Source organism: Tyto alba, unplaced genomic scaffold (genome assembly GCF_018691265.1).
Source record: "Tyto alba isolate M040663 unplaced genomic scaffold, T.alba_DEE_v4.0 Super-Scaffold_21, whole genome shotgun sequence".
Taxonomy (NCBI): domain Eukaryota; kingdom Metazoa; phylum Chordata; class Aves; order Strigiformes; family Tytonidae; genus Tyto; species Tyto alba.
The window spans coordinates 20,734,580-21,293,990 of NW_024881295.1; the positions used below are offsets into that span (position 1 = coordinate 20,734,580).

The window sequence follows — 559,411 nt, forward strand, 5'->3', positions numbered from 1 at the left end:
TGAGGGAGTGTCTAGAGAGAGCAAATGTGGAACAGAAAATCTGCCATGGCTTTTTCACTCCATTTCTTTCCCTTAAAAAAGCCCTTGAGACCCAGTCCTATGACTGGATATACGTGTGTGGATGTGCATGCCGCTGACTTCAGTGCGGTGCCCCTCCCCGACGGGCGCAATGGCAGAAGGAGGATTTTTCCTGGGAAACAGTACTTTTAAATTGGTTTTGATTTAAATCTGAGATACATGAGGATTGTGAAAAAGAAACAGTCTTTGCCTGAAATTCTATACATCAACCTCAGGTGATTTCAGGCAATCATGAAGCTATGGACATTTTTAATAAATTTACAAATATATATATACATATATATACATATATACATGTATATGTGTGTCAGCCTATGGGCTAGATTGCGTTATTCCAGCCACACACAAGTATAATGGTTGTTTTTTACAAAAAGAGATTGGAATAAAGTTGGAGTAACTTAGCAGTGACTGTTCCTGTGTCTAGGCAAAAGATCCTTAAATGGGCTGACGCACAAGAACAGCCCCCTTACCTAAGTCCCCTCATCACACATGCACATAAATAGAACCTAATCTTACAGCTGTTAACGAAGCAAATCTCCCATTGATTCCAATGACCTGTAATCAAAGGGAATTTTACTTGAGAAAGAACAGAAAGTTCAAGCCCATTTTAGGTAGAGTTTACAGCTTTGAAAGCTGTAACGTTTGTCATACGAGGCCTCAAAATGCTTTAAAATAGTTAAAGCTACCGCAGAAAACTATCTTCAAAAGTCCCCAAATATGCTTTGCTGTGTAAGTAGGGGAAATTTTGTCCTGCAAAAGATCAAACAACAAATACATGAATATAAACACTCTAAGTGATGGAAATTGCTGAGTAAAAATAGTAACAGTTTAAATTAGATGTCTGTGATTGTTGTTGGTGCCCAGGAGTTATAAATAATTCAGTGCATTCTAACTGAATAGTCTAAGGCTGCACTTTTATTTTATTTTTCTGAATACTCGAACCTTTTTCTGATCATCTCTATTGTTAATGAATAACCCTTCATAAAACAATACAGCCTTATGCTCTACAGTCAGATGAAAACTATTCTTGAGATAAAATGGCACAAGAGCTTACGCAAATTAGGAGCATATATGGTTCGTTTTTTAAAAAAATATGTAGGCACAAAAGACATTTAGTTTTTTATTCCTATTCACTGTCTAAGGAGGAATCGGACGCTGAGGCTCTTCCATGTTGCTGGCCCCAGGAGACCCAGCTCTATCTGATTCATCCTCCTTGGCATCTACATCACTTTGAAACTGGGGCAAAACCCGCAGGTCACGCAGCTTTTTCAAAACTTGACTCTCTTATCTCATTCACTGCAGAACCGCCGTTACTGTTTGGGTATTTCTGACCGGCTGGCAGAACACCAAGGCCACTGGAAGGAATTGCCTTTGCAGAGATATTCCTGTGCCCTGCTGCCACAGGGATGTGAAGCTCCGTGCTGTGCCGAGCAGCATTAACCGCGGCCTTTGTGCCACACAAGCCCCCAGCAGAGGACAGAAATAAGACTCCGGTGGGGTCTTGGCGCTGCCTCTTGGCACAGCGGGATTTTTACACTAGGAGATCGCAAACTTTTCTGATCTGGAGGTGCATGGTGCAGGTTTTTTTTTTTCTCCTGTGACCGAGGCCACCTGTGTTGGAGAAGCACCTTGAAACAAGCGGGTTGCAAGAGCCAATCTTGTGAATGCCAAGGATGTCCTTCTGACGGGACTTCGGTGTTTTTCCCTTAGCCTTCTGCACTCAGAAAGCGACACCTGTATGTACTGCACGCGAGTGGTTACTACCAGGGTCTGTGGTGCTAGAAAGTGGTAAGGATTGTGGACACAACTGCATTTTCAGAGGTAAGCCGGCTAGCTCAGGACCGACTGGGTCAGCAGTAGCTCTGCAGAAACTCCGTACTGAAGAGCACTGATGGTCAGCCCTGGGGACTCTTTCTGCAGTGTTTTGGGATGTTTCTGCCCTGAGCGCTTCACTGCCTCCCTTTCTGCTGGATATATCTGCCCAAAGGCAAAATAGGCAGAAAGAAACATGTATTTGTGTCTCAACGCCTTCCTTTCCCTGCATCTCTAGGATCAGAAGAACATTGGCAGCTCTTTCCTACGTATCCAAATAAATTTAGATGGTGAAAACCCAGTTAGTCCCAGTTGTATTGTGCCTCCCCATGTCTCTTCAGCAGACAGTCTCCGTGCGGTCTGCACACACGACCTAACCCGGACGCAGATGGCATCTGAATTGCATTGCAACTCCTGAGTTAAATACTGTCTTGGTTTGGGCTGAAAGAGAGTCACCATAAAACTCCACCACTCACTCAACCCAGGACAAGTATAAAAGAATAGAAACCAAATTATTATGCTCCATTTTGCCACGTATTTGCTCTCTCTATAGTACACATATTTACAGGTTACTAGCACCCACGTCATGTGGGATATGCACGTGGGTGTGTCTGAGGAAGGGGGGGAGTGAAGGTGTCCATGTGAATTCACCCTACGCAAGAGAACTTTTGCTTTCTGCCACTCTTCAGGAGTGTTAATCAGTGAAGGAAAAATATAAAAATGCAGTCCTGGAAGGGACGGACAATTCCCGCTGCTGATGGTGCAGGCAATATTGGATCATCCTCACATAATTCTACCAATGCCCGCCAATTTTGACCTATAGCAACTGCTGTTAGGTTTCCTTTTTTTCACTCTCCCACCTTCCCCTGGGGATAACCTATCTGAGCCTCCATCATTTTCACTGCAAGTCTTCCCTGAAGAAGGATGGACAATTGATCTGAGATTCTGCGGTGCTTCACTAGAGGTGACCAGCATTTCATTTCCCTCTTGTGGCCTATATTAAGGCAGTTGTCTAGGCTCTTTCTCCAAGTTAAATCCTAAACACGTGCAAGGCATACTGCAGTTAAATTGATAGCACTGTATCAGGCTCTAGTTCTCCCACTGATGTCAATAGGGAGCTTGTCAGAACCCCCTGGCACCAGCAGTAGGTCATTTGTTTTAAAAAAAGTTGCAAACTCTAACTATGGCTCTGGGGCTGTAGGATTGGGGGTATTAGTGGGGCAGACAGGATGGAAATCCTAAATCAGGGGTGGAAAAAAAAAAGAGTAACATCTGATGACTGTTTGTTTCTAAAGCCAAAGATTAAATATTGTGTGTAAGCACACATTTCAATTTCAGGCTTAACCAAGACAGCAATAAAATACTTTTTAAGGCACCTGATCCAAAATTCACTGGAGCCAAGGGGAAGCTTTCTATGGACTTCAGCAGACTACGGAACAGATGCATTATATTCCTTGCTATAACTGGAAACAGTGGGGCTCTAAGTTTTACTCTAAGCCCCCTTTTTATGAGTTTTCATCTTAGACTGGCAGAATCAAGATCTTATGGATCTGGCCTGGAGTTTGCAATCAAACTTTAGCCTTCTTTGAAACTCAGTTCTTGACCTTGAACATTCATCCATCACTAATCTTTACACACCGTTTGTGCTTCATGCACACTTTTTGCTCTCTGTCTCTCGGTGGTGCCTGGCAATCATTCAGAGCTGTCTCAGTTTTTCACCTTGAGTCTTCCCTTGCTGGCTGGATGAGCGCAGCAGTATGGGCCATGAAAGAGTGTGAAATCTGGGGGCAAGGAAATGCAGTGTTGTTTTTTGTGAATGTGACTGAGCACCCCTATAGCCCTTCTAGGCCTATGAAGAGGCACACAGAAGAAAGAGCCCAAATAATGTATATTTTTATTTAAGCTGTACTTGGTAACGTATTATTTCCTCTCTATTTCACTGCTGGCAGTTCGCTTGGCACTCAAGAATTAAGGACAGATTACGGTGATTTTCTTCTGAGCTCTGCTTATCAGTGGGGCTCCAGGGATGAGCCTGATTCAGAGGCGCTGCATGGTGCACAAATGGCCAGCCATGAAGACTCAGTCTTCCAGGAACGCTTGAGAATCTGAGATACCCCTGCATGTCAATCCTCTCCCTCACCAACGTTGTGTTATTCACCATCCAGTGAACTGCACAGCTAACGTGCCGTAGCTAACACTGGTCCCAAATGACTTGCCCCTACAGGAAAGCAGAATGCCTGCACTCTCACAGTTCTCTCCTGGGAGGACGAGGACCCTCTGTTTAGAGGACTCTGAGCGTTTTGGGTTTTTTCCTTTCATTTGTTACTGCAGCTGGAATAACATTCAAAAAAGTAATGGTAATTTTTCAAAAGAAATATTTCAGAGAAATTGCTCTGGTCACTAGTGGTTTGTGATCCACTTGTGACTGTCCCTGGGGTAGAATAAAAAAAAAAAAAAAAAAAAAAAAAAGCCCAGCTAGAAGCATAACCAGAGAGACTGTACTATTTAGATCAGAGAAGATCAGTTGTGTGTTTGCAGAGAGGGAGAAGGGAGAGATGCTATATACACGTGGCCAATGACTCAGGAATTTTATAACACGCAAACAGCTTGAACTTGAAGAAGAAAGTGTCCTATACAGCACATAAGATACAGAGCACACGGACTCCTGCCGTGTAGCCCCCTCACATACACAGTGCCCCCAGCAGGGATGGACAGCAGAACCCCCTGCAGCCAACTCGCTGCAGTCACAGGGCAGCTTCACTGAACAAGAACTGAGTCACTAGACACAAAACCTCAGCCTGCAGATCGCGGTGGGTTGAGCCAATTCCTCCCGCCTCCCTAGGGCTGGCATTTTACGACATCTGCGTTCCCTGCAGTCAGGTTCCTCTGGGGTCCCCGGAGCCCAGAGATGTGTTTGTCCCAGCAGTGCACCAGGAAAGGCCACGGGTGGGAAAGAGCCTGCCAGCTACGGACCCTGCGTGGAAGGGGGAGGCCAAACACCCACTGGTACATCAGGCTGGGACAAGAGTGTCATTTTATCTACAAGGTGGGAATAGGAAAAGAAGAGTGGGGCTCTGCAGGAAGATGAACATCATCCAGGAAAGCACGTTCTTAACTTTAAGCGTGAGAACAGTTACCAAATTTAAGGGCATTAATCACACACTCCGAGCACATGCTCAGGCACTTGGCCAGAGCAGATCTGAGGGAGGGGGTCAAGCCCCTTCCTTCTGGGATCACAGCTAACATATTTCTGATTAACTACTCCTCCTGCTAGAAAGCCACACACTAGTCAAAAATCTTGAACCTCTGTTCAGAAAGATATTTTAAAGCCTCCCAAACCCGCAGAAACTCAGACTAGGAGGGAGTGTGCTTTGGCTCGGGATAGATGGAGATACTAACCATCGCAAGCTTGGATTTGGATGCATTTTGAGTCAACCCTGCTCTAAAGATGAGTCTGAGCCAACAGAAAGTGTGGTGGGACTGTGAGCCCCCTTCAAGGGTACTGAAGTACACAGGGCTCCTCCCAGTTCTGTGAGTAGCAGGAAGGGAAATTCACACTGTCCCAAGGGGGTTTTGCCTTTATTTGAGGCAAAGATGAGAGAACATCTGTTTGGACAAATGGTCCCTTTGGGGACCCAGTTTGAGATTGAGGATGTATGATCGTCTGCTGCTTCAGACACTTATTCCCATAGTTTTTAAGATGCTTCATAGCCACACAGGCCTTAGAAAACCTATGCTATATTTGGTGGAAAATCACAAAACTGGCCTCAAGTTCCAGGGTTAACACTCTTCTGTTGTAAATAAAAATAATCATAACCCTCTGCCATCATGGCCACACACAGACAAACACACAGGCTCATATACAGCTTGTAAACCAACACTGTCAGAGAATACTTCATCAAGGCAGAACTATTTTCATGCCAGTCACCGAAAGAAAGGAAAGCTTTGAGAATCCATGAAAGAGCAAAATTATCTCCATTTCTTTAAGTCTTATGAGCTACCTCTTTCAAAACTGTATCTGTAAAGGATGCACCCTGTGACTAGTCACGGACCACACAAGGCTGTACATTGTCACAGGAGCTGTCATCCTGCTTTCCACGCCACAGGGCCTGAGGGTGGACTCCACCTAAATACCTCTGTGCCCTTTAGTTCCCCTGGGTCACTCCAGGCATCTGTATTCACATAAAACACCTATCACACATGGCACTGCAGAGGAGGAAGAAAGTTGGCAATCAAATCTGTTTTAACGAAACAATTACCATTTTTCTAAAGCATTAATCTCTTAATGAGAAGTTGGGGTTTTTTTTGTTTTTTTTTTTTTTTTTTCTCAAAACTGTTCATATTTTGAAATTTTTAAAAAATTTCTTTATAGGTCTCTTTTAGTTTTCAGTTATTGATTTTCTGTTTTCAGTTTTCATTTAGCTTTCCAAGAGCTGTTTTTATTTTTAATTTCCTTCTTCACTCCAACAGTAATTCATCAGCCTCCTTACCTAGTAGGCACTTGCACAGTCAAACAGTTTCAAAGCTTTTCAAAACCACTCTATTTGAAAACCTTCCCAGAAAAAAAAAAAAAAGAAAAAAAAAAAAAGAAATAAACCAAGCTACTTAAAAAGTCATTTTCAACATGAATAAATAAATACTTTCTCCAGTCAGATCTAATGAAGAATGAAATGACAAAACTTCAGTTGCCAGGGATGGCACTTCAGCAGCAACACACTGGCTTGGCTGTTGACATTGGCATGTTTGGGGAATTTGTAGACCAGAGAAAGCAAAAGCTGGGTAGTTGAGCAAGAGTGAAAGAAACCCAGATCTACCTTACTCCAAAATGCCCTCCAGAAACTTCATTCCTTTGGGCACTCTTAATAAAACAACGTCATCACACAAGGTGTAATGAGGAGGGGAAGCAGGGCTGGAAGGGGAGTGGCTGGCTATGCAATTGCATTGCATAAGATTTGTTGGTTGGATTTTTTTTAACCAAGCAACGTCCTGTTCCTTGCCAGCTGTGTAAATGGCATGACCTGGAAATTAATGCTTTAATTTCTGCGCAGTAGGCACAGTTTCAACAGGTTGCCTCCTTCTCCTGGTGAGTTTTTGTAGATGCAGAGGGTGATTTTTATTGACAAATGAGGACCGATGGCATGCAGCTATCAAGTAAGAAAGGATTGCTGGTACTATCCCTGAATTAGGAGCGTGTTGGGGTAGGTTGGTTTTGGAGAGGCCTTTTTTCTTTGCCCTTTCTCCCTTTGTCTCTATGTTTGTCAGTGGTACCCTCACCTCAGCATATGGCTGTTCAGTCATCGCCTCTGCAAACGCCATTTGGTTACACCCTTGGCCCTCCTGCCCCACCTTCCCCTCAGCCGCTGTTCCCCTGCAAGGACCCACTGCCCTCGCTGCCAAAATGCTTTGCTTCCCCTAATGGCATCCACCCGCCTCTCCAGACTTCGCTGTTCAGTTGGCTCTCCTGGGACTTACGACCTGAATGACGGGAATTGCAGAGCGAAGGAAAAAGGAGACAACAGGAAGAGGAGTAGCAGGAAAAAGAGAAGGACCAAAGAGGAGAAAGAGAGAGTCCCGTGTGCGGATTCACACTTATATCATACAACGCTTGAGCTGATGGGAAATGGATCTCCGTTCTCTGCATCTGACCCTTTTGCTTCCATCTGTACACAGTTCTCCCAGACGGAGAGTGGAGATGTCCAGTGAACTGGGGCACTTTCCAAAGACAAGATGTAGGAAGGTCTTACTTGGCATAGATGAACGCAACAAGAAGTGTCTCTTACTTCTCCCTTACAAAAATTAGCTCCCCTTTTCTCCTTGGCCATGGCTTTTGCCCAGTTGTCTTAAACATCCAAAACGGAAACTCGATGAAATCCCACTCCAGCAAATACCTGGGAAGAACAACTGCCAGGGATCCCCCCACCTCGCTTCTCCCTGGTCGATCTTCCCTTGGATCCAGCATCCTGAACTCTCAGGTGCTCCACGAAAACAAAAAAACATCCTGAAATCCACCAGAGAAGACATGCTGTCTCAGACCTGATGGCTTTCCTCACACTTCTGCAGTTGCAGTGCCTCAGTCTTGGGCCACAAACACAGCATGGATGGTTTAGTGGACAATCACATTGCAATGTTTTAAATTTTTCTTTTTCTTAAAAAAAAAAAAAAAAAGAAGAGGGAAGAAAAAGTTATACACACATGTATCACAGCATTTTCAGAAGGCCTTCTGCTGCGTTTATGTTAGCAGTTCAGCCTCAGTTGTAAGCCTGGCTGTAAGGCAGCTGGAAGATTAAAACCGCATTGTTGGAAAGTCCTCTGAGATGTCCTCATGGAGTTTTTTTGTTGTTTTCTGGTTTTATTCTGTTAGAGCTGTTTATTATTATTATTATTTATCATTATTAATATTATTTTCACTTGTTTACTTCTCTCTAAAGTTTGGCAGGCAGAAAGAAAATACTTTTCTGCTTTTCCCCACACGGTCTGTCCCTTTTGTTTTCTGTTTTAAGCAATAAAAACAAACAAACAAACAAACAAAAAAAACCCAAAACAAAACCAATGACAGGACAGGCTTCTGTCACTTTGTTTTAAGAAAGAAAAAGTAAGTGGGTGGGTTTCTGATAATGGCCTTGAGGAGGTACGTTGTAGAGGTGGCTCAAATGCTTGATTTGTTCCTTTGCTTGCTGTTTGCATTTTCCCTTCTGGCTGCAATGGACAGGCTTTTTGTCCCCCTCGCCCCACCCTCCACGTCCTGTACAGATTCTGGCTCCAGATCCCCCACACAGACCCCCTGTTCCCTTTCCCAAACGGCAGTAGGTAGGTGCAACTGTATGTTCATTCGACCTCTAAGGTATGATGCTGAAGTTAAGAGCTGGATGGAAGAGCCATGTGAGAGAAAAGCTTTCCCATCGCTGTGAGAAAGAACGAAGCAACACAGAGTCCGGTGGAGATGTGAGTGCCGTGTTGGACTCAGCTATACCTTGGCACTGGCATTAATTTCAGATTATATATATATGTATAATTATATATACATATATATGCATGTATAGATATACATAGACATATATATATATATGTAGGGGGGTGTGTGTATCTGTTTGCTATTTGTTTTAGCACACTGTCCCATTCTCAGGTCTAGATTTGGGGCAGTTGGTCCTGGGGACAGGTTGGACAGAAGGGGCCAGAGTGCAGAAGAAGCCAGAGATAAGAGTGAGGCCCAGGCCCCCCCACGCACAGAACATGGACCAGCCATAGCCATGGCTGATGTCGTCGGGAAGTCCGTACAGGTAGCGGGGGTAGCGGGAGAGCTCAAAGTTGATTCCAGCCACGCACGTGCACAGTGAAATGATGCAGAAGGTTCCTGGAGGAGAGCGGGAAGGGGAGGAGGAGAGAGGAAAAAAAAACAGAGAGAAGTTAGAAGAGCGACAGACATACCACTTTCCAAGTCGCCTGGGAAGAGCTGCTGCGAGCAGTAAGGAAACACCTAAGGGAAGATGTTCGTGTAGAAACTGGCTTCGTCTAGCAGCTCCATGGGGAGGGAGCTGAGTGCCACCAGAGCCTTGAATATTGATCTGATGCTGAACAGAGCTGTTTGGAGAAACTTCAGCAGGAACAGGTTTTTTTCCATCACCAGCACTCCTTTGGGAACCAGAATGCTTGACAAACCCATTGATTTTTCTGGTATTTTACTTTAGACAAATACAGAGTGAATCATCGTTTCAATATTTTTGAGGAGCGGGGAGGAAACCTTGAATTTTTTGTTTAATTTCAATTTTTCAGTGATGGATTTTATAGAAGAAAATGCTACAAAATACTGGACATACTCTGGCTCTGTTGAAATATACATTTGATGTGACTCAGGAGAGATTTTTAAAAATTTTATTGTATCAAAATCAAAAATCTTTCATTATAAACCCTCCTTTTAAATACCACTGTCAAAATCTTAAAATCCCTCACAAAGTTCAGATTCTACCCTCTGCATGAGTCCAGCCCCAATCTAGATGCCCCCTGCAGTGTTGGGGAAATCTTCAAAATACCCTGTTCTTGTTTTCCATCTCTGCAGCAATATTTCATTTCTCCCTGAGAACGCTGCAAGGACAGGCTTCATTACCCTGTCGGGTGGTAAGTGTTACAGAAAGACACATGTATCAGATGAAGCTGAACTTTTAGCCCACCCAGATGAGGCTAATTTTGATCTTTGGCCTCCAGCTTCATCAAAACTGAACTGAGCTCCTGAAATGTCACAGCTGCCACCCACACACCCAATCACGGATAGCAACAGATGCTACGCATCCGTCTCAAGAGATAACAACTGAAGTCAACGTGGAGCAGGTAGTTTATTTTTCCTCTCTAATTCCTCCCTGGGTGGGGCTCTGGATTGCCTGGAGAGCCCCGGGGCACAGAAGGCAACCTGCAGGACGTGTGCTGTAGGAACACGCGTGGTCAGTCCCGTGTGTCATCCTGCTGTTCATGCATGCTCTGTGTGCCACCCGAGCAGCACCTCCTGCCTCTGTTCACTAGCAGCTGGCGGTTAGGAATTTCCTACTCTTCCTGGCCCCATCCCTAGGATAGCTCAATCTTCCAAAGCAGTCACACCCGTCCTGATTTTAGCATCAAGCTCCTTTCTTCCAGTGTCCTTGCCTCCTTCTGCTCCTGCTTCTCTTCTGCAACACCTTTCTTGTCGTTTCTCTGCGGCTTTTCTCTTTTTAGTTGCAGATACGTTGAAGAAATGGATTTTACACTCCCCACTCGGAAGACACAGGTAAGATTATGTGGTGAATTTGCCTGGAATTAGGCTCAAACCGGGGCCATTTGTAGGAACAGGTATACACCACCAAAAATATGTGCCCTTTCCACCATACCCACCTCTTTACTTAGGAACATCACACAGGTCTAGAATCTGCAGGCAAACCTCTATCACAGACCTGCTGTGAGAGCACTGTCACGGCCCTCTCCCTGTTCCCTCTTCTGATCACTGCTTTGACTATTTGGACTGTCTTTTCTCCAGTGTGTTTTGGGGTGACACTTGTAGATAGTCTCTGTTGTAAAGGTCAGGGAATATGGGAACTCTGGGTGCCTCCTCTAATGCCCAGGTTATTCTTAAGTACTCATATTGTGATAGTGCCACAGGGTACCGGTGGGGACCAGTGAGCAGCTGCAGTAGGTACCATGCCTATTTAAATAAAACCAAAACAGCCCTCTTGCCTCTCACCAGCAGCCAGTTAGTCTACAACCAGTGCTCTAGACTTTTGCAAAAGCCTCGTGAGGTCCCAGGCCCTGGAGACGTCTTCAGAGACGTCCTACGCTACTTCAAAGCAGGGAGCAGGATAAGTGGGTCTCCCTCCCCGAATCCCTTACTCAAAAATCAGGTTGTTTGATTAGAAACCACACACTACTTTCTGTGTTTTACCATGTTGCTTGGGTTACCCAGTGACATGAAGGTGCCTGGCAAGAACACGATGGTTCCCCGTGTGACATGTCAACATGACTGGTCCATTGGGGGATTGGGGAAAAAAAGGATCCATCAAAGCCACTGTGCTCTGAACCAGGCTCCGTGGTTCATTTCAAACAGCTGTGGCTGGAAAATGACATGAAAGGCCTTTCTTTCCTAGCAAGAACGTGATAATTTCAGTTCTCTTGAAATATAAGATTGTTAAGAGAGGTGGGTGGGAAAACCTGTGCGGCCAGACTGAAGCTGCATTTGCTAAGTACAAAAGGGAAGGAAATAACTATGGATTTCAAATACTCCCTGTGCTTTCATGCTTTGTCTTGGCTGTTTTGATCCCAAGCTCTTCAACTCAACGAGTGTTAACTTACTCTTTGTATTTGAACAGTGCCCAATATATTGGCACTCCACCTTGCTGGGGGGTATTCGCCCCATAACAAAGGAACAATAAAGAAGAACGAGTAGCAACAATAGAGAATAAAGCAAATCACAAGCACGAGACTTCTTTACAAAAAGGCTGCCCCCCTCCTGCCCCTTCGCTGGAAGATGTGCTAATCCCGTGACGACAGATAATGACTGCCGTGCACAACGTTAGAGGATGCTTAGTACGGCCCCCCAGCCAGTGCCCCCCCTGTGCTTCTGCAGGATGTCTTGTGCAGCACGGGTTTATCAGCCTCCCTAGTGCTATTCATTACAGACACAAAAAGTGCCACTTTATACCACCTAGAGGTATCTTTATGGCCATTATACGAGTTCTATGTGTTTGTATTCAGCCAAGCAAGGAAGTTCCCACTTGTAGCTATTCTGGCCTCTCACCAGGAGGGTTACTGATGAAAACTGAGTACAGGTACTACCTCGTGACTGTTCGGTAGTTTTTCCTCATGAACTAGCAATCATAACACAAAGGATCGTCCTTGCAAATTGCACGACTGTTGGCCACCGTAGCGAAAGAGTCACGGGTGGAAGTGATGCAGAGACTGAGCCTCTGCCAGCCCGGGGTGAGGCACAGACCTGACCTGTCAGGAGGAGGAAGGCTGTCGCTCTTGCCCATGACACTGCCTGAGCTACGGGCACGGCGCTTCAGAGGCAGCAGGTTTGCAGCAAGTCATGAACATCCCCAACCTCGAGACTCTTGTTCTCCCCAGAAAACAAACTGAGCCCTTATTCCCATCCCTGGCAGGCGCTTGCTGTCAGTGAGGTGCCCCCCCCTTCACGTGCACTAATCCCCGGGCAGCTGTAGCAAAACAAATTTTAATTTCTTTGTGAAGAACACTCCCCATAACTCTGGCTCAAGCCGATGACCAGACCTGAAGGCTGGGGGTCCATCCATGGCACGGGCACACCGAGTGTGACTGACAGGCGGTAATAAGAGCTCACCAGGGATGTGCTGGTACGGGAGCTGGACAGAGGAGATAAAGACCATCTCCTTCAGTGCTCGGTAGAATGCACTCAGATCTTTGTGCTGGGATTTATACATTATCATGCCAAGGAAAAAACTAATGAATGAGACAAGGTAACAGCGGCGGTTTTGACAAAGGAAATTCACCTGTCACTGCAAAAGGCTTCAGACAGGTGAGAGATGAAATTTCATGTAAAGCCGTGTCTGTGCCACAGAAACTGCTGTTTGACATGTAGTCAAACTTTCATCCCGACTCCTTATCAGACAGCCTCCTTTCCTCTCAGGCTGGTTTTGACAGTGCCTGTTCTGCTGTCGTGGTTTGTCTGTGGTTAATGGACTGATGATCAACAGTGGTTTGAGCACCCGAGCTATGGCTATCTTGTGCTTTTCCTTCTTGTATATTACAGAAGAAGAATATTAAACATTACACTGAACGTCTCTTCCATTTAGACTGAAAGTTTCTTTAGGACAGAGGTGAACTTATTTGCTATCTATGTGTTTAAGATAGGGGTCCTGCCATCCTTGCTGCGGGGGCAGACGCGGTCAGGAGAGGGATGGCTGAGAAAGGTAATATTGTTGGTCAAAGCCTAATTCAGTGTGGATTATGAGTCAGAGCCCTTTGCTGTAGCTGGTTTTAAGCATGATTAGATCAAGCAGAGCTGTGGGCCTCTGCTGCTAGGAATTATTATTTTTTTTTTTTCAGTAAACGGCCCTTTTCTTTCTGATCGGCCTGGTTGCGAGAGGGGCTGCAATGCCGCTGTTTGCAGTTTTCTAGACCTCATCTCCAGGGGAGAGCAGAACTGCTTGTGAGTCAACAGATTTAAGCACAAACAGGCTCAAACCACCCATACCAAATACATTTGAATTTTGCCTCACACTAATGCCCCTCCCCCCCCCCCCCGAACCACGTCAGAAGCCGTGTCCTTCGCCCACAGACCTGGCTCAGCTTCCACAGCAATAGAGCTTGAGGGGTTTCACAGGATCTGTGGTGTTTTGTGAGAAAAGACCTGCTGCCTTTCTTAAATATACTGCAAACGAAGGTGAGCCTTTGTGCTGCTGGTACGCAAACAGACTCCAGGGGCAGGAGCTTCGTCTAAACATCCTTGTCCCCAGGACTAGGGGTGAGGTGTCTGACTGTAGCCTGAAGGAAACATCACCAATTTGAAGGCAAGGGAAACCCAAAAAGCCAGTAATTAAAATGATCTAGGCACCCAGCCCACCTCTGAGACCCTCCTCACTACAAGTCATTTTTCTCATTATTTGGAAAACATTTCTTCCATGTCTGATGGAACAACGCTCGTTCGCTCCCTTCCCCCCATAACAGGCAGAAATGACTCACCAACTAACTGTGCTGTCAGATGTACAAAGGTAAACAGACCAAAAAACCCTGATTCTTTTCCCCTTCTATGTTTTTTTTTTTTTCTTTTTTCAGAGATAGAAATGTCAAATATTACTAACAAACAGTAGTAGATAAAAAAGAGAAACACCAAGGTATGGATTTTAAGATGCCCTCTGAAACCACAGAGCTCTCAAATAAACGTGAGTGTCCGCCTTTTAAAGTACTTCTAGTAGCTGCAATTGATGGCAATTTGTGGCCACTAATGTCTTTGGAAGGAGTGCTGTTTATTTTATTATCATCACTTTTTTTTTTATAGGGTTATGGGGAAAAAAATCTCACAAGTGAAACAACATTATCTTTACTTTCCCTCTGCCCTACTAGCTTTTACTGTTTTCAAGGTACATCAAACAAACAAATAAAATGAGGTTTGATCCTAAAGTGGAGTGTGTACCATTAGCTATTTAAATTATATCACAATCAAATGAAATTATTAAAGAGTAAACCGAATTCCCTCCCAACACAGTGATGACAAAAGCCTTTTGAAGGGAGCAGCTTTGCAGTAAACTCCTTCTGTGAATGGATTAAACGCCTCAGCAGCACGCAGCTCTTGAGAACACTTTATTGCTCTGTGCATACACGCACAGAATATAAATTATTGCTTAATTATGTACTGTTCCAGCAGCAGCAGCTTGCAGCATCACCAATAGGTTGCAGAATAGCAAGGGGCTTACCGGAAAATTGCCCTCATGAAAAAAAAAAAGCCGTGACGGAAGGAGAAGTCTGAACTGGGTGATGGAGATTCAGTGCGGTGCCCTTGCGAGAACGTAACACCCACCCGGGCTGGAACTGAATGCGTTTTCATTTGATACCGTGAGCCAGAGTAAACTGCAGGGCCTGTGGTGGTGCTATGATATTGCCCTGCGGCCGCTGCCAGAGTGCGGTTTGCGCTTGGGCCTTTGGCCTCCTGCCTCAAACGGACCAGCGGCGTCCCCAGCACACGAGGGCCGGACGCCCGCTGCGTGTTGCTTCGGCAGCAGCGCCCGGCGATGGAATTGCCACTGCACAAGCCGTAACCTGTTATGGCACCAGAGGGCTTCACATCCTCTGTCACGACCGCGAATACTTCACAGGTAGCGTCCTTACGCTCACGAAAATCGATACAGCATAGAGAACAGTATCGCAGCAGCCGAGGGCTGACCTCCAGCTTGCTACGCTGCTACAGCTGGCAGCCAGGCTGTGTGTTGCACGTTATAGCGTGCTGCAGATGGGCCCACGGTGAACAGCTGTGCCCCCCGTACCCCAAGGGGCTGCACTGGGGGGTGGACACCCACGCGGTGAGGCCAGCGAGCACCCGTGATGAGCAGGGCACCCTCTGAAGTTATGAGTCGTCACGTAAGGCAAAAGCAACCCTACTTAGCTGAAGGTACGTTGCTTTGATAAAATGGACTAAGGAGAAATAGAGGAGTTGATCAAAGCCTGAGTTGAATAACTGCCTGATTACTTTAGCAATGCTGATTCCTATGGCCCACCCAAAATAACCTAGCAGTGATAAAGTGACTTGGCTACAGCCGTTAAGCAAACATAATAGCTCATGAGCTTGCAGCCACAACAGAGGAGGCAGCAAAAAATTGTGCCAGTTGCAGTAGTGGGATGCAATTCAGTATTTTACTGGGAACAGAAAGGAAAGAAAGGAAGAGGATCTCTTAATGTCAAAATGAAGAAACATCCTAACCAAATGTTAGTGAAATTATCCCATCCCTGTGCTGGCAAGCACCACGCTTGGCAACATGCAGAGGCTGTTTTTTTTTTTCATCCCAAACAGTATGGACCTCCCAGGGTGGCCCAGGCAGAGGCCAAAAGGATCACTTGCTGAAATCTTCTTTCCTTTTGCAGAGCAAATACCTCTGCAGCCTCTGTAGCCCATACAAGTCCACCAGCATGACTCGTCTCTGTAACCCCTGGAAGAGCCCGGCTGGGCAGAATTGAGGAAGGCCCCGCTCGTTTAATGTCTGCAAGGTCCAGCTGCTTTTTCTGTGGAATTTCCAGTGGCCAGTTAGACCCTGTCCAGGCAAATTAGACCAAGCAAGCGTAGTAGTGATTTGTCCAAGGGGAAAGCTGTTTTTCTAAGTTGACGACCCGAGGAGCCAAGAAGGTGAATCTAAATCTTGCTTCAACCTCTGTGTTTAACAAGATCTGCCACACACAGAGATTTGCAATCCTTCCTCTTTGTAAAGAATTCTTTCTGTCTAGCAAATCATGCCAGTACTGTTCTTCCTTCTGTTGCACGTGCAGTCTTCTTTACTCTTTGATGCCAGGCATGCAAGCAACTCAGCAAACTTTTTCTTTATAAAAGCCAACCCAAGAATAAATGCCAGTTTTGTTTTCATTGTCTTCCTTTAGCCTTGGTGCATCTTGCCATTGAAATTCAGAAGCCAGCAACAGATCAAAGGCCCGGTGACATTATTAAGGGATAAGGAACAACCACAGAATTCTAAAATACACATAACTTATTTTCCAGGGCTGTGGGTGGGAAAGGCTTTTGTATTTCTATTGGATCTGTCTCTCCTACTTTGCTTCTATTTTAATTCACGTTCTGTCAGCCCCCCTGAAAACCTACTGACATCCCTGAGAAGAAACCTAGACCGCATGACCTTCAGAGACTACACTAGGTTTTCTGTTCTAGTAACTCTAGAAGGCACTGATGCTTCTGTCAGTACCTCCTATTCGGGTGAGGGAGAAACTACAAGTCAGTATAGCTGACTTAAAATGAACATACACAGGAATATGAACAATTCTTTTTGCTGAAAAGCCAGATTGAGCTGACTCCTTAATTTACTGTATGCCAAGTTCAGGGAGACAGATTTGAGTTAAGAAAAAACAATGAGTTTATAGGTGCACATACAGTACTTGCCCTGTCTTTTGTTCCAGACTATAAGATCTCTGCACCTCATTATGAAGCCTTTCCTCTCCTTCTCCTAAATGTCAGTGCTCTTCTGTGATCAGGTACAAGGTTGCCAGAATTGCTTGTGTTGGTATTTCTCCCTGCAGCATGCAAGTGCACATCTAGGAGCATCAGAAACCACGGAAAAAAAAAAAAAAAAATCCAACACATTTGAAGGTTGACTTTGAAGTTAGCTGATAACGTTTCCATGGAGATCAAATGCTATGGAGTTGACAATGAATTCTCTCATTGTGCCTTTCCTTCCAGAAAAAAAAAAACCAAACCCCACCACCTCTAAATGACTACACTCTGCAGTACAGTGGTGTTACTGATTTGAAAAAATAATTTCTGTATCCCACCCCCATTCTCTTATGGAGGTGTTAACTCTTAGGTCCTGGATTTTCAGGGCTAGGTCTGCCAGTGTTGGCCTAAAGAATCAGTGAAATTCTTGAGGTATTGGAAAAAAATAGCATATAATGAAAATAGTATTCTGTGAGAAGAGGACATAACTCTGGTTTTGAACTTATGCTGTAGGAGATGCAAAGATGGGTGTTCTGATTTCCCTCGAGGAATATTATAACACAAATTTATAAAAGATCATTTCAGGGGCCAGTACACGGTGACACTCTGATGCCTGTCCAGTGAAAGTAGACGATCTTTCATATTTCCAGAGAGTCTCCTATTTCCTTTTCAACATGGGTGCCAGCATTAATAAATAAATGTGAAATGTGTCCTCAGTGCACCCGTAAGCATAGAGAAGTAACACAAGTAAAGACGTAACACGCTACCTTAGGTCTGCCTTTTAAGCATAACGCATTGTGAGCCTTGTCATGCCATCAGCTGAGCAACTGTTTCCTAGCTTGGAAACACTAAACAGGCCACCTCGGCATCATATTAAAACCCCAAAAGATGGCAAGGGGAGTGTATGCCTGCACGGATGATTTCCTAAATGTTTATTTTTAGAGCGAAAGCAGGAAATCAGAGAGCATTCGAAAGGAAAGCGATACCAATTTCTAAAGGCTGATTACTAACGGCTGGTCGGTCGGTATGAAGAAGCACCTCCAGTCCTATCCATGTATGCGGACTGGACATGTATATGTCCATTGGACCTATATCCATACATATGTATCCAGACACGTATCCATCGGTGTCCAGGTTTTGAAACACATGAGAAAAGAAGGGCCACGCTTTAAGCCCCAGAAACGTAGCCTAAAATGGGACAAAGGAACATGACGTGCAACCCCGTCTGTGAGGGATACCACAAGCTGCGCAGGAGAGAGCTGTTTGGAAAAATGGCCTGACAAATCCTGAAATCAGTGAAAAAGGACATTTTTAAAAGCAGGCTCACTCTTATTACCTTAATATGCATGCACTTGGCCTTGTTACATTGCTGCCTAATGGGTACCAAGGCAAAAAGCCTGCATGGCTGCTCTGAGCTCTGCGTCTCATCACAGGTCCATAAAGACCTTTATCATATCCTTTTCTGCCTTCCTCAACACCCTTGTAATTTGTTTGAGAGTTTTAAACAATCAAGAGCCTCAGAGAGTTTTAAACATTTAAAACCTATTAACGCTGCACATTAACTCAAGTTCACTCCAATTCGAGGCCTTAAATCACTTCAGAGCGTAATGCAAAATTTAACCAAAAGCACCAGTAGGAACAAGAGCGTACATGTGTGGTGTGGGAGTCATGGCAGAGGGGGGACAGACCTTGATGCGCTGGTTTCAAAGACTTTCATAACCAATTTGTGTCATCTCTTGATACAAAACAGCCTTTGTCTCCATCTGGAGGTTAATCCACATAAATAAATTCTTAGAGTGGTCTGCAAGGAGTTTTGCTGAATTCTTCAATTCTTCTGCAGTCATCGCTAATTTAGCGTCTCCCACAGGATTAAAACACGATCAGCATCTCGATTTTTCTAGTGATCCAGCATTTTTCCGATTATAAATACTTTTCAAACTGGCAAAAGCCATTATGCCTTTGTGAAAACTATATTTATGCCAAGCTTCACAGCTCAGATTACAGCCAGTTACTGTAGACCTCTGTTTTTGTAAAGGTCATGTGCTGTTGCTTAAGAACTGTACGTATACCCTTGTACACACACATGTGCATTTGAACTTGACTTTCCATATGGAAATAAAGGTTTTATGTAAACTTTCTACCGCTAATCCTTTTGGGAAAGAAGCACAAGAAACTGGATTTTTGAAGAGTAATGTTGTGGAAAAGAAAAAAAATAAATATGATTACAGAAAATGTCTTCCGTCTTTAGTGTGGTGCTTGATCACGTCACCACAACTAAACATCCTGAAGAATGGGTAGAGACTTTGATTATTAGTGAGAAACAGAAATCCTTGGTGCCCTGTGAGACCCACCGTGTTTCCAGATGAACTCTGAAAAATGTCTTTTACTTTCTCTTTTTGTTTATCTTTCTCTTTGCCTCCTCTCAGCAGCTGCTATGAAGGTACTTCGTAACAGCTTAGGAGACGTCAATCACAGAGCTTTGCCTTACACTTGCTGTATTAAATTGCTCCATTTTTCTTTCTTAAATTATTCAGCAGCAGAACGATTATTTTGAGATGGCGGGACCACAGTTGTATAGAATAAACACTCTTATTTTCTACCGCTATGTGCTATTTTCAAAGTACAGTGAGATAAATTTGGGACGCGAATGACTCAACAGCTGGTAACGATCCATGGCTGCAAATACACAGATGCCTCGGTTGTCATCTACTAACATATGCACAGCACAGGCAAAGGAAGCACAGCACACAGGCTTGGGGATTTGGAAGACAAGACTCTCCATGGAGGCGGGGAGCAAAAGGGGACTCAGACCTGTGCAGGGCATCTGTACCGACAACCGCGCTGCCTGGGCTCCCAAGCCCTGTTTTGAAGTCCCGCTTTCTGGTTTGGTTTGCACCCCTCGGTATCAGCCTGGTTGCCAGCTCCTGGACACGGCAAGCCCTGCAACAGAGCCCTGAGCACGTCCTTGTCCCCCCAGCACCTTGTGACAGGCCCACGTGAAGCGTGGCAAAGCTGGGGCAAGAGAAGGTGGCCCGGTGTGAACGGTCAGTTCTTCTTCTGGCTGTGCAGCTAACAAAGCAGTTTGGTGAGTTACTCCTGGACTGAGGGAAGGAATATTTTGGAAATATTTCTGAGAAGGGAGGAGGATGGAAATTATTTAGAAAAGGTTGTTTCTCCCTGGATTAGAGTATAAAAGCAGAATGCACTCATACATTCATAAGCCAGTTGTTCTTTAATAAACCAACTTTCTTGCATATCTGAAATAAAGTCTTAAATTGTGCCAGCACATCTGCATAACTTTATTTTTTCTTCCCTCTCACCCATTTTTCCTGCCTGCTTATCTCTGCTGCAGAAGCCAGTGCTGGAAAGAATAGATGTTCACCTCTGCTGTGGGAAAAGGTTTGAAGGTTTTGTAACCCTGGCCTAAGTCCTGCGAGTATGGATGGGATACAAAGAGCAAAGTCTCTGCAGCACTCTTAGGTGACTCAGAAGAAACCCAAATCAACGGCAGAAGTGGAGGTGGCAAATGGTGTTCAAATCCCCAGGTCTGGCAGAACATCACGGGAGACAAGGGAGGAGGAGTAGACGAAAGAGATTCCCGATGTTTCTGAAAGCAAATGCTAGGGCAGAAAATCAGAGGGGAAAAACTCCCTAGCACTGCTATACGTGTACAGCGAGGCTTTGAGGCCTTGCAGTGCTAGTAAAAAAGGGGATTTCCGACTCCCAGGCAAAGCCCCAAGCCCAGTATTTCATGCAAAAATGTCACTAGGCAAAGACAAGACATGAACTGCTATGTGAGACTACAGACCATTTTATTACAGATCTGCGTGGTGAAGCTAAATCACATGAATAAGGGCATTTAGCAGCTGGAATAATTTCCAAATAGACTAATTAGAGACTGAATTATTAATGGAAAAATTTATCATTGGCTCAAAGCAAGGTTACAGCAAGAAACACACTTGACTTTGCAAAGAATAATGAATATTTGCAAGGCTAGTAAAATTATATGCTTCTCTAAGGAAACTTAGCAAATGGGGAAAAAACCCTGAAGTGATCCTAAAGCACATGTCACGAGACAAAACTGGCAGAGACCAGATAAGAGTGAAGAGAACAGGTGAAACAGTAAACAAATGCAGAGGTGATTTATTGCATTTATATGCAGTAAATCTGGAACCAAATAAGACAATGCAGAAGTCTCTCCCTGAAGCGCTGCCTTGTTAGGCACACAGTAAAACCCCTAACTACTTCACCGAAGTGTGTTCTCAATACAAATTACAGACTCACAGGAGAAAAATACATGAATGTGCAGCTGAAAGACAGAGCTCTGATAAGGCTGATAAAATGTCATTCTCCGTGTGTCTTTTAATACATTTACAAAGGCAAGTGATGTAGCTTTGGCCAGGGTTAATTTTGTGTTGAAGCATGTACCAGAACAAGACATTAGAAGTTCCATTTATATTTCCAGCTGGGACAAGGGATAGCAGTTCAGTAGGAAGGTGGCACCAGGTAGGGAAGGGGAGGATGCAACCACTGCTGGAACACTGGAGCGTGCCATCGTAGGACAGCCCTGCCACCCCACTTTCCCCACGGCAGGCACTGAGGAGAAGGAAAAGGGCTTTGGAGCATTTAGGTACAAAGTTAGCCCTGCCCTCCAAACTAGAAGTAAAGCAAACTACGTGATGTTTCAAAACAGCTGACTGAAATTAAATCAGAGCTGAACCTGGAAAACAGCAGGCTATCAGAGATCGCCTTTAAAAGCTGATTTTATAAAGCAAGTACAATAACAGAAGGTGTGCTGAGGCTGGGTTTGCATGGTTGTGGAAGGACAATCAACCTAGCAGAATCTGAGATGCTGAAACAAAAAAATCCTATGAATGAATGAATGCACTGGAGAGGAGGTGGAAAACCCAATAGTTAGATGGATATATAGCTTCTCTGCTTATCATGATACAGGAAATATCCATAAACAACTTGATGAAGAAATGAAAGGAGGGATTCCTGAAGATACGGAAATTTGCTTTGGTAGAGTTGCCAGTGTGCCAATTCATGGCTTCCCACCTCTTTGGAGCTGGAAGTAAAACTGAAATTTGACCTTGACCTGGCAATAATATTAGATACTGTTGAGGAACTAAAGACAACAACCAAATGCATCGACAGGTTTGCCATCATAGTAAAACCAAACAAGTCAAAGGATCGAATACGTTCAAAAGAACTCCTCAAAGCCAGAAAATGTGAGCACTACTTCCTGGGAACTGATGAGGAGATCACGTCTAGACTTCAAAAAGCAAAAGCATGGTTTTGGTGCAAGAAAATATACTTTGGTCAAAACACAACATATCAAATGCCCCACATGCAATTCCTCAGGTAGATGTTTAACTGAACTCCTTTTAGACTACTACTAGGTACTTGATGAAAGCATCAGGTCTGTCACAGGACTCTGACTTCTGGGAGTAGTGTTACAGATGCTTCTTAGGTTCCAGAAATTATTATAAAATTGCAAAATTACTAGACGGCATGCTTAGCACGGAGCTTTTACTGGTGCACAGATTTTCAACAATTTGCATGTAGAGAAAGCACGAGAAACTGCAAGAGCATGTGCTTGGAGTCATGTATAATTTGAGTATGACCCACTTCTGTAATAGAATTAAACAGTCTCAAATAAGATGCATAAAATGAACTAGTGTTAGTGAAACTTAAGAGCACAATTTCAAATGGGGAAACTCTCAGAAAGAGAAATTCCCCCACCTTGCAGAATAAAACCATACCGACGATACTGAAATGAAACTACAGCAGATAGTGCAACTCTGGGTACAGGAGGCTATGAAATAGTACCATCATTCAAAATGAGGTCAAAAATGCTAAACATAATTTGCAGTATCTAGCTCTGTACAAGATGAGGGGCTGAAAAAAAACCTGCTGTGGTCAGGCAAATGCTGTCGTTCAAGATGAGGAATCAAACTACAAATTCTATAATAAATACAGAAAATTATGCACAAGAACTTTGGAAACCATAAGAGATCTGTGATTGCTGTTGATACAGATACACTTGGACTAAACAGAAAAGATGAATTCTTGATAATTTTTAACTTGTTACAAAACATGCTGAATAACAGTGTAAAACACACTAAATCACAGTTTACATGTCATGGATTCCAGATGAGCTAATAACAGCTAACGGCCTGCATTTCACAAATGACTTATTTCAGCAATTTGCTTGAGAAATTAGATCAAGCACACTAAAGCAAGTCCTTATTAGGCACTGCCACATGGACTAGCAAGAAGACTGTTCAGTAAATATAATAAAGAACCAGAGGTCCAAAGAAATCACGTCTGGTCTTGTTAGATTATCACAGCACACTTCTTAGTGCTCCACTGAGATTTCCTGTTCAAAGAATTATGGACAATAAGGGACAAAACCCATAGATATGGTAAGACAGGAATGTTTAAGCATTACAGAAGAGATATTTGTCTAGAAATTAAAGCAGAACAAATGCTACAAACATAGCCAAGACAAGTGGTGTTGCAAATGGAAGGGAAAGTTAAATTTCAGGCTGATTACATAGCTACCATTTTAACACAGTGTCCTCTCAACTGCCGTTAGGTCAGATGTCGTAAACCTCCCAAAGCATTTTTTCCATTATTGGATCAGAGAAAAAATTAGGCAAAACTAAGAGGCACTCTGGTTCCGTGCACTTTGAGGACCAACAGGATGATATGGTCACAACATTTATGTCATGACAGAAGTAACTGCTTTGTATTCAAACACCATCCAGCAATAAAAAGTTTCAAATTAAAAGATGCCTTGGCTGTAGAAGGAATGGCTATGTAACATATGACACAGTCTGGAAACACTTACAGCTACTGACTTTTAGATTAGATGGCTCTAGTTGTGTATTTTACTAACTGACTGCTTCAGTTTGTAGATATTACTTTATGTACCTTAGCTGTTAAAAGAAATCAGGAAAAGTATAGCAGTTGCCACTGACTGGTGCAAAACAAGAAAGAGAGTAACATTTTGTAACCCTGTTCCATGTGTCTACACTGAAGCAGAAAATAAGTTTGATCTCCTCCCAACACATCTTTATTAAAATATCACACATCTTGACAGAATTTGGCAGATAGAATCATTTGGTGCCTCTCATTTCAATTAGTTTCAGATTCCAACTGCTGGACCTTGATATTATTTTGTCTATGCAGTCAAAGAGCACGCTACTATTAGATAGCTCCTCCTTGCACAGGTACTTCCACACTGTGTTCGAGTCAGTTATGAACCTTCTGTTAAACAGTTTCAAACAACTGGCTTTCTGTGGCATAATGAGTTTCCCTCGTTTTTCAGACCTTGAGTCATTCCTGTAGTTCTTCTGCACACCTCTTCCAACCTTTCCACGTCCTTCTTTAGTACGAACACCAGATTAGGATGTCCAGAAATAGTTTTGTTTTGCCCAGGGATAACCCTACCTCATGCTCTTATTGCATATTCCCATCCAAACTGGCACATTTAGCAGCTACATTGCTCTGAGAGCTCCTCTGCAGCTGGATGATCCCAGCGACCATGATCCCAGAGACCTTTTCAGAGCTGCTGCTTTCTGTGAGGCAGACTCTCATTCTGCGAGGATGACTGACACTTTTTGTTTCCAGCTGCATGACCTTGGATCTGTCTCTACTGAAATGTGTGTATTGTTTGAGTGTACCAAAAGGTGGCTTTGTAAGCTATGAGTAACCCATCCCGTTATGCATGGTTACACTGAGTCTTGTTTCACCTGAAAACTTTTATCAGACATCTTTCAAATCACCGAGAAACAAGTAACATTAAGCCAATAAGTAATCTCTGCAGCTGCACTAGGAATTCTCCCATATATAGTGACGATTTCCAACTAGTAAACAAGACTTAGCTAGATTCTAATAAATTTAAGATTTCCGTATTTATTTGGTATAGTCCTAATGTTTTAATCTGAATGTCATGGCGTATTAGAACAAAATAGTCCCCCTGTGCAAACTAAGCTTTTAATCACACAAGAAATACCAAACCCATTTGGCAGACCCATTGCCCATAAAGTACTGACACCCACAACAAACCATTTGCAGACGTCCACACGTAGACCAGCGTGTGCTTGCACAAGGTACCGGCAAGACTTCAAATGTGTTTGTGGGCACTGAGAGCCCTAATGTCTCTGTCACCAACACCAATAGCACTGGAACATTAATACTTGCTACTCGAGCACTTAACTCCTCTTGTGGGACTACAGAAGCTTTGCTGTACTTCACACACTTAAGCTGTGTCACACCGCAGTACAGACGAACGGGCTACCAAATGCATTGAAGTGATGATCCACCTGGGAGGCAAAACCCCAGCAAACAAGAACCACCAGCAGAGAAAAGAAGAGAGAACAGAAGTGATGCTGTTCACTTTGAGACATTCACCCAAGTGCTGTGGTTGGGACTTGACTCTCACACCCTTCATTTCAAGTAGCTGTGTGCCATGAAACTTGCTGATGGCAGAATGTTGGATGGCCTCTGTAGTTAAAAAGGCTGGAACATTACACAGGAAATGTTGGATGACCTTGAGGGCTGGTATAGTAGAAATGGGAAGAAACTCAAAAGCACAGAGCGCCAGGGCATGTACCTGGGGAGTAATAAACAGAACGCCTGCTGAAAAGTGAGAGATCATCAGTAGGAAATTTCAAAAGAAGAAAAAGGCCTGGATGTATTAGCCAACAGAAGGATGACTGTGGATCTCCAGTGTGAGACATCATGAAAAAGGCAAATACAACCACAGAATACTTCAGGCATACGATTTCCAGCAGAGAAAGGGAACCATCATGTCACTTATACAAGGCATTGATCAGACCTTGTTTGGGAATGGTCCTTCTTATCCATATTTGAGAAAGGCAAGTACAAACAAGAAGAGGTGGCAGAAAGGGCTGCTGGACTTGTAACTGGTTTTACAGAGAAAAGTCTACAAGAAATAGCATATGTAGAGTGGGAAAAGGAAAACAGAAGATACCATTGCTCTTCATAGGTACATCAGAGAAAGAAAAGAGACACATAAACTAAAGGTTACTATTGACTCAAGAACAACTGATGAGGAATAAATATAGGCTAAAGCTTTGAGCACAGTATCTAGTTATCAAAGTAAAGTGTCCCACTATGGAATAGGGTAGTGGTGGGAATAATATCTGCATATTTTTCAGATTTTTATTACTAAATCTATTAAGCTTATTAAGTTTAAGGGTGACAGTGCTACTTGCAACAATACTGCACTGGACTAAACAACTCAGAAGGCCATTTTTAGTCCTGTGATTTATGGACACTGTTTTGTGATAGAAGTACTGTTGGGCCATCACTGGGGTACACCAGAAGGAGCTCAGAATGAAACCAAGTCCAGATCACCCAAAACAACTCTGAAGGCATGTTTTCAGTGATTTAGAAAAGGAGGGACATGTGGAAAGAGGGGAACATGAAAACAACAAGAAAAACACATTTCTTCAAACATCAACATCCTTACCTCCCATGAGGAAGAGAAGCCCCGCCACATACTGCATAAGGCCTCGATCCCAACAGCACCCCAGCACCCCAATAATCCATCCAAAGAGGATGATGGCCACAGCCATGCCCATGAAGCCAGCTGTCATCCTGCGCAGATCTGCAGTGGGGAAGACAGAAAAACAGCATGTGTGAACAGTGATAAATTAGCATCATCAGAGGTTCATAATATTCTTAATTCCAGATGCTACTGATCTGTGAGATCTTCAGCATGTGTTGACCCAGGATGATTTGAGTAAGGATGGTTCAGAGGGAGCGCAATCCAAAAATTAAGGTACTAGCTCGGGCTGGGGAGAAAGAGCTGGTGACCATTTCACCACACAATGAAGTTCAGCGCAGATGCACCCAAGTGACTTGTGACAATTTTCTCGGGAATTAGAAGTTGTAAAATGGCCTCAGCGCAACTCTGTGCCTAACAGCTCTAGTCTCTGGGTACCAGCACAACGTCTGTTTAAATCCTGCCTTCTCATTTCCATCCATTACCCCACTGCATCCAACGGATGTACCTGCTCGAACCGATATGCAAAGCAGTCTCTATGCTTTGCTCCAGCACAGACACGATGGGGGATTCACCTTGGTTGTGATCCCCTGCATGATCTTGGGCAAGTCACTGTGCCCCTCTGAGCTTCCCATGTGTAGTTTGGGCCATAGTGCCTTGTTGTCCAGAGGCGGTGTGTGTGAAAATCAGCACCTCCAGGATGCTGAGGCATGCAGACATCCTGGTATCAGAGAGAATAAATGCACTGCAGGTACATGGCTGGGGCATAGGACACTTCATTTTCCTCTCTGGTATCTGGATGGTGACCTTGTCAGATGATTTTTGACAAGGACGTTTCTGAGTGCTCCAGGGAGCACGGAGAGTGGGAGGAGGGTAGGAGGCTGGAGTGAAGCATTTTGTGCTCTGCAGGTGGGGACTGAGTACCACACCTGACATGGGTGCCTGGGGTTGACCTGTATTTATTTCATAAATAAACGAGTAAGGAACACTTCATTTAAGACCTGGCTATATCGCATATTTGCCTTCTGCAAAAATGCTGCAAAAAGGATGGGACTACTGGGATCCCTCCTCCTGCATGTGCTGGGGAAAAAAAATCTTCACAGTTGTTTTGATGTGAAATCTAGGCAGGGAGACCACCTGGCAACAAAAATAGCAAGGACTATGAGAGCTAAAGAGCATCTTTACACGCTCAAATAACGGAACAGATGGGGCATCTTTACTAACATTTGATTGTTCCCTGTCCCCCCCTCATGCACGCATAGAAAGTTTAAGCACTGATATGTCAAGAGTATATGTGAAGGGAAAATTCTAGCCAAGTCAGCTCTCCAAACATTTGTTTCCTTCTTGAAACTTTTTTTTTTTTTTTTTTTTTTGCATAGCAATGATCTCACTTTCTTTGAAGAAACAGAATGCTTATGACAGGGGGAAGATTTGAAAACCGTGAATCATCCACCAGTCTCTGCAGCAGCTTTTCTCCTTGGCTGGCCTTTGACTGTTTTTCAGTTTCTGTTAGTTTTTACTCTTTCCCCACAGTGGTTCAAAAGAACCACCAATACCAGCAGTGCAGATTCAGTGAAATTTGTGAACGGTAATAAATTAGAATCATCAGAGATTTATAAAAATCCTTATCCAAAATGCTAAGTGTCCACAAAGTCTGTACGTGTGTTGGGACCAAATGATTTGATTCAAGGGAAGGCAGTTTACTCAGGACTGAGTTCATTATAGCAATTCTTATGCAAGAATGAGTTGCAGAACACAACCTGTCTCCTGAAACTATAACAAGTTCCTGTGGATTATCACTGTTTTTTGCAAGGAGTCCCTCTGACAGCATAAAGATTACCAGGCCTTCAGCCCACCAGGACCCTTTTAACAAGATACACATCTTAAAAAAATATTTTTATTTTAGGTTTTGTGACTGTCCCACTCAAAAAAAAAAACAAACAAAAACTCCCCATAAAGAATTTGAATATGTTCAAGGCGGTCTGGTGAAGGAAAAAAAATGCATTTCCTGCAGAGACTCTTACTTCCCATAGGCAACACTAGTTTGCTCCTTGGGAATTTCTTAGAGTGCTTTCTAAAGCAAGCAGTAAATGTAAACATCTTTGATGGCACAGTGTCTTCCAACTTTTCACTCTGTGAAGGCCTGGGCTCAATTTGAGAGATAGATAAAAACATAAAATGTTTACTGTTTCTCATGTCATCTTCAATAACAGCACAACACGCCTCTCAGAAGCGCTGCACAGCTGTCTGTGTCAGCTCTACAAAACCCTTCCATTTTAGCTTGCGACTGCTGGCTCTGGGTAACAGCTCTTGCTTGTCCTAATGGAAACATACCCTAACAACCTGCTTTAAATGAGCTGAATTTAAATAGCTTTATTCAGCTGCAAGATGCCAGCAACTCCTCAGACCTACCCCAATGACTAGCTGATGGAACGAATTTTCATAGGTCCCACCGGGCAACACAAGCATCCCCACATCCTATATACCAAACTAAGGAATGTTTTTTACCCCACTAAAATCAGTGTGAATTTTGCCATTAAACGGAAGAGTTAAATTAGCAGGACCAAGATTTCCAGGCACAACTCTGAAGTTTGTCTCACTTGACCTCTCTTCCTGATGGAACCTGAAATTCCCTTTCTAACAACACAGTGAAGTCTATCAGCATCTTAATTCTGAGCTTACATTACCTCTTAAAAAAACCCCAAACAAAACAGAAAGCTAACCTCTGACAGACACTTAATAACACATATTAAAAACTTCAAAATTGAAATTCTTTATGAAATCTTAGTTCTTGCAAGCTCAGTAGGCTTGGCTTAAGATTGCCACAGTTTAGGCCAGTCGCACATCTGCTCCTCACAAGACCATCCATTAGGGCTTATCTGAAATAAATAAAATATAAACTTTCTTTTCTATTCAAAATCATCTTGTCTTTTGTCCTGCCATAACCTTCCTTGAGGGCAGCCTTTGCAAATGACAGTGCTGGGAAAGGGGGGTTACAAAATTGGTTTCATAAACAGCCTGTGCTTGTCCAACAGCATCTTCCTGGTGCTGCTCACCTGTCAGAGCCCACACGAAGCTGAGGTCAGTGCCGGGAACAAGTCTATTCGAAGTGATTCTTTTGTGGGAAAGTAGTTAGTATATGTAACTGAATCATTACCCTTGGGCTATTTAGTGAGGAGAAGGCCAGAGAACAGGAGCATATATTGTCTGGACACAAACCCCTATTAGTGGTACTTTTTATGATTACTGTTCTGTTGTTGTGGTGCTCAACATGGAAAGGACAGCAGAAAAGCAAAGATTAATGTTGTGTACTTGAGGCAATATATAAATTCCTTCTAATAATTTAGGAGCAAGGGATGACATATAAATAAACAAGAGCTCATCAGTATGAATTGATGGGGTTTTGTCTGAGTTTGATTGGCAATGATAAGACCTTTCCTGAATACATCCTTTAAAGGTTAAAAGGGTCATTCTTTGTCATGTAATACAAAGTTATGACATTTAAGCACATCGGGGGTGGTGGCGGTGGGGGTGTTTATTTTTTTCTGAAATTGATTTTATTTATTTTTAGACTATGAAACGAATGGTTCTCTACACTCTTTTTTTCTTCAGAAACCTCTCTGAGTAACTACAGCATCTCGGGATCGTGGCGTGACAATCCCAATCAACTGAAGAAGTGACTATGCCAGCAAAATGCGTTGTTCAGTCATATGCAGCCAAACAACAACTGCAACAGCGAGCATGCCTTATCTTAGCTCAATCATGTGCACTGCTTAGCTGGTTCTACAGCTGATCCTCTCCTGGATATCCATCCCAAGTCCTCACACTGCACCAAAGTGCACAGATTGCAGGAGTACTATGAAACCCCCGTCTCCACCAGCTAGTAACCTAAACCTTTAGAAATGTACAGGGCACACGTAAGGAAGGTATTACATTGTTTGTTCTCTATAATACAGAAGTTGATTTTCAATGCCTTGCCTGTATGACCATTAGTTTCAATGATTTACTACATGGATTTAGATATCACCATCACCTGTGGGTGAAAGTGCAATATGACCTTTCCACTCGTGTTTTAGAGACACCATCTTCATCCCCTTTGCTTTTTTTATATTAACAGACTAAAAGCTATGTGTGAATATCTTCCCACTGGGAGTACTTTCCATGCCTAGCACTGCTACCGGTGCTGCTGCACGTAATAGGCAGGGAACTCAATCCTGACTCAAAAACAACGTGGCTCATCAGGCAAGGAATACAGGCATCATGTTCATGTAGGCTGGAAACAAGAAATTTCTTGATTGATAACACCAGAGAAGGGACAGGGAATGAAATAATCCAATTCCCATGATTGAAACTGAAATGGTAAATTTGAAAGCCACAAGCTTCATGAATCATGATGAAAAGAGAAACATTAGCATTTTAGGCAACCTCCTTAAAATACAGACAGATTCTCATAAAACAACATGCATTTCCTAAAAGCATTGTAGTCTTCCGCTGGAATATATTAACTCTAAAGCTTTTCTGAAGATAAAGAAAGGCAGAAGAGCTGATTAAGATCCATTTATTTCCAAGCAGCATGTAGTGGAAGGTTCTCTCTGTCAATCTGCAAATGTCCCTGCCCTTCATTTCACCCTGATTTCTGTCCATCTGTATTTGTTATGAGCAATTAAGTAATTCATGCTGGTCGCCACATCGCGGAAGAAGTTTCACACCCCAGCAGCTGCAAACATAACATGTTCTGAATCAGCGTAGCTTCTTGAAAATTTCAATATGCCTTTTTGACTTCTGATGTTCTGTCCTCTTCCTTGAAATTGCAAGTCATCTTTCTAAAGCAAGGGCTCGGTCTTCCTGGCAATGCCTCTCTATCTTCCTTTCCACAGAGGACTTAATAATACTTCCAAAATATTAGAAATTTCTTTCCTCACAACACAAACAAGAAGGAAAATATGAGCCTCTTGTGAAAGATAGGGAAACCAAGATGAGAACAGTCAACCTGCCCATGGCTACGTGAAAAGTTTGTAGAGGAGTGTATAAATTAATCTATATTATTAGGCTTTCTGGTCAGCCCTTTAACCACACAGCACTGCTTTTGCTTTCAGAACTGCTTGTTCTCAAGCATTTGTTACCAGATCAGACTATAGTGCTTGTTATCAGACCATCAGAAAGTGCAAATAGTGTTTCAGATAGTCCTTCCTACATCTCCTCCTTTCTTTTCCCAATAGAGAAAGGTCCATGGGGACTAAGGACCCTGAAGTCTGTTTCCAGAATAGCTAGAACTGCCTAGAAGACATTCTGGGTATAGAGCCGTTCTTCCCTGAGATTTCCCAACAAAAAGGGAAACTGAAAAGGAAATCACAAATGTATTTCTATGCCCCTCTAGGACCAAATGTCAGCATACGGTATCACCACAAGCAGAAATAGACTGGGATAGCATAATTCTTTAGCGTAATCTTTCACTGCAGGTTACTTTGATCTGTACTCTCCTATACTAGATTCATCCTCATTTGTCTTTACCAGTGTGGGATTAAAAACATCTGTACTTGAAAAGAGTCTAAATCACCGCTTTATCATCTTTTTTTCCAAACAAATAAATGTATTGGAAATTGTTCAAGAACTGCACACAGCCCAAGAGCACAATTTACCAGAATTCGCTAAGCTTTGTTTAAATGACTTCTCTTACAGAGAGTCAGCAGCACAGGGGTACGTTCTCTGACATCATCCCTTCTCTTACCTCACCCCAAAACTACAGGGGGGACAAGATGTAAAATTGAACAGATGAGTATTTTACTGAATGTCAGCCCTAGCAGCTCCCAGCTACAACGAACAAGTATTACTGCAGGTGATTTTGAGTGGCATCTTCTGTCTCTTACGATTCTCTCTGCACAGCTTAAAACTGCATCTTGGATGAGGCTGGCAAGTAGAGAGTGAGGTTTTAATCTTTTCTTTCTGCTCCAGGTATGGAGAGATAAGAAAAAAATATGTATGAGTCTACCTGAGACTAAGTTAAAATCTCTGAGTGCCTTTTACTGAATCATGTGGCAACCCAGTCTTCAGTTTAAAGATTATTCTAACGCAGTCACAGTGAGTGCAACCCGCTTCAACAAAAAGTAACAGTGGATTATATTTATATGCAGGTATTCTGCACCAGGGAGCGACACAAAAAATACACATCACAAGCACATACACTAAAACAAAACCCTGAGAGAAAGAGCAGCAGAAGACCCTCACCAAAAGAGAAACTGGCACTCTAAAGGATTTAGGTGAGCCTTCCTATCACAAGAGCTGCAGTGGTGTTTGTAAGATACACGCGTAACTTCTACACCAGAAAAGCCCATCACCTTCTCTTAACTAGAGTTTGTTGTTTGTGTGATGAAGCGTTTGGTTGCCAGCATGTATGAACTCTCCTCTATGGAAATGCTGATAGGAAGCTTCACAAACTGGCTGTGACCACACGCTGGTCTGTGCTTGGCACCATGTCCCTCAGGACAGGGTGTAGAATGGACATCCTGAAGTATGGTTTATTCTTGTCAGAACAGACCATCCATCTGGGTTTCCTCCATCAGAGCTTTCCAGTGTTCTTACCGTTACTTAAACCAGAAACAATCGTAAAAGGAAGGTGCCAGCTGTGCACTGCTTGCCTTCCTTCATAAGGAATCCCACAACTTCAGAGTCACATGAGCAGTTAATCAGAGGAGGGAATTAAGTCCTGTCTTCTACAAAGGATGACACACCTTCAGAGGTTCATGCTGACAAATAGCAGATTCCACACGACACTGCAATTTCTTGTCTCAGGTGAACCTTCTCGTAAAGCACCTGAGAGGGAGGGGGTGTCTGGACCAGGTCACACGCTGGTTTGTTGCTGTCTGAAAGCAATTCCTCCAGTATTTGGGAAAATTACAGGGGCCCATGAAATTCTGCAGTGGCTGAAAGCACCACCTGCATCTTCAATACGAAGTCCTTACTCTTGCCATTTGCTCATGTAGAGCAGAGAGGAGACAAAAGAGAACCACTAGATAATAAGGGAGAGATTTAAAGAAGCAATAGAGAAGGAAGGAAACAGAGCTTCTTTAAGACCAGGGGGGAGAAGGCAAGAAAAAGTGTCTTGTGAGGCTGAAAAGATGGATTTGTCTTCAAGAGATTTTATGATATGGATATTAGAGACGTCAGTGCACAGAGGAGTCATTGTCATGGCAGAAATTTAACACATGAGATGCAGTTCTACCGTAGAAGGCAGAAAACCTATGTTAGGTCTTGGAAGAAAGACGGCTGCGAGTACCATCCCATAGCAGGGTTCAGCCTTCTGCCCCAATCCTACTTCCCCATCTGCTGAAAAATAAACTTTGGCCAGAGAAGAAAAAGGACTTTTTATTATCTGTTGTGTTGCTACTCAAATCTGAGTGACAGCAGGCTAGGAAGGAAACAAAAGCTTTGCCCTTACAACCCCTGATGTATTGGACCAGAGTAACTGATCCTATGTCAATGCATTCTTCCACTCTGCTCTACTATACCATACCCTATCCTGCCCTACTCTACTCCAAGCCATTCCCTCCCCTTCTCTGATTCTGGAGAGAAGATCTTTTTTCTCAGAAAGTACCTGAACTTGATAATTTCTACTTACTCAGTGACGTTCAAGAACTGATCTTGAAGAATCTTTCTCCCTTCAGATTTACTATACGGGCTTTTAGCACTGCAATATGTGATCATCTAGGGACATTTCCAAGCTTCGATCCCAGTAGAGTACACTTGTAATTTGCACAGTCAAACCTTTCATCCCTCCTCTCCCTCTCTCATTCCCTAGAAACAGGGAAGAAAGTCTAAGGCACCTGCATTTTTGGCCATCCTTCTTCATATTCATAACTTTAATCCTTTCTGCTCCTGCTAGGCGAGGCCACACAAAGCAAACATTCCCCAGTTGTAGCCATGCCAAGAGGCTTTTCGTTACACAGCTTTTACGGATTGTGCAGGTGTTAAAGAATTTGAGGCACAGGTAATAAAAAGGCTTCTACTCAATTTCAATCTGAACTTTGGGACTTTTATCAGATCATAGCTGTGCTTTCTCCATTTTTCTCCCTTCCCGTTCTGTTGAAGAACCCAGGGAGTACACACTTCATTATGCTGGTCACCTCTTACTTTAAGTGTCCTCTCCTTTGAGCCACCACACCACAAGTATGATCTTGCTGGGGAGGAAGAGCAACACAGTCCCTCAGCACCATGTCGGTCTCTCCAGAGGGATCGTCCCTGGAGGATGCGAGGCACCATCCAGCCCCTGCAGCAGTGGGAGAGGCCAGGCAGAAAGCCCAGCTTTCTAAATGGAAATTTTCCTGCATTCTCCAGTGGTCTAGAAGAAAGCTGTGATGGGCTCCAGGTTTCAGGGCACAGGAGACAGCCGTCATTGTAAAGTGCTTTCAGCGCTGGTGAGAAATGCTGCTCTGACGCCACTGAAGACTGAACCACTCTATTTATCCAACCCCCCCCCCCAACTAGGTACAGAGCACGGGAGAAAATGCAGAGCAGGGCATCAGCACTGGGGCAAGCTTCACCACACAGCCCTGCTAGGGTGTCACAGGCACCGAGAGATGCCTTGGGGGCAAGTGGTCTCTCCAGCACCCCAACCTGCAAGGGACTGAGCACCTAGAGTGAAGAGGCCAGTGAGCTCTGCTGTCCCTGAGATCAGCGGGAGGGTTGGGTGCTCCAAAGCTCTCCTTTGAAAATCAGACTTTCTCCTGTCTCCCAGGGGTGCCAGGGAAGTCACTTCACTACTTTTTCCTCAGAGGCCTTCAGATAATAATGACATACAGAGTACAGTAATAGTTGTTCAAAAATAACCTGGGTACAGAAAGCCCTATATCATATTATCATATTATATATAGTGATGGCTTTATTGTCTAGTTTACAAAAGTCTCCTTCCACATTGAGAAGACTCTGCCCTGTTACACTCTGCTTTTTATATGACAGCCACTGTTGCAGTATCTACATGTCCACAAACATGGAAGTTTATTAAAGTTTAATCTTCAGTTAGTATCTCTTGAACTACTTCTCGCAAAGTTGGCCAGGGCTTGTCAGGGCCAGAAGGAAGAAGAAGTAAAAACAGAAACACTTTTTTCATCCCTTTTTCTTTCAGTGAGGAGAGAAGAGAGGACAAAAACAGATGGGGAATGGAAGAGAGTGACGAGGAATATTAAAGAAAAGTTTGTATTAAAGATGACAGATAGAGCGTGACTGGAAGCAAGAAACGTAATTGTTTCAGGTGGTGTTAAGGGCCATTTGTAAAATGTTGATTTAGCCTAAGCTCCACCTGAAGATAAATTAAGTTGGAGGTATGCAGGAATGGACCACAAGAGGAGCAGAAGGGGTAATACAGGAAGAGAGAGACTTGGTAATGCCTCCTCTGTTTTACACTCTTCCATCTTCATCTGACTTCCCTCCTGTGCTGCCCAGCCCAGCACCAAAGCCTTGCTCACATTCAGGAAAAACTAAAACATTATCCTAAAGGCTTTTCCTCCCTTTCAGCCCCTGCCCCAACCACTGGTGCAATATTATGCAGCACAAGCCGGAGAATAATCCCGTCATAAAGCATTCAGAGCAGCAAGTTTGATAAATGGCCGGCATGAAAAAGGCTGGAGGTGGAGGGATGGTATCTCTGCTTTATCAGTGCCCCAGCACTCTGCTCAAACATACTTATTCCACAGACCCCAGCATTAAACATTTTCATTCAGGAACTCTGAAAGGCATATTCCTGTTTTTAAAAAAAGAAAAAATGCTTCATGCAAGTGAGGTTGGGGTGGGGGCTGGGAAGAGAGGAAGGAGGATGGGGGATAAGGAGCGAGGAAGTACAGAAAGACATTTAAAGCTGTGAGAAAACAGTCTCCCTTCTGGAGAAATTTTGATCTTGAAGTTTACTCTTCTATTAACATTTAAATTGAAAGGCGTTTCTTCCAAGCTCCACATAGGAAACCAGAAAATCTGCATTTAAATAGATACCATTTAAAAGTGGGGAAAAATACATATCAGCATTGAATGCTCCTCCATTTGTCTGAAAAGAACTTCTCTTATAGATGATTATTAATTTTTTTTTTTTTCTTTGTGCGTGCTAAAAAGAGAAATTGGAAGTGCATTAAAATTTTGCTTGGCGCGAGAAGGAGGTGGGGGGGGGAGGGGGTTGGCTGCTTAATTGCCCAAACCCCAGGTTTTGAGCTGAGATATTCTGAGGGAGGGCCCCTTGAGCCTGCAGGAGACAGCCCAGGTCTTCTCCTGCCTGGTCCTGGTGCCCGGGGTGGGGGGGGCTGCACATTCCTGCTGAAATTCTCACCTTGCTGGAGTCACCGCCAGGGCCCCCCCAAAGTTTTGTTAGACACCTCTGCACCTTCAGGGCACCGTTCAGAAACCAGGGCCGTGTGCTTCCCCCGAAAGGCACCGAAGCCCAGCTGGTTACGTGCGCTGTTAACCGGGGTGTCCCCGGAGGAGCGCTCACAGATGAGGAGTCAGGGGGGGCTTGGGGGGGTGGTGTTGGGGGGGCTGTGCTTGGAGGGTTTGGAGAGAAGCCCTGGGGCAAGAGGAGCTGTCCGCAGGTTGACCCCCCCCATTTGACATCACGCTCCCGTCTTGCGCGTTGGTGCCCGGGGCTCGGCACCAACCGCCGCAAACCTCGTGTAAGATTTGGACCTGGTGTTTTGCACAGTGCTGCCTTGCAGGAAAGGCAGCAAGAACAAGAACACGGGAGCCGTCTCCTGACCAGAGGAGAGCTGAAATCCCCAACGTGCAGGCGGCGAGGTGGAAAGCTGGAAAGAATAAAGGCAACATCCCCATGTTGCATGCAAGTTCTCCCTACCTCCTGCCCTCGCCTGGTTGTCCCTGCCTCCTCTCTGTCTCAGGTGCCCACCCTGGGGTGCCTTGCCACATGCAAGGGCCCCACAGCCCAGTTGTTGCCCATCGGCTCCCATACAGGAGGACGGGCAGGAGCGTGGAGCAGAGCAGGGAAGTTCCTGCCTTGTGAGAGAGGAGCCTCTCACTGGCTGTATCCGCCACAGAATCCCCATTTCTTGATTTTTTTTGTCGTGAGTGGTGAAATTAAAGTTCATCTATCATTCAGGGAGCAACAAGGAACCACCCGCACATGGTGCTCGCTCTAATTCCAGGACACAAAAGGCTTCATCGCCAGTGAAGAATCCCCAGGACAACCCAATTATTCATATTCATTCCTTTTTTTTTTTCCACCTAATTTTCAAGCTCATTGCTACAGAAAAGGTCAGACACATATCACCCTCCCCGCAGTATGCTATCAGCCACCTCGAGGGCTTTTTCTGCCGTGTCAAAAGGGGAATAATCAGGAATGAAGGAGGGTTGGTGCCCCAGAGGCTCAGCTAAGGACTCTGGTGGCTTTCACCTTTAGGTCACTGGGCTGAATCTAGATCAGGCTAGCACTAGCTGTGAGCTGCAGTCCAAAAGCCAGGCAGTGGTTCCTGTGGAATAGCAGCTCTGCGCAAACCCAAGGGACAAGCACCTACACCATGCTTTGGCTCTTCTTAGAGTAGCAACACAACACAGATTTAACTTTTTGGCAGGGTCTGGGCACTCCTCCTCCTCGTCCTCCTGCCTCTGTAATGGACGGCTCCAGTGCTTCCAGGTGGACATTAGGTTGACTTTAAGAAAACAAGGTGGAAAAGCCAAAGGGAAAAATGAAGCATGAGAAGGATGGTTCGGTGACCCAGGTACTAGCGGAGAGTCTATAAAGATGCAGATACTACTCTCTGCTGTCTCACAGACTTGCACGGCAAAAAGGTCAGGCTTTCTTTGCCTCAGTTCTCATAAACTGGGATAATCTCATCTCACCGGACTGTTTTGCAGATTAATTCATTCAAGATTGTGAGCTAGGTTCTCTGCAGTGATGGTACCAGAAGCCCTAAAAATGTCTTGGACAGATAAAAACTTTGTGATATATATGGGATTTTTTTTCAGTGGTGACTTTGAATACAATCTGATTAAATCCGAAAAAAAAAAAAAAAAGCACAGAGGAGAAAATAAGCAAAATGGTAGTTCCCGTCTGTATACAGGCACTTGTAAACTTGGGGAAATCAGCTGAACATCATGACTATTTCTTGGGCCAAGCTGAAATCATGGAACCAAGATCCACAGTCTCCCAGTTTGACACTGGGTTCCCATCAGACCCAATTTTTGCAGCATGATCCTGTCTCCAGTCGCTGGGTCGATGAAGATGAACATCTCTTGTCACTCAATACCCGAACAAATTTGGCCAACTTGCTCTTACTGCCTCTCCACCTCCCCCTCCCAGCTTGCCGGGATCTCACAAGGAGCAGCCTCATTCTTCCTGGGGTCTCTAGCTAATTTTTTCCTATGCAGATGGCAACCACTTTCTGAAAATATATATGTGACAAGGGGAAATGTTTAGTAGAAGGAGCAGGTGCCTGGAAAATGGATTCCCATTTGTCCTTCCCTCCCCCTCTCCAAAACCCAATCATTTCCCTGTTAATAAGCTTGCTGACTATAATGTGGCACTAACCTTTCACAATTGATGCCAGTGACATTTTGACAGTTCCACATATGGGCCTGCCGAAAGCAGAAGGAATATAAATTTACAATTTGGTAAAAAGCTGGGTGAGCAGCCAAAGCAGCTTGGGGGAAGGAGGAGAAAACTGCCAACCAGCCAAACAAAAGACCACTGCACAGATGTTATGCACAGCAAAAAAGGAAAAGCATATCCACAGCTGGATGTACCCCAGCAAATATGTGTTCAGAAAAAAAAGCCTTAGGCACCCATTAAGCCCAGTCTAGCTTGAGATGCCTCCCAACAGATTCTCCTCACATGGCAAATTTAGGGAAAGTCTTTCCTAGCAGAAGGGAAATGAGACACAGCATTCAATCTGTGCAGACTATCTGGTTAACATCAGATGTCACAGGACTCGGCAGTTACTCTAACAAGGAACCTTCAATATTTCCACCAATGTGATCAGCCGTAGGGAAACAACTATTTTCCGACACTGTTTTGTGGAGTGGCTTTGAATTTACTTTTCGAGGTATCTGCACAAAGCATCACTGACAGTTCACAGATTGGCTCAGCTGACTCGGTGCACGTATCACACACCACACATCTTCCCCAAATTGCCTCTATATTGAATCCCATAATATTCGGCTAAAAGCTAACTTCCAGAAAGTGGTCCAGCTGTCATGTGACGAGATGAAGGTAAGAAAAATGTTGCACTGAGCGGTTTGTTCAGGTGGTTAATTAAAGCCCACTGTTAGAAAGACAATCCCATTCTTTCATTTAGATATGTCTGGTTTCTGCTTCCAGGCACAGTTGTTGCTACATGGTGAGGTAAGTGGTGCTGCGATCACTCCCTTTCTTTCTCACCCCCCTTTCAGCAACACTGAAATAAGTTTGTTTTTTTTTTTTTTTTTTTCTGAAAACAGAGGACTGTGGCTTTTAGCATGGTTTACTGATGCCTCGGTTGAAAACGTGGAGATGGAGTCACTGTATACGCATATGTAAATAGTCATGTGCAGCAACGGTTTAACTGTTACACGTGGCTGTCATGGTTTGAGCCAGCCAACCACCCCGCAGCCACTCACCCACACCTGGGAACGGGGGAGGGAATTGGAGGGGTAAAGGGAGACCCACAGGTTGAGATAAAACCAGTTTAATAATGGTAATAAAATTAAAACAATGACAGCAATAGGAAATATAAACGGGCAATGCGCAATGCAATTGCTCCCCACCCACTGACCAACCCCCAGCCCGTTCCCGGCCAGTGACCCCGAAATACCAATATCCCGCAATCACAATTCCAGAAGAGAGAGAGAGAGCTCCTTCCCCACCATCCCTCCTCTATACAGTGAGCATGACATTCCATGATATGGAATATTTCACTGGCCAGTTTGGGTCTGGTGCTGTGGCCGTGCTCCCTCCCTGCTCCCTGTGCCCCTGCACACGGGCAGGACACGGTGAGCTGGAGAGTCCTTGAAATCTCAGTAACAGCTGAAAATATCAGTTTGCCATCAGCATTCTTCTCATACCAAACCCAATGCTGAATCCAAAATACAGCACTATTCTAGTTACCAAAAAGGAACATTAACTCTGTTCCAGCCCAAACCAGGATAGTGGCTAACCAGTGATGCAAAATTACTATTTAAATATAATTGTTTATTTGAATTTTCTCTATGATGATGTGGGTCCTCTGGGCAGATCAGGAAGGGAGGCAGCACAAGGATCCAGATAAGCATACCCGAGCTTGCAACTGAGAGGCAATGGGGCATGCCCTTCCCATCTCCAGAAGCACTGAGCCAAACGTGGAGCCCAAAAGAGCTCTAACAAATGCCGTAATGCTCCCTAAGCAAGGATAGTGAGAGCCACTGCTCAGCAGCAGTTGATGGAGGTGAACTGACACCAAAAGCACAACCTCAGAGAGCTGGGTCTTTGCACAGGCTGGGAACAGTGAGTCTGATGAAAAAGTCAGAGTTACTATTTTTTGAGACGTGTTTCCTCAAGTGTTTTTTGTGCTGAAGAAATAATAGTAAGGTAGCTGCTGGACCACTGTCTTAACTAAGCTCATGGGAAGTGTGAAGCCCAAGACCTTTCTGAAGTAATGTCACTTGATAGGCAGGGAACGGCAGCCAAGGCTGGACCATGCGTGGGTGTTTCATGTGGCTGTGGGATATAGATGACTGCTACCAGCACGACATTTGTAAGGGGTTGTGCTTGATGGGATGGAGAGGATGACGGGGGTCAGAAGGGCAGGATGTCCAGCAGCTGTGACAGAGAGCACACTGGATTTCACCATGGTGTGCTCGATCTGAAGTCATTCACCTGTCAGACTTCAGGAAACGGCGTGAAGTTGCTTCTAGAGCCAGTATGCCATATTTAGCTCTGCCCGCTTCTGGCAACACATTGCTTCATCTGAAATAACTGGTAGGATCCAACTTGGCATGTGAGACTACCTGGTCTCATCAGATAAAAAGAGTGGGACTTAGTCATTACTTGGCCATAGCTCTGCAAGCAACTGGGGTTTCCAAACATAGCACAGGACAGAGCGAGCCCCTGCCTTGTTCTAGCAATGCTGGTGACACAGAATAGCCCAGAGATGTTAATCTGAAGCTTTCTGCTCAAGTCAGCTTGTTCCCAGTTCCCAGAGGGCTTCCCTGGCCCAGCACCCAGTTCCCAGCCCTCAGAGAGCCTCATTTTCTGAGTTCCTGAGCCCCTAATGAGTTGTGCTGCTATTTGAGCTTTTTCAGGAAAGACCTATCCTTGCGCAAGCTCCCCTGATGGCAGCTGCAGTGGAAGCACCGGTTAGCAGCAGATTTTTCTACGGCAAGCACTAGCACTCCTGCTGCTGTTATCGTTCTAAAAGCCCACGCCAAACTGGTGCAACCGTGGGAGATTTTCTGAGAAATAACCGCACATTAGTGGAAGTTGGCCGGTTTAAGCAGCCTCTGCATGCTGAGTGACAGCGTAGAAGGATAAAAACATCTTGCAGCTGTATGTGGTCTTGTAGGACCTGTTACCTTTTCGAGGAAAGCTCCCCTTGACTTTTGGTAAGGAAAACAGTGAGTGCTGCTAATGCAGCAGAGTCCTGCAGGCAGCACTCTGCCCACAGCGCCAGAGTCCAACAGAGCAGCGTGAGGCCATGAGATGCGGCTTGAGGTCTCTGAAGGGACTGCTGCTTGCGTGGCAGACAGCACAGAAGGGCCCTGATTCCTGAGGACACCACTGTACATTCTACAAGATTATCTGAGATCACCCAAAACCAACAAGCGACTCCCTCAACACCACCAACAGACCCCAGCGGCATTCCTTCATACCAAAAAATTTTCAGCTGCCATTCCAAACTGGATTATTGTCACTACCATATACCCACCGACCCAGAAACTGAAGTCCCTGTGCACAGTCTCTGAAGTCTGCAGGCTGCACAGCAACATGAAAACGAAGGGTGCTACCTGACTTTACCCTACCTGCCTCATCAGTCAGCCAGAAGCAGGGCTGGTTATGTGCTTGGAGACATGCAAAAAGAGAGGCAGGGGAAGAGATGACAGTTATAAATGTTTTGCAACCTAAAAGTGAGATTAATATATGTATGCAGTGTATTCACAACATCAGGTATTTGTGCACAACCCTAATAAATACGATGTTCGACAGCAGTTTCACAAAACTACCCAATGATCCAGAAGAACTTGCCGTGAAACAGACTCTCTAGTTTCACTGAGAAAAAAAGAAATATCCCCGTACTTAGTCAGATCCTTGACTTCAGTTTATATGAGCTCCATATAAAGTTTAATTACTTACAAGCATACTGAAACGACCAGATAGCTAAGTGATCAAAACCCACCTCGCAAAACGTGTGCTTGATTTCTATGCCCCAGAGGAGAGTTTTAGTAAGCTTCCGAGGCTAGAAATACCGATATAGGATGCGTGGTGTTGTAACATCTCCACCCAAGGGACTTTTCTTTGCGGAAGGCACTGCTATCCTGTTTCCTTCACTGGGTGATGGCCCAGTGGCTGCACTCGGAAGTCAGCAAGTTCACCATACTACAAGCCTTTCTTCATGCCTTCACCTTAAAGGCCGAGGCTGTGACGCTGACGTAGATCAGAGATGTTTTTAATGCAAGCTGGAAGCTGCCTGCCAAGCTACCTTGACGTTTTCCCCACGCTGCCCAGGTGCTGCACGTGGAGACACGCGCATACCTGCTGTAGGTGTCCGATCCTCCTTGCCCGGTACCAGAGCAGCCTTGAGGCTGCTCTCCGTGACGCAGGGCTCCGCCACGGCACCGCGCGAGTCAGGACTGGCTGAGTGTGCAGCATCTCTCATGACAAAAAACTTAAGAACTAGAGGAAGACAACTTTCTATGTTAAATCTACGCGATCAGCTCAGAAACAGTGTGGCTGTTGGTGGAGGGGAGCGGGGAGATGCCCTCCAGGGCTGGCCCCCTGCCCACAGGAGCTGCTTCCAACCGGGGCGACAGTCCCTGCCCCACAAGTGCTATGGCCTCGCAACACCTAAGACTGGTCAGGGACACCCCAAATCTTGATCCAGACCCTGAGCCGACTTCCCGGTTGGCTGTCAGACCTGCCCGGCCACTGCAGGCCTGCCTGGATGCTGTCCTCCCCGAGGGGCAGCCGGCCCCTGCGGCTCCCCGGCAGCAGAGCACCCCAAAAGCAGTGCAACGAAGCGTCTGAGTAGTTATCTGCTCAGTTCCAGTTTCCTACTGGTTCTGAGATGTTACAAAAGAGGGAAATTTAAGTATCGCTTCAAAAATGTCAACATGTGCCATTAAATAAATCAAAAGGTCTCATATGGGCTTTTTCTTATAATAAAACTTCTGGATTTTCATTTCAAACAGCATTTTTAAAAATCATACCTACGTTAAAAAAGATAAAGGGTTTGAAAGGGTTAAGTAAGACAATCAAAGCGTCTCGATTCAGCCAAAATTCTCTTGGCTGTTCCAAAATAAATTGTTGTTCATTTTACTGAAAAACTTCTAAAAGCCACCTGCAGCCCTTCTACCATGCTGTTTTATTCACTTTGCCTTTCCAGCCAGAAAGCCCTTTATTTCAACAGCTCTGTCCGTCAGTGCAGCACCTGAGCAGTGGCAGAGGGCTGGTAATGTCACTGGCAAGAATGAGAAGGCTAAACTTGGAAGCCAAGCGATGACAGGCGTGTAAAAACAGAATTAATTCTCAAATATTTTGTTTCTGAGATGACATATGGTTTCATTTTTGTGCCTACCCATGAGCGATTCAATTGATTTGGGATCTGAAATCCTTGTAGCACATTTTCTCACTTTTAAGAAGCTTTTTGGTTCGCTTGTATTGGCTGGTTTCCTCATTTCCTAATGGGTCTCTCCAGATCTGATACAGCGTTTGAAGCTGTGATGGGTACATATGCGAAGGAGGGGGAACAAATGGAGGGAAAGGCCCACTGTGCATTGCTAACAGCCACACGTTTCCTAAATGCTCTGGTTAGGAGATTCCTAATTCAGTTAACCTCTTTGATCACATCATAGAGGATGAAATACGGAAAGGTAATGAGAAGATTGTAGTCAGGTCTGCTATGTTTGCATATCAAAACACGTTCCTCAGCCTGGTACAGAGCAGGAGGCAGATATAATAAATACACTTGTGATAGATGGAAAAAGCATCTTTTGATTGGGAAAGAACAGCTTTCTTCCCGGTTGTGTAGTGCTCATGTAAGTGCACTAAGAAAAACTATTGAGAAAACTCACGTTATATCAGGAAGTGAAACACACTGGGACCAGGATTCACTTCGGATGAATTCTGCTAAGCTACAGACATGGTTTATCTCCCTTTTCCCCTTTGGTATTAGCAGTAGAGCAGAAGGCATGCAGCTGTGCCTCAGATGACAATGATACGCCCCTGAAAAGAGCCTGTCTTGCCAAATGCTCAGTCACCAAAAGATGGGATGCATTTTATCAGGGCCCAGGATCCCATTGTCCATTTCTTTAACCGAGGCCTGTTCACCTAGAGAGCCAAGACGCACGTCCAATGCATGCAAACATCTGCATTTTAAGAAAATATACCACCCTTCTCCCTACAGCCACCAACTTGCCCCCTCCAGCTATGTCTCACTTTCCCCCCATCTGTCCCTTTATCCCCATCTCTGGTGCAAATACCTTCCTTTCCTCTACCTGCTCTTCCCTGCCTCGTTATGTTCTGGTTTTTCATCATCTTTCGCTCTTTTCTTAACACACACCTCCCTTCCCTTTCTAATCTTCCCCTATAATTTCTTCCCATCTCCTTTCTCTCTCTGTCTAGGTTGACACATCTTAACACCCTCCCAGTGACTTCTGAGACATCTGAAAAGCTGTAGTCAGGTATCAGATTCCTTATCAGGTCTAAAGAAAATATTAGGGAAGTCAGTGGCCAGATGCAATGATTACGGTTCAGTGTGGACAAGAATGACATCAGTCTTTATGGTCCCAGATGAGATTTAAATTGTTGGTAAAATGCAACATCATTCATTTTCCACTTTCTCCCTTTGTGGTACCTCTCCGGGGATGAGGTAAGAGAGCTTTGTGCCTTATCTCTGAATTTCCTACGTTAACGTGGTTGCTTTCTCTTATGCATAAACTCATCTATGAATATCCTGGATTTCTGCTGTTTGATATCATCTACTATTTTTACCTAAAATTTACTGATACTCTTAACTGGAACACCACTTGGTGTTTTGATTAGCGGGTTTTTTACTGTCCTTGTTTTAGTTTGGTTTTTTTTTTTTTTTTTTTTTTTTAAATGAGCCTACCACTACAGCAAGGGGTGCAGAGGGTGCTAAGCCGAGTCCCAGTGTCTCCATGTTCCAGACTCCATTCTCGCAGCACCCATGTCCCAACTATGGGGCTGCCATCCCCAAGTCATGGTGGGTTTCTGGGTTTTAGCATACCCCTGCCAACTGCGACCTCTTCCTTCAGGGGAGGGACACCCCTCGTGCCACCAAGGCCCTGCAGCCCACTGTGTTCAATAATCTGCAGAGGAAACACTGCAACTACTTGGGCTCCTTTGTCTGCATCTCCAAGTGACCTGAGTCTGGCACAGACCCCGATAACCACAGCATCTAGACACAGCAATCATTAACAGCTTAGCTTAATTAGATCCTAATTTCTTTATGTGGAGTCTATGAGCAACATTTCAATTAACTTTAACTATATATAAATTTAATGCACCTCTATCATTCCATTAAGATGATCTGGGACAAGACAAACATAGATGTTAACAGTCTATAAAGTATGAGATTTTTAATTAATTTTAACAAAAAAAAATAATTATAAAGTTATTTATAAAGGCTCATAAAATTCACTTTCTAGTCACAGAACGTAGTTTCTATATATTTGGTATGGGTTTGTACTGTCTCAAACAAAACAGAGCTCCTGAACCCCTTTTGATCTAATCTGGTTCTACCATAGAGTCAAAATCAGCAATTCTTATTAAAAAGAGCATTGGAATCCTTGAATCAAAGACCCATCTAAGTGCAAAGTCCTGTTAGGGTTTTCAAGTGAACATTTTTACTAGCATGTGAAGAGCTAAATAGAGTTTAGCTCAGGCTATAGCCCGTTTGACTGAACCAAAACTCTTCTTGCTGGGAGTGACAGGTGGAAATACTCCAGACCCTTAAAACGAAGCCCCTTTAAAGTCAAACTCTGCTATGGCCCATTACAAAGTCACCGCGTTCCCAAGACAGGGTTTGAAGCTCTGCTGGCACAAAATTAAGAAGACATTTTCAAGTGAAGAATTCCATATGATAAATCTGAAGATGAATCCATCTGTAGAAGAGGATGTGTCCTGAGTCGAGGCTTTGGATTCACTTATTAAGCAGGCAGCTCAGCTTCAGAGAACGCCAGGTCAGGGTTTGCTAGCCATTAAAGCTGCCCTGTTTGATGGCTATTTCTTAATTTTAAGCATGACTGCACAAGCAGCCAACAGCCTCCCATGTGCTGTAGCACTATCTGCCGTGGTTCAGGCAGCAGCCAGGTTTCCTGGCCACAGAGCTGTCACTTGGAGGGATGCTCAGAACCCCAGGGGGTGGCATTTCGTGGGCCCCGCACGCAGACCACGTGGAGGGCAGAATCTGACTGCACCCACCTGCAGTTACATTTACGAGGACGCTTCTCAAACCGTGGGTGTGTTTGTTAATCCCTGTCATCTCCCCACAGATGGTTTTGAAAATGCCTAAGGGATTTGCACCAGAGGGTGCTCCGGAGGAGGTAGACTTCTCTCTCTGGCACACGGCAAACTCACTCGTACCACTGTGGTTGGTGCACGAAGAAGCCCCATCCCTGAATCTCCTTCGCCCCCCCAGACAGGCATCGTGGTAGAAGGGAACGGCTGGGCTCTTGGGTCAGAGCTGGGCGCTGCCTCGGGGCAGCTGTCCCAGCTGCCATCCCTGGAATTAGTGCCCTTAGCGGGTTGCTACGGAAGTTTCCTCTCCCTGGAGAAGATGTCAGGGCACTGCTCAGAGGAGACGAGGACGTTAAGGAGGAGGAAGGGAAAATGCAGATGACTGAAGGAAAACCAACATCGCCCATGGAAACTTCCCCCGTAACATTACCTTGTTGGCCAGAGCAGACCACACACTGCAAAGTCAGGACTCACCGACTGTGTGTTTTGTCTCCGGAGAAATGTTTGCCTTGGCATGACTAATACAACAAGCAAACCCAGCACAGCAGAAATGTCACCAAAGTCCCTCCCACTCAGGACCTGAGATTACCATAAGTGAGCGCTCTTAACCTGCTTCATCTTTAATTGATAGCTAAAGAAAGCCGGGAAGGAGGAGAAAACTATGCTGAATTTTGATGTTTTCTTGACTCTCGGTAAAAACATGGCTCTGAAAAGAATAAAAAAAACAACGCACCAGGCAAATTCAATTCCCTTTGTACTACTGACTCCCAGCTTCCAAGCGCTGGAGAGAAACAGAGCAAATCCTTCACATGACCGTACCTCCCGATTCGAAGGAGAGTGCAAACAAGATTGAGGGAGAGATTTAGTTCCCAGCCCACACCAACTGCTGCACCGGTGGGGAGAAGCAGCCAGGGGGAGAAGCTGGGAACAAAAAGTCTTTAAATGGTTTTTGTTCCTCCAGAGTCTCAGGGGGTGAGAATCCATAGTCTAGGTAAATCTGGATGTAAAACGAGCAGGGACCCAGCTGGAATCGGTTTAGTGATATAAAGACACATAGTCTTAATTAAGGGAATTGTGATTTGCCAATGAAATCCCAGCAGGGCGTCTGTCTGCCTGATCAAAGACTCGACTTTCTGATGGAATCTTAAGTGCATGAGCCATGAAATTACTTTCTGAAAAGGGAACATGCGGCACAAAGAGGCAGAGCAAGAGGGGAGGAGGTAGAGGGGAGGATGGGGAGCAGAGCAGAGTTCCAAGTGATGCTACTGGGAGCCCCCATTCCCTCCCTCCAAACAAAGCTACAGCGGGGCAGGCTGGAGAAAAAAATATGCCAAACTGCCAGCAGAGTCAGCATCTAAAATCATTACCCAGCCCACTGAATAAAGACACATTCCTAATTTGCTCTTCAAAACTATTTTTTAAAGCGATTAGCAGAATTTTGAGGAAATTGGTTACTTTTCTTTTCAAGTAAATTCCTTTTTCCCATCCCCATGCCCCTCCTTATTTGCCACAAGACTAGACAATAGACAAAGGCACCTGCTATTTCTGCTCTGAGCCTGATTTTCTAACAACCCCAGAGATCAAAAAAACAAAGCTTTTTTCCAAACATTTCTTTTTGTTTTGGTTTGGTTTGGTTTTTGTTACAGCAACACAAGAGATTTCCCTCCATTTTGTTGTAAAGGAAGGAACCAATAAGAAATTATTTAAACTATCTTCTCCAAAAGATATCATGCTTTTCAGTGTACATGTGAAGAGTTTTGGATCAAATCCCAAAGTAGGCAAATCCTGCACAATCTGGAATTGCAATGCTGTGGGTCCCTTCAACACTGAAAGCTCTGTAAATCAAGACAGAAAGTTGACAGAAGAGACACAATCTACCAGCTTCATTCATCATGTTCTGTACCGCATGAGCATCCCCGCAGCACTCAGTAAACTTCCCAAATCCCAGCTCCTCACGTAGCAGACTCAGCATAAAGCTTTGCAGGATTAACCCAGGACAGCCTCAGCTTTGTTTCTCAAGGTCTGGTGAGGCATCCAGAGGACATCACATTTCCAAAATTCTTACACAAGTCTTCTCCGGTATGTAAATGTGTATTTTTTAAAAAGCTCTCTTGGTGCCAGACTAAAACCCAATGCAGTGATTACAGAAACAAATATATCAGGAAAAGCCAACTGTCACCTTGCCATGCCATCTTCCTCAAAAGCGACTAGAGCGAGTGCTTCAAAGGAAATAAAACACTCATATGCACCTGCTGTGCAGGGAAGGAATCCATTTAATGGAGGAGTAGTCCCAAGCAAATACACTGGTCTGTTTTACTGGTCAGGCAACAGCATGGACCTAATAAATCACAACTGGTGGACTGATGTCTTGCCAGGTTCTAAAGTAAAAGAGAAAATAAGCAGTCATGTCCTATGAATTTCTAGCTGCGTTCAAAATATCTAGAGGAAAGCAATGGATGTGGTAAAATAAAAGCAATAAAATGAAGATTAAACCAGTGTGGGCAAACACTCCATTTTCAAGCCTCTCCAACAGTTCGTATAGCAAAAAGCCTAAGGGTTTCTGACAAGTGGCTGCACAGCACAGAATGCAGCTCTAATCCTAGCTGCTTGCGTGAGGTACACGGTGCCTCCCCCACTCCCCAGTTTGCTTGGTTCTTACTGATGTTGCTAGATCTAAAAGAAAAACAACTCTCAGCATCACTCACAGAGTCGGCTTTAAAGCTCTGCTTCGGGACGGCGTGGCTCTTGAGAAAAGCTGCAGGTTGGACAAATAGGTGGGTCAGAGAGCTAAAATGTTTACCTTTATTACCCTGTTTCGACATGTGGGTGTCTGTCTCCATGCCCACTCAGTAAGTGTCCGTCTCCTGATTTATTTTGTAAGGTATGGTTAGTTATGCAGAGGCTGCACACTGCCCCGTTCTCGAGCTTAGTGGAGGCTTCCCCAAAGCCAAAGCGGACCTCCAGTGCATGGGGGCTTTCCTTGCAACGGTGGAAGAACTTTTGAAACTGGCATCGGGGAAAGAAATATTTTCCTCACTGCTTTTCCCCCCACAACATCTGCCGTCACCATGCCCCTCTCTGCACAGCTTCACCACCGTGGGATGAAAGAGCCTCCTTCACCACAGTTGCGGCCACCAGCTCCCTTTCACTCAACCACCTTCTCACTTCTTGATCTTTTCAGATCTCAGGGAAAGATTTTCTCTCCTGCCTCTCTTCTCTCTCCTCTGCCACTCTTACTGCATGCCAGCTGTTCCTGTACTCTAAAATTTCGAAGAGCAAGTTTTATATAAAAGATACAGCTCAAAGTATAAAGGAAGGTGTTTTCCAGGAGACTGTAACAAAAACCGTGGGGGTTTTAAGGAGGATTAACAGCCATTTCACATATGTGGCTTCAAAACACCTATTTTCTCACTATCAGAACAGGCTTGACAATGAAGTGGCAATTCAGAAGCTCAAGTTGTCCAAGTCGGTTCTGTGCTGTGCTTGAGGAGCTAATTAGAAACACCAAAATACGCTATTAATTTGTGCATCTTGAGTCACAAACTACTGGCTCTGCTGTTCAACTCCAAGTGTGCTTGAGATCTAGAGGAAAGTATCCCAACATAACAACTCTACCAAGTTCTCATCTCAGTGGCTGACACTTTATTTCCAAGCCAAAGAGCAGTGGGTGGCTGATCAGTGTCAGGAGGAAACCCGCGTTTCAGGCTGCTTTGACAGACAGAATTCCCTGTGCCTGGGACTTAATGTTTTCTCAAGGTTTGTGACTCGGGAGTGCCCAGCACCGGCTGTTGAGCCGTCACACAAGCCGGGATGCTGCACGTGGCTGGTTACTAACACCGTGAGTGGTTAGACCCTGAGTAAGGGCAGATCAGCCCTTAAAAAAAAAAACCAAACAGCCCAGGAATGAGGTGCTTCTGCCCTCCACAGACCATGCAGGTTTTCTTCTGCTCTCCTGGCTGCGTATTTGTGAGTGGTTCTGCTTTCGCAGATGAACTCTCTCCGTGCAGACAGCAATTTCTCCGCTGAAGAAAAGGGGCTGCTTGTAGAGAAAATGTGATCAGCAGTTGCTCCCTGCTCGTAGCTTCTAGCTCTGCTGGAGTTCATACGTGTTTTGCTCATCCACGGGGACCTCCTCTACAGCAGACTCCCCCTCCCCTTTCTTATATAATGAAAAAGTCCTAATCCATCCCTCCCCACAACCACTCTGCTTAAAATCAGTGCTCATTGTAGTTAGTCTCCTGTTCTCAAAGGGCATTAATTGCTTCGGGCTTCACCTCAGAGCTGTTGAATACTGATAATAACTGTTTTGCCTGGGCTTACTGCCTAAATAGCTGATAATTACAGCCCAGGAACAGCAAGGAGCATGCTGTCTTTCTGCCACAGCTGTCTGTCTATCTGGTTTGCTAGGAATCTGTCCACCTGTCTCTAGGCAATTGTTCCTATTTCTACTTGACTTTCTTCTCCTTCTCCGCGTCCCTCTCCCTCTCTTTAATGTATTTTGCTTTTCAATCTCTCCTTTTTGCCTTTTCCAGAGCTCTGACATCTTTGATCTCTTGTCGACAGGGAACACGGCGTACTGGCTACACGTTCAGAGATCCAAACATTTTATCGCCCCCCAGAAGCAGCTCAGGATGTGACAGGTGAAACGTCAGAAACAATTACAGAAAGAGAGAGGCTTTCCAGCCCCACGGGGGAACCATCCAGTCTGCATTCTGCGCTTCACCTCCCAACTCTGCGGGAATTGGCGAGCCAAGCTGCCACAGCACCCATCCAGAGAGGCAAGTGGAAAGAGATACAAACACGCAGGCAAGATGTTGAAGGCTGGGGGTTGGGGGGGGCTAAAGGTGGGGTGTCCTTCAGGGGAAACAAGTTGGATACTCACCTAGCTCCCTCTTTAGCTGTGACGAGATGCAGTCATCTCTGTGCCCCTGAGACAAATGTGCCCTTGTCAGAGGCAGTTTTCATATAATCTCACTGTGCTATTGTGACCACCTGCTCCCCCACCCTTGCCAGGCTCCCGTGGACCACGAGGATCACCGTGCGCTGACCAGGGAGCCAGGCACTGAAACAGAAGCACAACATTACAAGCCAGGAGGGCGATGCGGGAATTCAGTCTCTGCTAGAGCCCACTGCCCTGGAAACCCAGAAGGATAAAAAGAGCACAGAAGCCTATCAGGAAAGTGAGCTAAAACCCAGGGTTGACATATTGGTTTGCAGACCATGGTGCGAGGCGCAGAAAAGAGTAGAAGCATGCGTGGTGGCACATATCATCAGCACCTGACTCCCATAGCTCACAAGAATGCAGGTGAAGAAACCCATGAGAATGAAGTCACACACAGGAATCAGTGGAGCCTCTGGTATCTCCAGAGTCTGCTGGCTACTGCTGAGAGAAGAAAGAGTTGCCTTGGCACAGCTCTGTCACAGTATCTGAAGGGTCACAGGCCACCTGGGACTGTCAGGAGGCCTTATTCATACAACCCGGAGCTCCCCTACCAGGGCTGCCACATGCTGAGGACTTTTCTAGCAAAGGAGCTTACAGACCTTTCCATCCCCTCCTGGTTGCCCAAATAGTGCAGATGAGTAGCTGAAGGAGCCCTGGTCAGTGCTGCTGCCAGAGAAGGACCGCAATTTGTTTAGGTATTGTGACACGCTTCGGTATTTTGGATGAGGAGCTGGATGGATTTTGAGGAGCTCTGGCTGGAGATCTCTCTCCCTTCCATTATTAACTCCTTCTTTGCAGGCCAAGAGGTCAGCGCCTGTCCCTGAGAGATCTTGCTGTTCTGCACTGCCTCCTCCACTGTCCTCCTGGACACAGACACCTCGGGCACACGGCAGTACTGGGTTTTGCCGAGGCAGTAGAAGGAAGATCTATCACAAACCCTTCCTAATGGGTGGTGTTGACCAGCTGCCTCAGCTCTGGGAGGATGGGCACAGACTCGTCCAGGTCACTTTACATCAAGTAGAACCGAGTTACGCCCCAAAGGGTGGCATGGAGCAGGGTGCAAGACTAACACTGACCATACAGCTCAGGCGTAGTTGTACTGGTGTTTTGTAATGGGGTGCTGTGGGATACCACGTACCTCCTGAAGCGTGATGCCACTGCAGTGTCATCCTGTCAGTCTTCGCTAGTGCAAAGAGAAAGGCTTCGGGCTGGGAACCCACAGGCATGTCAGGAGAAGTGATATACCCACTGGGACTCAGCCACCCACAAGTGTTGCATATGTATTACCAAAGACCAGGAAACACAAGTGTTCATTAAACGGGCAAACGGTGATAGGGAAAACTAGCTCAAACCTTCCCCGAACTCGGAAAAAAATGTCATTTAAATTCTCTGTGAAAGTTCAGCTCCTACCTCCCCTCCTGCCTTCACCCCTCTCTCTCATCCACAGCTTCCAAGCAGACAGCTGCTGGGTCCTGGAAGGAACAGCTCACTCCTGCCCCTAAGAAATTATCTCACCCAGCTCCTGTTCCTTGCGATTGCACAAAATAGTTTTCCTGCACCCTCTTCTTCCCTCTCTTTTCCTCCACAAAACTGATCCAGCAAATAATCCTTTTGCTTTCTGACAAATAGCAGCATTTTCCTCTCATGTGCGTGCACCCTGCCAGATGGCAGGGTGAAACTACTACGTGCACAAGGAAACATTCTGGCCCCCTGTGCATGGGGAACAAGCCAAAACGAAAAAGAAAAACACTTGCAGATGATAAGCCTCTTGACATAGGCTGATGAAAATCCAGGAGACCAATAGCCCAGCCTCTTCACACTTGTCCCTCATTTAATTTTTTCCTGTGCTTTGATCTGTGGGAGTAGAGGAGTGCCAATCAACAGAGGCTGGAGGAGAAGCAAAGGTAAAGGTCCAAGCTCTTCTGGATGCTAGAACTCTGTGTCTTTGCTTCTGTTTTCCAGCCCACTACTGTTTTAAAAAATGTATGGGGGAGAAGAGAGCCCTTCCCACTCTGGCTTGAAAGACCTTCTCTGTAAGTCGTGAACCAATGTCCAGAGGTGGGTTGGAGGCTGCATTTGCCCAAATATTTGTTGCAGTGTCATGGACAGTATTTACTTGTTCCCTAACGTCACTCAGGGGATCTGGGACATGAGAAATGCTTAATCACATTTGCATCACAACACTGTGGTCCCTTGCTGCAGCTAACTGCGATGACGTGGATCATGTCTTCTAGGTCTTCTGGTGAAAACATCCCCAGAAGAGCCTGTATCTTCACCCAACCTGACCTTAAAGACTTTACCCCAGGTTCAGATCTGGATCCACAGCTTGTGGGAACAGGGATTCAAGCCAATGCTGCTCAGTGTGTGCACAGTAACATCACCGGTGTGGCCTAAGGGTAGGCACCTCAATGACACCCTCCAGCTCTCAGTCAGCCTGCAGAAAATATTCCGTATTTGTAGACTCGCTTTTAAAGATGAAGTTATGGTCTGCGTGTATGTTCAGACATGACTTTTCCCTGTTGTTACTGAAAGAAATTCATCTTGAAAGTCTCCTTCAGTTCACACTGTACCTAGGAGGACGAGGGTGGGTTGCCTGGGGAGTGCAGATCTCTGTATTCCTAGGCTGTCTGGAGAAGAAAACAACCTGGTGTCTTAAAATTTTGAACGATTCAACCTTTAACAGCAGTGAATGCATAACAAAATGAGCCTGACGCCATTTTCTCCAGTGATGTGCCATGGCTTATTAAGAAGGGGTTATAAGCTGCTTTCCAGTGAACTTGTTCTCAGAGAGATAAGCTGACTAGTGGGAAATCAATCACTATGAATTTTGATAGCAGCGCCTGCTGAAGTAATTACTTCAAACATCAATAATTCTGCTCACCTGCCTGTGCAGTTTTCAGTCATGCTGAAGGTTAGATTAACGCCACGGAGCTCCTGGGGACCTTTTTTTTTGTTTTGTTTCTGTTTTCCTTATCCTTTTCCATCTACTTCCTTAATTCTTTTTTTTTTTTTTTTTTTTTTTTTTAATGCTGATGTAATTGAAATGTCATGTTGTCCATTCCTCTCTTTCTCTGTCTTCTCACCCAAGTCATCAACATGAGTTTGCTCGTATCAGTGAAATTGTCTCCGCAATTCTGTGTGAGCAGGAACTGCTGCTGATCCTTCCTGTCAGAATTACCAAGCGTTGAACGCTCACATCACATCTCTCCTCAGCTGTTTATGCCCACGTTTAAGTTAACACATATTTAGAGATAAGGTCAAAACAACTTTTGTGCCAAACGCTCTTCAGTGGGAGACTCTCACAGTGGCCTCTGTACAATGTGATTTTAGTTCCCACACAGATAAGCGTGTCGGTTCAGGTTTTGCCACAGTACACAGACTGGGTGCACAGACAATTCATCATTTAAAACACACCTTCCAAAAATTTTAAGGCGATACAACATCATCTAAAGCATTCCTGACTCAAAATTAATTTCCCTTGAAAGGAAAAAAGGGAACGGTTGGTACATGCGTGTACATGTTTGCATGTTAAGCAGATGGTAAATTAAAGAGGCTATTACTCCACAGAGGCCAAATATTTCATCCAGTTACTAAACACCATGATAAAATTATAACATTATCCAAACCGTGTATCATTTTAATTTTAAATATAATGTATGATCTGAGTTTTGGACTACTGTGCTTCACAGACTGCAACCTCTTCCATTTGCCACGTCTCCTAAGCTCCTGAATATCTCCCGCTGCCTTATGCTAAATATCCTCCAGGTCTCCCACTGCTGCCCCTTTTATACCCAAATTTCATACAGCCCCAGTAGTTCTGCTTACTCTGCTGGAGCAGCAACATATTTATTACTACATTATTATTGTACTTCAGCTCCCAGCTATAGTGAATTCCATCTTGCTGTAACCCCTACCTCCATCTACCATTAGGCAGCCTGGGATTCCCACAGACTTAGCAAATTTGATAGATTTGTTTATCAGCTCATCAGAACTGATGCATGCATGGACTTACTGCCTGACTGCGATTGAAAGCTGGCAGAGATGTGCCAGGGGGTACTTTTCTCACTTTCCTTATCTTTCTCCGTCCTGTGTGGGGAGCAAGCAACGGTGATACTCCACAGACTATTTATTTGCATGCAGGCTTCGTTCCCATAACCAGTCCGCTCCTCTTATTAAACTTTTTAAAAATTCTTTTTAATATCTGTTATACTGAGCTGTGAGGCCTGGCTTAAATAGATGTCCTTTGTTTATAACAGTGGTTGACTGAATACACACCACAGCTTTCTGCAGAGAAAGCCCTCTGCAGACCCAACTTCAGATCCAAAAAGTGTCCTGCTGACAACTGCCCACATAAATCCAAGCAAGAGAAGAACGAAGACTAAAAGCAAGTGCTTTTCTGCCTGAATGACAATTCAAACCCCTGGCAAAGGATGACATCCATCACTCTAGCACCACTTAGCTGATCACTGCAGCCACGGTGGGAAGGGGAGGGCAGGGCAGGGAAGAGCACTCGACGCCATGGATCATCAGGATTTTTTCATGCAGGCTCCTTACTCGTCACTTAGCTGAAGGCAGCCACACGTGAAAACAAAAACTGCACCTTTAGCTAAATTCTACTCCCATTATCTTAACACAGCTTTGCTGAAGTCAGGTAACCAAGAGCTGAATTTGGTCCATATTGTCCATAATGACAAATCAATATTTGATGACCTCCTGTGAGAATGTCTCTTCAGTTTATTAACAGGAAAGTGCTATTGGTTGATATGTCATTGTTTATCTCATTGTTATCAGAACTCCTCTGAAATTAACTGTTAGGAGAAAGGAGAACATCTCTCCAACGAGGAAATGAAACGAAGAAAAGAGAATCTTTTAGTGGCTGAGGAGAAAAGAGGATTTCAGCCCTACCCAGTTGGTGAACAACAGGTCAGCGGAATGCTTCCTAACTCCAGATTTTAAAACAGAGTTTACGCCGCTCCAAAATACATTCTGGAATCTCAAAATTTTTATTTTCTGTCTTTGAAGTAGCAGGAACATTTTACAGCAAAAGATCTGAGATTTGTGATATTTGCTTAGTACTTTACATAAACATGTTTAGTAGGAATCTGTGAAAAGAAGTGGAGAGGGAGGTGATTAAACCTCCAAACAGTGCCATTTATTTTGTTTAATCAAGAGTGAAGAAGATGATAAAGACTTTCAGCTGAACCTAGTGAAGATACGTGCACGAGCACAAAGACGAGAAATGAAACTCTGCTGAAAAATGTGAGGTACCAGAAGGAATCATTTGAACTCATTGCACACATTACTGGCTTCTAAATGAACTGTCCATGGGGTTCATAGATAAATGTGCAACAAGGCAATATTCAGGACAAATTGAAGAAAAGAACAAAAAACCCACTTGAAGTGTTAAAATTTCATTATAGTAATCCATGATATCCATGCACAGGGAAGAATTTAGTAATAAAAAATTTTAAGGGTATGACTGGATGAAAAAAAATCAGGGAGGTGAGTTCCAGAAAGAGCAACTGTTAGAAGATTTGAAACACTGAGGGTTAAAAAAAAAGATTTTAAATTCTGAGAGAGTCTATATTCAGAAGAACAAGTCCTCATCCTGGAGGGTAGAATAACATGAAAACAAGAAATGGTGAAGAAAAGTTAAATTAAACGATTATATGTCTCTCTATTCTTCCTATGAGAAGAGGATAAATTAATCACTGGATTTAAAAATGACAGTTGCCTGGAAACCCATCATCATGACCAGATTACAATCAATAAGGGCAACAAAAGGTCAGCACCTACTAGTAATACGTATACATACCCACATGCATACAAAATACACAGATACTCTTAAAGGCTTCAGGAGAAGGTATTTAAAGAAAATTTGAGTGAAACTGAGAGGGACCAAAGATTAGACAGGTAACATGACTGAAAAGCAGAAGTACTTTAAACAAGAAGAGTTAATTAACTAGTCAAAATGCTAGTCTCACAGTCAAGAGGGCTTACAATCTTGGATAAAAAACCGGTGCTTGGTTTGATGGCAAATAAAGCAGTAATTAGAAATAAAAGCAACATATGGCTAAATGTAAGGCAGCAGTTACAGGTAGCAGTCAACAGAAATGAAAGTTATGGGGCATAAGTAACTGATAAGGGAAGCTGAAAACACTAGGGGAAAATGCCTGACTGAGTTAAGAATGACAAAATGCAGGTGTCTGAAAATACTCTGGGAACAAAAGGAATCTGAAGAAAAGTAGAAGTGTGATACTAGTTAAAAGTGGTAGAATTGTTGATGCCAAGGCAGCAAAATTTCTTGTACCCATTACTGAAGCTATTTAATATACCTGTTCTGAGTTGGTAGTAATTAATTCCATTAGTAAATAACGAACATATTGGGGACCAGAGACAAGTTCTGTAGGCCAGACAGCTGATACCCACAGTTCTTAAAAAGCTGGCTTACAGACATCCCTGGCCTCCTGATGTTAATTTTCAATACATTGTAGAATATCAAGGAACATGATATGACTGGGAGATTAACTAAAGTTGAGTCAAGAGTCAAAAAGGGCAAGGGAGGAAGGAAGGGTTCTCAACCTGACAATACTCCCAGGAAAGATTGCAGAAATGCTGAATCAGTATTAAATACTGATCAGTATTAAATGATTAAATACTAAAGAATGAATCGGTATCAGTAAAATTCATGCCAAGAAACATAGGATTATGGTGACAAAGTCTTTTAAAGCAATATGGTTTCATACTCTAATTAAATTACAAACTTGGTTGACAAAGGTAATTGGATACCTACAAAAAACTTTGGCTTTTGTAGAGCTTGTGTCTTATTACCTCATATCATTGTGATTTAAATTGTGTTATACATTAGCAACAAAAGTACCTATTCAATGGATTGAGGACTGTCTGAGGAATCTCAAAAAGGAACAATGAACGGGGAATCATCATTCAGTAGGAGGATTTGGTGTGAGGTTCTGCATAGATCATGAGTAAACAGAACATGATTTTACATCTTATCACTGATGTGGAAATAAATGCAAAATACTCGGGGTGATGTTTGCAGAGATTGGTAGAGAAGCAGACATATAAAATAAAGTGGATCACTTCTAAGTTATACCTCTTCACACTGAATATATTTTAATTCAGTCAAATAAAGAGTAATATGTCAAGGACAAAGGAACACAGACCACATCTACAGAGCAAGAGACTGCAAATGGGAAAGAGGGAACTTAAGGAAGATTAAGGTTCACTGTGGAAAAGCACAACTAAGGACCAATGCAAGTCTGGAAAGTGAAGCAAAACACCTTCAAATTAGAAATGAGGCACAAATCACACTGCAAATGTTTAACTACTGGCATAAACTACCAAGAGAAGCAGTAACCTCTCCATCTCTCAGTCTCCTCACATCAAGAGTTGATGCCTTGGAAGATATGCTTTCACCAAACACAAATTATCAGCCTCCATAGAAGTGGAAGTCAATGAAATGAAATAGTCTGTGTTCTACAGAAGGTCCCTCCATACAACGTCTTGACTCTTCTGGCCTTGAGCTCTTTGACTTTGCAAAAGGAGGCTTTTCAATGAATCAAAAGGGTAGAAAACTAAAAAAAAAAAAAAAAAATGCAAATAGGAGAAGTTTTCAAGCTCAGAATGTGGAAATTTTTTTCCACACACTGTTGGCTACCTGTGCTATAAGCTGCCGGGTTCTTTGTCTCAGCAAGGACGTTACCTGCAAAGTCAGTGCTCCCCACAGTTCTGGTCTCTTTCTGGGCTTCCAGAAAAACTGCTGGCTCTCTGCAAACCCTGACCCTCTATAACCTGCCACCACTCAGCTCTTAGGATGGAGGCAAACCAAGCCTTCTTGCCATAATGTCACAAACATGGGTTTGGTTGGTTTTTGTCTGGGGCAAGAAAGAAGAGTGGGAAGAGGCGGGAGAAGCCCTGCTGCTCTCACGAGTGAATCTGTACCCTTACAGCAGTGTGGCCTTTGGAAGGGTGCTGAGAACACGGGCCACCTGCGGCAGATGGGTGGAAATCAGGAGCCGTGGTGCAGCTGGGAGAGCACATCTGCCCCATGGCGGGGAGCTCAGCGGGGGGTCAGTGTGTAGCCCGATAACCAGAGGAACTAACAGACCCTGACTGGCAGTGGATGTACGTCTTGTGGTGACTTTCCCAAACAGATTTCCTGATGTTCAAGAAGGTGTGGTCCCTGCAGCACCCTTCTCCACAGGGGGGTTCTCTAACCAGTTTGGCCAAAGAAGTTAGAACTTAATTAAGAGGAAGAAGAGGCACTAACTCTCCTCTACCTCAGTGTTGGTATGTAAACCCTGTTTTCTTAGAAAATCAGAGTAGAAAAGATTCAGTGTTTATAGCCTTGTTTCATACCTATACTGATCCCCAACAAAGTGGCCAAGGACTAAGCACAGCGGTAATTTAATCTTACTGTAAATGCCTAGAAACAACCCGTGTCTACGTACAGTAAATAAAATCACCTCCAATATAAGCTATCTACATGCAGTTTGCACAAGTATGATTCAAGGTATAAAGCATCAAGACACACACGCCTTCAGCACATACTCTAAAAGGATCTTATGTGCAGTACAGATCAGCATGGGGCACCTGGGTTTCAGGGGTCCGATCTCAGGGTGTTAGTGCTGAAGTAAACCAAGCCATTCCCCTGACTCCATCCTGCCAAGTCACGGGCAGTTTCTGGGCATGAAAAGGGGTATTGTGAGAAGGCACTGGAGACCTGCAGTCGTGTCTTTTGAGTCTGAATCCTCACGTCAAAGCAGGCAGCTCGACAACTACGGTAAGAACAGCACCCAGGCTTCATCTTACAACCAAAGACAGATTAACTGGTTCTGTTGTGGAATTTTTTTTTTTTTTAATATATATAAATATATATATTACCATATTATGATATACATATTTATATACATTATACCTATCTGTGTATACATATAAATAAATACACTTATAACAGTGGGACCCTGGCTGTGGAGAACACCAGAACAAGTACCTCTAATAGCTGGACAATGAAGACAAGTCCAGGAAAAGAGTATAAACGGGTAAGAAAGAGATGTGTGAGAGAAAGAGAAAAAGGGAGTATGGGAGAAAGGGAGACACTGGTTATGGGCAGAGAGGCTGTGAGAAGGCAGGAAGGGGGAAGGGTTTGGGAACGGGATTTCGGCTGTAGCAGGACATGAGGAAACAGATGCAAAAGGAAAGTACAGAATGAGCTGAACACAAAGAAATGCCAGGGAAGCTAGAGAAGTAAAACAACAAACATCAGAAGGGAATTCATTGATTCAAAGATAGGAAGGGAAGAAGACATCTTTCCCTTTCTGCTCACTGGTTATACTTCTCCATTACGTCATGTCTTTTATTCTCCCTCATGCGCTTTCTTCTATTTTTACCAGTCCCTTATAGATATTTCTCTTTAGAAGCATCAATCCGCACAGATTCCCTCACGATGCCCCTGTCCCTCCACTTCCCTCCCACCCCAGCACACAAGCATGATAAGAGGAAAGACCTCTCACCTCTACCTGTCCCCAGTGTGAGCTTTTGTCAGCTTATGAATCACTGCCAGGTACCTGACACAAAGACAGAAAAATTTACCTTCAAAGAGAAAGCTTCATTCTGACAAACCCAAAGTTTGTTTCCACCAGAAGATGTCCCCCAGGGGATGGAATTTAGCAAATCATATGCAGTGTAATATTAATTTTTGTGTGTTATTTCAAGCTGACACACTGTCTGTTAGATGACTGTTTTTTCCTAACAGGACTATTCCACTGGGAAGAAAATTAACTCTTAATAAGCATTTCTCCTGTACTCTGTCAGGTTCCCATTTTCTCTCTTTTTCAGTTTCTTTCATATACTCTCTCCATCTGCCTCCCTCAACCTCTTCCTTGATCTCTGTGTCCCACTTTCAATTTTCTTATTCCTACCTTCATTCTTTATCTTATTCCTACCTTCATTCTTTTTTTTCACTTCCATGTTTTTTTCTCCCTCCACCCTGCCTCTTTCCCCTTAATTTCCTATTCTATATATTCCCTCTTTTACTTTTTCCTTATTCTTCTATTTTGCTATTTTTGCCTGATACTTCTCCTGCCCCACTCAATCCATTACCCACAACCTGCACCCAGAGAAGCGCATAACAATATGTTCAAGGTATTTCTATAGCCAAAGAGCCATCAGGGGAGCCAGCCAGGCCTGTAGAGCCTCCAGTGTGGCACGTTATTCTGCAGGCCAGTAATTTCAGCTCCCACAGCCATAAGGGAACTGGAATAAAAACCAGCACCCTCAGGCACCGGGTGTTCAGCACCTTTGGGGACCTAATTCAAGAATCTGGATGGGGTTACATAGTGCTCCAGACTTTGAAATGGATGTGCAGAGAAGAAATTGGGCTGGATTCAGTGCCCCTAACTTCAGGAGACTTTAGAGTAGGTTTCTTGTCTAACTCTGCTGCACGTTTGTCCTATAGTCAATGGGAGGAGAGGGGGGGCATTTCCAGAAAATTAATTATTCCATAATAAATACTTGTTTCAGATGTGGTGTCTGTCAAGATAGACTCAAAACCAGCTTAAATTAATAGCCTTTCAGACAGTAAAAGCTAGGTAACATGAAACACCAGAGGTAGAGGAGAAAACAGAAGGGCAAGTCTGCACGAGGGCAGAAAAATGGCAGAAGCTGGAGGAAAAGAAATCAAGATGGGAAAGCTGCCTTGTTTACTAGTGGATGGACCAAAAAAAATTCTTTGCTTAAATCAGCAGTACATGAAGGGCCAGAGTTGCAGATGAGCTGAAGCCCCACAGCTCCCATTGATTTCTCCTGTGTTTTGGACTGCTCAGCATTTCTAGAAGCCAGAACCCTAACACCTCTCCTGAGCTGGGGACTAATCTAAGAGACTTGCCTTTCACGGCTAATGCTCTGGACATGTCAGCCCCAAAATGCTGACTTCATTACATTTTGCACCTAACTGCTACTAAGGAAAACACGTGGAGTGGAAGAACAGAGAATTAACACCAACGGGTCTCACAGAAAACCAGTCAATATCTGAGATATCTGTCTCGGGCTATTTCCCTCACACCATTTTCCACTAGTATAATTTAATCTCATGACAGCACAGACTGTCGAGTCCCAGAAGGGAGTGCACGTATGCACGCACGTGCTTGTGCGTCTGGCTGCTGAAGCATCAGTGATTTAACTCTACAGAGATGCATACAGCAAATTGCCACTTGCCGAAAGTGGGAAGCTCAGCATCCTTTTCGGGGGGGGGGGGGGGGGGGGGGGATCAGTGCTGCCTTCTACAGCTGGAGAGATTTGGCGTCTCCATGTGTTTATCCACTGCTTATGAAGACATAGGATTTAAATCATCAAACATGGAGAGAAGCTGAGTATGGTGCTGCTTAGCCAGTGGTACAGCCTGCTCAGGTTCATATTCAAAGCTTCTCTATGAGGCAGGGTACATGAGAAGCACGTAGGAGACAGGGTGACAGGCAGGAGATGGAAATTTTAATGAAATTAAGGAAGGAAGAGGCAAATATAAACCTCCAGTATACGTTACCAACAGTTCTGTGAATAATCAAGGCTTTCTATGCGCAGCACATCCCAAACTACTGCAAAAATGGTGGGGTTTACAAATGGCTTAGACTGGAATTAGTAGATAGGAATGATTTTCACTTGTTTTGGAAGCGAGGGACCGAAGGCATTGAGAGGAACGTGGTGTTAAAAATGTTGACTCTGACGTAGAAACAGCACGCCTACGTGCAGACTGTATCAAGCCTTTTGGGTAGGCACAAAATATTTGGTGCCTACAGCCTCCGAAAGTCCAGATCTTGGCTTGAGGATGGCTGAGAGAAGAACTCAATGGAGATACCCTCTTCAGCTCTTCTGACCTACCGAGTATTTGCTGCACAGTACCTTGCCTGTTAAGAATCAAACTTCTTGTGAAGTACAAAATATATGTACAGAAAAAAGACAAGCAATTTCCATACTGAACATTTTCATGAAGAAAACAGGAGGTAAGATGCAAAAGAGAATCAGTATAGTTTGCTTCTTGTCTCTTTCTTTTTTTTTTTTTTTTTTCTTTTTTTAATGTCACTTCTGCAAAGCAGCTTCAAAATAGCCTGGGGGCCAGTAAATCAATGCAGCCCTTTTCCCAGGAATACTTTTTCTTTAGTTCCTGTGCCTAGAGTCTAGGCTACACTGCCTTTTCACTGGTCTCTGACAAGTGAGAACATCAAGACTTCAGAGCTTTTGAGCTGATTTCTTTAGGACCCAATTGGGGATGCTGGGAGAGGACATCCCAACAACAGACCCTCAGTCCTGGAGCTCATCTTCTTCCTGGCCCTGCCCAACCTGAATTTGATCAGCATTCATTTACATGATTTATAAGGAATTCTGGAAAACTGTTTTTAGCATAATGAGAAGGTTGTTTCCATTTTCTAACACTATCTGGTGTGTATAACTGTGTGCTATTCCTATCTTATTGATCAAAACCAAGTGACCGTTCTGTAATTGTATATTAATCCTTGCTTGTGACTTTATTATGATCTCATGTTTTTTTTCTGCCATAAAAGATTTTGCATTGGAGATACTTTAGAAAAACAAATAGTAAAATGAAACTATTTGAGAGACATGGATGCCTCTAACTACTCTGTGGTCACATGTAATCTATTAAGTTAACATGTAACTAATTTGGAACATTAATATGACATTTCTTTCTTTTAATTCAGTGTTAATAAGTTTCCATAGAAAATGTTAGTCTTGGTTAAGAAGAACCAGGGTTCAAATGCAGCGGCTGGAAAACATCTCAAAGGAAGGAATAAAAGCAAGGCAACAAACATTTGCCTCACAAGCATTGGGCACGCACAGAAGCACACACACACGCACAAACCCAGACACACACAGATATAGAATTGTTTAGGTCGGAAAAGATCTTTAAGAGCAAGTCCAACTGTTAACCTAGAGCTACCAAGTCGACCACAAAACCATGTCCCTAAGTGCCACATCTACACATCTTTTAAATACCTCCAGGGATGGTAACAGCCACTTTGCTGGGCAGCCTCTTCCAATGCTTGACAACCGTTTTGGTGAAGAAATTTTTCCTAATATCCAGTCTAATCCTCTCCTGGTGCAACTTGAGGCCATTTCCTCTCATCCTATCACTTGCTACTTGGGAAACGAGACCAACATCCACCTCGCTACAACCTCCTTTCAGGTAGTTGTAGAGAGCAATAAGGTCTCCCCTCAACCTCCTTTCTTCTAGACTAAACAATCCCAGCTCCCTCAGCCGCTCCCCCTAAAACCCGAAAGCCATCCATTCCAAGTTTGATTTGTACTTCAGAGGAAGTGGTGAATACAAACAGTAACAGTGATTTTGCTATTAAATGCGCCTTTCCGAAAAAAGTTGACACCAACCATGAGTAAGTGTGAGGGAAGAGGAAAAGAGACAGTGTTCAGGCTGGATCACCTTGAGTGAAAGGAGCCAAGCCGATGTACATGTGTAGATAATTTAGTGTTTCGTGGCAATTTTTTCTCTATTTTACCTTTCTTTCTGCATTTTAAGGCAAGGGGTGATGCATGCTCTAGCAACTATGATGACAGCAAAAAGGTGTTGTCAGCAGCCAGAGACAGGCAAACACCCACGCAGCCAGCGACTGCCTTTGCCTTGTGTCATTACCCCCGTGCTCAACAGCCAGTTCCAGTAGACAGGGACAGCTTACTTCTACCATGTCAAGGGGCACGTTAATTAATAACGCACAATCTGTACTGATCTGCTGATTAAAGCACACCTCCGCCACAGCCTTTAAGAACAATATGACTGAGCTCAGACCTTGCCAAGTCTTGCCCTCCAACTCATCCCAGTCACCTCCAAGGAAGAGTCAATAGAGATCTACCATTCCAAGTGATGTGATCTTTTTCCAGTTATATAGCATCAGAGAGGTGTTTCAGCAGCAGAAGAGACCGTTAACACCATTTTTCTTTTTCCTCACCCATGCTGCATATGTATGTCTGTGCTGGCTACTATAAACATAGGTAATAGAGTAAAATTCTGTCCCCTCAAATTTCCCTGCATTGTACCCAATTATATTCTTCCTGGATCAAATGAAAAATTAAATTGTTACAGAACAAAGAACCCAGAACAGTGGCAATAGAAAGAAAACACGGAAGACAACACTTGCAGGTGGCATTCAGGGAAAACACAGTGGAAGACAGGCATGGATTTACCTGGAGAGGCTGAGGGGACTGAAACTTCTGACTCTACTTCCCTCTGTACCTTTCCTTCCAATTAAAACTACTGGTTGTGAACCAAGCTCCCAAGTCTCTTGTCACGGATGTACTGACATGGCTGAACAAGACCTCTCCCCACCCCTCATTAAGATCAGGGGGAGAAATTTGAAGACACAGAAGGGGAAGAGGTGACAAAGAAAATGGAACAGAGATGGGAAAAAGGCAAAGCTGGAAAACAGGATGATAGAGTGACAAAGCTATTATACTCAGATATAGAGCACTTCACTCTCAGGAAGGTAGGTAATCTGGGGCTGTTCAATAGAATGATTAAGGAAAGACATGGACTATTACCTAATCTAATTTATCTAATAGAGAAAACTGAAAAAGCTAAATAGGATGGCTAAATAAGGAAAATCAAAAAGTATGGGCATAATGTATCCTTTGTACATCAGGATCGCAGAGGATGCTAGTCAGGAACCTGGAGCCCACTGTGCAATATCGTGAGACACAGACCTCAAAATGCTCTACACACAAGGTGACCACCTAAAAAGCACATGGGAATTGCAAATGGCAAGGAAAGGGTGGTAGAGGATAAGAGAAATTCCCCAGATGGGCACAAGTGGGTGCACATCTATCTGCGTGATTTATTTCTACCATGTGGACTTAAGCAAATATTTAGGAATAATGGGATGAAAATGAGCATAATAAAAACCAGAGTGATTTCCATGGAGGCTGTTCTGACTCTGAAGCCTGCCTCTGACCCAGGAAGAAACTCCCTTACTTCTATACAGATATTTAAACTAGAGTGAAGACTATATTTGAGGAAACAATCGTGAAACATGTATTACCTAGGGAAAGGATATGCGCTGATCACTGGCCCTTAGAGAGGAACCTCTTAGATCTTGCTAGTTCAGCTCTGATTGGCACCATCTCCCTCTCCTCCTCCTTTCACACACAGGCTCATGAATGATGTTGAGGCTATTAATCAGCATCAAGTCCCCAGAGCACCTCCTGCTCTGGAATGCCACTGATGAGCAGATGGGATTTTTGGCAAGAACTGACCTGGCATGAAAATGAACGGAGGAGAAGAGTACTAGAGGGGAAGGGGAACTGCCTGAAGCTCTCCATTTGAAAGAATGGAGGAAAAGAGATTTTTCTTCTCTGCTGCTACCATATTTCAGTCTACAGTCATATAAGGAATTATCAGAAGCCACCTGTGCACATCAACACGAGCCAACTTCCTTCCTTAAGAGCCTGGTATATCTACATTTGTGTAGACATTTCTAACTTAACGTGGGTAATGCCAGCACCTACCTACAGTAGTTCAATATGAGTTAATTAAAAAAGTTTACTCAGCCTCTTGGGTAAGCTTTTCAGCTCACAGTGATGTCCAGGCAGGTGTCATGCTAGGAAGACCCTATCTGGCTATTTTAAGCTAGTTTGGCCACATCTGTATGAACTGCCACGGTGGCAGCCTCGAAAAAAATGCCTGACCCAAAGTCTTTTGAAGCCTACGGCTCATTGCCCTTCCACCTATCCTTTTGAGCAGAAGATAACAGACTGGCTTCCCCCTGACAGTCTTAGAACTCACATACAGGAGGTGTGAGTTCACAAATCAATCCTTCAGTCATGAAACGGGCAAAAAACCTCAAGAAGGTTTTCCACATTAGAAATTACAGAAATTAGCGTCACTGTGAGTGCAAAGAAGGTTCAATTCTTACAGGTCAATGGATGGTCAGTGTTAACTCTGGAAGTCTCACTGGTGGTAGCAGAAGCTGGAGAGATACATCCCAGGTTGCAATCTGCACTTTTAGAGTGCTACAATGCTGAAAGTCACTGTTACACATCTTTGATTAAAATGTGAATATAATACTTGAAACAGCAACAAAGACTATTTATCTTAGTCATATCTCTTCTTTTTTTTTTTTTTTTTTTTTTTTTTGAGAAATCTTACATCTCGTTGCAGTTACTAAATTAAAAACACAACGGCAGAACACGGTGTCAGTCTGGCAACAAAGCAGGCTGTGTGCAGGCAGCCTGGGAGATGAGCACCTGCTCAGGGATCGTTACTGAATGGAGATGGAAACACTTCACTGTCCCACGCTCTCGCTTCACACGCACTTTGAAGAGACATGTGGTGCATCGTTTGGTGATGCACACGGCATGGTAATGTTTCTTTCTATAGCTCATGCCATACAAGGCTCACCAAACAGTTTACAAATACTAACAAATGAAGCCCTGTCTCTACAACACCAGTGTTATAATCCCTCTTGGTTTTCTCATAAGTCTCGCAGCTTTACTTGTTCCACTCTATTTTATGTGAAGCCGTAATTCTTGGAAGTCAACTGATATGCAAGATCTGTAGCTACATAATTGGGCAGGGGTTGGTGGAAACCAGGTGTTATGATTCAACAGTCTGAAGGTAAACTGAAAACTAATTTCTACTTAAGAAAAAAAAAAAAAAAAAAAAAAAAGTCTTGCTCTTGTTGCACGGCTTCTGATTTCTAATTCTTGGGGTGGTAAATTGGAACATTTCTCCATTATTGGGCAAGTGCTCTCATCTCTAGCTGGCAGATCAGAAGCTGACAAGGCACCACTAAATCTGACTACAGTTTAAGTGAGTTTTCAACACAGTTAAATTCCTGTTACATACTGCAGGGTTGAACTGTGCCTGTAAAAAAGGCAAACGATGCATTTAAGAACAAAGCACGGAAAAGTCTGAAGTAAAATACAACTGTTTTACTCTCAGTCCAGTGTCTCAACCAACAAACGTGCTCTTGTCTAAACAAGGAATTCAGAAAAAATCCTCCTATTTTTAAAGAAAAACCTGCAAGTCCATCTGCAGAGCTATTTGAGGAAAGAAAAATCTAGTAAAAAACATTGGAGCTTCTCATATCTAATTAGGGAGCCGAAGAAGAAAAGGAGTATGTTTTTAGAACACCTTGAAGATATTGCCTCATATTTAGATTGCAACAAACTAGAAACGGTTTCCTAGCCCGAGCAAGAACAGCAACAGTTAGAGACCTTTATGTGGTGAGCCAGTTCAAAAGACAGGAGCAGAAAACAGCAGGAGCAGGGAGCAGCCCAGGAGCTAAGGAGTTAAGCAGATTTCATTCCCGTTCATTGCACATCCTTAAAAAGTCATCACAGATACATCTCTGGCATAGCTGGGACCCGGAGGCCTTTTGTTTAGCTCGCAGCGTACGACACGAGATGGAGCCCACACCGTGTTGTTCAGTGCCAGCTGAGCAGGATGGTGGGAGCTGTTTCATGCAGTGGGAAGGCTGCACATCATCCCCAGTGAGTGAGGAGATGGCTACTGACTTTTCACGGACGATACCTTGCTGTACAAACAAGGCAAGAATAGCGCGCTCTCCTTTGCCTTGTCCTGCTGTCACCTCGGTCCCACTTCCCCCTGCATGGGACCGAAAGCTGAAAATCTGAAGGAACAAAGCAATTGGTTTGCACCATCTGAACACGAAGGAAAAGGGAGAGCAGAATAAAATCTAGCAAATGCAAAGAATAAACAGTCTCCCTAAAAAAGCTTCAAAAATAAAGAAGCCTTTGCAGGTAATTTAATTTCAACACCTATCTTAAGGGAGTAAGAGGACTGGATGGTGTTAAGGTCCATAAAGCAGATTATAAACAGTTACACAAGAGCAACACCATATATTGTAACATGCACTTTTATAGCGGCCTTGAAATGAAAATAAAATACTGGGTAGTTGGGGCTCTCTTACATGCCTGCAAAAAGTCAGGAAAGAGATTCTATCAGGAATTTATAAACTGCAGAGGAGAAAGAATGCACAAGAGAGAAAGAGAGAGTAAACATTCTTTTTTTAAATATCCTTTTATTTGTTTCAAAAATAATGTTGTGGGTTACTTCAATTTATTTCCCAGTTAAACAAGTGAGTAAGGCTTCTGTGAGCTCTCTTCAAGGCCTAGCTGTTAAGTAACAGAAACCGCCCCCCGAGCCATATGTAATCAAGGCAGGAAATAGGGAGGGATTTTGAAAACAAAATACCCTACACAAATTAGTTACTAGCCATCTCTCAGATGTCTTCATTTCTCTTTTTAACTCTGGGGAAGAGAAGGGGTGAAAAAGATAAAGAAAATAGGAACAAAATGAGACAACACTGTTTTGCCCTTCCTTGCATCTCTCAGGATAAGAGATTTTCTTGGAAGGTGAAGGTCAGGGGAAACAGCTGTGACACAGGGGTGAGCAAGTCCAGGAAACCAGAGGTCCTCAGACTTCCCATGATGGAGGAGCTTGACCTCACGTACACTGCGCTGATCTGCTGGCTTTTCCACCCATAAAAAATGATCAGGTTGAAACCAGGCAAGCTGGACCAGGGGATTCTGCCTCTAAGCCGCTTTTGTTTGCTCCTAGGCAGACAAGATAAACAAACTTGTCAGAGCAACAACGCCACGGCCAGGCTCACTGTGTGTGACTCTTGCACTTGCTGCTGTAGTGCCTTTTGTACTGGGGTGCCAGTGTTCTCACCAACACTGCACATACCGGCCACCCAAAACTGCGCAAAGTCACCACGGACGGAGCTCAGGCCCTTCCAGTTCCAGAAGCGTAGCCCTTGCAAACCCAGCCGAAGAAGCTTTCCCTGAGTGACCCCTACAAAACCACAGATAAGCAGTTTAGCATCTCCATAGCTGTTAGTGGCACCTCCTGGCACTTCATTACGCATGCATTACTGGCTGTAAAACGGTGAGAAGCTGAGACAAGCACACCGTTTTATTACCCTGGGTTGCGTGACCTCCCTATCACCAGGAGCGTCGGAGGGAATTGCAATGGGAGAGCCAAAGGCTGCTGGGGACCTGACAGGATGGAAAGGACTCCGACAATGAACAGCAGCGCTCCTCATTCCTTCTCCGACTACTCCCCCTCCTCAAGTTAGACCGGCGATGTGAGGCCAGGAGGGCCCCCATCCCCACGGCCCTCCAGGACCGTTTCACTTGGTGGCTTTGCCTCCTCCATGCAGTCCCCAGCGGGCTGCTGCCGTGGGGCTCAGGCTGCACCTCGCAGCGCGGGGGCCTTTCCCGGGAGCGCTGTGAAGGGCCACACAGGGCTATGGCACAGCACTGGCGTGACAGTGGCACTGACGCCGGACAGCTGAGGAAAGACCAGGACCACCCAGGTACTTTAACCCGAGTCCCGTTTCTCGTGGTGCTTCCTCTCCGATGCAGCTTCATTACCCAGTAAACCCCAGCACCGCTGAGCGCTCCGCTGGCATGGGAGCACTCTGCAAAACTCGTCTTTCAGAACCTTTTCACAGACAAGGAGCAGAGGTAGGAAAAGGGCCTTGCTTTCTAGAGGAAACGTTAACCCTCAGCTGCCTCTGGGTGTAGTGAAGGAAGCAAAATTCAGGGCACTGAACATGGCTATCTGGAACATGTGGACCAGGTTAATGAGAAGACAGAAACTATCCATGCATGTAAGGAAGGAAATCTGTCCTGCAACTGAACAGTTTCACAGATTAATTCCCTTTTTTAAGAGACAAAGTGTATCCTTCCCTCTTTCCACAGTGGGAAACAACAGTCTGTCTTCTTTTTTTCTGTTCCTCTCAGCTTCTCTTTTTCCCCCCATCAGTGGCTATTCTGTGCCTGTGTATACCATGTTTACGTCTAGTGTAAAATCCTCTGACTGAAAAACAGAAGTCTGCAGCAGAGATACAACTGGCACCAAGTGCCAATTCCCTTGTTTCCTCCTCTCTTCCTTTCTCTCCATGAGTCAAGCTCTTGCTCCCTGCTTCTACACACACACAGAGCATGGCATAGCTCACTTTTGCACAAAAGCAACATTTTTGTTAAAGCAACCCAAATTTGAAGTGAACTCCTACTTCAGCTTTTACACTGATGCTACTCTCTTGTCCTAAAATGTGTAGCTTTCATGTAGCTTTTCTCTAGGTAGTTCCAAAATAACAATGCTTCCTAGTTGTACCATATGGTTGACAAGGGACAGTCAGCCATAGGTCACACTCAGACAAATTCCAGCAAAGGCTTAATCTCTGCAAAGAAACGTTTGAGAACCTTTTATTAACACTGCTGTTTACATTAAGCTACAGAGTCACAACCTCAAATAACAGGAAACATTTGCCAAGGAGGCAAAAGACAAGACCAGCAGCCTAGCTGAGGTCTTAATCCCCACTGTTTTACTCTCGGTTATGGTTTCAAAGCCTTCATGCTCCTTTTTTAACTAACTAGCTTTACATACCTAGTAGTCCCACTATGAAGATTAATTTACTTTCTTTAATTCTACCCACCCAGCTCAGTGGTCCCAAATGCACTTACATAGGAAGAGGTAACTATGCAATGACAAATCGATCGTTTCCTTGTTCACGTCATTTCGTCTTTCACAGATGCCAGTCCTTAATATCATATGGAAGATAAATCATCTCCCAGGAGTCCACAAGAACAGAGCCAAGAAGCTTATTCACTTCACACCTTGTTTATCTCCCGTTCTGATGATTAACATGGTGAGCAGTGCATAGCAAGGAGAGACTGATGCAATCTGGGTTAAACCCAATGTTCATTAGGTGACAGTAATGACCCTCACTCTTTCAACAGAAGGGTACAGGTGCTGTGGGTCAGAGCGTTGCTTTACTCGTGTCTTTTATTTTAGATGAGATAATGTTGGTGAGAAACAAAATGCTGACAGCTTTAGAGGTAGAAGTCCACCATCTGCATATCACAGGTAACACAGGAAAGCAACACAGGTGATCAAACATCTGGAAAACATGACCAAGGGAGTCAGAGTTTGAAGGGAATTCAGGGTGTTTAGTCTCCAGGATGCTGAAAGGAAATACAGCAGTCTTCGGACATGTGAAAGGTGGCTGCAGGAAGGCAGTTCTTGTTCACAGGGAACAGGGCAAGAAACAAGTTTGAATTGATTGTGGTGAGCAAAATGCCGGTTAGACCTTAGGAAACTGTCTCCAGGGGGGGCTCACCGTGGGAAGAGACTGTCTAGGCTGACTGCAGGGCTTCCAGGGCAGAACAAACCCTGCAAACATCTGGCAGAATGGGTGTGAGTGTGGCTGGTGCTGCCTCCGTGCAGGGCAATGGCCTGCCTGGCCAGCGGAGATCTGCCTTTTCCCCGTGACTCTCAGATGCCATCACAACCTTTGCCTTGCCAATGTGCTTGTAGCCTCAACTGGAGACACCAACACCAAAGTTTATGGGCTATCTCCCTGTCCATACCACTCAGTCCATGCCCATACTGCTCAAAGTACCAGCAGAAATGCTAGCCAGTGCAATTTTCACTTTAGTGTTGTTGGCATCTGTCTATTTGCAAAAGAACTGAGATCAACTAATGCGCGCTCTGGCAAGCGATCGTTATAAAATGCCTGGAAAAAAAACAGGAGGGAAAGGAATCACTTTCCCAAAAAACAGCTTGTGGTGCAGCAAGGGAGTGTTAAAAGACACCTGGACTCCAGGGACATTCAATCCACAGTTTGGCCCAACAAAATTTCTGTGCACAGCTGAGAGAGAGACTTGCCAAGAACTTCTCTGAATCTGTTTATAGTCTTATCATAATCCTGGCAATTCCACATAGCTCTGAACTGCCCTTGATGGCTACGGACCGTAGTCCTTCCCTTTTGGTTATACCCCTTGTGACTAAAATATGAAGGGTAAGTACCTACAAGCCAGCAACTCGACTTTATCACAGTCGCTTGGTTACGAAGACTTGCTGGCCCCTTTCCTCTACAGAAACAGCTGGAGAGACTTTAGTGATAACTTGAATCTGGAGGAACAGTGACTGGCAGTGGAAAAACTGGGTACACCTATCCATGCATTGTGAAATGTGTAATGGAAAAAAAAAACAACCAACCAACCAACCAAACTGATGAGAAGACACAAAAAAGCAATTTGTTAGAGCTCCCATTTGATTCCAGAAACGTTACCATCAGCCTCAACAAAGTAAGAAATGCCTTTATTTTCACCAGTGCCACCATCTTCTCTGCTATTACTGCCACTGGGAATCAGTGCTCCTGGATGCAGAATGGTAGGAATAGTGTCTCTGATCTCTGGCCCAAATTCCTCTGACTCCAAGACACCATGTTCTGCCTTCTGACCACAATGTGTTGGGAGAAGCAGGAGGAAAACAGAAGATGTTGGTGTCAGTGACAATGGCGTCTTTGCTGAGAATGATGAAAAATAAAGAAGACGGCATTGACACATCATGACTACAGTGATGATTACATTGCCTGGAGTTAAACAGAGGAGGGAATAAATCAGTCTTCTGTCACTGACAGGCATGACAAGAGGAGTCTGTAAAGCACACAAGTAGCACTCAATTTTCCATTTTGACTATTTCTCCTCTTCCAAGTTCCCCCACCTCTGAAGTTGTCTGTGAGTGCAAAGAGAAGTGGTACTCTCCACTCAAGGATAAGCTGACAAAGTTAATTTGCTTTGCTTGCTCCCAAATCCCTGATTCATCCACTGCATCTTAAAAGGCAGTTACTAAGCCACTGGCCTAACTAAGACATTATTGTCATTAAAGCAGAGTCTTTGGCATTGTGGTGCAAATTAGCATAACGGCATCACACTCTGTGGGAGCATTAAAACAACTGCTTTTATCGTTCCAGTTTAGGTCTTCAGAGATGGAAGCTTCTGATTGTGAAACTGCTCTCAAAAGTCTCATTGAAGTTATCCTGCTGTGTCCTATTAGGATGAACCAAACTCCAAAGACCAAATTTGTGATTTTCTTTAGATAATACTGAAAAGATCCAGCATGTCCTAGTTCTCTTAAAATGTTTAGTCGTTTACAACTACCTTGGCTTTCCAGTTCTGTAAATACATTCTACCACAAAATGACAATCTGGTTAGTTATGGTGAATGGCAGCAGGCAAAAAGCCAGTATATAAGTGGATGGTCCTGCCCTTTGTAAACTGCCTAAAGTGCAAACTGAAGTTATTCTTGTACACAACTGCAAGAAAGTAAGTTCCAAATCAGCAATTTTTCAGTTGCTAAATAGCTCTACATTATGCACACACATGCCATCATTATTTTTTTTTGCAAAGAACAGGAGGAATTCCTTCATCTCAGTGCATGAATGTGAGGATCCCTGCTACACAGTGAGACTGATGAGAGTTCCCTGCTTATAGGAGGGACCGACTCTATGGAAATGCCCTAACTAGACCGTACAACTGGGGAAGGAGATCCAACTCCAGTTCTTTCTAATTACAAAGTCATTAGAAAGGTACGGTCCACTTTAATTACCTGCAAGTAGACTACTTGTTTTGAAAACATACTGGATGGTGGTGCAGAGACACGAGTTGGTCCTGCCTAGCTCTGTACAGAACAAACAAACTTGCCAGCAAGGGTAACCATCATGCAAACACACTGTCCTGCTCCCAGACCAGGGCTGAATCTGCGTGCGTGCTCAGCACCCATTTATTATGTACAGGTTTTCTCTGCCCTATCAGTCGCATATAGGATCCTTCCTTTCTGTGCAGAACATGTCTCTGCTGGTGGAGCAGCCAAGAAACCTTTAAGCACAGAAATTCACCCTGCGGGACAAAGCCACTCCTAGCTGCTTTCCCAAGACTCGCTATGCTCTTTTTAGGCAACTCTCCCAGCCCAGCTGCTCTGGGAAGTCCTGCCCAGGGGTGGGATATTCACCAACAAGCTTCCTTTTTCCCTGGGTCTGTGCATCAATAACCACTGACTTGTCCCTGGGTAGTAACTACTGAGCAGGACAGACCTATAAGCTTGGTCAAAGACACCCAAGTGGGTCTGGAGCTGGTTTTCTTTCGAGAATGGAAACTGTGATGTGATCTGTGGGTTTCCATACCTGGAATTCATGTTAAACAAAATATTGGGGAGTTTTCAGTATACAGTTAGTGAGGATACCTTGGTGCAATTAGTAGAGTAAGCTTTCGGTACCGTTCCCCTGACTATTGTAGCTGTATCCACTTGAAAACAGTTTGTTCTTTTCTTCAGGCCAGACCAATTCAAAAGTGAATCAGGCCCTTCGATTTGGGGATTTCTCTTGAAGCCTGGCCCTTGGATCTTGCTGAGTTTTAAGTGGTTAAGAATAGCAGCTGTAGCATTTCTAACTCTGGCCTGGGGACTCCCTTTCCACCACAGTGCTCCACTTCTCAGTGCTAGAGTGATTATCACTTCTATTTCCAGCTTTTGAGTGAGTCTCCCAAAAACACTGAATTCCAGCTGTGACGCTACTGTACAGGGTGGCAAATTCCAGCACACAGATTCCCCAGAGATGTGCCACAAACCCTGCATGCCTTGCTGAGCATCAGCTCTTTATTTGCAGAGTTGCCTGTTCACAGAGTGCACGTACCCCCCACCTAAAAATACATTGCATACATTCTTAAAATTACATTTTTCTTCAGTAGGAAGTTGCTGCTGCTGTCACAAGGAAATAATGCATTCTTCAGCAAATGGGGGAGCTTGAGCAGGATGGCAAATTAGGAGGAATCATCCACAAGCCACTCTCTTTACATTAGAATATGGTTTACAGTTGTGAAAGAGATGGAGAAGACCTGTAGTACAGTAGCTGAGAAGCGGTTGATGTTATGAATTACACCTAGCCCAAGATGAATAACAAGTTCTGCTGTATTCCAGTTCAAGCAGCCCACAACAGAACACGTATCACAAGAGGATAAATGCCATTTCCACTCTAACTTGAGTGTTTGGATGAGAACATCACACTGTGTGCTTCCTAAGCTGGTAGGTAGGTGATACAAAGTCATTTTTATGCTGCTTGCTCTTGCTCTCCTCCTGCCTTGCATTTATGTAGCTGAAATACAGTTTTCCTGCTAGAACTTTGTCAAAGAAACCATGAGCAGCTCCAATTTGCATGTACATCTTGCAGCCCTAAGAATTCACCTAACAAAGAGCTGAGGAGGCAAAGAGGCAGCACGTCCTGCCCCTTTCTTCAGCTGTCCTGAAGACAACCTGAGCACACCTGAGAAGCTTCCTTAAGAAACTACATCTCTCAGACTAGCAGCAGTGTCACCCAATACTGCTAACGTACCTCTGTAACCTAAAATCCATGATCAAAACAACAAATACTGGCCCATGGTGTCAGCTTCCCAGCTACTGTAATGACAGCTCAGAATGAGCTGGCACCATGTACAGCCTTGATATGAAAGTAGAATAAAATATGAGGCGGGAAGTAAGAATATCAAAAGGAAACATGAGAGGATGCTATGCAAGGCAAGGCTCTTTGAAAATTTGCTGAAGGACTGCGTGTGAAATAAGAAAGGTTTTCAGCTTCCCACTGTGAAACCTCTCTCTCTTGCCCGGCAATGGGGACTTGGTAGGGACTGACCCAAGCTGGGTAATTTCCATCCTATTGCCTTCACAGCTCTTTCCTAAAGCCTGACAAATGATCTTGATGATAGCCCTGCAAAAATAATGACACATGAAAACCAGCTGCAACCCAGATGAAACAACGACATGCGAAATTCCTCAGAAGTGTGCTAGACAGCACTAGCGGGGAAAAGGGCTTCGCAAAAGGAAGCCAAACAGAGCAGAGCATGGGCAGAGAGCTGAATGGCGCAGGTGAGTTGGGTGGAAAGAATGAAGAAAGGCATGTGGCGTCTGAAAATGAAGAAAAAAGAGCTGGGTAGGAGGCAAGAGAACAAGGGCAGGGCTGATGCAGGCACACAGCCCAGTTCTCTTAAATGGTAGCTACAGTGGCAGAAACCTGAGCAGTAATGGAGTGGTGAGTCAGTCCCTTATAATTAGCCCTAATTGGCAACATAGCTAAAGAAGGAGGGGGGTAGAAACAGAGCTAATTCTGTCCTTTTTGCACTGATGCAAATCCATAATGTGTAGTTTTAAAATTAATTTTATCAGTGTTTTGGTCAGAAAGACTAAATAAACCCTATACTGTATAGGCAAAGGGCTTTTCTAACCACATGGAGAATCCTACAAGCTTGCCATTTTCGTTTTGCAGTACAGCCATTTTCAGATCTTCAGAATTAATATCATGGGGCTTTCCATATTTCTAGTAGCATTGCAGGAAGCATCACAACTATAAAGAAAGTTATTTCTCGTGACACAACACAACCACTAAAAAACAGCATCAAACTATTTTCCATTCAATAGAGCCTATTTACTTGACAAGTTAAATGTTTCAGTGCAAGCTGAAAACTATATTTCTTTGAAGACAGATAGATTTTAGTGGGGAATTTTCATCAACAGCTATTTTACAGAAAAGAGATGGCCCTGTGAGTCGGGACACTGGCCTCTGGGAACCTGAATTCACACTTTAACTGAGCACAATGAGTTTGATAATTTAATTCTCAGCCCAAAAGAACATCAATACATGTCACAAACACACATCCTTATCTAATGTGAACGGCAACATCTCCTCAAGACCTAGGAGTGGAGTACAGAAACAGTTACTGAAAGTGAAATTGCCTGGCAGATTTATTACATTGCAGTGGGGTCTTTCATCTGTCTACCACATGGTGGCATACCAGCGATATCACCTCTGTTCCCTAGCTAATTTAATGAGAACTAAGTACAGTTATGATGTACTTGCCAAAGAAGAGACACCTTTCATTCCTAATTGGTGATGAGGCCATTCAACTTCTATGATCCCTCATGGAAAATGATCTACAGTCCATGTTCTGCTATCAGAAGTAATGGGGTAGACCTTGGGTTATCCCAGATAACACAAAATTACTCTTGTTAAATCAGCCAGGAATGTAATACAGAAACATCTTAGGGTCTCTGTATGGAGCCAGCTTAAGTCCAAATACATTTATTAACTCCAGGTGAACGTTATCCCTCCTGGACTAGATTACTTGCCACACAGCTTCTGGGGTGGGATGTGCCTCTGTCACAGTTCACGATGTTCCTGGTGCCAGGAATCCTTGTACCAGGCAGAGGACGGAGCCTCTCCATGCCTCCAGCCTCAACTGCGTGAGGAGCCAGAGCAGGTCTGGAGCATCTGGAGCTTCTAAAACCAACTGGATCCACAACTGCTCCAGACAGAATCGCTCTCGCCACCACTCCCTTCCCCACTACCCCCAAGTCCAAGAATACCCCAGAGACATCCAAGTGATCGGACTCTTGGTGGAGGTGATATGGCCCTGGATGGAGCGCAGCTCCATGCACACAGCACTGTGCCTCACTTAATAGCCTTTCTGGGTTCAGGCTGCCTCTACATCCAAACCACGGATAACCAGCAAGCTGGGAAACGATTCCCTACGTGTTCACCCTGCATCTTGCAACAGCAGAGGCGAGGCTGGGCTCTCCCGGCCACTGAAGACACAGGGGGAAATGGGAGAATTCCCAAACCACTCCATCCATGCTGACAGACCCCAAACAAGACCCGCCAATACACAAAGCTGAGCCCAAACTTCTCCCAAAAGTGGAAGAGAAAAGCAGAAGTAATGCTGAAGTAGAGGAGGAATTTATCTCTTGGAAAGTGGGAAAATCAGCACAGTGCGTTCCTTGCTGTCAAGCTCATCAGCGCTGGGAAGGTATCTGTTCCAGAGATGCTACCCGAAGGCATTTATCTCACAGTTATGAGTACAAGCCAGCAGCCTATCTCCGCGTGACAGTTTTGTACAAAAAATATGCCCCGTCCTAGCAAAAGGTCAGAGCAGAGATGTGAGGGGAAGGAAAGGAATGGGAGCAACAGAGCAAGGGAGGCAAGTGAAGGGGCAAGGGCAGGGAGCAGGGACTCGTTTTACTCCCACATTTCCCCTTTGGAAGGACAAAAAAGTGGGGAGGACCTTTTTCTTTTTCTTTTTTTTTTTTTTTTTAAGTCATCTATCAGTTATTCTTCATGACTTAAAGCCTTCAAAAATCAAGTGGGCTCAATGGTGCAGACCACCTGCTGAACCAGAGAACGTCACACCAAACTGACCTCCAAATGTACACGTTATTTACAGACTAATGGAGGCAGCAAGCAATCCCCTGCTGCAAGGGCTCTTTTCAGCAAGAGGGAGATCAGAAGACTTCACGGGCTGATTTAATAGATCATTGAAGGCCAGTGATGGAATTATCACACCAGACATCAATCTCACTCTTCTGTCAGTCTTTATTACAGAGGAACAGTTATAGAAGGACCTCTATGAAGAATCCAGAGAAAGACTTGAATTTCAAAGCAGTGGGTGAGTCAAGGTGGAGAAATTATACCTGTGATTCACTAGCAAACTGCTGGTTTCACTCCAGAGGAATTACTGACCAACCTAGGCAGAAGGGGAGGCAGGAGAGCAAGGTGGTGAAGGCAGCACTGCTTAACTGCTCTTTGGATTTTTATCGGTGTGTAAATGATTTCCTTCTCCTTTACTAAATACTCAGCAGTGCCTTTGGAAGGACTTGTAATGGGGTCTCCTGCTGGAGAAAAGGGAAACTTAATTCCAACGGAAACCCATTATCCTCCTTTCTAATTCTCCTCATTAAAACAAGAACAGATGTCAATAACAAATGCGTCTCTGTCTCTTAAAAATACTTATTTCCTGCTTGGGCCCCAAGCCTGGCAGACAACAAATGTTCTCAACCACTACCGGACAGCGAAGCTCAGAGGAAGGCTTTGGGGAGGATTAGACACCAAATGTCACCAGTCCTGATGACCTCCCCACCACCGACTGCCACAGAGAGCTTGCAGAGAGAAGGTTGGGACTGGGATTCCCAGAGTTGGGTAGGAAAAAGTAGATCGGGGAATGCAAAACCAAAGTTTCCTAGTAAATTAAGGAAATCTTTCCTCAACCCAAATATGGTATTTTGATAGAACTGGAGCTACACCTATCAGAAATGGCAAAAGAGGAAAATGAAAGCCACTTGAGGACCTGGGAAAACAGGTCATAACTTTGAAGATTTCTGTTTCTGACCATTTATATTTCACATTCTTGTGCAACAATTTTCTGGTCTCCTCAGCCTTTTGGATCCAGGGCCTGTAGGGTGATTAAAATAACGTGTATTAACGCAGCATTTACTCTGTATGCTACCAGTCAGCTACCTGAAATAACCACTCAGAGATGTGTAGGTGTGGGGACCGAAACAGGAGAAGCACGGTTTGGAGGGGCGTGTTCGGCTGAAGCTGTGGGCAGGAAGCCTGGGCCCGGCTCTTGGCAGAGCGCGGCTTCAGGAAGGCTGAAGGCTGAGACTAAAAACCTTTTTCTATGGGATGCTGCGTGCTGATGAAACGATGGCAGTGTGTGGTAATCAGTGGGAGCCTGGTCAGAAGTCAGGAACTGAGTCCCTCCATCCAGCCCTGGCACTCAAGCACCAAGGACCAGTGTGGGATATCCTGTGGCAAAAGAGTAAATATAGAAAGGTCTAAACTATAGAAGCCTAAATGAAAAAAGAAAGCATCATTTTTACATAACACTGAAAGGTCACTTTGCCCTTTCACTTGTTTTTGCAACTCCTACTTTCTCCTAGCCCTGACAGCACAAGACAGTAAGAGACATACATGTAAAATACATGTGGTTTTTTATTTTTTTTACAAAAAAAAACCAAACCAAAACAAACTGAACATCAAGAACTTCTCTAGAATAACTGGAAATCTAGGATAAAGTTGAGGAAGAGATAAAGGATTAACACACCCTGTTCTGCCTCCCTCCCACCTCTTCCCCCAAACACACCCGACAGGAAGAGGCAGGTAGCAGACTTTGTCAGCTTCTGATCCACACGCTCATTTTTGATGGCAAAGAGAGAAATTAGAAATTCAGCTCTCGCCCACCTCCACCCACCCACTGGAGCACTGAAAGCGATAGTTCAAATTAAAGTGGTGATATTTCCTTTTAGTCTCCAGGGGGGTGGATAGTTTTGGGGGTGGGAAGAGCAATTTCACAGTCTTTTTATCTTTTTTTTTTTTTTTTTTTTTTTTTGATCAAGTGTGAGACAAAAAAAGCTGTATTTGTTTTGTTGGGTTGTGAAAGGTGTGGAAATAACCATTCCATGAGATAAGTAAAGAGCTGCCTCCCCCTTTCCATCAAAGCTACTACACCCACAGCCCGTGAAGAGCAGAAACCAGCAGGAATTGGGTTATGGGAGTGCGAAGGGCAGGAATACCCTGTTTTTAATTCAGAAGTCGTGGTCTCTGGCAGTCTCTTGCCTCTCTTGTCTCTGCTGGTCTCCATGGCAACAGCAGCCCAGCAGAAGCATCCTTCTCTTGCTGGCTCCAATACAGACGAATTCAACCAGGGGTCAAAAGCAGCCCCTGCTTTCAGGAAAGCAAGAAAACGTGCTGGCTTCCTTCCTCTTCCTTTCCACTGCCATCCCCTTTTCTGATTTTTTTTTTTTTTTTCTTTTTGGAGCGTTGGGGTGGGGGCTAACCTATCACACTTGTTTTTCTTCAGAAAACGGCAGAGAGAAATGTGGCTTATTTTCAGGCATCTCTCCAGACAGCCTGATCGGCCATATTGTGTGCAAGTCGGGATGTTTATGCGAGAGTCACACCAAGAGAAACCCAGGCTGGGATAGCGGGCTCCAGCCAGGCTGCCAGGACACGTGTGTCATGCAACATGCTGTGGGAGGGCTGCCCAAGCAGCACCCACACTGGATTTATGAACTAAAGCAAGAGGGCACACAACTGAGCTATTAATAAGTGCTGCATTGTTATTTGTTGCCTTGTTATTTAAATATTTTGTTTGAAAATCCAGGAATCTCAACTGACACTGTCCAAATTGACAACAGAAATTTGTTGCTCTCTATTCTCCCTTTGAATTTTTTGCTACTGAAAATGTTCAGCCGTCTAGTCAAAGAGCAAAAGCACTACTGGAAAACCTATTCCAGGGACAAGTCAGTTGTGCAGCAGATAGCAGCAACCTTCATTGACCGAAAAGTCCCACACTACTTGGACAATACTCAGAAAGAATGCATTAGCCATAATCAGAATCAGTCTGTAAACAGAAATGAACCATAGTCACTGAATATTTTATCTGGAGCCAAAAATTCTCCCAGTTCTTTCTCTGATTTCTTTGGGTTTGACAATAAACATTGCTTAAGACTGCAAGAGACATAAATGACTAAACGGCTCAGTGTTTTCTGAACACCTCTGTCACCACAGGGCACTCATGAATATAAATATAAGGGAACAACATTAGTCCTACATTCAAAAGACATCAGCCTGTGCTGTGTGCTGTTCAACATCTTGCTTTATGTGAGAGAGTCCTGGGAGAGATGCGGGTGGTTAAGTTGCACCCTGGCTCCTCTACCCCTTCCCTCTCATTTCCACTTTGCCTTTTATAAGCTGACCAGCCCTCCTAATCCCTACCAAAACCTCTTGCCAATTTTGTGTTAGTGCTACGGAGATGGCTGGAGTCAGCAGGTATGTCTAGGTCCACCTTGGCTCCGAGGCCAAGCTGTTTTCTGTCCCACCCTTGATCCCTGCTCCCACTGCAGGGGTGGGCAGGGGGAGCTGGTGCTGCTGCTGGGAGTCGGGGGATCCTCGGGCCAAGTAACTGTCGCCCGGCCGCATGTTGGGGAACCACCCCCGGGCAGCGGGAGCCTAAAAACTGTGAAACAAACATTTTTAACGCTGTCACCACACACGACGCTGCGAGGCTCTGCTGCCAAGAAACGTGGTACCTGACGGCATCCTGGTGTCAGGTTCCTTGCTGGAGAGAAAAGTATTTAAAAGCGTCTGAAATATCTCCTGCCCTCTCCCTCTTCTGGGCTGGGCGATGCTGCCAGCTGCCTCTCCCCATCTTCTCCTCACTTCCAGATGTGCTCCAGAGAGGACACTGCTCTCCCACACCAAAAAGAGAGGAAAGCTGTCAGAAATACGAACGTGGTCTTTAAGCGGTTGTGGGCCCTACCCACTCTTGCTTCATTCCCACTCGTTCCACCCGCTCCAAAACTTGTTTTCACATGTCAAAACCACTCCTACTCCACTTCCACAGGTCCCACGTAGTCTTCCTTAGCTTCCACCTGCCTCCCCCCTTGCTTCCTCTCCGTCTCCACTCACCCGACCCACTCCTGTTCCACTTCCGTGCGTCATCCCACTTCTGGCGTGGGGAAGGGTTGACAACCTTAATGCTGAGCTATTGCAGACTCTCCCCGCTCCCCTCCCTTCTCTCTTTCCAACCTTGCACACATCTATTTATATTGATGATATACTTTCATCTCCCCTTAAGTACTGTCTTGATGGCCTGTTTCTCTAACAAGCATGCATAACTACTGATTTTGATTACCCGCCTGGTCTCTGCTTCGCAAGCAACCATCATGGCAGAGACTGTGAGAACATTTTGGAAAAGCTTTAAAAGAGCCAGTCTTTCCTTCTTTCCTTAGCCCAGAGGTCACGGCATGAGGACGTTGGGGTAGGTTCACAGCGTTAATGACAAGATGACCCCAGAGCTAACATGGGTTTTCAGGTTTTGGATAAGGGGAGTGATACCACTAGAGAAATTAAAACATAGCTATGCTTCCCTGCGATAACCAATATCAGACAAAACCAAGGTGTGATGAAAGGGGACATGAAGGATAAGGAGGACTGTGGCGAGCTGACAGGACCATATTGCCTCTCTATACAGCTACATTTATGCATGCTACACCAAGGGACACCATTTCACGTGTGTGGATTTTGACCGACACCTAGCATACCCGTTAATAACCTCTCAAGAAGAGGAAAGCTTTGGATGTTTTGGTCAGTAAAGCTTTCACTCACAGGCATCCTCAAGTTCCAATGGAAACAGATGTCAATTTATCTCGGAAGGTTTTATCGTAAGAGACACTTGAGATGTCCTGAGAGGGTGTACTGAAAGCCAAGAACACACACAAACTCACACAGTGTCACCTTTTGCTTTTAAAGAATCACAGTGGTATGGTGGAAGTTTTAAATCGTCCTGTTGTTGAAGGGAGAAGTGAGCTGACTGAAATGAGGTTGACCCAAGAGATGAATCTAGAATTAGAAGCCAAGATTAATATGTCTGTTCTCCTGATTTCCAAAGTAGAAAACAAGGTGGAGAATGAAGAAAGAGGGAGGCTGGAAGAGAAGTGGAGTATATAATTGCCTAATTAACAAGATTTTCTCCACTGATTATAATCACTTTCAAATTAAAGACGGTTTAACTGCATCATAACCAAAATTTTTCTTATGCTATTTTGCATTAGAGAAGTGCCAGCAGTGTCAATAAGACCTCTGCAAGGTTGGAGCTCCAGTGACAGAGCTCTCATTAGTGACCTGGGGCCAGATTTTCACAGCTGGCCTAACCTGGCACGACTCCAGTGAAGTCAGCAGATTAAATATGACCTCAAGATTCATTCGCCTCCCGTGCTGTGGAAGAGGGAGAGTGGAAATGCAGATCTTATCTGGGTTGTTTGGCAGCGTCCAAGAATGTTAAATCAGACTGCAGAAAGTATTTCAGCAATTATTTTGGAAAAAGACACTCAGTAAAGCATACATTATTATGCTATGAGATGGGAGAAAGGGACGTGCTCTTCAAGGCAACAGCTCAAACTTCATGACATAAAATTTTCATGTTGCGCTCTAAACTGCAGCATTTTCATGCATGTTCCTTTGCTACTGCAAACTGGTATTTGGACATCTAAACTTTGGATTAATTGCACATTCAGCCACCATTTATCTATGTAAGTGAAAACACGCTCCAAATTTGCATGCTTTGCCTTTCAAGCCTAGTCTGATATTGCTTATTTTTTCAACCACAAGCAGGTAGTACTGACAAATCTCTTCAAAAGTGTGTCTTTGTGAAACTTCACCTTAGTTTTGGAAAAAGTAAAAAAATGTTCTGAAAACAGTCAGACATTTCTTTGCATCAAATCTCTGAAAATTTCAAAATGGAAACGAGGCCCTTTGGATACACAAGATACCCATGAAAGGGGCAGTACAGAAGGCTCTCTGCTTGCCCTGGTTCATTTTTTTTCTTATGATAGCCATAGAATGATCCAATGATAGCTCTTTTCCAGCTGAGGAGAGGCACTGAGCACTTTAAATTAAAACCTTTATGGCTGAAATGGACTTTCATCATTTAGATGTGAAATGACCTTACACTGCAAAATGAAGAACCATCTTTAAATAACAAACTGACGGCTCCCTGGGGAGAACATAATGCCATACACTGTACTACACCAGATCTTTCTCTTCCTTTGAGAAACTAATCACAAACATTATTAACTTCACAACAGAAAAGAGAATGAAAACTACCTTAGGAAAATATACTCATATGTCTCTATATTTTACAATAAAAAATGCATCTACATGTGTAATAATATTTTTTACAACTCCACAATATATGGTGGGTTGCCCCACCTAAGCACCTACCTTTGAAAATACAAGAACACATGAAAACACACATGTATGAAACACCTGGTATAAACATGTATATCTTACTTGCAAAATTTCTACTTATAACTCAGACACCTACAAGCACAGGCTTGGGCATATCTACACATGCATGACTAACATACAGTCCCATTTCTGAAATATACACCTTACCCTAACAACCAGTAAATACGATGGTAGAGGTTCCACGTGCTTATATAAAAATACATTTACGCTCCTGCCTAGCCCCATACACGCATCTGTAGCGCAGCGCGTTGTGACCACGTAGCTGTAAGGTGAGTTGGCATCATTAGGCTGTGTGCACCACGGTCACATGCAGGCGTATGTAGCATTACATTCCTACAACGCCATGCAAGGATTCCGTGCCCTTTGCTAAAACATGCGTGTGCAAACAATCCCCCGGGAGTAAAAGCAAGGTATCACAAATAAGAAATCTCTTCAGGTTGCCTAACCCGTTATCTGCTAGCGTGGCGTGACTTCTTTTAGATTACTTCTTACTTACATTGTGGATGACCGACAGGCTCATCTGACCATACGCAGAGATGCAAAGCACCCCTAAGGAGCACTGGGAGCCCCCAGACATCGAAAAGCCAAGAGCGCCTATCAGCCCTGACAGAAGGCAATATACAGAAATACACCACCTCTCTCTGACATATAGCATTTCCCCCCGGAATAAAGAGATATGATGAACGTCTGCCCCCGGTCTCCCCGGGGAGCTGAAATGACGTCTCTAGCTGCCCGTTTATCACCTCCAGTCCTTGACAGCATTGGCAAGGCCATCCATATTGCTGACATTTTTCTCCACCCTCCCCTCGCTGCCACCCTTGCTTGCTATGGCCGGGTAGTCCCGCTAATGTTGCCATTTACAAGAACAGCTGAGACAGTAGCGCTGATCAAGCATTTCTACAGCACCGTTATCGATTCAACAGGCGTACAAAAAGCCGAGGGGCGCTCACAGTTTTTCTGTACGCTTGCAAAAAGGAGGAAGAGCCACAGAGCAGCCTCCCCCCGCGCTGATATACCCGCCTCGCCGCGCCTCCCGAGCACGCATCATACCCAGGCTCGGCCCTGGATGCTAAACACGTCTGCCAACCCCATCAGCAGCTTGGCCCTTTGCCATAAATCAATAAGTTCTCTTTAGAATTCCACCTTCCAAAAATATTTACTGTACATAATTTAATATAATACTCTCCTGGATAAAGAGCTGACACGTTTAATTACTTGGCTCAAGTGCTTTTCTTCTCCAGAATGCTATTCACCCAGCCAGAAGCGCGGACAAACACACAGCACATTTTTAATCTTTTGGGACCTTGGGGTGGGAGAAATTTCAGTCCAGAGACTCTCCTCTGGCAGTGTCCTCCCACTTGAGGTGAGGGTGAGTTTGGGTTTGACCCTGAGATGGAGCAGCCTCCGGCCCACACAGTTTGAATAGGTTCTGTCTTTGTTTTACCAACACCTGAAGGGGTTTTGGGGAAGGAAGAGGTGCTGAAAAGAAAGCCCACATCTTAATCAGCTCAGCAGATCCCTGTTGCCATTGATTTGATGGTAGGATCACTTATCCTGGATGGACTTCTTGACCAAACAACACTGTTAGACTTGCATCACCCACTATTGCTTTGTGGATATGAGTGTCCAAGGACCTCTGTTCATAGGGCAGCTTAATTACACAGAAGCAATCCACCATTTCTTCCTCACAACTTTTAGACTGTAGTTGTGTTTGAAAACAACTTCTGGTATCTAAACCCTCATTTACTCTTTGTATTTATCTTCCATCTCAGCACGTACATACTGCTCTTTGTCAAATGTGGCATCCTTGCCAAATGCCATGCATCCCCTCCTGTTCTTAGGATGCCATCCTAGAGCCCACCTCCACTAACCGGGACTTTGGTTTAGCCTTTCTGCAGTCTCCTTAGGAATACACAACCCAGCTGGGGAGTTTTCATTTCAAGGTCAAGTTCTTTGATCACTTAATTAAATGTTGCCTGCTCCAGCTTGTGTAATCTCAGTGAAAGAAATGCTAGGAACCATGTATGGACTGCTGAATACAGGTATGTGAAGTGAAGGTGACATGTGAATATGAGGACACTCCTAAGAGTCTCAGCAAGTGTAGTTCATACAGCTTTGTGCAGACTTTGACTTTTGAATATCCAAAAGCTCCAAAATTTAGGAAAACTCACCAGTGCACACAGATATAAATTAACTCACATTCAGATTTCCGGGGATGAAAATACTCCGTTTTGCATACACTGCTGAGGTGTTCTGAGTGACTTCTGACAACTGTTTCCCTTTGATGACCGGACAAAATGGCAGCTCTGCTGCCAAAAACAAAGTCAACTGAAGTTGAAAGAAGTTGTCCTTTCTTCCCTGCATGTTACATGTCAGCATAGTTTTCTTGAGGAATATGTATATCCCAGTTCTACTAGGTTTGTCTCACATTTTCATTAGGAGGTCCCAGTGATCAAGAAAGATTACTGCCCTGCTTTTCATTTACATGAGTTGAAATATTTGTGGCTTTTTTAATGACAAAATATTTCTCCGAGGCTTATTGCTATACAGAGTAAAATTTACTCTGCAGTTGCCAGGAACAAGCAATCCAGAGTTACAAGTGTTTGAAGTGAAAAGTTGAGTGTAGAGATTATCAAAGCTGTTCTTTTGTATGTTAATGATGCTTGTTCAGCGATTCAGAATGTCAAAATATCCTGGACTGGTTTGGGTTTTTTTGAAAATACAGTCAACATATTCCTTCAGCTAACCAGATGTACATCCTCTGTTTGAAATAGAACCCAAATTTCATCTAGTTGTCATGAGAACCCTTTTACTTAACCCTCAGTGACTTCTGATCTCACTCAGTTAAAGCTCGATGATCACTTCCAAAAGCAAATCAAAACCTACTTCTAAGGAGGCGGATATGTACTTTGAAAGGTATAAATTTAGACCCCAAATGTTTTCACAGTAGGGGTTTTGTCAGGTTTTCAGACCTGACACATTTACTCCCTCTCTCGGTAATTCAGGTAGGTTTCTCAGCAATGTTTGATTTTCTTGGTTTGGTTGCTTTAGGGTTTTTTGCAGCAAGGCAGGTGTTGGTTGACCAGATGGGTCTCTAGCTTGAACACAGTCTCAATCAAACCATTAGTAAAAGTCTCCTCACGTCTCTTGTCTCTGAAGAAAGCAAGGTATCTTGCACAGTGCCGCGGTGGATCTGACACCTCATGTGCAGTGCTGCTGTGATGCTGTGTCAGGTGTGATGTTGTCATGCGTGACATCCCATGGTGACAGCAACATGCATGCCCACAGCTCACAAAGCTGTGAACAGGAGTCGCTACCTAGCGCTTAAATTGTAAGAAATGTGGAAGAACTTGAAACCCCTTCTGCTAAATGCAGAAGTCTGAAACCTTCAGAATAGCATATCTCCAAAATGGATACAGAAGCTTATGTTACATGCTCTATCCAGTCATGCACCGTGCATTTTTTCTACATGTAATAATAGATCACTGTCAATGTACCTCAGTCTTCATCTGCAGCGTTTTCTGCTATTCTTGTCCCCAGACTGTCTTACGCAGAGGCTGCCTATCACACCAAATTTTCTGCTAGTGACAAACATCTCACATGTAAAAATAGCCCTGAACCAAATATCCTTTTTTTGGCCAGTTCCACAGGGCTGAGAGAATACAGATTGAGAACAAACATTTGGTATTTGCAGCTGAAGTTAAAAAATTCCCCTATCTGAACACTGTAAAAATCTAGTACTCTTGTAATCTAGATTCAGATATGTTGTCTCTGGATCATCTCTGATGACCAGGTCTACAGAGAAACCATAGATCTGTTTTGCTTGTGACCTAACAGCCACTGAAAGAAAAGCGTGGTTTGAATCAGGCACTAGATCAGACTATAAAATGAATCTAAGATGTAGCCGGTGTATTTACCACTCGGTATTCACATATCCTTGCCTCTGATCTCTCTTTAAGGGAAGGAGCCTTGCTCCTCTGTGACATGCTGTGTACCAGCTTCCTGCTTTTTGCACAGCCTAACTCCTACTCTCCCTAGGAATAGCTTATCAGAGTCTCCGGCATTGTTTAGCTGGTTATAAACCAGCAAGCAACTTCTGTCTCCATGGTGAATGATTCTTTGTCATCTTTTCCTCAAAGCTTTCTAATTAGACATCCTGTAATTTTCAGCTTTTCTATAACATATTTGCAGTGGTGTGTGTGTGGAGAATAAAAATTAAAATGTGGCAGTGAATCAGCAGTCTGTAAATAATTGCAATAAATAAACAAACTATTAATTTTTTTTTAATGGGACATGGACTAGATCTTCCTTTCAGGCAAGCAGCTGGTCATTTTTTTGCTTCAGCCTTGAATTCCCAAAGCCAATCTGCTGTATCAAAGACTGACATCAGTATCCACCTATTCTCAACATTATGGGATGACACATCTGATTTTGGTGTTCTGTCCCACAGTCTGTGGGTGAAGCAAATAATGGATGCAGAGAAAGTCAGAGCACAATAAAATAACACGCCATTTAAGAAAACATTCACCTCCAGTTTAGCATTTCTTCTCTAGTCGAGAGCCGATCAAAATCTGTTAGCGTTTACGAGACATCTAGCATCCTTTGTGAAAAGAGCTGCCGATTTCATCGGGTTCCTGCTGGACAGGTATTTACCTCACAAAAGCCATCTTTACAGCAGGTATTACTTATCAGGCCGCAGAGACGTGTCAAAATAAAAAAAAGGAGCTTAAAAAAAATACTGAAAGGTGGGAGGGGTAGTGGGACAAAGGAGAAGAGGGAAAAAACAGAACTAGTGATTCAAAAGACTGCTTTTCCCACTAAAGATCCAAATAGCTAAACTGCTTAGGGCTGTGTCCCTATCCTTGTCACGACTACTTGGCCACTCAAAACCTGGAGGCCTGAACACTGGTGCAGTCTCCTCTGGTGGAGCTCCTGGGCTGCACAGCACACGTGGGAAGAGTGCACTGCCTGGCATACCTCCTTGGGAGCCTCCGAGCATAAACTACTTCAAAATCTAGACCTTCCCCATGGCATACGCACTCCTGAGAGAGGAAAATTTTCTACTACCCGAAGGAATGATTGAGGGGTATTCATCCCTTATTGGAAGCAGTGAATAAGTTCTCTACAAGTACCTTCTGACCTCCTCAATAAAATATCCATATAAAAAATAATGGGGTTTTATACTTTACATAGCTTGTACGTACATCATATATGCTCTCTCAAACTTATGTGACATCGCTAGCAATACTGCAAAGAAAAACTGAAAGTTCATTCCCTGGCTGAAGTTGTAAACCCCTGCTTCTAATAACACAATCAACTCCACAGAAATATACTGCACTGTCACAAAGAGGGGCTTACAATCTCAATTTGGGAATAATTAGATGGAACAGATGTGAATGTCAAGAATACCTGTGTCTGCAAATTCCTCCAATAATGCACCTGATGACCACAAAATGTTTTATGAGGTTCAAGCCTCATCCACAGCTAATGGCTCCCAGTTAATAGAACCAGGCAAAGGGCAAAAAAAGGAGAGGGGGGTGTTCGTGAATATTTATGAAGCAAAACAAGCAGTAGAGATATTCCCTTTTAACAGGCTTCATTACTTCTTCCACTCTCCTGATGAAGTAACTGCATTATAATCCAGGCATTTGAGTGTTTCTCAGCTGCCAGTCATAATCAGACTCATAAAATCATTTGAACATATATATATTTATATCTACAAATGGAAACGGGAGGAATCAGACATGCTCTATTCTTTTTAAACAATTCTGTTGCTTGAGGACAGAACCAGATTGACAAGACAGCACTCTTTGCCTAATTCTGCAAGCTGCTGACAGCCTCCTGAAAAAACTTGAGCCTTTTCGGAGCCATGAATGGAAGATGAGAGTGCTTAGCCTCTCTGAAGAGATGTTCAGCAGTTTGCAAGACCAGTCCCTTCATTCTCAAAGCAGAGGTAGTCTGAAGAGGGAGGCTTTACCAACATGGCTTGTGTCCCTGAGAGAACTGATGGGAATCAACCTAAATATTTGTACGCATGTAAAAACTCAGAAAGATCAAGGCTTACCAACTCTTATTACATCTGCCTATCAATAGCAATGACTTACTATTCTCAGCAGGTTGGAGTTGCCTGTAACCGTATCAACCCACTTGGTTTAAGAAGTAGGCTAATGCCAGCAAGCAAGTCTATAGTTGGATTTTCTAAACTTGGAATGGTCCCTGAATGTTACAGGAGGACTCCCTTTACCTACGTAGTGTGCCAGTCAGCCATCAGCACGGTGGAAGGCAGAGAGCGATGGGTGTAGGAGAGGACATGCCCATTGTGTGATGGGGTTTCTGCACAGCACTGTCATAGTTCACAACAGACTGTTGGCAGAAACTGGAAATGCATCAAATCGGGCATGAAGCTCTGAGTTCCTTCACAGGTCTGCAAGACTCACTTTGCATCTTTTGCAGGCGTGCTACAGACTGCCCGACAAGGGTACGTGCATAAAACATACTCAGTTCACCTCTACAAGCCACAGAAATATACCTAAATTTGAACAGAGTACGCAGTTTTGCACGATTGTAACTGCAACATGTACCTTGTCCTGCCTACTAGTCTCGACTGTGTGCTCAACAGAGAAATGGCTCAGCAAAACCAAGTTTATGTAAAAACTCAAAGGGTAATATTCACAACCAGTAATCAAAACAATCTAAGCGGTACAGAGAACATTCCCTTGGCTGAAGTTCAACCCCAAGATCTTGGGAAATAAAGCCTGGCCTTTCAACCAGCCATTCTCTGCCTCCCAAGCAGTGTTTTTAAAGTCTTGAACCTGAAAACCTGTGGGAGGAAGAGGGTGACATGAGCTCCGTATCCCCAGCCACATCCTTGCAGACCCTAAGGACCAAACACAGGACATTCAACAGTACGAACAGCCTCTGTATCTTGAGAATTGAAACTAAGTCTTGGTTGGGTCTGATTCCAGGCTTTTAACCTTGTGGATGAGCTAAGACAGGAGGACCTCAAACTAAGACCCTTGATAGCAAAATAATTGTAGTGACCATATAAAATCCCCACATCCTGACTTGGCCCTGCTAGTGCTCCAACTCTGTTCTGTGAAGAAAAATAAGAAGGCAGACAGAAAAAGAGACAAAGACCATAGCATCTTGTCCCTTGGTTATTTCAGTGTCTTGGTACAGTGCTGAAATCCAGGTGGGAATCAACATATTTATGCTCATTTCCCCAGAGAGCACTGCCTAGACTGGAGTGTCAGCAATGCAGAAGGTTTGAAACGGCATCCTGAGAAGATGCTGACACCTTCATAGCTCAGCAGCTTCTGCACATACAGTCTATTGACACAGCCTGGCAGTTCCCCATACACCAAACCTTCAAAAGCTCCTGAAACCATGGTGGCCCACAGACACATTGCTTAAATCAAGGCTGAGCTCCTCACTGAGTTCTTTAGCCTCCAAGCTCTACAACATTGCATGAGGCTGGAACATGGTTTGCTTGGGTTTTTTTCTTATGGACGCTTAATAATAATAATAACAACAACAATAACAACAACCTTAATAATAACAATAATAATAATAATACCTTCTATTAATTAAAAACTTCTATTAGTAATGCAAACTTCCATGAGAAAATCCAATATTTTAGTTTGGGATTTAATGTTTATCTGCATGTTCTTGATTTTGGTTAATGATTTGTAAACATAGAAATACTCTTGTAAGAAAGTATATATTTTCTGGAGAAAGCCAAAACCAAAACCACATTTTAGGCCAAAATCAAATTTGCCATCAAAGAAATCCCTTGGTAGAGGTTTTTTTACCCAGACCTGCCCAGAATCCTGTGCAACATATGAGCATTTTTGGCACTTCTTCCACACGGGGATGAATTGATACATCTTTCTAGCACTTTCCCAGGGCAGCTTTTCTCCAGCAGATTTCATCGTCCACGGCCATGCACCTGACTGGTCACACCTCCTGTTTGTAAATCTTTCAGGCCGGATTGCTCCCAAATTATCAATGCTTATATATTTTCACAAATGTACCTGGTCTTTTTAACAGCTTCTTGACCTCAGGTCTTTATCTGCACGTGTAAAACACATTAATTCTGGAGATCTCTAGCAAAAAGTAGACAGTTAATGGATATTTTCAAATTGGGCCTGGATCAGCAAGTCTGTCATTTTAGCCCCCTGCCATTAAATCTGCAATGCCTCAGCAGGATGTATACCCTCAAAAATCCCACAGGATCATGTATGGTAGAACCAAAATTGTCCTTCTTGCAATAGGAAAAAGGTCCTTCTTTCTTTAAAACTCCATTTAGTACATCATATTTGTTAAATGTAAATTTTTTTGTTCGAAACAATGAATTTTATCTTCATCTTTCATTAACATAATAAGCGTGAGGCTCCCGTGATTTCCTTGCAGCTATTTTTAATTTATTCCAATAGAAAAGGCAACTACGTTTTCTTCCTGTATTTATTTCCATACACAAGAGATATTTTTTCCACATATTCATCACTCCTGAAAGCCAGTTCAATCCTGATCATCAGATTACAGCACTTATTTGTCTAACATGCAACTTTCTGCCAAGATGAGAGAAATAAGCAACAACCTGGGCTTCAGTATAAATTGGGATAGATTTGGCATTAGCAGTACACGTCTGTTACGCTACACTCAATACTGCAGTATTGCAAAATGTATGTAAGTCACTAATTAATTCTGAAATATATACATGTGGCCTAAACTAGAGTTCATCCATAAAGTTTTGCTCCCAATGGCTAGCAATGTTTGGGGTCAAGGAAAGGTGAAGGTTATTAGTCACTTCTAAGCTCTCAAACTGGACAGTTAATTCCAGTCTTCTCCCAGTGATGCCTGGCTGCAAACATCGGCGGCTTATCAAGTATTTGTGTAATTGTCTGTATTGATCTCAAAACTGCCCAGAACCTTTTGAATGCACTTAATAAAAGCAAAATGTTATGTTAAGTAAATTCAAATGGATGCTTTGTAAATCTTCAATGTACAAAGGAAACCTTAAGATTTCCTTTTGACTTGCAGTGGCACAACTGTTGGGTTTTATCTACTGACGGTAGTGGAGTTTATTAGGAAACAAATGATTTCCAAAATTAATAGAATCCTAGAAGTCACACTTCTACAGTTTCTTCTCTGAAGGACTTTTACAATGCTCAAGCCCAACAGAATTGTTTTCATGAGGTTATATGTTAATTTTAAAAAAGAAATATAGCAGTGGAGGCATTTTAAATATAAACTAACAATCTGCTCTGGCAATTGCATCTCTGTGATGCTGCATAAAATCTAAAATTGAAACTGAGCAGAAAATTACTATATAGGCAAAAATGAAAATCACTAACACCTCATTAACAGAGGAAACTGCATTGTGGTCTAACAATATGAATCCTGACAAATGGAAACTAGCATTTTAATCTTCACTTTTAATCTTCTAGGTTTATTTTAAGTAACAAAGCAAGTATATTTGTTTTATTGTTACTTTTAAGTACAAAGATAAATTATTTGCTGGAACAGCTCTGTGGTGTACTAGCAGCCCTCTATGATTTTTACTCAGACCTGACCCTTTTAACTTCCCTGTTTGTAGGAAAATTCTGCCCTCATTTTGACAGCATCCAGCCCCTCTTTAGCCTGAAAACATATAGTTTTTTTTTGTGGGATTCATTCTAGGACACAGTTCAAGAAATAAACTATTTGGAGAACCAGAAACTGACTGCGAGAAATCTAAGGTCAGAGGTTTATATCAGAGATTCCAGTTGATGTATCAAAGGCACTCCCCAAATGGGTGGCTGAATTTCCTTTGAGAACTTCTTTATCAGAGACTGCTCCTGTTAGCTCCTTTAGAAAGACTGTGACATCCAGACAAAAGTGCGGCAGAAGCATTTCCCTACTTAACTTTTTATTCATAAACTCTTTTAGAAGCCTGGGCTGCCACCTTTCAGATCCAGAAGCTGGGAAGTGCCACGGCAAGTAGCTGTCACACTTCACGAAGAGGGTCACAGCACCCAGAAGGGCTTCAGGGACTAGTCTGCAGGAGAGTAGCTAACCATGGTCACCGTCTGTGACTTCTCCTCCAAGCTGGACGGGAATGGAGAATGTATTAGAGGTCTCTTCCGACAGAGACGATGGATACCTGATTTAGTGACTGAAGAATCTCACATTAACCATCAGGCAACTGGGTACCACAGAAACCATACTCCACACTAGCGACCCCTCGAGCCACCAGCCTCCCTTTTCAAAGCAAGTCAGTTTAGAACCTGGCACAAACCCAGATTCGTGTCAGGGCGCTGGATGCTATTTGGCCACCGATGCAGTCCAAAGAGGGGACCTGCTGTACTGTGGGATGAAGGGCAGACAAAGTGCACCTCTGTTCTTCTGGGTTACGTTGTCCTGTGAGAGGCTGCAGGATTGTATAGGGCCATCCTTGAAGCAAGGTTTATAGAGAGAGGTAATCTTTTATTAGACCAACTGATAGAGCTGGAAGAAACAGAGAGAAAAGCCTTCAGCCTGAAAAACCTGTTTGTTTTTTTCTAGCTATACCGGTTGATCTAATAAAAGATACTCTCTCCCTATAAAACTCGCCTTACTTATATATTTTAGACAATTATGACTACAGAAATCCTACCACTGCTTATTCTAGCCACTCTGAAATGGCCCAGGGTCCTTCCTCTCAGATCAAAGACAGATGGTCACTATGGTTAATTTTTCCTTCCACCTCCACAGCCCCTTTGGGTCCATTCCTCCTACCCAGGCTCCTGGTATTAGTGATAAAACCATACAGCATGAAATGCAGATGACTCCAAGGAGAATTATCTTCCTTATAACTAAAATAAATAGTATTGTTCCCAGATTTTCAACATAGGCTTGCAGAAGGAAGGAAACACATCAAAGACCTTTCTTCTGCTAACACTGCAAGTCTACCAACATGTTAAACCCACATATTCTCACAGTTCACCTACACAACAGGCAGCCTTGCCTTCCTGTCCCCCAGGCATTCATCCCCTTCACTGTCCTCTCTTTGCTGGCAGGGGACAAGATCAAGAACTGATCTGGATTTTAAAATTTGCATATTGTATATCTTAGGGCCACTGAATACCAAAATAATTAAGTCAGGAAAAATGTAACCTATATTCTTCTGCCTCTATAAGGATTATATCCCATCTCATCAGATATATATGGCTATGATGGTTTATGATGTCAACATTTGACTGTCACAACTAGTTGTGCTTAGTTAGCCAGCCACATAACTAGAAAAAAACTCAGTGCATGTAAAATGAACGTGCTTACTTATTATTAGGTATATCAGCTCACTGTACACATTGAAGACTCCTCATTAAGTTTGAGGCCGTTTCAATTTTTCTGTCCTCTGCTCAAGTTTTTTTTTTTTTTCACGGTACTGACAGTAGCTACCCACGGACCTCATTGTAACCTCCAAGCTAACTGCACTGCACCTAAGCAATTACACCACTGACTAGCAGTGGGAGGCTCACGGGATACAACTTCTACACCCTATAGCCATCGCTCACATATTTGTTAAAAGTGCAGGTCTACCCACATTCAGAGCTGAACAAAAACCACATCTCTAACTGCTTTTCTCTCTACAGAATTGCAATTCGTGCCTTTACCTGCTGCGGCATACTCAGATGCATATGTATGTACATGTACAGTCTGTAGAATGGGAAAAAGATTATCAATATTATTTCACTTTTAATACTTAAGCAGAAGTTTGCACACTTTATTTATGAGGTCTTATAAGCATTCATGTGATAGCTTGATCAATCAATAGATAAATAGCTCAACTGATCATCTGTCACCCTTAATTCTTTCAGGATTATATCTCCTAAGACAAAAGAAAGACACATCTTCCCAATACCTTAGGACAAAAGCAGATATATCAGCCATTTCTCTGGACTAAATGAGTATTAACGACCACAGGATCCTTATAAGCCCCTACTTGTCTTCTGAATCTTTGTCATTTCTAGCAACACATTCAGTTACTCTATGGAAAGAGATGCATTCACATTTTTCACTACAAACACCAAGGATTTGAATGAAGCCACACTTAAGGTCTGTGAAAGATGCACAACTCATATCTCATTGCTTTTTATTGCGGCTCATGTGGTAAACTGAGTTCTTCAGCTGGATTACTTGACCAAAAAGCAATCATCAAACATTGATGCTCCCTAAACTACCTCACATGTCTCCAAACATGAGTCAGTTCAGCACTTACAGCAACACAGTCTGGATTCTCAAGTCCTCCTTCCTGCAATCGATTGCCATATATCTTTGGAAAAAAACATCCAGCCTTACTCTGTCCCAGGTATCCAGCCTGCAGAATGGATGTGTTAAAGCACACTATGCACAGAAGACATTGCTAACCAGCACCAATGAAATGCAGGCTGCAGCAACCTGCATGTGAAAACCTCATGTCTGGGACTGAACGAAGGTCTTGCAAGCACTGAAAGCATGAATCCCTCTGATTTCAGGAAGATGAGAGGTTTCCTATACGGCTATCTCACCCAAAGTAGGCACAGAGAGAGGATGCCCCCCATACATGCTGCCCATGGACCATCCTGACAAAGAGAAGCCAAAGCTCCTACAGTCTTCTGTAGCTATAAAGGGTCCCGGCCCTGAAGACCAGCAACATAGTGATGCAGAAGCAGAGGCGCAATTTGAAGAGACCTTTCCAAAGGCAAGCCACTCTCTGGAGAAGCTCACAGAGTCAGGAAGCAGGAGGATCTGCAAAGGGCAGGGGTACAAAACAGCAGGAGATGTTAGCACAACCAGTAGTATGAGATCCTTAATTCACAGTGAAAGAAGAGCACTTAGGGCGGAGGCTGGAACTTTTCCAGAAGAAAACTGAAACACAGAGAAGTGATGGCAGATTCATCCACCGTCTTTGGATTTCTAACCACCACATTCAGAGTGGAGGGCCCTTGGTGAAAGAGGCTTGCCGTACTTCAAGTGGAAACATTCAATGCCAACATTCCTTGCAAAAGAAACTGCTGCTTCTTTCAGTTGGGTTCACATCTTGACATGCAGATCAGTGAGGCGAGGCACCACAGGGAAGAGTTAAACTAGCGTGGTTCATTTCTAGGGAGGTTGTGTAATGAACAGAGAGCAGTAAGGATAGTGAGGGAATCCTCTCCAATAAAACCTTCTCACTCCTGCCAAAACAGCTATAGGTTGTGTTTTTCAGGAATTCATTTAGTCTGAATAAACCTAATGCAGAATTGGCTCAGGTCAGCGTAAATTGGTGCAGCTCCCCTGACTTCTGGGTAGCTAAAGCTCAGCACAGGGTGCACCCAAAGTGCCAGACATTCGTCGTTACTAACATAGCACATCACTTCTCACTGAAGTAAAGATTTTAGTGCTGCTTCAAGACCCACCCATCTGCAGTACATTTATCTTTCCTTCTGTTCAGTTCTTTGCCTCCTTGAAATGAATGTGCAGATTTGTTAAACTATTGTTGTGGTAATGTACCTTACTTTTACTTGCTTCTGGAAAAAGTTAAACTTTTAAAATTTATCTCACAACACGCACAGACATTCAGAGTCTATACGATCAGTTTGCAAAGTGTCGTGTGACCTAGCTGGCTGAAAGGTGCTCTATGCGTATCATAAATCATTCTTTATCTGCATTGGCTTTTTATAAATAGCACATCTTGGCTTTGTATGTCTTCAATGCTTTGGACCATTTCTTTTGTTTAGGGGGAAAAAAAAACAGTGATAAGGATTTGTTTATTAACAAGGAGAGAAAGACAGGTATTAGTATTTTTTGTACTGTTGCTGAAAGAACAGTCCCAATAGGGGCTGAATTTCCAATCTTTCGTATAAAAGCCATCAACAGCCTTTTTCACTAGGCTACCCAGGATGTTGTTTAAAGCTCAACACACACAAGAAATTTCATATAAATTAGCCACCTGAGGGTACCAACATGGACCCATGATTGTAATAGAAACATATTGACATTGGCATAAAAAAAGGCTAATTAACTGCTTCCTTTCTGCCAGTTGCACACTGGATGCACACTGCTGCTCAGCATCTCCCGGGCTGATGCAGAAATGCCAGCAAATACTCTCATTCCACAGAGCTCAGCACAACAGCCTCTTTAAAGGGCTGCACAGACGTGTAGGCAAACCAATATGAGGGGATGAGTGCTCTGCAAGCAAAGGGATAGAGAGTTCAAAGTGTATCCCCTTCCTTCATACGAAGCAAAGTTCTCTTCATGCATGCACCATTTCTGGAAAATCAGACTTGACTTCATATGTTTTTTTTCCTCAGTACAAAGAGCCACTGAAATGCTGTAGTCCTATGCAGCATGTTTTGGACTGATAAGAACAACAATGTGTGGGGAATTCATTTCACACAGTGGAAAACAGACTTTGTGGCATATTCTGACTGAAAGACAACCTCAAAGAAGGATGTGAACTCACAGCTTCTAGACGTTAAAGTCAGACAATCCATCCAGGGAGTTGCACACTGATTAGAGGATCTTAAGGTGTTAAGTAAAAACCCGTACACTTCCATGCATGCAACTGAAATAAACTGTGAATTACTGAAGTAATTCTCAAGCCCTACAGGGCTTGATTACCTTGTATAGTGATCTGCACCCACACATTGTGAGTATCAAAAGCAGGTGTAAAATGCCTGCAGTGGAGGAATAGGGAATGCTGATTTAAGAGCGTTTTATACACACATTGTCCTGAACTTAATAGGTGTGAAAGTGTCCTGCAAGTTAAAGTGGAAAAATTTCAGACCTCAGAACTCAAAATACACGTCCTTTGTAGCTATTAAGCCCCTTATATATTTACAGATGTACTGATATTAATGCTTATTCTTACAATGCACTAGAGAGTCTGTACCAAAGCCCTGTTTAAATCCCACAAGGATCTGCAATACCTGAAACCCATTCCCAGGCTTTCCTGTTCATCTCCATTTTTTTCAGTTTGTAATATTTTCATTCTTTTTGCTTGATTTTTCCCTCTGTTATACACAGCAGAAGATGAGCTCACCCTCAGCGTTTTCCCTGTAACCATTCTGCATCCACACCATCACCTCGCACAAAGAAAACCTTTATCTAGCCGTGAAGATGATGTAAGAATGAGTCTGAATGCACAGGTCAGTGGGAGAGTAAGCCTTTCATCTGAGGTCACCGGAAAGAATCCAAATCATTTCAACACAAAATGAAAGCAAAATGAAAGTTGTTCCGCTTTAATGACTTTTTGGTCAACTGTGAGAAAGGAGTTAGCAGTTTCACAACAGACTGAGCTCTATGTCACAGAATATAAATAAGTAAAATACATAAATAGAAAACAGTGCAGTCATCTGACGCCAATGCTACCACCCAGTAATGAAATCAGGTCTGAAAACCAAACTGAATTCTCACCTTTTATCTTCTAGTTAAGGATGGAGGTGCTCTGGTGGGAGGCAGAAATATGCATTTCTGTTGCCTGTGTTGTTCTTCTGAAGAAAAGCACAGGACTCAGTGTCTGGGGATGTAAAGTCCACATTAAAGCCACCACAAAACAGGGGAAGAGATGAAGGGAATGTAGGACACCAGAAAGAGAGATTATCTGTTCGCTCTTCACACAGTTGCAGAGCAGAGGACACTTTGCTGTAATATCAGCTCCTGCCTACTTAGTATTTTCTTGCTACGAGATGGATATGCACACTTCTAGGGTAAAGCTCTTTACGTGTCACAGAACACCAGAAGCAAAAGGAGTAATTTATAAGCATCCGGCACCCCTACAAAGCTAGCTCATTTCACATTTTTACATTCTCCAAACTCATCTTAGAGATAACACTTTCCCCTCTGGCTAGAAATTAAAACATCCTTTTTTCTCCCTTTTATTTTACTGGCTTCCAAAAAAAAAAAAAACAAAAACAAAAACAAAAAACATTATGAGGAAGATGGATGCTGTGGCAATGCACACCGAAAACGTTAAGAGTTAACAAAAACACTGACTAGGAATAGGAGATGAGGTTAAGGGGGGCAGTGAGCTTCTTTTTTGCTCCTGAAAATGTAGAACAAAGATTAGCTGTTCTACTAACCCTGCTCGCTGTTATTTTTTGACTCCTCACAGCCCAAAGAAGCCCTTGAAGCAGAAATATTGCCTCAACTCTCATGGCCCGTTTGAGGTGTGCATCCTTTGAGAACCTCTTCCTTTCATCAGATAGAAAGCAGCCGATGAATGAAGCCAGTTTTCCACGAGAGCACACCCGAACACGCTGGGCCTGGGGTGCTTGGAGCACTCTGGCAGCCATCAGCAACAATTAGGCAATTTATTTCTCCTGTTACATGCCCTCACATTAACCACTGTGTGCCCAGTTGGACCGCTCCAAAGAAAAGGGCCAGTGCTTAATTTCATTAGAAATCACTGTCTAAAATTCCAATAAAACAAGACAGAAGAATAATGCTGGAAGGCATACTGATATGTCACTATCCTAAAAGAAACCCTGTAGTTGTCTATAAAATAGAAAAGGAAGCAAATCTCTCGCATACTACCTCCCCTAGGCCTCCGGAGTCATCCAGACTGGTGTGGCCCCCCTGAATTGCATTCTTATTTTGTTAACAGCAGCAGTGATGATCTGATTCCTCTGTCTCAGAGCTCTACTTGATATTGGAGACTTGTTTTCAAACTACAAACAGCTTTTGTGCAAGAGGCTTTCTTGCCTCTTCTCTTCTTAGATCTCTTTCTCCAAATGAAATTGTAAGCCTGGCAGGACTGGACTGAACAAGAACCATTAAACCTTGATAATTTTCTGCTAAAATAAACACTTTAAGCTAAAAGGACAGTCAGATCAGGAAAAAAAAACATCCACTTTGATAAGCTGGTAATTAAACAGCAAGTAAGCTGGTGAGGCAACGTGATCAGTCAACCATGCTGGCCAAGATGTTACTGTCAAGTGGGAGGGTAAATTTTAAAGGCAAATTTTTCTCATCACCTTCTTAAACAAAAGACAGAAGATGCCACAGATACTCCAATGCAGAGGAGAGGTCATGTACACAAAAACAGGAAGGACCTTGGTCTTACAAGAGAACCAAATACAAAAGGAACATGCCAAAGGAATGTAGCAAAGGAATGAGAAAACTGAAGCAGAGAATTGGTTTTAGTAATTTATCGATTTTGTCACATGTCTTGTGATGTGTGAGCTGAAGGATAACTGACTTGGAATCCCTCAGACCGCATATTAAGTATTTCAAACATCCCAAGTCAATAAGTCATCAGCTGGAGCAATGATAAAGCTGAAGATCTGGGAAAAGGTGGGCTTGCATGGTATATTTTGTGAGGACCAGAACTGGCTCTGGAGGCCTAGGAGACTTGGATGTGATATGTGCCAGAGGAGTCGAAGAAAGGGACAGTACAGAAATCTATGCAGACGAAAGGGTTTAAAATCACATCAACTCAGTCGGTGGAAACTGAGAAAAAGCAGGGAGGAGAGTCTGTAAGAGTCGCCCCTATAAAACCAACCAACTCGCGCTAATTTAGCCGTTAAGCCTTGCAGAGCTCTCCCACCCCACTACGTCTGCTAATGTTGCTGAAGCTGTTGCTACCAGTCCCTCCACCTCCGCCCTCAGCGCCAGTCCCTGACGTGAACGAGGGGCACCTGTGGACCCTTTCGCTCAGGACTGAAGCCCCTGCGTGGGAAGGGGTGATCTGCTGGCCACCGCCCAGCCCCACGTGTCCGCCGGGGAGGAGCGCGGGGTCGGGAGATGTTTTGGCACACCACCCGTTCAGTCGTGACAGAGGCCACCACGAAGCCCTACTGCTACAACGGAGGGAGAATGATAAAATCGATCCTCTCCCAATTTTCCCCTCTCTCTCTGCATGTCCAGCTTTTCCCTGCTCAACAGAGACTTGGCATGCAAGTCACCCATCGGCATGCACACCAAAGATTCCCTATTCCGGGCAGGCTTGAGTGAAAACCAGGTGTGTGGCAATTGCAACCCCCGCAACATTTCAAATTCAGCATGTGGCTACCCAGATATCTCAGCTATCACCTATCAGACAGGTAGAGAGATCAGCACCTTTAGGAGAAAAAGGCAATTTTTAATGGCTAAAAATACAAAATTATATTTCTTGTACCATTATTAGGGCTTACTAAGTCTATGCAAGAAAAACCACCACAACTGGTCTACTCCCTATTTAATACAAGGCACAGAGAGTCCAGAACAGGTTTTTCAGGAAGCCCGAATGATGGAAAAATACAAAAAACCCCCACTGAAATCACTAACAGCATTAAGCAATGACCTCTGACATCACTGGATATTTGTATTACCTCCAATGGATACTGGATGAGACTCTTATAGAGTTATGTGAATTACTGAAAGTAAATAATTTATTTAGAGGTTGATACTCTGGGATTTTTTTATTTTATTGTGAAGAGACTAACTCCTAAAAATATGTTTCCTAATCAATACTGATGAGCAAAGGTTTAGTGCCAACAAATCTGACCTATGAAGTGCTTATTAAATGCCTTTCCTGGACAGTCGTTACACTTATATGATTGATCACTTTATTCCCATGGAGCTGCCTCGGTTGTCTGAACGAGATGAACGTAAATGCTAAGAAGAAACAAGAGTGTTTTAAAGACAGAGACTGAAGAGAGTGGGAAGTCTGTCATTCCAGAAGTCTGTCTACTGACAGATTGCATTGTCTTTCAACATAAAATAAACTTTGTCTACAGATATCAAAATCATACTTACAAGGAAAAAAACCTGCATAAAGCACGGAAGAGGAAGAAATATGAACAAAATTAAATTTGCCAAATATTTCTGAATAGATTTACTACCACTCAACTACTTCTGCTCATAAATTAGTAGTGGTACAACTCCAAAACCAATTCAAAGAAAGAATAAAATATTTTGAAGAGTATCCTTAAAAGGTACCATAGTCATATACAGTGTGTATTTAGGGAAAGAACATTTTAGAGTCTTTGAATATTAACAGAGCATGTTTTGATTCCTGTCGTTTTAGGTTATAACAAATTTCCACAACAGTCAGCCAGACCAGTCACTGGAATAGCAGGGCATGAAACAGCATCCTCCCAGGTGGCGTGGTCTTTCAACCAGGGTTCAAGACTGTAGAGAGAATGACAGACCAGAAATAGTGTCTGATAAGAAAATTACTGACAGAAGTAGGGACAATCAGGAAAATGAAGACCGGTGATAAATAAAACCAAGCTGTCACCGTTCTCAGTTATTAGCACAGGAATGAATGGCATTCAGTTCCTCCTCCTTTATGATTTGCTATCTCTGGTCAAGTAATTTTTTCTTTGAGTCTTGAACGGTACTGCTGACTGATGTTTCGGAAGAAGGTGCCAGTATACATGACCAACCAAACAGTAAGCTGTGGTATAGGATGGGGGTAAATGGACATCCGTACTGGCTTCTGCACCTGATCAGGGTTCACATGTTGAACAAATTTGTCTCAGAGCCTTCTAACATGCTTAGGTCAGATTCACATATTGAAAAATATCTCAGTGGAGACCGAGGATGGACCTACACACCTGTTTCCATCATCAGTGTCCGTGCTCCTTTACCTTTAATTTACAAACACACCCGATCATTAGTATATATTGCTACAATATTTAATCAGGGCTGTAATAATAGTAATTCTGGCTAAGCATTGGAGCTAGACAACACCAATCTCTATTGTCTTAACTTCTGTTTTCCCACTGTAGCTACACAGTGGGGAAACAGTCTCATGAGCTCCCTCTTAACATACCGTTAAAAAGTCAAGTGGTTTTCCAGAGCTCTTCCCAAAGCTATCACAGCCCAGGATGTTATTCTGACTTACACCTAATACAGTGCAAAGCATGTGGCAGGGCCTGCTGCAGAACCATAGGAAAGAAAAGGAATTACTGATGGATCAAAGGGGGGGGGGGGGGGAAGGGGGAGGAGAGGGTGGAAGAGGAGGGGGAAAAACAGGAAAATAACTTGGCAAATGTGTGAGGAAGCTTCAAAGCTACAAGGTTCAGTCCAAGTTTCAGACCCTTCCAAATGCACAGGGATATGAATTTGTAAAATATAGCTTCCAACTCATAATCTAAACTTCTCCAAAACCTCCAAGGACTTTGAGACTTGAAGTTTGTATTCAGGCGTATAGACTTTGAAACTAGTAGAAATTTCCTTGTCGCTCTGAACAGTCTGAAACATTAACAACCAATAACATTTTCATTATCACTACTGTAGTTTCTCCCAGGACAGGGAGTGGTTTCTCACTCCCCGCTCTCAGATAAGCCATAGAGCTTCTTAAGCGTTGGCTGCTAAACATTTGATTATTATCCTGTGGGTTTCTTCCCACCTTTTATTTTATGTATGCTCACTGTGTATCTGCACAGATGTATATTTTGCAGCGTGGTGTTTTAGCACATGGCTCAGCATGCGGAATGCACGCTCTCTGGTCTGACTGTTCCCAGCATCAGGACATAGCTAAATAGCGCTCAGGATAGGGGTTATTAGGCTCTGCCGAATAGCCACGAGGAGCAATATGTTTCATAAGTGAAAACATTCATCAGGTGGAAAATACTCATCACTGGATTTGAGCAAGGACACATATTGCTCTTAAAATATTTCCTAGTAGCTATTAAAAAAAAAAAAAAAAGTATAAAACCACATCTGAATTGGTTCTCTCCGGCTTCACCTTCATTGCAGGGAAGGTGCATCCTCCAGTGCACCCCAAAGTCCTGGGGTCCACTTAAGCGGGGAAACCACTGCAGCCCTGCCGTTCCCATCTGCCCAGATATAATCCCCAAGGAAAGAGGAATGAGCTGGGAAATGACATCTGCTCAGGCCCTGCCATGACAGTCTTAACACCAACAAAGCAACCCCTGCAAACAGCGATGAAGGGTTCCCGATCCCACACTGTTTAGATATAGGGGACCAAATATTATTCCTTTTATATCGAACTTTTCATCTGCACTTCGGGGGTCTGAAAGTGGCCATTCCAAACCACCAGCTGCACATCTTGACTCCTAAGATGCACAGCTAAATGCTCGAATCCACTTGAATCCTATGCTTTACGTTGGAAAGCATAGGTGGAAAACAAAGGTGATGACCAAGCATTAGGATACACCGCAGCTGTACAACTCAGAGCTGCTTGCTGATGTAAAGCCATTTCAGTGTCCTTATCGATAAAGAGGAGTTTTCTGGTACTTACACTAAATTTGAGAATCTTTCATACCCACTGAGTAAATTTGCACGACACAGAACTAACTTATTAAATGCAGAATGGTCCTACAGCATATATTTGGGGTTTTTGGTTGGTTGGTTTGTTTTGTTTTAAATTCTCAGGACTGCTTTAGCACAGAAACACATCATTTTCTAGACCATGAGGCTGTTGAGCTGAATTTCCATTTATTGCCAGCGTGAGCACTCGGACAAACATCAACAGACAGCAGGGTGAAAGCTGTAGGGATCTTTCCAAGGCATCTAGTGGATCTAGACTGAGTGGGATCTTCTGCAAAAAACAGTTCCCAGGACAGCCCATGTTTGCAGGGTGAGTGAGAGGCTAGGAAGTTCACGCGTGCACCAGCAGGACCTGCAGCTGCAACAGCAGGGACACGGGGGCTCAAGGAATTTGCCTTCAGCAAGAGCTCTACCCAAAAGGAGCCAGAGCAGAGAGCTGCCTCCTGACTGCGAGGGATAAATAACAGCTTGGAGACGGTCTGAAGGAACCACCGAGAGTGTCAGGTCAAGAAATGAAATCTGTGGGGAGACTGTGAAGTGACAAACAGTGCCGTGCCACTGGCCATGTCATCATCCCTTCTGCTGCACCCCTGCAGAGGCGGCACCGCCGGTGCCCTGGCAGAACTGGCACCCTGTAACCAGCCTTCTGACACCAGAGCTCAGCACAGCACTGCATTCCCAGAGGAGCCTTTGCCCTGCTGCTGCCAGTGAGGAGACAAGCCCATGACGCATTTAGAGACAGGGAACAACTTTTTTTTATACTGACACTGCCCCCACTTTGGACTCTTTACTGCTGGTGCCTGCCCTTGCAGAGACTAGGAGTCCCATGTTCTTACGACAGTGGTTTCACTTCAGGATTCATTAAGCACGTTGAAATATTAAATTGTAAATGCCAAATCAATACAAATATTAATTTAAAATGTAAAAAAGAGGTTTTGAGTCAGCAAAAGCCAATGACACATGAGCTCCCATTCAGTGGAGTACACTGGCCTGATAGCACCAGAACAGGTGTCCCATTCCAGAGACACTGTTTCAGCTTCTCTTAGCACTTTAAGAATTCATGATGGTCTTTTGTTTTGACTGCAGCCACAAGTTTATCCTTCTTTTATAAAAAAAATAACAACAGAATTGCACACATACATGCAAAATGCATTTCACCCACCCAGGTCTGGAGGGGATTTAGAAATAGCGTATCGGTCCATCCCAAGCCAAAATCTTTGAAAGACTAGTATTTCATGGATGCACAAGATGCATCAGGGCATCGCTGAAAAGGCCAGGTTTTGCCCTATCTCTACCAGCTCCAGAGTGACTGTAGCATGGCAAGAGAACTGAGGCTCTGCAGCTTGCCTGCAGGCTGTGCTCAGCCTCTGCCACTTTGCAACGGATGCAGTCGATACCTGGCATCACTGAAAACCCCACAGCTGGTGTGAAAAGGTTGCTGAGCGCAAGGTTCGCTGCTGAAAGAAAAATCAACAGTTTCCATATTGATTTGCCTGTAGTGTGCAATGTACCATGGTGCTCGTTCTTCACTGTTGCACTCTTATTGATATGGCAAAGCTACAAGATTCTTTAAATCGCCACCATGATTATTCATGCCATACCTAGCACTTGGCTGCAGTTTGGTTTCCTTGAGGATGTATGGGAGGCCTGAAAAGGAAAGATGCTGCATAGAAAAGCGCCGTGCCAGAGAAAAGCCCTTCTACAAAGGCTGTCTTCTCAGCAGAGGAATCTGGCTAGCACATAGCCTGAATAAATCACTGGAGATCCATGTTGAGACTCCAGTCACAGCTGCGGTTAGAACCCAACACCATGCTGAGGAGAGGGTAAAACACGTGCAGGGTCTGACTGAAACCTCAGAGGATTGACTTTAGAGGACTTTGGCTCAGGCTCTAGCTTTACAAATCCTCCCAGGCGTGATTTCCACACTAGCCAGGTCTGCACGATTTTACATTGTTAGGTAGCATAGTGTATGAGTCAGAATGCATGCAGAAGCTTCCTAAAAGTTTTCCCTTAGGTGTCTCTAAAGCACCATGTTTTTAAACTGCATTTCCTAAACCCTAAACAAACAAATGCATAAGACTTTCTGATTTATGTTCAAGACGGGGTTTCTTAATGTGAAGGTCACCTTGAAAGCTGCAGTGTAAAGAGCTAACTCATTCTATCTCTAGCATCACAGCCCTGCCTCTGCCTACAGTAGCAAAAGATCCTCACCGCATGAAAAACTAATTTTTAACTTTTTGTGCAAGATTGGCCTGTCACAGATTTTGAATATGCAGCCATGATCAAAGACCACGTGGCCACGTCAAAGAGCTGGCTGGGTAGAAAAGTGGAAGATCCCTTGGCGTACTTCTGAAATAACTTTGGAGAGGCAATATGGTTTTGGAGATATGGTGGTGGCCCCGGCCTTCAGGGGACCCGGATTCTATTTCTGACTCTGCCGCTGACCTGCCAAATGACTTCAACACATCTGCCAAGTCTCGCAGAGCAAGTGTGAGACTCCCCCTCTCCCATTCCCCCCACCCCAAGCTGTCCCTTCGCAGCGGGGACATGCATCCCACACATCTGCAACACAGTCGTGGCCTCTCTTCTGCCTCTTGATCCCTTATACAAGCTACCAGCTTCCCAGGCCCCTCCTGACGTGCCAGCCTGCTGGGTCTGGGCTACAAGGTTCCAAAGCAGGAGAGAAGGGTCACTGCTACAAGACTGATTTGCCAAAACCTCCTACCTCAGCTCTCTCTCCATGTCTCAAGGCCCAGTGTGTCCAGGAAGGCTTCCTGCATGGAACATAACTCATGGACTATCATCAGATGCGCACACTCGGTGTCCACCTGTGTAAACTTCACAGAGACGTGGGAAGTCCAAGTTCCTTTCCATTTGTGGGTCTCTCTTTTTCCTTCTACTGCTTCCACTGACGTGAAAAATCGCTTGGCACAAGGATAACATTCTCCATAATCTGCCCAGCACAAAGAGGCACCAGCTCTCCTAAGGACCCCAAGTCCTTCTGTGCCTTCACGACCAGAGATTCTTCTTCCCACACAGTAGACCCTTTCACCACAAAACCATCTCTGTAACCACTGAAGTACATCACTAGTGATCCTGTTTCACAGGACTGGCACTGATGATTTGCTGGACAACTTTTGAAAAGTATTTTAGTGTCCTGGGCTTATGTATCTTCAAAATGCAAATATATCAATAAGAAGGGAGCACTGTAATCTTTGACTGAAAAAGCTATGCTTGAACCAGCTATTATTATCATTATTGTTAAATATTATGATTATTTCATTAGTTACTCTGACAGATGAAAATATGTACTGTGAATAGGGGTCACTAGGGGATTCTCTGCCCGGCCTGATACCAGCCTTTTCTCTGTAAACATGGACTGCCTGCAGCATGTTGATTTTTGTTTACCTTTTTCTCCAGTTTCTTCATTTTTCCACAAAAAGGTGTTACAAGGAAACATAACTACCTGTACAATTTAAATTAAGCTTCTGTGCATAAATTCATTAATGTTGCTATGCGTTTGGGTTTGCTTGAAATCAGCAGAATTCTCAGTGGAAGAGAGTGGATGGAGGCTCCCTCTTGTTTTGAGAAAGAGCCCACAGTAAGCGGCAGGATGACCAGCTGCGCTGGGTTTCTGTGGCACAATTTTTGGTAGCAGGGGAGGGGGCTACAGCGGTGCCCCCCTGTGAGAAGCTTCTCAAAGCTCCCCGGGCTCCAAATCAGCTCCACCTCTGCACCAAGACCGAGCCAATTAACGACGGTGGCTGCGCCTCTGCGAGAACATATTTAAGAAGGGGAACCTGAAAGGGGGATTTGGGGGGAAGAGGAACACCGAGCTCAGCGGAAGGAAGGAGAAGGATGTAGGGGAGGTGTGCTGGAGAAAAGACCCCTGTATCCTGTGGTGAGACAGCAGGGCTGCCCGCCCTGCTACCCGAGGGAAGAAGCAGCCCCCGCTGCTGTGGTTTGGCATGGGGGAGGACGGCAACACGCGGGGGGGACCCACACCGGATCAGCGTGGGAACAGCTGCAGCCTGGGGGGAGGAATTATGCTGGAGAAGGTTCCTGGGGGACTGTCTCCAGAGAGAGGGGAACCCCGGACAGGAGGAGGGGAGGGATGCGCGGCGTTCACCCCCCGCTCCCGAGAAGGAAGGAGCAGCGAGCTGGCTGTGACCCCCATCCCCTGCCCCCTGCGCTGCTGGGGGAGGAGGGGGAGAGATGGGGAGCAGAGCTGAGCCCGGGGAGAAGGGAGGGGTGCAGGGAGGTGTTTTTGGATGCGCTGGTGCTTCCCACTGTCCATCCTTGCCTGTTAAGTGTTGTCTTTTTTACCGTTTGAATTGAAGTGATGTTTTCATTTCTTCTCCTAACAAGTCTGTCTTTTTCCCCTGACCATAATGGGTGAGCTACCCCTCCCTGTCCTTAGATGGATTCTTTGAGTAATTTCTGCCTCACATTCTCCTTCCCATCCCTGATGGTGGAAGAGGGGAGTGAACAGTTGCATGGTCCTCAGTTGCCCTCTGGGCTCAAACCACGACACCAGCCCTTTCCGAAAGCAATTTTAGCTGCTGCTTGCATGACACAATAACAAGTGTGATATGTCTGCTTATTAAAAATACACTTCAGTTTAAGCTACTTTATGCAAAGTGTCTCCCCACAGCCCCTGGGTAATAACAAAAGAGAATAAAAGGTTTTGTACCAGGTCATCAGCACTATAAATGTCAAATACACAGGGATAGAGAGGAGTAAGAGAACATGCCTTGTGCGGGTAGAAAATCCCAAAAGGAACCTCAACCATCACTGAAGAAACCCTCAAAGACTTTTCCCAGCAGTACTTTTGTTCTAAATGTAATAATTAAAATGCCAGGAAAGGATATCATTGAATGGACACCATAATTAAGAGAGCAAGGAGAGTATGCATGAAAAGTCTGAAAACTAGATGAAGAGACAGAAAGGGGAAATGTAAGGAAGGAGCCATCTGACAGAAAAAAAATTTGGGCCAACTGATAACAAGTTCAACATCATAAAGGAAGCCTGTTTCAGAAGTTGGAGTTTGAGACCCAAGACAGTGCCCTCACTTGGACAGAGCCCTGACAGAAGAAATGCAGGTTGACTCCCAGTGTCCTTCGGGAGGAAGGAAGAAGTGGGAATCTGGGACAGGCTGAGGAAAAATGTTCACTTGGCTCTGAATGTCTGCATCCAGGAAACAAGGAAAGTGAGAATTTTCTTTCCTTCTAATGAAGGACATAACTTAAAGCAAAAGCTTAATGGCAAATACCTTGACAGAAAAGAGCCAAAGCCCTATAATTGAGAGGTTGGATCAACCACTCACACAGGCTTCTCTTAAATCCTTGTTGTGTGATTATTATCCCTGAGAGGAGAGTAGCTTTTTACCACAGCTTTTACCAACATAAATAACCTCTGGTATTTGAAAACTGTGAACCATACAGATCCTCCACCCTGACTTTAAAATAGGGTTCACAATAGTATTGAACAGAAACCATTCCTCCCATTGATCTTCATTCACAGGTAAGCCAATAACAAAAAAACACTCCCGTGGGCGTCTTCTTCCTCAAGCTTGCATACACATTCCTTTGGGGGAACTGCCTTGAGGTCCTCCTCAAATTTACTCTGTGCAGGAGGAGTTTGTGCCTCTGTCTGCAAAGCGTGTGTCAGCAAGGATCCAGCAGCCCTCCTCAGCAAGATCCCACCACTTACCAACAGAGCGAATCAGCAGGAAAATCCCATTTGGTGCTTCACCCCAATCCAACAACTCATAGCTGAGTGCCAGCGCAGCGGTGCTCTCCCCTGCATTCATTTAGGCATACGTACTAAGTGTTTAACTACTTCCTATTTCATGGTCTTATATAGTTCTGCAATGCTGCCAATCCACACTCGCTGCAGGCTGTCCTCAGAGATTTATCTGGGGGAGCTTCTGGCTGCTCAGTGCACGAATCTTAAACTCTGTCCTTGGGAAGGCAAGGAAGTGCAATGTTAACTCTGTCAATATTTCAGGTCACTAACGAAACAGAGGTTGTGGTCTTTCTCTGGGGAGCACAGCCAAGGAGCGGTGAGCAAAGCCTTCTGTGGCTAGGTTATTTTGGAGGGTCAGGATGCAGTTACCTGTTTACAGATAAAGACCTGTAACAAGGTTGGCCATGCACACCTATGAGAAGAGGGAAGAGCAGGCTCCAAGGTCCTCTGAGGAGTGGGAGCGCTCTGGGTCTTCCCTGGACAAGGTTGTGTCCCCCACCAAGGAGCTCAAGGTTTCAGATTCCTTACTCAAAGGCAAGCAAGTAAAACACAAGTACTGAAGAGATGGGCATGACAGAAAGGAGAACGGAGGATTACCTGGCTCTAGCAAAGCCACAGGGAACCCATCCACTTGAAATGTGAAATGAACATTTGCAAAAAAAAAAATGTGTTGTGGATATAGGGTCTTCTTGTCAGCCCCTTCACTGCTAGCTATTGATTTTGCAGTATTTATAAGATTTATCCCCTTTTATTTTCACCAGGGGAAATTAGGCTGTCAGGATCTATTAACCCGAAACAAGCCATTATCCCTCTCATGATTACCGCCTTCCAGGGCTGGCTGCAAAGTGCCCCTAGGCTCCGGCTGCCTTTTGGGGGAAGGAGGCTGCCAGCTTTTGGGGGAAGGAGGCTGCCAGCTTTTCCGTGCCTCTCACAGATGCCCTGCCTGTCCCGCTCAGGGTGCGGGTGGATCCAGCTGACTAATCTGCAGAGGATGAAGCCAGCAGCGTGTGCCTGAAGCGACACATGTCCCCCCTTCCCCGCTACTGCCCAAGGCACAGCGATGGCATGCCAAACAGCTCATGCAACCGCATGGAAAAACATCCCCCTCTGCAGCCTTGTAACAAAGCGTGACGCCCCCGGGGCGGTGTGTGCCCACTGCCGAGGGGCAGCACTCGGACCAGGGGGCATTCAAACTCAAATGCAATATTCTCCATTGCAAATTCACCATTTACTTTCTTGCAGTGTTTATATCGGCTCACTTTATGAGAGGGAAGCAGAATATCAAAAGAGATAATCTTAAATCTGCAAGGTTATAAAGCTCGCAAAAAATACAGAAGCTAACTTGCTAAGCACCAAAATGGTGCTCTCCCTCTCTCACCAAATTTTGTTTGAAAACAGTGTCGAGTCTTGTTAGTGGCACTTCCAAGGAGATCAGGGGCTTCAGTCTGTACCTGACCTCAGTCGAGGCACTTTCGTGGAGCACAGCCATCCTCAGGGGCTGTGTTAATGTGCCTACTAAAACCTCTGCTCAACACATTCAGTGTGGGATTTTCAAAACCCCTTAAACTGGTCAAATAAAAATCAGTCGCCGTTGGATCAGAGCCATACGCTGGTCCCCAGCGGTGACTATTTCTGTGATGAACTGCAGCTCTCAAATCCCGGCCAGCTCGGCACCAGCCAGACACACTAAATAGGAGTTGTGAAGCACGGAAAATTATGAAGCACGGACCTGGAAATAAGATTCATGCCCTCTCGACTTCTAGAGCTGAGTGCATTTCCCCAGGCAACAGAGGTGTTTTGGCAGGCTCTATGGGACACGCTTTTCCTACCTTAAGTTTTTCAAGCCATGTCAAAAGCAGCCTGTGCTTTTAAAGCCCTTTTGAGGGCTAGTTGACTGCAGAGTGAAGTTATTCACTCACGTACAGTGCCTCATTCCTGAGATGCACACTTAAGCCCAGGAAAAACACCCTACAAGTGCAGACTCGGTATGTGATTTTCAGTGCTAATAGGGTGGTAAAATCAAACCCAATTTCCTCTGGAAAAAAGGCCACACATCACTCTTCAGTGAGGAGCATTTCCACCCTAAATCACAACTTTCAAACCTCTGCCATTACTGCTGAAAAACAATTTAAGAAAACCATCACCACCTAAAAGACACTTCCCATCCTCCCCTTTTATTTTTCTCAGAAATATGTAAATTAACTTTGCTCTTTTTTGAAAAGATGGGACAGGAAAGGAAAAAAAAAAAAAAAAAGAAAACAAAAACAATAGAAACCAAGCATGACAAACCTTTGCCAAATGCAGAATGCCTCCCAGGTTCAGTCTGAAAACAGGACTTTAAAATTTAAAGCGCTCTGATAATCTTAAGTGCAATTCTAACTGCACCAGCCTATGCTAAAAATGCGAATTCTCTAGCACTCCTATCACTTAAAACTCCTGGTGGCTATGGGAAGAGGGAGTGTGGGAAGTACATGGAGGCACGTGGGTGTCGACCACCACTCTGCGAAGTGAAGAACAGCAGCCAGGTTCCTCCTAACAGCTGGTGACCAGACCTGGTGCTGCAGGCGAGAGCGGATCCAAGTGGGGACTCAACCCCCCCAGCCTGGCCAGAAGTCCTTGGGAAAGGCTGAGCTGCACTGACTGGGGTCAGCTCACACCTTGCCATAGGGCCACTTGCGTTCCTCTGATGTTCAGCCCCGCGGAGACACACGCAAGAAGCAGAAATAGAGACTGCACGTCCTGGGGATGTGGTTTGGGTTTTCCCACCCGACAGCCAAGGGGGATCAGCCCTGCAAGTTCTGTCTGGGGGCAGGTGTGTTGCCAAGCAAGCTACCAAGATAGTGTGTTCCCATGCACGTGATAGCCAACAGCAGTGAGACTGGATTAACACTAAAACTGTTAGAGCAAGCTCTCATCATGCCTTTGAGGCTCTGTGAGCATTATAGCCGTGCTCATGATCGGAATCTGAGCTGTCTGCAAAGAAAACGGTGTCCTGGAGTCACTTGTAATGAGGTACCCCCAGTGGGGCCTTGATGGCGTGGGGAGTGTGTACAAGCCCAGATGGGAACCTCAAGGGTAGCCACCACCCCGGAGCCACTTTGTCTTGGGGATGTTTGGGCTAGGCCTAACGTGTTGTGGAGCTTGTACCGCTGAAGTGCTCTGGGGAGATTGGAAAGGAACGGTCTCTGACACACCATTCCTCATTTAATTCCCTCTGGAGCGGGATGGTGCCAGAGCTGGCCAGAGCAATTAAGCACACCATCTGGGGCTCAGTGTCTCATGTACGCGCAGACTAAGCCCGCATCTTGTTAACCCTTCTGCATCCCTAGCCATCCACTAAGTTATGTACTAGGAGGAACAAAAATTTGGAGTAGGCTGAAGGGGCACAGCTGCAGAGCCCTACGCAGACACACTCAGCACAGCTGGGCTGAATTAAACAGTCTCCAGTTCAACCGTGGGAGGAAAATGATCCAAGGGTCACCTGGGTGCAATCTGAAAACCATCAGTCACAATGCTAAAAACAACGGTTGTGATCGTTCAGACTTAGCAGCAGAGGCTGCCAAGGCTTTTCATAGAGTGAAGTGAAACCAAAAAAAACAACAGAAGGAACTGCATCAGCAAGAGCAGGAGACTGGCCAGATCACAGCTGTCTCTACTGAAGGGTTTCCCAGGTTCAAGCGTTTCAAGTCAGGGGATGAGCCAGTGTCCAGATGGTGTACTGGAGACAGAAAGCAGCAGAAACCCTCACAAGTGAAACCCTGAGTGGAGGCAGTTGATGGGCCTCCTCAGAAATCATCAGAAGAAAAAACTTTGGGGACTTCTGATGAAGAAGCTTTGAAAACACCCACTGTAATCTTTCACTCTAGTCAGAGAAAGAGAATTTGGTTTAATTATCTTACATCAAAATTATGTTATACCAAGACTGCTCTTAATTTATTCTACTGGCTTCCCATCCTGCTAGAGGTAGAGTCCTAAACAGCCAAACTTCAGGTAGCCACAGAAGGAACAGGATACAATCACCCAGATAATGCAGGTGGTCTTCAGGAAAACCTCACCTAGAGAGAAGATCAGAGGTGCTGAAAGATTTGTTTATTAAAACATATGCACTTGATCACACAGAAATGTTTCTGAGATTTTCAGAATGACTGACTGGTTTCAAGAAAGGGAGCCAGAGAAATGTGCTTACCGGATTATGCAGAGAGATTCAGGACAGAGGATGTCACATAGGTCACGTTAAGAGATTACAGAAAGACTAAACCATACATAGGTAACATGAAGATTAAGTTCTGGCAGAAAGCCCTACAGAGTCTGATTTGTGATGTGAACTGTCCTTAAATGTACATATACCTCAGTTCATTCCAAGTAACAGGCCAAGCCACGACAGTCTCGGGTAAGAAAAATGCCCCTTAAACCCTGTCTGAATCAGAACAGTGTTAAGGCTTAAGGAACAGCCCTTTGCTTCACCCTCAAAAATGCTTCACTGAAAAGTACGTAGAAGCATCTTGACATTGCCCAAAAAAAAACAAGTATCCCTGGGGCAAATGAGACAGCACGATAAGCACACAGAGCTTTTACCCAGCTGAGAAACCCCACTGTTTTTCCCACCTGTTTTCAGACATGCAGCAATGGGCAGGCAGAGAAAAGGCAGCCATCTAGTTTATGAGTGCACCCACGACCTCTCCAGGCCACATCATACAACTTCCTGGCTAATCAAATATTCCTCAGTGATTCTGGAAGAGGAATTATAATAAAATACTGGGTTTATGTTCTGTTACCACATACTGTGTCTGAGCAGCTTAGTAAATCAGGCAGTAGCTTCCTTCAAGCGTCGACAGGAATGCAGCCTACACAGGCAAAGGAGACCGAGCACTATCTTGTTCCCTTCTTCTACTGCCAGGGCACGTATTAAATGTATTCCTTTATTTTAAGAAGCCAAGAAGCTTCATCTTATTCCCTTACAGTCTTGTTCCTTAATATGTGCTCTGCAGTCTTTGACATGCTTGGGTGCTTCGACGAAAAGGAAGAGCAAAAGAGAGAAACATGGAGCTCTGAGCAAGGGAACCAATAAATGATGTGCCATGGCAGACACTACTGAGGTTGCAAGGAAAAAGTACAGCCTAGTGGATAAAGCACACAAGGTCAGAAGTGTGCATTCTTCCCAGCTTTGCTACTGGTTTAAGACGTGGTTGTGGAGCATCCCACCTTCACCTATTAAAGGAGAACAATAATGCTAACTTACCACAGGACAGCATAAAGATGAGAGATTAGTCTTTGGAGAGTGCTTTGAGATCTTGAAATGGAAGTGATTATGAAACACAACATCATTGTTTTCCGCAGAGGATCATACAGATGAATTTTAATGGGAACAGGTATGTATATTGCCTTCGTATGGTGCACCCAGAGCAAGTCAGGATCTGGTTAGATCTATATTTTATTCCAGTAACATGAGAAGGGAGATTTAACAGTGGTAGAACAATAGGAACAAATAAAATCCCAGGACCCTTCTTCATCACCAGATCTTCCTCTGAAATTCCTATTTATTGCATTTTCCCTGCAGCAACAAAACCACAGCAACAGTAGCTATTACTGTTCCCATATACAAAACATATTAGACAGCATTTACAATATTAGCTGTCAAATAATAACCTTCCCCCTAGGACCCACTCCTTAATATACACCCACTGATGTGAGGAAATGAAGATTTGGATATTGGGAAGGGGGACGTCTTTCCAGGCAGGTGTGACTGCAGACTACAGTATCATAGAGATACTATCTGCAGGGCATGTGGGGAAAAAAATCAGAATTGAAAAGGAAAGATAAAAGGGCAAATCTTGAAGCACTTTCTGTGGAGATGACTGTGCTTGAATTTTCTAAGGTATTTTTCTGTCATGCTGCTACCAACTGCCTCTTTCAAGTGATGGAAAAAGCTGTGATCTTTATCTGTCTTCCTGCAAGAGACTGATTGCTCAAACAACACACAATTAAAACCCTTTTTTTTTGTTGTTGTTTTGCAACGAAACATAATAATATATTTTGTATTTACATAATAGCTTTCAGCCTGAGATCTCAAAATCATTTGCAAATACTAAGAAGAATTTGGCCTCTAAGTATCGGCACAATACAGCAAAAAGCTCCACTCCCTTTTTATCAGCGGGACAACCGAGGCACAAAGATGTTATGCTACTGGGGGGATGATTGCAGAGCCTGGTGACGGGATTTGGGGTGGAATCCAAGTCCCCTGACTCCCCAGCGCTGTGAAAAAACCAGGACCATATCCCTTGTCTCCCACGTGTGATCTCCAGTCAGCCACTAGAGTCGAGAACCACCCACTCAGAGCAGAGACCCTTTTCCAAGCAGCTGGATCTTCACAGAAGAGTAGCCCAAACCTTTACAGATTAAGCCCTGAGCCTCCAAACCCTTCGGTCCCTCCGCCCTGTCTGCTGCCGCTCCGGTGCAAGCCCAGCTCACCCGGGACACTCGAGCACCTCAAAACACGCCTGCAGTTCCTCATATGCCCTCACATAGTGTGCAAGCACACCTCTGCCTCCCCCCATGCGCACAAGCACTCGCTCAGGACTTTCCTATGGCCAGTATAGTCACAAAACAGCGACAACTGCATCTACAGCAACGAGGGGGGAACGGGACCACCTCCGGCCTCTCAGCCCACACAGCGAAGTTCTGTAGCGCCGCAAGGACCACGTGGCAAAAGGGACACCAAGCTGAAGCGATGTCCCCAACCTGCAGTGGCTCTTACTGACTATCGAAGGGGGGGAAAACAGTGACCCGCAACATTCAGCCGCTCTGTAGGCTGCAGAGCAACGCTCACCACCGGAGCCACGCCCAAAACCTATTTTCCGTGTCTCGTTTCTTACGGAGTCTTGGGGAGCTCTTTCTCGTATGACAAAATGCGAAAGCAGTTTGTTGAAAAAGGAAACCAGGCTGCCTCCTGGCAGCATGCAGAGCCGCTTGCACAGGCCCGCGGTAACTGCAGCGTGCCAGATGGAAAGGGTGGCACTTTGAAGTCCCTTTTGCGGCGATGCAGAAGACCACGCACAGCACAAGGCAGCAAGGGATCAGAATCTATCCTCCAGCCGTTTTCCCTGAAGAAGCTGAATCTGCTGTCAGCCACTAAGAAACCTCTCACATCCAGAACTACCAGAAAAAGGGAGTCTAGCTAACGGCTTGCGGGCACTCCTGCAGTCCTGTATGTGCCCATCCTTTCGCATACACGGCGCCGTATGGGCATACATGGTCAGGAAAAAGCTGATACCTTCAAAAGACAAAGTTTCTGCGTGTGAACACGCCTGCTGAAAGACACCCCTATTTGTGCTGACAACTTTTACGCTCTCCCAAATTGCTTCTGCGAATGCAATTGTTCATCTTCTGTCAAATCACAAGGAAATAAGTTTGCTCTCCGGTGGCAGTTTCTTAATGGGGAAAAGGGATTAGCATCAGCCTTTAATACAAAATGAGGGGCCACTTCATCATCACAGTCAATTCTACCCAGGACCATGGGGCCTAAGCAGCCACCTGCTCTCAGTCCATTGATCCAGTTCCTACATCTTAATGAAAAAAAAAAAAAAAAAAAAAAAGTGTGCGTGTGGGGGGGAAGAGGTCAGAAACTATGTCAAGTAGACATTATTTCAGGGCACTCTCTCACTGTACTGAGATATCTTATTTTTTTTCCCCCTTAACTGTTTCACTGCTGGCATTTCTACAGCATGCTGTTCTATGGTGGGAATAAAACAGGATGGTGTGAACTAAGAAGGACAAGCTAATATTTCGGATCTTAACTACCCATCCAGATAACATCAGTGTCATCGTTATTTTCATCTCAGGGATATTAAACTGGAAGGAACTTCAAGCACTAGATTCAGCGCCATGAAGGGCAAACATGACACTCTTTGTGTTACAAAGTTGCAAATGCACACAGAAATTAGTATTCTTGTTAAAACTAAATGAAGCTAACATTTTAATTTTACTGGTAACAGTAACGTCAACATTCGAAATGATTCCAAAAAGAGACATAAAGAAAAAAGTTTAAAATGAGCTTTTCATTTAGAAATTGAGTTTTGGTCAAAATTTCTTGGGGGGGGGGGGGGGAAACAAAACCAAGCAACAAAACAAAAAACAACCAACCACCTTTCAATTTATAAAGCAATGCTTGCAGGAATTTCCACTGATATATGATGTTATTAAACTTGTTTATTTTGCTCACTAGGGCATCTTTTTCTGGAAACTTTTACGTTTGTCTGCTTGTTTTTTTTTTTCCCAGAAAAGCTGACAATCAAATGCCCAGGACAAGGCTGCGGGATGCTGTGACTGTGGCACAGGCAGGAGCAGCGGTTCGGGTGAGTGGAAAGCAAAAAAAAAGAGCGTTTTTGATTTAAAAAGTGGCTAAAAGCCACTGACAAGAAGAAGTTTTTAAAACACTTCATGAAGGTCTATTTAAAAACAGCAGAAGTTTTTATTATTCCTAGGTTAAAACGCAGCTCTGCACCACGTCCCAGCACTGGGACTTCATCTTGTAAGAGAAACAGGCAGAGGAGCATGGCACAGCCTGGGACAACCAGGCAGTTACTCCTCCAAGCAATAAAATAAACCCTTTTACTCCATGTCGTGCGTGATACCGGTACTTCCTTCGCTCGACGAAGTGGCACAAGCGGGGAAGAGGATCCAACATCGCCATGCTCACCTCTGCAAAACGGGTGAGGGCCACCTGAACTGGGGGTGGATGGAATTAAGGCACGAGGGTACAACTACAAGTCACAGCACAGATATTGCCCTGGCTCCCGTGTGGTTACAGGCCTCGGTTTTAAGTAACTGTTTTGCGTCTTCCTGCAAAGAATGTATTTGATTACCTGTGTCCACTCCCCACCCCAGTTACACAGCTCTTTACATTGTACCATGCCCAGCATAACAAGTCACACCAACTCCTCCAAGATTGCTTCCTTGCTGGTTTTTAATCCGTGTGCAGTCCCTGAATATCACAGTGGTAAGTGCTTTATAATGGGCAATAAATAGAATCTGTGGATTTTGACACCTGCTAGTGTAACAGGCACTTTTCAAGGATGAGGAACAGCAAAACGTTCAGCAAATTGCCAGTATCTGAAAACCTAGCATAATTCCCTAAAACAGAACCTGATCTAAGAAAGACGAGGCATATATTTTTGAGAGCCATTATCACCTGCAAATCCTTTCTTTTGACCAAGAGAAAGATACCAGGCTAATGGATCTTTCATAAAATACATTTTCACTAACAGATTTTTTTCACTTGTGACAATTTCAAAGCCATTACAGTTGCATCAAAGTTATTTCCAGAAATTACTAGTTTAGACTGAAAGACTCAATTCTTAAACTGAATTATTATTTAATAATTTTTAAAAGCACCACTGTCTCTTTATTTACATAACAACAAAAAAAGAAATTAAGTGCTTTATAAAATGTTTTAAATCTTGGAAAATCATACAACAAAGATATTTTGACTTAAGCAACAGTTAACGTTGCTGAGTGACAATGAAGTATTTATTCATCCATAAAACACAAATATCAAGGCTGAACTTGGGACAAACAAGCAGTGATATTTTCTGAAGCATCACTCATGAAGTACAATACTAATATAACTGGGAACCAAGTACTAATGTAATTCTGCAGCTGTTAAAATTGCTTTCATACATGTTCTGTCAGGCATCTCTTGGGAGAGTTTCAGAGACAGGACCAAAATTAAGGAATATTTAAAACTGGCCTGTGTGTAAGAAAATTCCTCTCTGGGGTACCAGGTGATCCTGATATGTCAGTTGAAATAAACAACTTCCACTACTCCTTGCAGAAGGAAAAAAAAAAAAAATACAATTACAAAAAAGCATCTATTTATAATACCTTCCTCCTTTTACTGTACCCCACACTGATCAGCGGTGCAGCAATTTGTGATGTTACCACTGAAATTCTAGTGACCAGGCACCAGACTTGCATGCTACAAAAACAGCTGCTGACAGGGCCACAAGCTATGTTTTCAGGCTGCCAGCAGACTCAGGTGGATGCTGCTGACTCATTTTCATTATTTTCTTCACAGATAGGAAGATCAGTGACTTCCTTTAAAAAAGAAGGGTGTGAAACTGGAGAACATATATGACACAGCTCAATTCAAGCCCTGGGAATAAATACCTACGGAGCTCAGAAATTATATACTGTCCATGCAATAAACACATTATTCTTATCACGTGGGAAGAGATGTCTTTCATTGCAGCTCAGCAACCCTCAAGGTGACCTGTGAAGGGACAACCAGCTTGACTGAGCTCTTTTTTTATTGCTCCATGAACAATGAGATTTTATTTTTTTTATGCATTTGCATTTTAAAAGATATTTTCCTGCTGGTATCTTAGATGCGAAGCCTGGATATTTTCTGGAAGATGATAGAATGACTTGAGAAGCTGTGAAATGTTGTTTATCACAAGTCTAATGCCAAGGAAATTGTAAGAGCGTTAAGTGGAAGGGATCGTAATTGGGCTATTTAAAAGTTTAGGGATTTGGGGGTTTATGGTTATCGTATTTGGGTTCAGATGTGCAGAGGAGGTTGCTTGTTTGTTTATTAACATACTTTCTAACATCAGAGTTATATAGAATTTGAAGGAAATGAAGCCATTTTTAAAGATTCTGCATCCTCCGTTCAGTTATATAAAGTAGCTAATATGCTGCTGGCCCACCAGATGATGTACTTGGTCCTGACACAAGCTGAACTCTGGACATTAGAGAAGATCGGAACGTACATTTCTCATATTTTCACAACTGTTCCAGACTCTCACAGGTAAACTTGAACAATCTTCTCATTTATGTGAATTGCCAGTGGTCCCAAAAAGGTTAGTAGGAGAGTCAAAAAGCAGCACTGGTGATGACATCCATTGAACATTTATCTCAACGTCACTGATATCAGGAGAGACCAGAGAGAGAGAAGCCAAAAGGCTATTATCACCCAAGACAACAGGTATTACATTTTCTGCTGCAAAACTTGACCAGATGGAAACAAGAAGCATCTATGCTAAAGCATGGGATTTAGACCATTACTACTTTTCAAATTCTTAATATTTGTTTCCTTCTGAATGCCTGTATTTTGTCTGCAATGCAGGAAACACACTTTCTCAGATCTTAACCGACTGAAGGAAGCTTTTTGGTTTTGATCTGTTTTGCGTACCCAGCATTACAGCTTTAGGCACTTGCAAGGCAGAGGTTTAAATAAACTTTATCTTTTCTAAACAGCAGTTTACTAATGACCTTGTTTTCCCCAGCAGAGACCTTACACATGGCTCAGAATTTAGAAGAAGAAGCAAGTCCACGAGTACAGATTTCTAAAAACTGCAGCTCTATGACGTGAGCCATAGACACAGAACACAGAATAGAAAGAACAATGTTTGGATACACATCAGGCCAAAGGTTGTTCAAAGGTTTTTGACTTTGTAGTTAAAGTTTATATTTTGAACAGCAACAGAGCAGGTTCTGTGTTGGGGAGTGAGCAGCGGTGGATACCAGAGGGGTGAAGAGGGCTGGGAGTGAGCTGAAAGCTCTCAAGAGGTGGTGAATCTAGACAGGGGCCAAGAGAAAAAAAAAGGAGCTTTAGGGAACCTCTTTGTTCATACACAGTCTGCTCTTCCTCTTTGGCCCTCTCCTCCTATCCCCATCCTCTGGGATACAGCACTTCCCTTAGCCTAACCTGAGACCCCTGAACTGTTAATTCCAACGCACTACGGCAATAAAGCCTCCTCCTCCAACCTTTTTCCCCCACACAAACCTCTTTTTACACTCTCCTGCTTCTCTGGCTGATAGAAAGGGCTTAAGAGGAGGAAAGGGCAGGGCCAGCCATCAGCTCCACTCTTGATAAAAGGCAGAGAAAGGGCAGGGTCACCACAGAGCAGGGATTTCTGCTCCCCTCGTGCCAGGAGTGGGGCAGGAGCAGAGGTGGGGCCTGTGGTTTTTTTTTTTTTTGCAATTAGGGGATATGACATCTCAAAGCAGTTGTCATCCCCTCCCAACTGCCCCTGTCCCTCCCCTGGCAGCCCAAACAGCCTGTGCTCTGCTTGGGGGGGGTGGCTGCTCAGAGCAAAAGGGCTCTGGGGCTGGTGGAACAGCCTGCTAGGAGAGGGACCAGTCTGGTGACAGAGAGGGCTAGGAGCCCTCACTGGAATACAGAATGGCAAGGCAGGGGCTGGAGGTGCAGAGCCAGGACGAGCTTCTAAAAGGCACTGCAAAAAAAGAGGCAGGGTGGAAGAGCTCCTTGCCATTTCTCCGGGAAACCAGGCCAGCTGCCATCTCAGCCAGCTGCCTACTTATCCTCTGTCCTGGGTCAGCTCTGGACAGGCTGACTCTGGGCAGCCTGGTTCAATACGGATTTTATAACATTCCAGCTTTGAGGGAAGTGCTGCTTCTGCAAAATACCCCACGGTGCCGAGCGGGATTGATGCCAAGCACGGATCATCATGTACATTCCATCCACCGGGCTCAAGAAGTAACAAATCGTGAGAGAATGCCAAACAGAAGGCATCTCCACAGTGGAGACTACACAACGCTGGAGATAAATGGGCAACGTATTAAAACAGAATAAATCCAACAAACTGCAGCTGGACTACGAGGAACCTATTAGGAAACAGCTATTAGCTGCTCTGATTGAGCCTGACCAAACAGTGCTGCGAAGCAATCCCTCCTTGAGAAACAGATATGCAGGCAGACAGAGCTTGGTGTGAGAAATTAAAAGACAAGAAAGGGTGGGAAGAAACTGTCCAACTTTTCCATAAGCTCCTCCAAGTTTTTTGTGTGGCGAGAGAGAAAATATCAAGTTATTCCAGAGCTGGGAGTTAGGGATCAACCGTCATCTTGTCATGATCACAGAGGAGCTGGCATCAGCCATGCAGTCACATTAGCTTTTAACTGCTTCTTCTGTCAATCTGTTTTATCAGACTGTGCAAAATGTCTAACCTATATGTGACTTAGTTTCCCCAGCTCCAAAATACAGTTTTTGCTTCTCTTCTTCACTGGGACTTTTAAATTATTGTTTGCAAACTGTCTTGGCAATGTAAGTGCTAACTACTGGTACTTTCTGCAAATGTACCCGAGAGAAAAACATTCCCACTGGTGGTGAAATCGCATCCAATGAATCAGGCAAAGAGAACCATGTAGTGTGTTCATCAAACTTTTCTTCACTGTTTGGCAGGCCATTTTCTCCCTAGCTAAAGCCGCTTACCTTGGGACAGTTGCACTTTCTTTTTCTTTGCCACATACTTTTTTGCTGAGGAATGCAGAGGCCAACTTGAAGGTGCAAAGACACAACAGTTGAAAAATCCAAGAGGAAGGCTACAAGGTCGGTTACACTGTATACTACTCTGAAAAATCCACAGTCTCTGGACGTTTGTTAAAAAAATGCCTGGAAACCAACTTAAAAATACCCAGTTTCATTTTAGGAGTTCATATAAATTGGGAGAGGTTCCTACCTTCCCCTGCCTTTATTTAAAACAGATAAAAAGTTGGAAGGAGAGTGCAATGGGTTTGGAAGGCTCTCAGCAGGTCTGCAAGGTGCATGCCCAGGAGGGCTCACAACACATTTCTAAGCAAGCAAAACCCTTTCCCCATCCCTTCCCACTTGGTTCATCTGTCTCTCAGTTTCCTGAAGTTGACTTCATTAAGAAGAAAAAGGCCTCCTCACGTCCTTAAACCTGAGGCCACAAGGCATGACAGAAACACTCTGTTGGTCCCCAAAGGGAAGCAGAATGCAGTGGCTTAAAAATCACAGGACAGGAAACAAAATCACAGGCTGGGGGTGCAGCCTGTGGACACAGTGACTATTAACAACGTACCAGCTCAGCTACCTGGATCCAGCCTGCCCAAAGTTGAGTGAGTACAGAGAGGATAAATTAAGAAGAGGAGATTTAACACTCTTCCTTCCTTCCCTCCTTTGGAGCAAAAGATCAGCGGTGAAAAATTACACCTGTACCTGCCCTTTCACTGCGGCTTGTTGCCCCTGGCTCTCCTCTAGTGTGTACATGTGGCAGCTTGAGGCCTGTCGGCTACCCCCTGCTGAAGGTTCAGACTTCTGTCCATGCTGTTATTCCCAAGATGGGAAAAGGGAGTGGAAAAATGAGAGAAAGCAGCTGCTTGCAAAGTGAGCCAGTCTGGGAGATGGTCCCACTGCTCATGGCCCAGGGGTGACCATCTCCAGGAAAGGAAAAAGAAGATGTGGAAGAGGAGTAGGAAACCAAAGAACAGGGAAGAAGACTTAAGATACTTGTAGAAAGACAAAAGAACCATAAGGAGCTGAAGAGATGGAACGTAGGAGAGGAAGAGGAGGAACAAGGGAAAAGAGACAGTAGATAAGACGTTATCTACGGAATTGAAAGTGTAAGTGTGGCAGTTCTCCCTGGGTCAGTGCATTTACCAATGAACATCTGTGGAGTGTGAGCAGGTCATCTTTTAATGTGGGCAGTATATTCGTTAAAGGGGTACATCTCTCAAAGAACTGAGCACAAGACCAAAAAGGATTCACAGTATCAGTAACTAGTTCTCTGGATACCCCTGAGCACATTGTATAACTTGTATTCCTTAACCTTTGGCATCCTTTGCAAGAATCTGAGAAAATCCCGTTAACCTCAGAAAGGGGAAGTGAGACCAAATTCAACTTTCTGTTCCCCAGGAACCTGGAGGTCAGTTCTTCACTTTAAACTTGCTTCAGAACAGCAAAAATTAGTTGACCTGTACTAAAAATCAAGGGACTCGCATTTCCCAGAACTAAGACCATTAGATGGCCTAAAACTTTAACAGATTAGCCCTGCATAATTCTAACAGATGGCATGGCAGGGCACACACATGGCAGAGAAGGCAGGCTCCATTTGGTCATCTCCCTGTTCTGCCATCACACTTGTGGTGCTCCAAAGTTGTATTCAGCTATGGGCATGGTCCCCAATTTGCTCTACTGGCAAAGACAGCTTTGGCTGGGAGTAGGACAAAGACTGAAGACCTGTGCTCTCAAGCAAAAGAACACAGCTCAAAAGCCACTCTGGGTCTCCTTGCTATGGCTCCTGCTAAGGAGACTGTAAAGTGAAATCGGTTAATACCAAAAGCAACAAAGAAACTAGAACAGACAGGGAGCAATTAAAGATGCCCATTGGAAAGGGGCAGGGAAGGAGAAAAGAACCCAAGTCATCGTTAAAGGGTCACAAGCACACCAAGGAAAGAGAACGAAGCCCCTTCAAAAGCGGACTGAAATCAATTTTTTGAGACAAAACATCTGCTACTGGGGCAGAAACCTGTATGTTGCTGGGGCAGCCTTGGAAGACGCAGAGTGCCAGGGCAAGGGAGCACCTTCTCTCCTGCCAGCGTGGTGAGGTGGCCTGGCAGTACAATGAACCAATATTCAAAATCAACCTTTGCCACCTCTCAGTTTCCCTCTGCAAACCCTCCCCTCCTCTCCACCTGTACCCCACCAGAACCACCAAGCACAACAAGCCCTGATGGGGGGACAGATTCATTACCAGCTTTCAGGGGAAGCAAGACAACAGTGTTTCACTTGGCTCTGAAGCAATAATGTTGTGGGCTTGGGGTGGGAAGATCTATCAACCCCACTACCTTGTGAGTGAAGTGCACTGATTTTCCCTTCAGATGTTTTTTGTCGTTGCCGGCAGCAGAGCTAATGCAGTGCCATCTCGTGGTACTTTTAAATGACTCATGCTAGGTATAAAGCCAGACTAAAGCTCAATAAAGGTATGTCCGAATGGAGCTCAGCATACTGCATTTGTGCTGCGGCCTAAGCAGTAACAACCAAGCAAAATTCCAGTGTGGGTGAACAGTAAGCCAACCCCTGTCATTGCCTTAAACAGGGGTACAACGCTGTGGAGACAGCTGGTTTCAAAAAGATCTCATCCCCTTGTTCAAGACAGTTCACCAGTCACACACGGAAGGAAATGTAGCCTTCCATTTCACACAGAGGTCCCACACAGACCAGGACCAACTACACGAATTCAGGCAGCAACATGAGGTGGAAGTATCTGGCAGTATCGGGCAGGCTGTATTGACCCCAGATAGTAAGCAATGCTGTACTCGCTGCCCACCTACCATAAAACTGACTTTGTACTGCAGTATGGCACTGCATTAAAGCTGTCTCTAATCATTTCTGATTAGAACCCAGGAGCATATGCAAAATCCAAAGCCCTAGAACTGTACCCATACTGTGGAGAAACTGGTTTGGGTTTTTTTGTTTTTTTTTTTTTTTTTTTGTTTCGTTTTTTTGTTGTTGTTGTTTTTGTTTTTTGTTTGGTTGGTTGGTTGTTTGGTTGGTTTTTTGTTTGGTTGGTTTTTTTTTGTTTGTTTGTTTGTTTTTTTTTTTTTTTTTAAGACCAGAACCTTCCTTATCTGAGATTCTGAAGATACAGAGATTTAATAGAAACCAGCAGCAAACAGGGAACAACAACCTTGCATATAAATATCTCATCAGTACATAGAAAGACAGTTGTGCAAAAGCATAAGAAAGAAGCCTTGTACATCTTATTATATTCCATTCAGCAGAAAGTATTTTTAAGATACAGTGGTGATCCCAAAGATTTTCTAGGACTGCTTTTCCTCCTCAAGATCAACGATGGATGAATGGGTGCACAGGAACCAGGCCTGCACATATGCTTTGGTTATGCTCTGTTGTTTTGAGCTACTGGAATAGTACTAAATCCCAAATTAACACAGACCTAGGGACTTCATTTCACTTTCATATAGAGAACTGAATTCTGAGTCTCACAGCTAACAAATGGAGCTCATTGCTGCACTTAAGGTGAGAGCCTCACAGACCTTTAGTGCCTGCACGATGGCCAGTTCTGCCTCCACGAAAATACACTTGCCCACTCAGCACTAACCCTTCTATAGCCCCATCCTTTCTGTGGGTCAGCAGACCTCCCTGCGAAGGAGTGAAGTCAACATTAACTGAAGTTCTGTGATCAGTGAAGGTAGATGGAAAAGCCGGAAAAGCAGAAAAAGTTTTCTTCAGTTATCTGGGACTAGGCTATTAATTCTCTGGAAAATGACAAAGAACAACATCAACTCTGTCCCCACATTTCCTCCTTGTCCCGCATAAGCCTACGTACTCTTTCCTAGGTAGACACTACTTTTTTATTTATTTTTTTTTTTTTTTGTGCAATGCTGAGCACAAACACGGCTCCAAGCAAGTTTTGAGGGATGGGAAGCGTGAGCCCACTTGACTCTACAAAAGGCTGTATAGATGCACTGCTTGTCTCTTCACACCCTCACACATATTTCTCGCTCCTAACTCTCTTCTTAATATATTTATATACCTATTGGTTCAATGTGTCATAAAAAAACACGTGCTAGTAAAACAGTGATCAATCAGGATCTAGGTACGTAACTCAGATTTGAAAAAGCTTGAAAAGACAATAAACATGAAATATGAAACAATGGTGTCACTAGCATATGGTTGAACAGGAAAATCCTAAACTAACATTTTAAAGGACCTTCTAAAGAAAATTTCAAACTGTTTACAAGCCATAAATCTTTTGTCCCTTTTGCGAAAGGGACAGAGATGAGAGACAGGGACAAGAATCTTGAAATTGGCGGAGGAGTTGGATTGACAGAATGACCACAGTGCATACAGGAACGCACCTACACACTCATATAAACTGCGTGAGGGGTCTCCACATGATCTTGAGCTCACCAGATAGGAAACCTTGCACCAGATCTGACATACAATAGAACTCAAGGGTAAGGATCCCCTGGATTTTGTGCTGAGAAGACATGCAAAACCTCATGTACCTCAAGGCTGCAAGCAATCAGCAACAGGTTAGGAAAAAAAAAAAAAAATCCATACAGCCTCTGAGCCTCATCAGGTTTGTAGCCAGAGGAGGGAGAAAAAACTGTAATGAGTTTCATTATCCTCTTACTTAGTGAAAGCTATAGAAAAAAAAAAAAATCACTAAAGGGAAGATAAGGATGGTGGCAAAGACTGCCAAAATTTACAGCAGTCTTAGAAGGTGCCTCAAGGCTCTTTCTGCTCTCAGCAGTAACTGAAAAAAATATAGAGTCCAACAGCCCATAAAACCCTCTTCTATATGTACAGCACAATCTGATCTTTTATTACACATCATCCCTCCGTTCACATTAACATACATGCATGTTATATTAACAAATACATTTATGTATACAAATGCCTATATACACACACATATACGTACTTATTAAATTATTTCACATCTTCACAGTGAGAAACACTGCAACTTCCTAGTGTTCTCACTGTTTAAGTGAGGTGATGCTTATTTCAGTGTCTCTCACCAAATAAAAACAGTTCAGATGAGTCCCTACAGTAAACAGGCAGTATGGAATATCTACTGGTGGTGTCAGAAGTTCATCCTAAGCATGGCTCGGGCTCGTAGACCAAGTCTGCTGGTGACCCACAGCACACAGATTAGCCAACGACCACCTGGACATGTGCGGGACCTGCAGGATGGTGTTACTCTTCTGCAACCCCAACCAGCCTTCTGCTCATGGCACGGAAGAAGGATGTGGTGCTGGAGTGAGGGCAGTACCTTGCCCTAGCAGGTTTTGTGACTTCGCCCCTTGTGAAGGTTGGAGAATATGGACTGGAAAACACCTGAAGTAACTATGTCACTTCATATTTAATATACACAAAGGAAAGTGTGGAACAGACATAGCTTCGAGGAGAAGATTAAATGAGTTTATTGTCTGCCTGGCAAAGGGTACACAGAAGGCTAAATAATTTTTTGTGTGTCCTATTGGCCCATAGGGATGAAAGCAAATGTGTTGGTTTACTGGGAGTAAGTGGCTGTTATCCTTTACTGAAAGTGCTTTCATCATGTGGGCTCGGAATGCCATTTAATTGAAGACTGTCACATTCTGCAATGGGTTTTTATACCTTCTGCCTTGTTCATGTGATTATATACCCCGGTGAAAAGCAGTATGCAGATATGGCAGAACAATACTGATTCAGATGCCAGCGTGCATGAGCAGCCCCACCCGGACGCCACAGATCCGCTTCCCCCCGCTCTCACACCGCTGTCCCATTGCACGGGCTGCAGGACTCTGTAATAATCTGGGCTGGGAAACCAATTCAGAAGAAAAACAAGCTTTTTCCCCCTCTCTGGGTTCTTGTGAAGGGGGAACAACTCCCTGATCCAGTTCACTGTACAGACACCCAATGTTTTGCACTGACACCAGTGAGGAGATGGTATAGAAGAACAAGTGGGCAAGAAACAGCACGCTACTGATAGAAATACGCCCATGACAGGACTTAAGTCAAAAAAACCCATGAACTGTACAGTATCTCTGCCCTGTATCAAGTATACTTCATAGCCTACTTCCAAACTTTACACTATCATATATTCTCTATATGCTACATGCTCCAAAAAGACCTTTTTAAACAATACAAAGAGCTTTTTAAAGTGCTGCTAGGACTATGTCACTCATTTTTTTAAGCTTAAGCAGTAGGTGCCTTAGTTACAACCACCCTACCCACAGAGGGCTCAGAGGGAGCCATTAAAACTGGAGAAGGGGGGGAAAAAAAAAAAAAAAAAAAAAAAAAAGACTTAGAAATAGGTTTCCTATATCTAAAAATATTAACTCTTATCTCAGACCTTCTGAAAGCTGTAGGAGATTTTGTTCCACTGGGAAAAGAGGGTGACTTCCCTTCCCAGTGGCACAAAACTCTTGTCTGCAACTCTGCACGGCTGCAAGTTATCTGACTTGCACCATGACATATCATTATGTCTAAAGGATCAAAAGACAAAACAATGACCATTTTAGGCCATATTAGTAACCCTGAATAAAAAAATATAAGCTAATGGTAAGAGAAAAAACACTACTCTGCCAGGCTGATTATTTTTTATTTAGTGTCGGATTTATTTTTGAAGATTCTGGAATACACTCTGAAAAATAAACTACTGAACAGAAGCCGTTTGACATACATGTTTGATTAGTATCACATGGCTTCCCAGTTTAATATCACCTCTACATCTGTGAGGGGATGTCCATGTGTATCTAATCCACAACTGTTGCCAAGAAACCTTGAAAGAGTAATTTTCTCTGTTTATGTAGGTCCTACTTTGTGTTATCTTTTCCAGCTTCAAAACAAGCAGAGGGAGCATCTGTTAACTGAGAAAAACAATTCCCAGGGCAGAGAAGACGTTATCCAGCATTGTGCAGGTGTTTCAATAATGCACTAAAGCCAGGTTAATTTTACACCTATTGGAAACAAAGGGCTGTGAAAAAGATTTTAAATGGCACTCGTATAATGCGTCTCTATCCCACATATACCTCGCAGCATAATGGCAAAGGATTGAAATATTATTTACAACCCTTGAGAAAGTTCACAAATATGATAAAATATTTAAAAAAAAAGGCAAACCAAAATCTTAATTTTCATGTCAAAAGTCTGACTCTACTTCACATTAGCTCTTTCACAGTTAGTTATACAAGTGTTTCAAAACTCCCTTTGCATCCAGGAGCCAGAATTTCACTAGTGCCCATAAAGCCGCTCTTTAGAGCTTCTCTCCCCGGCTGCCCAGCCATAACCCTAAATTCAATCCTAAATCAAGTGCAGCATTTTTACCATCACTGTGTACTATATTAATGTAGGTGTCGTGGTTTAACCCCAGCTGGCAACTAAGTACTACATAGCCGCCTGCTTATTCCTCCCCCTCACGGCCCACCCTGGTGGGATGGGCAGGAGAACTGGGAGAAAAGTAAAAACTCATAGGTTGGAATAAGAACAGTTTAATAATGAAAATAAAGTTAATGACATCAATAATAATGAAAAGGAAGATAACAAAAAGAGAGAGAAATAAAACCCGAGGAAGACAAGTGATGCACAGCGCAACTGCTCACCACCCACCGACCGATGCCCAGCCAGCCCCTGAGCAGCAATCGGCCTCCTCCGGCCGACTCCCCCCCGTTTATATACTGAGCACGACATCACATGGTATGGAATACCCCTCTGGCTAGTTCGGATCAACCCTCCCAGCCAGGGTCCCTCCCAGCTTCTTGTGCACCTCCTCGCTGGCAGAGCACGGGAAACTGAAAAGTCCTGGACTTAGGATAAGCCCTGCTTAGCAACAGCAAAAACATCCGTGTTTATCAACCTTATTCTCATCCTAAATCCAAAACACAGCACTGTACCAGCTACTAGGAAGAAAATTAACTCTATCCCAGCCGAAACCAGAACAGTAACGTAAGAAATCAGACTGAAGAATATGTTAGCAATTTACCACTGGGATTAAACTGACTCTCTCATTTTTGTTCTTTCAAGATTGAGTTGGTTGCATGGAAGAAAACCAAACCAAAACCAAACCACAAAAAAAAAAAAAAAAACAAAAAACCAAAAAAAAAAACAAAACCACAAACTAACAAAACAAAACAGCAGTGCTCCTGCCTCTATTGTCTTTTTCCCTTTGAACAGTTGGCAAACACATCTCTATTTCCCTGTTCTTCTAAAGCCTTAGATGCCAGCATAATTCCAGTTTGGCTTCTGCAATGTCCATACATAAGTATTATTGATCTAACTAGCTGCTCTTTGGACTTTCTGAAGTACCTGTGACAGTTACATAGCAATGAAAACTTTAATGGAAAAAAACCAGTTCTTTTTGTTAGAGCAACTGATAGAAATACCAAGCTGCGCTCAGGCACACAACCAAGGCGGAGACCCTACCTCTTCCTAAAGCCATTACCTCTTCCTGCAAAACTTGATACAATTATACCCTGAAACCATCATACCCGAAACAACATTACCAAGAGTATTTGGGTGCTGTTCATAGATGATACTCGGATTGCATTCACACAGGACTGCCTGTGGTTAAACACTTGCTTCTGCCTTTATGCTCTCAGCTACGTTTTCCCGGCTTCCCTTTAGGGAAGCCTTCAATGGGATGGCAGAGTCCTGCAGTGAAACATGAAAGCAGCAAAACTTGGATCTCTTCTTGGTGTACCACTGGCAGCTTTCACAGAGGATGCTTCCTACTGTCACGCTTCATGTACTGCATCTACAGGATAGACTCTGTTTATCTCTTGCAGGTTTATAAACGGGCCTTATCTGCTGCACTACACTGAACAACCGCAGCCTTTTTCTCCAAGCCCTGGAAGGTTTTGAGATCATACAGCTCCCCCTTCAACGCCGGGCAAGGCTCATCCCACCCCCCATCCCCTTCATAAGCACAGTTGTAGCTTCAACTTGAAGTTGGTGCAGTCCTGGAAACTACGGAGTATTTAAGTTCTTCAGTCTTTGAGTTCGGTCAGTAGAAATGAGTGCATTATCACCAAATACTGGTTTTATTGAATAAAAAAAGAACAGACTTTTTGAATTTTATTTTTTTTTAAAGGCCGCAAGTATGAAAAATGTACTAAGTAGCAAATTTAGCTCTACAGCTCCAGTTTTCACCAACATCCCAGAGAGCTGTGCTATTGTACCTGACAGCAGAATTTAGTCCCTAAAATTTAGAAGCAGGGGCCTAGATCAAAATATAGGGTTTGAGCCTAAAGCCTACTCTTAGAGACATATTTCTTAAATAACAACTCAAAAGTCATAAAATTAAACTGAAGCAACTAGATAAATATTTAAAATGATTTAGTGCTGGAGATTTATGTCTTACCAACTAGCTCTGCTCAGAAAATAAGTACAGTTTATGAGACTCCCCATATATATTCCCTCAGCAGACTAGAATTCTGCTTCAGGTTGAACGTCTTTTCATTCTGCTCATCTTCCCCCAGCTATGCTCATCTACAGTTCTGCATTATTTACAGGACCTTCATTTACATAGTGTTTAAGTACCTTATAATTTATAACATCAATCAGAGAAGCAATATTTATTCCAATTTTACAGATAACAGCTGATGTGCTGCAGTTACACAGCTTGCACACAGCCGCATCGGCAGGCATCAGTGATGAAATCTGGAACTCCAGACTAAAATATCAAGCTTGCACACTGCCTCTCCTTCCAGCTCGTTTCTATGAAGGCAATTCTTTTTTATGCTCCTGATTTCCTAGTTTCTATCCTGATTGTCAGCAAGGTACATTATCAGCATGGTTTAAAATGTAGTGGATCTGATAACAACGATATCTGTCCAGATTATCAATGGGTGCCAATCAGTACCACTTACCTTTGGTCTGGATATAAGCTAAAGACTTACAGATGAAAGTTTTTCATCCCTGAAAATTAAATAAAAAGATGGAATCGACAGCTGACCCTGTATTTCTACTACAGCATTATCTCTATTCATCAAAGGCCAAAATCTATCCCACTGAAAAATGAGGGTCAGGGACCCTCTTCCAGAATGCCCATGTTGTTGCACTGGTTTGCAGAAGCCAGGGAAGAGAAGCAAAAGATCCAGGGGATGATTCCGCAGCGCCAGACCAGTGGGTTGCCAGAGGAGCCAACCCTTTCTAGTCCTGTCATGAGGAATGTGCCAGGGACACAAGGAGCTGCAGTGGAAGTGGCTTCTGCGGTGCAAGAGATTCAGTAGCCCCAGAGCATCTTCTAGCAGTACCCTAAACTCTGTCAAGGCTACAAAGGCAGTTTGTCTGCTTTTCCTGGTTGAAGTTGGTGTGCTGCACCCTCCCAATCCACAGGTGGCTTTGGTAGGAGCGGAGTTGATCCCTGGCACTGCATTGCCTACTTACAGCAGCAGCAAACACAAGGACCACACATGGCTGCAATACCTACAGCAGGGACATGGAAGTGTGTGTTACCTCTTGCTGAGTGTTAATGAGCGTGACAGGGAGTGGGACTGCAGCAGAGCATCAGAGTAAAACAAGGTTTTTGTCCAGAGAAATCCTCGAAGCCTCCACAGGTGTCAGTGTTGAAGGAAGTAGCTTAGAGGCATGAACCAAACCCCTTATGCCTCCCAGATGTTGCGTAAACAGAGATGTGATGTGCAGCAGGTAGGTTTCTGGGGTTTGTTAATGAATAAAACCAATTCATCGAGCAACCCACTCCTAAGCGCTTCCGAAGAATGTTTCCAGTGCTTACTACGTTGCCCCTTTTAGCATGGATGGGACCCCCCCTCTAGGCATTGCATAATACTAGCATCTAGGTGATGGGCATGCTAGCAGCTCAGCTGGGAGACTGGAGAACCAGCAGAGAAGCAGGAGCTGCTCCAGCACACCAGTGATGGCAGAGCAGAGAGCTGTCTCTCTCTGAGCAGAAATCAGATTGATTTCCTTACCACATTTTAAGCAGAGCCTTGCATGGAGCAGGGTAATTGCTGGCTCTCCATCAGGCAAGTTTTACACCACTTTCAATACTGTCAGATAAAAGAGATAATAAACTCATTTTCTTCCTCTCCTCTTTATTCCCTGACTCACTCTCCCTTGCCTTCCCCTGCACTTTGACATTCCATCCTTCACAACCAATTTTCATTCCCTTCACTGATTATTTTTAGCTTGTGCTACTGATTCTGTCTTTCCTTCTCTCTTTTTTGCACTCTCTTTTTCCCTCTATCTCACTCCACATATTCGTTGACTTCTATGTCCTTGGCTGTCCTTCCCCCCTCTTATATCTGCTCACCCCTATACCAACACAGAGAGACAATTCCTTCTCTCACACTTCCACTGGCTCTTCTAGGAGAGACTGTTGGATGTAAGTAATTATCTGAGCAAAAACCTGGACATTCTAAATTAAGAAAACAACCTGGGAAGCTTTTGGCAGGTGCATCTCATGGACAGGAGTCATCTTCTCTCTTTCATTAATGTGCTGAACAGTGCAGAGTGACCTAGACGTGGGAGACACTTCAAGGCCTGCCACTCTCCCACTATTTCCTCTACTTCTGTAACATCATACAACATCAGATAATCCACCTGACTAGAAAGCAGGGTCTTCACAGTGTTCTGGTAAATCTCTGCTTTGAAGCAAAAAGCAAGATTTTTGTTTCTGCTTCAGAACATTTCTTGCTTTGCATTATTAATAACCTTTGGCACGCTGTAGCCCTTAGGTAGCTATTCCTTACAACCACTTCTCGCCTCCAGCCTGTCAGGTAGGAAAGTGCTATCATTTCAATTTTAACATTAGACATTCAGTCAAAGGTAGCAACTGAGATGGTAAGAGCCACTGGAAGAACAGTATCAGTGCTGGGTGAGAAGCCAGGAGTCCCTACTTCCCAAAACCATTATTCCAGCCGACTCCCTGGGGAAGAAGGTGGCACTAATAGCATCTTATTAGCATATGTGTAGGAAAGCTCAGTGGGAGGTATGACTTGCTATACTCCCCAGGGGAAAGGCAAGGAGGTGACCTAGAAGAGGGATCTAAGGACTCTGACAAGCTCAATATATGGCAACCTAGAAGCAGCCTAACAGGAGAAGACGTAAGGGTAAATCCATCTCACAGATGGAGAGACCCAAGCTGAATTTCCACATTAAGCCCAGAAATAGAAATGCTGTGGAGAACCATGCAAGAGAGAGAGAAGGCAGTGGGACCCAGGCTAGCTCAGGTCTGGGTGTCAGCAGGCTCTAATGCAGGCACTGTGCCCTGGGGAGGCAGTTCTGCTGCATCCAGGTGCAAGCTGGTGCATCCCCTGGGTCTTGCACCGTGCTGTTCCATAAGGAATAAATAGCATTGGTGTTGCTTGAGGGGTCCTGCACCAGACCCCAGCGCACAATGTACACATAACCCTGGATTCAGGCTGGTGCTGTATTATCTTGACCACCTTAAAACCAAATCCCAGGAAAAGGTAAAAAAATCATCCTAAACAAAATCTGTGCAGCCCCCGGTAGCTCTTCAGAGCATCTGGTTGTTTATACGTGCCACTACAGCTTGCTGTAAAGCACTGTCAAAAAAGGTATTATGTTTTAAAAGGGAAGCCTTTTAACTCAACGTTACTTACAGACTGTCAAAAATTTTCTATTGAAACATCTTTTTAAATAGATAATTATATTTTTGACAAAAAGCAATGTAGAAAGTATTCACTTTCCTTGAAAAAATAAAAAGAGAGATTTTGTTGGAGAAATAAATGCTAAAGACTCTTCAGCATTCGTCTGAAGTTTGGAGGTTTTAGCTGTTTGCAGTCATAAAAGATCAAGACCCAAAAAGTTTTTACAGGAACTCTATAAAAGAACTGTTGGGAAACACCGATATTCTCTCAAGGTAGGCATTTTTTTTTTTTTTTTTTTTTTTTTTTGTCAGGACTTCTAATGAGAGAAACATTCTCCAATCACTCTTAATAATCATACTTGGAGCAGTTATAACTTGATTTATTTAAACAAGTGGCTCCAGCTCATGTTTCCTCTTGTATGCGATGTTTCCTACCCACTTGTTTTATTCACACAAGGTTTGCTCTATGCTAGCACAAAAATTAATAAACTGAACTGTACATTCTGCCTTGCACATCAAACTAACTATTAGCTAACATCTTTCTGGTAACTCTCCTTCATGTATTTCTGCAAAAAGCAAAACACACCCAACTTTGTATTTCAGAACAAAAGTTTGTTTTAAATATTTTTGCAATTGTTTTATATCTTAAGTAAATTCAATGGGAAAACCAGAGCAGGTAGGGAACACTGATGCTCTTTCCACCGATAATTTTTGGTCTGCAGATTCCCCCTTTTACAACTCTCTCATCCTCTGTCTCATTAACAATGACCTGTGTGAAACTGAGGAATGAAAATCTGGTATTGTATTTTAATGAATAGTAAGGGCTTGTTTAAAAAAAGGTAATCTTAGAGGTGCATTTCACACAAAATCAGCTCAAATAGGGAATTTCAAAAGCTGTGGCAGGAGAATTTTTCTATCCAAGCGTATTTATTAATAATTATTTTCTTCTCCTTGTTAACATAGGGCTACTGAAAGTTGCCAGATTAAAAGCTCTAGAGGCATAAGTGTTATTTATTCACAAAATAGGTCAAAAATAGTCATTGAAGCAAACACTTTCCCACACACACATCTCAGCCAAGAAGGCACTGTAGTTTGTGCCGATTTAGTGATGCCAGTTTTCTGTGCTCAGCTGTTAGCAAAGGTATTTGCTCTGTTTAACTGTGCTATGGACATGTCACTCCTGTGAACTATATTCACATGTCAAACCTTTAAAGAGGAATCACATTGTAAAAGCTTTTCATTAACCTATGGCCTGATGAAGCACCTTGAGGCTCAAACTCCCCAGGAAGATGGGGAATGTACCAGTCTTCCACCCCTCACATTTAATTGCAAACCTGTCTGCAGTTTCTGAGTTGTTGAGATTTTTGGTACCAAACAAACGTACATATAAAACAGTGAGATACCCCACTGCTATTTCTGGTGTACACACCTAAAAGCAGAAGAAATAGTATGGTCATCCGGGGCCCATGTTCCTCCATAAGAATTCCCAAGCATCCTCAGCCTGCAGTTGACAACGGAGACAAGCCTTCATTAGAAGACATTCCCTTCCATTGGTCCTCAAAACACATCTGGTTCAACATGAAATACTACCCTGCTCATCTAGCATTTCCACGCTCACCTGTTCTTCCTCTGTGTATCTTTTATAAGTACGTACTGACATTCAACAAAATTAGGTTTGGCCATGAAGTCACAGCAGGAAGCATTAAAGTTGTAGTGGGAAAGAATTCAGCTCTGTGTCTAAAAAAGCCTATCTGACAAAAAAAAAAAAAAAAAAAAAAAAAACGAAAATAAAATTTACTGGCAATAAAGAAATTGTAAGGCAAGTGATAGCATACCAGAGACCGGTATCCTCCATCAGAGACTGTGTCTGGAGTCACCTTCTCTACAAAGATCACATCAGTAACAAACCTCCTCATCTGTACAACAACAAAAATGCCAGGCAGCTGTCTGCCTCCCGTGAGACAACCTGTGCCTCAGCAAGCCTGCAGGGAGCGAGGTGGGGATTACAGAGCAGCACAAAACTGCACTGTGCTGCTCTCCTCCTCCCCGCATTTGGTGAGCTGTGTCACTTTTTGGAGACTGGTGAAAAGCCACAAGGATCTCATGTTGTTATAAAGGCTGAGAGACAGTTTACAATGAATAGGCTTGAATGAGGCACGTAATTTTATTTTTTTTTTAATGTAATTTCTTGCGCATGTCTTTAACAGTATTAACTGGAACACCTGCCAAAAACTTTCAGACAGATGAGATGCTTTCTAGTTGCAGACAAGTGAAAAGATGGATGATGCCTTCATGCCATGACACTTATCTCTTAAATAGTTCCTTCAATACTGCTGACTCCTCATAACTTAAACGCCTCAAAAACTGCAGCCGTTCCAGATTCCTTCATGCAAGTGTTCATGAGCCAATCCCAATAGGCATGGCAAACACATGCCCACACCCATTTTCACCAGTCAAACTGTATTTTAAGAGGATTAAAAACAAAGTATGTGATAAAAAACAAAAACAAAACAAAACTATTTTTCACAAGACATCTTTCATACAGCCATATACGAGGGGCACCTCATATATGCCACTCGGGTGACACCGTTTTATTACCAGTTCTATTTCCCAACTTGCTCAAAAACATTGTGTAAATGAAAGTCACTCTTCCCTCGTGCAGTCTGCTGGAGGAGGAGGACAAAACCTCAAAATTAATTCCAAGTTCAGCTTAAGTCTGTTTTCTGCATTTCGGGAGGAGGCTCAGGAACCCTGTTCAGAACACAATTTCTGGGGTTTGTCTTAAGCAAAGTTATCCCAAGCCCAGTCCCTCCCTCTCCTTATATTAGAAGTCTCTTCCTTCCACAAGTCAGCAGAATGAAGATAACTTCTCCTAGCAGCCTAAGTACCTGCAAAAAAGTACAGGATGATGCCAAAGAACACTGTCGAGTCCCTGCTGTTTGCGAGGTTTAGTGGGGGTGAAAATCTGCTGTACTGAAGTCCCCAGTTTACTCACACAGCAGAAACAGCTCGCAGAGTGGCAGCTTACGAGCACAGTTAAAAAGAACAAGAACTCGACTCAGCTGTGACCAGGAGGGAGATAACCTGCCAGGCTGAGACCAGCAGAGCCTCTTGATTTATTCAGCTCTTGGCCTCTCTTCTGAGACTGCCACAAGGTACCAGCTGCATAGGTAGTTGTGTGAAATGGTTGGGGAGCTCATGGAAAGAAAAGGGAGAGTGTCTGTCCCTCCGCACTGAGGGCTTTGCTCTTTCTGTCTGAGCACAGGCTACCTCAGGGATGCTGTATTCCCACTGACAGCATTTGTACATCAATGTTAAGACCCTCATTTAAGGGCACTAAACCTTGAGAAGGCGTGGAGAAAATGTGCAAGGCTTTAACATATGTGACAAAAATTAGATACCGTCCAGCCCTCAGACTATCCCGTTGCACTGAATTCCACAGTCTTTTCAGCACAGACGTCAGTATCCACAGTTAGCATTAGTAACTGCATAACAACAGAACGCTTGTATTCACACCTTGCACACATGGGACATCCAGGCAACCTGAGTTTGCCATCAGTCCCACATATATGCATGTATACATGTGTGTGCTACAGATACAAGGGAGAGAGTAAGCAAGGATGACTGGAAAGAGACACATTCTATCAGGAATGAAAACTGAAAATTGTAGTCCTCAAGGTGGGAGGGGGCAGATTTATAAGCTACACTTTCAACTCAGATGATCACATCACATGGCAGGAAAAGTTAGAGCATTTTGAGTCCTTGCTTGAAGAAACAAAATACCAGCAACACAGTCCTGTGATGAGCAGAACACTGGGGCCCAACCACCGAGAATCCTCTTGGTGTAACTGTCATCCCTCAAACTAGAGGGTGTTTAGGACTCGAGAAGACCTGATACAGCAGAAGTGCAGGAGGAAAGACTGCCTCATTCTGCATGGACAAGTTTAATTAAGTTTAGTGGGAAAGACAAAATCCTCCTCTGGAGATGAAATGGCACGTGAACTGTGACAAGAAAAACCCAAGTGAATGTCCTTAGATGTCAGTATGGTTCTGCTCTCGCTGCCCTGTGAGAAATCATATTCAAATACTTTTAGGATAAAAAGGGAGTACTGAAGAACACAAAAAAAAAAAAAAAAAAAAAAAAAAAAAAAAGAGGGAATTCTTCCTGTAGAATATTTATGGCATAGGAAAAGCTAGACAGTTGCAACATAAGGAGATGACTGGAAACTGAAGAAGGGTTTATTCAGACACTGTAAGGCTCCTATCACTGGGAGAGGGGCAACATCAGCCTGCGGCCAGAACTACTGAGATTGTAGCTAAAATTTTCTGCCTGAATAGACTAGAAATGGCTCAGCCAGACTGTTTTTAAGAACACTCAACCCACACACACACTTCTGAACTTGAACTGATGTCTCTGGATAAGGAGATATATTTCTAAATTTATCGCTAGCCACTTAACTAATTCCAAATAAAACACCTTTGATATTTTGTGCAAGCAGCCTGCTTAAATCAACTGTCCTGAAGAAACCCCTGACTACAGATTAATCCCTTAGGTACTCCCCGGCTAAGGGTTGTCATTTCTTATGCTTATGAATCCTTCATAGATTTTTAATGTAAAACAAGATCAGTCATCATTTACTAAAGGGTTAACAAAAATTCCAATACTTAAATTAACAGCAATCAGCTAAGAAGCTCCCCAGTGCAAAGCCTAGGAATTATCAATTCCTTTTCTCCTCCAGGATAATGGACCAGCCAAGAAAACTTCCAACTGTCCCCTGTAAGGCCGCAGCTAACACGCACAAATATGTACATGTACTGCCCCAGCTCTCTCCTTCCATCTACAGCATGACTGCAGCTCCCTGTGGCAGATGTGACATTACATAAAACCGGCCAGCTCCTTTCTGTTTTTCCTGCTTTCTCCAAGGCTGAATCTGGTCTAATATGACAACTTCAGCAAGCGATTAGAAAGTGAGACTTAACATGTTTTACAAGATCCAAAATACATGCTGGTCCCAGAAAATTGGAACTTACACACGAGCTCAGAAGAGCACTGAGAACAGCTCTCAAAATCCTCCCAACTCCCTGACACGTGATTTCTTTTCTCCATCCCCTAAGAATGAAACCTCTGGGACAGACAGCCTCTCAAATGGTCCGTGTTCTTTCTAACCACGCAGGGACCATCCCTCCCCTCTCCAGAGGGGAGTTCAGACTTTAGAGTGGGCAATATCCACCACAAGGTTAGATCAGCCACAGAAACTTCTCTTACACCATTGGATGACGGATAGTGTGTCTTGCGCTGATTCCCCTTGACAGAGGGCTAGAAATTGGGAAACTGAGATTTCAAGAGGGTCACATTTGTGCTGGGGAAGCATCTGCGTGCCTCCTAGTGCAGGATTTATTGAACAATGCCACCAAGATGTTCTTGATCAACGATTAAGGGAACCATGCTGCATCCCGAGCAACCGCAATGCCAGTCAAACGTATCAGACTATTTAGGACAGAGTAGGATGCGGTCCCAGAGGAGGAGGGCAGCTGCTTCTTTCCCCAGAGAGGGAAACACATGGGGTTTTTCCCATCCAGAGATCCAACGGCTCGCTGCTGCTGAGGGCTTCCCAAAGACATACTGCATCAGCATATTCACCCATCAGCTCGGTTCTGCTGCTGCCTGAAATAGTCTTGTTTACTAGTGAGCAGCCACAGCTGGAACCGGGGCTATTTGTGAGGCTCGTGCCATTATGTCTTAATCCTGGCAGTGATTAAAATCCACAGCAATTATGAAAATAATTTTCTCTTGTGATGTAAATTTATAAAGTGCACTGCATGCTATTTGTTTTGCACTAGGGAGTGTATGTTTGTTACTGAAAATATGAGGGTGAAAAATTATTTGTCTATTTTAGCATTTACAAGTTGATTTAAATTTTACATCAAAAGCTGACTATGGCAATTTTGAAATTTGTAAGACTCAACAGCAATAATCGATACTAGCTGAGAACATCCACCTTGCCACATACTTAAAGGATATTAAGGAAGTGAAGCCTTAAATTTGTCCCTAAGGGAGTGTGAGGTGACACACAACACGGTAACAGCAAATTAACTTGATCTTTATCATCAATATTTTTAACGTGAACTGAAAAATACAAGCTTTGCTCATTATTAACTACATCAAAACAGAAGTGCAAGCACATAAAGAGTGAATTATCTGAGCATTACTGTTAAGAAATAAATTCTGTGCACCGTTAATAACTGATATGCTAATAACATTCAGTTCATAACGCTGATATTCCTCAGATACTGGAACTGTGTGACAGCTGTGTCTGAATTTTATTCTGCAAGTGATTCAACTAGAATAATAACTAACTAGTTATTTTATTCTCTTTTGTAAATATAAAGCAACAAAAGATATCCCTGTGATAAAACTAGCACAAGGTTAAGGAAACGACATCAAAAGATCACAAAGTAATTCCAACATGCAGTCTCCTCGTTGTTAGACTTTGCAGCAGGCACACGCCAAAATCCCTCTCCACGGTTAATGCACCCCTAAACCAGAGGTTCATGAACTCAGACAAATTTTCCTACCCAAGAAACAATCCGCAAGAGATTCAAATTTGTACCACGGCATGCACCACCGCCCGCCCTGGAGGATGTGGTGCTGGACCTTCTGCAGCTCTGAAGACAGAGCTGCGCAGGCAGAGCCCGGGAGCTGCCGGGGCGGCGCGTGAAGGACCTGAGCAGCCCCGAGCAGGATTGCCTGCAGAGTAACTGCTGCCTGCAGGATCCTGAGGCCGACAGCACGGGGATGGGGACAGGCTGCCGACATCACATTGCGTGCAACGTCAGAGCCTGCTCAAGACTTACCTTGTAATCCAACTGTCGAAGAACTGACTCGCCGTAGGTGTGCTCTGGAGCCTGGCTGGTCAGCAAGCAGGAGCTCGAGTCACCTCTCAGCTCAGGCACAGGCCACCACCACGAACACCCTGCTGCCTCCCAGGGACATCAGGGGCTCGTGCTGGGCAAAAGCACTGATAGAGCCTCCTGGAAAATGCCTCTAGCCTACGTACTGCAAGTCCTATTAGCAAGGTGCTAGCTTGCCCTTCTACAGAGGACACAGACATGAAGGAGGACATAAGGGAAACTGAGCAAAGATGAGGTGTCCTGGCATGTTTCATTCCTCTAATATAAGAAATTCACAAGAACAGACCTTCTAGTAGCAAATTGCTGTCTGTCTCCCTTACAGAAACATGTTTAGTAAAAACGTACCCACATCCGATGGATAAATATCCAATACCTGAATATCAGAGAGATGATGAAGTCAATGAAAGCACAGGAACAGGGCGCGCAGGAACAGAGCTGACAGGAAGCAGTATGAGAATTTAGTATTGACTATTATAGTAATGATTCACAATGACTTTTTAAAGGAAGGATTTTAAAGTCTGGCTGCTCTGACTTTTGCATGGTAACTTATAAATCCTATTAGGGAGTTAAAGGCATTCGTTTATTTCTTTAATTGCTGGGGGTTAGAAGCCAATAATGGAAAAAAAACCAAACTCCGAGTACTAGGTCATGCTACAGTTTGGGAAAACGATAACAGAGGAGTATGGTTTCTTTTTGACTGTACAGATTTGAAAACTCAACTCATTTCAAGTATATGATATTTTGCGTAATTACAGTCCTCAATCTTGTCCTGAAAGACAAGCTGTTTTTCCTATGTTTGGTCTACAGGGAGCTCTGAAAATAAGCAGTCATCTTTTTCTAAAAATTCTGGATTATCCCAGATTTCTCTAATGTGCTCTCGAAAATGAAACTCAAGAACTACATTTTTATACCATAACAGCGTTTCATGATGACACTGTCAAACCCCTTGCTAGAGCATGTAAAATATCCACGTGAACTCAAGACAGCAAAGCCTGTGCTGCCTGAATAAACAAGACTTTGCCTGCAGTATAATCACATTCTGTTTGGAGCTCAACTGGACTTTTACATTACTAACCCACATCCAAATCCAAAACAGGCCTGTGCTGGTGACTGTAACGGTCTGAAAAAGGCTGTTTCAGGATTGAAAACGACGAAGGTGGACAAAAGCACATTGCACAGCCCGTTAGGAATATTAAGGCATGTTAGTCCTTCTACACTTGCTAAGAGCTGATACTAGGCAGGCTGCTACCTGGAATAGCAGCCACACAGTCCAGCAGCAACTGCTGCCACCAAATGTTGCTTCCAAGCCCCCTGCCAGCCCCACCACCACGCTCCAGGTCGGTATATCTCACCGAGGGATACGGGGGTCCAGCAAGCAAATGAAGAAGGGACAATGTGCTTTTAGTTGAACATTGCCTGCCCAGCTCCAGCTGGTAGCTTAAATGGTTCACACCAACAATTATCTAGAGTTCTTCACCCATTCGTCCCGCTGAGAAGCCAGCTTGCCACCACTCACCTTTCTTAGATCAAAAGGCATTCAAACTCTTCTCTATCCTTTGACTGTCACCACAGGCAGAAGCAGGGAACTGAACCCAAGTATCTGAGATAGCATTGTTCAAATAACTAAGAATTCTCTGATCAAGAGGTACCTGGCACCAGCCTTAACGCTACAAAAAAACATCCGGCAAAGAGAAATCATCTGGGAAATCAGCCTGTAATAACATATGGAAAGAACAGGGATATGCATATGGATATTAGATGATTTAAAGTGAGAAAGGATATAAAACTGATGAATTTAGGAAGGAAGGAAAAAAGCAGGAAAGGTGACAAAACGTAATTCAAAATGTTTGTTGGAAGGTGGGAGGGAAAGTGAATTCTACCTAATTAATATCAAGCTCATGCTGTGAGATCATTACTTCAAATAGCATTTCTGAAGGAACTTCCAGTTTTGCAACGCGAGCTACAGATGTAGTTGCAATTACGACTACTTATCTCAAGACAGAAACTTAATATTCAGGAGGCCCCCTTTGACTTCAGCTGCCATTTGCCACATGTGTCCCAAAGCCAATTTACACCAGGATCACCAAGACCGTTTGCATCTGTCAGTTTTTGTGCTGGTTCATCTACTCTGGGAACAAAATACAGGATTTTCAAGATTTGCCTGTGACTTTCAGTGTCATTTGGGATCCCAACTAGTGCAAGTACTTTCAGAAATCAACACAGTATGGTAGTTTATCCCCGAATTATAGTTCTTCTGCTTTTAGAACACCAACATCCACTGTATGCATGGAGGAAACTTTCACACATAGCAAAAAATATCCAGTACTACGGTACAATTTTGCACACAGTCTTTTCTGTATGAGTTGGTTCCTAGCCAAAGTTCTCTCCTCCAGGGAGGAAGCAGCATCTTCACTAGAAGTCTCGGGTCTAACACACACAGACATAACAAATACAGCCAAATGCCAAAGGGACACCTTTGTTGGGCAGCTGCCTGTACTAGGAGGTATTGCTGCACATAAACAGCCAGATGCTGACAACCTTACTCAGGCTGCTGAGGAATGCTGAGCCCTTTCAAACGTACTTCATGGCAGACATCTCAAAATCAGGTACCCCAGTACTTTTCCCTCTGGAAAAGTGCATGCTTTTATAAGTAAATATCTCACTGATGTCAAAACCATGCTCCAGATACAGGACTGCTTTCTATCAACACTAACAGGGCAGATTTTTCCATATGCTTTCTGATGGCTGCCTAAAGGTCCCATTTTTCTCTACCACCACTAATTTTGCATGTGCAACAGAGCATGTAAAGTGTGCTTGAGGTTTTGTCTCTCCTTTGTAAATACAGCCCGGAATTCTAATGTACACACCTGCTCTTGGCACTGAAGAGCTCAAGGATGTGGAAAAAAAGACCGTCCTGCCTCCCCATTTCAAGGCCCAGGGCTCACCAAAATGCCATGACTTAGAAATGGATGGAAAGCAATGCCAGTGTCATAGACAAAAGGATTTACAAAAGAACTAATAAACGACTATCACTTCCCTTGCCTCGGGACTTTTCTGGGTAAATTATTACTCTTTAAAGCAACGCAGTGTGAGTAAGCCACCTGACTCCCATTAACATTAGTAGCAGTGGCATAGCATAAGTTTTATGTGCCAGTTCTGAGGATTAATCACAGAGCTGTATCTGTAGGGCACTTGCTTTGAACTCAGCAAATCTGCAACAGAACAACTCTTCTTTGTCAGACTTTTCTTTGAAGAAAAATCACAAGGAAGGAGGTGGGCTTCCGGCTAAGCCTCTTAACCCACCAGCAATATCCCCATAACTCTAACAGAACAGTAAAACAACAAGTGAAAACATTAAATAGCTCTCTCTTGCTGCATCTTCAGTAATATTAGTCAAGGTAGGAGAGCAAGAAAGGAGAATTTTTTTGGAGCAGGAAGAAGCTAAAAAAAAAAAAAATTCACACAAAAATAATGCAATAAATGTGCTATCGAGATGACATTGTTTTTTTTTTTTTTTTATATACAGGATGAAAGCTGGAACATTTGAGAATAATTTCCATGTATGGATTTAGAAATCTAAAAATAACACTTCATTTAATACAAAATTACAACTGACCCTAGAATAGATGGTGATGAATACATTCAACACCAAATTTTCTCTATTCTCTCTTCCCTTCTGTGCTTGCTGGCACCTTTCCCCCAGCCCACCCCTTGCCATTTCCCTAAAGAGGAAGGAGAGGTGATCGTTTCTGAGCAGGCTCAGAGCAGCTCTGGCAGAGCAGGACAGCCACGACAGCAAAGGCTTCGCAGGAGGGAGGCTTCCTCAACTCACGGCTTTGCCTGAGGTGCTGGGATTTTGTCTCACTTGCTGCCACACTGAAAAATTTCCACCTCCTGTGGTTCCCACATGATGCTGCTCCGTAAGCTTTTAGACCTCCCCTTTTTGCAGCTCTTTTGCTCTCCTCCGCTCAGCGGCAGCAGATCTCCCTGGCGCAGGCACAAGTTTGGTAGGAGCCCCAGAAGGACCCCCCGCAGAGGGGTACCACCAGGGAAATGGGGAGGGCAAGGATGCAGCTGGCTCTTGAGGGATGCAGCCTTCCCCCAGCCCCGCAGCAGCACCGCCAGCCCGCTCCCCGGGCAGCTTGCATGCCTTCCACTTGCAGGAAACCAAAAATCACCGACTCTAACTCTCCCACTTCACGGCTGAGTAAGAGCTAACCCTCCAGAGGGCTCACAGTCTCCAATGAATTCTACTGGTGTAACAAGTTCTTGGGCCACCTCTGACAGGCCCCACTGCCCCACACTTACAGAGGCCAAAGTGCTTCTAGATAGCCGGGTGAAGAGAAACATATAAACATATCACATAAACATTCTTTGCCCCAAAACTAGGGGCTGGATAAAGCCAAAGACTTAGAGATCAGGGCCATGAGTTGAACTCATACCCTACAAACAGACACTAGTCTACAGGATCTGACCTCCTCCGGGAAAGCACGACACTGAGTTCTGACGTGAGCGGCAGCCCCGGGAACAGAGCTGCATGGCTTCAGGAGTCCTACTTTTCAGGAAAAGCTGGAAAACACTATAGGAGAAGGCTCGAGACACAGCAGCAAAGCTGTCTGGAGACAAGAGTGCACCACACCAACAAGGGATCAAGTCTTGCTAGAACAAGAGTTTGTACGTGGCGATTAAGCACGCTGGTGCGACTGTAACTGGGAAAAGTGCCCAGTTACTTGCCTGCAGTATGCCTGGTTTTAGCCGGTGCTGTCAAGTCTCTTGCTTTCACAAGCAATACATTATTTCAGCCTTCCTACACACAGATATCCCCAAATAAAGAAAAAACTCATCTCATTGCAGGAGCCAATGTTCTGTTCCTACTGTCTGTTCATTCACACCAGAGGCCCACCAGAACGGTCACATCCAACTGCGTCTCATTTACTTTTATTGACGATGCCAGCATTGTAGCAAGAGAAACAAAACGACGTACCGAATTCAGGACAACTGAAAAAAAAAATCAGTTTTTCACGCCTTCATAAAAAAAAAAAAAAAAAAAAAGGTCAATCATCAGCTATTGCTATTTTCTAACAGTAATATTCCACTTCCACTGCTTACTCTCCTGTGCCACCTGTTGCATATCCATCCCAGGCATTCATGTACAGGTGGGTATAAGATGAGTATATACAGCAGTGCCTACAATAATGTTTTTATAACTTGGTGCCCTAAGTAGCCAGTGATCCTACCAACTATTTTCTTGACAGTGCTGTGTACTGACAGCCCTTCTAAAACTACCTCACCAAGACCAGTGTTTTGATACTCAGATGCAACAGTGAGGAAGCCTTTCAACATGCAGCATCCCGTCAGGAAACCAAGCGCACTGCATCTCACACGCTGTCTAGTCATGCTGCCTCTGAGCTATACCTATAAGATTGATTGGGGTTCAGTGCACTGGTGTGGTTGATTGAATGATCTAATGACACTTACATGAACTAATCGCCCCACTCCTAAATTTCTACGTAAATCAGTGCACCAGATGTGCTGTATTACTGGACAGCTGTGTGTGATCTGGTACCAATTTACATTACGGATGTTGACTAGCACTGAGGTATAGTCCCATCTTCATGTCACCCACAGCTCTACCCTGGGGTCTAGGACATACATATACCCAAAGATATATGGCACTGCAGCCGGTGTTATGTGCCACTGGTAAATAACAAAACAAACTAACCTATCCCTAGTCAAAAAGTCTGGCCAGCATCCTCCACACACATGCCCCAAGGCACATCTACCTGTTCTGTGATCCTCACGTCTGTGCTAACATCATCCCTCTGATGGGGTCAGTATGAATAACATGCAGGCAAAAGCTCTTCTATGTGTCCCTTGGTACTTTGGTTTCGGGAGATGCCTGTGAGCTATCAGCAAACACACTTTTAATTGCTGTTTTTGTTTTGTCATTCAGTCGAAATGAAGAGATTGATCTCTATTGATCCGTGGAAAGGCTCGCTTTGTTTGCTCAACCTTTCTGTTGCTTATCAGGGTTGTGCCAAGAGCTTGACACATACGGACTGAGAAGTAAATTTCAAAAAGTAATGAGTGAGTGATGGCAAACGAATGCCAGTCTCATTCACTATCAGACTTTGCTGCAAAAGAAAAGTGACAGAAACGACAGCTTCTGGTTATTGGCTCAGCAATGCCAGCAATGTCAGGAATTTGTCTGATTTTCACATGAATCTAAAGCATCCACACTGATGCATAATAAACAGGGGAGAAAGGTTCTCTCTATATACAGAAGAGCATCTAGGCACTGTATTTTTATTTCCCCCAGCAGCTTTTCCATCACTCTCTGTTTTCTCTTTTAGCTTCTCCCTAGGTGTTTAGACACATCACCTTGGCTTTCTTATTCATATTCTTAAAGGCACCACTAAAAGATCATTCAGTTGCATCCTCAGAAAAGGAAAAAAGAAAAAAAAAAAAAAAAAACAAACAAAACACTAAACAACAAAACCACAAACACCAAACAGGTTCCCAGTCATACAAAGAGTTCCTCTCTTCCCTCACCACTTTTCAGGGCTGTAAGAGTCCTGCTCCTACACCTGAGCATTTTCTCTGCTCATGCCTACAATACAGGAATACAAGACTTGGAAGGCAGCAATGTCCCTCCAGCTGCCAACCAGGCCGCTAAGCCGTCCACCCGATGTCTTTCCCTTTCTATATTTTCAACATCAAAATGAAGGCAACTGTCAAAGCAGGTGGCTTTCTGCCCCAAACTACTTTTCCCCCAACCCCACCAAGATGAGATTGCTGTGTGGGTCAGAGCCCTCTGCAGATAACTTGGGCCATGTTAGCACCCTACCTATATCCTCTTTGACTGAAGCTCCTTCTGTCAACTTCACAGTCAAGTTTGCAAATCTTGTAGGCCATCACTGCCTGGGGACTAGCTCTCCTTGGTCCTCCACTCAGGTGGAACCTTTTCAGCTAACGTGTCTCTTCTGGGGACCACACCAGAAGGTTTAGGGGCCTCCCAGACCATATTACAGGGACTTATAGCCCCTACAACACTATCTACTATGCCTCCGCTTAGTATTGCTTTTGTACAACAACATATCAACTCTTCTGCTTTGTAAGAAAAGGACAGAAAAACACTCATCATGAATCCAGTAAACTGATGGTAAATGAGCTCTCTTTCCTGCCTAGTAAAATACTGAGTCTCCCCCAGTAGTGATAAAAAAGAATATCCTTAAATCACACTTGGTGTCATCTGACTGACATAAAATGGGGATACATTTACCTCTGAAACTCTGCTCTCTCACTTGCGTAGGGGACGCCTTCCCATGGAAGGCCAAGGCCAGAACTGTTAATCAGAGAATACTACAAACTAGCAGCTAAAAAGATACATCAAATGATTTATTCCATCTATGCATCACACAGATTTTCGAAACGCTCCTGCCTGTGCTACCCTTGATCCATCCTTCACCTAACAGAGCTGTCAATTCAGCTCTTCAGAGAACCATTGATTCCTTCTGGAAAACTTTGGGAGGACTACTCTGAAAAGCTACTCCTATTATCATATCAAGTAGTTCTTGTATTTCTCTGCCCTGTTCCTTGTTCCAAAATACTCTTGTGTGAATTGTCTGTTGCTTAAAAAAAATTCTCAGTTCCTTCTACATGAAAAATCTGGTTTTCCCTGGAAGTGATATCACCATAGACTTTTCTACTTCATCAGCTGAAGTCAGTATAGAGGACTAGTGCTGCAGTGAAGGGTTAAGGGTCAGAGCCAAGGCTTATTTACTGAATAAAAGTCCTGCTTTCATACAAAGATATAAGCAGCAATAAAATACATCAGAAATAGTCAACACTTAGGTCCTGATATGCTGAGTTCCATAAGGGAGGAAGATACTCCTGAAGCGAGATGAAGACCACTTCAACCTAGGTTTATATTGGAATAAATCACAGCTAGCTCTAATATAGCCGGGTAGTGGATGGTTCAGTTAGTGATCATGGTGCAGGACTATACCTGTCCATTAGTCAGTTCCTCACTGGTGCTATTTGGGGATGATACACAGAGCTGGCTGTGGCCACCCTGCTGGCCAAGGAGGATTTGCCATACAGAACAGGTTCTCCCCTGGCCGCATCAGGAAGGCCATTTTAAAATTATTTGCCTACAGTTTTCCATTCAGTGTGTCTTTCTTCCAAATTATTTTATGGCTCTGCAATAGGACTGAGAATTAATATTTCTCAGAATGTACTAATTTGATTACTTTTCAAATAAAATGACAGTTAAGATTACTTGCAGGTCAAACTGAGTACCAGTATATTATTCTTTCTGTGCGAACCAGTTGTCATGACAATCAGTGAGGACACTGGTTTAGAGTCCAATTCCTACGTGGCAGAAAGTCCACAGCACCTACACATGTTTTATTGGAGGTAATTTTTTTAAATATTATTGATTCTAATTGCTCACTCCCAGGTATCTCTGAGGACCTGGTTTTCAGCAGGTGCTGAGGAATCCCCACTACTTATACCTTAATTCGCTACCAGCCTTTGAAAGGTCTTTTGCCACTATTTCTAAGAGAAGAAAATCCCCACTAATACACGTAATGAATTCTGGGTTTGGCCAGTGAGCTTTCACTTGAAAATTTTTATTTATTTTTTTTAATATCTTTAGAAGAACCGTTATCCTTGATATAGGGTTTTGCAATGGTCTTTTCTAGAAGATATGCTACATAATCTCTGACACTACAGGAGGCAGCATTGTCTAGCACTTACAGCGGTGGGAGTCCAAAGACCTGAGTTTTGTTTCTGGCTCTCCTACTCACTCTCCGCGTGACATTTAGCAGGTCAATTAACTTCTCTATAACTTTTTTCTGTAGGTGAAATGGGTGTACTTGCATTGCATTCCCTCCTTTGGCACCCTGTTTAAGCCAGAAAGATATGGAGTGAAACCATTACCCGAGTGTTTCGAGATGCTGGGATGGAAGGTCTGCTACACACTGCCAGCAGCAGCATTAACAGAAAAGTGTAACTGTGGAATCTGTTCATTTTCACTGGGATATCAAAAAGTAAAAAATCTCAAGGAACATTTTTTTTTTTTCTGAAATCTGTTGAGTATTTTGCACCCAGATGCTGATTTCACATTATTTTTATCTCAGAATATCTATTCTTGTTTCAGTACCATTATTATTATTATGGTATAAATATAAGTAGAACCAAACTTAATCCCCATCCTATTGCTCCCTTTTGATTAGGATCTTTGTGTCTATGGATTCATGCCATTACCGACTTCCTCCCAGTGCTGGAAAAAGAAGAAAACTGAGCCTTGCCTTGGCAGTTTAACACTTTTCTTCCCACAGCAATGCAATCAGGCACGAGAGAGTTATAAGGAATGGCATTACATCATGCTCATATATGTGATTATAACATGCTGCATAATGGATTCTACGAGGAAGACCGATTTAGTATGTGCCTATGGTGATGAGCAAAGAGCAGCTAGTACCAAGCTAATGCATTGGTAAAGACTGTATCAGACAAAACCAGTAATTCAGCCACCTCCACGTCCCCTCCCATAAAATTTTAATAAACCCAATCTTATGGGAGGAAAGAAGAGACAGGGACCCTACTGAATTATTTACAGCCTTGGTTGTGTATGGCAAAGAAGCCCCTCTTAGATCAGTAAGTGATATTCTTCCATTGATTTCTTTCTCAGAATATCTAGGTAAGAATCAAGTTTGGGGGAAAAAAACCCAAAAGAAACAGGAATGCAAAGGGCAAGCCAGAAAAGACAAAACTGATGGAGGGAGAGGTGAGAGAGAGTTTGTATTTATGAAAGAGATATTGATCAATTGCACACACTCGTGGCAGATAGACTCAAATTAGCTGTCATAATTTCAGTGATGCAGAGGGACACGCAGGCTCAAGCTCCATTAAATATAACCTACATCCAGAGCAGCCAGATGAGATTTGCGAGACTGAACTTTGAAGTCCCACAGGAGATACCTGCAGTTGATTTATATTCCTGATTTCCTATTCCCTCACCAACTGTGCAATCAGTTCCTGGAGGTGGGCAGGGAATAATTGAACAGCTAAACTGTGATTCACCCAGCCAATTAAGGAGTCTTGGGATGGGGCCCAAGACAAATCCTTCAGCTTCATCCAGTCTTCCTGGGCCAGAACTACATTCAGCTCTGACCGTGTGGCCAAAATCATCATGGCCCAGTTAACTATAAAAATCTGAGGATGTAAAGCTGCATTATCATTTCCACACATTAACATTCACACATTTTTAGACCTTTTCAAAGGAGAAAGTAGGAGGACATCATGGTTGTACATGAGGATCAGGTTTATTGTGTAATTCAGTGTACAAAGAGCATCACTGCAAAACAGTAATTAGAATGGCAACCACTGCCTAATAGCTATCAACCTATAAAAATCTCCTGCATGTTTCAGCTTGCAGCTTCTGTCGGGGTCAAAGCCAGGTTGTTTGAGTCAAAGTTTGTTGGCACCCATCTCATGCTGGCTGCTGTGATGATCCCTTGTGGATGGTGCATGGTTTTGTGAACAAACCACAATAATCTCATTTCCAAAATGTTCCGTTTAAGTCTTTCTTCTTGCAGTGAAGCAAGGAAGCACGCACTTCTCAGTACTAACTCTGTGTGTGGCATGTGGCATGTAATCACCTTGAAATATTTAACTGGCTGGCTTTCATCTCACTAACAGTGTGAGGTGGGGCATTAGACTAGGGTAGAAATAAAGTGGGATATAAATCATCATAAACCAGACATTACATTGGTATATAAATCAAAAATTATAGAAGTCAGGTGGAAGAGACCCATTAGATCATCTTGTTTGTTCTCTCCTGTGTTCTCACCCTAAGAATGCACAAGGCATCATTCTTGATTAGCTGAGAGACATAGAAAAACGCCCATATCTCCCCCTCTGTGTCTCTCAAGAGGGAGAAAAAGGAAACAGAGAGATCTGTGTGCATATTAATAAAGCTATATTTTGACTGGCTGAATGACTGGAAATGATTAGCGAAGGTATGTTTTACCTGTCAACATCTCCACACTGCAACAGGCAAAATGTCTCTAATACTCCTGTGCAAAAACACACCCGTAAGGCTGAAGAGGGTTTGCTCTCAGTTTTCCTGCACTCAGAACAGCTCCGTAAATACCCTAAGATTCTCTTCAGTGATGAAGATAAAAGCATGTCTTCTTTTTTTCCAATATAACAGTGGGAGACAACGTAAAACATCGCCTAAGCCAAGGTGAATCCAAGCGCCTGCACTTACGATAAAAATCAAAAGCAAACAAAAAAAAATATCAAAACATTATGAAGACTGACAAGTCAAGCATGCCAAAGTTAGGAAATACAAGAATGTGACCCTGTGAAAGGGTCAGTGTGAGAGGGGAGAACACATCCCTCTAGCAAAGAGCAGTCAGAGCCAAGGCGAGTCAGCTGAGATACAGTTCCTCCTCTCTCTTACACAAGCACCTTCCTCTACACCTACCCCAAAAGTCCTTGGTGATAAGTCAATTAACCTAAGAAATCTCTTCAGAGCCATGTTTTCCTCATTTACTCTGACCCAGTGTGAGCTGGGTGACCCTCTGAAGTCAGATTTACAGGGTGTGGAACGCTTATAGTTGCTCTGACAGTCAATGGAAGCTGTGCTCTGAACATACAAAAGGCTCTTTAATGCTAAATGCTGTAAAACCCAAGTCTTCATCACCTCCGACTGGTCACCCAAAACCACCCGAACCAGTTAATTTTGATTGCCAGACCTAAAATAGAAATTAGAGCCCATCTTAAAAGGTTATTAGACATTAATATATTCACCTTTACATGCCATGCTTCAGTACAATTATTAGAAACGTGACAAAGCTCATGAAGTGGTTAAGCCTGTCTTTGATTCAAGAGCTGTTTATTCTGCAGTAAAAAGGCCAGCAGTCATACATCAGTAATGAAAAAGAAGCCAAACATTGAAGACGTCACTGAATGGAAACAGAATATCCCAAATGTATAGTGTATGGAACAAGGCAGGGTCCTGCAGAAAACACAGTATGTGATTACGGTAATTAAAAGACTTGATAATGAGTGTGCTCAGAGGAGATAAATTAAGGCCAAGCATGCAGCCTGAACTGTGTCATCTCCTAACTTTGCATGCATGTGTTTGCAACCTTAAAAATGCTCATCTGATTTTACGTTCTTAACTTTAAAAACAACCAACCAACTGGAAAAGCAGGAATTCCAGTGTGGGGTTTCTTACCGATTCAGAAGAGTTTGTCATCAGAATAAGACTCTGCTGATTTAACTCTGAGCCCACTGTTACGCGAGCTTGGGGGAAGAACCTGATGGCTGAGGGAACAGGATGAGACCTCTCTTTTGTCACATGTGCGTTAGCTGTGGATGTACAGTAAGACTCCCAGCTTGTGCACTTTGAACCGGGATTTGGAGGGGTTCCTTCCCTGTTTGGTCCCTGCCCCACTCCCCCACACACAGAGCACTTGGCCATTTTCGCACCTTCCCTTCCAAATTGTTCCAGTTGCCCACTGCAGCCCTTATTACAGTCTCTGTGTTCAGTAATCACTTCTCTCACCTCTCCCAACTCATTAACAAAGTCTCACCCCTTTTCTTTTCCTCGTTCCCTCCCTTTCCAAATCTTGGCCGTGTTTTCTACTCAGACACCCCTGTCAGCTCAGGACTGGGAAGTCTACTGACCTCCTCTCTTCCTCCTTCCTTGCTCTAAAAAGCAAAAGTAATATGGGAAATAAAAAGTAGTACGTAGTTGGGAAAGCTATTCCCGAGTGTAGGTATTAGGATCTGCTAATATGACTGTGACCTTAAGATGAAGCCTAGCAGAAGGCAATAAAATCCCTTACAGATTTCAAAATAGGTCTTAGATTTTGATGCCAAAAAAACCCATTTTTATATCTTAGCTTGAAATAGCAGGATGTGAAGGAAACCCTAGAGCAGAGAGAGAGGGAAATGAGAAGGTCTGTCACTACCACCTGGTCATTAGCTATGGGAACAAGGAATATGATGGATAGATCCAACAACACTAGACCTCCAGGCATGTGAGCACCTGCTGCCTGACTAACCTCCGGGATGGCTGCCCCGTCTGCTTTAATAACCAATGCATTAAGGAATGACATCATATTGTCAGCCAAATGGCACTGACCAGCAGGACAGTGTCATACTTCAGGGTGTACCTCCCATCTGGGGGTCAAGGTAACTAATTAAAAATGAAACAGCATCTCCTTGTAGGAGAAGATCAGAACAGAAGAATACCCAAGGGAGCATGGGAGAGAGCGTGGAAGAAAGGAGCAAGAGAAGCGGGATGATGCCTATTTATTTCAAACACTGCTTTCAGTAGTACCCAGGAAAAAAAGCAAAAGCAAAAATTCTCTTGGGTCAGCACTTAATACAGATATAACAATGAAATATTTATTGTTGCTTATAAAAGCAGACTGGGTCGAGCCCATGAGCCTACTGGTGTTACTAATGCATTGTCAAGCTATCAACTGAGCTTCTGTGCCAATCTCAACGTCTTGTTCCATGGAATGAGAAGGCTCGGGAAGTCTGGAGAAATTAGAAGTGTAGATATTACAGTCTTTTCCAGAGTGCTAATTGTTGCCACTGGCATCAGTACCATAACTGACCTCCCCAAAAGGTGATTTTTCCAGCCCTCCCCCGCAAGTAGTTTTACTGGCTATAAGGAGGTATTTGAGTGCTTTGTAGGCCTAGATGAGAAAGCCTTAATCTCCTGCAAAGTTCAGACCATTAAGACTGATAAAATCCATTCAGCTTTCAGCGTAGATGCTATATGAATTAAAATATTACCACTCTCTACATCCTGTAGAATTCCTTCATTTCCTCCAATACTTGCTCCTCTCAGAATATGCCAGGCTATTACTTTTGACTTCACAATTCATTTTTTATGCAAATGGCTTTCAGATCACCACAAACACAGGATTATTGCCATTTTCAACAGCACAGACAACTGTTATCATTCTAATTAACACAAGGCATTATGGTTCTTCTTCTCCTGATAGTGCAGCTCCCCATGCCAATGCTCTAAATTCAGAGCCCATATTCTGTGGCACTGCAGAAGTGGGGGGTAGGAGACAGGCAAAGGAGATGCCACGGTGCCAGACGAGGAACATTTCCAAAAAACCCAGGAAAATCTAAACATTTCTCAGGAAGCATCAACTACCTATCTGTGAACTGGTTCTCTCTCTAAAGCAGCCTGGTGACACAATTTCTAAGCTGTGCAGGAAGAGATCAGTTTCCATAGCAATTCCAGCCAGTTTCTGCCCAGATGCAGCACTCTCCATCTTCCTGGACACAAAAGCACAACCTGCTGTAGAAGACAGGCCTAGGTGGCAATGGCAAGCTGGAGAAGAGCAGACAAACAAAAATTCCCTCTTCTGTGGACATGTTTAATCCAAAGTACAAATTAAGGTTTGTGATATATAGGGAGGAAGGAAAAACAACAGACTTAAAGACCCAGCTACCTACCTCTCACGAGAAGATCTGAGAGTCAGCAAACTAAAAGCTTTTGGAGAAAAGGAAGAATTTTTAATCTCTCTCCTGATGTGGAGACTTTCACGCAATATAGTGCAAGTCACTGGGAACTCTGCCATACAAAATCTCCGAGCACCATTTGTCCTGTTTCAGCTAGCACGGCAGGAGAAAGGGAAGAGACAGTGGCTTGACTTTTTCTCCGAGAGAAAAAGAAAACTCACTCAAGACCACACATCAGCAACTTACTTGTTTGCAGCACTTTAAAGGCACAACACTTACTTCACCTGTCTTGGAGAGAAGGTGGCCCTGGAAAAGGCAATTTAGCCTTCCCTTGCCAAGACCACCGAGAGGAAGACCGCAGCATGACCCACAAGCATCAGCCCTGTGAAGCTCCAGGCAGGTCTAAGCCCACAGCAGGCTAACCCACAACCCTGTAGTGCCTACACAATTGTTCTTGTTGAAGTCATTCAAGGAATAGATACACAAAGTTGTCCCGTGGCAAACACAAGTATGCTCAGAGGTAAAAAATGGGCGAGGAAGCATAAGGTCTAAACAAAAGAAGCTAGAGGCAAAAATAAAACATCACCATGCTAGTCTAGGTCTAAGAAAGGAGAGGGACTGTCTTCATACTATCATCTGCATCTTCCTCCCTTTTCTGCACTATTTGGCTTCTTCAAAATAAGTTTCTAATCCTAACTTGCCCAGCACAACAATGAAATGTAGATAGCTGGCTTTAGCAAACTTAGAAATTCCTCTCTGTGTCTATTTTCTATGCTTTGGTTACCTTTTTTCACAAAACAGTTGTTTCTTAAGGACTGCAGCAGAAACTCAATTTAGAGCCTGGGTTGTCTATAGCCTGTTAAAAAACAAAACAAAAACAAACCTAACAACAACAACAAAAACACAACAAAACAAACAAATAAACAAATGAAACAAAGGAGTAAGCCAGTAGACTAAATAATGCCTGGGCTTTGAATGCCTTAACCCCCTCACAGGGGCTTTAGGGAACAACACTGTTTGTTCCTGGAAGGTGCAAAACTTAATATAGCACAACCCCTTGTTGCCTTGGTGGTACTACCATTTTCAAAGCAAACACAGCCTTTCACCTTCTTTGCCATAATATACCAGACAATGGTTTCCTGAAGTCTTTGAGGCAAGAATAAAAAAAAAAAAAAAAAAAAAAAAAAAAGATTTACTATTACTAGCCCCCTTTTTATGGTCAACTCTCTTAAAGTACAAGCATCCAGTTAAAGTGCTTATTCCATCACCTGAAAATGCCTCTCACCCCTCCCAATGTCCGTACCATATTCTATAGCTCAATTCCCTACCATGATCACTTTCCCCATGTTTTGCAAACACAAACCTGTAGTACACAGAAAGTGAACCTGCAAGAACAGCATAAAACATATGGAACTGAATATGTGAATAAATATAGAACTGTTCAGACTTTCTTGGAGTTTTATTCGAACAATATATACCTCCATTTCTAAAAGCATCAGACACTGGTAGAGTTTTTCAGAAGCCAGGACTATGGATCAAGTTTCTGTGCACAAGGCTGGGGCTAAAATGTGACAGGATAAATGTCTAATAGCGACTCAATCATGTCATTACACTGGCATCTTCCATAACGAGACAGTTACTCATGATCAAAGCTGTTGGACACAGCTTTTCTTCCCTTCTCCCTTCCCCTCCCAGCTCATATAGACACTCGTTTTGTCTAATTAGATGAGCATTTATCTCCTGACAGGCAAGAGCTGGCAATACTACAATCATCCTTCCCTCCATCCCTGTTTAACCAGAGACAGTTGAGAGGAAGTGATTGCAGGGAAGTGAAGTCCTAATTCCCTAGCTCATGCTGCCATAGGCAATCAATTTGGAGCAAAGGTTCCATCTTGAAAATGTCAAACAGAATGAAAAAAGATAAAATCAAAAATGATAGTCAGCTCCAACCATTCCTCCAGGTCCAGCTGCTCCCTTGGGTCCTTCTAGCATTGTTGACAGCACAGCTAGAGGAGTATCTGCTTTCTGTGCTGACAGGTGCCATGGGGTCCTCAGCCTCAAATTAATTGCCCTTCACCCACTCCTTAAATTCAAAAGAAACTGTTGGAGCATCAGTCCTGCCCTCCAGTCTCAAAAAAAGCAGTCTGCTGGGCACGGCCATAACCCTCTCTCCTCTGATCCCCCAACCCACTAAACAGGCAAAGCAACAGATTTCCTTCGTAGGCGCTGGAGTTTGCTGCTCATGCACCAAGGAAGGAAAATAACTAATACTGAGATGCAAATATGGCAAAAGGCAGCAGCGGTTTCAGTCTGCAAGAGGCACCAGACACTCTGGTTTCTCTTTTCCAGTTCCTCTGAAATTCCCCAGGAGGCCATTTTGCCCCAGTGTTTCATCATGAAATACTTTTTTTTCCATTTCACGGTACAAACTTGAGAAGTTACCCATAGCAAGAGCAGGAAGAAGAGGCCTGAGCCCTGCTCCTTTTGCCGTTCGTCACAACACTCAGCAAAAGGGAAATTCTGAACAGGAAATAGTTAAGAGAAAAATAATGACCAGGTTGACTCGGAAACACTGTTCTACCTCAGGAAGAGCAGTGGTGGGCTGAAGTAGCTGTGCCCTGGATGAAGCTAGTCCACAGGTACAGAACTGGGTTGGCTGCTAAAGCAGGGACCAAAATTACAGGGTCTTTCTGAAAGGAGTTAGAGTCTTCCTCCATTTATGTCTACTCCACTGCAAAGGGAGAACATTCCCCTCAACCAAAACACAATTTGAAAAGTTTGGTATTGCCCTTGTCTTTTAAAGCAGACATTTTAGAGAAAAAGAGCAAGGTCGTTGTTCTTACACAGAAAATAGTTATATACACTCGGTTCATTCTTAAGTGCAGTGACCTCCAGGTCCTCCAGTGGCTAACCCCATACATCAAGCACTCACCTTACTGCCCTGGATAAGAGAGACCTTCAAAGTATTTCTCTCCTTCCCTGTCTTTAGATAGAACTGAAAGTTTGAATCTCCATATCTACATCTACCTACACTTATCTGACTCATGAACTAGCAAGGAAATCTGGGTCAGAAATATGCATGCACACCCACACAGTCAGTGTACCCTCCCCGGGGAGAGAACAAGCTGCCTCACCCTGAAAGTGCCTTGGACCAAATCAGATATGTAAATGTGTAGAAAAGAGTGTGTCTAGACTGCCACTTTGGAGACTGACAAATGCCCTAACTGAGGGCTCCCGTCTGCTGCCAACACACCAGGCTCAGGAACTTGCTGATCCCACCAAGGGGTGCACACGTCAAGTATCTTACACGGCCAGGTATATTAGTAATGATATTTAAGGGGGGGGGGGGGGGGGGGGGGGGGGTAAAGTACAAACACAGCTTCAGAAATATTTGAGCCATTGTTGAAATAAAGATGAACTTTAAGACAATAATTCCTACATTAAACAGTGAGATTCCCAGCGGATAGTTGCAGAAGTGTCATTCTTGATCACAGCAGTGGCAAAAATACACATACACAAACAGAAGCATAAACCAAAGATCCTTCCTACTGGCCTTATGAACCCTAACAGAAGATGGTCTTGGATGCAGAGTGCGTTTCTTTTTGCCCACAGATGAGCAACATTAACATAAAACTGACACCAGCAGAGATGACAGGTACTAGCAGAGAACCTCAAGGGAACCGAATGGCCTGATCTTCTGATTACAGGGACAGATGAGCAGAGTCACAGTATTTTGCAAGACCAGCCTCTTACAACCTTCTGAGAGGCATGAATTCCATATACCTTTTCTTTGTCATGTCAAAGTAAAAATATGTATTTAGTCACGCAGACACATCTTAAAAAAGAAAAAAGAAAAAAAAAAAAATTAGGAGTTTAGCAAGACCCTCTAAAACTTTCTTAATGCTTTACCAGATTTGACCAGGCATGCCTATAAGCACCAGTGAGTCTCAAAGCAGGCCTGACCTTACCAATGCAGGAAATTAACTGTATCATTACACCTTCTCCTCCGGAGAGCTCAGAGGGACCGTCCCAAAGCAACCGCCACATAATATGGGAGTGAAACAGAGACGAAAAGCCCTAGGAACACCAGGGGTCTTACACATTTCTCAAACTGATGCAGTCTACACAGTAGCTGCCCACTATCACCTTTCAAGGCTTTTAATCAGAATCAGCATCCCTCAACTCCTGCCACCTTCAAGGAGCTGTTAACTGCTTCCTTTGAGACAGAGGAGCTCAGGACTCTCATCAGTCCTCATCACTATGTAGTAACAAAAACAAGTTCCAGGGGCATCCTTCCCTGTGAAACCTTACCTATTCTATCTTATCAGTGAAAATCCTTTTCCATCTCTGAGATGAGAAGGACAAAAGCTTTAAGGCCAGCCAGTACATCCCGAGGCAATTCCAACCCTGTCAGATCTTGTCGCTTCAGCAAATGCTACAACTTGGTGACCAATGGCTACGATTATTATTGAGGGCTAAGCTCTTTCCCCGTGCCTTGAAGGGTGCAGCATTTCTCTTTCTAGATCTTCAAAGGAGAGTGATGCCACAGCTCAGACAGAAGCTGCTGGCAGCAGGACATATTCTACAATAAAAGCCAGCAATGAATTCTCCTGGAAGCAGGAAACTCACCAGCAGCATGAACTGCATGAGAATACGCTCACACACAGCGTGTTCTACTGAATTAAAAAATAGGGCATTGATTTTGTTATTCATTTTTGTATTTAACTCAATATTCATCTCTGCATACAAATGCCTCTTCCCCACCACCACTTTCTCATGCCTCAGCAGAATTTCTAGTCAGCTGCAGAAACAGAGATGTAGGTCCTACGAACAAATCGATCCGTCTGCTATGAAGACAAACCGTATGTGAGAAGAGGGCTCAGAGCTGGTTGTCAGTCAAAGCCTCTGTTCTCATTTATCAGTGAGTACCTCCCTTAGTCTGCACATGAGGAGAACGGAGAAGAAAAACAGCAAGACTTACGCAAGGCGTGCCACTCATCCTGGCGGATTGTCTTGGTGATGTTGTAGGTGAGGTTCTTGGGAATGGTGGCTGAGGAGTAGTGGTACTTGATGTATGTGCACCGCTCAATTGCTCCTGGGAAGGGCAAAATGCAGAAGAGAAAGTGCTGTTAATGAATGCAACATGTCCTCCCAGCTGCAGACCAGATGGGCTTAACAACCAAAAGCAAAGGCTAGGAGCAAAGCAATCGCTATCATCAGTCCACTGTGACAACCAGTGCTACCTTTGGCCTCTGACAAGCACAACCTACACGTAGGGTAAGCTCACATCCAAGCTTACAATACATTAAAGGCCCTGAAGTAGCTGCCAGGGTGTCTGCATTCACCATCAGAGATATATGTGGCGAATCACCTCTTCTTTAAATTTCTTTTCTGTGAACCATGAGAGCTAGTAGCAGGCATACCAGCATTTACTGTGTAGAAACTGTAAATTCACGTCTTAGCTTATCATGCAGTAATGTGTCTCAGTGCCCATACTGCAAGAGATACACAGAGCAAACATCTTTGATCTTTCCTTCAGTAATAAAAAACAGCACAGGAAAAATAGTCTATAGATATAGATAGTGAACAATTTTCCTGACCATCTTCCAACCCACGGCCAGGAAGAAAGACAAGCAGAAGGACACATGACAGGCTCTGGTATGTCTCTTGAAGGTACCCAGACACTTTCATAGCAGGCTCAGAAACAGAATTTACTGGCACCTCTGAATAATGAACCTCAGATGGCAACATGAATGGCTGAAATGGGCAATTTTTTTTTCCCCCTCTAGTCAGGATTTCATCTATGATCCATGAAAAAAAGCACAACGTGCTGCGTCTGTTTGTCTTCTGGTCACATTATTACATTCTCGTTTTACAGCCACTTTCTATCCTCTACAATAATCACACCTCCAGGCCCTGACCTCCTGGCATCTCTCTGCATAGTTAGTGTCCTTAGTGGAATAGGTCTGGCATAGCCTGATGCTTTCCATGAATTATAGCCTAGCCAAATTTCACACCTGATCAGAAACCTGTGATAATGCAACCATTCCTGCATTGATGAAAAAGTGTCCTGGTTTTGGCTGAAATAAAGTTAATTTTCTCTAGTAGCTGGTACAGTGCTGTGTTTTGGATTTAGGATGAGAGTAATGTTAGTAACGCACCGATGTTTTAGTTGTTGCTGAGCAGGGCTCACATGAAGTCAAGGACTTTTCAGCTTCTCATGCTGCCCTGTCAGCAGAGGCTGGGGGTGCACGAGGAGCCGGGAGGGGACACAGCCAGGACAGCTGACCCAAACAAGCCAAAGGGATATTCCATAGCGTATGATGTTATATCCAGTATATGGACTGGGTGGAGTTGACTGGGGGGCACCACAGCCCAGGGACCGGATAGGCGTCAGGGGTGAGCAACTGCATTATGCATCACTTGTTCTGTACATTCTATTATTATTTTCCCTTCCTTCTCTGTCCTATTAAACTCTCTTTATCCCAACCCATGAGTTTTACTTTTCTTTTTTCCCCTGCTATTCTCTTCCCCCATCCCACTGAGGGGGGTGTGGAGGGGTTGGCCAAGTGATTCTGTGGTGCTTAGTTGCCAGCTGGGGTTAAACCACAGCAAACAGTAATGTTTCCTATATCCCTTTCGCCAGCATCATCAACTAGCACTGGTTTTATTAGACCTTCTCTCTAAATAGTCAGATTCAGCGCTTATTAAATTCACTGTTCCAATAATATTACAGTGTTTTGGATCAGGCCTTTGATAACTAAATAGGTATCCTTAATGTGGTTGGCCACACTGTTTGCCACTAGCTACCACTGGTCAGAGAAGCAGCTATGCTGGAAATGCTTTTATGTATTAAAAATACATTAAGACAGGCACTCAGTATAATAAATTAAAGGAGGCAATGAATTATATAAATAAGAAAGAGTGCTATACAACAAGCAGCAGGTAGAGAACATTTACTGTCAGCCTGAACTGAAAAGGCAGAGCCACTAGACTTATATCAACAGCTCCAATGAGTTAAAAATGCTGTTATTCCACCAGAAATACAGGCTTCTGCCTCAGGTTGTAAAATATTACTCGGCATTAACTTCGATCATACACCATGAATTCACAGCATGAATAAGGAAACCCAAGAAACTATACTATTAGTTACATCAGTGTCTTCCAAAGTTAGTGCAACAGTAACATTTGAGGTCCTCATTGTTTGCTCCTCTTAAGCATTCTTCACATTCTGCCTCTGACAGCAATTAGATTAGACAAAGCCAAATATTATAGGGGAAAAAGGCAAAATATTTACATATGCATCCGCCTGCCCTGACAGCGTGATGGGCTTCTGTGTGAGTCTGCACCATCTGGGCACCAAATGTACGCCCAGAATTAAAGTTTCAAACCAAGAACAGTATTTTAAAAAAAGACAGCTAGTGTGCAGAGAGCTTTAAAAAAGGCCCCAAATCACAACCTTGCCTTCTTATCGGTTTTTCTATCCCCTTTTGTTCAGCTGCTTTCATGGATCAAAAGCATTGGCAAGAAAATGGAAAATGCTTATTTGTCAGAAAATAATCTCTAAGTTATCAGATACCTGCCCAGAGCAGAGATTTATGTAGAATACCAGACGAGGACACAGAGCCAAGATTCAAAATAAAAATGTACAGAAGGAGAGAAGGAAAAAATCCTGTTTTGTTTGCTATAATTTCTGCTATAATCAGCAGAAAGCACCTCCGTTAACAACAGAGAGGTTAATTTCTAGCAAGGTCCATCAAACTTTTTATTCCTGCTGTTAGTAGGAATGCAGAAAATGTTCACTGCCTTATCTCACCAAAGCCTAAAGCAGAGAGTTTATGGTCTGAATTCAGGTCATCACTTCACCATATATATAATTTTGGGCTTATGCTTACATCCTTATGGATTTAATGAGACTTAAGTACATGTTTAAAGACTGTCTAGAACAAAGAGTACAACTGCAGTGGCAACAGTTCAATGGTAGCCGAAATACAGGCAGGTTTGAATGGTAAAATCCATTATCATCTCCTCTCCAGCCACAATATATTTTGACACTGTTCCCATCTCTAAATAACACGCTCTTCGCCAATAAACATCATGACTCCAACCAAGAGTTTGTAGGGACCAGAAGGTAAAGTGCTCTTCGGTGTACGTGGTGAGATATGTTCTCCTTTTTCCCCTACTTGTCTCTGAAATATCAGAGCTGGCCACTGCATGCACTCAACAGGGCTCAGCAGAGTACAGAGAATTCACTTGCTCCTGGGAATTGTCCCCAGTACTTGTCTTACACAGGGAGACAGACCCGCAGGTCAGACAGACGAGGATGCTGCTCCTGGATTTTCACCATTCTCTGAAGCATTAGGCATAGGTTCACTGCTAAAATGGATAAGCCTAATTATTTTTTTGTTACTGGGCTCCAAATGCTTCAGTTTAATCCAAGCTACTGGGCACAATAAAGGGATAAACAGGTGAAATATAATGGTCTACGATATACCAGAGATCAGCCCACACGAGTTAATGCAAGCTTTTGGCTTTAGGCTATTAAACTCTCCTGTGAACACTGAGTTTAATACACTCGGAAGGGTGTAGTTCAAAGTGTTTTGGAGCTGTCTTCTATTAGCTTCCAGCAGTTCATTTACTTCAGACTCTAGAACAGCACCAACCGCTGGAGAGAGCATGCAGCCGTCTTCATCTACACGGCCACTGCCGACAGGAGAGGCAGGCAGGACCTGAGTGGGAAACTCAGGCTTTTCATGGTCCAAACTGACAAGGTCTGCAATTGCTTGGCATTTAAACACAAGCCATTTATCTACACCTGTGAGAGCAGGTTTAGAAGTGCAACCCTGCAGAGTTAATGCATCTGCATCTGTGTATTTGGCTAGAGGTGAGAATTAGCTTTTGAAACTTAGAAGAAGGCTTTCATTTTCTGGACCTGCCAATAAATTCGGAAAAAGATGAGTTTACAGCTCTGACAGTTTCATACTTGATGATGTTTCCCTACATGTCCCACACAGAAGAGAATTAGAATCAAGACCCCCAAGCATCCAGTTCTGGAGGCCCCTGAGAGAACAGAGGCGGTGACTGTAGCACGGATCAGAACTACTGCCCTCTTGGAAAGTCCTCTCAGAAAAGCCGTAAGAAATCCTTACCTTCAGATGAAGGAATAGCTATGTCAACTCCAGTCTTTAGAGTGGGAGGGGAAGCAAGAGTATAAAAAAAAAACAAAACAAAACAAAACAAAAACCACCAAACAAAAAAACCCACACCAACAAAAAAAAACAGAAGACTTTGCCTTCTATATCCTCTACAGGGTAACTGCAAGTTATGGATCAACTCCAGCCTTCAGCCTTAACTTAAAAGACCAAACGCAACTGCAGCTGAGCTCTGCACTTTGCTCCAAGAGCTGGGAGCAGTATTTATAGAGCAAACCAGTGAGCAGATTTTTTCACCTCTGCAGCTGCCATAGCAAGTTGTGTAGCTGGCCAGAAGAAACACGAAACAACCACAAAGCTGCTCCACTGACAGGTGCGGTACATTCCATGTTCCCCTGATCAAATGGAAATGTTTGCTGAAAATCCTAAAGGAAAGTGGCTGACATCTTCAAATAGGGTGCTAGGAAAGGGATCAGCAGGAAGATGCAACTAGAAGCATGCAGAGCAAAACTCTGCCATACCACTCTCACATAAGCACAGATGCTCAGAGGGGATTCGGCAGCTGTAGCTGTGGTTGGCAAGCCTCTGTTCCAGCAAAGTTCAGATGCCAAGTAAAATTGAGATAAAGAAACTAGAGATAGCTTCATCCAGAGCAGCTAAGTATTCATGGCATCACACATGCCACTCTTCTTACTGATCCACTTTCCTGCTCAGCTTCCCTCCCAGATCTGTTCAACATGGCTCCATACTATCACCTTATGACATAATATTTAATCTTCTTTCTATTACAAGGAAGCTCCTTAAAAACCGTGCTGTAGCAGGAATATCACCCGGAAACATTGTGCAATTATTTTCTATTCAATCTTCAAAACTATCCCCGTATCCTGACGTTATTTCAGCTGCTAGTGAAACTCGGCTCCCACTGCACTACTAGGTCTGTAAACACAACCCCAGTAAAGGCCCCAACCTGTCTGGTAATTCAGGGGGCGACTGAGCCAATCTCCCACTCTGAACCAAAAGGGGTTGAGATCAATTAATGGGAAGGTCATACTGCTGGTACCCGTACTGTGTTTGTCTGGCAAGTAAACAGACAACATCTTTCAGAACTTTTGGGTCAGTGTCTTTCTTCATCACCAAAGCTCCCCCACCCCAAATGAAATAATATTTCAACACTTTCAGACTGCTTCGAGAAACAGTCTTTACCCTCGGTTAATTTAAGAAATAGAATAAAAATTCAAAATGCCACCAGGGTATTGGTCACATCACTCCTAAAATTTGGATCTCAGAAGTGCCTGGAGGCATTTGCCCTGTGAGGTCAGCTTGACTTTTGCTTAGGTGGTTGTCAAGTTTCAGGAATTTACACTATCACTGTGATCGTATGGTTTAGTCTTCTGCATAATACAGACCAACTCATCTGAGAGCTAGAAACAGAAAGTAGTCCTTCAGATGGTCTTTCACGAAACTGGTAATCTGTGAGAGCAATTAGGTAAGTGTCAGTAATGTCACTTCGGATGCAGACCAAGAAGACACACAGAAGAGTTACTTGCACAGGTTGTCTGACTATACTCCCCTCCTGCCAATGAGGGCTACAGGATTTCGCTTCCCCCCCTTCTCCCTCAGCTTTTAGGGCTGCAGACTACAGAACCATCCTTAAGGTACAGATTAGCCCAATTCTTGTGAATAAGTTCCCTCTGGTAGCTGGAAGACTCACAGCTACACCTAAAAATTTCCCTCACTCTCAAACTCTTTGCAGCAATCCTCGGTAAGAGCGAACAGGAATCTCAGACCGATGCAGGGAGTCAGCAGCTCACTTGGATGAACTGTGCCGTGGCCATGCCAGACTTCACAACAAGGTAGCGCCGACATGAGTCACCTTGCTTTCTGTAACATGCAGAGGCCTGAAACCAGGTGGCACCTATTCTTCTCTTGTAGTATTTATGTTGATTTCTAAGAAGGATCCGGCAGTACAGCTAGTATTTATTGCGTTTCCTGCCAAGGCTTTTGATATGATGAGCTTCCCTGGAAAGACTGACATGGATGTTCTGAGCCTTTGCTACCTTCAGGCAGCTTTTGTTCATAGCAAGCAATTTATTCCACAGAATTCACCGGTTGTGCTAGCTCTAATTTTTACAAATCTGTTTGAGAATTACTACACAAACATTTCCTAGTAAAAGGAATCTTAGCCTCTGGCTTGCAAACTGCACTCACTACATATATTTACTATTCATTATGAGAAACTGCCTTCTGTATGAGACACTGCCTTAATCCCATGGTTTGGTTACTGTTCCCTCATTGGGTGTCTAAATCCATACCAAGCAGACAGAAAATGTAGACTGGTCACTTAGCCTGTAATTGTTTCACATTATCTTCAGAAAAATCTGTAAAGCAGAGAAAGTTTATAGTTTTTTCTTGGCATAACATTTCAATAAGGTTTCCAGGGGCTATAATTGTAGTTAGGGATATGATCAGGTTACACAAAACAGTTACATATGGCATATATATAATCTGTTAATGTCTTAAAAGTCTTGTCTCCCCTGGAAAAATTCACTGTTACATTGTGTTAGTATTTTATGCAGCCTCCAAGCCAGCCCTGGCCATTCAGGCTGTTGCAACTTAAGAATTATCACCTTCAGCTCTATGTGCTTCAGTGTCTTAAAGGATTTTATATGAATCATACAAACTCATCTGGAGATATCTTAATATAGGCAAGGTTGCTGCAGCAAACATTAACTGGTCAAACTAAACCCTGGAGAAAGGTAGGAGGAGAAATTAGATCTGCCTTGACCAGCTGCTATGACAGAATTGCTATCAGATATACTGACTAGTTAATGAATACATGATGACTAACTATCTTCTTAACAAATGCAGAAACTTCATTAGAAAGTATTGCACCACACTCAACAGGATTATTTCATTACCTCTGGAGTAATACTAACCATGAAAGTATTGGTCACATATTTGTATTAATACATAAATGTATTAATACCAAAAATGTAGGAATATGGTTCTTCTGCATATAATTGTAGAATTATTTATGTTAGAATGGTCTTCTAGATGTCAACTGGCCCAATCCCCTGCTCAAAGGAGGAACAGCTTCAAAGATAAAATCAAATTCAAATATAGTTGATGTTGCTCAGGGACTTGTCCAGTCAAGTTTTAAATACCTCCAAGAATGGAGATACACAACAGCTTTGAGCACCTCTTCAAACCTCTGACCACCATCATTATGAATTTTTTCCCCTAATACCTAATCAGAATTTCCCTTGGTGCCACATGAATATCTTGAATACAGGAATACCTAAGGGTAAAGATCTAAAAATCTAGGGAGGATATGCAAATAACATCACCTTAATCCATCACCTTAATCAACATGTCTGGTGAATATTCATTAACTTCTATGCATAAATAGAAACCAATGTTCTAATTAGTGGAGCTCAAGATAGACTTTCAGCCACAGCATGGGCCAGATTTTTAAGAACAGGAGAACATATTTGTTCCTGGCTGGCTCTGGCATCCTCCTGAATTGAAGTTCAGCTTGATCTGCCAGTAAGACTTGTTGCTACCTGTCCTAGGTTAAGTGAAACAACCACGGGTACTGGTCATTGCTTGCTATGGGCTCCAAGGAAATTGGGCTGATGCCTCCCTTCAGTTGACGGGTTGGGGCTTGTGTCTTTTGTGTTTAAGACAAAGTTGCTAGCCCCTAGCTGCTACGTCTGCAGGTGTGTAGAGGTGCACTGTCAGATTCTACTCACCATTTACAGGTCTGTGTAAGAGTCAGAGCAAGGGTTGGGATATGGTCCCCTTCCCCCATTCTCAGATCCACCTAAGGGTCACAGGTTGGGAGAGACAGCAAGCGTGTCTATGGTAACACGTAGCACGTATCAGGAGTGCAGTTTTGAAAATGACCTTATCATCTCTAGTTACCACGCTTCGGTTCACAACATGACATGCTGTGGGGCCACGCCACCTAGATTCTTCACAAATAAAGCTAAACTGGGAGATAAACTAGGGAGAATTCAACTAATGATACAAGAGCAGAGCCAGTCTTAAGTAACATCCCTTCCCTGATAACATACGTGAAGTGAACATTAGGCCCTAAGCACCATTTTCTTCTTACAAATCCATCTCCATTGTGCCACACAACCTGCAAACGTTGATCTAACCTACGCTGCACGCTGTGTCTCTGCAGTTAGAATCATCCTAGCAAGGACTGCCAAAGGAAATTCAGCACCGAGTGACCATAGCTCTAGGAAAGCTGCCTGGAAGGGTGCCTTATCTACCTCGATGGTTGATCTCCAAGACTGGAGAAGCATGTGGAGCAGCCACCACGGCATGAACAGTACCGCAGCAAGCAGCACAGGTCTGCAGCCAACTTCTGTAGAGCTGCAGTCATCACTGATATGCTCACAGCAGCCACGCTCACAAATACAGGTGGGCAAACAGACTGTGTTTTGGGTTCAAAGGCCAACTTGAAAAATTGGGGATGGGAAAGGGGATACAACCAAGAAAAAAAATAAATAAACCAGAATTTCAGATCAGCTGAAGAGTTGTGTACCGCCACAAAACTGTATTCATCACTAACTCATTTTGAGACCTCTAAAGAATAATTTGAAAAATTTAGTTCAATTGATATTCTGAAAAATGTATTTTGAGAATCCTAAAACACTGACATGTTTCTTAGTTTCATAGCATTTTTTCCAGCTAAAACCTTGAGACATATTAGATGAAGTTTCACAAGTGGTTCTGCTCCCTGGCAAGCTCTTTGCTTCAGAGACAATTTTCTGCATGAAAACAAGTAATAATTTGCTAATATACTTACTATAGCGGTACTTACAAGCACACTAGGTACCTGTATCTTCCCTGTTGGATGAAATGCAGAAAGCCTGCTAAGCTGCCAGTGGCAAAGGGATATTCTAATAGCCAGAAATCTACAAGATAACCAAAACTTGCTTTTTACATGTAGATGTCTCTACTGACCACCAGAAAATCTAATGAGCACAGAATTTCAGCAAAGCATATTCAGAATATAAGTTTTACCTGAAGGGAAAGCTTACTTGTATTCACCGAGTTGGCAGCCGCTGAAAGGATGAGACATTCCTAAGATAAATATTACTTTGTCCCTGAGATGGCACATACCCAGCAAATACATTAACAGAACGTACAGCTTAAAGATTTTCATTAGGAAAGTGAACAAAGGTTTTTTCAGTGACAAGCAGAACCATCCTCCTCTTTTTCCCTCCCATTTTTCTTCTACAGTTCATCTCATTTGATTTCCAAATAAAGATTCTCTTAGAGCCTCTAGCTTAGTAAAACTTGTTAGACAATGCTCAGCTGGTAAAGAAGTCTTGTAAAAACATAGCAGGGGGGATGGTTGAAAGGATCCAACATACTTTACGATCCTGTACTCCATACAGAAATGGGCTGGTATATGACAGTATGCCATTCCCATTCTTCCCAGGTCATCTGGGATGAAAACCTGCCAGCTCACTTTCAGTACCAGTCCATTAGATCTCTAGAGATACGGAAAAAATCAGATACAAAGTGCACGTGAAATGAAAGCAATCCATGAAGCTTATGGATCTCCAGATGCACACAACAGCTTTGTTATGTGTGGGCTGTATGGTGACCAGATTCCACGCAGGGACTTCAAATACTTCAGACTGGAACACCTACATTTCAATTTCCACTTCTGTTTCCACTCTGAAATATCTACATTTCCTTTTCAACCACTGTGTGAGTAAAGATAGAGGTGGAGATGCGTGTGCATGCACTGAGCAGACAGCAACATTTTCAGAGTAGACAAAAAAGAAATGCCTGAACAGCTTTTGCCAGGCCTGTTCCCCACATGCTCTCTGGATATCCCAGAAAATAGCAGCTTGCTTAAGGCAACCAGCTGGCAGAAGATAAATATTCCACCCATGATAAGAAATGAATCCAAGTATGAGACCAAAAGCTGAATTTGCATTGGAAATTGATGAGCTCACACTTTCTCTCCAGGGACCAAGGAAAGGGGGCTGGCAAGGAAGCTGGAGCAAGAGGATGGTTATGAAACACTTTTTTACTTCAGCTATTAATAACAGTCTCCAAGCCACAGGGCACTTGAGAGGAAGAAGACATCTCCTTGCTTCTATTAATCTTTTTGTCCACCAATTTGCATTGGACTGGCCACAGGGGAGAGGGAAGCAAAGCACAAATGAAAAGTTAAGGAGGTTAAAAGGGCTGAAAAGTATCTGCTCCTACTTGTTTGGAGGCAGAAATTAAATGATCAATAAAAAGTCACTGAGACAGCAATTACCAGTAAAAACTCACTGATGACCCAATAGTTCATGGAATAAAGCATTATCTCAGCACTGCTGTCAAGCCAAAGAAAAAGCACAGTAAAAGCTATGCCACAGACAGATTTCTTCTATGTGAATGTACATCAACTGATTCTCATAGTAAGATACTCGCATGAAGCTTGGTATCTACTGAATCATCTTTGAAACTTGATCCAAAGAAATGCCTGGGAAGCAGAGTCCCACGTTACCAAGAAGATAAGGATGGGTCCACCAACACCACTAATTCCGCTGAGGATCTGTGATCACATGCACTGAAGTCTAAGGATGCCTGTCTCCGTACCTTGGAAAGTTATGTTATATGCTGCTTTACAACATAAATGTCTCTTTCTATACACATTTACTCCTCTTCTTAAAGTGAGAGGAGCATAAGCTCTCCTCTGTGTCCCCATACTGTTTGTTTACAGCTAGCTCCACAAATTGCTGAGCTGGAGAAAGCGCTTTGCTTTCTTGTAGCACTTCAAGTTCTTTGTAGCACTTCAACCTGGTGTTTAAATAGCAGAAATCACAATGTGACAGAGAACCATTCAGATGTTTGGCATCCCACATTAGGGAACACAAGCTGAGACCTAACACAGACTAATCTCCCAGAAGGTCCCACTTACATCCAGCACCTACAGCAGTCTCTTAAAAACAACACTTAAATGTAAGGACTTACATGAGCTATGCAATGTATCTATATGACACTATTTTCACGTAGGTTTTGTTCCTCAAAGGTGGGGGGAGGTGGGGGAGTAGGGGGAGGGGTGAGTTCCGCAACTGGAACATAAATCTTGGTAAAGAAAAAGAAGAGAAGGATAAAGTTTTTGGCAGGGGTGATATGTTAGGGAGTCTCAGGAATCAAACTAAGGAGACCAATTATTAGAAGAGTAACTATATTTTCCCCTATCTTAAGAATTGGCATAAAGTCAAAAAGCATTTTGCTTATATGCGGAAGTTAAGATGTGGTTTCTGAACTCATGTGGTTACATGTAAGAGGTGAAATGGCTTGCCTTAAATCTGAGGAATTACAACACCATTAGCATGGGTCCTGTTTTGCACATTTTGAACAAATGACAACTCTAAGAAACCACAGATTTGAAAGGATTGAAGTTCCAAAAAGACAACAAGCAGGCAACTAGTCTATCAATGAAATAAGTGAGAAAAGAATCCAGCATCAGCTTTTCAGCAAGGCTGGGTTTTTTCCCCATGAGAAGACTACAGCACGGACTGTTCTCTCAATCTACCATTCACTGAACTTGTAACCTCCTTTGGTGACAAGACAGAGGATCTCCATCCATCAAGAATTCTATCGAGACTTTAAAACTATGCAAACAGATGACTTAAAACATATTCTCTCTTCGGTGGAAAGATTCCTTTCTTAGTAAGTACGTCTTTATCTTCCGGATTCCCTAAGTTTCATTAGCTTTTTTTTATGTTGTCCCCACTCCAGTTATTTCAAATAACAGTCAGGGTAGTGCGTTTGGAAGAAAGGTATTTTCAAGACGTCACTTCATACACAAAAAAGTATTTCCCAAAGGTCTCCTGCAGTTATTAAATGTAATGTGTAATGTAAAGCTAACAGACAAGATCATTCCTAAGCAAGCAGAGTTTCCCCTGCAAGCTCATGTCTCTTGCCCCATAAATTCTACCAGCTGAGTATCCACTCAGGTCTCACAACCTGATGGACAAAAGCTACTAAAACTAACTTGAAATAAACCTTGGCACTGTTCACTGGCAAGTAGAGACCACTAAATTCTAAAGACAGTATATATATAATGGCTCTCCGAAGTAAGGAGTCGTTTCAAGTCTGACCACGCTCTTTCCTAGTAAAGTCATTCCCAGGACAGTCCTTGTTCAAATTATTCATTAAGTGGAGAGTTGCCATCACTAAATTACAAGGATGCTCCATCTTCCTTTGTAAAGGAGTACACATTCACGGGGACGAAAGATTTCACAGTTGACTCGCCTTTCCTTGCAAGACCATTTGCTGCACTCTTGCAACAGGACTTACTATGCATGAGGGCTTGCATCAGATAAAGGCCTTAGGAAATTAAATGTTGTGTAGGTATTTAAGTAGTAGTCCTTGAGTCATTTTGACTAAAGATACAACTAGAGGGAAAGGGAGAAGAAGATAAAGATGGTGGTAAGAAGATCAAACAACTGTATTGTAAAATTCGAGATGAGCTAAAGCACCATTTGGACATTCTAAAACCTATGAACCAGATATTGTTAATCTCTCTGCATCTGTCTGAAGTGGTTTCTCCCTTACAGAAGGAAATGATTCTTGAAGAAGTATTTGAAATAGCAAAGATTGGTGGATGTGATCAAAAGATATTTTTCCAATTGATTGAACTGTGCCCTTACTTATCCAGTGATGAGTTTTGCAATACCATCATACACCCTTGCGTCCAGAAGGCTTAGACATTGAGTGACTCTTTACAAATGCTACAATAGATAATTTTTGGTGCTAGCGTCAAGTTCTGGCTGCGCTCAAATGTACTTAAATCAACAACTTAGGGCTTGAATCTCAACATCACTGCAGACACTGCACCAGATGAGCAACACATGTTTCAGAGTGGCTGAAAATACTGAAAGAGTAAACACCTTGTATGGGGGTAGAGGGGACCAGAAACTGAGAACGGACAAACTTATCTCCAGCCCAAACCTTCCCTTTGGTTACCCCCAATACAAAACTAGGAGGGCCAGGGCTTGCCAATAGCTGCCAGCTACAGGAACATTAGTAGTGAGAAGCCCTATTCCCAGCATGGTCTACAACTGGGGATTAAGTTGCTCTAGCCAAATCCCAAAGCACTTAGTCTCCAAGCACATTAGCTAAGATTAATGTCATTTCTTTTAAAATATGTGTAAGATGTGCCATTTAATGCAGAATTAAAAAAAAAAAAAAAAAAAAAAAAAAAAAAAAAAAAAAGCAAAGCCAGCCTTCTTTACGTAACAGGACAGCAAAACAGAGTAGAAAAAATCCAGGTAGCACTAACAGCATCTATCTTTTTTTCTTTTTAAAAACATGCCAAAGAAAGTTATGGGCTGTTGTAAAACCACGTGACCCTAGCTTACACCCAGAACTGATATATATTTATATGTAGAAAGACTACTGTGGGTTGAGAATTTCTCATCCAGTAGGCTACTACCTTCTAGTGCTGGATCAGTGGAGATTCAGGAGCAGACTGGGCTTTTGCTGTTGCTGCTGAGTTTGGGGTTTTTTGCAGGGAGAGGTAGATGCTGCTTTGCTTTGGGAGGGTGTTCTGTCATGATGTTTCCTTGCCTGTAACATCCTCTTGTCATTTGGTAAAAGTAATCCACCACTTTCTGCCTTTTGCTGTCTGAAATGTCAAATCAAATTAGAGGGTAGTGGTATGAAAATCTCTCACTTGCTACAATGTTAGAACTTCTGGCCAGGGCAAGCCCGACTGCGTATTTCTTCTGCCTGTCAAGAAAGATTCATAGCTTGAAAGACATGATTCAAAATGTACAGAGCACCATTAGTTAATATAACTATTGATGACAACAGCAAGCATTATCTAAAGGTAAGTATCATGCCTCTGAAAATATTTGTTAGTATCCACCTCGTCTCACCACCCCTGTTCCTGAAAGACCAGCAGGAACCCACTGGGGCTTACAGCTGAAAGTGTTATTTTACAGTTCAAGAACTTGCTTTATGATCCTCATTCTGACAGAGGAGGGGACAACCATATCTCCAAAGACCCATCACCATACCTGAGGCTAGGAAGCACTTATTAGTACCACTCGCAAGGTACAGAGTAGCCCTTCAACTCCACACTGGAATTTCACCAGTTTTGATCATTACATCATATTTGAAGAGAAGGGCTTATGGAAACAGGCATTTACTCAGACACTGTCAGCTCAGGATTTCTTTTCTTTTTGTCTTTACCCCCAGTCTGAGCTGTGATAAATGCCTGTGTCTCAGTAGCATCTGCTAACACACAATGGGACAGAGGTGCTCCTGCGGCAGAATGCCGTGCCCTGGAAGACTTTTGCTGTTCCTCTGTTTTGTACCTTCCTTCCCTGTTTAGTTGCTCATTTTGTTTAGTATGTAAAGCCAAGTCTTGAACTATAACATTTGATTTTAGAAATTATTAACCGATTCAACATCCTATGTGCGTCTGGACTTTTATTTTTATCTGTACAATTCATTCTAAATCCAAATGTTATTATAGACCATTGCATCCTATTAATGTTCTACTTCCTATTCCAGTTACTAGTCTAATAATACCTTGCACCATATATTTCTTAATAGTATCTCAAAACAATTAATGAAGACAGTATTGCTGCCCAGCATTGAGCTACATACTATCCCCTCCAAAAAGTCAGACCTTCTGTTTCCTACCTTGTGCACTAACTTGTGGACACTAATTTGTGGACAGTATAATCAATCCCCTTTGCAAGAGGTCTAAATGCAGACTTTAATCCATCATTCTATTAACCATAAATGAAATTATTTAAAAGACAGATCTCTATTCCCCGCCTCCAAACATCCCAATTAAAAATTAAGGCAATGAACATGGATAGCAAGTAATCACTTCTTGTCTGAAGTTAGGGACTATCATCTTATTACACTAAATTACAACATGACTTAGGAGAAAGACTAAGCAGATGCTAACCTACTCCCCTAATTTTCTTTCCTCTTATTTTGTCAGGGGCTGCGTTCAGCCTCTCAGACTCCAAAAGCATAAGGCTCCAGTTCACTGACTGCAAGATCAGGTGAAGAAGATCCAGGATGAATCTTAACACGTCTTCAGTGGACCATCAGCCACCCCGATGAAGGGTACAAAGAGAACACGTCAACTTAATGGAAAACACATTCTTTGGAAAACATCCAAACCTTTAAGAAAATATGCCCTTAGCTTTATTCTTATCCCCTAGGGTTCTGTAATATCAGGTTTAATTACAACAACTGTGACAAAAATCATAATAAAGAGATACAGCTGCAAGCTGATCTTACCCAGAGATTCCACCCACCAGGGTAAGAGCCAAACGCAGCACCAGGAAGAGACTGCAGTACAAGCTCAGTGAGCAAACTACATTCAAATCACTTCCAGCAAAAATATTTCTAAATACAATCTAAGTCAAAGGGAACAGAGATTAAGGTGGCAGGTACATGGCTGAGATTCAGGAAATCCCTCCCAGGGCAAGGAGACTGAGGAAGGAGAAGCAAAAAGCTAGTCTCATACTGCAGTAGAAATGCAGTGAGGGTAGACAAGCACCAGACTCACTGGCAGAACAGTCTATGCCCCAAACTGTCATACAATAGACTTGTTTCTCATTGCTGGAATCAGCTAAAGAAATAAACGTTAACATAGCCTCCTCCAGCAACTGATTAGCATGATCATGCCTAGAGAAAAGAGCACCCAAGCTTACGTGGTTAACAGGGTGGGTTACAGCACTTATGCTTGTAGCTACACAACTGTGCAACAGCAAGTTAAAGGACCTAGCAACACAGAGCTGTAAAAGAAAAGGGGAGGGGAATAAAAGACAAAATAGCCCAATTTCTGAAACTGAGAACATCATCCTACATCTTCATATAACTCATTTGCAGTTGTGGTATATTTTACACCTTAAGGATTAAACAGCTTCTCTAAAGACATCCACAGCAGCTGCAGGACACGGGGATAACCTTTCTCAGCACAGTGACACAGTTTTGGTAAAATACTCCAGTCCTGGAATAGCAGAAAGTGAACAGCTTGAACCCACATGAATGTGACTTCGTCCACACAAAAGAGAAGCCTTTGCCCAGAGCATGCCTGGGGGTGAGACTGGATGTCAGCACTACATAATGGATTACATTAAAGAAAAGATACCTTGGCAATATAGAATCCCAGAGATTTAATTAACAACTTTCCAAAAATGAGGAAGCAAGTATCCCAGAAGTGGAGAATCCCTCAGGAGGTAGAAAACGGAAATTTCTAGGTGGTATTTCCCACCTTCCAGAAAACATCTTTCCTACAGGAAAATATCCAGGTTACCTTAAAGAGTGAGAAATAACAGTATTCATATATTTTGCCACAGCCTTTCAGCTATGGAAGAAAAATTTGGCTATTACATTGCATGACAATAAGTTACTTGAAAGAAAAATATGCAGCACTCCATGCCATATAGACTACAATATTTAAGAACACTTAGGTTGCTATCAAAAGAAGGGAACAAGAGAAAATATCTTTGCTCTTTATTTAGATTTCCTACAGACTTGATGACATTTACTGTATTTCAGCAGCGCTGTGGCAATGCCTAGGAGCCTCAGTTTTGGACCAGTTCTCCATAAGGCCCGGCACTGGGCAACCTTGAAAATAAAATTGTCCCAGACCCAATTCCCTCACCATTTTATAATAATTTCAAGTACTTCTGAATGTCTCCAATATCATACCTAATAAGCTGATTTTGTACTAGGGTGGTGAGATGTGCTTAAAAAAAAAAAAAAGTCAGTGAAAGAATATAGCTGTATACATTACTAATATTCAAGGTCCAAGAAAAGACATAACCAAGTGGAATGGTTTCATTATGCTCAACCACACATCTCACCTACCCACACAGCCTCATTATGCTCAACTATACGTCTCACCTACCCACAAGAGTTCTTCCTTGAGGACAAGCCTGTAATTTTATTATTCATATTATACTAGGGCAGAAAAAAAGAGTTTGAAATAGTCCTGGTTGGTTAGAAGACTCAGCATCCCATACCCCAAAAGTAAGAATATTCAGACCCTTGAAGTCCCACAGGAAAGCAGTACGTGGTCATTTAAACTGCAGATTACCTTTGCAGCCTCCTTTGAGCCCCAGCATGCTCCTCTGATTTAATCGGATGCCTTTTGTCCAATTAGGAATAATTAAGTCTAAGGTTTTGATTATTCTGTAGCCCTGATTCCTTGCCATGAAGTACAAAATCAGTAAGGGAGTTTACTGCAAACGACTGCACATGACCCATGGCAATAGCATAACACGTGAAACATTTCAGCATTAGGCAGCTCTGCAACTTCTCACCACTGACACAGCGGAACCAGAGACCCAAATACGCTGCCCTGGGCATTGAGCTGAGCATGACTTCCTCTCAGCTATTACTCCTAATCCCAAAAAAAGAATTTGAGTAATACCATACGGCCTTTGTGCACAGTAGTTAAAGGATGCCAGTCTCACTTCTATTAGGAGACGAGCAGACTCCTGTCACCACAGATACTCTTAATACGAGATTTTTAGGAGGAGATTTTTTGGTTTTGGAAGCTATGTGAGATATAGTCTATTACTTATCTCTATCTGGAGAAGCCTGCTGGATCCTCAGAATATGTTAGAAAGGACAGGGATAACCATTAGAGTGCCTTTTCAAAAACGGGTACCCTCATACTTGCAGGAATGTGCACGCTTGCAGCTGTGCTGCATCAGGGATGCGGTCAGATAGTCCTAGGCAGGGAGATGAGATGTTCACACATGAGCTGTACTGCTCTGCCACAACACGTAAAAGCGTGATGGAAGGCTCTGAGTGTACTTTTCATTAGGGTTAGGGCTATGCTGCTCCCATCAGTCAGAAGCAACACAACAGGAAAAGTCCGAGTACTGTCCTGCCAGACACCACGGTGTCTCTTGGCAGGCAGACCCAGTCTCCTGGGTCATGAGTTACCTGATCAGAGGAAGTGCAACTTGTTGCAAGATTAAAGACAAATATCCCTTTTGTTGGTTTAACCTTTAGTTCCTTAGACCTGCAGTTCACCTCTCTGAACTACAAACAACAATCACAAGCAATGAGTATTTAGGAGGAGGCAATAGCTTCTCCCTATTCCAGAAAAGGAAGTTTAGAGTGAACTGCACTATTTAGCATGAACCCACACCAGATGATTATGAAATGGATTAGCAATAAAAATTTATTTCATGTACAAAAGCCTTTTAGAGGAGAAATAAGCCAGGCTCCAAATTACCATTAAAATTAACTTTCATCGATGCTCTGCCAGTGCTGCTGAGCTAATGTTCTTTGCAGAAGCCGAGTGGATTGTTTGATGATTGAGTGGTATCATTCAACACCAACTATTCTGCCAGTTGCTTCATCTGGAGATCCAAGGGGTTTATTTTAAGGACAGCAGAAAAATGCAGCACCGCTAAGGGTTCCCCCTTCTGCACCTTTCCCCATTTCCAATACACAGTCTCTGGCATGACTAGCATTCTTCCTCAAGCAGAACTCTCTGTATTTAAGCGATCACCAACCATAAAGGCAAAACAAAAATCCAATCCTCTGAGAATTAAAGCTCTGAATAGAACAGCTCACAGACCACGGGCAACTGAAGGGTTATATTACAAAGCCATCACACAACTAACTATGGCTGAGTGATGTTCAGGTGAGTGGACGCAGCTTGTGCTGGTTTCTTTCCCTGTGGCTCCCTGGCAAGACGACAAATTTCTGTTCAAGGCAGCTGCCTGTTTCTTTCATACATTTATAAGCAGCATTATTGGGTCTTTTTCGGCACTCTTCCTTGTCAAATATCAACTTGAGATTGGGTATTGCTTATATTTTCCTCAGCTTATAAACCACCCAATTTTTTGATCCATGCTAAGCGAGCTGCAGCTGGAGGCAGTTAAGCAGCAAGCTAGTTGCCACTACAGTGAAGGAGCATCAAAGAAGGGGAAAATTATATATGGGAGAATTCTGGCTGCCCCAGAAACTCTCACGCAGATTCTCTCAAGTCACTTGAAACACTCCCATCGGTAGTCTATACTGAAGCAAGTGTCTGGGTGAACACTTGAGGAGCTATTCTAGCCTTTGTGATTTGTGCTCAGACATCATCTGAGTGTTTTGCCTTTGGCTCACACAGATTAGGACCGGTACGCGGGCTCCATTTCAAGGCTTGGCATCACAGAAGTTTCTCTGGACTGACTGCAAGTCCCCCTGTAGTAACCAAATTGAAGTAAGTGGTCTACCTTGATTGCAAAGTAGTCAAAGAGACTACAATGCAACCCAAATGTGGGATGTTAGCTAACACCTCTACTACCACCACTGGAAACAGGTTCATGAGATTTGTTAATATTAGCATCTTATTTAGCACAAGAGTTACGCCTGAAAGGACTGGACCATTTAATAACTAAAGTGCATCCATTGCTTCACTTTGCTCTTCAAGAGCAAAGAAGCTTCTACCCCAGCAGCTGTGAAGTCTGGAACATGCTTCCCATGCTAAATCCCCAAATGCCCTGCAGAGGCAAATAAGTAGCAGCAGGTATGGAAAGAAGTTAAGGGACAAAGGGTACATTCTCTTCTGTGTTTTGAGATGCAGTGGAAAGTCAAGGAGGCAGAAAAAGATCATTCTGATGGCAAGAGCTGCAAGCGAGAAGACTCACACCGATGGGTCAAGACCATCAGCTATGAACAGACAGAAGGTTAAGAATGAGGCCAAACCTGAAATTCCATAGGTGCAGTCCTACATTTCTGTGGGAGCCAAGAAGAAGGGGCAAAAGCTCTGTTTTTTTACATGTAGCTTAAGACATTTATGTCTGTGATAATACAGAGCAGTTGCTTGCAGTAGCACAGGACTACACTGATTCAGCAACTCCCTCTAGTCCTACACAGATGTCAGGAGACAGTAGGAATGATCTGGATTTCTTGGAAGTGAAGAAGGAAAACACATGACTAACTAAACATTTTCATTTTCCACTACGTGGAGAATTAAAAATATATAAAACTAAAAATATATACAAATATACTAGTGGTATATTCTGCCATTATGACCACACTACGTTATTTGAAGAACTCCCTACTCAGCTAACATGTTTAAGAAGGACAGACTACCTCCAGACCCCATTCCACTATACTCACCCCTCCCCACCCGTAAGACTAGCTCAGTACAGCCATTCAAGGCCTTCTGTAGAGCACCAGAGCTGTACTCCCTTGTATAAAAGAGCAGCAATGAATACTTCAATTAATATTTTTCTCCTGAAGGGTAAAAAATTATTATGAAATTACTTTGCCTGGTACTCAACTGCATCTTCTTTCACTCTACTGTAGACAAACAGTGATTGTCGCTTCGTGTTTTTGCCTTAACTTAATTTTTTCATTGTTTTGTTCATTTTATTTTACAGATTTGTTTCTATCATGATGAAAGCTAGACAAAACACTACAAAAACAAGGGAGAAGGGAATGCCTATATTAAGGGAAATTGAGTTTTCTCTTACCTTGCTAAAATAAGTTAGTCAATATATCCAGGAACAATCTCAGTGGAAACAGAAAACCTGCAAACTATTTTATTTTGGGAGGAACTGACTTCATGGGGATGATTAGTAAGTACCAGAGTTAAAAAATAATAATAATAATAATCAGTATTTCACTAGTTGAATATTTCCCTACCCCCTTATATTTAACATACATACTTTTAGTAAGGTAACACTGGAATGAGGGATGACTTTTGGAGTGGAAACAGCTGTGTTTAAAATTACTTCCTTATGTCTGATAGGTGGATAGCTAGCACAGGTGAAATCTGGGCAACACTTAAGAGCTGGCTCAGAGTATGTCTTCTCCATGCCCAACTCGCCCCAGGTAACAGTAGAAATCAGACTTCTGTGCCGATCTGCTTTATTTTACCTGACAAACAAAAAAGTACATAGCAGGATGGGAGCTGCTTAGTTTTATATTCTCAATCTCTGAGTGACTCCATAACGTCTTTAGGAGGCAATGATTCATGCACCCTCATCATTAAAGCCAACCTATTCTCTTTCTTGGTTTTCCCATTCTCGTTTCTCCCACTTACACCTTTCCCAATACATCCATTGCCTCTTTTACCAGGAGGAAACTTGGTTCGTTGGCTCAGAGTGAAGCAGTTTGACTTTCAGAGCAGGTATGGCTCACACGCATGCCAACACCAGAAGTTTTTACATGGCTCGGGTTCTGAAGACATTTCCCTGACAAGCTGGGTAGCCATTCACCAGCTATCTTCGTTAAAAAACATGAAGAACAGTTAAAAACTTAGATGTTCCACGTGTGGTGCATGTGCAGCTCACATGCCTGAAAAGATGTCCAGCAACTACAGAAACAATGAAATACATCTTTTCCTGCTATGCAGTGAAATGCATTTCAATAACACTCTTGTGTACTTATTAAATGTTTTTCCCCTGGAAGACCTCCAGAATGATAAACATTCATTAATCACCACGAGGTACCTGTAAGGCACCGAGCTACTTGAAAACTACATCAAACAGAGAGAGCTAGAGGCCATTTCATACTAGGACAGCTTCACGCTGCTCTGCTGACACACAGCCAACTTGCTGCGAGCCATTCCAGCCCCAGAAGAGTTACTTTTCTTGTAAGAAAACATACTTTGGCCAACAGCACCCCTGCATTTGTCCATCATCCCTAAAGCTTCAGCCAAGAGGAGAAGGGAAGATCCAGGCATCCACTAACTGATAATCTTCCCCTACCCCAGCAGCTGAGCCAGACCGCAGGCTGTCAGCACAAGTGACCTTCAGCCACCTCTAATGAGTTCTCATGGGCCAGGATGGAGAAAAGCAGGTCGGAGGGGAAGGAAGGATGCAGCCAGACCCCACGCTATCCCACAGGATCACAGAATTACAGTTTAGCTAGCTGAGTCACCTAAATAGGTCAGCAAAAGGGGACAGAGACCCTTGCCATTATAGCAGGTGGCTCCCACTGCCCCCACCTTACACAAAAGCTTCTCAGTGAACGAGCCATAGCATAAGACTTCACTGGAATTGACAAAACCCCCTAGAACACAGACTCAAGTAGTCTGTATTTAAATAAGGTTTCTACATTATTATTGCAAGAAAGGCAGGATTTCTCCTGAAAAATCATACTAGCGGAAACTCCGGTACACCGTGTTAGAGGCAAACCACCCAGCACCAATAAAGCTTATTTTTGTTACAGAACTGGAACAAACTATTCTATTGGAAAAGTTGGAGGTTAACTAAGAAAACTCAGACACCAACATTTTTTTTGCTTATTTCTCAGCACAATTGCTAACACATCAGCAGGCTGTTCAAAATTTTGTACTAATGTTACAAAAAAAAAAAAAAAAAAAGAAAAATACTTTAAACCAAGTTTTTTGAGAATTTGCACTGCGGAGTACTACTGTCTCTGGTGCTCAATGAGGAGAACACAGAAGTTTTGGTACTTTCATTTGTATACACGAGTATGTGTGCATATCCATGTTTTAATTAAGCCTTCTTAATGTACTTTATTTTCTCACTATAATTATACACTTATACAGAAAAACATTCCAAAGTCTAGATGACTCAGGAGTTCAACGACAAAATACGAACTGCCAAATGTAGTCAATAGTACAAACCGAGCTACCCAGCTTAAATCAGTAATCTGGAGCAGACTGAATAATTCAAATACAACTTGACATGTTTTGTCCTCTTTTCTTTGTTAATTGTCTACTAACAGGCTGTAAAAAAATCTTACATTTATTCATTATTCAAAATGATTCATAAATGTCTTCACCGACTAGCTCTTGGCCTACAAATATCTTAAGCTATGACTGTCATAACTAAGTAAACAATTTGCAATTCATGGTCTAACTTATGTAATGAATTTCTTCACCTTACGTAACTGGCTTGAACAGTTTAAACAGCTGACAAACACAGCATACATTTTTAATTGCACGCTCGCAGTTAACAGTTGGGTAGTTACAGGAATCACCCTCCCAAGAAACAAATAATGCCATGTGATTTAGGTTGCAAATACCAAATCTTTCATTTGGGGACATGCTGTGAAACTCACTTTCTTTGCCCACACCCCATAAATTATGCAAACCTTCAAGCTATAAATGAGTTTTCCACATATCTTTATGCTGTCGTAGTAATATTAAAAACCTTCCAATTAAGGTTCTTTCAACGACCGACTCGCTATTTTCTCAAACTCAGAAAGTGACATTTCTCTCTATTCCATCTTCCCTATAGTACTCAAATATTTGGAAAATGCACATTTACCAAGAAGTTCTTGCCTTTTTCCTAGAACCACAAAGCATGCACAACACACTCTGCATCAAGCGCTGCCGTTACACCACCATGCTGTCTTCCTGATGCTGCATTCCACTTCAGGAGTTTAAGATAAATACACGAAACTGTTACAGTCAGCCTAATAAAACAGCTTGAATCCTAGAATATGATTTAGATTTTAATATGGAGTCATAGAAGCTATGAGAACATAAGGTATGTTAAGGCCCTTAGGAATAGGTAACCAGTATGGTGTGTGTCTTGATCGCTATAGGAATCGTTATGGACTTTGAATTAAAGCAATGGGTACTAGTTATGGACCTGGAGTCAAAACAATAGGTGCCAGAAGAGACTGGTTCTGGTTTGGGAGATCAGCCAAAATGAAATGAGCATGAGCAAGGATGGAGTTCAACCAGCAGACACAGTGAGGAAGACTATCGACGAGCACCAGAGCACCCCTGTCCAACATAGCCACGCATGCGTTAGGGACATTCGCATATGACAATGACTCCCAGAAACAATATGAATATGCTAATCGTCACCCTCCCCACATTCTATTCAAATCCATCAGTAAAGTTGACCAATGATTTCTGCAGAATAGGAATAGAGGTAAGGTGAGGTAACTGACAGCCAGTCATTGTAGAGGGCAAATTAAGAAGCGAGCATTCTATGCATTTTATTGGATCTTGCGTAACCATGACTCTGCTGAAAAAGGGTATAAATATGTTGTGCTCTGTACCTGCTGGTGAACACGTCTTTGGTGGAGCTCTCCCCCGTGTTCCCCAGCACTGGAATAAAGGAGTGCCTGCTTATCTGCTTTGGGTAGGTAAGTTCTATTCATGATTGCGACCGCTAACAAAACTACATTACAGAAGACAGCTTTAAGCAGTTTCTCAAACTAATTAAGAGCTTCAGGCAACCAGGGTTTACCATTTATCTCAGAATCCAATTCCACGGTCCATCCCGTCTTGTATTGAACTAAATTTTCATTTCAATTTATTATTAATTACTTCCTCTGTGTGTTTCCCTGACCATCCCTCTCACTAGAGCCATAGAGATCCTTACAACCTCATGTGGTTCCCTCCATTTTCTGTGTCAATGTACAAGTTGGATTTTGATACCATTAATCTGGCTCTCAGAAGTAGCCCTTCTAATTGTGCATAAAGCCAGGAGAAGGACAGTGACTTTGATGGGGCTACTGCTGAACATGAATAGAAGCTCTGACATCTGATCCCACAGATTTAGCTTTGAAAAGACTTTAACTCCTAGGCCAAACATCCCAGTGTCCCAGTTTTTACTCTGATTTCCCCCAGTATTATTCTGATAGAGTGAAATATTTCTGCGCAGCCAGACAATAACTATCAACAGCTCTGGGGTAATCTGAAACTTTGCCCTCTTCTACACTTATAACACATTTTAAAATCCTGTCAGTTTAATATCGGTTCTCACAGAGGTTACAACTGTTCATACTTTTTTCACTAAAAGGAACTATTCCCAGACAGGACCCTGCCCACCAGCAACGAGAGCTTTACAGAGCCCAGGTTTGGAACAGCAAGGGCCACCACGAGGCCTCCGGCATTACAGCTGTGAAGCTCCTCTTGTCAGGGGATCATTACCTTGAAGGAAGGTGTTTTTACTTGACTAAATTACCTAAGTCTCTCATGTTTTTTACTTCTGCTACTTTCCATGACTATATACTTGCTCGGAAACATTTTTGAAAATTTCAGTTTAGCAATTAAAAAAAAAATAGGATCTCATTATAACAACTTTAAAGATTATGCGAGGATGTCACCGAAATTTAATGGAGAAAAGACAAAAGAAAATGAGCCTTTCTTGAACTACCTATAAATACCCTGTCTAAAAAGACTGGGACTACCTTTCCACAACTGTCTTCTCATTTTTGCAGACAGCTCTCACCTCTGGGACTCCATCTGTCCTGAAGACTTTCCTCTGCCAGTGGTAACACGTTTCTAATGATTTGCCCTGAATGTACAAGCAGCCACGTGTACTCCCCCCTGCCAACACACACACTTCACTTTTGTTCCTTCCTGCCCATGTTCCACTATGCTATTTTAGTCTTTCTTCTTCTGTCTAGACAAACTTTAAAGCTCTTCATATTACTGCTTTTTCCTAATAAAAATACCCCTGTGCAATCTGCCATCACAGGGCCTATATGGCATTTAAGATAAATTTAAACACCCAAAATAACACTGGAAAGGTGCATGGGCCTTGTATCTTTTGGATATGCAGGATTCACGCAAATACAAAATTCTCCAAATCTTCGGAGTAAACTTTATTAGAGCATTTTCTGAAGAAAACTCCCACAGTATAGATGATGGTCCCACCAACCCCAACTTTAACATCCCAGGCAAAACGATCTGTTTTGATAAGACTGTAGTACTTACAGAGAGTAGCATCAAATTCTGTATTATGCTCCAACTGCAAAGCAGTGGCCAACCTTTTATATTTTACTATCACTTCTCACAATATTTTGACTTTTAAAGGCTTGGCTCCAGGAATCTAGCAGTTGTACTTATGGAGGACAGCTGCAAACGTAACCTGGATATCTGGTTATTGATCAATAACCAGAAGAAAACAAAAATAATCCAAAATTTGTCAGCCTTGTATTGGTTTTAAAATCTCAATTTTTTTTTTTGAGCTAGATTGATTTCTTTGCACATCCACAAGAAGGGGATGTTGTCAAGTAATGCACAGAATAAAATTCAGGTATGAACAAAAATTTAAGAACTAGATCTCAGACATAAATCCTGCATGAAAAAGACAGCCTTTCTAATACTTACCCCATTTATAATATTCTTCTCAGCAACATTCAACACAAAATAGCAGTTATCCCCCAAAACCTCACATAATGTGATACATATTATAATAGGGTTCATTTAATATTTTCACTTATAATACATAAAATTTCAATTCAATTAGGTTGCTATCATTATAGCTTCTTGGTGATAGTTTGCTCTACCGATGTGTGACCTAGCGCTCTTGCTATTTGTTACTCTGGGAAAAAAAGTATTGCTATTGCATTATGTAAGGACCATCAAAAGATAAGAAGCTGTTAGAGCTGTGGCTTTCAACTTATTTAAACTCATGGACCTAAAAAGTATCTCAGATAGAGATAGGGATCCCTGGGTAATGAATTTAAGCCTAACAACAACAGCCTTGCTTTTCTCATAACCTTTCACAAACCCTTAGAAATAGTCCTGGACCATTGGTTGAAGACCATTACTTTAGGGCAGCGAAGAATTACATGCTGACACACACAGTAGTGCTGACCAAGTCATAAACTGAATAATTACAGATATTGCAGCAAAGCAGAAACTCCCGGAACCGACAAGTCTTGGGCTCTGTGTCAGCAGACAGGTACTCGTGTGAGCAACTGCCCCAGTAAGCAGCGTCCGTGAAATAAAGGAAACTACACAAAGGTGTTAAATCGCACACAGAAGTATTTTCTGGGTAAAGACCTAAACAAGTGTGAGAACTTGTAACTCCCACCTCCCCTTGGCAAGTTAGCAACCCCACATTCAAAACCCCCAAACTAGAAGAACGACACATACCTAAAGAACATGATTAGTCTTATTAATGCAATTGAACCCATTCTTCCTAATCCGTTTGGCCCTTGGAACGAAGACCTTTCTTGAGGAAGTGTTAATAAGCTCCTTGCTTGTTTAAATCTATTTCCACTTACCCATAAGTAAATGCAAACCAGATGTACGGGAAGGGCTCTCCCTTCGCTGCTCATTCAGCAGCTCCGTCATGGTCTGCCAGTGCTGGGACAGCTTCAGTGGAAGCTCTCAGGCAGACAAAGACCCCACACTACAGCCTTCCCAGACTAAAAATAAAAAAAAAAAATTTAAGAGCCAGCCTTCTGGTGACCCTGCCCAGCCGCAGACACCCGCCGGGCAGGGGATGGGTGCGGTGCCTCCCTCACAGGATCGCACACAGCTGCGTTACAAGCCGAGCCTGCTCGAGCGCATCGCCCAACCCAACCACCAGCACTCCCCACGGGGGCATCACCCCATTAAGTGGCCCACGGGAGAAACCCCCCCACAGCTCCTCTCCAGAGGTGAGGAGGCTACAAATCAGCAGCAAAACCTTCCCAGGCCAAGGGAAGAGCCGGGAAAGAAAAAGATGCCACATCACCCCCCGCAGCTAACATGGTGTTTCTTTTTCTCAGGCTAAACAAGCCACGGAGACACGGGGGAGGTCCCTGCAGCACTAGCAAGCCCCATGCCACCTCCCGTACCAGGGGGAATCCCACACCCACAGAGCCACGCTCCGGGGCACACAAGCAGCCCAACCCCTCGAGCTCCTGCTTCGCTCACCCCTCGCCGCTGCGGGGCCCCCCACCAAGCTGCCTCTTGCCTCCCCACAGCCAGCCTGCAAGGAGACCTGCGTCCAGTCCAGGGCACCGCTGAAGCCCACGCTGCTGGTTTGTCCCGCAGGGGCCATGGCATTACCGGTCCTCAACCCCCACGGACGCACCGGCACCGGCTCCCGCCAGCCGCGGGAGACTCCAAGGTGCACAGAAACTGGCCCTCCACGCACCCCAGGGCCCAGCCAAGCACCTACCTTGTTCACACGGTGGGGCAACGCTGCAGGAGGGGCACAGCCCCGCAAAACTGAACGGGGTGGGGGTTAGGAACTGAGTCCGTCGTCGGCACAGCAAGGAGCGAGCCAGGACCACGGCGCACCCCAGAGATAAGGCTGGAGACCACGACCCTCCAGAAGAGCTCGGGAAATAGCTAAGAGCCCCAAGGCTGACCTGAAATGGCCACCTGGAATGAGTGTGGGAAGGCCCCAGGTGGGGCCAACTAGGGCCATTAAGGCTTGTGTCGTGGCAGCCAACCCCCCGCAGCTGGTCACCCTCCCTTCCCCCTCCCCACCTGGGAGAGGGAGTTAGAGGGGGTGAAGGGAGACTGGCAGGCTGAGATGGGAACAATTTCGTAATGGCAATAAAATGAGAACAATGACAATAATAGAAAAAAAAAAAATATAAATGGGCAATGTGCAATGCAATTGCTCCCCACCTGCTGACCAACCCCCAGCCCGTTCCCGGCCAGCGACCCCGAGATACCAATATCCCACAATCACAATCCCAGAAGAGGGAGAGAGAGCCCCTTCCCCACCACCCCTCCTCTATACAGTGAGCATGACGTTCCATGATATGGAATATTTCACTGGCCAGTTTGGGTCTGGTGCTGTGGCCGTGCTCCCTCCCTGCTCCCTGTGCCCCTGCACACGGGCAGGACACGGTGAGCTGGAGAGTCCTTGAAGTCTCAGCAGCAGCTGAAAACATCCGTGTGCCATCGGTGTTCTTCTCATACCAAACCCAAAGCTAAATCCAAAACACAGCACTCTTCCAGTTCCCCAAAAGGAATATTAACTCTATTTCAGCCCAAACCAGGACAGCCTGTTAGTGCCCCAGGCCAGCACTGCCTCTGCCGAGGGGAACCCACACCTGCGGTGCTGCCATCAGCCCCGTGTGGTGTGAGGGGCTTGTCTTCCCCCCAGAGATGTGGAGGGGCTGTACCTGGAGCCGTGCTCCCCCGCTGCTGCCTCAGTGGCTGCCCACGGCGGGGAATCCCTGGGCTGAAGGACCACAGCTACTGCAAACGGTACCCACTCAGGATCTGGCCCTGAGACGGCAGGGCTGGGCTGCAAGGTGGTGTTTCCTTTCTCCTCGAGAAAACTTCAACCTGATAACAGGCAAACGAATTTCCCCCCCCCCCCCCATAAATTTTCTTGGGATTATTTACAACGTTCACTTGGTGGAAGCAATCCACATCTAGAGGCCTTATGTATCTCCCCCTCCAGGAGCAAACAGCCACTGAAATAAATTAATTGTCAAGCAAAGAGCAAGAGAAAAACACCCAAAATTTTCACCGCTGCAGCAGCGCTCAGAAAACATACACTTCTGTTTCTCACTCGCCTCACTCCTCCAGAAACCACTGGACCCCACAGCCAGCCAAGGCATCCTCCTCCTCATCCCCTCCACTTCTTGCCCTCACCCCCAGCCCTGCAGCAGCACCCAGGCACATTTCACACCCTCTGAAAACGCCACTCAGAAATATTTAGCAAGCAAGGACCAAAGGCCTGATCCAGAGCTGCTGCCTTCAGATGTAAGCAGTCTGCTCTGCCGCAGATGAACAAAATGAAAGCAATCTGAAGTTTCCTTGGGGAAGAAAGCAAAATTAAAAGGAATGCAGATCTTGCCCCCAAGCACGCAGGGGCTCCTGCTAGAGGCTACGCAGCAGATAGAGAGGAGCTGGGCCTCGTGCAATGAAGAGATTTGTGAAGTGTCACAGTGGAAGAGTTTCACTGTTACAGAAGATGACAACATTTGTTCTTCTTAACTGTGTGGCAAGACACATGATGGGTTAACTCACCAGATTTCAATGTGTTTAAACTAGATATTTAGATAAAACACTTGCAAGATTGGGCTACTTTAACAAGATTCCCGAAATGTGTAAACTCACTGGGAACATAATCATAACCATGTAGCAATAAATTAATATGCAAAATAGATGTTTTGGGTTAGAAGAGGACAGGTTGAATGAATGTTGCATTTGGAAAGATTATATTTTTAGTATTTCTTGATCATCTTGTTCTATCAGCCCAGAAGTTCGGAAGTGTGAAAGGGATAACGAGCCCCTACAAGGTTTGTGGCATTAGAGGGCTCCTTTGGTGGTACTAATGAAGCAGATGACTGTTACCTCTGCGACTTTCCATAATGTTAATTCTCGTAAAAGTAACTAGTATTGATCAGTCTCTATGATCTCATATCTGACAGTCAACACTTTGGCCTATTTTTGTTTGACAGGATATATGGAAAAAAAACCTGATCGTGCAGAAGAGACAAAGTGTGTGGTAGATGGGAGCTGTCTCAGATAGGTGAACGGGTAATCTCCAGTTCACCTCTCTTCTGGTGCACGCTGACTCCATGAGGTACAGCCTCTGAAGTTTTGCCTCCGGGCCTGTTACCTACCTCTGTAGATACTTCACTGACAACGAAACCTGAAGAGAAAGTTAGTACTACATATTTTGACAGCAGAAGGCTCTTTGTAGTTTTCAGACTAATTTGCCACTTCCTTGTGTGTCATTTCTCATGCTATACCCCTTTGAATCACACAAAGTAATTATTCTCTTAGCATTAACACCCGCCAAATATTTGTAGTCTCTTAGTGCATCCTCGCCTTCATCATCTCTTACTCAAATTTAGCTCTTCTAATCTTTCCACCTAAATCAATCCTGAAGCCATCCTGATAATTTTTGTTGATTTTCTTTGAACTCCTTTGAGTTTGTCGAGATATTGCGAGTAAAATTTTGCGCAAGGCTGGATGTGATGTTTTCCGGTGTTAATGCATCAGAACTGTATAGAGTAAATCTATTACTACCCTAATCTGCAATATGGTGCTTCCATATATGCAGCTCAAAACCATAATGTCGCTTTTCTGCAAACATGCTGCTTTATAATTTAACGTGTAATGTCCTATCCCAAGTCTCAGAGCTGATCTTCAGGCTTTTGCTTCTTTATGAGTGGCATGAATTCCAGATTATTTTCATATCTTGCTTTTTCCATTAGTAGACAGATACAGAGCTCAAGGGCTCAGAAAATGTCAATAGGAGGAGCATCAGAATATATTATAATAATTAGAAAAGAAGGCTTCAAAATATTTTCCAAAGTCTTCGTGGCATCTTGCCCCTGAAGAAAAAACTGGTTTGACTAAATCCTTTTTTAGTTTCTGTGTGCACAGACACTGTTCCCGGGACAGCAAAGGACCACCAGATCCCACAGTCACACAGTCCTGAGACCACCGTGGAGCAGCATCCATTGCTACATACAACCTGTACAGCCTCGGATTTTGTATCGCTGCGTCCCCACGGCGAAGGCAGCTGCTGAATCTCCAGCCACAGGATCACAGGGAGGCACACGGTGCAGAATCTTGCTGATGGACGGGCGGGAGATTCAGAAGACAGTGAGGAAACAGCACTGGAGCGGGGGGCTCAAAGTCACCCAACTCACACACGGAACAAATCAAAGAGTACCCAGAGGAGGATCCCCCCAACCCTCTTTAAAAGCCTCCCAGCCTTGCCTTGTTGGTAAGGTGTAAGTCTCCTCTCTTACCCTGGACTGACTGCTGCCCACTCACTGTCTTTGAGGCTCCCTGAGAAAGCAGTTACCTGTGTGTTCCTGCGGTGGGAGGCCAGGACTGCCGCGTGCTGGCCATCTCTGGCTCTTCAGAGCTAGTGAACCTGATGAGTTACGCTGCACAATTTGCATGGGAAGGCACAGGGTCAATGCAAAATGGGCAGGGGATAAAGGCTGGGTTAAATCACAGGCTAACTTGAAAGGACAAGCTTAATAATAACAAAATGTGACTAGGAAAAGGGACAGGAAGGAAGGGAGCTGAGCGGAACGGGATGAAAGGAGCAGGAAGAAGAGTGGTACGGAGGCAGAGAAGAAAAGGGCGCTCAGCCCCGGGCTGTCACGCCGCAGGGCAGCAGACTGCATCAGGCCGTTGGGAGCACGATCTCACGTCACTCACGGATGTGATCCGGAGGAAGCCATGGCAGCTTCCAAAGGGACGCCCTCCACGTTTCAAACACCACTGACACGACACGGAGGAGCCCCAGACTGAGCCGTCAGTAGGTGTTTGAAGGCAACAGCCACCAGCCGTTTCTACTGAGGTAAAACCCGGGCACACATCTGTTTGAGAAGCCGACAAAATCTCATCGCTCTCCAGAGAGAAACTGAGTAACTCTAACAGCATTATGGCATTAGTGCTCCTTCCTTTAATAGCGCACTCTTTACTAACAGATTTCAAAGTGCCCTGCAAAGGAGGTATCTCCGTCACAAATAACAGGTGAGTAGGCTGAGACACTCAGGGGTCTGAAGCTGCATCCTAAGGCAGTCTAGCAGGAGATGAGGGAATAGAGACCAGCCACCATTCTCCTGCTCTAGTGCGCTAGTTGCAAAGCAACGCGTCCTATAAGCACGATCTTCTCCTCTCTCTACTTAACAGGGATCACTTCTGTTTCAAACCGAAGAGTATGCTTCCTTCGGTTTCTTACGGTTACCCTGGTGACAGGACAAATGCCAGGTGACATCCACTCTTCCCTTCAACACTCATCCTCAGAAGCGAGGAAGGTAGGTGTGGTTGAGGGGAAGGACCAGAGCCCTCCCAAGCAGTGAGATATCCCGCTTATCCTGCGACAGCCCAGCTCCCTCCTCCTCTCCTGGCTGCTCACCACGCCAAGTACATGACAAGTGGATTAAAATAACATTTAAGGCAAGACTTAACACTCATTAAAAAGAGGTGAGATCTCAAAGCAAGCTCAAACTGCATCCTTACCTCACCCTGAAGAGATGGAAGATGGCAGCTTGCCGCACAGATTGCTGGCGGTTTCTGTCACAGCCTGTGTCAGGCTGCCACACGTACCTTAAACACACAAATGCACACATCGAGGAGCTCGGGAGGGGGTTCAGAGTCATCTACTAAACTCTCGTGCTCAACAAGGAGAGCTCCAGGGCTGGAAACCCCAAAATCTAACCGCATCTTCCACTGGCCAGCTGATCACTCGGCAGAGTAGAGCCCCGCATATCCCTCTCTTGACCCTCCCTCCCCCCCCCCCCGCCACCACCACTTTTGATCCCACAAACCCATTTTGCTTTGGAAGCTAGCAGATGGGCACAAAGGTAGGGGGAAAGAAGACAAAAGGGATTTCTCCCAGGATTAGTATCACTGGAGCCCAGCAGTGGGTTTGTCTGGGAAATATTTTGCTAAAATGAAATATATTTCTGGTGAGGGAAAGCACTATATAAAAACAGCTCCATCTTAGAACATCTGCTCTTCATATCATCCTGTTCTGGCTTGCTTTACAGATAGCATGCATTTAACCAATTAATGATGAAGAGTCAGCCTAGCTATGGATGAATGGCTTGGATTAATCTTTTTTGTCTTGTGTATGATAAACACCAACTTGTCAGCTAAATCCTGTCTGTAGAAACTTTATTAAGGATGATTATGCATGAGTCAGAAAGGACACAGCTTGACTTTCAGATCCCAATTTGAGTTTAAGGGCTGGCTGGTTAGAAACATCACCTTGAAAACTAAGTAAATTTGATCTGGATGCTGAAGAGAAAAAATAAGGAGTCTGGTGATGTCATTTTTCTCCAAAGTCACTTTTCTCTCTGCAGCAGGGTTTTACCTTTATTTGAATGAAGACCTTCCTTTTGATTTTATTTCTCTTTGCACTTTATAAACTATGTAAAATGAAAAAGAAAGCAAAAGAAAAAGAAAAAAAAAAAAAAGAAAGTATAATTGTCAGTTTTGTGCAATGACATTCTTAGCTGTGACACTAGGTATAGCAGCAGAGGACAGAAACCAATAAAAGTTATTTATAGGGTTTTTAAGTTAAGTAGATAGAGGTCAAGATGTTTACCTGACCCACTGCTACAGTCAATGGGCTGGAGGATGTTTTAGAGGAACCAAAGTGGGATGAAATATTTACAGACCTATAATAAAGTTACACTTTATGAAAATTTAATGCATTTAATTTTAAAATTATTTTGGGTTTTTTTCACATTCAAAAATGTCAACTAGAAACTGTCAAACAAAAATATATTTAATGTCAAATTAAGTGTGCAAGATCAAACTAGCAAAAGTAAAGATGTTGTTTAAGTAAAAAATGATCCATCAGATGCAGTTGGCTAAAGACAATAATCAGGAAAAATTCAATTTGAATCAAGCTGAATAAAATTTTTAAAGCTTTTCAGTGAAATGTTAAGACAACAATTTTCATTTTAGGTCAACTCAGAATGTTTCGGTCAAACCATAATGAAATGCTTTGATTTTTAATATTTTTAATGGGATCAATTTTTCCATGAGTAATACTCCCTAAAAAATAAAAGTCTACTTTAAGAATACTAAAAATTGTCATAATTTCTACAATGATATTTTTCGTGTTGAAAAAGAAATTACCTTTTTACCCCTTTGTTTCCCTTAGCCCTTCCTTACCTTCTAACGCTAGAGTGACTATTTTGACACTGTACTTGACAAAAATTCACAAGAGCCTTTGATTTTCCCCCAAATTGATAAACTTACCTTTTATGTAAAAAATACGTGGCCAGCTCTGCAATGCCAGTAATTCAGCCACGTCATAGAGGCGTCATCCTTCTTTTTTCCATATGTCTGATTACACTGACCTGAGGCTTTATTCAGATTTATAATAGCGGAGACAAGAGTCTACATTTCTCTTCTTTCCCTGGGTAGACCATTACTTGAGCTATTTAGGAAGGAAGGATGCTTTTATAGCTAAGGCATAAGACTAAGAGTCAAGATATTTGGACACATTTCCAGCTCTAGATCAGATTTTTGTGTGATTGCAGACAAGGCATCCTGAGTTTCTTGGCAAAATAAGGAAAAGAGAATATCTCAATAATTCTTCCACTGGTTAGATTTTATGCTTTGAGGCAGTCTTTTTCCTTACCATATTAGTCAACCTCAAATTAGATACAGAGTCCTGAACTGGGGACTAAGCCTTCTGCTGGGACCCTTGGTAGAAATCTCATGCTGCAGCTCCATTTTAATGCCTTTCAGGCGGATTTCTTTTCTTTAAAGATCTGCTTTTTGGAAGACAGAAGCTGCGTGTTTTTTTCCCACCCGCAGATGCTTTCCATAATCTGTCAGCACCATGTCCCCAGCAACCTGTACTCCTCCAGTTTGGTGACTCCCTCCTCGTTTACCAAAACCACCGTTTGCTTCAGCTCTCCCAAGCCCCAGCTGCCCCGATGAGCTGCACCTCGAGGTGCCAGTGCCACGTGGGCCGTGTCAGCAGATGCTAACGGAGTGCTGCAGCTCCTGCAGCCTCCCCTGGAATATCCACGCCACGCTGCAGCTCCTGCAGCCTCCCCTGGAATATCCACGCCACGCTGCAGCTCCTGCAGCCTCCCCTGGAATATCCATGCCACGCTGCAGCTCCTGCAGCCTCCCCTGGAATATCCATGCCACGCTGCAGCTCCTGCAGCCTCCCCTGGAATATCCACGCCACGCTGCAGCTCCTGCAGCCTCCCCTGGAATATCCACGCCACGCTGCAGCTCCTGCAGCCTCCCCTGGAATATCCACGCCACGCTGCAGCTCCTGCAGCCTCCCCTGGAATATCCACGCCACGCTGCAGCTCCTGCAGCCTCCCCTGGAATTTCCATGCCACGCTGCAGCTCCTGCAGCCTCCCCTGGAATATCCACGCCACGCTGCAGCTCCTGCAGCCTCCCCTGGAATTTCCATGCCACGCTGCAGCTCCTGCAGCCTCCCCTGGAATATCCACGCCACGCTGCAGCTCCTGCAGCCTCCCCTGGAATTTCCATGCCACGCTGCAGCTCCTGCAGCCTCCCCTGGAATATCCACGCCACGCTGCAGCTCCTGCAGCCTCCCCTGGAATATCCACGCCACGCTGCAGCTCCTGCAGCCTCCCCTGGAATATCCACGCCACGCTGCAGCTCCTGCAGCCTCCCCTGGAATATCCACGCCACGCTGCAGCTCCTGCAGCCTCCCCTGGAATTTCCATGCCACGCTGCAGCTCCTGCAGCCTCCCCTGGAATATCTATGCCACGCTGCAGCTCCTGCAGCCTCCCCTGGAATTTCCATGCCATGCTTCAGCTCCTGCAGCCTCCCCTGGAATTTCCATGCCACGCTGCAGCTCCTGCAGCCTCCCCTGGAATTTCCATACCACGCTGCAGCTCCTGCAGCCTCCCCTGGAATATCCACGCCACGCTGCAGCTCCTGCAGCCTCCCCCGGAATTTCCATGCCACGCTGCAGCTCCTGCAGCCTCCCCTGGAATATCCATGCCACGCTGCAGCTCCTGCAGCCTCCCCTGGAATATCCATGCCACGCTGCAGCTCCTGCAGCCTCCCCTGGAATTTCCATGCCACGCTGCAGCTCCTGCAGCCTCCCCTGGAATATCCATGCCACGCTGCAGCTCCTGCAGCCTCCCCTGGAATATCCACGCCACGCTGCAGCTCCACTGAGGTCTGTCAAGATACTCCCGCCCACATTTTCTGCTCCTTTTGGAGAATCCCTTTCAGTAAGCCTCGTTGCCACCACACCACCTCCCTTGATGCCGCTGCCATAACGCTGGTGGTTGCGGGGGGCACACGCACCTCTGTGCAACCCGTGTTCAGCCTGTGAGAAAGACAGCCTCCTGCTGAAAACCCAGTCAGCAAGAGCAGCAGAGCCCCGCTGGCCTCTTGCTCAGCCTTGCGGCACGGCGGGGGCCACGCGAGGCGTTCTGCACCCCAGATCACCCCAACCAAGAGCTCGCAGGGCGCTGGGCAGGGGCGTTTTTACAAGGGTGACCAGACGGCAGGACCCGATTGGTACCCACAACAGGCAGGACCACACGCAGCTGCAGAAGGAACCAGAGAGCAGGCACGGAGCAAAGCTTCCCCCCCCACTGTAAGGAGAGCTATAAAGACATGATTAAGTAATGCCAATGGGTCGGCCTCCAGAAGGCGCTTGCCACTGCTGTTTTCCTGTAGCTGTGCACAGAGATATTTCAATCACGGTGCAACCGTCAGGGCTTGGGGAGAGGAGAGCGGTGGAAGAGGGGAGGCTCTGGGGATTTAGCAGCAAGCAGTAGAGAATACGTGCTTACCAAGATAAAGGAATAAATAAAGCAAAATCAAAATTAAATATCTGCTACTAAAACAGGAGCTCTCGGCTGATTCAAACTGAACGTCTACTTTGGTGTTTTGGCTCTGAGAAAAATGAGCTATTTTGACTTTCCAGATCAGTTCTTGCAAGCCTTCCCCAGCTTGGAAAACTGCTGCCTGTCGCTTCAAGAAAAATGGCCCAACTGCTCTCCCTCCTCCTGGGCCGTGGCTCTGGCTCTGCATCACACCCCCATCTGTACCCCAACGAAGCCAAGTACCTCTGGGGGGTCACGGCACGTCTGGCAGTGCTCTATGGCTTGGAAAGACCTGGCAGACAGCGTCCCGATTTGTCCACGGTGTGATACCCGGCGTAGAGCAAGGGCTGAGCATGTTGTTGCATCGGCACACGAGGTAAAAAACGATGTGCTGGGCACAGCCTGGGCTGCCTGTCTTTACCCTGCCGCAGCAGAGGTGGGGGCAGAGGCTGCCAGAAAGGCTTTATGCCACCTTTGTATCTTCTGAAGATGGGAGCTCTCTGGGGAGTGGGACTGTCCCATGCGTAAATCGGAGCAGCCCCAGAGACTTCTCTAATTTATGCAGGCCTGAAATAGCTTTTACAGTTATTTTACAGCTTGTGTTATTTTCATGCTCTTGAAAGAGAAGAAGCACAGAAGTTAAAGTCTGTTCTCCTTGCACTTTTGCTGAGGTTTTAGTCCAGCCGTACTGACCCTGGCTCTGCTTAAGACTTCCCAAAAAAGCACCATTTGTGATGGTGGTTTGGTAATGCAGACAACTGTCTGCTAATAATTGACTGAGACCAATACATTTCACATAAGCCACTTAAGGTAATAACTTTTGGTCACTAGTGATGCAAGCAAGGTCAAATTAAAACCCATGGGTGGGAGACTGCATAGTCCGTTCTGAGTCCCTTAGGACACCCGTTCTCCAGTGGTGATAACTGAAGCAGCAGGATGGATTGCTGAGAAAACTTCATTTGCAAGCAAGGAAATACCTTGGAGCTTGTGCAGGGCTGTCAGCAGTATGACTCTGCTGGGCTGGAAATATTCTGAGCAAATATGATAAGGTGAAATCGGCCAGCACCAAGGCCTCAGCGCCATGTCACTCCCAGAACTCTAATTTAAGGGTTTAAGAGAGATTTAAGTGGTGTAGAAAAGTGAATTTCTCCCCAGAGACAGAAACTGCAAAACAAACACCAAGTAATTTAAACTTCTTTTTCCCCTTTACTTGCCTCCCCTCCTTTTAACTCTTTACCTACCTTGCTTGCTCTTCCAATATAAAACAAGATCTGAACCGCATGTCCTGTAATGTCAGTATAGTAGGAAACAAAAAGTGACCATCCGTGACCTGAATTATAACTGAATGCCCCCAGCCATAAAGCAAAGAGTTCAGCTCATCTGTGTTTAAGGGATTCTTCCCTCCCTTTCACTTCTTGAAAGCACAACCATGGCACTACCTTCTCCAGAGGACACCAGCTCCTCATGCAACAGCCCAGAACCAGCTTCTGCACAGGAGGTGCCAAGGGCAGCAGATGTAGGAGCTCCTGAACTAAATATTGAGCCCAAAAGGTCTTGCTCTGTTATATGGGTTACTTGAGAGGGGCTGGGCAGTGAACACTTCCAAAGTTTTGCCTAGTAAGTGCTGATTCCCTGCAAATTGCAACCTGTGACTATCTACAGGCTGGGAAAAAAAACATAAATTAAGTTCTTGCTTTTTAATTGAAATGCAGCAAATCTCTGGGTTTTTTTAATAGTCTGCTTTCCCATATAATGTAACATCTATGTAGGAATTTTTAAGTGACATGATGCAGCATGTCTGTGTTTAAAATAATAATAATAACAATCTTATCTCAAGCCTGCAGGATGCTGAGGGGTTCAGCGTTGGGTGAAATGTCACCCTTGCAGAAGATAGGCTGAGGAATTTGTGTGCGGCAGGAGCTTGTGATCTGAGCACAGGGGTTTAGAAGAGGGCTGCATTTCATGACCTACAAAAGAGAAAAAAATGAGATTTACATTCCAAATGTGCTGAGCAGCCCTTTCCCTTTAGTTATTAGAGGCACTCGGCATAAAATTCATAATCGCCTAATGGCGGAGGGGGGCAGGGGGAGGTGCACCACTGCCATTCAACATCAAAATCCCTCCAGGAACAGAAGTAACGGGGTTCTGCTCTTATTTATATCGTGACACTAAATGGCTGGCAGGAAGACACCAGCAAATATCAGAATAAATAATTCAGTAAGCGTAACGGAAGGTCACGAAGACTAACAAACGTGTTTCAGTTTCCTCTCCTTTTCTCTCTCCCCATCCTTTATTTACATGCTTTTCTGGTCTCCCCCTCCCGAATCTCCCTTTTTTATGCAATATTTCTCCCACTTTTTTTCTTCTGTACACAAAAACATGGCTAAAAAAACAGCTTTCCCGTTTTTCTGCTTTCTAGCCCCTGTCATGCTCCTGATGGTTTTCCTCCGTCTATCCTAGCACGCTACCTTTCCCTTGTATTCTTTCCCTCTTTTATTGACTGCTCCTGTCATCACCCACCTCATCCCTTCTCGTGGGACAACTGGCAGTGCCGACTTGCTGAGGTAAACTCAGCTCTGAGTTTCACTACACTAAAATGCTGCTGAAGTTGAGAAAAATCCTCTTGGTTTGATCTCGGAGCAGCAGCAGCAGAAGACGGCCCTGCGTTAAGAGCGCTCCGAGGTTCCTGCACTGCTCTGCCACCAGATCCACACCGTTCCCCGCAGTGCGGCCAGGGTGTGTGGTTTGGAGTGGGTGCGTTTATGGCTTTGCATGCTTACACATACAAAATACTCCCAAGCTTTGATCTATATTCAGGAAACCCGGAAAAACCCTTGGCTGACACATAAAATCTGAACTCTTGGTGTCAGGCACCTGTTTTCCAGTGCCACAACTTCTGTGTAATGTTAAATCATAAATTATGAGCCCAGGAGGCAGCTCTGTGATTATTCACTCAGATACCCACGAGAGTACAGGCCACGGGACTGCCCAGAATTCATTTCTGTTCGGAAAGACACAATAATCTTATTTTTCAAAGTATTTTCAATGGAGAATTTGCCACCGCTGAGAGCAAGCTGTTCCTGGGGTTAATGCCTTCCCTGCTAACCAGAGAAAGGCATTAACCATCGTTGGCCTTATATCTCGTTTGAATTCAGCCGGTTTAACCCCAGCCTTCCACTCGTGACGAACCCACTATCTGCCGGCTAGATACACAGTCCTCTCCGAGCAGGTTGTCTTTCCCTATGCAGTTTTATAGCCTGTGATAAAGCCACCCCATAATCTTCTCTTTGTTAAGCTTGGCTTGGGTTTGCTCTTTAAGCCTTGCACTACAGAGCGTGCCCTCCTCAATGGCACCGTCGCTCCTGCCCTGAACCCTCTCCGCTGTCTCAACCCTTCCTGACTGTGTGAGTGCCAAAAATGGAAAAGCCACAAAACTTAAATCACTGAAAAACAAATATTATCAGCCTGAGGAAGATTTTGTAGCCCAGTGGAGTGCTATGGAGGGATGATGTCTGGGCCAACTGTACCCCGAGACATGTCATCTGAGGTACATAATTTGCTTCCAGAACAGACATGAGCAGAGGTCAATTTTATCCACGTGCCATCTCGCCGTCCCAAACACAAGCGCCTGAAGTACACATTGTTTCTGTCCACTTTACAGAGAGATCTAAACCATTTTCACAGAGTTACCCGGCTTTCATTATTATTTATCACTCCCCAAACTATTATTAGTATACTTTATGGATCACTTTGTCATGGGTTTTTTCTAGTTCTTTAATAAAAATTGTAACTAGTCTTATGCAAAAAGCTGTTACCCATAATGCCCTGTAAAGTCTGTTTTAAACCTATAGAAAATTTCATTTTAAACTCTATAATTTAGCCAGATTTTTAATCCATTTATTGTGCATCATGTTGGTTTCTGTAGCTTATTAATCACAATGTCATCTGGTACTGAGTCAAGTGCCTAAAAGAAGGGAAGGAATATTCAATCAGTGCTAGTGCCTTTATCAACAAAAAGTAGTTTAATGAGATCTATTGGTACAAATCCACGTTGATTTGCATTAGTTAGCATATCTGCATTTAATTCTTTATTAATTTATTGATAATTCATTAATTAATTACATTAGCCACTGCATTACTTTTCCTAGTATTGCTGTATTTACACTTCTCAAGAGTTTGAATAATATCAGCTTTCTCCTAGGTCTTTGATATTTCACCAGTCTCCTGACAAATTCTAAAAATCACCATTTATATGATTTAAGTCCGGAAATTTCCTTAGCCAGCTCTTTTCAAGTGCTTGGTATCAAATTATTCAGAACTGTTAAATTAAAATGACTGACTTTATGAACTGTGGTATGCCAGTCTAAATTACTGCTGGAGAAGAAAGTCTTTTGTTGTCATCATATGGCAAGAATAACTCCTCTAGGTTTTTTCCAAAAGAAGAGTAAAAATAATTATTAAACATATCCTTGACTTCCATGTTTTTTTTAAAATCATCTCCATTTGGCAAAAGACAAATACTATTGTTAACATTTCTATCGTTAATATGCTTTGCTATTACAGAGTATATAATAATAAATTACCTGAAGTGTCTGGTTTTTATTAGCTTTTGGAGCTTTGCTTCCTGTATTAACGCAGCTACACATAGCTTTCCCTTCTTGTACTTCCTTTCCTATCTAGCTTTTACCATTCCTAGTTTCTAATTTCCAGATATTTCAGTATGTTGCCCTTTCTTCTTCCTGTATGCAATAACAGGCACATTCACAATTTCTACCTCCTGTTACTTTTACTTCCCCTCATAATGAAGTTATTGCAGTTTATAACAATATGGCCTTCTTTGTCCTACACAGCACCATGGCTTTTCGCAGACACGCAGTAAAACGTTGCCGATAAATTCCCAATTCCCTGTTAAGATTGTCTAGATTTTATCTCCAAATTAATTTGGTCCTTCATTATTTTCAGCTTTGTGAAACATTACGCAGTTCTTCCCCCCTTTGCCTTCAATCTTCAGGGCTTTATTTTTGTTATCATGCTTGCAGGGTTCGGTGGGACCTGTTTCTCAATCGGCAAATACCTGTAACCACTCGGTATTTGCCTGTCTCTGTACACGCAGTTGCAGGCATGCAGGGCAAGGGGATGCTCAAGCGGAAGGGATGGGGAACACGACAGATCTACTCTCCCAATGCCAGACCAACAAGAAAAGACTTCCCAGGCCTGACTGTGCCATCCTGTTGCCATACGGTCTGACATCCCCCCGCGCCGACCCCGACAGTCAGCAGCCTGGCGTTAACTTAAATCCCCCCGGTCACAGCTACGGAGTCATCAAAGTGTACTGAGAGCTACGAATCTGTGCTGAAAGGAACCATTTCAGTGAGTTAAGCGGAATGATTTAAGCCACCCCTAGCTATGCAGTGCTCTGCCACCCATGGGTAAAGCAGGCAAGTTTTGTAAGCAAATCCTTTCCCAGCGCGCGGGCTTAGTCATCAGTGAAAGCTGCTGGCTCGCTCCCATCCCAACGGTGGTTCAGCTGCTGCTCGGAGGTCAGCTCTGCAGGCACTTGATAAAGCTTCAATTAAGTGCTCTTCTTGCAGCACTCGCTGATTTACACATCTTCTGCCCGCATCGGCCATTTTGCTGAATAAGCCTGCATAACGGCAAGGACCGCACGCACAGAAGTGTCCAACTTGCCCTGCCTACAGCAGGAATTAAGCTCCTCAAGCCTGGGCATCACCAGGCAGCTTAAAATAAACAATAATATTCAGATGAAGTTTTTAAAAGGGGGGGGCACAGTACAAATATTGCTATAGATACTTCAACTGGGTAATTAATAATACATGGCATATCTATTCCAGACAGTTTCTGAGCTGTATTTCCTTGCGGAGATGTGCACGTCTGCATTTAGATGCCAGTGTGACAGGACGGTATAAAAATTTCAGCGACATGAGCATCGTGGTAAGCTTCTTCAGTGTGCGTAACAGCCTGGCAGATCGGCCCCCCCCAAAGAGGTTACGGTCGAAAGGCCTGACCTTCCCTGCTCATTCCCGGGGGTCGCACTTAACTGCAGCGCGCAGCTCTTACCGAAGCCTCGCGCTCGTGTTCAATTGCTTAGGCTACAAGTCAAAGTGGAAAATGACTCGTAATGACCGTAAATCCCTCCGGGAAAAATGAAAAAGTAACAAGCACAAGATGATGGAAATTATTTGGCCGGCACGATGTGCATCAAGGAAGATCTGCCTTATTTATTTGTGAGTGACACTGAAAGGAAGTGTTTACGTTTGTGACTTTCACAGAAGAAATGAGTTCTGCAGAGATAGCAATGTTAGAGGCATACTGGACTATTTAAGGAAAGACCCAAAATTTTCGTTTCTAAATGTAGTTATATTCTAAAGTCTCAGATTATTTTTTCTTGGATTTTTGGGGGCAGTGGTTTGGAACAACAACCTTTAAAAACTCACTTGAAAATTTATCAGCCCAGGCACAAAATCTTCTTCCCTGCCAGGAGCGTAGTAAAGAAATAAATTAACATCATTTTACTCCCTCCTCAGGAAAAAAATACATATCCCAGCCAAACAAGAAAGTGGAACTTGGCAAGTCTGAATGTTGACACGCTTTTATTATACCAACAAATAGAATGTTAGCTGCAAGTGTTACATGGCACTTGCCTTGTATGTAGGTCATTTTCTCTAGGCAAACCTCCTGCTCAACTCGGGGAACTATTTCAGGGCACTCACATGGCAGTGAACCTGTGCAAGAAGGAGTGATTAGTAAGCCCCTGGGAGGTTTGGTCTAAAAGGCCTTTCTCCATTTTTTCTTCAAGTCTTTTCACAAGCGAAAACTAATGCTGGGCAAAATCTGTGTCTCACTGAAGTCAAAGGCGTGCTTGCTTCCGACTTCAGCAGGACTGACTTTGCTCCCTTGGACTTAAAAGCAGTTTTGCTTGAGCAAGAACAGAGTAAAAGCTACGTGTGATCTCCAGCACATTGCCCTGGGCTAACTCCAGGGAACACGATCCTCTCAAAACCCAGCTGCAGACATGAGAGCTTATTTAAGACTACTTCAAAATGCAAATTACACCAGCACGCTCATCATATGCCTATGGATCCACTAACGTGGAAATATGCACAGTCCAGAAATATCCATGATCTGAGGAGTTAAGACTGAAAATCACAAATACGGGTCCATCCTGAATTTGTGTAACGAAGAACAGATTATCAGCATAGATTTGCGCTGATTATTCATGCTTTTTTCAGTTTAAGTCAGCATCCCTAGCCTTGTTTTAATATGGATTTTCTCCAGGCTCACCAACAGAACAACCAACGAATTGCAAGGATAGAAATACATCCGAGGGCTGTAGTGGCCAGAGCTGATACAGCAAATGATTACTCTAACAGATTACTTCTCGGCTCTGCATTTTGTAGAAGCAATCTGATCGCTGATTATTCCAGGTAGCAAGGAAAAGGAAAGGAGGCACCGTGATTACTCTCATTTAACGATTTTGGCAACCTGAGCCTGTCCTGTCGTGTCGGTGCCACCCGCCGGTGCCAGCCCCACGGCGAGGTCCCCGCGCTTACGCGCTGGGCAGAGCTCCCCTGGCGCTGTGGAAACGGCCGTGGGCAGAGCAGGGGCAGTTCTCCCGTGGGCAGCGAGAGCCCTCAGAGGCGGAGCGGGGCCGGGGGTCGGTGTGGGGCTGCTTCCCTGCCACGGGGCACGGGCGAAGGGGAGCCGCCGAGCCGAGCCTTCCTCCACAAATCCCCTCCACGGAGGGGGCTGTGGAAGACCTGCGTTGCCAAACGTGAGCCTCCAAGGGCAAGGCCAACGAGGAGACTCCGGCAGGCGCCGGTGCTGCTGCCTGGAAGCCACGACGCCTCTGTTTTGCTCTGTAAGGGTGGTCCTGCCTCCTCTTCCCCTTCCCTTGCTTCCTGGTGCAAGGCGAAGCCGCGGAGACCACAGTCTCCTGGAGCTCTTGCCCCTGGCCTGAGCTCGTTTGAAGGGGTTAATTCCAACAAGCTCTTGCATCCTCTCACGCACTCCTCTGTACACACACCCCGTGCTAGTCACAACCTCCTAGCAAAGCTGTATGCTTCGAAACAGGCTGTACTCTGCCCATGACAGCAGAAGGGACATTTTCAGTTATCTGTCTTCGCCCCTGATGGAAACAAGCTGATCCCTGCTGTATTTTCACAAGAGCTGTGTCCCGTCTAATTTTAAATGTCACTTGTAATAGCTGTTTTTTCTTCCCCAAGTAACTTTTGCAGCCCTGCAGTCGAAGTCGTCTGAAACCACGAGATTGGAGTTTGAATGGCCCTTGATGTTATCAGTGAGCCGAGCCATTGCTCTACACCTCAGCCACTGTTTTCCCTTTCCATCGTTGGCTGAGATGTACGCGCAAATCCAAAGCAACCAGTCAGTCAAATACAGTGAAGCTATCAAACATACTGCTCCTCTTCCTCAGTGGAAGAAGCCCCACTGAAGCTGAGGGCATATCTAGGTAACTGCCACCAGTGGAGGGATTTAGAGCGTCCACAATGCATGACAAAGCTGTCAATAAAGCAATAAAGCGGTACTGGGATCTTGAAAAATGCAAAGATAGTAGCGTAAACAGCGAGGAGGTCTTGTTTTATTACAAATTATTCCCAGCGCACCACAGTATGCTCTTGAGCCTCCTGAATTCACTGTCATCTGCAATGCTCGTTTCCCCTTGGAGGAATCTCTGTGTTATCCAAAAGCTCAATTACGCAAAGCTATACAGGGTCCCTTGCGATGTTTGGGCTATAAGGCTCGTGTTGTATATTGATTTGCCTTCTCCTCCTTCCTGCCCGCCTCGGGGCCTCCTCTCCCATTTCATGTACCTTGGCTTCCTGGACTGCAGAGGGAATTATCTCACAGTCATATCAAGATGCTTCAGTATGGCTGAGCTATGAAAAATGTATGTAGCCCAAAATACTGTTTAAAAGCAATAGACTGAAAATGATGCCTGTGGCCTGAAGGATCCCTGATTTATTTAAGTTACAGGGGTATATGTGCACACTTTCAAAAACTGCCTGTATTTCACCAGTTAAAACAGTGAGAACAAATGAGGCTGCGATCTGTCAGGTGATCCTTCCTCACTCCCAGCACAGGCCCATAATCCTTTGGTTGTGATTATGCAAAGGAATATTACATTGATCCTGTAAAATATCTCTGATTGGATCAACGTTATTTTCTCTCGCATTGACAAGGTCTTACCAGAGAATGACTATAATTCCACTGCTAACACTGTCTTAGTGAAATCCCCCCAATAAATCCTCCAAGCAGCACTGTTAGTAATACCTTTATTAGACTAACTAAACAAGATATTTATATGCAGGGATTTCCAAAGGACTCTGGCTCCTTCTTTGGTTTCTGGAGGAAACCTTGCTCAAAAGCGTTCTGCTGGGAGACTTGCCCCCAGGGAGGCTCTGCACAGGCTTAAGTGGCAGGTGGAATTACCCTTTCAAGAATCACAAGGCTGGTCACAGATTTGCCCTTGTCCTGCCCGTATTACAGCGAGGACCCAAACGCATCTTTGGCAGAAAAATCTCATGGTGAGTCTGGTTCACAGGCAGGTTTGGAGTTCAGGGTCCCCCCACAGCTTTCAAAAACATGCTGTCATTACAACAGTTTGCTAACAGTCAAAGAGGAAATGTGGTCTTTATGTATCTGCTATCATTTCAATATTTGTTCGAGGCCAAATCCTGGCCTTCATACTCAGCAAAGAGACTGCTCTCTCTGCTCCCTGGCGCTTCCATTCTCTTCTCTTCACCTTCTCTCTGTGTAAGTCTCCTCTAATTTTGTCTCCATTTTCTTTCCTCCACAGCTCTGAGCTTTCAGTCTCAACAGTTTCAGTCCCATACCAACTTCCCCTTCATCACTGAAGTCGAATTGTCACCTTCTGACTTGAAACGTGATGCTCCAGTGAGATAAATGGCAGACTCCAGTGATCACCTTGCCAAGTCATTTTTTTCAGGCTGCCTGAGTGCTCAGGTTCTCACTGCATCTCTGCTTTCCCTTAGTTCATTTCAATACAGTTATCTCTAAAGCTGTGAGAGCTACAAATGTACCTCTGTCTTACCTTCCTAAACCTTTAAATAGAACCATAAGAATCATGAATAAACCAAGTACTGTGTCTAACATAAAACTCAAGCACAGCTGAAAGATCAGTATATACAGCCATACATCAGTTAGAAGGTGAAAAAGCTACGAAGACAATGTATCAGCAGAAAAATATCCAACAAACGGCATGGCAGACAATATGCCTTCTTAAATCCTTTGAAACCAGGTTGGTATCTGTAATGGGTAAACTCTGGCTCTTATATGTTTCATGTGAAAATTTTCTCCATATCCTTTACAGCAATATCCTGAAATGTCACAGGAGTCACTTCTCAGCTCCCAGGCCCTTAGAAACAAAGGAAAAATAATTGATATTAGCCTTTGAAAAGGAATAGCCTGACAGTAAAAGAAACTGTTAATGACTATAGCAAGGACTCCTGACCTATTTCCTCCATCCACATCCAGTTTTTTACATGCTGCCTCCGCCTTCTGGTTCAAATATCTGTGCACCAGATGCCTAAACTGTGATGTCACCTTTGAAGGTCATTGTCATAGCTGTGACAGACAGCAAAAATTTTTCAAACAAAAACTTAAACTCAGGAACACTGACCTGCCTTAAGGAGTAGACCCTGTGATAAATGCTACGGCTGTGAAATTGCACCGTACAGGCAGCCCAGGCTGCAGACCCCGATGGCCCTGGTTAATACACTGTCACATCGATGGAGTCCAAGATGCGTGAGACAAGCTCAAGGACTCCCACCCGTTCACCAACCAGGCTCCACCAAATCTACCAGAAAGTTTCTGTAGCCTACTCTGACACCAGGTAGAATGATCTGCTCCTGCTCTGGTGGAGGGGTGCAGGTCAAAGTGCATTTTAGCACAGACTGAAACCCTGGAAAGAAAGTGTTGAAATGAATGGAGAAGTGCTCCTATCTGATCTCTAAGTGTTAGGACCAAGTGCTACCCCGGTGCAAATTGCCACCAGGATGGATAGAAATGGGGCAATTTGTGCCCTCTGAGAGCTGGACAGTTCGATCTGATTTCAAAACACGGTCCCTAAAGACGTGCGCTGAAATGTTATCACAAGCAGCCTGAAAAGTTTTAGTCTTCAGAAGAGGCATTTCAGTGCCTAGCTCATGTGCCCAAGATGAACATTCAAACAACTTCATTTTCTAGGTGACAGGTACAATATACCATTCCACCACAGCAATCAAGTGCAGGTCACCTCAAATTGCAGGTCCAGGAACTCCGCAAACGCCATGAACTACATTCAAAGGGAGGAGAATCTTTAAAGAAGACACGTCCTTCCAGTTATCCTAATGCTGACAGCCAAAAACCACATCCTGGCTGAAGCATGGTAACACTGGCAGATGGATGCCATGACCCCTTGGTTCGAAGCAGAGCTTGGGCCTGAAGACTTGCCCGTGCCTCAGCACTGCGGGCAACTTTCTGCTAAGAGAAATCCTGCTTCTTTCCCCTTTCTCTCTCCTTGTACTTGTATTCTTAGAGACATGCACAGGAAAAGAAGACTTTGGTGCTGAACAGTTCATCTGCTCCCGCTGCTTCTTCTTCATTTGAAGGCATTGACAATGCAATTAGTTGCCATGACACAGGCAGGATGCTAACAGTAGCTGATGAACAAGAGGGGGAAAGATGTGCCCCAAGTCCCGGTGTGGCACAGAGTGCAGGGGACACCAGTAAGGACAGGACAGGGTTCCTAACTGCAGGGCTAAGAGGGAAAGGTTGGGGAGATGGCAGAAGCCACCGCTGTCGTGCCATCGCTGTCAGCGTGAGGCCAGACCTCTCCTCCCTCCAGCCATTCAAGTAGCTTCTCCCTCCTTCCCTTGAAGACACTTGAGTTGCCCCACTTTTCCCCATGAAACCTCCCATTTAAAAACGTCTCCCAGATTTGAAACGATTCCCCATGCTTTCACCAAGCAGAAGTTTCCAAGCCCTGAGGCCAAGATGCTGCACAAGCCCATTCTGCAGCCACTTCATCGCTGAAAAACACGGACCTTATGGAGTGGTCAGTGTGAGACGGTGTTGCCGTGCTCCCATCCCCACAAAGCTGGTGCCACCTCTGGGAGTCTGTGGCCACCTCCCCATTTCCCACCAGGATCAATGATTACAAGGAATAGCATTTGAAAACCGGAGGCTCCTCAGGACACCAGGTAGAAAGGATCCCTTTTCCCTCTTGGATACAAAAGATTATATTACAGAAAAAGGATGGCTCAAATCTACATAAATGAGCACAGAAGACCATTTATCTCTGCCCTCGTTCCAAACCCTCAGCAGCATGCAGTGGCTTAGCATAGTGTCCCTCTGCCACGGACACGCGTCTCCTAAAAAGCAGCTGACTCCCATCCACACAGCTCAGTGCACGGAGAGTTCCTCACATCCAGCTGCTCCCCAATACGTGACATGCCCATAGCGGTAACGCCAACAGCCTCCTTCCTCCTTCAGCCTCTGCCACCAGCCTTTCTGGTTCAGCCGGGGCAGAACAGGGGCTGCTCTTCACAAGGCTGTAGTCATTCCTCAGCAAAAGGAGAAAACAAAAATTCTCTCTCCAATCCACCTTAGACACAACTCTCCTTCTCCAGGTACTGAGGCAAAGAGCTGGGTAACAGTTCCTTCCAGTAACGACGAAGGCAGCTTTGCTACTTGGAGCCTCAGGCAGGGTTCCCCAAACATCCAGACAGGTAAAGCATCCCAACTCATCTTGCTCCATTCTGATTGAGGGAACCCTACTTCCACATTTTATGAGCGCTGAACTATAGTCAAAATGCTGTCCTGGGTGATGCTTCCCTACCTTTAGTGCTGTGGAGCCTTTCTGTTCCCTGTAAGACATTGACCCAAAACTTCTGTGAGAGCTGTGCTCTGCTGCTGCACACACGAGAGAACAAAGCCCAGGAGTGGGGGCCTTTAGCCCTCATAAGCTGGTGGCTCCTGCGGCAAAATCCCTCCCGCTATAAAGAAACTCACCCAGCATCACCAGCCAAATGGCTGAACGTTTTGTGAACTAAAACACGTATCGCATGGTAATTTAAGTATGTGCAAATAAGAGTTTAATTCCACTGCTGCCAGCCATCCCGAACGTTTAAATATAGTACGGAAATTCTCTTTTATGTTATACAAACTATTTTAATGAAGAAGTTGAAGGCTATGCATTCTCCTGGCTTATGAATACAAATGGCTGAGAATCTAAAAGGCCTTTGCTGTCGTTGAGCTAAGGCAAAACGCAATGAAAGCAGACGAAGGAGCCAGGACATAAAGACTCTATTAACTACTTTATCTAAAGGAAAGCTACGTAAAATATGCATTAAGTGCACACAGTCCTCATCCCCAATCTTTCATGGATGTGTGGGGTGTCGCAGGAAAGAAACCAAGTGCAGCTCAGGTCTAGGTTAAAGAGACAAAGAGCTGGGATGGTGCAGCTGGATTTGTCTCAGGTCCCTTCCCTCTCACCAGACACCCATGGCTGGTATCAGGCAGCCCAGTGACAAACATACAAACATTCCTTCCATCGGGTCCTGCTTGATACAGGACTGAATGTGCTCTTCTTTAGGGGAAAAAAAAAAAAAGAGGAATTAATAATAATAATAAATTAATCCTTCACAGTCCTGTGGCATGTTTCACAAGGACACAGCACTAGAAAGAACCACGTTCATATTTCTTACATAGTAGAAAAGTATATCATATAATCCCTTTCCTTAAATATATCCATCTTCATCCTTAAAACCTGTTAGAAGTGCTGTGGCCTCATCACTTCTTCCAGAGTCCCACTTCAGCACAGCTTCCAGCCTACATATATTCATGGCCCTCACACACACTGTCATCCTTGTTAATGTCGTCCTTAGCTTAAAGACATCTTCCCCCTGTCCTGTGTTTAACCCCATTTCTTCTGGATAACAATTATATTTGTAAAATAGATTTTTCCATTCTTCTCCCCACACTAATAACCCCACTCTGGACCTGCTCTGAATTCATCTTTCTCAGAGGCAATTGACAAGAATAACAAAGATTATAACAGAGAAGGCTTGATTAATACCTAGCCCACAACTTCAGCATTTCTCTGCTTGAAATATCTGGCCAGCTCTTTTCCTCAGCCACATCTGCCCTTCTCCTGCTCGCGGCTCCACCACTCTCCATCTGCACTTCAAGACAGGTGCACCTTAACGGACCCCTTGTCCCCACTGAGGTGTGTTCTGTGGTCCCATCCCAACTGCCCGTTGGGTGAGATTCAGGCACGCACCTTTCCCACCCTGCAAGGAAACCCACTGCAGCTCCTGGGCAGGGTGGAACCATCTGAGCCCCCGTCTCCCCGCAGCCTGGATGTCTGGGGGAACAGAATTTCACTGTGCAACACAGAGGGTGTTTGTCCAACAGCGTAAACACGTCCTTCAAGACCAAAAGTTCACACTGAAAGAAATCTCACAACTTTCCTATCACCCAGTCCTCAACACTACCCAGTTCTTGGTATATAATATTCCAGGCCTTCTTTCTCTTGGCAACATCTCATTCTTGTGGCAGCAGCAAATGTCTTAAGTTCACTCATTTGTGCCCAGCCCAAAGAGAGCTATCACCTCCCTTTACAAACCCTGCTCTAATATCATTAATGACATTATTAAATAAGGTTGGTCCCCTACCTCAGGAACTCTACCGTTGACCTCTGTCTTGATACTCCCTCCCTCAGCACTTGTTGCTTTCCTTTGGTCAGATCTTTAAACACACCCTAAATTGAGTTCTAATTCCTGTAACATTGTAAAAAACCATTTCCTATGGGGTAGAATACAAAACCCTTTACCAAAATCATGGTATCTTTAGGTCTAAGGCATTTCCTTGTCTCAAAACCCAGTTATCTTCACAACAAAATATATTAGGGTATTTTGGCACACTTCAAATAGAAAAACATACATTGCATGTTTATTTCATTAGCACACGTGTATTTAATTAATCTTTCCTTTAGAACTTAACTTTAAACTCTGCTTGATACTATTATGATCAATCTAAAAGGTCCACTGTGGCCCAGACAACTTCTTTGCCTTTCTTTAAATACAGATTTGCTACTTTTCATTCCTAATGTACCATCCTAATTAGACAGTTTTATTGCAAATCCCTTTTACTGGACTTGCAATGTTACATACCACATCTTTCAACAGTCTGAGATGGAAATTGTCCAACTTCCCAATTTGAGCCCATTAAGCTATTTGAGTTGTGCCATTTCCCCTGTTCCTGTTAGCTGGCTCCTTTATCTCTCTGATCAGTGTAACATCCCTTCCTATCTCTTTAACCATTATGGAATACCATATGAGCAGAACTGGGTAATCTGAAGAACTGGTGAATAGAAAAGGGGTGAAATTTAACACAAAACATCAGCACATACAGTTAGAGACCAACAATGAGAAATTTCTTTCCAAAATGAGATTTTGTCCTGCAGGATGTTTGCATCATTGGTCAACCATCTTCTGTGTAAAACAGGGATAATTCCACACTGCAGAAGTCCTTTATGATTAAAGATCAAGAAGTACAGTATTCAGATACTGTCCCAATGGGAACCACCTAAGTACCTAAGACAAAGGAATGGAATTGGATCATCAGCTACCATAAATCAGCATCACCTCTTCAAAGTCAGCCTAGTCATCTTAATTTACACCTTTAACATCTGATTGAAAAATGGTTTTTGTTTCTTTTTTTGTTTGTTTCTGTTGTAGTATTTATGTCATTAAATGGCCACTGGGCAGAAAGCAAAAGTATCTACGTTATAAAGGCTCTTTTGCATATTCAAAGATACATACTGATTAATGGAGACACAGAGACAAGTATCATACTTTCATATTTAAGAAGAAAGATCTTTTCAAATAGCTTCTGTTACCCAATCAAATGATCATAACTGTTTCATTCTATTAGAAATACATTAGGAAGCTTTTTTTTTTTTGAAACATCTGCTGTTAAAACTCCAAACCAACACAAGGTCTCATTATTAAGTAAGGGCTGTGACATGAGATTCTCAGTGACTTTCACCCAATCTGGTGGGATGTCTTGATGGGACCCACTTTGCCGTATTCATGGGATATCCTGGAACCTCTGTTCTTTTACAGCATTTCAGCTTGCGTGCTTATAGTAAGAAACAAAAGAATCACGGGGCACTTTTGAACAGGTGGGTCAGACACTTGCTTACACTGAACAGAGGTGGCACAGGGGGATGAAGGGGTTTCAGAGCCTGAGCGTGTTCCCTCTCATCTGACAAGAGATGCTGACAATCACCCAGCTCGGGACATAGTTTCCTTCTCAGTATCGAGTGCAGAGTCCCTCCGGGGACAACTGAGGTAGAGCTTCTGGAAAAAGCAGGTGGGGATACTAGGAAGATCCTCTCAGCTCTGTTTTAAGAGGGTGTGAGTGTTGATTTTCTGGCTTCTCTGGCACCCCCAAAGCACATTAGGCTACCGCAGCTCGTTCCAAGGTTACATCTTCACTGGAGTCAGAAACAGAAGTGGGCACAGACAATAGCAGGCTACTCAATAAGGAGAAATCTGACTGTGAGACCAGCAGAGCAGTATCTGGCATGTGCCAGATTGCCACGGTGTGTGAGCAGTTACTTCTGACCCAAGACTCTCTAGCTGGCCTGACGTTTATTTGAGAGACTGCCGTGCATTAGGTGCAGAAGCGCTGGGATGGGGATACAACAGGCTGAAAAGACCTTTTCCATAAATGCCCCTCAGCTCTGTAAATACCTTGCTCCACCCCCCACCCCCCCACACTTTGTGGAAAATACCCTGAATCTGGAGTTAATATTTGTTTATCTGCACTGCAGGCTCAATCTGAGGCTGGAGTGCAGTTGTTCCAAGCATTGCACAAACTCACTGACTTCTGCTGGATAGAACCATGCCGACACCCCTGTAAGGCTACACAGGATGAACTCACAGGATGAAGGCAGGGCAAATTATAGAAGAGAATCAGTGGTAGGGAATTCTCTGCCGCTTAAGCTTTATGTTTTAGTGTCTCCTCCATTCAGTCTACAACCCTGTTTGATCCTGCCAGTCACCAAAAAAGCAGGGCTTCATACTGGGCTCTCCAGTCTCCCCCCATCACCCTGCTCCACCACTTGGACCACCCCCTGGACTCTTTCTGCAACCACCATCAACCACCACCTTCACGCTAAGCTTGCCTGGCCTTTCTGTCGCCCCGATCATCAGTATTAAGGATTTCTTGCCTGCTCTCAGTCTTTTATCACCCTCTTTATCATTTCTCTCCTTTCTCCACATGTGGATGCTATCCACGCTGCACTCCTTCATTCATAGATGTTTTAGCCCTACATTCCCCTATCTGCTCGTACCCTGCTATCCCAAAACACAGTTGACCCATACTAGTTGGTCTCCGCTATGTCTCACACAGCAGAGCATCTCTAATTGGAACCCCACTGCCTGGCCAACTTTCTCCACTACAAACGCATTGTTCCCCCATTCAGTTCCGCTTGTTTCCTAGACTTACTACTCCAACTCAGCTCAGTCAAATCTCAGATTCACAGTCATAGTCACCTCTTTGTCACATTTGGCTCATTCCTCAGACCCTCCCACCTCCTCCAGCCCCCACTTCAGCTGTTACGCAGGATTTCACCCAGTTCTTCCATGAGAAAAAAACAAAACAAAACAAAACAAAACAAAACCTAACAAATTATGATCTTCCTCTTCCAGTAGCTTTGTCTTCTGTTTCCTCTTCCCCTCCTACAACTTCTTCCTCATTCTTCTCTCCCACAGATGAAAAACCTCCTATGCAGCTCTTTTCCTTCATTTCTTTTATTTAACACTGAGCCAGTATTATCCTATCTCCTGACTTTCCTTATGGCCATTCTTGTCCTCTCATTCTCCCTTCTCCTTGACCTCTCACACCCCTCTGTTTCTTTACTCTCATAAGTACTATTCAATCTCTTTCCTCTTAAATTATTCTCATCTTAAAACATTGTTTCATCTTAAAACATTTATTTTCCTCTCTAAATACCATGTCTTTTTCTCTCCTCCCTTCCATCACCAACCTCTTTGACTACATCAAGTACAAACGCTGCCTGGAGTCCCCCCCCACCAGTTCAGTGCAGCTTCTTCTCCCTTGCAACTGCTGCTGCCAAAGCCTCTACTTAATGTACTGGGCAAATTTCAGCATATTCTGAATACTCTGTTCTTATCCGATGCAGCATGTCGGCTACCTTCAGCAGTCTCCTGTGCTGTTTTAACCTGAAATGGTGTGTTTCTTCAGCTACCATAACATTACTCACTTCTTTTGCACCACCTTTGAATCTGTTCCTTTTGCACGTCCTCCAGAAAGACACTTTTCTTCTCCCAGCTGTGCCAGAAGTTCACGGGGGTTTTCTCTTTCTGTATTTTACTCCTTGTTAATTTCTATCACAAACACGGATTCCGCTACCATCTCCATGCAGCAATCTTCAGATTCACTCTTCTAACACAAACTTCTCTCCCTAGGTCCATACCCACAGCCTCTCTAATACTCCCTCAGAAACATACAGATATCAAACCGAGCTTAGCATAGCTAAAACAGAGTTTCTAATGTTCTTCTCCCTTCTTTACTACATGCTCTCTTCAGTAATTTCCCTCTTGATCATCACAGTCAACACTATTACTTTCCTTGTTGTTCTGGTCAATAACTGGTGCAATATCTTCATCTCACGTCTCTCACTACATCCATAGATCCAGGGGATGCCTAAGGTTTGCATATTCTTTCTCCATCCAGGCTCTCATTATTTTATGCCTCTATTACTACAATATTTCTTTTTCTGACCTTTACAAATGTGATCTTGCCCTCTGTGTATCCATTCAGGATGCTGCTAGAAATATCATTTTCCTAACACATCACTCTGACCACGTCATTTCTCTTAGCAGCTGTAGACTGCTGTCCCAATATCTATCTCATTAGTGTAATCGACTTGTCTTCATTAAGGAAATGTCAACTTCTTCCTACAGTCAACTGAAGAGGTCAATCCCCATCACCTACTTATTAATTTTTCAAGCAGACATGACCCATGGTTTTTCTGGTGCCATCTCTCTGTCTTTGGAAGACCGTGTTGTAAATGTCTGCACCTCTTATTCATTATCCTTCTTTAGAACTCTTCTAAGAATCCCGCATTTCATGGTGCTTACAGAAATGTGGTTAGCCTGCTGGTGTTTCAAAACCATTACCAGTCATGCTGAACATAATTACCTTGTTGTCTCCTTATACTCTCTCATAAGGCTGTATTACTCACCAATACTTAAAATGCAGCAACATGTCAAAAGGACAGGGACATTTTTCTGATCCATGATTTCAGATCCATGATTAAGGCTCATAAATCCTGTGGTAGAATTCTAACTGGTATTAATAATAATGAACGAAATCCCTCCTATACTGCTACTGAGCTGAGGCATAATAGATTAAGTCACTTGCCTCAGGCCATGAAGAAAGTATATGGCAGAGCTTGGACTGAATTCTGGCTTTGTAGAACCTGACCTAACTGCAGTGCTACCTTTCTTCTAATTTGGTAGTTATCTACAAAGGATTATGATTTCAGGAGGCTCAGCTGGGCAGTTCTGAATATTTATTTGTGGAAGAATTAGGCTTTATGAGAAAGAAAATGGGGAAATTTCCATTTTATAGTCTGATTTCTCTCCTGCAGAGAAAATATGTTAGTTTATATTCTTTTCTTTTAAGTGGATTCTATTCTGAATAGTCTGTTAAGGGCACTTGGATTCCAGAATCCACATTCTTTATTTATTTATTCCTTACAAACAAAGAAACACCATCTCATTTCTTTCTTCCACTCTTAAAGAGGTGAATATGTACTGAAGCGTTCCAGCAACACTTTGTTAGCAATGAGCCATTAAGTAACTTACGTTATAAACAGTTGTCATTATTTTTGCAGAACCTACAAAACAGTCTTCTTCATTTACTGGCTCTGCAACAGTTAATGAACTCATTCCACTTTTGAAGATATTCTGAGTGCACAGAAAGACTTTTTCAGTGAGAAGAAGCAATATTAATATGGATTTTTATTGCTGGAGATGACAAAATAGTTCAGATTGCTTCACCTCTATTTAAGTAAAATAATCTTTCACATTTTTATTTTTACAGTAAACAGAATACATCTGCACTCATATTAAATCTTTCCTCCGCACTTTTAAAAAAGTTTTTAAGCAATAGGCAGAGAGATAAAAATGCTGAGATTTCTCAAAAGGATTTGGATGCTCAATGAAACAAACAGGAATTAAGCATGCAATCCTGCAGGCAGCTCTGCAAATACCAGTTTCTCTTGAGAAGGGCATGATCCCATCATTTTTACTCAGGCAAAATTTCCATTTGTCTTCACCAGCAATTTTGCTTGAAAGCCAACAGCTTGATTGAAATTTGCCCTTTAAAACAGCATGATTAAAAACAGTTGCAGCTCTGTTAAATTACATGTATGTTCTTAGTATTTTTAGCAGATACATATTATCAAACTAATTATCTCAGATGTGTCAGAGGAATGTGTCAGGTTCTCATTACTTGTGGTAAAGATATTTTTTTTAATGAATTGCTATTTAAGTTTGATGCAATTAAAATATTAAAATTGCTTATTTAAAATATGATGGGCCAAATCCTCCTGGAACTCACATGCCTGAAACACCAGTGATTTCATCCATTAAATGACTTTAGCAAATCTCTGAACAAGAGGATGTCTTTGCCGTGTCTTAGAAACATGCAGTTGTTTGACTTCCAATCTACATCAATAGACTAATTATAGCGTTGAAAATGGTGAAGGCTAAATACCTGGGTAGCCTAAAATTCAACTCAAAGGCTGTCTACTTAAAATTAAATTTCACTGGATCCCTCCAGCAGAACTCTGCTGTGACAGAAGGGAGAACGGACCTTGTGTTGGCCTTTGTACCCAGGGACAATTTTAACCTCAAAGGAGACGCTAAAGGCCTGAATTTGCTGCATCACCACGTTCAATAAAACATTTACTATTGACTTCACTAGGATCAGAATCAAGACTTCAGTAAAGTCCCTTTTATAATGAGCCCATTTGGAAAATGTTTGGGATTTCAAGCACACATTTTAAACAAAGCATTTGGATTCTTAATGTATGAAAGGAACATGAAAGAATGGCTGTCCTAATTTACTTGTCAAAACCATTGCATTTTAAAAGTCAAATCTATAGCACTGCAAGGTATTGCAAGTAGTTTTATGAAAATTAATCTTTTTACTTCTAGAGATAGCTGCAAGTAGCCTCTCTTCAGGCTTTTCCAATTGTGTATAAATAATCCCTCATGACGGCCAGAGTAGTCCTGTTAAGCCTTTCTTCCTCAGCTGTGCCATGTATCTGACAAACCAAAACAGAGAATGCTTTCATCACAGAAATCTTGCATATTATTTAGGATGAAGGTAGGCTGCACAGGAATTTCTTGCCTTTTTTTTTTTTTTTTTTTTTTTTTTTTTTGGTGGTGGCATGGGCTAAGTATACTCACGATAAAATGTCTTAAAAATAGGATTTACTATGAATTCCACGGATCTTGGGGGAAGAAGGAAGCTAAAAGGGGGACTGAAACAATAAGGTCATTGTAATATTTCTTTTCTAAATAAAATTGGATTCCAATGGCAGGCAGCAGAGCCCCAGACAGACAGGTTTAACTGGCAGCCTTCCAAAAGCCGAGATGAAAGGTCCTCTGAGTAGTAATTGTCTAAATGGAACAGACTCTGGTTATTGTGCAACTTCTTCATATACTTTATTGTACCTTTATAATTAAATGATGTAATTCCTTTTTTTTTTTTTTTTTTCCTTTCTTGTTTTCCTCTTGACTAGTGCAGAAAAACATCTGGGCAACGTTGCCATAGGATGCAGACAGACCCTGTGACTTCCAGGTTTTTTTCCTGGGTCACAAGTGGTATACAAGGAGTTGTGAACTGCTGGTTGCCAAAGCAGGACATAAACTCTGCCTTCTCCCGGCCACGAATGGACACTTACCTGCATTTCAACTCTCTGCTTGCTTAGTTGTGGATGTGGTTGGTTCACTGGGGTTTTTTGGTAAGGTGAGGCAATGTTGCTTTTGATAGGAAGTCAGTGGTAAACGGGCAAACAGTGGCTCTAATAGGATATAGGGAACACTATATTCAAAGGGGCATTAAGCATCACGGCTATGTAATTCACGAAGGAGACTGGACACACACCTGCGAATTAGAAGAAGCTTAGAGTATTGTGCTGAACAAATGCAGAGCCAGCCTTTCCTGACTCTGCAAGGCTTTAGGGATCAGGACGCTAGTCCTGAGATGATAAAAGTCTTGATCAGATGCAAAAGCAGAATCGGAGGACCGGCTTTGTAAGGTCTTTCTTTTTGATGGGTCCTTCTGTACAAGAGTGCTTTCCCTCAGTCCAAGTAGCCCATTCACAGGAATAAAGATTCTTCAGGTGAGTAAAAGTTAGCAAGACTGGGCCCTGGGTTTGCATGTTCAACTCCAATAATTTCTTTATTGCCTGTAATTTCTATTGTCTCCAGTTCGATTTTTTTTTTTTCATTCATGATAACAAAGAGAACAAATTAACTGCCTAATTTTGATGCAGATTTAGAATATTCTTCAGACTTTTGGTCTCATGCCTGTGCCTTTCCCTGAGTATGCTTGCTTGTGACAATGTGGTTTAATTCGTTGTCTGTTTATCTAATCATATTCTTTTGAAATATGCACCTGTGTTCTATGGAAATATAACAAAAAGGGACAGGAGAAATATAAATAGGACCAACTACTGAATATATGTATTCATGCCTATGATATCTACCCATAAGAAATCTGAAGTAACAGATCTTCAGTTTTTCTAGCAAAATCCAAAATAAAGGTTTTTATTTATTTGCCAGAAAGTAAAAACTAATAAATATAGAATAGGATTACAGAGTGACCCAGCCTATTCAGAAACAGAACCGTTTTTTAAAATCACTGGCATCAGAATACTGCCAAGTACCACAGGGCCTGATCCTGCCACAAGCCATTGCCTACAGCTTGTATTAATTTCAGCAGAGTTCATAAGCAGAATAACTGCAGGGTATTTGCAAAGCTAGTTAGGCTCTTAATGACCATTTTGTGTTATCCTTCGGTAGACAAACCTACCATTCTCAATCCTGGAAGTTTTGCCTAGGGAAAAATGTAGGATCTGTCTCAAAATAAATGGATCACTTAGATCCTGTCCAGCTTTAAAAAAAAAAAAAAAAAAAGAAAAGAAAGAAAGAAAAAAAACCCCACCAACCTATCAACCCTTAATAGCATTTACATTCAATTACCTATAGCATTACACACAGTATTGGGGGCCAGAACCTGCATTAGTTTATCCAGTTCCGGAGGAGGTGTGCTAGATTAAATTAACAGCTGGCAGCGGAAGGAGAATAAAAGGCCTATGTACCAATAACATCCTCTTTGATATGGTATTTGCCCTGGAGCTCATTCAGAGAGAGATTTCATCTGTGCAGGAATATGCACCCCAGTCAGCGTATCTGATTACCACAGGTAGAGAACATCTGCAACTCTTCACACCTGCACAGGGCACGATGTGCCCAGGCACCCACCCCTGCAACCCCTAACTCCAGATGAGCATCTGTCATGGAATACAACTGGAAAAGCAAGGTGGTGCTGTCAGGATGAAACCGCAATTCCTGCCTCATTCTGAACTCATAGCTGTTCTGAACATCGGACAGCGACAGCAAATGTACTTATTCCACTTCCATCGTACAACTGAGGATCGTAAAGAAACAGTCTAGTAGCTGGCCTTACATGGGAACAGGGACACTAGTTGACTACCCATGTAAAACTGGCTCCAAAAAATTCAGCGATTCCAGCATACAAGGATTTTTAACAGACAAGTATTTTACATTACTTTTTGGTAAGGGGAGAGTAAAATGATTAGGTTTTTTGAACTAACAAAATATAAAGTGGACAAGCAGTCCCATAATATCTCCAGTTTTATTTCTGAGCAAGTCAAACACTTTATCAGATTGCCATTATACTTGCTTTTCTATGTTTTAATTTGGATCTGCCAAAGGAATACACCTCTACAGTATTAGTGCTAACATGTGTGACTCTTCATCATGGCCGAGAACTATAATCTAGGCAGATCCTCACTCCAGAAAGACCATCAAACAAACTATTATGCTGGTATTCAGTGTTACGACACTCCCTCCTTTGACATTTCTCTCAGTGTACATGAAAAAAAGGTTTAAAGAAGGCGAGGAGTGACACACATCGATATTTGCACACACCTCCCTTACATGCACGATTTGTACTTCTGACCTTGGGGCAGCGACTCTGCAGAGTGGCTATCTGGCCATCTGTAGACACATATGTCCAGGAATATGTGTGCAGAAACGCACGCGGTACCCGAGCCCAGGAATCCCTCACTACCAGTCAAATGCTGCATATTTCGAGTTAGTTCACTAAACACACACTCATTCACACACTCATACAAACACACGAATACAAGTTGCAGCAGGATCTTTCGAAGACTCTCTTCTCCTGTGTTTAACCACCTCAGCTTGAGTTGCCACATTCTCTCCACCGTTAACACTTAGCGGAGCTGCCGTTACTCATCACCCAGTGCCAGGCAATTTCAGCAGTTTCTGGCAGGAGAAACAGATGTTCCTGATCCCAGGACAAGGCAGGCGGTGAAAGAGGAAAGAGCCTCACTTTTTTCAGAATTAAAAACCTATCTAATAGTTGAAACTCCATTTGCCGAAGGTGAGCTCTAGTGACATGTTCGCCTGCCGTCAAGGTTGAATTTCTTTGTTTATGCCCCGAGCACAGTGAGCACACATGGCAGAGTGATCCAGCCCTCCACATCTGCACCCTCACCTAGACAGAGAAGAGGAATCCCTCCATCAGCACTGAAACCAGCAGCAGGGCACCAGGGTGCTGACAAACTTCGGACGTGTTCACCTGTCCATTATAAATAGGACTGAAGCCACCACTTCATTTCATGGGGATCATTAAATAGCAATTAAACACCGAGGGGTCACTGGTAACACAGAGAGGATCCCAACTAGTGATCTAGGTTCCCTGCTGCACCACCTGTTTGTACTGTTGCAGTGCAAGTCCATACCATGCTACTCACTTCTACTGCTCACATTTAAAACATACGGATCAAAATGTATACATTGGCAAACACATGTGAGAGAATATCCCTCGTGAATAATTAGCTTTCAGTAATAATTCCGCTTGCGGTGTCTGAAAGGGGAATTAATGCAGGCTATCAAGGGAGTTAGGGACCGAGAACACACTTCGAAAACAAGTATTTTTAAAGATTGCATGGTGTAAGAAGCAATGAGTTTACTGCGATGGAAATAAACCGTTGGAGAATCATCTGAATGCAACAGAAGAACCATGGGAGGGCAATGTTATTTTGTTGTATGGAGCAACCATGCTGTGGGTAGCAAAGATGCTGCCATCCTTTACCGAAACCCTCATCATCCTGTGAAAACATACATCTTTTGTAGACAGGATGTTTAGGCTGGATTTTATGCATATCTCCCCTTCCTATACTTTGGATCAAAGAAACATCTGAGGCAAACTGACCATCACCTTGAACTGGTACCTTGGGGAAAAAAAGAAAAAGAAGGACCAAAAGACAAGAAAAAACATAGCACAAAAATGCTACAGGCAAGCAGATGCATCTCCACACCAAAAGAAAATGATTCCTTTCTAAGGATCCTAATAAATTCATGTAATGTTATGTAGACATTGAAAATATTCCAAAACATAGCTCAGTGTAAACAGCAAGCTGGGTTTTCTCCTGCTCTTTAGCATTTCTCTTTGTTTACTCTCCATTTGAGGATAGAAGAAGCCTACATGTGAGCACTGCAAATGGTGTATTTCAGGACTGATGGGGCATTTGGAAAGGGAATGATGAAATACAGACATATGTAGCCTCTGATAAAATAATATGTACTTTGCCTGAGTCACCAGGGTCAAACAAAATTTTAAAAAGAAAAATCCTTTATTAATACTTCTTATTGGTGGGTAGAAAATAATCTGATACCATGGCAATGGGCAGACTATATTAAGCTTAGAGAGACAGAGACATGAGAGAGACATCCTGGGGTGTGTCTGCTCTCACCCCCACTGCCTTCTTGCTCCCAAACCCCACGCCTCGTCAGCAGAGACCCCATGGGAAACTGCCCTGGCAGTGCTTCGGGAAGCCATGCCCAGCCAGGCCAGTTCACCCATCGCAAGGAGAGGCACTTGGCTAGAGATGCCAGCTCCCATCTGTGAGCCCAAATGGCTCTGCTCAGCCTCTGCTCGGCTCAGGAGGGCCTGGCACGGTCATTTGGTAAAAAACAGCCCTTACCTTTGGCAATCAGCTCCTCCAGCTCTTGGTCGAATCCTTGTCGGTGGCATTTCCTCCAGAGCCCCATGTTGGTCGAGTTGTACTGTCTGTTGCACTCGTCGACTGCGCTCATAGCAAAGATCTGCCTCCTGTTTCTTGCCAAGAGGAGTTTCCCTTCCCAGCGGTCCAACCTAGACCTGCTGGCCCTGAGAGGCAGGTTGTTGTTGGAGTTGTAAATGAAGCCAGGATCATTTCTCTTAGTGGTGATGCTCTTGCACCTCTCTCTGTGCTTCCTGGCATCAGTTTCGTACCAATGGTCAGAGCAGATTGCCACAGCCAGCATGCCCAGGGCACACAGAGCTAAAGAGAGGCCAGCATAGAGCAGTAACCTTCCAGCAGCCATACCTCAGCTTCACAGAAACACCATGGACATCTTCACAACAGGCAAAGCCCTTGAGCGTGAGACCACGCAAAAACCTCCGGAGCAGCTGCTAGGTGTCACTTGCCAGAGACTGCCTCAAACATCCCCAACTCCCATGGCTCACATCCACGCTGCAGAGGGATGCTGAGAGCGCTACAAAGTTCTGCCCTGGAGGCAGTCCTGGAGTCTCATCTGTCTCTTCTCCTCTGCGGAGGAGACCTGGGGAGGAGAAACACAGCCTTCCACCTCGAACGGGAGCGAGCCAGCGACCCACCTATACAAAGATGTCCTGCTCCCCTCACCACGAGTACCAGGGACTGAAGGGGTATATGCCCCCTGAAGAGACCCGAAAGCTACGGCTGATCAGTCCATTAATCTCTTTCAATCTGGCCAGCTCAGAAATACCAGAAGAGATGGCTTTCAGATCAGCAGGCTCACCACAGCATCATCGCAGGACATCACAGAAAAGTTCAGCAGCTCAAGATCTCCCTCTTGCAAGCAGGAGGTTATCCCGGTTTCGGCAACGGGTGACTTGCCTTTGCTTTGTCAGTGGCTCAGCAAGAGCATCATCATCTGGACGGTCGGTCACTTGCTGGGGTTTAAAGCGGGGTCGAAGGGGAGGGAGCAAGAGCGGGGAGCAATCTGTTGTTGCTGCTGCTGCTGTTTTAAATCGCGGCTAAAATACAACCTCCCCGGCTGGAACTGGAAAGGCAGGCGTGCACAGGTCTCTTCCCTTAGCAGACTTCGCTGACAGTCACTGACATCTCGGCTTCGGCAACACCTCGGCTCCTCTCCGCCGGCCTCGCCATTCACTCGCTTGCTTTTGTCGTCTGCGCTGTCATCCAGGCAGCGGAACGCCCCGGTCCCTTCCCGCGGAGCCCGCGCACCTCCGGCTAGGCGGCACTGGAAGCGCTCCTCGGCCCCGGCATCGTTCTTTTTTTTTTTTTTTTTTTTTTTTTTTCCTTTTTCCCCCCACACACACAAACGCACACGCACCCCCCACCCTCCCGCACCCCCACCCCCACCCCCCCTCCTCTTTCCGCTGGTATCTGAAAAGCTTCCTCCGTCCCCGGCGCTGGGATGTGTTGTGCACAGTTTTCCTAACACGGCGGCACGTTAGCCATCTGCAAGATGAAGGCAGGCAGGCAGGGCTACGGCTGGCTGAAAGGATGCTGAGGAATGGGAAGGGGAGGGGGTTCGGGGGAAATCAAACCAAAACAAACCGGGGAGGAGGCGGGGGGGTGGGGTGGGGGGGGGGGGAAGCTACACACCTTACACGGGGAGAAGGCGGCAGCCCCTAACTGTTGTCAGCAGCTTTCGGTCTGCACCATTTCTCTGCCATATGGCCCGATCTCCACGTCGGAGCTGAGATTTTTAGCACAGCAGCTTCGTACGAATCGTATCCCCAGCATCAGCAGTTATATATTCAGACATTTTTTTTTTCTTTTTTTTTTTTTTTTTCCTCCTTAAATTTCCACTCCCTCTCTCTCTAATGGGAATAACTCACCCATCTTGTAGAGATCAAGTGCAACAGAAGGCGAGCTGGAGTCCCCAAGCTTTAGAAATCTCATTTCACCGTTTTTAACCCAAATAAGAGCGAATCCAATCTTCTGTACACCTGGGAATCTTTCCTTGTTCAAACACCGAGCCCTGCAGCCTTGGCTAAAGCCTACAGACAGAGAATACAGAGCGCTGAGCCAAAAGCCAGTGATGTCACCCATGCAACGTGAGACTCATTTCTTATTTCTCTAGCCTCCTTAAAGATAAACTGCACCACTTCCCAGGCAGGAAATGTCGAAGCCTTACTTTCTTAAGAAGGGAAAATGTAAAACCTGGATCTAACTGGATCCTGCTCATTCGTGGTCACAAGCCCTTACATTGTGTCAACCAAATCCAAGACAAGCGGAACTGTTTCTTACTGCACCAAAAAAATCCCAACCTGCTACGTAACACAGAGCGGTGAGCTCGAAAAAACCCTGGATTCAGGACCTCCTGTGCGATCCAGAAAACCGAGGCCTTCAGACTCGGAACTGTAGTGTTTAAAAAGGAAATAAGCACAGCCATTTTCCTTGCATCAAAAAGCTCTGGATCCTGGCGCAGCCTGACCTGTGAGTACCACAGCATCCCGGAGCTGGCAGAGAGACCCGGTCAGCCTCGTCCAATATCGGGCTTGCACACACCGGTGACTCCACAGCACGACTAGCAAAGCGAGGCGGCCGCTCCTACTGCACCAAAAAGTCCACAGCCCGACGCCTCTCCACAGACGAGTGTCGCAAAAATCGACATCCACTCTAGATCCTACCAGCTTTTGGCCCCTGAAGGCCAGGCTGTGTCATCTCAATGGAAAATAAGCACGGACTTTATTGGAGCCCCTGGGTTGGTGACAGCCCTCGGCCTCAAGGAGGGAGTACTGGGATTTCGCTAGCTTTTAACCCCACCCACGCAAATTGTACTTGCTCCAGTGGGGCGAACAGAGCGGGGACAGAGTAGCTTTGTGTATCAGAAGGGCATACCTGGATTTTCTTGTGGAATAGAGCTGCATCCGAAAAAAACCCACACGGCTGGATCCTACCAATTTTTGACCCCAAACTAAATTGTATCCTCAAAAAAGGCAAGACAACTCCTTCCATCTCACCTGGAAAAACCAGGTCCCAAGTCAATTTGGATTCTCAGCTATGGAAGGGCATGTCTCCCATTAAACCATTGTTAGTTCAAAATGTACTGTATTGTCTAATAATTGTGGCATGATTACGAAACTCGCAAAGGAAAGTCGATCATCTAAACCATTGACGCTGGGATCACCTGCATCCTCTGAAACAGCTCTATTGCAAAATTTCAATGTTATGTTATGAATACTAACTGTATCTGGAAATCTCTAGATAAAGTTAATCATTTTATTGAAACAAGGCACTGGTTTCAAATTTTTTTTAGCAGTAACTTCCCTTTGTTGCTCATAATAAAAGCAAATATTTAAGGATCTAAGGCTTTTTTAAGAATAGTTAAGCACAGGTGGATCCACTTCTATAACTGGATTTTTCAACCATCTACACGTCAGTACATAAAAAGAATTAAATTATATAGTGGGCTTGGAGCAGCCATACTTGTCATCTGTTCAGAGGTAGAATTTGGAGGCTTGTGGTCAAAAAGCTACTGGCTCCTCTGAGAAGATGGTGAACAGGTTTCTTGTATTGCACCCACACAGAGATGAGAGTGCACCTGGATTTCTTTGTCAATTTTTAGCATTGGGTCCCAAGCTGGAGGATGAGAACAGGGAACAAGCCTAATTTTACCAAATGTGGATTTTTGGCTGGTAAGATTGTTACATTTTTGATTTAAGGATGAGAGTCTGCTACATTTAGTCTCTATTTAGGCTGAACTGGAAGACACAACTGCTTTCTGTCTAAACTGGAAGACTGGGGCTAAGAGCACAATGGAGGATCCAGCTACTAGAGCTGTTTTTCTCATGATATTGGCCAAAGATACGTTAGGGGACAGGAAAACGATATAAAATAATCATATCTTCATTTCTTTTCTAGTTAAACATTAAGAATACAGTCCAAAGAGCCCAGATTTAGTTGGACCCAGGCAGGTCCACATGCGAGGTTTTTCTGTCACACCCCAAGGCAGTAAGAGAGTTTGGGGCAGGGGGACTTTTGTACCTGGAGAAGCCAGACTTCTTCCCTCTTCTCATTCTTAAACATGGGTTTGAAAGCAAAAAATTGGCATACAGTTCCAGGTTTTATCTTTTTCTCTGAAAAGGCATTTCAGTGGCAGTTTCTATGCATTTTTATTTTTTTGCTTGCATTTGTAGCTTTATCAGATGGCAATCTATATCCTCCTGCAAGTCACCTTAAATATATAAATGTAGGAGAAAGTGTTGGATTTCAGATTAGCTCTACTGTAACTCTTAGAATTAAGCATGTCTCTCCCTCATCATCATTATCCCCTTCTCTCAGGAGGGGCAGAATACTGGTTGCTGCAGGCATTAGGAACCTTTCCTCTGTCTCTTCCCAGAATTATTATAGACAGCCCCTTCTCAGCGCAAACAGATAATTATTAAATTCTCTTCCTCCAACCCCATCCCCACCTCACCACAGGGGGAAAAAAACCCCAATCCTTGTCGATCTTCAGATGAATGTAATCTGGGAGAAAGGCATTAAAAAAAACAAACCAAAACAAATAAACAAACAAAAAACTCCATGCACACTTAAGCACGCTACATGGAAACCGCTCCCTCCAGCGAATGAAGGGCATCTTGGCAAAGGGAGGTAATTCATGGTCTTAAATCAATCAGGGAGTGAAAATGTAGTTTCAGTAAAGGATTGAAAGCTGAGGCTTTCCTTTCTGTACGTTATGATTTCCATGATCCAGAGGGAAAGCTAAAGCACATGGGTGCACAGGAAAAATGTCTGAAGGCATGGGACAGAAAAGTGGAGCCCGGCGAGTCTGTTCTGAGCAAATTCCTTGTGACAAGCCGTGTGCTGCCCTGGACCTCACCAAGGATGTTATCTTACAGACAGGGCCAGTCTCCTCTCCATTCCCTCCCGGGATTGCTTCCACTTTCCTTAGCATCCTCCAGCTACCATCTCCCACTGCCTTCCAAGAAAGCTTCAGACACAAAAGCAAAGAGAGCGCCTGTTCCCAGGTAGGCACAGGCAGGGTGCTGGGTTAGAAGGGGGGAAGGGCAGAGTTAATGGCCAACCAATTGCAATTTGCTTTTCTTCGGGATTTTTTACATGAAAATGACCTCCACCATATTTTTATTCTTCCATCTTTTTTTTTTTTTTTTTTCCTTTTAAAAGCAAAAGAGTTCAGTGCCATCTAGTGGGGGAGGGGATTGAGCAAGTCAAGTGCCTCCCTTTTCTAGGGATCTGTACCGCTCACTCAGTTATTCAACAGGGAGAGATGATCCTCAGTGTTTCCCTTCTCTCCTTGTGATCTTCATTTCTCAAGAGGTGATATTTAATTCCATGGGCTCCAGCCTTCATTCTTTGTAATGAACCACCTACTGAAGCCAAAGGAACTCGTACTCATGTTATATTACTTGGAGTAGCACTGGCTCTGGAGGCAGTTTGCTGCTCTAATTACAGGATTTCAAATACAAGACAGTAATCAAACCAAACACAGATATAACAAATTATATCTACTAATACTTTTTATCGTTCCAATGCACCTTGGATACTGGTGTGGGTGAATCCTCAGCATGCCAGCCCTTCTACTAACACAGACGTAAAAGATGCTGCCTATTCCACAGAAGCATCTTATGATAGATCCCACAAACACTTGACCCATCAAACAGGTTTTGGGGTGTTCAGGTGACTCAGAACGACGCACAGGCTCTAGAAAGGAAGATCTGGACCACAAAACACCATATAAAAGTTTGTCATCTAAAACCCGCACATTTAAACCAGTTGTCGATGCTCATTCAATTTTTTTTTTTTTTTTTTCAATAGAGAAAGACATTTTCAGGGGGAAACATCAGCCAGCTGCATAAACACGATCTAGCCACACACACACAACACAGAGACACGCAGAGATTAGGCAGACAGCTATGTACACACTAGTGTTTAGCTGTGCACACACCAGTATCTAGCCGCACACAGCGGCACATACCTGGATCTCTTCTGCTCTCCCCCCTGCCAAGGCCCAAAAAGGATTTGTTTTGCCTGTCTCTAAAAAAAGCCATTTGGATTGCAAAGTTAAGCGAGTTAGTGAATACCAGATTTAAGATCACCCGTGCAACATTAACTCACCTCTTATGCAAACACATTATGATACAATCTTTAATTACATGATTTTTGTTTCTATGGGTCTCCTGCTTTTTTCAGTGCAAAGGATGGATGTTGCTCACTTAATGAACACTATTCAAATTTTCTCCCATCCTTATCATCCAATGTGTGGTGCATGTACTATTTACTGCAGAGCATCCAGATCCTGCATTGAATACAGAATGATTAATTTCCTCATGGGCTTTTCTATAGTGGTGTTCTCATTGTAGTTTTTGAGGGTTGTTTTTTTTTTTTTACAAACATCAATGAATTTATCTTCACAGCTCCCTGCTGAGGAACAGAGATAAAAGCCAATATTTTCAAACATGCCAGTGTATTTTGGGTGCTCAATTAAAGAAGCTTAGAACCAAAACTTACAAAGTCCTTAGCACCTTCCTTCTTCAGAGAACAGCTCCCAGTCACCTTGGCTTTACACCCAGCGGGCAGTATTTCTACAAATTAGTGCATGGGTGACTAAAACTGGATACACAGAAAATGGGCACCACATGGATAGTAATCAGGAATAATGTCATTTATATGAGTCACCTAGCTTCATAACAGCAACTTGCACAAAGAGTGAAATAAAATATATTTTTCAATTTCAATTCAATTGCCTTAACGGTGTGACCATGCTTTTTCCTACCTGTACTTGTTTGCTCGGCTCACTGCACAGCCTCCGAACTCTTCACCAAACAGCTGCTATCTCAGAACTGCAGAGTCCTAGTTCATCCGTCACCTACCATGAATGAAAGCAGAGTTTGTGTAGAAAGTAGGATCTGATCATGTATCTTTCTTCACAAACACAAGACACGAGTGAATGGCAATTCATGGGCAATTTTTATTCTTGTGTTTTCTTAGAGTCTTGATTTAGTGACCTGAAGTTGTGATGAACAGGAAAAGCATGCATGAGCTGAGACAGAATTAATCAGGGGGTCAGGAGCTGAATGGAGAGTAGCATCAAAAGAACAGATTTGTTTGGAAAGGAAGCAAAATTAATTGCTGAGCAGAAAGTGGGAAGACATATAAGTGAGCGGTCCTATATCATCTTTTTCAATAAAGCTGAGGCAATGGCCAACACTAAATTGCCTCACAATAGAGACAGGTAAAAGACAGTAGCCTACTAAAAAGAACCACAGTATAATGCTGTTTTTCCAAAGACAAAACAACAAAAAAATCAGTGTGGCCTTTTCACTAAAATTGCTTCCTCCTGTGGAAACTTACTCTTTATTATTTAGCTGACAACTGTCAAAACTGCATCACTGTTAACAAACAAAGGCTACACTGTGGACACAGCTAACTATGGATCACAACCACTGCTTCCCATCAGAACATCTTCAAGAATATTTTTAAGCTCAGGAAAAATAAGGTTGAATTTTTTTAAAGCAAATTATAATTAAACCTTCCCCCAAACTGCCCAACACAAGCATCACGCTTGGAAAATGTCAGCCTAAGTAGTTAAAGTTTGGTAAAGCTATAAACTACTGAAAATATGTCCTGGTAGGAAAACTTGACCGACTGAAGACATTGTCCCTGCACCACCTCCACGCAGACTGAGTGTTCATGGGCACTGTGGTAAACCTCAGAGTAATTTGGAACTTACTGCTCCACCTTTAAAGGTGCTGCCACAAGTTTTATATCTTTTTCAACAAGGTGGTAGGACCTAAATGTGTACCACACTCACAAGTAAGCCCTAAAAACACTCAGGAAAGCCAGCCTTGTCCTCCTCTGTTGAGTCCTGAGTAAACACTCGAGCTCTTGCAATGTCAGAGGAGCATCAAGAAAATATTTAAGAAAAAAACAAAAAAGGCACGAGTTGCACATGTATAAGTCTCTGTTGATAGAGGGAGTTCTGCTGGGCTAGGAGATAACTCAGCCAAAGCACACTGGAAATCTTTAGCCCTCCGGGCTATTTCGAATTTCATCTCCCTACAACAGAAAACACATCTCAGACCTTGCCTTCACAAGCAGAGATTCAGCTTCACTCTGGTGCACCCTGTGATCACAGCAGCCGCCCTGTTATGCCTCCTCCTTATTGTCTTGCCAACTTGGTAGTCACCATCTTCATATTCTACGGCTGCTTCTCCTCTGAGTTGGACTAGGCTTCACGTGAACCCTCTCCTGCAGACCTGTTCCTCCAAACGTCTGCTAAGAAAACTACTGTTTCATACAAGATCTCCTGTGCTTCCCCCAGATTACCTTGTGGATACATCAGACCCGGCCTCCTACCCTAAACCCTGCTGCAGGAAAAGCCCACTCCCTGCTGCAGTGAGGCAGGTGACATTGCTCTGAATGCAGGAGTTATATAGCAAGGTTACTTGCTGCCTAATATCGGCTACAAAATGAAGATGGCTCTCCAACATCACCATCACTGGGCTCAGCTGAAAACAGGAGATATTACTTCTTATTAAAATTCATAGATCTTGCAACTTTTATAGAAATAGCAAGAAGAATCCAGGATGGCAGAGATTAGGGCCAAAGAGTACCGACTCAGAGCAAAACCTGAGACTTCTGGCTGCCAATAATACGCGTATTTTGTAAGCAGTGACTTTTATTCTTGAAGCTACATCTAACACGTTCATCTTCAATGTATTAAAGCCTGAATAATTCTGATTTTGCTGTGGTGCATCAACATTTAGTTCATAGAGGCAGTCTTTTATGAAGGTACATCTGTAGTACTGGTAGTTTGCTTGACGTGGCAAGTCATACTGCACAACCATCCCTTAGCTGCTGACAGATTTCAGAACTCCTTGCTCATTCCCAGAGAGATTTCTAGACATGGGTTCTATCAATCAGCAGAGTTTTGTGAACTAATCTACTGAAAGACAGTGCCACAGTCTTCGTAGATCAGTAACACGGTCTTTGGTAACGAAAGCATCACAACTGTGATTGGCTCTCAGCTCGCAATTCAATTTGTTGCTTCTTTTAATCACAAAAGAAGAACAAGGATTAGTTAAAAATCAGAATTCACAGATCGTAAGAAATCATTATGGAAGGGACTGGGAAGAAAACCAGTAAGTAAAACCAAAAATAGCACCTGCTTAGAAGAAATTATATTCTTTCAAAACACTCAGTTTTGGAACATGAATCAGAAGTAAAATCTCAGTCTTCTTGTATTTCATTTGGCTGTGAAGTCATAGCAGAGTAGATTCACTTAAAATCAGGGGAAAAAAAATGTATATACATATACATTGTGTGTCTCTGTAAAAGCAGAAGATATCTAGGATGATAAACTCTCTATTTAGATATAAGTATGCTGCTATCTTCAACAGTTTTGCATTTGCCTTCTCTTGTTTATTATCCCCCAACAATATTTGCATGAAAATAAAGTATTTTGTTCTTCATTAATTTGTGCAGTTCATTTCCCCACATGAAACTTCAGCACTGTGATATTGCAATTGGTTGCTGAGGAACTGATTAGATCACAGAGAGAATTAGAGCTCCAGGTGGGAAATATGTAGCAGGAATAGACGAATGCCCAAGCAGGAGGACCTAGTTTCCATTCAGTTGTCATTGGTTTGTTAGCTTAACAAAGAATAGAGGAAAGAGAAGGAAAGAAAATCTATACATTTCAGTAGAGTTCCTACCAGTGCTCATTTTCTAAGAGATGGCAGCAGCTCCTTAAGGACTATTCTTCTTCTGTCAACACTGAGTTGAAATCACAACAGCAGTTTGTTTCACATGCCATTGTTATTTTTCATTGGAAATTGCAATCCTATATATTATACCACTAAATCTGATACACCAAATGAGGCATTTACAGAAACCTACAGCTTGATGCTCCTCTTCTAGAGCACCTTGCAGAAGCTGTGCATCGCAAAGTGCTTTACAGCAACAATGTAGATGCTTACAGTGGAGTGGATGGATGCAAACTCTGTAGGTACAATGTCTTTGATGGAAATGCCTGTTTGGAGTGACCAGCCAGGACAGCGAGTCGCTTTTCTCCTCCCATATCTGACTTAGGGCCGAAGTGATCTCTGCAGTCCTGTATTCAAGAAGATTTATGGTTGGACACCCCACGCAGCAGCTGACCACTTGTCAGTGACTTGCATGTCGGCAGCAGCGGCTACGATTGCGAAGACCTCGTGGAGAGCTCAACTCTGCAGGCACAGCCCCTTGTTGCCATTTTCGGAAATCCTGTTCAGAGCAGAACTGACTGGGGCCACTGGAGCCAGGCTGGATATAGCTGGCTTTCGAGGCTCAGTAGTAGTTAGTTGCTTGTCTGCTTAACCGACGGAAGAAGAGCACTCCAGCACTTTCAGGAAGCCCCATGTATCAGTGGCTCAGCAGGAGGACCTCTAACACCAGGGCAACAAACTTAGCCCTGCTTTGAATACTGTGTTAGCACTGAATACAATCCAGCCTTTCACAGAGCAGGACTGAACCTTAACCACCAAGGGCAAGTATCTGACACCAAAAGGTCTTAACACCTCCAGAGAGTGGTTTGTGCAGACTACCCCCCACAACAGGGCAAAATGAGGAGTTTGATATGCTTTTGACAATTATTCGAGGGTATCCAGCCATCTGCAACATCGTCTTTATGGCTCATACTCTGAAGTTGTTCCCGTGAGAACTGCTGTGCCCTGAAAGACATGCATTTATTCACCTTTGCTGGAAAGGCCTCAGGAAAGTTCCCACCAAACAAGAAACAGTGATCATACCCTGATTGCTCAACAGGTGTGTTAAAGAGACTGGTCTGCAAGAAGCTAATTCTCTTGACTGTTTCCAGAGAAATGGACTAAGGAACAAAATTTCCCAAGGACAAAAATGGAAAAAAAGGAACTTTGGGGTTCACAGCCATAAAATCTGAAGAAGGATTTTTTCACAGGAAAAAGGGAACAGATGCTCAGAGAGCACGTGTAGGATCAGGGCTCGTTCAGCCTGGGTACTGGCAAGGCCAAAGAGAATGAGCTGAATAAGAAAAACCATTTACAGCTAAAAAGACAAGCACAGGCTGCAAGATCCTGAACACTCCCCAAAACCCATCTGCCAGACAGAAGAGTGCTCCTGCAGGCTGAAGAAACTGAGGCTGGGAAGTGCACGCAAGATCAATTATGTTTCTCTAGACAGGCAAATACTGAAGCAAAGAGCCTTGCTGGTTACTAGTGCAGTGCAGGGTCTCTGCATGTATCCTGGGGCTACTCTCACATCATAAATGGCAGCTTCATGTCACCCACCAGGACAGGAGCAAAGAACTCCAAACGAAAACAAAAAAAAAAATATGATGTTCCCATGGTTCTGTCTCCAAGCGACAGGAAGGGGGAAAGGCTGATTAATGATGTTTAGGACTACAAAGAGTGCTACTGAGATGACTAGGTACCTGGGAATCCAGTCAGATCTCGGAAAACCTGCTGACTTACAAACAGAGGCAGTCAGTGAGTATCTAGAGCGCTCCCAAAGACCTAATGATGTATCCTGTGGTCAGCACTGGTCAAGACAGCCTAAGACAAGAAGGGACCTAAATCAGGAAAAACATGGAGAGAAATCTCCATCGGAATGCACCGTAGAGGTCAACAGGATATACAATATCAAAGTCGAACGAAACTCAGGGGAGCCAACAGCTCACAAACCCTAGAGGTCTAGAACCAAGACAGCGTCTTGACAAGAGCTCAGCATGCAGAAACAGAAATGTGAACTCAAACAGACCTGACCAATCTCCTTGGATTTTCTGTCTAAGAGACTGATGTCTTCCTGAAAATTCTATTGCTGGAACATTTTTATTTGCCCTTTGTTTTTACACATGGTCAAACAGAGTTTGAGATGGACAGCTGTTTTGGCCCTGTTTGAAAACCTTGGTGGATGTCCTTTCAGATGAGTTCTAAAAGGAATGATGGAAGAGAAACTACAAGAGGTTCTATCAGCAGTGAGTCAGATGTCTCCATTATTTCTTCTCTATTCAGCCAATTCTGTCATTTTAATATTTTTCCTCTTTTTTGTCCCCCCACAATACTTTGTTCTGGCCAAGAAAGATGCGTCTTTGTCACCGCTGACTTTCAAAGTTTTATGTGCATGTTGTTGGCAAAGTAACAATAATACTTTATTTCTGATGTATGTTGTTCACTAGGGGAGGCTGAAGCATTTTCTAAGAATCAATTATTCTTCACAACCTATTTCTGAAGCAGACAGACATTATTATCCCCAGTTTACAGAGGGATGAAATGGCAGATAGGTTAATTAACTTGCTTAAGGTCATTCAGTGAGTTAGTAATGGAGCTAAGAAAAAACAAGAGTCGACAATTCTCATTCCCAGTTCCTTGATCTAACCACTAAGAAATATTCCTTCTCTCCAGTCTTAAGCACTTCACTTAAATCACTGATCATTTATTCTGTCATACTGTTAAACTACAAATTAGTTAGTCTAAATGACAAGCATGCAGCTATGTGGAGATCTACAGCATCCTCCCCTCACTTGCCTGTTCAGCTTCATGCACCCCCTGCTACGTTGAACAGCTCATCTGCCATTAAAACTGGACGTGCTACAGTTCTTCTGGAGAACTGTCAATACCGTTTCAGGCAGCAGTTTGAGGGCATCATGAGAGAGAGGAAGAGCACTTGCTCTCTTTCCCCAGGAGGTGAGAAGGCTGCCTCAACAGCCTGGCTCTCTGGGAAAGCAATAAGCTTAAGATGCCAACTGGCTTTGAAAAATAATTTCTGTTTTTCTCTTACACTGCATCTGCCTCCCAAGTGTTTTCAGCGTTAGATAGTTGGAGCAGCAGTATTTAAAAGCTGCATCTGTGTAGATTTCACTCTGTGGCATTAGTTTGATTAGGTATTTTAAAGTCAAAATATCCTTCAAATGCCCACCCAAAGTCTGTCAGTCTCTTAATAAAACATATTTTCTGCAGAGGGATTTGCACTGCTAGATGTCTCCATGGCTCAGCATGAATCGTTGCACAGTAAAATACAATTGAAGTTCACCAATTAATCACGATCACGTAAAAAATGAATAACAAACGTATTCAAAACACAGATGTAGCCAATGGGGTTTTATCAAATGCTCAGAGGGTCCTTCTACTTGACTCAGACGAAGACGATTTTGTTCCCTCATATCAATATTTATAACAACAAAATGTTAGAGAACATCTTACAGCACAAGATCAGAGTTCTAAGCATAAGACTTAGGAGTGAAGTTGATTGCTGTGCCATACAGGAACTACTCAAATGCCTCATTTCCAAGATCAAATGAAACAAGTTCAGCCTCTTCTTTCTTCATAAGTGTCAATAAACAAGCACCAATGAGCAAACTGACATCCTGATCATTTTTTTCTTTCTGGGTATACCTTTGCCTTCTCAGGACAAATACATAGTGGCTCAGATGTTGCTTTTTTGTCAAAAGCCTACCTTTAGGCTATTCAACACTCAGTTATAACTAAAATACCTACAAAAGAAGAATTAAGCAGATAAGTAATTCCAGGTGACTATTGACCAAATAAAATAATTCCAGATAAAATTATTGCCAACTCTTTGTGAAAAGGTCCTCTCTGTACTCTATCATGAGGTCTCTTCCCCATTTTTGGTTTGTTGGTTTTTTTTTTTTTTTTGCTGCTCTGCCTGTGCTCCATGCATGTTTCTTCAGTCCCTTGATTTCTTTCCTTCACAGCAGTCCCCATGCAGAGAATGCGCATGTTGTCTCCGAGCCCCACATCAACACACTCTCCTCTAACTTCTTTCTAAGGTTTTACCTCTTTCACTCACCCATCTATCACCGATTTTCTTCTAAATAATTGCTGACAAGTCCAAACACTTTGCGCTATTTACAACAAAAAGCTCGGGAGGATCTAACAATACATCCATAGAATTCAGCTCATCACAAGCCCATTCCTGTTGTCAGCCTCTGCTGATTCTTTCCATTCCCTGTTATTATCATCCCTTAGCACGTCAAGTCTAATTTCGATTGTGAAAACATCAGAGTGGGGGCATTCATTTTATGTGTCCAGAAGAGTCCGCACACACTTATAGCACTATATAAATAGTATTATATCGGTCTGATGAGACAGGGGGCTTTGCATAGCAGTCTAGATACCACCCGCTTCAGGAACCGGAGGTCTAGCTCTTTTGTGCACCCCATCTCCATAACCACCCCATCATTCTGCATTAGCATGAAGGTAGATGAGCTCTGCAGGCACGGACGAGTGGAACACAAATGTCTTCCACTCCTGTCACCTCCCCACAGTGATAACTAAAAAAATTCAGCAAATATATACCTTCTGTAACTGGAGGCACAGTAAGAAAGAGCTTGGACAGCAGTTCAGCTATCACTCTGAACGTTAAGCACTAGCAACTAAAACAGGAGTGCAGCCACCAGTTTACCACTCACTGGTGGTAATTATTCCCAGAAATGCACGAAACAGCACTGCTAGGCAGCCCACCTGGCCTGTCTAAGCTGTTCTCACAACAAGGGGAATGATCTCAGGGAGAGTGACTTGGACAGTATCCTCCACAGTGAAGCTTGAACTCCCCAGCAGAATCTGTGGAGACACAGTCCCTCAGATGAGGTGCACAAGCCCATTTATGGCTACGTGGATCGCAAAACAGTCCATGCTCTGCCTCTACAAATTTGCAGATGTGTTGAGTTGTCAATTTGTTGACTGTTGTGACCGCGACATTCCTTCCTGAGCATCTGTATGCTGCCTTACTGGCTAAGACACTAACCCTGGCTGGGTGCTTCGCAAGCAATTCTTCTCATAACCACAGCAATAACAGTGATACACTAACAAAAATATGCTCTTGTGAGTGCACATTTTTACTTTATTGCTGACCTCAGATTTGATAATATTTGCATATTCTTGCACGGCTGACAGGAGAAATGACTGATTTTGGAGGAAAATAGGCAGAAGAAATGAACTAATGCAGACCTGTTCATATATGCGTGCTTCTATTACACCAAAAAAAGCCATGCTGGAGCCTGCAAAGTGTAGGTAACAGCACTGGGTCTCTGCAGAGAAAATCTTTGTAGTGTGATTCCTAGCTCTTGATCCAGAGCTGTGATGTGCAACTACGATTAAGAAAGTCAGTTTGCTGACTGCCCTGACCACGAACAGCCACAATTCTCACATCAGCCTAATCCGCTAAATGTCTCTGGCCAACAGAGCAACTTTAGAAAATCAGACCCCGGGGTGATAATGTTGCAGAAAACCAGAAACGGAACCAGAACCATGTTACCAGGATCCATTTTTTAGGTAAATCAGTACTTAGAGGGACAGAGGAAGATGTTTTTCGGTGATCTATATGCCAAATTTCTGAGTGTGGGTAACATGCGAGAAGAATTGGACATTTTCATTCATAAGGAAAGATGAGATCAAACTGATATAATTACTGAAACAGGCAGGATGATTTACCTAACTGGAATACTAAAATATTTTGCCAAAATCCTGTTAAACAAATAAAGAAATTTGGAGATGTGGGAAGGTAACATCACATATTAAACCACCATCATTATTTTAGAGATGCAGAGACAGTAACTTGCCCCAATTAATCCTACTGGGGAAAGGTGGAATGGAGTGGAGATGGCTACAGAGAATCCAACTGCTTATTCCTCCAAGAAGAGTGCTCAGTTTGGAGCTGTATGAGGACAAAGCCTCAAATAGCCAGCAGCCGTGTCTCGTTAGATTTTCTAAAATTTATTTTCTATGACAGAAGTTATTCCCGTCTACACAGAATAAGTATTTTGGAACTCATATTGTTTAAACAATTTAATTGTGGGAAAAAAACGGGGTGGTTGCTTAGGAACCAGCAATCACAACTGGATTATGACAAGTGAAAAAGGACAGTCCCAGCCAGGGAAATACTCTCCTACACACACAGAGACTCCTCAGAAAAACTATCTCCATCAAAATGAGAGAAATTATGAGAAAAATACGGTTCAAAAATAGAGAATGAAATGCAAATGAGAACTCTTATGATCTTACTCCATCGTCTGAAAGTCGTGATTATATAATTAACAAAATGGCCAGTTTAGGCTGAAGGACAATTTTGGCTCTGCAGTAGAGTGAAGAAAACACTCAGAAGTTAAAAGCACAGTATAGAAAAATGTTGAAAGGCAAAAATATAGGAAAAAATGTTCTGGAGTATACAAAAAACGAAAGACTATAGAAAATGCATGAGTAATGTGACTACAGACAGTAAGATGAGGAGTGCAGCAGTGCTGACGTGTATGACTAGACAGAGATGGTTAAAATACCACAGACGTGGCAGAAATGGTAAAAACTTCTATTCCCTCCTTAGCAAGATTAAGAAAGAGGCACTTTATTGTTTAGTAAAAAAAAAAAAAAAAAAAAAAAACAACAAACCAACCAACCAAACAAAACAAAAAAAAAAATCAGGGAAAAAAACACAACAAAACAAACAAAGAAAAACCAAAAACATAAAAAACAAACCACTTTTCAGTCTATTAGTAAGTAATGAAAACGGTAAACAACATCTAGTAGAACAAACATTTTAAAACTAGGATATCTGGAGAACTTTTGTGTAACAATCTTTGAAGAACTGGCTGAAGAAATCCCAGGACTGTTAACTTCTAGTGAACCTTGGATTATGAAGGAAATTACAGATGATCATATCGACGTTCAAAAAGCACAAGAGAGGTGACCCGGGTGCCCAGACCACGAGGCTGATCAGCCCCTGGAGCAAGCATGGAAAATATAACAGAAAAATAAACAAGGAAGGACTAACCATCTATTTAATGCCAGTCAGTATCCACTCTTCCAGAAGGCAGATCCAGCCAGCCAAGCCCAGTTTCAGTCTTTGATGGCATTACACGTTTGGCTTATAAATGTAATCACATAATTGCCATTTACTCAGATGTTTGCACAGAGGCTGATTTAGCACCTCCTGGCACTGATTAAAAATTAGCATAAATCGAGCACCGGGAGAGCTCAGGTGAAGTGGGTTTGAGGGTCTGCCAAAAGCGACAGCGGGAAGCGCTCAGGGGCTCGCCCTCATCCCTCAGGGGTTTCCCGCGGCGACCTGCCGCTCCCCTGGGCCCCGTCCCTGGCCCAGCTTTTGAGGGCGAGGAACTCGCATCGCCTCCGGGCACCCCGATAAAACGTCCCTCAGTGCCGGGGTGGAAGGATGGATGGATGGGGGGGGAGTGTTGTGGGGGAACCAACGGTCGCTTTCCAACGGCCGCTTTCCAACGGCCGCCCCGCAGAGCGCGACGTCACGCGCCGCGCTCCGCCCCGGCGAGGGGAGCCGCCGCGCATGCGCCCCCCGCGGAGGTCTGCGTCCATTCCCGCCCCGCCGTGCCAGCGCCGCGCCGCCCGCGGGGGGTGAGCGGCTGCCCGGCGGCTCGGCTGCCCGCTCTGGTGGGGGGAGCTGGGCCTGAGGCCGTGAGGAGAAACGGGGCGTGGAGGGGAGGGAGAGGGGCTCCGGGCCCTGGCCTTGCGGGGTTCGGCCCGGCCCGGCCCTGGGGCGGGATCCTGGGCCCCGCCGGGGGGTAGCGGGGTTGCGGTTGGAGCCGGCGGGGGGGTTTGCGGGTTTGCCCCCCTGGAGGGAGGCGAGGTGGGGGGGGGGGGGGGGGGGGGGGGGGCTGCGCTGGGCCGGGCCTGGCTTAGGGGGGCCCCGCTGGCCGGCCCGTGGTCCCGGGCAGCCTTCACTTCCCGCTGTGCTCGGGGAAAAATCAGAAGTAGCTCTGGAGACAGAAAGTTTTCCTGCCATGTGCTGAGCCGGGAGGAAATGGTCCGAGGCAAGCTGGTGGGTCAGGAAGGAGAAATCCCAGCCTAAGAGGGGAAAACAAGTCCTTGAGCACCGATAAGGAGTGGGGAGCAGGTGACGCAGCAGCGCTGCGTGGTGGCTTTGCTTTAGGTTTAGGTGTGTTCATTGCCAGTATGTTCTGAAAATACCATTGCTGTAAGTGACAGGAACAAAACTGTTCTGGTAGCGTCTCACTGAATGGGAGGTCACCTTAAAACGAGCTTTGGATAGCTTTGGCACTTGGGAGTTGATGGCTTTTGCCTTTCTCATCTCAAATGTTCTTAGGCTGGCAAGGATTAATGGAGGTCTCCAGCCTTGGCTTTAGCTGTTTAGATTCCTTTAGCGATTTTGAAGTGAAAAGCAGGTCCCTCAGACAGCTGGTTTGCATTATTTAGGAGCTAGAGGTATTTTCATTTTAAGGCTGCAGTTGGAAGAGATTAAGCAAGCTTTGTGTTTGAGTTGAGTGTGGTGGTATTTTCAGAGTGATGATGTGATGAGTTTTGAGACCAATTTGTTGCTTTATCTCTCAATGTAGGAATTGGGACAGGCTGTTCAGAAATGGATGATATAGCAAGACTTAGTGATCAGTACCCCGTGCAATAGGTGCTCAAGTCAAAGTGCTGCCCTGTGATCATTTAAGAGCTTCTATCTTCTTACAGTAGGCCTGCTGCTTTAACTTGAGGTCTCTTGACACTTCGCCTTTCCTTTTGTTACTCTACTACTGTCTTTGACTTAAATTATTTGTAATATTTTCATCCTTGATTTTGTTTTTCCTGCTTCTGTTCTAGTGGCTTTGCTAACAGGGGTAAATCAAAGTAGACAGTTGTATATCAGGTCCTCCAGTGGGCAGACATATGTAAGTGAGGTTACGAATACTTAAGATTTGTGTTATTAAACAGGCTCCCTGTTATACTAAAATGGAATTACCCCTGTCCTGCTGATTACTCTTGACCCTTCTCGATGCCCTTGAATTTTTCATGCTCATTTTCTGGAATCGGCTGTGCAATACTTCTTAAAACAAGAATTTTAAACTTCAACGTAAGCAGAGTGCACTTGAACAAACCCCGCTTCGTTTCTCTGGAGACTTATGTCATTTATTCAAAAAGACACAGCACAGGCAGCATACACCTTCAAATACAGAATTATGGGACTCTTATTTTCTTGTCTTACATCCCATTCTGCAAAGAAAGAGTAAAGAAAAGATGCAAAGAAGAAAAAAAAAATGGGGAGGGGTAGGAAAGCTGGGAAAAAGACCTTCACAGTCCTTCAAGAGAGCGTGGATGTTGTTTCTCGTGGCCTAATAACAATGGTTTTGTTTTCAGAGCATTTTTGTTGTAGAGGTGTCTTTAGGTGGGAGACAGAAAAAATAGTCTAGCATGGTAAAATTGTTTCTTTCCTCTCCTAAAAAGAACAGATTTCAGGAGAGACTGAAGAGAATGGAGAAAAAGCTAATGGAGATGGTCAAGGGAAGGGAGTTAAGATGGGAAGGATCTGTGTGATTCATGTAGAGAAGCATGATTTCTTTTATTTTTACAGTTTTGCTAGATGGACTGTAACAATGTTCATACAATGTTTTAAATAGGCTGAGAAACTTTGATGAGAAGAACTTCCAGGTTGCTTCCTCGATATATTTAAGTGGTGTCTTAGCTTGTCCTTGGGTAAAAGTCGTAGGCTTTTCAGTGGGCACCAGTTTTGGCAGGGTTCAGACTGTAATTGCTCCTGTGACTGAAGTTTGAAGATGGCCTCAAGCACTCTGAGTGGGATCTGCTAATAAACTAGCCATGGTAAATTGTGGTTCAGAGTAGGTACTTTTATAGTCCCTATCGGTGTCTGCAGTGTCCTAGTTAGGCTGGTAATTGTACCTGAATTAGCGCAGGTGTTCTTTATGTGCAGGATTATGTACTAAGAATTAGACTGATTTCATGGAAGGAACGCGTGACTTCAGACGTGTGATTAGAGAACAATGAGTTTGCCTTAATTCTGGGATAGCTTGCAATACTCAGTCAGTTGTGGCTCTTTTGTGTTTCCTTTTGCAGGAAGATCCGTCTGTCTATGTGTGCCCACTCTTCCCTGGGAGATGTCCAATGTTTCCAGTTACGCCCTTCGAATGGCCCGGCTGAGTGCTCAGATATTTGGAGAAATTGTCAGGCCAACTGACTCAAAATCTATGAAAGTAGTGAAGTTATTCAGTGCGCAGCCTTTGGCCAAGCAGAAGGAGGTCTACAGCTGGTATCCTCCTCACAACACCTACTATGCCCTCATGAAGAAACTCCGTTACTTTGGTCTCTACAGGTAATCTCTGTGCTTATAGGGTGGGAGCAGGACTGGAGATGGGAAAGGGGTGGGTGTGAGTTTTGTTACAGGTTTATTTTCCTCAAGGAGAAGGGGAACATAGAAAGAGGTTTAGTTCAGACTGTGGCGCATATGGAAATACACACCTCATTGTTGCACTGAGGGCAAGGAGAGTAAAATAAGCGACTACTGTTTAAGTAACTTTTACCATAATTAGAACCTGTTGTGAGAAAGACTTCAGGTGTAGTTATGGGCATCCAGTTATATAAGAAATAGTTCTTGCTTTGGCTTCGTGGGGAAGAGAGCTTTCTTATAGGGAAGAGATGAGTCTGTAGTTCTGAGTACAGCAACTGAACGTGCTACAGAAAGGTGATGTTGCCTTAACACAAAAATTGCACTAAGACAGTCCTACTACATGTTCTTCAATTGTTCAGGAGCTAATAAGTGAAATTTATAAGCGAAGGAAAGTCTGTGTTAGGCTGGAGGGGCTTCTTATCCTTTAAAATAAGTTAATATAGTTTAAATAGCCTTGTTAATTCTAGCTTCTTCCAAACCAGTTGTCTGATTTCTAAATGAATTTCCATGGTCTCGAGTAGGAAAAACTGCACTGCTAAAGAACATCAGCAGGTGTCAAATGTGGTTCCTTGACGTCAGTCAGGTAGCACTAAAGAAATCCCTTAGAAGTGAGGCTGCTAACCCTGTGAAGTCAAACCAGATTCATTCTATGGCTTGTATCTCAATACTAGCCATCAGGGATTGCGTCCAGGTTGCTCTTGGGTTAGCTGCGTGTGCAAACACTTTATAGAGTGGATGTTTGCTGACACAGAAAGCCTCAGTGACATGATAATGTTCTTTACTCCTTCGTCTCCTAATTTCAAGTTCCTTCTCTAGCTGCTCTGTACACAGAGACCTTGTAGAGGATCAGGTTTGCTGCTCAGAAATACGTAATGAAGAGTCGTAGGCTAATAGGGCCTGATAATAATTCGCAAGCGTTTTGTTTCTTTTTTAGAGACGTTGTGTTTAAAAAGAGTGGTGCAGCAATCTCAGGCCGCTTCGGATGCAGCTGTGACTTTTGAAAAATACCTTCATGCTGAAAAATACAAGGGCAGATATTTAATAAAATTTATTAGAGCATTATTGAGGATTCATTATCTCTTCCAGGCCCTTTATCCTCCTTCCTGTTTTATTTGCCTATTAAGATTCTGCCAGTAGCTGATGCTTTCTTCATAACTCATTCTTGAAGTCACCTGAGAGCAGTGTCATGTACTGTAATTACTGCTCAGCATGCCCCTGTTTTCTTAAAAGCTAATGACCTGAACTTAGTATCTAGCACAGAAACACAATGTGCTATTGCTAGACTGCTGAGCTAGATGAGAAGGGGAAAATTCTCATTCTTGTCTCTTGCTGATTTTTATATCTTACTACTCATTTAAACACAGTGGATCAATAAATGCAATGGAAATAATATATATATGGACGCACCATTTGTTGCTGAAAAGGACAGCCTTGTTCTGAAAGTACCAGAGAAAATCCTTCAAGTTTTTCACTCCAAAATTACCGCTCGCAGTAACATTGAATACACTGCACTGAGTTGCAGTTTGGACTTCACTGTTAAAAAAAAGTTTTGAGGGTTTTTTTCAGTATCATATAGTTCAAAAAACCTTTCATGTCTAGGTATTCCAAGAAATAAACTGTTTTTTTTCTTTCCTCCCCCATCTAGGGATGAGCATCAGGACTTCAAGGAGGAGATGAGGCGATTGAAAAAGCTCCGTGGGAAGGAAAAACCGAAGAAGGGGGAAGGAAAGAGAGCTCTGAAGAAGAAATAGTGCCACTTGGACAATATAATGAACTACTCTGGAAATGCTGGAGAACAGCTGTAACCCAGGCTTTCTGTTCCCAGCTGGAGAGGGCTCGGCACGTGGACTGCGTGTGGAGCACAAGAAACCCACGGAAATACTGGAGTCCACCTTGGGAGTGCACTTGGGTCTGCGGTTTTAGTGGGTTTGAATTTCTGTAGTTTAAATACACTGTAGCACGTAGGCTTGTCAGAGCCCTCTCCTACCCAAGTAGTAAAAACAATAGTAAAAAAATAAGTGCTCGGTGTTTTTCTTGCAAAGACCTGTAGCTGTTTCAGTTTTTCAGAATCTGGAAAATTGATCGCCTCTCGCTGTCTATTTTACTTTCTTGGATTAATATCAACACTGGTTTGCATGTGGCCACAAAAAAGTAAGGTTTCCTGCTTCTACTGCTGTTTGTCATCTTGCTTGTATAATGAGTCTCACTTGAGGTAGCTTTAGTGTTATTTTTCTTTTTTAAAGTTGCTGTTAGAATCTCTTGTTCTGCATTTTGCACTGGACAATACTTCATGGTCCATTGCCTGTCCACAGCACTCTATTTGTACCTTGAATATTTACATACTGCAACAGAAGGAGCTGAAATGAAGGCTCAAACTGTTTTCCAGTTTGAGACCCCCCCCCCCACCTAATTAAAATACAGTATTTAAGCTTACTGTAATAGCAGCATTTTGAATTTACTTTGATTGCCTGGAGGAGATGTATGAAATACTTCATAAGCTGATGAGCGCTGTTACTGGCATTTAGTATGTGGTTTTAGCACTAGGCTCCTCTAGTGTTAATGATTGCAGAGATCTGTTCTTGCCTGTCAGTTCCCGTCAGGGAATAGAAAGTGCGGGGTGCTGCTGTGCCTGGCCACGTGTGCATCTTGCCTGGGTGTGCCCTGAAACAGCATCTTTTAATTTCCAGACCATGTAAACTTAGAGGAACATCCTTGAGGTAGTAAAGGAGAGCTATGAACAATGTAGAGTGGCTGAAGCAGTCAGTATTGGCACAGTCAGCTTGGGGTATGCTTGGTTTTACATCCGGCGGCAGTCCGGAGCAGTGCTGACCTACTGCCATTTCCAAACTGAGCTTGTTCAAATTTAAGTGTATCTGCAGGGATCTGTGATCATTGAAATGACTGGATCCACATAAATTTGTAACGGCTCAACTGTACTTCACCAAGGTTATTAACTGAAGAGGTGCTGATTGTAGTAAAGGTGCTTTTGGTGAGCTGTGTAGTTCTTGTTCAGTATCCTCACTGAGCGATACCTGGTTTTCTAAGCTCCAAGAGAAGATTTTTAGATCTGCAGTGTTGTGGGAGAAACACCTGAGTTCTCAGGAGAGTCAACAAAATGATATAGAAGTTAGTAAAACGTATATCTGCTCTGTACTGTAGTGGCAAGTTTTTCTCTTATTTTAATTAAAAATCCATTTAGTAGCTTGCAACTTTAGCTCAACTGTAACATGCCTATGGTATTTTAGTGTTCTGTGGGTTGTGACCTGTCAGATACTGAATTACACAGAGCCTGTGATGGGCCCTCGGACAAGTATTTGGTTCCTGGAGCACATGCACAAAGCCAGGGGCGGTGGTCTGGTTCCCTTGAATTCCTCTTCAGGAAGAAGAGCGGCACAGAGCCATGTGTTAGGTACGCGAGGGAGCTGCCGGAGTAGGAAGGTTGCTGCTGCCTGGCACTTTCTGGCTGTGGCTGTGAGGGGTGAAGTTGCTCAGTTGTTTGCTCTGGGAGAGGGAGAGAGAGCCCAGTTCTGATTCTCCTCAGCAGAATTACTGTGGCAGCCTTGGACAGCTGGCAATTGTACTTACAACAGCTTTTTAGGCAAGAACTTGATGTCTTCCAAAATGAAACCAAAGATCAATAAAAATGTTTTCCCTTTCTTAGGTTTAAGAAAGTGTGCATGCGTCAAAAAGTGAATTATGGTCCTGCTCCAGTGAAGTAAGTACACATGGCCTTAAGCTTTGTGTGTGGGGGCGGATCTGGTTAGGCCTGTACATCTAATGATACATGAAATACTTCTACAGTGTGATTGGCCATGCTTATGCTTCGGAATCCACACGTAGCCTGCTTAAGGACTGAGCAGCTACGGAGCCTGCTAAAGGCAGTGAATGCTACAGGTATTCTGTGTCTGAGCATGCCACCTCGCTAGACACAGACATGGACTCAGCAGTGTAATATTAGGTAATTAGGCTTGCGGATCAGACCTGTTCTTGTCTCCTCCCAAGACAGCTAGCTGTTTATAGATTTTGAGAAGCTCTTGTCACGAACAGGGAAGCGAAAGGCTTGTTTGGCTAGTCATCTACAGTGATCCTCTTTGTCTGCAACCTGCCAGAGCAAACCTGCTCTAGAATCAAAGCATCACCTTGGGAAGGTACTTAGAGCAGCATATCCGAAAAGGCAGAGGAGCTGATTGGAGTGCCTGTGAAGTAAGCAGATGTGAAGCAAATGGACCGAATTGTTGATTTTCATCTTCTCTCTGCAGCATTTATAAAAGCAAAGGGGATGGAACAAAAAAAATGGTAGCTTTTTAAAAGAGCAGTATAAGTACAAGAAAGGTTCCCCGGCCTAATTTTTCATGATATTTCTTCCGTCTCATTCACTATAATGAGGTTGTCTTGAAAATGGTTGTTTCCCTTCACCTGAGACTTCGCTATAAAATAACAATGATTCAGCCGTTACTGGAGTATATCCTAGTATTAGGATAATGCATTGCTTGCTGGGAGTATTAGTGTAACTACTTCGTTCCAGAAAATACAGCCTTCTCTCCATAGCTGGGAGAGAAATAGGCACTTCCCTACCGCCCTTCTGACCCATGCTCTGTCATTTAGGAATAGATGTTGCCTGAAGAAGACTACGTTTTGTGAATCGCAGGGTCCTGACAAATTGGAAGTCAATCCTGAAACATCATGTCAGGTATTGGTGCAGTATGTGTATCTGGGAGGGGAAGGAGAGCTTCAGCCACTTTCTGAGGGGTAAGGATAGGAACACTTAGCTTTACACAGCTATTGGTACAGTGGTGTACCCATTTTATGTACAAATAATCGAGTTCAATTAGATTTTTATTTTTAGCTTTTCCCTTACAGTGAATCTTTTCAGTATGCAAACTCTGCTGTGTTTTGTTACAAAATCCCCTCTTTTCCTGAGGGTGTGAGCTGACTGTCCTTAGCAGACATTTAGATGGATGTTTTAATTCTTGATCAGAATAAACCTGATCAGCTGATATCTGCGGGACTAACTGAGAGTCAGAACCCTAACCTCTTCCCAATCCTCAACACCTTTATTAAGTGCCACGGCTTCTTTATTTTACAGTGCTTTAACTATGTCTGTCTGTAATTATACTCTGGTAGAATACAGTCACAGCTGCTGAGTTCTGCCCAAATAATCACAAGTTATTTTGTAAACAGCCTGACCCAGTTGCTGTGCATCTCCTACAGGGATTGGAGCTATTGCTAGAATCTCTTACTGTGGAAAGTCCTGCAGACAGGCAGAAGTTCACTTGCATACAACCATGCTTTGTAATGGTGGAAGGAAAAAAGAAGAAAAGCAGTCTTGCTTTCTGGCAAAGGTACCAGTGTGTGAAAATACTTGTGCTCCACTCAGGAAAGTATCAACTTGAAAAAAAGCTTCTCCTAGTGTGGAAAGAGTTTATTCTAGCTATTAAAGCAATGTACTGAGTTTCCACAGGTCAGCAAAATGCACCTGAGTTATTCTTTGGTTTTAGACAAACGCTTTGTCTTACTTGCTTATGTTTCCTCAGGAGTAAAATTAGAATAATGATCACTTAGTGAGTAGTGTCATGAGGGTGAGCTGCTTCTAGGATGGGAATTTACCTCAGGAGAACCTTGTGTAAAGAGCAGCTTAGTCTGGATATGGTAGGACTCGTACCTCTGCATATTTCAGGGCTTTATTTCAGGGCGATGATTGTATACAACACTTGATGACGTTTTTAACACAAAATAAGCTGTGGTAAGTTACTGTGTTCACTGTTCTGCTTTAGATGTTAGAGATTTAAAATGCTGAAAAAAATCTTGGTCAGAAAGTAAAAATAAAAAAAAAAAAAAAATCACAATTATTTCTTAAACTGAGTATCTTTGATTTTTTTCAAGTATCTGTGTACATATTTCTCTAGCACTTTGAGGCCATTTTAGGATCATTTTAAAAAACAGCAATCAAGAAAGTTTGTATGTTTTGGAAAAGGTTTATGAATCTGAAAGGCTGCTTTGATGAGGGAACAACTGTTTTGTATGGGTTTTTTTCTTTCTTTTAAAACAGAAAGGATAAGATGCAAAGAAAACAAGTGCTGTGGGAATCTCAGATTTATTCCTTTAAACTCAGTTCTCTTCTGTAACTGTTTGATTGTGACACTTGTACAATCCCTTGGGAGTAGATCCTGGAAACAAAATCCTTCAAGGGGATGTTCTCTTTTTGTCATCTTGCTATTGAGACGTGTCAAAGCAGAAACTCCTCCTGTTTAACCTCTTCTAGGAGCAGCATCATTTCTCTTAACTGTCTGGACAACAGTGAAAAACTCAAAGGTTATAACAATTAAAAATATATATATCTATATATTAGGCATATAAGAGGAAGAAGAAATGAAAACAATACCCTTATCATAAATGCTAGAGGTAAGTATGTAAATGATGTGTGGGGGCCAGACACTTAGAATGGATCTTTCTGTGCCTGCACAGTGGGGGTAGCATGAAGAAAGGCATTTTAGCCTCTTTCCTGCTTTCTCCTCTTCACTTCTTCTTGTCCTGTTTCTCGAGTGTGATATTAATGTCTGGAGCATAGAGAGGAAGGAACAGACATGAAAACAGCTGAAAATATTTGCTTGTGAAGGTTCAGTTACAGCAGGGCACAGCTGCAGTATGACCAAATGGTGAGGAGCATTCCTGGGGACAGATACTCGAGGGACATCACCACCGTGTTGGCTGAAAAATTGTTTAGGGTCGTCGAAGGGGCTAAACATGAAATCAGCAGGGGAACGATCGTGACACTGAAGTGTCTTTATACATACTGCGTTGAATTGTTCTGGGTGGAATACTGGGGAAAATTCCACAAAGTGAAACATTTAGAAAAATTGAGAAGGTTCCCAAGAAGTGGGTTTGGCTTCTGTTGTCTGAGTCAGGCAGAGCAAGGCTGAGCCAAGTGTTATAAAACATAGCACTGGGACCACTTCTCTCCTGGAAGAGGAGGCGGCAGACTGGATGACCTCATACATTTTCTCATACCATAACTAGATCTGTGAAAAGAAATCTCACCAACAGCTAAAAAAGGATTTTTATATCCATTAGGTTTTTGTCTATGCTTGAAAGTACTTCATCCCAGGGCTCCTCAAGCTGTTTGTAAATATTTTATGGAGTTCAGGGGGTCTCTCCCACTTCAGTTGTTGTTTCTGTGGGTTTAATGTTTGCCTTATGGGCTGTTCCAGTAAATAGGTTTTTAATGGTATGAGAAGCAAAAACCACCTGGGGTCCAGAAAGTCTAAAACCCATCCTACTGCCACACGCAATGGTGTGTTGCTGCAAATAAGTAATTGCAAATGCATCACATTCCTCAGTTCCCACTACAGTCCTGCCCGGATAAAAACGAATGGGGCCACTTGGCCCCCAACTTTCCAAAGTGGATGTCTAAAAAAACATGACTCCACATTCGAGCACCCACAGAAGTGGTGTGACTGGAGAAGCTGTGCGAATATTGAGTAGCTCCAACTGGCATCAATGGGACTTACCTCTGAATAATGGCTAGGTAAATCCTATGCTGGCAGACAGGGTTGTAGTCCCCTTCAGCCTTTGACTGATGGCAGTCTCTTCAGGATAGGACTGGTGAAACAACATCTCTGGAGGCTCTGTCATGCCTATGCATGCAATAGCTGCTCCCCCTGGGATACTGAGTGATGATCAGAATAATATTAGGCTGCCTGGGTACCACGGGTTGGTTTCCGTGGAGAAGAGAGCTGCAGGTGGCTTAAAGAAAGCCTCAAGCTGACGTGTGCTGTGCTGACATCTGGGTGACGCTGTCCTATTTACAACCAGCAACTCTGACAGGCAAGGTGCGACATTTTTAATTTCTGTACTTGCAGGTGAGGGAGCCTGTGTGTGACAGGCAGCGTCAAGCTGCTGCTCAGAATATTTCAGGGGGAGCAGCGGGCGATGACAGAGCTTATCTGAAAGGTGTGAGGGCATTGCACTCAGTATTGAGCTGTTAACAGAGAAGTTTATCATATTTTTTTTTTTTTAAATATTTCTAAGATGTCAGAGTTTATGCTGGCTTTTTATTTAAGTAGAAAAGATACGACTGATGTTTCGGCTGATGTTATTTAGTATTATGTTTCGTCTGTAGGCATAGGAGCATTTACATGAAGGCTCCAACCTAAAGCAGTATTCAGATGGCTTGTTCAAACTGGCACGTTAATATCAGAGAGGAGCCCGTGAATGAGGCAGTGCAGATGCCACCTAGACAGACGTTTCTTGCGTGAGCGGCCGGGAGGCGACCGACACGCAGGCTGCCTGTGAGGCAGCATGTGTTATTTCTTGGCTGTCTGTCCTGGGTCTGTTTGGTGCAATTGATGTGCAGGTGAGCGTTGTTCACAAGCTCTAAACTTCACAAATGCTTTTTGAATGAACAGCATAAAGAAGAAAGTATTAATTAGGCTAGAGAGTATCAGAATTGTTACTGACAACGAGCAAGTAACACTGCAGCCTCTATTTTTCTGCTTTTGCACTTAGTTATTCTGCTTATATGCTGTGATGTTGGCCAAAATACTGCCCTGCTGCCTGACACCAATACAGGCAACAGTGTGATGAGTCTCTGTATTTTCAAAGTGAGGTTGTTTGATAGCATCATCAAGTTTATTAATAAACATTAATGCCCTCTGAGGACAGAGAGTGGAGTACTGACTAGGCATGCAAACCACTTAAGATAAAATGAAGAACTAAGCTGGAGCCTTGCAGAATTCCCCCAGAGAGGGGTAACAGAAATTGTGTTCATTTACCAAAACAAATGTGTCTTCTGGAGAGAGAAGTCATATTGTATCAGAAAGGAATAACCATGTCTGAGGGCCTTCAGCATAACCACAAGCTTCAAGCAATCCACAGCATCAAAAACGCTGAGAGGCCATTGACCACTGCACCAGAAATTTTGCCTTTGGCCAAGAGCATACTTGCAGGAATGATGAGAATACAGCAGCATGGTTTGGAGACTGTCCTAGTTCCCACATGCTTGGCAGGCAGCTTGCTTCTTGGGGAGAGACTGGATCTCAGGCTCATGTTGTCTTGGTGGTAGCGAGAATTAAAAGACAAGGACGGATTATCAACTGTTGTACTGACTCTCTCAGCAAAAGACACTTGTGTTTAAATACGTAAGATGTGTATATGTATATTACAATATAAGCATTCCCTTAACAAGGTTATCCATCCTATTTGACCCATCACTGAAGAACAGTGACTCTTAAAACTCCAGCAACGTGGAGTATTGCCCTGAAAAAGACATGATCAGTTACCATGTTGTCTCTGTTCCACACCAAAGCTGCTGTTGCTGTCTTTGATTCATATGATTGATTTAGCCTTTTTGGACTCTTAAAGTTTCCTTACTCCAGGCCAATACTAACCCTAATGGACTTTTTAGGCTCACTGAAGAGGCTGGAAATTGAAAGGCACAGTTACTATCTAAACTGTTATTAGATCACAGATGTAGAGAGTTACCAACCTGTCTGTAAAGTGATGGAAAATCAAATTACAGCAGGTATTCAGGCCAGGGAAAGCTCAGCTAGCCTGGATGCTATGAAAGAGAATTCTAAGACTGGAACATAATTGAACAGTAATTTTCTGAACAGCCAGGTAACTTGTTTGAGGTGGTATCCTTTCTTGGAACTCACTCAATCGCGTTAGCCGTTTTTTGTGCCTACATGGGATGGTTTTGAGTTGCAAACTGTGACTGTTCACATTGTAACGTGAAGAATCTAAAACTATTTAGTCCGTAAAACTGTGATCAGCTTATCACTGTCCAACACAAAGGACTCAGAAATCAGATACCCAAACAAGCTGAACGCGTTAAAGCAATGACGAGGGAGGCGAAGGTAACAGGAGGGTCTTAACCAATCTTCTCAAATGTGAGATTTGGTCCCGGTTTCAGTAAAGTACAACGGGCAGGAAAATCAGTGCTCCTCGCTCCTTTGCTTCCCTGTTTTCATCTGCTTCTGGTTTCCTAAGAGAGTCACATCTTCTCCAGTGTCTACTACTTCTACGTTCTCCATCTAACCTCCTGCCCCATCCCTCCCCCTCCTCTTCCACTGGCTGCTACTTCTCTCAGTAGTGGTTTCAGGGCTCATGCTCTCTCTTGATGGTCCCTTATACGCCGCATCTGCCAGTATTTACACTACTGTTCAATAAAATGTGTAGTTTTCTCAGCTTCCCATGCTAGTGTGTGAGAGAAGGCAGGCGGCCAGCAGAGAGGGGGGCATAGCACGGCGATGCAGCACACACTGCCGGACCCTCAAGTCATTCCTCAGACAAGGAAGGAAGCAGGTTAGCATTTTGTTTTTGTGATGCTGAACGACGTGCAGGGTACAGAAGGGACCTATATGCAAAGTCACTCCTATGTTCCAGTCCCATCACCTCTCCTGCTCCCTGCCTCCCACACATTGCCTCCAAAGGGAAACGGTTTGCTTTTTACTTTCTGAATGCTTGGGCTGTGGTTTAGAGAGAAGAGCAACAGTTTCCTAAAGAATGACTCTAAAATAAATTATGCTTGAATCAAATGAAATCTATGTAAATATTTCCAATATCATTACAAGAAAATCCAGAATACGTTATTATTTATATATAAAAGAAATCTTGTTAGGTCAACATTGCTTTTAATGGTAGAATGAAAACCGAGTTAAGAACCTGGTGGATTCACATCTTCTTTTTTCCCTACCTCGTTTTTTTTCCTGGTGTCCACCCATCCTCATAATTTCTGCTCATGTATTTAACTCAAAGGGAAAGAACGATGAAGTCTCCATCGACTGAAAAAAAATACAGTTGAGATTGTTCAGTTGCCAAGTTCAAATCACCACGTAAATACTACCTGATTTCTCGCTGAAGGCATGAATGTTTCAGGTTCAGCAGTATCACAGAATGGTAAATCTCCTGAACTAGAAATTCTCAGGACGCTACCAAAGGAAAAAATACATACGATCTGTACAGGAATAGTTTAAAAAAGGAAAAAAAAAAAAAAGTTGGGGGGGAAGCGAAGAAGAAAACAGCCTTACTTTCTCTATTGCCTCACACTGAAACAATCAGACAGTGATCCCTAGAAATGACAGTGTATCTTAAAGTCAGTGGAATAACAGGTTTTAAATATATATATGTGTGTATATATATATGTTATTTAATTATTTATTATATTTAGTTATTATTTAATAGGTCTAACACTAAACGTGCTAAAGAGAAGTGAAAAAAGAAATTCTCTGTCCTTTCCTCAAAACATGTCTTCAACATTCTTTTCCTGGAGAGCAAAATAATTTTCTGAAGTATGTATTATTCTGACTAGTAATCAGAAAATTACTTAATTCTGGACAACAGCTTAATTTCTGGCGTGCTTTAAATTTTCTGGCCAAGATAACAGGGAACATGACTGTTGTCATTAGTATCTGTGTTCCATCAACATCTGTATTTCCACTGTTAAGATTGAGGATTAATCTGCTATATAAACAGTACTATTGCCTTGGATACATTAAGTTGTGCACTTCACACTACAGCATTTAAAAGTGACGTGTATATTTTAACATACTTTAGAAGACCTGCAATTATCTTCTCATGGTGCAGAATTTAATCCAGCATTTTCAAATGTATATGGGCCAAGCAGTAACGCTACAATGTACGGGACAAATACTGTCTTTTCAGCATATGAAAAGGCTAAGCAGTTTGGGGAAATTTGGAAAAAATTTAGACATCCAGAGTTTAAAATGTGTTGAGTTTCACACCACTTTACAAAATCAGTTTCTATTATATCAATATGCAAATTGTGTAAATTTTTGATTAGGAGACTGAAAGGCTGTGGGTTTTTTGAGATACTGTCATCTATTGAAAGAATACCATAAATGAGACCAGTATTAGGTTTTATCTAATACCTCTTTTGGACGTTCCTGTTTTGGAATACCTCATTAAGATTAATTCTTTTTCAGGAGGAAAGGATAAAGACACATTCAAATGCTCACAAGGAGACAGTTGCTGTAAGGTAGCCATATAATTTTTTTTACTGACTCATTAAAACAGTGTTCTCTGGAAGTGCAGGCGTCGATTAGATCAGACACTTGTTCTGGTGGTGGGCAATCTAGCTGAAGAGCCTTTGTCTTTTAACAGCTGGAGTTGTTTTTCTGATCTGAATTAAAATAAACAAATTCTGAGGAGGATCAAACCCCAGTGCATAATGAAGAGTCTGATGGGAGGTGGCGGGTTTTATGTTTACAAGTATGCATTACCTGCTGCAATACCAGATAAACTGGCTGTGCTGCATTGTAGGAATCAACCAGCCAGTATCCCAAGTAGCCTGCGGATTTGATAGCAGAAACCAGCCTTTCACATCTAGGTTATAAGTTTGATTTTGACCTATGTTGGTAATGAAAGCTAATCTCTGTAAAAGATGTTGATTATATCAATTATCAGTAGATAGGAATTCATGTCACCAAGAAATAGTTACAGGTAATAACGATTTATCTTCCATCATGACGGATTAAACAGAGGAACCAAAAATGCCACCATGCGAAGTAGGTAATTCCATTTATCTCTAGGTGTGGATTCCCCCAAACAAAAGGAAAGTAGAGCATAAATAGTAAATTTCTGTCTCCTTCCTACACGACTCTTAAAATAGTATTCTGTTCTTTATTTCAGTTGAAACGCTGGGTTTTTAACTCATGTATTTTGGGTGGTAACTGCTGTGTGCCCAGATTTGGTCACTGGTTGTCAACATTAGGTTTTAGAATTGCAACTCTTCAGGTGGTACATCAAATGTAACAAGAAAGTGTAGCAAATATATTTTATGTGAATATAAATCCTCTGAAAAAATCAGAAGCTCGGGAATAAAGGCACACAAGATTACTAAAAGCTTTGGGAAAGGTATTACCGTTTACAGATTGATAGTAGTCTACTAATTCTACTGCTAGAGTTATGACCTGGACATAAATTGCTTGGGGAATAAAACGAGGGCTATGGCTACGTTCTGTACATTGAGACTAAACTATCCCTTGGTATAAATTTCATTGAAACGGATTGACTTGCTCTCTCAGTTAACCCATATTACTCCGTTGGCTCTTCCACAACAGGCTGTGTGCTGGGATAGCCACCTCGTACTGCCTCTGCCGCTTTTTCCTTCAAAGATCAGAGAAATTTCTCCCAGTGCTTAGTCCTCAGCAGGTATGTTGTTTTCCAGAGTCCGTGTGCATTTTTCACTACCATTACACATTCCCATCGCATAGCAGGAATTGCTGATAATGATCATCTTCATTAACGTGGCTATTAGAAATTTCTAAACTAGGCGAGCTGCTTAGTTTGTACATTTGGTTCCTGTGCATTTGTGCAGCCCTTTTGTTGACTGCACTGCAGGACACCAGTTGTAGAAAAACCTAGCCTCCTATCTCAGGAGAGCGTAGCCTGTCAGATAATAAATTAAAATCCATTTAAATATTAACGGGATTATTTTGCTTATTTCTCATGTGTGTTCAGGAGGCATTTAATACTGCATAGCTCTCTACAGGAAAGACCTTCAGCTAAATTCATGCCCTGAGTTCCTTCCCTCCATACCACAGGTTCTGGTATTCCTGACTCCATTGTGGTTTTGCTGTGTCCATACAGTAAATTGATGTTGCATTTATTTACCAGTTGCAGCGCTGCCAGTATCGAACTGCACTTTTACACAGCAATGGCCCCAGTGTGACAGGTGAAATATTAAACCTCAGATCTATCATCCGGATTATTACAGTAAGAGGTTGTATGGTTACATATTCACAACTACAGTGAAACAGAGATAAATACGTTTGCACGTGCATGTTTCAGCTTAGTGTTTTAACTGGCTGCCATAAAATCGTCAGGTTGTGATAGAACAGCCTTTACCCTCTCTGAAATCCCGCTGCTGCTCTGACACCTTAGGTTTGCTTTGCAATGCATTAAAATAGCGTTACCAATCTGGTATTTATCATGAAGACCCTTCCGGCAAGAAAGCAACTTAACCCCCCTGATTTTAGCGAATGCTTTAGGTGCGCAAGCGGCGTTTTGACGGGTGCGGCAGGGAGCGATATGACACAAGTTTTCACTTCAACTGTGAGCACGCTGGGGGAAGGTGGCCACCAGCACTGGGGATTTTTTGGGGGGAGCGGGCCCTGGGGGCGGGAGGGGGTGGCAGAGGTGGCTGTTGGCTCCAGCTCCTCCTGGTTTTCGGAGCTTTCGGAGCTCTGCCCGTTTCCTCTTCTTCTTTGGAAGGCCGAGCCCGTCCCGTCACGCAGACAAGGTGCAGGACAGGGCGGACGCTCGGATTCGGAATCCGGGATCTGCTCCCGGGCCTCCAGCTTGGATAAAGCTGGCCAGAGGGCAAGCGAGGCGTTCGTTACCCAGGGGAAGGAAGGCGTCCTCGTTTCTGCCGAGCCCCCGACCAGACCCTTCCCTCGCTGGAAGCGGCCTGGGTAAATCACCCAGCAGCCTGCGGCACCTCACGGCCTAAATGCCGCCGACGGAAAAAATAAGGATGTTTTATCAATTCAACCTATCAAATATTTTAGTTATAACTGGAGCAGGCACACCGCTTTCAGATGAAAATGTGTTTTTTTGTTTTTTTTTTTTTTTTTGAAAGTATCTCTGTCGCTGGCGCGTGGTACGTGTTTATAAAGATTTACCTCAGAGCTGCCACGCGATTGTTTGGCAAATGACGTCAGACCGGCCGGGAGCCCCTCTCCTCCCCTGGCTATTCACCGCACTCCTGTTCTAGCACGAGACGAGCTCACGGAGCGTGTAAAATCCCATTTGCTCCCCGTTTTAATCTTGCCGGCACCTCGGTCCCGGTTTTCCTCCACCCGCAGCTTGCGGGGCTCCCCGCGCTGTCACCGGGGCCGCTGCTGGGAAGGACCCCCCCCGCCGACCCCCTGGCATTTGGTGCCTACACCGGCCCCGCCAAGCCGATTTATTTCGCGTGGGGCTTCTCCCGCCGCCCACGGGCCCGGCCCCGGCCCCGCGGGGGTAAAGGCGCTGCGCTTCCGCCCCGCCAGGGGGCGCTGCGGTGGGTGGGGGGGGCGGGGCCGCGGCCTGGAGGGGCGGCACCCCAACCCACGTTCGAGTTCCCAGGGCGACGGGTGGGGGGGTGGTCGCTCCGTGACGTCAGGGTGTTTCCCGGTGACGTCGGGCGGCTCATGCGCAGTTGGCGGCGGCGGCGATTCTGGGTGACGTCACGGGCCGGGCGTGACGTGCCGGTGGCGCGGACCGCTGGGAGCTGGCCGGGATCTGCGCTTCCCCCCCCCTCCCCCCTCCCGCTACGGGTCGCGGCTGGGGGCGTCCCGGCGGCGGGGACGCGGCTCCCCCCTCCCCCTCCCTCGCCTCGGCGCTCCGATCCAAGATGGCGGCGCTGAGCAGCGGCAGCAGCGCGGAGGGGGCCTCGCTCTTCAACGGGGACATGGAGCCTGAGCCGCCGCCGCCGCCCGCGCTCGGCGCCTGCTACGCGGGGGGCAGCGGCGACCCGGCCATCCCGGAGGAGGTGAGGCCACTCGGCGGCTGCGGCAGCCGCCCACCACCACCCCCCCCCCCCACACACACACACACACCCGCCGCCGATCGCGCCCCCGCCTCTCCGGCCGGCCTGCGCGGCGGGGGGGCGCGGGGCAGGGTGAGACGCGGGGCCGGCTGCGGGAATCCCCGCTGCGGGGACGCCCCCGGCCTCCTCCCCGTTCCGGCGGCGGGGGCGCCCGCTGGCTCCCGCCGCCGCCGGTGGTGCAGCGTCGGGGCGGGGAGGCTCCGCGCTTCGCCTCGGCCTCGCTCCCTCAGGCGGGGCCCGCGCTGCCCCGGGGGCGGCCGGAGGAGCCGGCGGGGGCCGGGGCTTCCCCCCGCCGCGCTCCGGCTGGCGAGGGGCGGCGGTCCCGGTCCGGTGTGAGGGGAGCCCGCCTCCCTGCCCCGGCTGTTAGGCTCGCTGTTACCGGGCGGCTGTGGCCGGCAAGGCTTTGTGTGCGTGTGGGATGTGTAATCCTTTTCCCCCGACGGTTGGGAAATGCAGGGAACGCGCTTTAACAGCAGGGTCGGGTACGGTTCCTTGTGTGGATGTTGGCCTGGCTCGCCGTTTCTGCGCGGGGAGTCTGAGGAAATGTTAACGGGCAGGGCGCTGTGCAGGCGCTGAGGATGTCAGGCCTCTGGTTTGTGTCTCTTGCATACTTCCTGTGTTTTGGGGCATGTTACTTAACTTCCCAAATCCCACGGAGGGCGAGCAGTACTACCTGTTTTGCTAGGGTTAAAGCGTAAGTTAAGTTGCTCACGCTTCAAAAACGTTGTCAGGAGGTGGAATGAAAATGTGCCGTAACAACACGAGGTATTTTGCAGATTCGTGTACTGTAGGCATCGAAGTCAGAACGAATTGCCAAATGCCATGCATCAGGTCTGTTCCCGGAGGTAAATACAGGTGCCAAAAGCTCAGCCTTCTTGTTCCGAGCAGTAGTTGCTGAAGATTATTTCAGCTTGGCTTTCCCCAGTGTGTCTGTAATCAGTACGGGACTTTTCTGAGAATAAAGTCTTGTGGTCCGTGGAGGTGCCGAGCCCACCAGGTACCAGCTCCTCGCTGCTCTGGGGGGAGAGCACCTCCGTCAGGGAAAACAAACTGGCTTGGATCATCACCTCACAGAGGGGTCCAATTTGACTCCCATCTCACCAGAAAAAGACTGTCTTTTTATCCGTTTTATTTATTAATAGCATAGTGGATTACAGTGGAATTAATGAGTTGAGAAGTTTGACAAGTACTAGAGCTTATGCTGGGTAGATAGCCAGAAAGGAGAAATAAGGAAGGAGTCTGCCCCTATCAGTGCTAGTGAGAGGTGAGATTGATTCCCTCATCTTAAGGAGTTACTGGCTTACTTGCTGAAGGCATATAAAACTCAGCAGTATACATATATTTTACACGTAACCAGCAGGGTGATTAAGTGGTTTGAGCAATGCAAGCCCAGTCTCAACTTCCCTGAGTAAGGAGAAACTCTCAACTTGTTGAGAAACTTAAATACCTAAAGAGTGGGGTTGAACAAGTGCTTGCTTTCAGCAGCAAAATAAGGTTAAAAAGCTTCTTGCTGACTTCTATCGCCCAGATTGTGCTGGTGCAACTGTATATGGAACTACGTTTCTCAGTCATTTCTGCCATTAAAAAAAAAATAAATCTCTGTGGAGTTATTTCAATAACTGTTTTATAGTGTGGCCCTAGAAACACTAATACCAATACAGCTGAGTTGGGTAACTAAACTGCAGTGCAAGGGAGAGGAGAGGAGAAAGCAGTGGCGGGAGGCAAGAATTTTTAAAAATCGGGTTTTGTAACAAGGGGGGGTGTTTGTGCAACTGCCGTAAGTCACTTGAACTTCAGAAATGCTTCAGCCTGCATCAGTCATTAGATTTGACTGCAAATGCTAAATTATATACTGTAGCTTCTTCTCCCCTGGCCCTGAATATCTTACATGAGAGAGAGGGAGAGAAGCACTCTGGTATCTGGAACACCTGACAACCAGAGAGGTTGCATTGCAAATACGGGTGCATATATTCAAGGTTTGGAAGTGTGTGGGGGTATTCTTGTGCTATTTAAAAGTAAACTACGTATATATTGGAGATACTGGAACACAGGTCTAAGGCAAAGCCGGTGCTAGAATTGTTATTTTCTGATGTGGTCTTGTTGTTCTTCCTCAAGTCGTAAGTAATTACATTTTGTTTACTGTATAAGTACACCTATTACTTCATCTAAACCTGTACCATTAATAAAGTTCAAGACCAAAAAATTGATGATACTGTTAAAATGGAAACTATCCTTAATACTAAAACAAGCCAACCTAACATATAATGCAAATTCAAAGTGACATAAGTCAGAAGAACACTGAAGTGCTCCTGACTGACTCATGGCTCTAATACAAGTACATGCTCTAGTGTTTTGTTTAATTCCTTCAAGACAAGGTAAATTTAAGCTTTAAAAGTAACCTTGCTGTGGAAGCCTGTCAAGGAGCATAACCTCAGTTACTTTGAGGAGATACTTGGAAAGGTTTTAGTTTCCTGTAATCTTTCAGAAACTGCTGTCCTGATTTCCAGAAAGAAAACCTTGAGTTCTCTACTCAGTTTCTAGTTTGATGAGAGGGGTGGACAACAAGAATCTCTGACAGACCTCAAAGTCGTCTTGCACAAACTTATAAGTTAGAATCTTCTGGTGAAGGAGGTATTCTGTATCAAGGTGGTAATCGAGTGTTTCTGTGTTGATTAAAACGACATCAGTGTTGCTTACGAATTCAAGGGTTGGAGTTTTGAAAAAGAAGTTTAAGCGATACCATTCGACTTATGGCCAGTTTTTAATCAAATATGAACTTAGTTCTTCAGAAGTTGCCTCAGTAGCCTGGCTAAAGCATTTTTTTCTGTATTACAATTCCAGATTATAAGAGTAGTTGCCCATGCACTCATATAGTACATTTAGGAAATGGGTACTTCACGGGGGCATAAAGATTTGAAAAGGGCAGGGACACGTGAATTTAGCAGAAATTTTCCTCTTCTGCTCACCGTTCAGTTGCTGGAGTTGGGAGGCCTAGGGTAAGTGCTGGTGTCCGGAGGCAGGTAGGTTGGCTTCTTCCCCGGGATGAATTGTCAGGAAAAGGGATTGTTTGGATGGAGGGCTTTCAGAGTGTAACAGGGCAGTTGATAGAAGGAGTAAGGAGTGTGTGACAGCTGGGAGGAAAGGCTCTGTTCATGTTGCTAGAGATTATTTACACCAGTATTAAATAATTCAAATGAGATTTTCTGTACTTCGGAGTAGTGTGCCCTGAACTGCTCTTTGGAAGACAAAAATTACTTTGAAGGTTGGGAAGTGAGGGCTTGATCTGTTGGATGGTTGATCGTTTTCTAGGTGGCAATGCTGGAATTTATCCTGCATCAATATTAGTTATATATTTAGAAACCTTAATCTTTTAGAACAGATTTTAGAAGAATAATAAAATGCATAGAATGAAAAGGCGCATCTAATGTTGTCATATGAAGTGGTAGATTCTCATAAAGTAACGTAGGTATACCAAGACAAACGGGGGTTCGTTTTGCTGTAACAACATTTAGGGAACCTATCATGCTGGGAATTAGAATAAATTTCCTTTTAAGTTTCTATTTCTCTGAAGTGTTTACAATTAAACGTGTTACTTGGAAAGTTGAAGCAATATAAGCATTTTTTTTTTTTTTTTTTTATTTCATTGCTTTTGTAATTTTGGGAATAAGTTTTATGTTGAATCTCAATTATGTTTATTTCGTTTGTGTTCAGTGATTGAGCTAACTTTATTGTCTGTGAATGACATCTGGTTTAATTGTGAGGACAAGTTAAACTTTAGCTACAAGATGCTTCATATCCAGCTAATATTCTGCAGGAGTATACCTCAAAAGATAAGTGAAATAATCCTTTTGTTTTGCATAGGACTGGAAAGGCCTTAGCTGAATACTGTGTCTGATTTTGGGACACAGCTTCACAAAATACAGCTGAGGAGAGTCTAGAGAAGAATAATAATAGTGAACTGAAGTCTAGAAGGTCAGAGCTTTGAGGAAAGACTTAGGAAAAAAAAAAATCAAAAAACTGAGGCTGTTTAAAAAAGAAATGAGAATTGCTAAATCTAATGCAAAGAATGCAAATAACTTGTTCTCCAGGGTTGTGGTGATTACTGCCAGAAGTAGTGACTTTAAATGGTAGTGGAGAAGAGGGTTTTGTGTTACTATTCAACCCTTTACCCTTTTCTTTATGGCTAGGTATAGCGAAGCATGAGAATAGATTTCCTTAACTTACTGACAGAATGTCCATTAGTAGATTCTGTCACCTCACAGGCAAACACATGTTGGGAGCGATGGGGAAAAGTTGATCCAGGTCTAGAAAAGGCAATGATTTTGATAACCTCTCTTCTCTTTTTCCCCAGTCTTTTTAGGATTTATTTATGGCGAGGTAGATCGAACAGTAGAACGCAACCTTAAAATACTTGAGTTTAGTGGGGATGTTAAAGAAATCTCTGCTTACGATGTTGTTCCCAAAAGGCAATAGGATTAATAGTTCTGTCCTGTGGTAGCTTGTTTGATTACACAAAACTTGCATAATGGAGTAGTAAGTAGCTGCTTCTGAAAAGTTTTGATGTCTCAGTAGGCTTGTTTCTTGACTCTGTGGATATCCACAAACTGGTTGGATACAGTATGTTTGGTACTGAGTTTTTTGTTGATTTATGTTGTTACTTCAGCCATTAACGCTGTTCCCATTTGTATTGTGTTGTAGTTGTTAAACTCAAAGGCATCTTATTTTTAAAGCTGTTCTAATAATATCCTTCTTGACACTTGTTTAGCCAGGAAAGGCAGTTCTTTTGTTGAATGTAGTTAAAAATACTGTAGACCAAATGAGATTTATTTTTTTTTTTCCTAACGGCAACGGCTTTTGATGATAGATATTTTTTAAAACAAACTGAAAAAACGCCCTAATTTCCTTAAAGCTCCAATATTCCTCTTTGTTTATTCTGTAACAAGTCTATTGTTCAGCTTTATTGTATCTATAGAAAATTTGACTGCATGAAAGATTTTGGAGGGAGTTTCAATTAGCAGGAAATGTAATTTTATTTGTACTTCCAAGGGAAACAAAAGAAGGTTTCAAACAATCATGAAATCGCTAAATCTCTTCCAGCCTTACACAGAAGCTGCTTCAGGCTTAAAGTTTCTTTGGAGATACTTTTTGGCCAAGTGTAATTTTTATGACAGTTTCCTTTTCAGTTTGAACCACATTTGAAGGGCAGCGTGATGTACAGTATAGTAGAAATGCTCTGCCATAGCCCGTAAGGGTTGCTGCTGAAGTTACACTGAAGGCAATCGAATGGTGCTCTGCCTCCCCGGGGGGGGGGAAGGTTTTGCTGTTCCCCGTAGGCACCGTGGGGCCCTGTGCCACCTCAGGCCCGACGTTGTACTTGCCGAAGTTACCTCACCGCCCTAACACCGCAGAAAATGGGCATCGCTTTGGTTGAGTTAGTTTTCTGCAAGCTTAGTGAGCTGAGCCTCCTCAACGTGGCACCTGGTGAGCTCCAAAACTCTTGTGAGATAAGAGACGGAAGGAATGTGGTTGGGGCAGTAGTGGTAGTATGGTGGGTTTTTTCCCTCCACCTCCTTTTTTTTTTTTTTTTTTTTTTTTTTTTAAGATCATCTTTGTCCCACGAAACCACACTGGCCTTCATTTTTTATATTTGAATGGGAAGTCTTTTTCAGCTGAGGCTTCCTCAGCTGGACCTGCCAGGTTTAGATCCTGACACTTTAGATCTTTACAGTCTTGAGCTTCCCGTGCTAGCTTGTAAAAATCTTACTTGGTCTCTCTGGATTGCTTCTGAGTGTGCCTTTCACGGAAAGATGATTCCACGCCATAGTTTTGCCGGCGTGCCTGGGATGTGAAGGTCCTCTATGACCTTCCTGTACAGTAAGCATACTGTTCCAACAGCTTTGACCACTCGAGAGTTCTAGGTACAGTATTTAGTTTTCTGAGGTGTGAAATGGCTTTCATAATTTTCAACTGTGGTTTTCATAGTTTTCAACTGTTCACGCATCTGTGCGTGTGAACACAGCTACTTTCCCATAGCTACTGCAGGATACAGAACTCGGTATGCAATATATGTTTTACTTTGCTTCAGCTTTTTTGTTCCAGTTGCTCTTGAGCTTTTTGGGCGTACAATGGAATCCTCCTAATCTTCCCTCCTGCGCAGAGCTTCTTTCCAAAATGATGAAATATGTGTTCATGCAACTGATTTCCTCTTCTGTGGCCAGTGCTAAAGTTAAACAAGACTGCCCGATGCAGAATTACATGCCTTTTCTTCCTTTTTTTCCCATTTAAAACCTTTTTTTTCAAGTGTTTGGCTTGTTACACTACCTTTTTAGCACTTGTGTGTTTTGAAGGAGCAGCAACAGTACCTTTCTTTATTCTGTTTCTGATGACATTTTATCAATGTGGACCCTAGAAAAAAAAGGGTCAAACAGGCAGAGGTCTAATTTTTAACCATTCCCATTGTCCGAAGGTACTGTCAATTCAGACAGGAGTTTTCAGGGAGCAGTGCTGCCAGCTATCAGCTCACCACAACCCTCCCCAACCAACGTGAACATTAAAGATCAGAAAACAGAATCTGTGCTCTTTTTAAAATGGAGCTTGTTGTGCAGTGCAGGTACAGTGTTCGGTATCAAATGAATTTTCCACACTATTGATACTGAATTCAGCAGATTGTAGGAATGTGTTTGAACACTGAAAGAAGCTTTTATTTTTCTAAGGTTCTGATCAAGTGATGTATTTTCATGGGTTCTCCCAGATTACCTGCACAAAATTAAGTATGAAGAGGCAATTCAGTTTCTCTACGAAGGGTACCAACTTTCTTTAAAACCTTTCTTCTGTGAGGCGAGCAAATAAGGTTGTTAATGAACAAAATGCACTTACTGTTTAAAAATGTCTCGCATAACTAAGTGGCTAGGAATTTATTTTTTTAACCACAAAAAGGGGGATACCAGCTTTAATATATTAATCTGTTACGTAGTGAGGCCCCTTAAAAAGTATAGTTGTTAGTAAAGCTGTTGTTAAATGCACTGGTAAGTAGTAAATACTTTGCAAAAGCAGTTACATTGCTGTTGGGTTGGTTTTGTTTTTGGTGTTTTTTGTTTTTTTGTTTTTTTTTTTTTTTTAATTCAGATAAATGGATTGTTTTGAGGGTAGGCATTTCTGAAGTCTGAGTAGTGTGTCTTTTATTTCTAGTCCTACTTATTCACTAATGGTGTTTGAAAAGCACTGTAAAATCAACATGAAATAAAATACATCGTTATAACTTTTAAGTACAGTTGGTAGTATCTAGGTGTTTGAAACTAGATGACTGTGTACTGGTGCCTCAGTCTTTGAACTGGTTTTGCAAATTTATTCATTAAAACTTGATAGGTCAAACATTTTCTCTAGTTAGTTGCAAGTAATGTAGACTTAAATGTGAGTCTTCATTATCTGAGGTAACTTGCAGAAAGGATTCCTTCAAGCATTCTCATAATTTTGCTAGAATACTCTCTGTAAGTGCTAATAAAGTCTCTTGTGACTTTTTTAAGCTTTTGTACATCGCTGAAAATTGATGTGGCTTTTTCCAGTCTCTCAATTCAGTAGTTACAGGGTATAAGTCTAGCAGCAGTTTTTATGTACTAAATAGTTGTCCAGTTTGATCATCTGAAGTTTGACTGAGTCAAATGAAAATACCTTTTTTTAGCAGGTTTTTTTTTATTTCAGTTTTCTAAACTAAATGGTTGTTTTCAACATCCTTCCATGATAGCTGTTGTATCTTGGTTTGGATTTTTTTTTTTTTTTTTTTACAGTCTCTTAACAACGAATGGCAAGGAGCCAGTTCTGCCTTTTAAATTATTTAATTTTTCATGTTGGTACTAGGGTTAGTGAGGTAGCATGGTTCACTGAGTAGAACATAGAATGCCATTTAGGAGAATGTGGTTTCTGTGATTGGGAGCAAATTATTTACGTTTTACAAATAATGTACAAATAAACCCAACAAGTGCACTTGCTCTGTTTCGGGTTTTGAGACCTGTTGTGATAAAAATGGGATACCTTAGCTATTTTATTGGATCACAGATATTTCTGAACAAACAGAATAGATTTATAGTTGACTAACAGTTCCATCTGTCTCTTGCATTTTCTAACTGGTTGGTAGAAACCACATGCACAGTGTAGTAATAGTTTGCTGGTGGAATATTGCAAAGTGTATAAGAAATTATTTTATGGATTGATTACATGAACTTTTAAATAGCTGCTGATTATCTTTTCTGGACAGTCTAATTAATTGTGTGCTCTGGCAAGAAGAGAGCAGAGTAAGTTCTGTAGTTCAGCCAAGACTGAGTTTATTTGTTTTGTCATTTTAATTAATGTGACCCAAGCTGTGTAAGAGCTCTGCTTGACTAGCATTTGCTTCTTATAGGCAATTATTGTAATTAGCTGGTTGGCTGCTTGCTTTCTATCACAAATATGACTTGTCTTCAGCTTAAAGTATGCAGAGAAATAGTCTTGTGTATGCACGATGGTTTGTGGGGTTTTTAAAATTTCACTGCTGTATGCATTTAACATCTTGAGAGTCTGGTGGTTACCTCTCTAAAGCAAGATTGCATTCTTAAAGAAGTTAGGAGATGTAGATAGGGGTTTTTTTTCCTCTCCCTTTTTTTTTTTTTTTTTTTTATCTGTGACAGTCTAGGGAGAAGTTGTTAAATTCATAAATGTAAATACAGTGAATTGTACAAGAACTTGATCTGTGCATGATCCTCATGACTACTGAATTAGTACCAAAGTGAATAAAAGAGAATAGTAATAATGCAACACAAAAGCCTCGAGCAATGTGGAATTAAAGATTTAGTTAGATCAAAGAAAGCTGTGCAACTGGTGGTTAATGATTTAAATGAAGGATACAGACACCTCTTATTTTTCACACTGCTGCTCTGCTATGGTAGAAAACATTTGTTAACTTTCCTTTCTGTAGTGCTTGGAGGCAAATTCTACTCGGCAGCAAGCAGCAAAGATGGCAGATGATGGAAAAAGTGGGGGAATGAAAATTAAAACTTACGCAGGAAGGCTGCTGCTTCATGGTATCCTCAATCCATCCGACTGCGGGCTACGGAGAGTCTGAAAGGTGACTTTTTGCGCCAGCTCAGGTGGTCACTGGGTCCTTTGCCAAGCTGTTTCAGCACACTAGACTGGCAGAAAACTAACCTTGAGAAAGAGAACAATTTTCTGCTTGTTTAGCATACTGATATGGTTCGGCCAGAGGTTTAAGTTCTGGAGAAAGAGTATGGAAGGGAGCAGGGATAGATAGCCAAGGACAATGCAATAATTGCAGCCACTTTCTAGGTTGGTGTAAGCTGCAAAGCAGCCACTGCCTAAGGCTCTTGGTGACTTTGTTCTTACAGGGAAACTGCTTGGTTATGTTACAAGGGTAGACTTCATTGAGCTTTATCCTTTACAGTTTGTTGTTGTATTTAAAATAATATTTTTAAACGCTTATAATAAGTAAGGAACATTTGAAGTCTGAATTCCTTTTGTTAAAGAGGAGGCAACTTAAGAGGCGAAGGTCTGACAGACTGAAAAGCTATTTATTCTGCTTTAAGAGCAGAGATGAACAATGAGCAGTTCAATGTGCCTTTAGAATTAAACAAAGGAAAAGACGTAGATTACTCAGTTGCAACTGATGTTTTTCAAATAAATGAGATGCAAAAATATTAAGTGAAACCTGTTGGTAATACCAGGGGTTTGTGTGGTGGAAGTCCTCTGGTAAAGAAAGCGAGTCTTTATTGAATGTACTTGTCTTAGAATTGCAGAGTTAGTCTTCCACTTATTTTTTTTTCAGTAGAGTTTCTGCTGCTCATTCCTCAAAGATGATACTCTGATACTTGACTGTTAACTTGGTCAGATGTTTTCTAGTTTTTTTTTGGAGTAGGGAGGGAGTTGTGTGTTTGGTTTTGGTGGTTTTTGCTTAACGAGAAGAGTGTTGCAACAGACACAGCTGAAAACCTGCATTCCTGGTTACGAGGGGGGTTAAGAACTGTCCTTTCCTGCCTAAAAAATGCTACCTGTTAAATGGAAAATAGTTTTCATCTTCAAGCTTTTTAAATATTTTGCTAACTGCTGTGCTTACAGCAGATGCCTGCTGATCACATTACTGTATTAGCTGACCTAGTTATGATCCTAGTCATCAGACAGGATGGTACAAAAAAATGTTGTACCTCTTCTTTGGGATTTTTCTTCTTTAATGTGCTATTATACATCTTCACCAAGGCCATTCTTTATCAGTCTAGAAAGATATGTTCATAGACTTTTGTGGAAAAAGAGATACTGGATCCTTTTTCTGTTTGCTACAGTAACTTCTGTAGATATTGTTATGTGTAACTTATTTACTATTCTGTGATTGTAAATTTTACTGGACTCATTCTGAACTGTCTAGCCAGGAATGAAAATACACTGTCAGAGTTCATATCTCAGACACTGTAAAGCAACTGCGATAAAAATGATTCACCAACATTAATAAAAAATGCTGACATTCCTGTCACTTGCTTAAACTCTTATGTGAAACCCATTGCAAGCTGGTTTTCAGTTCAGAGAAGTTTTTCAGCTGTTAGTATTTTTCACACTTGTTTAATAAAAAGGTGAACTGCACTGTTGAAAATGTGATAAGCATGAAGAGCCAGCAGAGAGTAGGAAAAAATGCAAAAATTAACATAGTGGATGTGTGAGTTGAGAGAAGCTTCCACTGAGAGATGGAGACGAGCTAGAGCCTGAAGTATAGGGAGAAGAAAGGGACTGTCCTTCCCACTGCATGTGCGTGTTCCAGCAGATGCCTGCAGAAAATGAAAAGCAAGCTTTGTAAGATGCAAGAAGAGGACTAGCACCATTCAAGGTTAGCGAGTGGGGAAAGTATCTCAAGAGAAGATCAACATGTGAAGAAGAGGTAACAGTGATTTTCATCAAAGAAAGCGGAAGAATGCAAATTCTGCATCTTGACAGGTGAATGCTGAGGTGGGGTGCTAAGTTACTAACCCCATTCATATGTCCTCTTGCCTCTCCTTAACGCTTCGTTTTCAAGTTAGTTAAGACATTAGTCCAGCTAAGAACAATCTTGTACATAACAGCGTTTTAAAGCATTTTCTGACAAAGTGAATCCTAGCTCAGTGGACCAGACAGTTTAATTGATGGTGTAAGAAGCCTGAAGGCAATGATTAGAATAATATTAGATAGGTATTGATGATTTTGTCCTCTGTATAAAACAGTTTCCAAATCAGATGCTTAATTTTTTTTTTTATTTTTTTTTTTTTAAATTACCAAGTTGGTTTTATCAAAGTATTCTCCGTCATCACGAATTGTAATAATCCAAATGCAGGACATACTGTGCCTGGACAAATAATGCCTTTTTTTTTTCTTTACAGAATAGATTTGAACCCTCGGGTGTCTTCTACCAAATGTGCACTATACATCTTGGAGTTGGGTTGTGCTGCGAGGTTTGAGTACTGATGCCAGGTGCAGAAAGTACAAAAGATGGTTTGCTTTGTGCTGTCTCAGATGCTGCATATTTTGACAAGCAGCGAAGGATGTGAAAATAACTTCATGGCTTATAACCTCGCATTTGTGGAGCCATAGTCTGCCCTGAATAGAATGGATTTAGCCTTCTACTATATATGACTTGCCTCTGGCTTGAAGTAGGTCATCATCTTTATTACATTGCAAGGGAGTGCTTATTTGCAAAATTAATGCACAGTTATCCACAATAGGCAGATACAAGTTGATATATTCCAGTATACCTGGAATATTTCCAGTCTTCTGGCTGCCTGTGTCCATGTTAGCCTGCGTCAGCTTCCTTGTGTCAGCAGCACTAAAAGGAGAATCAAATCTAATCTCTTATGATAGAGAATAACCTTAGCCTAATGCTACCAGATAAATTTTTTCGTCCTATCTGAAGCTTTTTTTGGAAAAGTGATAAGGTTATCCAAGCTGTAAAGGCTTCATTACTTTTTTGTAGAACTACAATGAAACAGTGTGTCTCAAATAACCCTGCTGCTTCCCGTGGGAAGGGACTGGACTTGTATGTGGACAGTACTAAATGCACTGCAGGTTTACTTCAGAATACGGGAAGATTTCTAGCAACTGTCTCTTAGATTGGCATTGATTTTTGTATTTCTGCAAGATACTTAGCAGTTGTGGTTTCCTACAGGTGTGGAGTTTCGTAAGCGTAGTGGACTGCTCATAAGAGTAACAAAAAATAGGTCTGTTCTTTCTTAACAACCAGCAGGCTTCTGCAGTTTTCTTTTACTTCTAAAGAAAGTGTGACTGAAGTGTGGATAAAGGCATTACCATGAGATCTTGAGGAAGGAATGCTATTTGTGTGTATGCATTTAACTTGAAAAACTTGGGTTTATTCTGTTGTCTAGGAACAGGCTTTTTGGTCCAGAACTGATTGCTAAAAGGATTCTGTATTTCATGTTTTTGCTGTCTCTTTTGTTAGGTATTTCTTTGATGCTGTCCTGGAATGTATGTGCTTATGGGGAATGAGACACCTACTAAAATACCAGGCAATTTTTGTACACTCTGAAGTTTTATTTGGACAGTTGAGAGAAACCTATACATCTGTGAGTCCTACTGAACTCAAGAGATTTAATTCTTAAGAACCTAGTGTTTCAGGTTTTTGCCGCAGAGATGATGGGTTTATATCTTGGCTCACAGCCTGTGAGGCTGGGCTGGTACACATGATGCAAACTTAGCTGAGACGAGTTATCTCAACGAGCAAGTCTGTGAGGAGAGAAGACAGGCTGAAGTTGCTGGCTGTGTAAGTGTAACAGGTATGGTGAATTTTTTTGAGGTGGAAGCTGTGGGTAATGGTGATGTGCAGAAGCAGACCTTTCTGAGTTGCACGAGGTCAACTTGCACAGAGCACCGGTTCCAAATTCCAGTTAGGAAAAGGCTTGAGTTCCTTCAGTTGAAGTAGTCATAGATCCTACATAGTAGGATGCAATATACTTACACAGGGGTTGATTCTCAAGGAGCTATCTAGTTAACGGTTGCTCTGGACCACAAAAAACTGTGTATAGGCGTATTCACTGATATGGGAAGCCAGAAATTTTCTGTAAGTAAAAATAAGTAGAAGTTGCCACTTAAAGGGAAATGGTGAAGCTTGGAAGTTTGCCATGGCGTATGTGTTCTGGTGCGTACTTGATTAAGGACAGAATATGCTAGTCAATACTAGATTTGTGAAAGTTTTTTCAGCTTGTCAGAAGACTTTTGATGAATATGGCACACAAAATAGGTTTTCCATTTCTGTGAGCAACAAGTAATGATTTGTTGCTATGGTTGACTTTGATAAATTTCCTTCTGCCTTCAGCGTACTTTTAACTGTGTGAATAGCCTTTCAAAGATGATAGAAATCCATATTAAGTTTGCCTGTAAGATTCACTGGTGGAAAGGTTCTTGGTTTAGCGCACAAATGTATAGTGGATAATTCAGGGCACTGCTTTCAGCTCCTCTGAGTGATGTTGTCTTCCATTAGGCTTTAATTTCACCTTCTGCAGGTGAAGGTGTTTTTACCATAGCCTGGTAGCTGGCAGTAAGTTTAAATTTGCTTTTATTTTCTTCATTAGTCACTCAGGTTTTGCTTTTGTTTATGATATTAACTTAGCAGGAAGATGTCTGCCCTCATCAGAGGCTGTTTGATTCTCTTGCCAACATCTCCTAAATAACACGCTTTAGCTGTGCATATTGCTGTTGCTCAGTCATATTTGTTATTCTCTGTTGTAAGAGAAGAGAGGAGCAAGGTTGTGGTTATGGACACAGAGTAGAAAATAACACACGAGCAAGGAAGTTACTCATTATCAGTCTTCAAAAAAAAGTATTTGGAAACTCGTCGGACAGGGGTTCATTCTACTCAGCACTGATGGGGCCAAGGCTGGAGTGCTGTGTCCAGTGCTGGGCTTCCCAGTAACGAGAGAGACGTGGCTATATTGGAGAGTCTGGTGAAGGGCCACGAAGATGCCTAAGGGTTGGTGAAAGGAAGACGGAGCCAGGCTCTTCTCAGTGGTGCCCAGTGACAGGACCAGAGGCGACGGGTGCCAACTGAAACACGGACGGTTCCCTCTGAACATCAGGAAACACCTTTTAACCGTGGGGGTGACTGAGCACTGCCACGGGTTGGCCGTGGAGTCTCCATCCTTGGAGGTATTCAGAAGCCATCTAGACATGGCCCCAGGCAACCTGCTTGAGGAGGGGGTTGGACCAGATGACTTTCAGAGGTCCCTTCCAACCTCAACCCTCCTGTGAGTTGCGGTTACTGTGCCAGTGAAGCATCTTCCCTGTTGCCAGTCGTTTAAGTACAGTAAATTGTCAGTCTTGGTTGTGGTACAGTGCATGTTGGAAAAGACTTTCGGTGGGTAAAATTGCCAGAATGATCAAATAATAGAAGTTGTATTAAGTACGAAGGTAACCTGTTTCTCAAGATAATGCTGACATGTTTCCTTAAGTTTCCCAGGAATTTTCTGTATACACACCCTGGTTAACAGCGGGTTACCAGTTGCACAGTAACTAAACATCCTAAACTCTTGTACTGAACAGGTTAATTGAAATAGGGTTGAATCAAACTTGTTCTTTTTACCAAGCATACAACTATCCCTTGCCATCTTGGGAAAAACAAGCAAAATACAGAAATCCTTCTCCTTGCTGCTGTTTGGCGGTCTTGGCTTCAGCGTGATAAATTGATTGCAAGTTGAGAAGCAAGCTGACTTCCACAGTTGCCTCAAGGGAATTTACGTACCGAATACTTGAATATCATACTCTTTGTCTGCTATCTCCCCACTCCCGTCACTCTTTGTAGTTTGGGTTGCTTGTTCCTGAGCAAACTGTTTTTGCTTCGTTGTAGCTTCTTGATTAAATCTTTGTTCTGGTCTCTGTTCTAAAACTTGGGCTAGAAGTGAATCCACTAATAGTTTACTTTAGGAAATTGCTGGCAAGTAACTGATGTTTAGAATTAGAAGGGGTAAATAAGGTGGTGTGCAAAATGTGGGTTCTGTATTTCAGAGTTTGGGTTTTTGTGAACATCGCAAATTACGTAGTAAAACTTGTTTTGATCCAACGTGGATTGGATCTTTTTATTGGTGCCTACTTTAGAATATGAAGTTTTTTATACCTTCTTTTCAAAGAGGTAGATTGTCACAATTTATAAATCCAGACCTGGTCTTTAGGCTATATATACTATTATCTGTGAAGTAGAAAAAGTTAAACTGAAAAAGGTAACAGGAATCTTTAAAATCCCTTTGGAAGAAGCACTGTTTATATTATCTTCATTTATTCTATCCTCGGCCTAATAACTCTGACGTAATAATTTTTTCCTGATAAATAGTCTGAATAACTCTTCTGTGAAGAAGAGATTCTCCCCTTTTCCTCCCCCTTCCCCTGCTATAAATTTCTGAATTTGGTCAGGCTGAAGTAGCTTCTTAAGTCAGTGTAACATTATTGCTTTAAAATCTTGGGTTTGTGCTTTGATGCCTTTTTTTCAGGTATAAATTAGTATTCATAATACTGTTCACCTAAGGTGGTTCTATAATTAACTCTTTCAAGGTGTTGTGAAGAATGAGCGACAACCTGAATTGTTTCATAGTACAGTGCCATAAGTATTCTCTGTGAACTAGAGGTAAATGTCTTTTCCAGATGGTATCCATGGTCTGTAAGAAAATTTGCAGGGTAGACTGAGTGTAGAAGTCAAGGTATAGAAGGTGCTCTTTAAGATCAAGACATTGTGTTCCCATGCGAGTAGAAGAGTAGGGCTCAGTTTTGTGAGTGTTGCTTACACGTGTTACTTAAGGTTTAATGGAACTCCTTCGCTAAACTTTGTAGTACTGTGGAAATTAGGTTGTTAAGTCTTGCAAGAAAAATAATATGATTTTGATAAACATGAAAAGTAAACCGTTCTTAGAAGTTGTTTAGTTGAAGGTTCCTGAATTTTAGAACCAAATTTAATTTTTCTCTGTTTATCTCAGAAGCAAGCTGTGTGTTACTGTCACTGGATGAATGGGATAGCTTTGTGCACTCTTTTACTGATAATTAAAATACTTCTATTATGATTTTTTTGTTATTAAATATCAAGAAATTGTATTTTTTTTGTTGTTTTAGGACAGATTCTCTAGGTTCTTTTTGATTACAAAAATTTTAAATTTTCTCTTTTAGGTCTGGAATATCAAACAGATGATTAAATTAACACAAGAACATATAGAGGCACTGCTAGACAAATTTGGAGGAGAGCATAACCCACCATCGATATATTTAGAGGTAAGTTTACGCTCGAATGTGGTTAGATTAATGGTGTGTTATCTTAATCTTATATGAAGCATTTTATGTTAAAACTGAGGATACCTGTAGTAGAAGAGAATATTCTTGTGTATTAGAAGCTTAACTCTTTCCCTGAAGATAGAAAGGAACCGTACACATACAGTAGGGGAAGATCAGTGGCATGGCCTCACAGATACGTTGGTGCAACTGAAATGTAAAGCATCCTTTTACGGTGCAGAGGTGAGTGAGGTCATGTGTATAATAGAAAAAGGTAGGCTGTGTTGTTAAAAGCAAATACGTACACATACCCATGAAAACAACTATAAGATTAACATTGCCTTTAAAGCTGTTGACTTTGCTTTTTCTCTCTTTGAAAAATAATCACATGGAATACAAAAAATTAGTAGAAGGGAATTTCTTAAAGAAATACATAAGATTGTATGGCGGAGTAGTACTTTTAAGTTGTGTTTAATTTGTAACCTAAACTGCAAATTGAATTTCTGTATTCTTTCTTCACTCCAGATTCAGAAAGTTGCATTGATGTAGGACCATTAAGAGCATAAAAAAGGACTGCGTGCATAAGTTACATTTATTAGGAAGTGAATGGATATCACTTGGTCCAAACCCTGCCCTTTTCTTGGTTCTCTCAAGTATTGAAATAACTGGAAGTCAACCAGATTTCTTTTGTAGTCTTTTTCATTGTAATTGCTACCTAAAGGCACTGGGTAATTAAAAATAAAGATCTCATTATTTGAGGTACTTCTAGCTTTTATCTTAATATGTCAGAGCAGGGCACTAGCTTGATTATACAAATATTGACATAACGTCCTTAACGGTTAAGGTCAAATGAGGCCCTCTATAGTTGCTTTACTTATTGCTAATGTGAAGTGGGAGTGTTGAATGAGTGCTGATCACTATTTCAACCACTTAATGGTATATAAACACACCTCTGCTTTCACGTGAGGCAGTTCATTCCGAATGTCTGGATATAATATTGCCACGTGTATGTTGGTTTCATTAGATTGTGTATCATTTTGCAATAATAATGAACTTAGTCTGTACTAAATCTGGATTTCAGGTAGTGAAATTGTTAGTTTATTACAGCCATTTGTCACTTACTCGTATCTAAATTAAAACTGAGATCCCAATACTGGAAGCTTTTCGTTTATTCTGTAGTTAATTGATAGGGAAGAGAGCATTTGCAGTTGTAAATGCGTGCTAGGAAATTATTACAATAGCGTAAAGAATACGGTAATTCTGAAACAATTTGTGACTACAAACCATGAAGTGTAACGTAAATTTGCAAGTTTGATGGTTCCATGTGCTGCCGAGATGAAACTGCAACTCTGGCTCGTCAGCGCGGTAGGGAAGCCCGGCAAGACAGAGCGGAGCGGCACTGGGGCAGCGAGTTGCGCTGGGTCAGGAAGTGACTCGTGTGGCAAGTGGTGCTGGTAGTGGCTAGGGAGCGGCGAGCCACGGAGAGGAGGGCAGGAGTGACTGGCATTCTGCTTTTGCAGGTGAATTATCCCGAGAGACAGCAAGTTCTGTGAGAAGAGCCACTGGCAGCGAAATGCTTTCCCCAGCTCTTTGCAGTGTGGTTCTGCTTCCTGTGTTCGGGTACTTGCAGTACCAGTAGCGGCTAAACCACTTCCAAGCACTAACCTGGACGGGAAATATTCTGGGTTTGTTGGGTTAGTTTGCCATCCAGTTGGTAGATGGAACAACTTCCTGATGAAATCCAGTGAAACCCAAAGCCGTGCTTAAGGTCGGGGAAGGCGGGGGGGGGGGGGGAAGAGCTTGCAGCTGTGAGCCAAGAACCAAGAAAACGGGGTAAGAGAGGAGAGGAACTTTCAGTTTGAATGGTCATTAGCTTAGATTGGGTCATCCTCAGGTGGATTGAATGAAGTGAATAGGATTAAATGCTGCAAACCTGTTATTTGTTTAGTGTGTAGATTTCCTGTGGTAGAAGTAGTGTGCAGGAAAGAAAAAGAAGAAATATGTTACAGAGTACCTGATACAGTCAGAGTCAAGATCACTGTCTACCCGTGATTGCTCATTTCAGTCCAGCAGCAGTTGTCTGGTGCGTCCTTTCTGTGCCTTTCCTGCCTTTTTGGCTGCTTTTGGCTTGGCCAAGAACAGGGTTTACTTTCTGTTACCAGAATTTACTTTGCAGCAATTTACCTGAATCTAATCTGTCGATGCAAGAGCTCATGTTTTGGCTTTCTGCATTCTTCTACGTGTCAGAAACAGATCCTGAAAGGACAAAGCTGTAAGTAAAAAGCTTTGAATGTAGTGTGATGAAGTATGGAAGAAGATGTTTGCTTCCAGGAAATGCGGCACTAAGAAAATACAGTAGTTTTGATACGAATAAAAAGAACCACTGACTTCTATGTGTGACCCCTCCTTCCCCCCAGGCTTTCGCATCTAGGCAACGCAGAGGATTTGATGCTATAGTCTGTGTGCTATTTCCAAAGTGCTTAAACAGGAAGGTAACATACTCTGTCCATCCTCTTCTGAATATTATCTTCTGATTGTTTTGCTGAAGCCTCATTTCTGGCTGTAAAGTGCAATATTGCCCTGCTTTTTCTGTATGGGTAATTTTGATAGGCTGTTACTTGGACTGCAACACCCTTTTGCCTTTGTTTCCTTCCACTGCTCTGATCTCTTTGCATCTTCCATAAAACGTGGACTTCTGCAGATTGTGACTGTTGATCATCTCTTGAGTGCTATCAGCAAGCATGGTTTCTGCTTAACAAAAGTTGGAATTAGTCAAAGCTAATTGCTAGATAAGTACCTGCAAATGAACACTTTTGCTTTCACCAATATTGCCTTTCACTCTTGTAAACATCTAGTTTGTTATTGTAATAGTTTCTGCAAAACCATGGTTTTTTGTATACCTATGAAAAGCTTGACAGCTATCCATTCATCTTCTGGTGTGTAGGGTTTCGGTACAATAGGATTTGTTCAGTTCTTTTGTACTCCTGTCTGGATTTATATCCTTCATTTCTTACGCATCGTACTAACTGCTCACGTTCACAGAACTTAGAGCACCCTTTGTGCTGGCTCCCGGCCTGTGCTGGAGCTGCCTTTGTAGACCTGTCAAGTAAAGTTGTGGTTAAACCTGGTGACAAAATTGCATTTCAATTAAAAGTGGAAAGGAATGGTTTGGGGGAGTGGAAGCATGCAAAGGAAAACTGAAGAACTGAACAAGAAAATTAATTCTGAAAGCAGAGCATTCAAAGGATGTAGTAACTTTATAGGTGCCTTGAATATAAAACATACAGCTCATTTAAAAATAAAAAGGAATTTATGCCTTAGGTATAGTTGCTCAAGAAAATAGAAGATAACAAGGTTTTGTTTCTATGCCTATCTGAGAGTAAGATGACAAAACTTTTTTTTTTGTGGCAGACTTTTTTTTTTTCTTTAATTCTGGTGGGGGTTCAATGCTGTTTACATCAAAAGAACTTTAAAACTGACAGTTATTGTCACAGCCATCATTTCACAATTCATCAATTGACTATGAAAGAGGAATTAATTTCTTGAAATATCAGAAGTGATTGACATGTGCTGTGTTGAATTCAGCATATATTTAATTATTCCCTCGCGAGGGGGTACTTGAGTTCAGAGGTATCACCCTGCCTTGATCCACCGCTCCCCAGTGACTGTCTCAAAGGTGACTGTAGAGCACGGGGAGCAGGGCCTGCAAGCCTGGGTGGGCTGCTTGGTTTGCAGCTGCCTGGGAGTGGAAAGTGCAGTGTGAAGCTGGAGGGCAGTGGGTAGCTTGTCCCTCTCCTCTCTGGGCAGGAAAGCAGGGGCTGAGAAAAGAGACCAAAGCTGCAGAGAGACTTCTGCGTGCGTATATATGGTACAGAGGTGGGAAACAGCATGAGCAGAAGAAAGAAGAGAACGTTTGTCATTAAGCACACAATTTTCTTCTAATTGTTATACTTTTTCGTGATAGCTTTGGGAATCTGATCAATGGTCTCTAATACGATTGCAAGAAAAACTTCTCTGCTTGTTCTGTCTGGAAGAAATAATAAATGTAGTAAGCAAGGGCTGTATTAGAATTTTAGCTACAAGTCATTTTAGATTTTTTCTTAGCTAATCCTAGTTCTTAACTTTTTCCATCCCCGGTGTGTAAGCAGAGATCTGTTTCTCGGGTCTAACAGACCCTTGGAAGTCACTGTCAAATATTTGAAATGACTACTTGACTCAGTAGATGTAGAAATATCACTAATAGCCTTTTTTTTTTTTCTTTTCTTCTGGAAGAGAGGCTGCAGGAGCTCCTCAGTAAGTTTTACCACACTTCTTGGAAGCCCTCTGTATCACAACAGCTGAAAACATCAATGATTATTGTCTTCCCACATAATTTCTCAGTGTGTTATATCTGTCCTTGCAGTGCTGTTTCCCAAAATACAGTTTGTGATTCACTGTGGAAAAACCCTTTTTTAAGGGTTTGTCTAAGCGTTGTAAATATTGGAAATCTTTACTGCAAAGAAGCCTAATGCTGTGATACTGGGGAAAAGCTGGGATTCAGTTAGCAAAAATGTTTAAAATATACAGTTGCGTGTTCTTGTATAATGGCCATCCAATTTTTTTTTTTTTTTTTGTCTCTACCAAGAAAGTACTGATGAAAACGATAACCTAAGTTAGGGAAAGGAGAATAAAGATCTGTGTACTTCAGCTTAGCATTGGCAATATATGCTGTTTACAAACTGAAATGGGTTGTACAAATTCAGACTGTCCAAAAGCAGCTACCTCAAACTTAGAAAGGAGAGCTCATGCGTAAATGACTTAATTTGTTAGCCTTTGTGGACTCTTGAGGCCGTACCTATTTAAACTTCCAAAGCGCATCGTGTGTCCTGGCCTCATAGTTATGTGTACAATATTATCTGTGAACACATCATCTGTTAGAACTTAATTGAAGAGTATTAGCCCATTCGTATGTAAATAGTTCTTCCTGTGGTGCAAAGTAGCATCCTGGGCCTGTAGGTTGCTTCAGTTAACAGTTCCAGAGTAACCTGACTGCTTTTTTTTTTTTTTTTTTCAGGCTCCACACAAAATAAAACAGTATACAAATGCATAGATAGAATGATAGTGGTATCAAAATAATTTTTAAAACTCGGTCAGCTTTCTAGTATTGTCTTGAAGGAATCATCTTCTTTCCTACTTCTATTCTTGGAAGCAATTTAAAATGCAAATCATGGGGGTAGAGGTATGTTTGTCCGTAATTACTGTGATTTTTTTTTTTTTTTTTTTTACTCCCCTGCCTGTGCCCCCCACACCAAGCTTTCTCCTTTCCTAGGCTATTAAATATATTTTATTCAGAGGCTTTACTGTTGCCATTTTTGAGAGTTTGGTTGTTGAATTTCAGGAGAGTATTTCATTCCTTCCTGTATATCTGACAAATCCACACAGGAGATCAAATTAATTAAGGAAGATTACCTCTTTGCTGATCTAAAGGATGCTTCTTGTAACAGCAGGCCAGATACAATCTAAAATGGATCTTAGTGTTGAATCTCAGGTTGTTTTAGACTGTGGGATTCCAGGAAAATGCTAACGTGAGTACAGGCACCGGGAAACGTGGCGGTTCTCTGGGGAAATTCAGATTAATTTTTACCAGACTCCTAACAGATGCTGATCAAATATGTTGGACCAAAACAGGAGTGTCTAAAGTTAGACTAAGTACAGATTTAGGAGTCTTACTAAATGAAGAAATCCTGACGTACATTACTGTCTATCTTCAGCTCTCATTTAACTTAGTGGGATTTGCATTTGATCAACAACCTAAAAGGTCAGACATCTTTTAAATAGAAACACAGTCTCAGTTTCATAAACTGGGAAACTGTAGTTTAGGCTTTTAAGAGGCTTGCAATGTGTGGATATTAACTAAAATTGATTGAGGAGAAAAAATGGTAAAACCAGTTGGTCTCCTTGAGTTTAGACTGGGTTTCTACCCAGATGGGACAGGGGGCAGGGAGAAGGAGAAACCACATTTTACTACTTGGTTTTGTCCCAGATTAGCTTTAAAAAAAAAAAAAAATCACTTGTTGCTTTTTGTTTCATTAGGTGTTTTTACTAGAAAGTATAACCTGGCTATGGCTGAAGAAAACAAATTTCAGATATAGTGTAAATAATACGTAATACAAAAATATGCATATTTTTGAGAAAATCCCATGTCATCATCTCGTCAAGAGGACTCTCTTGGCACATCTGCATAACATCATGCAAAAGCTGCTGACTTCTGAGGTCAGCTTTTATATTGTCAATAGGTTGCAACCTTTAGGAAATAACTTTAACGCTGCTGCTCCTGAATGAGCGGTAGTTGTATTGTGTCATGTACGCACATTGGGCTTGGCAGCTTACCAGGCCTTTGTACATTTTAATTGGTTGAAGCCTCAGAAGTATTCTCACACGTATGAGGCTATATTGTATGATATGCATATATACTGATGTGCAATATAATTGAAGTTACCTTTTTGTTCTATTTTAGATAGCCTTAGAATTGTGTAGATTGACAAGATGAGCCGGTTTGAATCTAATACTCAGCTTTTCCTCTAGCTTTGTGAAATACTGTCAGTTCGCACAAAATGGGGAGCCCTGTACAGCAAACGTAAATTTGTTGAGGATAATATACATTACTAAAGGCAGTCTCTTTTTGGCAACTCCTAATCAAGCTGGAGGGGCTGGAAGGACGGAAGCCAGCGCAGCAGCGCCGACGGGCTCGGCAGGTCGCGGGCGGGAGAGGCCGGGCAGGGCTGGTGGGCAGCAGGCCCAGCTGGCCGTAACCCCCCCCGTCACCGGGAGGGCAGCAAACGGCAGACCCGGCTGCCTTGGCAAAGCACGGAGCCAGCACCAAGAGGGACCCGTCCGCTCGCCCCCCGAGCGGCTGGCGCGGGGGTGGTGGTCAGCGCGGCGAAGGGGAGGCTGAGGAGGGCCCCGCCGGCTCTTGCAGCTGGAAGATGAGGGCCAGGCTCTTTTCAGGCACGTGCAGCAAAAGGGGAAGAGGCGGTGTCGCAGTGAAGTCCGTGAGAAAAAATCCTTCGTGGCGGTGGTTTTTGAGGCCTGGATGAGGTTGTGGAGTCTCCATCCTTCCAGACTTTGGAAACTGTCTTTGCCAAGACCCTGAGTAACCTGATTGAACTTAAAAATTAGCTCTGTGTTAAACACGTGTTTGGACTAGATGAATTCCAGGGATCCCCTCTTCCCCCTCTTCCCCCTCTTCCCCCTCTTCCCCCTCTTCCCCCTCTTCCCCCTCTTCCCCCTCTTCCCCCTCTTCCCCCTCTTCCCCCTCTTCCCCCTCTTCCCCCTCTTCCCCCTCTTCCCCCTCTTCCCCCTCTTCCCCCTCTTCCCCCTCTTCCCCCTCTTCCCCCTCTTCCCCCTCTTCCCCCTCTTCCCCCTCTTCCCCCTCTTCCCCCTCTTCCCCCTCTTCCCCCTCTTCCCCCTCTTCCCCCTCTTCCCCCTCTTCCCCCTCTTCCCCCTCTTCCCCCTCTTCCCCCTCTTCCCCCTCTTCCCCCTCTTCCCCCTCTTCCCCCTCTTCCCCCTCTTCCCCCTCTTCCCCCTCTTCCCCCTCTTCCCCCTCTTCCCCCTCTTCCCCCTCTTCCCCCTCTTCCCCCTCTTCCCCCTCTTCCCCCTCTTCCCCCTCTTCCCCCTCTTCCCCCTCTTCCCCCTCTTCCCCCTCTTCCCCCTCTTCCCCCTCTTCCCCCTCTTCCCCCTCTTCCCCCTCTTCCCCCTCTTCCCCCTCTTCCCCCTCTTCCCCCTCTTCCCCCTCTTCCCCCTCTTCCCCCTCTTCCCCCTCTTCCCCCTCTTCCCCCTCTTCCCCCTCTTCCCCCTCTTCCCCCTCTTCCCCCTCTTCCCCCTCTTCCCCCTCTTCCCCCTCTTCCCCCTCTTCCCCCTCTTCCCCCTCTTCCCCCTCTTCCCCCTCTTCCCCCTCTTCCCCCTCTTCCCCCTCTTCCCCCTCTTCCCCCTCTTCCCCCTCTTCCCCCTCTTCCCCCTCTTCCCCCTCTTCCCCCTCTTCCCCCTCTTCCCCCTCTTCCCCCTCTTCCCCCTCTTCCCCCTCTTCCCCCTCTTCCCCCTCTTCCCCCTCTTCCCCCTCTTCCCCCTCTTCCCCCTCTTCCCCCTCTTCCCCCTCTTCCCCCTCTTCCCCCTCTTCCCCCTCTTCCCCCTCTTCCCCTCTTCCCCCTCTTCCCCCTCTTCCCCCTCTTCCCCCTCTTCCCCCTCTTCCCCCTCTTCCCCCTCTTCCCCCTCTTCCCCCTCTTCCCCCTCTTCCCCCTCTTCCCCCTCTTCCCCCTCTTCCCCCTCTTCCCCCTCTTCCCCCTCTTCCCCCTCTTCCCCCTCTTCCCCCTCTTCCCCCTCTTCCCCCTCTTCCCCCTCTTCCCCCTCTTCCCCCTCTTCCCCCTCTTCCCCCTCTTCCCCCTCTTCCCCCTCTTCCCCCTCTTCCCCCTCTTCCCCCTCTTCCCCCTCTTCCCCCTCTTCCCCCTCTTCCCCCTCTTCCCCCTCTTCCCCCTCTTCCCCCTCTTCCCCCTCTTCCCCCTCTTCCCCCTCTTCCCCCTCTTCCCCCTCTTCCCCCTCTTCCCCCTCTTCCCCCTCTTCCCCCTCTTCCCCCTCTTCCCCCTCTTCCCCCTCTTCCCCCTCTTCCCCCTCTTCCCCCTCTTCCCCCTCTTCCCCCTCTTCCCCCTCTTCCCCCTCTTCCCCCTCTTCCCCCTCTTCCCCCTCTTCCCCCTCTTCCCCCTCTTCCCCCTCTTCCCCCTCTTCCCCCTCTTCCCCCTCTTCCCCCTCTTCCCCCTCTTCCCCCTCTTCCCCCTCTTCCCCCTCTTCCCCCTCTTCCCCCTCTTCCCCCTCTTCCCCCTCTTCCCCCAAGCTGAAAGCAAGACTTAAGTTTTCTTCTAGACTGTTTCCCCTTTCTTAATGAGAATATTTAAACTGAATGGATTTCGTTCTAGATTTCATAAAATTTTCCTTCTGAAATGCCTTTAAAATCCTTAATTTAATGAATCGCTTGAATGATCAGCTTGATCTTCTTCATGCTGTAGATGCTGTACAAACTTAATTTTAATTTTTCTTTTTGAAAAACTGTTAGAAATTAACCTTACAGCTGACCCAGAGGGCCTTGACTGACTTGAAGCTTTAGTGTAGCTGTCGATGCCTGTCTGCTAATATGGACATGCTGCTGCAGGTCTCTGTTGTTGATAGGCCGACTCTGTGGCATAATCCTTCTTTTAGCTAGAAATACTTGCCATAGGTCAGCTTTGCTGCTGTAATACTTGTTCAGTTTAATGCCATGGGGTAACTCTCTGTTTTGACTTGGTGCTGTTGTCTGTGTAAGGTCTACGGGTGCTAGTCATCAGCTGAAACCAATGTCTCGCCAAAGCACTTAATCTTTGTGAAAATTGGATTTTACTGGAGCTATTCTGTTTCTGCTGCATGTACTGTTGCTCCTTTTGTATAAAAAGAATTTATTTTTTAAAACCAGAAAAATATATTTCGAGTCTACTGATGCATTTCTAGTTCCATTATGTTTTATGATGGGATCTTCTGCTATGACATTGAGTCACAGTATAATACTTGAGAGCTTTTGTCTTCATAAAAGAGAGCTTTTCACGCAGAATTTAATGGTATAGAACCCAAAGCCAGCAGCAGCTCCCAGCTTTCCATGCTCATTGTTTATTCTCTTAAGATAAATCATTTGACTTGGAGTTTGCATTAGTGACAGATTAAGCTGCCAGTATAAACATTGTAGGATTGAGTATTTTGAAAGATGTGTGTAACTTTCTGAAGGAACTAAGCCCGCAAGTATCCGGAAGCAATGTAATGTTGCATGTTTTCAAATTATATTTTGCAATGTTCATGAGAAAAGGAAGTAAATATTTAGAAAAGTATTGGTGAAATGGTAACAGTTTATGGTTCTTAATTTTTGTTTACTGAAAATAATTCTTGGCACATGGAGCTTTTACTGGAATTTACATGAAAAGTTGATCCTGGAAGTAGGAGAGAGACATTTGTGTTCCTGTACAGCCAAAAAATGTCGTTATTTATAATTGGTTAGCCTTTCAATTTACTTTTGACAGTAGAATTGGGCTAGAGTGAAACTCTTTTGGCTTTAAGTCTCCAAGTATGGCGTCTATTTGTGAAACACTAGACAGCTTCAATTTTTACAAGAAATAGTAAGTAGCTCTCAGTTTCCTGCAACTTACCTCCATTTATTAAAAATGGAACCCATAAAATTTAGAATTTGGAATTATGTTCACCACCATTCTTTAAAATGCTTTTTCTTTCTTAGTCTTCACTGTCAAATTATCATTCTCTTTGTTAACGCTGTGGGGATGGTAGCAGAGATTTTGAACATCAGTCCATCCTGGGGGATGCTAAACCTTTGTAAAAAGCAAGGGGCCAACCGCTGTTTACCTGACAAAACCCGCATGGGTTAAGTGAACCTGCACATACAACCAAGAGAAATAAATTCATAATAAAATGTAGTATTTCTGGCAGCACTACTGAATACTAGGTTTTTGTGTTTTTTTTTCTTAACTGTAATGTTTGTTTTCCACATGTAAATCCTGCAGACTTTTGGGTCAGCTCAATTCTCATATAACTTTAATTAGCAACACATTATACACAGAAAACTTGAGAAAATAATTTTTTTTTTTTTAACAAAATCCAAAGCAAAACAAAACAAAAAAACCAACCAAACAAAAAACCCACCAAGTATCTTTCCCTACCATGAATACGCTTTGTGGCATTGAAAATTTATGCAGGTTGGCATAGATCTTGGTCTTGCTACAGAGCTAAGTAGAAAATTCTGTTCCCCACTGCTTAGATGTTAGGTTTGCAAGATCTTTATCTCTTCTTGTCTGTAAAGGTCTAACACATCCTTGGTTAACACAGGCATGGTTATATAGCATGGAACACATATTCTGTAGTGGAATCAGATTTTTGAAGTTGCTCTGTACTCATTTATATGCTGAAAAAATAATTCTGATACTTGAATGGAGATCAAAATATTCTTGTTACAAATACAAAGAAAGTTGATTGAAACAAACCTTAAATAAAAACATATACTGTTTATGTATTTGTATTATAGAGCTTGGCAATAATGTTTAACTTGGCTACATTCAATAAAAACTTAATGGGCAAATTTAACATTACTGATTTTTTGTTTAAGGAACTTGGTCAGTAGGAAGTCAGGTTTTACATAAACTTGGAAAATCACATTAATCTCATACAGATGTTAAAAAATTCTTTCAAAGGATTACCTTTTCATGTTTACAGATAACTTTATAACAGGGCAAACTTAGTTGCGTTCTAACTACAATCAAGCCTTTTGTACTACCTGGTATAAAAGGATCGTTGCAGAGGTGAATGATGGTGAACAGTGAGTTAAGTGAGTTGTCAGATAGAAATCATAAAAAGCAGATTTTGGCTTACTCTTGATTATTGCGTTAGATCTATTTAGCTGTCATTCCAACCAAAGGATAAATTCAGCTGTAGCACAGTAATTCAGCAATGCTGCTGACAGCATTTGTTAAAGATTGTTGTCATCTTTAAAGTAGTTTTGAATTAGACTATTTAGTGCAGGTGCCTTGAGACTTTGACTTATGTTTTGTTTTTTTTTTTTTTTTTTTAAAACCATTTACCCATTTAGTCTATTAAAAAATTAGTTGTTGGTTCAGATTTAACATAATAAATTGAATGCCATTCCTTCTTTGTGTCCTACTGAAAAATTTGACTAGACCATTTTATTCGTAGTCCTGGGAAATTTGAATTAGTTTAGAAGTTTTGTTACATGTTCGATCTGAATTTAGATTTCTGGTTTTGTCTGAGGCCACTACATCCTTAAAACAGCTGCTGCTCTTTCGCAGGCCTATGAAGAGTACACCAGCAAACTAGATGCTCTGCAGCAGAGAGAACAGCAGCTATTGGAATCCATGGGGAACGGCACAGATTTCTCTGTCTCCAGTTCGGCTTCAACAGACACAGTTGCATCATCTTCCTCCTCTAGCCTCTCTGTAGCACCTTCATCCCTTTCGGTTTATCAAAACCCTGCTGATATGTCACGGAATAACCCTAAGTCTCCACAGAAGCCTATTGTTAGAGTCTTCCTGCCCAACAAGCAAAGGACTGTGGTGAGTCAGTTTCTATTCACATACTTGTAACCTCAATATTTCCTGTATCTCTCTCCCTCCATATGCAAAAGTTCATTTCAGAGCTGAAAAAATACCTGGGTGGAGGTCAGAGAGGTGGCATGATCACTACTTATGCCCTGCTGCACTCAGTTGTTTTGGTATGTTGACTGTTTTCTACAGGATTAACACAGAGATGTCCATGATAGCAAAAATAAAGAATACAAAGCTTTCAGGAGTTTTATAACAATAAAGATACCTCAAGAAATTTTTTTTTCAAATGAGCTCTCTTGGATAAATAATAATGTACCATTTTGCAATGGTTAGGATGGGGCAGGAAGCTATGCTTCTTGTATTATACAAAATTATTGGTTAGTTTAACAGGGCAAGACTGGGGAAAGTGTTTTCCATGTTGTCAAAGTTATTAGCAGCAGTGAATGTTTTAGAGCAAGAGCCAGCCTCCTTCAACCAAGGAGGGCTGTGCAGAATCACTTCTTTTTGTGTTGTGGTTTTGTTTTGTTTTTTTCTTTTCCTCCCCACTCGCTGTGGTGAGTGTTTTGTGTTGGGACCTTGATGCTATCAGGCCCTGTGCAGAGAACTGGCTGTTGGGAGGGGCAAGAAGTATTGTCTGCAAACTGCTGAAAAACTAGCCTTTCTCGGGTTTGACGAGGTTACAGTGATTCCTGGAGTCGTGAAAGAAGAGCTGACTTTTCGCTGGCTATTTAATTATCTGTTATAGGCAGGGAGTTTTTTTTATTATTGGTTAAGAGCTGCCAACTGAAGAGCCTTGATGTGTGCTTTAAGAACAATACAATGCAAACCGTGATACATGAAATTACTGACAAGCCCCGGTGTAGGCTCCGTTTTGCAAGACGGCACATACTCCTCACTTAGAAAGGGGAGCTGTGGTTCCGGAGAAGGTGGGAAATGAATGGATAGCACAGCCAGTGTCCATGTGAAGCCACTGCTTTTCACAGCAGTCGATCAGGTATTGGCTGTCACTGGCCTGTGCATGTGGAAGTTGAGCGGCAGGCGAAGAGAAGAAAACAAACTGGGTGGTGCTGGGCACTGGGAACACGTCCTCTCCCTTCCCTGCCACGTTTCTTCCTCCTTCCACTCACCCCACTGAACAAAAAAGATAAGACTTATCGTGGGAACATCAGATTAGAGGGCGGTTGTTTTCACCTGATTTTTTTTTTAATATTGTTTAATTGTTGAAGATTTCACTAAGGTTTGAAAGCAATATTTGGGTTTTGACCTGGAGAATGGGCGTTTAGCGTGAACTATGACGGCTGTGCAGACGTGCAGTGTTAAGCAAAGGTGATTTCGTTGTCTGCCTGTGAGGTATGACAAGGCACACAGTACTACCCACATCGTGAAATGTGGAGAGACTCTGGTTTCTTCTTCATGTCTTCTGTCCCACCCTGTCTGGCTGTTGTAGCCTCAGCCTGTGTGATGGGGCTGTCCCACAAGTTGGTTTTATTTCTTTCCTACAGCGGGTCACAGTATATTCTGTGCATTTCCTTTTCTGTCTCTCTTGTGTGTTATCTTGTCCTCTTCTCTAAGCCATATAGTATATTTCTACTCATTTTTTTTTCCTCTTTTGCTCCTTTCCCTCCCTTCTTTTTCACCTCCTCCTCAATCCATTTATCAAATGTGTAGTAAGGCTTTTCTCAGGTCTGAGCTCTGTTTTGCTTTGAAGGAATCATTATATATAAAGAATACTTTATAATTATGAAATATATTACATCAAACTTGTAGGCAAAAAGAATATATTTTTTTATTTTCAAATGGGTGTATTTCACCAAGTTGAAGTTATTTCTGAATATGCAGATCTGATTACAAGTTAGGAAAAAAAGGCAACTGAATTTCAGTATGAACCAGGTGATACAATTTTGGTCCAGTACAGAACTGTCTTGCCTCATCTGAGACATGGTTTTATGAATGTTGCTGGTCAGTACTAATCAAAGTAAAACAGGTTGTCTTCAACTAATGCATCTTTAAGTTCTTAAGTTACCGTAGCAGACCGGCTTGATGTGCTCAAAACATGTGTGAGACTGTTTTCCTGGACAAGTATTTCATCTCGTTTTTTTTCCCTAAGCTTTGGGTTTTTCCCAGCACTGGATCTAGATGCTCTTCCCCTGGCTATGGGAGACAAATGTGTTTTTAAGTGGGGTGTAGTTAGGGAGAGGCTCTTGCTCCTGTCTCCAGCTCTCTGCTGGAGTCTAAACACCATTTGCCTTACCAGTCTAGCCCTGCAGCTGGTTTCCAGCTTGTGAGACACTGAGTAGCACTTCAGGAAAATGGGTAGTCTACTGCTGTGGTAAGAAGATGGTACCAACAGAAGAGTAGGAGACGGGCTAGTGATGGAGGGAGGATGCAAGTCCCTTTAGTCTCACATAATCGTGTGTAGATGCACTTACGTAAACAACCACATGCCTGCAGGTGCAGGGAGGCATGAGCTACACGTGGGATCACTGGCTGAAAGCTCAGCTTGGCAGGATTCAGCTTCATACACTGTATAGCAAGGTGGTAGTCGGCTCCAGTTTTGCTAGGAGATACATATTTTTGGTTGAAATTGTTATTCAAAATAAAAAATTGGAAATATATACTCAGGGTCTGGTCAGCAGATACTGCAAATGAATGGCTGAGCTTTGGCTCAGGCAGACAGCTGACTTTTTACTGCAGTTTTACACATTACTTGGATCTAGTTATATTACTAAGTTGAACTTTTTTTTAGTAGACTTAATACATTATCTCTGGTTTAGAGCTGGGAAATCGTGCTTATAGAAACTCCTGAGTGTTGGGGTTATTGGCCTTGGAGCTGAAGTTCATTTCTTAGAAACTTGAAACAGTGCTCACATTATGGAGAAAGTCAGGAATTTCTTGTGTGGTGACTCTTTATGTAGTTACTCTGAAATATTTATAGATCTTACACATAGTCGGTTGAAAACTAAGGAAATTCCAGAAGCAAACCCGTTTGGAAGGGATTGCAGGTTACAGTGCAGTTTTAACAGCAAGTAGTCAGATGATAGTTTACCACCCAGCAGCTCTCAGTGAACACTGAGATTACTTGCTGTACTACACTTAATTTTTCTCTCAATGGATAGGGAAGTGTTGCACGTGTCTTAGTCTTCCTTCATAACCTCTGGCTTTAGAAACAGACCTGTGGTGTCTCACTGGGGCCCATGAACTGAGCCTTCTGCTTAGGTAGCCACAATTGTAGTTTAGAGTTTTCAAGTATATGGGGTAGCTTCAGATGTGGTGGGCTGAAGTAGGAAGGATATTCCTTGTGAAAATACAAGGTACCTGCCATTAGGGTCTCCTCCCCACCAAGTCCCCATTCCGTGTGGCTGTTGGACTAAGGATAAAATGTGTCCTACAAACAAGCATGTAGCTGGGAGAAGAGAGATGCTCGTAAAGTTCCAGTGTTGCATCAAGCTTCTCCTCGCTCCAATCGTAACTGCTTTCAGTTAATATCTACTTCTGAAAGAAATCTTTAAGATCACAATAATATTTTCAGTTTCTACCTCCAACCACAGACCCGCTTCAGGAGGTGAGAAACCTCGTCAGATACTAAGGAGTCTTTATTTCTTTTTATCTGGGAATGCAATGATAGTTCTTAAACTGGCTTAATGGAAAGCGACTGGAATTAAATTGGTAATGGAGAACCAATCTCTTCCTTTATCTTCGATCGTACTCCGAAATGGTCCCAGATATCACAACAGCCTTCTGCTGCTTGTTTCGAGATGTTAAAAATGCAGGAAATGGTGGTGGTTGGGGAAATGCTTACATTTTTGACTAGCATCTGCCTTCTTACTTGAGTTTTCTACCTTTTTTGTTTATTAATAGTATTGGCCGTGTGTAGGCTCAGGCAAATACATCTGTTGGAGCTGGCTCTAATTAGGAACATAATGTGAGGAAACTGATGGAGTACAAAGAAGTAAGACCATGTTGATCAGTGTTAAGTGATTTTGGTGCATAGGTAGTGTAGCTAATGTCGCTTCTTTGTACGTGTCACGATAAAGCAGTGTTGGATAGAAAGCTTTTTCTCATGTAGGAAAAGGTGTGAAGGTGTTTCCTTGAAAGCCTGTCCAGTAAGTGATGGAGCCTACTGCTGCTGGTCAAGCAGCAGTTGAAGTCAGCATCTTGCATCATCTGGCAACAAAGCAAGGTTAGAATGTAACTTTTTTTGAAAGCAGTACCAAATTTATGCCCATAATCCATAGAGAAATGTCTGAAATACGTATACTTCCTCTTTCCTCCGTGACACGGTTCAACTGGCAAGTTAAATGTCCTTTGGAGAAGCATTCTGCATAGATGTGACCGGGATAAGTTTGTGTGGGGGTGTTTTGGTTTGTTTTGGTTTGGGTTTTTTTTTGTTTTGCTTTGGTTTTTTTATGTGTGGTGTTTTTTTTTTTTTTTTTTTTGTTCTGTTCTGGGCCAGAGAAGGATGTTGAAATAATAGAAGTGCCAGATGGTAAAAGTCTACCTGAGATTGTCAGTTATTTTGCAGAACAGATCAACAAGGTTTATCCAGACTGTGGGTGGGAAAAATGTAGGGAAAAATTAGTTTAAAGCTTGTTTGGGTTAGGGATTTAAGTGGCTGTGGGCTGGATAGTAACAAAACTGCCAAGGAGGGGAGAGCTTTTGGATGGGAGAGCGAGGTAGGAATTCTGACATTGAGTTGGCTGCTAGAAGTCTGAGAGATTATATTAGATGCTGAGAATTGGTTTTGGTGGAAGGGAGATAGTCTTGTATGGGAAGTGGATGGTAATGTGACAGCATAAAAGCACAATTTACATTTACCAGTGAGATTTCTGAGGCAATGTGTAGAGCCAGAAGAGAACACAACCTTGTGGGATCCTTAGATCATTGTGTTGTGGATTAGGATTATTTTTTTTTTTTTCCAAATCACTTGATTATATGATTGAAGGTGCAAGCAGAGAGAGAAAGGAAGCAGAAGACACTCATACTACTGAACAGAAAGAGACATAGAGCTGGTTGTTGGGGAGGGGTAGTAATTCATGGCGAATGAGGATTAACGGCTGATCCAGAGGTATGGGAAGAAGACATTAAAGATCTCAATAGGATAACTTCAGTTTAATGTAAGAGGCAGAAGACAATGGAAAAAGTTTAAAATTAACTGAAGAGGAAGAGTTCCAAGCAATAAGCATAAACAGCTTTCTATGAGTGTGAAGACTACAGGAACATGGTATTTGCATACAGGACAAGATTTAAGCATTTTTGGGGATTGCTTCTAGTTGTGCAAATTTTTTTATTTTTTTTTTATTTTTTCTTTGAGTGTTTGGGGGTGTGTTGTTGTTTTTTGAGCACCCAGGTAAAGTATCTAATGCATGTCTTTGGGACTGGTAGGCTTGGGATAAGGAAAAAACTCTCGTTCTCAGTTGCAAGGACTGTTGCAATTTTTGCTTTCCTCTGTAATAGTTGACAACACAGTTAAAATTATTTAGGAATTTCACCGATTAGATTGCTTGGTTACCGTAGGCCGTAAGACTTTTTAGACAGGTTTCCCGTGGCACATCAGTTGTGGCTGGTCCCTTGCAGGAAAGTGTTCTGAGACCTTGGATGGAATAAATCTTTTGTGGACATACCTGGAGTATATTTCTGTCACAATGAATAAGTACAACGAGGCAGGCATGTGTGATACTTTGCCCGAGTTGTCTTCCAAATTTGAGCAATTTGTCACTCAGGAATTTTATTCATTTATGTGGTTTTTATGCGGTAACCTCCATCCAATCTCCATGAACCCCATGCTGTGGATACGAGAAGTTTGCCTCTTGTGGTAAGGAATTCCATGGGCGCGGTTATCTGTGGTGTAAGTGATCATGTTCCGTGTTGGTCTTTGAATCTGCCACATGCTAGCTCGCTATACTGGGTGAAATAAAGGTTTCTGAGAAGCCACTTAATGCAAGGCCTGGTCCAACAACAAATGGCTAAAATCAGTCATAACATAGGAACAGTATGAGGAGTTTTCTGATGTTGTAGTGAAGTCTAGTAAGAAAGAAGAGAATGGAGTCAAGGGGCTTCCAACTCAAGTACTTTATGAACAAGATCATGTAACTTGCTTATATCAGCAACACTGAATGATCCTGATTACCCAAGAAATCTCTTCCAGCCAAGTACTTAGTGTGGGAAGGAACAGTCTGAAAGCAGATGAGCAGTCCTGGAATCATGGTATGCTGGAGCATGGGAAGTTAGAAAAAAAAAATGATGGATGGTTGAAAGGCATCAGGTGGTGAGGGTTCTTCCTCTTAATTTGTATGTAACCTGCTGCTGTCTGCCGCACACTGCTGCCTTCCAGAGGAGATGGTTGCTTCATGTTCTCTGACCATCTTGGTGGAGTTTGTTGTAAGGGTGGTAAGTAGTCTCTGCTGCTCTGCTCAGTGAGTTCACAGGGGATCCTCTCGCAGCTCCAGTGCTGTTCTGTGAGCATGAGCAAGGAGTGGATTTGGTCGTTTAGAATTTCATTGCTGTCCATATCGGTCTGAGTAGTGACAGTGGAACTAGGAGGGGAAAAAAGAACAAACAAAAAAAGAGTAGCAGATGCTGTTCCTGCTTTGGGAAAGCTTGGCAGCCTACAAGTACTTCAAATGTCTGCAGATTCTAGAAAGAATTAAATCACTACGTGTTTTCACCCACCATGAGGCCTAAAAGCTTCCTGTGGCAGCTTCTAAACTAAAAGTAAAACTTTGGTTAAAAAAAGTTTTCCTTTCTTCTGTGTTCGACTACAGAAGATTGTGTGTTTTGGTTGTTCTTTGTTTTGCTTTTTTTAAGTTTGAGAGTAATTACAGGTGATCTGTGTAAAAACTCATCATAAATTTGGGCAATAAAGTTCTTTTCCACCTTTTTATGTGTTGGTATGCTTCATGTAAGTGTCATGGGTATATATGTATTAGAAAGTTCTCAAAATGCAAATGTGAGACTGAGCTTTTCAAAGGGAGAATTTGTATTTTTAAGACTTCCAGAAACTAAACAGGACTGTGCATGCTGTGCACGGGGACAACTCTTCCTTCAGGTTTCTCACTCTTGTCACACCTTGGATAATTAGTACATCTGCCTTTTAATTAGGCAAGCAATCATGTGGTCTTGTCTGCAGTCATGAAGACTGGAAGAATCAGATATTTTTACCCTACCTAAATTCTCTAGCATAAATTAATTCATCATGCATGCACAACTGGGCTCCTTCAAACGTTCTGTTTTTAAATCTGGTACTTGATGCGTTTCTTTTGACTTAAGATTTGCATCTTACTTGCTGGAGTTTATGCTGTTAGTTTGTGCCTGAAGCTTACTGAGTAGTAAGCACTGGATTTCTATAGGCGTTCAAGCTGTCCTACCAGTTTCACCTGTCAAGTATAAAGAAAATTGAGAGAAGGGATGTTCAGGCAGCTGAATAAACTAGTTTCTTGCTTTTAGTTACACATCTGGTTTAACATGATTAGGCTTTTCTAATCAAAAACAATGAGAAATTCTCACGTAATATCAAACATGCAGCAGAATTGGAATTTATTTGTAGCCTATGTCAGTGGAGCCTTGCTGAATGCATCTGAATGTTTCAGAATTTTATGCATCATATGAACAGACCGGTAGAATGAAGTAAACGGTAGCTTACTTTCAAGTAGGCTTTACTTCAGATGTATTAAATTATTTTTAAATACTTAAATTGTCAGGGAGAACCGTTGGTCTACCTATCCTATTGCTGAAAGGCAAAATCAAATTAAAGACTAAATTACCGGTTTTCATTGGGAAGAAATGTAACCATGGAAGACCTCTTTAGGCTGTCGGTAAGCAAACGAAATTTTATTACATCACAGGAGCTGTACAAGGAAATAGACTTTACAGCTGCCACGAGTAAGTCCTCCACATCTAGGAAAGCCCGAAGAAAATGCCTTTGGGAGGTGTTTAGGGAAGCAAGGTGCCCGGCAGTGCTACAGCAGACTGTACCAGGGCCTGGCTTGAGTGGAGTTAATTTTCATTACAGCAAGCTGTAAAGTGCAGTGGGTTCGACTGATGACTTAAACCGGAGCTGATAACACAGCGCTGTGTTAGCTGTTAGCACGGGGCCAAGGCCTTCCCCGTGGCCCGCTGCTGCTCCCTGCAAGGGGGCTGAGGAGGGGACACGGCGGGGACAGCCTCCCCCAGCTGAGCACAGGGCTATTCCGTAACATCATCCTCTGCAATGAAACAGAGGGGGAGTTTTTCCAAAGTTGCTATTGCTCAGGGACTGGCTGGGCATCAGTCTGCTGGTCTGCTTCTGCATCAGTAGGAATTTTTTTCCCCTTCTTTTTTCCCCTCTCACTTAAACTGTCTAGTATCTCAATCCAGGAGTTTTCTTGCTTTTGTCCTCTCAATTCTCTCCCCCCATCCCACTGAAGGGAGAGTGAGCAAGCAGCTGGGTAGCATTTAGCTGCCTACTGGGGTTAACCCGCTGTGCAGGGTAAACTCAGCGTTGGATAAATTAAACGTTGTATGTGTTGAAAAGCGAATAATTTAATCTACTTGAATTTTATTGACACACAGTCTTAAATTGCCAAGTCAAACAACATTGAAAACTTGCCATTGTAAAATCAATGGCTTGTCGTCTGGAATGCCTCGTGCAACATTGATCACTGCTTTTTAAGAGTATTCCCTAAATAAGGAGAGCTTAGCGGTTTCTTACAAAATGAAAAGTCTGTCTGTAGAAAATAATGAATGACAGAGGAAAATACTGTTTGGAGTGCGTTCCCTTTACCTCGTGACGTGTTAGGCATTCAGCGCGATGGAATACAAGTCACAGATCTGAAAATAATTGGAAGAAATGTTTTAATTCCATGTCTAGTAAGTCATACTTAAATTCACGGCTGCTTGTGTTGTTTAAGTGAACTAACCAACCAGAGCATTAATATTTGCGGAGAATGTGTGTACTACCTGGAGGTGAAAGTAGCCATTTGTTTATAGGATCAGTTGCAACAATTTAGCGAGGGATGTGAATTCTAGCCCTTCTGTGGTACAGTTTCTTGCCCCCCCTGCTTTTGGAGTATTTGAAGTGTGATGATCTGAGACGGGATGCTACGTAAGCAGACTCTGGGTCTGACCTGTTAGAAAGATTTATTTAAACTATTTTGTAACTTGAAATTTCTAATGCATTTGGGGTTTGGTTTGGAGAGCAGCCAGCTGACTTTTCCATCACTTGAACAGAAGCCTCAAGGACTTAGGTTTTGATTCCCATACAGTGGCTATGGATACTTTTCTAGATGAGCGTTTCTTTTCAGTCTGAAGCAGTATTTTGCAAATTCCTTTTTTTTTTTTTTTTTTTTTTTCATTAGCCGGTCACTGTCAGCCTTCACAACTTCTGTCCCTGGTATTCACCCTAACTAAAACTTTAAGGCGATGATCCCACTGCCTGCTGTAACTTTACATATGATCAGTGTTCTTCTGAACACAGTTTGGGAGCTGTCCCTCAAAAGCTTGAGAAATGGTTGTGTGGAGACTGCTGGTAACTAGGCACAGCAGGTTTAATCCAGTGTGGTTTAGTGATGGTGTACTCTTGAGCAAATATTTCTGTATTGACATAAATCAATCCATTGTGCTCTACAAATGAGTACCCCTTCATCGTGTTGGAGGTACGAGTGGGTGCTGGGAAGTGATGTTTGCAGGTTTAATGGGATGCATTTAATGGAATGGTAACAGATTTGTAAAACGGGTAAATTCTGTTCAACTTCCTTTGGAAACAAGATTTAGTGCAATGCAGTTGTCTCCCGTTTCTCTTACTACTGTGTTCCATTAAGAGTGAGTATTCTTAAATGCTGCTTTCTCCTGGAAGTTGGTTGGAGCATCATGCACTGAAATTCAGAACAGCTGTGACTGAAAGCAGTGTTCTTCATCTTATAGAGGACGTGATGTTCAGTGATGACGCTCTTTGCCCCAGAGGGGGTTAATTTTATCTGTTAGTGTTGTAAAAAGTGGCTGATCTGGTTAAACATTTATCCTTCATACCTAAAATGAGAAACTAAATGTGGGTCTCGCGTTTGGATTTTTACCAGAAAACCTAACACATGAGAAGGCAAAAGTAGTTTTCTGGCAAAAAGATATCTTGGCTTATTTTTCTCCCAACACATTAAATTCTGTGAGCATGTTGGTGTCACTTTTTAGTCATGTGGGTAACAGGGGTGAAAAAAATGTGATCTTTTAAGGTGTACGTGTTGAGATAAATAAATCGGTACTTTGAAGTGATATTTCAAAATCCATCCTACTTGGAATATTCTCATTGTTTTACCCTGTACTCAGTTTAACTGTTTAGAATTTTTCTAAAGCTCTAAGATATGTTACACAAACCTTACATACATACATACCACTTGTCTGAAGTGAGCTGAACTACAGTGCTAGGCTGAAAAAAAAAACAGAACCAGCTAAGGAGTTTTGAGGAGTACAGTGTGAGATACTCAGAGCTGTCCAGCCTCTCCACTTTCAGAGAACACCTTTACATTGATTTTGAAGTGCTTGTCAGTCTCTCCTATCTCCTTATTGCCATAAAATATTGGAAACTGCACTGGTGTAAGAAAGCATTTTTAACTTACTGAGACTATGCCAGTTTCTGCTCTGATGTTAGAAAAGTGATGTAAGAGTTATTTAGGGATGTAGCCCTGAATTTCTTACTGAATTGGGAATGACCTGATTTACAGAAATAAATCATTTATTATGCATTGCTTAAATGCTTGTGGCTGCAGTACTAAATATATATCAGCCGTGTTGTTTTGAATACTTACTGTCCATAGAAATAGTTCACATGAGTAAAAGAAATGAGGAGATGAAGTGCTATAGTTCTGTTTAATCTGTTTAGGTAGTAAGACTCTGGTTGGAGAATTTTTAGGATCTGGGATAATTTTAATTCGTTTCCTTGGGACTTCACCTTTGCAAAGTCGAGCATGTGTTTTGGTGTCTTCATGAATCCCTGCTTGCAAGATGCAGGATGTACCAGTAAATTACTTTTTCTGGTATATTAAGCTACACACTGAGCACATCTTGCAGTCTGGATTGGCAGCTTCTGTACTATTCCTTAGTATTGTATAGCCCATACTCTTTTGTGCTCTTCACTTTTGAAAATAGTTTACTGAATCAACTTTCAAATTGTTATGAAAACCTAAACCTTTTCAGATCTACAAATCTTAGGTATATAAGTAATTTAAAAAGAACACCCTTAGCAATTACAATTTGGAAACAGATCCCCTGATCCAGTAGGATGAATTTCTAGGTGGTAACTGTTGTTGAGACATATTTAGATTCTGTTAGTTACAAAACAGAGGGATCAAAAGATAATGGATGGACATGGGCAAAATGGGTTTAAAAAAAGATAAATTAGCTTCAATAAATATGCTTCAAAACATTAAAAAAAAATTGTTTCAGTAAAATGCAAGCTTTGTTCCATTTACTGGATTGCAGTCATAAGGGTGCGTATTTTAGAGTAGATTGGAAATTTTCTCACGGGGAACAGATTTTATCAAAAATCACCGATGTGATTCAGTTAAACCGCTCTGTGGGAATCCTGTCAAAACTCTTGATGGAATTGAGAAACCCACTTTGGTGCCCGCCTGCCGTGCTGGAGCTGCCGGCTCCTGGCAGGCAGCCCAGGGGCTCGGGGGGCTGCGCCGCGCCGGGGCTCCTGCGCCCCACACTCCCTCTGCCCGGGGCTGAGTGGGGAGCTTATTGTGAAACTCCAGCTTCGGGGAGCCTGTCTCTGAGCTGGGAAAAAATAATTTGATTTGGTTGGTTGGTTGTTTTCTTCTTCCTTAAGATGAAGTCGCTCTCCAAATCATTTTCCTGGAGCAGGATATTTCTTTAACTTTGCCATGATTTGGGTGTGAGAAGAGGATGGGGGTGAAAAGAGAGGTTTCAGAGGGAATGCTCTGCAGGGTGAGATTTTTGCTTTACAGCAGGTGCTGGTATAGACTGGAGGAGGGGGCTGAAGGGCTCCATGCACAGATGGTGATAGACTGTACTGTACCAGTGTGGGAAAATGATTAATCAATACTCCAGGGATTTATTCTAGTATTTAGTTCTTTTAATTTAGCCTTCTGTTTCTCTGCTCAGGAGCTCTATAAGAGAATGTTCTAAATGGGATGCTGATTCAGGATCCTGGTGATTTTTGAAATTAATCAAAACAGTTCCCTAACTGTTTTTTAGCTGGATCTCATTGCAAATGGCATTGAAGAGAACAAATGTTCTACCCGTGTTTCTAATTGCAAGTTGCATAAATGTGTCTCAGATTTTAATGAAGGTGATTGGGAGGAATAATACTGAGGAATAGCAAATGATAAGTGAACAAGATGCTAAATGCATATTTTTCACAGTCCTATTGCACTTGTGTTGCTGTAGGCAACCTTCATTCTGATACTTCCCAAATTTTGAGAGGTTGCCTTTCTGACTTTATTGATGTATTAAAAGGAAGTCTGTAACTTCATAGATCTTGTTTTCAGCACAATTGAAAAAAAAATATATTAAAAATCACCTGAAGTGGTTATTTACACCGGTGTAATTCATTAATAGAGTTGTAACTTTCAGATTAGTCATGCAGATCTTTGCTTCATGAGGTGCTGGAGGATGTCGTCGCCCTTTATGGAGGATCAGTGCTGGAGGAAGAAAATGTCTTCCATTGAGCAGAAGGCTCCTTCCCTTTTTTTCATCCATCTCTTCTTTAATGTTGGTCACCTTTACTACCTGGTTACTTTTAATACCTACTGCCTTAAAGTTTTCCGTCTAAGCTGGAACCTCTCCCTCCTCTGTGCTCACTTCTGACACCTTTCTTGGGCACTCCCTTCCCCCTGGTGCTCCTTGTTCAAAATGAGCCACCTTTTCTCCTAATCACAGCACGAAATGAAACCTTCCTATTCAGGATGTGCTTCCATTGCCTCCCCGGCTGTTTTATCCAGTTCTCCCCCTACGTGATTGTTCATTGTGTCTTTGTTTCCTGCCTTCTGCCTCATTTAGCTCTTCAGTCTGTCTTCCCTCTGTCCTGTGTGGTTGTTTCCTACCAACCTGCTGATGGTGATGCCCTCTCCCAGTATACACATACTAACCCCTGTTCTTGTTTGTCCTGCCTCCCTCCTCCCATTTCTCCCTCATGCCCAACAACTTTTCTGGCTTTCTTCATTCCTCTTCCCCCCCACCTGCCCCCGCAGTCTGTCTGTCACCCTCTTAGTGTTTAAATTTCTTCTTCCACCGTGGATATGAGCAGTGAAGTAACTGAGGTTGCTGGAAATGTAGGCCTGAAGCGTCTGGGGGGGCTCTACCTCAATCCAGAGGGAGCTGTGCTTAGAGGAAAAATAGCCTTGAGCTGAAGAACACTTGCTTGCTCCATCCAAGTGGCTCATGATTGGACCTGACATGTGTGGGAGGTTGGAGCACACCTCTGAAATCCTCAGAGATTTTAGTCAAAGTTTTAAAAGCATTTACTCTGCATTTATAAATATACATCTGTTGAAGGCAGGGAAAACTTGTCACTGGACACTGAGGGGACAGACGGGTTCTTTTAGGGATCCTTGGCAGAATGATGATGGCACTAAATCATGGCTACAAGTAAAGCTTTATTTCCTAACAGGATAAGTAGAGCAATACAGAATTTATAATATAACTGAACTTGAAATTGCTGATCACCTGGACCTTCTGCAGGTTGGGTGAAATCTTTAATACATTGTTTTCTGTATCAATATAACAATGATAATCTAGACTGGAAATTCATATAAAAGGTCAGGAGTCGCTCCCTCATTCCTTGGAGGAAGCAGAGGACAGTGGAGATGTCCCTGGCTACCAGCAGGTCCCAGTTCTCACTGTCCAGCAGCAGCTTTGGTCCAAGTTCCCCCCTTAGGACCAGCAGCTGCTTGGTTTTCTAGACAGTGCTCTGTTACCCTTCCCTGTTCTGTGACGGGGCCATCGCCACCGCCCCGGGCGCCTGGAACCGTTGAGGCCAGCAAGGGATTGAGTAATGGACCTGGTGCCCAGGAACCTTGAGGCTGGTAGGGAGGGGAAGAAGAAATTGGCTTGGTTTGTCTGCCTGGGGCACAAGGGCCTGATAATGAGGGGGAAGAGAATGAATATGTGACCCACTCTGACACGGAAAATGGCTGCTTGCCTCAGAAAATGGTGCTAGTTAGGCTAACTAATTGCCAGGGGTCGGGAGCAGGGGTCACAGAATGACCTTATGAACAGCTCGTTCCAGTGTGAATGATTAGTTTGGTAGAGACTTAAGTAATAAAAGGCTGAATTTTACAGTGGAAAGTTGTTGATAATATTGATGATGATAGGTGCTCTCAGGCTCCCTTTTAATACCAGTGACAGATATTAGTAACAAATAAGGATGCTCTGTGCTGGAGGAGTGATGTACAAGTGATTGAAAGCCACAGTGTTAACTTCTAGGATGGGAAGATGTTACTTAGATTAATAAAAAAAAGATGCATTAAGAAGTAATGGAATATGTAAACCAAAGTCACTTAAGGCTGAATATCAAGATTGTGTAGCAGTATGCTATGAGATGTTTTTTCCAAGGAATTAGTAGAGATTCCCTTTTTTAAATGTTTACATGTTGACCAGATGAAATGCACAAATATCCTGTAGGAAACACTTTCATATTAATGGGAGGAAGATTGTGTAGCAAAATATTCCTTTAATGTGTCTCTTCTGAGAGAACATATGTTTGAGTTCTAGAAATGCAGTATACAGCGTAACCTCAAGTGGTGTTCACAAAGCTGCTTCAAATAGACTGCTACTTTTCACTGTCATCCTTAAGTAGGACATAGGGCCCCTAAATACCCATGGAAATGTAAGTGCAAAAAGGGAAAACTAGGCTCCGAGCCAAAGCCAGCTGAAGCTGATTGAGAGACTGCCTTTGGTTCCTGCGAGCTCTGGCTTGGGCCATTACCAAGCTAGAATTGAGCGTCAGGTGTTCAGACAGACTTTTTTGGTTGGTGAAGTCTGTGGGATTTTTGTTTTGATTCATGTTTGAGGTGCTGTCTGTGATTATAGGAGATGTCCCAGAGTGTACATATTTTCACTACTGAGTTCTAGAAATAGTAAGCGGGTAACACGCAACACCTTAACTACGCTTAATCATCAGATTACATATTGTTCTGGTTTTATGGCTTGACAGTATACACTGTTAAATCACAGGTATACCTAGAGATTGTATATTTATTCCTCTAAGATATGCCTACAGCTAGAGTAGAGGCAAGGAAGATGTCTTCACTTTGCATAGTTTGCAGTTCTTTGGCTATTTTTAGTGTGCTTCTCGTTTCTTCCCATCCTGTCAGATATTTAAACTTTTCAAATGGTGAAACAGATGAGAGGAGTATGTTTTTCAAATAGGAGATGTCTGTCGAGTTGCACATACAGGTTAAAGTGAGAGGTGATGGTCTGCCTGACTCAGAGGATTGTTTTATTTTACTTGTTTGCATGCTTATCTTCTATTTTAGAAACAGAAAATAAAATGCTTACATTTTATCATAATGGTTTTTTGAGTGCAGTCCAAGTTAATTCTTCCATTGTAATTCCACTTGGCTTGTTGCCTCACTTAATTTTACAGCTTGGCCTGAACTTTTTATAGATGTAGTTATTAGCTATCTGTGTGCTGTGTCTCCACTTCCTTCAAGCTGAGAAGAGTTGGAAAGTCACTTCTGGAGTTGGGTCAAGATTTCATTCCAAATGTTAACAGAAATGTAGTGTTTACTCTCCCTTCTAAGTGAGGTAAATTGCTTATGTACTCTTCACCAATAAAATTTTCCGCAGTACAGAAAAGATTTTGAAAAACTCTTACCTATTAAGCTGTAAAGCATCATGAAAACTGGGTTTTAGCACTTCAGGGTCAAAATGTTTGCATCAGTTTGGGGGGATAAATTGGAACTTGTTTTAATTAATTTCTGTTATATTTCACCTCTAGGTTCCAGCAAGATGTGGAGTGACAGTCAGAGACAGCCTAAAGAAAGCTCTGATGATGAGAGGTCTTATTCCAGAATGCTGTGCTGTTTACAGAATACAAGATGGGTATGGCTTACGTGTGATGATTTTTTTGCTCTTACAATCTCTTGGAGTTACTCAGTGTGGCAAATATTATCCAACATTGTGGAAGTTATTTTCAAAGTTCAGAATGATGTGATACTTTGCATTAAATTTGTGCCTTGAAGACATGTCTAAGAAGAATTACAAACTGCTAGAAAAGGATTTAACAGGCAAAATACAGAGTAATATGAGCTTATAGACTGCTGGCAAAACACTCATTAATCAAATTCATGCTAACCAAACAAGCATTGAATAGGTTTCATTAAGTTTTTGGTTTTATTTGACATAGTTATATTCAGTTAAGAAAGTACTATAGGGTTCCTGGGGGGGGGGGGAAATAAGTTCTCAGCCCTAAAAAATTCATAAATTATCTTACTGCACAAAATTAGCTGTCTCTTTGGAACTTTCATGGAACAGGTACTTTCACAAGCACTTTATGTGATCAGAAAGGTGTCTGTCACCTTGGAACTAAGGAATCAGCCACTACTGGAGCTGATGGAAGAAAAATCTGTTTCTTTCATGCAGTTTGTCCAGGAAGTTGTGCTTTCCTTGGTATGTGCGGAGTTTAATTCTTACCTTCAAAGTTACCTGAAGTTAGAGACAGGGTAGCAAAGCCCCATAGTGCAACTTTATACCTAATCTCACATTTTCAGCAGGAGACCTGCAAGGGCTTGTGTGCTGGTGCTAATGAACGGCTTATTTACACTTTAGAGAGAAGAAGCCAATTGGCTGGGACACTGACATTTCCTGGCTCACGGGAGAGGAGTTGCATGTGGAAGTCTTGGAGAATGTGCCACTTACAACACACAATTTTGTATGTACTGGTTTTTATGAAATGGAGTACGAAATATGAGTAGAGTTAAATCAGCTTTGTACTTTCAAATTCTAATTAACAACTTTGAATAATATTTTATGTCTGTGGAATGTGGTGGGGGTTGCAAAAGAAGTTTTTAATCACAATAGCTTAAGTGAATTAGAGAGAATTGTAATTTAAATAAGTGATGCTAGAGTACTTGATCACCCTTAAAACTTTCACTTTTGGATGGAATACACCCTCTAAAATCTATAAATGTAGGGAGATTAAATCAGCACTGCATTGCAGAGCTGTAATAATAATCTACTATTTTTGTATTGCTGTATCTATAAAATGTATTCTGGGCCTCCCTGCTGGCTCTGCAGCAGCAATTAACTAATGAACTAACTATTCCCAGAGCGGTGCTGACATCATCAATGATGCTAGTGCACAAATATGTTTTGACCTGATAAGGCACCAAGTAAATGGAAGCTGCTAAACAGAATCCATCTAAATGGTTCCAGCTACATACAAAATCCTGGAAATAATGTTTGTCATATTGAGAAGAAAGAATTTTTATTTAAATTTAAAAGAAAAAAAATTCTATTGGCAAGCTGCTTAAACTATTTTACTCAAACAAGCTAGTCTGGCTGTGGCTAGTTAGATGAAGGTCTAGTAGGCTTAACTTTTTTTGATACCTTTCAGGAATTTTGATTATTACATGTAGTAATACAACTAGAATGTGTTTTAATGCCAAGTACTGCTAAATTTGAAAATGAAACTAAATTATTTTTCTCCCCTTTAGTATGGGGATAACTTATATTTACCCTTTTGCAATTTTAAATGTTTCTGAGTTTCAGTAGTCAAAATTACAACTGTATATGTAACCACACATAGAAGCCATATATATAAGCCATATGTGTATTTCCAGTCCTGTAAGCGATGGATAGAAATGTCACTTGGCTCCTGAAAAAATTAGAATATGAGATAATCTTTCAGCAACTTTTGGTTTTTATAGGTTGTATTCAGTTAAGTTCTGAATGTTTGTCTCTGGCATGGTAATAATGCACTGTTTTGCTTCAGGTTTGTTGCTGTTTTTCTTACTGCTCATGAAGCGAAGCATTAATTCTAACAGATAGTTGAAAGAGAATGGTAATGCATGCAGCTATTTCAAAAAGGGGACGATCTTTTATATAAATCTATTTGATACAGAAAACTGTAGCTGCAGCAACAAAAAAGGGGCTTTTAAGTGTATTTGAGGGAGGTAAAAGCAAATAACCTATCTTAGGCTTACAGGAGGACTCTTTAATTATGATTATTTTTGACAATGTAGGTACGAAAAACATTCTTCACGTTAGCATTCTGCGACTTTTGTCGAAAGCTGCTTTTCCAGGGATTTCGGTGCCAGACATGTGGCTACAAATTTCACCAGCGCTGTAGTACAGAAGTGCCACTGATGTGTGTTAATTATGACCAACTTGAGTAAGTAATCACAATTGGTTTTAAAGTTGAGCCTTTTATTAAGCTTACAGCTGTCAGTGATTTCGTATGTTAAAATTTGTAATTCAGGAAGTCAGAGGAGGTTCCTGAAAAAAAATACAGGAGTTCAACTGTTCTTATGAGACTGCATAATTCATATTCTTTCTGTGCAAGCTCAGACAACCGGTTCTTTTTTTTTTTTTTTTTTTTTTTTTGCTGGACTATGAAATGCTTTCTTTGAGGCATGAATGGGGTAGCTGAGCACTTGACTATCAGACAGACTTCTCGTTGTTCACAGTTGTTACTCTTAATCAAAACTGGTTCTTTATTATGTGATGGCGAGGGCACTGTTTAAATGTTTAGATGAGGGTTTATTCTCTTCAACCTGAAAAAAATGTTGAGCCACTAGTTTAATATGGTGAAATTGCTGGTGGTTTTACAGTGATTGAAAATAAAACCATTAGTGAGTTTGCCTAGGTAAGAAACATAAAAGAGAATGTCCCAAATAGTCATGGGTTCTTGAATTTAATTATTGATCTGTTTGTGTAAGTCTTTGATGTTGGTTAAACATCTAGTGTAAATTGGCTCTGTGTTCTATTTGATCAATTTCAGCAGAGGCTATTAAGTCTTTTAAATAGATTTTCATATAAGGAGTTGTTTAAAATGCTAGTTTTTCCCTCAATAATAAATTCAATTTCTGCTTATATTAGTATTTGTACTGTTTCCTTGGGCATCACTAGAGTTTGTGCTCAGGGCTTCCAGATAACATAATTCTGACAATTTGGCATTTGGTTTTTGGCATTGTATCAGTGCAGACATTAAAATAAGTCGGTGTACTCAACCTATACTTATAGGTTGTGCATTCTTGAGGAACCAGATGTTAGCAATTTCAACTAAAAGATTAAAATTACTTTCTGCAAAGGTGTGTTTAAGGCATGATCTTTTGGTCTTTTGTCAAGTAAATAATATTTTCAACAAATCTTGCAGATTAATGTGTTAGTGTAGTCTTTATCTTAAAATTTAGAATTTGATCAGTGAGGTGTGTTGGGGTTTTTTGTTTTGGTTTGGTTTTTTTTTTTTTCAATCTTTGAGCATTATATTATGAAGCTTCTGGGTTTTGCACAAGCTAGGTTGTTTTTGTTTGTTCTTGCCTCACAGTTTGCTGTTTGTCTCCAAGTTCTTTGAACATCACCCCATACCGCAGGAGGAGGCCTCCTTAGGAGAGACCACCCCAGCATCTGGATCGTACCCCTCAGTGCCCCCCTCAGATTCTGTTGGGTATGACCTTATTCCTGCTGTTTAATAACGAAACATTTCAGTACTGTTTGCTTAGAAATACTCAAAATACTGCTTAGCAACGCACTACATTTTTGTAATCTGGCTTGTCATACAAATACCTATGCTTAACTTCCAAGAAGTGAATGTTTTCATTCACATGAATGATCTAAATTAGTAATGAACCCAAGTTAAATGTGTGCATAAGTGTCTGTAGAATTGGAGCCTTACCTGTTAAACTGATTTCTTCTGCATGGTAGCTTAGACCTGGTCTAAACTGGAAAGATTTTATACCTAAAATTAATACAACCCAAAACGATATCCTCAGAAATTATTGTAGTTTGTGTTATCAAACTACAACTTGTTGGCCTTGAAGTGACATACCTCTGTTTCAGAATAAGCCACGACACTATAAGATTGGTGGGAACAGATGCCAATTTCAGGTTCATAATACTGCTTTAGTAGCTTTTTCACATACACATTGCTTCAGTGTCCTCCAGACCAGCTGTCTTCCTCCTGTGTAGACGTTGGGATATACCTATAGCATTTGTTTGCTGCAGATCCAGGTTTTGTAAAATTAGACTTCTAAAACTGACCACAGCCTCCACGCACTGTGTTTCCAACAAAGATTGTGGACCCTCTCTCTGTGAAGAGATAAGTGATCGAGTTTAGGTTATGTTCCCAGTAGCTAAGAGATCAGTGACACCGCCCAGCACTAGATAGTTGAACAAATCTCCAGGAAAGAGTAACTCAAGGATGTCTATCAAAATCAAGAAACCTGATGCAGATCTATTAAAACCACCAAATACAAAAGCCTTCAGAAAAACATTCCTAGGACATGCGTGCTGCGTGGAGATGAACGGAATTTGGCAGAGAGGCTCTCTTGGAATAGTGAGCATTGTGCCCAAACTAAAGCAGAAACGCGGCTGGAAGCTACGCAGGCACGTACGGACTCTTACTAGAAGATAAATTGCCTGGACAGCCAAGACTGTTTTGTGAAAGATCAAATATGATGTCTCCCAGGAAAATAGATTGACAGTCCTGCAGAGGGAACCTCATTTGGTAAGTACAAAGAGAGGTGATGTTCTTATTTGTACTATTTTGTGCAATTTCAAGTAAATTTGGAAATGCCTCTTCCAGGTAGTGGATGTTGCTTCTGTATCCCGTGGGTGTTAGTTAGTACAGCAGATTGTGGACAAGGCTGCTGTTGTGGTTCTCTAAGTTAAGCAGGTTCTGCCTTTCTCATGCTACAGCTGAAATTATAAACAGACTAGAATTATTAATGTGTGAAGAAGCTAGCTCATGCCAACTGTGATGAACACCTGTGGGTGCCAAAGGCACTATATAGTCCCAATCCTAATACTGGTATATGCTAAATTTTCCTGCTTTTCAATTGGCTCTGCCTCACATTTGTGCTTTCTTACCAATTTGTGAGGATACAACAGGATGGATTATCTTAATTGATACATGCACTACGTCAGGCAGTCTTAGTTTTGTGAAGTAAAAAATTAAAGGAAAAACTGAGACCAAAGCTGGTCAATGCCTTAACGTTTTTAACTTCACATGTATATAAATGTTAACATGTAAATATACTTGCCAGTTGAGGTTAAAGAGCTTTTCTCAAGTGTTGTGTCTGTAAATGTTTGTGGTTGCAGGAGCTGTGACAGGTTTCTAGCTTTCTACTTTTTGCTTTTTTGCCTTGCTGCACACTTCATTGTTAAACAAAACAAGGCATACATCATGCCTTCAAAATTCTGTTTGTTTTGAAAACGGTGTATGATTGTCAGCTGGTGTTCATAAGTAGTATGCATGTTCAAGTCATGCAGTTTTCCCCAAGCATCTGTGTTTATAGTATTTCTTCTCCAGAAGCAGCTCAGATATTTTTGTATGAACATATAGCACTGTCTGTACCTTTGTCCAGTAATCCTTTTGACTTTCTTGAACAATACTTCTCTGCCTTTTAAAGACATAGTTGTAGAAATAACAATTTCTCTGAATTTTTTAGAGTAAAAAAGAAAAAATGCTGGCCTTGTCTATAAAAATATATAATTACTCACCGTTTTGTTAAATGTTACTGCTACAATATGGGACAACAGCTCAACTGGAATTAAAAAAAAAAAAAACAACCTGACATTTGTGCTTATCTTCTCTGGGAAAAGCATAAGGCGTTGAAATTTGAGACTCGTTGAGCAATGGGATTGAAAATATGAGCAGCTAGTGCTTTATTAGCACCTACTAGTTTAATAATTGTTCCTTTGATTTTTTTTTTTTTTTTCTGTTCTCCTAGCATCTTGCGTGGCTCAGCCCACAGAGGAAGGGATGTTACTAATCGTTCCTTAAACCTGAGGAAAGAGAAGGCAAACATCCTTCTTCATCTTGAGCCTTGAGAAGGGATCCCAGCAGCAGGCGAAGCGCCCGAAGCAATGAGGAGTTTGTGTCGCAAGACAAGCTCAAGAGCAAAGGCGCGTGACATGCTGAGAAGATGCCAGGGGATCAAATGGAGGAGATGAGAAGAGAAAGGGACATAAAGGAAAAGACCATTGGACATGATGCAAAAGCTGCTAAACATGCCGGAGAACTTTGTTTCACTTTGTTCACGTTTACCATCCTAAAGCAATGCAGACCTGTAGCCTTTCACTCGTCCAACTGTAAGGCATAGGCAGTCCCTCCAGACCTTCCTTCCCAAGATAAGGGAGCACATACAGGCCCACTTGCACATTTCTGAATCTCTTATCAAAATGTGTCCAGCCTCCACGTTAGGTCCTTTGTCCCATTTTAGTTCTTTCAGTTTGCACTATCCTGTTGTGCCAAAGCAGTCATTTTAGTAATAATCTGCACTTAACTGGAAAGAATTATTAACTTGTAGGTCTCCCTAATATAGCCATTTGTAATAAAAGTGAAGTACACAAACTGTATATAATACATTGTATTCATTTCATTCATTGCACTATCATAAAGTTTCTTCTGTATCTTTGCTCGTAAAATATGAGCACAGAATTTCTGTGAATGCAGTTCCCTGGATCTTAGAGAGATGAAAAAGGGAGAGATTAGCTACTCAGAATCTTCCAAAGTTGTCTTTTTCAAGTTCCATCTGTTCTCTCAGATGTTGTGCGGTTGGGCAAAACCCAGCAAATTCCTGAGGGAGATGTTACGGCGGGTAAGTAACCTGCGGAGTGGGTGGTAAGGGGGTGCACGGTCAGACTTTGGACAGCACAGAGGTGGGTTGAACCCAATAGAAACTGAAAGGATCTGCTTTGCTTGAGGCAGAACACTGCCAGTGAGCAGGTTGGCAACGTCTTTGCTCTTTGAAAAACAACATTTCCCAACATGCTTGATCTTCTAAATGTGAGAAAGGAAGGGGGACTGTCTGGTGCACCATTCTTGGAAGCTTGCCAGTCCCTGCCTCAGAGCAGGCTTCAGCCTCTGACTAAACACCTCTGCTTTCCTTTCTGTCTTCCAAATGCTCACTGATCATTCTGCTTCAGCTGAAGATATTTAAATGTCTAGAAAAGCTTCTGAAAAGCCAGTGAAACAAAGATGCAGTCTGACAATATTGTACTTGGTACTTCAACACCATTTAGATCCCCATGTGTTTAAGTGAGCAAAAGCTTTCTGTTTTATTGGATAAAACAATGATGAACTTTTCCCTAAAATTTCTGGCACCAGACCTTTTCCAGACCACTCCATGTAAATGTTAGCAAGCTTCCTATGATATCCAACTTGATGTGCATTCTTGCTGAGCAGAAAAGGCCTGGTATGGGAATCTTTAGAAAAATCATCTTTAGTCTGTAGAACAGATGGGGGGAAGCCTCTTCTTCCCCAAAACGTTATTTGCAAAAACATGATAGTGAACTGCAACCTGGTTTGGAGGACTGATGGCTGTGTGTTTCTCTTGATAGCCCCTGGTACATGAAGCTATCAGAAATTTTTAGGAGAGCGTTGCTACGCTTTGATCCAGGCCCAAAGGCCAGTATAAATGCACACCATTGATAATCCTGGTGGTTGTTTTACGCCTGCAAGCCAACATGGATGAAAACAGGTTATCATGGTACAGAAAAATGCAGTGATCCATATGAAGTTATCACTGTTACACTTCTGTCCCATGTGCTTTTAGACTGGCTCCGCAGGATGCTGGAAGAGGGATCTGCTTGCAGTTGCAAACCTGCACTGCTGTCATTTACCCAAATGTTGATTGGGGGTTATTCACTATTTCCAGGCTGCAGAGATGGGGAAAGAAAACAAAATACCTTCTCTTCTGATAATACCTGTGGAGTACCACAATAATTAAATTAGAACATGTTTGGCCTCCAAAATGTACAGTTCAGCTGCTTGCTAGCGTAGCTGAAATGCCATTGTATCCCAGATCTTTAGCCATGCTTAGAAACTGCTTGAAAAATGGAAGTGCACTGCATTCTTCATTATCGGCAGTAACCGAAACCAAAGGCAGTTGTACTCTGGTGTAAACAACAACAACAAAAGCCTTGCTATGCACGCTAGCTTGCAATAGGTTTGACTTGGGTATGAGTACGCAGTCTACCAGGTGAACGGTGTGTACTACACTGAGCTCTGTGGCTAAGCTGAGGTGCACTTGTTCAGACTGGCGGGGGGGAGAAGAAAAATCTCAGTCCAGGAGAGATACTGTAATTTTAAAAGAGAAGTGGCACACACCCTATAACCGAGGTTAGGTGAATATGAATTTTCAGTTTAAGTATTTGCCAAATAAAAATCCAAACAGAAGTCTTGAAGCCCAAACAAACCTCTCTTAAGAAAAATCTTTCCTGAGTAGACCAGCTCTTAAATATATGATGCATCGCATTGGTGAGTTCAAGGAAATAGAGAAAAATCTATATTAAAATTTTCTTTTGTGTTTGTGAATTGAATTAACTTTTATTATTGCAAGTTCTAAGATCTGGTGGAGGTACTGTGCATGATTTTATCGAATTGTCTGTTTATGTAAAAAGCAGCATGTGTGGGCACTTTTCTCAGTTTTCTTGCTCCTTCCCATGAACCCAGTTTTGTAGAATAGTAAATCCAGACATGTTGGTACTTGTGTGATTAGGTAAAAATCTACTTCTCTCTGCACTTATTCTTGTCCCCTGACGAAACCTCTTTCTGTTTTTTCTTGACAAAAAGGGAGGGAGCAATGTGCTTATCCCAAATACATGGTCCAAGGAAAAAGCAGGTTCTACCAGGAGAGTTTGTAGCATATTAAATCGAGATTTGACAACTTGGCTTGTTGCCTGGGAAGCTGGGAGTCATTTGTTAAGGGAATGCCCACATCTAAGAGGCTGGAAGGAGGTGTGCAAGATGAGGTGGTATAACCTCTCTAATATGTCAGGGTATTGACCTTCTTATTTGTAGATCTCCTCTAGGTAGGAGATTGACTGTTAACTGCTTACAAAGGCCACAGGAGCAACAGAAACTTGGATCCTGGTATTTAAGCTGCTGCTTTTTTAAACCTCAGCCTGCTATACATGTATGTTACAGTAAATAGCACTTTGCAGCAGATGTGTTCTGATCCTCATGATGTTTTTTTGATTTTTTTTTTTCTTTTTTTGGCGGTATATTTGCTGGCACTATGTTTGCATAGCCTGCAGAACTAGCTGTGTAGCTCGCCTGGAACAGACAATGTCACGCTCTTCCCAATGTTGATGGCTGGTCCTTTTTGCTCCAGTGTCCCTTCTACCCTTCTAGAGTAATTGAAATTTAGAAATACTGTAAGAATGGGCTTTTGGTAGCTGAGGGGATTGCTGCATTCTTTGCGGTGAAGTGTTTTCTGTAGATCAAGATCTTGATGCAGATCAAGATACGCAGCCTTTGCCACACACAGGCAGTGGCTGGTGCTAATCTCTTCTGGCCTTGTGATCTCAGTGGGCCATCTCAGCTAGCAAAGCCCTTTTGACTTTCTTTTTCCTAGTTACCTTTTTCAAGCAGAATTCCCGCTTAGCAAAAAATAACCTACCTTTTTTTAAGTGTCCCAAGGACACTCATTAATGAAATCCTGATTGTATGGATGGAGCACAGGCCTAACTGCTTATGAGATTCCCATCTCTGGATTCTTTGGTGTCTTAAATCCCAGAGATCCTCCCACTAATAGTTTAGAGACTCCAAAAAGACTTTTATTAGCCTGTAATTATTTTCTAAAGATCTAAACTTCTTCCTGTTAGAATTTAATGAGTAGAAAAAGCTATTCAAATTGTTTTCAAACATGGTATGACATAGCATGCTATCTGCACTAGCATCATGACGGGCATGATGACCTGTGACCAGAAATACAGAAGTATTTGCAGATTCCCTTAGCAGATGACCATTTATGACTCAAACGAGGATGTGATTGAAACAATATTTCTGAATTTTTTTGGTTTTTTTTATTCCCTTGGCTTACTCATGATCACAGAAAATTTGATTGCTTCTGTTCTCATCGTGTGGCAGAGCTCAAATGCTGTTGTGCAGTCACTCTTAGTGCAGAGATCTGATTACTGTTGTTACACATTCCTCTTAATTTCGTTATTACTGAGAACTCTCAGGAAGCCTGAGCAGGAGTTAGCTGTCCCAACAATGATTGTACTGGCCTGAAACACTTTTTAGGCTTTTCTTCTGAAACCTTTCTTCGCAGCATCTGACACACTTGCCTTAACATGAAAATACAGTGCCTTAGAATGTCAACCAAAGTCCTGTGTTTGTATCTGTGCAGTGTCCCATCTTCTGATGTGCATTCTAGTTGCATGATTTCCTTACAAAAATGTTTGGGAGTTCAAAATGTTTTCATCTACAATAGAAAAGGTTTTACACAAATGCACTTGTTAGCAACGAATGAAAACTTAAGCTTACGTATATGTACATCAATTTAAAAAATGTTTCGGAAATTCAGAGCGTTTTCTGAAATGCTGGGCTGTTCAAGGCCCTTTCTCAGAGATCTGTCTATTGGCAGTTTCACTTAATTGCTTTCTAGTGTCTTCCCAATATTTATATTCTGTCATGTGACAATAGGTAACTATTTATTTTTCTTTGAAGTTAAACAGGGTTAAACTCCCTATCTAATCTTGTTCCGCTCTCCCTTCCCACTTTCCAAACATAACCTAAGTATTTTTTTACAAGACTTTACTAGACTGTTATTTGAATTAATTCGTAAGTGCTGTGTTTCCCCATTCTCAATTGTGAGACTTGGCCAGGAAGGAAACGATGACAGGTACTTAGGATACAGATAGCACTGAGTTCTGGGATCAGCGCCAAACTGCCTAAACTCTTCAATGAAAGCAGAGGTAATAGTCTTTTAAAGCAGACCCGTTGCTGAAAAAATGTGAAGAGATCCTGTCGAAAATGTTAGTTGCCCCTAAAGATCTTTGGAGAGACCAAGGAGCGTTCACTTACAGGAGGCAGCACCAGGACCCGTTGCTGCTCTGTGCTCCCGTATGGTTTATTTGTGAAGCCTTTCCCCCTGGGCACTGCCTTTGTGAGCATGGTAACTAACCCAGGAGTAATCGAATGGCTGGAGGGTTTTCTGCAAGTTCTAAAAACCTTGTTGTCAGATGTCATGTGTATTTTAACATAAAGTTTTCTTCGGCATAGTTGGCAAATGTTTCTCATTGACCATTTGCCTTCTATCCATTAAATTGAATTGTTAGATTTAACGGTGACTGACCTTGAGTTGAATGAGAGATAAATGCCAGTTTATTGTACTTAAACAGAACAAATAGATAACCAAAGAAGTGACATTCTGCCGTCTTACAAACAAAAAAGCAAGTGTTTAGATGTTCTGTCTTTCAAATGTGATTCATGATACTGTACATTAAAGACTTTATCTACATTTATGACCGGCAGCATTTGCATTTCTTCAGAAAACTTACCTGTATAGCCTGAACACTTACCTTTTAAGTCAAATCTATTGCATTGCCTAACTGTAGCACTGTAAATGCTGTTGCACTATACAAAGTTACTTCATAAACGTTGAGGTTAAGAGGCGATATGTTTATTTCTATTATCAATAATTTGCATTACATTGGCCATAATATTAATCAGTTCTGTTGAGTGATCAGTATGTAATTTTCAGTCTTTCTTCGTGAAACAGTGATCCCATCCGTAGAATTTGTTTTGTGATGTCTTCTGACTGTAATGTTGATGTGACATGTTAAGCATTTTTACTTCTCGATGGACTGCCATTAGAAAAAGAGTGTATTGCATTAAGTCTGAAGTGAGGAAACCACAGAGCATCTTGCCATCTGCAGTGCACGTTGGACTACGTGCATTTTTCAGATCGGGATTTATTACTAATGGTTTGGTATGGTATGTTAGTAGTTTTTGTTTTGTTTTAACTCTGAACACTTCACAGGCACGTAATTAGGTAGTTGGGGCAGCAGAGAGTTGTTGCAATTGATCATAAGGGACTAGAGATGGTTCATTATGAATTGTTTTTATGTAGGCCTTTAGATCAGTTGTTTTAAATGTATGTATTATTATAGTTGAAAAGGACTTACCACACCCACTATGCGGTATTTGAAGCCATTTGTAGACCTAAATCCTCTTTTTCCTTGACTTTGTTTCTCAGACCACCAATTCTCCCTAGTCCTTCTCCTTCAAAATCCATTCCAATCCCACAGCCCCTCCGACCAGCAGATGAAGACCATCGGAATCAATTTGGGCAACGCGACCGATCCTCTTCAGCTCCCAATGTTCACATCAATACAATTGAGCCGGTCAATATTGATGTAAGTATTCATAACATTTGGATCAGGAATAGCAGATTTGATGTTTCCCTTGTGAATATCAGTGTGTTAAATTTATTGCACGTACACACGAGTGCTGTGTTTCTAAGCTAATCCTTGGTGGTCTGTCAGAGTCTTCGTAGATCCCATGGAAGACGTTCTTGCTGTTGAAAGCTGTGAGAATGCAAATTACCCATTCTTGAAAAGCAGAACTGCCTTCTGACGGTCCTGTCCTTTCATTTTTAAAGAAACTTTCTACCACAAACCACCGATCTTTTTTTTTTTTTGTCATTAGTCAGAAGGCTTGTGCTGCTAGCTGTACGACAGCATTAAGAGCATGCGAGCCAGTAACCACTTTTGCAAACCATTGTATGTTAAGTACGTTTCTTTATATGCAAGATAGGGATGTTCAGTATTTGTAATTCAAGTAACATTTCTGGCATTGAAGAAAATTAAATTATTGCAGTCAGCCGAGTTCAGATTTCCTGAATGTTCCTTAGGGTTTCAAGAGGCCAGTATATACTGTTCTGAGCATTCTTCTGGAGCGTTCAGAAACTACTACGCTTAAATTGTTTTCCACATTTTTAAAATTTCTGGATGCTGATTTGTAAATAATAGTAAGGGTTGATATTAGGTGTAAGGCCAGCTAGGGTCTTTCAAAGTGTCGGTCGCAATAACCTCCTTCTAATTTTGCCAGTGCGTGCAGCTCATATTTTACCCTTAAGCCTACTCTTTAGAAATTAGTCATTTGGCAGGTGAGCAGTTTTGAAGTCTGCCTGGACACCGAGGCACAAAAACTGTTTTGCATGTGAACCGAGTGGAAGGTGCTAATTGAGTGTTAGGAGTGTGGCTGTGTAGACATTTGCGTACGGTATATGGCAGTGGTGCAGCTGAGAGACTGCACCAGTGCTTTTGGCTTGATGAAAAGGGACGTACCGAGGGAAATTGCTAGAATGTTCTAATTCTCTTCTGTTTAGAAAAATCTTCAGTATAGTTTGCTTTTAGTCTGGATATGTTGTAAAAGACTCTCAGCTCACAGTGGATTGCAAATGAAGGAAACCTTTTGCAGTTAGTTGTTTCTGAGGAGAACAGAGTACGCCTGGCTATGCAAATGAGGTGCTTTGTTACAAGGAAAAACAAAGCAGAACTCATTTGACTGATGTGCCTCAGTACAGGAAATTGGTGTCCCAGCTTATGATATGACAGTTCAAATAATTTGTGCTGTAGACACTGTAACTAGAACGTTTGGTTCGATATTTCTTCATGCATTTTGGCCAACTGCATGTTTAAATCAATATTTTCATGTCAGTATCTATTTTTGGTGGTGTACATTTCACTCTACTGTTGAGAGATGCTGTTTTAAAGCAACTAATTTTGAAAAGTTGAATAGTTGTTATAAACAGTTCTTTGAAGTTGCTGCTGTTAGTAAGACAGGGTAGCACACAGCTTTTATTTTATGGGCAACATACGAGATTATGGATTCTCAATTTGACCAATCTTAACTGATTCTGGAATGTAAACAATAATACGCAAATTAAACGCTTTCTTTTTTTAATTTATAGGACTTGATTAGAGACCAGGGCTTACGAGGAGAGGGAGGTAAGTAGTGTTTAAACTAGCTACTGTGCTGTATTTAATTACACAACTGCTCCGTCCCTTCCCTTTGTTCTACTTTCTCCCACAAAACACAGGCACAAAGGAAAATATGACTAGAACAAAATATTAATTTGCATTTGCTTGTCCATGAACTTAATATTTGTCTGACAAAGGTTGAGTCATTTGCCGGTCATTCTGGGAGTGGGGGAGACAGAAGGAGAAAAAGTTTTGAAGTGGTATCTAGTTTTTTAGCTTTAAAATTATCTTGCACCATCACTCTTTTGCTCTTGCACACACACACACACACACATACACACACACACACTCACTCACCTACACGGCTGCGCACAGATGTGCTGCCACTTCCCAACTCTCTCAAAGATTTTTATAGGTTTTTATGCCTGTCGTTACCTTTCCGCCCATGGAAACAACAGGGGGTTTCATTGGAAACCATCAACGTGGTAGATGAACCTTCCATACGATCTGCTGCATCCTAAGGCAGCGTGACATACTCCGGTTCTTCTCCCCCTCTGCCCCTGCTGAAGATGCTGCTTTGCTGTACTGCATGCCTGTGCTACTCTTGGAACCAGGTTGTTAGGACCTTATGCTAAAACCAGGTCTTTATGATTCCTTCAGTAACACACAGCCCTAATTCTCAGTTAAGTCAGAACTAGTGCCAGAAGATTTATTTTTCTTCATGTGTTACGCATGGGCCTGTTAAGTCACTTCTCCCACTGGCTGTCAAGGTCCAGAGAAGGCTTTGTATGTGCTGTATTTATTCCTATAAATATAACAACAATATAGAAATAAAGAAATAGTAAGTAGGGCAGGCATGTGACAGTTTTTCCAACTCCAAATCATTAACACAGTCGTCTCCTACCAATTATAACGTGCTTCAGCCATACTTAAAATCTGAATTACCTTAGTGCGCTCTCTCCCGGTCTCTAAGGTTTTGTACTGTGGGCTGTCACTGACTTTGTTTCTCCCACCCAAATCTGGTAGTTGGTAGGATGGTACCTACCTAGTGCATTGCATTTGATACAGCTATTTTTTGTTATGCCAGCAATAGAATGCTTCTTTTTAAAAAGAAATTTCCTTTAATCCCACAGAAATTTCCTTTAATCCACTAATTTAGAGTTGCCGGTGGTAGCTATTTTTGTATGTGTTGATAGGTGTGGCTCTCCACAGTTTTGCCCATTTTGTCCAGCATTTAAATGTTGTGCTATCATGTTGGTTTTAACTTTTGATCATAAACTGTCTGCTTGGCATCTGAAAACAATTGGCTATTCCCAGTCCTGAAACAGTGTTATTAGTAATTGACTTTTTTTTTTTTTTTTTTTTTCTTCAAAGTACAGAAGCAATCTATGAATAGGAGTCAAAGCATCCTAGTTATTTCCCATGACTTCTTTCATTTCTTCTGTGTGTCTGTCTTTCTGTCTCTGCCTGCCCGTCTCTTTCTCTCTAACAGCCCCTTTGAACCAGCTGATGCGCTGTCTTCGGAAATACCAATCCCGGACTCCCAGTCCCCTCCTTCATTCTGTCCCCAGTGAAATAGTGTTTGATTTTGAGCCTGGCCCAGTGTTCAGAGGTAGTTGGGCTCTTCTTTCTTGTTTTCACCCAAACAAAATAAGTAAAACCACAGATGCTGTTTGTGCCTCACCCTCACACCGTGTGTATGTAAGTGTGTGAGTTTATCGGAACACCTCTTTTTTTTGCTTGGCCTGGCTGGAATGCTTTGAATGTGCTTTTCACACATACTCACTATCACCTTTACACGCTTGAAAATGACTGTAAAGAAAGTCTGACTTAAATCTTCAAAAGCAAGGAATTTCATAGTTGAGGTTTTTGTGTGGACCTTCACAAAATTTTTCTAAACAAAGGTCCTTGGATTTCATTGCAGTGATTTTAAAGTGACGTCCTTAACTTAGAATTTCCTTGACTGTTCAGTTTAAGTCAGTTCAGTGCTTTAACAGTTTTTGATATTGAATATTCATTGTTTTGAAAAGTAATCTAGGAAATAAATCAAATGTGAATTACAAACATTTCCATTGATACCTTGTTAGGTCTTGAACTTTCCAAATGATGTGTCATGTCACCTTTCAACAAATACTCCATTTTGAGAATGTGCTGTTGATACCACATTGGGGCCCTAGATGGTTTAGACCATGTAGTTTTTATTTAGTTAGTAAATTTCCAGTTAAACGGTATTTGTTTGTGTCTCGTACCATGTAAAATAAGACTCTTCCATTTTCACGTCATTGACGCTGGGGGTAATTCAGGCCTAAAGCTGTCAATGGATCTGTTGTATTGCACAAAATCCCCAAAAAACTGTGTGGAATTTCCTACGCTGGAGAAGCCAACTGTTGAGTGAAATGTAAATATTGGTGTCTGTACATACACATGTAGAAATGGGTAGTTCAGTGCATGTAGTGTGGGTTTCAAATGCTACCATCTTGGCTGTTTCAAAGACTTTTGTTTCAGAATATATCAAGAGCAGTTCACCTTATGAACTTGCAAAGTTCTTCCTGAAGTCTTTGTAAGAAGACAGGTGTTCCCAACAAGCAAACTGGCTACAGAATGGAATATGTTACATGCAGCTTCAGAGGCCAAGCTAATGACTTAAATCCAGCACTCTCTGAAGTATTCTTCTCTTATAACTTGGAAAAGAGGCCATCTGGTATTATTATGAACAGATTAACTGTCATGTTCTACCATGTGCTGTAAGCGTTTTTGGAGAAGGGTGAATATTGTGCTAGTGTTTCTATATCATGGTATTAAAATTTAAGTAGGAGACTTTAGTTGTCTCTAAAGAAAATGCATTCTAGTAGAGCTTTGCCGTTACAGAGGAAGTCTGTAACCCAGTAAAACTTCTGGAAAATTGCTCGTTTTCTGGGAACATCATGCATTTAATTCCATATATGTGTGATTTCAGACAAATAATATAATAAATACATGACAGTGTAGTGACCAGAACATGAATGTGAACAAAAGTCCATCCTTCAGGTCACTGGCATCCAGCTGCTTGTAAATTGTAATTAGGATGCCCAGTATGCATCGTTACTGTTGCTTTAGCATGTGAGACAAAGTTTATGGATGCTGCATCCCATTTTTGATGTTTTTGTATGTCATTATTTTGTGCTTCCACTTCTAAATGTATGGATTTTAGCTCAGTGAGGACAGGCAGTGATGGATATATATAGTCTGATAAATTAGCATGCACTGAGTGACTGAACTAGAGCAACGGTTTTAAAAGTCACAAAATCAATTTTTTAACTCAAGTTGGGATTGGGAGACACTTTTTCGTTAAGAGGGGGGCTTCTGAAGGAATGTGAGGAGTATTGTCTTCTACCACTTCCCAGGGCACTGATGTGAGAGAAGGCAATGGAATATTGGACAGTGACATACATCGTTTAGCAAAGCAGTATGAAATTAATTAACAGTTGACCCTATTTTATGTCCTCTGCATCGGGAGAGTCAGCATAACCTTGTTACAAATAATTATGGTGTGTTTTAAAAAGCAGTGTCTAGTTGAAGTGCTCTATTTGTAAAGAGCCGTTGGGGCTCTGAAACACAGCTCTGTCAGTGACATTTTCCTGCATAGATTTGTTTAGATAATGTATAGGCTACAGATGTACTGTTCTTTTTGTATTTAATAGAATGTGCTTCAAATAGCTCACTGAAGTACTTGTTCTTTTTTAATCCTTTCTGCAGTCTAATAGTTACTTTTAAATAAGAGCTCTCTGCTAACAGATAGCTTTAAAACAGCCAAATGGTTTTCAGGTGGCACTTGGAGACTCAACTAGAAAACATTTCCATTCTTTGCATTTAGTCTATTTTGATTTCAAAGTACAGTATTTCAGCTATTTATTGGGTCCCTATAAGGTTAGCTGTAAGAAGCCTGAGAGGTAGCTGCTGCTAACTAAAATGCTACTACTTTTCTTCTCGAAGAAACCAGTGGAATTAAAAAGGACATTTTTAATTTTTTTTTTTTTTTTTTCTATTTAAAGAGACGTTGTCCTTCTGATAACTCACGAACAAGAGACTTGGGACTATTTGGTGTACAGGGGTGTTTGCTATAGACGTGCATCTTCCTCAAATCTAAGACTTGAGCACTAATTTTAATATTAGGACAACATTCCTAGTATATGTTTGTTCCCTCTTAACATTTACATTGATGTTTGGAGATACTGCATCTTAAACACAATTCTTGCACCTAATATCAATACATTCTTGTCAGCTGGCTTCTTAGAGATAAAATGATCCTGTTTCTGAACTTTAGGTTCAACTGCAGGTTTGTCTGCAACACCTCCCGCCTCTTTGCCTGGGTCACTCACCAATGTGAAAGCGTTACAGAAGTCACCAGGACCCCAACGGGAGAGGAAATCATCCTCATCCTCAGAAGACAGAAGTAGAATGGTAAGGGGAATATCAGCTATTGTCATTCATAGTTTGGTATATTCATAGTATAGAAATACTACACAACCATGTTCCTCTCACTTTTCTTCCATCAAAGCCTTCTGAATTGTTTTGAAGATGAGTGTGGTAACGATCAAGGACTTTAAACCAAGAAATAATGGAATATTGACATTTTGGGACTGATATATAAATCATTTAAATAATTGACTGTACTCATTTTACTCCATTGCACCCAAATGTCTTGGTGTGCTTCATATTATAATGCCAGTTTCCCTTCAAATAACAGCTTAACTTTTCCCACCACGATTCATGAACTTTGAAAGTTCTCTAGTGATTCTCAGATGTAACAATACATTAAAATGTCTGCATTATTTTAAATTCACAGTTTAGCATTATGGTTGAGTAAGAATTGAAAAATAAATGAGACTTTCTTTTTGGTAAGAGTTTCTTAGTATTTACTGGCTTTAGCACTGCCAGAAACCTGTGGCAAATATTTCGTGCCAGGAGATAATTTAGTATAGCTGTGTGCTGAGGTTTTGTGTATGACTGACTTGAAAAAGCAAATTCAATATCTGAAAAATAAAGTTCTTTTAGGACTTTAATGATATGAGATGCTGGTACCAAATCTTTAACAAAGCAGCTGTTTTCACAGACATTAATGCACTTGCTTTCTTCATTTTTCTTGTTTATGCATATATATATATATATATATAAAGAAAACCCTTGGTCGACGGGATTCAAGTGATGATTGGGAGATACCAGATGGACAGATCACAGTTGGACAGAGGATAGGATCTGGATCGTTTGGAACAGTCTACAAAGGAAAGTGGCATGGTATGTGGCCATCATGGCAAATAGTTATTTTTAAGCAAGTAGCATTGCCTGCTGGGGGCCACCCACCTGGAGAGCAGCTTCACAGAAGTGTGTGGGGTTTCTGGTGAACAGCAAGTTGAACATGAGCCAGCAATGTGCCCATGCTGCAAAGAAAGCTGATGTAATCCTGGTGTGTGTTAGGCAAAGCATGGCCAGCAGGTCAGCGGAGCTGATCCTTCCCCTTAGTACTGGTGAGCCCATAACTGGAGTGCTCGGTCCAGTTCTGGGCTCCTCAGTGTGACAGACACGTGGACATACCAGGGGAAGTCTGCTGAAGGGCCATAAAGATGATTTTTAAATTAATGGAATAGCGTGCTAAATAGGTAACGTTAGAACTTCAAACTGTTTAGAAACTCAACTCCTGCATGTTCTTCAGAATTAAGTAAGTACGGGGGTAAAGATGGAACACGCCTACTAGAAAGGCTGAAGTATTGATGAATAAGGATTTAGAGCATGTATTTGGAAAGCTTTGACTTGGCTAGGCCTTCTCAAAGTAAAATACAAGTAGCATTTATAGATTTTACAGAATATTTACTTATTTCACTATTGTCGTCGTTTATTTCACAAAAGCTGGAAAATAGGGTATCTCAATATTTCTGATGCTCTACATTGCATTTTCTCAATAGAGGAATGTGTATGAATGGCACTTATTAAAAATTGCTATTTTAAAGGTGATGTGGCAGTGAAAATGTTGAATGTTACGGCACCCACACCTCAACAGTTACAGGCTTTCAAAAATGAAGTAGGAGTGCTCAGGTAAGAATATTTTTAACAGCATAAAATAATGTGTGTAGATTTATGCTTCATTAATCATTGAATTTTAGATTTCCGTTAGAACACATTAATCTTATTCCTCCATGATGGTACTTTGGGCAGAAAATATAACTTCCCATTTGAAAATATGTCCTTGTATCCGCTGCTAGCTCTTCCTTCCTCTGGACGTGTTTGTCTGTGCACCTATGTTTTGAATATATGTATGTCCAAACACTCGAGCTGGGACTGGTTTTTGCTGTTGTACTACCCCCGGGGCACGGTCAGGCCCACGTGTGAACTGCAGGCCTTTCCTTCCTCTCAGCCGTGTTCTGAGATGGAACGAGAGCATGACTGATTGTTGGGTTTGAGCTACAGCGCTGCCCTTGTTTTCTGTTGTTTAATGGTTTCTGTTCAGTAGCATTGACTTCTCTTCGAGGTTTTTTTTTTTAGATGTATTTCTCATAAAGTCACTTTGTGATTTCCTTTTCTCATGTTTACTGCTTGTACTTTCTCAGAGGAAGCATTTGTCTTGGGTTCAGGTCTTAAAAGAGGATCAACCAACACAATACAATAGAATGTTTGCGGGGGAAGGCCATTAGTGTCCAAGTACAGTCTTGAGCATAATTCTGTTTTAAGAAACAAAATAGAAAGAAGGTTTTTACCTCTGGAAAACTGATGTGTTGAGCTGGGCACCTGTGCTGGAGGAGCATCCCCAATAAGCTACACGGTGAAACGGGGATGGTCAGCCTTTTCCCCCAGGAAATGTTAGTTCTGAAAACTCAAAGCCAATAATTGTGGAAGTAGAGGCTTTCTGGGGTATGCTACTTTGGATATCTCTGCATATTTTTGACACACCTGCTCACAAGAATTTAATAAAATCAAAAATCTTGTATTACATACCTAGTCCAGATTTCTGCTGGTAGTCCCATAGCTGGAGTCCAGCCTTTCTGTGCTGCTGGTAGCTTCAGCACTCACAGTAAATATTCAGTTGTCCTATTGTTTGACCCAGACAAGCCAGGTTTACATGTAGTTGTGCCTTTTCAGTTAGGCTTCATCATTGCTTTCTTAGTTCTGAGGTAGGATTTGCAAGAAACCGCTTATTTTTTGTTCACTCAGCAGTTACTCTCAGCATCCCTTGACAAATTCTTGAACCTGAAAAAGGCACAGTCACATGCTCCACAACTGTCCTAGTCCACGTTGCTGAGAGGACAAAGAGGTTCACACTCTGGGCTCCTATGTTAGTTTTTGAATTTTAAAAACATAAAGAGCTCTGCCATCTTCAGCAGCAGCATAGATTTAAGAAGCTACCGCGGGTTTTAAGCTTGGTCTGTCAGGTTTCATCAGCAGTGAGCTGACTGCATTCGGTACAGAGCTGTGTTGGAAGATTGCCCTTATTTTTCCTCAGCCCCCGGGAAGGCTCAGAAATACTCAGGACTTCTTAGGTGTCTCATCTTTGTAATATCTTACTGGTATGTTTGGAAGTATCTAGTTCTTCATGTCCGTTTGATGACAATTAAGAATCTGATTGACTTTTTCTGGAGGGTGATGAGAATCTTTCAGATGTCACAGTTTATCAGTAGATTCCTTCAGGCCTTGAATCTACTGAGGTACCTCCTGAGATAATCCTCTCTGCATTTTTCGTTGTGGGGTTTTTCTGTCTGGAGTCACTCTGTCTTTGAAACAGGTTTGGTTTAATCTGGCCAAATCACTGTGGTGAGCTCAGTCTCTCTCAGTGCTGTATGGAAACAAGTTCATATCGTGACCTGACTGAGGAACAGTTTTCATACCTGTTTCCATCCTTCCTTGTATGCTGGCTCCATAGAGAGCACCAAATTTTTGTCAAATAAAGGATTAAGAAAAACTGAAGCCTTGTCAAGGAGGTGTGTTGATGGTTTCTGAGCGAAAGGGTTGTCCTTCCCGGAAGCCTCTGAGACTGCAATTTCATTTTGAATGTCCTCCTTACGGGCAGCGACGTCTCATAGTGAGACTGGGGTTACACAAAAGCATACCTGCCTGCAAACTGTCGCCGTCCCCTGGGGACGTAGTGGTAACATCGTCTTCTGAGCAGTCCTGTGCTGGGCCGCTTGCAAAAGCGAGAGGAAGCGGTGCTTACCCCAGAATAGCTGTTCCGGGTCATTAGGATAAGAAAGGCTAACTGCTGGAATAATTCATTAAACTGAATCTAGCAACAGGTTAGCATGTTGTCTTAGTAAAAGTTGAGATTGACCCAACAACTTCCGTTTGGAAATATACAGTTAGACTGTGTTAGATCTGCCTGCGTTTTTCCCGATGTCCTGATCCACCTGATCTCCTCCTGATTATTTTTTCCAATAGGAAAACACGACATGTGAATATCCTGCTTTTCATGGGTTATTCAACAAAACCCCAGTTGGCTATTGTTACACAGTGGTGTGAGGGGTCCAGCTTATATCACCATCTACACATCATTGAGACCAAATTTGAAATGATCAAACTAATTGATATTGCACGGCAGACTGCACAAGGCATGGAGTAAGTATCGTATTACTTGTTTGCAAATGAGCACTGGGGCAATGTTTACTTATCCCCTTCACACTCTGACTGACATGGGCCAATAAGGCCAGCTGTCTGCTCACTTTGCCAAGCCCAGGGTCCTGCCTCGACGATCAGAGCCTTTGGGGAAACGTTTATTGTTTTGATTAGTAAAATAAACTTCATGTTCTTTTTTTTTTTTTGTGGAACATAGGGAAATACAAATCATCAAGGCAATATAGTCTTAGACGGTAGAATAAAGATAATTACAGTGCACTTAAACTTTCATTCTTGTAAGCAAAGATTTCTGTTCCAGGCTTTGCAATATTCACAGTGCAGATAGTCTTAGGGTAGGAGGTAAAACATAGTTTAAAAAGAAACACCCTGTGAACAAGAGGACAGAATCCTGTAAGATAATGCAATCGATTTTTTTTTTTTTTTCTCCTTTTCTTGTAAGTATTGTAGCTCTCTAAATAATAGATTTCAGAATTTGCAGAAAACGTACCTATTTTGTTCTAAGGACTGTAAGTAACCCTTACTCCCATAGAGGGCAACTGAGTGAGTTAGAATTTACAAAACTAGCCCAATATTGTGTGTCAAAATCAGAACACTGACGGTAAGATCAGAGAAATCGCTCTCCATCTGGAAAGCTGCTATGATGATTGCAGTTCAGCGTGCCATTTTTCTACCAAGTGTTCTATTACATTTTCAGTCGAGGTGGGGAGGTGTTTGCAGCAACCAGCCCCAGCCTTCTGTTAGCTTGCTCATCTCCCCAGGCTCCCTCTGTAGGTAGTGGAGCTGCAGAAGCTGGCTTATGAGCGCGATTCAAAGCAGAGCCATAAACTGGGGCTTTTCCAGCAGGTTTGTGCCAATCTCATTGACTAAACAAAGAGCCGTGGGAGACTAGTTGCCTAATTTAGGCTGTATCTGTGCTGTGGGGCAGGTACTCTCCTCTGTGTTCCCTGCAATCTATTTATCCAGTCTGCAATCAGGGGATCAGTTTTTCCAGTCCCGTACTAAAAAGCAGTCAGCACACTTGAGTACACGCTGAGACTGGGAAGCACATTTAGCTCCTGCACTTTAGAAACATCTTACCTAAAGCTGTGGCTAACCCGCAAAGCGTCTTGATGGTCACCGTTAAGGCTGGGGGGCAGAGCCTTCGGCACTGAATGGCATGTCAGAAACTACTGGAGTTCTTTTATTCTGAATATTGACATAGACCTGAAAAGCAGAAGTTGGTGCATAATTGTTATTTCATTCTTCGGTAGCATCTGGTTTGAGCTGGAAATCTAAGCTTTATTTTATTTTTTGATTGTTATTAGTTGGGGTTTTTTGCTGTGGCTGTTTCAGGGTAACTGAAGTTTTACCACCTTGATAAATATGTGCAGTTTGAACATCTACAGAATTTGTGTTTCAGTAATACAGTGAATTTTGAGTTGTTGATTAGGGAAATATCATTAAACCCACCTAATCTATGATGTTTCTTTTCAGTTATTTGCATGCCAAGTCAATCATCCACAGAGACCTCAAGAGTAATAGTATCCTTTCCCAGAGATGTGATTGTGGAAGGTGACAACATTCCTGTTTGGTTGTTTTGTTTTGGTTTGGTTTGTTTTTTTTTTCAGCCAGAAATTAACTTAGTGATGTGAAAAGCTGTTCATGTGTGACTGTTTGCTGCATTGAAATTTCGTTGAGAAGGGGTAATACCACTAGTAGAAAAGTAAGGAATACTTACTATGTCTCTTGATGCGATTGCAATAACGTAGCGAGTTTTATTGGGGTATCACAAAGATTTTTGCATCGTTTGATTTCTACATGTAATGAGAGATTACACCAGTTCACTCATGAAGGTATTTTCAGCTTTTCTCGTACTTGGCATTTCAAGAAAGCCACCTGGGCCCTGGTCTGTTCAGCACTAGCCCAGTCGTTGCTTATGTAACCCTTAAATACCATAATACACCACGCTGACTGCATAGAACCCGTGTTATATGAAAACCTTCAGTGATGGTGGGTGGTTAAAACTGTTCTATCTAATGTTGCAAGGTTGTAGTTGTTTATTGTTCTTGTAGGCCAGGAGCGGTACCACTTGTTTGTTTGCCCTTAACATTACTCCCTTAGATATTTTTCTTCATGAAGACCTCACAGTAAAAATAGGTGATTTTGGTCTAGCTACAGTGAAATCACGGTGGAGCGGATCTCATCAGTTTGAACAGTTGTCTGGATCTATTCTATGGATGGTAAGCAAGAGGGAAGCGGGGTGTTTGTTTCAACAGATTTAATTGGCTTTGGCCAAAGTTTCTGAGACTATCCCTCCCTCACACTGACATACAGAAGCTGTCTTAAGCTGGAAAACACAAGCGGTAATATGAAGTACTAAATGAATGCTTTTCAGTTCTTCTTTAAGTTTTCCAGCAGTCAGCAAAAAACCTTTAGTGTCTTCATCCCTTACTCTGAGGTTTAAGCTGACCAGAAAATGGTGGCTAAGGAAAAAGGGTATGAGTAAGCCAGGGTTGAGGAGAAGGTGAGAAAAGCCACAGAAAACATCCTGCAGAGGAACTAGCTCAGCCAGAAGTAAGATGCCCTTAAGTTTTAAGGATTCAAGCGTGGTTACTCTCAAGAAGTTATACAACTTGCTTAAGTCTTAATAAGAAGTATAGTTACGACCTCCTTTTCTCCCTGAAAAACTGAAGGCTCTGATAGTTGGCATTCTTTTCAGTGTCATTATAACTGTAGTTATAGCTTCTTGGCCTGGATATGGTCGTTTTGTTCTGTCGTAGGGGAATAAAGGGATCACCAAGCTAAAATGAACCGATGTACTTTTGAGGTTCGTATCAACATCCACTCTATATTAGGACCCGATCACATCTGAAGGCAAGAGTGGGCCTTGCGCCTGTTACACCCTGAACAAGTCCGTGTTTTGTTCTTGGTGTGTGAGGTGCAGCCCAATGTGGTGAAAAAAACCCAAATTCTTTCCTTTTACGTTCCAGGCACCAGAAGTTATTAGAATGCAAGATAAAAACCCGTACAGCTTTCAGTCGGATGTGTACGCGTTCGGAATTGTTCTTTATGAACTGATGACTGGACAGTTACCGTACTCAAACATCAACAACAGGGACCAGGTGAGGGAAGGGGTTGGCTTCAGGCAGCCGTGGCCTGAAGCAGAGATTGATTCAGCCTCCTGAAGTGTACGTTTTGATGTACTGTGTGTTTGATTTACGTTTCTGATTCTGACGTTATGAGATGTTTCTACATTTTCTAGATCTGCCTCAGCCGTGTAGGACCAATTTACGTCTCTTTAGGTTGGGTGTGGGTTTTTTTTTGTTCTTCAAGTATAGATTTTCAGCTTCTGAGCTGGTTGCCAGGATACTTATTAGGGAGAGAGCAGATTACTTAATAATAATCTAGTTTAGAATAGTTCTGCAAAAGCAAAATGGTCCTCTCTGTGTTCAGTTATTTCTTGGGTTTGGGGGTTTTTGTCCGCCTTCCCTTTGCACTGAATAATAGTTCAGCAACGGGATTGACAAAATGGAACAGCAATCATCTCTCTGAATGTTTTACATTCCTTTCTGTCTTGAGAAACGCATGCACCATCTAATTGAATTTCAGGATATCAGTGTTTCTCAAATCCTGCTTGATGGAGTATATGACTTTCTAGAGCGTGTGACTCCTGTAAAAAGATTACTTAATTGTGAACAAATATTCCTTAAGTCTAATGATACCACATGCCTGTAATATATCTCCACAGGATAGGCACGTTTGCAAAGGCATTATCTGATTCATTATTTTTCTGTCTAATCTGAAAATAGTATCTATGCATAAAGATCTTTGGTGTAAACTATTTCACGTCGGGGTGGTGATATATTTATGTTGTTTCTGTGTCCACATCCCTTGTTTTTTCACTGTCAGTACTTGAGAATTGCAACCATAGCAACGTTCATCAGTGAATGCCATTTATAAGGCTGCTTCTTCCATATTTGTCAGAACACTTCATCCCAATTCATCAAATTTGGAGTGACTCCTTTTTTAATTATTATTACTACTTCTATTTTTTTTTTTTTTTCCTTTTGAAAGAAGGGCAATATCCAGATTCCTGGCCAGATGGATATAGCCTTCTAAAAGCAGTATTTGGGTATTGTTTTGGTTTTACCTTCTGTGATTTGAAAGGTTAACCCGGTGGTGTAGGTGCTCACAACTGAGTGCTGAAACAAATTCTAAATTGCAAGTGAAGCCAACATATAAAATGTGATCTGATGTTTTGAGTTCTGTCACTCCCAGTCTGTTGTCTGAAAAGACATAAATATTGCTCGCTCACTGTTGGTGCACCGACATCAGCTACTACTGAGATTCTTGGTGAGCAAAGCGTTGTTCTTGTTACACCTCAGAGTGTTTCTGTCACCTTAACAGATTTTTCTAGACAGACTAGGACTGGTTTTGTACTGATACTCTCTTTTCTCTAGCTAAAATAGAAGCTTAATCCCGCTGTGATTTGTAGAGTATCAGAAGCATAAATAATAGTGAATTTTTAATAATTTCAGTTTAAAGATGATAATTATTTAGAAAAGAATAACTTGCAGATTTTGATAAGTCTTATTGCAGCAGAGGTAAGGGACAGGGTAGACAAGCCTTTACTACGAAATGCTGCTCTGACACATGGGGATTTCTAAAGAAACCATATGGGAGCTTTATGCTCCTCCTTGCTGCCAACACAGATGCGACTGAATCAGAAAGTCGAAAAAGGACCAGGATTGTGTTAGTGGGAGTAACATGTATAGCTTGCTTGAGGTGTGGGCTATTTCTGTTGTGGTTTTTGGGGGGGTTTTTGGTGTTTTTTTTTTTTTTTTTGCCAGTGTCAAGATATGAAGTGGTAGCACTTCATTAAATACAAGGTATGATACACCTGCTGGGTCTGTCTGAGTATTCAGAAAAGGTAATGATTATCTGCTGCAGCCTGAATGGATCTCTGATGAGCTGGTTTGAAAGGGCTTTTTAGTGTCAGCACAACTGCCTACTCAAACCACGTTGCATTTGACCTTGGCTTGACATGCTGATGTTTGAGGGGTTTTTATCTATCCAAGAGAACATAGTAACCATACTTATTAGTTGCTTCCCTGCTTTCTATTCGTTTACTTTGGTTTATACTTAAGTTTTATCTTTAGGTGAAATATGAGCCTGCCATGTTAACGGAATTACTGTAAAAAAGCAAAGCCTGTTTCCTCTTCCACAGAGGAAGGGCAGTTTTTCTTTTTCTTTTGTGTTTTTTTGGGGGGTTGGGGAGGTGTTCAGATGTCAAGAGTAAGCTTTTGTGGTGGAAACATGAAGGAATTTGTTCTCAAAAGGTAAGGGGTTTTAATGTCTGAAGTCCACGTGTTCCTTAAAATACCTTTCAGTGTGAACTTGCTGTTGACTTGTATTATAAACCAGAATATTTTTTTTTTTACGGACTATTTATTTTTAGGCATTCTGTTGCTTATTCTTGTTTCTGTAACAGCTTTTGACATGGAAGAACAGCTCCTTAGGTGGTTATTGCTATAAATGGTAACCATTTACTAGTGTTCAAGTTTCACAGAAATCTCTCTGAGGAGGAGGAGGAAAAATCTATTTTTTTTTTCTCTGTACTGAATAGGTTAGCAAGTGTTACTCTAAAACTTGGCAATTTCAATACCAGATAATGTTTCCTGGGAGCAGGGAACTTGCTGCTGGGACTAAAATGGTCTAGCAAAACGTTCCTATTTTGTTACTGTTTGTTTTATGGACTCATCTTCTTCCCCTTTTGTCATTTTTCCCCTTAAATAAAGATAATTTTTATGGTGGGACGAGGATACCTATCTCCAGACCTCAGTAAAGTACGGAGCAACTGTCCAAAAGCTATGAAGAGACTAATGGCAGAATGCTTAAAAAAGAAAAGAGATGAGAGACCCCTTTTTCCACAGGTGAGAAATGTTCCTCTTTAGTTCTCAGGAGACTTTACAATTCAAATATTAAAAATAAAGATCAGTTATGAACTCACTGGCCAGTTCAAAATTTTTTTTATAAATGCTACAGCATGACTTCAGAGGAATACTGGGTCAGTACCCGGTTAGTGCTGATTAATTAGAAAAGTTTATTTTCAATTCAAAAAGCCTGTATTAAAATGACTTGTGGAGTTGGCAGAGCACTTACGTATCGGAGAAAGTTTCAACCAGGAGATAGTGAAATTAATAATCACAATTAGACACAAATTAAACTTGGTGTATGTTCTCAGAAATCTTTAGAACTCCCCCCCCACCGCCCCCATCCTTGCTGTCCCCCCAGCTTTATGAAGGGCAACTGGTAGTTTTGTCACAAAACTTGATTTATTGTGCCTGCTGAGGAAGGTTTGGCTTCTAAAAGCTTGGACGGGGACCTCATTTTTTTTTTTGTTGTTGTTGTGAATGTAACCAAAGCGTTTTCAAAAAATAAGGAGCTCCCCCTGATGGCTTTATGGTCAATGGTATTAAGCAAACTGCTGCCAAAGCTGTTTATTTGCAGCGATGGTAGGTAGGGGTACTGGTGCATAAACAAAGAAGCAGATGAAAGGCAACTGTATTCAGTGTGCTTACGGAGGGAAATCAGTATGCCCCTTTAGAGGGGAAAATGAGACAGTTTCGTCCCAAAACGTCCTTTTCAGCTTTTTGAGGATATAAACAGCAGAGTGCAACGCAGTACTCTATTTTTAAAAGTTTCTGTTAAAATCTGTGTATACGTATTTTTCTGTCGTTAATTGATGTTCTGCCTTTGGTTTTGAGAGCACGTTACGCTTTGGAAGAACAGATTTGATCGCTTATTTTCTACTTGTTTTAGATTCTTGCCTCCATTGAGCTTCTGGCCCGGTCATTGCCAAAAATTCACCGCAGTGCATCTGAGCCCTCATTAAACCGGGCTGGCTTCCAGACAGAGGATTTTAGTCTATATGCTTGTGCTTCTCCAAAAACGCCCATCCAAGCAGGGGGATACGGTGGGTTTCCAGTGCACTGAAAAGAAATGTGAAAGCGTGTGCCTGTGTGTCTGTGTGCTGGCGTGTTCCTGTGAGTGCAACACATGTGTACGTTCTCCGTTCCTACCGGCTGTGGTTTTCAGGTTTACTGAGGGAATGAAGACACGTTTCCTAACGCTGGGCATTGAATGTCCTGAGAACAAAGTCTGTGTTGGTGAGGGACGCCCTGGGAACAGCTGGCACAAGAAGAATTATAAGGTCGCGTGAGGGAAGTGGGAAAGTCACAACAAAACAAGCAAAAATCCTCTTGTGGTCATTGGGTGTTATTTTTTGCTCGCCTCTGTCATTTTTGCCTAGTTCATTGACTGGAATTAGTTACTCAGGAGTGTATTTGATTTAAATCTACTCAAGCTTTGGTGTTTGGGTTTTTTCTACTTCAGTTGAGGTCGTTATATTTGAGCAATAGGCTTTAGAGTCCTCAGTAATGCTACTCACGTGGGCAACAAGTGGAAAAATAACTTCAGGGCTGAGCACAGTCAAACCTTCTCGTGGTCAACAGAAGTGAGCAGATACAACACGGAATCAAAAGACAGACCTTAGTGACCTGTGACTCGTATTTTGAAAGTTGAAGTTTAAAATATTGCTGTTTGGAGAACATCTCTTCCTGCAGAGGAGTGGCGGCGTGGGGATTTTTTTACTTTTTATTTTTGCCTAAATACTCTGACCTGCTGTAGTTTAGACCATCTCAAAATGTTCTATTGCAACGCAACATAGAAAAAATTCTGAATCTGCTTTTGCTGAACTGCAAGAACATTACTGATAGTGGTGCCTGTATCCTTCAATTAGCACGGATTTCAAAAATTAAAAACCAAAACCCAAACATTTTAGATCTTGAGCATAACCAAATACTTTAAGACTAAAAGGCTGCTAACACCCATAATAGGAAAAGAATATTTGAAAAGGCAGTTGTTTTCATGGGAATCAGTATTATACCATGAATTCTGTTAAAATGAAAGGTTTTAATTACTTTAATATTGTTAAGAATACCACTGAACATGCTTCTGTTCAGTGACAAATTGTTTTTTTTTTTTTTCACTTCTATATAGAAGCTGCTATTTTGCTTAGAAGTGAATGGGTTAGACCCGATACCTAACTGAGGAAGCTAGACACCTTACCAAGATCTTGTCAGCTCACTTCAAAGATTGGGTTTTTCTCCGGAGCTGGTACCTCAGGGTGGCGGTTCGGGGGACAGCAGTCTTCGATGCCAGATATGAGAACAGTAATGTCACTGACTCTGTTCGTGCATATTTTGAAATTAGTCGTGTGGTTTTGTTTGTTTTAAACGGCTGAGCTATTAATTTTCACAGATTTTCCTGCATCGGAAATAAGCTATTGCTGCTCTTGTTAAGACTTCAAGGGTCAGGAATGTTCTTGATGGCTTCTGGTTTACCTGCTGGTGGAGGACTTTGCAGGTTGCTAGCAATGGATCAGAAATTCAAAAAAGGTTTTCTCTTCTGCTATGTGGCAACTGAGCCTTTTAAAACAGGAGGCAGAGGTAGAGAGCTTGAAGAGATGTAGGCAATTGCTACATTTTCTGGCCAGATTCTAACGGTCTTTTTGGCTTCTGCTGTTGGAACAGTTTGGGAACTAACTTTTCTCATGTTGTTAGTCAAGAAAATTCAGCTGTTGAAATCTATCTCTGTGGAAATAGTTACGGAGGACAAAAGTTGTTACCGTTTTAGCGAATCTGTTTCTCATCTTTCTGGTAGCTTCACCTCATTTTGGCAGGCTTATCTTAAAAGGAAAACAGGATTTAAGTAGTTTTTCCCCCTCTTATTTATAATTTTCTTTTTTATTCTAGACACTGGGGGTGAATGCTGCTTAAGCTTTGGGGTATAGTATTCAGTACAGATGACAATGCCCATCTGAGTAAGAGCAGGAGGCTGCTCCTGGGTCTCCTGCAGAATCTGGAAATGCAGGATCCCACGCAGCAAAGGCTTAACCACACAGGGAGTTACAGAGAGTGCAGATCCATCATCACTGCCCTGCCCAGGCTTACTCTTCAGGCCAGCCAGATCAGTTCCCACAAGTTACTCCTTGGAGTAGTGGTATCCTCCTCGTTGTTCAAATTGTTCTTGTGTGCTATGGGAACTACAGTTATTGGGGGGGGGGGGGGGGAATGCTGCCATCCTCAGACACGTTTGGCCCCACTTGCTGCTTTGTGGGCAGCGCCTTGGGCTTCTTCCCAGGTCACCTGCTCTTCCACGTCCAGCACGGTTTGGGACCCATGGCCATAACAGGGGGCTTAGCTTCTCACTAAACAAACATTTTATGAAGCCTAAAAGGAGGCTGGTTTTTGTGGATCGTTAACTTTATCTGACATAAAAGCATTTAGGGCTTTAACTGCCGTAGTTGGTGATTGCTGCTTCAGTGAGATACGGGAACGTATGTAGGATGAAGGTCTCTTAAGTACACGTGTGGATTTGGGTCAGCATTCTCAGAGATGAAACTCAGCTATATTGTTTAGAAACAGATACCTGTCAGTCCCGAAAACAGGTCTGTAGGATCCCAGGCTTTTCTGGAGGTGTAGTTTAGACTATGTGAGATTCTGGTTTTTGTTTGGTTTTTTGTTTTTTTGTTTTTTTTTTTTTAACTTCCCTGCATCTCAGTATAGAAACAAAATCTGTCTTGGTACTTTCTAGAAGGACCAGATCCTCATAAACACTGTTATCCACATCAGTGTATGTTCCAAATTTTATTTAGCCAGTGTATGTTATCCATACTAGAAGATCCAACAGAAAGCTTCTTCATCATACTTTTTCTGTGTCTGTGAACGTAATCCAGGCAAGGTGTTGGAACTTGGTGTTTCCCTTTAGGTCAGTTACTCTCTACTTCGGTAGACAAGGCTGGCATGGGCCTGGAAGGGAACCATTCTTCTTACGATTCTTCTGAGAAACATGGTATCTACCCCAGGATAAAGAGTACAGTTAGGGTGTTGTATACATACCGTAGTAACCTCACGAGTCCAGGTAACTTACACATTTTTGAGAGTAGAGATTGGTAACTGCATCCTCAATCCTTCCAGGAATCAGGGGCAGCAGGCTTGCTCCGAACATGCCTTTATAATATATTGTTTGGACACAACATGGAAGAACTCGATCATCTTTTTAGTACAGAATTTTGGAAAGTGTGCATTCAAAATAGTTCCCACTCGCTTTGCATGTGACGAGTGTGAAAAGACTGTAGCAACTGACGTGAAAGGGTTCTGTAAGAAGTGTAGGTTTTCAAATGCTATCCATCCTTTGGAAGGGAATTCTTCTGTTACCAATCAAAGCAAGTATCTGAAGTTCTGCTTGGTAAAAAGCACATCAGATGTCTGGCTCACAATGAATAAAAACGTCTGTTGTTTTTTTGGGTTTGTTTTTTTTTTTTTTTTTCACATCCCCAACCTCTAAGCATGTGGTTTCATAGCTCCATGGTAAACTGATCTCCTTTGGGGCAGCCGTGGCCCAGCTCCTTCCCTTGCACTAACGGGTGCTCTCCAATTCCACGTGTCCGTTCTGAGCGGCCGAGCAGGTTCCCCCCACCGTCACCAGGGCAGCTCTCCAAAAACTGGTTAGAAAACTCTGCTTGCCCCCCCCCCCCCCCCCCCCAGCCTGAGCTGGCGTTTGCTGGGTCAGCTCCTTGAGCCGTCCGGCCTCGGGGCCAGGTCGTGCCGGCGTGGCACACCGGGCAGGTCGTTGCTCTGCAGGTCAGGTCAGGAGGGAGCGTGGGCCTCCAGCAGTCCCAGTGCAGGTGAGCACTGGCCATTCCGGAGCTGCGTCCCAAGACGTAGCAGGGCAGGATGGGGATGATCCTGTTCCCGCGTGGTGGGGTGTACTGGCTCACGCTCCTAAAGCTCTCGTCTTCTTGCCCGTTCCCTGATCTCAGGGAAGACCTTCCCGTCCGGCTAGAAAACGGTGAATTCAGTTTCAGGCTGCTTCATTTGTCTGTACGCATCGAAGTCTCAGGGGGAGGTTGCCCGTGGTCTCTCTCCCTCCCCTACAGATGATGTTTCTTTTAGAAGATAAACCAGCTACAGATATTTTGCGTCTTCGGAACAGAAAGGGCGACATGAAGTGTTTTAGCTACTCCGCAGAAGGACCTGTTGACACCAGGCAGGGTGGAAGATTCCTGTTTGTGGATAAGCGTAGCCACCTACATTCCTCGCCTAGGGAAGGCTGTTCCTGCTCGCCGCATCTTGCACGTGTTCAGCTGGCACCATTATTAGATGCACGTGTTACCTATTTTGGTCTCCTCTTGATTTGAGATTGAATTGGCGCCTGAATTTTGAAAGGGGAACTTTAGCATTAGCTTGTCAAAGAAAACGTCTTAGTTAAATGGCAGAAAAGTCTGAAAATCACATTTTTATAGCTGCCATTCTGTCTGAAATGCTTCTTGATTTCTGACCCTGTTTTTTCCATTGGCCTTTCCCAATTAATGGTTCATCTTTTATCTTTTGAAATCCCTGCACGACTATTAAAAGGTGAATTATTACCAGAAATGGGCAGAAGGACAAGATGAGTAATGAGGGAGCAATCTCTTGTTTATAAATTGATCTTTAATCAGCAGTTTAGGAAGGCAGACTGAAAAATAAATTAAGTAGAGCATGTTTTGAAAGCGTAGCTAAGCGTGAATGTCGTTCTTAAAAATTAGCCTCACCGGCAATACTTGATGACTTTTCTGTCCTTCTTCTCTTAAAAGAAAAAAGTACAAAACTTGAGATGTTTCTAGAAGCTAATGGGAAGAGAAATGGGAGATTGGTGAAATCTGCCAGAGGGAAGCAAGAAAAAATCATCAGATACTGAGAGTATTTGAGAGCACGAGTTTTATCTGTTGGTAGAACTGGTAAAATAGGTGATAAGATCCATTGTCAAGTTTTCTTTTGTTGTTAAAACCTGCCACCACAGCGCATCAAGACACACGTAGAGCTTGAGGTTCTGTCGCAGCCCCCGGCGCCTGCCACCCTCACTTCTAGACCCTGGGTGTACTCCCTCCTCCTTCCCTACGATGCAGAGCACCCTCTCCCCACCTTCTTCGTGCTCCCTTAGACCAGCTGTCCCTTCCGCCCCGTCCTTGTGCAGACTGCTGATCACCCGTCTCGGTTCTCTTCTTTGTAGAGCAAGGCATTCCGTGGAATTAACGCCATCAGCCTGGAATTCTGTTTGCAGGGACGTTTCTGGTTTGGTTCCAATATTCAGAATAAGAATCTGAAGACAAAGCAGAGCCAGCGAAACACTTGCTCTTGAGAGGATGGAAGGACCCCGGGGTAGGGAGCAGCTGTTTGGGTATAATGGCGTTCAACACGCTTCATTGAACAGAACCAAGGGTCTCTCGTGCCCCTTTCTCACTCCTTCATTATTAGGAAGAGCTCTGAGGAGTGCTGTCAAGAAAGGGGCATCAACTAACCCAAAAGTCACGTGAAGCCCAGCACGGGGAAGTTATACGTTACATTTCTTCTTCTCTTGCTCCTGAGTCCTTTTGGTTAAGCACAGTTGGGACACCCTTTCCTAAAAATCCTGCAGAGTACAATTTCTTTGTGGGTGTCAGGGCAATTTTTTTGGCTGAAGCACAAGATCAGGAGGATGAGTGTCTTGGATTCAGCTTCCGTTCAGTGCTCGGGCAAACTTCTTCAGGCGCTGGGCAGCGGTTGGGCTCTGTGCCATAGTTTCATCATCTCCGAAACGGGACTACCAGTCTGCCTCGCGGCGTGCTGACTCTAAATAAACTGTGTAGAATTTCAGGACGTCACTGGATGTGAAAGCACTGCGTGGAATCGTTGTTTGTTCCGTAATTCTGAAGGGAGCACGGGGGTTGCTTTATTTGTTGTGCTCTCTATTAGTGAGGCCTAATTTCTGGTAGGGGAGTGAGCAGGCAACCTCACCATTCTTATTTTTCTCACAGTAGGTTGTTATGTTGGTCTCTAAACCAGATCCCAGCGTTCTTTAATACTGGTTTAATATTCAGGCACTTTACTGTATATAGGCTTGAAAGGTTAATGGGTGTGTCAAATAGTCTTTGTTACTGAACCAGTTTTACACCAGAATAGAAATCAGTTTGCAGCCTGACGCGTTTATTGCCATTGTTGCTTTTCAGGAAGATATATGTGCAATAAGGAGTTTAAAGTGAAATTAAATTGACTCTTTTATTTTCAAATGCATGATCGGTTGAACTGGGCTTTAACTTTTAGACCTCTGTCTTGGGAAGAATGGGTACAGCTTGCTTTAAAGAAATTCTTTTTCGGTAAAATACGCTGGGTCTGTATTCAATGTTCTCTCGCTATGTATTCTTTTGTGCTTGAATTTTAACAGTTTGCATTTTTTAACATCTTTTATATTCAACCTATTGTCTGGAGAAAACCTCTGACCACCTAGTCACTGAAATCACTTTTTTAAACCAAGCTCTTGTCCTCCCTCTACAGGAGAATTTGCAGCGTTCAAGTAGCCACAGCACCATGGCAGCACCCACTCTGTTCTTTAAGTCTTGTGTTCCTACAGTTTCTTAACATCCAAACTCTATTCTGCTCCGCCAGACCTAAAGTAATTTAGAAAAGATATCCATAAGCTTAAAAGCGGAGCAGAATGGAACTGCCAGTCCAACACAATGGGAAAACGTACCTTTCTGGGAACCAGAATCCTCTGCTGCCAGTGTTCCTCCTTCAACACAAACCACCGCGCGTTGGGAGACCCGCAGTGGCCGCCTGTGCCCTTGGCATCATTCCCGGGAGAGAGGAGAGGGCGCTCGTGGTTTGACCGTGGTGCTCGGGCGTGAGGGGATGGAGCTGCTGCTGCAACTTAGGAGACTTGGCTTTGGATGCTCTGCCGGTCGGCTTGCTCCCTCTAACAGTGTACCAGCAGAGGCTGAACATCTGACGAGTGCTGGTTTAAACGAATCATCCTCCGTTCTGCTCCTTTCTTCCCTGGTGTACTCACTGATTTGTGGACAACGCAGTATCCCCTTTTCGCTGTGTTACAGTGTCAAACGCCTAAAACCTGCCTCTGTGATTGGGTTTCATTCCAGTAAAATTGAAAGTGTGGGGTGATGGGAGCTGGAGAAGATGTTACTCTACAGGCGAAGAGGTTAATCTGAAGGAAAAGGGGATGCTGCTGCACCTTTTTTCAGATTTACTATATCACTTCTTCAAAAAAAAAAACCAACAACCACCAACCTTAACCTTTTTCCTTTTCCAGTATTTTCTTGGTGTGTGCGTATACAACATCTTTAAGAAGGATTAGGTAGATCCTTCTTTTGTTGGTCCAGCAACAAACTGAAGTTTTAAACAAACAAAAAAAAAAAATGTAGCGAGATTGTCCTCTCTTTTATTTTTTTTTCTTTTGTATCATGTGATACAATGTATTTATCCAAGATGCTGCCGGAGCATCTGAAGTCTGTAGAGTTCCTGATACAGACTGTGAATGGTGTATGTACCTACTTTAAAAGTTTTATTTTAAACGAGGGTGCAGGTTAATGCCAGGTACCTTACCAATATGTAATGTTTTCATAAATGGGGAAAAAAGTTCTCAGGTTGAATTGAATACAAATACAAAACCCCCTAGAATTAGACATTCCGAAAATTATGTTTTGGTACTTTCAAGAGCTTTTTTTAAAGGAATTTTATCCTGTTGACCGAACGTCCTCTGATAAGTGTGTGTGGAACTGTGGAGCATCTTGTCCTAATGGCAAGTTGTTAGATCAAAACAAAACGGTACTTGCTGGATCCACGCTGACTACTTCTCCTCTCATTGCTTTCTCCCCTGTCATCTCTCCCCTTCCATTTTGTCTTTCCCTTTTGTACACTTTGCAAACTAGGATGAAGGTGGCGGTATCTCCATCAGAGTGCTTTGTTTTCCTGTCCTCCAATCCTGGTTTTCAAATGGTCGGTAGCTTTTTGACAAGTTACCCAGTCAGGGAAAAAAGAAAAAAAAAAAAAAAAAAAACACAACTCATAAAGTTCTGCACATCCTTTACCTCTAATAGAATATCTTGTGATGTGATCTGTTTGCAGAGTTCTCTGGTATGTGGTATTACATGTAAATTATTTGTACAGAGGCAAGTCAGACCACATTAGAAAGAAATTCAAGCTCAAACAGAAGTTTTCAGAAGTTTATTTGTATCTGCTCTGTACCACTCCAGGTGAGGCGGGAGGACCGACCCCCCCCCTCTAGCAGGGAGGTTCTTGCTGGGGGTGGGGGGGATGTTAAAACAAACTCACGACGAATAAATGAAGGAGTTTAAATGTGTGTGAATGTGGTGCCCACGTTAAACACGGGGTGTGTGGGGTGAGGACGCCGCCCTTCCCTCCCGAGGAGAGTTGGACAGTGTCTGCCCGCGGAAGGTTGCTCCCAGGCGCAGGGAGAACGTGCTTTTAAAACCCTGGAGTTCTGTGGTGGTGCTGGTAGCCTGCTGTGTTTGTCCGTAAATAGTGACGGGGGTTCTGGGGACTGGACTGATCTGAAGTGGGAATTGTAACTGAAATACTGTGTATTCATATTAATTCCACAAACATTAGCAAGACAGCAATAGTGAATGACTTCATAGTCACTACAAGAACTGAGCGATTCATGTTGGTACATGAATAGAGTTGATTTTGTGTACAGGATGCGTTTTACAAACAAACAAACAAAAGCACAATTTTTTTTCTTGTCTGCTGTGGGTCTTCAGATGCTGTAAGGTTTTTTGGTTTTTTTTTTTTTTTTTCCTGATTGAGCTTGGCAGAATGGAAATGGTAGCAATAGCCACTTCCCGGCGTGGGGAAGGCGGGGGCTCCCGGGACGTCGCCCGAGGCCGCCGGGCTCGGCAGGCGGGCGAGAGCATCCGCAGGTAACAGCCCCCCCGGGGGGGTGAGGTGGTCATGGCTCGTTCCCCGCTCAGCCCCACGCGTGGCTCCAGCCCCTGGGTGGGCTGCGGCCCTAAGGAGCGCGGGTCGGGGCATCCCGGACAACAGCCTTCTCCCCAGAGAAGGGGTTGTGGGAGCAAGCGCGCGCGGGCGGTGCAGGAGTCGTTGGTGTCGCAGAGCTTGCTGCCAGCCCTCCTTCCCTTTGCAGGGTCGGGCTGGCAGAAGACCGTCTGCTAAAATGTAACCGTCGGGAATTTCATCCTATCTTTGCTTAGAACTGGTTTTTGTGAAGATTGATTACCCATTAGTCTACAAGACGCTTCTTGAGCCTGTAGGAAAAGCACAAGGAAAGTTGCCATCCTTGTCCATGCAAAGCACTTTATAAGTAACACGTGATCTCGGGGGGGGGGTGTTATAGGGGTTTGTTTGTTTGTAGCTTTGTTTTTCTGTTGTGGGGTTTTGTTTTGTTGTTTTGTTTTTGGGGTGGTTTTTTTTTTTTTTTTGGGTTTCATTTTTTTTTTTTTCCCTGAGGAATGTGCAAGTTGTTTGGCTGCTGTTTAGAGAAGTCCTTTCAGGATGCGTTTCCACTGGTTTTCCTGTTTGTTGTTCTCACTGCAGGTAGCTGTAGTAATGTGTGTTCGTTGTCCGGCAGGGGTCCCACCTAATGCTCCTGCATAAACCGTGGGAGACAGTTTGTAAATAATTGGGATGATGATTTTTTTTTTTCATCTTTCCCTTCAGGAGTTTTTCCGGGTGTCTTGCATGCCAACAGAACCGGGTCTTGAAGGTGCCCCGTAGATGTTTAGTGACCGGGGGAGATGAGAGTAGGCGAGACCGCAGTGCCCTGTGTAGCAGCGGGACGAAGGGCGTGAACTGAAATGACCGATAACGCTCCTGTCCGTTGCACCACATCCCTTAAGCTTCTCTGTGGTGTCCCAAGCACGTGCCACGGCACGGGAATGTTGGTACATGTTTTGTGTGCGTGTGTCGGGACCCGACATCTAGGCAAGTCACGCTGCTTTTGGCTCTACGGCATCTCATACCTAAATTATTCACCAGTAGCCAATCCCAGCAATTCGCATCTGTCTTAACCACACATCCGCCTTCCCCTCTGCCTCTCCTTTTCCGTGCTGTTAGAAGAGGCCTGGTACCTGCTGCATCTTCCCTCTCAGTAGGTGGTTGTTTCCTGCGGGGGATTTGCTGGCACTGAAATGTTGGAGTGGAGCTTAACCCAAACAGTGTGAGTACAGAAACCTCCTTGGTTTGGAAGCCATTTCGGCGTGAGTGACGTCCTACGTGGCCCCAGATACAGTCAGCTCAGGCATTTTTCTTTTTTTTGCTGAACTCATGCAGGTCATTAAGTGAATCTACTTCTGCTTCGTAGGTTTACCTAAAATCATCTTTTCTTGCACTTGAGCACTCTAGCAGCTGGGGATGCAGCAGAACGTTTGCAGCCAAACGCTGCCATCTTCTCGTAGCCTCCCAACATCACTTGGATTAGTTTATGCTCCTTAGAGGCAGAATTTGGCCTTAATATAAAATGAATGAAATGCTGACTGTTGATAAATACGTATTTCCAGAAATCAGGGGGAAGAATACACTGAAGATCATGCATAATTAGGTTTGCTCCCATGCTTGCCTGGTGATGTAAACGCATCCAGCATTTTACAGAACATTTGGGGCAGCCAGATCCCCAGAACCATCGCAAACAAGTACAGGTTGAAGTTTTGAAAGTTGGAGGGGCTCAATTTAGGGAAGGAGCACGTAGACATTTCACGCTCTTGCAGCCTATAGATTTCATTCCCTTCTTGACTGTGAGTGCAGCGTGTGTAGCACCAACTATTCATAGTACTGTAGACCACGCGTCCTGTGTCTGTTGAGAAAAGCATCGCCGGTGGCAGGATGCGACAGGCAGAGCTTGTAGGGACAGTCAAGTTCAGTTAAAAAGCAGTTGCACGAGTGGGCTGTTACGGCCTCGCTTGGAAGGTGCTGGGTGCTCTGGTTTTGTGTTACACGTTTTACCTAGAAGTTTATGAAACGAACTTTCTGCTTACTGCAGCCTTGTTAATACGCGTTTGCACTTCAGGTTTGCTTTGGCATGCATTTGAAATACCTTTCTTCATTGCTTCATTACTACTTACCTAGTAAATAAAATTATCAGAAGAGCAGAGCGAAGTTGTTAAAACTTTATCCTTGCATTGAAGTTTCAAGGATGCTAACACAGAAGCTACTAAGTCAGCACCCGGACAGCAGTAAATAACTCTGAAACTGTGGAAGGAGGAAACTGTAAAAACTGCAGAACGTAAGAGTACACCAAGAGTGAATTCAGGTGAAAACTAGCACATCTCTTTTCTTTAGAAAAGAGAGTTACCAAGACCCTCTGTTAAATGGTTTACACAGAGATCCCCCCAAACAGTCCTTGCGGTTTGCCAAATGATCATGTGCCTTCGCAACCTTACAAAGTCCAACAGAATGTAAACCAGGTGCTTTGTAACTAGAGCAGTGGCTTTGGTTTATTTCTGATGCAGTAGTTTTGTATATAGCTATTACTATAGGTAGGTAGTTTGGAGCTGGTGAACTTGTGTAAAGGAGCAAGGAGGGCAGAGGGCCTTTCCCAAAATACCTGTGATCATTTCAAAGCTGGGAATTGAAGGACACCCGATTCAGTTACAGTGAAGCTGCTGCTTGAAAGCTGCTCTATCGAAAGTGAAATGAGGTTCGTTTTATTTAAAAATAAGCCCTCCTCCCCCTCCAAAGACACAAAAATCTTGATAAAGAAAGGTAATAGGAAGCTCTGAAGAGGCCCAAAGTTACCCTGTCGTAGCATCTTGGCATGAGGAGGTAGATGAAAAAGGAGAGCTAGATGAGGAGATTGGCGGCTGGTACCCACGTAATCAAACTCCACTTGTATCAGACCATCGGGTTGATTCCTTGGCCCAGAAAGTGCAATTCATTTTGTTTTCTGGAACATCAGCAGCTTTCCTTGGTTCATCCTCGGGCCTCTCGCAGTTACTCCTCAGTGGTCGCACAGCCGGTGCGCGCTGACCCGGGAGGTGATGGCAGGTGTCCCCTCCGCTGAGGGACACCCGGTTTGAATGGGATTTCTTCCGACTGCAAACTGGTTACACGGACTTCTGGCAGTGCCTCCGGGCCGCCGTCGTATTTAACCTACTCGTCCACAGAGGACAAATCAATGGGGTTTGGTATTAGTGCTTTCTCAGATCTTTTCTTCTTTGGGGCAAGACGTTGGGCATAATTGTGTATTACAAAGCTATGCCTAAATGCACAGTAGCAGGACAATTTTAATTTGGTTTTGTTCCTTTCGGAAAGCCAAAACGTTTTACTAATGTTCCAGAAATTATCTGGAATCCTTCTACCTAGTCCAAATTCTACCCTAAAAGTACGTGTGAGAAGATGGTATTTTGTCTTTTTTTTCCCTTTTTTTTTTTAAACAAAATTAAAAAAAAAAAAAAAAAAGCAACTATTTCCCTAAGAGCCAGGGAGCTGATGGGAGCGTTTAGAAACTTCTAAACTCCCTCGACATTTGCTTCATAGCATCACAGCAGCAGTGTCAGCTCATCCAGCCTCCTCAGGAGCCAACAGTGGCCTGTCCGGTCGTTCTGTCTAGTTCATCGCGGTTGCAGGAGCTGTGCTTTAGAAAAAACCTTGTGTGACATTGGAGAGGGTAAACCATGAGAAATAACTGTGGGTGTTTTGTTTTGTTTTTTTTTTTTTTGTTTGGGTTTGGAAGATGGTCGGGTTTTGTTTTGATAAATGTCATTGTGTTACGTTCGTGTACTCACCCTAGCTGAAAAGGAAATCGTGTCTGTGTGTTGGGGAGTTCAGCGGAGCGTTAGGAGAAATGAAGCCTGCCATCTGGGTGTGGATGTTGGGTCTAGGGGGCAAAATGGACCAAACTTGGGTGTTGGGTTATTTTGGGATGGTGGGGGTTTCCGAGGGCATAATTTAAATTAACTCTGTCTAAAATAAAATGTAAGTGCAATAAATGTGCTTTTTTTTTTTTTTTTTTTTTATTCAAAGCTGTGAACCTTTAGGAAAAAAAAAAAAAAAAAAAAGAAACAAACAAAAAAAAAAAAGCACATCGTTCCTTCATGAGCCTTGTGTCCTACCTGCCTCCCCTTCCTCCCCCCCTCTCCACACTCCTCCCCACCTGACAGAAACCTGACAGCGGCCAACTTGCACGTGTTGGCAACCCAAGCGGACGCCGCTTCCCTTCTGATCTCAGTGGTCGGGATTGGGGAACGTCCCGTCCCCTCCTTCCTGCCCCCCCCCCACCACCCTCCCCCCCACACCTTGAGACAGATCCCTTGGGGGGGCAGCCCTGCCCGGTCCCCCCCCTCCCCACCTCATTTCAGGGGGCAGGACGCCCGCCCCGGGGGGCTCAGGCGAGGGCGGAAGCAACGGGGCATCAGCTGCCCCCCCCCCAGCTCGCAGGCAGCCCGGCCGCCGCTGCCTTCTGTGTCTCTGCCTTGTTTGGAAGGAGCAGGGGGCCGTGCTGGTCATCTGGCGGGCGTTATTTGCCCCGTCTCTCTTTCTTACTCGAGCGCCGGCCGCTTTCCCCGGCTCGGGGAAGGCACGCTGGTCTCCGGGGGGGGGGTCCCACGAGGCCCAATGCGTCCCGTTTCGTTAAAAAGCGATGGAAGGTGCAGCACTCAGGAGCTGGACCCCGTGGGGGAGTAGGAGAGGACTGGCTTGTTTAAAGTTTATAGACGTGCGGATCTATAGCCTTTAAACTGGATTATTTTTATATATAGTCAAAACAATGGCATTACCTCATAATACAGAGGCTTGTTTATGAGAGGCAAAGTATCTAGTAAGGAGAGGAAAGGGAAATTTATATAGATTTGATTTCTTGTTTTTGTTTGTTTGTTCCTTAGTGCAATGAAATGTATGTCCCACCAATTTAAACTCTGTGCTAACACAACATTCCTTTCAGCTGTATTTTTTTTTTTTTTTTTTTTGACCACCAGAGGTTTGTGAGGGGCTTATGACTGCAAAGTAGAAGGTCCAGTCTGGTTACTTAAAAAAAAAACAATTGTGTTAGTAGATTTCCATGGCTGCTTTTTAAAATCTACAATGGAGTAACTGTTTTGAAACTTGTATTTATTTTTTAATTCATAAAACAAAATGTTTATTTTCGGTTTCCTGTTACCTAGGTCACGGCAACTCCCCTTCTTTCATTCTCCAGTTTCCCCTGTAATTGCCAATACAACTTATTTTTCTTGTTCGTTCCTTCCCCTTTTACTTTCGTTGTCCCTTCATTTGTACTTTGGAGTTTTTCTCATGTAAATTTGTACAATGGGAAATATTGTCCAGTTTGGTTAGAGAGCATGGAGACTTAAAACATATTAAAATTTGATAGCTGAATTCAGATTGAAGAAAACTATTTCTGTGTAAAGTTATTTAAAGAACTCTGTATTATATAAAAGGCAAAAAGTTCTATGTACTTGATGTGAATATGAGAATACTGCTATAATAAAGATTGACTGCATGGAAAAGTCTGAAGGAGATCGTTTATCATGTAATTCAAAACTCCTCCTCTCCCTGAAGTTCCACAGGTGCAACAAAGGTGGTTAAGGGGAGTGAAAAATTTACTTTGAGGTTGTTGCTTTAGAATATAACTCAGGAAGTTTAAAAACAAAAAAAAAAAAAAGGGGGGGATCCCTGGAGAGTAACCCTGCTCCCTTCATCCTCCTTACGCCGGACTGCTGCGCTGTGCCCCAGGGCATTTTTACCTTTGCAGAGGGGTTTGCTTCAAGGATTCTTCTGGACTTTGGTAATACCCCGGGGCCATTCCCCTTCTCCCTGGGGAAAGCTTGGCACCAGCTGGTCTGGGCTCTCTTCAGGGTAACTTCCCCTGCTTCCATGGCAGCTGTTACTCCAACTGGTATTAGGTGACAAGATTTCAGTAAAATGTCTTTTAAGTCAGCTTCTCCGTTGTTCTAACACAGACAAGTTTTCTCTCCCTCCACCCTTTTAGTGGTTATTTGGCAGAGCTTTAACAGTGGGATTCTCACCTGCTCTGCCTTGATGGAAGTTTTAAATCATTCTCTGAATGTGGATTTATCCCCTTATTTCTGGGGGGCAGCACATTCTATGTCAAGCAAACATTAAAGACGCTCAGGTTACCCCACCTCTAAAGCTGTAATGTTTACTCTCCAGAAATCCTCCAGCACTTAAAACCAAAGTATCATTGAGCTTAGAGTTTGGTCAGGCTTAACTTTTACTGAAATGTTCCAGGGGCCTCCTAATTCCAGAGACCTGCAAGTAACAGAAGAGAATCCCCAGACCCTTTTCACCCGTCCTTTTCCCACCACCGAGAGCAGGGGAAGGACATCCTCCCTAGTGCCCACGCTGCTTTCTGCAGTAGTTGGGAGCTGTTGGTTTTAGAGCCATAATGTGACACAACAGCTTAAGAGATAGGGTAATTAAAGGATCAGGAACGAGCAAAAGCTTCAAACGTTTAAGGGGATAACTGCACAGGTCTCTCTCTAGAAACAGAGCACATCCTCGAGGTTAGGTAATGCTGGCTCTACTGGACGGAATAAAGAAAATAATTGTGGACTGGTAGCAGGTCAAAAAATAAGTTGTTACACTGCAGGCTTCTGTTGCCAAAACTAGAGTACCAGGACTCGTGTATTTCAGGTACCCGAGAAGAGTGCACGAAGGCAGCAGCCGGTGCAAACGAGTATCTGCATTCCGTACAACAGAGATTGGGCCCCTTGACCTTCGGAAGAGCACAAATACTCGCTGGCAGTAGGGTCCCTGCGGCAGCGCCGGGGGAAGGCAGCCCGTTCGCAGCCCCAGGCCCCGCAGAGCGACCGGGAGCTCCGAGGCGAAGTGAAAACACGACCCCGGACCGCGTGTGGCCTGGCGACTGCGTTTATTGCCGTTGCCCGCAAAGCCGAGCCCCGGGGCGGCTCCTACTCCGCGTCGTCCGGCGGGATGCCGAGCTCCTCGTCCGTCCAGGCCGAAGGGTCGGGGTAGGGGAAGTGGCCCTGGGAGAGAAGCGCCGTCACCGCCCGCCCGCGGCCCCGCTCCCCCGCCCCGGCCCCGCTCCCGCTCCCGCCGGCCTCACCAGCACCATGTCCGAGCTGTGCCAGAAGTGCCAGAAGATCCAGAACCACATGAAGCCGCTGAGGAGCTCGCTCCGGATCACCTGCGCCCGCGTCAGCTCCGGGAACTGCCGGTACCGCGGCTGGATGTGCACCCCGCCGCCCGCGCTGCAACAAACGCGCCGCCTCAACCCACTCGCCCTCGCTCCCGGCCCCCCCCCCGCCCGCCCCACGTCCGGCCCCGCTCACCGCCGCAGCCCGGTCGCGCCGCTCCCGGCCCGCAGCAGCAGCCGCCCCGCCGCCCGCCCCAGCGACGCCACCATGACAGTCCCTCAGCTCCCCTCAATGTCACCACCACCACCTCCCAACAACAGCCACGCTGATTGGCCCGCCCCGGCGCCTACCAACTCCGGGGGGGGGGGGGGGGGGGGGGTCTGCGGGCGGGAGCGAAGGGTGGCAAAGCAAAACATAAGCGAAGCAGAGCACAACGCAGCGTCTCGGCGGAGGTATATCCGCACCTCCGCGCTACCCCCGCCCCGCGGGTGGGCCCGCCGAGGCTACGGGGGCACCCCCGCCTCCCCGCGGCACCGGACGGCGCCAACGCGCTGGCGGCGGGGGAAGGCGAGCCGCGAAAGTGAGTCCCAAAAGATGGCGTCGCCTCAGGGAGGTGACCTCCCCCCCAGCCGTACCGCTCCTCTCGGAGCGGGGGATGAAGGCGACGCCGGCTGCTTGTTTTTAAGGAAGGGGCCAAAGAAATAACCCCCACACGCCACCCCCCCGACACCCCCTCCGGGGGCCCAGCCCACAGCGCCCCGTTGCTCAGCAACGCCGGGGAGGCGGCGGCCCGGCTGTGGGGGGGGCAGGCCCGGCCTCCCGGGGTGCGGGGGGGGGGGGGGGGCAGTGGGGGTGTCTTTCCTGACACGCTGCCGGAGCAAGAGTGAGGAAAAATCGTCCAGCTTCTTCGGGTGAACGAGTGGCGCCAGGTCCCTGCTGTGTGCCTTCCGGGAGGCTCGTGAAAGAAGCGCTCAAAGAGTGATGGAGAAAGTAGCCAGGCAGTCGGGGGGGGGCCCTTCAAGCGATCAGAGTCCCCCCTGCTGCTTCTGACAAGGTATGCCGCTAGTGTAAGATTAGTGCATGCTAATTAGTTCCTCCCGAATCTTTATTGGATGACACTTCACAAAGTGGAACTGGGGAAAAGTTCCTGTGGCCCTCTGGAAGGGTAACCTCGTTTTGCCTGGCGGCTCATTACGCCTGAGCGTTGATTACACCTAAGCTTCGTCTGCGGACGAGGATTTAAAATAGGTTTGGCAGCTCTGTGACAGGCTACACCCGACACCCTGAGCTGGCATATCCACCCTCCTAACTGTACGTTATTTGTACCTTAAATCTCTGCTTGTGAGGAAAGAGCACTTCACATACAGCCCCTGAGCAGAAAGCCTCGTCGCCAACGCTTGGGGTCAAATTCAGGTGTACCTCGCTCTAACTCCATTTACTTTTGCAGGGAAAGGCTCGCCCTGTTAAGTGACTTCATTGAACTTTACAGGCCAGCACTTGAAAAAAAGGTGTTTCTGACAGGTGAAGGTGAACATCCCAAAGGAAAGAACAAATGCCTTGCTTTGATTTTACTTTTTCTTTGCTATGAGACTGTACAGCTTTGTCTGCAGCCCGTGTATCCTGATTCACAGACCGGTGGTGTTTTACTCTCAGGCAGGGGTGGTCAAATACCGTATTTTAAATAAATAACAGTATCTTCTAAATCTGTTGACATCCCAAACAGCTGACTTCCTCAGCTGAAACAGCATAGGTTTTCCATGTCTACCCTGTGGACGTCCTTGTAGTTAAGAGATTTTAAGTTCTGTGTTCTACCGAGTCTTGTAACAGCCCTAATGCATTTTCAGCAACAGCTTACAGGGAGTAGTGTCAAACTGTTCACCCACTGTTTTTACTTAACGCACAATTAATGAAACATGAGTTTTATCTTTTCCCGTAAAAGCTGAACGCTTTAACATAAGGTTCATAGTTTTGTTGTCTGTTCCACCTCCCAACTCTTTTGCATTTTGTCTTTCTCCCTTCTCATAGTCCCTGGCATATTGTTCGCTGTGTCGTCGTTCTCCAACATTTCCCGTTTTCCATCCTGCTCAGGCCAGATGGCTCCACTGCTGGCTTCAACCCGCAAAGGCGACTTTGGCTTCCTAGTCTCGATCCTCACCTTCTGCATTCTTCCTGGACTTCAGCTCCTTCCCTTGACCTTTCAGCTCCCGCGTGCTGGGGGGGTTTGGAGAGCCGCGCAAGAAGCGGGGTGCGAGGGGAGGCAGCTCACACGTGCCCGCCAGCAGCCCGGGCACGGGGGGCACTGGCTGGGAGGAAGGCAGCAGGGCTGGTGTGGCTGCATTGCTCGCGGGGATGGGGGAGGCAGCTCCGGAATCCCCCCCCACCTTGCCTCCTTTCTGCTGCCTGCCTCCAAGCTGCGCCTCGTCCGGAGAAATCCGCGTGTTTTCCAGATTCAAAGCTCTTTACTAAAATCAATTGAAGGAAGGTGAGAAAGGGAAACTGTTCTGATGTAAGAATCACACGCGTAGTGGTTCCTTCACAGTAGAATAAAGTGATGATAGGATCTGAGGCGGGCCAAAATGGAGATCTACTATAGCTTCGTGCATACCTGAAATGACACATTGTCCTTTGGAGAACGCATCTCCTCATGACTGAAGAAACAGTGATGCACCCTCCAACACATCTAGCAGCTGAACAGAAGGCAGGTGAAGCACAAAGGGGGTTTTATCATATAGGTCTTACAATTTATCTTTTTATATTTCTTCTTTCCAAGCTTGTTTTCTTCAAATCAAAACCATTTGTGATGACCTTACAGTTAGACAACATAGCACCACAAGATACGATGGAAGAACTAAAGAGAAAAGTAACATACTGCAAAGTAGATTTCAATTTTATAAATAATGCTCCTGTTTAAGGATTTCAGTGTTCAAAAATCATGCTCATCTTCTGCTTCCACCTCCTCCTTCCCCCCTCCAGGTAAGCTCCATGTCCATCTCCCACGTCCAGTGTTGTCAGGCAGCTAATAAAGATCCCTGTGGCTCTCTGCTGCCAAGATGTCCAGTAACACGGTGAGTTCAAAACCTGTAAAGGGATCGCAGAAAATGCAGAGAAGATAAAAGCTGGGAACCACAGTCAGTTGTTGCAGGGTGGGGTGGGTGTCCCGTCCCATGGGGATTTCCTTTCTTTTCATTGCAGCAAGTTGCAGAGGTTCTGTTGCCAAGGTCTTTGTTACCTGTATTTGTCTTCCACAGCTTCCCTGTTTGTGCATGGAACCCAGGTTCCCTTTGTAGGCCCTTGATATCCTCACCAACAAGGAGCTTCATTGATTCATTCCCAGAGGCTTCCAGTTTCATGAGGGGGGCTCGTGTGTTGGCAAGGAGAGAAGCTGACGGCTATTACTACCTGGGCCACCTAGCCCAAGAGGTGAAGGTAGCTATCTATTGGGAACTGTGCTGTAAGAGGATCTGTGTGTCTTCTGGCTGTTCTTCCCATGCCTCACCAGTCCCGTGCCCTTGCTGTGGGGTGGCTCTCCTGTGATACAGTGCACTTCAGAACTACCCTTGTCTCCCCACGTCCTATTTTCATCTGTTCTCTGATGATGACCGGGTGTTTACTGTGAGGGAGTCCTGCAAGCGAAAGCAGCCTGGAAATCCATCCATTTTAGTAGTCATAATAAGTTGTTATTCAGAGACAATCAAACAAAACTGGTCCCTTATCCTTATTGTCTGCTTCTGCCCAGTCTAGCAGCAAAGTCAATTAGCTAAACAGCGTAATAGTAACCCAAAATGTTTGCCTCCGGGGAGCACCCCCTCCTGACCCAGCTGAGAGCTTTCCTCATTCTTCTCCACCTCTGTGTCTGAGATTTGTGAGACAATTTTGGATGCCAGACAGGAAACCACCCCCTGCAGGCTTTCTTTTAAAACCCAGTTCATTTCACAGCTTGCAGGTTAGTTAAATAAACAGTGATGCTAGGTGAGAATGGCTGTAAGCTCCAGTGGGGGGTGGAACAGATGGTGACAGGTAAAGGCATGAGCCAGGTTATTTTTAATAGGAGCTAACAGCATTATTTGTGTAAGTGCATGCATAGGTCTGCAGAAGAGGCTGAAATTTCAGTAACAGATCTGCCCCACACCCGTTGCTGAAAGCTTAAAGCATTGAAATTTATGACAGTTCTGACATTTTACCGGTTTGTTATCCTTTTGATTACTATGTCATGAACTGCACCATACACAGCAGTTTCTTTTGGCTACTCCTTTTCCGATGGGAGGTTTTCCTGGTAAAGTTCTGCCTTAGCATACTAATTGTGTTCTTATTAAAATCTAAGTATGAAATGAAAGGAAGAGAAAGGCCATCAGCCCCCTAAGCCCCAGCTCTTTAATTACTTTTAAAGTCCAGTATGGACACAGTACGGTGGAAAACCTGGTAGAAGAGGAAAGCTACTTTCCCCAATCACGTTCCGCTTCCTGGGATTTCTGCCACTTCCCTCTTAGCACTTACCTTTGGCCATTAATTGGACCCAGATGTCTGCCTTGCAAACCACCTGTTTTACTCTTGTAGGGCTCCAGGGAACATTTTTTGATTGAGTTTGACAAAAGTCGCGCTCTGAAAGGCAAGGTGCAGCTTGGCGTGCAGGAAACGCCTCTCTATGACATTCTCCACTACGAAGATGCCAGGCAACAGCCTCTTGCTCCAGGCGACAGGGTCTTGGCACCATGGGAGGCTCAAGCTGAACGTTTTGGCCCGGGCACGGTGCTAAAGGTTATGGAGAGCGAGGAGGCACGTTTAGGTATGAAGTACTGGCTTTCCTAACAGAGCTGGGCTCGCCAGGGTTGCTGGTGACTGTACAGAAAAGAGAACAGTCCCACTCATGGAGAATTCACCACCTGCTGCTTGGGTTTGCTTCATCATCTTATTTTGTTGTTGTTGTTGTTGGCACTAAGCAGCCTGTTCTTTTTCAGCGCCAGAAATAACGCAGCTCCCAAAACTGGCCTTTGCTTTGTTCTGTGAGTGGAAGCTTCCTAAAAAAAAAAAAAAAGGAGGGGGTCGGGGGACACATCCTCCCAAAACAAGGAGAAAAATGTTCCTGGCCCTCGTGGGTATTCACCTGATTATCTGTTAGTCTAGTTTCCAGCTCTTGCAAGGGTAAAATCCTGGCTTGCTGTGATGAGTGAGAATTTTGCTATCTGCTGTCTCTTCATAGGAAGTTCAAAAGAGGGTGAAATTTTAAACCTATAAAGAAAGAGTCATGCAAGTTGTTATGAAATTGTCTAAAACACAAGCTGTTACTTTTACCTCTTGCTTTCTAAGAGATAAATCACGCAGGTTGACATGTTTCTAATACATTCTTTGTTTTTGTTTTTGTTTTAAATATGCACAGCCCAAACCAGAAGGAGAGTGCTTGTGAATTTCTGGAACGGGCAGACGAAGGAGGTGTCTTCTGACCAAGCTCTGCGGATTCCTCTGCCCTTAAGTGAACGCATCATCCTAGAAGTGCAGATGCCTTTAGCAGCCAGGCAGATGGTGGTAGATTCGAGCTTGGATTACCCATATGTTGTGGCCCCGGGTTATAGAGCCTCAGGCCAGAGCAGACAGGGTCACTCGGACCTGGACCACTGGCCGAGGGGTCTGTGCTCGACTCAGCCGTGCGCGAAGTGCAGCTGTAGCTGTACCTCGCTTCCCCACTGCTGCCTTGCAGCCTGGGAACCTACGCAGCCTACGGGGTGCAAAGTGCAGCAGGAAGGTGCCTTCGTCCCGGGAACAAGCTTGACTAAAGAAGAGCTCAGCAAGAAAATAGAAGAACAGCTGTCTGAAGTAAGGATTTCATTTTCAGAAAGCGTTTCCGGAGAGGAAGAGAAGAAGGAAGAGAAGAGATTGAAGACAGAAAGTGTTCCAAAAGGTGTTCAGTGCTGTTTGGAAGAGGACCATGAGGTTATAGAACCGAAGAAGGTAAAAAGTGCGTCACTCTGGCTCTTTGGTTAACGTATGGTCTGCTAGTTGTATAATGTCTGCTTTGTTACCTCAAGTTTTCTGCTCTTAGTACCAAAAAATTACTCGAGGTGTTAGGCCTGGCCCTTATGTACGCCTGCTAAAGAATGGATACACTTTGCTCTGCACTGTCTTCCTGACCCTTTGACCAGAGGAAGACCTAGGAGTTGTCACTGTCACTGCCTGGAGCAGACTCCTAGAACCTCTTCCACATATGCAGAAATAAGTGTCTTATAGCCCAGTTTCGCTACATCCTGCCTCTGTGGAAAGGAGGTAAAGGCAGGAAAAATTGTCAGACAGAAGACTTTGCACCAGATAAGGATTACAGTAAGGGTTGTTCCCTACTAAGGCAGTGTATAACATAATCCTGTTAAGGTATTTCTCCACCCTGTTGGAGGCGTCACCTCTCCTAATCAAAGACCAGAAGAGACTTTTGTGACCCTCAGCAGTCGATTTGGTGGTCGCGAACAGGGCCCCGGATGAGGATCAGTAGGGGGGAGGTTAATGTGCACCAGCTACTGCCAAAGCTTTTCTCCACTGCTCTGCAAGGCTCAGAATCCTGACTTCTGGCACGTGCCAGAAACACGACTGTCTTTCAGCCAGAGCCCCTCTGGCCTGATCCCTTTTGTACCAGTTTGGACCCCTCCAGGCAGAAGTACTGCCAGTTTTTAGGTCATTTGAAGATGTAGAGAAACCCATCAAGGGATCAGAAATTACTCTGCTTAAGAGTTCTTTCTTTAGTTCTTTTCGTTAGTAAAGAACTCGCCCAGAGTTTTTGTATTTTTCCTCAAACTTCAGTTGCAACTTAAAATCTTACACTGTAAGTTCATGACCCTGACCTATTCTTCTCCTTATCGGGTCTGGACTATGATTGTATTTCTTGTTATTTCTAGAGTCCTCAGGAGGAGATGGCTCATGCTATGGTTGATCCTGCTGTCAACACAGACAGCTGGGTAACAGAGGCAGCCCACGAGGAAGAAGCAGACAGCAGACAGCAGGATGCTGAAACTGAGGCTCATGTTAAACACGAATACGGTATTGAAATTGTAGCTGTTTTATCCAAACATAAGACTTGCCACATAACATTAGCACAGCCAGCCATCCTGCCTAAGATCTGTTGCCATAGTTCTTGATGTTTCAGAAGAAAATGCCATAATGCCGTGCTGTGCACCCAGACACCATAATGTGGTATCATTATATGTAGGTATTAATGGCAGTATGGCTTTAGAAGTGGTTCATCTTCTCAATGTGAAAATATTTTCAGGTGGAAGTTGGGTTTTTTTTTTTTTGCTTTTACAGCTACTGCAGTCGCAGCTTTGGGGTTTTCTGAACCTTTATCGTAATGCTCGCTATAAATATTATTTATTATAAAATTTCCTTACGTTAAAAAACAAATCTGTAACATTAACGATGGCTGCCTGTAGCAAAACGATTTCACCAGGACTGTCCTGCAGAACACTCCTTCTCTTATCTGTGCTGAAAATGATTGCTTTATAATGTCATTGAGTCAACTTTTTTTCCCTTATCATCCAAAAGGGGCTGGATCATGATTCTAATCAAATTGTTGCTGTTCTCATTTAAGCTAGTTTTGTGACAATTGCAGGCATTTAAGTGTGGATTCGGAAAGCCAAAAGCTTTCTCTAAGTGTTACTGCTTTGCTTTGTGCCGCTGCTGGTAGAGGAGAATGAAAAGTCAAACAGGAGTGCACGTTTCCTGCCAGCTGGTGTTCCAGCATCACTCCACGCAACAACTGCCACTCAGGTTCACGCTGCCTTTAGCAGAAAGGTGCAAGCAAAATTCTGCTCATGTTCTCAGTTACCCAAAAGCTGTGTTAGCACAGTGTTGTGCCCAGGCTAATTTCTCCTCTCTCTCAGCAGGCTGTATAGCTCAGGCTTTGCCCTCTCAAGAAATTTATCATTTTCGCTCGTCTCAGAGCACTGGCAGAAACAGCTCATGTCTGTCTGTGAAATACCATGTAAACAGCCCCTTAGCCTGAGCAGATGTAAGTGCAGTCAGTGATAGTGTGTTATGAGGCAAAACTTCTGCCTGACTACAGTGGCATGCTTTTTTTTTTTGAAAGCTGGGACCTGTTTTGTGGAGACCAAAAAACGTCCCACTTCTTCAGAGGAAAATGTTTGTATTAAGTTATAAAAGTCCTGCTTGAATATATTTCATATGAAAATACTTTTTTTTTTTTTTTTTTAATTTGCTTTCTTTTTATAAGTTGTCTATAACCTTTTATGTCTCTGCCCTCATTTATCTGAAAGGTCTTTTTAAGTCCAGAGTGGCAGAAGCTCCAATCCAGCATTCCAAAAGGAGCCCTTCCCTGGGAACCAGTGCTTTGGTTCCTTTCAGGCACCAAAGCTTATTTGACCGAGTGAATCAATCACTGGAGAAAGACAGCCTGACCATCAAATCAGCTCTACGTGTACAGAGATCACACAGTACCTCCAATGTGCAGGCTAGGAGATCCACAAATCTCAATCTTCTAAAAGACAAAAGTATTACAGTAAGTGTTTGGTCCAAACTCGATTTAGCTATTAGGATGAAGCCGTTTGTCTATGTCATGTGAGCTCATACTCGCCTTTAATCTCTTTCTCAAAGGTTTTTACTGCAACAAAAATTATGCCTATGCAGAATAATGGCTGTGCATAAATAGAAACATAAGGTTTCCACTTGGGCATCAGTGCTGTGCAGGAACATGGCACTTCTGGTATTTTCACTCAGCACCCTTGATAGAGTTTTTTATTTTAGATTAATCTTTTCTAAATAAACTTCTCAGCCAGCTCTACTAGACAGCAACAAAATTATTCCTCTTTTACAGATACTGAAAGAAAAAAAGAGGGAAGTCTAGGTAGCCAGCTGAATCCCATAGCAGGGGGCACATATCACAGCTGGGGTGGAACTTCCAAGTCTCTTAACCCTCAGGCCAGTCCTTCACCTGGTGTAAAACACCATTTGTTCACCTCCCACCTATGAAGCACCTGTGATTCTTTCTTTGATCTCTCCCTCTGTATGTCCTTAAACACAAACCACCCACGAGGTACAGTTTTCGCACCGAACACTGGACAGCAGCGGGGTTTGCTGTCCCTAGGAAGCCATACGGATCAACATGCTGAGAGAAATCAGTCAAAATGCTACAGAAGACTGGCAGGGACTTCATCTGAAGGTCCTGTAGTGTTTTCCAGCTTGTGGTATTAGAGATGTCCTCGGGAAAGAGCTGGAAGGAGACATTCTGTTAGCAGAGGAAGAGCTAGTGGCAGGAACACGCTAACTGCAGCTGGGACTAGGAGGAGGGAGAATGCATTTGAGAGAGCAGAATATTTTGTGGAAACTCTGTTCCAGCCTCAAACAGCCCTAGCGATGTAAACTGGAATGCATGTCTCAGTTTTGGTGAGGTTTCCTTGCTCCTTCCCTCATATGGGACACCGTAAGGAGTGCAAAATAAATAAATATTGCACTGTGTCTGTGAAGAGAAGCCCTGAAGTAGCCTCCTTCATCCCTCTGCACAGCACAGTGCATTTAAAAATGCAAATTAGGAGCACTGCCCAGCATTGAAATGCAGCTACTACAGAAGAAAACACAAAGACTCTTGACTGTGGGTAGAAATCTCAAACGACAAGAACTGAAGAGTTAGTACACCTGCACAGAACTCCAGGAAGATTTTGAGTTTGGCCAGACGGAGGCAGATATTTCTAATAAAATCTGGTAAGGAATCTGTAATACGATTTGTGGTCAGAACTTCTATTTTCCATCCAGTCCAGAAGCTGACACAAAGACTGGACAGTTTTAAGCACTGGCTCAACACTGCAGCAACGAGAAGAGTACAGCCTACTGACCTATAAAGAACTTTTAAAATATTTGGATCTTCAGGCATCCCTTTGTTGGTTAAGACTAATCTTTTGTACAGGTTTTAGCATCCTACTCAGTGTTTTCACAGATGGGAAGCAACACTATGGTATTCATGAGCCAGGGTGGCTTCCAGATCTGAGGGTTGACATTAGATGACTGAACTGTTCTGGTTTTGCAGGTCTACAGTTTGCATTAGAAAAAATCAGTATGATCAGATTAAGGGTTCAGTTTGGGTTTGGTTTTGTTTTGTTTTGTTTTGTTTTTTTTTCTCTTAGAAATCAATCCTTACTGGTGCATCTCAGGAGAGATGGAATGAGATGGACTTCAACGGAGCCAAGATTGAGCACAAAAGGTGGCAAGAGGAACAGAGGCAGCTGAAGAGGGAGCAGCAGCAAGAGGCAGATGGCATCCGACGCCAGCTGCGCAGGGAGAACCAGAGGTATTACCTAGGAGCTAACTAGTGTCACAGAAAATGTTGAAAGGCTGGTAATATCTCCTGCCTGGTGCGCTCATTCAGTCCCTGAGCATCACGTGTTGTGCCTCACACTAGTAGTCTCCACAGAGTGGTCGTGGTGGTTTGCTAATTGATGCCTGAGGTATGGTCAGGTGGGGACACAGGGACCCACAGCCTTCAGCAATCCCTCCAAGGGCAAAGTCCCTTCAGTCTCATCCTCGGACCCAAAGTCCTTTTGCCTCCCAAACCTCTGTTCCCTGGCCCCACAGCCCACTTAAGCTTAGCAGGTCTTTGCCCCCATGACCCACCTCCTTCCATCTCTTCTCTTGTTCCTGTGGCTCCACCACCAATACACACAGGCGCCAGTCCTACAGCCCTGTCTGCACAGTCAGTCCATCCATTTCCTTGGTTCCTGGACTTCAGGGCCAAGAACATACCCCTGCACCTGGTGAAGCAGTCAGGTGAACAGGTGACTGTAGTTAACTGACATCAGGCACCAGCCCAGTTGGGGGTTTTGCCACCTCTGTTTAGCACACAGGCTTAACTCATAAACTAACAAAGTCTTGGAATATTAACTGAGCACAGATTGCTAGGATATCTGCTTTGTGTCTTAGACACTGTCTTTTATTGCTCTTTCTTTCTGAGAAATTTGAGAAATTTTGTTTTGGAAACAGGCAGCCATTGCATCAGAGAACATTGCAAGGGCTGGAGAAACAGCTGGAGCACAAAGACCAAGCTTTGCAGCACATGGCACTGCTCCAGGCTGCTGGGGCAGAGAGGAGCAGGAAGGGATCCTCCTTGCCAGAGGAGGGGAAGAAGGCAAGTCAGAGGCTGCGGTTTGTAAAGACACAGCATTTGCAGAGAGAGTTGTTGCAGGCAGAACGCAACGAAAGACACTTTGAACAAGAGAAAGAAAAGCTGGTAAGGGCAATTTCAGAAATGTTTTTCCTGTACTACTGTGTTTCCAGCAGTGGCACCATTCAGAGTACTTGTCTTTCACCTGTTTCATATCCAGTATAATTTAGAGATACATAAATGAAGGGTGACATTGACACGTATAAAGATAAACGATGGGAAATTAAATTCTCCCTCTCTGTAGTAGAAAGAGCCTTTCTGCATGAAAGGAATGAATTTCCATAGATTATACCCATTTCTGACTTCTGCCGGTGATAGCTGTGGATGAAATTCAGCATGAAAGCTGGCTGTGCAATTGTAAATGTCTTTATTTTTATGTAGGATTTTCTCAGGAGCAGAATGCAGTCCCGGCAGGAAATGTTGGAACAAGAATCACGGGACCAGAACAGGCAACAAAACCAGCACCGGGCTGCCAGAGGGAGAGTGTTCCAGAGCAGAGACCGCTCACACCAAAAAATGGAAAAAGAAGGCCAAAAACTCGGTGACCTCCAGCAGTACCTCAGAGAACAGAATCTTTTGATGCTCCGGGCATCCCTGCTAGCGTAGGAAGCTGCAGAGTGGCTAAGCAGGCCCTTGAGCAGTTCACAGACCTGCTCTGTATCCTGTAGGCGTGAGTCACTGAGTGCTTGAGTGCAGTTGTGACAAGTGGAATGATGAGTCCTGGAGACATCTTCAATCTCCTTCTCATCGCAACCAGGCTGCATTTTCACTGCTCCATCCTTTACGTACCTTTCTTTCTGGAGTTACTGCTCCAGAGAGCCCACCTCTGTCGAACTGTTCTTCTGTGACCCTGCTACCAAGAGCTACCTCGGTGTTTCATATCTATTGAATAACATTTAATATCACAGCCACAGTGCTGAGTTTTTGCTCCCAAGGCATCTGAAGGGGGCAGCTCTTTCCCTAGGACTCACTCCAAGGAGTCAGCTCTCACAGTGCTGGGTGTTGTAGTCTGAGGCTGGTGAAAGTGTCATAGGGCAACCCAGAGCGGAGCAACAGAGGACCTAGGAGTTAGTTACAGAAGTGACTGGAAGGGCACAAGATCCAGAGCCTGGCAGAGGGGCGTCAGCTTGTAGCTGCTTGCAAGATGCAAATGAAAGCAAGCAGCTAGTTAAGTGAGGGCATGGGCCATACACTAAAGGAGGAGGCGAAGAACAAGAATGAAGGTCAGGAGAAATGCCCTGGGAAGGAGTGCCTCAAGTAAAGTGGTGCAAGCCCAGGCACAGGTTTATGTCCTGCTGATACAAGCCTGCAGGGAAGTAAAATACGGGCCTGAAAAGGCTTCTGCTGCTGAATACTGGGAACCTTCTGCCCTGCTGTGTTTCTTCCAGAGCAGCACCAGAAGAGTGTATTTCTTTAGGGTCAAGTACCACATAAAATAGGACGTGTACTTATGTTAGGCTGTCACATGGCTTACTTGATACGTTAACGTTACATTAAATAGGGGGAAAGAGAGCTGAATACCAGCTGGATGTTAAAAAACCCCCAAACCTGCAGCACTGAAAATGTACACGCTAAAATAACAATGTAAATTATCCACTGCATTTCCATTATTGACAACTGACTCTTCCAAGTCAGTCAAGATCCACAGGGAAGAAGTCCCCATATATACGAGACAGTTGTGCTACTTCCTGCCAAAACTGCTGTAGGGGACAGAGCAGGGACCCAGTGACACGAGAGGTGCTTCAGAAAACCTGGTAAGACAACTTGGAACCCTCCAGCTTGCGCTGCAGGTAAGTGTAGCTTTTCTGCTGTCAGAGCGTACGTACTGCTCGGAATACCCAGGCCACTCCCCTGGAGGAGGAATGACTGAGAGAAGCCCAAAATGCAAAAAGGAAGATTTTTGATTTTGGTGACAAGTCGCCCTTTCTAGGCACTGTGATGAGAAAAACATCTGTTCTGTGAACTACCTGTCTTCGGAGAAGCACCAAACCCAACAGTGGGCTTGGGGGCTCTGTTTTGCCTACAATGACGCTTGCAGGCTGGCAGTCTCTAAAACCAGGCAATCTTCCCATCAGAAAGATACTCGGATATCTTTGCAGGTAGGGCGCCTGGTCGGAATAACCAGACTTTTTGTTCACCACGAATAAACGAGGGGAATGCTACCAAGGCAAATGAATCGATAAACTGACAGTTAACAAATGGTGTATGAATCCAAGGGAGCCAGCAGCGCTGTAGGAAAAAGAGTTCCCTGTTCAGGCTGTCGGGTAAAACGTGGTTACCACCTGGAGTCCGCAATGCAACTTGCTCACGACTGTCCAGGTGCGTTTCTGACTTTCCTTAGTGAAGCACGGGGCATCAGCCACACCTGGGGACAAGCTACCAGCCTCTCCCCTTCCCTGAAAGGGCACAGCAAGGCACTTCAAGAGACAATTTTCTGCAACGGGAAAGGAGAGAAGGTTGAATGCATTGTCCTTGGATGAGTGAAGGTGCCTTCATTCACACAGAGGAGGAGGAGGTTATGCTTGTCACATCTTCACCAGAGGCACAAAATACAGCTGCTGTGTCACAGAGGATGCTATTATCAGCTTTGAGTAGCTGGAAACGTAGCTGCTGTTCTCATGTGGGGATTTAGGAAAGGAGAATGGACACGGCCCAATTTATTTGCTGGAGCAGTCAGAGCTATATTTAAGGATGTCCTTATTTTACACAAAATTATGTTAAAATATATATAATACTTGCAATACCTTAAGTAACACCTAAAACCAAACTAGATACAAAATTTAAAAGTTGTTGCCTGACATTCTGGGTCCACTTAGAAATACTTTACACGTTTTCTGGCACATCACTCAGCAAAAAGCCTAAGTAAAGTATTACAGAAATTCACCCTTTTTACAGGAACACAGCACCAGTGACAAGAGCAGTTTCTAAAAACCAATCTAAAAATTAAGAAAACTTTTAGAAGGGAGCCTCTTTGAAATTCTGCCAAATCTTTCGAATGGCCAGCAGTTTCTTAGCAATAAATCGCAGGCTGTGTTCCTCCAGAGATAACTGAGAGGCTGTCTTCAGCTTTCCCCAAAGAGGCAGTTAAACTTAAGTCTCCCATCCAGATGTTTACAAACTATTCTAAGCTAAATAATTCAATTTAAAAATTACAAACTATTCTAATAGCTAAAAGTGGTATTCTTAACTTTAGGATCCATAATATACATGAACCTTCCTGAGATTTTTGATTAAAAAAAAAAAAAAAAAAACACAAACCAGGGAAGGGAAGGAAAGATGACCCTACATATAAGGGGAAGGCTTTGCCATTTTGTTTGTTTAAATTCAGGTCTGAGAAAATTCTAACTTGCTGCCTATATGGAAACTACATGTGGAACACAGTTTTTTCATTTCAGACATGAAATTCTATTTTTTGGGTTAAGCTCTGTTTAGCCTCTGGAAAAGTTGGCTGAAACTTGCTCAGCAAATTGTGCCCAAGACCTACCTAACTGCTGGACTCAGCCCAGGCCTTGGAGGGCTGTGCCTGCCGCCCCCTCTGCCCCCCCAGCTCGATGGAAACGGGAGGGAGCAGGCACAGTCCTGAGGGAGAGCTAGCGCAGGCAGCCCGGGGAGATTCTTCTTTAATGTAAAGTTTTGAGGCTTGCTTGCTTTTCTTCTTTTTTGAGTTCTTTTACACAAAATCACCTGCTTAGGTAGAACAGTGTACCTAGTTATAAGTCTAACTAGACTCAGAGAAACAAGCCTAAAACTTAATAGACTCTAACTGCTGCTTTCATCCTTCAGCATTTGGAAATGGATATGTAATGATTAAAGGAAAGTACATGAAATATTGAGCAGAGTGTAAACTTATGTTTCAGACTTCAGTCATATATCATTAATCATTATTTTATAGTCGCCATAAACCAGGAGATTGTCTGCTTATGTACTTTCTCTTCATTGCTTAACCATCTGAAAACAGACCACTGCAGCCACCCTGTGCTGCTGCAGTTTCACATACAGTATATCTGGGAATATATCTAGTATTACAGTTTTTCCAGTCATTCATAGACTGTGTTTCTCACTATTAAAATACAGCCATAAAATAATTTTAATACTACTAATAAAATAACTGGTGGTAAAAGCCATGTATGATCTAGCTCTTCTGCTGGCTTCATTTAATTTTAAACATTCACAATCTATTTTCTATCCATTAGGAAAATGCTTTGACTCCTCGTTCTGCAAACTCCTGGAAACAAAACTCAAGCACTTGCATATTAGTTAAGGATTTGAGTTGACTAGCATGAGACTAGGGAGTGGGGTGGAAGGTGGTAGGAAGGAAGTACACAGAACAAAACCTTTTTTTTTTTAATGTTCAAAAGAAACTAAGACCAGTACAAATATTCCCCAAAGTTGTTTTTATTATGGAATTAGATTTTATGCTTAGGCAAATATTTTCTTTTGCTGTTTATAATCCAAACTTCTATAGTATTGTGCTAGAATATGGAAGTTTGAAAAATCAGATTGACTTGTCTGTTTTTATCATCCAAAATGACTAACAGACCACTCCATGCAGGACATCAGGACACTTCTACAATAAAAATAGAAGTTAAAAGTACAAAAGGGTTTATTGGTTTTTTTTTTTCAGCCTGAATGAGTTGCTCAGGTAGTGTCAGGACATCATTTCTCATACCACAGCGACAGGTAAGTCAGTAAATTAACTTTAAATATTTAACCTGGTATATTTCAAAACAGGCTTGATCAATGAATGTCTTTAAAAAGACTTTTAGATAAGTCAGACTTCTTTTCTTATTAGGCTGCAGTGGTCTCGTGCACCTAAACTACATGGTATGTCAGTTTAAAAGCTACCAGAGCACATTAGCTTATAGAATTGTGTAATGAGTCCAAACTCTCCAACTGTGCAAAGTCCTCCTGGTTTCTGGAACAGCCCTTCTAACCATCCCATGCCTGGTGCTTGGCTGAAACGACTGATGGCAACATTAATGGAGAGTGACCACTGCATGGCATTTCCCCGAGATACACGTGACTTCTCACCTTCAGCTTCTTTCTCTGTCAGCTCAGACGGCACAGGTAACCCTGCACGGTGAGAGGGCAGCAGCCACGAGAGTCTATTTGAGGACAGAAGCTGCAGTTTTGATGAGCAGTGGTTTAGCTGCCTCTAGGATGTCCAGTTCAGGGTCCAGTGAACGACCAAGGCCTTCCAGAACCATGATGGCAAAGATAATGGAAGCAAAATTGCTCTCGAGCTTCACCTAGAACCACAAGCAACTGAATGAATGCAGTGGACTTTTTTTTTTTTTTTTGAGCCCATTCCACAGAGGTACCAGCTCTAGCTAAGCCGAGGGGGAAGGGAAGAGGCTGGCGAGAACATACTTCTGAAACTATACTGCAACTCCATCACTTGGAGTTTCAGAACACAATGAAATCCAACAGCAGGCCCCAAAATGAGACAACAGTTTCAGAGAAAATGCCCTGAAGGAACCCAAATGTTTGTTTTTCAGTTCCAAGGAGGAGGATGGGATTTTTCTTCCACACCGGCATAGCAGGAGCTTAGGAGAGCTCACCATTGCCACCGTAGTTATAAGCTGCAGTAGTATCCAACATACCCGAATGCATGCACTTGTGTAAGGGGGGAGCTCACCTTCTGAACGGCCATAACAGACCCCACACATCAGAGAGGAAACCATCCTCTGCTCTGCCTGTGAGCAGACTACTCCCCAATTCCCAGCCAGGCACCAGGATGCTTTCAAGGCCTACCAGGGCGTTAAGAATTCATGGAGTTGGGAGGACTTGTTTTGCCTAAATTATATTTAACGTTATTAGAAACCAGCTTAATGAGGCTTTAATGATTAAAACCTCTAAGGAATGTTTAGGGGGACCATTGGCAGGCTGGGCAGCTCTGTGGCTGACAACCTTCTCATCTCCTCTAGTTAAGGCCACCATAGCTCTGTTGATTTCCAAAGTTGTTTGCAACTGTGGAAACTTGTACCCCAAATAATATCAGTTACAAGAAGGAATCTCTGATCTGTGAGCAACTCCTCACTTTTGAGGCCTCTAACAAACCAGTAAAATGGCTAGTGCTGTTACATAGCCACATATCAAGAAAAAGATCCAGGGAGTAAAGCATGCAGTGATATAAAAGTGGAACGTATATTAGATTTAATTTTCTGCTTCTAAGGGATTATTAAAAAAAAAAAAAAATAGGAAAAACTGTGTGTTACAGCAGCATTCCTTTTAGTAAGTAATATATACCGTTAAATGCAGTATTAAGACAAAGCCCAACAAAACAGAAATTGGTCTTGGTAGGACGTATATCAAGCCCTGAGAAACAGTATGCCTGCAGCACCTCGATGCATTCCTGCAGTTCCTTTCAGAAGTTAGTCCCCCTCCTTGTCAGCCCTTCATGTTCCCAGTAGTTCTCCCTCCCCAGATGAACTTTCAGCTATTGAAGGCAGACAGTGACAGGACCTCACCTTATGGGTCATCAGTAGTTTGAAGACATTCGAGAGGAGATTTGCCACCTGAAGCTGGAATACAAAAGAAGTTAATAACTGATCAAAAAAACCTGTGGTCGAGAAGTCTGAGCCACATGAGTGACAGGCAGGATTCTTCTAAGTGTTTGTTAGAATTTGGTTCTGGCATTGGGAGAAGATTACTGCGCTAACAACAGCCAACAACAGGGTATGATCCCACCCCACCCAGGATAAGGAGTTCAGCTGTGACCCACTGTTCTGCTTACTTGCCAGCCCAGGAAGGCCAAGCATGTCTGACCTCACAGCAGGACACAACATGCACTGATTTGCTCAATGCCACCATACTACACTCTCTGAAGTGCCCAGGCCGGCCTTAGCTAACAGGATGCAAGCTGTAACATCATGCTTAGAAACTCCACACAGGAACTATAGATGCTAGAGATTTGAAAAAAAAAAAAAAAAAAACAAAAAAAAAAAAAACACACAACCAAAAAAACCCCAAAACACAAACAAACAAAAAAAACCCCACAACCACACACAAGTGGGTTTTTTTGATTAAAAGAAGATAAGGATTTATGGATTTTTGCTGCACCCGAGAGACTACAAGCACCCAGTACTGGTTGGCAGTGCTGGTAAGATCAGAGCTGGCCTTTCCACATGGATCTCTGAAAGCCAAGTTGCACCGAATTACAGGCGAGTGGGGGTGGGACACTTTGTGCACTTGCCTTTCCTAGGGCAATGGTGTTCCCCCGGACCTTGGTCACTAGTTCCGCCATCTCAGCTTTGAATCGCTCGATATCCTGGCACTGGTTAGCACGGGCGTGATGAAGGATCAGTTCTGCCACTCTCTCCCCCTGTGAAACAAGTTGAAAAAGAGAATCAGAACTTGATCACCGGTGCCAGCAGGCCTACAGGGAGCTTCACATCATCGTCCCTGGAGGAGGCATACTGCAGGGAGAACGCCCAGGGCCATGCCTTCCCCTTCCAGCAAGGGACCTAACAGATCAACAGAAGCAGGTGCAGGAAGAGCACAACTGGTTGAAAAGTCTTAGCTGGTGTCTGGCAAAACCCTGCTTGTTTTTCTCGCAGGCTTTGTATGGTAGAACACAACAAAGATCTCTCGTTCAGGCAGGAGAAATTTCAAGGGGAAAAAGTAAAACCCACAGGACCGGCATTTTCTTCTTAACAGAGGAGATAATGGTGTATATATTAACCTCCCTTACGGGCTAAGTCCAACCTTCCATTTGCAAACTGCAGAGAAAGATCGAGCTGATTCTATACCAGCAGATGCTTGGTGAGAAAGGGGGGGGAGCCATATTCAAACTGCACTTGTGAGAGGTTTTATAGCTCTTCTTGGAAGACGCGTCTGACAACAACACAGAGAGCCAGACACCCCAGGTTTGGCAATGAGACTTGGTGTAGAAGTTTTTCACCTGTAGATCGTGAATTACACCCAGCCTGAGCCATGCCTCCATGCATTTGGCAATCAAGTGTTTGCAGTTTTTGCTTAGTAGCTGAGAAGTAAGTCTGGCAGCACAGGATGGGCCTGAATACACGGTTTAGCACTGACACATTGGTGTGCTTTGGCAGATTAAACAAACCAAGTTAAAACATGTCCCTCTTGAGATACGCTGGTGAGCCACCCAACCTACAGCTGAGAAACAGCAACACACAATTATAAGCGCAGATGCTCGTTCTCAAAATGAGCAGGAGACATCAGCACTGGATTCTCTAGTCCATTTGAGAGTATATTTTAAGTCAGGGGAAGGAGGATAAAGTCCTTCCTCTTATACAGATAAGCCTGGCTGAGGCCAGGCCCTTCCACCCCCACCTGTTTTGGTTCCTCTTCTCTATGGAGGCTGACACAACAGCAGAAGGCAGGATGGCATAAGGGCTTTCCAGCAGTAAGGCTGCAGAAGGGAATACGCATGGAAGACCATGACGTTAATCCATTCCCTCCTCTTCTCTAAAACCTGGCAGATTCCACCAAGAGTCTCAAGCACAAGTGGCTCCCAGGCAGTCCTAACTTGCACCAGAAGCACTCCTAATCGGGGAGTGGCAGTCAGTGCTCCCCATTTCCTGGGCCACTGAAATCGCCCCGCTCTGCCAGCTTCCTCGCTGCAGCTGAACATCTTATCCCTGTGTCTCATGTAGCTTCCACACTGGCAAGCCTCCTCTCCCCTCTTCGCGAGGTTTGTAAGGGGAAATAGAAAGCAATCCTCGTGGTCAGACTCTCCAGCTGCCTCCCTTCCCCAGCCCCGTGAGAGAGGCCTCACCTGGCCCTGGACCACAGCCGTGAAAACCGCCCGGAAGTTCTGCATGTCGGCGCTCGGCAGCTCTGCCACGATCCCCGCGTCCAGCAGCACCAGGCAGAGCTGCCTGAGGGGCGGCTGCACTTCCACCACCAGCGTGTCACACAGGTCCACCACGGCCGTCTGCTCCTTGCAACTGGTGCCGACGTGGGCCACGCCTTGAACCAGGATGTTCCCAGGGTGCAGGTCGGCGTGGACGAAGTTGTCAACAAAGACCTAGAGGGCAGGCAAGTCTCAGAGCAGCTCGGTCCAACTAAACCTGCCCACGCCAAAACTCCGAAGCAAACAGCAGAGGTTTGTTTCAGGTCTCTTCGCTGTCGTTACTAATGTGCATCACCCTAGGCAGCAACACAGCAAATGGCTTCTGCTGGAGGCCAGCTGTGCTGGGATGGCAAAGGGCGCTACTCGCTCCAGGGGAGTTGGCAGAGCTGTGGGAAGCAATCCTGTGTGTTTGCTAGAGGTCAGGCAGGGCAGCCACGAGTCCCATCAGCAACAGCAGTGCTCTTTGGCAATTAACCCTCAACTGGGGGCACGCCGGTGGGCTCCGGCCAAGGGTAATGCTGTAAGGATAGGCCATTTGTTATTCAGTAGCACGGGTTCTAGCAAATGGTTAAGCAGGTCTAGTCTGGGACATCAACCTGCATTACAACTGTATTGAAAAGTAAGGAAAACAAGTTAAGAGGAGAGAAAGCAAAGGTATGTAGCACTTCTCTGCCTCTGCTAGCAGCTAGCACCAGAAAGGACGAGCAAGAGGGCAAGCACAAGACAGTACTTCCCCACTAACCCTCCTGGCCACCTGGGACTGCAGGACTTCCTGCCCCAAGGAGGTTAGCTCTATTTCATGGATTTCTCCTAGAAATTTGTCCAATTCCCATGTAAATAATTAAGAATTGTGTGGAAAAAAAGAGATGGGGGGGATGGGCATTGCCTGAAAAAATGACCTCTGATAATTTTATGTCCTTCTCATTGGTCTGTTTTGAGAAACCACACACAATAGATCCACATTCACTCTCATAACTGCATATATGTCATAAGCTGCTCATTTCTCTGCTTGCCAGAGTTAAGAGTCCAAATTATTTCACCATTCCAGTATGGCAGCCATTCCACACCAGTAATCATCCTGGCTGCCTTCCTCTGCACCTCTTCTATTACAGCCCTTGAAATGGAGGGTCCTGGACAGCGAGGGACTAGAACTGTACAGAGTATTCAAGAAACAGGTTTTGGTTTTTGTTTGCTTGTTTTTTGTTTTACTTACAGCCATAATGTTGCTTCTTAGCTCTCTAATTCCTTCCTACTCCTAAAATTTGGGATTTTTGCTTTGCTCCTAACCACTGAATCCAACTTTAGCGTAAAACTATTCTAGTTTGACCATTGCTTTTCTGAGTGGTAAAAGCTATTTCAGTCTGTCGTACTACACGGAGTCAGAACTGCAGGCCTCGCCATCCGCCCAGCATGATGGTGCAGTTATCAGCTGAATTTCATCTGACACTGCCCACGCACTCAGTACCTTGAGGTTCTTTTGCAACTCTTCCCTGCCAGTTCTCATGGTTCCTCATGAGACAATTGTGTCACCCTCTCAACACTCCTTTCCAGGTCATTTGTGATTATTTCAGCCACAGAAGGACTAAATAGTGAGAAGCTGAATCATAAGCTGAATCTGGCCAGGTTTGTTTTCCTTACTCCATATTTAATTATTCCTTACAAAAAATGCAGTTTTGGAGGAGGATTCAATAAATGAATAAACTAGCTAGCTGTTTTCCCTGCAAGTTGCATCCATATTCACTGCAAAGAGCATGATCTTTGCTAATTACATTGCACTTTATAGTACTTGGGCAGTATGTGAATATTCATTAAATAGATCAGTAGGTTTCCTGATCGAGTTGCAAAGGATGACCCCACTGCGTGCAAGCAGATCCACTGCAGAAGGGTGAAGAAGCTTCATGTCAAACTCTACAGGAGCGGCGTATCTAGCCCAAGCTTTACTCAGACCTTGTGTTACACTGAACGTGAAGTACAGACCCTCCCTCTGCCAGCTCAGGAGCTGCACAGTGCCCGTGCAGCCCAAGTCCTGGGTTACCAGGAGATACCTGGCATCCACAGGCTGCCTCTCCATGGGGAAAAGAGGAGGAGACGTGGGAAGCAAACGGGTTCTCTCCGTAGCCATATTGTCTCATTACCCCAACTGAATAGCTTCTGCAGGAAAGCAACTTCCACTTCCAGCCTCAGCCAAGCGCCTACCATCTTTAGAAGCATGTCCATGCCCATCTTTGCAATTCTCTGCCTCAGCTCTGTGGCAATCTCCGCATGCAGGTAGTGCGAAATAGGCTCGCTCTCCTGAAAAAGATGGAGCTGGAGTCAAACACACCCCGTGTCCCACCTTCAACCACACCTTTACCTAGGTGCCCAGAATTGAGGGAAGGTGGCAAGAATACCTTAGAAAAGACCTGCTCAGTAGAGGCTGTACCTACTGTGATGGAGAACATGAGAGAAGCAAGGGTTTGTTCTTTGGAAAAGGAGTGACACAGCCTGGGGTAGAAATATTCTTGCCAGGCTCACATGCACAAAAACTAAGGCTGAGTAGCTTTTGTTTGCGACTCAAACATCCACGAGGGAAGTGAGGCACCAGAAAGGGTCAGATAGTTGAGCTCCTTGCTTTGACCCACCACAGCGGAGAGCTGAAGCGTGGTGTTGGTTTGCAGAGCACAGGCAAGCACACGGTGGCTGGGCACACTGCTGGTCTGCTTGGTTTCAGGCCAAGCGTTCGCTTCTGTACAGAGTTGTCTGCCACCTGTCTTCTGGGATGCACTGTTTACAGAGTGGAGGAGATACTCAGGAAGGACAGCGATCTCTTGAAGCAAAAAAGAGAAAAGTAACCTTCTGCCTCTGATTGATTGCTCCTTCTCAAAAAACACTTCTTTGGCATGTTCTCCTAAGGGCTTTCTCATTGCTACCACTGTTCCCAGACCCTTCAGTTCTTACCTCAAATGTTTCCACTAGAACATCTGTCGTTACCAAAGGCTGAAGGGGAATTGGAAACTTCACAAAATCGACATCTACGAAATTTTGTCGGAAGCGCTCCAGATTTTTGGCTTCGTAGCGCAAGTCAATCTCAAGGGAGAAAAAGAAAAAGTAGGTTGGGAATTAGATGCAACTTGATCTTCAGGGTCCTGTATGAGGATATGACTGTATGGTGCAATACTCAATACCAACAAAACTAGTCAGAAAGCCGGAAAGAAAACAAAATAGAGGGATGCTTCTTACATGCTTAAAGCTTTCCTGATGGAAGAGTAGAGTAACAGACTGGGTAATGGCTGGCCCACAACCCAGCACCTTTGAAATACAGGTGACTTACTACAGGCATGGGATCTCCAAAAGGACCAGGACTGCATTACTTTCAAGGCTAGGACAGATCCTGAACCAAAGTTTACCATCCAAAGGCAGGCAGACAGGGTAGAACCACTGCAGCCTTAGCTTCACTTTCCAGATAGGCAGCGATAGGAAAAAATTTAACCTAACACATGGAAATTAATCCACTGTGCAAAGTCCTGGCCCCAGCTCTTCAGTGGTCCAGTGCCGTGACACAAGGGCATCTCTGCTGCTCAAGGAGGCAGGATAACCCACCTCCCTCATCTGGCAATGGGAAATATCCCAGGAATACTTCTTGTTCTTTCAAAGAGAAACGAAGTTACAAGACTGTCAGATGCTCTCCTAATCCTCAATCTTCAGAGGATAGACCAAAAGCTCTGCTGAACTAAACTGGTACTAATGACCTCAAGTCACATCTGAATACAGTCAACAGTTTACAACATGGATTTACTGTGCAATTTTTTTTGGCAATAGTAGAAAAGAATTAAGGCTTTTGAAAACTTAGACTTCAGACCTAGACACAAAAATGAAATTAGCAGATAATGGTTCATTTTAATAGAAACATAGGCCTAATTAAGACTGTGGTGAAATCTCTGTAAATGTGGTAGCAAGGATGTTTCAGGACTGTGTCTTTACAAGACATCAATGAATCAGGACGTTTTCAGATCTACTTGCAAAGCTTAACTTTACCAATAGTATGATGTCTGATGACAATACAATAGAGAACATACTATTAATTTATATAGAAGTGTACTAGTTATGACAATATATATACCTCAGTGCTAACAAACCTGACCAATGAGCACAGATTGCAAACATATGCGTAGGACTGAAGAGTAAAAACACACGTCCGAGCACTTGTTTGGAGAGATTCTTTTCCTAAGAGAGGTCTCTCACCAGTGTTTGTCTTTCACAATGCTGCAAAAAGGACTGAGACTCTGGTTAGCTAGTTGTTCAGGCTGTTCACTAGGAAACATACTCAAAGCCTAAAAAAGATTTTTAAGTCTAATGAAGATTGATCAATTTTTTCATTGGTTTGCTTTTTCACTCCTTGAGCATATAAGCTTTCTTACAGTGACATTATGTGACCAATTAGAATAAAGAACAAGCAAGCCTTCATCTAACCCTTTAAAAAAGTAGCAGTGTGGAAAGAGAGCCAGCCAGTAGCAAGATGAAAGACAGTTTTGTTTCAGTACGTGGGGACCATGGCATGGCACGCACCTGCTGAATCATAAGCTTCTCAAACTCCTCCACGATCTCTGTCAAACTGAGCCACTTGAATCCAGGAAGAAGTCCAATGATGTGGCTACCCATCTTCATGAGAAACAGATCCATCTGGACTTGGTGGACCAGCCCAGGGTGCAGGACCTACACAAGAACGAACAGTGGCAAGAGCAACTCTCCAAACATTCCACTTCAATCAGCTCAAATGACACACTGCAAACAGGCAGAACCCAGCCTCTTCGACTGGGAGCTAAGAAGGCTTCCCCATCTAGTCCTCGGAAGAATTCACATTTTGCCATGGATTAAGTTGTAAAAAAAAAAAACAAAAAAAACATTTCAGAATTGTCAAATGGAATGTATCAGTGCTGGAGACTACAATCTCACCTAGTGCCATTTTCCACTACTTTCACACTCCTACTCTCTCCCTGCCATGTAGTACTGACTAGTATTTACAGCAGCCCAAACGTAAGGTTTCTTTAAATAAACTTTGCTGGAAAGAACTTATCTGTTCCAGATTTCTTCATGTGAGCAGAGAAGGGGTCCCATTATCTGGAAGGTGAAGCCAAGCTTAATATTAATTCTTTTAATGTAAACTGGACCCTTGTAGACATTTCTGGTACCTGCCTGCCACCTCAAACGGTGCCATAGGCAGTATGTGTACTCGAGCTCTCCAGGCTGGGAAGAGCTGGGGCCACCGCGAGTCTGGATTGCAGCTGGCTGGAACCAAAGCACTGAGGAAAGACACCAGGACGAGCATCACTACTGTACCTGCCCCTAGCCAGTTACTCATCTCCATGGGAATTAAAATCCGATTGGCCTTGTCCAGCACGCTCCATTTTCACACACCTACCAGTCGGATGACTTACTTTTATGGCTACAGGCACGAGATGTCTGGCTGATGAAGGATTTGCGTTCAGGAGTGATTTGGCCATCTGCTCCAACAGGGACGTCCCGCTCACAGGGCTTCCCTGGGAGCAGTCTGCTGGGCTCAGCTCCTCCCCGCTCCTCTCGCCCCGCGTCTCCTCGCTCTTCCTCCTCCTCAGCCACCTGAATAGGCCTCTAAAGCCCGACACTTCCCACGCGGACCTTAATTCCGAGCGTCGCGCTAGCTCCTCGGCCTGGGAGCCGGCGATAGCCGTGAGGTCAGCGTAGGCTTTATACACCTGGGCGACGCAGCCCGAGCCGACCGGCTCCCGGCTTTGGAACTTGAGGATGCCCGTCCAGTCCTCGCCGAAGGCCTTCCTTAGGAGCTTATCGGTGTGGCCCCACGGGTGTGGGCTCACCTCGACGTGCAGCTTGGCAAACTCGTTGCAGAAGGCCTCGGAGAAGAGGTCCCTCCGGGTGCTGGCCCACTGGCCCAGCTTGACACAGGTGGGGCCGGCGGCCTCGGCCGCCCTCCGCAGCAGCCGCAGCCACAGCCCGCCCAGCCCGGGCCACAGGCGGCTCAGCGGGTAGAGCAGCAGCAGGGGCCCGAAGCGCAGCAGCAGCCCGCAGGCCCGCAAACCCAAGCGGAGCGCCAAACCCAAACGCCGCAGCAGCCCCCGGGGCGGCCGCTCCGGGCCGAGCTCTCCCGCCCACACCGGCGGCCGCTGTCCCGGCCTTTCCTTCCAGCCGGTCCCGCCAGCGGGCGGCACCACCAAGGCCACCGCGACCCAGCGCCCGGCACGCAGCCCGCCGCGCCCCGCGGCCGCCCAACCGGGCAGCGCTCCCCTCGCCCCACCGGGCCGCCCCAGGAGGGGCCGCGGGAGCGGCAGCAGCCGCACGGCGCCGCCCGCCACCATCGCCCGCCCCAGGCCGTTAACGGCCGTTAACGGCTTCCCGGTGGCGGGGGGGGGGGAGAGGGTGTCGGGGCCAGCCAATCAGCGCCGGCGGGTGGTGGCGGCCCCGCCCCTTAAAGGGCCAGGAGCGATGGCCGCGGAGCAACGGGAGGTGATTTCTTCCCGCCTTCGCGGTGGCACCTGTGAGGGGAAGGGCTGCCCTGAGCTGCGGCCTCCCGAGGGGCAGCGTCCCCTCTGGTTCATGCTTCAGGGGGGGCGAGAGGCCCCTTCCCTCTTGTCACCGGGTGGCCGCTGAGAAGCGGGGAGAGGCCCCCGCTTGGCCTGGGGGCCTTCGCGCCTCCACCCGTGCTGACAGCAGGGGTGGGCTCCTGCCATCTTGGGTTTGAGCCTACCTCGGTTGGGACCGGTGCAGTGGATGAAGCTACGGGTGAAATGAGGGGGCTGACGCACGCAGGGGGTATTTCAGTCATTGTAAGGTGGCAGCCGTCTCTCCTTTTTTTCCATCGTGAGAGAAGCCGGCGATGACCTTTTTATTTTTACGCAAAAACTGAGGCTTTCAAGTGGTAGCCTGGTGCTGGCAAGTGAGGTGTTGTGATTAGTCGTGGTTCCCTTAGTGGGGTATTAATGAAACAGAGCTTTAAGTAACAGAAGCATGTGAGGGCACGTGACAGCATACCACTATTAGTAAAATAAATTAAAAGCAAAAGCCTGATGAGGTGATGATGGTAGTTCAGTAAAGCTAGCGAGTTGTTTCTTCTTCCAGGCTTGCTCTGAACCTTGGGCTTTCTACTCCACAGACCACGGCAGTGCTGGGTCCCCTGCTTATTCCTGAGTCAGCTGGCAACATACAAACCTCATTTGTAATTGCACAGCGACAGAGGATTGCTCATTTCCTTCGCAAAGGACATGTGCCTTTTATATGTCGAAACTAATGCACCCGCTGCTGAGGACGCAGCTGAACAACGACCCTCTTGCCCTTCGGGGAACTTTTGTACAGGTGATGGCAACCCGCCCCACAGTGCGTTTTAGGGGACAGCCGCCCCAAAGGCTGCCGCCACAGCAGTTCCAGCAAAGCTGCTGCTTCGCGCGGGGGAGGCTTTGGGCTGGGAGCTGTGGCCTGTCACACTGGGAGTTCGGTCGGCTCCCAGTTTTGGGTGCACGTTACTAACCCCGTGCTTCTACTCAGGGCTCCGGGGGGGGGGGGAGGTGGGGGAATCCCCTCTCTGATATTTTTAATGTACCCCGGGAGCCAAAAGCCTGTAGGAAGAATTAATCCCCTTTCCAACCCGGCCCCCTCCCTCGCGTTAACGGGTAGCTCCGGTCGCGACCGAGCCCGCAGGGACCCCGGGTGAGGGCCCGGCTCAGGTGAGCCGCCCCGCCGGTGGACGCGGCGTTACGGGCCCGCCCGCAGCTTTCCGGGCCGGGGGGGCGGGGCGGGGCGGGGCGGGGCGGGGCTCCCGCCGGAGGGCGGCCGGGGCCGGGGCCGGGGCCGGGGCGGGGGGCGGCGGCGGCGGCAGCGGCGCTGCACGGCGGGCGGGGAGCCCCCAGCCGCGCGTCCGTACGCCGGCGCCGCCATGCCGGGGTACGGCCCCCCCCCACCGCCGCCGCCGAGGAAGGTAAAGGGAGGGGGGGGGGGGGGGGGGGGGGAGGCAGCCCGCCGACGCCTGCACAAACGCTCGTCTCTCGCGGCGCGGGGGATCGGTGCCGCTCCAAATTCCTTTTTCTCCTTCAGCCCTTAAATTGGCTTTTCTTTCCCCCCCCCCCCCGCCATCCCCCGGTACTGCGTTCGGCTGCAGACACGGAAACCGCGGGATGGGAGGTGGGTGAGTAGAACCCCCCCCCGAACCTCCCGGCCGCTGAGGGCACGGCCGCTCGCCCCCGCCGCTTTCCCGCCGGGTCGGGGAGGGCGGCTGCTCCCTCCGTGTCCCCCCCCCCCCCCCCCACCCGGGGTGCGGGTGGGCCGGGTCGGCTGCCGGAGCGGCCACGGGCGGGTGGGAGAAAGGCCGAGGGGAGCTGCTGAAAAGCCGGCCCGAGGGGTTCGGGAGCGATGGGGCGGAGGAGCAGAGGCAGCCCAGCCACCCGTCGTGGGGCCCCTGGGTGAACTCAGCCTTGGCTCGGGCTCCGGCAACAAAATAGATGAGGAAACGCTCAGCAAATTCGCTGGGGGAAACCTGGGCTCTACTGGAGCAAGCAGCAGAGTCCTGCGTTTCAGCAGAGCTCTGAATCCCTCAGTGCTCACAGCTCTGCATTTCTCTCTTTCTGCTCTGGATAGCCTGCTTTTTCTCTTGCTTTACCTTCAGCAGTAAGAAACCTACACACCTGGGTGCAGACTGTAGCTTAACAGGGTGGCATTTCTGACTTCCACTTGGGATACATGAGAATGTTCACCTGTCCTGGGGAAAGAAACGCCAGCTGCCTTCCCGTTGTGGTACCCTGGGGTGATGAGCACTGATGGGTTAGTCATGGAGTTGGTGGAGGGGAACGGGGACGGATTTACAAGTTGTCTGTTGCCGTGGTCCCAGGGTGTCAAATCCAAACTGGAGGGTAAGCCGTGCAGGGTGTCGTTGGGGTGCTTTTGGAGGTTTTGGTGTTACAAGTCTCCAAGGAGCCTGGATCTTGATGCTTGGTGCTGGAGAAGGGATGGTCTAGTGGGATCTGGGGCTTTCTGACTGCTTGGGGCTGCGCTGGAGCCTTGCAGGGGCAGGTAGGAAGTGCTAAGCATGGGCACTTAATCCAACTCTTTTTACAAAAGCACAGTTTGTTTCCTGGACAGGTCAGCAAGTTGTGTGGGAGCTGTTCCTGACCCTGAGGTGTTCCCGGCCGCCTTTGCTGTTGCCATTTAAGCAGGGTTGTTGCTTTTGGAGAGGAGTGTCTCAGCTGGGAGGATAAAGAGAAGGGCAGAGGGATTTCCATGGGGCTTTCATTTGCTACTGGGAGGGGAGCTGCTGGTGTTGCTGGTGGATTAAAAAGCTGTTTTCTGTGTTGGCTGCCACCTTAGCTGACCGCTCATTCTTGGTGTGTGGTAGCGAAATCCTATAAAGTGTACTGGCTCTATTTCTGAACCACCAGAAAGGGAGTCGTTACTGCATCCTGCCGGAGGAAAGGAATGTGTTTCCTCGACCCTTGTGTTGTATTCTGAATTGTTGTCATTGGGGTAGTGTTTGTGGGGTTCGGTGGTGGTTGGTTTTGGGGAGGGTTTTTTGTTTGGTTGGGTTCTTCTTTAAAATAATCCAAACAGTGTTCCGGCGTGGGAGAATGGATATCTACCACATTGGGACAGACTTGGAAACAACTGAAAACTCTAAGTATGGAATTGAGAGGAAAGCCACAGGATTTCCCAGGGTAATACAGCGCCTCTTTGAGAAACGGAAGAGAAAGCAGTGAAAACAAAAGGGCGCTGGAGCGACCCGGGATGTGAAAAGCAGGCTGAAGATTTGTGTCTCAGCTGGGACCTTTTTTTTTGCCTGTGGGTGGGAAGGTTGTGTGCTGAAGCCTGGATTGCCCTTTGGCATGTCCCTGTCCTGACAGTCCACGTAGAAGTCGCTCCCTGTTGATCAGCTCAGATCCCCAAGCATGATGTTCCTTGTAGACCACAAGAGCGTGTGGAGTGTCCCAAAGTGCTGCTTTTGGTAGCGTCCCCAGCTCGGTGCCTTGGGAAATCTTGTAGGACATTTTTTCTGCAAGGACAACCACGTGATGCTTTCTGTTCTCCAAAAACAAGGGCATTTAGATCCTTTGTCAAGCGCTTACAATATGCTCGTCTTTCTCCCATGCCTGGTGTATTTACATATTAGAAATGCTAATTTTGACAAAGGTATGATAAATACTGTGTAAGCTGCAAGGCTGTGGTTTTCAGAAGTAATCTTAATTCAATAGGAGCTTTACCATGGAGTGATTCTGAATATCAACCATAATAATTAATTCGTATGGACTGGAATTAAAACCTCTGTTTTGCTGGGTGCTCTGAGGGCACAGAGGCAAATGCGATCCTTGCATTGAAAGAAATTTGCCAGTGAGATCTTCATGCAACAGGGCCAGACTCTTAAACACGGAGAGATGCTGGGCATTTCAGAAATGCCTGGTAAGCGTCATGTTCTTTTGGATCCCCCTGAATGCATCACCCAAGGCAGCTGGTTCTCTCTTCCTTTTGTAGCACCTGACGTTTATTTCCTGGGCTGGGAGCATGCTGAAGCTGCTCCTTCCGAAGCGGAGGCCAGACCAAGGAGAGAAGAGGCTCTAGTGCACCATTAAGCCCGTGAGAGTGCAGAAGAACCTCTCTTAAGCTCTTGTTGAGGCTGGTTAATTGTGATGATCAGCACTCTTAGGCATCCAGAACTGGGGTATAAGATCTTTAGGGAAGCATTTTTTAGCGGAAGGATTTAAGTACTAGTGGCTGATATGTCTGTTGGCAGGATCCCAAGAGCTGGCTGGAAGAGGCCTCTACTCTGAAGGAAATGCTGAAATAGGACTTTTAATGAACTCGCATAGCAGTTCCATAAGGACTGAGAAGAGTCTCCACAGGGAAGAAAGGAGTGGGATGTAACTAGAAAGAAATTCCTTGTTGCGTTCAAGTTCTGACAGTAAATGAGTGAGCCTGGTTTTGCCTAGATACAGCTCACATAACATTGCATCTGAGGGGTACTGATCTGTAAGCACTGTTTTACCCAGACAGGGCTGGAGAAGAGGCAATGTTTTCTTGATTGTGGCTCTGAAGTGCAATGGCAAGGACAACAGCACACTTATCTTACTTGTGGGATTTTTCTCTGGTTTCCACCTCGAAGTGGTTTTACCAGTTACTGGAAATGAAAGCAAAGTCTGAGATGTGTGAATACACGTGCCATTGCGTGGTTCCAGCCCAGGTTTTAGTGAAGAGCGCTTTAATTTTCAGTGTTCGTAGTCAGCCTTGCGTACACCATATGATTAAATTCCCAGCTCCTGGCTTCACAAAGGCTGTGCTTTTGAAATGTAAGCTTCCGCAGGGGCCTCGGGTGATCTTGAAACTGGGTGCCTAAGACTAAGAAGCTAGAGTCCCTGGAGCCACTGAATCTCTACAACCTGTTTTTTTCAACCGAGGGCCACGGCCTTGGGTGGAAACCTGGCACAGAACAAGCTGAGGACCAGTTCAAAGGTCTCTGTTGTCAGTGTAGCACTAACAGGCATCATCGCTACCTTACATAAGTAAATACTTAAGGTCCTGTAGGCCAGTCCTATTCAAGATCTGTCCCAGCCTTTACGTGGTTCACCACCTAACTGGATCAAGATACTCTGTGTCTGTAGACGTGGGACTGATGAGGTGGAAGTCATAAGGCCCCAGTCCGGTTCCTTATCGGAGCAGTGGACGCTTGCCTGCTGCTCGTGCGAGTCTTTACCAGTTCATGTGTTTTAGTGAGGCAGGAGCTCAGTGGGAGCTCACGGCACAGTGTCTGCAGGGAAGCACCTTTGGGGCTCTGCCGTCACTGCGGTCCTGTCCCTCCTGTGCCAAGACAGCTTTGAGCAGCTCTGAACCACATCGTGTCGTTCCAGCCTGCCACCGCTGCAGTGGCCAACAGAGGTTGTGCTCTTGGGATAATCCTCATGTGATGGCCAGGGTATGCTGAAACCCCCTGGGTTTGTGCTGCTCGGAGGTAAATATGTTGTCTGAACATTGGCTGGTCAAATGTGGGGTGCCACGTGTGTGCAACAAAGACCCCAAAAGGAAGAAATCTTCCTTTCAAGAAGTTCGAAACATGCGGACTCCTTTCTTTACTGCACATAGCATGTGTTGAGAACTTTATTTCTGTCTTTTCTACAAATAGTACTGTCCTGTGGTAAAGCTGAGGGGAAGTCAAGCGTAGTTGGAAAGATAGAAGCTCAAAAGTGTAATGTCCTGCTGGAACAACTGCTGTGAGTGCTGGTATAATCTTCATCCTTTGTTTCAGTGCTTCTTCCCCTCCCCAGGTTAGGGAAACCAGCTGCAGCTGGCAGTTCTAGGGATTTAACAGGTCAGGTTCAATAGTTACAGTGGTCGTTAAAGGTCAGTTTCTACTAATTAAAAAACTCGATAGGAGTTAGTACATCTCTGAGGCCTTCTTGTATATTTTGTGCGAGGTCATCATCCCACCACTGGGGCGCTGCCAGCCGGGTTTGCTTGGGGTCTTTTGGTTTTCTTTTTTTTTTTTTTTTTTTTCAATTGCTCATGCGAGCGAGAATTTGGCTGGAATGTTACCTGTTGTCTTTATGTGCTGTTACACGTGTTCTTTGCTGAACGTGAGATGGGTCTGTGTCGGCCATCTGATGAGCAGCTCCTGGGCGGTTGGGGGTGAAGCCTCGGGTTGCCCGTGGGGAGCTGGGGGGGCCAGGAGAGGAGGCGGTTGCCCTGCGGCCAGGCTGCCGTGTTCAGCCTGAGCAGGAGTCGCTGGTCCCCAGTCCCCCCCCCTGCCTTGCACTGCAGCCAAAGCTCTCGCTCGGCCCTGTGCTCCTGGGCTGGGAACCGGCAGTGTTTATGCGATGAAAGGGAGCAGAAGATGGCTTTTCCTGAGCACTGCCTTTGCCCGTGCATGTGCTGGCCCAGGGCCAGGATGGAAACTCTCTCCTCATGAGCAGAGAGAGGGAGATGGGAGGGGCAAGGGATGGAGAGGGGCCCAGAAGCAGAGGGAGTTAAAATAAAAACACCGACCCACGCAGAGAAAAGCCTCTAGCAGATGGGCCTGGCCATCCCCTGGGTTCTTCACGCAGTTGGCTTCACGTGCACTACTGGCGAGATCCCATCTAGGAGTGTGGGTGTGGGGCATGGATCATCTCGAGATGCGTGATGTCGGGTCAGAGTAAAGGGCAAGCTAGGCGGGTAAGTTAGTTTTAGTTCGGCTCTATCTGTGATGCCTGAGGTGGGGTCGGTGGGTTGCCTCTGGTGCCGTGCCATTAATCAGGCAGATGCTGCTGCATGAGCCGCTGGAGGGAGGTCACTTTGTTTTCAACGGGGGCAAGCCTTGTCTCTTTCTCCTCTATAAAATAGGATTGCTAATGCTGACGGAGGTTTGTTTCGCTGCCCTTGTCCCTTCTAGCACACATACAGCAGAGAGCTATCCATCTGGAGTGAGACTAGTGTAGCGATAAGTTCTGCAAGTAGATGCTGGCAGCTGTATTTTCCTATGCCCGGCTCCTCATTAGGCATCGTGGTAAGTAATCAGATTTGCTGAAGAGTTCAGCATATGCGGTGGTGGCCTTGCTTGGAAGGGTCTTGCCTTGGTTACATGTCTGTGCAGGAGACTCTGCCTGGCAGAAAATCTGGTCTCAGAAAAGCAGTCAGAAAAGATTGGCCCTGAGCTCATTTGAAAATCTGGCCCAGACGCTGCAAATGTCTAGAGCTGATGATGGTTAGGAGCAGCTCTAGTGGGGAAAGGTGCCACCTCACTTGGAGGTGGACGAAAGAGTTCTGGGTGGGACCCTGCCAGGCACTGAGACTCGTGATCCTGCAGATCCCTGAGAGCAGATGGCTCCTGACCAAGTTCAGGCACATAAGCTGTGTTTCCAGAAACTTACTGGGGACTCTGGCAGTCCACCAGAGAGGCTGTTTCAGGGCTCAGGGACTTAGTGCTCTTTGTAACCAGAATAATTTTAAATGGCTAGATGCTCTGTGTTTTAATTAAATTTCCCTTTGGGAACAGAAGTGGTGAAGTGTTTCTGTGATCCTGCTACACTTAAATATTTTGTACCGTGCCCCCAGTTTGGCAGATCGTTTAAGCAGACGTGTAGGTCCAAGTGCATGCTTAAATCCACCCAGCAGAGCACTTTGGCTCCCAGTGCAGTACCTCATTCCTGCCCAGAGAAGTTTGGACTGGGATTCATGCAAACTAATTGAAGATAGCAGACTTTGAGCATAGGCTTAAAATTAAACACCTGCTTCGGTGTTTTCCTCTTCACAAGTGGTCTCGCACACCCAGCTGTATTCTGTGGAATCATTTTATATTAGCGATGTCCTTGAACATCGCTTTCCTCTTAATATCCTGCGAGACTTCTTGCCAAGTGCTTGCTGACAAGTCATGTTACCGTGAGCAGTTCAGGTGAGATGCTGTCACAGCCCTGGTATTTTGCTAGCGTTGTGAATAGGCATGCATATGTGAATGATTAAATCAACCCATCAGGGTGTCATCTGGAGAGGAACAAATGCTGAGCTTGCTTTTCAGGCAGGGGGAGGATGAGATCCCCCTCTATTTTTTGCTGAAAGCTTTTCCCCTCTGCAGATGTGCAGCTGCTGTAGTTCCTTGCCAAAAGCTGGCCGTGACTTTCAGAGCTGGGGAACGTGCACACATCTGTTTGCAGAGGAAAGCAGCAACGGGGCTCGGGTCTCCTGTCCTAGGGGATTATGTTCTCGTGATAGATAGCACTGACCGTCATGGAGGGAAATGGCAAATTTCACAGGGCACTGTGAGGGCACTTCATAAATATGAGTTTGCTTGCTAGTGTCAGCCAAACACCACCTTGATAAATTATAAAGGAAAGAGCTCCCAGAGACTTTTCAGTCTATCGGAGCTTTTTCTTTAAAAAACCCTCACAGAAGCTGGGTATATTTTCCACATACAGTGCATTACAGCTGCAAAGTGGGCGGTGAATATAGGCTTCACATTTTCTTTTAGCTAAGAGTTGAGTCTTGAGTTATCCAGAGCTCAGAGTGGCTTAGTAGCAAAGGGCAATAAATGCCTCTTACTAAAATCGAGAAGAGTGTTTTCTCCAGCACACGTAGCACTTGAGAAATGAACATCTTACCTAAAACAGACCCTGAGGCATCCTCCACAGTCTACTGAAGTCCATGGGAGCTTTTTCTTTAATTCAGTGAACTCAGGATCGTAGTTGAGAATCTGGTTTTCCCTGCCTTGGCATGTTAGGCTGTGTGTGCAGCAAGCTGTAGTCAAATTCTGCAAAAGAATTTCTTACTGAAAAGAGATGTGTAAGGTATTGAGCTTTTTCCAGATGATGTAAGAAGCCCTGATCTAGCTGGCTGCCATTTTCCAGCTTTGTCACACTCGGAGAGGATTGAGAGGTTCCCTACTGGGAAACCAACACATGGTAACCGTTTTTTGCATCAGATTTCTGTCCCTGAAGATTAATATGAGTGACTGCAAGTTGAAGTTTTGCCATGGTGTCACTTATCTCATGCAGCAGTCCTGTATTTGTGTTGTTGAAGGATACTGACGGCTATTGCCACTTGCTCTGAAAGCTTGCCCCATCAGTATCCTCTTGTTTGCACAGTAGGAAATTTCTTTGTAGTGCACACAAATTCAGTGAGAAATCAAGGTTTCCCCTGTTAAATTCCCAAATTCCTCCACTAGTTAAAGACACCTTTGGGTGTGTTTCAAGGAAAAATAGGATCACCTCTAAAAGACACAAATTCAATGAAAAGTCCGAAGTTGATGAGGTTGGGGTTCTTTTAAACTAACTTATTCTGACACGTAAGATATTTCTTCATGTCCCACTTGCTTAACGTTTGCTTGCATGGGGTAAAATTATTTTTCTGATCCGAAAGAATCTGGAAACATTATCAGAAACAGAACACTTGCCCTGTCAGAGCAGTAAAGGACTTCAACTCTGACCAGCAATCACTGTAAGAATAACAATTCTAGCTTTCCTGTTCTTCAAACCAAACTATTCACATATGCCAATCCCACTCCCTCTGCTCGTTCATGCTGAAGGCAGCCTTTCATTAGATGATGAAGATGATTGTTGTTGTTATTGTTAGCAGAACATAACAGAACAGACTATTTCAGTTGGAAGGGACCTACGATGATTATCTCTTCCAACTGCCTGACCAACTCAGGGCTGACCAAAAGTTAAAGCATGTTGTTAAGGGCAGTGGGGCACCGACCACCTCTGTAGGAAGCCCGTTCCAGCGGTTGACCACCCTCCCAGTAAAGAAATGCTTCCTAATGCCCAGTCTGAACCCACCCTGGCGCAGGTTTGAGCCGTTCCCATGTGTCCTGTCACTGGGTCCCCGGGGAGGTGAGATGGGTGCCTCCTTCCCCCCTTCCCCTCCCCAGGGAGCTGCAGAGAGCAGTGAGGTCGCCCCTCAGGCTCCTTTCTCCAAACTAGACGAGCCCCTCGCAGGACAGGCCTCCCAGCCCTTTCACCGACTTTGTTCCCCTCCTCTCACACATGCAGTGGTAGTATTTTTGTTTTACTTCAGGCTCCTGGTCAAGATCTAGGTTTTGAAAAATCAAGCCTGACCTTGGATTACATTGATTTTTCTGTCTTTCTATTTTTAAGTAAAAAGAAATTTTAAAAAAAGCCTGGAAACAGGTAATCACCAACCCGTTCTTTTTTTCCTGAAGGACTTAAGAAGTTCAGCCATCTCGCTGTTTCTGTTGCACATTTAACTTTTTTTTTTTTTTTTTAAAGCTAGTGAACAATACTTTGCAATAGAGGAGACTGTCGTATGACTGCCTCGAATTCAGACTTACTCAGAAGACTGTATAATGCAACTTTTCCTAAGCAGTTGTTTCACAGAGTCAGCATAACTTGGTGATGCACTGATGAAGCACAGCGAGATGTCTGTGGATGAGATCACCAGAAAAATATGGTAGTGTCAACTGTCATTGCTCTGTTAACTTTAGCAGAGCAATGACCTGGGAGTGAGGTTTGGGGCTCTTTGGAGGAAATTTTGTGGCATTTCTTTTTCAGTTTTGTGGTTGAATTAAAAAAATATATCAATAATTATTTGGAGAAAGGTAGCAGAGTAGACCCATCTCTTCTCTTCCCTCCTTTTTCCATTCCAGAAAAAAATATGATCGGAAGGAGGAAAACCCTAAACAAAGTGTTTCAGCTCCTTCTGAAGGGGAGGTTTAACACGCGCACCCCAAGTCTAGCTAAATTTTGGTAGGTAATGTTATTTCACGATAAAGAACCTGACTCTTGTAAGCTACCTTCAAATTACATCAAACAGTTTCTTGAAAGTTTCTCTCTTTGTTGGGTTGGTTGTTTTTTTCTTTTTGGGTTTTTTTTTTGGCATACTGAATTTAGATCAAACTTGGCAAGAATTGTTTCAGTTCGTCAGAAACCATAAGTAATTTACTCGACACTCAACCCTGTTTGTGATTTTTGCCAATTGAATTGCTCAGACCGGGCAGCTGTATCTCAGCTATGTGAGTGCATCTTGCCCAGTTAAGTTGGGTTTTGATCAGGTAAGAGAAACAAGCACTTTTACAGTACAGTTCAGTTTGTGAGATGCCTACATCAGAAAGAGAGAGAGTACTTCTAGAGCACAACTTACCTTTTGCAAGTATTAAAGAGGCTAAAAGAGCAGCTCGTGTGGCCATTGAGAGCTGGCTGAGAGGGATCAGCCCGTTGTTCTAGTTTAGTTCTGGCATAGAAAATTATGTTTAATCTGAGGTATCTGGGAGCATATTTGCCGTATAAACTGCTTGCTCTTATCTCAGTGTACAATATTTTGAAGTCAGTCTTGCCAAACATATGACCCAAGGTAGGGCTGATTTCTTATTCATCATCATTTTTACCCATCATCAAAAGTCAGATTTGTGTGAAGAAAGTCTAAAGAAAAGTGATTTCTTAGTTTTATACGATAACTGTATTTACAAACACGATGCATCTCCCATATTCGTTTTTCTTAGGAAGGCATATGAGCAAAGATGACTTCTTGCTAACCTGTTTCTAGTACCGAAATTTCTCATCTCTCTTATTTTTCTTTTTAATATGAATGCAGTGAACCCACTCGGAGAAGTGGATGACAGATTTTTGTTATGTAAATACTATCCAGTTTGAATGTTTGAGTTATTATATGTGGAAGAGATGAGAAGAAGAATACCTACTTGAATGCCAAACATTTTTCTTACCGGCCGAGAAGTAAATTGAATATGGCATTACACAAACTCTTCTTGCACCTCTTCTAATTGAAGAAAATGTTTGGGAAATTTCCCTTTAAAAGATCGCGTTTAGCTTTAGTTTGCCAGTAGTGTCTGTATACGTTCTCTTTTCAATAAAGGAAATCTAGGTGTTATCAAAAGATCAGTTGTGTTCGTTCACGGATAATTGAAGCAACATAGTGCAGCTTCTACCTTTGCATAAAGTAGGTGGTTCTGGTGAGAAGTATCTAACTGGCCTGTTCGTAGGGTACCTAACCTAGAGAACATGTGCGTTTGTTAAAATAACAGTCTTCTGCAGGGAGAAAAACATTTATGGACAGCCTCTTCCCTGAGCCAGACCTTTCGAGCTGCGTATGCAGTGCTGATGTTTTTTGGGGCAGGGGGTTGAGGAACCTGTGTATCATCACCGAAAGGTCACCCGTATCCTAGCGCTGGTCATCGACTGCGGCAGACCTCAGCTCTCACCCCGCAGGAAGCCTTTGTATTCTTTTAACATCCCATGAGAACCTGTAAGACTTGTTCCCTCCCGGGAGGTTTTATGGACTTGAGCTGAGGGGGCTCTGCTTGGGTTTCTGTAGGAAGATCTGTGTTGGTGAGGAGCAGAAATGAGCTGAATGCGGAGTGTTTGGTGAGAGGAACGCAAGCCACACCATAATCACTGGAGTCAAATCAGTACCTTCGGTACAGCTAGGGTTTCTCCTTGCATTGGACTGGAAACAAGTTGTTTACGAGCATTTAAGATGAAAAGGGTTGATGTTTATTGAATAGTTCAGGGGACAGGGGCTTCCGCAAAGGGTTTTACTCCAGAAGACTCCTACTTTGATAGTTTGTTCTGGGTCCTGTAAAATCCGCCCTCATGAAATGCGTTCAGTGCTGGCTGCTTTGTAGTGATGAGTTTTTCCTGTGCACAATAAACAGTATTGGGGCCCAGTCCAGGACAACATTCAAACATCTTGGGTGGAGTATGCCCTTGTGGTTACCCTGGAATACGAAACTTGGATGCACGGTCTCTGGGCTGGAAGCCTCTATAAGAATAGCTCTGCTTCGGTTGTGAGATAAGGGCTCGATGGAGGAAATCGTACATGGATGCTCTGCTTCTGCTCTGTTATCAAACAGTTTGATGGATATGAAATAAAGTAAGCAATGGAAATTAGTGTCCTCTAGAGTATCTGTTGGCTTTAGCACATCCCTTGGAAGACAGTAGTGAGCAATGTGTGCTTGTTTGATAACTCTTCAGTTTCTAGGTTTTCTGCCATGAGAAACCCAAAGAAGTGCTTCAGCAAAGCAAAAACCTAAATCTCCCAAATAAATGCTTTCAGTATTTCTCCATTTTGCTTTTGTTTTGTGGTTTTTTTTTTTTTTTTTTTTTTATTCAGCTGTGAATTAACTTTCAGGCTTTTTAAAATATTTGTACCCTGATCTCTCAGAAAGTGGAATGAATTTATCTTTTTCTAATAGTGAGAATTTACAGCACTCATGATTATTTGCCAAAGCAGCCTTACTGGTGGATTCACAGCCTCCCTAATAGCTTCCCCTGAACCGTTGAAGTTTGTTAGGCACTACAGAATTACTGGGGTCAAAAAATTGTGGAAATGTGTTAGAGTTAGCATAACTGTATGTCTTGTTTTAGTGGCCATTTTTTACTGCTTGCTTGCTGGTTGGTAGAGAAAGGCAAAAAAAATATCTTTTGGGGAGGAAAAGTAATAATGGTTTGAAAGGGGGGGGGGGGGTTACAGTTTGTTTGTTTTGTTTTGCACAGAGAAAATAAGCGAATTCTCTCTTTTCCAGTAATTAATGACAAGTTATCATAGGACAATCCCTGATGGAAGGGATTGCAGGTGGTCTCTACTCTAGCCTCCTGCTCAGAGGGGTTCAGGTCCGAGCTCAGACCAGTTTGCTCAGGGCTTTGTCTGGCTGGGTCTTGAAAACCTCCAGCAATGGAGACAGCAGGGCTGTTCCAGAGCTGCATTATCCTCATGCTGAAGAAAATTTTTCGTTATATCAAGCGTCTATGTTGTTTCCACTTGTTCCCATTGTCTCTCATCCAGCCAAGGGAGAATCAGCCAAGGAATCTGCTTCAGGTCACGCACCGTGCCACACCAATGGTTTTTGTTTTACGAGAAGTAAAATGTTTAAAAAGTCATGACAGAACGTGGAAGCATGGTCTCGTTTCTGCAAGGGACCGGGGCACCGGGGTGGCAGTCCAGATCTGACTTGGACGTGCATAGGTGCAGAGCATCCCTGGGTCAGTCTGTCCATTTTCCAAGCTGCCAGGGTGTAAGGAAGCTCTTTAGACCATGTCTGCATTAATCACTTCTCCTGGAAGTGCCCTTTTCAGGACTGTGACCTGTTAGCTCAGACATCTCCCACATTAGCAAGTTCTGCTGGCTCAGGGGAGCTGGGTCTGGCACCTGGTAAGTGCCAGTTTGCGAGGTAGGTAGGCACCCAAAGAGGAGGATAGATGTGCTCCCAGTTTTCCCAGCAATACCGAGACAATGTCTCCAGTTGCAATCAGTGAAAAAGGAACGCCTGCTTACAAGTCTCTGTAAATGTTAGTCGTTCTTACAGTGTTTAAAAAATACCTGATCCTCCATTGGTTTTGAAAATGGGTCTTAAATTTCCAAGCTGTGTAGTCACTTCTGAAAATTTTACCTTTTTCGATTTATTTTCCCGGGCCTTTTCTGCCACAAAGGTGGCAGAAGAATGTGCCGCCAAGCCAAGTGTGATGTCTGCCAGCATTTTTGCCTGTCAGTACCAGATCTTTTTTTTCCCTCCTGCTACATAGTTTTCTTTTATAGTCAGAAGCTGTACCAAAGCCCGTGGGGGAGAAGGTGTGGGTGGTTATATGCAATAGACTTGTTCCTGACGCTTTACCCTTGTCCAGTGGGTCGTGTCCTTCCTTAAGCTGTTTTGTGCTCAGGTTGCTAAATGCCCGGTTACTGAGAGAGCACAGTGATGTGAGTTGGTTTTGTGTTTGTGTTGCTTTCTTGTCCTGGGTGCCAGTGTCAGTGCAGGGAGAAGCCCTTGTGTTTCCCCAGGCCGTTGCCCTCCTGAGACGTTCCTCTGCCGAGTCCCTTGAGCGGTTCCTGTGCTCGGGATCACCCGGAGAGGGAGAAAGTGTCGAGCTGCACGTGAGAGTGAAAGGGTGGAGGAGGAAGAGTGATTTTTCCCTAGGATTTGGGGCTTTTGGTTAGGGGTTTTTTCCCACTTTTTACTGGCTGTGAGTGTAACGACCGCTTAACCACATGGACCCGGCTCGCTCCATCCCCCCACGCTTCCTCTCCCTGGCAGAGCACAGGCTCTCAGATTTCCTCCCAGCGCGGGCGGATGGCGGCTCTCAGCTACATTCCTCTTAGTACAAAAGAAAAGGAAAAACTGCTCTCCACACGGGCAGATGGCCGACTGTTTCCTGGCAGCTCTGCTCCGATGTCCTTTTTCCTATTGTCCTGACAAACACACGCACACATGCACGCATACACCCACGGAGAGCAGCTTTCCTCCTGGAAAAATAAATAAATGCGAGCCCTCTTTGGAGAGGTTTTTCTTCTTTGGAGCTGTGCAGATTTCCTCCTTGTGATGGGTAAATCTTTGGTGGCTCATGTGCTGCCTGGCCCTGCTCTCTGCTGAACGAGGGGAGATGGTGTGCTGCACCATGGCTGGAAGATTTCCATGAGGAGTAAGATCTGCAATAAGCAGATTCTGCATTTGTGATGGCCGAGCTATGTGGGAGGGTGAGGGTGGGGAGGAAAGAGGAGGTTGAGCAAGGCAGGGGGAAGCAGGGTCTCCAGAACCAAAAAGCAATCTAGAGGTGACTTGGGCTTCAACTCAGAAGGTGATGCTTAAGAGAGAGAGACTGTAGCAGCCAGTTATGGACTCGGAGCTGGTCCAGGAAAGCCTCCTGGGGCATGCAGCTACCAGGGCTCTGCAGATGGTGCCCCGAGGTCGTGGTGATGGACACTTCAGGAAGCTGTGTGCTAAATCCTCGTCAGGAGGAGCAAGAGTCAGCATCCTGCAGGGTGAAGGCCACCGAAGGAGAGATTGTCTGAGGGTCCGTTTGTCTTCCCCGATGATAACTTATTTTGGAAGAAGTTGAGGTTCTTCATTTTAATGTTCTCATTTCCTTTCTGAACGTGAGACAATTTGTCTTCCTGCCAGGAAACTCTTTGCAGAGTTGCTCCTCAAAGGGACCTCTTTGGGTCCCGTTTATGCTAGAATAGCAGAGGTTATTTCACCACATCGAAAATGAATTCTAGTGTGGTTCATGAGCCGAACACTTTATTTTAGTGGCAGGTTGTTTCCTATGCTGTCAAATGTTTGGGTTTCTTCTAAGCGTAATAATAACCCTGAATTCTTTCTAATTCTTTTTACACTAGAAGTGATTTACTGTTCTAGTGGGACTGGTATGTTTGTGACACAGCATTCCTACCAAAAGAGATAAAGTATCTACACCAATTGGCTACACCGATAAAAATGTCTATTTGCCAATGAAGTTTCATCTTTGTTGGGGACTGAAGCCAGTTCCACTGCATCTGCTAGGAATCCTGCCTCTCCGTGTGGCTGGATAGATGGTTCTGCTGGCAAACGTGTGCTCGTCTAAGTCAGGTCCATATTTCTTTTGTTTTATTCCATATTGACTACAGTCATCTTGTATGTGGGTAGTTTCAAAGCCAAAGAAAACAGGTATGAAACGCCGGCTCCACTGATGTCATCAGCAAGCTCGTGTTCGCTTCAGTAACACAGGATTCACCACTAATGTCTTCTTCAGACTTGACTTAAAGTAACTGAATTTGCATTTATCAGGCTGCAAAGCGTAAGTAAATATTATCCCACTTTTAAAGAGGCAGAGCAACCCCACTGTGTGCACGCATGCACTAATGCAAGATCTAAAACACAAGGAGATGATCAAGTCTTGCCAAGAACTGTCACAGAAGAGCTGTCTTCTCCTCCTGCCTTCACTTCCCAGGGTCTTGGTTTCTCCATCTGGAATTGTATTTTTTTTTTTAATCTTTTGTTCATGACTTCCTTGTAGAAAGCTCAGCCTGAAACACGTCATTCTACCAAACACTGTAATAAGACTTCATCTTAGCAGCCAGATTGAGAAATACTGAATCTTCTTCCTTCCCATGTGAATTTTTTTCTTAGTATTTGTAAACCTACCTGTGGGAGTGAAGAGTCATCGTGTCTCTAAGCAGTAATACAAACCATACTCGCCACCACAAAGAGTAACGGTATTTACCTTCCATACATGCGGGACTTAATCTGTGCTTGTGAGCAGTGAATTAGAAAAAGTGTTGCTGTTTTGTTTGAGATGGTCATGTAACATCCGACCACTAGCCCTGGAAATGCTGTTTTCCAGCTGAGGGTGTGGTTGCCTCAAGGAAACTGGAGGGATGTTGAATACCCTTTGAGTTGTTGAGCTTTTTTTCTGTTTGTTGTGTATTTAGAGGGAAGAACAAAGGGAAAATAAGACAATGGGAAATATGGAACAAGCTTAATAATAGTGGGTGCAACGAGCCCCACCTTTAACAGAAGACAATTCACATTGTGAGACCCTGTTTTCGATTTCTGTCTTCAGGTCAATTTTTTTTTGTTTGTTTGTTTTGTTTTGGTCTGCAGTTTTCCATGCTGAGCATTGCTTCTGGCTGAATTACCTTTGAAAGCCTTCAGCCAAAATGTTCCAGCTGTTTCAAAGAGTGAAGCTAGGGGAGAAAAATGTGCTGTTTTCCCTACATTAGAAAGTACACCAGGCTTTTCTTTTGCTAAGATTAATCTCATGCTTTGAAGCAGAAATGTTATATGCTGTTTGGATCAGGAATTTGTCCGTTGCCACTCCTGTGTCATCTCTACCTTAACTTTTCCAAGGCTCTCTGGGAGGAAAATTTCAACTGGGACATGGTCAGCAGAGGTTTTTATTTTTAATAGCTGAACTCTTCAGTCGTCTCCTTGTCCCTGAATGTGCTGTCCTTCCAGCTCCCTGTGCCAGGCAGGTGGCACGGGTGCTGTCCCTGTGGAGCTTGACCTGCAGCCTTCAGCAAAATGGGTGGTGGAGGGAAGTACTAGGCAGGAGATGAGAGTAGTTTCTCAAGCTCCAGCTGCTTTACTACGGAACAGGGATGGCCTGAGGATGCAGTTGAGACCCAGGGTGACCCACCAATATTGCCCACAGCTTCTCGTTGCTGAGGGTTAACTTCTTTCCAAGCAGAGCCTTGTTGCCAACCCGCTCCTAACGCTGGTCCGATAATAAAGCCCCAACCTGGGAGTCGTATATGGATGGATAAATGCCATCTGCAGTTCAGAGCTGAAGGCTGGCCACCTAACCAGAGGTACAGAATGCATTTCTGGGGTGTAGTAGGACCTCCTTGTAAACGTCTGCCCAGGAAGAGTGGACTAGACTACCAGGAGTTTGTTTCTCCCGTGCCGTCGATGATCCTGCTGGCACCGTAGCAGAAAAGAGGCGGAAACCGCTTAATTTACTCGTATCCAGAAGATGCGAAGCCTGGACTGGGAAAGAAGGAAAAGATCCCCAGTCCTGGTCAGGGTCAATGATTTTGGGCATAAAGATGCGGTCCTTCTGCTTCTGAAGAAATAATCGCTACGCTGCGCACGTGTGGGTATGCAATGAGGGAGAGGTGTGGGGTCCACGCGGGATATTGACAGTGGAAGTGCACGTGTGGAGTCCGGTGTCTTCAAAGTGTAGGGGCAGACTGTCTGAGCAGGACATGTATTGTCTCAGAGAAGTGCTGCGGGCATGCAGAAGTTGTATTTAAGAGTTTAGATCCACTACAGCTCGCTCGTGGTTGCCAAAACCTGGGGAAGCGTGCAAGCTCCTCAAGTTCTGCCCTGGGAGAACAGGCAGAGAGGAGGTGCTCAAGCCAATCTAGTGTCGGGTGGCTTTGTTTTGGTGATAGTAGGGGAAAAAATAAAATAAAATAAATAAATAAAACAAACAAACAAACAAAAAAAAACCCAAAAAAAAAAAAAAAAACAAAAAAAAAGAAAAAAAAAAGAAAACAAAAAAAAAAAACAGAAGAACAAAAAAACAACTGGAAGCTGTAGGGAAGCAGCTTTTAAGGTAGTGGATTGAGTGGGGAGTCTTCCTGAAGCTGGAAGTGCAGAGAGGAGGCTGTTTCTGCTGGAGCAAGGAGATAGGACAGAGGTGGGTGAGGAAAACTGAGGTGGGGCCGAGGGCTGGGTAGATCTTAGTTTGGGCAGGGAGGGGGAAGTAGGGGAGGAAGAGTGTGCAGCTAGGAGCCATCACAGAAAATCCTTAGGGTGGAAGGGTGATATTTGGCTGAGCTATGGGTAGAGAAGGACTAACTGAGCGATGATTTGAGGGCACCAGTCCGGAAAGAGAGGGATACAGGGAAGCGGTGATGGGGAGGATGGAGAGGGGCAGAGGGGGCCTGGCTGGGATGGTGGATAGTGTGAGATTAGCAGGGGGTGAGGAAACTGGGACTCGAATTGTGACCACAGGGAGTTAAACCTGGGCTGTCTGGGCAAGGGGGGACCTGGGAAGCGTGGACTGGTATTGGATAGGTGAGGAAGATGGTATGTAACAAGGATCTGTTGTGAGGAGGTGAGAGGACAGAGGTGAGGGGGCAGCTCAGGTAAGTTATTCGTAAGATGGGATCAAAATTAATTGTCAGGCTCGACTGGTCATCGGTTCGGTGTGTCTGCCATCTCCTCCAGTGTAGCAAAGGGAACCTGCTATGGAGGTGAAGCTGGATAATGTAACAAGTGAAATGGGATCTGCAGGGGTTCCTTGCTTAATTTGGCAGGTCATGAAGGAGAAATGGCTAGGAACCTCCTCACCTGCCCTCCCCAGAGCACTCTGCCATGTTGGACAAACCCTGAAAGCAGAGTTTTTGCCAGCTACAGCCAGCTGTGTGTTCCCTGGCCTGAGTGTCAGACGTGGGGCCGGCCCTACGGCTGCTTGTGAAGGCAGCAGGGATTGCACTTAAAACAGTTTGAAAAATCCAGTCTTGCTCGTCCCTCTACTAAGAGCAAATTGTAGTCTGTGCAACTCAGTTTACCATTTATATGGTGAGCAACAAATGTCTTTGAAGGGAAGCAGTGAGGAAAAAGCAAAATATTCAGTGAATATAACCCAGCAGTATGATTTCATCCCTTCCATGTGCTTTGCTGCTCATCAGGTTTTCCATGACAGGTGATTGATGTCACTATCCAAGCAGAAAACCTTTTGCTTTTCCCCCCTTTTATTTCTTTACTGGTTTAGTGAGTTGAACTAGCTAGCTTCCTAGCCCTTGCGAGCTCAAAAAGGGCTTTACAAGTATTGGAGCTGATAAAAAGGAAGCAGGAACAAGAAGAGAGGAAAAAGTAGGCACGCCCTTAGTCAATGTTAGATCAATCAGTTTTTAGATCTGATCAGGCACGTCCTTTACTAAGGACAGGGATGAGCCCACGTTGCTGGCAGTGAAGGGAGGAGCAGGGGCCCAGGGGGAGGGAGAAGCAGGGCAGTCCCTCTAACAATAGTAATCCTTTAAATCAGGTTAGTGACATGTAAGCGCGCAGCGTTTGTTCTGTGGGCTTAGAGAGGGAGGAGGTCAGCGGAACGAACTGTATCGTCGAATCAAAGACGTATCCTAACACACAACACAGCTTTTCTGCACGCAGGCTGGACACCAACGCTGCGAGTTTCTGCATTCCTCGCGCTGCGGCGTTGTTCCTCTGACATGGGGCGCGTGCGCAGAGAGAGAGGCTGCGCTACGTTGATTCCACTTTGGGGTTTTTGAAAATACAGTTTTGTTATGACACACGGGATTCTCTTGACCCCCCTTGTAAGCCCTGTGGTGTAAGATATGATAGATCAAAGGGAGAAGTTAGGACAGAAAGGGGCAAGGGGAGTAGGAGGCTGTGTGGGATCTGGCTCTAAAAGGTAATGTAGGAGTATATCACTTCCCAGTCATCGGTCCTTCGTGGATATGTTTACATAAGTTTATCCTGCTGGGTTTTTCTTCTATAAGAAATGACTTGGGCCTTACTATCTCCAGTTAGGTTCCCATTGCAAGTGTGATGAACTGAATGATCCCACTGTTCGTGTCTTCAGACTCCATGGCCCACGGGAGCCTCGCGTGGCCCAGACAATCAGTGCTCGCAAAGAGGTGGCAGTTCACCTAGCCCCAAACCAACTGCCCAGCACAGGATGGCAGCGTAGCTGAGGTGGGGAGGCACCCCTGGAGATAGCTGAGTCCCCCCCCCTGCTCAGAATGGGGTCACGTAGAGCAGCTCGCTCAGGATGTTGTCCAGTCTGGTTTTGAGTATCTCCAAGGATACTCCGCAACCTCTCTGGTGCTTGGTCACCCTCTTGGTTAAAAAAGTTTTGTTTTTTTTTTTTTCATGTGTGAGCTGAATTGTCCTTTGACTGGATGCCACTGAGAAGCCCTGCTGTTGTGGAGGTAGCCCGTCCTCCCTGACCTTGGGGTCCGCTCATCCGCAGGGCTGCCTGCGAGAGGAAAGAAGTGGACTTCGTGGAAGTCCTCTGAGGAGAAACGGTTGCCGCCGTCAGCTGGGGAAGGCTCCTGGCACGTGTCACGGAGCTTTGGGTCAAACACCCTGAGATCAAGTCTCAGAAAACCCCTGCCTTGCCGCTGGGTTGGCATTGGGCACCTCCAGACAGTGACTCCCCCACTGCAAGCATCTTCTTCCACCGAGGGAGCCTGCTCTTGGATCCTGTTGCCCTTCTTGGCTCTAGCCACGTCCCCGCTTCTCGGGTGTCCTCCCTGCTCTCCTTGGGCTTGCCCCCCTGAGGTTGCGCTGCTGCTGGGGAGCTCAGGAAGGTGACGTGCTGGGACACTGCCCGGTGGCCTCTGTCTGCGTGTGCACAAGCACGCATCCTCGCACCCGCTTCTTCCACCGAAGGGAAACAGGCTCCAAACAGAGCGAGGGCTGGGGGAGGGAGCCTTGAAGGCTTTAACTGTTGGCTTCCCCTTACTCACGATTTTCCTGTTAGTGTTTTGTCTTCTTGGCATCCTTCCTGTTCTTTATATATGTATGTTATATATTGTTGTCTCGTTGGTGCTGTCTGTATGTTGCGTCCTTTGTTCTGTAAAGCACTGGAGCAGGGAGGTGGTACTTGCAGGCTTTGTCCGGCTGCTCCGGGTTACTCATGGAAGTAGCTGGAGAGACTGTTTCTGTGAGCACCAAGAAGAAACGCAGCACGACTTTTTTTTTTTTTTCTTCTTGGAGTAGAGTTTGACCAGCTGTGGGTCGCTCCTGGCGCTGTGAAGCCTGTTTATATGCACCAACGGTGCGGCTAATATCCAGTTATGAGCTTAGATCCGATTTTTGTGCGAGGCGCAGAGTAAACAGAGCAAAGGAAATCTTGAGACGTGGCCTCCAGCACGCGACAGTGGTCGTACCCATCCCCAAACCACCAGACCCTTTGAGGTGTGCTTAGTTTATTTCCCACGAACAAAATAGCACAGAAGGGTAGGCCTGGGAGGCTTGCTGCTGTCGCTGCCCGGCCTTACCAGGGATGAGATTCCCCGTGGGCGACCTGTGTGTGCTGGCAGCATGTTTCTGATGATGTAGGCTGCGGGGCATTTGGGGCTCCTCTGGCTTTTGTCATCGTCTGGTGCCTGCCCCGAGTGCAGCGGGCAAAGCTGGTTTCTTCCTCTCCCTGAAGCAGTTTAGCTCACGTTCCTCTGGAAGACTTGTCTGTCCTTTGGGGGGGTGGGAGCGTGCCTACTGTCAGCGCCTCTTTTTTTTTTTTTTTTTATTCACCACTTGCTTTGGAAACGTCGCGCGGTGCCTAGCGCCCCGAACCAGATGCGCATACTCCAAAAGCGTTTGGATCGGAAGCGGGGAAGAGGGGGGCGGGAGGAAAACTTAAATTAGAAGAAAGCCAAACAGCTATTGCTGGAGACAGATGATTACAGCTTGTTTCAAGGCTGTTTCCTGCATGCCAGTGATAGATCAGTAAACAAACGCCTCTGTGCGAACACAAAGCGGGCAGGAACTCTGTTTGGAAGAGAGAGGTCGGGGTAGGTCTCGCTTCGCTTGGCAGCAGGAAGCCCCTATCACATGGCCCTGGGAACGGTGAGGCCGGGTGCGCGCGGGAGATGCACGGAGAGGCTTCAGCTGGGAGACTTCACATCCTTCCCAGGGTCCGGCAAACAGGTCTGAGAGCTCCCTCCCCATCCCTCTATCTTCCCGCCTCCTCCCCTGTCCTTCCTTCCCCCGGTTTAATTTTGAAACGATATCAGATGTCTGCTTTGTTCCCCCAGACAATGGCAGGGATGACTGAATAAATGGCGGTGGTAAGGCTCTCCAAACGGGGCTTGGCATCTTCTCTCTTCTTTTATGGCCGTGCTGCTCCAGGAGATACGTGCCAGGAGCGGTGGCCCTGGGCTCGGGTTGCCTCGGGGCTGCGCCTCCCACTGCGGGTAGGAAGTTCTTGTGTGGTTTTTAGAGGAAGCAGCAGTCGGTCAAGAAGTGCCAACTTGATGTATGTACGTCCTTCTGGGGTTGGCTGCTAACTGAACTCAGCCCCGCTTGCCTTCTCCTAGGCGATTTGTAGGGCCGTGGTCACGCTGCACGTGAGGTGGGAAAGCAGAGCAGTGTTTTGGGTAACGCTTCTGAGCCACTGGCAGGGCTCCCTTCCCCACCCCTACGTGCACAGTCTCTCATGCTCTCTCTCCCCGCTTCCCTCCCTCTTTCCCTCCTGTCCACCACAACCTCATCACCTCCCTTGTGCTGGATCGGGGGTGTGTTGGACCCCTTCCATGAGCTGCTTTGTCTAAAACTCACAGCGCCGCGGGTCACAGCGGGGCTCCAGAGAGAGCCTGAGCCAGCGCACAGTCAGGGCAGCGTGTGGTCGATCACAGCAGAGATGTGGGGAGACAGGAGGAACAGGAGCTCCCCTTGCCCTTTGCAGTGAACTGCCGTGATCGTTCCGGGTGCCTTGAGGAGCCAGACCTCAGTAGAGAAGATCCACCGTTTATTTTCCTACTGGAGGCAACTCTCCATCACTGCCATCCCAGCTTCTTGTCAGGTGTTGGCAAGGCCTGTGGGTCAGGCCTGCGCGTCATTTCGGGTAACCTCATTAACAGAAGAGATGATCTCATCACCTTTGCAGTTCATTTGGGCTTTGTATTGGCCCCAAGCAAATTATCTGACTATTGGACTAATTGGGAGGTACCCTATTATTTTCTGCTATTTTATTCCAGAGGTCATTTTTTTTCCTTCATGTCTTCCAGTGCGTTTGGGTAAATATTTACTCATTAGAGCAGGAACAGCTAACGTGCTACAGTAATCCCCTAGGTGATGCTGCAGCCACCCCGTATACGCTGCTGCTCGAGGGTGGAGGGACAGCAAACCGTGTATCTCCAAGGGGTGACTTTACTCCCTGCTGCTCGAGGGTGGAGGGACAGCAAACCGTGTATCTGCTAGGGGTGACTTTAGTCCCCCGAGCCGCGTGTGTTGTCAGTGGGTGTGTTGGTAGGTACCCGGTTGTTGTCACGTTGCAGCACCTGATGTGTTGCTGCTCTGTCAGCTCCCGGCCGGCTCTTTATCCAGCCTAGTGTGAGTGCATTGCCCCGGTTACTCCTGCCACTCGTGGTGGCTGTGGGGGGCACACGTCCCTCTGGCCTTTGCTCCAAGTCATGCTGATCAGCTCCTTGCAGCCGTGCCCCTTTCACGGGGGACTCCCTTTTGCAGCACTCAGCAGCTGGTTTGTGCTTCGCTTCTGCTCACCGAAGGTGATGGGGTCTGTCCCAGCCACTGCAGATGAAGAAAGAGTGCGCCTTTTATTCTGTATTATCTTCTTTTTGGCCTCTCCCACGGGAGGTAGTCAGGTACGTGACTGTGCTGAGCACCAGCACGCATTTGCTCACACTCAGACGTTTGCTTTCAAGGCACTGTTTGTTAGGGGGCTATTGGAAAAGGCCGAGAGATGGATTTTCCTGATGGGGAAATTGTGGGATCTTACCAAGACGGAGGAGCTCATCCCAAGCGAACGTTCCCTGTAGCAGTGGAGCCACAGGGGTTGTGTGTATGCCGACCCCCGTTGTTGTTCTATTTCTTACTGCTAAAGGCCGTGCTGAGAAGCTCCGGCCGCTGCCCCCGCTGTGCGAGGCACTAAATGGGTGATGAGTGAAGAGCCCATCCCTGCTGCAGGGATGTTGTAATGCCAAGCGCAGAGCAGCCTCTGTTGCAGCTTTGCAGGAATCTGCTTTGGCTGCCTGGATGAGTCACTCTCTGGCCAGGGACGCCAGCGATCGTTAGTTTTTCATTATTCTCAATCCATAACAGTTAAGGGATGGATGAATAGGTTCGGTTCCTCAGGCTGGTAAATTTTCTTGACAGTGTTGCAAGGCTGCTCTGTGTCTAGAAGTGAAGTGAGTGTTTGTTCCAGTTGCTAATGAGGAAGAGAAGCCAAGGGGGTTTATTGTCTGGGGAAAGAGAGTCCGCTAACTGGTTAGCAATGAGCTGCCCCGAGTGCGTACACATTGAGTTGACCCAGAGTTCACTCCTCGCCTCAGGAACGTTGCCAGCGTGGGATAAAGGGAGAGAGCGAAAACTGCAAACAAACAAGACTGATTTTTTTTTTTTTCTTTTTCTTCCTCCCTTTCTTCTTCTCTCTGCCCAAAATACTTGTACAGTGGAAACGGGAGATCCTTTTGTTTTTTACTGTTTCTGGTGTGATGGTTTTTATTTTTTTAAATGACAAGAACCTACTAAATTTCCCAAGGCACTCGGTCTTGTTGCCAAATGCTAGGCATGGCGCAGCAGCATCTGGCAGACCAGCCAAGTGGACAGATTTGAGAGGCTTCAGATTTTCCAAGTGTTGCGTACAAGATGGTGAGCCTGTTGTTATCGCCATGCTGCAAAGCGGGCAGACCACCCTGAGAGGTGAGGAGAGAAGGTGGCTGCGGAGTAACAGAGTAATTGTTTCATTTTTTATTTAATGAGTAAGAGTATTGTGGGGCAATAAAAAGAGGACGGAGTCTGTTGCATTGACTGGGTAGCAGCAGTACTCGAAAGAGAGGGACAGTCACTCCATGAATGCTAGAAATCATGAGGCAGAGTGACTAATTTTTGTGATTGATTCATCTTACCCCCATGAGGAGTTGTCCTCTGAAAACAGATCAGTAGCAGACTAACCTGGCCCACCAGAGAGAAGGAAAACAGTGACTGCAGCGGAGTGTCTCTTTAGCCTAAAATGTTTTCTGCCCCAAGCTGGGGACATTGTGACAGTGTTCGTTCACAGGGACCGCTTCAGTCCTGTGGCCTTAACACAGGTTGTTGTAAAATTGTCTTTGTTTTAGTCTTCTACGAGGAAAAAAATGTCTAAATCTGCTGAGATTTCGGCAACAGTAAAAGACTTCATAAAACGTGCTTCATATGCAAGTTGCGGTACAGCAGTTGATGCCGAGCCAAAGATAATTTTTGCCCTCAAAACCTGTCAACTCCTTCCTGGCCTTTTGTGAGGGGTAATGCTATCACCCCTCTTCCCATTTCACAGAGGGGCAAACTGAGGCTGTCCTCTTGAGAGCTGTCAGGTCTCCAGCTCTTTTCCTGGATTTCAAGGGGGGACGTGTGCGTGCGTGTGTAGAAGGGAGAAGGAGGGTGAGCACAGAGCAACGCCTCTTCCTTGTGTCTGTCTGCAGGTGACCTGCTGCCCTGCTGCGTGCTGACATGATGACAGCTAGCGAGGCGGCCGGCGCGAGCAGCAAGTCTGAAAGCAGTGTCTGCAAGTCTGTTGAGAGGTGAGAGCTTTTCACGTTTCAGTGCTGGAGTGCTTTGCTTGCCTTTGTTACCCCCCACCGGAAAGAAAACCAAAGGAAGGAAGCATTCTCTCTGCTCTGCACTGTCCCCCTCTCCTCACGCGTTAAAACACACCCGTGTAGGTGATTTCATTGCTATCTCAGGACTGTGACATTTTAGCATCCAGTCAGACTGATAATGTCCTAGACTCACAGTGCTAGAGGAGGTCTGTCCCAAGGCAAGACCGCTTGTGCTGCTGATATATCAATCAATGTTTGCCCTGCCTGCACTTGAAATCTTCGGTGCTAGAGATTCCACAGCCTCCTCAGACAAGCCCTGTTGTCCCCACCCGCTGCAGGTTTTTTCCCAGTGTCCAACTTTGGGTTCTACTGAGCAGTCCAGCCCCCAGTGGCACTGCGATGCCCCGCTCCCTGGGAAAGGCCGTGGGCTTCACAGCTCCAGCTCTTAACCAGAGCACGGTGTTGTCACTGAGACACTCAGGAGTTAAATATCTGTGAGGCTAGGGAAGAACAGTATCTGGCCAGGGGCCCATTTCTGTTCAGAAACCCCTCCCAGACTCAATTTGCTCTACAGCTGAGTCTGCAGTGGCTGCCAGTGTTGTTTAACTCCAGGACAAAGCTCAAGGCTTGCCAGCACACCAGAGTATCCACATGGATGCTCTTACAAGAGCTCTAAGTTCTTGAAGAGGTGCACTTGGTAGGTTTAAGTTAATGGAGCAATTTCCCGAGTTGAATCAGGTTTGGGATCATGGTTCAGTGGAACTAATGATATGGGTTTGCGTCCCAGTAACTACCTTGTGTTGACCTGGTGCTCTTTCCCAAGTCCAGGCAAACCCCAAAGACATGGCTAAGTGCTTTGGCACCGAAACATTTTGTGTTGGAATAACTGTCTGTTCAGCTGGAGCTTTTCTATATTGATAAAATACGACAGTATTGATACTGTGCTATCACATGCTTGGAACTCCCAAGACTAAATATGTTGGGGATTTTTGGTGCAGGTCGGACAGTGAAAACATTTGACCCTTTGCTCTGAGAATGCTGAATCTGGTGCCTGGGTGCTCTGTCATGTGGGGACTGTGCCTGGGTGGATGGAAGCCCAATCCCACGTGTGGCCTGGGATGGTAGGGCCATAGAAATGTAATAATAAAAGTGCAGTTTTTGTGCATTAATATGGATTTGGGAAACATTTGGATGGGCTGAGAGAGAGCCTCTGAGCAGGCACTAGAGGAATGCCAGCTGTACCATATGTTTTCTCCTCTGTTTAGCAGCAGCAAATTCGCTGTTGTTTGCAAATGGTCCATGTTGCATTTATTTGCAGTGGACCTGCTTAATGCCGTGACAGTGTCGAAAACTCTGCTGCACTTCTGAACACACACACACAAAAATGCTGGTGAACCTCTCGTTGATAGCTGATGTGCAAAAAATACCTCTCTCACCTGCCACCTACTTCTGCCACCGAGAAGGACTTCATTTCCAATTGTGTCTTAGTTGTAACAGGAGGAGAGCATTGCGTTCTGGCTAGGAGGCCCTTTCCCTGAGCATCCTCCCCCATAAACCCATCTCTCAAGTGCTTGGTTTGAGCATCCTCTGCTGTTACCAGCTTTACCAGTAGGGCTTGCAGAGCTGATGGACTAAACCAAGGGTGGGCAATAATGGTGAATGTTTTTATCTCTTTTTGTCTTTGGTGCGTAGGATCAAGCTTGCAGATAGAAACAATACAGCAGCTGTGAAGGAATTAGGAAGACCTTCGTGTGGATTTTTGGGTGAGAGATGTTCTGAAGGTGCCTCGGTCACCCTGGGTTTAACACCTGAAGCTGAACCGGTTTCTTCTGTGGTGAAGAACCCCCTAGGAGCCTTGGAGAACTTGATGCTGGATCCAAGGCTAGACTGCTTTCAGCAGAACATGCTTAGTCCCAAAATGATCATCAGTGACCCATCTGTGGATCTGAACGTTAAAGAAAACAGTAAAATCATCAGGAGACAGATAGGAGGCACTCAAAATATGCGGTCACCTGGGAAAATTGGCTTGAGGAATAAGTCCTTCAGCATCAAGGACAAAATTTCAGAATGGGAAGGGAAAAAGGAGACGCAGTCTGCTCCTCGCAGAGAGGAGGAGCAAGGAGTTAAAGAGGAGCACAGGGTGCCCTGTGTAACTGAGCAGACGAGTGGGGAAGCACTGGTGACTCGGAAAGTGGAGACCAAGAGGCTTGTGAACTGGGAACTGGAGTGCAAAGGGGCAGGCAAAGAGAATGAGCGGAAAGCAGGAACTCTGAAAGGCACAGGGCAGGCAGCCGAGCGAAAGGGGGAAGCGCGGAAGGATGAGGAAGTGGAGTCCAGCCCTGTAAAATGCAAGGAGGTGAAAGGTGGGAAGTGGGAGGTCCAGAAGGAGAATCTTTCGGTGCTTAGTCAGGTCAAGAAGCTAGAGCAGGCTTTGAAAGATGGCTCGGCAGAGCTGCAGCCACAGTTGCCTGGTACTTACTACTCCCCGCAGTGCTTGCAGGAGAAGGCAGCCCAAGGACACACTGCTCCCGAGAGCCATGAAAGCGTATGTGGGGCTGAGCTCAGCAAAAGGCTCCTTGGCTTGGACTCTGAAATTAGCGAGCCAATTTTTGGGACTCTGGAAGAGGTAAGAACTTCTCATGTGAAATCCAAGGACTGCCCGGTGGAGAATGTGTACACAGAGCCAGGGGTGCCAGAGAAGAAACCCTTCATCAACCCACTGCCAAAGCCCCGGCGGACTTTCAAACACGAGGGGGAAGAGGACTGGGTGCCAGCAGCTAGGAATAAAAGAAATTTACCCCCTCTGCCATCCATTCCTCCCCCTCCTCTACCTTCCTCTCCTCCCCCATCAGCTGTCAGCAGGAGGCTGTGGAGCGGGAAGCACAAGAACAACGCTGACCACAGGTATTTGGGCTGTGTCGGTCTTGATGGTGGAGTCCCACCTTCCCATATCTCGGGGGGGGGGGGGCTGGGGGTGGGAGATGGATCTTTCTCTGGTCACTCGTAATGCCCGGAGAGCCTTGCTGGCCAGAACCAGCACTCTGAGGTCATCTCTCTGAGGGCTTATTAGTGGCCAGCACAACTTCACGGGATAACTGTGAACGGATAAGTCGTGGCAGATTTGGGCTTTAAGGTCCCTGTATTACTCGGCTTAACCTTCAAGCGCAAGATTGAGGGGTTTGAGGTTTTGGTTTGTTTTTTTTTTTTAGCAGAAAATCTGTTTAATTACAAAATTACTACAGCTGGTCTGGAACAGGGTCTGGAATGATAATCTCTAGACTCCACCGCAGCATTTTCACTGTTTATAGTAAACCTAGCCCTCTAACTGAAACTGATATGTATATATTCTCCTGGAGTGCTTTCTTGCCTTTTCTCCCTTCCCACATGATGGTGACACATTTGGGGGTGGGGAGCGTAAAATGCACGGCTGTTTCTAATGCCTTCTGCACAAACTGTCACCTAAAAATTCCTGGCTTGGGTGCAGGAAGGAAATTGAAACTTTCCTGGTTTGTTAGTGAACGACACTTAATTGTTTTTAACCCTTTCTACCATCCTGCATGTGAGTATTGCTTTCCTGTACTGCTCAGAGCAGGCTGATTTTGGGCCCCCCTTATTCCTGCTGAGGGTGGGATCTGTGCTGTAAATGGGATCTCTTATGGCCTAAGGTTCTGTGCAGGGTTGCAGGACGTTCCACGTAACGCTTGCATCTTCACGGTGTGACAACCCAGATTATCTATGGCATCCCCAAACTGCCCTTATTTGTGTGTCTGATTAAAAAATAACTGATCTCAGTGTTACTTTTCCCGCTTTATATGGGATGGGGCTGCGAAGTGTTCTCACTAAATCGTTTCACCAGCCGTGTGGCCTGTTGGAGAAGCGAGTTAGCTGTGATGTGGTTACGAAGGCCGGTTAACCGTATCACCCTCCTCTTTGCTCCTTCTCTCCTCCCGTCAATGGTGCAGGAAGTCATACGAGTTTGAAGACTTGCTGCAGTCGTCGTCTGAGAACGGCCGGGTGGATTGGTACGCGCAGACCAAGCTGGCCCTCACACGCACTTTATCTGAGGAGAACGTCTATGAAGACATCCTGGGTAGGAGCTTTGGACAGGGAAGGGATTTGACCGCTAAGGGTGAGTTGCTGAGAAGACTCACAGTCAACAGGCACTCACCGGACGTGCTGAATAATGTTTATTATCCAAATGTAAACCAAGACACGTTTTGCACAGATTATTGGCAAGAAAAACTGGACAGAATATTTCAAAACTCATCAGCTTCAAACATGAACCTGAGGCATGTGGGAACCAGCTTTTATATTTTGCTGGCGTCCCTGCTCTCTCTTCCTTTTGTCTTGCAGACTAACTCTCACAGCTCTGGTCTGTCCATTGTGGTGAGTTTGTCACCACTGAGAGAATGTGAACAGTCTGAAAACAATAGCCTTGAAGTCAGTTTCATGGTTCAGAAATAGGATTGTGTATGGCTCCAGGTACCATTGAAATTAAGAAACTAGGTCCCACGGTCTTTGAAATTAAGTTTTATTTCGTTTTCGAACTTCAGTGGCAGACCAATGCCATTTAAAAGATTATTTCCTGTAACAGTGTCAATGTATGTAGGTTTTTTCTTAATATTGTGAGTTAGATGGCCTTTTATGGAACACAGAATAGAAGCATCCCACTTGGAAAAAGACTTAATAAGTTTCGGTAGCTGTAGACTGGTGCTGTGGAAAGCTCTTGGCTGATTTTAGCGGAATAGGAAGAGGATAGCTGCCTCAGCTCTCGCCATGCAGCTGTAATCCTACAAAGGTGGTCTGTGTTGTTTGACGTGGGAGGAGCTGCACTTTCTCAAGAACCCGCCAGGCATTATTATTTGATATGAGTAAAATCTGATCACACTTGGTGAGAAAGATCTCTCAAAGGCATCGTGTTCCCGTGGGGCTGATGGCAGACAAGGGGATGAGAATCCATCCTTTTTGACATTTATGAAGCGGACGGCCTCGTTTGTGGAGCTGGGGGCCTGGTGTTTGCTTTTTTCTTCTCTTTACTTGGTGGGCCAAAGGAACGGGGAGTGTCTGAGCAGCTGCCAGGCTTTTTTTTTTTTGTGTTGGGGCCTGGTGGGAGGTCTCAGAAACCACTGAGTAAGGGTCACCTCGTCAGCTGGAATAACATGGATAGCATTACAGAGGGGCTGTATAGGCGAATCCATCCATTCAAATACAATCGCACCCCTGTGTCCCAAGCTTGCAGGGAACTCAAATACCAGGCTGAAATTCCTCTCCCCTCCAGCTTTTAGTTGCAAAGATTAGAAGACAACAAAGTTATGGGTAATTATCAGCTAATAGGGCATGTTTGTTTTTTTGTTTTCTTGCTGCATGTTTAGGCTTCGCCTGGAGTCAGTGATTTTAATTGGTTCCTGCAGTCCTGGTGGTGTTACCATGGAAGCTTGGGAAAAAGGGTGGACAGGGATAACTGGAAAAAAAAAAAAAAAAAAAAAGCTACAGTTTTCTTTTTCACAAGACTACAGGCGGGTATAGTCCACGAAACAAACAACATGTGAAAACCACACTGATGGAGGGGGAACCAAGACTGCAGGCACACACGTACACCCCAGACTCGTATGCGTAACTTGGGGGGGGGTTCAGCTGCCGGTGGGAGAGCCGTTCCCTTTCCCAGCAAGTTGCACAGATTCCCTTCATGCACTGTCTTTTTACCTGTTTGCCATTGCTTACCTGGAATATTGACAGTTGCACTGGGCAGATGGTTGACAAGGTTTATTTGTCAAAAAGAGGGAAGCAGTATTGTTTCTTCTATAATGAGGCTAACTGGACATGCCAGTGGACATACCCTGTTGAGGACGGGGTAGGCAACAGAACCTGTTCCTTTTTCTCCAATCTACCCAGTTATGCAACAGCTGAAGTATATTTTCAGTACTGAAGTGTGCTGTAGGAATTAGAAAGCGGAGCCAGTTTCAGGGACAGGAGCATGTTTGATGACAAAATGTTCTCTCAGACTTGATTTGCTGGTGCCACACATGCTTACCTTCTCCTCGGTGAATTCAGATCCACCACTGTAGTGCCGGGTGCCACCAAGCCAGTGCAGAAGACAGTACTGAAAGAGACTCGGATTTCTGTCCCTGTCTGAAGACTTCAGCTACAGTCCTGCCCCAGCAGGGCAGGCAGGTGGAAGCGGGGCAGTTAGATCCTACAGCCATTATCAGTCCCTGCTCCAGAGCCCTGCGACACCGCTGACCTCCAGTCCCTGCTCTCAGCCAAGCATTACATGACAATAAGAGAAAGGTAGTTGCTTCCAGTCTCGGCTGTCCACTGGGATGGCATGAAATGGTGTCAGTGAAGAGAGAAATAACAAATTGCCTGCCCGTGCAGATGCGTGGGCTAGCTATCGGTTTCTTAGATGCTTGGATGGAGATGTCACAGTCTGCTTTTTCAGAGTTGTGTGTTCTTTTTGAACACATTTATGTTCACACTTCCAGCACTGCTGAAGAGTGGGGTGTAAGAAGCTCATCATATGTAATTTTGGGTGTTTAAAACTTGGTTTAGTTGTGTGTCTCATATCTAGAATCAGTGGAAAGAATGGGGCGCCTCTGTGTGATCATTCAAGCCTTGTGTTTTTGAGGGGATCCTAGGTAAAAGTGAGCTGGATGTTGCTTCAGAGGTGTCCCTCCCTGCCAACCCCCCATCCCCTCAGGGAGAGAGCATCCTGCCTTTGGATGGCCCGGGTTAGGTGAGGTGAATCCTTCCCCCTTTTGACGGCGGGGCATGTGAGGTTGAGGCATCCATGATTGATAGATGCGTTTGAAAACCTGTGTTGTGTCACAGACATCCGTGTTCAGAGGGTGGATTACATCTTTCTACAGAGTCAGCCCAAGAGCAGTGGATCTCTTCAGCCCCAGTTAAATGGTGACCAGAGGTCCCCCTAAACATGGGGTTGAAATAGAGGAGAGAGAACCGTTGTGCTGGCCTTCAGCTCACAGTTTCATTTGGACAATTCTACGCAGAGGACTGGAAAGAAGGAAATACAATTATGGACTAATGCGCATGAGAATCTCACAGCTTCTCTGAAGACAGGGAAATGAACTCGAGGACTTGCTGGGTCTTTTCCATCTGTAGTATCTGTGATACGTTCCTATGGCCGCATATGTCAGTGTCAGGGTTTGGACAATGTCCAGTGAGCAGCTGGACTTGTGGGGCTATGGAGAGAATGAGGCAATCGCAGGAATGCTTGAGAACAGGTCTTTACATCTGATGTGGGAGGTGGGAGAAGGCCAGCAGATCCCCAAACAGATTTTTATGGCAAACCTCAAGGATTTTCTGCACTTACAGTCTCTTGCTTGTGGCTTTTTGCTGCAGATCCACCATCGAAGGAAAACCCTTATGAAGACATTGAGACCAACAGCCGCTGTTTGGGGAAGAAATGTGTCCTGACCTTCCCGGCATCCCCCACCTCTTCCGTACCCGGGACCCCTACTAAGGTACTTTGATTCAAGTGGCCACCTCTCCTGCTCCAGAAAGTTTTGGGCGAAGTCCAGGTTCTGTGTGGAAAAAATGGAGTTTTGCCGATGCGTGTCAGAGTTTTTTCCTTTTTGTCTTCTACCACTGGTCAGAGTACAGTGTGGTAGAGGGTATTTATTGCCTTTTCGCAAAAGTGAAAACCAGCATTCCTTTATACAAATGGTTTGTTGGCTCTCACTGTTTTTTCACACCAGGACTACTTTTCTCTGGTAGGGAGGAAGACTTTTGGCTAATATAGTGCAAGAAAACACTTCCTGCCCTCAAAGAGGGCACTTAAGTGCTGGGGTAATCAAGCCCTGCAGTCATCTTGGCTCAGTGTCAGTGGGCAGTGCACAGTGTGCCCGGGCTGATGCCAAGGTGCCTCTGCAGCCCTTTCCCTTAGGATGCTTCTTTTGCTCTCTCCTCGATGCAACTGGTTGCTGGTAGGCAGTGCAATGCCAGTCCCCTGGTTAGGGGGCCAATACTGAAAGGGTGCCCCCGCCAGCACCACAACTCACAGCCTCCTACCATTTTCCTCCTTGGCAGTGAAACTAAAAGGGGTAAAACATTGGTCTGCACCTCTTGCTCAGGGCTTACCAAGGCCAGCCCTGCTCTCAGCCTCCCGAGCTGTTTTGGTTGGTTCCTGTTGTCTGTTTAGATAGTCCCAAGCGTGGAACAGCAGGAGTGGTGTGACAGCAGAAGTCACCTCGGCAACAAATGCATTCAGAGGGGATAGCGGGGATCTAAACGCGGTTTTCCCGAGCAAAGGCTTTTCCCATGCTCTCCAAGTTGCAGCTATTATTAGAGCTGTTACCCAGGGTTTCCAGAGGTCCGACGTGCAGCGTTTCTTGACGTGTTGCTCTTTTCCTACCAGCTTAATCAGCAACCGAGGTTTCTTTGGATAATTCAACACTTAGAAGTGAAAATTGTCCTGTGGTTCTCGATCCATTCTCCTTAGGTCTAGAGCAGCAAGGGGCTATGTATGAATGTTGGGACGATGTTGATTTCCTACAGAGGGCTTTGCAATCAGCTGTGCCCCCTGATTTCCCACCTGTGCTATCAGATGGGGGCTGCAGTGTTACACAGGAATACCTTTCACCATAGATACGGTTCCCAGCCCAAGACACTTAGTAAAGAACGGAATATGAGTAGTTATCTTACACTACAGTGCTTTGACATCAAAAAGCTGTGATCTGCATCAGTCAGAAAAGAAGTGCTACAGCTCTTTTGGCAACTAACTGGTTTGCAGCTGCATTGTGAATCATGCTGGAGAGCCTGCCCAGGCTATAGACCGGTGGGGAATGGGTCTGGACAGACTTTCAGTAGTAGATTAAATCGCTAGTGCAGGATGAGATTCTTCAGTGTGAAGGCTCTTCCCAGTCTCATTTTAGTGTGGGACTTCTCTGTGGGTGTTAAGCTTTTTTGTGAGTGGATGCCAAACCATCCAGAGACACCTTGAGCTAACCTGAATGAATTGGTTTGGGTAATAATTGCTGAGTGTGTCTGTTACGCTGCCTCAGCTGTGGTGCTGCTGTGGCTTGTTCAGAATTAGCTTGGATACCTCTTCCCTACACCACTTAGTGCCACGTAGATGCGTGCTCTGGAAGTGCAGATACAGTGCCCACAAAAGGTACGACTTGACCTTGTCATAACTGCTGGGAAATTCTGTAGGAGACAAAAAGCATTCTTACTGAGCCTCTTTCTGGTGAGAAGTCTTTTGCCCTTCTTTATCTGGAGCTGAGGTTACTGCTTCTCTGGTGCTGTTATTGGTTAGTGACTTTAAGAACTTTACTTGGGTACTTAAATATCTACTACTGTGCTCCCACTGAACTTGCTAACGAGCCTAGGAGGAAACCAGTCTCCATAATTGTCCATCATGGCATTTTTTGCACCCTCCTCTGAAATACTTAATTCTGGCTTCTGTCAAAGACAGCCATACTGACAGTGCTTTTTGTCTTGTCTCACTGCAACTCCGTTCCTCCTGGCTGGCTGCTCCTTATCCCAAATGCTTGTGGTTGGCTGGTTTGGATAGTCTTGTCCTGTTTACAACCCCAGCCTCTGGATTACACAAGTCCTTGGAGATTTTTTTTCACACTGGAGCAAGGCTTCTTGGCCAACCCTGAGGCTGTGTTTCTGGTCTGCAATTAATATGGAACGGTTAAATTGCTGGTCAAGATAGTCCTGGTGTAGCCCAGTGACTGGGTGGGTTCCTTGCACGTGCACAAATCCGCGAGCACTCTCAAGGCTGTTTTGCCATCTGAGTTTTTCACCAGATTTAACGCCATGACAGTGTTGGCAGTGAAGCAAACATACGTGAGATACTGTGTTCATTCATTTCTCCTCCTCCATTTCCAGTTGCTTTCCAAGCCCATTTTTTTCCGACAAAACTCAGAGCGGCGGAGTTTCAAACTGCCAGACATACGGAAACTGAGCCGTGATGGGACTGGGTCGCCATCCAAAATCAGCCCTCCCTCCACCCCCAGCAGTCCAGATGACACCTTCTTCTCCTTGGGAGACCCTCAGAATGGCAAGAGGAGAAGGAAGATTCCCAAGGTAAATCTAGAGGGTTTTTTCTCTTTTGTTTGGCTTCTTCCAGTCAGGAATGCAAGTACGAGATGAAGTTTTTTGTTTCCAGTGTGGCATCCCTGCAATATAGCTGTTTTCCTGGCAGGTAACTTGTGTTTAACCTCCTTTCTGCCTGAAGAAGGCTCACAAACATCTCTGCAGGTTTTGAAGCAGTTATTTTTCCACCTGATATACCATGATTGTCAGGAGAGATAAAATAAGCTTAAAAAAAAAAAAAGAAAAAAAAGGCATTTTAATTTTTGGATAAAAGTCAAAGTTTTCTAGAGGGAAAAAAAGCAATTAATATTTTTGCAAAAGATATGCTGCATCATATTTCCTTCTTTGCTTGATGGATAGGACAGTCAGAAATCGTCTGTGTGTTGCGTTGTTGTTCCCTCCTGGCAATCTGTTGCTAGATCTGATTCATGCATTGGCTGATTATGATTCAAGGCAGGGTGTGATTGTAGGTGAACAATGAAAATACTGACATTTGAGTGACAAAAGGAGTTGTCTGTTGTCATGAGCATTTTCTGGAGCAACATTCTGTACTTCGTATTTGGATACAGCATGACTCCGTTTTAATTTTATTTTCTTTCAGATCTAGCAGGAAGTATATTCAGTCCAAATGAAGTTTGGCAGCAGTCTATCTATTGAACGTTTCAAAAACACAGTTATAAAAACACAGTTGCTTGTTCCAGTCTTTGCAGGACAATCAGAGGCTACCAGGGACTGTCTGTGGTGATTTTTTTCTGAACCCACACTTTTCATTTGGGGAAGAAGAGATGTGTTTGTGTATCTTCTTTGTTTCCTGCTTGCTAGATCTGCGTTCGTGTTTGCACACCTGATTTTTGAATGCCCTCTCTAAATACCTCAGCTCTTCGGGAACGAGCCAAAGACTACAAATGTCTAAGGTTTTCTTTCCTAGTATGCCTGCACATCTGTGCATGTGCTAGAGCTCAATCAGTGTGTTCCCACATACTTTTATGTCCGCTGAAGGGAAGATTACAAGTATATATTTACCAGGCAGTGTCACTGAGCAGTCTTGCAGAGCAAGCTCAGAATTAAGATTTGCTGTGTCAGTGGCAAGACCAGCCTGAGACTTGAGCTGGGCAGCTGGCTAGAGGCTGTACTTCCACAGCAGAGCATCCTGCCTCTCACTCAGATATTTGGATTCAGAGTTCCCTGACGAGGCGTGTGGTGGGCCAGTCTTACCTTGAGCTCTCATGACACACGTGTGCAGGGATCCCAGGCTTTCTGGAATAAATCTGGATGGTGCGGCCATGTCCTGCAGCTCCTGCCTGGGATCTTGACGAGAAGGCTGCTCTGCTCGAGGAGGCTTGGGGGAGCCCGTCACGGGCCTCCTGCAGCTCCACTGCCCTTCAGGAACGAGCGGGGAGACCAGCTGAGTTGAGCCACTAAGCCCAGCTATGCCCAACACTGAAATGTCCCCTCCCCTGGTCAGCCGGGGGGCCAGGGCTTAAAGGACTTGCAAAGCAAGCCACTGGGATAAATTACGTCAGCATCGCTGTCTCCCACCTGTTTCAATTTCTTCCGCATTTCTCGTATGATATGTTTCCCCCGTTTTTGATACGAAGGCTTTTCCAGCATACTCCACAACAGACGTCAAAGGCGTGAAAGCCTGTGGTCGTGCTCCAGCCAGTTTTCCTACTGTCAAACCCACAGACCAGGGCAGGTTCCCAAGGGGACCCTCCGGTGCTCCCAGGGGGACCCTCCGGTGCTCCCAGGGGGACCCTCCGGTGCTCCCAGGGGACTCCCTGGTGTTCCCAGGGGACCCCCTGGTGCTCCCAGGGGGACTCTCCGGTGCTCCCAGGGGACCCCCTGGTGTTCCCAGGGGACCCCCTGGTGCTCCCAGGGGGACCCTCCGGTGCTCCCAGGGGGACCCTCCGGTGCTCCCAGGGGGACCCTCCGGTGCTCCCAGGGGGACCCTCCGGTGCTCCCAGGGGACCCTCCGGTGTTCCCAGGGGACCCCCTGGTGCTCCCAGGGGGACCCCCCGGTGCTCCCAGGGGGACCCCCCGGTGCTCCCAGGGGGACCCCCCGGTGCTCCCAGGGGGACCCCCCGGTGCTCCCAGGGGGACCCCCCGGTGCTCCCAGGGGGACCCTCCGGTGCTCCCAGGGGGACCCTCCGGTGCTCCCAGGGGGACCCTCCGGTGCTCCCAGGGGACCCTCCGGTGCTCCCAGGGGGACCCTCCGGTGCTCCCCGGAGCGTGGACCCACGGGATGGAGAGGCCCCGGTGGGCACCAGCGAGCTCGTACGGCAGCGCGTTACGGCCTGGCCTTCCATCAAGGCTTGTTGCCTCGGGCTCCTGCGATGCCATCACGACTGTACGGCCTCTGTGCCAGAGCGAGCGTGGCCCTTGGCGCGGGTGCAGGTTGCTGTGCAAGGTAGATGCTGGTAGGTGTCAGTTCTGGGCCGTCAAGTGAAGAGTTTCAGTACGGCCAGGGTTGGGAAACAGAGCACTTTGCATGAAATTATAACTTTCTTTCTTGCCTGGGGAGGAAAATAACCTTGTTTGCTTGTGTGTTTGCTGAGCAGCTTGTGTTGAAAATCAATGCCATTTATGAGGCGCGAAGGGGAAAGAAACGTGTCAAGAGACTATCGCAGTCTACAGAGAGCAATTCAGGGAAAGGTAAAAAAAACCTTTGAATCGTCATGCATCTCAGACTTTCTGAGGACTTGTCCTAGAGTTTAGACTGGCTTGGTGGTTTATGTGACATGTTCTAGCGCTTCTTCCAGTCCAGAGTGTGAGATTGAGCTGGGCCTTCCACCCTTTCTTTTGGGAGGATAAAGGCTGTTCCTCTGCCCAAAAGACTTTCATTAAAATGGAACTTTTTTTTTTTTTTTTTTTTTTTATTTCTTGCTTCATTTTCATTCCGTGGCTTTACATGATAACCTTATAGGTCGCACCAAAAATGTCCCCCCTTTTTGATGTTTATTTCTGGAACAGGCTGGAAGCTTTGGAGAGGAATGTTCTGTCCAAAGAGTCTTGATTTGTTGAGATCAAAATATTTTGCGGGAATGTGTCGCTTTAGTGAACTGTCCAATGGAAGACAGTAGAGTTTGAAACAGTCCTGATTCCTTCAACATCCCAATAAACAAATAGCCTCAGATAGGAATCAGGGTTTTTAGACTTGGCTATAGGGCCATCTCCATTATAGTAAGATTGAGACTTTCAGCCTCTCACTGTCCATTAACAACTTGCCAGAAATGTTCAGGTACTTCAGAGCAATTACTTTTAAACATCTCACCTCTGTAAAATTTAAAATGATGTCTTTCCAACACAGTATTTTTTTTCCAAAACATCCTGAATTCCAGTGAAAGGTGGCCACCGGCTCTATTTGTTTCCTACAATCTATCCTATTTTATATAGGATATACACCCACAGGGTAAATGAGTGTGTTTATATAAACCTTCAGGGGAACCATCCCAGACTTGTCTCTACATCGTTTTTTATACCCCTCTCTGAAGCATCTAAGGCATCACTGACAAAATCAGGCTGTTGGACCATATAGACCTTGAGTCTGGTTCACTCTGGCAGTTGTTTTTTTGTTTGTCTGCTTTTTTTTTATCCCTTGTCCCGCAAACTACTGCATATTAATCAGTGTTTTACCTTGGTGTTGTGCTTATATAGACTTGGACAAAATACTGCTCTGGTGTTTTATTCTTTATGCAGCTCTTCTGGCTGTGCAAACTTGATTTTGTTGTTTGTTTATTATTACTATTCCTTGAACGAATGGGAAGATACCAAGGTTGGTAAGCTCAGTGTCTGTGGGTATGTGCACCCTTGAAAAGAACAAGGCCCTTGGGATTTATACTGTCTTCCCCTTGCAGTTTCCAGGCCTGGCTTTCTCATGCCAGTGATAAGGAATGCACAGTTATAAACACAACCCAATTCATCTTCCTCTTTCTTGTTTTCCTAGTTACAGATGAAAACAGTGAATCGGACAGTGATACTGAAGAGAAGCTGAAAGGTAAGGCAAATGTGTGAAGAGAACAAATGGTTGTTGATAAACTCTGCTCCAAGAACCTGGATCAGGATCTCTTCAGTGTTCTGCTTTTGGAAAAGCAGCTTGTTTCTACTCAGAATACAGTGAGAAAACAAAGATCTCGATACTGGAGAAGAAAATCCATGGGCAGAGGACTATACGAGTCCAAACATCTGTTCCAATTCCCATCAAAGCTTTTTGCGCTGACTTTCCTAGGAGATGGCTTTGAACACTATGAAAATACAGTGAGGTTCTAAGTACACAGTCACAAGTGTGTGACCAGGCTGATAGAAGCAGAACTGCATGGGACAGGGTGTTCAGAAACCCCACTACATGTTTACTAAGGGAGAAAACCCACCAGCCAGACTGGCTAGCGAGGAAAACAGAATTGCACTATGTGATTTATTTCTGGTTAAGCTCTTCTGCATTGGCTCAGTTGGGATAAAGCACTGCATTGCTTGCTTCACGCCGGTAGAGCTATATGATATACTGGTCTCCATAATACTCTTCTGAAAGCTTCTTGTGCTGGTAATTAGCCCTGTGACATGCTGGTGGCATTACAGTCCTTTGGGAATTTATATGGCAAATTCAAAGTCCTGGCAGAGTTAGAATACAAGATGGAAACTCCCTCAGATTCCAAATTTTCCTGACTCACATGCACACTTGATCTGAGTAGCAGGTCAGTTCCCAAGCTGAAAGTCATAGAATCACAGATTGGTTTGGGTTGGAAGGGACCTGAAAGATCCTCTAGTGGCACCCCCCTGCCCCAGGCAGGGCCCCCTTCCCCCAGCCCAGGGGGCTCCCAGCCCCGTCCAACCTGGCCTTGAACCCTTCCAGGGAGGGGGCACCCACAGCTGCTCTGGGCACCCGGGGCCAGCGCCTCACCCCCCGCACAGGGGAGAATTTCTTACACCTACTCTAAATCGACCCTTTTTCAGTTTAAAACCGTTGCCCCTCATCCTACCACTACACCCCCTGATCCAGAGTCCCTCCCCAGCTTTCCTGTCCCCCCTTTAAGCACTGGAAGGCCGCTGTAAGGTCTCCCTGGAGCCTTCTCTTGTCTGGACTAAACAATCCCTGGCATAAGCAGCAGTTCCCACTCTGTGTCAACCACAGTGTGTGGCGCTTAGGAGTGTTCGTCCCTACCCTCCTTCAGGTCTTTAAAACAGAAACCTCAGACTGAATTCCCACTTGCGAGCTCAGCTTCCCACACAAGAACTGCTGAATGTCCTTACTCTCCCCTGCATTGGGAAATCTTTTATCCGTACTGCTGTGTTAGCAAGAGCAAGCTGAAAATTGCTCCCACCACCTACATTTTGACAGGTTCTCAGGCTAGCCTGGAGATAGGGAGAGAAAGCTTGTCCCCACATTGCACAGAAATTACATTCACAACTGTCTCGAAACATGGCATTGTGAAATATAGTCCGTGTTCAGATGCAGCTGAGAAAGACTTTAGATGTGGCCAGAAGACTCAAACTTTTGTCTGTAGCTGATTGCCATAGTGACTCATGTGCATCAGCCTGGGTTTCTCTGTGTATAACTGCAGCGAGGAACTGCCTGTAGAGGGGATGACGGAGGTTGTGTGAAGTCACCTCAAATCCAACAGCGCTGGACTCTGAACAATATCCAGATCCATACCTGAATCTGAGAGAGTGTGCAAGTCTACGTAACTGTGAACAGGAGCTCTGGGCTTGCTGTTTGGTCTAGCTGCACCTGTATTTTGCATTATGCCTTGTTGAACTGTTGACCTTCCTATTTTTAAATTTTTAAATAGGGAAGTGAGATGATTTAGCGAGTTTCTTTTATTTAGGACTTTCAATTTTGTATGGTTCGCTTAACAGACCAAACACACCAGCCAGTTGCCTCTGCTTAGCAAGTCACTGTATGTCATCTGAGACACGGTAAATCATAAGACAGCAGTCATCAGACTGCATGTCAGAACCATAAGTTCTGACCCTTTGGAAGGAAAAATGCTTGAAGACAAACTCTGCCATGATGACAGCAGTAAAGTCCTGGTATCTTTAGTAGGTTCCACAGAATATAAACAATGCAGAGCCTGAGCAAGCTTTTCAGGAGCATTGCTGTGACACTGTTCCTTTTGAAGTCCCTAGTAAAACAGAAACCACTTCTGAGAACTTTTGAAGAATTACAACTTTAGGGCAAATAGCATAATAGGTGAGGAGAGAAAGGGGTCTAAGCCATCTTCCTAGGGCTTTAACTGTCCAGGGTTTGTTACACTCTCTGATTTAAGAGGCACCCCAAGATTGGTTTAAATGATCTTGTCTGGAATAGTCCACATACGGCACAACTTTACCAGACAAAAGGTCAGGTGTCTGTCCTGAAGTAGATATACCATCTCTCGGGAGCCCTGTCTCCCAAGCAGACATCTTACGAATTTGGAGTCCCTGCAATATTCCTGTGGTGGTTGTTTCTGTCAAAATGTTGCGTTGCCACCGGCGTTCGCAAAAAGTGCAGTTGTAAGAATGTGTTGTCGTCTCTGCTTGTAGTCAATTCTTTCTTTTGTAGTAGAGGTAAGGGAGACATCATGGAGGTTTAATTTGGGATGCGACTGTAAAACAAAGCAGGGGGGTGGTCCTAGGGAATCTCATCTGGCCTCTTCTCAGCAGGCAGCTTTTCATTACTTTCCATGCTGGAATGTTTATTGTCCCACAGCTCATGTGTGTTGCAGTTACAGCTCGCTTGGCAGTTTTTCTTACGTTCTTGGGTGAATTTGTGGAAACGTGGTTCTGAGCGATTAGTTTTAGGCACAGGAAGGACTGGCACGAGCCAGCCTTTTTTGTTTGCCCCTCTCTCCACGTTGTTTTTTTTGATGTTGTTGTTGTTGGCCTACAGCCCAGCCTGCGTTATTGAAGCTGGGAGTCCCCAGCATTACGCAGCCTGACCCAAGGGCTGGTCTCGTAAAACCGTGGAGGTTGCTACCCACAGCCTCCTCTGAACAAAAAGGTGGTCAATCCCCTAAGCGTGCTGGCTTTGAAAGATGCATACGTGAGTGCTAGGGTGAATGCCCAGACCTTATCTGTTACGCCACGTCCCACATGGATCTTGGTTTGGGCTGTCTTCGGCTGTAAAAGCTATCCATTAAATCCTTCTGCTGCCTGAGCTCTTCAGGGTGATGGCACTTGCAAGATTACGTCCTGTCTCTCTCGGTACTTATAATGCAGCTTCCAAATGGTTCCCGCCTCTTACTCAGCCGCTGAGAAAGTAAATGCAGCGAGGCAGTTCCGAGTTTATCCGTAAGTCCTTGCAAAGCACTGTTGGTGCTCCGTGCAAACAGCTAGCCAAAGTCACAATCTCTAATCCTTTTCTTCGTAGCTCACAGCCAGCGCCTGGTGCATGTGAAATCTCGCCTGAAGCAAACCCCGCGGTACCAAACCTTGGAACGGGACTTGATAGAATATCAAGAGAGGCAGCTGTTTGAGTACTTCGTCGTGGTGTCACTGCACAAGAAGCAGGCTGGGGCTGCCTACGTCCCTGAGGTTACCCAGCAGTTCCCGTTGAAGGTGCGGTGCCTGTTGAAAGGTCTGGCTGGCGTGTCTCAGGTTGCGTGGTGCACTTGCACAGCTGCGGAAGCCACAGCTTCTCTGTTGACCCCACATTCTGTCAGCTACCCCTCTGCTGTCTCGGTGTTCAGTGAGACCGAAGATAGAGGGGCTGCAGCCACCCCCCAAGAATTGTCATGGTATTCCTCACCGTTGAAAGAGCAGCTGATTTAGATCTTTTGCTGCCCTCGGCTATGACTTTTATGCAGCTATTCCCTTTTCTCCCCTTTTCTCTTTAAAGGAAACTGGCACTTGAGGGAAGACACGTGTTCTTAAAGGGAGGGCACTGCTTTCACCAATAGTCCAGCTCAAAATGGGGAAGGAGGAATGGGAGAAACGTAGAGCCAGTGTGACAGCATGTTTGTAAATGGGATGTAACCAGAGCTCCCCTCAGGCTTCAGTTCTCTCACTGCTTGCTGGAAGATGGGTCCCGTATTAGAGGCACAGTATAGCAGAGGCAGGTGCTGCAGATGCAGGGCTTGGTAGAACTGGGGGCACAGAGTTCCTCTGAGATATCGAAGGATGAGGTGAGCCAGAATCACAGAAATTTTAATATCTTCCAGGCAGAAGCTTAGCCTCTGTCATCACCTCTTCATTTGTCACAGGAAAAATATTTGAAGTCATTCCATCTCCACATGACTAATTGGAAACATTCCTTCTCTCTGTTCTGCTAGCTTGAGCGCTCGTTCAAATTCATGCGTGAGGCAGAAGATCAATTGAAAGCTATTCCCCAGTTTTGCTTCCCTGATGCAAAGGACTGGGCCCCCATCCACCAGTTTGCTAGGTAAGTACTGTACTTTGTATCCTGATTCATGAGAAAACAGATTTATATATCAAGCTAATTAGATATGAGAGCTGTTACGGTAGAAAATTGGGCAGAGCCCTGCGAGGGGTGTATTGATAATGTGAAAATACTGTGGGTTTATTTGGTTTGTATGTCAGAGGTTTTTAATGTGGGTGATGGGTATCTTGTCATAATGGTTTCTCTTTCTGCAGTGAGACGTTCTCATTTGTCCTGACGGGAGAAGATGGAAGCAGGCGATTTGGATACTGTAGGAGGCTGCTGGTGATTATCCCTGGTTTTTTCTTTCCCTAGAGATGCAGCCTTCTGTGGGGTTGGTGTTACTGTCACCTGTTCTGGAAAGCGAGAAGCTGTTGCTCTTCTGTTTTAGCGTGCAAAGACAGAGCAGCAGCAGAGCAGCTTTGCTGCCTCCCTCTGACTACCATCCTCCACTCCAGGCATAGCTCTTTTACCTTTTCCTTAAACCAGCACTTAACGTTATGATCATGGACTGTTTTTTCACCATTAAACTGAAGACAGGGTTTGTCTCCCTTAGGCTTAGATAGCTACTAACCAGTCGTCTAAACTTGTGCTGGTCCTGTAGGCTCAGAGTTGTCTCTCTAGAGCAGTCTGCCCTGCCTCGTTCATTTGACTTAGGAAGGCTGGGACCTTACTGTGCCCATTTCTCCCCACTGTTTCTAGCGTACCAGGGTTTGAGCCCGACTTAAGGTATTGTCATCAGCAGCACGCTGTCAAATGCCTGCCAGTTTCTGAGCCAGCCAGCCAGCTGCAGAACTCAGAGACCCATCGCTCTTATCTTTGCACTGGTTATACCTATGACATTTTCTTGGTGGTTTTTGTGTGTGTATTTGTGTTTGTCTTGAAAGCCCAGTGGGAAAGGGAAGCGTCTCCCAGAAGTTTACTGCATTGTGAGTCGCCTTGGATGCTTCAACCTCTTCTCTAAGGTGAGCGGGGACAGAGAGGGGATGTGTGCTGTAGGCCAAGAGGGACCTGAAAGTAAAGTCAGCACCAGAAGAATGGGGATGGGGGAAGCTGATGGCTGAAGAAAGGGCCTGAAAGAGTGTTGGCCAGGCAACCAAATGCGAATTCCAGAATCTACCAAAAGCACGGTTAAAAGGAAAACTAGACTGTCAGCTGTTACCTTCTTCCGCAGAACTACTGGAACGCAAGCACTGAAAGATCAAAAGGTGGAGTCCTAACTCCAAGGGTGGTAGGGAGTTTGCAAATTGTAAGCTTTCCAGTGACTTCACTGGAGCTGGGTTTCTCTTGCCGAAGGAAATAAAGGTGCAATTGAAGGCCCTTGTACTTTCTTCCTTATGATTCAAGGCTCCATGTCAGTGCTGGGTTAAGGACAGAATGTAAATGCTGGTGTGCTTCGTTCCAGGTGTTACCTCCCTCCTCCTGATTTACACAGTTTTGTGTCTTCATGCCTTTATTTCAGATCTTGGATGAGGTTGAGAAGAGACGGGGCATTTCCCCAGCCTTGGTGCAGCCTCTCATGAGGAGTGTCATGGAGGCACCTTTCCCAGCTTTGGGCCGGACGATCACAGTCAAGAACTTCTTGCCAGGCTCAGGAACAGAGGTAAAGACACCGCCCCAGAGAGAGGGAGACCTAGGCCAGCAAGTGGTGCAGGACTGGTGACTGGAAGTTGGGACTGTGACACAGCACTGGAGATCAAGGACAGATTGTTTGGCAGCTGTCAGGTGGGGGAAGCTAAGGAGTAAAATAAGAGACCCAGAGGGGATGTCACAGAGGCTGCCAGCAACAATCAAAAAGGAAATCCTATGGTGAAGATGAAGGTGAGGCCACGTTAGCTGTGCTAATATGGTAAAATGAAATGGGGCGTTGGCCCTGAAGCCAAATGGCACAGACTGGTGGACCTCATGCTGCGCAGCCCATGGCCTCGGATCTCCTCGAGGTCCCCCGACACTGAACTTCCTGAAGACAGGATTCACAGCACGTGCTCCAGCATCGCTAACACAGAACCGCTGTTCGTTTGGGAACAGGGCACAGGGTTCTGGTCAAAAAAAAAAAAAAAAAACCAACCCACACAAGGGCAATGTTGTGGTCTTTCAGACCGGCGTTTTCACAGCATGGAGGTGAAGGGTACATGTTGGGTGTGAGGACAGCAGGAGGGTTTTAACAGTGCAGAGCTGGTGGGGGTAGCATTGAAGGACCGTGGGAGGATTGAGGGAGCCAAACTGAAGGTAGTCTTGTTGGGCGTGGTATGCCTTGAATGTGGGAGAGAGGAAAGTGAGGGAGTTGCTAGAGGTTGTTTCTGAGGGCTTTCAATATGTCACTACACGGTGACATTCTCCTCAGCCAAACTGAAGACAGTCCAAACTAAGTGAAATTACTGCAGAGCACATGCATAGCTGGTTAAAAATCTGCACTCGAGGAGTAGAGTCCCAATGGTGTGCTGTCAGGCCGTGAGAGTGTTTTGGCTGTTTTGTTTCTAAGATCCTTAATGTTCATTAATTATCTGGTCGATGGCATAAACCCCACATTTATGCAACGGGTAGATAACATCATTGGGATGGGTCGCGGGCACATCGGAGAGTAAGGGATTAAAATTCAAAAGGACCTTGCTAAGTTGAAGGCTTGGTCTGAAATTCAATATGGATAAGAGCAAAATGCTGGGAAGAAGAAATGAGCAGTCTAATACAACGTGGAAGTAGCCAGCTGAGCAGCAGTACTTCAGAAAAGGGATCCGGTGGTCTAGTGGGCTATAAAGTGAGCAGAAGTAACAGTATGGTATTATTTAAACAAACTCCTGCATTCTGGAAGAAAGTGAAGGGATGAATAATAAACAAACCCAATTTTTTCTGCTTTTCAGCATCGGTGGAAATGTATTTAGAATCTAATTTTCCAAAGAATGCAAACAGTAAGAGAACACCCCAGAATAGTAGTTCCACTTAAGTTGTTTAGAAAGTACAGGCAAAGCTTGAGAAAACTGTTTTCTTCATACAGAAAGCAAAGGACAAAGGAGGAGGACATGTGACAATAACCTTCCAATATGCAAGAAGTTTCCTACAGAGAGGAAGGCAACCGATTGCTCTGAGTGAATACTGAGAGTAAGACAACAAATAGCTGAAGTAATTTGCCACTGAGATATTTCAGCTACCGGCTTGGTGCTAGTTAGGGTAGCTTTTACTTGCTAGAGTAATTTTCTTGTGGGATTTATGAACTATCTGGTGTTGGAATCTTTCAAAAACAATTTAAATAAGCCTCTCTCTAAGATAAGGAAAAGAGTACGAAGTGCTAAGGTGCTGTGACAGGAATTATTTAAGTAGATATGGACAGAGGAAAATGCCCGTAGGCTGCTCTTTTCTGTACGTGATGCAAAAAAAATTATAGTCAGTAGGTTAGGCGTCCAGCTTCTTGCAGTAAAAAAAAAAAAAAATAAATCATAATTGGCAAAATAAGAGTGCAAATTTGAAAGGCTTCATGCCGTTTTGCTGCTTGAACGCCAGAAGGGCTGGAAACCCCTCCTAGCTGGGCACAGACTAGCTTTCCTCATGAGGAGCTCCCCGCCCTCAGTCCAGCGGGGAGAACTTGTGGTTGGTCTCGTGCTGTGCCCCTTGGAGGGGACTGTGGATCATCTTCGCCTGGAAGAAGGATTTGTGGGGAGGTCTTTGGAAAGGCTGTGTTCGAGGGCTTAGGGCTGTGCACTGTTGGCCGGCACGGTCGGTAAGGCTTGTTAGCTGTGAAAATACCTGTCAGGTCCTTGCTTGCCACGGTGTGGGTGGACAGCAGGAGCTGACCTGTGGTCTTTTTGCCCCCCAACAGGTCATCGAGCTGCGGCGGCCTCTTGACTCCAGACTTGAGCATGTTGATTTTGAGTCCTTGTTCGCGTCCCTCAGTGTGCGGCATCTGAGCAGAGTCTTTGCCTCCCTGCTTCTGGAAAGGAGGGTGATCTTTATCGCAGACAAGCTCAGGTACCCTCTTGCCTTTCCTTAAACAAAATGCTGCCAAGGAAGGGAGGCTGAGCAGACTGCAGCGACTGATCTCTCTGCTTTGTTCTTTTTTAATTCTCTGCGCTTTTCCAACTTGTTATCCGATGTGAGTAGGGCTGTACTTCCCAGGAGTGGGGAGCTCGGGCCACGCACCGTAATTTTGCTTTGCAGCTTGCAAAAAGCACGCTGCACCTCATCCCTAAGGAGAACCCAATCCCCTTTCCTCCAGATGGTTTTAGAGCAGAGGCCTGGTGCTAAATAAATGAAACCCCTCCTTTTGCTCCTGATGCTGCGGTGTTCCCCACTGAGCTGCGCTGGAGTTTCCAGGGATCAGGCCTCGGTCAGAGATCACCATCCCTTCTGGGTTGTTCCCCAATGTCACAAAATCTTCTTAAATCTTCAGCTTGTATTTTAATACTGGTTCCTAAAGAGCTTTTTCTTGTGAGAGATGAAACAGAAGGATGCAGCGAGGGGGGAATGAAACAGAGCACCTCCTTCTTCTATTTTGAATCTGCTCAATTTGCTGTATTTAATTTTTTTTTTTTGTTTGCTCTCCTAAATTATGAAAACGGGCCCGGGTTTCTTTAAGATCTTGTGCAGCTGGTGGCTGGCATCTCTCCAGCCCTTGAAGCACTTGAGGATTCAGGGAGGAGAGTTCGCCAGGGCTGGGGAAAGAAAAGCTGCCTGGATGAGTAATGACACTTAGGAGCACGCTCAGGTTTCAGGAGTGTACAGTGCCCCTAAGCTGTCTGTTTTCACAACTTCCAGGCAGCAGGCTGTAGCTCAGGGAGTGAGGGCTGGGGCAAAGAGTGAGGAGGCCCCTTTTATGGAAAAGTGAAGGGAAACATTCCTTCTGCAGGGATCCGGGGCGCTCCGCAGGCAGAGCTCAGGCGGTCGCATCACGGGAATAGGAAGGCTGGAGAGAGGGAAGCTGCAGCATCCGTGCAGCACTAGCTGCTTGCAGTTTTTGGCAGCTGCCTTGGGTCAGAGAGGGCAAGGTTTGCCTCTTTATAATCACTGATACACTATATGCATAGATATTTAATATTCTGGACATTTAAGCCACACGTTTCATGCAGATCGTTCGGACTCGCATTGAAACTGCGAGAATTCATCCACACACTGAATTTCTAGATAGCATGTGTGATTTATGTGATAATTTATGATGACAGGCTTTGTTTTCAAAGGTTTTTCTCCTCCTCTGTGGGACAAATTTTACATTCTGAACAAAATCTCTTAAGGACACATGACACTGTAATCTCTACATGAGGGCTAGGTGGTAAGAGTAAATGGTAGGGAACTTTTTTTAAAGTCATCAATTTAGAATGAACCTTCTTTACCAGCTCTTCTTTCATCACCTCTTTATATGACAGCATACCGCCATGTTTTCTGAGCATGGTGTGTGCTACAGAAAATCTCTAATTCGGAGCACTTTGATGAGTTTTGGTGTTTTGTTTTGTTTTTCCTCCTGTATCTTTTGTCAGTGTATCCATGGTCCTTGGGAATGAGTCCAACTGCCCAGCCCTGTTAAAGAGAACAAGAGAGAGCTATAGAATCATAGTTTCTAGAATCTCTAAATGTACCATAAACAGCTTTCTGCTGTGAAAAAAAGAATTGTCATGTTTTAAAGATCCAGGGTCTGTTAGGCCGCAGGGCTCACGTTCAAATATTTACTGTAGATTTGCCAACTCTACAAGACTTTTAATATTTGATGTTTCTGAGAAGATCTTGCTCTGAGCAATTTCAGGAGAGTCTTTTTCTTTTCCTGTAACAAAATACGAGGTTTCTCTGGCTCATTTTTGTGGACAAGAAACTTGAAAATCACCCCAAAGGACTGTAAAGTCTTGAAAAACAGAAAACAAAATAACCCTCAAATCAAGTTGATTGTATTTTAATCCAGTCCAGTGACCTGGGTGCACTGTATTGGTGAGTCTTTCATAAGGTCAACAGTCTCTTCTACTTGTTGGTGGAAATTCCATGTTTTGAAAGCTGATGGTATTGTAGATACAGGATCTTCTGTCCAGATGACACTTTTCCTGGGACAGGAACACATTGAGCTCAATGAATATTAAGTAGTATTTGCTTTGGGGCTGAAAATGCTAATTTCAGAGGAAAGAAAAGAAACACTTTTTGTCAATAGCTTAAGAGAAGGAAAAAAAAAAAAGGAAAAAAAAAAGAAAAGATAAAAAAAAAGATTAAAGCAGCTCTTGGAAGCTGCTCAGAGGTTAGGAATGCTAGACATAATCCAACTGAGATGGATTAGCTGTGAGAGTGCAGGTGACACGGTGAAAGATGCATAATAAATTACATTTATCATTCATCTTTGCAGTTCTTCACGCGGGCACTATCAATAACTATCTGTACACGTGTGTAAAGGTGTTTCTGGGTGTGAGTGACAGAGAAAATGATGTATGCAATTTATTTACATCTTTTAATTGCTATAAAGTCAGTCTGTGGGAAAAGAAAGCTGAAAGGTCTCTTGCCAAATACTATGTGAACTGTGAAATGTTTTCAAGCTGAGCCAAAAAATGCATCTGACAAGTGTACAGCAAGTGAAGTACTTTGTCTTTTCCATCTTTAGAGTGAACATCGAGTGTTTTTTTTTTTTAAAGACCTGTCAATCCGACGCTTGGCAACGGAAGAGGAAAGAATTTGGTTTATTAGTATTTGGGTGGAGGTTTTCTTTTTTTTTTTTTTTTTTCTCTCTCTCTCTCCTCTCCATCACTATGGCAACTGGAGTATACATTGCCTTGCAACCCAGGCAAATAATTTTGTTGAAACAACGTTGGTCTGTGTAACCTTCCCTAGCTTTTGTTTGCTCCTGCACTGTAAACTTTAGTGCTGGGGCAGTGGAGGCCGTGGCTTGGGCTCGGCACTGCAACAAGAGAGCTGCTTTTGTTTCCAAGGGATGCTGCCCGGCATGCAGTTCGGGGCACGGCAGACCAACCTTTTAGAAGGCATCTTCCACATCAAAGTGGCCTGAGTTCACAAGGTACCTAGAGCTGGGCAGTTTTTATTGGCCTGAGGGGGAGATCTGTTAGATTCGGAGGGGTTTTTAAATCAGGAAGGACTTACACAGGCTTAAAATCAAGGCACCCTTTTTCCAGATCTCCTCAAAAGCCTGTTGTGGATCTGACTAACTTGAGCAATTGCCTCTGTCCCTGCCAGAAACCACAGCTGTGTCAACAACACAGAGCGGTCATTGTTATCAAAGGCAGATCTGAAAGAATTCGAATCGACACTTTAAATGTGGTCATCCCTAGTAAAAGGTAATTAATCATCAAAAAGAAGCCTTTTCCATGTGCTATGAAAACAAATGTGGGACTGCGAATCCCAGCCTCCCAGGTTTCTCCTTTTTGTATTGAGGTTAGGGACGAGAAGAAACCCAAGGATGAAGTTTGGATGTTTCTTCAGAGCATCTTAACGCTGGGTTCTTGACCTGCACTAACCTGTCGCGTCGGTGGGAGGCAGTGACGGTCCCCACAGCTCGTGGGATTTGCAGCAATGCTGGGTGAAGTCACCGGGCGACACTGGGAAGCCGCTGCGCCTGTTAAATGTTGTAAAGCAGATCTGCAATCCATCATAAGTAAATCCAGATGTGACACAGTGTCAGAAATCCAAAGGTGTTTGTAAAACGAATCCTACTGTAGCAGAGCTTATTTAAAAAAAAAAAAAAAAAAACCAAAACAAAACCAACACATAATCAAACCATCTTAAATTGCCAAATGCCAGCATATTTTCAGCAGTCTGGTTAGTGCGGGGAGCAAAGGGCTTCTTGGCATTAAATTCCAAAAGGCTGATTGATTCAATAGTGTTTTTCAGAAATCATGAAGTATCCTAAACCCAAAGAGGGATTCAGCTTGGAGGGCTTTTTAGCGTAGGTGCTTGCCTTTGCAGTGAAAAGCTGGAAACTCTGTAGTCAGTTTAAAGTCTGAGAAGAAAGCAACCAAACCGAGCAGCCAGTATCCTTCATTAGAAGCTGTTGCAACTTGTCAAGGTGTCTTTTTAGAGCAAGTCAAGCTAGTCTGGGAGCAAGTTTTCCCAGGAGAGGAAGAAGAGTTTCTGTGCAGCTGCAGCAGTAGTGTTCAGTGTTGGCCACCTCTGTTCAAGGTGGCTACCAAGAAGCAGCAGCTTCACAGGGTGCTGTGTGGTAGGTTTTTGCACAGGATGCTGGATGGTGGAAAAGCCTGTTGTTTGGGGAAACAAATGTCACAAATTGCTGCAGTATCGTTGTTCTGACCAAGGGAGTGCTCAGCCAGGGAGATCTGTGTGTCATTCTATATCCAAATGAGCCCTTTAGGGCGGGCTCTGACACGGTTCTTCGTGTATGTCAGTATTTTTTAGCCTCTATACTAGCAATCTCAGTCTTTCCTGCAAGCTCCTGTGCAGCTGATACCAGACCTGCAGCTCAGCCACGTTCCCTAGAAGAGGCTGAACGAACCCGCGAAAATGTGACCAGGATCTTGAAAGTGTACTTTAAAGACCTGCAGCATCTTAAGGCTTACCGTTAAAACCAGAATCCTTAAAAAGCCGTGTCTGTGTCCCATTGGACCAGCTGGCATTGAACCTCTGTGGCCTACGGGCAGTGCATGGCACTCCTCAGAGCACACTGAGGTTCCGTTGGGTCGATCTCTTCGTTCCTGGTGGCATCTGGAGTGCACCAAGCAAACTACAGCAACCCTGGGTCAGTATTATTCCCGTGGCAGCAGTCGGCATCTGGTTATGGCGCACGCGTCCTGGGGTGTCAGGGTTTCAGTAGGGACGTTGGCTGTAGCTACCCAAAGCCGTTGGCTGCCTGTCTGATCTAAGAGCCCTCAAAGGGCTAACCGACACTGAAATAGTGCTTTGAGAGCGTGTTAAACCTCTGGGTGTGCTGTGCACATCAGCTGTGGTTGATTTCTGTGTACAGCTCGTAGAAAGAGCACCCGGCTTGAGCAGTGGCCGTATTTGCCTTCCTTCCATGCTGTATCAGGCCTGTGGTGTAGTTCGGGCAGCCTCCCCCGTTGCTGCTGGCTGCAGAGCACGCTGTCACACCGGTGGTGTGAAAGGATTTGATCACCCTGGGTTGTTTTGCAAGGCTGGCTAGCCGGGGTGCGAATCAGCAGTCCCTCAGTGCTCGTTGCAGTGCCGTATGCAAGAGGAGGAGGGAGCTGAGGCTCGAGTCATTCCGCGGGACCGAGGTTCTGCTGGGCTCCTGGCAAGCCGCAGCTCCCTGCGACGGTCTGCAGAGCCCGTCTGACTGAATCACCTCTGGAAGAGACGCCGTAACGTCACCTCTGCGACCATCTCTGAACTGCTCTGCCTTCAAAGGAGTCTTGCAGACCTCAACCCTATCAGTATTGCTCCCTGAAAATGTCTTCCACAATGGGAAACGTTCCAGAGCGGGGAGCACTAGGGTTCATCCTGGAGGCGATGAGGCATTCACAGATGGAAGGGTGGAAGAGGAAGCCGTCTTTACTTCCCACTGCATGGTGCGTGCAATTTCAGACTTAGACAGCTCTGTCTGTGACTTCCACTAACTGGACCTCAGCCATCTTTCCTCCCACTTAATCTCTCACATACCATGTGTACTCGCTGGGACTTGAGAGCAGGGTTGAGGGAAGAACAAGCCACCATAAAGATAGTAGGAGACAGCATGGCATAAGATCTCACCACGCCATAAATAACCCTGTGCTTCAGCTGCTCGCTCCACCTGGAATCACAGGCATCTTCTTCCATTGGTTTTCAAGTGCTGTCTATAAAGTCAGTTCCCACCTATGGGCAGGAAAGTTGGATGGGCCTTCAAGATAGAGGATTTGTGACAAAGGTGCAACTTCTAACACTTCCACGGTCGACCTCTCCTCAAAGTGGAGGGAATCCAGTGGCCATGGTGTAAGAGTAATGCCACAGTGCTGCGCGCAGGTGATGAAAGGAGGAGTTCTTTCAGCTTTCACCGTGATGCTGCTGCTGTTATTGCTGGGGGTATGACCACTCAGAAGTTGAGGGGTGCAGTAATGGTGGGGAGGAGAGGCCCCTGCTTTTGCATCTGCTATCAGGGCCTGAAATGTATGTGCGTGCAAGTAGAGCAGCCTTGAAGGAGGCAGTTTTTAAGGGATCTCGTTAACTGGGAGTACACTTCTAAGATGGCACATTCGCTTTTGTTGCAGTTCCTTTCAAAATTAGCTCGTATGAAAGATGCAAGAAAAATAAGCTACTCTGATGTTCCCACATTTGTTTCTGGATGGGTTGTTCTTTTGTGTGTGTAAGCGTTCCTGTTTCTTACTAGCTCTGTGTTTTCTCAGTATTTTAGCTTTGTTTTTCTCAGATTCATTGTCTACTTTGCCTGTGTGGTAGAAAGACTTGGGCTTGCTGATGAGGGCAGGCACAGCTTGAGAGCAGCGACAGAGGGGCAGCCAGCAGGAATGAATGTGGAAAAGGGAGGGGGATACTCTCAGACCTCCCTAAATCGGGATGTGGAACTGAGGGTTTTCTTCATTGGAAGGCTTAAAGCTACCAGTCTGTGACACAGCCTTCTAAGGGTCCTCCTCTTTTTTTTAATAGAGTATCCCCTTGAGAAAAAGCCAGCCTCCAGGAGTGTAGGGAGAGGAAACTGTCCCTATCTTGCAAACAGACTTTCTCAAGGCCCACGTCCCAGGCGTCCCTCCCAAGTGCCCACTCCCTACCTGTTGCAGTCCTGGATAAAATTCTCACGTTAAGCAGATTCCAGCCTCTCCCCTGGGATTTACTTATCTCCGAGTAGCGTCAGGCGTTTAACGATGTTTACTGCCCGGTTACTTCATACGGTCACACTGATGTCCCAGCAACCACAGCTGTGTTCTGCTAAACTGTGCTTATCTGATGAAAGTCGGGCAGCTGTAGCCCAGCCACGCCACTCCGCTCAGCGTGTGTTCGCCTTACAGCTCGGGGGATTCAAACTCACCAGGCTTAGCTGGAGCGAGGCGGGGAGGGAATGCAGGCTTCAGTTTTTCAGAGTGAGCTCAACTCCACACCCATCAAACCCCTTCGCTCTCAAGTCAGCACTAAACTGCCAGATCCGGGTTGCTGAGTGTAAATTCCCCCGTGGAGTTTAACAGGAGCCAGCTGGGACGTGACTCCTCCTGGCCTCACCGGGCTCCCTTCCTTCCTCCAGCCTTTTGAGACTAGTAAAACAAAATGACGTTACACACAGGGGTTTACAGCGGCGAGCCTTCCCCCTCCCTTGATGCACGCAAACTCTTCCAGACCCGGAACGGCTGAGTGACTGGTGCCCTGCAGCGAGCTCTGCCCTGACTGCAGACCCTGCCCGCCTCCTGCCAGGGGGCTGGTGGGGTTTCTGGATGGGACCCTCTTGGAAGTTGTCAGCAAAAGGAGCTTACAGCCGAGCCGCCGGTGGTGTTGGAAGGGGGAAGAAGGGTGGCTGCAGCCCCGCGAGCCGCAGGCAGCTTCCTACAGAGGCCAGGCTTGTGCTCCCCTCCCGGGATTTCACTCTCCCACGGGTCTGAGTAGCCTTGGCAGGCTCAGCAGGGTGCCTGGATAGCCTCGGCTGGGGCCCGCCGTCTCCCTCCTTCCCCCGTGCTCTGGCGTGGCTGCCAGGACCTATCAGTACGATTGGGACCAGAAGAAAAGCGTGCCCTTGCCACGCAGGTGCTGCTGGGTCGCCCAAAGGCGAAACCCATCTGCTCCGCAGGCAGGGAGCCAAGGGGCAGGGGTGGAGCGTGGCTGGAGTGACCTGCGGGAACACCTGGGGACCTGGTGGCTGCAGGTTGTGGCCGGGGCTTGGCCAGAGGGTCGGAGCAGGGCGTCCAGCTGGCGCTGACGAGGCCAAGACTAGGGCCAGCACGTAAGTGGGGTGCAGTGCAGCCCCCGCAGGTGGCTGCTGGAGCGGTGGAGCCGTGTGCTGCACCTCGAGGCTGCGTGCTGCCTGTGCTGGACAGTATAGCATCTGTGCATTCCGACCTGGGGCTTTCCCGTGGGAACAGCCACAGAGGCACGCCGTGGGGGGGGGAAAAAAAAACTCATTTCTCTACTGAAAGGCGGTGGCATGGAAGACCCCCCCGTGTCTGTCTGGTGTTTCCCGTTAGGGCACTGGAGTAGCAGATGCTGGATTCAGTGGGACCCATCTCCTGTCACGCGTGTGTGGGCCAGGATCGTTTTTCATAACCGGGGCTCCTACCTCCAGTCGTTGCTCCCGAAGCTAAAAAACGGGGTCAGAAATCTGGGGAAGCCCCTCGTAATTACAGAAATCGGTCAGAGAGCAATTGAGAGAGCCCTTATCCCTAGGGATAAGCTCGCCTCCTGCCTGACCGGCCGTCGCCTTGGGTTGTGTTTCGTCTTCCAGCACTCTCTCCAAGTGTTGCCACGCCACGGTGGCCCTCCTGTACCCCTTCACCTGGCAGCACACCTACATCCCCGTGCTGCCGCCTTCCATGATCGACATCGTGTGCTCGCCCACCCCTTTCCTCATCGGCCTGCTCTCCGGCTCCTTGCCCCGCCTGAAGGAGCTCCCGGTAGAGGAGGTGAGCCCCGTGGGCCGAGTTGTTTTCCATCCCGGGGGGGCTCCTCTCCAGCCTCTGCCTGGGCAGCGCCGAGGAGCCGAGCTCTCCTCCTCGGGCTCCCGCGAGCGGTGGGGCGAGGGAGGAGGCGGACGTCCCCCGGGGAGGCTGAGGTCTGCGTGGCTTGGGAAGTCAGGGGGGTGGGCTGGGATCTCCCACCGTGGGGGTGCTGCGGGCAGGAGCTGGTTTTATTAATATTTCTGTTGCTTCCTGCCTCGGGGCTGAGCGCAACGTCTGCCGGGCTTAAAGTATGTTTGCTACAAATGGGCCGGGGTAGCTGCTTCTCTTGTTAACACAGGTGCCTGATGAAAGCAATAAATAACCAAGGACCAGCTTTGGGGTGCAGTGGGGGGGGGGGGGGGGGGGGAATTTTTTATTTATTTATTCCCGCTCTTTCGTTCTTAGGTCCTCGTCGTCGACCTTGTAAATAACCGGTTTCTGAGACAGGTGAGCGGAGCTGTATCCTTTCCCTCTCCCCCTTTTTTCCACCACGCCTTACCTCCACCCGCGTTTGCTGACCTGCCTGGCTGCGTGGGTTGCTTACTCCCCACTCAAACTGAGGCAGGATTTGTGGCAGGGATCACTCTGCACGTATGTAACATCAGCATCCCAAACCACCGTTGTTGAGGACTAAATCACCATGCATAATCTCTCCCTCTGTTTTTTTTTTTTTTTTTTTTTTTTTTTTTTTGGTTGGTTGGTTGTTTTTTTTTTTTTTTTTTTAAAGAGGGGAAACTGTGACACTTGGGCACCGTGGGCCCTTAAGTGGCGTCCTGTAAGGCTGAGGGCAGAGCTGGACAGCCCCGGCTCAGCGCTGTCTGCTGGGGAGCAGCACGGGCTCTGCCAGCCTGCGTCTGTCAGCCCATCCCCTGTCGCACGCCCAGCCCTGAGCGGGGAGGGAAGCCTTGATGATTTTTTCAAATCCCTCCCGCCCCAGAAGCTTGTGCTTCCTTACTCCAGTCTCCTCGCACCGGACGGGTCCCGAGCAGGACGCTGGCACGCGGGAGGCTGTATGTCGTTCTGCAGGCAGGATGGCCAGCTGATTTTTGCTTCCCTTTGTTGCGAGAGGAGGAGCAGGATAGCGAAGGGAAGAGGATAGATGAGCGAACATACATCCTGGCCCCCGGGGAAGGTAGTTTTGTCCCAGAGCTCTTTGGCAGGTCGCTGAGCGGTGCTGGCTGCGTCGGTCTCTGGCGTGCCTCAGGTCCCACGGGTAGGGCAGGATGAGTGCACCTCCGGCTGCGTGTGGGTGAAGGCCACTGCCCGGGGGCAGCCCTGGCTTGCCAGCTGCCTTAGCCGCGGGGATATGCTCTACCTTACACCTCTCCTGGAGTTTGAAGCTAGATCCTGCTCCCTCAGCCGGGGGCTGGCAGGAGCTCGCGCGGTCACCAGCAGTTCCTTGGCTCCGTGGGAACTCGTTAGGCCTCCGCAAGGCGATCGGTGTGCCTGAGCAGAGCTGAGCAGGGGGTCGTGCTCGCCTGGCCGCACGCCAGCATTGTTCAGCTCTGCCCTCTTTGTGGCGGTGTGAGTGCTCGCAGGCAGCCAGCGGAGCCGTGGGGGAGCCCTGCCCGGTAGCCTCTTGGGTAGGACATGTGAAATTCTTCCAGAATAGGGGAATATTTGGGAAAGGACACCCTCTTTCTCCTTCCTCCCGTGCTTCTTGACAGGCCTGCGCTTGGGAGGTGCTGGGAACGTGCCAAGCATATTCCTCCTTCTCCTCGCAGTGCATTTTTAGCGCTCCCCCTGCTGTGCTGGGGCCGGGATAGGAGCTGGGGAGGAGGAAGGCAGGGGCCAGCCACGGCCCAGGCCCTGAGGAGGTGGCTCTGTCTTACAGATGGAAGATGAGGACTCCATCCTGCCCCGCAAGCTGCAGGCCGCTCTAGAACACATTTTGGAGCAGAGGAACGAGCTGGCGAGCGACAAGGAGGAGAGCCCCGTCAATGGCAAGCAGGGTAAAGCACGGTGCCTTTCAGCTGAAAGGTCTTTTCCTACCCCTTTTCCTCCTGTCACTTCTTAGGGGAGAACCAGGCTTCTATCGAATTTAACAGCACAGAAATTGGAAGCTGTGTGAAATATTCCATTGCGCCAGGGGCAATTCTCTTGGTGTGAAGAGAAACAGTTACTTCCCCCCCCTTCCTGGCCCTGTCCATCCTTCCCTTACGGCTCCAGGGAGCACCCACGCTCCTTTCGGGAGGAGTCGGGGTGTCCCACGGGCCTCCCGTTGCTGCTGACCCTGCGAGTGACGGAGGCTCCTCCCGGGGCCAGTCCACCTGCAGAGCTGCGGTCTCGGAGGCGGCCGTGGGGCTCACAGGCCACTGGGTCCAGAGAGCTCTGGGAGGGGCAGTACGGGCACCTCTTGGTTGCAGGAGAGCCAAAATAAAGCTTGGTGGCTTTCAAATTAGTAGCAGCCCGGTCCTCCTTCGTGGCAAGCGCTTCCTAGTAGGATGCCGTCCCTCTTGAGCAGCTTTTTTGGCTCAGGCTGGGTCTGAAAAACGCCAGGGAGTTTGTGCCCAGGGCTTTTCCCGCCACGTCCTTACAGCACTGTCCCTCACCGCTGCCTCTTCGTTTTCTCCTTAGAGACCAGCCCTTTGAACGAGGTGGTGTCCGAGGCCTTTGTCCGTTTCTTTGTGGAGATCGTGGGCCACTACTCCCTCTTCCTGACCCCCACCGAGCGAGAGGAGCGGACCCTGCAGCGCGAGGCTTTCCGCAAGTCCGTCTCCTCCAAGAGCCTCCGACGCTTCCTGGAGGTCTTCATGGAGACGCAGATGTTCGGGGGCTTCATTCAGGAGCGGGAGCTGCGGAAGCAGGGGGTCAGAGGTGAGGGGCTGGGGGGGGGGAAACTCTGCTGTGCTCCTGCGAGGGCCGGGAGGTGCTCGGCGGCTGCTGCCTGCCCGGCACCGTGGCCGGAGGCTGCGGTGTCTGCGCGGGGGGACGCGGGGAGGTGGTGGGGCGGGCTCGTGGTTTGTGCTGACACCCCAGCGTGTGGCCTTCAGGAAGGGGATTTTTTTTTTTTGTCCCCATTTCCTTGTCTTCCCAAAGGGGGGAGCGTGGTGAGACCCAGCGCTTGCGCGGTTGCTGGAGGATGGGGGCTTTGTGTGCGCGGTCTGGTAGCTCCTGGTTGTGGTTGGGGTTACAGTCACCCGTCACCGCTGCAGTAAGGGACATAGACAGTATCCCCCCGTGTGTGCACCTCCTCTGTTCCACGATGAATTCCCACCAGGACCAGAAGGAGAGACGCTGTTGGAATGACATTTATTCTCGCGGTCCCTCACGTCCCCTTCCTGTGTCTAGAGGAAGAGCTGGGTGGGTTGGTTACGGATGTTTTAGGCGAGTAGAAAATATGGGTGCTCGTGTCCTTCCCGGAGCTGCTTCTGTTGTTTCACTCCTGTTACCCCCCCAGTCCTGAGGGCTCTACCAGCAGCTGGAGTTTCTCATTCCTGCTGCTGCTCAGTGCTGGCTTAGCAGTTTTCTCCCATGTACTAACGAGCAGCGGACGCTTGAATAGGTGGCTGAGGAACAGAGGTTGTAAATCCCGCGTGAGGATTCCCCAGATGATCTCAGTCGCTGGACTTAGCCGTGTTCGTAGCAGGATGAACAGAAGGTTTGCCTCTCCCCTGTCTGAGGTGCAAAAGCTCAGTCAGCCTTGCTGTGGGGAAGGAGGAGACAGACCAGAGCTCCTGTCCCAGGTCCGGGCTGAGCTGGTGGAGGAGGGGGGCTGAGTTGTTCCCTCTCACGTGCAGTAGTTCATTAAGCTGGGACAGTGTGCCTTCAGGTGGACGTTCTTACTTCTGTTTATAGGGAAGCAACACAGACGTTGTCAACTTCTTTCTTTCTGCAGGTCTGTTTGAGGTACGGGCTCAGGAGTACCTGGAAACACTTCCCAGTGGGGAGCAGAGTGGAGTCAATAGGTTCCTGAAGGGCCTAGGTAAGGAATTGGCTTCTCAGGAGGCTTGGGCTTCTTGTTGCCTTCGGGTTTGGCCAGCAGAGAAGCTGCTGAAGGGCGGCAGGGCTCTGCATGTGGCTTCCTGCAGAGCCTGGAGTGCTCAAGGCACTCTGAGCCTGGAGTGATCAGTGGCCTGGCCAGGCGTCCCTGCTCCGGCACGCTGTCGGCTCTGCCCCCTGACCTGCCACGTGTCCGGAGGCCGGTGGAGAACCCAAAGGTTGGGCCGTGAGCTGTGTCTGTGTCTTCCAAAGGAGATGGGCGGGTCGGAGGAGGCAACGGAGCAACCGGCGACTTGGGCGGGGGGGATGGATGCAGGCGCCGATGGCGGGAGTGACCCAGTCCCCATTCCCTCAGAGATCAGCGGCGGGAATCGCCCAGGAGCCTCCTAAGGTTGAATGTAAGGGGAGCTGGAGGCGAGCTCCAGCCTGAGGTCAGAAAGCCCTCGCTAAGTCGTTGGGCACCACGGCTGAGAGAGTTCGATCTTCTGGTCAGATCGCATCCCTGGCCCTCTTGGTCTTTTCTCGGCCGTTTAGGAGCAGCAGCGTCTGCGGGGCTGGTGCGCCCTGGCCGGGCGAGCTCAGTAACGCTTCCACCCGCCGGGCGAACGGGCGCTTGCGGGGTCCCAGCCTGCGGCCCTGCTGCCAGGGCTTGGGCAGAGCCGCGGCCGGCTCCGCAGGCACCCGCCGCCCGCTTTGCGGGGCGCCTGGCTCCGGGGGGGGGGGGGGGGGGCCGGGGCCGGCAGCAGGGGCGATCCTTCCCGCGGGCTTCCTCGGCCGGGGGTGTGCTGTCACGGCGGGGAGTCCATTTTCCTTTCTCCGTCTCTCCAGGTAGCAAAATGAAATTCCTCCACAAAAAATAAGAGCGAAGCGCGTCCTCGTCCCGCGGGAGAGAATGGCTTTACCGTTCAACGGCGATCAGTCAGACTCTTACCACCCGTTCCCATTCAGCCTGCTCCCGGGAGCCTTGGGCGAGCTGCCCGCGGCCGGGACGCGCTGGCACAGGCGGGTGGTGCCGCGGGAGGAATCTGATGGCCCCGGGGCCGCCGGGACAGGCTTCTGGAGATCTACAGTACCATGCACTGGACCAAGCAAGCGCTCTCTGAACTCTGCACTAGCACGTTGCAGGCATCCGGCGGATTGGATCTCTTAGCTAGTCGATTCTTCGTTTCGTTGTATTTCTCTATTTATATCGGGGTTAGAACAATTATTAACCGATGACTCTCGCCCTGCCTCCTCTCTGCCTGATGCTGCAGGAGGCCAAAGCAGGACTCGCAGGGGGCTGAGCGGGCGAAGCTGGGGCGTGGAGGAGGGGAGGAACAGAGCTGTGTGGAAACAGGTCTCTCTGCAAAGCGAGGGTGCTGAGGGCTGCCGGGGTGATATGGATTGACCAGGAGGAGCTGCCAAACAAGGGAGATGGGTGAGGGGAAACCACTAAACCTACTGAAGACTTGATGGGCCAGCCGGCTCCCCGGGGTGGCTGTGCCGGGGGGTCCTGGCACGAGGAGAGGCCTTTCCTTACGCAGCGTAATTAAAAACGAGTGGTGTAAAAAGGCGTGCGGACCCTTGGTGTTTTGGGGAGGGGGGATGAGCTGTGTCTGCCCACCGGCCCGCCGCGTGAGCTGGAGGGGACATCTAGCAGCTCAGCCCTGGGCTTGGCCAGTCCCTCAACTTTCTTGGGAGCCTCAGAGCCCGGGTGGCCTCGTTCCCTGGCCTGGCTGCTTGCAGAGGGGGGAGCCTGAAGTGGAGCTCGCCCGCAGGGTGTCTCGCCTGGGAGAGCCACTTCCCGAGTGTCAGGCTCTCCTCTCCCATCCCGGGTGTTGGTGCCGGGGAGCTGCGGCTGGAAGCAGGCGAGGGGAGAGCTCTCCTGGCTGGGGAGGAGGTAGGACCTCCTGCTCTCCTCTCTTCTGTCTGGTGGGAGGGAAGGGTGGGGAGGCGGCAGGGGAAGCGCGTGGAGCTTGAGGCGGGCGTTGAGGGCTCTTTTCCAGCTGGTGTGGAAGCCTGTTCACTGCTTGCGAGGGCAGTCAGGAGCAGCCAGAGCTGTGGGTCCGGTGCTGCTCTGGGCATCTTCTGAAGCCTGCGCTGCCGGCGGTCCCTCCAGCAGCAGCTCCCCCCCTTGTCCTGGGCCGTGTTTAAGGACGGAGGAGCTGGTTGCGCTGGGTGGTGGCAGGAGTGGGCGGTGGGGGGGTGGGTAGAGGGGGGAGTGCCTGGAGGGATGGCGCTTGGCCGGCTCCCGGAGTAATGGGGCTTCTGTCTGTGAGACGTGCGTGTCCCCCCCCAGCCCGGGGTCAGGCTCCTGCAGGGGTGACCAGGTGAGGGACACGGGGGGGGGGGGGGGGGGGGAGGGGGAGTGGGCTGACCCCCATTGGGGCGTGCCAAAAAAAAACTAGCGCTCCTTAAAGCCTCGTTTGTCACAGGAGGTGGTGCTGGCCCACTGAAGGGAACTGCAGTGGAGTTCAAGGTGAATCAAATGCTGTGGTTTGGTTTTCTTTTTTAAAAGGTGGGGTTTGGTTGGTTGGTTGGTTGTTTTGTTTTTTTTTTTTTTTAATGGTAGCAAAATGAGGTTTTGTAAAGCTGGGATGCACCCCCACGCACAGAAGCAGCCAGGATGCCTGCAAAGCTGGGTGGGGTGCTAAACGAAGCTGATTCTGGCTCAGCTCAGGCCTCCAGAAGTGGGTGTCCTACGTGGTGTGTCCCCCCCCCGCCCCGCCAAGCCCAGGGGCTCTGCGTTCCCCTTCTCAAGTGTCATTTTCAACAGGGTGGGGCTTTGCCTCCCTCGGCAGGAGCCGTGGAAAGGAGCCGGGAGGGTTTCCCGGGGCGCCGGGTGCCCGCAGGCTCCTTCGCTCAGCTTGGACTTGCGTGTGAGCATGTCGAGGTACTGGCAGCTTTTCCTGCAATATCCTAATAGCTCCAATTAAAATAGGGTTGTGGAATAGCCCCGTTCGTCTCATTTGGAGGCTCTCCCAGCACAAGGCTCTGTGGCCACTCGGTGCTTTCGTTGGCAGCTCTCAGGAAAGCAGGAATCAAGCCTACGTAGTGTACAAAATCCCAGGGGGGTTGTTAAAAAGCAGCAGGGTGAGAAGTGCAACGAAAGAAAAACGTACAGCCGTGTCGTTAAGGATTTTAAATGAAACTTGGACAAAGAGCGTTGGTCTCCAGCTGCAGGACAGCCTCTCCAGCTTTACATGGAGCCGTGTTTCTCCGGGATGAGCGGGATTCCGCGTCCCTCGGGGCTCTGGATGCTTTGGAGGAACCCACCTGCCAAGAAAAGCCGTGAGACCGGCTGCGTTGGCTCTGACCACGGGTCCGTGGGCCCTGTCCTGGGGGCGGCCAGCAGCAGATGCCCAGAGAAGGCTGTGTGAGCAGAGCACACCCGCCGGGTACGCCCTCCGTGCTGCAAATACACACGCACGCTGGATACACCCAGGACGTTGTACTCGCCTCCTGCGCATCCCACAGCCGAGGGTTTCCCGCAGCAGGGCTGGTGTCTGTGTGTTGAGGAGTTTCTCCTCCGTGACTGCGTGCACAAGGGTGTAGGTCAAGGTGCTAAGGCAAGAGGCTGGCCCAGGGGCAGTCCGCCTTTACCGAAGGGTGCTGGGGAACCAGGACGCTCGCTCCACGGGATTAAACATTAAAAGCCACCCCTCGAGGTCCCTGGTTAATTAAGCAGCTCCGCGGGGGGGGCCCGTGATGTCCAGGAGAGCTGCGCTTGCTGACTGCCAAGCCACTGGCTAAATCCTGAGCTCTGTACCCCTCCTTGGCTTCCCCAGGCGGGCTGTGATTGCTCAGGGCGGCGGGCACATCCCAGCTCTTACAGAAGCTTACGGGAGCATCCCATTCACCCTACGCCGTTCGGGCGGCCGGTGCCGGCAGGACAGACAGACCACCCCGTGCAGTCAAGAGACGAGCCCCTGCCCTGCACGGGGTAGGTCTGATTTGGGCGTAGCTCCGCGGGGTGTAGCCGAAGGGCTGTGCCGGTGGGCAGGGGTCCCCCGGGACGGGGTTTGCAACCTACCTCTCCGCCTGGAGACGGCTTTCAGGTGGCAGGTGCGGGCGGGCGGCTCGCAGGTGTAGAGCCCCAGGCAGCCGCCGCAGTCGGAGGGCCGCTGGCAGGGCCGGGACTGGATGCCGTGGCAGGAGTGCTGCGGAGGGAGGGAGGAAGGGAGAGCGGTGGCCGGCGTCCGGCCCCTCGCCCGGGACCCCCCCCTTCCCGGTCACAGCCGTGTCACGGCTCCCTGCTCACGCTGCCGGCAGCCCCGGCCCCGAGGAGCTGTGCCGTACGCAGGCTCAAGGGGATACTTTCTGCGCAGGCTTGGGCTGCCCGAGATGCAGCCTCTCGTAGAGCTAGAAGGTTTCCTTTTGGCATTAGAAGGTTTCCTTTCGGCGCGTGCCCGCCCCACAGCTGGTTACTCAGTCGTTTTGGGGCGAAGTGAACTGCTCAGCCCCAGGACCACGCTCGCTGGGGGCTGTTGGCTCCGGCACGCTCAAGCTGACAGCGATTCGATGCCTAGGGGTGAGATGACCTTGAAAGAGCATCTTCATCTCCCCCAGGGTGGGCAGGCCAGGGAGGCGCTCGTTAGAAAGCAAAGGCAGTTGGCAGAAGATGACACGATATAATGGAACGAGCATTTGCCGCTGGGTGTTTGGTTTGCATTTAAAATGGTAAAATAATGGAGTAAAACCCGCAGTAGCAGGAGAAGCCGCTCCCCAGGCTATAGAGCAGCGGCTTCGTGTAAGGAGCTGGAGAAGTCGGGGTCCAAGGAAGCAGTTTCAGGGTCAGCTCGTTACTGCTTTTGGCAGAAAGCGCGTTAAGCGGCTGAACGCCATGGCTGAGGGGCCACCGCCTGTGCGGCACGGCTGGGTGCCCCCCAGCCCAACCCCCTGGGCATGGCGTTTCGGGACACGCGCCCAGACCTGTGCTCTCCTCCCTTTACGCGGCCGTCGGCTCTGCTCTGAGCCTCACCAGGCACCAGACGGGGTTTTAGGGTTGTTGCTGCCCTCCACCCCTGCCTGCGCCCAAAGCAAACGGTGCTGTGAGGCCGTGTTGTGGCCACCGCTTTTACCCTCGGCTCGTGAGGAATGGCCCAAAAGCAGCTTTTCTACCCAACGTTCCCAGGGACGGGGCGCGCTCACAGCTGCTCCTGCCACCCTCTGTCCTATCCTGCTTTTTGATGTCCCCACAGTGCCACAGGGACTGCCGGGCAGCGAGGCTCTGGGCGGGGGTGCTGGGGCTCAGGTGTGCACGGGCGACTCAGTTTTGGAGCTGGCTGAGCTGCTCAGGCAGACGCCAGCAAGGTGAGGGCAGAGGGTAGCGCCCCGTGGGTCACAGGGTGGGTGCAGCAACCCTCTGTCCGGAGGGGAGGTGCCGCCCCCCCCCCCCCCCCCAGCCCTGCTCTGCCAAAATCTCAGCCGTGGGTGCAACGGCCACGCAGGTGGAAGCGTTTGGGTGGTAAAACCGCGGGGAGCTCAGGGCGTGGGGCTGTGCAGGGAGGATGCTCTCCTTTCCCTGCACAGCAGCGCATGGTGGGGCTGTCCTGCCTGGTGTCGGTGTCCGTGTGCTGCACAGACCTGCCAGAGCCACTGCTGGCTCCCTGTTACAGCAAGCGCCGGGGGCCAGCGACATCCCACCCGCCCTGGAAGAACCCACATTGCTGTGAAGCAGAGAGGAGGACCTGTTTCTTTGGCTTCATCCTCTTCGTTAGGGGCTCGTCACACCACTACGCACGATCCCTCCGTGCCCGGTCGGCCAAAGCGGCTCACCGAGCTGCCCAGCCCGGGGGACAGGAGCTGGGGGGGGGGGGGGGGCTGGCATCTCCCTCCGCTCCCGGCCCTGCTGCAAACCCTCCGTGCAAACCCTCATCCTCACGGGGTTGTACTTACCGTGTCCCCGTTGAATTTCCCGTGGCCCTTCAGGTGATGGCTCAGCCTTGGGCGCCTGCTGCCAGAGGGCTGCGCTGGGACCCTCCGGGGCTTGCTGGGGACCCAGAGCTGGGGGGCACCTCTCCCATCACCTTCCACGCACCGGCCGGGGGGCGGCTCCCCTCCGAGCCCTGCCCAGGCAGGTTGTCCCCTCCGTTTCCAGGTGGCCAAGGGGCTTCTCCAGGGCCCCCAGCTCCTGGCTGCCTCTCTGGGGCACCGGCCCGGCCCTGCAGTGCCTCAGAAGGTGCTGGGGCTGAGCAGAGCAGCACCAGGAGGAGCGCAGTGACTGTCAGCACCTGGACCTTCATCCTCAGGGCCTGGATTTGCTCGGGATCCTCCTGCCCGGACAAGGCTGTTGTTGGAGGCGGGAGCAGAGGTGGAAGCTGCCTCTCCTCCCCGCCACCGGCTCCAGCCAAAGCCATTTTTATAGGGATCTACCCCAGGGGCACAGCCCTTTCCCCCCCGCCCCTGCCGTGTCCCACCTCCTCGCTCGTGAGCAAACCCGGCTGCTTGTGTGGGCCCCTGTCCCCCCCTCCCTCGCGCTCCCAAAGGCCCCAGCACCCCCCCGGCCACAGCCACCCCCCTCCCCGCTGGGTGACGGGTACGCGGGTGCCTGCGCGTGGGTGCGCGGCGTCTCCCGAGCCGAGAGTCTTTTAGCTAAACCCCACCTGGAAGCAAGGTCTTCGTAAAGGGAGAGGGGGGGCTGCCGGTCAATGCTTGTACGTGGTGGGGGGGGGAGAGGGGGTGGATAAGATTAAAACAGGTCCCTTCAGGCTCTGAAAAGGCAATCCTTCTATTTCTGCTTCGGTCACCCAAGGAGGTAGCGCTGGTGTGACAGAGCTCTGTCAGTTCTCCTGCCCACCCATCGTGCCTGTGCAGCTCTTCACCCGGCTGGAGCCAAGCCTGACGGGAAGGCGGCAGGCTCAGAGGTAAGGGACTGCTCCAAGCCTGGTGAAAGCGGTCTGAGTAGAGGGAAGACACCCAATTAATGCCGCCATCCATTGCGGTGGGAGCTCACTTATCAAGCAGGAGAGTTGTGTTAGGGCGGTTCTGACCAAGCTCTGGTCGGCTTTTGTGCCGTGTCAGACGCTGGTGATCTGCTCCTCAGGCTTTGCCGACGGGTGGCCTCTCCGTGGAGGGGAGGGTGCCTGTACTCCAGGCTTACCATCCATCAGGTTCAAAAAAACAGCCAGCGCCAAGCCCCACCTGCACTGGAAATCATTTCAGTGTTCACTGAACCGCTGGCTCCCGCAGCTGCAGCCTGTGCACATGGTGTGCTGGGAGAGAGGAGGCGACTTCTCCTCGTTGCTTCCCCGGGAGATGCCCTCGGTCCCTGATATTTCACCGTATTTGGCATCTGGCTTGGACGGAGGAGGGACGGCACCCTCTGCCGCATCACGACCTCGCTGCCTGCACCCTCTTGGCCAAAAGTCCCAGTCCTGAGCCCCAGGACTATCCCCTTCCCCTCAGCCCCAACTGGGTTGCCCCCAGAGTTTTTTTCCACTGAGTCCTGTCGCCCCATCCACCAAAGAACAACGTTTGCACATGCACGGGGCTGGGGGAGAGATACTTTTCGTTCAAAATAGTTCTGCCCTCCTGCTGAGGAAGGGCTGGTAACACTTGGCTTTAGGCTCGGCATTGGGGTAGGATGCAGTTACGGTTTCCAGCCAGCGGGTAGCTTTGAATTAAAGCTCGCTTCGAGGCCAGTTTTCCAGTGTGAAAAGTGTCTGTGGTCCCGCGTGCTGCACTGCATCCTCCCGCTGGGAGGAAGGACTCCGCAGGGTGTGGTGAGTTGCCAGCCCACCCGCCCTGGGAGGGAGCAAAAGGAAAGCAGGAGACCACGCAGAAGACCGGAGAGCTGGTGTCTGCACATCTGCTGCTATTGTTTTCTGTAAAGACAGCAAAGGTGTGCTAGCAAGACACAGGTATTTTCGTGCACGGCTGCTGTGATGATGAATTTGGACACAGCTGGTGTAAGGCTGTAAAGGAGAGGGAGGCTGTTTCGCCGACGCTGTACCTGGAGCTTGTGCTGGGCCCTCTCTGTCCTGCTCTCCCCCAGACATCGTTCTGGCGTTTGTAATTGCACAGTGGATGTAATTCCCCTGCGGACCCGGCACGAGTTCACCTGGTCGCTGGCCTTCTTACCTCTGATGTGGGAATGGCTCAGCAGCCTTGAGCCCGCAAACATCCCCGTGAGACCCACACCGTGGTCTCCCCCCACTCAACTGCCGCCATCCCCTGTTACTCCCCTGTCAGCCACTGACGGGCCTGTGTAGCACCAAAAAACACAGGCAGAGCTGGTGTCTTCCCACCCTCAAGTGTAGTCACTCAAGGGCTGGAAGATATCTAGAAGGGATATCTCTCAGAGGTAAGTTACACAACAGAAGGGTGAGAAGCTGATTTCCACAGCCACGCCGGCTACATTAGCTGACTTTCAAAAGGCTGTGAACCAGACTTAATTTGTATAAAACTGATCTAAGTGTAGATGTCCTTGCTAACAAGGATGCTGGGGGCTAAAGGCAGAGGGATAACCGTGCAGCTCAAGCTTGGAAAGGTTCAAGGACGCTCTGCTCTGTTCCTGTCTGCGATGGCCTCGCTGTGAACTTGGCAGGGTCATTTCAGCCACACAACTTGCGTGTCCACCTGTAAACAACGGCTGTGTTTCCCCCTCCTCCCTAGAAACAACATCCTTAACCTGAGCTTCTGCAACGGTGCTGGGAGTCCTCTTGTTCTGGAGGGAAGGGAAAGCGTGACTGAACGTTTTGGTGCCAGCACGCAGTGCTCAGTTAGGATCGCACGCCTGCCCGTGCTCCTCTCCAGCCAGCCACAGGTGGGAAGTTTTCGCTGTCAAGCACCCAGTGGTTTGCCCAGCGGTCAGGAATGGAGCTGTGGCGAGAAGGGCTTGCTCTCTTTTGCTTCAGATTTGACACTCGGGGCAGAAGGAAGCCCCGGGTTCAGAGGAAGGCGTGTGGAACAAGGGGCGGTCGTCTTCTACAGGCCACCGTCCAGCCCCTGGCTTCCCCGCTTTGATCAGTCTTTCCCTCTAGCTCGGGCAGACCAGGGAGGTTGCCCTCCAGTGTTAAGTGCCTGCCAGCTGCACCTTGCCCCTGGCTGTGGTCCACGGGACCTCTTGGGTAGAAGCCAGAAGTAAGCAGCAAGAGAGGATGCTGCTGCCGGGCCCGTGTGAAAAGAGATGGACCTGCAGATCTAGGAGTCAATGACAGAGGAGCTACTGCGAGAGCGGACAACAGTGGTACAAGGTGGAGGAAGGGAAAAGTCCCGCAGTAGAAAATCTAGAAGGACTGGAGGTTCAGGGCAGAAGGAGGTCTGAAAGACCAGAAACCAGCTTTTCTTTACAAAGAGGTTCCCTGGGTTGGGGCCTCCTTCCCTGAGGGTTCCTCGAGACCAAAACAGATGAGTGTTCCCCTTGGATGGGGGCGGGGTGAGATATACTATCAACAGGCAGTAGACAGAAGAACCAAGTAACCAATCTGCTGTAACCCACCAAATAAAATCAAAAAAAAAAAAAAAAAAAAGGGAGAGGAAACAACAGCAGACAAACATAAACGTGAACAGTGCAAAATCAAGTTGTCACCAAATGCACCCCGATGTCACTTCGCCTCCTGGAAGGTAGCATGCACCGAAAGTCTGACTCCTCTGGTCAGCAGCCAGCCTTTGAGCTCAAAGCTCAAAACACGGCCCAGATCCTGGAAACAGCAATGCTGGGAGTGCAAGGCGGTGATGGGTGAGAAAGCCAGGGTGCTCTAGTCCATCTTCCATACCTTCGCCTCTGGCCAGCTCCTGCTCTTGACTTGCTCCTGGCTGACACTGGAAGTGCTGATTTCTGGGGAAATGGGCTCATAGGAGCGGAGAGACAGGCTTGCAGCAAGCAGACCCATCCGGACACAGGTATCTGTGTCATGTTTAGCAAGCATCCCTGCAAGAATTCCTGCAATTAAGCTGTGGAGAGAAAGAAAGGCAGTTCTGAACGCTGAGGAACCCCCGGGACACAGCTGTTCATTTGTAAGAGCATTCATTTGGACCCAAACCAACGCTTACAGAAGCAGAATATTTCACACAGGAGGGGTGAGGTTATAATGAAAAGCTTTTGCTTTTTTATATTTATTTTTAAATTTGGAGTAACGAATAGTGGGGTTTATTCTCACTGTGTTTGCTTCTCATCTGAGAAGTTGAGGTACTTCCCCGTTCCACCACATGTTCTCTTCTCCCCAGCTTTCCAAGCGAGGCAGGAGGAAACAAACAAGTCTGAGAAGGGAAGAATCTGTTTTTTCCTCGCCCTCTAATTATTTTGTCACTTGTTGGTGCCTTGTTACATTCCCTCCTGTCCCCCATTGGGAAGGAGTGGATGGGAAGAGAGGTAAAGTTTCCATGTATATGTGAGTGGGGCAGCAGACACAGCTGGAAAAAGAAAGCCGAAGCCGAAATGAGATTTGTGATTCAGATTTTTGTAAACTTTAGCTGTGGCTTTCCATTTGAGATATGCCAGTAAAAATTATGGGAGTGCTTGGAACAGCAGCGGTCACCCACGGGTCCTCCCAGGCAGCGAGGAGGCCATCAGGAGGGGATGGCTTTGCCACCTGCCTGCCTTGCAGGAGAAGGCTCTGCTGAGGCACGGCTACGTGCAGGGTGGTGTTTGTGATCGACTGGGAACAACTCCTGTTTGCTCATAGCTAAATACAGTAATGGTGCTCAGAAGCTCGGGAAGGACGGCGGAGAAGTGGAAGAGGAGGGAGAAGATAATGATAGTTGAGAAGAAGAAGCAAGGACAGGAAAATGTGACAGCAGCGAGGATTAATGAGGAAATCTATGGGGAAAGGAAAACGATCGTGCTTTTTTTTTTTTTTTTTTTTTTTTTGGGTGCTCTGAGTAATTCCCCTTAACATCTTTTTTTTTTTTTTTTTCCATAACAAAGGCACAGAAAGATTACGGTTTCCATAAACCATTCGATCTCTCAACAGCTCCAGAAGCTCAGTGTAAATATTTGGGGGAGCATCCCCTAGCGATGCCGTGCGCGGGCAGGCGGTGTTGTGTTGTCAGGGCAGCCGAGAGCGAGGAGCAAACAGCCGCTGCTCCCCGCGCGCGCACGGCTCCTCCTGCAGCGTCCGAGGCGTGAGGTGCCCTGGATCCCTGTTCCTGGGTGCTCAGTGTCCCCTGACCAGTGCGAGGGTTCACGGGGGGGGGGGGGCTGAGCCGTCAGTGTGTGACAGCCCTGGGTTATACCCTGCTGCACAGCCCCTTGAAAGTGCCAAAAGGCTGGGCCTGGGCACCTTTACCCGTTTATAGGCTGTGGAGATGGCATGTGCTTCGGTGTAGGGTCCCAGGATTTCTGCAGCTCAGTGGAGCAGCCGGGGTTACCAGGAAATAAAACCCTGGCTGAACAAGAGGACTGTGAAAATTCCCACGTGGACGTGGGGACTCTGGGGAATGGGACTTCCAGAGCAACGTCAGGACTGGAAGCAGTGAGGGGGCTCTAGCTTCCCGATAGCTTTGGAAGGCAAAACAAACTTCAAGTACTCCTGTGTAACTCAGTGGAGGTTCTTGGCAGCGACACGCTTTATCTCACCTTTGCTCTTCCCTTAAATTAAATTTTTTAAAATGGAAGAGAAGCCCTAAAGAAGATGTTTATATTAGCCTCTAGAAAAAAAAAATGGTCCTGCAGTAAGAGGTAGTTGTGCACCGAGCAGATGGTGCAGAAAGGAGGCTGTGACCCTGGCGGGGCTGGCAGAGGTTGGGCACATCTGCTAGAAGCAGTGAGCAAAGCTGAGCTTTCCTTGGGACAGGCTGACCCTGCAAAGTTCCTCCCAGCCCCCATTCCTCTGCTGTTACACTGGCTGCTCCGAACAACACTTTGGTCTTCTTCGGAGAAGACCGGGTTGCAGTTGCGGTCAACTCATCTCAGAGGTGATTTGGGACACAGGGAGTGTGTCCTGGTGTTAATTGGGTTGACCAGCTTGGCAAGAAGTTATTGACTGATTCTATCTCAAATATTGAGGATGCTGTAAGTTTCAAAAAAAAATTGCTTTCCATTCTTCACGCTCATACAAGTGTTGCTGTGTTGAGTTATTGGAGTGTGAGAGTAGAAAAATGAAAGGAAATCTGTGACACGTACAGCCTTTTGGTCCAGCCCAAGACAGTGAAAGGATAGAATCCATTATTGTTGCATATGAAGCAAGAAAACCCTAAACTGACTGCTACATATAGTTTGACACCTTAACAAGAAGCATAACAAAATATTCCTCTGACAGACTGCGAATTGATCAGTGGGGCTAGGAATAATACCTGTCATTTCCTACTCCTCTATACAGCACTGTGTGAACAGCCAGGCCAACTATACAGCAGACTGGTGAAGCATGAGCTATTGCCAGAGGCAAATGCAGAACCTGATGAAATACTTTTATAGAGAGATTTTTAGCTCCCGAGTAGTAGTCCCAGTTCCATTGGAGAAGTGTGGAAGTAAAACAGCTCGTCAGTAAGACAGCTCTGATGTAAGGTGGTTTACTTTTGTTTTTAGCAGCTCAGCCCAGACTAAATCAGAACTACTAGATTGCCACGCATGGCTCGGATCTTAAAGAAAAGCAAAACTGATCATGGCAAGATCCAGGATGCCTGGGGGGGGACACGTTTAGCAAGCTTTGCAAGGAATCACGGTAACCATTCCTCTTCTTGTGTCCTCAGTGTCTGTTCCCCAAGCAGCAGAACGTCGTTTGCCTTTGCAGGAGAATTTCACAGAGATGCAATTATGGCCCTTCAGAAGACAAAGTAGTGAGCCACATACCTGTCGCCGGCTCCTGAGACGTTGACTATCTCGTCCCTGCTGATGCGGACAGCGGGGTAGTGGGAGGCGCAGAGGCTGGCAGCAGCAGTCTGCGGCGGAGAGAGAAGGGGAGTTAGTGGGAACTGCCCAACCCGATAAGGCCTGGTGTGGCTGATGCCATCCGGGGCTGCACGGATGCCAAAAAAAAGAAAAAAAAAAAGAAAAAGAAAAAAAAAAAAAGTAGGGCGATAATCTTTTTTTTTCACACTTTGAAAGAGATCAGCGATTTAAATGAAGCTTCTGGAAAATGCAGCTTACATTCATGAATATTCACGGTAAGCACATTTAAAACTAGCTGGCTATAAACACTGGTGCTAGGAGCCAGCAGTATATGGACAGACAGCTTGATTTTCTTTCGGAGCTGTGTATTCCACCCCCCAAACATGTCCGTTTGCCAGCAGTGATGCCATGTTTCCCAGGACTGCTGCCACGCCACCAGAAATAGCAATGGTGCTGTGTGGTCCCAGAAAAAAAAAAAAAAAGCAACTGAGGGCTCAGGGTTTGTTTTCCATGCCCTTACCTGTTCGCGGGCTCCTGGATGAAGCGAGATGCTCCCTCCCAGGCTCTTGCCACACAGGAGGATGCCGTGAGCACCGAGGGTCACCACCACACAGTGCAGGTGGGCCAGCAAAGGGCGGGCCAGGGCCAGTGCAGTCCGGACAACATCCTCCAACCTGGACGGCACCTCTTCAGACAGCAGGGAGGAAAGCTGTGATATAACTTCAAAGGTCCTCAACTGGCCTTTTAACGGCCTGGCAGCCTATTTATGAGCATCACTACTACTGTTTACGAGCGCTGCTATTTATGAGCACTTGCGAAACGGGGTCGATATATTTTTTTTTTTCTTTAAATCATGGGAAACATGGAATTCTCCAGCGTTAGCCTTCCATAGCATACCTCTATCCTATGTTGAAGAAACCACCCCCCATGGGACTAAACGGGTCTGCGGAGATCAAAGAACTGTCCTGCAGCATGACGTCCTCGTCTTAATGCTGTTGGATTTCCACCTGCGTGTGGTGGGGTATTTCATTTCTGCAAAGCGTGGTGCCGTTGGGACAGGGTGCCCTTAGAGCCTCATGCTTCAGCGACATGGTTACAAACCAGAGATTGTTCCCATTTCGCGGACGAAGTGAGGCAAATGGGATCTCTGGTTTTGGACAAGGAGCCATCCCAGGCCTCCTTGTGCTCTCTGATAGATCACCGGTTCAGCCTGGGCCATACAACCCACGCAGAGACAGCCGTAAGGTGGAAGACCCGAGGGTGCTTATGAATTCCCACTGTGTTATAACCCGATTAGCTTGATACGGGGGCTGGAGCAGAAAATATTCTTCTCCAGGATCTAGGCTATCTAAAAGTGTGACTGACCCTTCTCAGTACTCAATACCTGCTGGCAGAGGGTTCCCGAGGGTCCGATTTATTGCTCTCAGCTCTTGCAGGTTGGGGGAAATGTATGTGAGCGCTTTCCAGCTGTCTGAGAGGAATGGCTTAGAGGCCTTGTTCTCATCTGTTGGCTCATAGCACACTTCAAAACAACATTGCAATTGGTTAGGTAATTAATTAATTAGTGCTTCATCTCTACATCAGAGCAGCACGCCGTGTGGAAGGCTTAGGGTGGTCTGCGCGACTGGGGCTAAATGTGTCATCGATTAGAAAACTTAAATAGTGTTTCCCCCATGCTTGGGACAAGGTCTGCCAAGGTTTCCTTTCCAGTGTTCAGCAATGAGACCGTTGCCTCTGGCTCTGGAGTGATACAATCAGCCTTCAGTTTTGTTATTCCTTTTAGCTGGTTTTGGAGCCTCTGCCAGGTATTAAGAACATTGACTCCTTCTTCGGAGTTTGCATTTAAAAATGAAAGCATAACTCCAAAGCTTTAGGAAGCCTTGTGAAGGGTCCCCCGCATACCAGGGGAGAGGGGTATGTATTTCCTGGGAAGTGGGAGAGAAATCCTCTCAAAAGATGCTTCAGGACTTATTCTGGGAAGCAAACTATATTGCTGCTCAAACTGGCAGGAGCACACACATTTGCATTTGCCTTGAGATTAAAGGCAAAGAGAGCAGCTTTCCCTGGCTTTCCAGCAGTGCCCAAGGGCTATAGCACCTACGCTACGGGAAATGTGATTTAGCTGCAGCATGAGAAAAACTCGGAGAAAGCAGAAATGTTTCATCCGTGTGAAATAGAGTAGCGGAGTAGGGAAAGGAGCGCTGAATAACACATCGTGTCAGACGACTACTGGGTATCATCTCCAGCAAGCGTCAGCGGAGAGTGCCCAGGCTGTGCCGCGCGTCTCGAACTGGCCCAAGGGCTACTGCATGAACTATTTCGTGTTTAATTTGGTCAAAGGCCTGCTGCTGCTCAGGGCCCCATAAAAAATCTCTTTTCTTCCGGGTCACTTGATAGAGAGGGCTTACGATCTGACTGTAATTTGGAATATGCGTTCTCCAGAAACCCACTACACCTAGAAAAGTTTGTGTTTCCTTTCTGCTAGTTGGCGGGGACATAGGGGTTATTTTATTAATCTAATCCATTGGAATCTGACAACGTCCATCTTGCCATTTGATTCCTAAAAACTGAATCTCCTGTGCAGGGCCCTTGGCTTTACCCCGCTTTATGGCAAAGCCAGCCGGGGATAACGGCCCTACCTGGAGTCTTTGGCAGGGGGCACCAGGGGATACTCGGGGTTGGACCCCTGGGATTCTGGAGTCGAGGATATAGGGGATCTGAAGGCCGTTATACTCCAACTGAAGAAGAGATACTGGCAGCATATGAAGGGGTCTGAGCTGCTTCAGAAGTGATTGGTACAGGAGCACAGCTCCTCTCGGCACCCCGACTGCCGGCACTGGGCTGGATGTTCAAAGGAGGGGTCCCCTCGACACATCATGCAACGGATGCTACGTGGGCACTCCTCACACAGTGGGCTCCAATAGGAACACGTGCAGTTGGGAGCCACAGGGCCAGGGCTGGGCCAGTTCTCCCTTACCTGCTAGCAGATGCTCTCTAGCTAGTCGGCAGACGTACTGAATAGTGGAAAGAGGCACATTTCCATCAATGCAAACGAGAGGGGCCTGGCACAGGTTCTCCTTGAACTGGGACACCTAGTGAAAATCCAGGACACAGAGTGGAGGCAGCTTGAGTCATTGCAGAGGGACAAGGTGATTGCTAGGCAGACTCAGGAGGTAGGATTTTCACTCTTATTTCAGCCCTTAGGTGTAGTCATGAATCTAAAAGCGTAATTCCCTAAGGAAAACGGATTTTTTCATTTGCCTCATCTCCTCCCCTTCTTCTTCTACTTCTTCCCTTGCTCCCCGCCATCAAGAGCTGGACTTAACCGGCAGGGCCCCTCCAGCAGAGAAAGACAATTGCTGGTCCTCACTAGACCACTTTGGTACCCGTGGGTCAGTCAGAGAGACCTACAGGGAAAGGGAATTGCTGCTATTTAATGCCACTGCAGAATTCCCTGTGCTGTGCTTGGCTTGACTACGCCTTTGCTCGCTGCACGTGTCGTTTAGAGGTCCTCTGTGCACAGTGCCTCCTAAGACAGGTTGTTCATCAGAGTCTTTTACTCCCGGGTCCTACTGAGTCTCGCAGGGATGGGGGACAGTGGGGCAGCAGAGCGAGGAGCTGCCCTTCCCTCCTTCAGCTCCCTGCGGCTGCACAAGCACTGACTGAACGCCGGGCCAGCGCTACAGGCACTTGTGCAGCATCCCCCTCCCACGGCCCTGCTAATCCTGGCAGAGAGGAGGGCTGCCAGAACGCACTCTGCAGCAGAAGATTGGCTCAGAGTTTCCACTGGCCACTGGCTGTTTTGTAAAGCTCAGGAGAATGAATCTGTCAGGTAATGGTTTTCTGTGCCAAAGGCTTGGGAGAGGCAGGGTGGGGATGGAAGTGGGAGCAATGACTGGTATTTTTCCCTAGGAATTCTCCACCTCAAGGGGATCCCCACTGGTAAGTAAACTGCACTTAGCTTCCATGTCGCTGTCAGTCGGGAAGCACAGGCTTTTGTTCTGTTGACAAAAGAAGGAGGAGGGAAGGAGGGTGCAGTGATGGGGCTTTCACTGAATCAGTCCTTAATCACTGCTGCCATTAGCCCTGACGTTTTGAAGGTTTGGATGTGCTGAGCAGCAGTGCCTGTTGATGTAACTCAGCATGTAGAAACAACAGGGATGGTGGGGAGGGGATGGGACAGGAAAACTTGCTTTAACCAGTGTTCTGACCACTTTTTTTGGTTTTGTTTTTCCCTAAGGGAAGAAATACCATTTCTGCAGGTGGGCTGGATTTATTGCTGGCTTTAAGGTGCCAAAAATTATAGGTTAGCTGGGACTCGCTAACAAAGAGGATTCTGGCCCGATAGTAGTGATGATACTGTATGGAGCAGAAACAGATAGAAGCTCCACCTGGGTCAGCAGCAACAGAGTGCTCTGTTAGCTTGCCATACTGCTATCTCAGTGGCCCCTAGCTGGGCTTAACTTTAGGATTTCCCACATTCCCTCAGCGCACCCACTCCCTCCCGGCACAGCTTCACCAGTTGCCTTTTGTCACACATCCACGGTCCTCCTAAGCAAAAGCTTACAAATCAGACAGTGTGCATACGTATCGCTCTGTCAGCTGGTGGTGGATGTCCATATCTCCCAGGCCGACGCTGAGCTCCCCAGCACTGGTGATCACAGCACAGTAAGTGGCCGTGCTCTTCCCCTCCAGCTGAAGGACGGCGCTCATGTCCTGGAACGGGGGGGACAGTTATACATGGAGCACGTTTCTCTTCCCTGCTCATTCTTTCTCTGTGCCCACCTGACTGGTAGCCCAGCTTGCTTCAACCTCCCTTCTCCCTTGAGATAAGCAACACTTACTGAGCTATCTCAGTCTAGACAGTGTTTTCACATAGCTATTTTTCAGTCTTTGCAACGCAACAAATGCCACAGGTTACAGAAATCATTTAGTAAACGAGAGGGACGGGTCTCTGCCGCACCGTTGTGTCTTTGTCATAATGGAAGTGGTCTGCAGCCCTGCCTGCTCCAGCCACCCGTTCCCACAGCTTGCGTGACACTTCAGGGGCCTGCTGCCATGGCAGCATGTCTTGGTGGCACGCTCCAGCTCGTGGTTATGTTAGCCACCTCAGTGACTGCACAGCCTGATTTCGAGGGCAGCCTTGGAGCCGTTTTTGCGGCAGCGTTGCAGACGTAGCTACGAAGTGCCCTTCCTCTGTGGGTCTCTCGTGAAAGATCTGCTTAGAGAACTCAGGGCATTTCCTGGAATATACATGTGGATGGAGAAATGCATCCCCCCCCCCCCCCCCCCCCCCCCCCAGTAATTCACAGGGAAGTTGGAGGTTTTAAGGAAACGGCCCTCGCCAACACTGGTGGTAATGTGTTTTGTTACAGGCAAGGATTGCTTGGTGGCTGGCCAGCAAGCCCATCTTCCCTCGGGAGCAAGCTCACTTTGATGGCACAAACTGTGCTGTGCTGGGTAGAAGAAGGGTTATAGACCTGCTGCTATGAAGCTTTTCTAAACCAAAAGGGAGTTAATGTTATTGCTTCATTTACTGAGTTGCTCAGGTAGCCAGAACTAAGGCCCCATGTGCTCTGTTTGGATACCAGAGCCCTGAGGGCACTAATGGGCCTTAATGGCCCTGACCAGCCTCACCTGGGGGCTCCATCCACACCCCCAGCTTGTCTTCAGCCCTGGCTCTTCATGAAGGAGATGCCTGCTGCCCTAGGGGAGGGTTGCCCTCCTGGTTTTCTCTGCTGGGGTGGTGACGTTTTGGCCTCGCTGTGCCCTGCAAGTTCCTGCTGCTGTGGGTTCCCCGACTTCTGTGGACAAGCTGCTGCTTAAGTCAGGTACTCCTGTGGTGCAGGGTTAGGGGTGGAAGCAGCTATGTGGAGGGTCCTACTCCTCTGAACCTGGGTGGTGTCCAGCCTTGGCTTCTAGCTCCAGGTTTTCTCTCTCTTATGCTTTACCTAAACCAGGCTGATTTTGGCATTGCTTTGTGTATCCTCAGGGTCAGAGTTTACATGTTTCTGGTTGTGCTTAGGCCTTACTAGACTTTTTCATGGTTTCTCCTGATTCACCTCTTTTTTTTCTCCTTCAAGCACCACTCCCTGGAGCTGAATTCAGACCCCGTGGTTCAGGCTTTGAATGGGACATACATCTATCCTGTGTTGTGGGGGGGATGGCTCCTTGCCTTCTAATTGTCTGTGACTAAAGGAGCGTTGAATTATTCTACTCTTAACCTGATGGAAGGTGGCTCTTATGTCTGCCAGGGTTGAGACCACTTTTCCCTCTACGTAACATCATTGCTTCCATGCTTCTGAGGTGCCACTACTGGGCAACATACCATGTGGTGACAGTAGTGCAGGATGGACTCTGAATGTTCATCCTTCCCCATGGCTGATAAAAGGAGAGGAGTCTGTCCAAGACGGCTTAAGCAGTCTAAAAAAAAAAAAAAAAAAAAAAACCAAAACCCAAAAAAAAAAAAAAAACCAAAAAAAAAAAACAAATGGAAACAAAATATATTAATAAATCCACCAGAGTACTGTGAACACAGTGACAGCTTGTGCAGGACGAGTGTCTGTAGGAAAACCCTCCCCTGGAAAACTTAATGCCCATCAATCCTTGTCTAGGATGTTTAAGATGAAACTCAGCCACAGCTGCTGCAAATGACTGGCTGGGGTTGAGTGGGATGATCTGTGTCTGCCTGATGCACCAGCGCTCTCAATTCTCCAGATTTTTTTGGAACATCTGGGGGTGGAGGAAAAAAAGAAGGGGGAAGAAACTTCTGCACTTTCCTGGCGTCATCTCCTTTACCATGACAGGCACGTGGGCTTTCCCACATTGCTTCTCTGCTCGGCCTTCCCGGCTGCTGGTCTTCCCACACTGCTGTTCCCACCGTGCTATCTTACTGGAACCACTGAATCTGAATGGATTCATGAGAAGCCTTTCATCCTCTCCCTTCAAGTTACCACAAATTATACCTCAGTGGGTGGCACGGGTAGCGTTTTATTTTTTTCCTCTCAAGCTTCCCCATTTGTGATCTGAAGTGGTAGTAGATTTGCGTTTGGAAGATTTGGAAAAGGTCAAAAATCCAGAATAACCCTAAAATAATCTTGTAATCTGCCTCTGCTGATTTCAATACCCAAACACTGGTCTGCTACTGCTTGTGGTGGAGCACCAGGTACAGTGTGATCCTTTCCTGTTGCCAAGGACTGCAGCCCTTTCTCTTCTACAGTACTTTCTGTACCCCAGTTCCTCTTGTCCGTGGTGCATGGATGATCATCTTGGAATAAGCTTATTCCTTTCAAATTCTTGCTCAGAACAAACTTCTATTCTGACTACAACCTGGCATTCATTCAATGCTGAGGGCCACGGTGTTCAGTAGTCATTGGAAATCACCGAGGGTTATTTAACTTTGATTTGGGGTCACTGTGCTATATGCTAATTAACTTCATATTTGTGGACCTTTCTCTTCCTGATCCCAACTGCCACCCCTCTTATTTCTTGGAATGGCCCCTGCCTTTTCCAGGCAGTCTGCCCACTGGTATGTTGCCTAATGTGTCCCACATCTTAACAGCATTTAAGAACTCCTGCTGTTGAAGGACTACCAAAGGACAAATCACAGCTGGCACGCACCCCCAGGCAAACCCAACCATTAGGCACCTGCCAAGTTTCTTCCAACGCCGCCAAAGGTTCGTCTCACTCTTCCAGCGTTTGTTTGCCCACCACCCTGGAAGAATAAATTGTTCATTGGCAAAACTGGGAGGGCTGCTTGGCATAGGTGCTATGTCTCCACTAATATGTGAAGTTGACGTTGCTGAAACATAGGTCAGCGATTAGAGGGCGCAGAAGGCATCTAGCTACCAGAGTAAGGGCAATACAACCTTCTACAGCCATCTACAGGCTTCAGCCTTGATGACAAAGGCCTGCTTCTTAGGAGGGGAGATCCGCTTGATCTCCCCATGCGTTTCTATTTCGGTCTCATGTGCTAAGACCTCTTAGAACAATGCTAATGAGTGTTTCAGGCGATACGAGCAGCCCTCTGAATTTACCTGCTCACAACAGCGCTGGGATTCCAGAGCTGCTGACCCAGCCCTGATGGGCTCTGCAGCTGCCTTCCAGGCCACCTAGCTCCCCACCTTAAGCAGTCTGGGGTTTAGGAGGGGGTTAATTTATTTATTTTACTCTGAAAGTAAATGAGATTTGTTACCTTTGCCTGTACTGCCTCTGTACTTCACTCACTGAAGGATCTGTTTCAGTGTCTGAGTACTTCTTCACTCACCCTTCTCTTCCCCAAACAGCCCCCTCATCAAAAATACCCTTCCTCTCCACCTGTGTGGTTATCAACTTCTCTTTTTTAATCTTGCCTCTGCCTTCCACTCCTCTGTCCATCTGTCAGTCTGTCACAAACAGCCAAACTGTCAGAACACAGGCAGTCCCTCACCCATCCTCTCCTCCTAATTCTTCTGCCAGAAGAATTACATCAGTAAGTGCTCATATCAACTCAGGCTTCATCCAACTATCAAATTGTTTTAAAGTTCTTGTTTCATAAAATCCCAAAGCATACTTTCCATTTCTGAAGACAGCTTGCCACTGGTGGACATAATGATCTTCACAGATACGGATAATTCGGAGCTGTCAAGAGGATGTTGAATGTTTGGGTGGCAAGTGCTGGCTGAAGCGTGTGCGTGCCCACCCGTGGCAGCTCTTGGCTCAGATTCTGCTCTGTCTTAGCCCAGGTGTACCAGAATACTCCTGCACCTACACATTTTTCTTGCTTATAAACACCACTATCTATCCCAAACAAGTCTCACAGTAAGGAATATTCTGCCTGCAACCCATCACTGTTCTTGGGCGTTCTCAAAACTCATACTGAAGCTCCCCAAGGACCGTTCTGTCCCCATGCAAAGCTGTACATCTGTCCTTTGCACACAATGCTTTCTTCTGCATCCAGCCCGATGACTGTAAGAGGCTGCTCTCCCATCTAAATATGCTCTTTTATTACTCTCTTCTGACCTTCAGGCTGTTTTTGTTTGCCCTGACTCTTCCCAGATTTGTAGTCTGTAAGACTTGGTGCTAATTCTTGGCGCCTTTGCTTTTCTCTCTGGCGGTTCTCCAAGCCCTGAACTGCTGAGGCCACCTGAGCACAACTGCCTGTATATAAGCAACCGATGGCCTCTGTCCATCTTTCCACTACTTGTCACTCCTCATTAACCCAAATGTCCCTCTGTTACATGTGCTCATGCTCCCTGGGAATTGCCACTGGTACTGCCAGGAATTGAGGATATTTCCATCTGCAATTGTCTCCTGTCGAGTGTTGCAGATTTAGAAAGCACTCAGCTTGGCTATTTTAATTCTGAAGCTCACTAGCCATAATAGAGGCAGGCAAGGGAATTAAAAAAAAAAAAAAAACAAAAAAACAAACAAAACTATCTCCAAAGTAAAAAAGCAAGGATGCTTGTTTAGGCAAGTCAAACAACGTTGCTTTGAACCCTGGCCTCTCTTTCAATGTTAAAAGAGGGTACTGACTGCCATCAGTAATGAGCACAAACTCTGTTTTATGCAGTTCCACTATCTGTTTTTCAAAACTGATGCCTGCAGGAATGTTGAAAAAACTCCTGAGCTCCTTTCGCTGTCTGGCATGCTGATCTTCTCTTTTAGTCCTTCACACATCCCGAAGGCAGTGTTTCAGGTTTTTTGTGCCAAGCCTTGCCCTAACTGCAGATGTACCAGCCTCCCACTCAGGGATCCAGCTGTGGATGACCTCTGCTGTTGTACAACCCCACAGGGCTTTAAAGTAGCAGGTGGGTGCAGTGAGAGAGCAACTAGCAGCCTGCTTTTGAAGAAAAATAAATGACTGGCTCTCATCGCACTTTGCCAGCTCAGCTGGTAACTCCAAGTCTGAGCAGTGCTCGGGTGTCTCTTCTACGTTGTGTTCAGGTGGGGCTGGCTGAGATGAAAGGACTTAGATGAAAATGGGCTTGCTGCGGTGCTTTGAAATAAGAGTGGGCTGATGCTTTCTGGCAATGTGTCAGAGAATTGGGAGAATCTCTGGGACCTTCTTCCATGTCCTAAGAGGTTTGAATTCCTAATGTAAAATGAGGCTCTGCTCAACTTCTGGGTATCCTGAGAGAGTTATAACCATAATGCTTCTTCCAGCACCACCCTGTAAGCAAGCCCATGCATCCTTCTCTGCGAGTCAGATAAGTAATTATCTTTGCTTCTATCCACTTTGCTTCTGGATTGCCTTGAAAGCCATGTGGGAATTACAACCAGGACAGATTACAGCTGCTTTCTTGCTGAGACAGCATCCTTGTACTCAGTAGTATTCCGAGTAGCGCTCTGCAACAAATCTAGCATGTATAAGGGTGGGACCTGCTGGGTGCTGAGCCCTTCGAAAAAATCTGTCTTTAAAAAACAAAACAAAGAAATGCTTTTGAGAGTGCCTCCTCCTCAGTGCCTAACCACATCGGCTGTCAGCAGGAACATTTTGGCTCTCAGTTCCCAAATCCTCCTGCAGCTTGGTATTTGGGTAGCTGCCACGATGGACCACCAGCTCTAGGGCTCACTGCTGTACAGAAGGGCAGCTAACGCCTCACTTTTTGATGCAACATTAAAATGTCCTTTTTTCTTTTCCCCTGTCGGCTGTTCCCAGGGGGCTTGACAGCTGCCCTCAGCCCCTCACCAGGCTGTGTCCAGGGATCTGCACTCATGTCTGACGTGCCAAGAGGTGACTGACCACCCCTGGACCCAGCTTAGCTCCTTGTCGTGATAGCCGAGTGTGGGGTATGTACATTATCAGTTAGCTCAGAGCTGAGGCAGTTGAACTTTTGGTTTTGCAAGCCTTCGTAGCTGATGCCACAGCACGTGTCACCCTTGACCATTATCTTACTGTTTGTCCTCTGTCACGGTGTCATCAAATAGACAACTTCCTTAAGGATAGCTTCCCCAGCACATCCTTCCCTGACTTGAGAGGTCTTCACAGGCTGCCCCATCCGATGGCAGGAGCTTCCTACCTTGGCAATCAGCATAGAGTAATCTGAGACACAAAGCAACTTTTGAGCAAGCTCAAATCTACAGTACTTCATATAGCTCAACAAGAACTGTATAGGCCATGCAAATGGCTGACGTTTGCATGGGGAAGTCCCAGGTCTGTTCCACTTTTGCTTCTTAGTTGTTTCTTGGTCAGACAAAATTGAGAGGGTCTGGTAACATTTAAAATGTTCTATTTCTATAAGCAAGTTTTGTGCGTGTGTGTGACTGAAATCCTTTACGGCTGAGGAAGTTGGCTTTCTTGTTTAGCTGTATCTGTGACAGTACTACTTTTCTCAAAGGTTTCTTACCGCTGTGGGTACTCTGCATGGAGACTCTTGCTTCTTTTCATGCTGCTAAGGCAGTCCCAGGTAGGCAGAGCTGGATCTTACCTAGGGATTTCCTCCCTATAGGGTCTGTCCTTGAATTAGATGTTGTCATAGCACAGTGAGGGTCTTTACCCATCGCTTCTAGCTCTTTGCATATGTGTCTCAAGAGTGCCCTGGGCAGCTCATCTGCTGCAAGAGCTTTTTGGGCTTATGGCATTAGAGAATAGCATATGTGGAGATTGTAAGGATGATACATTGCTCTGTCCCTGTCTTGAGGGGGAGGGATAGTGGCTTTCAGCACAGGAACAGAACAGGTCAGTACGTATCACTCCATTGCTCACCTACAAATATGCAGCACTACACCTCCCAGGTTTGTGCATGTGTGTGCGTGCAGATACGTGGATATCATGCACGGATACCACCCTCCTCCCCGCCCTGGTTTGGCTTGGCATTCCTGTAAAAGTAGCTGGAAATGGCAGTGGTGCTAAGAAAACTGCTATAGATACAATACCAGGATGACCGGGTTCTGCGCCTTGGCTATAAAGTCAACGTTGATACCTCCAATCACGACCTTTAAGAGGGGAATAAAGAGGTAAAAATGGTTGGAAGGACTTGAGGAAAAAGTTTCCAAGTCTTTGCTTTCCCTAGTCACTTTTCCACCCTCTTGAAAGCTATCATCTACTTCACAGTGTGAAGGCCTGTGTTTATTCTGGATAGCTAGACACAGGTCTGTACAATCCTGATTAGAAAGAATCAAAATCTCTTCCATATGTTGCTTGCTGAATTATGCCTGCTTATAGCCAGCCCCAGCACGGCAGGTGGGATGTTGCTGTGTACAGATACGGGTGCTGGCAGTTTCTCTGTGTGGTGAGAGAGTGATCTAAGCAGTTGCATGGGTCTGGGCATGTCACTGCCCTTGAAGCCATCTCTCTTGGGACAATTTCTGACATACCAAACCTCAGAAACAATTCAAGCACTGCTGCGTAAAAACAAAACAAACAAACAAAAAAAAGAGCAAGGAAAATGGGAAAACGTGGGCAGAAAAATGCAGTCATTTCTCACAAGCTCCCAGGAGAAATTGCCATACCCAGTGACACTTTATGGATCACTGTCTTATTGTCCTACAAAGCCAGAAAACTCAGTACAGCTCCACAAACAGGAAGTTTCCAGATTCTTTGGGGACACAGAGCTGTTTTTTCTCATTCCATCAAATGCTGGGTTATTGCCTCTGGAGTCACTGCCCTCTTTTATGTTGACAAATCCTATTGCAAATGGGTTTTAGAAAACTTTGCAGCTCTCTAAAGACTACCTAAAATAGATTTCCTGTAAATTATGTGGCATGCTCAAAATCCAAGATAGTGAATAGAGTATTAGGGTTATAATGGATCTTGTTTGGGATATTCTGTACCTCTTGTAATTTTGGCAATCATGAGCTTGAGGCCAACAAAAAGAGATATTTATAAAACATGTAAGACTCAGCAGCTCAAAATATCTCCCTCTACCCTCTTCCAGGTCTACTCCTGTAGTCATAAGTTCCCTGGCACTGAGAGCAGTATAGTTGAAGTTGTACGTAAGGGCATGGTAAAAGGTGAAAAGATGATTAAAGTTTTAATGGATTTGATGGTCTAAGACTTAATGGGATTATGCCACTGTCTGTGTTTATTCCCTGTAAATGTGGATAGGGGGAGAAGAGGATACTTATCTGAGAAGAATAAAAAATACTAAAGAAAGAATGTCTGCCAGTGTGAAGCAGAAGGATTGGCCTCTGGCTGAGTCACCTTTTACTTCTGGGAATAAATATAAATATATCCTGTGCTGTCAGCAGAGAGGCATTACATGGAAGGCAGCAGGAGACTCACTGGCTGAGGTGGGATTGTGTCCTCTTGCCGAGGCAGGTTCCCCTTCCTTCTGGCTTTCTGTAGTTTGCTCAGGGCCACTGCAATGCAGCTGCCCACTCTAGCATTGTTCTGGATCAGAGCAAGGTCTGTGTGGCATTTCTTTGAGAAAAAGAAAAAATATCAGCAAGATCAACCTGTCAGAAGCCTATCTAGGAACTGCCTAGAGGGAAAAAGCAGACAATACATGCTGTGAGAATTGGTAGATTTGGTCCCCCTATACCATAATCCTTTGGAGACACATATACTAGGTTACAATACTGCATGAACACCCTGAATTTTTTAATTTTTTCACCTTTCTCCCCGTGTCCACGGAAAGGAAACCTGTCATCTCCATTTGACAGATAGGGAATGGAAGCAAATGTTTCACCGGGAAAAAGAGAAGGTGAAGTGCTTAAACTAGGGCCAAGAGTCTAAAACCCTTGTAGGATCCTGAACAGCTTTTCTAGAAAGAAACACCAAGTCTCTATAAGCAGTATTTTTAGCCATTTCACTGGGAGCAGAGTATCAGAGGCTGTGAAAGCCTCACTCTGTGGCTTCATACAGCTCTAATATCCCAAAACACCTTTACCCATCTGCCCTGACTGACTAAGGTCTCCTAGAGGGCTGGCAGCAGAGCCTGGATGTGAACCCAGCTCTCCCAGATCCTACACTGGCATCCCAGCCAGTAGATCTGCTTTCCTCTCGCCTGTGCAAGAGGATTCTGGCTCACTCAGGGCTGTTTTCCTTCCAGGTTTCTCTTACTCTGCACCGGCGTGAAGAGCTGGATAAGGCAGTGTGATGTATAGCGCAGTGCTCTGGGAAGCCCAGGTACCTTCCAGTGGGCAACCTCACCATGGACAACAGTGTCCTGAGCTCCATCACGGAGCAGGCAAGCTCAGGGATCAGATGTGAGGGATCTCTTTGGGCTTGGGATCACCTGCTGTCTGTGCTGGCCTCCAGTTCTTAATACCGAAGTGAATGAGGTGCTCCTGAAAAAGCAGGATGCAGTTACTAAGCTCTCATCTGTTTGCAGATACTGAAGTGTTTGCCCATTGCTAGACTGTCAATAAAGTGACAGCATTTTCCATCAAGCATTATCAGAAGAGGTATGAAGCACACTGGAGTACTTTCCACCACCACCACCACCCCCCCCCATTCAGTAAAAGGATACTGGAGTCCAGCGATTTCCCATCAGTTAATTCATTGAGCTTCTGTAACATAAAAGGGGTCAGTTCTTTGCCTGTGATCCCTTTGGACCTGCAAATGGAAAGGAAATGCCTGCAGATGAGAATGACTGAGCTGAAACAACATCAGAGGAGGAGCACTGCTGCTAGCAGATAATTTAGCTCCGTAACTACATACCATAAAAAGTCCTATAAACAAGCTTCAGGTTAGCTAAAACTACGGTTGAAAGCATGTTGTGGGCTCACCCGTGCCCAAGGTCAAGCTGTGCTACAGCCCCTGCAGCAGTGTCCCAGAGTTGCTTACTTCCCCGAGACCACCAGGTGAGCAAAGGACAGGGCTTAGGTTGCTACTCACCTGGCTTGACTGAGAGCTTGCTGGATGGCCTCTTCGATGACCTGGCCTGAGGCAGCTCGCTCCTGAGGACAGGGCACTGCTATCAGCACCCCACTGCTCAGGCCCAGCCCCAGAACGCTGGCTGGGAGAGGACAGGCAGATTGTTAGTGCTTCTCCTTGCATAAAACAAATGCTGAAGGAACAGGAGCATGGGTGCAGCGTAAAGGAACCCACAGAGCTGGAGCTCCTGTTCTTAGCTGACCCAAGGATGGGGCAAAGAATTTTTTTTTTAAAAAAAACTGATTCTGCTTCTGAAAGCCCAGAAGCTGTTTTTTTGTAAACACATTAACATATGTGTTCCCTCCACATCACCAGTGTGAACAAAACATGCACGAGCATGCCAAGTTGGCTGCAGCAAGCTAAAAAACTTGCTGTAGAGGCCGAACTTCCCTGCTACTTTATTTTCACAGCACTGAAGCTGGAATGGGGGAGTTGGAATGGCTTGTTTTTTTGGGACAAACTCTTCTCCAAAGTTAAAAAAGGAACTCATTCAAGGTGATTTTTGCGTCCCTCTTTTCCAGGGCCGTACATGGGCTTTTCCCTTCTGAAACACACCGATGAGTTCAGCTGCCTCCTCTTCATCCCGGACGTGATATGGAGCCTGGAAGCCGCTCTGGCGTGAGAAGAAGGCTGGGAACTCCCTTGACTCTCCAAAGGCAGCCACGCAGACTCCCTGAGTCTCCTGCAGCAGTGGAGGTGAGACAAGCAGGTAATCAGAGGAGGGAAAGGGGACCCACCAGAAGAATGGGATGTTTTCCTTCGACCCAGCTAGAAAAACTGCCTTTCTTTAGCACAGGGTTTATTTTTATACATCCCCTTCTACCCCATTCTATCACCAACATTTTTCAAAGCAAAGAGCCAGACGTGGTAACTGGTTAGACAGAATCTGGCTTACTGAGACACAGAAGACATGCGTGTCTTTTGCCTGTGCTCAGAGCTGATCAAAAGCCATGCAGCTGTCATTAACACAATACTGAGTGTGAGGTAACAACCTGTGATCTAAAGACATGTCATGAGCTGACAGGAGTATAAATGAGTTCTGTTTGTGATTGAGAAGTACTGACATTGGCTGTCACCTCAAGTGCTGGCCCCGGTGGTTTCCAACATACCAAACCTTAAAAAGTGACTCTACTGAAAACTATCTTGATTCCCATTTTAATTCTGATTTTTATTTTAGCTTTTGATGGATCTAGCTTGCCTGATCCAGCAATTCTGGAGCATTCTCCCAGAAAAGCAAGTCTAAGGCCAGAGAAACAGGGCATGGCTAGTGCTGCCTTTGGCCTCAGCCGAAATAGCTGCTGGAACAGCCCCTTGGGCATGGATAGATTTAAGTTAGGGAGCAGCCCAGCGCCTGTATAGCCCCAGGACTAGAGAACTGTAAATATGGCTTCGCATTCTCTCAACAGTCATTTCTAAAAATCTTCAGCTTAACACCTTACCCCAACACCACTGGACATCCTGTACACAAAGTACAACATTATCTGCTTTCAGGCTCAGCAGCCCATGCTACCTACCAGATATTCCAGTGTCCTGCCGATATCAAGGATAGACTTGGCTCCTGCAGATACAACAGCGACCGGAGTTCGTCCGAGCTCTGTCAAGTCAGCACTCACATCCAGAGCTGTCAAGGGACAAGCAGCCCTCGTGTGGGTGATTGTGTTGTACTCCAAGCTGATGTGATCTGCCCTCCTAAAAAGCCGTATCTGCCTGGGATGCTGTTGCCTGCTTTTGTAACCATTTAGATCCACAAACAAGTATTACGGGTTTAGGTCATGCCTTTAGGTGTTGAGATTGAAAGAAATATTGACAAAAAGAAGTCATGTGGCTTAGGGCAGAGGTGCAGCCTTGCATTGTATCTCCCAGCTCTTTGATCACATCGATAAGCAGCATGCAAAAAAATGTTAGAAAAGAGAGAAGAAAGTGTTGTAAAGCAAGGACGAAGTTCAAGGAGATGGGATATAAGTAGATTTTGATTTTGGTATTGACATAACTGTAAAAAAAAAGTGTCACAGGAGCTTTGCTGACCCCAGGAAACTCCCCAGTCTGGAATTTACATCACATCTGAAAGGGATGGCATCCAGCAGGGCAGTGCTCTTAAGCTATGCTAGGAATATATATGACTAAGAAGAGAGAATGTACTTAAAGGTCACAATCTGCATTGCCTAGGCTGGGCCGTTTTCCAGAGAGGAGCACACACCTCTAACATGGACCAGGGCCTAAGTCTCTTTTTTGGAGAGTCTCTCTTTCTCCTTAGCTGAGAGAGTCGATAACAATCCACTGTGTTCGGTAGCCAGTATCAGGTTATCCAGCTACTACACAGTGGGAGAGGTACAGTCAGCTCCTGTTGCACCAGCAAACAATATCCATATTAACCCCGTGTAAGCAAAGGATAAAGAGAAACTCCCACCCTCTTAACAATTGGCCAGTGCTCAAGAGGACTATTCTGAAGTTTTTGGAAAGGAGATACTGGGGAGAAAACACCCACAGTATGGTCAGGAAGAATGATTACTCTTCTGAGCAGTTACTGCAGGACAGACTGGGGAAAATGAAAAAAGATGGAATTAAATAAAACAGTAGCAGCCTAGAGGAAATTAGAATGTATTGATTTTCTTACTGTTCTCTCCTCCCCGATGGACTCCTCCTATGCCGCCCGTCACAAACAGGGGGATTCCTGCTTTGTGTGCAGCAATCATTGTTCCGGACACAGTTGTGCCACCAGACAAGCCCTGTCGGGGGACAACCAGGCACAGTCAGCACCCGGGGTGACCTGGAGAATACCGCATGCAAGCAGTTGTGGTCTATCACACAGCAATGTCTCAGCAGCTGACAGGTGAAATTCTGATACCAATATTCTATGAGGCAAAACTGCAGAGGAATCTGTCCCTGCTACAAAAGCCATTCTTGCCCTGATGACAGCAAAGGCCTTCCTTCTCCAGGGCTTTCTAACCAGAAGGCTTCATGGGCAGCTAGGGTCACCTCACGCACTGTTGGGTGTGTTACTCGGGACGTCCCGAGTGTCACATAGTTTACATGTAATGCGATGATGCCTCATCATGCCAATGAGAATATTCTTAGCCAAGTGCTCATGGCTTGCCAGCCAATCCAGAATGCCTTTTTAAAGGGACCTATTTCATGGCCGCTATTCCCTTATTCCATTGTATTTTGACTCTAGATAGGACCAGGTTTGAGCTTACCGGTAAGATACCACTTTACCTGATAGTTTCAAGAGGTTTAAAAGCCACCTGGCTTGAAGCTGGAGAGCACTATGCTATTGCTGGATAGGAAACACCACAATAGAAAGTCTGCATACCATACCTGGCTGAGGACGAAAGGAAGATCTCTCCGAGACACTTTCACTACATTTTTACTGCTTGCCAAGAACTCAAGTTCCTCGTCTGTGAGTCCCACATGGATCTGACCCCTTAAAATACCTACAGTGGCTGGCACTGCTCCATTTCTTTTTACAATTTCTTCAACCTCTCTGGCCATGCTAGAATAAGACAAACAAGACAACAATCACACAATTAGTGAGGCGAACAATCAGACAAGAAAACTGCCATGTTTGATGGCTGTCATTCCCAATTTCCAGTTTTATACAGTTCTTGTGATTTCTGCTGGACTGGAAGTCCAGTCCCTCTTCCATATCTTCCTAATGGCAGAAGGCTTTGCACTTGACATTGCAGAAGTGCAGAGCTCCCGTTTTCAGGACACCAATATCCAAGCTCTGTGCTTAATTTTAGAAAAAAATCACTTGGTCTGCAGGCAAATCTGGTTGTACAATAGACTACTGAAAATAGGGATCTTCTCAAAATAGGACCTTTCTGTAACTATTGCCTGTTACTTCTCTGAGATCATAGACCTTCACAGAGACCCCGGGTAATTCAACCCCTGCTCAAAAGACGGGGAAATATTTTTCACAATACAGGCAGTTAGATATAGAGTAACAACAGTGCCAAAATGCTGCAGCCTGAAGATACTCTAGGGCTGCTACTCTAGGTCTTTCTAAGCTTTGCAGGTTTTATACTTAATCATTCATACACTATCCTTTTTAAGAGCAGCAGCTTCTCCCTTTCTGAGCTGTCTGTACATACGCTAGGCAATCTTTAACTACTAAAACAACCTCCTTCCCAAAACAGAGTTTTTAGAGCTTCATTCTAAGACAGAATGTCAGGCAGAATAATGGCCAGGTAAGAAGCAAGATGGAAAATCAATAATGAAACCTTCCTGTGCTTTCTGGAAGCAAGGATGGAGAGGAGAGTGCAGTGATTTGTGGCACTGTAACTCTGTGAAACACAAGTCTACTGAACATCAATAAATAAAGCGGGGGTGAGGGTGGAGGTTCTATGCAGGGTAGAGAAGGCAGCAAGAGGGACCAGCAGCTCTCACAGTAGCTGCTCTGAGTGGCACTAAGGAACAGATTTCACTATTGTGTTCCAATCCTTTTAGCATTACAAAAGACATACCAAAAGAAACTGCAGTGTTTTCAATGTCTGTACAAACTATGCGGCTGAAAAGGCTGGTAGCTTTCTCTTAGAGCAAGTAATGACATCATCTGCTGCCACATTTTAAAGGAACCCAGAAATGTAACATGCTGGACAAGAAGACAAATAGGTACCCCATATTCATCCTTAAAAGTCCAAATACAATTGTTTCACACCAGAGCTCATGTTCTGCATACCTAGCAACCTGACATTTCCATTTGCTCTTACAAGAGTTTTTAGCTTGACCAAGAATACTGATACTGATCCACCAGTTATATGCCTCATTCTTACAACTTTGTTGAACAAGGAACACCAAACTCCACTACCTCAGATTCTGAGGATAGGCCATGCCATGTGTAATGATGGTGCTTTCCAAGGCTATGATTGGTCTCCCCTCTATCAGGGCTTCCTGTACAGAGGGCTGGATCTTGAAATAAGCACCTGAGGATAAACACAGAAAATTGAATTATTTGCATGGGTATTTGCAGTAACTACTGAGCAGTTTTATAAAAGGCAAATTGTCATCATCACAATAAATTTATTCCCCTCTTCAACTGTTCCTTGGCGTGAATTCACAAATAACTTCATGAAGACTAAAGCTGTGTTTCAGGTAAAATATCTCACTGTTAGTAATAATCCTCCTCATCATCTCTGGATGCTCCTCTGCCACCATTTTTGCAGCTGGGTTGTCACTGGCTCCAGTAACGTTACTTTAAAATAACATCACTGTGAGTTCACTGCGCCCCGCAACCGTGCCCAAAGAATATGTCTTAAAAGAGTGGAAGCACCAGGGATACCATAGTAACTCAATGTATTATAAGACTGTTGTGCATCAGGACTACTGTTGCTCTCTGCTTTGCTCCCAGCAAGGTCCCTGCTGCATTCAGATGAGGAAAATGCTTTCCATGTAGGAACCGTTTCAGAATATGCTACTCACCATGCAGAAATCTTCTCACCTGGGTGGTCCCACATGCTGCAGTGGACACGTGTCTTCCCAGGCTATAGGATATCTTCCTAATCATCTTGTGCATATGGATGGTCCTGAGATAACAGAAGTCAAGTAAAAATGAAAGGAATAATTTAGCAATGATGTGACTATGTGAAGCTAAACATATAATCTCTTGCCTTGATCTTGGAAGGTAAACTATCCTTGTCCAGGAGACTGCCTGGGGACTCCTGGTGTTTCAAGCATGAGCTGAGGTGTTGAAGCAAAATGTTAAATTGCAGAAATGGAGCTGGAAGAATTCGCCTGACCCATTGTCAATGCTGGGCTGAAATCGTGGTGGAGCAGAGGAAAGGATGAAGAGTAACAAACTAGAAAGAGTTTAGAAGTAGACAACCTTTTAATTCCAAAACCACTTGGTCATAATAAATTACAGGCTCGGCCACTGCCATATGTGAAAGATCACAAGGAGAAATCTGCAGGGAGGACACAGGCAGGGAAATGCTATAAAGAGATGAATCTGGTTTTTGCCAGTATCTAGGAGGAAACAAGCAGTTCAGTAAACTAAAGGAGCTGAGAACTGGCAAACTAGACTGTAACTACAGGGAGGAAAGAGCAGCTTTCCACAGAGCCAGCAGTGCTTTATGTAGACTCACACTACATCATCCTTCTCAGCGCAAAGCCTTGGAAGCAGGGTGGCAATTCAGCCCTGGCAACAAACTCCAGAACTCCTCTGGTCTCTTAGCAACTCCTATTCACTTTAATTAAATTCATTTCCAAACAGAGAAAGAGGGGGAGAGAGTTGTAAAGGTTAAGAGATTGGTCTGGTCTGGGCCTCAGGGCAGTTTCACTCATTGCCTGGCTGTTTCACTTATTTTCCCTAGGCATGTGGCCATATCCCTCAAGGGGGATAGGCCTCCCAGAGGAGGAAAGGATTTCTTTCTTCAGTCCTTTGTACCTATTGTTAATTTAGATGGCAAATTAATTAGAATACAGTACTGTGTTCATGTTACACCTAGCCCAACATGGCTCTGATCTCAGTACAGTGTGTGGCACTACAGCTATACAGAAACATCTTACATCCAGGAAGAGTATTTTTGTCAAAATTGAAAGACTTCAGCTATACAGGATAGCTTGGGCTGTGTAACGCAAGAAAAGAAGGACTGATTCAGATAGACACAATACACACCTGACTGAAACACTATGATTTTCCATTTTCTAAATCCTTTCTAGGAATGAAAAACCTTAATTAAGTTTATGAAATCATATCATGACACAAAAGTGGCAAAAGCTCTTACTTCACGTTTACAACCTCTGCCTGCGCAGTACTAAGCTCAGCAGCCTGAGCGGTTCAGGCAAATGTCCTGGTGTTGCTCTGTGTGTGTGTGTGTATACACACCCCTCACTCTCGGGGGCAAAGTCAGCTTTGGAATAAATTCATTAGGCCACCAAGGTTACGCCAAGGATGGGTTGAGCTGCTGGAGTTGTGCTCTGCATTTTAACAACCCCCCGAACGCCGAAGCACAACAGTCAGGAGTGCCGAAGCCGTGCTGGCCGGTGGATAAAAACCAGCTGGTCACCACCTGAAACCCAATATGAATTAGCTGACGTTTGCTGGAAACTCAGCCAACTATCAGCCTGAGCCGGCTGAAAAATCTTTGAAGCTTGGCAAGTTTTGCGGCGAGACCCGTCCGACCTTTCCCCTCGTAACGAAACTTTGAAGGTTCCAAGTGCAAGTTTCAGGCGGCATTAGCACAGACCTCCTTTCCTCCCTCCTCCAAAACTGCCCCTGCTCGCCTCCCCTTCGCCATCGATCCGGCGCATCCGACCTCGGGGAGCAATGGCCTGGCTTGTCTCTTACCTCTGGGCGTCCGTCTCCCGCAGGGAGCCTGGGTGGCTACTGGAGCGGGGCCTGGGCAGCCCTGGGAGAAGGCGGGCGGCGGGGGGGGCCGGCAGCAGCGTGGGGGTGCGCAGGCCGGCGCTCCTGGCTGAGAGAGCCCATTTATTATTAACCACAGGCACAGCTGAGCTCTGCAACTGCTCGCCGCCCGGGGTGCGGGGGGCCGTTTCACGACGGGACAAGGGAAGCTTCTGTGATTATTTTTGTTCACACGGTGCCAGATTTTTCCTCTCGCTAGTTAAAATACTGTTCTCATTTTTCAGATTCTTTTGCTGTTAGATTTTTTTTTTTTTTTTTTTAAATCGGTGAATTCATTGCTCACTAAAACAATGCCTCTGCAGACTGAGCCCCTTTGTATTTATTCCTAAAAAGCAGAGGAATTGCATTCATGCCTCCCCCACAACTTTGCCAAATGCAGCTGCTACACTCTTTCTTCCCAGGGTAAGAGCTCTACCCTGCTCTTGGCCTCCTCAGCCGGGAACGCTGTAGGTCTAAAGCCAGTTGTGGCCTGTCATCTGTACGACACAGACGTCCGGCTACACCGAGAACACAAGCTGGGTTCACAGAGAAAAAACTATTGTAGTCTCCTACTGCAAAGACAATCAATTCTTACAGGTTTAGGGTGGCTTTGAATGACGACTTTGAAATTAATGAACCTGTGTCCCTTCAAAAAATGCAAGGATACTTTGAGATCTAATGCACAGATATGCAAGTTTTGATTTTGTAGCCTACAGAAAATATCAGAGGTCAGAGTTAAATGGCTACCCAGGAAGGAACTGATTTACGGGTTAAAAGGCAAGACATGATTCTATGCAACTTCCATGCATAAAACTAGCTAAAGTAATTGCTAGTGTATTGCTGAAGCAATCAGTGTCAGGGAACTGATTTTACTGCAATCCATTAATCAGGAAATTGTAACACAGAGGTTGTTAAAGCAGTATTCACACTTTACACTCGTCCCTTTCAAAAGAAGATTCCTGCAACTTTTGTTTAACTCCACAGTCATGAACATCTTATTTTCTACATCTTTCCAATCTTTTAAACTAAACACATTCAAGGAAACTCCAAACAAAGCTTGCTAAATTACAAAGACAATCCACCTCTGACTCCCGCTAAGCAGCCTGCAGGGAGTTTAATTGCAGGAATGAAAGATTACATCCTCAGATACCATAAATGGATGCTGAAGATTTTGTGAATGGTATCTTCTTCCGGGGGGGATGGGTAGCCAGATGTATTGAAACAAAACTATGTAGGCAAAATTACATTTTTGAAAAATAAACACAAATATTAATGGCACCATTTTACTTTCAATTAGATCTCTCTGGAAAGACCGCAGTACTGCAGGAACCTATCTGGGCTGTCACATTTTTGGCATGCTACCAGATGATGATTTAGTAGTCAAGCCAGTCACTCCAATTCCAACTCTCAAGATCAAGATCATCTTGAGATGATCTTATGCAGTGGGCAGGTAGTTTGGTCTGCTGCATCAGATAAGTCAGGGCCAAGAGTGTGTTGCCTGATTTGCCATTTTTCTCCCCAAACCAAATGGAAAATCAGGCTGTTGGATTTCTTGCTCTGCTTTCCAATATGAACCTGTAGGTCTCTGAGACAAAACAGGACCCCTCAAGCAGCTCTCCGAAGGCCTTCCTGCAGTCTTGTGCACATCCCAGGTTTTGGATTTGGCTTTTGGGTTTATTACAATGAAAATATGAGCTTGTATTAGCAATTTTCAAGGGCTAATCCCACCTTTTGCTCTACTAGAAAAGCCACTGAGGCTTGCTGAACCAGGAAGAGAATGGATGGGTCAGTTTGATACCTTGCCCGACCCTGAGAGGCAGGCTGGCCGTGCTGTTCCAGGCACATTTCTGAAATGAGATATACGGCTGCTGATGGTATAGAGGGGCAGCAGTCAAGACTACAGCACATAGATGGAAGAGAAAGCCCCAGAAAACTGCTGGAGACAGTTTTTGTAGGAAACGGGGGGGGGGGGGGGGGGACGGGACGACACACACACTGCATATAACTTGCTCTGCTGCTCACTACAGCGTTAGCTGACTTTCCAGTCCTGTCTGCCTGCAGTGGCCCAGCCAGCTTGCTGCTGGTCCTTCCCCCTCCGGGCCTCAGAAGTAGAGGTTAATATTAAACAGGCTGCTGGGTGAAATGGGAGCGGCTGGGAACAAAGAAAGCACCGTGGCAAATTCCTACTGCCTGCTGGGAGCTGGGCCCTCCGGCCACGCTCGCATTTTCATCTGCGAGTGGCTTCTTCCCGAGCTACCACCTCCTCTGGAACCTCTCCTCTCTCAGGGGCGTCACTACCAAAGGCATTAGCGAAATGAGAAGCTCCACATTGATTTTGGCACATTAATAATAGATAATTTGGCACGCTAATACTGGCACGTCTGCCTTGGGACAGCATTCTCCTTTCCCCGTGTCCCTGATTTCTAAGAGTCTATTAACCTGCAGCAGCTCTGCAGACTGGAATGTGCCTACTGGCATCTCCCTGCTGTGAAGCTCGCTCCTAGGGCGCCGGCGTCCAGGAGATGTGCACCCAGGAGATGTGCGAGGGATGTGCAGAATCATACAGAACACATGTATTTAACCATTTATTTATTTTACCTCTGTGTGAACTACAGTGCCTGGAACTGGCTGCCTTGCCGGGGCTGCTGAGTAAGGCAACAACCTAACCAATACAAAGCCCTGACAAAGTTGCTTTTTAGTCACTTAACCCATCTTTAAAGGTTTATGTCCCTGCACTTTTATCAGATCTTCACGATTGTTCTAATGGTTCCAAAAGAACTCTCCAGATTATCTTAATGGCTTGATGTAAAGTATTTGATTAATTTTTTTTTCCCCCTAACATGAAGTATTCTTTTCTCCAGCTGTTTCTAACAGAATGTAAGACTGAACATACAAACTTGGTGCAGGTTTTGAACTTACATTTCAGTGTTAAACATCATATGAAAAATGCTCTGTGATGGAATCAGGTGAAGAAAACAATTTTCTTCTTATGAATATAAACTCTTTAAAAAGGTCTTCCTGACTCTGACAGCTCAGTTTTCCACTGAACATCCTGGTGTTCTCATAACAGTGATTTGTGCAGCCGAATTTACAGACATCAACCTCAGGAGGGAGGCAGCTGCTGCTCCCGACTATCAACGCTGCACAGAGCACCTCGATCGAAGTCTTTATGTGACACCAGCACCTTGTCTTGGGTGAAGGTTGGTCTTATACAACCAACCATGTTAATTCCCAAGAACTAAACATCTCTGTGCCCTGACCTCTGTTCCCCAAATCCCGTGAAGTTCAGCTTTTGGCAATCCTTTTTTCTGATGCATACTTTTACCTTGGTTTGTAGTCTGTTACAGTCTGTTATGTCACTCCAGAAGATGCCAGCAAGTGCATTCACATTACTTTGTTCCTCAGGTCATTCAAGGGCACCTAAGTCATTGTTTCAAGGCAACCTGAAAAATTATTTCCCTCTTCTGACCTCACTAGTGCATTTCCTAAAGTCCTGCTGTCTTAGGATGGTGTTTGTCTACTGTCTACTTTTAAAACAAAGGCTTAATTTCAATGTTTTCTGAAGTGACTGATGGCTTTGATATGTTTGTTTTTAAACGTATTTTCAAACAGATATGCAAAATATCAGTAACATTGCACTGACAGACTTCTCTCTTCACCTTGCCCCTGCATCCCTGCTTGTCACTCTGCCTTTTTGGGCAGTGTCTAGCCCTTGGCACAAGACCCTCGGCAGCTGGAAGACAACGACATGCTGCAGATCAAGCAAACAGTTGTTTCACAACGGGGATTTCCTATGGCAGAAGGACGTTAACTTTTCTCACCGCAAATTCGCAGCACTGAGCTCCCCGGTGGCCTAGTGCCAATTTTCCGCCCGGACTTTTGAGGCGCCCCTGGCTCGTTTTGAGCCCCCCCCCCCCCCGCCACGTTGCCGTTGCGTGCTCCTCCCGCCAGGGCAAAAGCCCGTTTCCCGCCGCTGCCTGAGCCAGCCCGGCAGCGGGGCGCCCCTGAACGCCCCACCGCCTCAGCTTGCCGTCTGAGGCCCGGCTACCGACCGACACTTCGGGCCGGTCCCGGCGGCCGCCGAGACTTCCCACACGCCGCTCGGTTCCTGAGGCGGCGCGGGGACAACGGCCGCGGCGCGCGGCGATAACGGCCGGCGCCCCCCCGCCACCCCACTGCACGGACGTTCCCCTCCACCAATCGGAGCCGGGGGGGCGGGGCCACCAGGGGGGAGGGGGCGGAGCCGGTGCGCGCCTCAGCCGCCCCGCTACCGCCCGGCCCCCGCCCCGCCTCGCCGCCGCCGCCGCCGCCGCCCGCCCGGCCGGCCGGAAGGATGCGCTCCCGGAAGTTCCGGTGCTGCCGCTGTGTGGGATAAACAGTAATGGCGGAGGCGGTGGCTCTGGGAACAACGGCGGGGGCCGCGGCCCTGGGAACATCCGCCGCGGCGGCCGCGGGAGAGATGGCCGCGGCAGAAATGGCCGCGGCCTTCGACTTCGCGGCCGTGCCGCCGCCCATGGCGGAGCTGGGAGGCGGCGGCTGGACCAAGCAGGTCACTTGCAGGTACGCGCTGCCCTCAACGTGTGGCGGGGGAACGGTTGGGGTTGGGGAGGGCGGGCGTGACCGCCATTCCCTTCCCCACCCCCCCCCCCCCCCCTTCCCCGCTCTCCCCCCCGCCGCGGCCGTTTCCCTCAGCGCCGCGCCGCTCCCCTCCCCCCACGGTCACGTACGCGCGGCCGCAGCGCCCCCCCCGCCGCCCCGCCCGGCGCCCTCGGGGAGGCCTGCGGCAAACTGCGCAGCTGGCCGGGCCCCGCCGCTCCGCGCCGCTCCGCTCCCCGCGGGAACCGCCCGCGGCGGCCCGGCGTGGGGGGGGGGGGGGGGGGAGGGTGTAGGGCGGTGGCGGCCGCCCTTTGCCGGAAGTACCGGCTGGCGTCGAGCGCGCTGCGGGCCCAGCCCGCCGGAGCCGCGGGCCGTGAGGGCCGGGGCCTTTCTTCTGCTCCCGCCTTCACGGCAGGGTGCTCCCGTGCGCATCGCGTGTGGCTGCCGGCCCCTTGTCAGGCTGGGGGTGAGGGTGGGGGTGTGGATGCGTTGCTGGCTCCTTCTGAGGTGCCGTAGGCCGCAGTTTATTGTGTGAAAATAAGCCCGCCGTGATCGGTGTGGGGGGAGCCTGAAGGATGGGAGGCCTGTAACCGCGTTCCAGAAAACGCGGTAAAGCAGGAAGTAGAAAAAGATCTAAGTTCTTGTCCGTTTGAATCAAAATTTAAAAATGGAGGCGAGCCTGTGGTTGATACAGCAAAAATTGTTAAACTCGTGGGCATAAGTCGCAGTAGGCTGCAGGATGTGAGGAGTGCTGCTCCTTGCATTACGTTAAGGTTCTGTATGCTGCGTCATTTCATATTCGGTTTTTCCTTTAAATGGTATTTCTGAGAAATCTTTTACATAGGCTTATGCAAATCATACTGCATGTTGTAAAGCTTGCCAGATGGACTATTTTTAAACTGAACACTGCTGGTCTGTCTGCAGACTGAAAGGAATTTAAAAACGTTTTTGTGAATATAGAAATATATTCATTTATATTAAAGCAAGTGGTAATCCAAGATCAGCATCAAGAAGCGTCTCCTGATTATTAAAAAAAATACTTTAAAAAATTATCTAAATAAAGATAGTAAATTACATTTAATCTGCATACTTTTCTGGGCAAGTACGTTCCGAATCACTTGGAAGCAAAAAGGAACATCCCTTGGGCAGGAAGGAAGAGCCTCTAGATCTCGATGTGAGGTCTAGATCTCTTCTGCCTCTTACTCCGTTTGAGCCAATTGCAAATTGAAATAGCAGCGTTGGGAACCATCGCTGGCCTTTCACAGGGAGCTTGCTTCTTGGGTCTCTCTTTTGTGCTGTTAAGTATGCCCTGCAGTATTTAAAGCATTCCTGTTAACTTTTGATCGCTGTTTATTTTTGTTAATTCGCTGTTAACGTCTCCATTGGAGAAGCCCCGTTTCTCAACTCTCTCTGAGTACTTATGAATACAAAGAGTTTTGCCTAGGGATAACCGGGTTAATATTTGATGTATGGCAGTTAAGCGTAGGCCAGTGATAAGGAAATGAGAGGGAATGATGCTTAGCTCAGCTTTTTAGTGAGCTGCAAGGGTATAGGTTAGTGCTCCCTCTCTATAGATTTCCTCATAATTTCTGAAGATCGAAAGGCTCAATTAGGTAAATTGGATTGGTGAGATATATATATGTATGCATGTTCTCAGGTAACAGACACAATTTATCGAAGACTGCTGTACAGAGACAGTGAAGTTCAGTGTCTGTTTAACGTACTGTGCAGTGAGTCTGAATATATTTATTTACAAACTCAGCTAATGGGAAGTCAAAACTATTTTTTTGTAATGGATAATATGCTTTAATGTGAGCTTAAACAACGTTGAGATCTCAGCTTTGGACACAATGAACCTCTCCATTCTTTGTTCTTTTTGACTAATCCTCCTAGTTATCCCATTGCTTACTTTCTTGTTTCCTTGTTTAATTTTACGGGACCATTCAATGTGTAGGCAGCATGGCTTTCCTCCGACTTTAAAGTGAAATTAACAATTCTAACATGAGTTTCTGGGAATGTCAGATAAGAATACTGTTTTTTTCTGAGTTTGGTTTCGATAGGATGTGTTCATATTCAAGAAAATGTATTTTGTACTATTAAATCTTGTTTTCCCTTTGTAAATGGGTTTGAGGATATAACTGAGAGATGAAGGGGTTGAATTTCAAAATGCAGGTTTTAGTCTTACATTGCTTCTATGTTTAGTAGTTTTCAATGTGTTTGTGGTATATAATTCATAATTTTTTAATCTGAAAAAAACTGAAATTGATAACTTTTTATTTAATATTCTATTGTTATTGATATGTTTGAAATAAGAAAAACAATAGTGGTCTCTACCAAGTTTCTCTGCCCTTCCAGTTTCAGATTGTTACGTGGTTTTATTGAGCAGCAGTATAGCCAACGTTTTTTTCCAAAGACTTGACACTTAGCTCCAGATACTTGTGTTTTCCAGATGTCATGCAATAATAATTAAGGTCATCAAATTGACATAAATAGATTGCATTTCACTTGTTTGTTTAATAACTGAACCTGAATAAACCCCTTAGTAACTAACTGGTGTATTTTGAGAGTTCTCTGCGTGTTTGTGTCTTTGCTGTTCTTTCTAAAAACCTAGATCAGGTATTTATCTGTCTTTCAATATAAAGAATCTGAATCGGTAAGGTATGCCTCCTTAGTTTAGTGCAGCACTAGTGATAAGGTGTGGAGCACAAAACTCTTCACTGCCTGCTTGTATTGCCCTTTTCTCAGCTACTCTGTTCTGGATCCCCTGCTAGCTGCTTGCCGAAGAAGGTTATGGAGAAGAAGGGACAAGGAGATAAATACTATATAGACCTACTTTTTTCTTTTTCTCAAGGTTACCAATTCATGTAGGACTTTGTCAGCCGCTCCTGTGGCTGAGCGCCCCTGTGCTGCACTAGAACGGTGTGCCAGGCCTCCTCTTCCCTGGGAGTTCTCAGGGTCTCTGTGGCACCTGGAGAGGCTAATGACTGCTGTTGGCTATTAGCCTGAGGTTCCCTGTCTGCCAGTGGTGGCAATGTCTGTATTTTTGAAGGTCTGTTGCCGGGTGTGACATTCTGATGCAGCAAAACCAGTAGTTTAGTAAACAAAATGGGATTACCTGAAAGCAGAATGAAGTGGACCTGAAGTAGAGAACAAACCACACCTGAATAAGCAAACCCATTGCAAGCTTCAGAAGCCAGGGAAAGAAGTATTGCATATTGAGTTCACTAATAAGATTATGAGGATAAAGACATAGTATACTGAAAGAAGCTAGTACATGTTCAGGGTTTTAGAGTGCAGTTCTATGTGTTTTAACACTGCAATGTCTTTTTGATGAAGGCGTTGCAAATTCTTTTTCTCTAGCTTATGGCAAGTAATAAAAGTAATATTCTAGCAGTGTAAAACAAAATATTCAGTAAATTATTAATTATACTTTAAATCATCATGGAAATCAAGGTAATTGAAACCTGGATAAACTTGAAAATTCCAAATATTCCAGTAAATTAATTGTAGCACTTGTAACATCTGACCTCTCTCCAGCAGTTGGAATTCAGGGAAGTTGGAGACATGATTAGCTTTATGGCCTTGGGCAAATTTTTTTCTATAAGGTTCCAAAAAATGCCCACCACATCTTGTCTGCAACTTGAGGTTTTTGGATGGGCAAAGCCTGATTTCTGTGACCCCAATAAAATCCAGGTATGCTGTTTTGATCAAGGCATCCACAACTAGACAAGAGTTGAAATGTTTCTCAGTGGTAAATGGCAGTACAGGCAGATGTTACTTCTGTGTGGTGGTTCTGTGTGTTGGTAACACTCGTGTTTTGTGCAGTCATGCAGTGAGCCAAACCAGGGAGATGATCTGCCTCTGGACCCTGATGAGTTCTCTGCTCTGGTTCCCCAAGCAGCCTCACCAAATTATGCCAGTGTAGCTGAATAGAAAAGGCAGAGATGATTGATTGCTGCCAGAAAAAGTGCTTTTTGATGACAGAGTCAGATGCTCAGAGAAAATCCACTTATATACTTGTTCTGATCGAGTTTTACTTTTTCAGATGAAATTATATGTATTTTCCATGCGCTTGACAAAATACAAATTTCAGCTATCCTTCTACACGTCACTGAGGCAGGCAGGTAACGTGTGTATATCTCAGTTCAAAGGATCCTTTCTCCCTGTAACTGGAAACAGGCTGGTATTGGTATTGTGGAAAGTTACAGTTAAATTGAATAATCTGTGTGTGTAAAGATGCTTTCCAACAGAAGTTTTATTACTTTTCACCAAAAATAATGCACTCTGTTTATTTTTTGACATTATCAAAGCATAGTTTAGTCAAACACAACAATTTCATATGTAAAATGTTAAATTATTTGTGACCTTAAAGTAAAAAAATCTTACCTCTTAGGGGTGGGGGGAGGAGGGAAGTTGGTGAGAAATAAATTTTTCTCTCCTCCTACCCCAGCCTTCTTGTTCAAATGATGCAGAGTTTGCTGCGTAGGATTGCAGGCCTTTAAAAATGACGTGTGAATTAAATCGAGTTTATGAGGTTTCAGGTTTGTGGGGTTTTTTTTGTTTGTTTGTTTGTTTTTTTTTCGTTTAGAGCCTACCATCTTGATGTAATACTTTCAGAATTATACAAAATCTGTATTTGCAAAGGATTTTCTAACATAACCTGGGAAAGAAGGAATGGCACTTGGAGCTGTTTTCTCTTAACAAGCAGTGGGAGAGCCTGATTTTGAGGCTTACGTATTTAGCATAAGTTGTATTGACCAAATACTTCCTAACAGAAGTCCTCTCTTGAGGCTGGAGCCTTTTTCTTAGTTATTTATTTCAGCTGTAATGGTGTCCCAACACTTTGTTGGCTTAAGTAGCAGTGAGGCTGTGCAGTGGGGTTGAACAGTGATCTGATCTGGATTAAAAATAACCATGGGGGCAGCAAAAGGAATGTCAGGTTACATCTGAAGCGATTTCCTGATCTGAGTCAGCGGGTGGCTATGAAATCAGGTGCCCCAACACATGGGGGAAGCAATGCAGTGTGGAAATAAGCAGAGGGTGGAGATAACAGTTGTTAAGGAGAACAAACATTTAACCACCTGAATTAGTTTTTACCATACTGGTGTGACTCCCATTTCTTGAAAGCAAGCCAGAAATTCCAGTTATGCTCTGGTTCCACGAGTTTGTGGGTTGTTGGCTTTTTTTGCTCTGAAGTGGGTTGGTTTGTGGGTGGGTCGTGGTGTCCTGTTGATGTGTGTGGGGGTGGTGGGTTTTTTTGGTGGGACTTTTTTTTTTTTGCCTTTTTTTTTTTTGTTTGTTTTTAGCAATGGAGAGTGGTGCTTATGGAGTGTGGGGTTTTTTGTCTTGTTTTTGCAACACCCTATTCCTGGCATAGCTGTTTGTGCAGCCACTTGGCAAACCTGACTAGGCTGCTCATCCCTCTGGGGAGACTATCCTGCACAGCCTCATCTTGGTCTTCTACCACTTATTTTTATGTAGGACCACATTTCTTACCTGGTTACTGTGCAGCTACAGTGTACACAGGTGGTTGTTTTGAGTGTGAATTGCAGCCATCTGATGGCAAGTGTCAGCTGGTGGCTTATAAAACTGCTTTAGATTTTGTTGTTGTTATTAGTGCCTTGAATACACCACTGGTTTTGCACATGGAGTGTTACCAGCCCTTTTAAGACTCACCTCAGGTTGTAATACATCCCTGGTACTGGATTACACATGCAGGTCTGCTTATGTCATTTGGTGAATTGTTCACTCAGATAAATCAGACTTGTTAAAAACATAGTAGACTAAATACCTGCGCAGAAGTTCGTGCAATTCAACAGCTTGACACCTTTTAGGTTTAGGAATATAGACTTGAATAGACTTTGTGAAGAGCTATCCTCATCTTACTTTGGGCTGCTGAAAGACGATCCTTCTGTCTCTTGGGCTGGCTGTACTGCTGTGTGGCTGCACAGTCAGCTGGTTGGAGGACCTGGTGGTTCTAGCTGTGTAGGTATGCGAGTAGCAATGCAAAGTGGTGGAAGTGTGTAACAAGAGGAGGGCAGGAGTGCCCCTTTCAGCCGCAAGATATGTTTAGGAGGGTATAATCTGCCTCTCAGTCTTCCCTCAAGTGCTGTTTTATAGGCAAGCGAAGGATTTGTATCAGACCTAGACCCTAACAAATTTTCTTCTTTACCAGGTTTTGATATTTCCAGGGAGTTCAGAGTTTGCAGTTTACTTGGTATCTGGGGCCAGTGCTTCTTGCTGAACTGAAGTGTTGGTAAATGTATTGATGGATTCAGTTCTTACACAGTAGTTATGTTTTGTTTTCTTCCTTGACTAGTACTTCATGTTGGTTGGGAAAGATGTGCTTAAGCTTGTATTTTCAGTTGAGGTTTTGATGTGAGCATATTGAGTCTGGGTAGTTACAGTGCTTTAAATTTAAAGAAAGTTGTGTCTTCTAGGTTAAAATTTTAACTAAATGGAAAATCACTGTTGAGTTTTCTTGAGTAGTTGAATTTGCGAATGCTCAATTAAACTTGTGTTATTTGACATGTGAAAATTTAGTAAACTGCCCTCAAAAGCTTTGAAACTCAATTCTTTCAAGGCCAGCAGCACAGTATTGAAGCAGAGTGTTTTTACTGATTCTTTGGCTCGGATGGCAAAAACTAAGGTGTATGTTTTGTCAGAGGTAATTATCCGTCACAAACACGTTTTCCATTCTTGGAGAGGAAATTACTTCTGGTGGATTTATTTTCAAATTCAAAATAGATTTAAGCCCTCGGGGAAACTTGTTTAGGGTGTGGCCGATTCTTGGATTCAGTGGTGGGTTTAAGATTTTTTTTTTTGTGGTATCAGAACACAGGAGCTACAAGTAAAACTTTGTTCCTATCTACTTTGTCCAAGACTCACTCCTCTCTGTCATAGCCCAGGATAAGATTTGCTTTGCAGATTTTTTTCAGGTATTTGTAAGTGGAAGTCCCTAAATGTGCAGTTCACTGGAATAGCTAAGGCTTCATCTTTTCTCAGATGTTCCTATTTGTATGTTTATCCTGGGATGTGGTTAGTGGTGTTCTTAATTCAGCATAGCTCGATTCATAGAATAACTCTTCATCCAGGTACTTCGTTTACAGCTTCAGTGCTTCTCCTTAATTCACAATAATCCTTCTGTTTTACAGATATTTCATGCATGGAGTTTGCAAGGAAGGAGACAACTGTCGCTACTCCCATGACCTCTCCACTAGTCAGTCTGCCATGGTGTGCAGGTATTATCAGCGAGGATGCTGTGCTTATGGAGATCGTTGCAGGTAAAGAAAGGCCATTGACCATCCTGTATGGGAGCAATTTCACTCTGATTCCCCGACTAGAGAGCTCACAGAAAGGCACCAAATCTTAAAGTGTTTTCACTCTTTCATTGCAACTTCAGAACTTCATAAAAATAGCTTCTTTTCACAAACTGCCTTCTCTTGCTAAATACTGTACAGTTAGCTTTGCTATGGAAATAAATAGCAAAGGCAAAATGAGAGGAAAACTGTTTTTTGTAAAAGTACTAGTTGTCAGGGTGTGTGGGTTTCTTGTTTGTTTATTAATAACATCAGTACATGAAATAATTGAAAACTGAGTCTACGTTCAAGCTAGCTGAACTGCTGGAACTGAGTTACATCTGGTAAGTGACCATAAAATCCTGAACAGGTAAGATTATTTTTTGTTCTGATTGTACGTGTGTCTTCAGGAATTGCTACTCTGACATTTGAACTGCCATTTTGGAAAAGTAACTGGAGTGTAGTCATGTAGTTTCTAAAATATTGCCTGTACAAAATGGCCCTATATTATGAAAACATAGTATGATTAACCTATACTCCTGAGATTATTAAAAAGGAAAAAAAAGGAAGTCTGAAGAAAGGAAATGGACACCTTCCTACCGTAGAAAAGCTGTACAAAGTCTTAGGGATGTTTGCATCATCTTAAATTCACTTTACTAAAACTTATCAGGAGCCTTAACATTCTGTATTGTTGCAGCTCTAATTTATGATTAAATATTTGCATCATGACTTCATATGGTAGCTCATAGTTAGCTTTATTTTCATGTTTATGGTTACTATGTATAAGAAAACAAAAAGAAGCCTCTCTGTAGCCTTCTGTCTGACAATGTTGCTTTCTTGATCATGTAGATCAGTGATCTCCAAACTTTTGATTATGCACCCCATCAGTGAAAAATTGAGTTCCCCCAATATATATATATACACTACTCTACTACTATATTACGTATGTTATAAGTCATACACAAAAATCAGAATTTTATAAAGGATGTAATAAAGATGAAATAAACAATATTTTATAAATTTTTTGAGTCCAAACCCATTTTTATCCTACTAAAAACATTATTAGTAATAATAATTTTTACTGACAGTAATGTCAATTGGATATGCTTTACTATTTTTAAAAATCTTAATTTCACATTTCATAATACAACGATTTGAAGATCTCATTCTAAGTTCAGTTTATTCCAGTACATAGTTTTAATGGCTGTCATAGCTGAAAATGGTCTTTCACAAAGATATGTAGACCCAAAAGGAGGAAGTCTAACATTGTCTGCGCTTACAAATGTGTGATACTCATTTTTCAATCTCCATTTCAATCTCCAATCACCAATTATGCAAAGATTTTTTTTAAAATTTGGCTAGTATATTTCTGTCTTCCCTGTGTCAAGCAGCTGTTCTTGCAGACTAATTGGAAGGTGTTGCTTTTTTTATGTTTTTAACAAATGGGTCCAAAACCCACTGAAACTCTTTACTTGGAAGATCTTAAACATGTTAAGAGTTCTGTTTCCAAGGTTTAAGTGCACAAGATATGAGAGTTTTTTATAGTTGACACACTTGCATCGTTTTTGGCAACAAAGTGCATAATGGTGGAAATGTTTTGCAACATCCACTTTCAAGATGTTGTCCCCATACTGCAAGTTTCTTTCAAAAAGCAGTTACTTACTCTGAAAACGTTTTCTTTACCTTGAAGGGACAGATTTAATGTGTTTCACTTTTTGAAAATATCTGCTAGATACCGTGCTACTGACAGTGACTTGTCATCACAGAAAAGGTCAGCAAATTTAGAGCACTTGTCTGTTTGTGAAAGAAGAATGTGTAACTCATCTTTGATGACTTTTAAGCAGTTTATCACAAGATAACTTGGAAACCTGTGTAGCACAGATTTTCATGGTCACTCCCCATCTCTTAAAGTGTTGTAAAGATTCAACTATTTAAAGGTCTTGTTTTTATAAAATTAACTGTATTGATCACATTGTAGCACTTTGTGTGCCTCTGGCTCCATCTTTGCTACAATGTCTTGCTTATGAAGGATGCAGTGAATGAATCTCTAGTGTGGTGCTACCTCTAACCTTACTCTGCAATTTTTTTTTTTTATTCTAGCCAAAGCAATGGTTCCATCAGTGGTTATACTTGCACAGTTTTCCATAAAATACTGTTTTTATTAAAGAAGTCATTTACTGTTGGGAATACATTTCCAGTACATTTTTTTTATGGCTCTTTATTAAAAAAGTAATTTATTGAGAATATATCTTTTCTAGTACATCTTTTCTTGAGTGGCTCACAAAAAAAAAGTTCTATGTGGATTTCATTATTGAAAAAGCATCTAGCAATTGTCATAAGCTGAGACATGTTAGAAACATCTGTACTTCATCCAGCTGTACAGCAAACTTCCCACACTGCAAAATTTGTTCTATTACTTGTTTCTTCACATCTTCAGCAATGTTTTCTGTGCATTTCCCAACAGTATTTGCTGACAAAGGAATGTGTTTTACTTTGTCACCATATTGTTTTCCATGTGTTATTTCAGTCTTTTTTGCCACAGCAGGAAGAACGAGTGGTGCAATGGTATGTGGCTTTTTGTCTTTCACTGTTATGCAAGAAGCCTCAGAAGAGGCTTCTAAACATTTACTGTGAAGTTTTGTGAAGTTCTGGGTTGAGTATTGCATGACTTGAAAAATCTCTGAAAAAAATGTAGAGGTTTGTCTTCGTGTTCTGGATGTTTAGATTTTAAATGTCTTGCTAACTGTGATGGCTTCATACTATCATTAGCTGCCATCTCAAGGCACGATATACAGCCAGGGCAAAGCTCACTGTTAATAATAGGGGATGTAGATCCATATTTCAAATAGCCCTCTTGGTAATCTCAATTTATTTATCATTTCTAAGCTCTTGTCAGATCTGATTAGGTTGGCATTGTCTTTTCCTTGTAGTGAAGGGCTCATAGTAGGAGTAGGAGAAGTGTTAGTTCTGACGTTTTCTTGTTGTTGGCTTGTGCTCACGTTATCACTCTTGTCTGCAGTCCACAGTTTATTTGCAGGAATCTTTTTAAGCCACTTGTTCCTTTTGTCAGAGTTAGTTTAGGTAAAACAAGATAATATAATCTGCCAGTCCGCTTAATTGGATGCAAACAAACTGCCATGTTTTGAAACATGCCGAAAGTGAACAAAGAAGCGAGGGTGCCGCTGTCAGCCCTGCTGCGTGGTGGAACACCCACTCCTCCTTCAGGACACCTTGCGCATACCATACGTGGGACCCTCTGACACACGGACCGAGTGAGGATGCTGCTGTCAATCTGTATGTTCGATATTAGTAAAACTGAAATTCTTATTTTTTTAGAAAGAGAAAAAAGCTCTAGTATTTTCTTCGTGCACCCCAGTGGATTGTCTTGCACACCCCCTAGGCTGCATGCATACCACTTTGGAGACCGCTGCTGTAGAGGTCTGAAGGCTTGACTTTTAAATTTGTGCTTCGTAGCTTCCTTAGGATTTGAAAGCTGACATTCGATTGGGAGCATCTCTTTAATATGCAAGAACTGTGACACTTTGTTGTTTTCAATCTGACACAAGGTAAATGAATTATAGTTGCTTAAGTTTTGTATGATCTCCAAAAATTCCTTCCCTCTGTTCTTGAAATTAGTCAGCAAGTATCTGTGACTTCAGAGGTACACCTCTAGTTTATTTTCCCATGTAGTCTACTAATTGCTGGAAGACAGATTTTTGAGGGAAATGGTGCTTTCCTGTTGTTTGTGGGTGGTAGGGATCAAAGCATTCTAAGCATCGTTTTCTACAGTAAGTTGAAAGAGGCATTAGAAATAACTACTAAAAATCAGTGTAAAATCTGAATGAGGCAAGATGCCCAGATACAGAATCACTTATGTTGGTGGAGATCTCTGGAGCTGTGCTGAAGGCAGAGCCAGCTTAGGTCAGGTTGCCCAAGGCATTGTCCAGTCAAGTTTTGATTATCTGCAAGGATGAAGATTGTGCAGCCTCTCTGGGCACCCATTCCAGTGTTTGCCTATTCTCACAGTGAAGTTTTTTCCTAATATCTGATTGTAACTTCTCATTTTGGAATTTTGTCTACTGGCTGTCATCCTATTGCTGCGCCTCTGAGAAGACTCTGGCTGCATCTTTCCTGTGGCTTTCCATGAGGTAGTTGAAGACAGCCGGATCTGCCCTTAGTCTTTTTTTAAAGCTGAATGGACTAATTTATCTTATTCGGTAATACTACACATGCTTTAATAGGTATGTGACCAGTTTTGAACATAACTGAAGTTCATTCTGTGTAGGTTAAGTAAGGATTGTGCGTGCTGCTACATTTCCTCCAAAATCATTGGAGTACCTTCTGTTTCCTAAGCAGTGCTGACACATTACACAAGTGGAACCATGTCTTGCTAAAGGCTCATCAGTGGCTTTCTCTTTCAAGCCATTTCTAGGTCCTCCTTCCAGATAGTGTCTTTACATCTTAATCAGTGTATTTCCAGTACCTTTGGCTGCTTTACAGAGGTATCTTTTTGTGAAGAGTTGACATGATATGTTTCAACTTTTTAGATACGAACATACCAAGCCACTGAAACAGGAAGAAATGACTGATATGAATCCAGAAGCAGAAATTTATCCCTCAGTATCCTCAGACTTCGCATCGCTCCCTGAAACAGTTGAAGAAATTATCGCTGAGATTGAAGATGAAGATGCAGATCTGGCAGCTGCAGGAGTAGGTGCTGAAGACTGGGTGAATGCTGTAGAGTTTGTCCCTGGGCAGCCGTACTGTGGACGTGGTAAGCTGGTCATGGGATAACAGAACATTTCTGTCATGGGTCAACAATTTATACACAGTGCATTTATTTTAATGCTTTTTCTTGAGTACAGCTATTTGTATTTATTAATCACTTCAAGTGATCTGTCCTTAACTTAGGCTTGAATTTTCTGATGTGAGTAGTCAAACTGTTACATGTCAGTTACTACTGTTGTCCCGATGTTCTGAAACCAGGTGTTTGACAGTCTTTACAAACTGGCTTCCTCTTGTTACGGTTCCAAATGACTTGAGGAATCTCCTTTGAAGTTTAGTTTGCGTATGTGACAGGAGAAGAAAATACTGGTGATGCAGTTAATACCACTTCTTTGGAAAGATCATCTGCCTTTGTGGGTTTTTTTGTTTGTTAATTTCTTTGGGTGTTTTTTTGCAGTCATTTAAAGGTTTTCCAGTGAAGGTACAGATTCCTGCAGAATGAATTGAAGCCTAATGCTTGCTTTCATGAAGCCTGTGGCAGTTCAGACCAGAGGCTGAAAATCATTTATTCTGGTTACATTTGAGACTTGACTTTCTAATACTTTGACAGCTCACGTTGAGAATGAAATTGAAGCAGCTCATCATATGTGGCCAGACTGTTTAAGTAGCATGCTTGTCATCTGCTTTCCCTGCAGGAGGATAGCACAAAGACTTAAATTTTAAGTGAAAACTAGGCTGAAGGTGTTTACTTTAGCATCATTTCTAATACTTGGTGCTCGAAAACTGAAGGCTTATGGCCATGAGTGCTCAAATAATTGTTGGAAAAAACGGCTGACATACATACACCTTGTGTCCAGAAGAGTTTGAAATTGTTATATAGTGTTCAGATTATACTTCTTTGTCTCCACAGTGCTACTCAGATTCTCGGATCTGGAAGGAGAATTACCTTCTCAATGTTACAGGGTGCTGCTGGAGCCTGCTCGGATCTGATTTGAGGAAGTGGTGTTCAGAAGTTTGGTTAGGGAGCTGTTTGTTGTATCTGTGACTTGTGTATAGTCCAGAGGAATGAAAACTTGTCTTCTACCTGTTAATATGTTACCCTTACCTCATATGTAATCGCATTTTTCCCTGCCTTGGCTTGCCTTCTGTCTCTTGTACTGTGCACAGCTGAGAAGAGTCTGGCTCTGTGGTTTGGATTTTTCATTCCTTTCCATTAGGTAGTTGAAGATAGCAGGAAGATAGCTTATTAAGCTGAACCAGTCCAGTTCCCTGTCTCTTTTCGTGGGCTTCAGCCCCCTTAATGGATGGCTGGTCCTCCACTGGAATCAATTCATTCCTAGTTTGAACAGCCAGAGATTTTTGAAATACCCCTACTCCTTATAGGAGAGCTGGTGCTTTTTCCTAAGCTCCTGAAGTGTAAGAGCATTTCATTATACTTTTAACTCAGTTTTACTGAAGCAGTTCCTTTTTCTAGGGATCAGGCTTATTTTTCATGGAAACTTGTGGCTGCCATGGGTTAAGTTAAATAAGTCTCTTCTCTGAATCTTTTTTCAAATTCTCTGTGTCCTTTGAAATTTGACGTATTTTAATGTCCGAACATGCTCACCTGTTTGTGTTCGGAACAGTGCTACATGATGCTAATACCCGTGGTGACTTCTTAAAAAAAGCTGCATTTTAAAAACTTCACTGTTCTGAAGCCACTGTCTTTATTAAGCTATGAAAATGAAGAACCTTGCTGTATTGATCAGGAAGATGTGTGCATCACTGTGTTTCATGGTGTGTACTTTAAAGCCTTATACATTATTCTTGTCAAATGCCTGGAGAAATGTACAGGCACTTGGAAACTTTAAAATGGAACCTATTTCTCAAGATTAGCTAGAAGCCTGCGTGTTTTAAATTGTCTTACAAATGTTGAAGATTCAGGGTTGGCAGTTCAACCATGCATAGTTTGAGCTATAATGCTCATCCTTTATTAGGAGTCAAGACATTCTGCTTATGCAGATGATTCTCTGATTTGGGATTAAACTTGCTATCTTGAAGATGACCTCAGGGCCTAGCAAAGAAAATAGTGAGATTCTTCAGCTACTCGCTTGTTTGATGTACAGATGCACCATATTTCCGTATTTGTTCTGCTGCTACTGCTGCTAGATGTTCTGGAATAATTAAGGGAGTGTAGAAAGGCAGAAATACAAGAAACAGTGAATTGGGTGACTGTTTCCTGCTGCTACAAGATGAGCATATTTGATGCTACAAAGTGTGTCGTAGAGTGAAAGCAGCTGGTGTGTGAATTGAAAGTAATGAACTAGTTTTTTCCCTAGTACAAATTTAACCCTGTTGACTGTGAAATGGGCAGGGAGAAAATAGGGATTGGGTCCACCTGCTGGAGAATAGTGGTTTTGAAAACAGTGGATGTTAGTCTGTGAGGGTGTTGGATTCGCAACTAGTGAGGCAAAGGAGTCTTGTGAGTTTCTCTAATTTTGCTTTCAAAAACGAAGCAGAACTGTAGCAGGTAGAGTGCAGTAGATACAGGAGATACATATGCAGGGCTGTGGAAGCCGAGATACTCAGAAGTGGAAATCCTAATTAAATTTTTATTTCATAGAAATACAGCTCTCGCTGAGGGGGGAAGTGCTGGGACAGCACAGAAGACTGGGACTAGAAAACTAATGTCGCTTTTAGCATGTTTCTCCCTCTCCCACCCTCTCACTGTAGAAGTACCCAGAGCCAGTATTAAAAGTCTGATATTCATAGATCTGTATCTTGTTGTCTAGATGTCTCGTCCTTAAGAACTGCTTGTACTTTTTTTGTGCAAGGATGGTATTGTGGACTGGGCTGGAATTTAGTAGCTGTACTGTGTACTGTGCTTGTTGACTTAACTAGTTGTTGTTGGAGGTTGTTTGTTTTAAGTAACAACTGTATGCTTTGTGCCAAGATGTGAAGCTCTGCTCTCTCCTGTATTCCAGCATAGTAAATAAATGGGTTTCTAAGTCAGTTTCTGGAGGGGTAAGACTTCAAAGCCTTTATTCTCAAAGAACCTTAAGTAATAAGCGTGGGGGGGTTTGTGTTTTTTTTTGTGGGTGGTTTTTTTTGTTTTGTTTTTTTTTTTTTTTTTAATGAATAAAACCCTTACTGAATGAAGTTTTGACAAAATATACCACTGAAGAGAGCAGGTGACTGGGAAATTTTTTCTGTTAAGAGAAGCTTCAAATGTGCCTCTTGTTTCAAAGTATGCATTTCCAGGGATGTAGGATTGCCTTAAGCAAAGATGATCTTGCCAGCCCCATTAACAGTATTGTATCACTCCATTCCTCAAACTCGGCTGCATTTGTCTGTTTAGTAGGCTTCTGCCCATCCATACTATGATCTTCTAAACTGTGCTTCCTTGGTAAGGATCAAACAAGGTATCAGAAGTCATGTGAATCAACTAGGTGAAAAAATCTGTAACAACATTAACTAGAAAAAAACCTGGCAAAAATGGCAGTCGACAAAATAAAAACTGTCTGATAGTTGTGCTTTTTTTTTTGTTGGTTTGTTTTTGTTACGTCTTCTGGAAGTGGAGACCACGACTTTCAAACGGGGATGAGGGGTGGGGGTAGATTTCAGTATTTCAGTTAAGTACAAATTTTCATATTATGTTCAGCTACTCAGAAGAGTAGGTAGAGCCTAGTATAGCATTGCTTGTTATTTTTCTAGTGAACTGGCAGCAAGAACTCATGGGAAGAAGAGGTATTGAAGGTGTTTTGCTTGGGAATGTTTTACTGAAAAATGAGCAGGTTGACAGTTGACTAGTTTTTCTGTCACTTACTTTTGTAACTATGCTTGTAGCAAACAGACTGATCCAAGATCAGTGCGAGTGATGTCTAAAGTCAGAGATGGTTCAAGAAGCAAACTCAAACTTATTTTCAGAGCTAATGTTTTCCTATGCTAATTTTCAGTATTTGCTTATCCCGCAAAACTGAGCTCTCGGGGACCTGCTTTTTCATTCTATGTCCAAAAGCTAACAGGCTGATACGTCCTTGTTGTATCTCTTTGCTCAGTGGGGATGAAAACTGTGTGAGCGTGCATGTCCTTCACTTCTACTGATCCAAGTATGCACTTGATAGTTTTTGCTTATTTCCCCAAATCTAGTGCTCGAATGGCTTATAAAAGTCACGCTTTCTTATAGCTTAGATCACTTTACTCTTGTAATGGCTAATGGTTATGTAAATGAAGTCCAATTGCTGTTCTTCCGAGTGTTTATTCTGAGTAGCAATGCTGTGTTGTCCCCCTGTGTTTATTACATCCTCAGTTTCAAACCGACTGCTTTTGCCTTGTAACTTAGTTTACCATCCTACTTGTGTAATGATCTCAAAAGGCTGTTTGCCTGTGGTGATGCAGACAGGCGTATGTTCAAGAGGTACAGGGAGAGGTGCTAAGTGGAAGCTGTCTAAATGAGGAAGGGAACTGATACAGATTTCAGTTCAATTTAGAGTTAGTTAAGGGAATTTACTTAGAATTTTGCAAAACCGATGGCTAGCTTAGAATAGAATGAAAATGCCCAGAATTTCAGTTCCTTAAAGCTAGGTTTATGTGTCTGGCTGATAGATAAAATATGTTTAGGACAGGGGTTTTGACAAATACCTAGAACAGAGTTAGTTTGGCGAGAGGTGTGGACACAGTTTTTGTATCATTCATACAGATGCATGGGAGTCTAGAAGTGAAAATCTGTTGACACTGAACGAGATGCTAATTAACCTGCACATAAGGAGCTGCTGGTGTGGTGTTTCCATACTAGCATTTTGTTATGTTGGATACTTCTTCAGTGCTTCAGCTGTGTAATTTCTGGGAAAAAGCCTGTTAACTTGAGCTGATGTGGAATTAATTCCCAAAGCAGTGAGATTTGTAACCTTACTTAACTGTTGCTGAACCAGAGTTTGTATAAAAACGTACTTAAGCTGCTGAGGACTAGTGAGATTTTTTTAGTGTGGACTTAGCTTATAAATGGATCTGAGTCTGACCACTGAAACTTTGATAGCTTTAGTCTTGTCTGGGTTGAAGGATGAAGAAATTGATTGTGCTTTCTTGAGTGGGAAAATAACCGTTAGTTCATGTTGAGGGTGTGTGAAACTTGGACTGAAGTGAACTTGGGTTATTTTTATTAATCTCTTCGGATAACTTGAGCAGGGTTACCCAAAGATTACTTTAAAACATTGTATTCTCGCTCCCAGTGTTCTAAATCTGAATGTGTTGCTTATGGTCTTTAATTTTGTTCCCAGCTGCTCCTTCCTGTGCTGAAGCACCCTTGGAGGAAATGGTGATTGAGGAAGAATACGAAAAGCAGCAAGCAGACGTGGAGATAAAGAAGGAGCTGTGCCCCTACGCTGCAGTAGGAGAATGCCGTTACGGAGAAAACTGCGTGTATATCCATGGGGATGTGTGTGATATGTGCGGGCTGCAGGTCTTGCATCCAATTGATGCAGCACAGAGATCCCAGCACATAAAGGTAAGCAAACAACTGTCTGGTGTTAAACAGCTGTAAGCTATTGCTTCCTAGCTCCTCGCAATCACTTGTCACTAACTCCCTTTCATTTGAAGATGCATGCAGGTCAGGCAGTGAATGAAATTACTGTTGTAAACTGGACTGTTTCCTGTCAGGGCCATATTCAGAAGCAGCTGGGTTTCCTTATCTGTGCTGGGAAAGCAGTCTGCTTAAAGATACTAAAGCTTTGTTCTTTGCCTAGTAAAACTGGATGGTCTTTTAGATTGCCTTTCTCATGTTTAAAAGCAGTGTCTGAAGAAAGGAATTTGAACTGTGAATTGATTGCTCCCTGGTATCTGAGCAATTTTTTTTTTTTTAGGATAAAGATTTTTCTTTAATCGTACTCCATTCATTATGCAAAACAGCAGAGTAAAACTGAGCTTAAAAAACTCCTTAGAGTTCACCAGGTGACCCAGTTGTCTCTGTAGCAGTTTTCTTTGTCTCTCCTTTTCAGTCTTGCATTGAAGCTCACGAGAAGGACATGGAGCTTTCATTTGCCGTCCAGCGTAGCAAAGACATGGTGTGCGGGATATGCATGGAGGTGGTGTATGAGAAAGCTAATCCTAGTGAGCGCCGCTTTGGGATCCTCTCCAACTGCAGCCACACTTACTGTCTCAAGTGCATCCGCAAGTGGAGGAGTGCTAAACAATTTGAGAGCAAGATTATAAAGTGAGGCGCTTTCCCATTTCGATTGTGCTTTGTTGCTATGGAAGAACTTAGTAACTTGTGACAACTTGCAACAGACTTCCAGATGCAGACTGCACAGAGACTGCATCTAATGCATACTAACTTTAGTTTGGAAGTGAAATAATTTAGGGATAACATTTACACTCTGATTTGGTTAATATGGATTAAGTTTGCAAAACTGATTTAATGGTATAAAATAATTTTCATTTATTCAGTAGCATATTGTCCAGTGGTTACTGTTTTAAAGTCTCGGACACCCAGCCAGGAATCTGAGAACAGATTAACCAGTTCAGAATGTATGCTTCTTAAGTCATTACTGCCTTAGTTCATTAATCAGTTGACAGAACATTTCTGCATTTAAAGGCTGTTCTAGAAAAACAAAGTTCCAATCAAATAAACACAGAAATCAAAGCAAAATAAATTTATTTAATTTTAAAGAAAAAGGAGTCTGTGTGAAGTGTTTTTTCACGCTTTTTTGAGACAAGCTGACCAGCTGCAATTGCCGTTGAGTTCTTGAAGAAAAGAGTTTAGGTTATCTTCATGTGTAAGAGAGAGTCTAGATTGACAAGCCTGTACAGCAAGTGTGCGGGTACGGTACATCTTGAAAGATGGATATATGCCATGGCTTGTTATGTAGGAGAGAGAGCGCCCTGTAATGCGGAGTTTTGCAGCGCAGTCTGTTCATTCCCCAGGTCCTGCCCAGAATGTCGGATCACATCTAACTTTGTCATTCCAAGTGAGTACTGGGTGGAGGAGAAGGAAGAGAAGCAGAAACTCATTCAGAAATACAAGGAGGCAATGAGGTATGAGCACTGCAGCCTTTTGTCAAGTTGAGACAGCAGAGATAGAGGGCCACCTGGCGAAGGGTGGTGATGTAAAGCCCTCTCACACCTCCTTTCCACGTCCTTACTTAGCCACTCACAGATGCATGCAACCACACAGTCGCGAAGCTATTCCTGTGTTTTTGGACCCTGATCTTTCCCTTCTGTACACAAAACCCTGGCGGCATAGCCATAAGGTAGTACGAGCTCGTGCGCTGCAAGCCGTCAGTGTCCCTGTGCATGCATCAACCCACACGTGTCGCGTCGTGCGTCACGTCTCCGCATAGGTGTTCTACTGACAAAACACCTTCAGCTGCAAATGATACCTGAGATCCTTTTTGGACTACAGGTAGATGCAATTCTGAAGTCTGGTTGGGGTCTGCTGTGAGTAAGGGTTGCGGTGTTTTCCTTTCCAGCAACAAGCCATGCAGGTATTTCGACGAAGGCCGTGGGAGCTGTCCATTTGGAGGGAACTGTTTTTACAAACATGCGTATCCTGATGGCCGCCGAGAGGAGCCCCAAAGACCCAAAGTGGGTACATCAAGTAGATACCGGGTCAGTGCTGCTGTTTTCTGTCCTTTCTGTCCAGAGCAAGCGCAAGAGGAGTGCATTACATCGGCTGCCCTGAGAAGAGGACAGGGAAATATTGACTCTTCTTTCTTTTTTTCTTAACTTCTGGTAGAACTCTGTAATGGTGAATTTGAAGGAGGCGGTGGTCTAAAGTTTGAGTGCTGGAGGCCAAGATGGGAAGAGTGAATTTTAAAAACTTTCCTAGTACACCAACATACTGAAGTAGAAATACTGGGTAGCGTTAGTAGGGGTGTGTGAGGGTAAATTCTCCCGGAGGTCAGTATCCCCCTGAAACAGAAACATGGGGGTTTTTGCATATTGGGAAGTACGCCGGGGGCTGAACCTTGTCAGCCTCTGGGAAGGCTCCTACCTTGTACTGCTTGGTGACCTGGGGAAATACTTGTGTTCCACTTGCAGGCCCAGCGGAGGAATCGGTTCTGGGAGTTCATCGAGGAGCGGGAGAACGGTGATCCGTTCGAGACGGACGAGGATGAGGTGGTGACCTTTGAGCTCGGTGAGATGTTGCTTATGCTGTTGGCAGCAGGAGGTGACGATGAGCTAACGGATTCCGAGGACGAGTGGGACTTGTTTCATGATGAGCTGGAAGATTATTATGACTTGGATCTATAGCACCTGTCAGTGGAGTGTGGACTGTCGTCTTGGCTTCAGGCAGTAGCTATTACCTGTGGTGTTGTGGCAGTGCCTGTGTTTCTCTTAGGCAGGCCGATCAATTCCAGGTGCTGTTGTAATAACTTTTACCCAGGGTCTGTCTCTTCCCATCCCCTTCCACCCCGGGAGTGTTGTTTTTCCTCTGTTTAAACGAATAACAAGAAATAAATCTTTAAATTGTTAGTTTTTGTAAAAATGAATTTAACTGTCAAACAGTTAGCTTAGGTTTGTTGCTTCATCTGTGTACCCAACAGAGTTCACCCAGTTCCAGGGTTAAAGTGTTTACAGGACTTCCACACTCATTTTGAAGAGCCCAGATACAAAAATGAGCAGTGGCCATGCAGTGGGGGATGTAAATTGGCTGATGGCCTTTTTTCTGTCTTTGTACCAATATTTCTGACTTCAGGCCGGATACAAATACTCTCTTTCTGGCATCAGGTCCGTTCCAGCCCCCTCATGTACACGTCTTCATTTGTGGTTTTGGTCTCTTGTTTACTTGCACATTACTATTACTACTGTGTAACCAGAACCAGGTGTGAACGTTCTGGGTTTTTACTGTGTTTAGCATGAAAGGAAAATGTCTTTGTGAAAGGAGAACTCTCTATGTGTATATACAGATAAATGTAGAGTTGGACCTCAAGGATGGGGAGACTCTCTGTAAGTTAAAAATAACAAAACCATCTTTCATCCCCTCTTGGTGCATGAAGTCTAGCCTCCAATTGGACATGAAACTGGTTTAGTGGTCTCAGCCCAGCCTGTGGCAGTGATCTTGACTATCGCTTAACTTAGTAGATGGCACTCCCTAATAGACCAGCTCTCTTTCATGTGTATGATTAGGGTTGTCAAGGAGCAGAAATCCGGTTAGCCGAGGTGGGGTCAGAGGAACACCAGAGAGGCCCCTTTAGCTTTATTGCTCTAAGTTTTAGAACTTGGTGTAACCACTTAAGCTGTGAGCTTCGCTAGGAAATCACTGTGCCTCTCAGCTGGTTTGAGGTACACGTGCCTCTCAGCATCTGAGTTGGGCAGGTTGCCTGGCAAAGCTGCTCAGTTTGTGAGTTACTGCTTACAAAGGCAGTCATGCAGTGTCTGGCTGTAATTTGCATTCAGAAATTACTTTGCCACCAAAGCCCCAGCACAGGAATTTTAACCTTGCATTACGTTATTGCTGTTTTTTATTGACTCGTGGATGCCCCGTGATCTGTTCTCCTGCTGCTCTTGTCCCCTAGACTGCCTCTCCTTTCACTTTTAAATGGAATGAGAAATTGTTCTGAGGTCGATAACGTATTGTTTTGCAGCTGCCTTTTGTAAGAAGCACTTTTCCCAAATAAAAAAAAAAAAAAAAAACACACAAAAAAAAAGAGAAACAAGAAGTCAGTCTGTTCTTATAAGTTTGAAGCTTCTGTGTTGCAGTGCGATTGAGTATTTTTGTGTGTGTATGTTCCTGTAAAGGCATTTATGTCGCTTAACTCTTGCAGAATCGTGTCAGGCTAATACAGAATTTTAACTTGGTTATAACTTTTCCAGCAAAGAGCCTGTAATGTAAGGAACACATTCTGAACAGACAGCTGAGACAATTGAACTGTTGAAGGAATATATGGGGCCATTAGTGGGAACAGATGTGGCTTACTTTCTCAAAAGTAAGTTCTGTACTATAATACTAATTTTATTTGTCCTGAACAATGTCAATTGTAGCACGTATTCTGTTGATAATTTTCTGCCACAATACTGTTTGAACGGCAAGTCCAAGCACTGCTACAGGTCACTTCCTGAGAATCCACATGCTGCTTTAAGCCTCTGTCCAGAAAGCAGCGTTCTTCTGCAGAAATACATAAAGTTGAAAGTAAAGTACTAGAAGCATGTTCAGATGCTGAGGGATATGACTAAGAAAAGTTTAACTGAACACTTTAAAACCATCTTTGGTTCGTTGGGGTTTTTTTTTGTTTTGCCTTTTTTTTTTTTCCCCCAGAGGCAAGTAGCAGAGGGAGAAAAGAATTTGAACATAACTTGCCCAAATGAGATTTAGAACTGATAGCGAAACAGAAAAAATGAAAGGCTTTGAAGTAGAACTAGCCTTTCCTCTCCTACGTAGTGTACATAATCCTATTGGGAAGCTATATTCAAATGTAAGTTTAACAAAGATGTGTTCTGGTAAGATGGAAGAACATAATAAACTTACCAGCCATAGCACATGCATCAGCTTTTCCTTCACTGCTTCTAAACCTTGCTTCTGTACGTGTCGGAGGGGAAGCTGAGAATACGCAAATAAGTGATTTGCTTTGGAAGCTGTTCTGTCTGGCTGCAAGGTGACAGGTAGTTTCTGTTGATCTCGTTGAAGCGCGCTGTGGTTCTTGCTCTGGAAGTTAAAGAACTGCGTGTGTTTGCCATCAAGCAGTACTGCTGTGTGTCACTGTCAGTCTGAATCTTGGTGGTGCCCCGTTTCTAAGCTTGCTGTTGCACTACGCTTCCCACACCCTCATCCTTCAAACTGGAATGACTGAAAAGAGTAGGGCCTCTGAAATGAAGCAAGTATGTTGGTAGGCTGTTACGGTTTTCCTCTAAACAGGAATAAAATCAGTAGAATTAAGGCAAACTTCTAATGCAAAAATATGGAGGGTGATGACTTAGGTATTTGCTTAAAGTAAATGTAACACAGCCTAAGGTAGAGAAACTGGAGGCCAATGAGAGTGGTGTCAAGATGAAAAAGGTACAAACACTCCCTAAACTTCCACCAGCAAAATCTTGATTTCAAAACAAAAATCTTTAAAATAAGATGCATGCTCTCGCTTGAAGGGACTTGACCACTCCCTGCAAAAATAGATATGTGTGGTTTGATAGAAAATTTTGCATTTTGTGCAAAAATCTGTAAGTGCAAAATAAGGGACTGCTGCCCATTCTAATTAGTCTGAATGTGATTATACAAGCAAGGAGTGCTTCTTACAACCTCTGCTGATTTAGTTCCGATTGAGGTAGCACAGCTCTTTCCTGGTTGTAGCCCAAGGTGTACTGTAATCTTCCTGAGGGGATGCCTGGTTCACTTAATGAAATACAAAGTAAATCTTTCTTGCTACAGCAGCTACAAAATAGATTTCCGTTGGGAGGATACTGTGAGGTACGGAGTGTCTCATGTTTGGAACAAAACTTGTATACATGGAATTATTAATGCTACGGCAGCTTAAAACAAGAGGGAATCTACACCTAGTGCCTTAGGATCGAGATGCAGTACAGGACTGTGCTGTAGGAATTGAACTGATACACTCAGTTTTACTCCAGTGCTAGCACTGGAGAGGTGTTATTAAACTGTAGTTGTGGTGAGCCTCACTTCAGATAAGCAAAACTAGACAAACATGGCAGTGAAAACTCATAAGCAGTGATGTTCGTGGATGCAGCTGTAGCATGGGAACGTGGGCTTGCAAATATGCTAAACCTCTGCCCTTACTTGCTGCTGTTACCTGTGGCTATGCTGTTTGTCACTTGTAGGCAAGCCAGAATCAACACCTGTTTGGCAACAGCTTGATGTGATTTGCATAGAAAAAGTGCTACCTCTCTCAAACTAGAAGTTGCTATTAGAAGTTGAGGTACTCTTATGTAAAAGGAGCTCTTGCCCTGTCTAAAACTATTCTCACAGGACTCTGATGATAGCCCAGCATTGCCTGTTGCAGCTCCAGTCCTTAACATGAGGGAGGCGCTTGAAAACGGCCTCAGGGGTCAGTACAAGGAGCAGTGGATACCAAAGCCCCCCTGCCTGCAGCCAAACGTGGTGGGTGGGAACTGAGATACTTAAAAATCACCTCTTGGCAGCCCACAGCTGGGAAGGGGCACCTTCAGCCAGCGCTGTGGTCAGAGCACTAGCCTGGTTGGGGTTCACAGTTCCAAATCTGTAAGCACAGGCATGCATCTCCTGCCTGAAAAAAGGCTCCAGGATAGAGCACTCTGTCTCTGTTCAGGGCCTGAAAATGGCTTTCTCACTTTCCATCTGTACTTAAATGATTAGGTAAGAAGCTCAGCTTTTGTTATTAAGAGCTTGTCCCTTATGGATGGAGAAATCTTGACCACATCAGCAGTGCTGTGTGCCTTCCACGCCACTGGCTTGCAGTTATATTTGCTTCTAAGACAGGCAGCTTCTGGGAGGTGTCAGAGTTTGCTCCATTTTAAAATACTTTAAGTTTTTTGTTGCCCTGTTACTCGGACAGGTGCTGCTTCAGTCTCGGGGCATGGCTGTGATGTTAGGGCAGGTAATGCGACACAGCTAAGATTCAAATCTTTTTGCTGAGCAGATAAAAATTTAACAAATAAGCTCATCTTCAAGCTGGAGGTGCAGCTCTTAAGACTGTGGGACAGGCGCAGTTTTTAGGATAGCACTGTAAACAACATTACAATCAGGGACACTTTCTGCAAGTGCGTTAATGAGGCTGGCTGGAAGCACGTGGAATCTAGCAGATGGAGCTGGGGGAACAAACACGTTAATGTAAGGTTCTGCAGCAGTTAATGCTACTTGCAGTGTCATGGCCACATGCTTGCATCTGCTCCGTGGTGGGGAAAGGCACAACTGCAGGAGTGACACTGTGTTTGGTTTTTAACCTAGCAGTTGCTATCTTACACTCCAGACCTGCTATGGTAAAGGGGGCTTTTTAAAGTTTACAGCTTGCCTCGTGTATTACCTCATGAATAATACTGTCTACTAATACATAATCTGAAGAACCTTCTTCTTAGCAACTGCAGCAGCTTGCCCTTCATTCACATGAGGACAGCTTAAAAAAGGGGCCACTCTTCAGTGTAACTGCCCAAAGGGCTTGTGGAAGATGCCAAACAGAACCCACCAGGAGAGGTCAGGCTCCCAGCTCAGCTGTGCAACAGGGAGGTATTTAAGACTAGTTTCTTGACAGAGTGGTAAGGAGCCCATCATACCTGTCAAAGGAAAGGGGACTTGGTCTGCCCCATCCGCTGTTGCCCATCTCTCTGCTGAGGAAGGACTCACTTGGCAGGTAGCTCCTTGTGCGTGGGGGGAGAAGGGCACAAGAGCCCTGGAACCTGGCAGTGCTGGGCCCTTCAGGGAGCATCAGCCTGCAGCTGTCTCCATACAGAGGGTGAGGGAAATAACTTCCTACAGGAATCTCTTAATTAAGGCAGTAAACTCAGTGGATACAGGAATCTCTTAATTAAGGCAGTAAACTCAGTGGATCATACAAAGGTTAATACTCTGCTAGTAAGATCCTCTAGTTCTTGCCTGATGGAGGGGTATAACGAGATGAACACAGTACTTTGCTGTTGAGGTCTTCTGGAAGATTAGTATTTGCTGCAACTACTGTCTCTGGTATAACTGAAATAGAACTAAGTTAGCTAGAAGTTTTAAGTGTGGATATTAAAAAAAAAAAAAGTAAAACCTGCTACGTTACAAACCACTACTGGGAATAGTTTGGATTTTAAAAGCACAATAATACTAAACTTAGATTTGACTGTTAACCTAGTGACAATGTGTAGAAACTAGTAGTTTGGAAGCTGGATTGTTACTTGTTCAGCTATGTTGAAGGTTATGGTGATTCCCGTTGCTTAAATGTGCGCACTGAAATGCCAACTACTAGGCTCATACCAAAGTAAGATGAAAACTAAGATTTAAAAGTAAACCTCAGAAAGAAGATGCCTGAGGATGGAGCTTTCTCCACAGCAGGCTCTATCCAAAGCCTTAGAGGCTAGCACTGAAGATTAACCCCAGCTCTTTGCGTGTGATAGCGAAGAACCTGGCCAGAGGCAGGCAGCATTAATAATAGAAATACTTACAAGACTATAAATTAGTGATTCATCCTGCTTTATTTTTTGTGCTTCTCAGACAAGATTTTCCAGCAATACTTGCTACACGTTTTTCCATTTTTTAATTGCTCATGAAGCATGGGTAGACTGCCATCGGGTAAGCGAACAGCTCTCCAGTCTTCCCAGGGCTGTGCTGCAGGTAACCCAGACTGTGTTTTACCATGACAGAGTTTGAGTTCCAGTTCATAGCTTAACAGTAAGTGATGCACTTTGGTACACATGAACTGCAGTCAAAAGCCTTCCTCTGTATAGTATTTCTTAACTCCTTCCCCTTCCCTGTTTCCATCTACTGGAGAAAAAAAAAAAAAACAACCCCAAACCAAAAACTACATCCCAAAACCCAAAGCCTTCATCCTTCATTCAGTTCCAGTCCATAGCAGTGAGCCCCAATAGCAGAGCTTGCATTTGGGAGGAGCAATAAATACAAAGCTGCCTCTTGTACTGAGGTGTTCAGTCTCCATAGCAGCAGCATTTATACTTGCCTAGGAGCAGCCTTCTGGTATGTCCCATACCCTTCCCTTAATGCTCTAAGCTGAGGTTATGTAATTAAACCATCTTACCCCTTGCGGAGTCTTACAGGAGCTTGAATCCCTTCTTCACTCTCCCTTGAAAACCTACAGGCATACTCTCAAGCTCCCTTTGGCCCATCGCACAAACTAAAGGCGGCTTTTTGATTCAAATCAGCACCTCAAAAGCATGACAAGGTTGGAGGGGAGGGGAAGAAAAAGGTCCTTTTGCCCCAGCATTGATTTAGGCCATCACTGCTGTCTTGGAAGCTTTGCTACGCCTAGCAAGTCTGGGTAGTAAGACAGAGAGAGCTACTGGAAGCAATTCTTCGAGCGCAAAGTAAAAGATAACTTCTCTCACCCCAGGAAGAGGGTTGGGACCCTGGTGTATCATATTCTGCCTGCTGTGAAACCCCAGGGATATCTCCAGGTTTGTCTGGTGAATGTTACTAAGCTCCTGGCGAGGGGTGGCTACGTGCCTGACATCTGCACCACCCCCTCAGCGAAAGTTTCAGCAGCAGTGGGTTAGTGCTGTCCACGCCTGTGTCAGACTTTTTAAAGCTAGTGGCAAAGAGTAAAGTGTTTGCACTAGAACAAACAGAATCGCTTAGAAGGGTCAAATAAAGGCAGAGCTCTGGTGCAAATTTATCTCCTGCCATAGCCAGAAAATCATTTAAGGATGTGCTTAGAAGGGTCAAATAAAGGCAGAGCTCTAGTACAAATTTATCTTCTGCCATAGCCAGAAAATCATTTAAGGCTGTAATGAAAGGCAACAATTTTTACAGTTCTCTTTGGTTAACGCAAGGGCTGGCAGCTTCCTGAGCCTTCTCAGCTCAAGAGTTTGCGTTAGGGAATCAGCTGCCCTGTTCAGAGCAACCTGTGCTACCGACAGCAACAACCATCTCTGAAGATACTTACAAGCCAAACCGCAAGGTAGAGATAGCAAGAGAGATGGCTTGAGGCCACCTAGCCCACTTTCATCAATTCAGTAAAATGAAATCAGACAGCCTCAGAAGAGGGCCGACTTCCAAGTTCTTCCTGAAATCTCTTTAACAGAGGCACTGGGTCTTCTCCACACTCGGACTGGCAATCACTGGCCTGGAATCAAGGTAGATGCTGTTCGGGGGGTTCTCTCCGTGAAGCTGTAAGGTATTTCGGGCTATTAGCTCTTTAGCCATTAACATGAACACCTCTTCTATGTTTTGAGCTTCCTTTGCCGATGTCTCCAGTACAGCCAGGAGCCCATACTGCTCTGCCAGCGTGCAGGCGTCTTCAAACAGGACTTGGCGCTTATCCAGTGAATCCGCTTTGTTCCCTTAAAAGGAGGCAAATAGATAATTCAGTAATTTAGTCTCTCAAAAATTCATCTTTAAGTGCAATACAGTAATTCTGTTTTGTTTAAACAATAGATTTAGGAGTTACTGGAAGAAACAACACGAGCACATCACAGCCACAACCACAGAATGTGGAACAAAACTACAGCTAATCAGATGATACCAAATGAGTTAAAATCCAAACAAAAACTAAAAACCTGTGTTCATCTAATTACCTGCTGCAGATAGTGGTGCCAGAGGATTATTTGGAAGCAACTATTGGTCCCTATTCTCTAGTGTTTTTAAATCTTAAGTAGCATTTAACTTAAATATTTGAAAAAAAAAAAAAAAAAAAAACAACCAGCCAAACCCCAAATCTTAGAGCTATCATGATCGTAGACAGTAAACAATAAACAAAAGAAATGGTTTATTCCTCGCCACGTGTGTCAAGCTACCTTAATGCATCTCAGAGTGGATACACAGGCAGCTCTGAAATGTTGTTAGTTATAAAGCAGGTCTCCTCCAAAAAATCCCCACTAAAACCCAGGAAGAATCTGCTGAATTGTTAATCAGATTTTAATATGACCTGTTTGTACAAGTCAGTCATGTTAAGGTGATGTTAAGAGACCAGAGTTCACATCAGCTACCTTAATGCTTAAAATGTATACTGAAGAAGTTTCTGCACATATAGATTAAACTTCTACTTGAAGCAGTTTAGTTGGAAGCTGCCAGAAGTCAGGAAACACCTCAGAGAAGTAATTGCAGCACACACGGAATTACCATCGGTTCTGGTACCTGCAGTACCTGGCTGAAGTCTACATACATAGTTTCAAGACAACCCTTCATCAAATTCAAGATCTGAATTTGAAGCATATAGAAGACATCCCTTTCAGTTTTTCTAAAAAGAAAAAAAAACAACAAAACCCAACCCACCCTCAAAAGAAAACCACAACCCCCCCACTACAAAAACCCGCCTTGCCTAAGGGTTATTTGCCTTCTGAAAATAAAGCACCCCCCCTTTCCTCATTCAGTTCCAGATGGCAACGTTAAGACTTCTTAACCTCATGCTAGAAAGGTGTATAACGTGACTACGTGGAATTAAATGTACAGACTTTCTGACGAAGTAAAGCAAACAGCACCAGCTATAGAAGAAAGCACAAAGCTGGAGCCTTGACGAAAGCTTTATTTCAACCAATTTTAGAACTTCTTTTTTAAAAGAAACCACCGCCAGCCCTGACCACCCACACAGAGCTAGGTCTTGTTCCTTAGATTAAGGAGAAAAGTTAGAAAAACCCTACCAGAGTTAGCAACATTTCTTCCCCCCTGCCCTCATTCATTCCAAGCACTGCAGTTACACGTGGGTCAGAATGTGCTGTTTGTTTCTTCAGAGGAAGAACCACCACAGCAGAAGTTCAGGCATTTGCTAGACGCCCAGGCAGAGGCTGGTGTCCCACGCCTGCTGCGCCGTGGGGCTCAACGCTGCCTGTGCTCTCGAGCCGGTTTGGGCTGCTGCAGCTGCACGAATTGCTCAGCACAGTGCCGCAGAGGAACAGGCAGACGCAGTGGAATGTAAGTAAAGGCTCTGTCATTTTGCTACACCAGTTCTCTCATTTGCAGCTTCTTCCTTGGGGGAGGGAAGAGCAACAACCACCTGAAAGACAAAGGGAAAGCACCACGCTGCTTCCTCTCAGTTCCATTCTCTACCCATTCCTTTCCTCAAGAGGCAAAAGTTTCCTGAATGCTAGGGGGATAAACGAGGAGGAGCAGTGCAAGCAGCTACTTCATGCTCTGCAAAAGCCATGTCCCCATCTACCATCTTACCTGATCGGAGTCCCATTACAGAGCAGTGCGCATGCATAGCAAAAGGACAGAGAGGAAAGATGAGAACAAGGAGTTGTGTTGCTCTGTGCATTCCCCGTTCGTCTTGAATTACTGAGCCGCTAGATTCCTGCACATCAGGAGTAGAGGGTCAGACTTAGCTGCAATTCTAACCTCAGTAAGGTTGTCCCTGCTTGCTAGACTAGCGGCAAGCTTGGTGCATTATTCCAGCAGGAAAGGGACAAGTAAAAAGGTTTCACTCTGTGCAATGGGTTCGGTCCTGTCAGGACCGGGCTGTGACTTTCCTCATTTTTTAAGCTTAGGCCAAACTGATGCACTTTTGGATCTCCTTTAACAAAACCTGCTTTAACGCATAGTTTATATCTGCTTTAAGTAGCGGGGGGAAAGCGAGGGGGATTGTATATACACATTCGAAAAGCTACATAATATTGAAAATTAGATTCCTACCAATTAACATCATCACCAAGTTTGCAGCACCATACTTTTCAATTTCATGAATCCAGTGAGGAATGGATTCAAATGTGGACCTCCTAGTAAGGTCATAAGCAAGAATGGCCCCATGGGCACTCCTGTAGTAAGACTGGGTTATTGTCCGGAAGCGTTCTTGACCGGCCGTGTCCCACACCTGGATCTGTAAAAGAAAGGACAGAAGTTGTAAAGACCAGGGAATGCCACTTCCTAGGTGTGTGCCATCAGCAGCTACGCTTTTTGAAACCCCTCGCCTAGAAGGCGGCTAGACCTGTCCCAGCTCACTCCACTCCACTGCAGCGTGGCTTTGCCCGCTCCAGATTGGAAGAGGCATTCACAGGCCTGTTAATGCACTCTACACAGACCAAAGCGAAAGCTGCAAAGGTAAACCCAGCTTTGCAAAGGGGCCAAGAAATTTGGTTTCAACAACTGCACGTAGAGCGTTACAGCCTTTGAATAGGGAAGGGAGAAGAGCTAAGAAGCCCTGATGCAGGGCTGGGCAGAGCAAAGCTATGTAAAGGGCAGGCATCTGAACTTTCATCTGCACACGAAGGGAAGGTGTAGCTAGCAATTTCTCCTGGTGTTTGTCTTACAAGTCCTCACCTTCCCTCAAATCAAGCACACATCAAAGCAGAGCCTTTGCAAACTAGAGTTTTCCCTCCTCGGTGTCCCAGCTCAAACCGTCACATCTCTGAAGGAAGGAAGAGACACCCCCTCCGAACCAGAGCCGGCTTTCAAGCATCTCCCCGCAGCCAAAGCACGAGCCCTCTCCGCAGGTAGGGCCGGAGAAGCCAAGAGGGCGAGTACGTGCCCAAATTCGGGTGACCGCCTCCCCCCCCGGGCATCCTCCCGAGGGGAAAACCCCCCTCGGCAGCAGCCCTGGGCAGCAAGGCAGCCGGGTTTTGCCTGCTGCCTCCAGCGGGGCCGAGCAGGAGAGGCTGCGCTCCCCGCCGCCCCCCCCCCCCCCCCCCCCCCCCACCTTCACTTTCTTGCCGTCGATGTCCATCGAGCGCACGGTGAAGTCGACGCCGATGGTGTTCTGCTGCTTCTCGTTGTACTGCCCCGTCTTGAAGCGGTGCACCACGCAGGTCTTCCCCACGTTGGAGTCGCCGATCAGGATGATCTTGAAGAGGTAGTCGAAGGCATCGTCCGCGCCGGAGCTGGAGAAAGGCATCGCGGCTCCCGGGCGGGCCTGCGGGGGGGCAGCGCGGGGGTGAGGAGAAGGAAGAAGAAGAAGAAGAAAAGAAGGAGGAGGAAGGAGAAGAAAAGAAGGAGGAGGAAGGAGAAGAAAAGAAGGAGGAGGAAGGAGAAGAAAAGAAGGAGGAGGAAGGAGAAGAAAAGAAGGAGGAGGAAGGAGAAGAAAAGAAGGAGGAGGAAGAGGAGGAAGAGCCGCTGCCGCCCGCCCAGCCGCAGGCCCGGGGATGGAGCCCCGGTCCCAGCCAGCCGCCCCCTCTCACCTGTTGGCGCTCACCTGCCGGCCCAGGTAGCGCCCGCTTTGTACCCGCCCCGGCCCTCCCGGGGCCGGCGGGAAATGTAGTCTTCCTCCTTCTCCTCCTCCTCCTCCTCCACTCGCCGGGCTCCGCTGGAGGAGCGGGGCCGGCGCCGCTCACTCCCCCGGCGCTGCAAGGTGTGGGTGTATGGGGGGGGAGGCGAGCAGGAGGCCCGGGGCCGTGCCGGAGGGCCCTGGCTGGCGGCAGCGAGCGGACTACAACTCCCGGCGTGCTCCGCGGGGCTCCCCCGCCGGAAGAGCCGCCTCCCTTTGCTTTCCCGAGGGCCGCGCTGGCCGCCGCGCCCGGTACGCGGAGGGGGGGCGGGGGGGGGGGGGCGATTTGGCGGCGGTTGCTGGCGAACGGTTGTCGGTGGCACCGGTGTCTGTCCCGCCTCTGCGGGCTCGGCTCCCCGCCCCGCCGCGTCCTCATCGTCTCCTTCGGCGCTTCAGCGGCGGGGCCGAACCGCTGCCGGCCTCAGGTGAGCCGGGCGGAGCGCGGCCTGTGCGACGGGCCCGGCCCTTCGGCCCCGGGCCCCTCGGTTGGGGCTGGGGGAGCGGCGGGAGGTCCGGGCAGCCCCCCGGCTCGGATCGACCCCGGTGCGGGGAGGAGGCGCTTTTGGGTCCCGAGCGGTGCCCGGCGGGGGGGGGGGGTGGGGCTCCCGGTGCTCCCCTTGGAGGGGCTGCCGGGGGGACCCTCGTGGGTTTGTGCTTCTTTTCTTTCCGTCTGTTTGGAAAGGTGGCATAAAAGAGCGTGTCGTGGTTTTACTTGTTGGCTTACTTGCTTCTTTTAAATCGGTGTGTTCGTTTTGCGTTTTGGGAGTCCCAGGAATGTTAGTTCAGGGCTTTCCTGCCGGCTTTGGAGGACGGCAGGGTGGTATTAAGAAAGTTTATTTTGACCTTAAGCGAAGGGATAAGGGAGAACGCGGAAAGCTTAACAAAAGCTTATTCAGAATACCGGTTTGCTGAAGGTAAATAGTGCTAAACAAGCAGAGTAACACCCTAAGAGCAGTCCTCTTCCTTAAAGGCTTGTGCCTCACTGCCCTGAGTTCCGTGGTCTATCCTGCCTCCTAGTTTCTGCTCACCCTCCACAACAAATTTAATGCGGTATTCTCAGAAGACTGATTTGTAAGGATAAACTCAGTTGTATGCTTTTCTAGCCTAGGGAGAATGCCAGTTTTGAATATAAAAAGGACAGCATGAAGAAAGAAAAAAAAAAATAAAAAGCAAAATAGTCATCTCCGCACTGAAAAGTGCCATCCTGTACCAGGTCCTCTTCTAGGAAGCTGGCTGAGGTTGAAAAGCTCTGAGAAACAGATGATTTCAATAGTAAACGCTATAAAAAAAATAGGTGACTTTAAGGTCAAAACCAGGTCTTAGCTTTAAGAAGACTCGGTATCTTGGACAGATAAGATCTGTATTTGCGTATGGTGCCATGAAGCAAGTAGTACATCTCGTGCTTTGGGCTGCAAACTGATTACCCGAGGAAGGAACTTTTCACCACAGCGTTGCACAACTGACAGTGCTTTGCTTTGCTTTCCTTGGGAGAGTTCTGTCGCCTGGTGGGAGGGGAGGGGGGGCAGGGAAGGAGACCGAGCTCTTGTGTTTGACCAACAGACCCAGTGGTTGACAGGTTTGTAAGGACCGTGGTGCTGGGAAATTGGAGTGCCTTGGGTTCCTCGCTCTCCTTCATGCAGCTTGTGTGGGGACAGCCCTGAGCAGTCTTACTGCTGCCTGAAAGGGAGTAGCTCCGTGTGGTACTTGTGTAGATGCTGAGTTTTCATTCACTGACGTTGAGAAATGGGCTGTGACCTTAAGTGGAGGTAGCAGGAAGATTACTTGCGAAGTTGCCTCTTCCAGGGTTAGGCTTGTCTTCCCGCAGCTCCAGCTGTGGGTGCTTTTTCTGTCTCTGTGTGAACCCAAGCAGTCTAGAAGCATGCCCCTACGAGAAGGTGCTGGCACACCTAGGTGGTCTGTGCTAGCAGGAGCAACGGGAGCGTGGCTCAAATGCATCTGGGCTGCATAGACATAGATGGTCTCAGGTATTGTATCGACTTGATGCATTTCTCCTGGATGAGAATGGAGGCGTTCAAGTGTGTAGGATAACCGAGACTCCAGTGTCTGAAAGGTGTAATAGCTAGATCCATATTCCTCAGAGGATCTTGATGCCGTACTCTGTTTTGGAGGTCAAATGTGGCCTTGGTTTTCATGATGGGTAATGCACCCAGTAGTATCTGGTGTCTGGTCAGGCATGCATCATCATTAAGAGAACAGGAAAAGAAAAAACTTCTTACAGTGGAAGTTGTCTTGGTGAAACCTTTAGGAGTTATTAGAAGGAAGAGCAGAAAGTCTCTGAAATGCAGGGCTTTCAGCAGCAGAACTTTGGATTGAGAGAGAGTCTGGGCAATGACTTCTCATGTTTCCAAATGAGGTTATGAAGCTGAACTTGTAAAGTCTTCTGTCAGATTTACAAATCGTTACAAAAAGCACCCGTGGATACAAAAGATCACAAAGGCATTGTGTTCCATCTTATTTCAGCTCTGCTTCTTTGGGGAACAGGCGTGGTGCATTATTTTCCCTCTCCTCGGCATTCAGAACGTGTGTGGTGGTTGAATGTCTTCTGAAAACGCAGTTCCCGCCAACTCATTTGTTTAGCTGTCATAAGCCGACTGGCGTGAACAGACTCAAGTTCTGCCTTCAGCAGCGACGTCGCTATGCGGCGTGTCTTTCTCTGCACTGCCCACTCAGTTGCACGGACGCAAGCCTTTGTGTAGCTGCTCTGTGAGCCACGGCAGGGAAATCTGACTGAAAAGATCTCTGCCAAGAAAACAGAAGGGAGGCACAGAGAGAGATTCACCACCTCGCTGCCCAGCGGGGTCGTTTCCTGGACTCGGTTTGCAGAAACAGCCCCTCAGCCACGCCAGCACTGTCGAGGGAGTGGAGTAGCGTGGCGTGAGCCAGCGCTAAGAAACTGTGTGTCTTTCATAGCCTTTCCGCAGTAGTGGTGATATTTGGTGTCTGGAAGTTTAGTCAGATGTCCCCCATGCCCTACAGGTAGGAGCAGGAAAGTCTGACTTGCCATATGCTGTACTAATGAGGTAGTGACAGATGGAGCTATAATGTAGGGCTCGAGAATGAATGGAAAGGGAGTCTAGCTGTTGGATTACAGCAGAGTCCTCACGGTTACTTTCTTTCTTCCAGCTGTGCAAGTCCACTCTTGGGTATATTCTTTCCACAACATCTTAAAGAGGCAGTTAGATCCAAAACCATTCCCCACCAGTAACCAAATGCTGCTCTTTTGCTTTATTCACCACTCTGTAGCCAGCCAGGTAGCAGTGGAAAGTTAGTTTATTTGTGACCACTCTACAGTGCATCGTGTATGTAAAAGGTGCTGAGTGGTCTTTAACGTGAGAACACTGGAAGTTAGCAGATCCTGGGGGGACTCATTTGGCGATGGGCACTGAAGAGGCATCTGCTGGGAGGGGAACAAAAAAAGAAGTGGGTTGAAGGGATAACCACAGGGGTGCAGGGTGAAGGGGAGTAGAGGACATTTCTGGACGTAGAAGGTGTCAAGGAACATATGGGTGATGAGATGGGTAGTGATGTGGGGCAACTTGGGAAGGAATGACATAGAGTTGTTCCTGCTGAATTCCATCTCTTTGGGGAACACAGCTGTATTTTATACACATATTTTAATTGAAATATGTTTTTGTTTTTGTTTTTTTCTTCCATTCTCACCTTCTTCTGTTTAAGTGAGAAGAAAAATGACCTAAGCACCATCCAGCCTTTGTGGCCAAGGGCAGGAGCAGGGGTGGGGCTGCTGGGAGGATGGCTTTGCCTGGAAGCTTGTGGAGGCAGCCTGCAAACAGAGGCCTTGTGTCCCATTGCACCCACCATCACATTGTTGTGTTCCTGCTGACCTTCTTCAGGTAGGTTGAGTGTATCTCTGCGCAGAGGAGTGCTCATCTCGCTGAATGTGGGGAGGTGAGGGCATGTCCAAAGGAGGAGAATGAAGGTAGGGAAATAGCATTAACCTTTGGCTGTAAGCCTTGAAAACAAGCTTAAAAGCTAGTAGTACCAGCCAGTCTGGGAGTCCTGCAGTGGTAGAGCTAAGTGTGCTCTGCCCCTGGGAAATCCAGCCTCCAACAGGGCTCGCACCAAAGATGAGGCTGACTCTGCCAGGCCAGCAGCAGCCTGGTGCAGGAGGGTGAATGTGGGTGAGCATGGGGAGGAACTAGCTGAAACGTGGAAGGAAGGAAACCCCGACAATCCTAATGCCTCTTGCGACTGCTGGAGCATGCTGTTGTTGCTCCTGGGGGTTCTCTTATTTCCCCAAAGTGCTGTCTGCAGAGAATGGACGTGCCTCCGGAACGGCGAGGTAGCTGCCTCAGATCTGAAGGTCTACTAGATTTGTTTGTTGAAAGCTTGTCTGTTACAACAGCTGGAATACCGTATTGCCTCTCTTTACAAACTTTGCCTTGCTGATATCCTTTGATCTTCACAGCAATACTGCCACTGATACCTGATCTGTCTCTGGAAGAGCACTTGTAATGGTGGTTAGCCAGATGAGTGCGTCTTCTCTTTTCTCTTTCTTGTTGTTGTTTTTTTCCTGAAGTACATAATTGTTGTTGCACAGTCACCTCTTCTTTTGAGAATAAAAGAGGAGGTCCTTTCCAGTCAAGACCCTATTTCACAGCTCTCGGCTAAAATCAGTGTGTCTACCCATCATTTGGGGGTTCCTACTGCTGACTACTGGCTCCAGTCCTCTGCTTTGCTGCCTGCTTAGGCAGCATGTGTCTGCATTTTGAGTCCCACCCTTTCCCACGCGACCTCCAGAGAAGTTTTGGCCAACCTGTCCTTGTGTGTTTTCTGGCAGTTATTCCCTGCTCCATGCTTCCAGAAAGACATTCAGTAATGTCAAAGTCAGCATTTCCAGCCAATGGACTCCCTCCTGCCTGAACAGCACGGCCCCCGAGCTCCGGCCATATGAGGTAAGGACACAAGGGATGGGCAGGTGCGAAGAAGGATGGGTAACGTTGCCTCTGCTGAGCTTGTGGTGCTGAGGAGGCCCCTTGAAGTGTCTATCAGGGACACCTCCCAGAATGAGAGTGGGAACTTCAGGTGTCTGAATTTGTAATTTTCTAAATGATCAGGGGACGGTAAAATCTTTCCTGGTGGTCCCCAGAGAGAAACTTCTCAAGAAGTTTACAGTGTTCCGATGGAAATGGGAACCCTGGGAGAGTGTCTGTAGTAGCTGGCAGCACGGAGGAGGGGGGGGAAAGAGGGACCCTACCTGTGAAGTGTCAGAGGCAATAACAAGAGCTGTTAGTGGGGTTACAGAGATACCTGTAAAACCCTGGCTGTGGCTTTCTCCGCGGCGGTGATGCTGCTGTCACTGTGTGAAAAGGATAGCCAAAGCAGGAGAGAAGAAAGCTACCCGAAAGTGCTAGTTGCTTACTCCAAGTTGATACTGAAGGACGACATTTTCTCTTGCATCTAAAAGGCCTGGTTTTCAGAAATGCTGAACATTGTATCCATTGCCTGTAAAATCCTAGCTTCAGTGAACGTGGTGGGAGTTTTGGCAGTGTTTGCTTGCAGAAAAGGAAGTTGTGTTCTGCTTGTATCTCACAAATGGGAACACAAGAGCTACGTCCTGTCTCCTACCCATAGTACTTTGAGGGGCATGCTTGTTTTTTGCAGTGGCTTGTCCTGATGATTTTGAGAAGCAGAAGAAATCTTACGTCAACAGTTTGGTCGCAGGTCATGAGATCTGTTAGGGCAGGGAGTTCAAGACATTTGCTTGGGTATTGTCTGCATTAGAAATCATCACTTATTTGAACGTTTGACTCAGGGGTGATAAATGCTGATTTCTCGTGATAAGTGAAAACAGTCAGTTGGGCCTGTAATGCGTTCAGGATTTTACAGTACGACAAAAAAGGGGCGAGCATCTCAGGGATGCTAAAATGAACTACAAGGTGTTCATATTTAGTTCCTTAAATGACATTCAAACTACTAGTATATTTTGGAAACTGTTTTGATCTTTTCTTTATTTAGATGATTTAGGGTTTGCTGGGTGCTGAGATGTATGTGCCTGGTTAAGAAAAATGGTCCTTTTGGTATCAGTTTAGGTTACAGGACTTAACTGTAAAGTGTGTTTTGAGAAATTGGTAGAACAAGTTAAGGGCATGAACAGACAAGTCAGTTATGTGCTATCAGTTTTGAACTTTGGGATATCTTTTTAACTACAGCTGTTCTTTATACTTAAAAATATTTTCTTAAAATATAACAAAATGTTTTGCAATTGTTTTGTGAGTAGGCCCTAGTAAGATTTTATTAGAAGGACAACTTGGGTCTACACTTTTCAGCCTTTAAAGATTTGTGAGTTCTGCGGAGGTTGTTTAATTAATTTAAGCCTAGTGACAAAAAGATTTGATTCTCTTATCTTTTTAAGACTCTTAATAGCTTGTGAACCTCCAGGGAATCTCTGGTTAAAAGTTGAAAGCTACTGGTGTAAGTAAGTATTGGTGGCCTCAAGTGGCCAAAAAGTATTTTTCAAGAGATTTATTAGTTTTCTTGGACACAAAAGACTTCAGCAGAAGCTGCATTGATAGGCCTTGCCAATGTTACATCTTTTAAACTAAGTGGATGTGTAGTTAGTGTTGTCTGTACAGGATGCTCTCCTGGAGATGTTGAATCAAACTAAAACTGATATTTGAGTTAAGCGCATCCTTAGATCAGGTTTCAATTTGATTTATTTGTTTTGTTTTGTTTTTTCTACTGGGGGCATGGTGGGGAGGGAGGAAAACTTTTTCCTCATTAACTTAATTTGTTCTTCAAGTCATGATATAAGCTTGCTGTTTTCACCTGTTGCCACTAATCTTAGTTTGGGGACAGCTGAGTCTTTTTCCCTTTTTTTGATCATACTGAAGGTAAAATGAAACTCAGGGTAAGCACAAAAAATATCTAGTGACTTGAGTTCACTGCAAATAGTTTCTAACCAGTCTGTTTCTTCCCCTTGTTCCTTTTGTGTTCTTTCTTTTCCATTTGTGGCCTGTCATTTCTTATTACGTTTGCTGTCACAGATACTTTAAGGGAATTATTCATTTAGTGAAGACAGCAAGATAAGTACAGAAGAGACACTGCACATAAAACAGAATATGCCTTTATTGTGTTATTCATTAAGATGCTCATCAGCGTTTCTGTGTAAGAAGCTGTCTAACAGTTGCATGCTTGTTAGAAGTAGGGTTTGTTTTGACAGTCATTTGTCTCGATCCAGGTGGAACGAGCGTTTCTCACTGCTGGCTTGCTAGCTTGCCCTTTTAGTGAAGTGAAGCGAAGTGGCAGTGGACGCTTTCTGCGGTAGATAATGTCAGAGTTGTTCTTGATTTGATAATTAAAGTGTCGGAGGAATGAGAGGGTGTCAGGGCCAGATGCTCTTCTGCTTTGGAGTTGGGGTTTCCATTGAAAAAGAGTACAGTGAGCTGTGCTCCTCCCTGTTTACCTGTTAAAATTTTCTCTCTATAGCTCTGGAACAGCAGTCATTTATTTCCAAATGCAGAAGAAGCCACGCTCTTCTTGGGGACACTGGACACTATCTTTTTGTTTTCTTATGCTGTGGTGAGTAAAACTCTAACCCAAAACTGCTAAGCTTTGTTTGACTCTTGTTGGGATGATCACACCCACGTTTGGAGGGGATGAACAGGATTGTCTTCTTGGACTTGCCTAGCACTAACACAGTTACAAAGCTTAGTTCAGGAGCAGATTTTTTTCCTTCAATTTCTGTGAGTTCTGCCCACGCCTGCCACCCCTGTGAAGACGCTTGTTAATAAATGCAAGAGAAATACTATTGCTTCAGAATTTTTTACACCCCTATCACCAGTGGGTGGGAGGGCTATTTCCATCTCTCCAAGAGTTCTCAGCTGAATTTGTTAAAAATAAGGAATTTAACGAACAAGCATGAGCAGAGTTTTTTTGGTGACAGAAGTGGTTAGAATTAAACTGTAAATTGCTCTAACAACAACGTTTGGATCAGCTTGACCCTTCTACATCATTTTAATTCTTGCAGATAACTGATGCAAATCTTGTGGCTTCATTTAATGCTGTGTTTTGTTCTTAGGGTCTCTTTGTCAGTGGCATAGTTGGGGATCGCCTGAATTTACGCTGGGTTTTGTCTTTTGGCATGTGTTCCTCTGCTCTGGTGGTAAGTCGAAACATACTAGTGTGATTTAGGAATCTCTCTTAAGGTTTCCAGATAGGGTTTTACCTTAGGGGAGAAGAGACTCAGTTTCTGTGTGAATCTGCCCGTGAGCTGTAGATGTACCTCAGTGGTCTCAAAGGCTGCGCGTAAAACTTTGTCCTGGATGCACTTACTGCCTTGTCTGAAGCAAAGAGCTCCGCTAGATGACTCGCCTCTTCCTGAAATAACTATTAATGGATACTGTGTCAGAAGGAAATGCCTAAGTTTGAGGCACTGTCTAGAGACTTGATGAACAGCTTTTGTTCAAGATTGGTGTATTTCTGCTCTTTGGGACTGTTTTGTATTATAACTGTTCTCCCAGCCCACGTATGTTGTCATCAAGGCTCTTGCTCCCAGTCACAAGCTTTGCTCTCTTCTTTAAAGGACGTGCTAACAATGCAAAGCATTCATTTGCTTATTTTGTAATTGCTGGGAGGGCATGTGTCAAAAAAGAACGTTGGCTTAAAACAAAAGGGCTCTTCAGGTTCAAGCCACTGCAGATGAGTGTGAATCAGTTTTATCTCACTGGGGTTTTCTGGTTATTAAAGTAGTGGTAAAATGCGTGGAGTGCTTTTGATTTCCCCGATGGTTACAAACCCCACTATGGCCTATTGCATTCTGCAAACACATGACCACAAACATGCACCAAGCACAGGGTGCCACCGAATGTGTTTGTTTTGGCTGGTTTGGGTTGGGGCTCTTAGTAATTTGAGACCTGGCTGTAGTATTTCTGTTAACTTTTGCTAAAAGAAATGACTAGTGAGGGTTCTGTGCTTGCACAGAGCCTCCTGGATTGGGATGTCAGTACAATAGCAGATCAAGGCACTACTGTATTTTTAGTGTTGTTACTTGAAAGTCTTTGTCTCTTTCTTCTCCTCTCCTGTTACAACTGTGCTGTTTACAAAGATAAAAGTCTTTTCGAGTGGAAGTGCCATGACAGCACATTTGTCTCTGGAGTTGTTTGGGCTCTGGAGTCCGTGCTGTGGTGGCTCAGCAGAGGGTGCTATTAGCTCTGAGCTGTTTCTTAAACAATGCCAGGCTTGCCTCTGGCCTGGCCCCTGCGGGGGACATTCTCCCTGAAATATTATTTCTGGTTTAGGACCCCCTTTCTGCCTGGCTTTCAGCAGTAGCCTCACGGTTTTGCCTTTTGTTTTGTTTTGTTTTTTCCTCCTCCTCTCTAGGTATTCTTCTTCGGCACACTCACAGAATGGTTGCATTTCTACAACAAGTGGTTCTACTGCTGTCTCTGGGTTGTGAATGGCTTGCTGCAGTCCACTGGTTGGCCCTGTGTGGTTGCTGTTATGGGCAATTGGTTTGGAAAAGCTGGGTAAGTTGAGTTTTCTTCAGTGACTCACTTATCTGACCTGCCAAGTTGCAGATTGAGCTGAAAGTGTCAAACCAAAAAGGCCCAACTATTAGGTCAGAATTAAAGTTACGTGGGATGAAATATGCCTGCCTTGTTACTGTTATCTCTCCTCATTTTTTTTTTTTTTTCCCTTTTCCCCGGAGCCACAGAACTGTTTGATGTGAACACAACTGTGTGTGTTAAAGGCACAGGTTTAAATTTCCAAAGTCCCCTAGTGCAGAGTGGCTGAATTTGAATCTTCATGCCACTGGAAAACCTGTTTCTGACTACTTACCACTGAAAAGATGGAATGGAAGCTGACTCATTGTAGGTTTGACTCTGTCACTTTGGGGTATTGCATATGAGCTCTAGCTGTAGCTCTTAACCCTGTTGTTGCCAGCTCACCGCTGCTGTAACACAGGTGTTTTAGGATAGAGCACTCCTTGGTATATTTTTGGTACCCCTAAGTTATGCTTTGAATTTCTTTGAAGTGGACTGGGAGAATACTGTAACTTTATTCATAAGTTAAAGTTCACTCGAACGTTATATCTTTGTCTTGGTCCTAATGTCACCACTTCCCGCGTTGCCTTTTTCAAATTTTCTTCTCCTCCTGCAGGAGAGGTTTTGTGTTTGGACTCTGGAGTGCCTGTGCATCTGTGGGAAATATCCTTGGGGCGTTCCTTGCCTCCTGTGTTCTCAAATACGGCTATGAGGTAGGTCTGGCTTCTAGTTAGGACTGCGTATCTGATTGGGTTATGAGAGACTAGTTTCGGGTCCTGTCTCTGAGATAACAGGCTCGGCGTGTCCAGTTTCACCTTCCTGAACTCTCTGGTAGTAAGCAATAAGCAGAATAGAAAGGGTATCCCTTTCCTGACCCTTCCAAATTGGGAGAAATGAGCCGGAGACTTCTCTGTAAACGGGACTGATGCTACTGAAGAGCCCTGGTGTCATAGTACGCCCTTCTGATGTGGTGGGCGAAAGCGCTCTCCGGAGTCGTCCATCACACGTTCTCCCTCAGCTGGAGTCACCGCTGCCGAAGAGGGGTGAGGTTCTGGCAGGCACGGGGGCACAGCTTCTGCAGCTGGGGAGAGGCCGGGCACACGCTACGTTGCTGCCGTGCGGCAGGCAGGCAGCTGACCGCAGGGAATGTCAGTGACCCGGCGCGTCTTGCAGCGCCTGACCTCTGAGGACAGGCTAGCAGAGCTGACCTCGCCACTCTGGAGGTGAGGAGGCTTGGCGTACCAAACAGCAGCATTCCAAAGACTGTGAGAAGGTGGCTGAGAAATCAGAGCCAGACTCTTTCCTGGGTTGCACAGTGGAAGAGCTAAAAATTAGTGGCTATAAAGCGAAGCAGGGATGGTTCCAACTGAATGTTTGGAAAACTGTTTCACTAGGAAGTTACTTAAGCACCGGGACAAGGAGCCAAAGCCTGGAGGATCCGTCTTTGGAGGACTGCAAGACCTGATTGAACAAAGCCCTGAGCAACCTGGTCTGACTTCAGTGTTTGACCCTTCTTTGAGCAGTCCCTTCCAATATAGCTGTATCTGTGGTTGTGTCGGGCGAGCTCCTTCCTCACTGCTGTCACCTCAGGACACTAAACCAGCTGGTTCAATGTGGTCTTTCAGCCTAGATAGAACCAAGTCTGTTCAGGAGATGCAGAGATCACTTGTTTCCAAGTTTTATGGATGTAGTCCAGGTGGTTGTAGCTGTGTTTACTCTCTGGCAAAGTTGGAATGTAAAGAAACCCTCATTAGTCAGGGAAGCCTATGTGATTGAAAGTGTTTTTAAAAAATAATCTTTTATTTCTTTATCTTCAGTATGCTTTCTTGGTGACTGCCTCAGTACAGTTTGCTGGAGGCGTCATTGTCTTCTTTGGGCTCCTGACGTCACCGAAGGAAGTGGGTAAGTAGAAGAGGGCTGTAGCATTTCAGTCCCTTTGTGGAAGGCAGATCTGCAGCTTTCCATGTAGTGCTAAAAGTACTGCTCGTTCTGACAGCATTTACCCTCGGGGCTCTCATAAAATGGTATTTAAGGGAGCAAATGCTTTAGTCAGGAAGACAACACTAAATGCCACCGTGCATTGTAGGTACAGGGTCTGGATATTTTAAAAAGCAAAATAAAACAGCCCGGCTCTAACATTCCATTAGGATGTGCCTAATTACCAGCTTTTCTTCACCTGAAAATCAACTTTTTTTTTTTTAAAGAAACAGCAGGCAAACTGATAACTGGCTATCATAGGAGAAAACTGTGGCAAGCTTTAACTGCGCAGTGGGAAGGGAAAGTGCTTTTCATCTGCAGGTGTCCTGCAGCCAGTTAAATAGCTCTCAGGTTGGATATGGTCCTTCTCTGAGCAGACGGTAGGCAAGCCAAAGCGTAACAGGAAAACAAAAGAACTTTTTAGCTTTGACAGGGCCACGGAGGAGGTTTCCCAGGTGCCTGCAAAGGCTGTAAAGTTGGTAGCCCTAAAGCCACCATAAAGAGCACTCATAAGGGCACTCAGCAGCCCGGAAAGCGCAGTGCAGTTCCTAGGGTTTCCGTTCCAGCCGAGGCGTTAACAGGCAGCAGCTCTCTGAGTAGCTGCTGCTCCGCTCAGCCTCCGCGCTCAAGGGAAGTGGTACCCAGGAGCCAGGCCCGAGGATCCCAACCACTAAATAAGGGGGGAAATGCACTAATTTGTTGTGTCTTCCAACGAATGGCCAGACACTCAGAACAGACAGAGCCGACGCCAGGATCAGACAGAATACTTTCAAGAGCGCTTAGAAGACAAAGGGTAGAAACTGGCGACACTGCAGAACACCATCTAGAAGAGTTTCTAAGCCAAAGGAGGATGGAGGTATGGGAGAGCAAGGGAATTGCTAGAAGAGAGAATTGCTTAAAAGAAGCGAGCATAGCTTTAGAGTGGGGAGAGGGTGAGCAGGCTGTGGTCCGTTTTTCCTGTTGCATATCCCTTATGAAATTTAGGCCTCCCTGAGCTTGGAGCAGATGAAGACAGCAGTGGGGAGGAAGATGCCAACAGACCTTTAATGGGCAACGATGATGCAGATGATGATGACCGGAATTACTCTATTCAAGCAACTGACACTGACAACCAGCCAAAGGCCATTGGCTTTTTCCAAGCTTGTTGCCTTCCGGGTGTGGTACTGGTGAGGACACAGATGAGGTCTGACTTAACGTTGTTAAACATAAAGCTGACGTTTTGTTTTGTCAGCATTTGTTGATACTGTTAATGTGTTGACCATGTGTTGTAGTTGTTGACATCTGCCGCCGTAGGCTGTTAAAACCCTGGGGTTGGGACTGTTATCCTTGTGCGTGTGGATTGTAATACTGCCCGGGTGCTCTCCCCATCGGGCTCCTGCTTCACTTCGAGCACCTAATGAGCCAAGTAAGGGCAGCAGAGATCCTGCCCCTTTTGCTGCTGAATTTAGAAGGGAGACCGTGAGCAAAGGTGACTGTAGGATGCTTTCTTGGTAAGGTAGCTACGCTGCCCTGAAGAATGGGATTCTCACTGCTAGCTGAACATCACACAGAACCCTGGCACTGATACTGGAGTGAGGTTTTTTTTTTTTTTTTTAGTGGCCTTAAAGCAGAAGGCTGGCCTGAAAAGCCTTAATCAGCTTGATAACATGGCAGGCAAAGTAGGTGGTTTTTTATAAACTGGAAACGAGGCTTGGTGATGCCCTTTCCCCATACTCTCATCCTGTCCCCTGTGTGAGAACTTGTATTTCTGCATCAGTAGTATTGCCCAATTCTTGGATTTGGTTCAGCTGAAAAGTTAACCTGCCATTAAAAAAACAACGTTAACTTTCTGTGTCAGTGGGCTGTGTGCCCTTCTGTTAAGACCTCGGTTGAGGGATGGCAAAAGAAAGCAAACCCATCTTGAGTTCTTTCCCGATATGGCTAAATGCCATATAAACTATGACTCAGTTTTGCTGGTGCTAAGAGTGGGCTGATGTATAAAGAACCTTTAGGCAAAATCTCTTCTAGGAGGATGCCTTAGTTGATGTGTGGCTTTTTTTGTACTGGCCAGAACATAAGGAAGTCCTGTACGACTGATGTTTCTGTTTCTGCACCTGAGGTATGAGGACACGTTCTGTGCATTAACCCAGCAACACGAACACCTCTGAGTCTGTGAGTTTTATCTGATGTGAGATCAGTGCCCAGCCTGTGACAGACCAAATACCGAGAGAACCTCTCAAGCCTTGTCAAGATTCACCAAAGACTTTATTTGACATATTTCCTTCTGTAGTTCCTCTTTTCTCCCGCTGAGTGATATGGTGGAAGAGTTTTAGTACAGACAGCTTTCCCTTGAGCCTCTAGAAATTCAGTGTTTAATCACTCAGACAATCTGATAGACAGTTTCTAAGCATGCCGTAGTAAATACTGCTTCGTACAGTGCACTTGTCACACTCGGAGGCAGGAGAACTCTATCAGTCTCCGTGTCTTACATGTATGGTGGAGAGTAGTTTGTGTCCTCTAAGAGTGAAAAAGCATTAATAACACAGCTGAGAAGGATGTATCTGTTAAAATAATATACATTCAGAAGTTTGTGGAGTTTAATATCTAAAAATACCTGCTTTTTGAAATTCAAAGACAAGTGTGTACATACACATACAGTCTCAAAAGCTGTGATTTTAACAGGTGGGGGTTTCTGCCTTCATCCTTGTTTCCCTCTTCATACACGGGTTCCTTGAACTGCCCTGTCTGTTTATCAGGAGGCCTTACTGAAATAGTGTGCCTCGTCCCTCTGCGAGCTGGGCCAGCAATCCCAGAGAGCATATCTTCATTGTACACGTGAAAGCTCTAAAGAAGGAGATCTCCTGCTAGCTGAAGAGAACTTGAGCCCAGCAGCCAAAAGCAGGAGGTTCTCTCCGCTGTTGGGTTTGGCTTGCATGTGCTTAGCTTTGGCCAAACCTTTCATCTTGTCCTGGAATACCTGCCTCGGGATTATGAATGAAGGTTTCCCTTCTGGTGCTGTAAGTAGATGAGCCTTCTGAGCAGCAAAAGGTAGATAGCACAGAGGAACTACTTCACCTAACTTTTCCTAGCATGGTGCACAGATGACTATATCTCAAGCTTGTTTCATGTCACGCGGTTGTCTCCTTTCTCTTCAGAAGGTGAATTAAATTTCCTTCATTTTTTTGAAGCCTAGTGTCATTTCATCTCAAGATTACACTGAAAGTTTTTTAACCCACTGCATTCAGTGAAAAGAAAATAACCTTGACAGTGATTTTGGTATTCCTGGGTTCCCTTTGACGTTCAGCAGTAAGCTTTCCTAATGCTGCCTACTTATGGGAAATGCAGAAGCCCTTCCCCCTGAAAGCTCTAGCTGGATACAGAGCTTTCTGGGAAGAAGCAGAAATGCTGTTTGCATTTCTCAAGGGCTAACTGCTTGCTGGCCCTCTCTTTGTTCCAGTACTCTTTGGCCTATGCCTGCTTGAAACTGGTGAATTACTCATTCTTCTTCTGGCTGCCCTTCTACCTCAGCAACAACTTTGGATGGAAAGAAGCAGAAGCTGACCAGCTCTCGATCTGGTATGATGTGGGAGGAATCATAGGTGAGTGTGCAAGTGCACAACATCTTCCTGCAGTCGCCATGCTGGTGTTTGAAAATGAAAGACAGCAAATGCAGCTCAGAGAACTCCTGTTCAGTGGGATCTAGCTCTTTACTGAATATATGAAAAGTCTAGTTATGTACGTGGCTGCTTGATTGTGGTTTGTTTTGGTTTGGTTTTGTTTTCTGTTTTTTTGTTTTTTTTTTTTTTTAATCCTAAAACACAGATTATGTGAGCCCCCTAAAGACTTTACATGTCATTTAAAGGGCACTATCTATTCTTGGACATTACCCCCAGCAGGCATTTTTCTCTACTCACTAGGACTTCTTGAAAAGTGCCATGTACAATATGGTGTCCCCGCTGCTTGCTACTTCCTTTCTGACAGGTAGCCTTGGGGGAGAGTTTAGATTCAGACTTACTGGGCTCTATACTGTCCCTTCTGTCTTGTATTTTTAAGAACAGATTTGGCGCAGATCTCGACAGAGCAGGCACAACTGTGTTATGCTCAGAAGTAAAATGTAATTGCACTTGTTTCTGCTGGCTGCAAAATCTGACCCTGTACCTCCAGAATAAAGAACATATTATATATGTATTTACAGTTCCACTCTCCTGTTCTCAGTTTCTTGCTTTGTTACCTTGTTCAGTTAGCTTTCCTAGAATAGACATCCTGCTCTGGTCTGTTCAGGGTCAGGTTTTTTGCCTCTGTGGCCTTTTCTGTGTTGGGCTTTCTCAACATTCTAGTTTTTACCAGCAGAGCAATTCCTACAGAGGTAGCGGTGATACCTAAGGTGATTTTTATCAGCTATCAGCAACTGTTGCAATTAGTTGCACCTACCCTAAGGAGGTGAGACAGCAGGGAGTGTGAGGCCCCTGTGTGCTAATGCTTTCCCTATGAAAAAGAACTGCTTTTTCCTCTACTTTGTATCAGAGGAACCAGCCACAATGCTCAGCTTGCTGAGGGCCAGAGTTGTGGTGATCCTAGAGCTGTAATGGGAAGGAAAAGGAAAGCAGGAGCATTGGCTAGTTGTGTGCCAGGAAAAGAAAAATGTAGTAATAAATTCCTGGGAAAGCAGTATGAGTAGTTTTCCCTGCTCTATCTGAGCCGCTGAAGTTTACTGTTGTCTCTGTGTCTCGGGCAGTAAGGGCAGAAGACTTAGTTTTCAGGATTTTAGCGAGAATGCATGTTGAATGAGAAGGCAGGAGGCCACTGCGCTCAGCGAAATGAGTTTTCTTCAAGGTGTTAGCATCCTGAGCCTGATGATGGTTTATTTTTTTGCAGGTGGGACTATCCAGGGCTTGATTTCTGATGTGCTACAGAAGAGAGCCCCAGTGCTAGCAGTTAGCCTGCTCTGTGCTGTAGGCTCTCTTTTTGGATACAGCCGTGAGTATGCTTTTGCTGCGCAGTGATAAGAGGCTCATTAGGTGTTTCTTAGAGAGAGCCAGAGAACAGCCTGTTCTAATTACATTTCCTGGTCTTGAAACTACTTCTGGATCAGGGTGGTGCCTTTTGCTCTGTTTCGCCTGAAGTGTGGCACTGCACAGAAAGCAATCTCTTCTCTGGTTAATGAGGTGGAAAAGAATTAGCTGAGTGGTTGGATTTCCCTGTATTGGTGAGTAATGGTACTGATCCTTCTCCAGTGTCGGTGGGATTTTTGGCATTGTCATTGTATCAGCACCACAACTGGCAGAGCAGGAAATCTCGGGTGCGTTCCCTTAGTAAGAGGAAAGAGAATCTGGGGACAGATCTGTGCTGGAGTGTATATATACTACAAAGGGGCAGAAGCTCTTAGACTTCACCATTTACGCTTCTGTAAGTGGTGAAGTTGAAGAGTTTCTGCCTCTTTTGTAGTAGATGTAGTTCGTGGTGATTGGTTCTTGAAAGAATTCTGTCAGGAAAACTGAGTAGAAGACAGGCAGATTTCACTTCGCTGAAGCATCTGTAAATCCCATCTCAGGGTAAGAGTTTTATGTCTTCAGAAGTGGTGTCCTGTGGTACCAGAGTGCTTTAACTCACGGGGATGTCATTTCACTTCTTCGTGTCTTCCTCCAAAATGGGGTGGCAATACAGACCAACTTTTATAGAGCACTTTTATAGAGATCCGTGGGCAGAAATTACTGGCAGAGCTGGCCACGAACAGTAACGTGTGCCTTTCAGAAGCGCGCTGGCTTACTCGGGTGGTCTCAAAGTAAGATCAATGAAATATCATCAGTAATAAGAAGGATTGGATTTGGTGGAGTTCAGTAGGCTCTTGTGCTAGTTCATTACTCTCAAAAGTGAATTGGAAGCAAATATAAAATTATTGCTGACAAAATTTGAAGTTTGTTCTAGATAGCAGGACACCCAGAGGTCCGAGTGTCTTGGGGTTCTGCCAAGCCACATACAGACGATACAAAGTTACTGCACTGTGTTAATTAAATTTCCATTAGCCAGACCAGGAAACCTTCTCATGCTTGTAGTGTGTTGCACCTAAGAGTAGTAATGCCCTGAGAATATGTGAAGAGAGCTGCAGCTTGCCTTACGTGTGGTAACTTGACCGTGTGCGGGCCCTAAGTTGCAGCAGTAAGGAATTTGGGTGATGCCTGGAAGTGAGGTATTGGGGAACACAGTGTCTGAAAAGCACTAAGGGACTGTAGCGGGAAACCAGCTGCATGTAGGCAGTATGATGCTGCTACTAGAAAGGCAAGCAGAACCTGTAGGTACCCAAGCATGGCTTTGTGAGGAGGAGTGAGGATATGGGGTTCTGCGTGTTTTACTTTGTTGGGGCAGTTGCTGGATTACTACCTCCAGATAGAATCTCTGTAGTTTAAAAAAAAAAAAAAAAAAAAAAAAAAATTTGGAAAATTTAGGATGAGTAGAGGGGTGATTCAAATGCTGGATAGTTTATGGTGGGAGAGATTGAGTACAATATCAAAACTCCAATCAAACTTCCCCAGAGAGACGGAGGGAGGATTCTCTTCCTATTCAAATGGACTTTGAATGAAGGTCAATGCAAGCTCTGCATCATAGAAAGAGGCATAACAAGGGGTGGCACTCAGAGCCAGGCAAGTCTGAGATCAAAATAGGGCACAAAATTTTAATGGCAAAGGTGACTTTTCTGCTGTAAAGTGCTGTCAGGAAACTTCTGGGTCTTTAGTCTCTAAATGCTTTTGCGGTAGGTCTAATCTCCATACAAGTCTCTAGTCAGAAGTTATTGTTGTCACTACACAGCTAATAGAACAGGCAGTTCAGACTGGATGTTTGCATGCTTCTTTCTGATCCTAAATCAGTGGCTTTCTCAAGTTCATTTGTTCACACCCTCATCTGGTTTTTCTCTTGCAGGTTCTCCAAACAGCAAACCTATCAATGCTGTGATCATGGCAATTACAGGTATTTTATCAAGTACCACTGTTATGCCAGTAGACATACATATGCACTGCAGAAAAATCAGTAACACCAGCCTCGTGTGGTGGTAATGCATTTGTGTGTGCTGCCATCTCTGCTGGTTTTGCAGAAAGAATAAAAGCTGGGGCCTAATTTCTGTTACTTTTGGAATACACCTGTAGGAGAACTGTCTTACAGTTATAGAGGCGGTATAGAATATAGACTGTAAAGAATAATGACTTGGGAGTAAAGGGGTCTGCCCTGGCTCACTGTGATGAGGATGGATTTTTGCCAAAACACCCGGCAGTGCTCTGGTATCTGAGTAAGAGTATACATGGCAAAGTCATGAGCTGCAGCTTAAATTTGAGGATGTTTGTCAGCACCCAAAATGCCCTGTGTACTGGGAGAGGTCACAAGCTTTGTGTGCTACCAGACATACTGTGCTGTGTTATGGAATTAAGATTAGCCTGCATGAATAGAGCCTTTCTTTCCAAACACTTCTACTTCACAACCCTCTGTCCCGTTGCATTTTTTTTTTTTCCCCCATCCATCCCCTTCAGCAGTCCCTGGAGACTGAGGCAGTAGTGTGGGGTTATACTACTCCAAAGTAAAAATGTGCCTAAATGTGCTTTGTGTCGAGGGTTTGTGTATGCATGCTCTTCAGGAGTAGCTTTCCATAAGCAGTTTGGTGTGTCCTGACTCTTCTTGTAGAGTACGCCACAGCTCATGGCATCGGGTTTGCTGTTGGATGAGAATGTGTTTGTTGGCAGTTTCTGTGTGTGTACTGCAGGTGCACAGGGTGTGCCATGACCACGTGCTTCAGCTGGGAGGGTGCAATTCTACCTACAATTAATCTGTGTGATCACTGGCCCTAGACATAATCCTTTTCCTGAGCTTTGCATGGTAAAAAAAAAAAAAAATCTGTGTTTTTGAAGATAGTCTGTTGAGAATCTATCCCCATGCTTGCTTTGCACCAAGGCTGTTTTCTTGGCACTTCCAGGATTTTTCATCGGAGGCCCTTCTAACATGATCAGTTCTGCAATTTCTGCTGACCTGGGGCGCCAGGATCTGGTGAGAGGCAGCAGTGAGGCTCTGGCAACAGTCACGGGAATTGTGGACGGGACTGGCAGTATTGGTGCTGCAGTGGGCCAGGTGAGGCTACCAAAGTAAAACAGAGGTCTGGGGGAGGAGGCAGGCAGTCTGTCGTGATTAGAGACGTTAGCTCATTCCTCAATCCAAAATTTCCTGGAAAGAGAGAGGAGGAGAGGGTGGTGCTTGGTTTTTAAATTATTTATTTATTTACGAAGCAACCAAGGGAACCTGTGTGCGTTAGGCTTCCAGTGGAAGCAATTTAATTAAGAATTAAACCAAGTATTCATAGTGTTAATGTTATGGCGCTTCTGTAATTCAGACAAATTTCAGAGACTTCCATATCCTGAACTCCAAAAGGCAAGCAAAGGTCAGCTTCACAAAGAGTGAAAATAAAATATTTTTAAGTTTGTTTAGGATTTTTTTGTTCAAAGGTGACGACAAAACCTTAGCTTACAGAAAAGTTTACCTGTATAACTGAGTAAAATTAGAGTATCTATTATGAATGGTCGAGTGTTTATAAGGTAATTTAAGATTTGCTCCTATTTGTGGTTCCCCTTTTTATCTGTGGCTGTCTCTTACACCTTGTAAATCCAGCACCACTTGCTTCAGTAGTCCTTACGGTATGCTGCCAGAGGTCTGAAGACATGACTGTTGCAGAAAAGGAAGCTGACAGTGTGCCCACTGGGGACGTTCGTTCTTCTCAAACACAAGTGCTGACTATATGGAAGAACAGAGTGGTGCTTTGGGGAGGGGAGGATTTAGTAGAAAGATTGGAGGCAGTTCTATTCCAGGCATCCTCTAGCGCTGGTAAAATACCAAGGACTCGGACAAGGCATACAAGTTTCTTTTCTGGAAAGGGATTTGGGTTTATACTTGCCATTGATTGCTGGATAAATAACAATCATTCGGTCTCTTCTGTAGGAAAGATGCCACTTAGCTCAATTAAACACGGAAAATTGCTCTGTGGACGTCTTAAAGCACGCTGCTACACTCAGTGTTCTTTTTGCATTGTCTACAGTGTTTCTGTCTTCCCCCACGCATGCTATTCAGATTTACGTCGTCATAAAACTTGGGTCTTTAGTTCAGAAAAAATTCCACCTGCCTCCCATTCTAACAGTGCCTTGATTCCAACAGAGACAACCACGGTGTCATTCGGGGGGTGGGGGGGGGTGGGAATACCAGCAAACGCGCAACGAACACGTTAGAAATGTAAATCCTGTTTGATGCTGATATACCCGATAGTGAAGAGGGGAGGCCCTTGTGCAGCTTCTGAGTATAAATCTGTTAATAGGGAATGCGTTTTGTGGCCTGTGCAGCCCTGTTGAACTCGGATGCAGCTCAGGACAGACTGTAGTCTCAAGTGTCTCGCCTACGATGGAGGGTTAAGTAGTTAGTGGCCGCACAGCTCTTGAGAATGTGTCCAGTGTAATTTATAAGCCATTCTAGAGCTTTTAGTTCTTCTGAGAGTACTTACATGTACTTCTGTCCCAGCATTCTGTGCAAAAACCTGGTTTTCAGCGGAGTCAATTTGTCACTCTTTGAAACTGTAGCTCAGTTCTGTCTCACCGCTGCTGTGAGTTACTGTAAAGCTTCAGGATGGTAACTCTGCTTTGCTGGGACTGTGAGTTTTGTACAGAAGGGCTGCTGTCCTGAGTCATCTCTTCTGACGGGAAAAGATCAGCTGGAAGGTTTTGTGATCAGCTCTGTGTGGAGCGTTAACAGCCCACAAATTCCCGAAAATGAAAGAGTAATGCCTGAAAGTCATGCTTATCTTCCCAGCCTGAATAATTTTTTTTTTCCCCTTTCTATTTAGTATCTAGTGTCTTTGATCCAGGAGAACCTGGGATGGATGTGGGTTTTCTATTTCTTTATTCTAATGGTAAGAAATCACCTTCTCTAAAATTCTTTGTCGAAGTTCAATTTGCAATAGAAAGTTTTTGTGAGAACCTGAAAATGGTGACTTATTTCTGCAGCAGCTGCGAGCTCTGATGCCATTTTCCCGTTTTCAGAGTGCTCTGTGGTGTGCCTTTGCCTTAGGCCGTCTAAATCAACCGGGTTCCTTTTGGATCCTTTAAAGTCACGTTGCCCAACAGGAACTGAGAATGTGGCAGAGACACAAAAACACTTGCCCCAAAATACCCGCGTGCGTTTCCCAAAGCTCATAGCCCCTGATTGACGCCCAAGCCAGGCTTTTGCCTCCTTCATCTCCATGATACGCGGGTCCTAATATTTTCAGGGAGCTGAAGTGAAGCTGCTTGTTTGTTAGCCCGTGAAGATTAGCGGCAGGAGCGATGAGGATCTTAAAACTAAAATGAAAATGCCATTGCCTTGCTGTACTACTGGGGAAGAAGGCCGTTCAAGCCCTGATCTCCTTGGCGTCGCCGCAGTGGTGAATGCCGTACAATTCACTCGTTCTTCCCTTCTGGAAGTGCCAGGAATTGTCTTTGCACCCGTGCCGACAAGGGAAAAAGCCACTTTGGTAACCGGCAGAGGCGGCCGGGAGGACGGGCGTTGTGGAGGCGGAGAGCTCCTCTCCTTTCGAAACGATGATCTTGGCGGCTGCAGTGGGATGAGCTTTGCTGCAAGCTCCGTCCTTCCGTTCACCGTGTCGCTTTGCCATCGCTCCTGCTGGCGTGTGTCTTTCTGGGGGGCCCACTGGAGCGCGAGGTGGCTGCAGCGGTGGTTGCTCTGTGCTAATTGTCCCGGTTATGCTTCTTTTCCCAGACGAGCTCAACGATCCTGTTCATTTCGCCACTGATAGTGAGGGAGATCAGATTGCTTCTGCACGAGCGGCGCCCGCGAACGCTGGCTGAGTGACTTCTGCTGGCCTCCGGAAGGACTGCTGTGCCGACCTGGCGGCTTGGGACACTGATCACGACTCTGGGAGGCTCGTTTTGTCCATCCTCCAGGTTTGGACTAAATCAACGTGGCTCTGCGAGGCGACTGGCCTGCCTTTGCGAGCTCAGTAGGGAAGTACCAGATGAGACCGCCCGCGTCACGGAGCTGCTGCCCTAAGCTGGACAATCCCCGGGGCTGGCGGACGGTCCCGGCCGACCGGACTCTTCCGTGCCAGCCGTCACACTGGGCTCTTCTGCCGGGTGGTCTCACCGCCGTCCCCTTTCTTATTTATTTCTGGGCACCCTGACCAAAGGCCAGCCGTTTAAAACTGACGGTGGAGAGGCTGTCTTGCAATCAGTTTTGATGCTCTGCTGTGCCGGCGAAATCACACAGCGCGTTTCGCGGGCAGTCTGAATTTACGATCGCTCGAGCTTTGACAAAGGGCGTAAATAATGATTTGGAATTTGCGCTGTCCAGTTGTTTAAAAAAATGCTGTTGCTAAATCCCTGCACAGACAGACCTCTGCTGTCCCTAGCTCTTAACTGTCACATATTCCAGTAGATTCACATGGAGAAGTTACCTCCATATTTGGTTTTAGTATTTTTAAATAATAACAATATTGCTAATCTCTGGGAGACGAGATTTCAGTTTTTAACTACTTAAGCAGACAAATGGCGTGCAATACTTTACTGTGATCTCTGAGAATAAGCCTTAATAGATCCTTTGTGTCTAAAGGATCCTTGAATGGCTTTGGGGGATCAGTAATGGGACACAAATACTTTTCACTACTGCTTTGTTATCTGAACTCTGATCAATCCTGACCAAAATGGGACCGTCAGGTGACCCTCTGAGGGAAGCTGGTGTCACTGATTCCGTACCTGTTGGGCAATTGTTCATCTCCAGCAAAGGAGAACCAGAATGGAATTAAAGGAATTGAAGGGACCTGGCCGCTCTCAGACACGGGCTTCCGGACGGGGACTGAAGCGTATTCGTAGAATTGCAGCAGTGAGCAAGGGCTGCTGCCTTCCCCCCGTGCTCCCCGGGCTCTGTAGGGGACCTCAAGCTCCAGGGTTTTAAAGCTGGAGTTGGATCTTGAAGGGAAAGGTAGATGCAAGTCAGCACTAAAAGCGTGTGAGTGCACTTAGCCTGGCGGTGTTTGGGTAGTTTGCGGTACCGCGGTAAGCAGGGTGACCCACTGCCACTACTCACGTTTGTTGGTGATGCTCATGGGGTCGTCGAGTAACTTCCCAACAAATTGTTTTCTGCGTATGCCTCGGAACGTTTCCTCGTACCAGGTATGTTTTAACCAGCAGAACTTCTGGTCGCTCAGTCTAACTAGTCAGTGATGCCTGGGTAAGGGGGCAGGAAAATAATTGGAGCTGAAAACCTGAAGCTTTTTAAATGAGAAAAGTTGCTTTTTTAAAATGTACAGTGATTTTTTTTTTTTTTTTTTTTTAATTTATGAATGTCAATTTTCAGTCGTGTGTTGATTGTAACGAGTAGAACATTATTAGTGCCTTACAGTTTTGACTGTATTGAACGGTTGCTTGGCGCTCGCTGCGTCCGCAGTGACGGTTCTGTGCTTGCTGTAAAGCTCAGTTGCTCCAATTTATACTTTTTTTTTTTAGAGTCTCTTTCTTTCATTCTTGGTGGAGGTGATTCTTTGCATTTTTTTTTTGCTAACCCTCGAAAAATTTCAGTGCTTGGGAAAATTACGCCGTTAAGCTGATGAGGGACCTGAATCCTGTTCATGTCTCTTCTCATTCCCGTTCCAATTTTTGCCTGTATAATTAGAGCAGGAGACAGACAATCTGTCATCCCGTTACGGGAATTAGGCCCTGGGGTCACTGGTCGCATCCCAAGCTATTCGTTAGCCCCTGCACAAACAGAATCAAAACTCCCTGAAACTTAGTTCCCAAGTCGATGGTGGCACCGGTTGCCCCGGCCACGCCGTCTGAGAATCTGTGGTTTTAAATTCCAACCTGGGTGAGTTTTTTGGCCGGCCGGGCGCTAGATAAGCTTCACGCTGAAAGGTGGGGTGGGGAGGGGGATGTGGCCGGGGTTTGGGGGGGCGGGGAGGAGGAGAGGCAGGCCCCTCTAACAAATGGTTTCCTGTAAACAGTTCTGTCCCCTCCGGAGAAGCGTCAGGCGCGTTGGAGCAGCGGCTCACGTGGAAGTGCGCGGCGGTGCTTTGAGGCCACCCTCGGTCAGCGAGGCGTGCCTAGGACTTTTCTTTTGGTGGTGGTGGTCCGGGATTTTTGGTTCTGTGTGTTTCCTCCAGGTGCTCAGGTGGAGAAAGGTTTTTTTTTTTTTCAGTCTGGTTGTGTCCAAGCTGATCTCACACGAATAAACGTTCTTCGACTTGATCCGGGCTGATTCTGCCGTGTGCTTTATTCCGCTCTCCTCAGTGCGGTTCTGCTGAGGGTGCTTCTCTTCCTCCTCGTTACCAGCCCAGCTCTAACAGCTGCTTTTCATGCAACTGCTGTGAAGAGTTAAGCCCTGACTAAGGCTGAAACCCAACCCTCACCCCGACCTAAACGGGGGCCGTGTTCCCGCGTGCTGTGGTTTGGTGCTTCTCCTGATCAGTCTCATGAGAAACTTTGCGAGAGTCCCCTAACAGAGATGCCCCTAACGGAGTAATTAATGGCCTTCGATAAAGAAGCCAGAAGGCAGACTTGCTTTTATTTATTCATTTGTCGATTTGCGTGTGTAAGTCAGGTGTTCTTCCCTGGAAATTAAACCTGCCATGTGGCTGCTGGCCCTGCTGTGCCGTCTCTCCCGTGGCTTGTTTCTTTAAACACCAATCCACACCCACGCTCGGCCGTGTTGAAACGGACACAGTGGGGAACTCTGTAATTGTGTTTGTGTTTTATAGTTGACTGTAAATTCGGAGTTGAGCACGATACTGGATTGCTGGAGAAACCCCCCTGCCTGCATGTGCAGGTCCCTCTCTTCCAAGTAGTTTGGTGGTGCTATGGTGCTATTCCTCAAGAAAAGTAACAATTCATATTTTTGCCGCTTTTCTGTCGCTTTTTTTTTTTTTTTTTTTTTCCCCCCCCACTCACGAGGAGCTTTGCAGCCTGCTATGGAAGTACTTTAAGCAGTAGAGCTTTGAGTGTTTATTTGAAAATGCTAATAGCAGTCTCCCCCTCCCCGAGATCTGTGATCTCCAGAGCCCAGTGCCTGGGCAAGCACAAGCATCAGAATGTCTGAACTTCGGAGCGCGGAGGACGCGCGTCAGGGCCTGATCTGGGGGTGCTGGGTTGGAGCCTGGGCTGAGACGGGCTGACTGACCGAATCAGCTACAAAAGAAAAGGTGCGCTTCAGCCTCCTAATGCTCTTCCCTATCGAGGAAGGTTGGTGCAGCAAAGCTCCCGCGCCCCGGGGTTCTCGGCGGTCTGGGACCCAAGGGCACGCGGCCGGCCTGGTGCCCGTGTCACGCTGCTCTCCAAAGGGGCAAGGATTGGGCTTCTGCTCCACGTGCTGGGCAGCCTGAGAGAGCTCGTGAGCTTCTTGTCCTCGCCCGACCCAGGGAAGCAGGTCTCCCTTCCGCAGGAAAGCAGGAGGAAAAAGCAGCAGCGTGTTTTAAGGGTTATCCTTTGCTCCCCGTGGTAAAAGGAGAAGGTATCTTCTTCGAGACAGTCCCGCAGATCTCACTGGTGGAAGCACTGGCTGTTCAGGGATGTGTCAGACACGCTGCTGTCTGGTTATTCCCGTGTAATTTTGCCCTCTACCCAGTGGTGGCCGAAGTGCCCTGCCAAACCTATTTGCAATTTCTGCCCCCTCCTTTTCTAGGTTCCCTTCTAACCGAAAGCGCCTACAGCGATGTTTAGGGTTCTGTATTGCGAAAGTTTTCTAAGGCACAGCTTGCCCACCTTCCTACATCTTTGTCAGGCCTTATCTAATCCTTTCAGTAAACAGCCATTTGCCAGTAAATGCGAGCTCTGAGTCCAGTTTGTGGGCTTGGACTGGGGGGGGGGGGGGTGTTTTATGTACAGGCCCATGAAAGCATCTCGGTTCTATTAAAGCGTTTCCTAAATTAGAGTTGATTTGATGAATATTGACAGCGAGGCAAAGAAGGAGGACTGGGGCAGTTGCTGTGAATGTTCTCTTCGGTTCTCCTGCGCTGGTGATTGTGTCTGTACAACTGGATCCCAGGAGCTCCTCCTGGGATGTCTCCTTTGACCGAGCAGGTAGCGAGCCGTGTGGCTCTCCTGTGAGGTTTAAAATTGCCGTCAGGAGAAGAAAGACTTCTCCTAAGATTACAGAAGTTCAAGTAAACTATCTGGGGACAACCGATCTTCCTGTGAATAGTTTTTAAAGCAGCAGGTGGTAGTTGATGGACCTCTGGGTGAATTGGTGGAGTCTGTGTCCGTTGGTGTTCTTGCTCGGGTGCGAGGGGTAGGAAATCCACACAGCACCACCTCTTGTCCTTGTGAGCCCCGTCGGTAACGCTGTAATCCAGAGTGTGCCGGTGGCATGAGAGCAGATAAGGATGAGATTACTTAGACGTGCTATTTCAACCTTCTTTCCTTACGATGTGGTGCGTGAAGCACCGGGGATTTGGGGTGGGTTGATTTCCCCGGGCTCCTGGATTCCAGCCCTAGTTCAGCGAACTCCTACGCCCGGAGATCTCCATCCTCGGGTCTTTTTCCTGTTTGTCAGGTGGGGCCAGTTTGTGGGAACTGGCTCATCTGCTCTGGGGTGCGGGGCGGCAGAGAAAAAGCGACAGCGGGGCCGACAAAAGCCAAAGACGACAAAGCAATTGGGTGGCAGCTGACTGGGCTGTTCAGCCGGAAGGATGGGAGTTATCCGGGAGGCAGTTTCATCCGGACTGGCTCAACTTCACCTCTCCCTCCGCCTCCTTGCCCTCTGCTGCAACTCTTACGCCCTTCTGGGAAGATGAAGGTTTCATTCCTTCCAGTCAGGAGCAGGTTCATCCCAGGGCTGCTTCTCAAGGCACGGCACCAAGTAGGACAGACCGCAACAGGCAGCTGCGGTTGCTGCTGCTGAATGCCAGGGAGCTGTTAGGCGAGGAGAGAGGCGGAGGTGGGAGCCGGGCGTGCATCAGCCCTGCGCCAGCACCCGTGGTTTCTGAACCAGTGCCCACCCCCGAAGCAGGTGAGCCCCTCCGCAGGGCTGTCTCTGCTGGAGGTGGCTTTTCGCTGCCCAGCTTTGCTCCCCGGGCACATCCGCGACGCTGCTGGGGGGCTCCGGGAGCTCCCAGACCCGTTTTGAAACGCCTGCCCTGGGGCCCGTGTGCCCGGCAGCGCCAGGGCTGCTTTCCCTGAGGGAAGGGGGAAGGTGGTGGGGGAACGTGGAGCCGTGGTCGCAGCAGCTGGGTGCCAGCCGCCCCGGTTCTGAGGGAATCCTGGCCTTTGCTCCAAGATGGCAAAATCCAGATTGTTTTGCACGGCTGGTTCTGCTGTGCTTGGCCGCTCTCCTCGGCCGCTGTTTCACTGTCAGCTGGGCAGGGATCTCTAAATGTCTTCTCTGGCTGTTGACTGCAGTTTTCTCACCTGCCCTCACTTTTTGTACAGGAAGGCAGCAGGGACTCGTTTTGGCGGGGTTATATCATCAGACGAGGACTCGGTTTGCCTGATTTGCTCTTTTCTTCCGACTTCCGCTGTTTCACCTCAGTTTACCTGTTCGGCCTCAAACGTGCAGGGACGGATCCCTCCCTCTTCCGTCCCCAGTCCATTTTCTTTGCTCCGGCCTTTGTGGTAGCTTGTCTCCAGGACTGGAAAGGGAGCCAGTGTTTTCCGTGCTAACAAAGTGAGCATTGTAATGCGGTCGCAGAGTGGGTGGATGTGATTGCCGACAGACGTATTCCTTCTGCTAGGGTGTGGATTAAAGCTCAAGGTGACTTTGTTCCCGCATAAATTCACTAACTTTCCCCGGGGAACCGCAGGGGCAGGGTTGGGAGGGGAGAGCTATGATAAATTAAAGTGTCGGAAGGAAATACACTTATATAGCACACACTACCGAAGCATAACTGTGTTGCGCTGTGAGGAGCTTTCAACATAGTTTAAGGTAGCACTCCATGGATTAAAAAAAAAAAAAAAAAAAAAAACAAAAAAAAACAAAACCAAACCAAACCAGGATGGTGTTTAGCTGAGAAGTTGAGCGTAATTGCCTGGGTAAGTGGATTAGCAAGCGGCAGCGTGGCTTGTTGGGGGGTAGGCAGGCTCTGGGGGGAGAGGAGGGCACTCTTCCTCGGAAGAGGATGAGACAAAGGCAGCATTTGCTAGGGGAGGCAGCAGCGTTGCTCTCTACCAGTCAGACCTGTTTGACACCCGAAGCTGTGGCTGACGGTTGGGTTGTCAGCGCGTGGGCTCGCTGGGAAGGGTCCCATGGAAACAGTTCCTTTCAGAGCTATCACTCGTCCTTCTCCGCCGCGAGGTGGGTATGGTGACAGCAAATCGCATCTTGGGACGCTTCTTCTCTGCCTTCGTTGCCATGGGAATCGGTGTCTTCCGCAGCTTTGTCTTCCGTGAAAAAAAAAAGAGAAGTATTATTACCTCCCCTGGCTCACCCACCAAAATGTGCCGAGGGCGAGGGGGGGTTGTGGGCAGCCACGTAGTGCCTGGAGGCGAATATTCATGTGGGGGTCGCTTGCCTTCAAGCCTCCCCTGGCCGTGCGCGTCCCTGGGCGGTGGTCACCGCGTCTCCCTCACGGGCTGGGGATGCTGGAGGCGGGAGAACCTGGGTGGTGCGGCCGCCTTGACGCGCCGAAACGCGCCGTCCTCCAAAGTCCAGCGCGGCCCCCAGGGTTCAGCCACCGGTCCAGCGGGGACTCGGGTGGGGTGCCCTGACTTTGGGAGGGGTGCGGGGGGGGGGGGGGGAGGTCGGGGAGGTGCTGTGTTTCGGTTCCCTCGCCGGCAGGGAGGCGGGAGCCGCGGGCTCTGCGGAGCGGCCGAGGGGACCCCAGGGGCTCCCCGGGAGCGGGAGCCCCACCCGGGATCGGCACCTCTCCCGGCCAAGCCCTGTCCGAGCGCGGCAGGGAGAGAGAAGGGAAACGGCGTTTGCAAAGCGACCCTCGACTCTTAGGGGAAACCGTTCGGTCCCTGGAATCTTCCATGCCCTACGGGGAACCAGAGCTCTCGCTCGGAACTATCCGGAGGCGATCCAAGGAATCGGCTCGGTTCGGCGAGCTCCCCCGCCTTCGTATCGTACGCCTCGTCCCTTCCTCCCAGCCCTGGCTCGCGCCGTTCCTTTAGATCCTAACCGACCTCTGTTTCAGTTATGCTTCTCAAGTGGATTCTGATACCGAATTAAAAGGTATTTATCTGCCCCCCCCCCCCAGCTCCTACGACATGAAGAAGCGGTGTTATTTCCACAGGACGAATGAGGAACTGAGTCAGCAGGAGGCTGAATGACACAGCCGAGGTTACCCGAGAGTGCCGAGCGCTGCTGGGAACCGAATCTGGCGGTTCCTCTCCCCGCCGCCCGATGTGGGGCATCGCCCCGCTCTGCCCCCGGCTTTTCACCCCCGCCCGGGCCCTTGGACTCTGAAACAAGCCATAAATGCAACCAGCCTCTTTGAAGGGGAAGGTGTGATTTATCTGGAGCCCGAAACTTTTGGCACTGGAATTAAAAGTGGAATTTGAACTGCTCTGTGTAAATAACCCCACAATTACAGTGCAGCACTTTTGCCTAGGCTTTGGTGTTTGTGGTGCCACCTTCTCCTGGGGAAGTGGCTTTTGTGCCTCCAGTTGACAAAAGTTTCATATTTGTGCTGAAGGCGACGTGGGTTTTGCAGCTTTCAAGCTGTGCTGCTCCATGCTACGCAAAGAGTCTTCCTGATGATCAGTTGTTCAAGTTAGAAGTGGTTAAATGTAGCAACAGAGATGAGAAATGTGGAATTCTGGAGCAGCAGGAGAAAAAAAGGCCATAGAAGTTTAACCTGGGATGGAAATAAAACATACGATTCTATCTCAAAAAAGTGTGCAAGTGCTGTGTTTTTAAATATAAAAAATATCTATGGAATAAGCTCTTTTAAAGGAGTCCTCTTCAAAAATGCAGGAAGTTTCACTTTCTCATCTGATAGATGCGTGTTTCTCTGTTTACCCTTTTGCATATGCATGAGTATACGCACGTGTATAAATACATGAAATGCTCACACTGTTGTAGCTTGAACAGTTTTTTCATATTTCTCCCTCCTCAAGAGGCATCATTCAGTCTTCAGGGATATTCATCACAAAATCCACTTTAACTCGCACACTGCTAATTGAGCAGAGAGGAGCTTCGGTTACAGCTTGAAGCTGTTTTCGTTGCCCTCGACCTCTGCCTGTGACAGGGCTTTCTTGGAAGTTGTCAAGAATATCGAAATAAAATGGTGAGATAAAAACAATGAGTAATCGAGGGCGGGCAACTGGTGAGTCACCACGGAATACCGTCACTGGAATATGCTGGGCTCCAGCTCAGCTCGGTCTGGCTACCTGGGCATCATCGCTGAATTCTTCCAAGTGTGCCGCGAGCGGCGGCTGATGCAGGCAGCTGAGCACCGCCGTGAGATGGTGCAGCTTCGCAGCTCTGGGAGTAACAAAAGCCGTGTCTGCCACCGCCTGCTTACTCACCCTTGAAACAAGCCGCTACGAAAGCAGCGGAGGAGCGATTTAAGCTCCCAAACAAAACGCCTCGCAGGCTGCGTTACGTTAGAAATGAGTCACGTTTTGGTCTGTGCCCCTGATTCTGCTCAGCAGCCGCCTGCGGCGCGTCGGCCGCTGCCTGCTGGCCTGGAAATCGGTCAAGAGGGGAAGAGGAAGGGAGGGATGGGGACAGCGGGGCTCCTCCGGAAAGGGGAGCTGAGCCCTCCCCTCCGCTCCGCTGCCCCTGGCCGGGGCTCGCCAGGGTGACCTGGGGCTGGGGGGCTGAGATCCGCCCGCGGGCAGGAGGTGGGGAGGTGCCTGAAGGCACCAAGGGATGCTTTAGTGGCTGGGGGCTTCCCCGGCGCGGACACCTCCGCAGGGAGGCCTTTTACCTTTGCCAGAAGCGAGGAGGGAAAGGTCGCCCCATCATTCTCAGGCTCCAAACCCGCTTCCCCCTCCCCAAAACTTGGGCGGGGGGCTGCTTTGCTTTGGTGACATTTTTCTTTCGTGAGTTTTGGGGGGGGGGGGGGTTAGCCTGATTTTCAAACTCCAGCCTTTCCCTTCTTGTACAGCCCCCTACTTCTGCGGGCAGGCAGCGAACTAGCAGTTAAAACCAAATCCCTTTCTGGCGGGCTCTGGTCTGGGAGCCCCCCCCCCCCCCCTTGCTGCCGTGGGGGTCGGCCCAGCCACGCCGCTTTTGAGGCCGGGCGTACAGAGGTGCGCCCGCCACGGCCGCGGGGTTTGCCGGAGGTGCCCGGTGCGGTTTGCTCACCCCAGCGTGCCGCAGACACCGTGGGCCAAAGCCAGGCCCCTTTCCTCCCTCTCGTTCCGTCCCGGGAGCCCACGAGGGCTGCCGGCATTCCCACTCGTCGTCAGTGAGACCTGGACCCCCCCCCACCCCCCCAAGTCTACGGCGGCGTGGGCACCCGTCCATCGCGCGGGAGATACCAGCGTCGGGGCGAGCTGCGGTGGTGGGGAACCGCGGAGGGGGAATGAGCCCCGGGGGCGCAACGCCACGCAGAGGTGGCACCTCGCCGTCACCCCGCTCCGAAACGAGGTGCCCAGGCCACGGGGGAGGGAAGGACGGTGCCACGCTGGGAGCGTAAAGGGCCCGAGCAGGGGGGGGCGGTGGGGTTGATCTGCGGGACGCGCGGCGATGCGTTTCGCCTAGTTCTGCGTCGCAGAAGCGTGCTGAGCCTGCCGGGTGCTCTGCCGCAGCCCGGGTCTTAGCAATCTCTTTTTCTTTCTGCCCGGTGCCGGGTCGCAGGGGGCACGACCCGAGCGGTGACATGGCACATCCACGGGTGGGCTGCGGGGATCCCCCCCCCCCTCCCCTAACCCCCCTTTACAGCTCGCAGCCGTCAGGGCACGGAAACCTCCGCGGGCTCCCTGTCTTTCACATAAGAGCTAGGCAACGCTGATGATGGGCAATCCCGGCGCAACGGCTGCTTTTTCCACCGCCGAGAGGACACCTCGCAGGCAAGGCCAGCTCCCTGCCGTTCCACCAGGGACCCCCCCCTCCCAGGGCGTTACCCAGGGCCGCTGGCGAAGCCCCAGACACCCGTGTTGAATTTGGGCTGCTTTAATGCTTCGCAGGTGCAGGTGCAACCTCCGCGGCGGAGCGGGAGGCTGGCGGCGGTGAAAAGAGAAGGGGTTTTACAGCGCGTGCTGCGGGCGCTTTTTGAAATGTTAATATCACATCAGCTCGCTTCTACTTTTCCGAAGCGGTAAAGCCCAACTCGAGGAAAAAAATCTTCCGTTGGAGCTAATGAGAGTCATACATATCAGTCTTTTCAGCAGCTAGGAATTAATACAGAATATTTTATTCTTTAAAATGCTGGGCAAACATTAACTAATCCTCTCAACACCCTTCTGGGGTAGGTAAATATTACTCTCTCCCAGGTGCAGAAACTAAAGAGGAAAAGTTATGTGATTTGCTTAAAGCCACAGAGGGAATTGGGTGGGGGTAGAGATGGGGGGGGGATTTTTTTATAGCTTGTGCCTGTGCTTGGGCTCGTTCCAGGTGCTGCCTCTCAGCCGGTGTTATTTTATAAAGTCAGTTGTGGTGGTGGGGAAACAGGCTGGTGTCTCCTCAGCACGACGAGGAGCGGGAGCACGAGCACGCCTGCCGCTGTGCAAGGCAGCAACGCTGGTCTGCACGGAGGGAAGGAAGGAAGGAAGGGATTTTAGGGACAGGAATTTTAGGGACAGGGCTTTCAGGGAGCGAGTGGCTCAGCAAAAGCCCTCTTCCTTTGAAGTAAGTAAAATTTCGACTGCTCAGCTTCAAGGCAGGACTTGATGCCATGAAAAGCTTGTTGCTTCCAGGCTGATCTTGCCATGGGTGGGGGGGGCTCAGCCCCACGCTGCCTGCCTTTAAAGCGGGTGATAAAATGTTGTCTGCAGAGCTGGGCTTGTTTATCTTTGGGATTTACATCACAGATGCAGCGGTGGGATGGCCCTGTGTTTGCAGGCCTGGAGGGAAAGCTGAGCGCCCGCTCCTGCCAGCCTGGCCCGAGGGGGGGGGGCTGGTTTTTGGGAAGCCAGCAGCCAAAGCTCCTCAGGAAGCGTGCCTCCTCTTCCTCACAGCTGGGATTTTAAATGCCCTCGAAGCGAGGGGTTTCTTTTGTTGTGCTTAATTGCACCACACTAACCTCTCCCTGCTCCCAGTCCCAGGGCGCGTTGGCTCATCTCCTCTCTGACCTGGCCAGGGCTTCAGTTCGCAGGCGATCAGCTAAAATTCAGTGAAACGTTTATGGGCAAAGCCGCTCTCCCTGCCAAGATAAAGGCCACCAAAGTGCCCCCGAGGTAGCACTGGGGTTTACCGAGTGTTTTCCCAGCAGGCTGTGACCGTGGCCACGTCAGGGCAGTCACAGTCCATCGGAAAGTCCTTGTTTGTCATCCCCCGACCCCGTTTTGGATCGGGTCTGAGGCCGGGCCACGTAGCTGGGGGCTGGTCCCATGCAACGGAAGGCTCCCGTCTCTGCTGCGTGGGCTCTCTTAATTAGAGACACATGGTTGATGATTGAAAAGAATATGCTTTCCTGGTCGTTTGTTAGGGTCTCGTATCTGAGAGCGCTGCAGCTTGCGAGCCTTGAATTAAGCCACGTGAAGGACATTGAGCACCTTGGGAAGGGGGTGCTGCAGGACCAGAGCCTATTGTTCTCGCCCTGAATTGCGGGGAAGCTCTTTCCCCAGGCCGGCTCTTTTACTTGGTGGCCAACTAATACACATGGCGGTTTGTTTCTGTCTCCATCTGTTCCAACTTCAGTTTATTCGCGGCTCTGTAGGTATTGTACACTCTGCTGCATTTTTTTTTTTTTTTTTTTTTTTTCGGATGGGAGAGCCTCCTCTTTTCATGGTTCACTTATTCATTTTGTAGGTCTCTGGCTTCCTTGTCAAGTTTTCTCTTTTGTTGTATTAATTGGGCTTAAATCTATAGTCAGGTGCCGTGCGCGTGCTTCCCGGGTACACCTTAACCATCTGCTGTGTTTCATCTCCATGGCACCCAGGCCAAATTCCAGCTCTGGTAATGACATCCTGCCTCCCTGCATTTTCCCTCTGCTTTTAATTGGCTTTAGTTCACTTTTTTTTTTTTTTCTTCCCTGTTCTAACGTGTCCCTCCACGCAGTGGTGGGGAGAAGTGGACTTGGGTGGTGAGGAGGTCCAAGCTGCTGGCACCCAGCTGGGGGCAAGACGTCCGGCAGCAGGCAGCTCTCCTGCCCGTGAGGAGCAGCCACAGGACAACTTGATGACTGGAGAGCAAAAATGGGGATAGCACTGGAAACAAGAGGCACAATTTTAGCACTGAAAGCAGTTGCATGACTTGAAAGCCAACTGTGCCCTGGGCTGCAGCGAGAGAAGTGTGGGCAGCAGGGTGAGGGAGGGGATTGTCCTCCTCTATTCTGCTCTCCTGAGACCCCCCCTGCAGTGCTGGGGCCAGCTCGGGGGCCCCCAACAGCAGAAGGACACGGAGCTGCTCGAGCGGGGCCAGAGGAGGCCACGGAGATGCTGGGGGGGCTGGAGCAGCTCCCCTGGGGGGCCGGGCTGAGAGAGTTGGGGGGGCTCAGCCTGGAGAAGAGAAGGGTCCGGGGGGACCTTCGAGCGGCCTCCCAGGGCTTAAAGGGGGGACAGGAGGGGGGGGGGGGGACTCTGGATCAGGGAGTGTAGTGGTAGGATGAGGTAATAGCTTTAAACTGAAAGTGGGTAGAATTAGGTTATATATAAGGAAGAAATTCTCCCCTGTGCGGGGGGTGAGGCGCTGGCCCAGGGTGCCCAGAGCAGCTGTGGCTGCCCCCTCCCTGGGAGGGTTCAAGGCCAGGTTGGACGGGGCTGGGAGCGACCTGAACTAGTGCAAGTTGTCCCTGCTTAGGTCTAGGGACCTAGATGATCTTTAAGGTCCCTTTCAACCCGAACTGTTCAATGAATCTATGATTCTATGACTTTCAGAGGCGTGCAGTGAATTTGCATTTCCCTGAAGTCTTTTGCAGGAGGGAGCAGGTGGCTTTCTGAAACGGCTGCCATTGACTCTGCTTCTGTCCAAACAGGTCACCCGTAGTTCCTGGAGGAGGGCAGAGCAGCTCCGGATAGCCTGTACCTCTGGCCCTAAGGCTCCTAGACCTTGATGCTTTCAGAGTAAAGCCTGATGTGTCCAAGTGATCTCGGAGTGTATTGAAGCTCCAGGAGTCTGGCTGCTGGCAGTTTTGCTTGGCTTAGCCGACACTTTAATAGCGCAGCAGTTAGCTTTACAGTCGGGTTTCAGGAGGACGGGGATGGTGTCTGTGTTTGGGAATTGCTTTGAGCAGCACACATTTTCCTGAGGGAGAGAGTGGGTTCTTGTTACTCTTTTTTTCTGTCTTTTCTATTTGTTGTTTTTTAAAATACTGGATTCTCGTTATCAAAGATACTCTCTAACGCTCAAAACTCACTTAAAAGCACAGCCTGAACTTCTTAAGCACTTTGTGTATTCCTTGGCAGCCTGGAAGCTTTCTCTTCTCTCTGCTAATCCCCTTATTTCCAGTGACAGCCCCAGCCGTGGGGGTGAGCCGCTGGTGGGGCTCCGTCTCGTCTGCCTGCGCTCTCCAACTGGGAATCCTAAATGGCACAGCTCGGCTCCAGTTGTCGTGCCGAGTCCTGTACCAATGACTGTGGGCACCTGGATGGAGGGAGGGAGGGATGGATGGGTGGAGGGATGGATGGGTGGAGGGATGGATGGGTGGAGGGATGGATGGGTGGAGGGATGGATGGGTGGAGGGATGGATGGGTGGAGGGATGGATGGGTGGAGGGATGGATGGGTGGAGGGATGGATGGGTGGAGGGAGGGAGGGAGGGAGGGATGGATGGAGGGAGGGAGAGACGGATGGATGGGTGGATAGAGGGATGGAGGGAGGGAGGGATGGATGGATATAGGGATGGATGGATGGATGGATGGATGGATGGATGGATGGATGGATGGATGGATGGATGGATGGATGGATGGATGGATATCCTGCCTGCTTCATATTATCTAATCTCAGTTTTATTGGAACCCCTTGTGCGGTTTAATGTCAATAGTCAGACCTCTGCTCCCTTGGTGTGGTCAGCTGCTCGCCGATGTGGTTTTACTTGGGGCAGCCTGTCAGGGGGTCTCTCCCTGGCTATTGCCAGGGTGGTAGTTCAGGGCAGGGACGTGGCCCAGGGGCCCCACTGCTGCTCGTGGAGGGGCCTCTGCATTGGGCTTCCCAAGGGCATCTGCACGCCGGGCTTTCAAGCGTTGCCAGAGGGGAGAAACGGCGATCAGGTCCTTCCTGAGGGTGCTGGCCCAGAGCCCCGGGAAGTGCTGTCTGGGACCCCCTCGCCCACCCTGAGCCTGCCTCCCCTCCTTCCCTTTGCCAGCTGGAGACCCGGCAGGCTCTGCAGACCGCGCCGTGAACTCTCAGAAGGGACCGAAATCGCCGTTGTCCCCATCCTCCCCAAATCCAGCGTACTCGTTGTGAGGATCAGAGGTTCCCAGGCGCTTTCTGAGGTTGCGTGCAAGGGCTGCGCTTTGGCCCACGTTCCCCTCCCCTTCCTCAGGTGGAAGCCGGCCCGTTTCCCCCACTGCAGAGTGGGACTAAACGGGACGGGAGGGCCAGCTGCCCAACGCGGGGCTGGGGCCAAGGCACATTCCTCAGACTCTGGCCAGGGCCACCACCAGACTCTTGCCAGCTCTGTTATTAGGTGAATTTATCCACCCTCAATTTATTTCCTCTCTTTACCTTCCATACGGTTCTGTGCACAGGTTAAGGGATGGGCTGGGCCTCCCATGTGCATTTAAGTGTTGGTAAAATGCGTATAAAACGAAATCCCTCCACGCCTTTGTGCTTGTTGGCACTTGGCCACCCAGTCAGCAGCACTCTTAAAGCTTTCACAGGGGTCTGGGTGCGCAGCCCGGAGCTGCCGGTGCCCACCGAGGAGGTGGGTGCCTGCTGAGGATGCCAGCAACACCTGCCTCGTGTACAGCCTGTCGGAGCAGGTAAAATCTTCCCGGCTGAACGCCGGACCAGCGGCGGAGGCTGGGCTGCAGGCAGCCCCGCGAAAGCAGGGCAGCGATTGGCATCACTTTTTGCCTTGGCAGGCAAAACGTCTGCGGGACTTTAGGTGGCTGGTGGTGGTTTCAGCTGCTTTGGAAATGCCAAGGGAAGGATTTGGACTGTGGGAGTGTTCAAGGGAGGGTGGCCACATGCAGTTACGTCACCTCCTGGGCTTATGTGAGCCAGCGGAAGAAACGTCAGGGCTTATCCTTGTGGAAGTCCTCTCGCTCTGTTCTGCACGGACCTTCCCTTGGAAGAGCAGCAAGCCGCCTATGCTCTCGTCCTCCTAGCAGTGGCAGATAAAGTACTTGCACCGATGTCTCCCCTAGCAAACCAGTCTTGAACGCACAGGGAGAAACACCGGTTCTTATCAAAGAACAAAGCAGCACAGCTAGCAATAAAACCACCATCACTGAATAACCCTGCAAGCCCCAACCCAGCAAAGCCCTTGCAATATTCTGTATTATTTGTCTTTTGAGCCGTAAGGTCTTTGTGAGGATGGTGGCCCGCTCGGCCAGGCGTTAAGCGTGCACACGTGTGCTGGTAGGAAAGTGTCTGCCCTGAAGTATTTGGAGTCCAAGTGCACGAGCCAGGTGGCAAGGGGCAGGGGAAAGGAAAGGTTATGGATCCCACTTCCCTGACAGGGAGTAGGCTGACTACAGGACAGATTTTTTTTTTTTTTAGCAGTATTTAGAAGCACGGAGATGTAGGGAGGAGGTTTCCCTGGTGAGGAACTTGCTGGGATGCTTCATAGCATGCCTCTGGTGCGTCTCTGAGTGATTATATGTCCTTGAGAATTTAGCCTTCAGCTTGTGAGACTTGGGAGTTCAGCACTAAGTTTCTGACTCTGAAGTAGTCTTTTAACCACGGCAGCATCCTTCATTTTGCTACAGGGTAAGCCTTCTAGAGCAGCAATACTTTGGGTCAGATTTGATTGTTTCAAATACATCGGTTGGTTTACCAGTGTAGTGAGCCAGGACTTTGCTTGTGTCCATCCCCCACGCAGCTCTAATTTCCGTACTGATGGAACAGTTTATGAATGTTAATGGATTTATCACTGCTCTTGCTCCTGCGAGAGGGAGAAGTGGTTTTTCACATTTTACAAGTAGGTGGTGCGGCATAGAAGAAGTAAGTTTTTTTAATTCTGTGTCAGAAAAGAAAGTGTTGGCAAGGTGTTGGCATCGCCTCAGGTGGGCAGCCTGCTGCCTCCCCCACGGAGATGCTTCCAGCAGGGAGCAGAGGTTCCCTGGTTAAGGACTCAGTGCTCCCTTCTCCTGCCCCTTTCCTTGCTCCCACAGATCAGATCAGCTCTCTGTGCCACAGCCTGTCACCTGATTTATGGGAGCCATAAACTGCAAAGCAGAAAGAAATAAAAATACTAAACACTTCGTTTTTTTAAAAGGCCAGCAGCGCATTGAAGTCTCGGTGATAATTTGCTCATAAAGAAATATTATGCTTCAGATCATAATCCCAGGCTGCAGACGGAGGCTGAGATCTGGCCTGAGTCTCTCCCTCTTAGGCTGTAAAAAGAAGGGAATGGGATGAAAAAAAACACATAGTGTGGGGATTAGGCTTGGCTGTCTTGTTGTCCATCACCTCCGGTGCCTGTGAGGTCTTGTGGAGAAGTGCTGATGTTCTCTGGAAAAAAACCTTGTCCTCTGCTGGAGGGACAGTGAGCTCATGGAGGGATGGGAGGCGAGAAGAGCAAGGAGGGTAAAAATCCACAAGCAGCAGTCAAATGACAGAGATTTATGGGCTGCGTGGAAGTGGCCAAATTGTTGAGTTGAGGGATGTTTGCCTTGGACTAAGCAGGGGGTCTTGCCTACTTTAACTGTAATATTGTCAGCCTGGCCAGGCCAAACACTTGTTGGTGCTGCTTGGGCACCGGTTGCCTTTAATAATTGTTGCTGAACACTAATTTTTGGACAATGCAGATGAGTCTCTGTTTCCAGAGGTGAAAACCAGCCCCCAGCCCGCAGGGCACCTGTAAGAGCAGAGAGGCAGTTAGAGGTACCTGAGCAGGTTGGACCTTAAGTGGTGTCGGTGTTTGATTGCTGGAGAGGTCTCCCGGCTGCCCCAGGCAGGGGCCTGCTCTGGGCGGAAAAAAAATTCCTTTTTGGTTAAGCTTCCTGCTGCAAACACTGTCTGTGCCTATTTACCTGCTGGGCTTGCACTGGTGACTGGCACCCAGCAGCTAAAAGCAATGCATTTCTCCAAAGATCAAGGATTTCATGGCCAGTTCAGTGCAGCTGTGTTTTCGCCTATCTGATCTTCACCTTACCCTGTCAAAACCACCTATTAATCCACTGCCATCTCAAATGAATCTTGCTGTGACACTCTAGGGTTGCAGAACGGCAGGAAAGTTGTCAGCAATTTGTTTGATTATTTTCGTTCTGTCTTTTCTTTATGTCCCGCTGGCAGGGAGGCTGCTGGCAGCGCTGCCTCGCACCCTCAGCAGTTCCCTTTTTCGAGTCTTCTACCTACAAGCAACATCGCTTTAAAATAGAACCTTGCTTTCTCAGATACACGTCCTAAATGTGGTGACGCAGGGCCATTTATAAAGACACAGAAACTGGAAGGAAATTGTCACTTCTGGGGTTTTGGGGGGTTTTTTCCTTCTTTTTTTTTTTTTTTTTTTTTTACCTCTCCCCCAATAATTGAAATGAACAGATTTCCCAGGAAGCTCCAACTCTGCTCTGGGACTCAAAATACTCACGAAGTCCATTATTCCAGCTCTGCTCTGGGTGCAGCCTTAGCAGCAATGCAGTTTCTCCTCCCCTCGGTCTGCTGGCCGCCCTGCCCCTGCCATTGCCCTCTACGCAGTTCGCGGTGTTCGTGATGAGAGCACACTGCTAACTCAGACACAGCTTGGCACGGCTGCGATCCCCACGTCCTTTTCAGCTGGGCAACTGCTCGACCAGTCTGTTCCCAGCCCATGCCGATGGTCGGTGTTGTTCATCCCCAGGGCAGAGCTTTGCACTCCCCTTCCCGGGCTTCGTGAGGTTGGGGTTGGCCCCGGATTTGAGTTTCTCGGGGTTGTTTGGAATCCTCAATTTAATGAGAGCATGGTCTTGCTTCCACGTTACATTTGGAGGGGTTTTATCACCCCTTGAGAAGTGCTGAGTTCAGCCTTGCTGAATCTTGAAGGCTTGCTGGTGATCTCAGCAGACACGTGTTAATGGTAACCGAAGGGGCAGGGTGCTGCATTTCAACGAGGACTTTCGTAATTAAAATAAGGTGGCTTTAACAAAAACAGATCCAAAACTTAAACAGCCTGGTTGAAAAGGGAATCTGAAGTACTTTACTTCTCCTGCAGAGACACCGCTTGGCCAGTTCCCCAGTTGCTGGGGGGGTCTTGGGATCCTGGGGCAGGAGACGCCCCTGCCCTCCTTGTGCAAGCAGGAGATTTTCAAACACTCTTTATCAACCGCAGAGAAGAAAAGGCATGAGTCTAGCTTAACTCCCCCTGGGAAAGAAAATCACTTTTACCTTGTAAATTAATCCAGCCAGGAGTGTTCCCTGCTCTACAGCCCTTTAGAGTATTGAACGCTGTAGGATAAGCCTCTCTGGGAGAGAGGGCTCGCAGGCGATTTTTCTTCTAGTTAGAACAGGAAGTTCATTATCTTGGAGAAATCAAGACTTTCAAAGTTTCTGGCTGCCGCATCTTTCTCTTAGTGTTTCCTGAAATGTTTAACAGCGTCCTCTTTGTCTGTCTCCCAGAGACTGGGTTCTTCTTTGCAGTCAAGGTGTCTCTTTCCCTCCTCCTCGGTCACCGAGAAGCAAGGACCTTGTTAGTATGTCTTTGCAGGGAAAACAAATGATCGTGATGGCCAAAACACACCATTTCTTCTGGTAAGTGGCTGCAGAAATGGAACTTCGTTCCTTTCTCCAATTGTATTTGCTTCTGCAAACGGGAGGGAGAAAGGATGCTTTCTCCCTCCAGACACAAAGTACACTTGGAAGTGCGGTGAATTTTTAGTGATGCCTTTTAATAACACCCAGAAAGAAATCGGCTCTGAACTTCATACCCCCAGGCCTGGCCTTTGAGGAAAAGGCTGCAGGTGATGTGTCCTTGCAGGTTTGGCAATAGGCACTGGCACCATCTGAATATCAATGAACATCTCGCTTCTAACAGGGATAAAATAGCGGCCCTTTGTGGGTCAGAGTAAGCAATAGTTGCATGTTCACAACCGGTGCCAGAAGTGGTTGATAAATCACAGATCGCTCCAATAAAATGCTCAAAAATGAGGAACACTCACAGTAACTTCACTCGGATGTTCTTAACTCTGACCTTCAGGGAGCGCAGATACTTACAGAGGATAATAATGCACAGATACTGTTCATTATGAAGTATGTAAATAAAACCACGTTGAACAACAGAACTATATGCTCTCTGGACACCTGCAGGTTCGGATAAGCAAGCAAGCGCGTTTGTGCATCATCCTGTAAGCTGGTGTAGGCTTGTCTCTTGGGTATCGGGTTCGGTGCTGTTACCTGTACGCTGGTTTGGGCCGTAGCTGCAAAGTGAACGAAACGCGTTTGGCTCTTTGGCTTGTGAGCCTGCAGGGAAGCTGTGGGTAGCAGAGGACGTTCGGCTGGCAGCTGTAATTGCTGCGTAACCCCTTCTCACTGGGTAACCTGATCACTACAAGAGGTGTAGGCTCGGGTGCGTGGTGCCGATCCCAGTCGCCTGCTCAGTGACTCTCTGGCTTTGATTTTTCTCTCTGGCGTCGTCCTGCCCGGTGGTACCTTTGCAAGACTATATTCGCAGTTCCATCCATCAGTGCTTCTCTCCCGGGTTTTGATCAGCGATGGGCTCTCGCCTTCCCCTTTGCTTTTTTTTTCACGAGAACCTCCTTTTCTCTTTGCCCTCCCTGCAGCACCCCTGCGCGTACCCTCTGCCACCAGTGGGGTGACCACGCTCCACGTCTGCCAGGGCTGTTCTCCCTTCCCCTGCCCCCCGAAGGAACGGCTCCTCAGGAGCAGCGGTCAGCAGATAGCAAACCACTCCTGGGATCCTCAGAGTGTCTTCTGGAGGCGACCTGGCTTGCGTGGGTTTAACGGCCCGGCAAGAGACCGGCCTTGGGAACCGCAGCAGACCCCTTGCACGTGGTTCCAGCTCCTGGGAGAAACAGCCCCGCTGCTCTCATCTGATGCTGAGGTGCAACGCTGACTCCGTTACCCATCCCCGCTTGTCCAGCGGCAAAGCGATGTATTTTCCAAGTGACATAGTCTACTGAACACTTCTTTAAATTAGGGCACTGGAGGCGTAATTTAGATTAGGGTTAAGTTCCAGCTGCAGGGGAGACGCTTAAAACATGCAACGCGTGTGCCAACGGACCCACTCATCTCACCAGAAAGCAAATAAATCTCCCTTCTTGGTGGAGAATTTCCTCCTAAACCCGGGGACCCTTTCAGGCTTCACCGGGGTGCAAAGCTGTTTTGCCAGGAGGGGAGGAGGGAGCGTGGCCTGAGGGAGACGGGTGCGGTAGCTGGGCAGAGCTGGCTCCTCGGGCACTGGGTGGGGAATGAACGGGGTTCTCACGACCCAAACGTGCAGCAGTGCAGTGGGGGGGTCTCTGGACAGATGGGGCAGGGGCATGCTTTCTCTGGGCATCTCTTTTACTCCTGGGAAACCTGTGCAATGCGCTTTTTCAAGTCCACTGTTCCAGAAGAGCAACTAAACACGTGCTGAACTTTGATCGTGCGAGTGTTGACGTTAATAAGTTACAAACTGACCCGGGTGCTCTGCAGGAGCTGAAGGCAGCCTGGGGGAAGTTCCCTGCTTTTCAGTAAGAGGCACCTCGTGACACCCCATCCCGTTCCCATCAGCTTCATTAACTCAGGCAGCCTCTCCAGCTCGGATGCCAAAAACACGTAGTCACGTTAGTTCAGCTCTGGGCTGATGGAACTGGCCCTCCAGCTGCTGAGAGGCCGCTGTGCGGGAACGGCAGCTCAGTGCAGGCCTGGGGCCCGGGGGGGGAGCAGAGCTGCCCCCTCCCCATTTGCCTGGGCAAGCAGGGAGGTGTCGAGGAAGGGGCACAGAGCTCCTCCGCCAACCCCCTGCCCAACTCCAATCTGTCCCCTTCCCCTGACTTTTTACCGTCCAAGATGAAGGCCTTTTGCTTTATCTGGCTTTTTGCTTTCTCTACCCTCACAAAGTCTCCTCTTGCATAGCGGCTTTGGGATCAGCTGCCTTGCTTCCGCAACTTAGACGTTACTGGGAATCTCCTGTCCACTGAACTCAGGGCGGTTCCTGCTTATAAAGCATGAGTATACTTTACAAGAGCTGCTGAAGCTTCATTGTGAAGTGCAGAGCTCAATGAGGGAAGTAATGCTGTTTGGATATCGTGGTTTCTAGGGGCTTTTCTTTTTCGAAGTAGGAATTTTACAGTTTTCTTTAGGAAAAACTTATTTCTGAACAAAACTTGTTTGGAGACCACCTCGTTGATAGCTGTAGGAGCTTTTTTTTTTTTTTTTGCAACAACTACTTAGAATTTATTTTGGATACCTCAAATGTAATAAAAATTAGAAAGAGAAAGCGAACTTTGGAGAGAGCCTTCCTCTTTAATGTGCACTCCTTAGTACCAGAAAGTGTCAGAAACTGTTTTCCCAGCACAAAACTGAGAAATTAGCTCTTTAGTTGTACGTATACGGCTGCCTCCTCACCATCCCTGTCCCCTACAGACACCCTTCAGGCTCCATCAGCAGCCTCCATACAATAAGTTTCCTGGTGCTCGTTCCCCGACCCTGTTGTCCTCTGTGCCGGAGCGCCCAGCCCTGCTGTTCCTGCCGGGGTTCCTTCGTGCTCTGGGGTGCCATCCTCAAGGTGGAAGATTTTCCCTTGGGTTATGGACCTCACCTTTCTCTCTTTGCTTACGTCCCCTTGGCTGTATTGCCCGACCGAGGCCCACCTTGCAGTTGTTTCCGCGCGTGGCCAAGATCGCGTGTGCGAGCGGTGCCGGCGGGGAGGCGCGGGGCAGGGACTGGTGTGCCCCGTCCAGACGAGCGGTACCTTTCCGTGGGTCGCTCGCACGTGCTGTGGCTGCCGTGGGGCTGGCGGCTTGGGCGGTGGCACGGGCATTGCGGGGGTCACCCTGCTCCCCTGCGCTGGAAGGGACCTGGCTTCCCAATCCTTCTCTCCATCCCGGTCCCGCCAGTGCCAGCGTGCGGCGGCGGGGAGGGGAGAGCCGAGCAGCGTGCTGCAGCTGGGCGCTGGCCCCTCGGGAGGGCTTGGCAATTAATGCTCTGCCCTGAGACAAGGGAATCTGGGTCCTGCCACCAGCCCTGCAGGACTTTGGGGGGGCTGTAATGCTGCAGCCACAGCTGTGGCTTGCAGGGAGGGGGGGGGGTGGTGGTGGTGGCCCCCGGCCACCGCTCGACAAAGCAGCGTTGGTTTGGCAGAGGCGTCCGCGCTCCTGAGGGAGCCGGGGGGGACGCGGGGGACGCGGTGGGGGCTCGGAGCCCACCGAAGTCCGTGCTGCTGGGACTGCTACCTAACGCAGCCTAGCAGGGCTCGCCGGCCCGCTGTCAGCGGTGTGGGGCGAGGGCGGCCCCCCCGCTCCCCGCCGCAGGACGAGGTGACCATTCCCCAGCTCCTAAAGGGGTCGCAGGGGCAAATCTCTGGAAGGAGCGGGAGGTGCTCAGAAGGGTGCTGCCGGGCCCAGAGAAACAGCACCCCCCGGGTCTGTCTGTCCTCCCAAAACAGAGAAACAAACCCCCTGGGTCTGTCTGTCCTGCCAGCACAGAGAAACAAACCCCCCGGGTCTGTCTGTCCTCCCAAAGCAGAGAAACAACCCCCCGGGGTCTGTCTGTCCTGCTGGGCCCAAACAAACCCCCTGGGTCTGTCTGTCCTGCCAGCACAGAGAAACAACCCCCCGGGGTCTGTCTGTCCTGCTGGGCCCAAACAACCCCCCCCCCCGGGTCTGTCTGTCCTCCCAGCACAGAGAAACAACCCCCCTGGGTCTGTCTGTCCTC

General features: G+C 45.1%; 11 protein-coding genes and 1 long non-coding RNA gene across 29 annotated transcripts; 6 read left to right on the forward strand and 6 right to left on the reverse strand.

The window, feature by feature from the left end:
* Positions 1–8,420: 8,420 nt before the first annotated feature.
* On the reverse strand, positions 8,421–231,694 carry TMEM178B (transmembrane protein 178B). The gene is made up of 5 exons (XM_042795278.1): positions 231,043–231,694; positions 229,372–230,895; positions 165,819–165,932; positions 26,532–26,669; positions 8,421–9,241 (listed from the first exon to the last, which is right to left on the reverse strand). Exons 2-5 carry the CDS (start codon positions 229,751–229,753, stop codon positions 8,991–8,993), a joined length of 885 nt encoding a protein of 294 aa, XP_042651212.1. The 5' UTR covers positions 229,754–230,895; positions 231,043–231,694; the 3' UTR covers positions 8,421–8,990.
* A 15,022-nt stretch (positions 231,695–246,716) lies between these two features.
* On the forward strand, positions 246,717–255,440 carry MRPS33 (mitochondrial ribosomal protein S33). Of its 3 annotated transcripts, none has more exons than XM_032996289.2 (3): positions 246,717–246,803; positions 249,264–249,519; positions 251,240–255,440. In XM_032996289.2, exons 2-3 carry the CDS (start codon positions 249,305–249,307, stop codon positions 251,343–251,345), a joined length of 321 nt encoding a protein of 106 aa, XP_032852180.1. In that variant the 5' UTR covers positions 246,717–246,803; positions 249,264–249,304; the 3' UTR covers positions 251,346–255,440. The 3 variants fall into 3 exon arrangements, with proteins under 3 accessions (XP_032852180.1, XP_042651469.1, XP_042651470.1); XM_042795535.1 differs by having other exon boundaries at positions 246,757–246,839; XM_042795536.1 differs by having other exon boundaries at positions 246,792–246,863.
* A 232-nt stretch (positions 255,441–255,672) lies between these two features.
* Positions 255,673–264,519, reverse strand: LOC116962453. The gene is made up of 3 exons (XR_004407627.2): positions 264,237–264,519; positions 260,288–260,375; positions 255,673–255,881 (listed from the first exon to the last, which is right to left on the reverse strand). It is a non-coding gene; the product is annotated as an uncharacterized LOC116962453 (long non-coding RNA).
* A 268-nt stretch (positions 264,520–264,787) lies between these two features.
* BRAF (B-Raf proto-oncogene, serine/threonine kinase) lies at positions 264,788–347,583 on the forward strand. 2 transcript variants are annotated; one of them, XM_042795311.1, is made up of 20 exons: positions 264,788–265,087; positions 281,306–281,407; positions 293,266–293,529; positions 309,452–309,555; positions 310,282–310,384; positions 311,697–311,845; positions 313,001–313,120; positions 321,663–321,822; positions 323,382–323,418; positions 324,884–325,003; positions 327,695–327,831; positions 328,548–328,665; positions 329,376–329,460; positions 331,792–331,968; positions 333,460–333,506; positions 334,087–334,205; positions 334,956–335,087; positions 337,764–337,898; positions 338,788–338,941; positions 345,381–347,583. In XM_042795311.1, exons 1-20 carry the CDS (start codon positions 264,950–264,952, stop codon positions 345,401–345,403), a joined length of 2,424 nt encoding a protein of 807 aa, XP_042651245.1. In that variant the 5' UTR covers positions 264,788–264,949; the 3' UTR covers positions 345,404–347,583. The 2 variants fall into 2 exon arrangements, with proteins under 2 accessions (XP_042651245.1, XP_042651246.1); XM_042795312.1 differs by lacking the exon at positions 324,884–325,003.
* Positions 347,584–354,682: 7,099 nt separating this feature from the next.
* On the reverse strand, positions 354,683–355,254 carry NDUFB2 (NADH:ubiquinone oxidoreductase subunit B2). The gene is made up of 3 exons (XM_042795316.1): positions 355,121–355,254; positions 354,895–355,039; positions 354,683–354,814 (listed from the first exon to the last, which is right to left on the reverse strand). The coding sequence occupies exons 1-3, from the start codon at positions 355,192–355,194 to the stop codon at positions 354,740–354,742; spliced, it is 294 nt and encodes a 97-aa protein (XP_042651250.1). The 5' UTR covers positions 355,195–355,254; the 3' UTR covers positions 354,683–354,739.
* A 41-nt stretch (positions 355,255–355,295) lies between these two features.
* On the forward strand, positions 355,296–370,662 carry LOC116962318 (trichohyalin-like). Of its 8 annotated transcripts, XM_042795314.1 has the most exons (11): positions 355,296–355,979; positions 356,951–357,627; positions 357,899–357,990; positions 358,174–358,351; positions 359,480–359,708; positions 360,300–360,868; positions 361,801–361,942; positions 363,175–363,416; positions 365,035–365,198; positions 365,888–366,134; positions 366,450–370,662. In XM_042795314.1, the coding sequence occupies exons 3-11, from the start codon at positions 357,908–357,910 to the stop codon at positions 366,672–366,674; spliced, it is 2,079 nt and encodes a 692-aa protein (XP_042651248.1). In that variant the 5' UTR covers positions 355,296–355,979; positions 356,951–357,627; positions 357,899–357,907; the 3' UTR covers positions 366,675–370,662. The 8 variants fall into 8 exon arrangements, with proteins under 8 accessions (XP_042651248.1, XP_032851578.2, XP_032851571.2 ...); XM_032995687.2 differs by lacking the exon at positions 356,951–357,627 and having other exon boundaries at positions 357,696–357,990; XM_032995680.2 differs by lacking the exon at positions 356,951–357,627.
* Positions 370,448–381,268, reverse strand: ADCK2 (aarF domain containing kinase 2). Its single transcript, XM_032996164.2, has 8 exons — positions 380,307–381,268; positions 379,438–379,584; positions 377,830–377,958; positions 377,089–377,184; positions 374,815–375,066; positions 373,264–373,392; positions 372,539–372,592; positions 370,448–371,317 (listed from the first exon to the last, which is right to left on the reverse strand). Exons 1-8 carry the CDS (start codon positions 381,219–381,221, stop codon positions 371,174–371,176), a joined length of 1,866 nt encoding a protein of 621 aa, XP_032852055.2. The 5' UTR covers positions 381,222–381,268; the 3' UTR covers positions 370,448–371,173.
* Positions 381,269–382,685: 1,417 nt separating this feature from the next.
* Positions 382,686–444,227, forward strand: DENND2A (DENN domain containing 2A). 3 transcript variants are annotated; one of them, XM_042795298.1, is made up of 20 exons: positions 382,686–382,834; positions 407,698–407,796; positions 409,507–410,718; positions 411,777–411,904; positions 415,174–415,295; positions 417,670–417,867; positions 420,435–420,528; positions 421,820–421,870; positions 425,219–425,406; positions 426,120–426,229; positions 426,442–426,511; positions 427,114–427,191; positions 427,689–427,829; positions 430,038–430,186; positions 438,522–438,699; positions 439,141–439,182; positions 440,570–440,687; positions 441,313–441,552; positions 442,574–442,660; positions 443,506–444,227. In XM_042795298.1, the coding sequence occupies exons 2-20, from the start codon at positions 407,726–407,728 to the stop codon at positions 443,535–443,537; spliced, it is 3,309 nt and encodes a 1,102-aa protein (XP_042651232.1). In that variant the 5' UTR covers positions 382,686–382,834; positions 407,698–407,725; the 3' UTR covers positions 443,538–444,227. The 3 variants fall into 3 exon arrangements, with proteins under 3 accessions (XP_042651232.1, XP_042651234.1, XP_042651233.1); XM_042795300.1 differs by lacking the exon at positions 382,686–382,834 and adding an exon at positions 404,186–404,206; XM_042795299.1 differs by lacking the exon at positions 382,686–382,834 and adding an exon at positions 405,651–405,882.
* A 7,804-nt stretch (positions 444,228–452,031) lies between these two features.
* Positions 452,032–477,647, reverse strand: LOC104365792 (pseudouridine-metabolizing bifunctional protein C1861.05). Of its 2 annotated transcripts, none has more exons than XM_032995785.2 (19): positions 477,514–477,647; positions 475,666–475,750; positions 475,036–475,150; positions 473,544–473,718; positions 472,843–472,954; positions 471,743–471,849; positions 470,784–470,910; positions 470,190–470,310; positions 469,822–469,907; positions 468,633–468,757; positions 467,285–467,344; positions 463,076–463,142; positions 461,757–461,851; positions 460,016–460,144; positions 458,406–458,520; positions 456,813–456,950; positions 455,949–456,115; positions 455,390–455,478; positions 452,032–452,553 (listed from the first exon to the last, which is right to left on the reverse strand). In XM_032995785.2, exons 2-19 carry the CDS (start codon positions 475,679–475,681, stop codon positions 452,358–452,360), a joined length of 2,040 nt encoding a protein of 679 aa, XP_032851676.1. In that variant the 5' UTR covers positions 475,682–475,750; positions 477,514–477,647; the 3' UTR covers positions 452,032–452,357. The 2 variants fall into 2 exon arrangements, with proteins under 2 accessions (XP_032851676.1, XP_032851669.1); XM_032995778.2 differs by having other exon boundaries at positions 475,647–475,750.
* Positions 477,648–481,816: 4,169 nt separating this feature from the next.
* On the forward strand, positions 481,817–502,637 carry MKRN1 (makorin ring finger protein 1). Of its 2 annotated transcripts, none has more exons than XM_042795267.1 (8): positions 481,817–482,130; positions 489,321–489,449; positions 494,012–494,238; positions 499,445–499,671; positions 500,162–500,376; positions 501,087–501,197; positions 501,632–501,770; positions 502,203–502,637. In XM_042795267.1, the coding sequence occupies exons 1-8, from the start codon at positions 481,952–481,954 to the stop codon at positions 502,413–502,415; spliced, it is 1,440 nt and encodes a 479-aa protein (XP_042651201.1). In that variant the 5' UTR covers positions 481,817–481,951; the 3' UTR covers positions 502,416–502,637. The 2 variants fall into 2 exon arrangements, with proteins under 2 accessions (XP_042651201.1, XP_042651202.1); XM_042795268.1 differs by having other exon boundaries at positions 501,632–501,746.
* A 5,603-nt stretch (positions 502,638–508,240) lies between these two features.
* Positions 508,241–513,932, reverse strand: RAB19 (RAB19, member RAS oncogene family). 2 transcript variants are annotated; one of them, XM_042795549.1, is made up of 4 exons: positions 513,843–513,932; positions 513,365–513,577; positions 512,365–512,548; positions 508,241–510,080 (listed from the first exon to the last, which is right to left on the reverse strand). In XM_042795549.1, the coding sequence occupies exons 2-4, from the start codon at positions 513,557–513,559 to the stop codon at positions 509,815–509,817; spliced, it is 645 nt and encodes a 214-aa protein (XP_042651483.1). In that variant the 5' UTR covers positions 513,560–513,577; positions 513,843–513,932; the 3' UTR covers positions 508,241–509,814. The 2 variants fall into 2 exon arrangements, with proteins under 2 accessions (XP_042651483.1, XP_042651484.1); XM_042795550.1 differs by having other exon boundaries at positions 513,857–513,922.
* Positions 513,933–514,128: 196 nt separating this feature from the next.
* On the forward strand, positions 514,129–544,240 carry SLC37A3 (solute carrier family 37 member 3). Of its 3 annotated transcripts, XR_004407585.2 has the most exons (17): positions 514,190–514,353; positions 517,625–517,800; positions 518,748–518,862; positions 521,396–521,488; positions 521,988–522,071; positions 523,289–523,434; positions 524,069–524,165; positions 525,270–525,354; positions 526,414–526,595; positions 528,866–529,007; positions 530,284–530,385; positions 532,324–532,371; positions 533,366–533,517; positions 535,271–535,336; positions 536,182–537,590; positions 538,418–542,435; positions 543,602–544,240. XR_004407585.2 is itself a non-coding variant. In XM_042795323.1 (15 exons), the coding sequence occupies exons 2-15, from the start codon at positions 517,700–517,702 to the stop codon at positions 536,272–536,274; spliced, it is 1,506 nt and encodes a 501-aa protein (XP_042651257.1). In that variant the 5' UTR covers positions 514,129–514,180; positions 517,625–517,699; the 3' UTR covers positions 536,275–536,930. The 3 variants fall into 3 exon arrangements, 1 of the variants encoding a protein (XP_042651257.1); XR_006165544.1 differs by lacking the exon at positions 538,418–542,435; XM_042795323.1 differs by lacking the exons at positions 514,190–514,353; positions 538,418–542,435; positions 543,602–544,240 and adding an exon at positions 514,129–514,180 and having other exon boundaries at positions 536,182–536,930.
* The last annotated feature ends 15,171 nt before the right edge of the window (positions 544,241–559,411 follow it).

Excerpts from the sequence above, each read along its gene's own strand:
- MRPS33 (XM_032996289.2), top strand. The coding sequence starts at position 249,305 with ATGTCCAATGTTTCCAGTTACGCCCTTCGAATGGCCCGGCTGAGTGCT. Across the intron at positions 249,520-251,239 it reads CGTTACTTTGGTCTCTACAG|GGATGAGCATCAGGACTTCA; the intron begins GTAATCTCTGTG and ends TCCCCCATCTAG.
- LOC104365792 (XM_032995778.2), bottom strand. The coding sequence starts at position 475,740 with ATGCACAAGATGATTAGGAAGATATCCTATAGCCTGGGAAGACACGTG. Across the intron at positions 463,143-467,284 it reads CGCAGAACCCGGTCATCCTG|GGTGGTGGGCAAACAAACGC; the intron begins GTATTGTATCTA and ends TTATTCTTCCAG. Across the intron at positions 460,145-461,756 it reads TGCACTACTGTCACCACATG|GACATGAGCGCCGTCCTTCA; the intron begins GTATGTTGCCCA and ends CCCCCGTTCCAG.
- TMEM178B (XM_042795278.1), bottom strand. The coding sequence starts at position 229,753 with ATGGCTGCTGGAAGGTTACTGCTCTATGCTGGCCTCTCTTTAGCTCTG. Across the intron at positions 165,933-229,371 it reads GGAGGAGCTGATTGCCAAAG|GAGCAATTGAGCGGTGCACA; the intron begins GTAAGGGCTGTT and ends TGCCCTTCCCAG. Across the intron at positions 9,242-26,531 it reads GCTTCTCTTCCTCATGGGAG|GAACCTTCTGCATCATTTCA; the intron begins GTAAGGATGTTG and ends GCTCTCCTCCAG.
- SLC37A3 (XM_042795323.1), top strand. The coding sequence starts at position 517,700 with ATGGCTTTGCCTGGAAGCTTGTGGAGGCAGCCTGCAAACAGAGGCCTT. Across the intron at positions 525,355-526,413 it reads GACGTCACCGAAGGAAGTGG|GCCTCCCTGAGCTTGGAGCA; the intron begins GTAAGTAGAAGA and ends TATGAAATTTAG. Across the intron at positions 535,337-536,181 it reads TCTATTTCTTTATTCTAATG|ACGAGCTCAACGATCCTGTT; the intron begins GTAAGAAATCAC and ends TTCTTTTCCCAG.
- MKRN1 (XM_042795267.1), top strand. The coding sequence starts at position 481,952 with ATGGCGGAGGCGGTGGCTCTGGGAACAACGGCGGGGGCCGCGGCCCTG. Across the intron at positions 494,239-499,444 it reads GCAGCCGTACTGTGGACGTG|CTGCTCCTTCCTGTGCTGAA; the intron begins GTAAGCTGGTCA and ends TTTTGTTCCCAG. Across the intron at positions 501,771-502,202 it reads GTACATCAAGTAGATACCGG|GCCCAGCGGAGGAATCGGTT; the intron begins GTCAGTGCTGCT and ends TTCCACTTGCAG.
- ADCK2 (XM_032996164.2), bottom strand. The coding sequence starts at position 381,221 with ATGGTGGCGGGCGGCGCCGTGCGGCTGCTGCCGCTCCCGCGGCCCCTC. Across the intron at positions 377,959-379,437 it reads AGAAGCTTATGATTCAGCAG|ATTGACTTGCGCTACGAAGC; the intron begins GTGCGTGCCATG and ends TTCTCCCTTGAG. Across the intron at positions 371,318-372,538 it reads AACTACTGATGACCCATAAG|GTGAAGCTCGAGAGCAATTT; the intron begins GTGAGGTCCTGT and ends TTGTGGTTCTAG.
- NDUFB2 (XM_042795316.1), bottom strand. The coding sequence starts at position 355,194 with ATGGTGGCGTCGCTGGGGCGGGCGGCGGGGCGGCTGCTGCTGCGGGCC. Across the intron at positions 355,040-355,120 it reads GGCGCGACCGGGCTGCGGCG|CGCGGGCGGCGGGGTGCACA; the intron begins GTGAGCGGGGCC and ends CGTTTGTTGCAG. Across the intron at positions 354,815-354,894 it reads ACAGCTCGGACATGGTGCTG|GGCCACTTCCCCTACCCCGA; the intron begins GTGAGGCCGGCG and ends CTTCTCTCCCAG.
- DENND2A (XM_042795298.1), top strand. The coding sequence starts at position 407,726 with ATGATGACAGCTAGCGAGGCGGCCGGCGCGAGCAGCAAGTCTGAAAGC. Across the intron at positions 407,797-409,506 it reads GTCTGCAAGTCTGTTGAGAG|GATCAAGCTTGCAGATAGAA; the intron begins GTGAGAGCTTTT and ends TTTGGTGCGTAG. Across the intron at positions 420,529-421,819 it reads AGAGAGCAATTCAGGGAAAG|TTACAGATGAAAACAGTGAA; the intron begins GTAAAAAAAACC and ends TTGTTTTCCTAG.
- LOC116962318 (XM_042795314.1), top strand. The coding sequence starts at position 357,908 with ATGTCCATCTCCCACGTCCAGTGTTGTCAGGCAGCTAATAAAGATCCC. Across the intron at positions 357,991-358,173 it reads CCAAGATGTCCAGTAACACG|CTTCCCTGTTTGTGCATGGA; the intron begins GTGAGTTCAAAA and ends TGTCTTCCACAG. Across the intron at positions 365,199-365,887 it reads CTGCGCAGGGAGAACCAGAG|GCAGCCATTGCATCAGAGAA; the intron begins GTATTACCTAGG and ends TTTTGGAAACAG.
- BRAF (XM_042795311.1), top strand. The coding sequence starts at position 264,950 with ATGGCGGCGCTGAGCAGCGGCAGCAGCGCGGAGGGGGCCTCGCTCTTC. Across the intron at positions 281,408-293,265 it reads CACCATCGATATATTTAGAG|GCCTATGAAGAGTACACCAG; the intron begins GTAAGTTTACGC and ends GCTCTTTCGCAG. Across the intron at positions 333,507-334,086 it reads CAGAGACCTCAAGAGTAATA|ATATTTTTCTTCATGAAGAC; the intron begins GTATCCTTTCCC and ends TTACTCCCTTAG.
- RAB19 (XM_042795549.1), bottom strand. The coding sequence starts at position 513,559 with ATGCCTTTCTCCAGCTCCGGCGCGGACGATGCCTTCGACTACCTCTTC. Across the intron at positions 512,549-513,364 it reads TCGACGGCAAGAAAGTGAAG|ATCCAGGTGTGGGACACGGC; the intron begins GTGGGGGGGGGG and ends TTTCTTTTACAG. Across the intron at positions 510,081-512,364 it reads CTTGGTGATGATGTTAATTG|GGAACAAAGCGGATTCACTG; the intron begins GTAGGAATCTAA and ends CCTCCTTTTAAG.